The sequence below is a fragment of the Mustela nivalis genome, assembly GCF_964662115.1.
Source record: "Mustela nivalis genome assembly, chromosome: 16".
NCBI lineage: Eukaryota > Metazoa > Chordata > Mammalia > Carnivora > Mustelidae > Mustela > Mustela nivalis.
In genome coordinates, this window is record NC_139035.1 from 1,863,779 (window position 1) to 2,440,494 (window position 576,716).

The 576,716-nt window shown below is 40.6% G+C and overlaps 6 protein-coding genes, 3 long non-coding RNA genes and 2 pseudogenes across 38 annotated transcripts; 4 read left to right on the forward strand and 7 right to left on the reverse strand.

The window, feature by feature from the left end:
- Positions 1 to 1,553: 1,553 nt before the first annotated feature.
- On the reverse strand, positions 1,554 to 11,754 carry SELE (selectin E). Of its 2 annotated transcripts, none has more exons than XM_082703076.1 (14): positions 11,642 to 11,754; positions 11,228 to 11,311; positions 10,266 to 10,652; positions 9,630 to 9,737; positions 9,064 to 9,249; positions 8,089 to 8,274; positions 7,794 to 7,982; positions 6,683 to 6,871; positions 6,377 to 6,565; positions 5,991 to 6,167; positions 5,411 to 5,521; positions 4,665 to 4,686; positions 4,487 to 4,559; positions 1,554 to 3,570 (listed from the first exon to the last, which is right to left on the reverse strand). In XM_082703076.1, the coding sequence occupies exons 2-13, from the start codon at positions 11,262 to 11,264 to the stop codon at positions 4,511 to 4,513; spliced, it is 1,830 nt and encodes a 609-aa protein (XP_082559202.1). In that variant the 5' UTR covers positions 11,265 to 11,311; positions 11,642 to 11,754; the 3' UTR covers positions 1,554 to 3,570; positions 4,487 to 4,510. The 2 variants fall into 2 exon arrangements, with proteins under 2 accessions (XP_082559202.1, XP_082559203.1); XM_082703077.1 differs by having other exon boundaries at positions 11,228 to 11,307; positions 11,642 to 11,751.
- A 39,290-nt stretch (positions 11,755 to 51,044) lies between these two features.
- On the forward strand, positions 51,045 to 51,584 carry LOC309850538 (large ribosomal subunit protein uL23 pseudogene; annotated as a pseudogene). The gene has a single exon. The product of its transcript is annotated as a large ribosomal subunit protein uL23 pseudogene (transcript).
- Positions 51,585 to 54,504: 2,920 nt separating this feature from the next.
- On the reverse strand, positions 54,505 to 56,828 carry METTL18 (methyltransferase 18, RPL3 N3(tau)-histidine). Its single transcript, XM_082702779.1, has 2 exons — positions 56,590 to 56,828; positions 54,505 to 55,876 (listed from the first exon to the last, which is right to left on the reverse strand). Exon 2 carries the CDS (start codon positions 55,668 to 55,670, stop codon positions 54,558 to 54,560), a length of 1,113 nt encoding a protein of 370 aa, XP_082558905.1. The 5' UTR covers positions 55,671 to 55,876; positions 56,590 to 56,828; the 3' UTR covers positions 54,505 to 54,557.
- Positions 56,829 to 56,898: 70 nt separating this feature from the next.
- On the forward strand, positions 56,899 to 112,475 carry FIRRM (FIGNL1 interacting regulator of recombination and mitosis). Of its 11 annotated transcripts, none has more exons than XR_014303887.1 (27): positions 56,899 to 57,111; positions 59,086 to 59,125; positions 60,689 to 60,777; positions 62,907 to 63,011; positions 63,510 to 63,650; positions 65,826 to 65,991; positions 67,463 to 67,547; positions 69,888 to 70,026; positions 82,413 to 82,493; positions 83,854 to 83,918; positions 87,484 to 87,632; positions 87,875 to 88,004; positions 89,089 to 89,275; positions 89,944 to 90,026; positions 90,380 to 90,431; positions 91,734 to 92,950; positions 96,116 to 96,301; positions 98,270 to 98,392; positions 99,671 to 99,766; positions 101,351 to 101,464; positions 103,187 to 103,291; positions 103,968 to 104,048; positions 105,189 to 105,308; positions 106,502 to 106,732; positions 107,174 to 107,372; positions 109,452 to 109,595; positions 111,194 to 112,475. XR_014303887.1 is itself a non-coding variant. In XM_082702660.1 (25 exons), exons 1-24 carry the CDS (start codon positions 57,001 to 57,003, stop codon positions 106,688 to 106,690), a joined length of 2,727 nt encoding a protein of 908 aa, XP_082558786.1. In that variant the 5' UTR covers positions 56,899 to 57,000; the 3' UTR covers positions 106,691 to 106,732; positions 107,174 to 110,600. The 11 variants fall into 11 exon arrangements, 1 of the variants encoding a protein (XP_082558786.1); XR_014303889.1 differs by lacking the exon at positions 109,452 to 109,595 and having other exon boundaries at positions 91,734 to 91,823; positions 106,502 to 106,767; positions 111,194 to 111,264; positions 111,380 to 112,475; XR_014303892.1 differs by lacking the exon at positions 109,452 to 109,595 and having other exon boundaries at positions 91,734 to 91,823; positions 111,194 to 111,264; positions 111,380 to 112,475.
- On the reverse strand, positions 96,954 to 98,348 carry LOC309849866. The gene is made up of 2 exons (XR_014303967.1): positions 98,241 to 98,348; positions 96,954 to 97,148 (listed from the first exon to the last, which is right to left on the reverse strand). It is a non-coding gene; the product is annotated as an uncharacterized lncRNA (long non-coding RNA).
- Positions 107,380 to 149,963, reverse strand: SCYL3 (SCY1 like pseudokinase 3). 10 transcript variants are annotated; one of them, XM_082702718.1, is made up of 14 exons: positions 149,858 to 149,961; positions 144,546 to 144,764; positions 134,042 to 134,227; positions 131,358 to 131,471; positions 129,459 to 129,515; positions 128,201 to 128,303; positions 126,902 to 127,013; positions 125,092 to 125,169; positions 122,933 to 123,072; positions 121,548 to 121,732; positions 112,500 to 112,671; positions 109,778 to 109,936; positions 107,959 to 108,653; positions 107,380 to 107,497 (listed from the first exon to the last, which is right to left on the reverse strand). In XM_082702718.1, the coding sequence occupies exons 2-14, from the start codon at positions 144,708 to 144,710 to the stop codon at positions 107,438 to 107,440; spliced, it is 2,226 nt and encodes a 741-aa protein (XP_082558844.1). In that variant the 5' UTR covers positions 144,711 to 144,764; positions 149,858 to 149,961; the 3' UTR covers positions 107,380 to 107,437. The 10 variants fall into 10 exon arrangements, with proteins under 10 accessions (XP_082558844.1, XP_082558842.1, XP_082558845.1 ...); XM_082702716.1 differs by having other exon boundaries at positions 149,783 to 149,908; XM_082702719.1 differs by lacking the exon at positions 149,858 to 149,961 and adding an exon at positions 149,569 to 149,720.
- An 11,886-nt stretch (positions 149,964 to 161,849) lies between these two features.
- KIFAP3 (kinesin associated protein 3) lies at positions 161,850 to 338,326 on the reverse strand. 8 transcript variants are annotated; one of them, XM_082702692.1, is made up of 21 exons: positions 337,999 to 338,322; positions 336,951 to 337,070; positions 309,289 to 309,420; positions 303,928 to 304,082; positions 301,568 to 301,623; positions 300,882 to 301,023; positions 288,940 to 289,039; positions 287,758 to 287,882; positions 285,651 to 285,749; positions 267,404 to 267,582; positions 258,238 to 258,400; positions 234,875 to 234,975; positions 225,169 to 225,277; positions 223,072 to 223,184; positions 222,371 to 222,536; positions 221,629 to 221,754; positions 216,743 to 216,841; positions 211,470 to 211,555; positions 197,707 to 197,896; positions 190,683 to 190,782; positions 161,850 to 162,303 (listed from the first exon to the last, which is right to left on the reverse strand). In XM_082702692.1, the coding sequence occupies exons 2-21, from the start codon at positions 337,028 to 337,030 to the stop codon at positions 162,195 to 162,197; spliced, it is 2,430 nt and encodes an 809-aa protein (XP_082558818.1). In that variant the 5' UTR covers positions 337,031 to 337,070; positions 337,999 to 338,322; the 3' UTR covers positions 161,850 to 162,194. The 8 variants fall into 8 exon arrangements, with proteins under 8 accessions (XP_082558818.1, XP_082558825.1, XP_082558819.1 ...); XM_082702699.1 differs by lacking the exons at positions 336,951 to 337,070; positions 337,999 to 338,322 and adding exons at positions 166,094 to 166,162; positions 325,580 to 325,722; XM_082702693.1 differs by lacking the exon at positions 337,999 to 338,322 and having other exon boundaries at positions 336,951 to 337,093.
- Positions 338,327 to 349,276: 10,950 nt separating this feature from the next.
- LOC309849548 (dnaJ homolog subfamily A member 1 pseudogene) lies at positions 349,277 to 350,426 on the reverse strand (annotated as a pseudogene). The gene has a single exon. The product of its transcript is annotated as a dnaJ homolog subfamily A member 1 pseudogene (transcript).
- Positions 350,427 to 369,051: 18,625 nt separating this feature from the next.
- On the forward strand, positions 369,052 to 461,488 carry LOC309849862. The gene is made up of 3 exons (XR_014303963.1): positions 369,052 to 369,556; positions 428,166 to 428,324; positions 461,416 to 461,488. It is a non-coding gene; the product is annotated as an uncharacterized lncRNA (long non-coding RNA).
- On the forward strand, positions 390,539 to 410,036 carry NTMT2 (N-terminal Xaa-Pro-Lys N-methyltransferase 2; the record flags this gene model as incomplete). The annotated part of the gene is made up of 4 exons (XM_082702809.1): positions 390,539 to 390,692; positions 402,478 to 402,653; positions 408,151 to 408,400; positions 409,165 to 410,036. The coding sequence occupies 4 exons, from the start codon at positions 390,539 to 390,541 to the stop codon at positions 409,434 to 409,436; spliced, it is 852 nt and encodes a 283-aa protein (XP_082558935.1). The 3' UTR covers positions 409,437 to 410,036.
- Positions 423,048 to 426,692, reverse strand: LOC309849849. Its single transcript, XR_014303946.1, has 4 exons — positions 426,334 to 426,692; positions 425,613 to 425,812; positions 423,751 to 423,822; positions 423,048 to 423,401 (listed from the first exon to the last, which is right to left on the reverse strand). It is a non-coding gene; the product is annotated as an uncharacterized lncRNA (long non-coding RNA).
- Positions 461,489 to 576,716: the final 115,228 nt, after the last annotated feature.

A 576,716-nucleotide genomic window follows, 5' to 3' on the forward strand; every position in this document is an offset into this window, starting at 1 on the left:
AAGATTTTATTTATTTATTTGACAGACATAGATCACAAGCAGGCAGAGAGAGAGGAAAGCAGCTCCTTGCTGAGCAGAGAACCCGATGCGGGGCTCGATCCCAGGACCCTGAGACCATGACCTGAGCCGATGGCAGAGGCTTAACCCACTGAGCCACCCAGGCGCCCCTGATGAGAATATTTTTAACCAGATAGAGGTGGTGATTGTACAACACTATGAATGTACTAAATACCTCTCTGAATCATACACTTAAAATGGTTGCTTTCATGCTATATAAACTTCACCTCAATAATAAAATTTTAAAAATAGTGCACATTCAGTCTAAAGAGAAGGTATGGGGTAGGCAAGGTCATGGGACGTGTTAGCAGCCACCTGAAGGGTGATCAGGAGAAGAGTGGTTATTTGGTTATTCTGTGGTCCCCAAAGGGCAGAACTAGAATGAGTAGGTGAATGTTATAAACCATTGCAATACCCCAGTGAGATTGAAACTAATGCTGGAGGGCTGTTTGCCCACCATGGGATGGCTGAAGCAAGGGTCAATGAATACCATCAACAGAAGAAGCCTTAGGTCCATAGGAAGGACCACTGTCCTTCCCTTGTGCCCATCCCCATCACACATGACTGCAAAACTTGCTCACTGCTGCCAACCAAGGTTGTATTCACTGCAGTTTCCAACACAAATTTATCATGGGTAGAAGGAATGCTCAGTCTCAAACAACGACCAGGAACCCCACAGCCAAGGTGCCTGTTCTCCAATAGAATCCTCCTCCTCCCCTCCGCTTGAACTACCTTCTCCCCTGGACACAGCCTCAATCTTGACCTCTCCCCAAACTGTATCAACTCCGAAATCGCATACTCCAGCACCCCACCCCCGTAGTTCGCCCCCTCTTGTAGACCTAGTGCTCAACTACCTCATTGCAGCACTAGTCGATTGTACCTCGTTGAACCTCCAGGCCATTAACTAGCTTCTTCATTTCCCTTCTGTTCGGTACTGTTGTCGAACCTATCTTGTCTCCATGACAGGATTTTGAACCTTGCCTTCTGAGACAACTCATTCCTTTTAGAAAAGTGGTTCTGCTCCTTATCGTGAGTGTCTGCCTTTGTTTTTCCACTTCTCTATTCGTTCATTCAAAACATATTTGTGGAGTGTCTGTGGCATATCAGGCATATGCTAAATCCCAGAAACACAGCAATGAACAAGATAATTTGCTCCTACCCGTAAGGAACTTAGAATCTAGCAGAAAAGACAGATATTAAGCAATTACTCAATAATTAGTTAATTAGAATTAAAGGAAGGAAGAAAAACATGGGCTGTGAGAAAAGAATTTTTTTTTAAGATTTTATTTACTTATTTGACAGAGAGAGAGATCACAAGTAGGCAGAGAGAGGCAGAGAGAGGGAAGCAGGCTCCCTGCCTAGCAGAGAGCCCGATGTGGGGCTCGATCCCAGGACCCTGGGATCATGACCTGAGCTGAAGGCAGAGGCTTTAACCCACTGAGCCACCCAGGTGCCCCTGAGAATAGAATTTTTAAGAAAGGACCCACACACAGAACTAAATATAAACATGTTTATTATCAAACTTTGTACTGCCATGCCAAACACAGAATAGGTATGGCATAAGCTTAAATAAATACATACTTTAAAAACTATAAAATATTTTAAATCATAATTTAAAATACTTTGTTAAACTCAAACACCATATTTACATTTCACACAGCTATTTCCATTGCAGTATATATAAATATATGTACAACATTTGAGCAATTTCAGAGAAAATAATAAGCTATTCCATAGGTAGCCTGCTTGCAGAGTTGTTTATTTTTCTCTCCCTTATTCCCCAGAGTTCTTTTGCCCTGTCAAAATCTCTGACCTTCTGACCCTTAGCATGCCTCCCTGTTGACTTTTGGCTTTGCGTTGGCCAACATGCAGCCAGCACTTCTCCGAAACTGATTTTTCAGCACATGCCAGATTGGTGAATCTAGCTAGATTAGAGAGTTTTGATTCTCACATCATTGGCAAGATGGAGTGAGAAGCTCTGGTGATGGACGCGCCAAGAATTTCTCACTGCCAATGATCAACTGATAACTGAAGATTCCATAGGAATTTTAACTTCCCTCATAAATAAACACAAGTATTCATTCATACAGACTGTCCTTTCTTCATGAACACCCTAACAAACAGAATAACACAGTTAAGGAATTAATATTAAAAATCTTCACTTTAAAAAAAATCCATTGGATAAATCCTTTTCACGGAGAGTTCTCATCATGAATTTAAAATCTTATGTCATATGTAAGAATGATATGTTGATGCATCACATCTGATAAACATCTTTGTAGGAATGGAAAGCACATCCATTTTCTACCTGGTTTTTTTTTTAGAACAAAGATATTCATGAAAGTGTAATTTTATTTGTTTGCATTTATGCTTTTTTCAAATCAGAACACTTGGCCTAATGGAGGTTTTTGGCATGGAAAGCCACATCCTTCTGAAAACAAAGCTGACACTGTACAAGTGTATGCCATTGGGATTCTACTCTCCTGATACTACTTGTGTTTTTACTTATTTTTTTTTTTAAATAGGCTCCACACCCAGCATGGAGCCCATTGCAGAGCTTAAACTCGTGACTCTGAGACCAAGACCTGAGCTGAGATCAAAGTCAGACACCTAATGGACTGAGCCACCCAGGTGCCCAGCTACTCATGTTTTTAAAAGTAACTATAGTAAGAATCTCAGCTTTACACCGGTTAACAATATACATTGCTGGGGGACAGCATTTCCCCTTTTTTGAAATAAATTTACTATAGAACCTGTTAATTAATAAACAAAGATCTAGGCTAAGTAACATTTACCCTAGCCATAGTCTTAACCTGCACATATTTTAAAGTCCCTACAATACTTACACTGAATTAAGAATTAGGGAAGGTTGTTCTTTAGCCAATGCAAATAAAAGAACATAATCTCTAAGAACACTTTATAAAGCACTGAATCCCACAGGGATAAAAGTGATTAAGACTGCTTAGTAATCTTCGCACAGAGTATTAAGTAGGATTTCCCCATGCACTCGCCTGTGGGCTTTAAAAAATGGTCATTTTTTTGCACATTGGTAATAGAGTATCTTTGGCCGAGTTGTTTTCCCTAAACTCCTGACTGTTATTCATTCCAACGACAGGAGCCATGTAATCAATCAGTAGTTGAGATACAGAAAGAAACAATACCACAAAATACCATATTTCTCCACTGAGATCTCACAGTGAGCAGGGAGACAGTTAGAACAGGAATCCTGAGACCCTAGAGCCGAAGTCTCTTCACTTTTGTCAAGAAGAGAATATGCTTTTCCTCCATCAGCACTTTCCAGATGCTGAGAACAAGATAGAGAAAGCCGAGTCCTGCTGGTGACAGGCTGGCCTCCCCACTAGAGCCTGGGCCATTGAAGTCCTCATGGGGTCCATGCTCTCAGCTGTCAAGGTGGCGGATGTGGGAGCTGAGAAGCACCAGAGACCAGAGGATCCCCTTCTGTCACTGCCCTCATCAGACTATTGGTCTAGTCCCCTGGAGGTACCGGTGCTCCTGCAAACGAAGAATGCATACTGTCAAGGACCCTTAATATTCTGCATTAATAGCAACAACAAAATTCACCTTCTAGCCCAGACCACTGTGTTCTCTCTCACTAGAGAGTCCAAGCATGAACAACAAAATTCTGTTTAGTTAGGGCAGCAAAACTATTCTGGATGATACTGGAATGGTGGGTACACGTCATTATATACCTGTCAAAACCCATAGATTATACAAAACCAAGAGGAAACCCTAATGTAAATAATGGACTTTAGTTAATAATAATGTATCTATATTGACCCATCAATTGTAACAAAATGCCCCACTAACACAAGTTGTTACTAAAAGAGGACATAGAAGGGTCAAGGAGTATGTTGGAATTCTAATTTCTGCTCACTTTTTCTGTAAACCTACGACTGCCTAAAAAAAATAAAGTCTATTAACTTACAAAATATATTCAGGGGAGAGAACTGACCCTTCCAAATTCTCAGAAAGCACAGCAGAGTGGCTAAGAACACAGATTCTGCCTCGGTTTGAATTCTGGCTATGCCATTCACTAGATTTAAGATTTTAAACAAGTTTATGTAACTTGTCTGTTCCTCATATTCTTACCCTTACGATAAGATATTGGCAACAGTCCCCATCTCATACAATTCCTAGTTTAGGACAGTTTTAGAAGATAGTAAGTGCCACATAAGGGTTAACGATCATCATCATTATTATTAACTTTCACAAGTGAAATGACTCTATTAGGCCAAGTCTTGTTTATTTTTTCTTTTCCTTCTGCAAAGAAATGAAATAACTTTTCATAAAACACCACAAAGGTGGTGATTCTCCCCCAAAGAACTAGCAGGTTTGGCGGGCTCAAGGAGCAACAGAACATGAAGAAAGGTTATGCTCTTTCAAAATCATATGGGATTTTAAGTCTTACCTGATTCCTTTGGACTAAAAATGACTACAAAGCCATGTGGAAGGATCCGTCGGATTCAAGGCTTTGGCAGCTGCTGTGGAATACACAAGAACACTAAATTAAGCTCTGTTTCCCAACACGAACAGAGAAAAATGTGTAGAATATTTAGTGGCATGCTTTGGACAAGAATGCAACTTACCTGGCAGGAACAAATTTCTTTGCTGCAAGAAAAAGAAGACCATTAATTTGGACTAAAAGACTTTGAAGGACATATCACATTCAGAAAAAATATGGCACTATTCACCAGGGACTACAAGCTCCATGCCTTCAGGGCCCCTGTGATAATCAGAGCACAAACACAGCTGGGGCAAGGCGGGGATGTGCAAAGTACACACTCATCCTAAGGGCCCAGCAGCTTCCTAATGCTAGCGACAGCCGCAGGCTCAGCTTGCCGAGTTCATCTGCCAGTTGTCCCATACCTAAATTTTATGAGAGAGTTCTCATTTTATAAATGTCAGAACTTGATTTTAAAAAGTGTTAAATATTTCATAAGCCAAACAAGCTGTGAGTGTGGCTATACGTGTTTGCAGGGGACGGTCCCCAGGAGATACTCCATATTTAAGCCTATATTCCAAGTGAATGTTTTGGAAATGTTTTAACCATTTCCTGGGAGCACAAACCCAAAGCCTCACTGCACAACAGCCATGGGAGATGCAGAATTGCCCGTGAATGGTATCTCTCAGAACTGTCCACTGTTCATTAACGTGTATTTCCTAAAACTCTTCTTCTAAGACCACATCTCAATTATACTGTTTATTACTGTTTATCTGGTAACTCGAGTCTAATTACTGTTTAAATGTGTAAGAGAGAACATGACTCATCCAGGAGAAAAAAAAATACATTTTTCAAAAACATTTTTTGGAGTGTGCTCCCAAACTCCCTTACCCTTCTTCCTCAGGCGTTTCAGGAGCCAGAGGAGAAACGAGGCTAACGTCAAGGCGGAGGTCCCAGCAGCAGCAAGGCCGACTGCCAGGGGAGCGTTGGACTCAGCGGGAGCTGGGGAAACCGAGAGGGAGGAACGGTCACGAGAAGGAACTGAATTTCAAGTCTTTCTGTTCTGTCCATTTGCCCTTTCCTTTGCACACTGATGAGCCCTACTTCAGTACACACAGAGGCACTTAAGTCCTCTGAGACGGACTCAACCACCTACGCAGCTTGTCTCCCACTGCTGCCGGGAGCTCTCTAACCCTCCAAGCCCTTCCCAGCACCCACCGCACCTTGCTCAAGACTGGCTGCTTGCTCTTTCCCTCGCCTGTCTTCTGCTTCCCGACTTTGACCTCGAGCTCCCCTTTTTCCACTTGTCACAATTCTACCCATTCCATCCACACCCACGCTCTTCTGTTTTCTGTCACCATAAAACTAAGTATTCACCAGCTTCTCAACCTTAGGAACCTCTCTTGTTTGAATGTAATGAATGGTTCGTTTCTTTCCCCTCCCAGACAGCCAGCACCAGTCAGGGCTTCACCTTCACAGGTCGGCGGCATCCCAGACCAGTGTCCTGTGGCATCACAGGTCAGAGCTGCAGACCCATTGAGTGTCCATCCTTCGGGGCATGCAAACGCACACACAGCTCCAAACACGGGCTCCCCGCTGCAGCTCATGTTCGTCTTTCCGGAAACTGCCAGGCTTGAACATTGTACCACTGCAAATGATGGACACGTGGGAAGAGGTTAACAAAGGTCTCCTGGAAAAGGTCTAAAACGGACTGAAAACTTTTCAACAGATGTAACTTATAAGCATTACCTAGTTTTCAGCGTGTAGGAAATTAGGGTCAAGCCCCATGGGGCAATCTAGCTTCAGACACACAGGAAGTATTTGACCTAACTCCTTAAAGTCTCAATTCAGCCCTACCTTGGCAGGAGGGGACCTTCTGCGTCCACCGTCCCTGAGAGGTGCACTCGAGCTGAGCTGACCCATGTAACTCAAAGCCGTCCTCACAGCTGAAGGCACAGGAGGACTTGTAGGTGAACTCTCCAGCAGAGGAGTGGGCGCACCTCACTGAGCCACGCTGGAGGTGCCGGACAGCGTCGCATTTCACAGCTGGAAGACACAGGTGAGCGCATGAGAAGTCTGTATCAGGAAGCAACAGTTTTCTCAAGTAATCAAGTCCCTCGGTCTTCAATAGTTTTTATCTTGAAGTAAAAACAAAAACTGTACCTTCACATGTGGGCTCCTCACTGTCCCATTTGCCTGTGGGGCCACACTGGAGTTTTTTGGATCCCTTCAACACAAATCCCTTTTCACAGAAGAACTCACAGTTGGACCCACTTCGGAAACTTCCAGAAGCACTTGGAAGACAATTCATGTAGCCTTTCTCTGGGATGGACAAGGCTTTGCACTGAAAAGCTGAAACACCAAAATGATGGTCAGAAAATACTGCAGTGGAATTGGAGAGTTCATTCATTTGATGAATGAACCCCTTTGTTTTGGGCAAAACAATGTTTAGAGATCTAAAGGCTCTTCATTCCTCCCTGGACAGTTGGAAGATGACTGTCTTTGAATGCCAGCCCCTTCGTTGATAATGGCCCTCAGTAAAGGACAGCCTGTAATAGAACCAGTGTTTCCTGAGCACTGTCCTCACATTTGAAAGAAATTACAGTCAGGAGAAAGATTTTATGTAGTCAGAGAGCAAATTTTGGGTCCTGGATGCTAACAGATGAGGCCAAAATACAGAAGGAAGGTAAGAAGGCAGCCCGTGAAATGTGTCTGCTTTGCGGTTTGGTTTTGGTCTTGTGGCTTCTTAACACTGGAAATCATTCTGTGCTATATTTGGTGACAAAAGTACCAGTATGTGATAATGAAAACTGCTTGTGTTCAACATCATTACTCTTGCTTTAAAGTGGATTAAATTTTAGTGTGTTTATATATGATACCACACTTCGTACTGCTAGTTATGAGCAGTTTCAGAAGAAAAGTGATTATAAGAGTTTTAAAATCAGGTCATGTTCTCATAATGCTACTTTTAAGTGTTCTCATGTGATTTTCTCTTAGATTAGGGTTTCTGCCTACTCCATGCCAATGCCAAAGAAGCCATATTAGCACAGCACAGTGAAGAAACCAGCAAAACATCCCCTCTTAGTACATATAATCCTTTCCCTGGATAAGCATTGGTTCTTTTATATGAAACTCAAAAACGTAAGAAGAATGTTGCCCATCAAATCTGATTACTCTAGTTAAAGTAGGCATCTAGTTTCATTTTAACTGCCCTAGTTTGAAGACTGCTGCCCTTTAAGGAAGAGGTGTAGAAAGGAGATGCTCTTGAGCTTACCTTCACAGACTGGGACCTGCTGACTCCATTTCCCTTGCGCGGTGCATTGAAGTTGGGCTGCTCCCTGCACCTGGAAGCCTTCCTCGCAGGTGAAACTGCAGAAGGACCCAAAGGTGAACTCGCCCTCAGGGGAGTGGCTACAGCTCACAGACCCGTTCTGAGGATGGCTGATGGCCTCACATGTCACAGCTGTAACATAGACACCCATGAACATTAGCAGGTCTGGCCTGACCACCTCAGGTACAGATTGAGAAGAAGAATGTTTACAGTGAATCTTGACATGGAGCAACTGTACCTTTACATGTTGGCTTCTTGTTGTCCCAATTCCCAGATGAGGTACAGTGGAGGCGCTTGGAGCCCATTAGTTCAAATCCTTCTTCACAAGCAAAGGCACAAGTTGTGTTCCATGGGAAGTTTCCAGAGCTTTCGAGACAGTCCACAGTGCCATTGGCGGGCTTTGTCAGCGCACTGCACTCAACCACTGGGGATTTGAACGAGTACCGTGAATATGTTTACTTTCTACTGAGCTGGAACTTATAACAGGCAAAGGAAGCAGCTTTCAAACAGTAGATCCCAAAGTCCAAAATTAATTATTGGGGATATGCATGCACATGATAAAGCTTTTATGCCTTTTTAATACTTCCATCTTCTCTGACTGATTTACACTTTGACTATGCTAAGTGGTCTCTGATCTATGTTGTCACATCTCTCATCCTGTCTCTGATCTATTTTGTGGAAGGCAAAAACAGAAAAAAAAAAACAGATTCTCGATCAGGATTTATGATCGTTGTAATAACAGAAATACTGACATACACGGGACATTCATTGATGTCCACCCAGCAGGACCTGGATGCACAAAATTTTCACCTCCAGCCTAGAAAGATAAGCCTGAGAGAGAAAAAGAGCTGTCGGGACTGCTTGACTACCATGGTCTTATTCTTCTGCTGCATGGAGAGAGGCCAAGTGGGAGAAGTCATGAAGGTTTCTCGAGTGTGGTCCCAGCGCCACGGGCACTCTCTTACAAATCACCAGAGTCTCAGAAGAGCCCATCTCAAACCCGGTGGTTTTTCCAAAAACCTCTTTGAAACTGAGCAGGCACCCTACTGATCATACCTGTTGGCGAGGAGAACCTTACTAAAAACAACAACAAAAAGAACTTTCCCTGGAGTTTTGAAAGTGCTGTTAGTTGCATTAAAAAAAAAAAAAAAAAAAAAAAAAACGAGGCCGTGAGGGACAAGTCAGAGGGTGGTGTGCGTTCAGAGGCATTTACCATTGCAGGCTGGAAGAGGGGCGCTCCAGTCCCCCACAGAAGTGCACCGTGTGGCCTCCGTGCTGCTTGGGATGAAACCCTTTTCACAGCGGACGGAGCACGAGGAATTGTAGCTGAAGAGTCCCAGAGGGTGGGCACAGACCAAGCTTCCGTGCTCAGGGTCTTCCTGCGCTCGACAGGTCACAGCTGAAAGGAGAGACCACATCAGATCTGCTCTCTGTGGCCTGGCACGAAGGGAGGAAGCCCTGGAAACTGTTACTACTGTTTACCGAATGCCTCCTCTCTCCAGGCGCTATGCTGTCACTCACATAGACCTAACCATTGGTGTTGACACCATTATCACCCTCATTTTGTGGCGAGAAAACTGGTACTCGAGAGTTTAACCACCTGATCCGGGCGTCTGAAGTCACAGTGGTCAATCTGGGATTTGAAACCAGGGCCCTTAACCACCACGTGAGACTACATGCCCCAGGGAAGAGAGGACGGGCAGAGTCGACACCCAAGCCAGCTGGGACAGCGACTGCGCTACCAACAGGAGTGCAGGAACGGGTGAGGTGGGGACTCACCTTGCTCACACCTGAGTCCACTGAAGCCGGGGTGGCACTCGCAGGTGTAGTTGTTGACAGTCTCCACACACTCACCGTGGCCACTGCAGGATGTAGGGGTGCAGGCAGCTGCAGAAAACAACGAGGAAGAGGATCGTCATTGGGCTTATAATGCCGTCCTTGGGGTTCAGGAGCAACAGTGTATGACAGAGAAGTCACCAGTTACAGGAACTGCCAGAGATTTTAACTAAAGGGCTTCACCCAAAGACAAAGCTGGGTTTGAAGCTCAGCTATTTTAAACCTTGATGTTCATGTGCAAGTGTCAGGGGGTAGAGCTGTTATTGGCATCGAGAACAGAAAATGCCCTTTCTCACAGACGTTCAAGACAGCTCTTCTACAAATAAATGAGTAACTCAATTATGCGTTGTATGAGCACACACTACATACGTGTCGACCTACCTCGGTACATACATTCTTGCCTACACTTACACAAAGAAGCAAAAAGATGTAATTTACCAAGCAGAAGGTTTTAAAATGGTATTTTTTTTTTAGAGCATAATGTTACCATGGTAGAGACCAGGTTTTGCAGACTGTCAATTATTTGGCAAGAGGCCCACAGCTCGACACGCCCTCCCACGGCTGCTGCGAGCCCCGCACCTGTGTAACACAAGGCGAGCTTCTTTTTGTCACATCTCTCGTCATTCCACATGCCCGTGTCCTTGTCTCTCTTGATGTAAATCTCCACACAGTCTTCATTGTTTTGCTTGTTGTTTGGTTCGCCGGGAGCCCAGTTCTTGGCTTCTTCGGTCAGAAGCTTCTGGGTCCCTATCCAGGTCCACTGCTGATTGACCTTTCTGATTCCGATCCAGTAGTAAGTAGGTGAATGGCTGAACACAGAGTTCAGGTATTTAATCTCTTCTTGGTTTTGAATCGCGACCAGATGCGTGTACCTTTGCTGACAGTAAGTGCTGGCTTCGTCGAAAGTCATGGTTTCTGTGGACGCGTTGTACGACCAGGCTCTGCTCTCTTCAAACAGGACAAGTGCTAAAGGGGAACACAGGGAAGGCATGGAGAGGTTAGTCCTGCTGTAGTTCGACTCTATCCACTGGGCTTTTTATAGTCTTATTTTCATCTACCAGGGGCCTTGGGAATGATTTTAATTTTTTTTACCTTTTCCAAAGTAAGAAGGGGTCTGGAGGGAGAAACGGCTGTTGTTGTGCATACCTTTGGGGGTTGGGCCTCCCTGCACTCACCCACCCACAATCTGCCAGGGTATCCCTACAGTAGTGTAATCATCAGAATAAGCAAGGTTACCGAGCACTTGATATGCACTTCCAAGCCCTGTGCGAGGCCCTTTCCATGACACTGGACCCTCGCGACACCTCTGGGAATAGGCCACTTAACGATCAACACTTAACACATCAGGAAGCAGAGGCACACGGAGGTAAACTGCCCCTAACCCACAGTGGATTGCACTGCGCAGAGAGGTCAGAGATGCTGCTAAACACCCTAAAACACATGCCCCTCCCCACCCCACCCACGAGGAGGAATTATCCTGCCTGAAATGCCAGTGGTGCCCAGGATGAGAAACCCTGATCTAATGAATGACATTGACTTACCAAGAGTGAGAGCAGAGAGAAGCTGTGAGGCGATCATGACTTCTAGGGCTCTTTTTATCAGAAGTTCAGTCTTGAAATGCCTTTCTGGGGGGGGGAGCACAAAATTAATTACAGAAAGAAATCTTAGGCAGCCAGTTACTGAGATCATTCTACATGATGTTTTTGGCAGCATCCTAAGATTTTAGGTAAAGAGTAACAGTGCCACCGTCTTTGCTTGTTTCAAGGAAGTTGGCTAGAATGAATACATATAAAATTAAAGATTTTCGTCATGGAGGTGAAAGAGATAAACCAGAGTTTAACTTGTTCGGATACAACAAGGAGCTGCACAGGTCTTTTATCAAAGGCTTTCTGCATCTCTATTCGTACTGACAGCTCTGGTTCAAGGTCAGCCTTGCAAAGGCTCTTTGCACTTACTGTTCTGTGATGTCGTGGCTTCGGTGCCTGTGTTCGAAATCCTGCTTTTGTTCCTGCTACTTCTGTCTCCTGTGGCCAGCGGTTCTGGTGTGAAGTCAGCCGAGAGCCGCAGAGCACCGCTCCTACCGGAGCGCCTTTATAGAGAGGCTGGTTTCCTGTGAGTAATAATACAAGGATGTGTCCAAACCCAGTAAAGAGGAATTCCCCGGCAGCATCCAAAAAGTTTCCCGGGAATATCCACGACTCCAAAAAATTACAGTGATGTCAGACTCTAGTCCTCCAAGCTAATTCTCCTTTGTTCGTGTCTTTTAATTTTACATCAGTGCTACTAATAAGGCACAAATGTGGGGTTTTAAATTCTAATAACACCAAATCGATGTCTTTAAAAAGTCTGAAAACTTTGCTTATTAGTAGCATCTCTCTTGTAATTGCAATAACCAGAATTTCATGAACATAAGCAAACTCTGCGCTGGTGTTAGTAACTGTGGACTGTCATTCTTCATTTCTCATCTGCGCTGTCAGCAGTGCGCTGCCGACAGTCTTCTGGTTTTTTCTCTCTCTCTCACCAGTGCAACCCATTTTCTCTCTCTCTTACCAGTGCAACCCATTTTTTCTCTCTCTCTTACCAGTGCAACCCATTTTTTCTCTCTCTCTTACCAGTGCAACCCATTTCTCTCTTACCAGTGCTGTCTCACAGGAACGGGTCAGGAGGTGTAAGCTAATCTTCAGATTCTGTGCATGGCTATAGCTAAATTACTAGAAATAACATCTCCCAGATAAATGTTTGAAATAATGCCTTCTTTCTTTAAAATAACAAAAATGGGAAACAGACTTAGTTGTCCACGTCTGGATAATGTTTATTCATGATTTGTTCAGTGAAAAAAAAAAAAGGATGAAAACTCTATGTACTAATATTTACTTGACTCCAATTTTACTTAACAGTTTTAAAATATGACTGCACGAAGGATAACGACACCGAACCAGGATGTGAACCGTGGCGGTCTCTGGATGGCAAGACTTGAGGCAAGTTTTCTATTTTTCCTGGTTATTTTCAGCATTTTCCAACTTTGACAATGGCCCTCTATTACTTTTAAGAGTAAAAACTACACAGTTTGAAGAATCCTGAGTCGAAATGCAAGCGAAGGAGATATATATAATGTCACTTCTTCTGTTCTTCATAGTGACATTTCCTGGGGGTGATAGCCCCAGCCGTGCCTCTTGTCATTCTCTCTGCGGCTACATTTACACGGAAAGAACCGTGGGGAGAGAACCCAACACCAGAAGGAGAGTAAGGGAAATAAGACATGGGAGGAATTTTAGAGTGAAGATAATTCATCTTTATCAGAGGCGTGACGCTCCACACCCCCTTGCATTCTCCCAGAATACGCCCCTCAGGTGGGGCCGCGAATCGGACACGTGGGGACGGGGAGCTGCGCGGCTTTCTTCAGGCTGCAGGCCGGCGGCAGCGGCTGTGAACAAACCCGTCGGCCTCTCGTGGAGGGACGACCGTGAGGGGAGGACCTGGTGAGGCCCCCACTTGCTGGAGGTGCAGGATGAGTTGAAGACATGGAGTGAGAGCTATTTGGGGATGTTGAGTGACTATCATCTCCCCCTCCCCAAATAAACCTGTTTCCTGAGGAGCAGGCTGACGAGAAGTGCCTCAAGACCTGTAGAATCTTCCAGGCTCTGAAGATGCAGCATGCTGTCCCCAGAGTGCTGGGTTTCAGCTCTGGCTTCATATTTGCAGTTTCCGCTTGGGCAGGGGGTGCTGAGGGAAGAGGAAAGACGGTGCAAACACGGGTTCACCCCAGGTGCCACCACCAGAGCTCTTTCGTCTGGGCGCGCCACACTTCCTGGCTTCTTCATCCCTTTTCCTGGAGGTCGTTTGTGCTCTCCTCTCCAGCCTTTATTGGGCATTAAGGACTTGACCCACCTTCCCTTCTGTCCCAGGTCCCCTCGGCATCCCCAAGGGAGTGAGAGATGGCCAGGAAGAGAATTTGGGGGTTGCCGAGACAAATGTCCCATTTTTATCCAAAGCCATCCTGTATACTACCAATAGCTAGGGACAAATGAAAGCTACAGACAGGAGACTATTGGGTTTAACGGGAGGTAGCGCCAGCCATAATCACAGGGGCAAGACCTTCCGACAAGGTGTGAATCTGGCTTTGGTTCCTCACTGCTGAAGGGCACTGCGAGGCGGAGCACTGGCCTTCCCGAGGCTCTCGGTTTGGTTCCTTTACATCTGAGCAGTTTGGCTGGGTGTTTTGTTTTTTTGTTTGTTTGTTTGTTTGTTTTTTAAAGCCTTGATAGCTTCTGCTAAAGTTCTACTCTGCCAACAGCTACTGTACTTCTGCAGAGTCTAATGTAGGGAGAAGAAATCTCAATATGGATATAATTCTATCCACAGAGTAAAAATGTGATATGTCTCGTACACCCCAAATTATGAAATGAAATGAACTGTATCATGGTATAAAATGGCATTTCTTGTTGGTCAGAGCACAAGACCATTTGATGGAAAACCAGTCTGGTCCCCTCTGAACTGACTCTGCGGGAAGGCATGTTCACTCATTTCGCATTTGTAGCTGTCTCAGAACACCTGGGTCAGGTGGGAGCCCCGGGCTGTCTCAGTCTGAGCCCCCACCCCACGTGCAGGGAGCTTGTTTAAATGAAAAACCTTCAGGTCCAGCACTCAGAGACTCTGACGCAGGGGGTCTGGGCGGGCCCAGGAATCGTCAGTATCATCGGACATCTCAGGTCATTCTGAGCCATAAAGGTGAGCCCAGGCCCACCGCATGTAAGAGGATATCAAGAAGGCCCTATGGTTGTGCTCAGTTACAGGGACCTTATTTTGACCAAAATGTCACTGTAGGTAATCCTGAGAGCCTCTCTGCTGGAAGGCTCGAGGCCCCACCGGTAGCAGTGCTGGGCCCAAACAAGGAATATTTGGGATGAGTGGAAGCTCTGGGTTCTTAGACATGAGAATTAGGTGGGTTTTAACCAAAACTGCTGAAGAAGTGATATAAGTATGGAGACATTCAGTGAATCTCTTATCTCCCTTCAAAAGGAGCCTGCAATTCCTCTGATTCCCCATTATGGACTTCCTAAATGATTCTGAGACTTAGACATTTGATGTGTTTCCTCGCTTCCTCTCTGGCAGCACCTTATCTTGAAGTTTCCGTTTTCTGTTTGGGGATCTAAGAACGAACTAATGGGAATATCTCCAAAATGAGCCAACTGCGGTGAATTCCCAAAGCGGAAGAAACAAGTGTGGGCAGCCCGGTGGACTGACAGAGCTTTTCCTGAGTGTAGCCAGACTGTTTGCTGACACTGGGCAACGGACTGCAGAAAATGTCCCTGGGTTTTCAGAAAAGTCCCCTCGCTTGTTTTCCTTGGACCCGGCGCTGCTTATTCCGTAACACAGAGGTTTCCTAAAGGGCTATTCTTAGCTTTGCTCTCCTGGCTTCATATCAGAAAAGTTGGGGTCTGGTCACTATTTGCATACCAAGGATTGCTCTCTCACTCCAGGTAGCCCTCTGGTCTGGAGCAAGATGTCTGTGTCTCTTAAAGCCCCAGATTTCCCATCTGAGAATTAAAGGTGCTTCACCAAAGTCCTTGCTGCTATAATATATTACAATATTCTGCGTAAATCTAGGAAAAAGGCACCAGTTTAAACCCAACCGTTCATTATTTTTCCTAGCTGTGACGCTGTTAGGTACTAATCAATATTGACACCGTATATAAAGCACCTATTGGATACCAAGTGCTTCACATGCATCACTTCATACAAACTTCACGAAATAAAAGGAGACATTATTAATTTCATTTTAGAGGACAAAACACAGACCCGGAGAAGTTAAACAATGTGTCTGTGGTGTTTTTGAGTTCCTAAATGGTCAGCAGGGACTCAGATCCACGTTTGGGCTCTTCTAAGGACCAGATCCTTGGTGTTCATTCCCTGCCTGCTCAGACAGAAAGCCCAGCAGGAAATACACCTTAGTTTTTGCAGGGGGAAAAAAAGAATGTTGAAGCAACCTCTTTCACTTCCCATACCCCAGCTGGCCCTGCAAGTTCAGTGTCTGGTTGGGATCCTTTCAAAGTAGATCCTAAGACAAGGATGTGGGTGAAAGTCCTTCATTTGGGAGATGATCCCAGGAAGCACAGCAGGAGAGCGAGGAAGTTCGAGGCGGAGAGGAAGGAACCTGGTAAAGGTGTGCTGATAAGCAGGTCACCACTGCCGGATCACAGCCTCAGCCCTACCAAGGAGCTCTGGAGATAGCTAATAGCCCCAAGGCGGGTTCAGGAGCTGGGATGGGCCCACCCATTCCAGTCTGTCAGGGACTAAGGGCTGACCCTGGGAAGATGTGGTTAATTCCCCTGCCCCTGCACTTCCGGGTGGATCTCTGAGGCCGGACAAAACCCGCCACAAAGAGTGTCAGGTGCGTGCAGGTGGAAATGACATGATCTGAACTCTGTCTGTCGTGTTGGGACAAGATGGCTGTGTTCGTTTCCTATTGCTGCTGCAACTAATTACCATACATTTGATGGCCAAAACAACCCAAGTTTATTAGTTCATAGTTTCTGCAGGTCAGGAGTATGGTGGTGGTTTCTATGCTCTGGGTTTCACATTGTCAAAATCAAAGTGTGAGCTAGCTGGGCTCTTCTTGGGAGACTCTGGGAAGAATCTAGCTCCGAGGTCATTCAGATGGTCGACAGAATCCAGTCTTTTGTGGAGGTAGGACTAAGATCCCTGTTTCCTTGCTGGCTGTCAGCCAGGAGTTCACTCTCAGTCTCTAGGGGCCACTTGCATGCCCTGGCTTATGACCTCTTCACCTTCCAAACTCAGTGGTGGCTTGAATCCCTCTCGCAAATCTCTCCAACGTCTTCTGCCTTGTTGCTCTTCTGTCTACCACTTCTGCATAGGGTTGAAATAGGGGAAGACAGAAGAACCAAGATCCCAAGGCCATGTTTTGTTGTTGTTGTTCTTGAAAGTACTTTAAAAGGGGTGCGTGTTTCAGATGGTTAAGCATCTACCTTCAGCTCAGATCCCAGGGTCCCAGGATTGAGCCCCATGTCGGGATCCCTGTTGGAGCTGGGAGCCTGCTTTTCCCTCTCCCTCTGCTGCTCCCCCTGCTTGTGCTCTCTTGCTCTCTCTGTCAAATAAATAAATAAAATCTTAGGAAAAAAAAGAAAGTACTTTAAAAAAGAAAAATTATAATTTTTATTTATATTATACTATATATATACATATATAAATATATGTGTGTATGTATAATATATATATATATATATATATATTTTTTTTTTTTTTTACATGTTGTTAGAGTTCAGCTATTTTTAAGGATCTCGGATGACCTAACCAAACTTGGCTTGTTTTTTTGTCCTACTTCTGACTCTACTTATGGTGTGACCATATTTGCAGAAATCTCAAAGGAGAAAAATAAAACATATTAAAAAAGCAAACACAACAACAACAACAACAACAACAAAATCTTATTCTGAGAATTCCATAACTTTTTTGTGTGTTATACTTAGCTGTCCTATCAGTAGTGGTTTGTATAAATGCTTAGCAAGGCCGAAGATACAAGTTTCTTTGTCTCCCTTTTTTGATCTATGAACTTGCTGCTTATTTTTTGGCCTGTGTGATGTTGTTGTCCAGAATAAACTGGAATTTTATTTTTGCTGAGTTCTAAATAAGAGAGATGTGGAAGGACTGACTGACTATAAATAGAGTCATTTTCTAACACACAATGTTTGCTGTAACACAGTTTTATTTATTGCCCATTAGTGCTGGTGTTCAAATTTTTACTGAATTAAGGGGGTAATTCTGGACTTCATAACGATGCCTTCTCATAGAGTATTTTATTTGTTGCTGCATTCCCCAGCTCCCAGCTTGGCTGGCTTTTACTAATTGATCATAGATATTTGTTGGATTAAGAAATGAATGAAGTCACTTGAAATGTAAAACACTTGCTTTTGTGTCCTAATCATGGATTTCAGAATAGCTCACGTCCTAAAAAGGACGTGTTCTTATTTATTAATTTATTTATTTATAACATAAAATGTATTATTTGCTTCAGGGGTACGGGTCTGTGAATCATCAGTCTTACACAATTCACAGCACTCACCATAGCACATACTCCCCCCAATGTCCATCACCCAGCCACCCCATCCTTCTCACCATCCTCCCCTCTAGCAACCCTCAGTTTGTTTCCTGAGATTAGAGTCTCTCATGGTTTGTTTCCCTCCCTGGTTCCATCTTGTTTCATTTTTTCCATCCCTATCCCCCACAATCCCCTGCCCTGCCTCTCAAATTCCTCATATCAGTGATATCATATGATGATTGTCTTTCTCTGATTGACTTATTTTGCCCAGCATAATACCCTCTAGTACCATCCATATCATTGCAAATGGCAAGATTTCATTTTTGATGGCTGCATAGTATTCCATTGTGTATATACAACACATCTTCTTTATCCATTCATCTCTTGATGGACATCTAGGTTCTTAAGGACAGTGTTGGGTTAGAAAATCATATGGGAAAAACTGCCAGCCTTGGTATCTCCTAGTATCAAACTGAATGCCAACTTTGAGGAGCTCAGTGAGAGGTTTGATGACACTTATGTACATCCCTCTTCATGCTGAGTGCTTATCTGTAGTCAGATCATAGGAAAGCAAGAACTCCTTTAGGGGAACATGTCCATACTGAAAATAATAAGGCTCAATTATTAGACGTGCTTTTATTTCTAAAAAGCAGTAGGAGATTTTTCTCAATAAGGAATCATTCTGAACTATAGCATTTACAAACCTTCTTTAAAATATCCTAAAATTCTGGGGTGCCTGGGTTAAGCATCCAACCCTTGATCTGAGCTCAGGTCTTGATCTCAGGGTCATGAGTTCAAACCCTGTGTTGGGCTCCATGCTGGGCATGAAGCCTACTTACCAAAAAAAAAAAAAAAAAAAAAAAAACTTAAAATTTTACTAGAATATGTGGAGCCTTCCCCAACTAATTCTGGGAAGTTGTACGGTTCATGTCAAAATGGGACAATGTTAGAACAAAAGTAGGAAACCAATCTCTTTTATGATAAGGATGTCTAGAAAGAAGGATCCTGGTCTGGACCCCTCCCACACCAAGGCAGCCATCCTGGCCCTGCCTCTGTGTGTGCACCACTGTGCCTATTCCACAGACAAGAGCCATCTGTGTATGACCCAGGAGTCAGGCAATCAGCCTTATCCCCTTCACCTTGTTTGCCAGTGGTGCAGGGGCTAAGTTAATGTTTGTGTGGAGCAGAGCATGCAGAGGGAAGAAATAATAAATCTGACAATGAGAGCACGCAGGCATTGTCCAGAAGGAGGACTGCGGAAGAAGATTTGGGCTAACTTTCCAAACAGAATTTCCTTGCTCTCTGGATGTTGGCTCCCTTGACCTTGGATGGTTAGAGGTTCCTTTCCTTGTTCAACAATGTTGATTTTGGAGAGAAAACAGAGCTCAAAAACCCACAGGTCATCCCCTGGGGAATGTTCCAGGAATAGAGAGGGCAGTTTCATAAACCAGCAAGGCCTCATCTCTGCTTCTAGTAGATAGGAAGAGAGGAAGAGATGAACAATACCTTTTTAAGAAGCTCAGTTTTATCGCTTTATCTTACAGAAAGATGCCTCCAGTCAGTCTGGCTAAAGGTAATTAGCATGGGAGCGTCTTTATGATTCTAACAAGTGGAACGTTTCCCTTAATTAAGAGAGCCTCCTCTGACTTGGGGAAATGAAACACTTTCTCCAATGGGAGTGTGAGTGGGCCATAATTCCCACCAACAAAAAACTCAGAGAAATAAGGCGATTATCTGGAGGATCAGAAATGAGTCACTTTCCTCCCTTGAAATATTCAGAAAAGTGAAGCAAAAATACATTCTTTTGGGTTTTCTGTATCTAATAGATAATTGACTAATGTCTTGGCTTTGCTCAATTACTGGGAAGCAGAGAGAAGCAGAAGAAAAATCTGGTCATTGTAGTTATGCAAATCTGCAAAACAAACATTTTAGATGATGCCATAAACGGACTGATTTTCAGTGAGATATTAAATCTCTCTGAAGTTCAGGTTCATCATCTGTAAAATAATATGGTATCTGTAAAATGGAAATTCTTTCTACATTGTAATGCTGTGGGGTTTTTTTTTAGAGTAAAAATACATGAAGTAATATAAATAAAGCACTTAGCATATATATAGTCACTCAATAAATAGTACCAGGTAAAATACTGTTAGAAATGTTAATTTTATTTTATTTGGGGGGGGAGGGGCAAAGGGAGAGAGAGAGAGAGAAAATCTCATGACCCTGAGATCATGACCTGAGCTGCAATCAAGAATCTGATGCTTAACCAACTGAGCCACCCAGTTGCCCCTAGAAATGCTAATTTTCAGGAGTGGCTGACCTGGCTTTGCCAGATGGCAATTGAAGATTTGCTTGGCCTTTATACCAGGACTAGATCATTGTTCGCAAATGCCAGAATCCTAAAATAGACTCTATCCACCTGGGCAGATGAGAAATTTCCCTGCTAGCGTTGTGAAGCCCTTTCCTTGGGAAGCAGATCCCAGATCAAATGAAGGAAAAGAAATAGGAAAGGTTGCCAGTGGTAGAGCAGTACAGCAGTCTGGAAGGTCTGGAGAGGACAGATTGAACTCGGGAGGGAGACGCTGACCTTCCTGTGAAGCGGGTATCAAGGCCTGCCAGAGTTCCCAGCTGTATACTTGCACCACAGCAAAATATGTTGACAAACTATTTTCCCCAGAACTCTGCTTTCCACAGATGTGGAAAAAAATATCACAGGCAAATAAGTTTGGAAACACTGTGTAACGTGGCTCTCTTCTTGAAGAGTCTTGAAGAGCGTGTTAAAGGCTCTGAGAAGTCCTTCAGAAGAGTGGATGTGTGTTCCCAGTCCACTTGATTATAGATAATTTCCCTCTACAACCCCATTCTCTGATGCACCTCTAACAGTATGAGAAAAGTATGCATGTGGTTATTCACTATAGCCATAATTTTTAATAGCAGAATATTGGGAACAATCTAAATTAAAATGCACAGCATTTACCCTTCCTCCTTAATCTATGTATATATAATTAAAACTCACTGAGCCCTAGAGAGAATGACTCAGCCACTAGCGAGGGGACATTCTACCAATGTGTACTTGCCTTTCTTGTGTGCCGTTAAACCATTCCAGTTCCAGTCTTAGCAAAATTGTAAATTACCAAATGGCATGTTCATTCACTCAAATCTGCAAATAAATTGCTTTTGTAAGCTAAGGGCCCACTGTGTAGACAAGCATTTCTGTAAACATTGGTTCTCTTCTAATGAAAATAATCCTGTTGATAAAAATAAGGAAAACATTTTGTACAAGAATAACATTCTCCAACCTCCTACCTACATAAGCAGAAATATAAAATGTTTTCCTATCATTTTTTTCCCATCAGTCTTACAACCTTTGGCATTGGCTTGGACACTCATTGTCCCTTTTGTACATAGTCATGTAAAAGTTCAAGGCAGGAGAAACTTATTTTGAGATTTGTTTTGCTGAGTGATTGATCCCAGAAGAAATTTGGCTTTGCTTTTGCAAAGTTCAGCATAATAGCGTGTAAATTTTTCAGAACTAGTCATTTTTAGAACTGTTTTTATTTGGTTGGATGTTCTAAGACTATGCAGCAGAGTCTTCCTGCCTTAGACCAAGCCAGGTACAAATAAGTAGACTCTCATAAAATGTTGCAGATGTAAAAATTGCAAGGCAAATGTGATGGACTCCTCAGGTTGTGCTATTTCTGAAGAGTTAACAGAACCAAACAAAGTCCTAACAAAGCAAAAAAATAATTATCTTTTTTTTTTTAAAGGTGGGAAGAAGAAGCAGAATTGGGACGATATGAGATCAAACTATTTGAAGAGATGGGGGGCAGTCTCTCAAAAGCTTGGCAACACACTGTTTTGGTGAGGCTGAGGGAAAACATCATTTTCCTATGTTGCTGGTGCAGATGGGACCACCCTTAGAGAGGGGAATTTGACAATATGCAGCAAAACTATACAATGCATTTATTCTTAAATTAAGCAATCTCACTTCTAGAAATTTGGGGTAAAGACACACTCCAACAGTACAAAAGTATATATGCACAAGTTTGCATGTTAGGGTATAATTTTAATGGCAAAATATTGGGAATATTCTAAATGGACAAAAGAGGAAACATAATGAATATATAATAATACATCTTTACAATGGAGTATTTTTCAATTATGTTGCTAATTTTACAAACTCAAGGTGCCAAGGGGTGTATAGTCTGCCACCTTTAGTGTAGAAGAAGGGAAATAAGATAAATATGTGTGCATCTGCTTTTTTTGCAATAGTAGTCCAAGAAATTAAATCAGAAACTAATGAGATTAGTCATCTCCTTGTTGTTAGTGGTGATAGAGTGGAAGAGCATGAGGCTTCTTTGAATATGTGTCTACAGGGACGCCTGGGTGGCTCAGTTGGTTGAATATGTGTCTACATATGGTTTTGAATGGGAGACCATATTTACATTTGCATATTCAAAAATAAAAATAAACTAACATAAACTCAAAAAAGAAGAAAAAGGAGCCAATCCAAATACCAGTGGAACATAGTACCCTGACTGTCCGTGCTCAGTGGATATACTCTAAGGACAAAAAGAATTACAAAAGTATCTTGGACTTTAGCTTGTAGGATTTTATTGGTAATAACAGTGATGCACTAATCCAGAAACTACTTTTTGTGTAGTACAGGATTGAGTAAATGAATAAATGCATTGATGTTATCAGGAATTAAGATTATCACTGTGGGAGAAGAGAAATATAAATGTGGATTTGACAAATGAGAGAAAGACACTGTGGTGAGATATCCATATAGAGTCATTGTTTAAAAAAATACATCTCTTAGTTCTATTCACTGATGGGACCTAGACTCGGTGATATCCAACTGGAAATAACTGCATCTGTTGCACGGAACTTGATTTCTAAGTACATTTCTCTAAATGGAACAAGGTTTCCTTGGGGAAATGACTGACTTCAGTTCTGGGACAAGTAATGTACAAGGTGAGCCTGGAATTTCTTGCTGTGCCAGAAATAAGCAAGTACACAAAAACTTAGGGAAACATGTCAAAAGGACACATGAGACAGCTTGAAGTAATCCTCACTGGTGAAATTTGAGACAATTTGAGCATTAAAAAGAATATTGAGATTAATAGATTATAACACATTGAATAAAAAAGAATCCAAGGCCCATAGAGAAAAAAGGAAGGGGAAGTTCTCACTTATAGAAGAATATTAAATAATAAATAAAGAAGAAATGACAGAGCTGGAGGAATAATTGTTTTGCAAAAGACAATTATATTAATCAATACAGGCATTTTATTTTATTTTTAATTACTTATTTTTATTAACATATAATGTATTGTTTGCCCCAGGGGTACAGGTCTGTGAATCGTCAGGTTTACACACTTCACAGCACTCACCATAGCACTCACCGTCCCCAGTGTCCATCACCCCGCCACCCTCTCCCTACCCTCCTCTCCCCAGCAATCCTCAGTTTGTTTGTGAGATTAAGAGTCTCTTAAGGTTTTTCTCCCTCCTGATCACATCTTGTTTCATTTTTTCCCTCCCTAACCCCCAGAAACCCCCCATCCTGCCTCTCAGTTCCTCATATCAGAGAGATCATATGATAATTGTCTTTCTCTGATTGACTTATTTCGCTCAGCATAATCCCCTCTAGTTTCATCCAGGTCGTTGCAAATGGCAAGATTTCATTTCTTTCGATGGCTGCATAGTTTTCCATTGCAATACAGGCATTTTAAAGACATATGGATACACATATAAAACCTTTTGTTTTGTAAAAAGAATAGATAATACCATATGCCAAGTGTTTTTTGTTTGTTTTTGTTTTTTTATGAGAAACCTTATTTGTCTGTCGGTAGATCAGGTCCACCACATTTGAACCCATTGATTGACTGCTAAACATTCACGCACCTCTTGATGTGATAGAATAGGAAGTATGCGCCACCATGTATGAAGTATTCTTGACTAAATAAATGAACCGGAATCTAGAACAAGCCTCCAAATCTAACCATCAGCTTGCATAATATATGATCCCATCTCCACTGAGATGACAGAACTTGGTCAGTCTGACCGGAGCAAGCTTGGTGAAGATATGGAATGTTGGAAAGTCTCACATCCTCCTGGTAGAAGTGCAAATTGGTTGAAACAGTTTGAATCTGACAATAGTTAAATGATGGGAAAAAATCACCTTCTTTCAGGCAAGAATACTACTAATGGCTGTATTATCATTGAGTAAAGATAGTTGGGGACAAGGTATTCATGCAGTCTCAAGATACACCCTACAGATAACTTATTAATTATCAACGAGAAAGGTGCCTTTTCAATGAAGAAATCTGATGGATACTGCCTTATTCTAATGATCAAATTCAACATAACCAAATAGATCAAATTCAATCATGTGTCTCCTAAAATGATACATTGGGAAGAATACAGCCCCATCAATGTAGTTTTCTTTCATGTTGAACAAGCCACCTAAGGCAAAGACCAGCTTTGTTACTTACTTTTTGGGGGTTGCTGATTTTAATTTGAGGATGTTAGATTCCTTATTTTCTTGTCAGGTCAGTAATTTTTTAAATATTTTATTTATTTATTTGACAGACAGAGATCACAAGTAGGCAGCGAGGCAGGCAGAGAGCAGAGAGCCCGATATGGGGCTCGATCCCAGGAGCTTGGGATCATGACCAGAGCTGAAGGCAGAGGCTCAACCCACTGAGCCACCCAGGTGCCCCTGGGTCAGTAATTTTTAAGAAGATAGTTCTCATATTTTATTCAGTCTGTTAGTTACTTTAATTGGATGTTCATCATATTGCCAGAAATGGAAAACAGCAGGGTTTCTTTTGAAAATGTCTAACTCTACACTTACTTGCGTGCGTCACTTAGATTCATAAAGGTCTTTTGCCTAGTAATGTGGAAAGGGCTATAAAAAATGTTTATACCCTTTTATTCAATCATAAGACTCTTGAGAATTTATTCTAAGGAAATAATAAAATAGTAACAAAATGCTATTAGCACAAAACATAACAATTTGATTTGGGCAACCAAATACTGGAAAGAACCTAAATGTCCATTAGGGAAATAATTTACTATGCAACCACTAAAATGTCTACTATGAAGATTGTGGTAATGTGGAAGGTAATTCTGATGCTAAATTTTAAAAGCAGAACATAAAATTTGTATGCATCCAATTACAACTTCTAGCAAAATATATATACCTAAGGATACACAAAAAGTAGTTGTTAGAATAAGGAATTATGGTTGATTTTGCTGCTTTAATTTTTCTTTAATACTTGATGCACCATTTTAATTTTAAAATGCAAAAGAATTTATCACTGCAACGGACAAAGAGACAGGTTTGATTATTCAATTCTTCCTGAATTCTGGCAGTTTCCTCGTGTGTAAAATGAGGACATTAATTCCAGTTTTGATGAGATGATATTGAAGAATCTACCTTAGTCACTGTACATGGACGATAGTAAATGGTCATCAGCTTGTTTTCTCCTACCCAAGCACGGTAAGGCAAGGGGTGGGGAGGGACCGGTGCCCCCTGGGAGGTCCAGCGTGGAGGTGGCAGCGCCAGGCACGGGGAGAAAGGAAGAGCAGAGAGCCGCGTGAGAGTTCAGAAGCAGACGCCTCCGTCGGGAAGCGCCTTTTGTAATCCCACGCACCCGAGTTCTCCCTTTTCACTGCGCTTTGCTCACCCTTCCAGGAGTGGAGAAAGAGGAGGGGCAGCCAGCTTGCTCCTAGCGCTGTTTAGTCGGCCCTCCGTCTTCCTCGCACAGTCAGCCGAGCGTAGATCTGCATTAAGTTCCTGTTCTGCCATTTACAGTGTGACTCTGGGCACATTGTGTTCTCTGAACCTGTTTCTTTGTCTGTAAAATGGGAATATTAATCCATACCCCACTGCCTCTCAGGATCTATAGGGCAAATGCAGGAAAATTGTTATCATTATGTTGGTAAAGTTATTCGGAGACACCACCGGAGAACTGTTGGTTTAACTCCACTGGCACATTCCAGGTCAGAGAGAATGGACTTAAGAAGGTCTGTCCTGAAATATGACTTCCAGCCTATTTTTTCATCTCCATCGTGGACCACTGAGCCCTCAGGAAATGCTTAACTTTACACGGTTAAAAAGAAATCTTGCTTAGTGTCTGACATGCACGTGTTCACACCATCTTCTGGAAAACCGGTTCTGTTTGTAGGTCACCGGTAAGCTAGAGATTTGGACTTACGATACGCAGAACTGGGGGCTCCCGCTCCCTAGCTGTCTCATTTTCTGGATTTCAGCCTTCCAGCTCCGAGGACGGCCCTGAATTCTGCCCTCTGATTCTTTAGGCTGATAAGATTTTGGATTTTTCTATCAAAATTTTAACTTGCTCTGAGGTAAAAAAAAAAAAAAATCTGGGAAAAAAAAAAAAGGAAATGTTTTTCATCTTTGTGTCCTTCCTCCCTCCCACTGCAGACTCCGCTGCGATGCCCGCCGGTGCAGGCCGCTCCGGGGTCCGGAGCTATGGTGGTTTTCTGGGGGAGAGTTACTCTGCTAGACCTCAGCTCTGTGGCTGGGAGCTGGAAACCTCTAAATATAACTGGTTTCTGAACAGCATTTTTCTTTGGAAAGGGCTTCCAGCTACTTCCTGCGTACTTCCTTATTTCCTGTTTTCCTCGGCCATGTTCCTCTCATTTCCTTATTTCCTACGTCAGATTCTTCTCTGCTTGTAGACTCACTGACTATGATCGGGTGTCCCCCATGTTGTTAAGTACAATGTCCCCTTGTGGTATTTCTAAGAGGGAAAATACTGCTGTTTATTAGTAAACAGTGGCATATAGTATAAAATAAAAAGTACTGGTCTTGTAGGCAGGTAGTTCAAGCTCGAACCTTTGATTCTCACTTATTAGCTGAACGGCCTTAAGAAATTGATTTAATCCCTACCCATAACAAGTTTCTCGTCCACGGAATGAAAATAACAATGCCTGTTTTATCGGATGGCGGGGAAGACCAGAGACAGTTAACGTAGCCCAGCCCGGCGTCTGGCACGGAGCAGGTGCTCCAGAACCAGCAGCAATGGCGTTTTTAAAAACAGATTTTATATTTATTTTGTATTTTTAAAAAATATGCTTTGTAAGATTTTATTTCTTTCTTTGTTTGCCAGAGCGAGAGGAGGAGCACAAGCAGCGGTGAGCAGCCGGGGGAGGGAGAAGCAGGTGCCCGCGGGACACCAGCCCACATGGGCTGTGCCCTCTTCAATCTGCAGGTGAGCTGACGCACCACTTCCACTTCGATTAAATGGACTACAGTTTTGCCCTGACGTCAAACCACCTTAGTGCCACCTCTTCTGACTTGCACTGTAAGATCTCAAAGAGCAAAGCCTATGGACACGTGCGAGCGTGACCTCGTGCCACACATGGAAGCTTTTACGTCTTATTCTGTGAGTTCTTTCTGAATTAAGGATCACTCCCTCGGCAGCACTCCCACATTACCAACTCACGTCACACCCAGGCTCTCATCCGTGAAAAGTGAGTCGGATCAGCGTGGGGGTCAGAGAAAGATAATCACGCACCACTACTGTGGTTGTCCACGGGTCTCCCACCTCATCAGCTCCTTCCTGGTCCTCCTCTTGTAGGCGGCAGGAGTGCGGCTCAAGAGGACATTCAGGGGGTAGATTTTCTCAGTGCACAACCTCTCCATCGCCTCTCACAGTTCACAAGTTAAATAGGACAGAACATCCAGTGCCTTGCAAACTGTCTTGCATATAACAAGCGCTAAATAAATATATGTTGAATAAATCAATGACGAATACTTTCTTTTAGATAACGTAGAGGCAGAGTAACGGACTCCCTCCTTTCAAAACACCCAGACTCGAATCTCCGAATCTTACATGTTGCTCTGCATGACGAGAGGGACTTTGCTGGTATGATTAGATTAAGGGTACAGACCCTGACATTGTGAGGGTGTCCCAGAATGCCCACATGAGCCCCAACTAATCACATGAGACCTTAAAAGCAGGACACCTTTCCTACCTAGGTTGTAAAAAGATAAAACAGAGGACAAAGGAAGACATTCAAAGTGACAGAACGAGGACGCCCACCACTACCGGCCTTGAAAATGGAGGAAGGGAATCCCAAGCCATGAAATGTAGATTTGAGGAACTGGGAACAGTGCTCAGCTGACAACCAGCAAGAAAACAGGGACTTCAAAAAACCGAATTCTTCCAACAACTCCAATAAAGAAAGGATATGGAACTCTCTCTAGAGCCTTCAGGGAGAAATGCAGCCCCCTGACACCTTGATTCTAGCCTGGTGAGACCCTGGCAGGCTTTTGACCTGCAGAACTGTAAGATAATAAATTTGTGTTATAAGCTGCTAAATTTGTGGTGACTTATTACTGCAGCAATGGAAAGCTAGTATAGAAAGAATTCGAATAGTGAGTTCTTCCCTAAAAATTGTGCAGATCTCTGGGCCTAGGGCAGGGCAACCTTCTCAGAGGATTAGCTGCCTCTGTGGCAAATATTCCATCCAAACCTGTAGCCTCGCTTTCTTCGGCTCACTCTGTGTGCAGTCTATCCACAGGAGACTCAGAGCCGGACCCTGAGTGGCTAGGAAGAAAAATGGGCCTGAAAATGAGTTCTGCTCAAGCAGGAGGACAAGAGATAGGAAACTGGCTTCGTTTCCCACATGTCTCGGACCGCGGTCACAGCAGCTTGGTGGAACCTGTTCCTAAGGAAGGGCATAACAGTAATAATGGCTGCAACTTCCAAGGACTTCAGTGTCCCTTAGCTCTAGTTGAGCAAAACCGGTTGGAAATGAGCTTAAATGGGGGATTTCCTGAGCATATTCCCTATTGTTATGAAATTGAGTTGGCTTCCTCCTCTGTAATTCTGCCAAGCAGTCACACTACACAGTCTCTAGAGACATTGGATTCGTGATTTCTCTCAATAAAAGCAACTTCTTTTTTTTTTTTTTTTAAGATTTTATTTATTTATTTGTCAAAGTGAGCACAGGCAGACAGAGTGGCAGCAGAGGCAGATGGAGAGAAGCAGGCTCCTGCTGAGCAAGGAGCCCGATGTGGGACTCGATCGCAGGACACCAGATCATGACCTGAGCCAAAGGCAGCGGCTCAACCAGCTGAGCCACCCAAGCATCCCCATAAGCAACTTCTTAATAGACATACTAAGAGCAGAAGAGTCGATGGTTTTTCCACTAGGAGTGAAGACGGTCATGCAACTAGGAGGGAGGCCTGGAAGGGAGGATCTCTAGGAAGCCACGACGTGGATTGCCACCTGACTCCGCGTTGGGTACTTCCTTATTTTACATCTCAGCAGGACTTTATTTCAGATTATCAATTTGATTAATATTAAGTCATGCCACTGAGGCTTGGTCCAAGGACAGTTTGTTCCCTGGACAAGGAGGATCTAGTTTGGGGTCTGGAGTCATACGGTCGACTCCAGGTAAGGGTAGCTAGTAACAGCAGTAGTCATGACTCTCAAATTCTATTGAGCACCCCAAGTGCTGAGCAGGAACAAGCATGTTCTGGCCCATCTCACAAAGCACTTGAAAATTTCCTTCAGAAATCTTAAATACAGACACTTAGTAACTATGTCACCAAAGCACAATTGTTATTAACTAAACTCCTGGGCAATTATTTTAGGGACTGTTTTACAAACGATCATAACTGACAGTGGACCCAAGCCCAAAGACTATCCTATAAATGCTTGATTATCCACACAGCTAAAATAAGTTGTTTATAAACATAATTGTATTCATTTGCAGTTTTACCCAAGTCTGAGGCTAGAGCTCTGCCAAGAATAGGTCTGTGTTTTCCAAGCTGCTACCGTATGGAGGGATTTGAGTTCACTTGGCAATTTAGACCTACTTATAGGTGACCAGCTAGCCTTTTTCACGTCCTTTGCTTTAGGCATTAATATAAATACCAACTCTAAAAATACCTGCTCTTAACTTGACAAAAGTACCCCAAGTTAGGACAACCTAATGTGAACACAGGTAATCATGATTTCTGGTCAATGATGGTCTGTCTGAGGGGTAAAAGATAAAATAGGCGAACCTCAGTGGTAGATTTGGCACAGGTAATTAGGTGTGAGAGAGGAATCCAGATGGCTCTCGGTGTTTGGTTGGGGTAGGAAAGGGTTGTTAGTCCACACAGCAAAGACGGGATTACTGGTCTATAGGGGAAGGTAATGACCTCAAGTTTCAACAAGCTGAGCTCGAGCATATGAGACATCGAGGTAATTGGAAGCACAGTTCTGGAGCCTAGGAGAGCAGAGTAACTGAAGGCTGACGGGACCTCAAGACGGCAAGGACATCCTGGAAGTAGCCTGGCAATTTCTTAGACTAAACATGGACTTACCATGCAACCCAGCATTTGAACTTTGACCACTTACCCCAGAGAAATGAAAAAAAGATCTGTTAACACAGAAACTTTGTATGTGAATGTTTGTAGAAACGTTCTTCATTAAAAACTGGAAACCGCTGAAATGTCCTTTAGCAGGTGGAGGGTTAAACAAATGTGGTACATCCTTTCAATGGAATGCTACTCAGAAATAAAAAGAAATGTAGTTATGAGCTACAATTTGATTTATACATGCAATAACATGGATGATCTCAAAGGAATTAATGCTGAGTAAAGTTTAAAAAAGCCATCGTCAAATGGTATACATTGACTTTATTTATGAAACATTTTAAAATAACAAAATAATAAAAACAAAACAGATTAGTAGTTGCCTGTAATTTGGGATGAAGAGTGAGATAAGGTGCAGTATAAGCAATAAAAGAGAGCCATATGGTTGAAGAGTTCTGTTCTTAACTGTGGTGGTGGTTACATGAATCTATCCATGTACAAAACTGCATAGAACACACACACACACACGCACACGCACGCACGTATATAAAACTGGTGAAATCTGATGAAGCTATGTATTGTACCAATGTCAGTATCCAACCTTTAGAGATGGACTATGGTTATACAAAATCAGTTGACTTTAAGTAAAGGAAACTACCTTCAATAATGTGAATGAACATCATCCAGTCAGCTGAAGGTCTTAAGAGCAAAAACTGTTGTTTCCCAGAAAGGAAGAAATTCTGCTTCAAGTCTATAGCATTAGGTTCTGCCTGAGTGTCCAGTCCACCAGATTACATCTGTTGTACTACCAAGAAGAAAGGACGGAAGGAAGGAAAAAAAGAAAGGAGGAAGGAAGTAAACTCCTAATCTTAAGGATTTTAAGGTCTTGATTTAGAATTGATGAAGAACACTGAGACTTGTTGCATATAAAGTATGCAGGAGGAGATGTCCACAAAGACCACCAGGAATTCAAGCACACAACTACTTTGAAGAAAAGGACTGTGGATCCTCTCTTCCCTAACCTGCTGTATCACCACCATTGGCTTCCGTCTTCTCCAAGCCGTTTGCCAAATCTAAGCCTTTCCTTCACACCTCATGGGAGACACCAAACTACTTTCTTTCTGCCGTACTTTTTCCTCCATCCAAAACATTCTGCATTCCATGTAAGATAAATTTTCCTTAAATCGAATTTGCAGTACGTTACTCGCACAGTTAAATATTTTTAATGTTTTCCCATTATACATAGGAAAAAATAAAAATTAAATTAAATTAAAATTAAAATTAAAAAAAGGCTCTGACTCCTTAGCCAGGGCATCAAGCTCTCCCTCATTATACCTCAACCTGACTGCATGGCCCTAATTCCACCCCAGTGCTCGTTCACGCACTGGTCCTGTGCCTCTTGCCCAAGTCTTCTCTGCCACTGATTGTTGCCGGAGCAGTATTCCCTACTCAACTGTGTCCAGTCACTCAACCGTAACTCAGCTGCACTTGATCATATCCAACCTCCAATGCCATGTTCTTGTCCACCCCCTACAAAGAAACCCGCAACTACTTCAACCCACGGTGATTTCTGCCTATTCTGCTCCTCAGGACATTCTTCTGACTCTAATTCGCACTTGTTCACCCATGAGCTTGCGATATTCCATCCTGAGTCACTTAAATTTAATTTTCATTCAACAATCCAGTCACTCAACAAATTCAACAAATATTTATTAAATGTCAAGCAGAATAAGATGATTGCCTTTCAGTATGTTACAGGCATGCTTGAGATTTTATTTGCTAACTGACAAGTAGAAAAACAATTATAATGCACTGTTTTGTGGTAAAAGAAGAATTAGGGCACAGAGCAGGGGAAACTTTATCCTGTCTGAAAGTCCAGGAAGGGTATCTTGCAAGATCACAGGGAATGTGTAGATAGGAGGACACTCCCCACCCCCCCCCCCACCGTCTGTTATCTGCCCTGAAGAAAGAAATAACTTTTACAAATGACAAATTCTCAGTTTCAAGGGTATTGCCCAGTTTAAATTAATCAGACATCTGACTCTGACTTAGAAATAGTCTCATGAAATTTGGTGATTAGAGACCGATTCTCCAACATGATCACTTAGGAAACACGCCATGAAGAGCTGAGGTGCCCATGGCAGAGGGTAATAAAACAGAATCCGTTGGTTTGCATAGGAAACACCTTGCTTAGCCTAACCTTTAAAATTGTTTTTTACTATATTAGTCACTAGGACTATTTTCTTTGATTGCTATGGTAATAGACTATTTAAAATAAGTTTTCAGGACGCCTGGCTGGCTCAGTCAGTAGAGCATGCGACTCTTGATCTCAGGGTCATGAGTTCAAGCCCCACATGGGGCATAGAGCTTACTTAAAAGTAAATAAATAAATAAAACACTGTTTCATCAGAAATCGTCAACCATTGTCTCAGTCAAAATCACCAGCATTTGTCTTGTTATTGACATTTAAGGAAACACCCAATTCCAAGAAGACAAGGAGACCTCTGAACTTTCTAAATGTAGACTCCAAGATTTCTGGTCCGAACGGAAGCAGTTTGGTGAAATTATCAACCATGACCACAGAACAAATGGAGTCCCAGCTAAGACCTCAAAGGTAAGCGGAAATGAGGCCAGCAGAGATGGATACAGAGGCGGGAGAGCATCCAGGACAGAGAACAATACATGCGGGTGGTGAACCGTGACAGCCCAAGTCAAAGCCAAGAAGAGTTCAGAGAGGTCTGGGCAGTGAAAGGTAAGGCAGCAGGCAGCAGCTTGTAGGCCCTGAGGAGTGAGCCCCTGGACGTTCCTCCACGAGGTGGGAACAGCCGAAGGGTTTTTCACTCAACCATTCAACCAGTACAGATAGAGAGAGCCTTTTGCACACGAGGCTCCATTGTAAGCACTGAGGATATAGCAGTGAATGAGATAGCTGAATCCCAGACCGCACAGACCTGACCTTTCAGAGGGGGAAAGATAGACAATAAATCGGTAAGCATGTGATTGCACAGAGTCATTTCAGGCAATGATAACCTGTTGCAAAGAACGTACAGGTTGTGGACACCGACACGGTGAAGACAGAATGTCAACCCGAGCTGGAATAGTTAGGAAAGGTCTCTGTGAGACGGTGAGCTCACTGAGCTCAGACTGAAGGCCACCAGGAAGCTGGGTGTGCAAAGATGCAGGCACAGATGTTTAGAGCGAATGACTAAGTACACGCTCCCTCAGGTGGGAGCAAGCCTGGCCTGTCCAAGCAACCAGAAGAGTGACAGTGTGCCTGTAGGTGTGTGGTGAGCAAGGGAGGACATGGACCGTGCTGGGGCTGGAATCACAGACAGGGCAGAATATTATAGTCCCCGCAGAACAAATAGAGCATAATAAGAAAATTTACACAAATTTATCATGGATTATATTCTAGAGCTTTTGATTTATATTTTAAAAAGATGATTATATGGTATTAATTATGAAGATGCAGGAATGAAATAAATTAGGGCCCATTTCAGTATCCTAGACCAGGACTGGAATAGGACTGTAGCAACGGAAATAAATAAAAATGGCACATACTTAAAATCTCTTTTGTAGGCAGAGCTCATGTGATTTGTTTATGGATCATATGTGGGAGTAGGAAAAGGGGAAAAGTGACAGTGATTCCTCTGTTTGTGCCTGAACTGAACGAGTGCTAGGAGTCCAGATAATGAAGTTGAGAAGGAGAATAAGAACCATAAGCTTTGTTTTGCCAAATTGATCAGGAGGGGCCTTTTAGACATGCAAGGGAAGATTTCGAGAAGGTGCTTGCATATGATCAGAGCTCAGTAGAAAGGAAAGGGTCAAAGACAATAAGTTGACGTCATTGGCTCATGCATGTAATTAAAGCCGTGGGAGTAGATGAGATACGCAGAGTAGTAGTGGAGGTAAGAAGGTGACGAAGGCCTTAGAGCTGTGGGAGCATTTAGACAGTTATCGGAGCTGTATGAACTGACAAAGGAGGTTGAGACTAAGCAGTCAACGAGACGGGAGGAAAACCAGGAAGGTGCAGCATCATAGAAGGCCAGAGCTCCCGCGCAGTTGTATAATACAAGGACAGAAAAGCGCCCCTGGGCTGGGCAATACGAGTGATGGGTCCACTGAGTGAAATGGTGAGACAGAAGCTCATTTGGAATATATTAAGGAAATGGTGAAAAATAAGACATGCAAACTGCAAGTAGAAGCTACAGAGACTTTTTTTGTGTGAGGGAATAGAGACATGGAGTCTTCTTTGTCCATGGGAAATGGAAATGGTTTGGGACAAGGAATGGTATTTTATCCTTCTTTTTCTACATCTGTACTACCCAACATTGAGCTATGTGTATTGAGTATTCTCCATCCTTACTGGCTGAATGACAGATGTGTGGAAGGACAGATACTTATGATTTGCCACAAAAGAGATACTGGCAACAAAATAAACCAACACTGTCAACAGGAAGCTTTAGAGTTTTAGTCTTTTTTTTTTTTCTTTTTAATATTATGTTGTTAGTCACCATACAGTACATCCTTAGTTTTTGATGCAGTGTTTCATGTAAAACATGAAAGTAAGACACTGAAAGAGTCCTTGAAATCTGGATACATCGTTTGCTTAGAATTTTAAAATGTGATTATTGATAATGACATGTTTTCATGGGAAATTTGGTGTTTCATTGATTGTGGCTAATATGTTGCAAAGTTGATTTTTCTTCAGGATAGAAAGCTTGAAGTCCCATTTAGAAAGGTCAAAGGTTCACTGGGGTCCTTAGGATGAACTGTTTCCGAAATTCTATCAGTAAGAAGAAAATTGCTAATATATTTGACTGGTCTAGATGATGGAAAAACAATTCTCAAACAAGATTTGTTTTAAGAAGATACTTTCCATGGCAATCGGACAATAGTCTTCAGTGACTAACACGATAAGACCTAGGATGTAAGCTGTTTCCCGCAGCCTCGTGCCTTGCCCTACCCTATTTCTCCTCCCTTTGTTCCTGAAACTGTGAAGCCCCTGGAGAATTGCTGTATACTTAGCAAACAAACAATGGGCACATTTATGAGCTGTGATAGCTGAGTAATAGGAAATACCCTGGACTGAAAATGAGAGTTTTTCACTTGCAAACGGGTTCCCTTTCTCAGAGAAATTACCGGGGGAAATATCACACAAGCAACATTAATCTTTGGAGTCCCTCTTTGTGTGTGTGTGTGTGTGTGTGTGTGTGTGTGTGTGTGTGTGTGTGTGTTCTTCCTCCACAGCCACCAGAGGTATCATTGTCTCTGGATCTCACTTCTAGACATACTCACACACACACACAACACACACAGAGTGATTCAGTAAAATAATTTACATGAGGGGCACCTGGGTGGCTCAGTGGGTTAAGCCTCTGCCTTCAGCTCAGTTCATGATCTCAGGGTCCTGGGATCAAGCCCCGCATCGGGCTCTCTGTTCAGCAGGGAGCCTGCTTCCTCCTCTCCCTCTGCCCGCTGTTCTGTGTACATGCGCTCTTTATCTCGCTGTCAAATAATTAAATAAAAAAATTTTTTAAATAATTTACATGAAAGTATTAGTGTCCTGATGTAACTTTATTTTCATAGGAGTCCCCAGAAGAGAGCACTGTTTGATTCAACAGCAGGCTCCCTACTCCATTTCAAATGCTTTGGACAAAAGGGGAGGAAGTATGCATGAGTGGGGGTTCCTGGGTCCCTTCCAATCATATGATGTGGGCAGGCATCTCCATGCACCAGATTGTAGATCAAAACTTGCTTGATAGCCTTTCATCTATCTATTTATTTATTTATTTGACAGAGAGAGACAGAGTGAGAGAGGGAACACAAACAGGGGGAGAATGAGAGGGAGAAGCAGGCTTCCCACTGAGCAGGGGGCTCGATGCGGGGTTCAATACCAGGACTCTGGGATCATGACCAGAGCCAAAGACAGATGCTTAATGCCTGAGCCACCCAGGCATCCCTAGACTTTTATTTATTACCTGATTACTTTCTTCTCTGAAAAAAGTGCAAGAGAAAACCACTCACAGTTGACTTAGGGGATTACAGCCCTCGGTTGACAATATTTACTCAACAAACATTTATTGACCACATTCTGAGTGCCTCTTACTAAGGACTGGAACTTAGTAAACGTATAGCACATATTATTTCATTTAATCCTCACACACACACACATACACACACAAACACAAACACAAAACCCCAGGAGGATAGTTTGATAATCCTCATTTTACAGATAAAGAAACTGGTACTTAGATCCAGTTAACTAGCTGGTTCAAGGTCATGCAGTTACTAAGGTACAGAACTAAGAGTCAAAGCAATGTTTCAACCAGACGTTTTTTATACCTCTGGGAGCTGCTTCTCTAGGTGAGTGAGATCTGAGGTATTTCAACAAAGAAAAGTGTGACAAAGCTAATGGAAGACAAATTCTTAAGAAAAGGGAAATGTCCAAAGTAAATAGCTTTTCTATTTACCAGAAACTACTAGCTTAAAAATGTAATGGAAATAATTCCATATGGGGCGCCTGGGTGGCTCAGTGGGTTGAGGCCTCTGCCTGCGGCTCAGGTCGTGATCTCAGGGTCCTAGGATCGAGCCCCACATGGGGCTCTCTGCTCAGCAGGGAGCCTGCTTCTCCCTCTCTCTCTGCCTGCCTCTCTGCCCACTTGTGATCTCTCTCTGTCAAATAAATAAATAAAATCTTTAAAAAAAAAAGAAATAATTCCATAAACTTTAACAAATAAAAAATAGAATATATATAGAAATAAATTCAATAAATTTGTAGGACTTGTGAAGAAATTTAAAAACATAAATAGGACCTTAAGAAAAGAAATTGGATATGTGGGGAGATGTGCCAAATTACTGATTAAGATATTTAATATTCTAAGTGCTCCAATTCTCACCATTGAATCTATACATTTAATATGTCATCAACCAATATACCAAAGGAATTGTTTACAAATTGTCAGAGTGATTGAAAACTTACCTGGGAAAAGTAAACATATATGAATAGTGAATAGCATCTCACTGCTCCTACAAAAGAAAAGCTTAAGAAAGTAAATTCTTATTTTCCAGTTATAAAGTTACATTATAAAAGTACATTGATTAAAACAGTTTGATGTTATTGCCAAAATAACAAAGCAGAATAAAAAATCCAGAAGAAAATCCATGTATGCATAGGGAGTTAAAATATGACAAGACATTTCAGATCATCAAAAAGGATAGCCCTGGGTAGGTTAAGATACCTAATCATTGAAGAGGAAGGATAAAATTAGATTCCTACCTCACATCCTACATTAAGATAAATTCCAGGTGGACTGATTTCATTTTTTTGATAGATGGTAGATCAAAATACTTGAGAAAATATGGATCATTAGTCATACAATCTTTGATGAGATATTTTTTAACATCATGACAGTTGCCATACATGAGAAGTTTTTTTGTTTTGTTTTTAGAGAGAGAGAGTATGCACACATGTGCACTTGAGTTTTGGTGCAGGGACAGAGAGAGAGGGAGAGAGAGTGTCTTAAGCTGCCTCCATGCTGAGCGTGGAGCCTGCTGGGGGAACCCCATCTTACAACCCTGAGATCATGACATGAGCTGAAATCAGAAGTGGTCGCCTAACCAACTGAGCCACCCAGGCACCCTATAAAATGAGAAGTTTTTGGATTTTTTTTTAAAGATTTTGTTTATTTACCTGACAGACAGAGATCCCAAATAGGCAGAGAAGCAGGCAGAGAGAGAGGAGGAAGCAGGCTCCCCGCTGAGCAGAAAACCCGATGTGGGGCTCGATCCCAGGACCCCAGGACCATGACCCGAGTGGAAGGCAGAGGCTTTAACCCACTGAGCCACCCAGGTGCCCCAAAATGAGAAGTTTTTAAAATACTGATTTTTAAAAAATTAATTTATATCAAGAGTTTCCATAGACAAAATTAAAAGGCAAGCAACAAATAGAAAAAAAATTGTAGCATTTATAACCTATATGTATATTTGTAAAATACATTTAATAAATATGTATATACATAAATACAGTTAGAAAACAATGAATACTCCTAATAAAATAAGCTACAAAAAAACAACTCATAACAAAAAAATCTAAATTATCCATATATGTGAAAAGTTCTGTCTCATTCTCAAGAAAAGAAATAAACACTGAAAATAAACACTTTTTTCCCCCATGAATAGGCAAAATGTATAAGAATGTTTTCTTCCTGGAAAAAAATAAAATATTTCACATATAAATGTTGGGCAGGTAGTTGGTGTGAATTTTCTGAATGATAATTTGTCAGTATATATCAGAAATCTAAAAAAAATCTGTACACTTTGACCTAATAATTCAGCCAGCATAATTAGGAAGGTGCACAAAGGTTTATACACAAGAATATCTTGCCAAATTGTTTTTAATGTTGAAGATACAAATGCTTTAAAGGGGCGCCTGGGTGGCTCAGTGGGTTAAGCCGCTGCCTTCGGCTCAGGTCATGATCTCAGCGTCCTGGGATCGAGTCCCGCATCGGGCTCTCTGCTCAGCAGGAAGCCTGCTTCCTCCTCCTCTCTCTCTCTGCCTACTTGTGATCTCTCTCTGTCAAATAAATAAATAAAATCTTTAAAAAATATATATATATACATTAAAACTGTAAATTGTGGCACCATCATTCCATTTATATTATAAAGCCATTTAAAAAAATTTCCAACCCCTCCCAAGTACAGCTGCCCTAAGAAATGCCCTAGCACCATGAGGAAGGTAGCAACAGCCGGCGTTTCACAACACTTCGCTAAAACGTGAAATGGTTTTCCAATGTCTCAGAGAAAAGACGAAATTCCTTAAGGCTTTAAAATTTGGCTCATCTGTTTCCAAGAACACTACCTTCAGCTTTCCTCAACAAATATTCTCCACACCAACACTTTCCCCACAATGGCTTCTCTTTCTTTTTCAATTTAGCTGCTTCTGCACCTCAAGACCTACCTCCCTGAAGCCTGCCCAAGCCCCCAGACTCTAGGCTTTTCTCTGAATTCCTAGAAAATGTTTTCTGTCACTCACCAAAGGCTTTTAGTGCTTGTTGCCTAGCCATTACCAAGTCAGGAACTATAGGTCTTACGCTCTTACCTCAGACAGGGCGTAGATAGAGTTTGGCAAAAGTTGTTGATGGGTTAGTCAATGTGCAGACAGACTCAGAGCCACCAGCAACCATGTATTACTTCTATCCTCATCAACATTCAAAATTGAGGAAACAACAATTTTCCAATATAGGAAAGCACAAAGCGTTGAAATGTGGCATAGAAAAATACCCCAGCTGAAGCCAACCGACTTTTTTCATCCTGATCCGAGCTAATGAATGGATATGAATAGGAGTGGTTCTTGCGAGCAGCTGGCTTGACCAGCTCTCCTTAGCACAGCTGGAGGCACCACACAAGTATGTTTATTCTAATCTTTTATTCAGGCAACACACACAGTACAGGATTCCGCTGGGTGTTACCATCCAAGGGCTGTCGGCAGTTCACAGTTCCACTGTGAACAGTTCCACTGTGAACTGGAGAGGAGACGTGTTCCAGTCACAGGATTTACCATTGTTATCTTACAAATGAGTCACTGGACTCCATGTCATTGGTTTCTCTCGGCCAAATCCCAAAGCTGCATCAGTCGCACTCTGTCTAGTCTGCATCTCCACCCCGCAGCTGATCGCCATCGCCGAAAAGCCACAAAACCTTGCTCACTGGTCTTCCTTGAAATTTGTAATTATTAACTTCAAGTGGTCCCTACACTCTCATACCATATTTCCCAAGTTCCATTCATCTGCCTGTTGTCTGGATGACTGTTCACACCATTCCATCTCTCCTCAGACTCCAGGATCTTCTTCCCTACCCTCAGGCTTAAATGATGACACTGTTTGCTATTTCACTGAAAAAAATAGCCATCAGATGAAGATTTCTACAAAGTCCCACTGCTTTGTCTTCCCCTGTACCATCTACTTTGCATTTCCTCTTGCATTTCCATGGGTGTATCGCCTGTCTGTGCTTCTGAGGCCAGCGCTTTCACACGGCCTTGCCAACCAGGACCATTGTTCCAGTGATTATCTTTCTTTCCTTCTCTGCATCAGGTTCTCCATCTCAGAGAAATCAATCTATCATCATTCAAACATCCTATATTTTATTTTCCCCCCAGCTTAGGAAACCATCCCTAAATCTCATTTCTCCTTCCAACTGTCGCTTTGTATTTCCACTCCTCAAGCTAGTTGTAGGCAGTTTCTGTCCCTAGTCACTCTCCTCCAGATTTCTTTTGAACATACTCCTTTTATGTTTCCATTGCAATCACCCACCAAAACTGCTCTCATTAACATCACCATTGACCTCCATGTTGCTAAATCCAGTGGATTTCGTCTTAATTGGACAGTCTATAGCATTAGACACTGTTGATCTCTCCCTCCATTCATCTGTCCATTTCTAGGACATCACACTGTCCTGTCTCCCCTCTTACCTCTCTAACATATGTTTCCAGTTCCAGGCTTATTTGCAAGTTTGGAGGTAGGATTACATTTTGCTGCCTAGTGAATGATGACAGGCAATGACCACTTAAGATATTAAGTGGTCAGTTCCTTTATTAGGTGAAGGCGATTTCCTTCCCATCACAGGGCTTATTCTTATTTCCAATGTGATTCTTCTATGTCATCCCTCACATTCTTGGCCATTTCCTTTGTCAGTTGATCTACCATGAAGGAAATTAGACCAACATTTGCACTGGCTTTTGGTTTGAGTCTTTTTTTTTAATTAATTTATTTGAGAGAGAGAGAGCACACGTGAGAGAGAGAGAGAGAGGGAGGGAGCACAGGGGCAGAGAGAGAAGCAGGCTCCCCGCTCAGCAGGAGCCCGACGCAGGACTTGATCCCAGGACCCTAGCATCATGACCTGAGCTGAAGGAATAATGTTTACCCGATTGAGCCACTAGCACCCTTTTGTCTTGAGTCTTAACTGGACTCAGCAAAAGACAATTATGAGAGGACAATGATGAGGAGCCCCAGGGAGTGGATTCATTAGAATTAGCAGATATAGATACAGACATACAGTTAAATTTAGATGTCGGAAAAACAATAAATTCTTTTTTAGTATACACATTTCCAGTAAAATCTTTGTATTTTCTCTGACAATTCTACCTGGGACAGGACTAATCTATTTTCAAGAAAGAGCTTGATTTGGTAGCAAATCCTTAGGTGATGGGAAAGGAAGAAGGCTTATTTTCTAATTATGATGTCTTCCTCCCAGTTTTGTACCTGCCCAGATCTGTAATGAACCCATGGCAGAGTCCAGAGGAGCTGGAACTGAATGCTTTGATAAAGGAAAGAATAAAAGTTCAAGTACATCTGAAGCTTTTGCACTCACAGAATGTAATCCCTCCCAAAAGGGGGGCAGAAGGTTCTCTGTGCACCTCACATTGGGACAGCTTGGGCACCTTGGAGCTGCACCCTGTGGGAAGTATGGGCTTCAAAAGAGATACCAGAACCAGTGGTGCCCACTGGAAGCCCCAGCAGTGCCCATTAAGGAGAGTGGAGTCTTAAAGGAAGTGAAGGTGTCCAGGAAGAGATGGCGGTTCCTGAAAGGTTCAGTGCTGCTGTATTTTGTTCAGCAGAAAATAACTGTAACATGTAAATAATGAAGAAGAGGCCAGATTTCCTTTGTTTCAAGGTTGGGAATATCTCCTGAGCACTGACAGTGAAAAGAGTACTGGGATGGTCGACACCAGGCTCAGCCGACGAACCTGAAGGTCAAAGACCCAGAGGGGAGCAAGGCACCGTATCACTGTATCAGGTGCCTGTGTCTGTGGGCTTGAGGGGAAGGTTTGTTGCTGACCACAGAATGACTGCCCTGTGCTCCCCTGAAACCACGACCAGGTCAAGAGAACCCCACATAGAACACAAGATAAACAACAACAAAGAATAATTCACATTTCTACTCACCAGGTTTTCATACATCTACCCTTTTGCTAACTTTAGAACTAGAGTTGACATTAGGATGGCTGTTTGAGGACCTTTTCTGTGCCATAGTTCAATGTTTTGTGCTTTCTTGAATGAAAACCTATGTTTTTTTTTCAAATTTGATTTCTTGCATGTTAGTTTTTATGATAGAAATAATATGTAATCTGGTAACTCTGAGTATTTCCACAAATCAAGGAAACCATTCATCATTATTTACCAACCTCCTATTGTCGAGAAAGCACTGGCCAGTTTGGGTGGTCAGTTATGTGACCGTGGGTACTGTAAAGCTTTTTATTTGGAGTCACACAGACTTTTACAGAGAGGTTCAGAGAAAAGAGCCAAACTACAGGATCGAAGGTTAGGATTGGCACCATGGAGGAGGCTTAAGGTAAACCTCAAATGAAGGGTGCAGCGTTAAAATCGAAGAGAAAAAAGGAAAAGAGTGTGGAGGTTCCTCAAAAAATTAGAAATAGAACTATCATCCAATCTAGCAATTCTACTTCTGGGTCTATGTACAAAGGAAATGAAGAAAGATACTCTGCACCTCCATATTTACTACGGTGTTATAGTAGTAAGATTGGAAACAACTTAAGTGTCCATCAACGGAGAAGTGGAAGAAGATGTGCTGTGTGTGCACGCATGCTGTGCACGAGTACTGTGTGGCCGTAAACAAGACAGGAAAGCCTCCCATTGCAACAACTCGGATGGACCTTCAGGGCATTATGTTCAGTGAAATAAGTCAGACGGAAAAAGACAGGTACTGTATGATCTCATATGGAATTAAAAAAAAACTCACAGAAAAGATGAGATTTGTAGTTATCAGAGGATTGAGAGAATTGGATGTAGAGGGTCAGAAGTACAAACTGCCAGTTTTAAGATAAGTAAGTACTGGGGAGGTAACAATGTACCTGATAACTAGCGTTAACTCTGATATATGGCATATTTAAAAGTTGCCAAGAGAGTAAAACCTAAAAGTTCTCATCACAAGAAAAACTAGACTTTTTCTTTTTTTCCTTCCTCTTTTTGTTTCTGTATAAGATGACGCAAGTTAACTAAGCTTGTGACAATCATTTTGCGAGGTATGTGAGTCAAGTCGACACTACACACCTTAAACAACACAGTTTAGTGCTTTATGCCAATAATGTTTCAATAAAACTGAAAGGAAAATTAAAATCCAAAGAGAGAGAGAAAGAAGTCAATGCCGTCATAAGGGGGTGAGTAACTTCTGATAACGAAAGATTGCTTTCAGTGGCATAGCTATAACGATGTTGTAGAGACAGGATGGAAATAGCAGTGTTGGCTACGTTAGGTGCGTCTTGAATGCAGACTAAGTGACTGGAACTTTATCCTTGAGAAAATAGAGATACTAAAATTTTTTAGGTAAAAGAGTATAAAAAGACACTGGCCCTTTTCTCAGGCACTTAGACCTTTCTCCAGAAGTGTGTTGGAGCAGGCTGCCCTTGGAATAATTAGTGGTACCAATACAAGTCTTTCTTAAAATTTCTCCAGGAAAGTCTTCCATAGTCACCCCACTTTTATCCTTCTTTATGAAGGATTCATGAGTCCTCTTTTCTGTAGGCACGGTCGTTATGGTCCAGAGGTAATGTAAATAAAGACAGAGAAAGTCGTGAGGGGAGTACTCTGAGATGGTACGAACCTCCTGGTACATCTTATGCTGTGGAGATGAATCTAGAATTAATTTCTTCTTATGTTTTAGATAAAAGATGAATACAAGTGTTTGGTCTAATATTTCTTCCTGCATTGCAGTTTGGGGTCTTATACCCCCATGTTGGAGATCATGGTCTTTGAGAATTGGGAAGGCATGAAAGATGTTAATCAAGGAAGAGAGGAAATGAAATTGGAGAGCTGTGAAGATGTTACGCGCTGGTGTGGGTCAAATAGGTTAGCAGTGGTTGAGTTTGCTTTGGGTGAACTGGGGAATCCTTGATTAGAGAGAAACAAAGGAAACCATGAACTAAATAATGGCAGTGGTAACACTAGGAATATTTGTTTTGGTTAAGTATGAGAAGAAAAGGGAATCAAGAGCAGGTTTTTTGTTAATTTTTAATTTTTAATTTTTTATAAACATATATTTTTATCCCCAGGGGTACAGGTCTGTGAATCGCCAGGTTTACACACTTCACAGCACTCACCAAAGCACATACCCTCCCCAATGCCCATAACCCCACCCCCCTTCTCCTAACCCCCCTCCCCCCAGCAACCCTCAGTTTCTTTTGTGAGATTAAGAGTCACTTATGGTTTGTCTCCCTCCCAATCCCATCTTGTTTCATTTATTCTTCTCCTACCCCCTTAACCCCCCATGTTGCATCACCACTTCCTCATATCAGGGAGATCATATGATAGTTGTCTTTCTCTGCTTGACTTATTTCGCTAAGCATGATATGCTCTAGTTCCATCCATGTTGTCGCAAATGGCAAGATTTCATTTCTTTTGATGGCTGCATAGTATTCCATTGTGTATATATGCCACATCTTCTTTATCCATTCATCTGTTGATGGACATCTAGGTTCTTTCCATAGTTTGGCTATTGTGGACATTGCTGCTATAAACATTTGGGTGCACGTGCCCCTTCGGATCACTACGTTTGTATCTTTAGGGTAAATACCCAGTAGTGCAATTGCTGGGTCATAGGGCAGTTCTATTTTCAACATTTTGAGGAACCTCCATGCTGTTTTCCAGAGTGGTTGCACCAGCTTGCATTCCCACCAACAGTGTAGGAGGGTTCCCCTTTCTCCGCATCCTCGCCAGCATCTGTCATTTCCTGACTTGTTGATTTTAGTCATTCTGACTGGTGTGAGGTGATATCTCATTGTGGTTTTGATTTGTATTTTCCTGATGCCGAGTGATATGGAGCACTTTTTCATGTGTCTGTTGGCCATCTGGATGTCTTCTTTGCAGAAATGTCTGTTCATGTCCTCTGCCCATTTCTTGATTGGATTATTTGTTCTTTGGGTGTTGAGTTTGCTAAGTTCTTTATAGATTTTGGACACTAGTCCTTTATCTGATATGTCGTTTGCAAATATCTTCTCCCATTCTGTCAGTTGTCTTTTGATTTTGTTAACTGTTTCCTTTGCTGTGCAAAAGCTTTTGATCTTGATGAAATCCCAATAGTTCATTTTTGCCCTTGCTTCCCTTGCCTTTGGCGATGTTCCTAGGAAGATGTTGCTGCAGCTGAGGTCGAAGAGGCTGCTGCCTGTGTTCTCCTCAAGGATTTTGATGGATTCCTTTCGCACATTGAGGTCCTTCATCCACTTTGAGTCTATTTTTGTGTGTCATGTAAGGAAATGGTCCAATTTTATTTTTCTGCATGTGGCCATCCAATTTTCCCAACACCATTTATTAAGAGGCTATCTTTTTTCCATTGGACATTCTTTCCTGCTTTGTCGAAGATTAGTTGACCATAGAGTTGAGGGTCTATTTCTGGGCTCTCTATTCTGTTCCATTGATCTATGTGTCTGTTTTTGTGCCAGTACCGTGCTGTCTTGATGATGACAGCTTTGTAATAAAGAGCAGTTTTAAATAAGGCGACTGTCACAGATTCATAGGAAACTTTAATATACAATATTACATTTAAAACTCATAGCTCAGTGGGATAAACTGAAGAGGAGAGTGTGGGAGAGATCCTGGCCCTTTGATGAAGCGCGTGCCCACTGAGGGTGTGAGCCAGGTCGAGGACTCACGTCTGTCTGACTCCTAGTCCAGGGGCCTCGCCAGCACATCGTAACCTGTCATGGACGCTTACCATTGCTCTGCGTGGCTGAGTCTGAGATGTGTCTGGTGGCGAAGAAACAACAGAAAGTCCAAACACTCTACATTGCTAGTGACGATGTCAGAAAGGTTTCTGTTGCTTTCCCTGAGAGCTTTATAGACGTATCAAGCTCCCAGTCAAGCCTAAGCCTGGTTGCTTGCAGTACAGCACCATCAGCCCCTGCACGAAACACACATCATGGACAGATCAGTACGTGTGCAAGTGAAGCCCAAGGGTTTGTGCTCAGAGATCTGTATCGGCTTCACAGGTAAGAACGGTGGTGTTTTCCTTGAATCTTGGGCGTAGCTTTTTTTTTTTTTTTTTTTTAGATTTTATTTATTTATTTGACAGAGAGATCACAAGTAGGCAGAGAGGCAGGCAGAGAGAGAGAGAGAGGGAAGCAGGCTCCCCGCTGAGCAGAGAGCCCGATGCAGGACTTGATCCCAGGACCCTGAGATCATGACCTGAGCTGAAGGCAGAGGCTTAACCCACTGAGCCACCCAGGCGCCCCTTGGGCATAGCTTTTTAAAAGACTGAACTCACACTTTAAAAATATTAATTCTCAGTCATACAATTTAAAACTAAAATACTGGACTGTGTGAGATTATTTTAAAAGAATGCCTTTTTTAAAAAAGTGCCTGCAGAACACATAATTTAGATTGGTAAGATGAAGTTTCAAAGAAACTTTAATTGGTGGCAAATTTTAACAGGAAAAATATGGCTTTAGAAGCTTTCATCATTCTCTGAGATGTCTCCACATCTGGCAGGTCATGTAGCTCCATGATTTGGAGATCTGTTTCTAAGGGGACCACCCAAGTTCAGCACCATCAGCAGCACCTGAGGCTCGTTAGAAATGCAGAGTTGTCTCCTGCCCCAGCACCCAAGAATGTGCTTGGCAGATAGTAAGTTCTCTGCACTTCCAACCCCACTCTTCTGAGTCTGCATCTCTCTTCTTCTGAGGCTTGGGTCCAAAGCTATCAGTTACCCTATTGTTCTGTTTCCTGTTAGTTAACCTCCGAGCCTTCAAAAATTAAATTTGATAAAATACTTTGATTAACAAAGGAAATGCACAAGTCACAGTAAAAGGGGTACACAAATGTTAAATATATTTGAGGACCCGTCTATTCATCACATCATTTCTATAAAGATCTGGGAGAAATGAGGTATAACTAGGAGTGCATTCAGTTACTACACCCCACAAAAATAAACTTTTATTACAAGTATTATATTTCTTTAACAGAAATTTTTAAAGACACAGATTGTCTTCTCCACACAAAGTAAGTACTTTGTGAATTCTTGTTGGAATGAGAACACACCTGGGCTTTTCAGTAGGGCAGAATTCTGTGTGATTTACAAGTGTTGGAGAAAATTCAACCTGAAGGGGCTAGCACCTGGGAACGCTCAATTCTTCCTACTCCTAAAATATTTCCAAGAGATAGAAATCTCTGAGTGCATGGTTTTATGTCAGCAAATAGTGAACCTATCCAGGATGTCTTTTTAGACCAGTTATGGGTAAAATAATTTATATTCAGGCTCTGACATTTGGCTTTGTCACTTACTTTTAAGCAATTGAGCAAAATGCTTATTTGGTAATAATAGATAATAGAAAACTGTAATTACTAGAGACATAAAAATCTCTAATGATTTTCCCTCTAACTAAGGTTCTCTCTCTTTATGCTAAAGTAATAGGACTATAGGAGACAGGGAAGAAAAGTTTCTGGAGTATTTTGTTGGGAGGTCACAGAATAAGATCTTTTCCCACTGTGGGAAAATGAAAAACAGTCACAAAGGGATGAGTATGGTAGCTTAATGTTTAAAACACAGGTTTGAACACATTTCCTGTTAAAGGAACTAAAACCGAGAGCATTAGAAACATCTGTGCCATTCTTCCTAGAAAATGTTTCTCTGGGGTAGTTTCCTTAGAACAGGGAATCTGTTCTGGTTCTTATTATAAAAATCCTGGAGAAGCGTGAAAACAGCAATGGAGACAGGAAACAGAGTTCAATTTGTGGAAAGAAAAACCAATCACTGAAAATGGAGCTCCCTCTGAAGATTCTCAAAACACGGAGGCTGGATAACAGAAAAGCTGGCCTAAAAGATGGGTTACTGGGAATGTGGGGTGCCACTGACCAACTGGGGTGTTTTGAGTCTGTGGGCTTTTTTCTATCTTTTCACACAAATTCTCTCCCCAAAAATGCCCCCAAACAGTCTTTTCATGTTATTTAAGACAAGTTTCAGAATCAAGTTCATAGACATCCACCAGAAGTGATTTAGCCCAGACTTAGCAGAGACCTAGAAGAATTTTGAATTCTAGGATAGTTTAGACACCAATAAAGAATTTGAATGAGCCTAGACTTTTCCTGCCTTAGATTTCCATGAAGAGAGCAAGGATAATAATTTTTTCTTATGTATCTCTTTGACGAAATGAATTTCTTAGCGTGGGTGAGTTTATGGTCGGTTCCTGAGGCGTATTGACTTTCCCTCTGTAGCTTCCGATGAGGAGACGGTTGAATGGTGTGCGTCTGTTATACTGGGAGCATGAGCTGGGCCTTGCTGATGGGGGAGGCCTGTTGGAGATGACAGAGTGGGCTGAGGAAATTCCTTGAGCTACACGCATCGCAGAGGGCTAGCTGGATATGTTAAGAGGTTTTGAGAACTGTGCTGCAGCTGCTAAGCAGCCAGGACAGCCCAAGAGCCTCAGAGACTCCTGGCAGAGAATAGGAGCAGACTTCAGTGTCCCCTTGATAACCGATACCACAGTGTCCAGTGTCCGAGGGGGCGGCCACATGGGAGCACTTGCCTCTGTAGCTCTAACCCCCAGTTCGAATGTTTCCCTCAAGTTCACGTGCTGTGTGATAAGATGGTGAAGGCCTTACTCCAGCTCACCTTGGAGGCTGGCCCCCAGCAGCGGGGCTGGGAGACCCCATCTCTCACAGTGCCATCTCTCTGCCTTTGGTGGCATCAATTTCTTGATGCTCCTCAGCTTATTGTCCCTTTTCCTATGTCTCGTCAGTTGGAAAGTTGTGGAAGTTTGCAGGACTAAGCCACTGGACTAGCAAGAGGAGCCGAGGAGGCAAACAGAGCTGAGAACTCCCTGTTCTGCTTGCCCCATCATGCTGCCGCTCGCGGGGCTCACTCTGCCTGCAGGAGAGAACTTCCTTTTCTTTGCACAAAGTCACCACACAGTCCAGCAGCAGCGTGGCTGAGGCATTTGGGGTTCCCTGACCCAGTACTTCTGATTCTACTGCAAAGGCCTAAGATAGATGTCCCTGAAAGGCCAGCCTTCCCATCTTTCCCCATTCCTTTGGTGAACACCATGGAAGAGGGTTACCTACCGCATCCTCTTCATCACCTGTTTTGGAGATCGTAACTTTATTGGCCACTTATCCTGTTCCTTGGCAGCGGGGAGTAAAATACCCTCTTGTCTTTAGTAATAGTTGGATTACCAAGCTGTTTGTTACTGTTGTAATTTTTACATAGTTTCTTTCCAATAGGGTATTAATCCTGAGAAAGCACAACCTTTGACAACCTACTCTATAGATGATGTAGATGATGGTCCTACTTTTTTTTTTTTTTTTAAGATTTATTCATCCAATCCAGGGGGGGGAGGAGGGGGAGAGAGGCCAAAGAAAGGGAGAGAGAGGGACAGAGAGGGAGAGAGAGAGGAGAGAAAGGGAAAGTAATAATAGCCCAGGTAGAAGTATCTGACCACGACATGTCTTCTCTATTGCTACACGTCAACACTGACTTGATGAGATAAAAATTATTTGTGACTTTCTTCGTTATAGTTTAATATACATATGTGTATCATGAATATGACATATATGATTACATATACATTAGGGATTTACATACAATATAATTTTTAAAAAGATTTTATTTATTTGAGAGAAAGAGAAAGTGCACACGAGTCAGGGGAGGGGCAGAAAGAAACAGAGACTCCCCGCTGGGCAGGGAGCCCAATGCAGGGCTCAAGGCTCCCAGCACCTGAGATCATGACGTGAGCCAAAGTCAGACTGAGCTGCCCAGGTGCCCCAATATAATTGATGCTGGGTGTAATTAGTTTCTTTAACTATGACTTCCATTCCAGAATAATATAAGGGTGCTAAGAAATAATTGTGATGGGGCTCCTGGGTGGCTACGTCGGTTAAGTGCCTTCGGCTCAGGTCATGATCCTGGGGATCCTAGGATCGAGCCCCTGCATCGGGCTCCCTGCTCAGTGGGGAGTCTTATTCTCCCTATCCCTCTGCCTCACCCCATCTCGTGCGCTCTCTCTCTCTTGCTCTCTCAAAAAAATAAACAAAATATATATATTTTTTAAAGCAGTATCTGGGGACGCCTGGGTGGCTCAGTTGGTTGGGCAGCTGCCTTCGGCTCAGGTCATGGTCCCAGCGTCCTGGGATCGAGTCCCACATCGGGCTCCTTGCTCTGCAGGGAGCCTGCTTCTCCCTCTGACTCTGCCTTCCACTCTGTCTGCCTGTGCTCGCTCTCGCTCGCTCACTCTCTGACAAATAAATAAATAAAAATCTTTAAAAAAAAAAGGCAGTATCTGTAATGAAAGACAGGCATTGGTAAGGTTAAGACCACTGGACTGGTGGAAACAGAAAAGCTTTTAAAAAGACTTCTATTCAGATTCTGGGTCCAGGGGAGGGTGTGACTGGGATCAATTCGCCAATTTCTTTGAGTCTTAACTTCTTTATCTATAAAGTGCAGATAGCAATTATAACCTAATCGAGGGCTGTTATGAAGTATTAGCCTATGTAAAACTCTTCTGCCCAGCATACAGTAAATGCTGAAAACTGGTAGCTACTATAATCTTACTAAGTGGGGTGATATATACTTCACAATGTTCTATCAAGCAAGGTGCTATATAAAAAGTCCCTACCTGACTGATGCCCAGTCAAGAGCACATTTCATTGAGCCCAAGCTGTATGATTGTTTTAGGTACCTCCAAGGAAGGGGAAAAAAAACTACTTCCAATTATGCTACAGCTATAAATAGGAAGGCAGATCCCAACTTCAGGCATGTCAAATGTGAACATTTTCACATTAGAATCAAAACCTTTGGGGCACCTGGGTGGCTTAGTGGTTAAAGCCTCTGCCTTCGGCTCAGGTCATGATCCCAGGGTCCTAGAATGGAGTGTCTCTCTGCCTGCCTTTCTGCCTACTTGTGATCTGTCTGTCAAATAAATAATAAAAATAAAATCTTTAAAAAAAAAAGAATCAACCCTTTTACGAAGATGGCGCCGAAAGCTAAGAAGGAAGCCCCTGCCCCTCCCAAAGCCGAAGCCAAAGCAAAGGCTTTGAAAGCCAAGAAAGCGGTGCTGAAAGGCGTCCACAGTCACAAAAAAAAAAAAAAAAAAAAGATCCGCACATCACCTACGTTTCGACGACCCAAGACTCTGCATCTCCGAAGGCAACCCAATACCCTCGAAAGAGCGCCCCCAGGAGAAACAAGCTTGACCACTATGCCATCATCAGGTTCCCCCTGACTACTGAGTCAGCCGTGAAGAAAAGAGAAGACAACAACACACTCGTGTTCATGGTGGATGTCAAGGCCGACAAGCACCAGATCAAACAGGCTGTGAAGAAGCTCTATGACATTGATGTAGCCAAGGTCAACACCTTAATCAGGCCTGATGGAGAGAAGAAGGCATACGTTCAGCTGGCCCCTGACTATGATGCTTTGGATGTTGCCAACAAAATTGGGATCATCTAAACTGAGTCCAGCTGGCTAAATCTAAATACAGTTTTTTCATGATAAAAAAAAAAAAAGAATCAAAACCTTTTTCTGTCCTCTTTCCTATTTAACTAGTAAGGAATCTATGCTCCCCAGAATTTGGGATTTTCCTTGGCTATTCTTTTTCCCTAGGGTCTCCTACTCCTTGGCTACAGGGGTTAACAAGAAGCACCATAAGTTTTTTTTTTTTTTTAACACTATCCAACAACAAAAAGAGAAAAAAGAAACAACCTATTGATAAATGCAATGACATTAGATGATTAGATTATGTTAACTGAAATAAAGCAAATTCCAAAAGGTGACATATTTTTAATTTTTATTTATTTTTTAAAAGATTTTTATTTATTTATTTGATAGACAGAGAGAGATCACAAGTAGGCAGAGAGGCAGGCAGAGAGAGAGGAGGAAGCAGGCTCCCTGCTTCCAGGTCCTGGATCCCAGGACCCTGAGATCATGACCTGAGCTGAAGGCAGAGGCTTAAACCACTGAGCCACCCAGGGCCCCAATTTTTATTTATTTTTTAAAGGATGTTTTAAGGATTTAGAGAGAGAGCAAGAGAGGAGAGAGTGGGATGGGGGTGCTGGGGTGGAGAAGGAGAGGAACCTTGGCAGACTCTGCAGGGAATGGAACCCGACCAGTGTCTTGATCTCACCACCTTGAAATCACGACCTGAGCCAAAACCGAGAGTTGGATGCTTAACTGACTGTGCCATGGGGGCACCTGTGTATGACGTGCTTTAAATGACAAATTATAGAGATGAACAGGGCTATAGTTTCCAGGGGGTTAGGAAAGGAAGGAACCAGAGAGGAAAGTGGGTGTAGCCAAAAAAAAAAAAAAAAAAAAAAGACAACAGAGGAACCTCTGTGTTGATGCAACTCTTCTATTTTGACAATATCAATGTCAATTTTCTAGTTGTCATACTGTACCATAGTTTCGCAAGATGTCACCATTGGGAATACAAAATCTCTTTGCATTATTTTTCACATATATTCTCCCATATGAATCCATAGTTATCAAATTTTAAGTTTAGGGGCACCTGGGTGGCTCCTTTCATTAAGCGCCTGCCTTCAGCTGAGGCCATGATCTCAGAATCCTGGGATCAAGCTCCACATTGGGCTCTCTGCTTAGCAGGGAGTCTACGTCTCCCTCTCTCTAATAAATAAATAAAATCTTTTTTAGAAAAATTAAAAACTTTAATTTTCAAAATCTGTCTTCAGCACTGAGTAAAGAGATCCAAAGTTCAACACTTGGCTTTTGTGTCCTTTAAGGTTGTAAAAGGTAATTTGCAAATGCATGGGAGCCCACAGTGATTACCATGAAAGAGACAAGAGATAACAAATGTGTGAATGACTTGAGGGTTTCTTAGGGACTGGTCAATCTGCTGATCAATTTACGGAATTAACAACGCTGTCTTCCAGGCCCCTGAACGCAGTGTCTTTTCACTTAGTACAATCTCGTGTAATTTCCTTAAAAGCTGTTGCATTTCTGTAAGGTCACTAATACTACTCCCTCTTTCATTACTGATTTTAATAATTTGATACTTTTCTTGGTAAGTCTAGCTGAAGATTTGGCGAGTGTGTTGATCTTTTCAAAGACCCCACTGTGGGTTTTGTTCAATTTATCTATTGTTCCTCTATTCTCGATTTGGTGACCTCTGCTTTAATCTTTATTTCCTTCTTTCTGCCTCTGTTGGGGATAGTTTGCTTGTCTTTTTTTGGTGTCTTGAGGTGAAAATTTAGGTTATCAATTGGTGGGATTTTTTTTAGTGTTTTTTTTTAAATTTTTTTTTTAAAAGATTTTATTTATTTGACAGAGAGCACAAGTAGGCAGACTGGCAGGCACAGAGAGAGGAGAAAGCAGGCTCCCCGCTGAGCAGAGAGCCCGAAGCGGGGCTCGATCCCAGGACCCTGAGATCATGACCTGAGCTGAAGGCAGAGGCTTAACCCACTGAGCCCCCCAGGTGCCCTAGTGTTTATTTTTTATTGGGTTTTCTGTGCAACTTTTATACTATCATGATTCCCCTTTATTTCTCTCATCTGTGTGAATTCAAGTGCTCAGCATTCTTATTCTTATAGGAGATAAATGAATACAAAAAATAAAAAACTTTTTCCTAGTTACCTGAGGTGTTCAGTCTAGTATTTAGGTTTGTACCATTTAGTGATACATCTGTATGGCCTTATATTAATGGCAGGGTCATCTGACCACAGGCACTTCATGTAAACAGGAACTAATGAAGACTGGAAGAAGTTCAAACTAAAAATACCAAGTGGTGGGGCACCTGGGTGGCTCATTTGGTTAAGCATCTGCCTTCAGCTCAGGTCATGATCCCAGAGTCCTGGTATAGAGGCCCGCATTGGATCCCTGGTCCGTGGGGAGCCTCCTTCTCACTCTCCCTTTGCCACTCACCCTGCTTATGCTCACTTTCTCTCTGTGAAATAAATACATAACATCTTTTAAAAAAAAAGAAAAAGAAAGAAAGAAGTGTTAAGTTTCCCTGAGAACAAATTTATGTAATGTCAAAGGTGGTAGAGGGACACTTGGGTGGCTCAGTTGGTTAAGCAGCTGCCTTCAGCTCAGGTCATGATCCCAGCGTCCTGGGATCGAGTCCCATATAGGGCTCCTTGCTTGGCAGGGAGCCTGCTTCTCCCTCTGCCTCTGCCTGCCACTCTGTCTTCCTGTGCTCGCTCTTGCTCCTCTCTCTCTGACAAATAAATAAATAAAATTTAAAAAAAAAAAAAGGTGGTAGAAAGGCCAGATAAAATAAAGGTAGAGAACAGGAAACGTTCCCACAAAATAATCACCTAGATCTCATCAAATGCTCAGGACATTGTTTATTCAGTCTTCCCTAGCAAGTACATGTTATTAATATAGCTGGTATATTACTTGGATAAACAAACATCATAATTAAAAAAATAACAGCAAAGCAGAAATCAAATATTTGAAACAAGTTTTTGGCTATGCTGTTTATTTCACTTAGGACACTTGGTGGACAATAAATCAGTTACTTAAAAGTCATTTCAATTAGGAATCTCTTTAGTCCTTCATCAATTATTTCAAGTGTTCTGGTCTCAAATACATTCCTTTCTTCTATGAACTTCTGAAAGAGGTAAGTGCCTCCACCTACACCAAAATAATGTGCTTTGCTTGCTAAAAGCACCCGTCCATTCTTATCTAACAATCCAAGGAATGTCTGGTGCAAAGTACTGTAATAATCTGGATTGTAAATGGTTTCTGAGGTGAGAATGAGATCATATTTTTCAAAGAAGTTCTCACTACTTAGTACTAGCTTACAAAACTCAGACCATTCCCCTGAAAAGAACCGGCATTTACATAATTCTTGTGCTATTTTTGATTTCCTCTGTCGTTTCACATCGGGTTCGTTGACGTCATTTCCTTCATCTTCCACAGTGAAGTTAGCCACTACGTTAGGTATGGTTACTTCATCAATCACCGTACTGTTATAATCTTGAAAATGAATTTCTCGGGCCCCTCCCTTGAATGCCGCTATACCGAGCAACCCAGATCCACAGCCAAGATCCAACACTTTCTTCCCAGCAAATTTTACTTGGGCCTTTGTGAAATAAGCCAGTAGGTCAAAGGTACATTCCCAGATTTTTAAGCCTCCTTCATAAACCCCTGAAATCAGATCAGAGTGAGAAGAAATGCTTTGTGACACTATGTTTTCTCCAGGGACGTTCTCTTTCAACAAGACAGTTTTCACGACGGATACATTAACATGTTGGGGACCTGGTAATGTTTCGACGACTTTGTTTTCTAGCACTTTTGTTACATCTTCGGGCATAGGATGCTCTTTGGCCACTCTCATGCAGCGATGGTTTTCATGGGGCTCCAGGTTACGTGAGCTGTTTGCTGCCCTGACTGAGCCGTCTGTGTCTTGAGAGGGAGCTGCGCTGCCCACTGGCTTATGCTCCAACAAATGATTCTGAGGCCACTCAAGCTGTTCTGCAGGACGTCTTCTGTCCCTATGTCGACCTTTTTTACTCTCTGAGACTGAAGACTCTTCGGAGGAATCCAGGGCCAAAGCTCCATCTCCAGGGGGTGTGGATTCATTTTCCAGATGGTTTTCGATAGTAAAATTAAACTGAAAAGTCATCCTCTCAGGAGAGGCACACAGCCCTTCAATTCAAAGGAGGATTCTTCGACTTCTGGGTAGAGCCGATGACACACACATAAACCTGCTTCAATTTTCGTTAGTTCTGTTGGGGACCAACTTTCCCTTCGCTGCTTGCACACAGTTACAGACTGAGAGAGGCTTCCACACGCCTTTGTAGAGGTCGTCTCTCTCCTTTCAAATTAGCTCTGGAGGAAAAAAAAGAAAATTGTTACTAAAGAGTAAAACGAGGGGCACCTGGGGGGCCAGTTGGTCGAGCACGTGCCTCGATCTTGGAGTTCAAGCCCCACATCGAGCACGGAGCTTATTTAAAAATAAATAAAATAGAGGTTTCTTAAAAAAAGGTAAAATGACATATTTCATTAAAACATAACATTACCCCCCCCCCCGCAGCTTTTCTGTAAAGGCGGCGAAGGGAGCCGGACGCAAAGGGAAACCCTCCTCAGGCGTCACAGACGAGAGCACCGCGGGGCGGCGCCTCGCACGAACGCGAAAGCCCACAGCGGCCGCGCGGGAAGGCCAGGCCCGGCTGCGTCCTCCCCGCCGCCATCCCGCCGCGACGCCCGACCTCCGGAAGCGGCGCGATCGCCGCACTTCGCGCCGCTTCGACCCCGCGCGGGTGCGCGTCCGCCGCCCGCGACCCCGGCCTCGCGCCCGGCGAAGCCCCGCAGCGCCGACGCCCGCAGCGGGAGGACTCGGGAGCCGCCCGCGAAGGCCGGTTTGGCTCCGGAGAAACCAGACGCGGCCCGACCGGAGAGTCGCTGCCCGCGGAGCCACTTCCCCGAGGCTGCGGGCGGCACCAGCCCCGCGGGACGCGTCGGCGCCGCCCGCTGCAGCCCAGCCCGGCCGGCGGCGGCGTCCCGTCAGGACAGCGGAGCGACCCGGGGGCCACCGCACGTGCCTGCTTCTCCCCGCGCCCCGGGGCTCGGATTCGTTTCCGGCCTCAAGACCCAGGTCGCCCGGGAGCCCAGAAGTCGCAGGGAAGAGGCGGTAGCCAGTCGGGGGTTCCGCCTGCAGCCCCCAAAGTGCGTCAGGGCAGCGCGTCAGCCACCGGCCCTGAGAACGCTCGCGGCCGGGAAGGTCTCGGCACCGGCACCGAGAGTCCGCGCGCTCCGCGGGGCCCTCCCTCGGGAGGCGGAGCGCGCACGGGTGAGGCGAGTCCTCCGCGGGCCAATCAGGCGCGGCTCCAGCGCCCCGGGAGCGCCGCCCGCCCCCTCTCTATGGTCCCGGCGTCGGCGAGGGCTCGCAAGGCCTGCCGGGAGCTTCCGGCCTGGGCGGTGGCGGGCGGCTCGAAGCTGCGCGCGGGCGAGGCATGTCGGAGGGGCGCGCGGCGCCGGGGAGCGCCGCGCCGCTGGAGGAGTTGAGGAGCTGGTCGGAGGAGCTGTGCCGCCGCGAGCTGCCGTCCGTCCTGCCGCGGCTCCTCATATCCTTCCCGGGCTCCCGTCCCACGGAGGGGGGGGGCTCGCGGCTTCGCTCCGGCCGCGGCGCGCTGGCGGCCGGGCGGGCCGCGCTTCTGAGGTCTGAACCCTCGCTGGGCGCGGGTGGGCGCGGGAGGGCGAGGAGCCGCCGAGGCCGAGGAGGGCGCCGGGAGCGCGGGCGGGTTCGCGCCGGCGGCCGCCCGGCGGGGCCGAGCCTGTGGCGTCTCCTCCACTCCCTGTGCCGCTGAGTCCTCTGCGTGCGGTCGGGGCGGACGCCTTCGCCGGGGAGCGCGGGGCGCGGCTGCCCGGGCCTGGCCGGTCCGCTGAGTGCGGGGCAGACGGGCCCTGCCCGCCAGGACGCTGCAGCGCTGCGGGCACCGACGCGCGCAGACGTGCGGGGCTCCCCCCCGCGCCGAGGCTCGCCCGCCGCGTCCGGGGCTGGCCGCCCGGTTAGTCTCGCTGTGGGCGCCTGGAGGCCGCCAGCCGGGGGCCCGCCTTCAGCACGGAGCTGCGCGTGAAGGAAGAGCCGCCTTCGGTCCGGGGAGCCTCGGATGCTCCCAGCCGCGGGCAGACGCGCGCCGCCTCGGGGACACGTTCTCGCGTCGCGTGGGCGCGGCCCCGCCGAGCTGCAGAAGCGTTTCTTAGCCGCGGTGCGGGTTCGGAGCCGGGTCCTCGACGCCGGACTGGGAAAGCCCGTCCGCCGCCCCGAACCTGCTGGGCAGCGGTCCGGGCCACACGCGGCGGAGCGCGGGTCCTCTTTGCGCTTCAGGCCACGGGGCCTTCAGTAGCTGCAGGTCCGCGTGCTCGCTCGGTTCTGCAGGATGTCACCTGCAGGACAACCTAAACCTCGTCTTCCCCCAGTCTTGTCTTTCGTCTTTATTTTTTTCCCCCTAAGATTTTATTTGTTATTTGACGGAAAGAGACAAAGCGAGAGAGGGAACAAAAGCAGGGGAGAGGGAGAGAGAGAAGCAGACTCCCGCAGAGCAGGGAGCCCGAGGCGGGGCTCCGTCCCAGCTCCCTGGGATCACGATCTCCGCTGAAGGCAGACGCTCCGCGACTCAGGCACCCAGGATGAGTTTTTAATTACAAGCACATCACCCAAACGTTATTTGCATATTTTGCATTTTACATATTCTTTTCTAGTTTTTACCTGCATGTCTGCATAATCATAAATGAGGTTTAATTTTGGAAGGGACTAGAGTTTTTTTTGACCTTTGCTGAGATTTTTCTGTAAGACAAATTCAACCCTATTGAACTAAGTGAAATGAGTTAATGACTGTACCTCATTTTGATTGCTGCTGTAAAATTAGTCTGTGCAAAGTAAGATGTCAGAAGAATCCGTTCTCGTGTTAGTGTTCTGGAGTTATAATCTGTTCATTTTTCTTGCTGACACATCCTTTAATACTTCTTTTACAGTAAGAATTTCTAATAATTTTTCATGGTGTACAAGTGTACACTTCATAGTGGGATTACCGCAACTTTTGTAACGGACATAGGAAAACTTACTGTCAGGTTTATAAGTGTCTGCTATGTGCAGGAGAATTTCAGTCTGACGAGCTTTTTAAGAGTCACACAAGGAACATGAAAAGAACATGTTGAGTGACTTAATACAGGTGCAGATAAAATACCGGAGAGGTTCAGAGGAGGGAGAAATTCCTTTTCTGTTTTAGAAACAGAAATCTCTGGCGTATTATATAGTACTGTTCCTCTGTCAAAAGCATGTCAACTACACATAGTTTGAAAAGACAGTTTTGTCCCTGCTCAGTTTTGAAAGTATTTCCTTGAAGTATTTTCATTATATTATAGTTTGTTTACCTAAGAACATTAGATTTTTAAAAGTAAAATTAAGCCAGTAATTGGAATTTAATTTCAATTTCTTACTGCTCATTGCCTGAGCTTCAAGAAGGCTGCTTTGTAGATTTATTCTTAGCAGGGAATATTCTATTACTGTGATACTGTGACCTTCCTTAATTTTTTACTCTATGTATCAGCATTCCGACAATTGGATTGAACATATTCGTAAGTAAAATTATCTTAATTGTTTACTTTGATGCCATTAAAGTCTGAGTCCTGCATATCTCAGTACAGTTTCAAACTCCCTTTAAATGTATTCTAGTAGTTAGTGTTACAGCCTCTAAATTTCAGTGGCTTAAAATGACCAAATTCCTTCAAGTAGTACTTAAAGTTTTAAAATTTTATTTCGAGTGCTCGCTTCGGCAGCACATATACTAAAATTTTATTTCGAATAGGTGCCTTAACTGTGGTTAATGTAATAATACAAGCACATTGAAATTTTTAATGTTGGTTGTTAAACTGGTTAGACTCACGTAAAACCTAACTTGCAGTCTGCTTTCAGGTTGACTTTCTCATCTTTGTGTTCTTTAATCTTGCTTGGCTTATTTATTTACTTATTTAGTTAGGAGAAGAGATGAATTAAAGACCAGACCACAGTTTACTCTTATTTTGAGTTAGCTTATTCTGTTTATATTTCACTTTGGTTGTGGATATTTATAATTTTCAATCTGTGTTGCCTGTTGGGTCTAGTTTTTTTAAGTGATTTTTTTTTATCCTCAATATATATATTTCTACAGTGATTGCTTCTCGGCCTTTTGGCTAAGATCAAGTGTGTATATCTTTCTATAGTGAATATTTATACATACTGTTTGTAGAAAATTTGAAACATGCAGAAAATCAGAACAGATAGTGAAATATCCATTAATCTGAAATGGTTAAGATTTTAGTATAGAACATTTTCATCTTGATTCTATACGTTCTTGCCAGGCTACTGTTCTTTGTATGTACATGTTTATATTGAGATTGGGATTACACTATTTTAGAAGCTTGATCATTTAACCTTAGAGTATTGTGAATATTTTTTCATGGTTTTAAATGATCTCTAATAATGATTTTAATGATAGCAAATTCTATTCAGTAGATGTACCCACATCCTTTAAGTGGTCCGCGAAGGGTGGACATACAGATTATTTTTTTGAGTGTTTGTTTTCTTGTTATTATTTTATTTAGATACTTAATGGTTTCTCTGTGTAGGGGTACCTGGGTGACTCAGTTGGTTAAGTGTTTGCCTTTGGCTCAGGTCATAATCTCAGGGTCCAGGGATCGAATCCTGTGTCAGTCTCCTTGCTCAACGAGGAGTCTGCTTCTTTCTCTTCCTCTCCCTCTCCTCCCTGCCCACCCCGCTCGTGTGTGTGTGTGTGTGTGTGTGTGTAATAAATTTTTAAAAAAGATTATTTACTTATTTGTCAGAGAGAGAGAGAGCATATAAGCAGAGGTAGTGGCAGGCAGAGAGAGGAGCAGGGAGCCTGATGCTGGGCTCCATCCCAGGGTCCCAGGATCATGACCTGAACAGACACCTGACTGAGCCACCCATGTGTTCCAGTAAAATCTTTTAATAAACATAGTTTAATATGTTTAATAAACAGAGTTTTTCTACATAGAAAATGGCATTTTTGAAACTACAAAGCTTCAGATTGGTAGTACTTACATATTCTTGCATTTGGGGAAGTGGCGGTGATCTTTGTTCTCCCACGTGACTTAGAAATATGTTACTATTTTGCTTTATAGAAATTCTGAAAATTATTGTGGAAATGTTTTTACCTCATATGGACCACCTGACACTGGAAGAGACTTTCTTCTCACAAGTGCTGCCAAAGGTATAGTACTATTGTCATCTTAATCAGTCAACGTGTTATAAAGGCTGTTTAAATCTATTCTCAGTTTTAAATCATTTATTCTTAACTTTGGCTCCTTTATTTTTTAATGTATCAGATTATTTGATATACAATATACAAATAATTTAGCAAGAAATAGATCTCAGGTGAGAACATAATGGTGTTAGTGTGATCATTAGGTGATTAAAAGCATTATAATTTTAAGTAGCATAGATCCTTTAATTGAATTTTATTATTTGTAGGTAATCTTAAGTACTTCTGTATTTTAAGACAGTTCAATAAATATTTGGGATGAGTGATGAAATTAGCTAAGATCTTCTCTGTAGAGTTTATTAATAATCATTAAATTTTATTGTCTAGAAAACTGGAGCCAATTTTTTAAAAAGATTTATGTATTTATTTTAGAGAGAGAGGGTAGGAGAGAGCATGGGGGAGGAGCACAGGGAGAAGGAGAGAGAATCGCAAGCAGATTGCCTGGGGAGTGTGGAGACCTATGCAGGACTTGATCTCACAACCTTGAGATCAGGACCTGAGCTGAAACCAAGAGTTTGACACTCAACTCACTGAGCTACCTAGGCTCCCCTGGAGCCAAATTTTATTGAAGAAGTCTTAGAATAAAAAAAGGCTGGAATGTTGGTAAAATCAAATAACCAAGAGAAGACATTAAGTTCACCAACTATGTTATTACCTTTTACTCCGTTTCCTATTACCTTTTAGATATTTATAGTACACTTTTTCTCTGAAAAGCACAGGCATTATTTTTAATTGAAAGAATTAAAGATATTTTGGTGCCAAAAGTAAAACATTTTTTAAAATGATTTCCAAGTTTAGCTTTGAAGCAGATAATCATCAAAATTTCTATTACTCATATTCATTCTACTGTTCTCTATCTAAAAGTTTCTTAGAATTTGTTCTTGACTATCAGAAGAAGATCCGGCTGTTACATAGATTAAAATAAGGATGTTGAATGTTAGCTTGTCTTTGGGAAACTGTCCTATTTGATTACATTGTGTTGTTATTCTTCCAATGTTTAGGCCATTTAAATTGTTTAGAAAAATCTGAGTATTGAGATCTTAGGGTAGCTAACTTCGCAGACCAAAAAAAAAAAAAAACAAAAAACTTAGTTCTTATGAGAGACGGTGGACTCTGAGAAACAAACTGAGGGTTTTAGAGGAGAGGGTGTGGGGGATGGGTTGGTCCTGTGGTGGATATTAAGGAGAGCACGTATTGCATGGAGCACTGAATGTTATAGGTAAACAATGAATCTGGGAACAGTTTGTCAAAAGCTAATGATGACTAATCACAACATTTAAAAAAACCCAAAAAAACTTAGTTCTAAGGTCACATATAGTACCCCTACCCCAGAAATGGTATTTTTAGTTGTTCAAAACAGGAAGTTGGTTAAAATGCAAGTGAATAGGTAATTCAACACAAATTCATCATCACCCCTGGAAAATACCCTTATAAATATCCATGTGAACATCGATTGGTTGAGACCATCAACCTTTATTGTTTAGGGTAGCACTCACCTTTGTTATGGCACCAAAAAATGAACTTGGAGTGATTTTTACATGGATGTTATTAAATAGATTCAAACCACAGAAATGGAAAACAAATCAATTTCTGTCTGAAGCTTTTAAAAGATTGTTTATATAACTATTTTTATATAACATAGGCATTGTTTATTAAATACGGGTGTTAAGCTAGATAATATTGCATGGCTATTACTAATAAAAAAAAGTCTGATTTTTTTTTTTTTTTCCTTAAAGATATGTCTTCTGGGGGCGGTGGGGAGAAAAAAGAAAAAGAAAAAAAAAAAAAAAAAAGATATGTCTTCTGGGTGCCTGGGTGACTCAGTGACTCAGTGGGTTAAGCCCCTGCCTTCGGCTCGGGTCATGATCTCGGGGTCCTGGGATCGAGTCCCGCATTGGGCTCTCTGCTTGGCGGGGAGTCTGCTTCCTCCTCTCTCTCTCTCTCTGCCTGCCTCTCTGCCTACTTGTGATCTCTCTCTGTCAAATAAATAAATAAAATCTTAAAAAAAAAAAAAAAAGATATGTCTTCCCTTTCTTGTGTTTTCTGTTACCCCTCTTTAACATGTTTGCTTTTCACAGACTGTGAAATTATTTGATGACATGATGTACGAGTTAACCAGTCAAGCCAGAGGACTGTCAAGCCATAATTTAGAAATCCAGACCACTCTAAGGAATATTTTACAGGTATGTGAAATTTATTAGAAAGGGTATGGGGGAAGATCTTGAACAGTGTAAGAATTTTTATACTGATATTAATTAGCTATATATCCTTTATGTAGTGGCCCAGTGCTAGAATTAAATTTATAGACTTACAGATAAGAATGCAAAAAAAGTTGTATTTTTTTATACATTTTCATGCTGAGTAAACACCAAACTTATATAAGACAACAAGTCTTACCTATAATTGCCTTACCTATAATTTCTTACCTATAATTTCAAAACTTGTACGTAGAACACCTGCCATACGCTTTGATGTGTGGGTTAGGATTCTGACTTTTTAAAAAACCAAATGGCTGGCCAGTTGTTCCAATTTTTGTAGTTCTGATAGACTAAAGTTCAGTGAAGGAGGAATACAGGATCCGTGTTGTTCACTGCTATATCCCTAGTACCCAGCATGTCTGATACTTTTTATGTTTGTGAACAAAAACATAGTGTGAATGAAATTTCTCTCCTTATTTCCAGACAATGGTGCAGCTCTTAGCAGCTCTTACAGGTTGTGTTCAGCATGTCTGTGCCACTCAGGACTCCATCATTCTAGAAAACATTCATAGTCTTCCTTCCTCAGTCCTACATGTAATCAAAAGTACATTTGTACATTGTAAGGTGAGTATGAGTCTAAGTACACTTTAAATGGCCTGAAATCCACAGGCAAAAGGGCTGAGGAAAATAGTGTTGGACATAAGATTTTACATATTAGCCTGTATTACTGGAGTAGACTTCTCCATGGAACAAAGAACCACATACAGGCACACTTAGTTTTATTGCACTTTGCAGACACTGTTTTTTACAAGTCATAGGCTTGTGGCAATCCTGTGTCCAGCAAGTCTATTAGTGCCATTTTTTCCAATAACATTTGCTTATTTCATATCTCTTCATCACATTCTGGTAATTTTGGAAATATTTCAAACATTTTCATTATTTGTCATGGGGGTCTGTGATCAGTGATTATGACTTGCTGAAAGCTCAGATGCTGGTTAGTATTTTTTAGCAACAAATATTTTTTGTTAGGGTATATACACTTTTTTTCAACACAATGCTTTTGCACACTTAACAAACTGCAGAGTAATACAAACATAAGTTTTATATGCACTGGGAAAACAAACTTTGTTTAACTCATTTTATTGCAGTAGTCTGCAGTTGAACCGGAGATATTTCTGAGGTGTGCCTGTATGTAAATATTTGTATGAAAATAAGTGGTTATAAGGAAGTGATTAAAAATGGGCTTTTGTAAGAAATCCATAGAGTAGATGGACTCACAAAAATATGATTTGTATTAATACACAAATCATAAAAGTTTGGCTTTACAATATACTCACGAACTACAACTGTTCCAGGTTGGCCACCAACTAGTTGAAAAAGGAGACTAAGACTTTTTAGAAAGGCTTCTTTTCTACCAGTTCTCAGTGACTGAAATTGTTTACTTGTAGAAAGAACACTCTGCTGCTTTTTTTCCCCACTGTGAAAGTCAGTTTTCTGAAGGATTCTTTCTGTGCGTATTCAGGGAAGTTCAATTTGAGGCATGGGTATGCCTTTTCTCATGTGCAGTTAGGAAATAGTCCCATCGTCCTGCTGGATTTATGTCTTACACAGTCCAGTAGGGGGTAGCCTAGCTGGCAGACGGAGTTAAGGAGTTTGGTTTTATATCTTTGCCAGATGATAGTGGAGGAAAAAAGCGATTCCTGCTAATTTTTAGCAAACAACTAGCCAAGAGAGCACGCGTGTTGACACACTGGAAAGCTGCTTTAGATAATATGCGTGGTTTAGAAATATTTTATTGGGAAACAAGGAATTTTACAAATTCTGGACAATTAAGTCATACAACTCTTTTCAGTCCTTTTGTTTAAATGATTGTGAGTCCTAATGGTTGTAACTGGTGTTATTTTATGTCTTATTTTTACACTGTCAGAAGCACTCAGTAAACCTAGCAACATCTTTTGAGTTTTTTACAATGTTTTTTAAGTTGAAAACACTTGAATAATTGGAGAGCCTTAGATTCTATATATATTTCATGCTATGACTTTTTCTGATGCTGTTAGACTGGTAATTGAAGTGCGAGTCTGTATTATACCATTCTGTATTGTAATGGTAATGCGGTATTTCAAAAAGCATTCCAATAAATTGAATGAAATGTCCAAGCAGGATCTAAGATGTAAAAAAAAGGTGGGGGGGCTTTTGTGGTTTTGTTTTTGTTGTTTTATTGTTTTTCCTTTCTATAAAGAAAGAAGAGACACAGATTTGTGTTGAGTCACGGGAATCCTGAAATTGTTCTGTCGTGGTATTGTTGGATCAGATGAATTCCTTAAGGACTAGGTGCCTACAAAAGGACACCAGCCCTTTTGTGTCTACATTCCTGAGGCTACATTCCTGAGGCAGCTTTAAAGCTTTATGCTGGCATAAGCTTAAAGCTGGCATAGGATTTGTGGGTCACAGGTGGTTTTGATACTGGTCTTCATTGGGTGAATCAAATCACTGGTTTAACGAATGCTTCTCTTTGGTGATAGGGTGCTAAATGTCAGGTACTGACCGAACGTTATGTATCTCGCTTTTAGTTCTATATTTCCAAGGTCTGGGAAGTCAGAGATCATGCTTTATACGTGTCTGTGTTTCTTGGAGTACACGATACATAACGGATGGTCACTAAACATTTGTTTAATGAGTAAATATGTAATTCAGGAGAAAGCACTAAAGTTACGTGCAGTAATGGAATGAGTTAAAGTAAACTTGGCTCTTGAGCTTTTTTTATGATTTGCTAATTCTCTCATTTTTATTTGTGATCAGGATAGTGAATCTGTCTATTCTGGGCATTTACACCTAGTTTCAGATCTTCTCCAGGCTCTTTTCAAGGAGGCCTATTGTCTTCAAAAGCAGCTAATGGAACTCCTGGATATGGTTTGCATGGACCCTTTAATAGATGAAAATGCTGATATTTTGAATATGGTAATAGGTAAGTGAGAACACTTCCTACTTAATATGTGACATATGCTGACTAAACTATATATCCATTAATTATTGAACCCAACATTATTTCTAATGCTTCGTGGTATTTTATTCATCATGTATAAAAAAAAATTTAAGTTCTACCTGATATATTTTTAATCTTCCAAATTTTAGAATTTATAAAATTGACATGTTATGCCTTAACATAAATTTGTATATTCAGTTAATATTCACCATATGTGATTTTTTCCACAGTGATTAACCAAAAAAGTCATGCAACTTTATACCTTCTAAAGTAGTCCAGATTCTGAGGCAGGAGCTTTCAGAGTTTTTAAACCTTAGTTCAGTAAGAAATGAAGTGTATGGGTATGTTTGTGAATGTGTCTGTGTCTGTATACACCACATTTATTTATTATATGTAAAATAATACCTGTTTTACCTGTAATGTACTCCGTCATACTGTTTCATTTTTAAAGAATTGCTGATTGCTGCTTCATAATTTTATCACTCAGCAATGCATTATAACCCAAAGTTTGAAGAACAGTAATGTATAAGGACAAAGATTTCATTGATAGCTTCTGTATAAAGAATTAAGTTGACTTTGTGCAGTATACCAGGTACCTCTTGATCTGTTAAAAAAAAAAAAAAACACCCCCAAATCTATTAGGTTCTAATAACTACTGCTTTATTTATCCATGATTCTGTGAGTCAGCAGTTTAGGTTGGGCTCAGCTGGGACAGCTTTCTCTGGTCCACATGGTACAACTGGCTTGCTCATTCGCGTTTTTGCAGTAACTACGTTCACATCTGGCTGCTGGCAGAGGCAGAAGCACTGAGCTGGCCACATGTGGCACATCATCCAGAGACTAGCCTGGGTTTGGTCACCTGACGACAGCCTCAGGGTCATCATCAGGAGAGGGCAAGCCCCAGTGTGCAGGCGCTTTTAGCTCTTTGCTGACCTTGTAGTTATTGTTATCCTACTGACCAGCGCATGTCATACAGCTAAGCCCCAGAGCAATATGGAGCGGAACTGTGGATTCAGAAGGGGAAGTCACTGGCCATTTTTTCAAATAAAATGAAAGAGGAGAAGCCTTTCATTAATACTGCAAATTTGCTCTAATTCCTTGTTTGGTATTTCCTTTGCAGTTTATTTTGTCATTTTGGATTGGAATAGCTACAGAATATTTCGATTATAATAGGGTACAACTTTTATTCTACTGAACATTTCAGTTAATTTAGGTCATTTAGTTTTATTTAGGTAGGTGAAAATATCAAAAATTAATTTTCTGTAGTTTGTAAAAATCATAAATCAAAAGTACGACACTTATTTTTTAAAAAATTACTTTGAAAGTTTTTTTTCTAACTGTATTACCTACTTTAACAGATGTCAAAATTGATCAGTAGATAGTTTTAAATATAGGAGAAACTCCCCTGCATGACATTTGAATGTCCTAAGAGTTCTGTTATCTTTTTTTGTAGTTATTCATTCATTGTTGGATATCTGCTCTGTTATTTCCAGTATGGACCATGCGTTTCATGCCAATACTTGGAAATTTATAATTAAGTAAGTTTTCTTTCTTTATTTTTTTGTAACATATTTTCCATATCCCAAATCTTAATTATTCCTAAGTTTTGTAGATTGCATTTAAAACATTTTGTATGGTGTGTATAAATAATGTTTACTGACACTGCTGTCTTGATTAATCAAGATACTGTACACAGAGCTCCCGAACCAAACTGGGCCTCTTTAATCTGCTACTTCTAAAACTTAAAAAGTTCTACTTTGTTACTAATACTTTTTTTCTTTTTCAAGATAGTATTTAAACTCAAGTCTGTTAACATACAGTGTATTACTCATTTCAGAGGTAGAATTTAGTGGTTTTTCCCTTGCATGATGCCCAATGCTCATAACAAGTGCCCTCCTTAATGCCTGTCACCATTTAGCCCATCCCCCACCTGCCTCCCCTCTAGCAACCCTCAGTTTGTTCCCTAGGGTTAAGAGTCTTTTATGGTTTGCCTCCCACAAGTACTTCTGAAATTGCCTTCTGCTACTGTTATTTAACCCACAAGGTATTTTATTTCCAGGTGTAGATAAATAGTTATAATTAGAGCTGAATATAATCCCTTTATTATATGCCTTTGAGTTGTTCAAGTTTAATTCCATTTATAAAGTAATTTTAGCTAGAGCATTTTGAAAGGTTACCAGGGAGAGTGCCCATAGTGTTTATCAGATTCCTGGGGGTGGGAGAAGTTGGATTTGAGGTATTAAAAAATGGCTAAGAACCTCTGCTTTATACACATGCATAAAAAGTAAAGGTCAGTGTAATATTTTTAGATGTTAGATGCTTTTCTTGCACTGCCGGAAATCATTAACTTGCCAATAAGTAATAGTGGAGAGGCTTAAAGTGTCAATCCAGAGCCAGTCTGCATGTGCTTGAATCTATTCTGAAATCACTTTTTTTTTTTCTAAAGATTTTATTTATTTATTTGACAGACAGAGATCACAAGTAGGCAGAGAGGCAGGCAGAGAGAGAAGAGGAAACAGGCTCCCTACTGAGCAGAGAGCCTGATGTGGGGCTCGATCCCAGGACCCTGGGATCATGACCTGAGCTGAAGGCAGAGGCTTTAACCCACTGAGCCACCCAGGCGCCCCTGAAATCACTCTTCTGAATGCTTGGGCAGTTTGGTTATCTTCTCTGAACCTCAATTTGCTCATCCTAAAATGGGAGTAATTAAAATAGAGCTTTCTTGGTGGGTGTATTTTATTTATTTTTTTAAAAAATTTAATTTTTTAGAGAGAGAGCTCAAGCAGGGGGAAGGGGCACAGGGAGAGGGAGAAGCAGATTTCCTGCTGAGCAGGGAGCCTGATGTGGGGCTCAGATCCCAGGACCCTGAGATCATGACCTAAGTTGAAAGCAGGCTTTGTGTGTGTGTGTGTGTGTGTGTGTGTAGTGGATGCATGATTTAATTTTACTTTTGCTCTGCTAACTCAAGGCAGACTCTTAACCAACTGAACCACCATGCTCCCTCTTGGTGGGTTTATAGTGAGAATTAATTGGGTTTATCAATAGGAAATCCTAAGAACTCTGCATGGCCCATAGCCCAGCAAATGACCGCATCACCGCCTTTACCATTGAGTGTCTTCCACTCTTGTCCTCTTCCAGTTCATTTGCTAGCCAGTGTTCAGGCTGATCTTTTGAAAATGTCAGTTAGATCATGTCACTCTACTGCTTAAAATCCATCCCATTTTACTATGAGTTACAACCTAATCCTCTCTGACCTCTGCCTTCTTCCCCAGCCCATGTCTGCTGCTCTGTCCCTGCTCCTAATTCCTCAAACATCCCGAACTCTCCTACCCCAGGGCCTTCTCACCACTCTCCCTCTGCCTGGGACTCTCCTCACCTTGCTGACTCCTGCTCGTCTTTCCATTCTCAGCTGTTGCGTTCCAGCCTCGTGATCATGTTCTTTGATATTCCCACCCTGAGGATACGGTATTTTAAATCTCGCTACTTTAGCATCCTGGACTTCCTACCTTAGCATTTATCACAGCTGTAATTGATTATTCTTAAGATTATTTAATGTTCTCTCTTGTGCTGGAGCAGATGTTCCATGCAGACAGAGCAGAGATCGTGTCTTCATTCACTTTTCCATCCCCAGGGCCTAGCAGAATACCTGGAACTTTAGTAAGAGTTCAAATAATATTTTATAAGGAGAAGTAAAAAAGTAGCCACTTAATAAGCTAACATGACAGCTTCAGAGGTAACATCAGCACGTCTTAATTATGCCATGCCTAATATATATGACACATTGTGATTTTTACATGTTACTTTAAGTCATATTTTTATGGACCTGTGTTACTTGATGTGTTCCTTGTGATTGTGTTCTTTTCTTTTTATTCATTTAGGCAGAGCCTTAAGCACCAGTCGGTTATAAAAAATCAGCTGAAACACAGAGATATAATTGCCAGCTTGTGTGAAGACATTCTTTTCTCCTTCCATTCTTGTTTACAGTTAGCTGAGCAGATGACACAGTCAGAGGCACAGGTAAAATACAGTCTAATAGCACATTGAACAGTGGCTCTATTCATTTGGCAGTTACTAAATCTCATTTGAATCTATGGATCAGTTTACCTAAAAGGGTTGTAATTTGTTGTTGTTGTTTTTTTGATGTAAGATTATTTACAGCCCATAATTATTTTTCATCCCAAACATTGCATTAGACTCCTACCTACTCTTATTCTCTCTAGAAACTAGCTGTCTCCTGCCTAGCCCCCCTTTTTATGTAATAACTGATTGTCAAGGCATTCTCTTCAGAATCCTTTCATTCTTTTCTACCCTAGGTCAAAAATCTAACTCCTTAGCTCTGTGTTTATGTAAGATTGTCTGGTACACCTGCAGTTGGCCTGTTCTTCACCAATCTATTGGAACCTGTAGTGATGTGATATGTAACTGTGTGTGTGTATCAGTGTTCTCAGATTGATGTGCACTTACATTTATTTTGATTTCAGAAAGTTTGTGTTGAATTGGCATCCCATTTATGAAAGATACTGTATTATAAAAATTTATAAGAAGTTTATTGGAAATTAATAGTTCATTTTCTTATAATAATTTATACATAGTATCTTTTGTTCTCAGACTAGCTCTTTAAATTTTATTTAACTCATAATGGCCCTAAATTGTAGCATTAATAGTACTCAGGACCTAAGAGTTGTATATAATGATTTCAATGGGAAAATGAGTTAAATGTTTCTTCCCTATAAAGTAACAGTAACATTTCTTTCCATTGTGGACTTGCTGACAGATACGGGTAATTCCTTTGTATCTGTGCTTGTCCCCAACCAGCCGCTGTGGGCAGGGATGTGTAAGGGTTCCTCCCTTTCCGAAACACTGGTTGTAACTGTTAGGGCAGAGGTGATATGAAAGGACTAACCCAAGGGGAAGATGGAATTTTGAAGAGGAGTTCGGAAAGAACTCAGGAGTAGCTTTAGGAAGGGGCTCAGCTTTTCCTTCTTGCCTCACTTTCTTTTATTTGTTCTCCCCTTACATCCTTTTTTTTCTACCCCCACTTCCTGTTATCAAGTCCCCTTGCCAGTTCCCCTCACCCTTCTGTAAGGAGGAGGCTTTTGGCGGAGTATCTTGTGTCAGGGCAGGAAGGTTGTTCCTTCTTCACTTTAAGCCTATACATCTGTATTCTCAACCTTGACCTCCTTTTTCCCCAGTTTCCTTCTTGCTTAACCGGGCCCCACAGACTTTCCAGCTAGTGCTGGAGAGTAAGATCGGAAGAGATGCAGGGTGGGAGACGCATGAGGAGAGCCCGGGCAGTAGTGCAGTGGAAGGGAGAAGAGAAGTCCTGGGGCTGCCTGACCAGGGTGGCTGTTTGCACATGAAGTATCTAAGTTTAGCTTATATAATCGCTTGAATGTAGAAATCAAAGAATTTACAATATAAACTTTCCTAACTGTTTAAGCAAATTTTCATGTTTTTCCTTGTGAAAATGTGGGACTGGTGGAGAGACTAGTACTACTCACTGTCCATTGCCTGAAATGGACAAGATGGTCTGTTTGGTTTCTCCATTCTGAACTCTAAATTCTGAGCCGCAACGCCCTCTGCCGTTCACTATTGATATTTATTGAGGTGTCGAACCATTATCTTAAAAGTCTTCCAAGAAGTTTTCTCACTTTATTTAAAAAAAAATCAAAATAAAACTTTTCAAAATAATAGCATCTATGCTAATTATGAAAGCATACAGATGTATCAGTCCCAGTATTCGGTTCCTAGGACTTCCATAAGAAATTACCACAAATTGGATGCCTTAAAACAACAGAATTTATTCTCTCACAGTTCAGAGGAGAGAAATCTGAAATGTCTCAGGAGGACCGTGTTCTTTTAAAGCTCTAGGGTAGAGTCTGCTCCGCGCCATTCTGTAAGCTTCTGGTGTCCTTGGCATCCCTTGGCTTCCAGCTGGAGAGCTCCGCTCTGCCTTCATCATCATGTGCTGTTCTCTCCCTGACTCTTCACACCATCTTCTTACAAGGACACCAGGCGTATGGAATTGAGGATATACCCTACTCCAATGTAGTTTCAGCCTACCTAGTTATATCTGTAATGGCCCTGTTTCCAAATAAAGTCACTAAAGTACTGGGGATTAAGACAATAACATATCCTTTTGGGGGATACAGTTTAACGTCTAACAGCTGTAAGATTGGCATTTATTCTCTATTAAGTCTTGAACATGGTTTCAGAAAGAGAATACTGTATTAGATTGTTTAATGTATAGTTTTTTCTTAATTTTTTTAATTAATATATAATATACTATTTGCCCCAAGGGTACAGGTCTGTGAATCATCAGGCTTACACACTTCACAGCACTCACCATAGCACATTCCCTCCCCAGTGTCCATAACCCCGCCCCCCTCTCCCTCCCTCCCTCCCGCAGGCAACCCTGAGTTTGTTTTGTGAGATTAAGAGTCTCTTATGGTTTGTCTCCCTCCTGATCCCATCTTGTTTCATTTTTTTCCTTCCCTATCCCTCAATCCCCCTGCCCTGTCTCTCAAATTCCTCCTATCAGAGAGATCATATAATACTTGTCTTTATCTGATTGACTTACTTTGCTCAGCATAATACCCTCTAGTTCCTTCCACGTTGTTGGAAATGGCAAGATTTCACTTATTTATTTATTTATTATTTTAAAAAAAGATATTTATTTATTTATTTATTTGACACAGAGAGGGAGAGAGAGATCACAGGTAGGCAGTGCAGCAGGCAGAGCAGAGAGCCTGATGCGGCGCTTGATCCTAGGATCCTGAGATGATGATGTCAGCCGAAGGCAGAGGCTTAACCCACTGAGCAACCCAGGCGCCCCTAGATTTCATTTCTTTTGATGGCTGCAGAGTATTCCACATATATATATAGCGCATATATATATACACACATACATACATACATACCACATCTTCTTTATCCATTCATCTGTTGATGGACATCTAGATTCTTTCCATAGTTTGGCTATTGTGGCCATTGCTGCTATAAACATTTGGGTGCACATACTCCTTTGGATCACTACATTTGTATCTTTAGGGTAAATACCCAGTAGTGCGATTGCTGGGTTGTAGGGTTGCTCTATTTTCAACTTTCTGAGAAACCTCCATGCTGTTTTCCAGAGTGGCTACCAGCTTGCATTCCCACCAACAGTGTAGGAGGTTTCCCCTTTATCTGCAACCTTGCCAACATCTGTTGTTTCTGACTTGTTAATTTTAGCCATTCTGACTGGTGTGTGGTTTTGATTAGTATTTCCCTGATGCCGAGTGTGGAGCACTTTTTCGTGTGTTTGTTGGCCATCTGGATGTCTTTGCAGAAATGTCTGTTCATGTCCTCTGCCCATTTCTTGATTGGATTATTTGTTCTTCGGGTGTTGAGTTTGGGTGTTGAGTTGAGTTTGGATACAAGCCCTTTATCTGATATGTCGTTTGCAAATATCTTCTCCCATTCTGTCAGTTGTCTTTTGTTTTTTTTTTTTTTTTTTAGAATCTTTTTTTTTTTTTTTAAGATTTTTTATTTATTTATTTGACAGACAGAGATCACAAGCAGGCAGAGAGGCAGGCAGAGAGAGAGGGGAGGAAGCAGGCTCCCTGCAGAGCAGAGAGCCCGATGCGGGGCTCGATCCCAGGACCCTGGGATCATGACCTGAGCCGAAGGCAGAGGCTTTAACCCACTGAGCCACCCAGGCGCCCCTATGTCTTTTGGTTTTGTTGACTGTTTCCTTTGCTGTGCAAAAGCTTTTGATCTTGATGAAGTCCCAATAGTTCATTTTTGCCCTGGCTTCCCTTGCCTTTGGTGATGTTCCTAGGAAGAAGTTGCTGCGGCTGAGGTTGAAGATGTTGCTGCCTGTGTTCTCAAGGATTTTGATGGATTCCTTTCTCATATTGAGGTCGTTCATTCATTTTGAGTCTATTTTTGTGTGTCATGTAAGGAAATGGTACAGTTTCATTTTTTTGCATGTAGCTGTCCTATTTTCCCAGCACCATTTGTTGAAGGGACTGTCTTTCCATTGGACATTCTTCCTGCTTTGTCAAAGATTAGTTGACCGTAGAGTTGAGGGTCCATTTCTGGGCTCTCTTTTCTGTTCCATTGATCTGTGTGTCTGTTTTGTGCTGGTACCATACTGTCTTGATGATGACAGCTTTGTAATAGAGCTTGAAGTCTGGAATTGTGATGCCAGCTGGCTATTCAAAGTCTTTTCTGGTTCCCTATAAATTTTAGGATTATTTGTTCCATTTCTTTGAAAAAAATTGATGGTATTTTGATAGGGATTCCATTAAACATGTAGATTGCTTTAGGTAGCATAGATATTTTCACGAGATTTGTTCTTCCAATCCATGAGCATGGAATATTTTTCCATTTCTTTGTGTCTTCCTCAGTTTCTTTCATAAGTACTTTTTTCTGAGTATAGATTTTTTGCCTCTTTGGTTAGGTTTATTCCTAGGTATCTTATGGTTTTGGGTGCAGTTGTAGATGGGATTGACTCCTTTCTCTTTCTTCTGTATTATTGTTGGTGTATAGAAATACAAGTGATTTCTGTGCATTGATTTTATATCCTGACACTTTACTGAATTCCTGTACAAGTTCTAGCAGATTTGGAGTGGAGTCTTTTGGGTTTTCCACATAGAGTATCCTATCATCTCCAAAGAGTGATAGTTTGAAAACTTCTTTGCCATTCGGATGCCTTTCATTTCTTTTTGTTGTCTGTTTGCTGAGACTAGGACTTCTAGTACTATGTTGAATAGCAGTGGTGATAGTGGACATTCCTGCCGTGTTCTTGACCTTAGGGGAAAGCTCTCAGTTTTTCTCCATTGAGAATGATATTTGCTGTGGGTTTTTCATAGATGGCTTTGATGATACGGAGGTATGTACTCTCTATCCCTACATTTGAAGAGTTTTGATCATGAAAGGATGCTGTACTTTGTCAAATGCTTTTTCATCATCTATTGAGAGTATCATATGGTTCTTGTTCATTCTTTTATTAATGTATCGTATCACATTGATTTGCAGATGTTGAATCAACTTTGCAACCCAGGAATAAATCACTTGGTCATGGTGAATAATCCTTTTAATGTAGTGTTGGATCCTATTGGCTAGTATTTTGGTGAGAATTTTTGCATCTGTGTTCATCAAGGATATTGGTCTATAATGCTCTCTTTTGCTGGGGTCTTTTGTCTTGTTTTGGGATCAAGGTAATGCTGGCCTCAAAATGAGTTTGGAAGTTTTCCTTCCATTTTTATTTTTTGGAACAGTTTCAGGAGAATAGGAATCAATTCTTCTTTAAATGCTTGGTAGAATTCCCCTGGGGAAGCCATCTGGCTCTGGGCTCTTGTTTGTTGAGAGGTTTTTGATGACTGTTTCAATCTTGTTACTGGTTATGGGTCTGTTCAGGTTTTCTATTTCTTCCTGGTTCAGTTTTGGTAGTTTATATGTCTCTAGGAATGCATCCATTTCTTCCAGATTGTCTAATTTGCTGGCATATAGTTGCTCATAATGTGTTCTTATAATTATATTTCTTTGGTGTTAGTTGTGATCTCTCCTCTTTCATTCACGATTTGATTTATTTGGGTTCTTTCTGTTTTCTTTTCGATAAGTCTGGCCAGGGGTTTATCAATCTTATTAATTCTTTCAAAGAACAGCTCCTAGTTTTGTTGATTTGTTCTTCGGTATTTTTGGGTTTCTATTTCATTGATTTCTGCTCTGATCTTTATTATTTTTCTTCTGCTGCTGGGTTTAGGCTTTCTTTTCCATTCTTTCTCCAGCTTCTTTAGGTGTAGGGTTAGGTGTGTATTTGAGGCCTTTCTTGTTTCTTGAGAAAGACTTGTATCGCTATGTATTTTCCTCTCAGGACTGCCTTTGCTGTGTCTCACAGATTTTGAACTGTTGTGTTTTTATTATCATTTGTTTTCATGAATTTCTTCAGTTCTTCTTTAATTTCCTGGTTGACCCATTCATTCTTTAGTAGGATGTTCTTTAACCTCCATGTATTTGGGTTCTTTCCAACTTTCCTCTTGTGGATGAGTTCTAGCGTCAGAGCATTATAGTCTGCAAACATGCAGGGAATGATCCCAGTCTTTTTGTACTGGTTGAGACCTGATTTGTGACTCAGGATGTGATCTATTTTGGAGAATATTCCATGTGTACTAGAGAAGAGTGTGTATTCTGTTGCTTTGGGATGGAATGTTCTGAATATATCTGTGATGTCCATCTGGTCCAGTGTGTCATTTAAAGCTTTTATTTCCTTGTTGATCTTTTGCTTGAATGATCTGTCCATTTCAGTGATGGGGGTTTAAAGTTCCCAACTATTATTGTATTATTGACCATATGTTTCTTTGATTTTGTTATTAATTGGTTTATGTAGTTGGCTGCTCCCATGTTAGGGGCATAGATATTTAAAATTGTTAGATCTTCTTGTTGGACAGACCCTTTGAGTGATATAGTGTCCTTCCTCATCTCTTATTATAGTCTTTGGCTTAAAATCTAATTGATCCGATATAAGGATTGCCATTCTGGCTTTCTTTTGATTTACCATTAGCATGGTAAATTGTTTTCCACCCCCTCACTTTAAATCTGGAGGTGTCTTTGGGTCTAAAATGAGTTTTTTTGTAGACAGCATATTGATGGGTTTTGTTTTTTTATCCATTCTGATACCCTGTGTCTTTTGATTGGGGCATTTAGCCCATTAACATTCAGGGTAGCTATTGAGAGATATGAATTTAGTGCCATTGTATTACCTGTAAGGTGACTGTTACTGTATATTGTCTCTATTCCTTTCTGGTCTACTACTTCTAGGCTCTCTCTTTGCTTAGAGGACCCCTTTCAATATTTCTGTAGATCTGGTTTGGTGTTTACAAAGCCCTGGAAGCTTTTTATCTCTCCTTCTATTTTCAGTGACAGCCTAGCTGGATATAGTATTCGTGGCTGCATGTTTTTCTCATTTAGTGCTCTGAATATATCATGCCAGTCCTTTCTGGCCTGCCAGGTCTCTGTGGATAAGTCTGCTGCCAGTCTAATATTTTTACCATTGTATGTTATAGACATCTTGTCCTGGGCTGCTTTCAGGATTTTCTCTTTGTCACTAAGACTTGTAAGTTTTACTATTAGATGATGGGGTGTGGACTTGTTCTTATTTTGAGGGGGTTCTCTGCCTCCTGGATTTTGATGCTTGTTCCCTTTGCCATATTAGGGAAATTCTCTACTATAATTCACTCCAGGATACCTTCTTCCCCCCTCACTTTCTTCTTCTGGAATCCCAATTCTGATATTGTTTCCTCTTATGGTATCACTTATCTCTCAAATTCTCCCCTCATGGTCCAGTAGTTGTTTACCTCTCTTTTGCTCAGCTTCTTTATTCTCCGTCATTTCGTCTTCTATATCACTAATTCTCTCTTCTGCCTCATTTATCCCAGCAGTAAAAGCCTCCATTTTTTATTGTACCTCATTAATAGCTTTTTTGATTTCAGCTTGGTTCTATTTTAGTTGTTTTATTTTTCCAGAAAGGGCTTTCATTTCTCCAGAAAGGGTTTCTCTAATATCTTCTGTGACTTTTTCATGCCCAGCTAGAACCTTGATAATCGTCATTCTGAACTCTAGATCTGACGTATTACCAATGTCCGTATGGATTAGGTCCCTAGCCTTCGGTACTGCCTCTTTTTTTTTTTTTTTTTTTAATGGTGACTTTTTCCGCCTTGTCATTTTATCCAGATATGAATATTTGAGCAAGAGTATAAAATATTAAAAGTGTGGCAAAGACCCCAGAAAAGATGTGCATTAACCTAATCAGAAGAGACCCCAAATCATGGGGAGAAGAAAGGGAGTAAAAAGTTTAAAAATATTTTTTAAGTATTTGTTACATATATATATTAGACTGGTGAATAGAACAGAGCCACCGACTTAATATGGGGTATATTTTGGTCCCTTAGAAGAAACTATCTCCCAAAATTTTAAAGAAAGAAAGACTTATATATGTATATACACAAAAATAAGGGTAAACGTGATGAAGGGATGGAATATGACTGCAAAGATGAAAATTTCAAAATACTCTGAAAAAGGAGTTGATAAGTTGGTTGGGAAAAGAAAGTGGAGAGAATTTGCTCAGGCTGGAGACTAAAACAAAGCCCTGTGCTAATTTAGAGTATATTTTGATCTATTAGAAGTTGTATCCCAGAATTCTTTAGAATTCTAAAAAATAAAGTTAAATACAATGAAGGATAAAATAGGACTGTAATAATGAAGGTTTTAAAAGATTTTTTTTAGAAAGGTATTGTTTAGATAAACTAGTTAAAAATCTTTAAAAGAGGAAAAAGGAAAAATTTAAAATTAGAATAAGAAAAAAATAAAATTAAAAAATTTAATTAACTTTGCAAGATTAAAGAATCATGGGGAGAAAGCCATGAATTTCATGCTTTGCTTTCCCCGGTTACGAATTCCGCTGTTCTCCTTGATCAGTGAGCTTGGTCTTGGCTGCTTGTTCTTGCTGATCCTCTGCAGGAAGGGCCTTTGCCGTGATTCTCAAGTGTCTTCACCTGAGGCCGAACCGCACCGCCCTTGCCAGGGGCCGGGCTAAGCAATCCCGACTGCCCAGGGTCGACTGCCCAGGGTCGACTGCCCAGGGTCGACTGCCCAGGGTCGACTGCCCAGGGTCGCACTCGGGGCTTTTGTTCTCTGAGCGCTTTCCCTAACTGCTTTGGAGAACGGGAATGAAGATGGCGGCTGCCCAGTCTCCAGCTGGAGGAGCCCAGAGCTCGGGGTCCTGCTCCTCCGTGCGCCCTCGGAGAAAAACCATTAATCCCTCCCATGTCCCTGGTCGCCGACCGCGCTCCAAGCTTCCCCAGCCTGTGACTGAGCATTTCTGTCTCTGACACATGGCCCCATTTGGTGTCCAAACCCAGCAGATTCCTGCCACTCTGCTCTTCCGGTGGGTCTCCCTGGGTCTGCCACTTGTGGGGTCCCTGCCCAAAGAGAAGTGGTATGACTGTGCCTCAGATCAGAGTTTAAGGTAACCCAGAGCTGAGAGCTCAGTCCTTGGCTCTGTCTCTGCAGCTGGCTTCCCTGCTCTAATACCTGTGAGCTCTGCTACACTCAGACACCCCCGATCCTTCTGTGACCTCGTGGGACCCGAGACCATGCTGTCCCCGCTATGGCTTCACCCCCGCTTAGCCTCTGGAGCAACATCCCTCAGTGGAGCAGACTTCTAAACGTTCAGATTTTGTGCTCTGTTGCTCTGCCGCTTGCCGGGAGCCGGCCCTTCCCCCTGCGGTTTATGTTCCTGTGGCTTCGGATTCTCTTCTCTGCACGTCCTTTCAGAAGGTGGTCGACTTTCTGTTTCTAGAATTGCTGCTGTTCTTCTCTTCGATCTCCTGTTGGGTTTGTAGGTGTTCCCAATGATTTGATAACTGTGTAGCTCAACTCCTGTGACCTGATGTCTTCTCAGCGTGCTACACCTATGCCATCTTGACTCTAACATACAGTTTTTAACCACCAATGATTTAGGTGTTTTTTTGGGGGGGGAGGGAAAGATTTTATTTATTTATTTGACAGAGAGATCACAAGTAGGCAGAGAGACAGACAGAGAGAGATGAGGAGAAGCAGGCTCCCCACTGAGCAGAGAGCCCAATGCGGGACTCGATCCCAGGCCTCTGGGATCATGACCTGAGCCAAAGGCAGAGGCTTAACCCACTGAGCCACCCAGGTGCCCTGATTTAGTTTTTTATAAAGATAGGGAAATTTGTTTGTAAGGCAGTTACTATAAATTTAATTTCCACCGTAATTGCTACCTTTGTTCATATAATGCTTATAGAAGTTGCTATTTAGAAAGTAAACATACCCTTTTCTACATAAATATATAGCTAGTAAATTTTTACTATATATAGTAAAAATACATAAATATATTATAACTATATATGTGTAATTTTTTAAATATTTATTTATTTATTTGAGAGAGAGTGCACATGTTCAGAGAGGGAGAGGGAGAAGCAGGCTCCCTGCCAAGCAGAGAGCCTGACATGGTGCTTGATTCCAGGAACCAGAGATCATTACCCAAGCCGAAGGCAGATGCTTAATTAACTGAGCTAACCAAGCACCCCTACATACTTCCTGCTTTAAATTAATCAGTATATCAAGATGGAATTATAAATTGTATACTTGCCTTTTGAAAATGTCAAAGTAAAAGCCTAGATTTAATCAGTATGCTTAGTAATGAACTAAAACTAATCCTTCAACCAAACTAATCCTTTCAGTCCTTTGGTTGAAGGATTGCAAGGGAAAATTCCACAGTTTTCCCTTGAATGAGAAAGAAAAATTGAAAGCAGGCAAACATGGTAAGTGTGTGTCACTGGCCATTTATTTAATACGCATTTCCAGAGATCTTATTCTGTGTAAGCCACGTTTTCTGTCCTCAACAATTTACAGTCTAGGCTGGGAGAAAAACAAACAGGTAATTAGAGAATGGTGTGATCTTTGAAGAACTTGATGTTGGCTAATGGGAGTAAAGTTAGGAACCCAATCATGGAGTCAGGGAAGATTTCTTGTGATACAACACCTAAGCCGAAGATTTCTTATTGAGTATATTACATGGTCAGCGTAGATTCATCTTTAATGTCCATAATTTTAAGCTTCTATAACTTTATAAGAAAATTTATGTTTATTATTATCACAGAAAGTGAATTTTCATCTAACCAATTTCTGGTGAGGAAATTTAACTATTTCAAATATTGTCAATAAAAATAAAAAAGGGTCATATTTGATTAATGGACCATCCAGTGCTGTTTTGATTGGTTTACTTAAGGTTTTGCTATATTGGAAAGAAATCAAGCATAGTTAACATTAAAGTTACTTCATATGAAATTATTCTCAGAATTAAAGACAGTAAGGTGTCTATTTGACTTAATTTTATGGTACTAATTTAAGCTTTTTGGATTATAGTGTGTATTAATACCTTGGAGTGACAAAACAACCCACATTTATTCAGTTAAGTTGCCCAGTGTCAGACACTTTAAAACTCAAACTGTAGTATAAGCCACACATTGCAATCTTAGAGAGAGGTTTAATAGCTTTCCCAAGGTATGTAGTAGTTGTAGTGGGGCTGGGGTTTCAGTGCAGGCAGGATGACTCCATAGTCTCTATCTCCCCTGCATACACTGAGCCACTGTTTTATTAGTTTATAAATCTGATACCTACTCACAAAACCCTCACACATTACAGTAAGATTTAACATGCAAAGTGAAATCCTACTTTTATCTTTATAGTGAGATCCACAGGGAAAGTTTTGACTTATTTTTGTGGGGTTAGGGAGCAAATACTAACACAACACACAGTTTTAAATAATTGTAGGATTATATACATATTGTTTTACAGCTTGATTTTTTAATGAATTATCTTAGGGCTTTCTGTGTCTAGGAAGATACATCTACCCAATTCTTTATAACAGCTCTATGCAATTACAGTTTATGAAAATACCTTGTATTTTTTGACAGATACTTCATTCATTTCAGTTTTCACTATATAAAAATGTTGCATTACATTTCTGTGCTGTCTAGTGTTTCTGTAGGATATATTTCCAGAAGTGGAACTGCTACTGGATCAAGGGAGTTTAACACTTTAGCTTTTAATAATAATGCAATGAGTGTATTATCTGATGCTCCTAGGAATGGTAAAACAAAGTGCCTGTTACTTCACTTCTTTAGCAACTTTGGGATACTATCAGCTTTTTTCATATTTGCTAATCAAATAGCCTACCCCCCTTTTCCTCAAAAGATATATAATTAGGTTATAATTTGAATTTTTTCAGTATTAGTTTATTGACAGTTTATATTTGTGAACTGTCTTCTCATATCTTTTTTCTGTTTGCTTTCATATCTCATTCTTGTATTGATTTGAGACTTTTTTCTTTTGACTCTTCATTTCCATATAGCTAAGAGCAATAAGGTATTTAAATTTCTTTCACTTTCAGATCAACCAGGAATGATCACCTACCTCTTTTGCCTTATAACTTAAGATTTCTTTTCAGTAGAGCTTAATTGTTTTTTTAAAGATTTTATTTATTTATTTGACAGAGAGAGATCACAAGTAGGCAGAGAGAGGAGGAAGCAGGCTCCCTGCTGAGCAGAGAGCCTGATGCAGGACTCGATCCCAGGACCCTGAGATCATGACCTGAGCTGAAGGCAGCAGCTTAACCCACTGATCCACCCAGGCACCCTAGAGCTTAATTTTTTGAAATATCTGTCATTTGGTGTTTGTGTTGCTTCTAACAGTTCAGAGAAGAGTTAGGTTTGCTTGGAAAATGTTTATACTCTGTTTATTAACAGATCTTTTTAGAAAATATTGTCTCATAAGTTTAGCTGATTTCATATTCTTTTCTTGTTATGCTTTCTTTTTTCCTTTTTTTGGAACAGGGTAATGCTGACTATAAATTATTTCAGAAAACACTCAAATTGTGTCGTTTCTTTGCCAACTCTCTTTTGCACTATACTAAGGTAAGGCTTATTTTTTTATAATGTGTAAATGTGAAATCCACAATAAATTCTGAATTGTCCTGCTTTTGTCATTACCACCAAAAACAATATTTTGAAGTTATTTTGTCTAGAATATATTTTATGTTTCTTTTTTAAATATTAAATGTTGAACATCTGTTACATCGGTAAGTATAAATATAAATAAAATTACTTATATAAGCACAAGTCCGTTTTCAGAAGGTAATTCAGTTTGACTTTGAATACTGTTTATAAATTCTACTGTAGTTTAAATTTTTTAAATTGTTGACATGTTCAAAGGTTTAAAACTGTATACTGATTTTAAGAACACTTGCATATTGGGGAGTCATCAGGATAGCAGTGATAGTTGAAGATACATGAATAGAGTAGGTAAGTTATCAAGACAGATTATTTGGAGAGAAGAGCAGAGAATGCTTAGAGCAGCCAGTCAAAGAAATATCATTAGTAATGCATATTGATGATTAAGAAAAAATACTCTGTCCCTGTTGAATTTGTCTTTAACTTGTCTTCCTTGCTGTGGAGGAGGAGATAAAGATCTCCAGTGACTGTCTTACGATCAGGGTTCTGTGGCAGGCACGCTGACTTCTGACACGTCGCCGGCCTTTCCGTGTGCTCCCGAGCTGGACCTGCTGGGCGGCTGCCGCTTTGTAGTCGGCTGCTCGGACCCTGGCCCCTGCTTAGCGGGGTGGGTACATCAGTGGCAGGGCCCGTAGAGAGGGTGCTGGCACCAATGGCACTTAATGGGTACTTGCCCATCTGATACTTGTTTGGTATGTAGGAGGCAAAATTGTGCCGAATTATGCCATTTTAAATCAGTCCTTTTCTATCAAAAGAATCTTTAATTTTAAAAAGTTAATGAGAGCTTTTTTCTACATCCTATAATACAGTAAGAACTGTTTGTTTTACTCCTAAGAGGTAGCCTCGCTGTAATGGAGCAATCACAGCTGTACTTGGATCCTAGCCTTGTTTTTGTTTTGTGACTTGATCAAGTTACTTGATACATTAGCTTTCTTTTCTGTCAAATGGGGTAATAATGTCATAAGATTTTTGAGAGGGCTAAAGTGAAATAAAGTGATACTAAAGTCACTTGCTGCATGTCTGCTGAGCACTTAGTAGGTGTTCAGTACGTGAGAGCTGCTGACTGTGGTTATAGTGATAGTTTTAGTGGTAAATGAGATGCTTAGCCTTATCCTCCTTTTTATTCTCATGCAAGAACCTTTTTTTTTTTTTTAATGTGGCACATCCAGGATTTTATTTTATTTTGCATGTCTTTGTGAGAAGATAGATATGCATTAGAAAAGCACGGTGCATACAAAGAATGAATAGAGTTGTTTTATTTTAGGAATTTCTTCCTTTACTTTCTGATTCTTGCTGTACACTGCACCAGCTTTATCTTCAGATACACAGGTAAGAAGAACGCCATGTCATGGTTAAAACGTTTCAATTAGCAATAATCGCGCCTCGGATAAACCTCATTGCCTACGATACTGCCACTGCGCAAAGCTGTCATGGTTAAAACGTAATGTGACATTTGAACCATGCAAACTTTAAGTGTATGCCATTTAAAATAAAACACCTGAGTAGTTTTTTACTGTTTTAGTAAATTTTTATCTGCTTGCTTAAAATAATTGGGAGATGGAAGCTTTTAAAGAGTAGCTTCCATGTGAGTTTTACTTACCTTTGTATTCTTAACTAGTACCTAATGCCTGTGGTGATAAATACCAGAGGCCGGGATATTAGAAGGTTCTATGTATGTAGATATATTGCTTTTTTATCTTTTAACTTTTTATTTTACTTCTGTGAGATTTAAGTCTAGTAGTAATTAACTCCATCTCAGAAAAAAATGTAAATTACAGAAAAGTATCATAATTTAGATAGGAGCTAGTAATATGTGAGATTGACAATTACCTCCAAGGAGCCCTCAGTTGACACTAAAATACTTGGTCATCTCATTTGTCCAGCAGTCCTCTCTAGTCGCCTAGTCAGCTTTTTCCATACTTCTCCCTCCTTAAACTTCCCACATCTCTCACACCTTCTCCCTGTCCCCCATTGTCAGTTCATGTCGTCACTGTGTATGTCACTAAGATGGAAGCATGACTTCCTCCGCACGTTGACTGCTCTCCCTGTGTCTCGGCCCATGTGCTCCCCGTTCCCAGGAACGGGCTGTGCGCCTGCCTGAGGCCAGCCCCTCCGAGGGTGCATTGGTTCATCTGCACTGACAAGCTCAGGGACCTCACTCGAGCAATCGTTCCCTTTCCCTCTTGCATCACCAGTCTAACCCCCCAGCTGGGTCGTTCTTGTCAGCGTAGCAGCGTGCTGTGATCTCTAGGAACGCCGAACATAATCTCACGATTCCATATCCTCCTCCAAACACCTTCCCGTTCTTTGCTTCTGTTTACAACAGAACTCCTGGGATTTGTCTGTCTGTACTACTGTCTGTACTTTTTTTTTTTCTTGAGACCATTCTAGTTAGGCTTTCCATTTCTCCACATGACCAAAACCCCTCTTGTCAAGTTCCTCAGCGACATCCACACTGCTGCATCCCATGGTCAGTTTTCAGCCTCGTGTTATGTACCTGTCTGAGCGCTTGACCCTTCCTCTCGAACTCTTTCTTCCGTTGGCTTCTAGGAGACCGCTCCGTCTTCTTCTGAACTCATTGGCTGCTTCTCCTTAACAGGTTCCTTGTCTCCCTCACTGAAGTCGGGAGTGCCTCAGTGACTAGTTCTCAGGCCTCATTGATCTCTTACTGGTCATTTCGTCTCACAGTGTTAAATTCATCTCCCCTTTTAATGTCTAACTCTGCCAGTCACGGTGTCTGAACTCAAGTTCACCCAGACGGAACTCTTGATTCCCAGCCATTCCATCTCTCCCGCCAACAGAACCTGCTTCCCGGTAGCATCCTCTTCTCAGTTTGAATGACAACTCTGACGTGGCCTGGGTAGCGCAGTTGGTAAAGCATCTGACTCTTGGTTTTGGCTCAGGTCATGATCTCAGGATTGTGAGGCTGAGCCCCATATTAGGCTCCGTGCTCAGGGGAGAGTCTGCTTGAGATTCTCTCTCCCTTTCACTGCCCCCCCGCCGCACCCCAATAAATAAATGGCAGCTCTAGTCTTCAAATTGAGCAGGCCTAAAAAACCTTGCTGTCATATCTGACATTTTCCCTTGTTCTCGTATCCACACGTCATCCATTAGCCTGTCGTCAGTATCACACCCTTTAACTGTGTGTTCGCTGTGTATGCGCACCCCAGCGCGGCCACTCACCACCAGAACTCGCATCCGATGCTGTCCACTACTGGGTTCTTGCCTGGGCTTCCACAGAGATCCTGCCCACTCTCTGCCTTCCCCCTTGCCTTCCTCTATTCTGTTGGCCATCTGGTACCCAGAGTGAGTGGGAAGACATCAATGAGATCATGGAACTTCTCTGTACAAACCCACCAATGATCTAGTATGCAAACAATTCAGTGGGATTTTCTGTCCACATTAACCTTCTTTCTTTCTTTATTTATTTTTTAAAGATTTTATTTATTTATCAGAGGGGGGGGGGAGAGTGAGCACAGGCAGACAGAATGGCAGGCAGAGGCAGAGGGAGAAGCAGGCTCCCCGCCGAGCAAGGAGCCTGATGTGGGACTCAATCCCAGGACGCTGGGATCATGACCTGAGCCCAAGGCAGCTGCTTAACCAACTGAGCCACCCAGGCGTCCCCACATTAACCTTCTTTAACTTTTTTCTCCATGGCACTTACTAACATCTGTCATATTATGGACTTACTTGCTTATTTATTTGCTAACTGCCCCCCTTCATTAGCATGTGAACTTCATAAAGGCAGTGACCTTGTGCATTCTTTTTTTTTTTAAATATTTTATTTATTTGACACACAGAAAGAAATCACAAGTAGGCAGAGAGGCAGGCAGAGAGAGGGGAGAAAGCAGGCTCCCTGTGGAGCAGAGAGCCCGATGCGGGGCTCGATCCCAGGACCCCGGGATCACGACCTGAGCTGAAGGCAGAGGCTTTAACCCACTGAGCCACCCAGGTGCCCCGACCTTGTGCATTCTGTGCACTACTTTGTTTCCTGCTCCTGGAACAGAGCATGGCACTAGAGAGGAATTTCTCAGGTATCCTCAAGTTAAAAATCCTCAAAATAAAATGGCAAAAAGTAACAAATACATCAAAATACAGGTTTTTATTTTACTTCACATAGGTTTGACTAAAGTTTCATTTCAAGTCTGTTAACTAAGACATACTTTCACGAAAAAGTCCTTCATCTTCCTCCAGGACTAGTAAACAGTTTAATCCTTGCAAAGCCCTTGTTTGTGAGCATTAATTCATAGCAAATGGAGCATCCTGCTTTATTTTAAAACAACTTTTAACAGAAGCGACTGAGCCAGAATTTATCAGAAATATCTTTCTATATATAGTATTTTTATTGGTTATTTGGTAGTCATATGTACATGGTCTTTTTAAATTTTTTTTTTAAGATGTATTCATTTTTATTGTAGAGCGAGAGAAAGCAGGTAGAGGGGCAGAGGGAGAGGGAGAGAGAAAAAAATCTCTGGCGGACCCTCTGCTGAATGTGGAGCCCAACACAGGGCTTGATTGCAGGACCATGAGATCATGACCTCAGCCCAAATCGAGAGTCAGACACTTAACCAACTGAACCACCCAGGCACCCCTTCACGGTCCTTTTGTAAGGACACTGCTGTCAAAATGGTGTTAAAATGCATCAAAACAATACCAAAGATTTGTCTAAAATTATAAACTTCTAATTTTGTGGAATTATAGTCATGTCTTTAGTTTGGGGGTCTTTATATAATTGTGGTATCAATTTAGTACTTTAAATTTTGTTTATAAAATACATGCTGTGTGTATTCTTTATATATTTTTAGTGCTGGAAGAAGGTCAGTTTAGAGTACTTATGTCTACCTAAATTAGAAGATACCTGTTAATGGACGTATTTTTTCCCTCCCCTTTCCAGCAAATTTCCTCCAAGCCTATACGCTGCCAGGATCTCTAAAGCACAAGAGGAGGAAATAGCAGGCACTTTCCTAGTTACACTGGACCCACTCATCAGTCAGCTTCTCACATTCCAACCTTTCATGCAAGTGGTTTTAGACAGTAAATTAGGTAAGCTTCAAGACTGTTGATTTTAAATCATCTAATAATTACAACTTGTTAGAGACAAGGTTATTTCCCTTACGTAATCATTCTTTTTAAAATTTCTTCTGCTTTTCTTTAAATGAAATTCCAAAAAGCAGTTACGCCTCTGACTTCTTTACGCATCACAGTCAGATTTCTGTTGAAAATATGGAGAGTATATTTTTACCAATTTGTTGTGACTTACTGAGTATGTTTTTGTTACCTGCAAGAGCTGCCATGTGACCTACAGCTCCCACAGTGTCTCCTGCTGGTTGTCATCATGGATAAGCTGCCGGCCCAGCCCGACCACGTGCAGGCGCTGTGGTGCACGGAGAGCCAGCTCTCGGACGCTGCGGCCAGGTAGCAGACGCGGCGGTTTACATCCGGTCGCCTTACAGTCCTCTGGACTGATCTTGACATTGAAGTTTCTGGTTACATCAGATATTCTAGTTAGTAATTCCCGTGTAGGCCTCATATATTGCTACTTTATAAATATAAATAAACATATAAATCTATAAGATGCTAAAAATATATCCGTTTTGTTTAGTGTTTTAGAAGCTTTTGTGTAGACTTAGTGTTATAAATGTTGAGTGTAATAGGGTAGATGTATTTGCTAACATTCCAAGATGAGCTCTGATAAACACAGTGTCGGATTCCGCAAGTTCTCTCCCGGGAAGTATCACTCCTCGTATTCATCTTCCTCGCTGCTGCCAGGCTGTAGCAACTCGCTGTACACGTGATTGCTGGGCCCTGGCGTTCACCCTTTCCTTGTGCCCCTGTGTGCGGTAGCAAGTCGCCTCGTGGAGCCCGGCTGTGAGCTCCCGCCCCTCCCTGCACAGACACGCAAGCCCGATGCCGTCCGGTCCAGCTCTGCCTCCACATCTGTCCGTCTGCCGCTGCAGTCCAGCGTCGCTCCGCGTCCTGTCACTGGCACACTCGTTCTCTGCACGTGCCGCGCTCTGGGCACACTGCTGTTCACACCCGTCTCTCCTCGTGCTTTGTCGTCTTCGCCTCTTTATTTCTGCCTGTTTCTGATTTGTTGTTTAAATCCTCTATGAAGATTTCGTAAAACTATTTTAATCTTAAAGTGGCCCCTCTGTCTGACTTACACCTCTTTTCTATATGATAGCTAATATCTATTTAAATTTCAGGTTCCTTGATGAATTTTGTCTTTGTGTAGTTCAGTACTATGATAAACATTTGGTAAATGATAAAAAGCAAAAATACAGGAAAAAGTTTTTCTCCTTTAAGGAATTTCTCTAACAGTGACTATATTTTTATTTTTATGGTTATACGTTCACACATACTGGAAACTGTCATTGATCCATACTTCTTGAGACATTTTGCTTTGGGAAAATACCCCTCCATATGCCATATTATTATCGTACCTGCTAAATGTTAAATGTGAGGAGTGTTGGGTGCAGTGTTCTCCGTTTCCCTGCAGGGTATCTCTGTTCAGAGCTGTTTTCTGCAGTTTGGAGCAGTGTGCCGGTGAGCTCTCTCTGCCTGTTCATCTGCGAGGAGTACAGAGTAAAGGGCAAGTGGAAGTCGCCGTCACCCTGTACCAGCACGTTTGTGTTCATCTCTGTGCATTTATCACTTCCTTTCCTCCCTCCTTGTTCCCCGAACTGGTGAGTTCGTCACCTGCCGGGCCGCGCTCAGGCCGTCCCTCTGCTTTTCACCGAAATGTCTGGTTTCCATACGGAGGAAAGGAGTAGTTAATGTGTATTCTTTTCGAATGTTCTCTCAATTTGTACCTTTGACCCTTTGATTCAGTTATGTCTTAGGAAATGGTAATCCTAGAGTCCTGTAGTCCTCAGATACAATGGCTAGCTGAAACATTAGAGAAAGCATCTTGGGTGGCAAGATCTAGAAAGAGTGAAAAGTGTTGAGATTTTACCTGATTCAGTTTCATGTCTATCTCCTATAGATCTTAGGCATAATGTTGATTTTCTTTAATGGAATTAAAGTAGAAAATAAGTTGATAAAATTGTAGGGAAAGAATTCTTAAAATTTACATAAGGATCAATATCATTTGAGATATTTTACAGTGGTTAAGATTTTTTGGATCCTAATGACTGAGTATCACATTTAAAATCACTTTTGACTCTTCATAACCCAATGCTTACTATATAGCAGGTGCTCATTAAATGCAGAAGGAATGGTGTTATGGATTCTTTCAGATACCAGAAAGTTGAGCCTTCTCACCGAGGTTCTTTTGTTACTTGGATTGTGATGGTGTTTTATTGTTTTGAGAAATGTATTGTAATAATGTATCATGAACTTTGTTTTTCATTAGGATGTTGCTCTGTTGAATGCTGTGCTCAGTGCTAATATGATCACGTCTCTGTTAGCTATGGATGCGTGGTGCTTCCTTTCCCGGTACAATGTGCTTTTTTGGTTTTTGGATTGATTTATAGTAGTAATTGACAGTAAATGATGTTTTATACTTGGAAGTTTATAGAAAAATTTTGTCTCGATAATCCCTTAGTAGCTCCTCAAAATGGTTTGATTTCGTATCATAGTATTAAATCACGAACCAGGCTCCCTCTTTCCTTCTATGGTTGAAGTCAATAAGTAACTGTTGCTTAGGTGGTTTTGTCTATTGTGGTGTTCCTTGGCCATGGAGAAATTGCAGCTTAGAATATTTATTTGCTTTTTGGAAGTTCATCTCCTTGGTTTTCTGAATACTTGTAAAAATTATTTTGGAAAGATAATCTTCTCTTGTATCACAGATACGGGACTGCTGAACTCTGTGCACACCATGTCACCATAGTGGCTCAGCTGGTGAGTAGAATTACAAGGTCTAAAATAATCCCTTTATAGGCAGTTCATTTAGGGATATGATAATATTGAAGAATGTGACTATCAAAAGGACGGATAGTATGATAGCTAAATTTTTTTGACAGTTTCTTTCCTGTCCCTTAATGTTGATGCTGTTGAGAAAGATGTGCCAGAAACTGTCAAACTAGGGAAATTGTTTCATACTGTCAAAATCTTACAGAGTTCTATTAATTGTTTTGGAAAAGAGAGACTGGGTTAATGAAGAGTAAATTTAAAATTGAACACAAAGTGGAAAATAAGAAAAGAGTTAGTTTGTAATGTAATGTGGATTACTGAGATAGATGTAATGTGGATTACTGTTTTTTTTTTTTCCTTAAAGTGACTTAGACAAGCTGCCTCTTAATTTTGTTGTCTCTCAGGATGATTTGAGAGGGACTAAATGTGACAGTGATTGATGCCTTTGGGGAAAGAAGTCATGCTTTGTAAATAGCTACAAAGAGAAAATGATTTAGTGATGATTTATTTTAATTTTTTCAATGTTGACCTTTGCTTTTAAATTCTGAGATGCTTGATATATTCCATATGATATGGACATGTTTTTGTTTTTTTTGTCCCTGGCCCAGATCTCATCTGGGTCCATTTGTCTTTCGTTTCTTAGTAGCTATTATGTCATACATTTCTTAGTTTGTCGTTTAAAGATGTTGTAGACTAAATCCAGGGACGTGTGTAATAACCTCACAGCTGGAGCATATGTCTCCATGGCTAATCGTCTGGACAATGTCCCCACTTCTAAGCCCTTAACATGTCTTGTACAAGACCGATCCAAGTAATTTTAATGTTAGATTATCTTCTTCAAATAAAATACATTTGTTTAATTAAGTAAAAGCTCTCCTAGTGTATTATGATAGGAATCGATCTCTACAATATTGAGCTTATAAAATCTTTTAATGGAGCTAATATCTAGAGTTATATTCACTTCTGCACTACTGTGCTTAGATCTTAAAAAAAATTCCATGAGTTGTCTTTGAGTAAGAAGATTAACATATCAAGTTATCATCCAAATGGTAATCCGAAATAGAAATTCCTGAGGGTTGTTTTTAAATACAATGTCAAAATTCCTTTCTCATTATAAAAGTAATCTAGGTTAATGGAAGAAAAAACAAAGAAAAGCTCTAAATTAAAAATCTAAATAACTTATAATCTTCTGTCTCAGAAACTGTTCATTAAGTGCTATTTATTTTAGCATATAAAAGCTTGTAAAAGCCATGATTTTAATTCAGTCTCTCCTCTTCTGTCTTTTCCCAGATAAAGTCTTGCCCTGGAGAATGCTACCAGCTCACCAACCTGTCCATACTGTTGAGGCGACTCTTCTTCTTCATGGCCCCACCCCAACAGGCAAGGACAGCATCTTAGTCACTGTCCTTGAGCATCTGCTGAGAAAAGGATTCAGACTCTTTGAAGGCTTCCCACTGCCCCATTTATTCCACATTTAAATGTTGATATGATCTGAGCATCAGTTTTTGACCTATTGATTGCTTTGCTTATTGCTTTTAGATGTGTTTAGATTTTGATGTTGTTAAAGAAAAACCAGAGCTGTACAGTGATAAAAGTGGGTTTTACCCTGGGATTCTTGATGTAGGGGAAAGAGGCCTCAGTGTAAAACTGGGCTCAAGCCTGAATATAGCATAGCCTATTAGGGACTACAATGAAGGAGCAACGTGTAGGTCGATGAGTGCAGATTACTAAGAGGAAAAATGTCAGGGCTACGGAGGTAGTTCTTGCTAAACTGGCAGGTCAGATTCTTGCTGGACACACACCGAGGCTGGGGGGTGTTTTCCAGATTGACTCAGCAGGATTCTTGCTAACACTGGATGAGGCTGGCCGTCAGTCGTGGTATGATTGTTGTTAAATTCCTGTATGATTCTGACGTGGACACAAGCTTGAGAAGCACTAGGTTAGTGAAGGGGGTTTGAATCCTGTGGTTTGAATCTGGTCTTACTGTGACCTTGGTCACCTTACTGTGACCTCAGGGAAGTTTCCTAACTTGGTTCCCTGCCTACAGAGTGACAGGTGTTAACAATTTGAAAACTTTTGTTAGGACTTAGAGGTCATATATACAAAATATGTAGCATAGTGCCATGCTTAGAAGGATGCTCAGTAAATATTGGGAGTGCTTGCTGTTAGTTTTATTTATTTATTTATTTGAGAGCAAGTGTGCAGAGGGTGAGAAAGAATCTCAGGCAGGTGCCACGCCCAGCACAGAGCCCGACATGGGGCTTAATCTCGTAACCCTGAGATCTGTCCCGAGCTGAAATCAAGAGTCGGTTGAGGAACTGAGCCACCCAGGTGCCCCGGGAGTTACTGGTGAATAGAGAATTTGCCTCAGGTCCGTGTCGGCCTTTCTGCCCGAGAGAGGCTGGTCAGGCACCAGAGAAGCCATGCCAGCCTCCAAGCGTCTTCCTTGCAGGTTGTTCTGAGGCTGAAAGCACACTAGACCCACCTACTAGCCCTCCAGAAAATATGTAAGGGTTAATGTGCTCCCCTCCCAAACTCCGAAAGAGTTGTCTGTTGCATATCCCTTCGAATTTTAATACCTTTTATTCTCTTCTCAAACTCTTGCGCCTGGTTCCTGGTGTGTTGTCCCTCACAGAGGTCCTGTTAACTTAGAGGCCCTTCCTAAAGGAGGAGGATTGAGAGGGAAGGTGTCTTTTTAACCTCCGTTTTCTTATTTGTTAAATGAGAATAAAATTATTCTTTTCCTAGGGTTGTTGTGAATTTTAACGTTTAGAATAATACAACTCAGAATGAATGACCTCTAAGTGAGATCTAGGAACTTTGATATAAACTCCAGTTTATGTTTAGAGATCTTAGATACTCCTCAGTTCTAAGTTTTTCCAAGTAATTGAGGCTATCAGGTTATGTGTGTTATAGATATTTGAGGGGTTACATTTAATTTTTTCCTTCAGTTATCAAATACTGATTTCCTGGTCTAGTTAAGGTGTTAAAATTTAAATGGACATACCTAAATTTGAATTCTTGTCTGAGAGTCCTTGGGTGTTGGTTTATCCTAAACCTGAGAGACGAACCTTCCCTAGGTGGCAGGGCTGAGATGTGGGGAGGCCTGGAACACAAGTTGCTTGAAGGGAGCACCGCACAAGTGTTCGTTCTTCTGCCGGGCTCTGCTCTTTCCCCGGCTCCCTGAAGGGAGGGGAACAGACAACAGTCAGAACTGGGCTGTGTTCTAGGCACTTGGGTTCTTGGACTTCCTGTGTCAGCCTGTAGGGTATGTGGATGATGATCATCTACAGATGAAGAAACAGCAGCTTGGGGCAGTAAAAATGTCTGCAGACTCCCTGTGATGATGGGCGAGGTGGGATCCAAGCCAGACCTCTCTCACTCCGGAAGCTGCACTTCCCACTGCCCCAGTGTCGCCTTCAGGTCCTTTTCCTGCCATTGCTTTGGGGCCTCCCCTGTGTGGGGGTTGTTGGCTCTGCCTCCTTACTCCTTTGAACCACATGAAATCTGCTTTCTTTCTTTACATGCATAAAGCTTGCTCTTTCATTGTTAATAGAGATTTGTGTTTAAAATAAAAAACTTGGAAACCACTGTACTAGATCATGATCCCAGAAAAAACATGTATTCTAGTAGAAGTTATAAATTTATGAACGTGCTCATAGTGAACGGTGGTACGTAATGAGCCCCCGGACGGGCCCAGATCAGGTTGTGTTGGGTGTGCATAGCTTAGAAGATCGTTTCTGGGGAGCTGCAGGCTGGGGATAGGTAGGACCAGGGGAAGCTGTTGGAGATGGAGGCATTTTCGATGCAGGCCGTAGGTTGGGGAAGGTGGAGAGGCTGCTGGGGCAGGAGTGCGGGGAGAGAGCAGGGCCTGCGGCAAAGGAAAGGAAGTAACAGAGCTGGAAATAATTATTCCTTTGCACACAAGATGTTATCTTTTTAAAAAGTGAAATAAAACCCCAGATTTTTGTATCAGTGATGTAGCATTTACATATATGAAAACAGTGAATCCCAGCACAGTGATGTTTTAATTTACAAAAAAGTGCGTGTGGTAATTGGGGGAAATGCCAGTATAAATAGGGAGATTAGAATGTGTTTCTTTTTCAATATGGAGAGAAGTTACTAGATATCCTGTTATTTCTTTAGTGTGTAACTATTGGTAGTATTTCTGTTTATAGAAACAAGCAAAAGTACAGGGTTACCTAAGAGGAAAGGATTTACTATACCTGGTTTAAGTACACTATTAGTTGTGCTACTGTTTTTATGGAAAGTAAAAAGTACAATAATTATTTGCATTTTAAGCCCACTCTTGTATTCTTTCTCTCTTCTCACTTTAAAGGAGAGAAGTTCTCATTCTCTGCGGATTACTCACTTACACCACTTGCTGTGGACCCCTGTTGACACTGGTGGCTTTAAATACTGAAAACTGTGTTGAGACCAGGGTTTTCAAACTCAGAATAGTAAACGGATCCCTCTTTCTACGTAACAAAGTTTGTCAGTGCCTATCCTCTGTTGTCCAGGGCACCATTATTTATAATTTCTATTTTGGGGAAGGAACTAGTTCATTCACTTTCATTGGATTTTATTATAAAGAAAGGTCATGTTCAACTGATGTTTATCAGTTGGCGCAGTTCTCTTGGCTTTGATGAAGCAGTTTCGTTTCATGAATAAAGCAGCGTGTTAGACACGTAGCTCCTCTAGGGTCCATTTTTCTGGCTCTAACAGCTCTAACAGATAGCCACACAATTTCCCCTTGGTTTTGATAGCTAAATATTTTTGGCTAACAAAATTCAAATATAAATATGGTATATAAAACATAGGAAGATTTCTTTGTCAAATTTAATATAGTGGGTTTTTCTTTAACATAAGAATTTGTCACTTATCAAGCAGATTTGGGATACTATAAATTCTTCTACTTAAAAATTACATTTTAATATACTTCCTAGATTATACGTAATTCAGAAATTAAGTGCAATAGTATTTTTGCTGTTTTTCTACTGAAACTAACATTTAAACTGTTTTTGGTGTTTTTTAAAACTTTTGTGTTCTGTTTTTTGTTTGTCTGCTGATGCCTCATTTTAACAAAACAGTGCTATTTTTCTGTTAACTTGGCAAAGGCTTTGAATTATTTCAGTGGTAGAATAGATTTGCCAGCCACACTGCTCTGGGCTGATTTGTGAAACCAATTTTGTGTGTTGTCTGAGAGCAGAGCCAGCTAGCCCAGTGGAAAAGCAAACCTATGACTTTGCTTCTTTCTTTAGGTCCTGTGTTCTAGTCAGCTGAGATAACAGCCACCAGGGTTACCAGATCAGCCTTTTGGCCTATTTTGGAAAATTAACTTTGGACTCAGCTGAACAAGGTCACAAGCACAAAAGTTCTTAGGAAGATAATAGCATAAAAATAGCTGGTTGACTAATAATGAAATGCATTATTTTTAACATTTCTCAGTGTCTTCATAACACGTTCCATTTAAACTGTGTTTTTCATTTTGCAAACAAATGCAACAACAGCAAAAATGATGGTATGTGTTCCTCTAGTTACCATGGCCTGGTACTTGTGATATTATTACTCAGTTAAAAACTTCTTAAAAATACAAAACATGGAAGCGAATATTTAGCTTTTTGTGCATCCAGTCATCAGATTGTCTTATGTTACACTTCAATTTGTTTCAGGTGGAGTTTGTCCAGAAATTTTCCCCCAAAGCAGCAGAAAATCTGCCTCTCTGGCAGTGTATTTCCCTCCAGGCATTACCCGCTGAGCTCAGGAAAGGAGCTGTATGTGATGTCACCAGAGTTGGGATTACACGGTGTCGGGAATGGCTCAGCAGTCGTCGGACTTGGGGAGAACTTGAATCTTTGGTAAAACAAGAATTTTAATGGATTTGATTAATTTAGCAGCTATTTACTGAGCACTGCTCAAGGTACCAGTACTAGTACTAGTACAAGGTACTGGTGATGGGCTTTTAATAAGATACGGTCTCTGCCCTCAGGTTAGAAACTAGCAGGATTTTCAGATTTCTGTTTTAAAGGGGTCCAAGAGAAACTTATTATCTTGACTGATGTAAATTATATTGGGGGGCAGGGAGACTAGTTTAAGAAACACTGGACCAAGATGAAACCTGTTATGAAGTATTTATAGTATTTTTGCTGACACATCATTAGATCAGGCAGACTTTTTTTTCGCTAGGATTTTCTTTATCTGCCACAGAGAAGGAGAGAGTAAGCACAAGCGGGGAAAGGGCAGTCCGGGGAGAAGCAGGCTCCCCGCTGAGCAAGGGGCCCGATGTGGGGCTCAGTCCCGGGACGCTGGGATCACGACCTGAGCTGAAGGTAGATGCTTAACCGACTGAACCACCCAGGTGCCCCAAACATGATTCTTCTATTTGATAAAGCACAATTCCCGTTTTATACACATCTGTTCTGAGCCTTTATGGAACTTTTCATTTAGAATACTCGTTCTTAACATAATGACATATAAAAGAAATTCATCTGTGAGAAGTAAAAAATAACATGGTTTTTTAAAGTTTACTGAAAAAATTGACTATAGTACATGTGGTTGAATTTTCCAGTTTAGTTTCATTTCCTCCTTTGTTCATTCGTTCATCCAACGAACATATTTTGAGTGCTTTTGTGTGCCAGCCGCTGTTCCAGCCATCAGGGAACAAAAGAGAAATTTTTGTTCTCATGAGCTCGCATTGTCACTCAGCTGTGGACAGTAAAATAAGTAATAAATATGTGTAGAAGTATGTTGTATCAGCTTGCGGTAAGTGGAGAAAAACAGGGATGGGGGCAGGGCATTCAAGGGGTTAGGGGTCTATTTGCAGTTTTAAATTAGGTGGTCAGGGCTTTCTAAAGGCTTTTATCTCCACACTGAGTGTAAATGTTCTGATCCTGTAATATAATGGCATCTGATGATAATTATCAAGATAATTTAAAACATATACGCAAAGGGAATACAAGTTTTTATGTGCACTTATTTTGAGAAAACTGTTAAACAGCTAGTTAAAAGTAGGTTAAATTGTTCTGGTTTTACATTTACTGTATACTGATTTTTTGTAGTTGAAGATAAAAAATCTTGTATTAGGGAAAGTAATGTACCTATTTCTAAAATTGAATATATCTTTAAATTTTAAATAAAATTTAAATTTTAAATAAAAAGCTGTACGGGCATCACTAAAACTTAAGTGTTGCTGCAGTATAACAGATTAAAGGTGTTGTTCCTGATCATTCCATGTCCACACGGCCTTCACTTTACTCCCACCGTCCCCCAACACCCACACTCCTGGCCGGTCAGAGAAAGATTCGATGAATGAAGGGGAGTGAATCTAGAAAACGTGGTTTTGTTTTAAATCTAGATAAGTGTACTTCTCAAGTTTTATATTTGCTTATTAAATGCAGTGTTGCTGAGGAATTTTAAAGACATTATAAAACAAGAGCAACAATAAAAATCTAGTAATGTTAAAAGATTGCTAGCTGCATAATGTGAAAAACAATAGAATTTTTAGTTGATGAACTTACCAATTAACTTGAGCTACTCACCGTTTGATCGAGCCTATTTATTAAAATACAATGCTGTTTCCATTTTAATACTAAATTTTAACCTAAAAGGAGAAAATATTTAGAAAATGAAGCAAATGTTTCTGGGTATGAGGAAAATCAGCTCTAATAAAATTTTGTATTAAGAAGTAGCTGAAAAGATGGCTTTGGGTCTCAGAATATAAATTCGACGTGGGCGTTTAGGAGGGTTATAGTAACTCATAACGTCCGCGGCCTCAGCTCCTTTAGACTGGGGTCTGACCTTGGACTCCTCCGTTTCTCCCCCTTTAGAACACGCTGCTGTCTGCGTTGCTTGCTGTGTGTAATTCCGCCCATGAAGCTCTGGATGTTCCACAGCAAACTGCGATTATGGAAACTGGGAGTCAGCTCTGGGCTTTTTTAAACACTAACCTGGTAAGGAAAGCAACTGATTATTTCCCTGAAGAACAAATAAAATACTGAGAGCATGGTCCCGAAATTCCCTGTAGAGTAAAATGTATGTAATTTCTTTAGGGGCTTGGTAGAACTTGTGCCTAGAACGTAAAATACCTGTGTGTCCTCTCCAGCCAGTTCTGAGTGTGGCGGAATGACATTCGTGAAACCAGAACCTAGTAGAGTGACAGTGACCGTTCAGCTATTTTCATGACCATTTGGACCCTACTTAAAAAAGCAAACTTCTTCTCCCATTGTTTCTCTCCTCTTTTGGGCTAGTGTGGCCTGTTTCTATGATTCCATGGTCTTCCATACGATCCTTTGGGCAGTGGAGAGGGACTCGGCTTAAAGGTGGCATGGGCAAGGGCGTGGCTCCGGCTGGTTCGTGTTCCTCTTCCCTGGCTAGAGTTTGGATGCTGCGTGTCCCACAGATTATTGTAGTTTACAAATGACATTTAGTTAAACAATCTAAATAGGATATTTGTTTCCTTTGACTAAATAGTGCCATCCACTGGAAGCTGAAGGCAACATTCACACTTTTGGGAAACCACAGAAATGGTTTTGCGGATAATGTTTTATCATTCAAGTTTATGTAGAATTCAGTTTCCCTTCTGCAGTATTCTGTCGGTTTTCCCCAGTGCCCACAAATCTTTCAGTGAGTACTCCCTGAGGATTCTCTGCGGGTGATGTAGCTTATACTACTACGATAGAAACAATAGTTATAGGGAAGAGAAATGGAATTTTAAGAACACTAAGGCATACATAAGTTTCTCAGCGGCAAACAGAAGTCACTAGATCTCCACCTGCATTAAATTTCCTGTCATGTGATCTTTTTTTTTTCTTTTTTTTTTTTAAGATTTTATTTATTTATTTGACAGGCAGAACCACAAGTAGCCAGAGAGGCAGGCAGAGAGAGAGAGGAGGAAGCAGGTTCCCCGCTGAGCAGAGAGCCCGACGTGGGGCTCGATCCCAGGACTCTGGGATCATGACCTGGGCCGAAGGCAGAGGCTTTAACCTACTGAGCCACCCAGGCGCCCCACCTGTCATGTGATCTTGAGCAAATTATTTAACCTCTTTCCCCCTTTTTCTTAATTATTAGTAAAGTGAGTAAAGTTCTACTTCACTAAGTTCTAAGGTGTATGTGAGGTAGTATAAAGCACATACCAGGTTGCCTGGGATATATTAAATGCTTCCTAAGAGGTTGCTGTTTTCGTGTAATTGAAAATTCTCACCAAAACTATTTTGTGTTCCTTATTTAAGGTAACAGGTCAGCCGCATGTTCAGCAGACGCTTAGTCTTTTACTTCCACTATTGGGATTTTTTGTTCACACTCTAGATCCTCATCTGATAAGTCAGGTAAGAACAGTAAGCTAGTTGATACTTTGCTGAGGAAATTACTGGAAAAACAGGACTTAAAATAGCTTTCTACATACAGTCCTTTTGAATGATTTCTTCCTCAATTTGCTGATTTCCTTCTGTTGAACTGAACTTCAGCGTCCCGGACCTGCTGGTCTCAGGGAGGTGTCCTCGTCGCTTTGACTCCTCCTGTGGAGTGTGGTTCGTACATGGCGCTGTTGATTCAGCCTAAATCTGTTCTTCCTTGTCTCCTGAGAGCGAAGAGTCAAAACTTTTTTTTAACTGCTCCAGAACATCCCTGAGGTTAGGAGTCATGGATCATGTGTGAACCCCACATTCAAAACAGGCATTCCAGCAGCTGTGGGAGTATGGAATAGAACCGATGTGGACTTCAGGGTAATCCTCATTGTCTCTTTGAAGAAACAGCATGCTTTTGATGTTAAGAGGACTACTGAGTTTTCTGTCTGGCCCCCAGCTTGCATGGCTGGGACAGGCACTGTCAGGGGATGCTTTGGATGATGGTCTGACCTGCTTTTGGAGGTTTTAAGCTGATAGAGGAAAAGGCACTTTTCTGAAGTTAGAGGAATTAGTCCATACCGGGCAGAACTGATCCCCCAAATCAAGAGCTGGCCGAAGCTTACAGGCATGTTTAGAAATCAAGTTATGAGGTAGAACTGATTCCTACTTAGGAAGATGATGGAAGAAATAACACCCTGTCATAGGACCTGTATGCTGGAAAGTGAAACTATTCATGGTTTGTTTTAGTAGCTTTGTTAGTGGTTGTGTACATTAAGAACTTAGCATTACAAATACTGGTTAGGTATATTTTTAAATTACTGTATGTATAACATGAATTACTGAATTATAGAGAATGAGAATGCAGTAAAATAATGGATTCAAACTGGATTCTGACAGCTCTAGTAATCTTCTTTGAGAAATTAAATATGGATAACTTTGATAGAATTGTGCCTACTTTTAAAAAACCCAAATAACTAAAGCTCTAAAATTTCAGCATAACTAAATTGTTCGCTTAGGCATTGCTTCTTTTATGGACGACTTTCTGTGTTCCTTTGAGTCAGGGGTTGGCGAACTCTGGCTTCCTACTAGATTCTGCCCTCCTGTTTACAGGACAAGAGCTAAGGAGGATTTTTACATTTTCAAAGGTCTGTGAAATAAAAATTAAAAAATAAAAAAACAGTATGCAGCAAGGAACATATTACTTATAAAACCTAAAAAATTGACTAACTGGCCCTTCATAGAAAGTTTGCCAGTCCCTGCTTTAAATAGCGAACCTCCCTCAGTAGAATTTAAAATACAAAACAATTTTTAAGGATTTGAAAGAAGAGCACTGGTATATAGTTTCTCAGGAACACTTTTTTTTTTCTTTACAGCAGTTGGTAGGCGGAACACTGTTTAAGTGCGTCATTTGATCATTTTATTCAAATTCCACATATGTTTAGGCTTCATAGTGTTCGACTCTTGGATTTTGTTGTGTTTCCCCTCCCCACATTCCCATCAGAATCTTATGTCTCTACAAAATATTTACTTTCATTTATAACTGTTCTTTGGTCTTTACCACTTTAGGTAGTAACTTTGCAGACTTCACTGCTTAAATTAGAGCCTCCTGACCACGTTCGTTTGGCACTGCTTGATTTTGTATCTTCTCTAGGAAAGTTTTTCATACCTCAAGCTTTCCAGGTAATACTCTTAATTCTTTTGTTCTGTGTTAACAAGATCCTTGTAAGAATTACTAAAATTTCCCGACTTTTAATTTCTGGAATTCTGTGGATCGTTGACAATGAAAGTCGGGGGAAAATGTGTTTTGTGAAGAGATGGTGACTTTGTCAAAACAGAACGCATTTTAAGTATTTTGTTTGTTTTGTTAGAAAAATCTATTTTGACATACGAATAATTTAGAGTTGGCTGTAGTCTGAGTCTCCTTCCAGTTGGGCTTTACCACGCAGAGTCCCTGAGGAAGAAAGACATATTTGTCTCTTATGAAAGAGTATAAAATGAGGAAATTTATCAAAGTTGTTCTCGTAGTTTTACATCCATGAAAGGGAGCCGGTTTGTTTTTAAGACAGTATTTCTGAAAGTGTTGCAGAGGATTTGTAATTCCGTACAGGCCTGCATACACTTCTGAATTTTCAGACCCACCTCACCGTGAAAGAGCCTCCTCCTCAACTGAGTTTTGCCTTCCTCAGTGCTGTGGTCGAATCCAGGAATTCTAGGTCGTTGACTGTTTTCTTTTTGACCTCCATGGGAGAGACTATAAAAAGCTCCCTGAGGGGCGCCCGAATGGCGCAGCTGTGGAAGTGTCTGACTCTTGGTTTCAGCTCCAGTCGTGACTTCAGGGTCTTGAGATCGAGCCCAAGTCGGGTCTGTGTTCAGCAAGGAGTCTGCTTAAGACTCTGTCCCTCTCAAATAAATAAATAAATACATCCTTTAAAAAAAACAACAGCTCACTGATGAGAACCTTTTCACCTAACTGGAGCAAAAATATGATGGATATTATCTCAATAGATGTCTTTGAAAGAAAAACAACCGGCTAGTTTCTAAAGGGCTCTTACTTATTTACAGGCAAATGATACCATCCTGTTTGTTTCCATGTAAGAATGGAGAGGTTGACAGTTTTTCAACTCTAGACTAAAGTACCAAAGATAATTGCATTTGAGCTATCTTCTTTTTTACCATTAAATAAATTCCGGAGTACTCTTTCATTCATGCGTAACTGTGGACCCTGGTGGGCCCAGCATCTGTGGAACAGATGGTTTATTAGCAGAAATTACATATTCCCAGAGTGAAGTTGAGGCCTGAAAAGTTGATGGATTCATCAGCATGTAAGAGGCCTTTAAAGCCTGAAGACAGATTTATTTATTCAAGAAAAAATTGCCGAGTTTTTGCTATGTGTCAGGTGCTGTTTTAATCACTGGGGATTCATTAATGAACCAAACTAATCAAGCCCCACGCTCGGCCTCTAGAAGGCAACGAATGAAGACATGATGTAGCAGTTAGTGTGAGTGCTGTGGAGAGAAATAGGGGGAGAGTGTGTTCGTGGGGGCACAGTTTTAAACGGGATATAGGCAGTGGTGTCTACACCAAGGAGACCTGTGAGTATCCTGAAGCTGAGGGAGCCGGTCGCGCATCCCGCACGCAGGGGCAGTCGCGCGAGGAGAACGCACCTGATCCGCTGGGGGGCAGCGGAGGCCACGCTCACACACTGGGGCTCTGCAGGCCATCCTGAGGACTTTGAGTTTTACTCTGAGTGGAGTGAGAAGCTTGGAAGCCTTTATGCAAAGGAGTGACATGCCCTAACGTGTTTCAGTACGTGCTCACTGGGACAGGATTAGGGGAAACTTGACATTAAGAATAGGATACTGAGGTTTTCCTCTAGTTAATAAGATTTGGTTCTCTTTTTAGGACAAACTTCTGCCCAGCCTGTCTTCTATTTTTGCCTTACTGCTGGCTGACAGGAATTGGATAGTAGAACAACATTCCTTGGAGGCGTTTACTCAGTTCGCAGAGGTAATTATAAGACCAACCTATCAAAGTGATCGCCAAAATGTATTATTTGGTTTTCTAAAACATTCCAGAAACATTTATTGAGCTACTTTTGGTCTTATTCATGAAAATTTTCCCTTGGAGGAGATAATACCAATGATCTCTTTTGTACCATCTAACAGTGGAGCATAGAGAAATGAAGGTAGTTTCCTAAGGTTTTGGCGAGAGTGGGAACAGCTGAACCAGGCATTCAGAACAGGTCTGTCAACTTCGACACTGTCTTCCAGACAGTACTTTTGAGTGTGAAATGAATAATGCATTTTGTCTCGGTCAGTTAGGTTGTCTCGGAGTTAGGTTGATGAACACAGGGACCTGTGAGCTGGGGGCCACAGAGAAGGCGAGCCTCCTGTGGGATGCTCCTTTTCTCTTGCCTGGAGCTGCACCGTCCCGCCTTTGGCCCTCAAGGGCCCAAGACATTAGGATGACAGGGCAGCAGTGACGGACGCCTCCAGCTCTGCTCGTGCAGAACGTGGCCCGGTCCCGAGGCTCCCTGAAGGAACCAGGAGCTGGTGGTCTTTTGAGTATCCTCTGACGCTGTTTTCTTTTCGGCTGCCTGATTAAGGTAGCTCTTAGAACGTACGGAGTGGTCTCTGCAAGCTGCTGAGATACATTAAAATTGGTCTCATTTATCTTTTAATAGGGAACAAATCATGAAGAGATAGTTCCACAATGTCTCCGTTCTGAAGACACGAGGAACAAAATTGTGTCCTTTCTGGAGAAGGTATTTATTTCTGTAGATCAGAATACAGCAGCATCACAGATTTTGTCATTCTTTTTTTAAATCGTAGGATTGTAACTAAGTTAAGTATCTTCTTAGCTTACATTTCTCAGTGCTCAGCGGCGAGGTGGCCATGAAGCAGCGGCCTGTACGACGAGCCGCAGCAGTGGAGCACCCGCAGCCCCTCGGCCCAGGGCAGGCTGTGGCAGTGCTGCTCGCTGGCGCGCTGGGAGGACCGGGGAGAACCGTAAAGGGCTCCTGTCGGACTGCACGCGCAGCAGCAGGCCTGAGAGGCCCATGTGTGCCTCCCGAATGGACACACACTTTAGCCATGGCTTTGCTGCATGGGCAGAGACGAGGACCTAGTTTTCCAAACAGTGACATTTGTGAAGCTGTTTTTATAGTTAGAACCAAACTGTTTCATCATTGGACTTCCACATTTGTGTACCCAGGCAGCTTCTCTGGGGCTTGTTTTAGGGTAAGAACTCATTGCAGCCCTAGTAGAATAGTTAAGCATAATTCACTTTCTCTTGGTCTTCTAAATGTGTGGCTTAACTACTTATTTTTTTTTTAATCCCACGCCCGTTATTAAGCTGGGCTGTGTGTACACACGTGTGTATTACCTGCCACCACATATCCGATCAAGTATGTGGTTGCATGTTTTTGTGTTTCTTACCCTACACATCGTAGACGATCATTTTTCCAAATCTGGAAAAACGACAGTCCAACTTTTCTGTAGGGAAGGAGAACACTGTAATTTTATCCAGATTCCACGATGATAATGCATTTACAGATGAGTCCAACTTCCAAAATTTGCCTCACTCACAGGCCAATAAGCCAGAATAGTTTAACACCAGGAGCTTAAACACAAACACAGCACACATGCATGCACGTTCGTGGTCTTTTTTTTTTTTTTTTTTAAAGTTGGGGACAGGAGGGGTAGAGGGAGAGAGAGAATCTTAAGCGAAGTACATGTGCCTAGCACGGAGCCCGAAGCGGTGCTCGACCTCATGATCTTGAGATCTGACCTGAGCCGAATCAAGAGTTGGATGCTTACTGAGCCCCCCAGGAGCCCCCAGCCTTCTCATTGTCTGACTGTCACATGTGCTTGGTGTTTACTTGATTTGTCGTGATCCGTGGCAGACTGGGCTTGAAGATGAAACTGCAGTTGCCCGAGTGGAACGTGTGAAACAGGAAAAAGTCATTTTCCGGGAACACTTTGCCAAAGTTGCTGTAGAAGCAGCAAAGTGGTCGTCTCTACAGGTATGGACTGCATTTCAGATAAGAGAAATTCTCCCCTCCTTACTGGTATAAGTAAAATAAAAACTAGTATGGCTTCTGGCCTCATATTGACTGTCACAATATAATCAAATCGATCTATGTATGTAAAAGTCTCCTTGTTTTACAGTAGCTGCTCTTCTAAAAAATCCTGTTTCTTCCTGAAAGGTTATCAACCATAGAACAGAGGTGGGACTACAAAAATACAATAGATTTTCTCTTTCAGTGTGACTTTGAACTGTTTATAGTAACCTTCGGGAAAGTTCCGTATCTGGATCAGTGAAGATATAAATGTAGTTTGAGAGCCACTGAAGAAAACCAGTGAACTCACCTTCCAAAATGTTTCGGTTGATCCTTGCTTCATTCATCAGATCGGCCTAAATAACTTCTGGCAGTATCTAGAAATCACGTCTACCTATTAAATGGCAGAAATCTGATACTGGTATATAGAAATCTGATACGACTAAGGATATTCAAAATATTGTTTTGAGCACTGTTTAGAATAAGGATATTCAAAATATTGTTTTGAGCACTGTTTAGAATAGCAATTTGAGAGAGGAACAATGTTCTTCTGAGTTGTAGTTACAATTCTTATGTAAAGAAAGTACGTCTATGTGAATAACTTGTTTTCAAGACATATTTTACTTTATAGATTTCAGGCCTAAAAACTACATAGCTTTGCTCTAAAGAAGCCTTCAAGAATTTATGACCTTCCTTAGTTAGACTGTGATGACATTAGACATCTTGGTCCCGATCCCCACCCAGGTGCAGTGATGTTAGAAAGCCTGACGACTTCCTGAATTGGGTTGAAAAAGCATCTGAAAGACCACAGCATGTAGCATTAAAAAGTAAACCAGAACCATTTAGAAAACCCATACCTTGAGCTTTTTTTGTCAGGACGAGATCTTTCCAAAGAACACTCTCTGGAAATTACCCAACCAAGGCAGCATTCCCAGTGTCCTTGAGCCCTAATGGTAGTAGCACCCTGAATTGCTGTGACAAACCAGAAACGCCTTCCGGTGTTTTTCTAGGTGATACAGGGATGGTGGCTCCCTCCTACTCTTGTGAGCCAATGAGAACATAAAATTTCTGTTTTTGAAGTCCCAAAAGAAAGTTCTTTATCATCTTGGGAATGGGTATCATGGCATGACTTACCCCCCGTTGTTCTCATTTGCCAGCCTGATGCAAAGAGAGCCCGTCGGGAGTTCCCCTTGGAAGAAGAGTACAGGTCAGCGCTGCAGGCAGCATCAGGGGCCTTGGAGGCAGTAGAGTCCTTACTCCAGAAGGCTCCGGCTCCCGACTGGCTTCCACAGAAGATGGCGATGCTCCAGGAAAGGCTGGACGAGCTGAGACGACGCATACGCTAGGCTGACTCTCGGACGGTCCGGACCGTGTCGCCAGACAGCCGGGTACGATTTCCACCATCCTACGCTGTGCTCCGTAGGTGAATGTCCTGACGTAACTATGCCTGCATTTTCTAACACACATAAAATAACTCTTGTAAAGCTGAATCTAGTGAAAAATAGTCTTTATTGGACATTTAGAGAACAGGTGGTGGGGGAGATTTCTCAGGAAGAACTTTGGTACAAGGTAATCTGTGTGGCCCAGTCGGGGACCACCCGGGTACCCACAGGGCCACAGACACTGCAGCTGTCGACAAATAAATAAGCTGCCTAAGAAAACTGCAGTAATTTCAGATCATTTATATATACTTTACAGCTAAAACTTTTTCAGTAAGTTGTATTTCATAATAAAGCTTACTCTTCTGACAAAGAAATGGCACAAAATTAAGCTAATCAGCTGGAATTTTTGTGTTTATTTTCTTCTGGAATCGTCCTGGAAAAAAGCAGTAACTTCAGCCTTTCCGCAGCTACCTGCTCTTCACAGAAACTGGCCTCAGTCAGACGCACACGGGCTCCTCCTCCACGAACCCAGCGCCGCACCTCTCCGCGGGGCGCCAGCCACCACTCGGGGGGCTCGAGCTTCAGTCGGCACAGACGGCAGAAACGGAGGCTTTGGGGTTTTCTTGTCTGCAGAGCCCACTTTGAGGTATTAGTTTGATTTTTTTTTTTTTTTTTTAAAGGAAATCCTTTTCCCTAAAGTTCCACCCGTTGTCACCAGTTATTATCTTCCCAGTTCAGCTCCCCTTCGTCTCCCCAGCCTGCAGACTCTCCCTGCAGCGAGATAAAGCAAACCAAGGGCAGGCTGCTGAGACCAGTTGTTTCTGAATGTAAAGGGGCCTAACCCTAACCCTGCACTAGGCAAAGGAACTTCCCTCAGCAGGACGCTGAAGAGGAGGAGGATTACTTTGGTTCCAGATTAGGAAACCAGAGCACTGGAAACCCAACTTCCCAGGGACCATATAAGTACAGTCTGGTGACACCCTATTCTCGATTTAACCTCTTTTTAAATAAAAAGGTTGTAATAGTAACCAGTGGCCCCCCTAACCAGTCTAAGCACTGCAGTTCTTTCTGGGGAGGGAAAGACACCGTTTACAGGAAGCGACCGCAGTCACTGAGGGCCGCACCCCTCACTGCGAGCCACTGTGTGTGGGCGCGTCTGGTACCGACGAGACCGGCCGCTGATACGCGCAAGGGAACCCCTGGAACTAGCGGCCCGACTTACTAAGCCTCACCTCAGTCATCTCTGCTGCAGCAAATTTCGAGGAAAACTGCGTCACTGGTGAGACGTCATCCTTGTCAGAAACCATCATTTCTGTCCTCAGTTCAGGCAAAATAAGAAGAGCAGCTGAAGGCTTAATTTCTGGAATCATATCGGCAAACCAGTCCAACTCTGGATCTGGGACTGGCTTCTTTTTTACCTGAATGGTGAACTCTTCTCCTAAACCAAGTTCTGATGAAGCCGTGAGGCGCCTTTCTTGTGACGACACTTTTGGTGGCTTGGTTTGGTCTGGGTCATCCCTGCTTTGTGCAAGACCAGTCTTTTGGGGTAGACTCGGTTTCCAAGGCTCGGACTCTTCAGTGAGTGAAAGCAAAGTAGGAAGAGCCTCCTGTTCCCTAGAGGCACCCGGGGGGACAGCTGGGCCTCCACCTCCCGCGCTAGGCTCAGCATCCAAGCTGCCAGGCTCCAGGTCGTCCCACGCCTCCTCCGCCTGCACGTCAGCGAGCGGGGATGTGGAGGCATCGTAGGATTCTGCAGGACAAACCCGGATGCTGACAGCTTTGTTTTCAGGCTCCTCAGGCTCGCTCCAGTCAGGCCACTCCTCAGACTTTTTAGAACTTGATGGGAAGTTCTCATGATCTCCTGAGGTATTTTTCACATCTGAGAGTCCATTCATGGGAAATTTAATAGGCTGAGGAAACTGATCACCTGTGGGGACATGTACAGAACCTACTCTCATAAAGTGTTACGAGCTAGCAGTATATTCAGGAAAAGGTTAACACTTAAGCATGGCTCTAATTTCTTAGAAATAGACCCAGGTTATTAGATTCTACTTACAAAGGAGATCCCAGCAGAACAGAGCAAGGATGTGATATGTTATTCAAATACTTAAACTAAACTAACTGGAACATATAATCATTCACTAAATATTCAAACAGATTAATTGTCTATAGACAAATATAGAAATGTTTGAAGCCAGGCAGTGTCAACCCCAAGAAGCGCTGTGTGGTCAAGTAAGTTTGTCTTAACCCAATATACCCTCGTTTTACTTTTTAAATTTTGTTTATTTATTTTGAAAGAGTAAGAATCCTGAGCAGGCTCTAAGCTCAGCACAGATTCTAGTGCAGGGCTTGATCTCATGACCTGAGATGAAATCAGGATTAAGATGCTTAACAGACTGAGCCACCCGGGCGCCCCAACATACCCTCTATCTTAAACAGATTTCCTTAAATGCAGTCAAGCCCTTTCTCCCCCCCGCCCCGCCCCCCTTTAAAGATTTTATTTATTTATTTGAGAGAGAGAAGATGAGAGCGGAGAAGGTCCAAGGGAGAAGAGGACTCTCCCCATGGAGCTGGGAGCCCGATGCGGGACTCGATCCCAGGACTCTGGGATCATGACCTGAGCTGAAGGCAGTTGCTCAACCAACTGAGCCACCCAGGCGCCCAAGGCCCTGGCATCTTATGCAGTGTGTCCGGACTCTGCTACTAACATTTCCCCACACTTAAGCACACAGCTCTTTTTCATGGCATACCTCCTGCCACCTAACACAACTATCATCCTCCGATACAACTGGAAAACGCTGCACTAAAGCATCAGAAGTACCAAAGTAATGTCTGCCAGCTGTCCTCACCAGTTACGAAGAAACGGGAGGTAGGTGCCCTGCAGTCCAGGAAACACAGAGGAGACCCCAGCTGACTACAAACTTGTAAGTGATAACAGAAATCAGCCTCAGTATTCCCCAAAGTGCCCTTAATTTCCAGAACTTAAAACTTGGTACTCAGGAAAACATTCATCTAAACAGTAGAAAAGCTATATAAATGGTATATTTCTACCTGTCTGTAAAAGAGGATTGTAGCAAGCTCGTTGTATGTGCTTCGTGCTGCTGGGCATGCTGCCAGAAGAGAGACATTTAGGGAATACGCCAGAGGAGGGGTTCTCCAAGACTGGTGCCATCGGACTCTGCTGGCTACAGATGACGTGTGGGGGAGAATCTGAAGATGAATAAAAACTCCCAAAAATAAAAGGGATAGTAAATTGCTTCTTGGTCAGGGTAGGTGAGCAACAATTAAGGGAAAAGGGTCCATTTAACACAGTTTGAAAAAATAGGTTGTAGGGAGAGAGCATCTTCCAGTATCGGGAGAAACACACCGGTTACACAGTGGACTGCCTGTCGTCAACGTGTTTCAGGGCAGGCTGAGTATCTACGTGATGTTAAGGGACTCGAAAGGATCCAAGCATTAGGTGAGGAGTTTTACAAAACTTAATGGCCTTTGAACATTTGGGCAATTTAAAATCATAATTGATTCTACTTTTAAAAAAAAAGTCTAAGAGTACAGCACACCAATGTGAATGTACTTAATGCCAAACATTGTACAGTTAAAAATGGTTAAAACGGATTTAAAGTAATTAACAACATCCTAAAATAATCACTTTACTACTTTGGTGTTTACTTTTCTAATCTTAAAAAAGATCCACGTGTATTTGTAAACATCAATGTGTTTTAACTTGACATGATATTGTAAACCTGTTTTGGTCTTAGGTTTGAATTTGAGATGTGTGGTGGGAAATTTTCTGTATACTGTAGAATCTGTATGTCCCCACACGCAAATAGGCATTTTATCCGTTACATATGATTAAAATGGTTAAAATGGTAAATGTTATGTCATGGTAGACATTTAATCCCAGCTAGGGTGGGGTGGGACTGTTTAAAAAAAAAATATTGTCTTTAACAGTTTACCAGAAAGTTCATAATCAACTGTGGGCACTGGTCAAAAGAATTAACAGCAAAATTTTTGGCTTAATACTTCCTCTGCCCTGGGTACATCATCACAAGCCTTGCCTGTCCTCCAGGGCCTACCAGTGGTTCTTACCCAGTGTCCCCTTCTGCAACGCTCTTCCACGCAGACGGACTTCCCTGAGGTACCCTTTTCGTAAACCTCAGTATTATCCCATATTGTCTGACCAGATAGGTAAAGTGCGGAAGAACAGAAGGAGAGAAAAGTCCAAGGATCCCCTCCTATACACGTGCCCCCTCCCCAGCATTCTCCCAAGTCCCTGCAAGAAGGGCCTCTCCTAACTGGGAGCTGGGAACGCAGGCTGCCGCCGCAGCTCAACCACCGTCTTGAAGAAAGAGCTTACCTAATTGAGAAGCCAGTGGGAAGAGACCTTGATCTGTCTTATTAAGTCTTCCAGAAAGTTTAGTAAAAATTAATGTTACTCCTGCTTTGGTGCCCTTTGGTGTCTTACAGAGGTTACGGGCCAACAGTATATAAAACGTCCAGAAAATGCAGAAAATAGGAAACAGCAGTAAATACAACAGGTATGAGGAGTAGGGACTCCTGCCAACGTGGCACGCAAAGCCGCCCTCTGGGAGGGACTCCCGAGTCTTATCTCAAAACTGCACACACTGTCCCCATACTCCTCTGCTATGAAAGGTAAATACATCTCTCATCTGCTGTTTGGGGACACACAGACTCCACTCACTCAAGGTGTACGAACACGTCGCGCTTGGAGAGGAGGGAGCAGCCGCTTCATCACCCTCTTCAAGCTCCTGACACTGACTTCAGCCCCAAGAAGAGTTGGATCCATCAGAACTGCATGACACCAGTATTGCTTTACAGATTCTCCTGGCATCAAAATTCAGGAAAATTCAGACAGTTCTTTTCCACTGTGACAGTTTCTGTGCACTATCGTATTCACTATCCATGAGAACTGACTGAGATCTGCATTTCTTAACAAGGTCACCGTCCTAGTCAGGGTTAAACCAAGGAGCAAAGAAGCAATCATGCTGATATAAAATTCTTACTCTTGACTTTTATAGCCTACAAAGACCAGAAATTACTGCTCCGTCCCATATAACATCCAATGGGAACAAGCCAGAAATAAGGATTTCTTGAAGTATCTAAAAATCAACAGCTTTTTACCTAAAAGGCCATCAACATCAGAAGAACTTAAACATCCAGTGTTACAAGCTGCTACAACCTTTTTAGCCGGTGACAGACAATATCTATTAAAATTTCAAATACATACCCTTTGACCCAACAGGTCTACTTCTGGGACTTTATCCTCTAGCAATAAAAGCCAGACTACATGAAGATACAGGACATAGAAGACATCAATTGCAGCAATTAATAATCCAGAAATGAAAGCAATATCCATCAACAGGGAAGTCACAATGAATTATATTCAATGAAATATTAGGCAGCTGTCAAAAAAGCTGCCATTTCTACATACTGACCTGGAGACCAGTCCCTGATAAGCTACTACACAAAAAAATTATGTTGTAAAATTGCGTATCTTCATTGTTTTGTTAAAAAATCCTATACATGGACATGTGTGTATTAACATACATCTGTGTTTGTGTGTGTAACAAAAGGGAAGAAAAGATTCCCACTAAACTATTAAAACTGGTTACCTTACACACCCAGAAGGAATTGGGTTTCTTTACCATTCTCTCTCATTTGATGGAAGACAACCCACCTGCATTATTTGTATAATGTTAAAAATCTTATTAAACATTTAAAATAAAAAGCTATACTTTTTAATCATTCTTACCTTCTGGGGAAAGGTCGACCGTTTTAGTAAAACTTGGGGCAGTGCATTTGAAGATCTTGGTTCTTTCTCCTCCCACAACCACCTCTGGTCCAAGTAGAGACACCAGCACTGCCAGGCTGTGAAGAGTAATGGCCACAATGGAATCGCTGGTATCACGCAAGCCCAATAACACCTAGGAGCAAATCAGGTAGTAAGTGTACACAGCCATGTTGCCAGCCTTTCTCCCCATAAACGAGCAGCTGGGCTGCAGTCAGAATAGCTCAGATGTCTTTGTTTCTTACATTGTTGTCTGAGGTCAGTAGCTCTCAAACTGTATCAAAAACCAGAATTTTCCCCTCCTAAATAATCACGGACTGATACATTGTTAAAAATACAACAACAAAAATAAATACATTGGAAATAACAAAATTACTGTTAAACTACTATAAAAGGTTCTAGACTTGTCCAGGATGTGTCAGGACCTGGACCAGGACCAAAGGCAACTGGGCACTCCGGAGATCTCCGCTGTTAAACGCCAGCAGCACTGAGTATTCCGAGGAGACAGCCCAGCAACGACTCATGGGGACTGACCCTGCTTCATGTCAGATCAGCTGAGAAAGGGTTCAGGGTAGAAGAGCTGTAGAGGACTCCAAATTCTTGAAGAATCGAAATACTCCAATCAAAAGACAGAGTGACAAGAGCCTATACCCGTGGCAAACAGGCTAACTGCAGACATGTAGTCTGACCACTGGCCCTAACTACCAGTGAGCCCACAGCAGTCAAAGTGTGTCACTGGAGTGGCCTGCGCTGAAGGCAAACGTGGCTCGGCCAGAACAGCAGGGTACACAAAGCACACTGGAGTGCCTGCTACAGGTGACCTGGCAGGGAAGGCATTGCCGGGCACCACAGGACTGCTTCCACACAAGGCCGCTACGTTCAAGATGTAGCTGACTTCCCTAATACATAGAAACAGAGACAAAATGAAGAGCAAAGGATTATGCCCCAAATGAAACAACAAAACAACAAAAGAGCTAAGTGAAATGGAGATAAGCAAAATGCCTTATTCTTTTTTTTTTTTTTTTAAGATTTTATTTATTTATTTGACAGAGAGAGATGACAGGCAGAGAGGTAGGCAGAGAGAGGAGGAAGCAGGCTCCCTGCCGAGCAGAGAGCCCGATGCGGGACCGATCCCAGGACTCTGAGATCATGACCTGAGCCGTAGGCAGTGGCTTAACCCACTGAGCCACCCAGGCACCCCCAAAATGCCTTATTCTAAGTAACTGCCATAAAGATACTCACTGGACTTGAGAAAAGAATGGATGAACTCAGAATTTCAACAAAGGTAGAAAATACAAAAAAGAATCCATCACAGGTGAATAATCAAATAACTGAAATAAAAAATACACTAGCAGAAATATCGGTTGACTAGCAGATGCAAAAGAATGGATCAGCGATCTAGAAGAGACACGGTAATGGAAAGCACCCAAACTGAAAAGAAAAAGAAAAAAAAATGAGAATAGGTTAAAGGAATTGAGTGACATCATCAAGCACAGTAACACTGGCATTAAGGGAATCCCAGGAGGGGAGAAAAGGAAGCAGAAAACATACGTTAAGAAATAACAGATGAAGATATCCCTAATCTGGGGAAGGAAAGATAACCTGATCAAGAAGCAAACAAGACCCTTAACAACATTAACCTAAGAAGGTCCATGCTAAAACACATTATAATTAAAGTGACAAAAGGTAATGATCAAGAGAATTTTAAAAGCAGCAAAAAAGCAAACAGTCAAGTAAAACCCTGTAAGACTATGAGCTGATTTTTCAGCAGAAACTCTGCAGGCCAGGGAGCATGGCGTGACATTCCAAATACTGAAAGGAAAACCCTACAACCAAGAATAATCAACCCAGCAAGGTTATCTTCCAGAATAGGAGAGAGAGAGCTTCCCAGACAACAGTTAAAGGAGTTCGTTACTAATAAACTGGCCTTACAAGAAACATTAAAAGAAATTATCTGAGGGGCACCTGGGTGGCTCAGTTGTTTGGGAGTCTGGCTTCAGCTTGGGTCCTGATCTCTGGGTCCTACAATCCAGCTCCGCATCGGGCTCCCTGCTCAGTGGGGAGTCTGCTTCTCTCTTTCCCTCTCCCTCTGTGTGTATGCCCTCTCTTGCTCTCTCTCTCAAATAAATAAATAAAATCTTAAAAAAAAAAAAAGGAATTATTTGAGTGGAAATTAAAGGACATAATCTACAATAAGAAAATAATGAAAGGAAAAAATTTCACAGGTAAAAGCAAACATGTAGTAAAGGCAGTAGACTAATCACTTTTAGAGCCAATGCAGAAGTTAAAACAAAATCAATTATGATCTACAAAAACAGCCAAAGAACACATAAAAAAAGATGTAAAATATGACCTGGTATACATAAAAGGGAAGTAAAAATTAAGTTCAAACATGTTCTAAAGAAAGTACTGAAGTGACCATCAACTTAATAGAGACTGCTATACACTAAGATTTTATACCTGGGCCAGTGGTAACCATAAATCAAACACTTGTAATAGCGACAGAAAAAGTAAGAGAAAGCACAACACTAGAAAACAAACTGCAGAGAAGAGACCAAGAAAAGAAAGGAATGGAGAAGAACTAGAAAAACAACAAGAAAACAATTTTAAAATGACAGTGAGTACACATCTATAAACATACTTTAGATATGAACAGACTAAATGCTCTCATCAAAAGGCCCAGGGTGACTAAATAGATGAAAAACAGGACCCCTCAATGTGCAGCCCACAAGAGACTCACTCAGACCTAGAGACATGTACAAACTGAAAGAGAGGGACCAAAAAAGATATTCCATGGAAAAGGAAGTGAAGAAAAGCCTAGGTAGCAACAGTTTATATCAGATAAAATTGACTTTAAAACAAAGACTGCAGCAGGAGATAAAGAGGGGGACAACATAATGATAAAAGGATCAATCTAAAAAGAGGACAGAAGATTTATAAATATATATACACCCACCATACAAGGAGCTACAGACACAGAGCAAATATTAACAGACATAGAGAAACTGAGTGACAGTAACTGTAGAGGACTTCAACATCCCACCTACCCAGATGTAAAATCAACAAGGGAACAGTGACTTTGAATGACACATTAGACCAAAGGGACCTAACAGATATATACAGAACAGTTCATCCCAAAACAGCAAAATACACTTTCTTTTCAGGTGCACATGGGATGTCTTCCAGGACAGATCACATGTTAGGCTGCAAAACAAGTCTCAATAAATTCAGAAGACTGAGATTTACCAATCACAGTGGTATTAAAAACTAGAAACCAATTACAAGAAGAAAACCAGGAAATTCACAAATACATAGAGTTTAAACATGCTACTGAACAACCCATGGGTCAAAGAAGAAATCAAAGGAGAAAACAAAAAACCTTAGGAGATAAATGAAAATGCAAAACAACATACCAGAGTTTATGCAATGCAGCCAAAGCAGTTTTAGGAGGAGAATTTACTGTGATATACAAATGCCTACCTCATGAAACAAACAAAATCTCAAACATTAACTTTATACCTTAAAGAACTAGAAAAAAAATAAGTGAAAATGAAAAAGAAAACAAAAAATTCAGAACTAAGAACTGGTTCTTTGAAAACAAACAAAATGGACAAATCTCAGCTGAACACGTCAAGAAAAAAAGGACACAAATAAAACCAGAAATGGAAGAGATGTTACAACTGATACCACAGAAATACAAAGGATCATAAGAGACTACTCATGAATAATTAGATGCCAACAAATTAGGCAAATAGAAGAAATAGATAAATTGCCAAAATATACAGCCTACTAAGACTGAATCATAAAGGAAGAGAAAATCTGAACAGGCTGATTTTTGGTAAGGAGACCACATCATCCAAAAATTCCGGAAGAACAAAAGTTCAGGACCAGATGGTTTCACCAGTGAGTCACACCGAACACTCAGAGAAGAAATAATACTAAACACTAAATTGAAAAGATGCCTTCACACCGTGCTTCCTGCAATGCTATTTATAATAGCCAAGACAGGGAACAACCTGTGTCCATCAACAGACAAACGGTAAGAAAGATGCGGCGTCTAGGACGCCTGCTCAGCCACGACGGAAGAGGAGGTCACGCCATTTGAGACAACATGGATGGACCTAGCGGGGGTTATGCTAAGGGAAGTGAGGCAGACTAAGAAAGCCTAACCCCACATGGATTTCACTCAGCAGGAGCCTGCTGCTCCCTCTCCCTCCTGCTCCCCCTGCTTGAACTCTCTGTCAAATAAATAAAATCTTTAAAAATAAATGAAGTAAATAAGAAACAAAACACACACACAAATGAATAAGGAAACAAAAAGCAGAATCAGACCTGTAAATACAGAGAACTGATGGTTGCCAGGGGGAGGGACTACAAGGGTGAGGACAGCGGAGGAAGAGGAGGGGGAGACAGGCTTCCGATCGCAGCGTGAGTCAGTCCCAGAAAGCACGTGCACAGCGGCAGTACAGTGACGTGGCCGTGGCAACGTGCCAGGACAAATGAGCCACTGTCTCACACCTATCTGGCTTCCGTCCCAGAGACCAGCAGTAACAAGGATGTGAGCACGTGGAGAAGAGGGAACGCTGGTGCACCACCGCTCGAGGGGTAACTGGGGCAGCCACTGTAGAAAAGCAGGGAGGTTCCTCAAAAAGTCAGGAAGAAAAAAAAAGAATTCCCATACGATCTACCAATTCCACTTCTCGGAATTTATCCAAGGAAAGCACTAATTTACACTGTAGCATACACCGCAGCATTACTTACAGCACCGGAGCTATGGTCACCAAGTGTCCATCAACGGACGGAGGAATAAGGCAAATGTGATTTGACACATGTGCGCGCACACGCACACACACGAATATCACTGAGCCATGCAAGAGATGAAACCTGCCATCGGCGACAACCTGGATCGACTCAGCACATCGTGCTGAGTGAAGTGAGAGACAAACCCTATAGGATCTCACTTACGTGTGGAATCTAAAAAAAGCCAAAACGGGCACCCGGCTGGCTCAGGCAGTGGAGAGCGAGACTCCTGACATCGGGGCTGTGGGTGCGATCGCTATGCTGGGCGTGGAGATTACTTAATAAAGATTGTATTTATACATCTGAGAGACAGCGAGCAGGAGAGGCAGGCAGAGGGAGAGGGAGAAGCAGGCTCCCTGCTAAGCAGGGGGCCCAACACAGGGCTCAATCCCAGGGGCCTGAAATGAGGACCTGAGCAGAAGGCAGACGCTTAACCATCTGAGCCACCCAGGTGCCCTCCCCAAACTAAAATATCTTTAAAAATGAAAATAACAAAACAAGCTCATAGAACAGACCGGTGGTACCAGAGATGGGAAAGAGGATGGTGAGGAGGGGCCAAAAGGTACAAATTTCCAGTTATAAAATAAGTCAGTCAGGGGTCCCTGGGTGACTCAGTCAGTCAAGTGTCTGACTCTCGGTTTGGGCTCAGGTCATGATCTCAGGGTCATGAGATCCAGCCCCGGGTCAGGCTCCAGGCTCAGCACAGGGTCTGCTAAAGTTTCTCTCTCCCTCTGCCCCTTCTTGCACTCACTCTCTTTCTCTCAAATCTAAAAAACAAAAGGTCATGGGGATGTAACATACAGCATAGTGACTATCACTAATACTACTCTATGGCATAAAGTTGCTAAGAACATAAATCTTACAAGTTCTCATCAAAGGAAGAAGAATTCAGTAAACTACATATGGTTACAGACGAACAAGTCTCACTGTGATGACTGTTTCACAATATACACAACTACTGAATCATGTGGTACACCTGAAACAGCTTATATGTTTATTATATCTCAATTAAAAACCCGTTTTACATGTTCACTCTCCTTATCTGTACATGCGTAACTACAGGACCAGAAACAGTTGAGGGACAGAGCATACTTAGAACCCCTCGTCTCCGTCCCTCGTGCTTATGTCCCCAACCCTGCCCCTCGTCCCAGCTTTACACACACAAAGGACAGGACTTGGAACACTTGTCTTTACATCTGATGCACAGAACACCTGCCCCAAATGGAGCCAGCTATGACCTCCGTCCGGCACAAACTGGAATGTGGAGAGACCAGTTAGCTCTGTGGCTTGCTAAAAGGAGGACAATAAACTGGGAAACCACGGGGACAACCATGCTGGCCACGTGTACTCGAACACTGAAAGCCCGTCTTTGGGAACTCACAGTGGGACAGATAAATGGAGAAAGGAAAGAATTGAAGACCGTCTGGCTGAGTCCCAGCGGCACGTGGTCTCCATGTGACATCCTTCTAGCCAAGTCTCTTTTGGCTTTAGCTTGTCTGAGTGGGTTTCGGTTACTCGCACCCAGAAGAAACTACTAAGATAGTCACGTGCAGCCTTCAGGAGATACTTTGCTCTGAACCAGCAGAGTCATGTGCGCGGGCGGGGGGCGAGCAAAGCCACCCGCGCCAGCCAGATTCAGGCCCAGGGTAACCGGCCTCCCCAGGGGTGACAGCCTGGCCTCCTGGGTGCCAGGAACTCTGGGTTCTGGTCCCAGCTCCTCTAGGAATTCTCATTATGACTTGACCCATCATTTAATTTTCTGGTCTGGCTTCCTCACTTATCTAAGATCAAGATTTCCAACAAGACTCAGTAAGAGAACGTCAGGCCCAATGCTCACGAATCAGGCACTTTCTCAAAACAAAGCTGTATAAATAAGCTACAGTGTGTTTTTTTGCAAATGATTAGAATTTCAATGCTAGGGCACTCGGCAATTGTAACACAACAATCCTCCCCGGCCACAAATCTGAGAGTCCTCCTCAAACCTCGCCTCTCAGAGCAGCTGAGTCCCGCCTGTCCACCGCCCCTGTGTCCCTCTCCCTCGGCCGGCACCACGCATCTGCCCCAGACTTCTTTGGCCTTCTTGCTGGACGAACAGCTTCCCACCTGACCTCCTTTTCACTACCCCACCTTCCACACTGCTACCGAAGTGAGCTTCCCAGCACATAAATACCGGCCATGTGGGGCACCTGGTGGCTCCGTCAGTCGAGCGTCGGACTCTTGGCTTTGGCTCCGGTCATGTCTCCGCAGCTGCGCGAGCGATCCCCGTGTCGTGCTCCCTGCGCTTGGTGCGGAGTTGGCTTCGGAGTCTTTCCCCTGTCCCACCCCACCCGCACTTTCGCGCTCTAGAGTAACAGAATATACTTTTTCACAAATTGGCCAAGTCATTCCCCTACAGAGGAGGCCTTCACTGTCTGCACACACTGAGCACGGACACTGTCTTTGAGCTCGGCTCAGAGCCAACTCTGAGACGTAGGAGAACTGCATTTCGGAGACAGAGTGCTTCATCCCTCTTCGGCATTTTCAGACACCACAACACCAGGGTAGCGGTGACTGCTGCAGACGTAAACACAACGTGCGGTGTGGCGGCCGCCTGGCCCTAAAGCCAGTCCTCCCAGTGTGGTCCCCAGTGGTCGTGCGCTGTCAGCCAGCACCTACCGAACCTGGGCTGACTCGCACAACCCACTGGAACCAGGAGAATGGAACAGAAGTGACACTGTCCATTCCTAACCTGTGCCTTGGGAGAGCTGCCCTGGCGCTTCCAGTAGCCCAGGGCAGCCATGTAAGTTCACGGACACTGTCAGAGATGTGGCGAAGGGCAACAGAGGCCCTGCCACATCCCAAGATTATGTGGAAAGGGAGGCCCCGCTAAGCCCAGCCTTTCAGCCATCCCTTCCGAGGTGCCAGGGGACTGCTCCTCAGCTGACCTCCTGTGCGACAGAACCCCCAAACTGAGCCCTGTCAATCCAAAGATCTGTGAGGCCAAAATGGCTACTGATTTAAGGCACTAAGTTTTGGGGGAGCCCCAGCAACAGAAAACAAACATCTCTCTGTCCCACCTCCTAGCTCCTTGAAAGCAAAGTGTTATACACCTCTACGGCCCCAGGACCTGAGACCTGGCATAAAAACAGGCCTTAGGAATCATTTCAAATACATTAATCTCATAGGAAAACAAATTATTTTAAAGCTCCTACAGGCTGACAAAAAGTTTTAAATCTTTTAAAACCTTGTGCTGAGCTCAATATTGTCTCCTAAAATATTCATGTCCACCCAAAATGTGACCTTAAAATGATGTTGCACTGGTTAGAGTGAGTCCCAAATCCAATGACCTGGATCTTTTTAAAAAGGTCAAGTGAAGGGACACCCGGGTGGCTCAGTGGGTTAGGCCTCTGCCTTCAGCTCAGGTCACGATCCCAGGGCCTGGGATGGAGCCCCACACTGGGCTCCCTGCTTGGTGGGGAGCCTGCTTCTCCCTCTGCTGGCCGCTCCCCCTGCTTATGCGCATGCGCGCGCTCTCTCTCTCTGGCAAAAAAATCTTTAAAAAAAAAAAAAAAGGCCAAGTGAAGACACAGGGGAAAAGGACAACCGAGGCAGACTGGCGTGACAGTTCCAAGCCAAGACACACCGAGGACCGCCAGGAGCTACCAGGAAGCAGGGCAGCCGGCATGGAAGGCTTCTCCCCTAGAGCTTTCAGAGAAAGCATGGACCCGCAGACACCATGACCTCAGACTTCTAGCCTCCAGAACCGAACGAGAATGGATTTCTATTGTGGTATTTGCTCTCCGAGACCCAGCGCCAACAGCACAAACCTGAGCCCGGGGCAGGGGTCATTACCAGGTCCCCAGCGGCTGATAAACCAGCTGGAAGGCTCGGGTCCGAGTCATCTCACGCTCCTGTGATGACTTAATTATTTTATGGTATTTAATTATAGACACTTAACGATGTCTGTCACAAAACATCCACAAAGGATTCCTGTTCCTTTTCCCCAAAGATTAAGCAAAGCAGAATCCGTTTTCCCAGGTTAAGACCAAATACGCTAGTTTAGTCCACGTGCCTGTGTGAGCGGAGTGGAAATGCGAGTCCGCTCAGCCCCTGCTACCCCCGCGGCTTTCACGCCCGCCGCCGCCTCCAGCCTCCTGAGCGAGGGTCTTCTCACTCCAGGGCCGCCGCCTCCCCCCAGCCCCGGCTGCGCCCTCCACACCGAGCACCTCTGACCTGCGGCAGGATGACTTTCTTCAGCTGCTCCTGGGTGAAGTGCCCCACGTAGGCCTCCAGGTGGGACAGCAGCACCATCCGCACGTGCTCCTCGTGCACCTCGAACAGCCGCAGCAGCACCGGGATCACCCGCGACTGGAACAGGGCCGGCGACAGCAGACGAGACGGCTCCCCCGGCGCACTGTCTACCCCGTCAGAGGCAGTTACGGAGGAAAAGGCAGACTGTCACTTCCGGGAAAGGAGCCCAAAGAATTTACTAACCGAGCCCAGGAGTCGCCCCACGCTCTCAGTACTCTTCCGAAGGAATTCTCAGGCCCAAACCAAAGGAAACCTTTTTGGTTGCCCCAAATCACTCAGGCTCAGTTTTCTCAAACACGCTGTACTTGGAGAAATATTTTTGAGATACAGGATCAGATTCAATTGAACAAAGCAAGCCTGTATTTTCATTGACTCCTGAATCACTAACTCTGTACACGCTGGTGTCATCACGGGAATTTCATACACTAGATTAGATCAATAGGGCTGCTTCACTTTCACCTCCCCAATGAGGAGGTGGCAAATGTCCTAGTGGGACTTGATGCTGGGGGTCCTCCCCTCCTGCTAGTTACGGCAGTGGTTACCAGAGACACCCCACCGTCATTCAGGGACCGTTATGAACAAGGATCGACAGTCCTGCAGGCCCATTTGTAAAAGGCTCCCCAGGTGACTCAGAAGCACACCCTGCTGCGTGTCCGTCCGAGCAAGAGAACCACAGAGCTACAAAGAAAAAACTCAGGGAATGACAAAGGATATAAGGAAATTCTATGTTGTAAGAGAGTTACTTATAATGCTGCTTTGCTGCATCAAGATCTTTTAAGAAAAGAGATTCTAAAAGCACAATTCTGCCTAACACGGAATTCTACAGAGCGACGTTAATCCTCTGCTCTCTAACCTGGTACGCTGCCGTCCGCAGTGCTTATGAAGCTACGGAGGGTCCGAACAACACCCTCATTTCACACTCAGAAAAAACAAATTCCAAGTAGGAAAGTTATTTCCAGGCTTTCCAGTCTTCCCACTGGAAACACAAACTAAATGGGTCGCTCCTGGGGAGTCAGAGGCACCGGCCTCACTGTAAATGCACAGTCCCGCGAAGACGGAGCCTTCTCCCGACACCACGCACGTCTCCTCTTCCAGCCGTGCGCGTGCGGGGACCCCGTGCCGGCTTCCCCGGAAGACCTGACTCTCCAGGGGAGGCTCCTTCTCGACCCAGTGGGCGCCGGCAGCCGCTCGGAGTCACAATGGTCACTCGGGCCAACAACTGTTCTCAGAGACAGACCTAACCACCCGCAGGAATCTCCCTCAGCTCAAACTCCTTAATGACCAACCATCCTTTGAAAAACATTCACCTTTTTTGGGGCCGAGCAGATGAGGAAGAAAACTCTTAACAGCGACGGGCTCCGCAAACACCAGCTGATTAAGCAGCAGCGGCACCAACCGCGAGGCTATCAGCTCCTCCGACAGGCCGCTGACTCTGTCCAGCAGGAACCTGGGGGCAGAGAAGAGGGGCCTGGGAACCTGGGGGTGACGCTTCAGACACAACCCTCTCCGACCTCGGTCCCGGGGTGTGTGTGGGGGGTGGGGAGCACGGGGAATTGTGGCCAGGGAAGGTGAACAGGTGCTGACAAGGATTTTAGGAAAAATGCAGAGGGTGCGAGACAAGGCTGCCGGCGCGCAGACAAGCTCCGACCTGAGCTAGGGAAGGGTTCACCAAACTGCCCCGTGTTCACGGCACCGGGGTCCTCTCCCCCAGTAAGCCAGGAGCTTCCTAGCTGATTAAAAGGACTTTCTGCAAATTTAAAAAATGTAGGATATGAAATTGTCTCAAGTTTCCACGGTAAATAAAAATAAAAGCTTTTGTTAGTAAACTTCCTAAAATAACACGCGTAAGAGCGCCCTGTGAAGAACACACAGGCGTCCGGCCCGGAGGCTCACCGGGTCGGCGGCGGACCCCTGACTTCAGCTCAGGTCACCCTCTGGGGGTCGTGGGACTGATCCCCGTGTTGGGCTCTGGACTTGGGGGACGGGGCTCTGCTTGGGATTCTCCCTCTCTCCCTTTGCCCCAAGCCCTACTCCTTCTCTCTCTCAAGTAAGGAAATCTTTAAAACAAGGGGAAAAAAAAAAGACGTAGGCATTAGGAAGTCATGGGGCAAGCTCCCCCTACAGCATGGCTGGCAGCAGACTGCCTCTCACTGCCCCCAACTGCTGTCACCCCACAGCCCGGCCTCCTTGGGACCGCAGCCTGGACGGCGCCCCGCTCTGCTCCCCAAGCCCTGCTCCCCCAGCCCAAACACCGGCTCGCATCTCTTCCATTCTGAACTCATCCCTCCCGTGTCCACTGCCTTCTCCGGCTTCTCTGTGCTCTCTTCTCGGAAGTTCTTGTCTCGCGAGGTTCTGCCCAGAGCCCACTCCCTCGCTCCTGTCCCTGCGGAGCTCACCTGCGGCCTGGCTCCCCTCCCGCCAGCGGCTCCTCCTCAGCTGAGGCCGCCGGTGCCCCCGACTCCTCAGGGACAGGGACTCCTCCCACCTCCCCGCATGTGCCTTTGCCGGGAACACCGGGCTGCGCACATTTTCTGGCCCTCCTGTCCCCATCACAGCTTTGTCGCACTGGTCAGCCACCCCCTTACATGGCTGGGTGGCTGCCCCCCGGGTTACAGTTTGGGCGCTGGGTGTCCCCCAAGCCTCTACTTTCTCTGCAGGCTGCAGCGCCCTAGTCCTCCCTGCTGGCTCCGCGGCCGCCGCCGTCTCTCCGGGGCCAGTGTGGCCAGGTGCCCGCGCACATCTATGCCCACAGCCCCCCACACACTGCGCAGGGACCCCTGACCCCACATTGCTCACGTGCCAGCGGCTGGGGCCTCTCCTGCGGGATTCTCTCATGCTCTTGGGGATCTCCAAGGGCTTCCAATCTGATGGCGGAAGGCCCCCTTCTCTGTGCCTTCACTGTACCCCTGGAGCCTGCCACGGTCTATAGACTGATCCAAGCCCCTGGAAGAGCTCAGGCCGCGCCCTCCACAGACACCAGAGCGAGCCGCCCCGGGAGAGGTAACTGTCTCACGGCCGCTTTCACGGCTTTGATGAAGCCCACTGCTCACCGACAGTGTTACTGGTCCTCACCGCCCCCCACTCTGGGAGGGTGCCCACCTCTCACTCACCCCTGCCTGGGGGTCTGCGCTCCGACAGGACCCAGCTGCTGGCGGTGCCATGCTTGGCTCGCACCGAGCCCTGCCTCTGTGTGTTAGTTCATGCTGTCCTGGGGCACACACCACCTCCTCTGACCACCGCCACCCTCCCCTCTGGGGTCTCAGGATGCCCCCCGCAACTCATCACTGTTTCCCCCACCAGAACCAACTGTCCATCCCAGGGCCTACCCGAAGGCCAACACGAAGGGTGTTCAACAAGCTTGGTCCGAGAAAGTAAGCGTGGACTCCTCTCTCCAGAACACCCCAAGTGAAAATATGGACTTAATCCAAGTTAAGTGAATTGTAAGCCCTTCACTTTCTGAACTTACTTGAAAAATTCCGTTTTCTCCTCTTCACTCTTCAATGTTAAACTTTTCAAGAAATTCACAACTTCTAGAAAATCATTCCTAAATGCCAAAGAGGAAAAAAAAATGTGCAGGACAATAGGTTAGTGAAGGCATGTTAAATACTGAAGCCATAAGCACAGACCACACTATGCTAAGGGCCAAGGAAGCGTTCTCCTGTGCCGCTTCGAGGAGAAGCAGTCATGAGACACATGCTCTGAACCAGCCGTGGAGAATCCAGCATTTTAAGAGCAGCAAAGAGATCTGTGAAGAGGATACGTGCTTCGGCGCACACGGTGCGCAAACACACCCTCGCAGACCCGGTGGTTTGAGCGGTCAGAGTCATCTGAGCTTCTGCTGCAACAGGATGTGGTGACATGAACTGTCCTGAGAGCAATGGTATTGGGTGACCAGCACCACCAACAGTGGTCAGATCTCCAGTCTGCTCTGGGGCAGAAGAACTCTGAGGGGCTTGGGCAAAGAGGCATCTCTCGTGCCAGTCACAAGAATCTTCCCACTGCTCCCGCCCGAAGCAGGGAGGAGGGTGACGGGCAGCAGGCGCACTCTGCTCAGCCCCCAGGCAGCACTGCTCCCGCCCTCCCATCCTGCGGGACGGGGCTGCTGGCCCACCCGCATGTACCCCCCCAGCACGGCTGGCCCCCCGCATCTGCACATCTTACATCAACACCCCTTTCCCTCTGGCTCAGCAGCAGAGAAAAGCACAAATGTCTGTCTAATCCAGTGGGCTCCCACGTAGCCAGCAGCTTCAGGAAGAGGGAGCCTGTGTGGGTTTTGGCTTTCTCTTCCATCTCTGCTTCAAATACAATTCTTACTAACAACTCTTACCACCAGTGAAGAGATAATCTACTTGCTGTAAAGGATTGTCCTTTGTAGAGATCTTGTATCAAGGTAAATTAAATATTGGTATGAATTATAAGAAAGGACACAGAAATGCCTCTCTAGAAAGACTCTTGTAATGAGAAAGGTTTTGAACAGTTTCTTTGAAATGTAAACGATAAATAAAATTCTAATAACTAGAGTGACACTACCTCTCTGCCCTTTTAAATAACACGGCCTGAGTCCTACCCTAGAGGTCCGTGCCCCCCTCCCAGGATAAAGTTAGCTTTCGCTCCGCTCTGGTTTTCCCCGGGGCTCCAACTGCACACTAGGGTCTTCAGTTTCAAAACAAGATCGATTTCGCCAATAAAAGTTGCGACTTTGGGCGGTGGAAAGGAAGAGGAGGAGGACACCCAGTTACAACTGACCTTGAAGAGAGGTTCAAAACCATCTCTGAGTCCAGCAACAGGGCTACCGCTCTAGCGTGCCCCCCCACCTGCGCCTCTGCGCTCCTCTTCCACCATGTTACTAAACCGAGAAGACAATCTTCTGCCTGAAGAGAAACGAGCTCCTCTCCCCCAACAAGAAAAAATTTCAACAGTAACAAATTCTTATCAACAATAGGACAGCAGCAGAGTCAGCTCCCTGATGGCTGCCAACGGCGGACATGGCCTCGCCTCTGCATCGGCCCAAGTCCTAAGGGCCCCGGGCTGTGGCCTCCAGACTCCAGCCTTCGCCACAGTTCAAATTTCTCAGACTTCCTGTGGTAAGACCCCGAGAGGCAGCCCACCTCTGCCCTCTGCTGCCCCACATGGACGCGATCGAACCTCTCCTGACCACGAGCGGCAAGCACAGGCCAGAGTGTGTGCCCGGGGCCGCCATACCGCACAGCCGGACGCAGGGTCCGAGGGCAGGCCGGCGGTGGGGACATCCCACCAAGCCCGCCAGGCGCCCTCACCTGAAGAAGTCATGGGACAGTAAGGTGCGGAGCGCTGGCCGACATTTTGGAAGGGGATTCAGCAAGGCTGAGTGCAAGGTCTGTTGCAAGCTGGAGAGAACGTCCGCTGAAACTGAAATCCAGAGCGACAGTTAGTTTCCAATGCCTTCTCCCTGCTTCCAGGACCTCTATAGCTGGAGACTGACGAGAGCAAAAACCAACCTGTAAAAGCCCAAACAAACAAAGGCCTGGCTGTTGCCAAACAGCTTCCTGCTCACCTGAAGCCACACTCTGTGGCCGGAGCAGAAAACGCAGCTGCCCATGCAGCCAACACCGCCCCCCTGGGCCTTGCCGTGGAGCCCCTCACCTCCCGGCTATCCTGTCTGGAGGACAAGCTCAGCCGCGGGAAGGCTGGAGAGGTGGCAGGTCCCTAGGCCTCTCCCACCAGGTTCCTCATCCCCAGAACACAGCAGGTTGCTGGGACGACTGTTTTCTGATCGCCCAAGGACGGCATGTAATTACCACCGGTTCAGACTCAGTGGGGTAGTAAGTTTGGCCCCACGAGAGAGGCCTTAGCCCCAAGGGTATAATTCTCAAGTATTTCTAGGCTGAGATGATTCCGAGCCAGCAGCTGAATGACGCTTGTGACTCCAGAACACTGCAGACACCGGGGGGAGGAACCACATCAGAGCTGCACCGAGCTCGGGCCGCGTGTGACCCGGCCAGCATGGGCCTCCCGGGGCAGGTGCCCCCGCGCCCCCCGCCCGTCAGCAGGCTCCAAGTGGCCACTGGAGCGCTTAAGAGAGAAAAAAACAGCGTGCTCAGGAACCTGGGCTCTCCAGGGCCGCGAAAGAAAAGGCAGTAAGTACATTATACCAAGAAGAAAAAAATCAAAAGGGCTCGGAAAGAATAAAGGGATGTTAAGCTTTGGATTCATAAAAAATGTTGAATCCTCCTCTTTCCTTCAGGTCGCTTCACATCAGTCCGCACCAGCGCTCACTTCCGTGGCCGGCCAGGTAAGGAACGCAGGCTTCGGCCCGCAAGGACCAATCCCAGTAAGTATCCCGAGAGTGACCGCGGATACCCAGAGTCAGAGCTGAAAGTGGCTCCTACTTAAAAAGCTTTACGTCTGCAAAGTAAAGAAATCAGAGCTTCTTTCAGCAGGGAAACTGCTGTTAAGATCTGCCCTAGACAGGTTATGTGGTGAGCAACAGGTTCCTCCCTGCGATCAAAGCCCGCAGTGCTCTGAACCCACACGGAGCAGGCTGTGAATGACCTTCCTACTTACTCTGTGGATGTAGCAGCACAACCCCGACTCACCCTGTCCGCTTAAGATTGTGAGCAGACTTTCCACCAGGGTCCCAAATGCATAGGCGTCCCGGGCATGTCCGTGTGACTCGGGCAGGGTCATGAATTCTGGAGACTGAAAGCAGGAAAGATGATTAAAACCAGAGAATCTGCCTTACACACTGGATCTCAGTTTCTCCCTGTCCCATATCTGCATTTATGACACTCCAAGCTAACCTTACGGTACCAGCCACAAGCCTGTAGGCTTCCACAGGATGAGGGAAAGGAATTTATTAAAGACTTAAAAATATCAAACAAGGGCAAAAAGAAAACAAAAGGGCTAAACAGGATATGTCTGTGGCTTTCAAAAATATTTCTGACTGCAACCCAGATTTTTAAAATTTTTATTATTATGATCGTTAGTGGCAGTAGTACATACACATAAGTATAAATACACACATAATGGAAATAAAAGTTTCATAAAACAATACTCAGCCTTACTACCTACAGAACTTAATGAGATTTTCAATTTTACTCTTTTTTCTCAAAGCTTGTCAGAACCTCTAACTTGATTTAAAACCCCAAAATCAGTCTGAAAAACACTAGTACATACACACGGTACCAATCTGGATCAACAGGGCTTATTTCAAGGCCTGGGTCTATACTCAAGTTTGGAGTTGGGTCTGTTTCCCGTAAAGCAGTGAAATGTGTCTCTGGGGATCACTGTCTGTTTCCAGTAGTTATGAAAACAAATCGAGAGGAAGCAACTTCCTCACATTTACTGGTAAATACAATCTTTCTTCACCAGCAGCTGGTGGTAAAGACAAGAAACAGAATTGAAAGGTTCATCGACTTGGCAGGGAAATCTGTAGAGGGAACCTTCGTCACACAAGAGTATTAATGCCAATAATCACTCTGCTGTGTCTCGGGGAGTCCCAGCTCATAACCGACAGGCCGAAGCGTGGCTTGGGGGAAGCGCAGGAGGGGCCGGGGCGCTACGTCCCCAGCTCTTCGGGCTTCCAGCAACTACAAAGACCACGAAGCGGGGACCAAGTACCGGCCCTCTCCGTTTACACAGTAGCACAGGTGTCCGTGCCTCCAAAAATGGAAGCGGACTGTCAAGAAAACGGCTCCCTGCTGTGGTGATGAGATTAGTCTGAGAAGCGGTCATGGCCAAAGGCGTTAGGAGGCATCCACGACTTGGCCAAGAAAGAGGGGGCAGGCGAAAGGTTACATTTCATACTCAGTTACCCAAAGAAGCCTTCGTTACAGCTGAAGCGTATCATCTTACCATCTCTTCAGGAGGGATAGATGCTGGGTCTCTGACTGACTGAATACTCCTCAGAAACTAGAGAAATAAATTAAGGAAAATAATTCATACATAGGTTTGGTGAACCAGTCTCTCATACCAAGTTACAGAAGCAACCAGCAATGGAAACAGCAGCAATGATGCCTTCACACCAGTGCTGCACGTTCAACACACACATCTGAAATCTGCGAACTGAAACCTGGCCCAGCGCGAGGCTCAAGAAAACACGGTTAGGTCCCTCGCCTCACGCCTCAGCAGGGCAGGTACCCTCTGCTGTTCAGAGGCTTCTCTGCATCTCACTCCCTTGCACTAGTCATCGGGGATACATCTTTCTCATCCTGCCTAGTTACTGACAAATAAAAGGCTTCTCTAGCATAGAACAAATCCCTCATTAATCTTCTGGTCGAGTCAAGTCAATCTTAAGGAAAAGTTGAGGACTTTATGAGCTACACAGATGATGTCCACAGAACAAGGACACTGATTCACAGATTCGAAGACTATTGTTCAAGAGCTTCTATGTTCCAAACACCACTCAAGGCACGAGAAATACAAAATAGGACAAACTCCCTGGCCCAGCCCGGTGCTCACAACCGAGAATGTAAACTAGCAATCTGAGTGACACGCCGAGCGCCGTGGAAGCACAGGGGGAGCAACAGATTTCACTGGGGAGGGAACGCCCAGGGGAAGGCGCCACAAAGAGACTCAACTAGACTGTGGACTTCTTCTGGGGGATGTTCCATCCTCCAGAGAGCCCCGGGAATGAGGCGCCCAGCAACGGAATGGCACGCAAGGGCAGAAGAGGTACAGGATACCGGCCCTCAGAGAACACGGGGGGGTGGCCAGAGCGCAGCTCAGTGACTGGAAGTGGTACTTGAGGCTGAAGGGAGGCTGGGGAAGAGCCTGCAGAGGGCCTCCCAGGCCATGGTGAAGACTCTGGAACATGAGTCACAGGATGACTTACGTGCTATTACACTAATTAGATGTAAGGTGAATTCTGAGAAGAAAGGGATCGACTGGGGCAGAAATATTATGAGAGGAGCACCTCTGTGGTGGAAGGAGCATTTGAACTGGGCGAGAGACCACGAAGGTGCACATTTACCGTGGCTCACGTGTGGAAGCCCCACAAGAGAACGGGGAAACCAGACACAGCCAGTAAGTCAGCGAGCCGCCATCTCCACAGGGCTGCCATGAGGGGCCTGGTTTGGTTTTGTTCTGTTTTTCAGAAAGAGCAAGCCTAGCGGCAACAGGTAAAACAGTAAAAACAAGAAAAAACAGAAGAGAAAGGTTCATCAACTGAGGAGGGAAATTTGTAGATCCTGGTCAGACAAACCATGAAGAGGTACAGAGGCAGCGACAACACAGCCCGCCGGGAGGATTAAGATGCGCGGGTCTCGACTCCGGCTGGTAGGACACAGTGTGTGTCTGTGGACACCGTGGACGGTTGTAAACGAACATCTGTTCTGTAATGCACACCAGGCACCACTCTGGGCGAGACTAAATCTAAGACTCTCACCCCCTCAAGAAGCTCAACACTGGCAAAGAAAACAGACACACGAAGGTCATTTCAACACTCGGCATTAGGTGATGTGATTAAGAGCAGGTACTCGAGGAGCAGCAGGCAGAACATTCCATTAAAAAGCTGACCGAGCCAGTTTACCTCTCAGTCTGTTTCCTCAGCGACCAAATCGGGAGACAAGAAGAATGGAGGCGGGGGCCCCTCTGAAGAATAAGGCCCAGCGTTCTGGGAACACGAGCACCGACGGTGAAGTCACGTCCCTAGACCTGCGCTCGCCCTAGCGCTGCAGAAAGTCCCCAGGCAGGACCCACATACCAAAATGCTACCCAGTTCTGAGAGGCACCAAGGGCCCATCCCCTGCTTACCTCGGGTGTGGCCTGAGGAACTTTGCAGACAGTCTCCATCCCTCCCAGCTTCCAGTGCCCGTCCTCGCTCACAAACACAGAGGATGAGCAGACATTGTTGTGCGTTAGGTGTCCCTGGAGAAAAGAGCAGGAAGCTGCCACTAGAATTTCTGAAGCAGGAGTTTAAAAAAACTAAATACTGAACACCAGGAAGAGATACGGTGAGTCATCCCACTGGCGGCGCGAAACATGGAAGGACAACCGGAAGGAACGAGGGATGGGATGAGCCTGGCTCGGCCCCGTGAGGCCGGGGAGCACCACACGGCCACGGAGGGCTCTTCCTCTGCTGCCCGTCCCTGCTTCCGCCGGCGTCTGGGGACCCGAGCTCCTCAGACGTGAGGTCACGTCTTTACAGCCGAATCGTTTGCTTCCGTCCTTTAACGATACAGTTTGATACAGTTTACCTTTGCTCCCACAGGCTACTGTATTGTTTTTCTCCTCTAAGTTCTTTCTCACCTAAATTCTATCACAAACCCAGACCCACTTCACCTGAAATCTTGTCAGCAGGCATTTAAAAATCCTGCTCGAGGAAGGGGAAGATGGAATTTTCCCCCACAGACCACCAAAGTGCCAAAATTTAAAACTATATAAAAGAACAAAACAACCAGCCAAATAAATGAGAAGAAGAAAATGAGAACAGGATAGAAGTGTATTTTGTTCCAAACCAAAAATCATTTCAGTAGACAAATGTATTTTAAATATTCTATTCACTAGGTCAAGTATGTGCAAATTTTGATAGGGAACACTCCAAGATACATATATATAAAGGAAGGTTCAGAACAGTGTATACGGGATTTTTACATTTGAAAAAAACAAAGGAGAATAAGCACAGGGACATGTGGTTCATACGCACACCGGCCCTCTTGGGACTAAGAGGCTGATCACCGTGGGGGCTTCTGGACAGAGGTGAGGGGCTGCATGCGGGGTGGGGGGCTTACCCTTCCCTGCATGTACTCTCACACTATTCAAACTTTCTACCATGTGCATGTACCTTCTCCAACAAAGAAAATACTCCTTCATGTGAAGCACTAATAATTCTCCTTTATATGAATCTTAGACATATATATATATATATATATATATTTTTTTTTTAAAGATTTTATTTATTTATCTGACAGAGATCACAAGCAGGCAGAGAGGTAGGCTCTCTGGGGAGCAGAGACCCCAATGCGGGGCTCCATCCCAGGACCCTGGGATCATGACCTTAGCCAAAGGTAGAGGCTTTAACCCACTGAGCCACCCAGGTGCCCTGTATCTTAGACATATTTTTAAAAGGTGATAAATCCAAGATGATATCCGGAATCTGTCTCCAATTAACAGAAAAAGTTAAAAAAAAATACACTGAGATGAGTCAAATGCCAGTGTTTCTAACTGGTGACTGGTAACTTTTCATCTGGGAGGACTGTCAAAGGCCTCACTCAGTACTTAATGGAATGTAAATTCCATTAAGAAATCACTCAATAGGGGCGCCTGGGTGGCTCAGAGGGTTAAAGCCTCTGCCTTCGGCTTGGGTCATGATCCCAGAGTCCTGGGATCAAGCCCCACATCGGGCTCTCTGCTTGGCGGGGATCCTGCTTCCTCCTCTCTCTCTGCCTGCCTCTCTGCCTGCTTGTGATCTCTGTCTGTCAAATAAATAAATAAATTCTTAAAAAAAAAAGTAAGGTCTGGGGCGCCTGGGTGGCTCAGTGGGTTAAGCTGCTGCCTTCGGCTCAGGTCATGATCTCAGGGTCCTGGGATCGAGTCCCACATCAGGCTCTCTGCTCAGCAGGGAGCCTGCTTCCCTTCCTCTCTCTCTGCCTGCCTCTCTGCCTACTTGTGATCTCTGTCAAATAAATAAATAAAAATCTTAAAAAAAAAAAAAAAAAACAACCCCAAACAAACTGCTTTAAAAAAAAAAAAAGTAAGGTCAATAATACTGTCACATAATAGACCAAAAGTAAACCTAAGACTATATGCTTATCTCTTAAGAGCAAACCTGAGCGCAGTGTTAAGAGTCTGTCTCCTGGGGCGCCCGGGGGGCTCAGTGTTCACCTTTGGCTCAGGTCACGATCCTGGGATTGTGGGATCGAGTCCCCATGGAGCTTCCTTCTCCTCCCTCTCTCAGTGCCCCCCTCCCCATGCTCACTCTCGCTCCTTCAAATAAATAAATAACCTTAAAAAAAAAAAAAAAGAGGCCATCTCTCAGTAGACACCCACTCAAATGACAACAGGTATGTAAAGCTCTGCCTTTTCCTAAGAAATGGTCATTTCTTCCTTCAAAATCTAAAATGTCACAGAACTCCGGGGACCAAACAGGAACTCTGGTTTACAGCAACACTGATGATAAGGCTTTCTCTTTTTCTTAAGAATAGTAATACCCGATGCAAGTGTTTTCAGGTAAATATTTCCCCCAAACCAGAGGGAGACAGTAAACCGAAATAAAGTCCTATAAAAATAAAGTTCTATAAAAAACTGGCCAGAGAAGCCTTGCCCACTGCACACACCACCTGTCTGGAGCCCTTGTCATGCCTTCCAACAAGCTCGTCTCCCACAGGAAGATTCACGTGAGAATTTCTGTTCCTCCCCTAACTTAGAAGCACTCCCACACAGGCCAGCCCTCCCGTCTGTGTCAAGGCCCCAGGGCAGCCTGTGTCTGCGGTACTTACTCTGTCGTGAAGGAAGATGAGAGCCAGCAGGATGTCGTAGATGCCGGCACAGACCTCAGCGGAAGACAGCGTTTCTAAAGCCACTTCCAGAGGCTGCACTCGCTCAGTGACTAGATGAATCCCATCTGCCTCCACAGTGCAAGATAAAAATCTCAGCAGGCAAGGGTGACGGAGTGTCTTCAAATGCTTTAAAGATACAAACGCAAGGGGTGGGAGAGTTAATGACTCAGAACCAGACTAACCGTAGTTTCTTGTACATCGCAGTCCGAGTCAGAACAGTTAGTTCCATTCAAGGTCCCTCCCAGCTCCCTACTTTCCTCACCTACCCCCCTAAATCTCAAACAAGGCACAGGAAAATCTGTGACCTGTTCTGACTTCCTTCACTTTACCAACATTTAAAGGATTCTATAGAGACTTCCAGTTCCCTTCCGACAGTGTAAGTACCCAGGAGCCCGGGCCTCTCCACGACACGACCATATACTCTGAACAAAGTACCCCAACAGTGACCTGAGAGCTCAGCAAGATAAACAAGAGCACACAGACTACACAGGGGAGTCAGGATTGGCCGAAGAGACCCCTGTGGGAGTAGGTGTTCTGGTTTAGGGCTGGCCCTTCTCACAGCTGTGTGCTAAAGGCAGGCCCTGCTTGGGAGGCCAGTGTAGCAGAGGGGGCTGAAACTCTGACCGAGACCTTGGCAGCTTTCTGGCCAGAAGGAGGACAGAGAGGAGTCCAGACAAGCCTGAGTATGAGGCTATTCCAGAGGGGAAGGAACTGGAGAAGGAGATGCTCTGGTTATCTATTATACCCACCTGGGTCTCAGACTAACTCCTGAATCAAGCACGGACAAAACAGACCCAAACCGGCGTAGCCAACTTTTGAGAAATGAACTGAGGTTAGAACTACCGTGCACAGGAAGGGTGCAGGCGAGCAGCTGGAAAACTTGAAGCCTGAACCAAAGGGGATGGACTGCTGAATCAAAAACCTCAGTAATCTCTAGAAGACTTTAACACAACCAAGAGTCGATGCAACATGACATTCAGAATGTGTGGGATGCAACCCAAAATGTTCCTACTCAACAAAGAACCATAAAAAAGTGAAAAGACATCCAAGAAATACCAACCCCGAGATGGCCTAGATAACAGAACTCTTAGGAAGAATGTAAGGCCATTTCCCCACTATGTTACAACCATTCTTCCCTAGAGGTAAAGGAAAACAAGAAATAAACAGAAGTTCTCAGCAGAGAAAGAAATGTAGGAAGGAAAAATAAAATATTAGAAACTAACCCAATGATTGGACTCAACAACAAAATGCAGACTGATGTAGAGGCAAGAGTCAGTGAACCTATGCTAACTAGTCTGAAGAACAAAGAGAAAAATTTCTTTTTTATTTTTTTTAAATGATCACAGCATCAAGAAACTGTGTGGGGCGCCTGGGTGGCTCAGTGGGTTAAGCTGCCGCCTTCGGCTCAGGTCATGATCTCAGGGTCCTGAGATCGAGTCCCACATCGGGCTCTCTGCTCAGCGGGGAGCCTGCTTCCCTCTCTCTCTCTCTCTCTGCCTGCCTCTCTGCCTACTTGTGATCTCTCTCTGTCAAATAAATAAATAAAAATCTTAAAAAAAAAAAAAAAAAGAAACTGTGACAATAATAAAGGTCTAACATACATAACTGGAGTCCCAATAAAGAGAAGAAAAGAACTAGCGCATAAAAAATGTAATGGCCTGAGAACTTTCCAAATTCAGCCAAATACTTAAGTTTACAGATTTAAGAAGTTCAATAAACACCAAACAGGATAAATCAAAGAAAACTACATCACACACGTTATCGTCAAACTGGAGAAATCAGATAAATTAAAAAATCTCAGAGGCAGCTAGAGAAAACCATTATTACGTGGAAGGGAATGACAATTTGAGTGATGCAAACTTCTCATCGGAAAACACAGAGGTTGGGGTGCCTGAGCAGCTCAGTGGTTGGGCGTCTGCCTTCGGCTCGCGTTGTGATCCTAGGGTCCTGGGATGGAGCCTGCGTGTCCTGGGATCGAGCCCCGCACCGGGCTCCCTGCTCAATGGGAAGCCTGCTTTTCCCTCTCCCACTCCCCCTGCTTGTGTTCCTTCTCTCGCTGTATCTCTGTCAAATAATAAACAAAAAAGAAAAGAAAACACAGAGGTCCAAAGACAAAGGGGAATACTTACTCTAAAGCACTGACAAAAAAAAAACAGTATCAACCCTGAATTATATAGCAAAAATATCCTTCCGGGAAAAAAAAGTAAAATAAAGGCATTTTTGATGATGGAAAACAGAAAAGTTATTGCCAGAGGACCCACCCTAAAAAAAAATGCTACAGGAAGTTCTTCAGGCTGGAGAGGAAATGACACCAAAGGGAAACGTGGGTCTCCAGAACTGAAGGAAGAGCGGCAGAAATGGTTAAGTATCAGGATGGATTCCAAGGCCCCACGTTGGCCTCTTGGGTAAGCTGCGCAGGACTGTGTGGAGCAGACACAACGCTGCTGGGTCAGGTTCTCCACGTGAGTGACGCACAGGGAACCCCCGAACACCACAAGTTTAAACTGTGTCCATTTCTACGCAGACTTTTTCAACAAACAGTGCACGGTGCTGTACAAGGCTTTTCCTTACGACTTTCCCAGTTAACATGTGTTTTACCTTACCTTATTGTAAAAATACAGTATATAACATGTATCAAGTAAGATATGTTATTGACTGTTTATATTATCAGCAAGTTTTCCACTCTACAGTACCTTACTAGCAGTTAAGTTTTGAGGGAGTCAGCCCAGTTGTGCGAGGAATCAGTACTTCTAACCCCAATTTAACCATGGGCCTGTGTGTGTATGGCGTTGATATGTATGGAACAAAAGGACAGCAGGGTTGGGGCTGGAGATTTCTATCTGATTCCAAGCCTCCTATGTTTTATGTGAATGGTACAATTCTAACCCCAGACAGATGACGATGAGCTAGTTATTAAACTGAAATCCTTAGGGCAACCATTAAAAAAATATATAAAGAAATATAGCAGAGAAATCAAGATAAAATGAAATACTAAGGGCTATTTTAATAAACCAAAAAAACAAAACAAAACAAAACAAAACAAAAAAAAACAGAGAGAAGGGGAACATAAGAACAAAATCCAAAAGGGGGCAAATAGAAAACAAATAACAAATAATAAAATTCAACAACATTAATAATTACATGAAATGTTAATGATCTAAACACTCCAATTAGGAGTAGATATAAGAGAAGACCCAACAATATGGGGCCTATGAGACTTACTTTAAAAATAAATTTGGAGACAGGTGTGTGGAAAGAAACCGAACAGACAGAAAGGACATGCCACGAAAACATGAAGCATAAGAAGGCTGGAGTGGACGTATTCTCATCAGAGAAAATACACCTCAAGACAGTACATTGCAAGACATCAAATGGGACAGTTTTTGAAGAGTAAAAGGACAATTTGTTAAAAAGGCATCACAATTATGAACGTGTAAGCCCCTAACAGCAGAGCCTCAAAATACACACAGAGCAAAAATAAAAGGGAGAAGCAATTCCATGATTCCAGGATCACGGCTAGAGATTTAAAAACTCCTCTCTCAGCAATCAATTGAACTGGCAAAAGTAAACAAACAAAAAAATAAATGAAAGCACAAGAAACCTGATCAAACTGACAGTTGGAAAACAATATCCAGCAACTGCCGTACACACGCTCTTCCCGAGCTCAGGAGAACGAGTTCTAGAAACACTCCACACCAGGCTACAAAATCATTTTAAATGAATAAGCACCTTAGCCATCTTTTGTTGATCTTGCTTTCTTCTTTTTTTTTTAAGATTTTATTTATTTATTTATTTGAGAGAAAGCATGAGAAGGGGCAGGGTCAGAGGGAGAAGCAGACTCCCTGATGAGAAGGGAGCCCGATTCAGGACTCGATCCTGGGACTCCAGGATCATGCCCTGAGCCAAGGGCAGTCGCTTAACCAACTGAGCCACCCAGGTGCCCTTGTTTTCTTACTTTTGACCTCACTATTTAATCAAGCACTTAATCCCCTTAAAAATATTTCACCATCTTTAAAATTGTTGCCATTTTATTAATCTAGAAAAGTTAGCATTAAACATTTTAGCTCACATACTTCACACCAGTAGCAACGTTAGATGAGAAGCTCATTTATGTACCTACAATATACATTTTTGATTTACATATATAAATAAAATACAAATACCATAAAATCCCTACAAGATAGAATGTACCAAAACAAAAGATTAAAAGTAAATTAAAACACTCTTGATTTTCTCGCCCGACCGGCCATGAGTCAGTGCACAGCCCCGAGTTATGGATGGCCCGCTTTCGAACTCCTGCCGCGCATTAATTTCCGCGCACACACCATTCTCTGAGCAGACACAGAGCACATAGAGACGGAAGACAAGTGCGTGACCATGCTGGGTCTGACTGTGAGAGGCGATCTGCAGGGTTATCAGCTACAGACTTCCCAAGCTTCCCTTGTGCTGCATGTTGTGGAAAATCTGACCTAAGTCACTCAGACCGGTCATCCACGATGCCCAACCCAGCTAGTAATAACTGTATCATTGACCACAAAATTTAAAATGCCGGAATAATGGTTTTCCTTGCAAATCACCCAGATTTTCTAAAAGAAATGACGTGGCCTTCAATCTCTGGGGTCTGCCCTGCAAAAGGCACTGGACACTGAGGAAGCCTCGAAACCAATCAGCAAACCAGGAGACTGATCCGATGCAAGATTCCACTGGGAGAAAAACCTCAACATCGGGTTTCATTTTCACAAATAAGCACTCTGTAATGGAACATTCTAAAATACCTTCTTGGAAGAATAGGAGATCATACAGGAGCCCATAACACAGCACTGGTACAAGTTTTCTATCAGTTGCTTTGAACTAGTTTATTAGGGAACACCGTAGGAGAATCTTCTGAGGAAAAGGATGGTCTAGTTTCTTTTCTTTTCTTAAGATAATCTCAAACTTTGACAACTCTAGAAATAGCTCCAATAGGATTTTTTGCTTGTAGAAGAAAGCTGTTAGCCTCCCCTGTGTTACTCTAATAAAAAATACTTAAGAAAATTCTTACACAATTGTGAACCATTAATTTGTACATATGCCTTTAAAATAATCCCTACGTATGCACATAAACACAGCAAAGACCCAGAGGAGCTGTGAGCTGTGCTAGTGAGCTGGCTGAACAACTACGATTAAGTGGAGAGAACTTCTTGCAAGTGTCTTTTAAGCTATGGTTTCTGAGTAAAATTATGCAGCCTCCCTCTTCTTTTTGCGTTTTAAGAATAATTCCAACTAATTTGCAAAACAATAATTAAATACTTTTTAACTTTTCACTTTTGCCCATTCAGGAAAATAAAAATATTCATTCAGCTTTTATTTGTTAGGAGTCTAAGTATTTTCCTTGGGTTTTCTGTGCCTTCTTTTACTCCTCTAATACTCAGGGCAGACCAGTGAATCCGGAGAAATACTTCCTGGCTGAGTACTGGCATGGAAATAGAGTCAGTAAATTTCACCCCGTTAATAAATGAAATAATAAATTTCATTCTGCCTTTTTTTTAACCCTAAGTTCACAGCAGAATTCTTGGTCCACAGTGACTCGTTTGTTTACTGAAGAAGGAAGGAAGGTGTAAGTCATTGCATGATTCCAAACAGGGCACTTAACTTAGCAGCCATAACCTCACTTGTCACTCCTCTTCAGCACACACAATATTTTGCATAAATTATACATCAGATTCACAGGGAAGTTAGCAATTAATCAAACAGAAACGTTTCTTTCTTTTTTTTTTTTTAAAGATTTTATTTATTTATCAGAGAGAGAGGGAAGAGAGTGAGCACAGGCAGACAGAATGGCAGGCAGAGGCAGAGGGAGAAGCAGGCTCCCTGCTGAGCAAGGAGCCCGATGTGGGACTCGATCCCAGGACACTGGGATCATGACCTGAGCTGAAGGCAGCTGCTTAACCAACTGAGCCACCCAGGCGTCCCCAAACAGAAACGTTTCTTGATTCAAGCTTCTGTTGCCCCAAAGAACAGAGGGAGTGACAAGATGAACCTGTGAAGTGTGATGAGATTTTCTCATCACCGGAAGAGATAAAAGACTTTTGTTCTGGTGGAGAAAGGGGACTGTGCAGAAGGAGCACCTGGAAAGTAGCTCTCGTAGGGGCACATGGGTGGCTCAGTTGTTAAGCTCAGGTCATGACCTCGGGGTCCTGGGATTGAGCCCCGCATCGGGCTCCCTGCTCAGCACAGAGCCTGCTTCTCCGTCTGCCCCTCCCCCTGCTCTCATGCTCTGTCTCTCTCTCACACTCTCTCAAATAAATAAAATCTTAAAAAAAAAAAAAAAAAGAAGTCTCTGTTCTAGAGTTACAAATCCCTGTTAGCCCCATGCACTGCTCTACTACTGGCCTTTGGAAGACGATTCTGAGTAAGGACCTTGATCGTTAAAAAAGAGCTGCGCTGGGAAACCTGTCCACATTCATCCACATCCACGTGCACATGGAGATGTTAAGTGTGAAAATCAAGTCCTGACTACAAACCCTTTCTACTTTTTGGGAACAGGTTGTGAGCCACAGCAGGGTAACTCGCACCCTAGGGGCTGAACTTTTCACTACCATATTCTGCCCTGGTCTGGTCTGCTTTTTCACAACACAGCGGCTACTCTGCTCCGATTCACTTGTAAGTTTCTAGCCAGGAAGCGAGCAGTAGTTTCACTGCCTTGAAGAAATATGACAGAATAGCCATGATGCTTGAACTAAAGAGCAAGAATTTTCAGGGAGAAATATTCTTCCTTCTACCCTTAAGACGAGAACCCAAGATAGCGACGAAGTACGAGGTTTCTAAATGCCGCACCTGGAGGTTCAAGGAGAAACGAGGAATACAGAGCAGGACGGGAAGGCAGAACAGATCCCAGGTTGGAAAGCCCGCACCTGAGGTGCCAAAGAAATATCCAGGTTGAGATTTCCACAGACAAGTGAGAATGTGGATCTGGAGCTCAGAGAGGTTCCGGCGGACACCTGACTAGGGGCAGAGAGCCACAAGGCTGCCACCACCGCTGCCACCACCACAGGGGAGGAGAATGTGAAGTCTGAAAATGGGCGTGGCCAGAAGGGGCCCGTGCCACCTGGAGGTGGCCCTACCCAGCCCAGGGATGGGGGAGGGGAACTTCTGAAGCTCTTCTGACTGGCTAACGCTCAGCTCAGCAGCCGTGAGAGAGAACCAGATTTTGATTATACGGGGAAGGAAATATTTTTTTAAGAAGCTGACAACGTAGGGAAGTTGATTTACTAGAATAAGGATTGTAAATAGTACAGAAAAGGCCTAACAGGGAAAGGAACAAAAAGAGCACGTGGACAGAAGAGCCACAGAGCATTCCAGAAGTGATCAGCGCAAGCAGTCCTCTCTTCTCATCACCACACGATGTGCGTTCTCAAAAATGCCGACCAGCCCTTCCGCAGGGCCGCCCGAATCCATCACGAAGAAGGCCTGGCCTCGGCAGCCACATACATACTCCCGGAGCCAGCGTGGCTGCCTTGGTGGCACGAAGACAGTCAGGAATCGTTCTGTGAGTCCGTCCTTCCCGTGAGGCCCTAACGAAGTGCTCAGAGGACAGCAAACACGGTAACCAAATTCCAATTTAGGACTTATCATTCCTTACTCTTCATTAGAAATGAGTCATAACCACCACGGAGAAAATGCTGTAAGACCTAATAAAATCAAGATAAAACGAGAAGACCTCTAATACTGTTTTGTGGCCAAAGGTTACACCTGCATTTCGTCTTATTCCAGAGGTCACAGGGCACGGGGCCTGTTTTTATCAACAACACTAGTGGAAGAGCACACTCATGACCGAACAATGTTTGCAAGGAAAACGCTCTAACCCCTCTTCAAGTGGTCACTGAAACTACCAGAGGGAGGACTGAGAGTCTGCACTCTGGAAGAAGTGAGGTGAGTTGACTGTATTAATGTTTCAGGTATCCAGGAAAATCAAGGTCCTAAAACCTGATGAAACGTGATACATTTTTTTCAAGTACTGCATCTAAATCAAAACTTCGTATCATTTCGTTGCCATTTCACATCCCCAGATTCAGGTGTCAGGTATTCAAAGCCACAAGATAGCCTGCAGAACAAGAGACAAAAACTTCTGGAAAAGAGTCAGTTGTGGTTTAGAAGAGTATGTACGAAGGGGGAAAATGTTCCCTCTCAAGTTCTGAAATTCCTCCAGCCCAGAAGTCCTCAGACACTGACACTGGATCTTTTTCTCCTTCAAATACTTATGATCTGGGGGCCCCTGGGTAGCTCAGTCGGTTAAGCATCTGACTTCATCACAGCTCAGGTCTTGATCTCAGGTTCGTGAGATCAAGCCCTGGGCTGGGCTCCATGCTGGGCGTGGAGCCTACTTAAACAAAACAGAATTTCTGATCTGGGTTATTCAACTTTCTTGGTACATACACCATAAAGAGTAATATAATGTTAAAAAATGCTATGGTTCTATTAAGAAAAACTGAGAATGATAATAAATCTCTAGTATTTCACTAGTAATAATCATCCTAATCACCATAATTTTTTAAAAGATTTTATTTATTTATTTGAGAGAGAGAGCAAGAGAGGGAGAAGGGTCAGAGGGAGAAGCAGACACCCTGCTGAGCAGGGAGCCTGATGTGGGACTCGATCCTGGGATTCCAGGATCACGACCTGAGCCAAAGACAGTCACTTAAACAACTGAGCCACCGAGGCGCCCTCACCCTATTTTTTTTTACTTAAAAATGTGCCATCTTATTAAATGAAAATAGCAGGAAGCCTGTCAGATATGAATTGCACATAAGAATCTGAAAGTGAAGCAAAGCATTTTATCTTTTGCAAAAATCACAATAAAAAGTATTAACAGTAACTGGATGGGACAGAAAGACAAAAAAATTCTTACCAAAAAGTGAAATTACTTAGCAATGGAACAGCCAGCTATGCTTTTTACCACTACTAATAGAAAATGCATCCCAAGGGGAATGTGATCTTTAGGCACCACATTTAACTTTTTAAGAGTTAACTTCCTGCCTCATCAAAGACATAACATCAAATAATGAACTGATGTGACAAATAACATGCCGAAATTGTATCACTAACAGATATACTAAAACCCTTTATAATCACTAACAAAGGTAACAGCCATTTCAAAAGCCATCTCTATGGCGGAGACACCCATGCCTCCCACGCATCGCTAGCACGCGGGACTCACGGGACTACAGATCACAACTCAGACAGAACAAAGCTCTAAGTCCATCTGAAGGAATGTGCCTGCATTAACACTGAAGAGCCACAACTCTGCTTCCCCTGCCGAACCTTCCGGAAGATAATCTGAATGACTCCATATCCAAGGAAATGCCAATTAAAATGTTTGTTTTCTCCAGTTCAAAACAACAGCTAGGATTATTCTACCGAGGTACTATCATGTTTTCTGGTGAGAGGTCGGGGTCTCCTGCAGGTGCCCCTCCAGGAGGAGTGGCCGCAAGGTGGGAGCAGGGAGGCTCTCCTCCCGAAGAGGAGACTGAAGCCTCTAGAAGTGAAGGATCTGAGCGAGGCCCCGCCCAAGAACTAGAGTCCAGGCCCAACGTTCTTTCTGGGGTGTCCAGCCTAATACTCCAGCTCAACAAACTTTCTCGGACCTCACAATGCAGCAGTCACACTTTCTAAAATATTCTATTTCTAGGTCTGTCATCAATACACTCATGGTGTGCACGGCCTACCATACAGGGAAGTCGAATCACTATATTGTACACCTGAAACTAATGTGACATTGTGTGTCAACCATGTTCAAATTTAAAAACTAAAATACAAACATTAGAAAATTAAAAATTCAAATAAATAAGTAAAAATAAATAAATTTTACAACTTAAAAAATATACTTACCAAAATGTCAAGACTTCAGAGATTTCTGCTAAGGTAGATTAACTTCCTTTACCTTCTAATGGCCATGTAAAATTACCTTCCGAACTTTCTCACTAAAAAAATACGATGATAAAAGCTATCACACTGAGGGGCGCCTGGGTGGCTCAGTGGGTTAAGCCGCTGCCTTCGGCTCAGGTCATGATCTCAGGGTCCTGGGATCGAGTCCCGCATCGGGCTCTCTACTCAGCAGGGAGCCTGCTTCCTTCTCTCTCTCTCTCTGCCTGCCTCTCAGTGTACTTGTGATTTCTCTCTGTCAAATAAATAAATTAAATCTTTAAAAAAAAAAATGAGATTAAAAAAAAAAAAAAAAAAAAAGCTATCATACTGAGTGTCATGGAGCTTTCTGGCTATCCCTGGCATCTGACCGTGTCATGCAAATTGGGAGATTCGCCCACGAAGGACGGACAGCGGAACAAGAACACTGTTCCTTATCATCTGCCTCCTTGCACCTTCGGTAATTTCGACTTTACACTTTAAACAGAAAACGAGACAGGAGAAAGCACTAAGAAAGCACTAAAAAGCCTCACTCTCCCGGTACCTTGGCAGCTTTGTTAACTTTGTCTTCGTTTTCCCTCTTATACACGAAGACGGAAGCGCATCTGCCATCCTGCAGGACAGCGGCGTAAACGGCGAGTCCAGAGGGCAGGGTGAAAGGCGGCTCCTCCAGCCTGTAGCTCTTCAAAGCGCTGCTCTCCGATCCCATCCCTTCCGCAGCGGGGCAGAGCGGCGCCTCCTCCTCAAGGCCAAGCAAGCGGGGCTGAAACAGAAACCACCACCCAGCGTGAGTCTGTCTGCCACGTGTGCTGGGGATCCCGGCCGCCCTGACCCAGCCCCTCCACCCGCTCGTTCCTCCCATCCTCACCAACGAGGCCGTGTGACAGTAAAAATGGCAAAAGCTCAGCCAGTTCCCAGCCAAGCCTGAAAGTACCCACCCAGGGCTCCAGAGAAAATGCACTTAAGCATCACAGGCAGTTCCTGCCCGGCCCCAACACCCCCCTCCCTCCCACGGAGACCCTTCCCGGGCTCGGGGCCGATCAAAACCAGGACAAGATCATCCATGCTCCCTAACCCGTGCACATACTGGCCTCACAGGAAAGGGCAGCAAAAATCTGATAATTCATCAGGGAGAAAACTTCTGTATAATAATGTGGAAGACAATAGCTTAAAATTATAAAAAGAACATTATAACCTAGAGTATTTTTTTAAGATTTTACCTATATTTTTGACAGACACAGTGAGAGAGGGAACACAAGCAGGGGGAGTGGGAGAGGGAGAAGCAGGCTTTCCACCAAGCAGCGAACCGAAAGGGGGGCTCGATCCCAGGACACTGCGATCACGACCTGAACTGAAGGCAGACACCTAATGACAGAGCCACCCCGGCGCCCCAACCTGGAGGATTTCTTTTCTTTTTTTTTTTTTTTAAAGATTTTATTTATTTATTTGACAGAGAGAGATCCCAAGTAGGCAGAGAGGCAGGCAGAGAGAGAGAGAGGAGGAAGCAGGCTCCCCACGGAGCAGAGAGCCCGATGTGGGGCTCTATCCCAGGACTCTGGGATCATGACCTGAGCTGAAAGCAGAGGCTTTAACCCACTGAGCCACCCAGGCGCCCCTGGAGGATTTCTAACAATGAAGAAAAACATGTTAACAAGTGGAGAGCTCATATGGGCCAAGCAAAGCAGTGCGAGCACCAGCAGAACACGGGGAAAGGAAAGAGACAACTCATGGAACACAAAGGGCAATGACCACAGCAAAGAGCGCGCCCACACCTCTCTTCACGCTCCAGCCAAGTCCAAAGGGGAAAGTGCCAAACTCTGTCATCCCAAATGCTAAAAAATGCACACATACGTGAAATTCCAGAAAATGCAAACTACCTTATAGTGACAGAAAACAGATCAGCAGCTGCCCAGGGTGGAGACCCAGATAGAGGGGTTGGGGGAGAGGAGAAGATTGTGGAGCGGGGTAAGAAAACTCTGGGGGGAATCGACAGAGTTATTATCTTGATTATGGTGAAGGCTGATTATAAATACCAAAACTTGGAAAACTGTATGCTTTCAAGTATGTTCAGTTGATTATGTATCAATTTGACCTCAATAACATTGTTTCCAAAAGAAATATACATCATATATCTATGTCCCCATCTATGTGTGCATCTACATACACGCATACAGATACGTTCACAGAAAGACTTGAAAAAACATGCTCAAAAAACCCCAAACAAAAACAAAAACAAAAAAACATGCTCAAGTCCTAACAGAGGTTTGGGGGAGGGGTCAGATCATGGGTAATTCCCAGACAGACACGTGCCTGCATCTCCCCCACCTTTCTCTGCAGCGGCGATACCAATTCTCGCAGTTCGAGCAGGCCTGCGGCCGCCTACCTGGACGCTTGGCTCTGAGGGGAGCAGCCACCCCCAAGTTCCACCCAGATCAGGCCATCTACCATAAGGATCCTGAAGATTTATGTGGAAATTTCCATACTTTCCAACACTAGTTCAAATGTTTTTAAGCCGGTAGAGGCCAAACTACATATGTTTGAAAAATGCATGTCAGTATGCAGTTCTGGCTTTACCACAGTGTAATGAATTAAACATAACGAGGGCTCTTAACTAACTCTGGCAATGGAGCAAGAAGTTGCTAGTTCTAAGTAACAAGGCCAAACATGCAACGATCTTTAAAAATTCAGTCAAAAAAATCCCATCCAGGGGCACCTGGATGGCTCAGTGGGTTAAAGCCTCTGCCTTCGGTTCAGGTCATGATTTCAGGGTCCTGAGATTGAGCCCCGCATAAGGCTCTCTGCTCAGCGGGGAGCCTGCTTCCTCCTCTCTCTCTCTCTCTGCCTGCCTCTCTGCCTACTTGTGATCTTTCTCTGTCAAATAAATAAATAAAATCTTAAAAAAAAAAAAAAACCATCCTTTAAATAAACATATACCAGCAATCACACGCGGACCCATTACTGAGATTTTTTTTTCCACTTTAGTGAAGTTCCACACAACAGCGTGTTACCGAAGCATGAGATGCTGCTCAAGACACACGCCTACCAGACAGTGCCAAGGCGCACAGACCCACCGACGTAGAGCAGCAGGAACACAACATGACGAGGGCTAAGGCGATCTGAAATTGAAATGACTCAAAGTCCAAGAATACTTCTGCGGATAAGAACTAAGTCGTCTTTGTAACAAATCCACTGAGCTGCTACCTCCTCTACAATTTATCTTAAGAACAGTAAGGGGGGGGGGAAACGGTATTAAAAATGCCAAGTGTCTCAACTATATGTCCCAGTCTCCACAAGGACTACAAAGAAAATTAGTTGTTAAAGGAGGCTCATGGGGAAAAGCAACTACTGTTAAGTCTCCTGTTCTGGAGATGGTGGGTGCCCACCCAACCTGGGACAATCCCCCGCTGAACCGTGAGGGTCACATGAAGCACTTGGGTCTTGCTCCTCTTCTCTAGAGCATGGCTAATGGGTCAGGCCCTTCCCGAGCCAAAGGCCAGTCAATTCACACATTAGCCATCCCTAGCACCAAGGGCCTGGGTGAAGAGCTATAATGGCCAGATCCTTGCCTGCCTCAGGAATCTGAATGATGAGAGAGAGTTCCATTAGCTGAAGGTAAAAGGATGCCATGAGGCAGAGTCAGGGCTATGGCGAGCCAAAACCATGAAGAAGCAGAAACTTGGCAAGCACAGAGGAAGGCAGCTGGCAGCAGAAGGAAAAGCAAAGGCTGGGAGCAGCGCAGCCAGGTCTGTAAGGCGCACTGCTACCCTTCATCTTGAGGCCCTGGGAAACCCAGCTGTAAATCCATTTCCTCCCTGCCTCGTTGACACTCCTACTACCAGGGGCGGCCAGAGGTCCACCTGAGGTAGCTTGAATGGGTCCATGTTCTTTGAAACCAGGTGCCATTTCATCAGCAGAAAACGGTAACTCCTGTGCCTGAAAAACCAGTCAGACTGGAGGAATTAGTCAGAGAAGGGTTACTTTGAAAAGTGTGTATCTGAGGTTAGTCTAACTTCCTTCTCTGTTTGCCACAAAATACAGCTGTCAAAATCAACACGTAAGGAACTACAAGAAAATGAAAATCCTCTTGGCAGAATATCACGTGTTTGTTTAGTTTTAATATCAGTCCCCAAAGGAGATAAGATGGTCACCAGGATTGAGGAGTGGTCCTCTGGCTGAATCGATCGAAGTCAGCAGAGGTACAGCAATGGGCATTTAGTCATTTTTTAAAAAAGATTTGTCTTTTTCGGGGGGCGGGGGGACAGAGAGAGCACACACAAGCAGGGGGAGTGGCAGAGGGAGAGGGAGAAGCAGGCACCCCTGCGGAGCAGGGAGCCCAGTATGGGCTCAATATGGGCTGGAGGCAGGTCTCGTCCCAGGGTCCTGGGATCATGACCTGAGCTGAGGCAGACGCTTAACCGACAGAGCCACCCAGGCGCCCCATCACCTTAGTCATTTCTAAATAGCAAAATACATCCCTGTGGGAACACTGGGCTTTTCAACACCGAGTTACGAAATCTTTATGAGGTTCAAACTGGTAATTTTCTCAGCAGTGTGTATTTTGGGCTTAAGACACTAACAAATACAACTTCGGGGGGAAAAAAAAGAAAGAAAGAAAAGAAACGACTCCCTTTCTCAAGAAAAAGCACGATTAACCTTGCCCGACGTCTACCCATGCCAGGAGGGCGACGCTCTCCAGGAGCAGGGCTCCAGCCTACGCCCAGGGCAAACTTAATTAGGGGGCAAGAAAAAGATGTGCTGCCGACTGCTCTGAAGTAAAAAAGTCACAAAAAGAGAGGAAAGCGCAGCCTCGACCCTGCCCCAGCAAGGTTATTCTGCGGGATTCACCACGCGCCTCCCGGACGCAGCGCTGGCGGCGGCCCGACGTGCCCGGCTGCCCGGCTCCCCCCGCCCCTCCCCGCTTCCCTGGGCAGCCGTCGCGTCGCGCCTCGGGGCCACCTGTGGAGGACGCAGGCGCTTGTCCGGGTCACCCGGCACCTCACGCTCCACCAGGAAACCCGCGTCGTCGGCGGGACTCTGTCCGTCCTCCAGCTTTGACCGAGACGACCCGGTTCTTGCTCCGCGGCTCCGGGGACGGCGGCCGGCACCGAGCTGCGGGGAGCGGACACGGCGGTCCGGGGACGCCGCTGCCCCCGCGGCACGGAACCAGCCCTCCGGGGCCGGGAGAGCGCAGCGCGGCTGCAGCGGGTCTCAGACGGCCGCGGACACGCACGCGGGTCCCAGGAACGACGCGAGCCGGTGACCCCGGGCTTCGGGGCCCGCGTCGGTGCGCACCGGCTGCCCAACGCGCTCCTCCGGGACGCGCTTCCCCCTCACCCTGAGGAAAAGCACGACGCACGCACGGAGCCAGCTGGGCCTCCGGGGCCCTACGCGGCCGGCGCTTCCCCCCAAGAACGCGGGCGGCCCCCGCTCCCAGCCCCGCCGCCAGCCCCGGCCGGCTCCCAGCGCCCCGCACCCTCGCCCGACCCGCGGCGCGGACGGCCGCCCGGGGCCAGCGGGGTCCCTCCGCTTCCGCCGGGGGCGGCCGGGGCGGCGCTCCCCTCGCTCACCTGCCCGCCAGGCCCGGCCCCGCCGCCCGCGAAGCCCCGATCCGCAGGGCGCCCCGCACAGGCAGGGGGAGGCGGGGCGGAGGCCGCAGCTCAACCGGCAGCCGCGCCGCGCCGACCCGCGAGTGGGGCGCGCGTCCCCCGCCTCCGCTCGCGGCCGCTCCCCCGCCGCCCCGGCCCGCACTGCCGGGGGACGCGCCGCGGAACTCCCCGTTACCTGCGGGAGGGCGGCCGAGGGTCTTGGCTCGGGGGCCCCCTTCGCCCCCTGCTGACACCAAGCGCCCTCGCCTACCCTGTGCGGCCGGAGCCACCACACGCGCAGTCTTCGCGGGGGGACGCTCCCTCCGCCACCATAGAGACGGGTCCGGAAGCCGGACAGAACGCCAGCCTTCAGGCCTCCGACGCCGCCACTGAGGCGAACGAACCCGGAACCGAGCTAGAGCGGCCGCACAGGTGACTCTGAGGCCGGTGCCATCTTGAGTGTGGGCGCGCGGGGTGTGTGTGTGTGTGTGTGTGTGTGTGTGTGCGCGCGCGTGTGTGTGTGTGTGTCCCCGCTCCCAGCGGCCTGGTCAGCCTGTGAAGCCGTTTCCTCGCCTGGCGTTTAAGTTGAACTCGCAAGCTGGTCTTGACTTTAGTTTTCAGGCCTTAAGCCGCGAGTTTTAACTTGACATCCGCCCGAACCTAAAATGGCCGCCGTCGCTTCTACCAGGGAGTAAGGGGGCGGGCGCAGAAGGGAGGACGGAAGGCCACCGCGGCCTGTCGCAGAGGGACGTCTCTCCAGCCCGCGACCGCGGCCGGTGGCGCCGCGTGGGCCGCAGCAGCCGGGGGTGGGGCGGTTCCGGTTCGAGCGAGGGGGCGGGTCCCTTGACGCTGCGCGCGATCCAGCGAGGACCACGGCGGGACGGGTCGCGCTGTCCGTGGTTTGTTCTCACAGGACGTTGTGAGAGTGAAGCGAACCCGCTGACGGTGTGGAGACGACTGCCCTCGGGGTCAGCGGAGCCCCCGCTCGCAGCGCTGCTGCGCGGACGCCCCACAGCGGGCCGCGGAGCCGAGGGCCGTCCCCGGCGGCCGGAAAGGGGGTCGGTGGGAGGCCCGGCTCCCGCGCGTGGGTGAGCGACGGCGGCGGGGGTCGCTCCTGTCCCGAAGCGGCGGGAGCCGGTGCCTGTTGGGGGCGGGCGGGCAGCCGTCGGCTGGGCGAGCTCGGCTCCGGGTGGGGCTGCGCGACCGAAGCGGGTTCGAGCCGCGACCGGGGCCTCGGTCTTTAGCGGCCGCAGACGGCGCAGGAGGAAGTGAGGCGAGGGGGACCCCGGCGCGCGGTGACGCGGCGGCTGCGCGTTCAGACGCTCCGTGTGGGGCGCTGCGGGACGCTTTCGCGCCGACTCCCCGTCTGGTACTTTGTTGTTCGCGGTGTGGACGGACCGCGCATCACTGCTCCGCCCTCGCTCGACCGCGGCCACCACATGACGGAGGGGACAGTCCGGGCGCGGCCACCACCGCCCTGTTCTGGAGAGTCGGCTTCGGCGCTCAGTTCGTCGGCGTCCGGGACCGCAAGCGCCGCACCCCGGGACGCAGCCCGCAGCGGCGCCGCCGAGGCCCGAGGCCCGAGGCCGGCTCGGCTTTCCGGACCCGCGTATTCGGACGCGGAGAGCGTCTTCGGACGGACTCGACGACTGGCGCGTCTCGGGTTCTTCTGAGCCCGTCTCTGCTGTTCGCTGTGGCGCTGAGGCGGCCGTCAGCCCGTCAGCGCCGCCGTGGGCGCGCCTGGAGTGCGGCCTTCGTAGGGGGCGGGGCGGGGACTGCGCGTGGCTGTCCCCGCGGGGCGCCTTCCTGAGGACTGGGGGTGGCTGCTCCCCGGGCCGAGCGTCGCGCCGGCCGCGCAGAGGGACTGATGTCCTCGTCGTGAGGAACGCTGCCAGCTCGGTGAGCTCTGAGCGCTCTGCAGGGTTGCACGTCCGCGGATGTCACACGTGTCGCACGTGTCACACATGTCACCAACTCACGCTTATTCCGCGGGTATTGACTCAACACAGCGCACGCTTTGTCGTGTCCCGACTCTGCCGGCCTCGGCTCTAAGGCCTGGAAACATCCGCAGACAAAGCAGGGTGGAGGCCCTGTTCTCACAGGCCTCAAATTTTAGGGGTTGACGGGTAGGGGGAGAAACGGACACTAAGAATACAAATGAACAAAAGTCAGTTTGTACAATTTAAGTTCTATTAAAAAATAAAACAAGGTGTTAAAGAGGAGCAATTCCACTCTGCCCTTCAAGATTCTTCCGGCTGTGCTAACAAATTGACGTGAGAAAGTCAAATCAAACAGAAGTTTAATAACATGTATACGTCCTGTACATATGGGAAAGGCCCAGAAAAACCAAATGACCAAAACCATCACCTTAAATACCATCTCCACAGAAGGGGTGGAGGCGGGGGGGGGGGGGGAGCATTTTTGAAAGTTTACCAAAAGTCCAGTAAACAAGGATAAGGTTTAAATTCATTCCTCCTCCATTGATAACAGTTTCTAGAGATTTATGGTCATCCCCCTTTTATGAATGGACCTTTCCCTTCTACATGTAAATCTCTCTTACAAAACGGTAACTTCTACTCAGTTTTCAGAACTTCTGGGTTTGCAGTTTCTTAAAAATAATCAGTGTAGAATAGTCAAATAGGTAAAAGAGCATATCTTGGAATTTAATTCATTTAAGCCAGACAGCAACAGCGTGTCACACATGAGGAAACCGATGTACAGAGAGGTTATGATAGAATAGGTACTTGGCTAGATGTGATCAGGAGATAGGATATTCCAACCATTTAAAAAAAATTATGTATTTCAGAAACAGCAGGAACACAAGCAGGGGAAGGGAGAGGGTGAAGCAGACTCCCTGCTCAGTAGGGAACCTAATACAGGGCTTGATCCCAGGACCTTGGGATCATGACCTGAGCTGAAGGCAGACATTTAATTGACTGAGTCACCCAGGTGTCCCGGGACTTCCCAACCATTAAAAAGACAAAAATGCAAGAAACTGCTGACCACCACCAAGGCACAAAGAACTGGAAAAGACCCCTGGAGGATATGCATGCATTCCTCCCTATAACCTGCAGCCCTACAATAACCTATGCCTTAATTTTTTTTTTTCTTATTGTATATTTGTTGTTGTTTTTTTTTTTTTTTTCTTTTTATAAACATGTATTTTTATCCCCAGGGGTACAGGTCTGTGAATCACCAGGTTTACACACTTGACAGCACTCACCAAAACACATACCCTCCCCAATGTTCATAACCTATGCCTTAATTATAATACATTTGCATTGCAGTTTTCTCCCCTCTGAGGAAAGATGGCCGCCAGGACAGTACTGACAAGGGCCATATAGGGCCCAAACTCCCCTTCTCAACAGCTAGGAGGAGTCCCTCAGATGACTGGAAATACCCTTGATTGGAGACCATCCTAGCTATGATCCATAAGCCATGCAAGGATAAAAAGAAAAGACACTAAGACTCTCAGTATGATTGCCGTCTTGAGAATGTACTTTCACTTTTATAATAAACTCTTGCTTACCTGAGAGTTTGGCTCTGAATTCTTTCTTGGCTGAACTCAACAACCAAGGTCTACACAGAAGCCAGGAAGGAACCCGCCACTAACAGTTATTTCAACCAAGTCACACAGCTGGTAATGTCCTAAAGTAGTTTGTGTACAGATTTCGTATTCTTAACTACGGTAGCATACTGCTAATGTTTTACTGAGCAACAAGGTAGGGAGAAGACAGGAGAGGAAAGGGAGTTACTTTAGATGGAGCTCCGAAGACAGCATCACTGAAAAGGTGATGTGACTCTCATATTTGCCCGAGAGACTACATTCTACCTTTTAAAAAAATTATATTTGAATGGCTTCTTTCTCTACTGTAGGTTCTACAAGGAAAAGAATCTCTTCTTTGTTCATTGATTGATCCTAGGTGCCTAGAAAAATGCCTAGCTCAGGAGCTCAACAAGTATTAATAAATGAATTGTTAGAAAACCACAGGCCCAAAATGGTGTAACTTGGGCTGAGCCAAACCAGGCCTTTGCCTAATCTAGCTACAGTTTCAACCCTCCCCAGTAACGTAGCCTTAAGGAGTTAGTCAGAAATTCTCTGATGGGTGCCAATGGGTCTGCCACATGGACCCTCCATCCCTCACAGGAAGATGAGATCATCCGCATGATTAGTGCCCCCTCCTAGTGAGGGGCTCGGTTAAGCATCTGCCCTGGGATGTAGCCCGGCATGGGGCTTCATGTTCAGTGGAGAGCCTGCCTCTCTGTATCTCTCTGTCAAATAAACAAAATCTTTAAAACAAAACAAAACAACCCCCCCCTCCACCCCCTAGTCATTCTCCCTAAAAGAAAGTGACCTTGCCTGGAAGAATCCTTTTTTTTTTTTTTTTTTTAGCAATAACTTTTTGCCCCACCCCCTTCCTATAAAAACCTTCTACTTTGTACAACTGCTCAGAGCTCCTTTCTTCTTGCTAGATGGGATGCTTCATTCTTGAATTGGTTAACAAAGCCAATTAGTTCTCCAAATTTACTTGGTTGAATTTTTTTTTCCACAGAATTAATAGAAATATCAAAAGATATGCGCTAATCTGTTAACAGTCCCCGTGGGGAGTAGGGACCAGGGATTACTTCTTTCGCATTGTGTATCTGCATAGTTTTATGTGTTACCATGAACATATGTTACTTCTGTAATTTTGAAGTTAATTTAATAAAGAAATAAGGAGCTGAAATGAACAGTTAGATTGGAAGCTCTTGCAGTCTTATGTCTATAAACCAGCGCTCATGATTATTCGTAATGTTGGGGCGGGGCTTGCAGTAGCATCTATGAAGGACTTCGGAATGACTAGAGGGTCAGTGTGGGCATTTCCTAATAAGGTGTAGATGGCAGTTCCGTCAATGTCACACACTTCATCTGAGAAATAATGACAAGTGATTCTCTGCTATATTCTCAGTTCTAGTTTTTTCTATTTTCTCAATCTAGTTCAGGATAAGTTAAACATTATTTGCCCCATTTCCTTAAAAATAAAAGTCCATGTGCCTCACCACTCCCACGAGTCTTCCTGCGTGACCATGGACCACCTCGTCTCCTGAGTTATTCCCCCTGCTCCCTGCACACGCTCACCCGAGTCTGTGCTGTAAATCGAGGACGCAGCAGCTACCTGGGGCAACTGAGTGTCCCTGGGACAAAGGGATGGCATAAGTAACTGGTCAGCAGACATTTTAAAAACAAGCATACAAACAGATCCCAGAAATTTCAGAGCTCCTCCTTCAAGCTTTTGCCTTTCCTTTTGGCACCAAAGGTTTTAAAAATTCTTTTCCCTTTTTCTTGCAACATCTGTTTTCTTCACTCTTTCTATATACTTCTCTTTCTCACTGTCTGGGGAAAATAGACTCCAGGGACATTCTCAGCAGCAAAGGCCACACCGGTGTGTACCACCAAGTGGACAGGAAAGAGGCCTGTGCCACAAAGGCACAGGACAGCACCCCTGCTGCTCCCTGCTCCTTTGGTAAGAGGCGAGAGCGCACGAGGAGGGGCTTACTAGTCTTTCTTGCCTTCTCTAAGAAACAGGAGAGCAAGAAAGACCTAAGGGAATCAGGCAGAGAGGTGCTGAAAGCAGAGTCGCCCTACATGAAGTAGGTAAGCAGGGCATTTTGATAACGGGAAATCAGAGCAAGGAAGGGCACTTACGTATTACATGAAGATGTGATCTCGCTAAGAGAGTTTGGGAAGAACGACTGAAACAGCAGCCGTCCTCAGGGGAACTCTCACAACAGAGACAGGGCTGGGGAATAAGCCTGGTCAGGTTTCAGTTCGCTGGCGCTCTTCTGCTCCCCAGTGGCCAGAGTGATGAATGGATAAGCAAGAAGTGGCGTATCCATGCAACAGAACATTATTCAGACACATGAGAAGCACTGACACATGCCGCGGCCTGGAGGAACTGTAGGACATGACATGAAAGAAGCCGGACACAAAAGGCCACATATTGTATGAGTCCATGTCTATGAAATGTCTGGGACCAGTAAATCCACAGACACAGCAGATGAACGGCCAGGGTCTGAGGGTAGAGGGGACGTGGGAATTGCCAACTGGTATGGAGTTTCTTTTTCGGGGGATGAAAACGTTGGGAATTAGATAGTCGTGACTGTTGCACAACCTTGTGAATATACTAAAAATAACTGCTGAATTGTACATTTTGGAATAGTGACTTTCACAGCATGTGAATTATTTCTCAATAAACCCCACATAATGTGTGTGAGCAGGCACACGTGTGTACGTGAAGGAGCACGGGTATCCTTTTCGTGTGGCCACTGTGCAACAGCTGTACCAGAGGGGGACTCCGCATGACCAGCAGGTGCCTTATGCCAGACTCTCTTACTGAAACTGAAGTAACAGGAGTCACACATCAGGCAGAGCTGTTGCACAAAGTTAATTTGCAACAGATCAAGAGAATGGCTTCTCAAGCTAGGACTCCGGAGCGAGGGTGGATGGGCTCCTTTCTTTTAGGGTAAGGAGGACTATCTAGGTGGGGAAACCTTGTCATGGGATGTAGAGGAGGGTGTGAAGTCGCACATGTGCTTTAAGGAGCAGGCCTGTCACACATCGGAGTTGTGTGAATGAGGCTTGTGCTCCTCCTCGGATGGAGATTTTTGAGATTATATTGAAGTAAACGTAGTTGTTGGTCGCTCTAGAAGTCACCCCGTGGCCCTCTGCACAGTGGAAGTCAGAGGTTATACTCAAACTGGTCTGGTAGTCTGGACCCGCTGGAGGTCTTGTCAGGGCAGTCACTGTCACTGGAGGGGCAGCTTCAGTTTCCATTTGCCTGAATTGAGAGGTCAGCTGGAAAGAAGTGCTTAAGGAACAATGTGAAACACAGGTGGGTGAGTACAAGCAGGTGGGCAGTAAAGGTCAGGTCTCGGAGTCTAGCTGGTGACATTATTAAAAATCAAGTGTCAGAAAAATGGAAAATCAATTGGGAAGAGTCATAAAGACAGGGGGGCTCAGTGGGTTAAAGCCTCTGCCTTCGGCTCGGGTCATGATCTCAGGGTCCTGGGATTTAGCCCTGCGTCGGGCTCTCTGCTCGGCAGGGGGCCTGTTTCCCCCTCTCTCTCTGCCTGCCTCTCTGCCTACTTGTGACCTCTGTCTGTCAAATAAATGAATAAAATCTTAAAAAGAAAGAAAGAAAGAAAGAAAGAAAGACAGACAGACTCAGGAACAAAACAAGTAGCTAGACTCAACTAATTTCGATGAGAAATGACTGATAAGCTTGGCCTCCCTTTCCAAAGTATCCCATTAGATTTCTGGACTTTGCAGATACCTTGAGTTCCCCAAACTTCCGTGGGTCTCTGTTTCAAAATCACCGAATTAAAGCGGATTCCTTCATACCCAGCACTGGAAATAAATGAGCTCTGAAAGTTAAGCTAATTGAAAAGCAACACTTCCTGACCCTGCCCTCGTGGGATCTAGGCCTTGATGGGCAGCTCCGTGTCCCACCTGGTGCAAACGGTAATAGTCGTGCTCTGTGGGCTCGACTTCACGGTGATGCACTAGGCCAGAGCTCATTACACAGCAGACTTCAGACACTGGCATATTGTAGGCAAGGGGGGTGGGGAAGCTGACTCATGAGAGATTTATTCTGGTTTTGAGTAGCAGTTACCATCCTCCAGATTGCAAATCACTTATTTCAGTGGCCTGAACTACCGACCTAGAGAGATTGAAGGCTTGGAAGAGAAAAGGAGAAGAGAGGTGATATTCACATTAAACATTTCTTTTCACGGTTAATTAACTGCAGGGTTTCTATATTGAGTGGTCATGAGTTTCAAATAAAAGTACTTTTTGCGTGTGTGTGACACTGCAAAGTCTGGTAAATTGGACCTCTGGTAATCAAAATATTTCTAAATGCCTTGAGAGATCATGATTTGTAGTAACTTGAGATGAATTTAAATTCCTCAGATTTCAGAGTGGCACATTGTTCTCTCTTAGTCTTCCCTGAGGTGGTAACTCAGGAACTCATCATCTCTGTGTCTGTGGACGGTATTTGTGGTGGGGACAGATGTGAGGAGAACGGAAGGAGGCTTGAGGAGGGCAGAGTACTTGTGATCTGAGGATTTGTATAGGCCTTTGGATAGATCCCTCTTGGATAGAATTTGTATTGCTTATCAACTGCTGAGTCACAGACCATCACAAACTTAGTAGCTTAAAACATGACCTGTTTTTTTGCTCATGAATTTGCAAGGGTTAGGCAGGGTGGGGCAGGGCAGGGCACTCATCTTGGCTTCTGAGGCCTCAGCTGCGGTGGCTCCAGAGCTGGGGCTGGAATCCTGGGGAGGTTCATTCACCTTAGCGGCTGACTGCTTGGTTGTCTGCTGTGTCCTCTGCTCTGACCACCTACCGCAGCCCCTCCACATGGCCTCTCCCTGTTGCTTGGCCTTCTCACATCATGGCAGCCGGCTCTAAGAATGAGCATCCCAAGAGAACAAGGCAGCATTGAAAGGACTTTGTCTTAGCTTTAAGTCTTTCTGACTTCTGCTTAACTCTACTGATTGAAACAGTTTAAAAAAAAGTCCACTCAGGTTCAAGAGGAAGGGTATGGATTCTGTGTTTAACTGGAGAATTATCAGTGTAACTTTGTAAGATGCGCATGTGAGCCGGAATGCGTGGGGCGGGCATCTTTTGAAAATACCACCTGCCGCATCAGCCCAGAACTCGGAAACTTAAAACAGCAGCACGTTATCACTTTTCACAGGAAGTCAGCTTTCTGTAATTGACCGGGCAGTCCCTCTACTGGTCTTTCTTGGGCTCACCGGCAAGAGTGCATTTGGGTGAGCTGTCCACGGAGGGAGGAGGGGTGCCCCAGCGAGACAGCTGAGATGCCTGGGCTTCTCTTCCAAGTTCTCCACAGCCTGTCAGTGTCAGGGAGCAAACCACAGGGCAAAGGCAGCAGCTGCAAGTCTCCTGGAGGTGTAGGTCCTAGACTCAGACATCATTTCTGCCATGTTCTGGGGGTCAAAGCTGGGTGTTATGTGAGCCCAAATTTAAGACGTGATTAAACAGAGTCTGTCTGATGGTGGGAAGAGCTCAAGAGTATCATGACCACCTTTCTCAGTCTTTACATATTGCCTTTGGGCCACAATTATTAACATTCTGTTCACATGCAAAATATGCTCCCTCCTAGCCCAAAAGTCTCATAACATTATGTCATTAGGCTGTGGCTGGAAGTGCAAGATACCATCACAAAATCATACTCAGCAGAGGATGAGGCTTCCTGGGTGTGGTTTTCAGGTTCTACTTGAGTTTGGTTCCTCTTGATTCAGAGACTTGTGAACTGTAAGAGGTTATCTGCCACCTCCCCTGTCCACTTCTACGCAACAACCAGTGGTTGGGACAGGAACAGGATAATCACCAAGGATACTCTCATTCCCGATGGGGAGCAGTGGGAGATATGCAGAAGTTATCAGTTCATCACCAATACAACTCCTGCCGGGCACCGGTGCAACCAGGAGAGTCCCCTTCCCTCTGGGGCCAGGGAAGGCTCTTGAGTGGGGGCCATGGAACGTCAGAAGCCTGAAGACAGTCCGTTTCTTGGAAGGAAGTCTGTTTCCTTTTATCCTTCTCTTCAGGATTCTCATGGAATTTTAAATTCCTATTTCTCAAGAATTTTTCTAGATTACATCAAGATAGAAGTCACACCCATTTTAAAAAATGGTTACTGTATTGTAGGGAAAAATTCATTGTAGCTCAGAGATGTTTTCTTCTATTTTGGCTATTGCTCTTGTATCTTTCAACTTTTTTGAATTTTTATTTATTTGCTTTTTGGAGAGATAGGTGGAGGGAAGGAGGAGAGCCTCTTAAGCAGGCTCCATGCCCAACTCGGAGCCCAGGGCTTGACGCGGGGCTCCATCTCACAAGCCGGAGATCATGACCTGAGCCAAAATCAAGAGTCGGCTGCTTAGCTGACTGAGCCACCCAGGCTCACCATTCCTGTCACTTTTTAAAAAGACTTTTATTGGAAAACCTACCAGCCGAATGTTGGTGCTCTGATTTTTACCTTCTGTATTATTCTTATTTAATCTACATTCTTGTCCTCTGCCTCCTTACAGAGCTTTTTGACTTTTTCTTCCAGATTACTGATTTTTTTTCTCTCAGTGTTCTTTCCTTCGTGCCTCTGTATTTCAGGCCCGTCTTTATTCCAGACAAGCAGGGAGGCGCTGCCGGACTCCAGAGAGCACATAGCACCGAAGCCCGCCCCAGTATCGCTTTGGTGGACTTTCAACCTGGCGAGAACGTGTATGTGCGATTTTTGGTATCTGAGGAGGTTCAGGGTTTTCCATCTTCCCATTAAACTAGCAACGAAGACGCCAAAGGCCTACGCTCACCTCACGGAAAACCTCCGTGTACCCCAGTGCTTGGCTGTGGGAAGACTTGCCGAGGCAGCTGCAGGGCGTTCGGACAAATCCTGCCGGGGACACTTGGAAACGTGGCGGAAAAGTGAAGATCAGCTCATAGACCTGGCGTCGCGGTTCAGGACCGGAGACGGCGGCGGCCGGCGGAAGCTCGTCGGTGACAAGAAACAGACTCTGGAAGCAGGCGTGCGGCCGGGTGGGGCTGTCTCCCAACTCGCGATCTGTGAAGCTCCGACTCCGGAGACCACCGCGCGGGGAGGGAAGCACGTGCTCCTCGGGGCCCGCCCGGCCGGCCCCGGCGCGCCTCGTCCTCCGCAGCGGCTCCGCGGCCCGGGAAGTCGCGCCCGGAATGTTGCTTTCCCTCTGACCTCGCCTCTCCCGCCCTCTGACCTCGCCTCTCCCGCCCTCTGACCTCGCCTCTCCCGCCCTCTGACCTCGCCTCTCCCGCCCTCTGACCTCGCCTCTCCCGCCCTCTGACCTCGCCTCTCCCGCCCTCTGACCTCGCCTCTCCCGCCCTCTGACCTCGCCTCTCCCGCCCTCTGACCTCGCCTCTCCCGCCCTCTGACCTCGCCTCTCCCGCCCTCTGACCTCGCCTCTCCCGCCCTCTGACCTCGCCTCTCCCGCCCTCTGACCTCGCCTCTCCCGCCCTCTGACCTCGCCTCTCCCGCCCTCTGACCTCGCCTCTCCCGCCCTCTGACCTCCCCTCTCCCGCCCTCTGACCTCGCCTCTCCCGCGCGTCCAGACTTTGCCTGCGGCTCAAGAACACGGAGCAGGTTGGCGTTCCCCGGCTTGGAACCCGGAGCCGCGGCACGCACCGGCCGGACGCACGAGCTTGGGCCCGTCTCCCCGGGTCCCGGCCACGGCGGCTTCCCCCGGACCGGGGCAGGGCTCGCGTCAAAGGCTCGTTCCAGCTTCGATGCGCTGTGGTTAAACGGAAACTGCGACAAGTAAATGGGTGCCTTCCGGAAGATCGATTAGGCTGTGAGGTCGAGTCACTCCCCGGGAGCACACATGCTTCCCGATACACAGCGGGTGATTAAGACAATCTGCTCACAATATTTAAAATGTTTATGTGTTTGGTCTCTCAAATCCATAGATACACGGAGTTCTTTTAAAGGCCCTTTCCAGCTCTATTATTCTATGCTTAAAATATAAATCAAGCCAAATAAATACTGCAGTAGACCACTGAGGTTTTAAAATTCCAGGACAGAAGTCTTATTTTTGATCTGTGTATTTCCCTCAAAGCCCAACATTACTCCTTCCATAGCAGGGACTCAAGGAACTATCTCTGTGTTACGGTTATTTGTTTTGCTGTGTTTGTCAAGTATATTTCCAACACTGTAACATTAATGAGTTGCTTTCAAAATTCATTATTAATTATAATGTCTATTTCTTACCACCCAAATCTTACAAAAACAAGAAAACAAATGGGAAACAGGTGACAAAAATATGCTGTTCCTTAGTTTTCCTGTGAGATGGCTTTTCCATACTTTAGATGACACAAATAATAAAATTAAAAACCCAATACGAATCTAGTTTCACATGCACTAACAGACATCTCAGGCTTTCTACCTTAAAATGAGAAAGACAAGAATTCAAATTGCTGAAGAGATTCTACGCATATGTCACATCATCTATGGCACATGTTCCATTACTCACTGAAAACTAGTTAACTTTGGGAAGCAGCCCTGGAAAGGAAGACGGCACGGGAAAAAAAGGATGATATTCTTTGCATAAACTTGAAAGCCACACACATCACCTGAAGTACTCGAGTTTACAGAGAAAGCGCAGGGAAAAGAGAATCCACACGCACCTACACAAGCAGGTGTGAAACACATTACATACAAACACATGACTATCACTAATTCATTTGCACTTTATCCTTTTTAATAGAAATTAAATTAGTCACTCAATGTACATAATGTAGTGTGTTTTCCAGGCTGGATGCTTTTCAGCGTTTACTTTTGTGTCTCTATGAATAACACGGGAAATGTTATTCACCATCCAAGATGTGGTGAACAGGGTCTAACTATATGTAACAGAGGACAGAGGGATCAGAGTTAATTTGTAGCTAACAACACTAGAAAATAAAAAAAAACAAAAACACAGACCTGCAGTAATATCCACATGCATTATTAGCCAAGATTCAAAGTTAACCCAACCCACACAGATTTCTTCTAAGCTGAGAGCACACACAGAAAGGGATGACTTTATCGAGATCCATAGCCATAGTAGTAAGGCTCATCAGGGCGGAATCCGTAAGCTGTGGCAGGGCGTCCAAGAATGCCAACTGGCTGGCCAAAGCCATCCATTCCAAGGCTGGAAAGAGAAAAAGGTGTGGTAAGTTATATTGTTCATCACCCAACCACAATGTAGGCCAAGGGAGTCTGGGAACTTTACACCACCAAGATTTTCTTCCTAGCAGCAAAAGTGATTTATGTGGCTATCATTAGGCAGGCCTTTCTCTTGTGTGCGTGTGTGTATAGGTATACACACACACATATATGAAATATACACAAATATACATATACATTATATAATATGTATAGTATTAAATTAATTTAGTCACAAATATGTGTATAATAAATATTTACTTCTAACAATGTGTTAAAAAGTGGGAAACCTCTGTCATCAGGTGCTATTCAAGACAGAAAGGAGGCCAGATCAGAAGAGCTTTAATAAATTACATTCATATATGGCTTTTATGCTAGAATATGAAAAGATGTTATGTGCTGGCAAGTATCAGTAATACACTGCTAGGGAATGATAAAACTAAAACTGTAGTAAGATGAGTTTTACTATTCATCATAAGATCATCTTTTCATATGAAGATACAGTATTATTAATAAGGACATGCATTTTGAATTTTAGTAGTAAACTCTAACCTAGGGCCAAATCATACTATAAGCCTAAATTGAAAGAGTAAGACAAGGAATTTTACAATATTTAAGTTAGCCAGATTTGTTCTGCAAATCCTTCTCTGAGTCCTCAATTAAAAAAACCCAAATAAATCATACATGTTTCTTTTGAATGACAGTAAGACAATTATAAATTTTGTTTCAGTTTATTCTATGGAAATAACAGAAGCCTATAATGTTCAGAGTTATAAAGATACTTGAAGCATGGATAACCTTTATTACTTTAAAAATTATTCTTTCATCTACTGATAGATTTAAAAGAAAATCTTTTCTCCAAAGCACTTGTTAAGGATCAGAGAATTCTGCAACACTTAGCAAAACAACAAGAGACTTATTTTGTCAGGCGGAGATGGCAGCTATGACATGCCCATGCACGGCTCATGCAGGGAGTGCTAGTGAGCTCATGTCTGACCAAAGGGAACAACTTATGATGCAGAAACAGAAACTTGGAAAAAACAAACACCTTTAAATGTTTTAATATTAGAGAGTATACTAGATGGGAAGATACTTTATCAGCAAAATCTCAATATGACTAAAAAATAAAGAGGCACTAACTTCCTCTCACAACTCAAAATGAGATTAAAACACAAAAGTACTATTGATTAAAAGGCTGTTTTAAATAACTTGTGTATGTGCACGTGTGTGCACGTGTGCACCAAGACGGACTGGGTACTTAATGTAGAGAACTAGAATATGTATAGGGCGTATTATTCATGTGAACTTACTGCTCGGGGAAACGGGTTTTCTGAGATAAAAGTTTTATGTTAGCATTCGTTAGTGAGTGATCCTAAAGAAAACAAACTTTTCGGCTCCTTCTAAATAAAAAACCGTGTCTGTAATTCCTAAAAGTTGACCGACATGTTTTAAGTCTGAATTTTATTTTGAAATGGCGAAATATAGGCATGTCCTTCCTACTTTGGTCTCCTGGGAAGACATTTTAATTTTATGATGAAGCGAAACACTGCTCTAGAGGCAACTTGATTAAAGAAGTTTCAGGAAGTAATGCAGCCCATGAACTCAGATACACCCGTGTCAGTTAAAATCAAGGGAAAGCTGGCCACTGGCATTCTTCTCCCAAAGCCCTTAAGGCCAACAGACACTCACGTGTCCCAACAACTCTCAACTATGGCTGGTGGGACAGCTCATGACCTTCAACTCCTCCATTTTTCATCTCCTGCCCGCCTGCCCCGGACACTAGCTGGATTTTTAGCATCTCTTCTGAGCCGAAGAGCAGGAGACTTAGGTTAAACTCAAGTTAATTTTGTCTTTGTTTCTCAGCCTAGAGGTTTTCAGGAATTTGGGACCAAGAGGCAGCGTAGACGGGCAGAGAAACACACGAAGGCAAGTGAAGTGCAGCAAAAGGACAATCCCCAAAGGGGAGGGTGCCAGCCACGTTGCTCCCCAGAGGCCACTGTCCATAACTCACCTAAGCAATGCTTTGGGTGGCCTGTAACTCTCTCAGGAATATCAGACCTTTTGTCAGGCTTGTGCTCACTCACTGAGGAATGGCTCTTAAAGTTCTGAGAGCCTAAGGTCACTACACGTTCAAATTGCAAAACTGTATTTTATTTCTATGACCAAAAGGAAATCGTATTCCCACATGGCTTGACACCAGGGAAAAGGATAAACTTAGACATTAATCGATCTGCGTGGTGTAAATAGAAAAATGGATATTCTGTTTCTTAAAAAATGTCAGTCACATTGTTGTTAAGAATTTGCACCCCGAAGTCCTCTAAAGTAAGACTGGATCTTGAACACTGAAAATTTACTCAATAAAGTTCTATTTATGTGGTCAGCACTTCACTCAGAGACAAAAGTGTGTTCAGGCCAAAGTTTCTAGACTTCCACAGATACCGTTTGGGAAAAAATTTTAAGGAGAAAAATTAGAAACTCTTAAAGTGAGTTTTTCTGTAATTATCCACCATGTATCACAGATGCACTTGCTCTTTTAAGAAAATTAAGTCTGAAACATTATGACCAGTTTGGATGGCACTTTGATGTAAATCCTAGGTCCTTTTATATTATGAAAGATCAGCTGTATCTACATAATTAATATCTTTTAAATAAAATTCACTCAGAAACAGAATAGCTTGATTATTTAATCTCTCGTTTGGTTCTAATATAAAGGGGAAATTAGATTTTCAGGATGCTGAATCCTGAGGATAGATGTTCTCTTGGGATATGTGGGCACATGTTGTACTTTCTCCTTTGAGATAAAGATGTGGCCTTGTTAATGTTGAATCTGGTTCAAAATGAGGAGAGTAAAACAGTAAGTATTCCTTTAAACAGGAGCAGATTCTTTATGTAAGTTCTAGAAGGGGACAGAAGCTGACTATAAAAGGGAAGTGCGGCAGCAAAAACTGTGCTTTCCTGATCCACTCAGGACTCAGAGGCACTGGCACACCCTCGCCAGGAACCCCAAGAACCAGGAACACTGAGCCGTGGTCTGCTGTTTGCGTTCTTGCCCCGTGGGACAGCTCCCCTTCAGATGAGAGTTTATATGTACCTGCTTTCTTCCTGGTACCCCTAACCTCCACAGAAAGGGTGTGTCCCTCTAGATCAGAGAATGCCACTCCTAGACCGCTTTTTTAAAGTAGAACTATGTAGTGTCATTTAACCACTATCCTCAATGTCCAGATGTCATTTTTTACCTTTAAATTAGCAAACATAACAAAATGCAATCTCTTCTTAAAAACACATATTTCTAGTTCAAAGAAAATGGTTCCTGTTTGCTGGGAAAAGGCAACCAGGAAAGGTGAGGCCCCCAAATCCTTCTGCTACTAAGTTTTATGTTCCAAGAACAGTGATTTGGGGGTACCTAGAAAGGAAAGTGACAAATTCTTCATGAGTAAAAAATTATATTTGAAATTCAACAATAAATATAAAATCACATCTAAAGCTTATCTTTAAACAAACATTTGGAAATCTAATAGCATTCAGCAAGCAGGAGACGGAATTTTCTGTAATAGTGACAAGGCTTCAGACAAATTTTTAACAGCATTCATTGTATTTCTAAACTTGCAGTAAATTAGGGAGGGGAGAAAAAGAAATCCAGGCATGACAAGTGATAGTTCCCATGCAGCACATTACAAGGGGAATGGCAGCCAGGAAGGGGTCCGAGGCACTCTGAGGCTCTGACGACTTCTGTGCCAGAGTTGACATTCCTGTAGAGAGGGAAGGAAATCACCTACCTCTAGCTGTTTGTGAGGCTTAATTAGTGCATATTTGTAAAGCACTTTGAAATCCTTGGATGAAAAGTGCTGCGTAAGTGAAAAGTATTATCATTATTTTATTAAAATTAAGTAAGAGCAACACAAGTCTTTATCTTCTTTGAAATTCTCAAGTCAGAAAATGAATGCAGAGCAAATAACGAATATATCAGAGGATGCTACAAAAAATAAACAAAAAGTAAATTCAAGCTGCGTTCTCTTAATGTAGGTTCACAGAATCTTTGACTTGGAAACATGTTTGGAAATAATCTAAACTACGCTTCCATTCACAACAGCCTCGACTGGGTCTACAGAATTCTTTGCAAACATCTCCATAAATGGGAATCCTCACAAAGCAGCTCATTCCATTCACGGGCCCATCAAACTATTACAAAGTTTTTGTATCTTGATCTGAAATCTGTTAGTTCTAGAATTATCCTCTGGAACCACAAAAGAAAACGGATTCTTCTTTAATGAGGCTTTTTCACAACTCTCATTTAATCAATCCTCATGATATGGTCTCTGGGATGTTTACCATCTCATTTGCTCTCTAAAACAACTTTGCTACTTTTCAATGGTTATCTTAAATGAAGTGAAAATAATGTGATACTGTACTTATTTTGTGGTCTGAAATCAGCACAGAATATAATGAGATCCTGTTTCTAACTCTCTAATACCATAGGCTAAAAATTAATTGATCTCAAATTTTTAAAGGAGTCCTTACCACAAAATGGCTCACATTGAATGTGTGTATGTGGGTGTGTAGTTGTGTGTATGTACACACACAGACACACACATGAAATTTTCATGTTGCCTTTCATCTTTTTGGTGTGGGTCTTTCTTCAGGAATTCTATTCTTCCTAAAATAAAATCCTTTGTGACAATATTTATATTTATAAATATATTTGTATTTATAGAGGGTAGTGATAGAGTGTAGTGATTTTTACTAACTGCCTATCTTTGTGATCTACAAAGAAGTTTGGAATTCTTTTGGGATTCTGAAGTGAAAGGACTTAACATAGGCTAACTTTCTTCGGAGGAAGCTTTCTAGGATATTATAGAGCTGCATAAAATGATCCTATAATAGCTTTCGAGTTCATTCTTTTTATTATTCCAATATATCAATCATAGAATCAAAATCAGTATCTTATTATCTAAGATTATAAATTGATCAGTAATTTCAGCTTAACTATAATTTGTCATGAGAAATTTAGAAATATGAAATTGTAGTAGTATAATATAATAGTGATCCTTTGTAGCCAGCCATCCATCCATCCATCCATCCAAATGGACATGAGTTCCTACAATGTGTTAAGTATGGTGCTGACAGTCAATGTTAAAAGAAAAATGTGGTACTGGGAAGCCAATAATAAGACATGGTCCTTGACCACAGACTGGAGGCGACTAAACACGAACAGAATTCCTGTAATATGTTGTATTACCCTAGTACTTTTATAAATTACTACAGAAGAATAGAGGAGCAGCAGATATTGACTATATGGTGAGAGTATATTAGAGGTATGTATAAGTTGTTACAAAAGAATCTAGGGTGCTAGAAAGTCTTTAAAGAAAATACTTTTAAAGATTTATTTATTTATTTGCGAGTGAGCGAGCAAGCAGCAGGGAGGGCAGAGGGAGAGGGAGAGAGAGTCCCAAGGAGACACTGTGCTGAGCCTGGAGACCAGTGCGGGTCTCAATCTCACGACCCTGATGACCATGATCCCAGCTGAAACCAAGAGTCAGACACTTAACAGACTGCCACACAGGCACCGCCAAAATACTTTTGTTTTAATGTGTCTGTCACTTCCTCACTATGTATCTTTTTACTTTATTTCCTATGAAACTGTAAGTACTATACAGAGGTAAAAACAGTCACTGTCTCATCAACTGCTGCACCGCTAACGGCCAGCTTCGTAGCGGGCACGGAGGCCTTCAGAAGAATTTCACTGTGTGAACGGACGGATCTACAAGGACAAGGAGGACTCACAGGTGAGGAAAGATGCTGCAGCCTGAGCGCGCAAGAAGGTGCTGAAGAACAGAAGCTGCTTACGTGAGAAGCCTTAGGGTTACAGTGAAAGCAGGTGACAGGAGAGAAGGCCAGAAACGGAGGGTAAGGCGAGACTTTGAAAGCTCTTCAGATGCCAGGCTAACTATCCACTTTGCAGAGTTGTCTATGGTTTTTGAAAATGGGGAAAACTTACTTCTGAGTTTTAGCAAGAGAACTGTGGCAACTATGGGTGTTAAGAGACAAAAGCTTGGGGAACATTTAAGAGAATATCATGGCTATCCATACACAGAGTGACAGGAGCCCGGAGAGGCAATGGCAGAGGAAACAATCAAATATGTTATCTTCCCTGATAAAAAAAATGCTATCTTTTCTCTTTTGAAATCAGTTTAGTTATACTTTTACCATTTAAAAAAAAAAAGATTTTATTTATTTATTTGTCAGAGAGAGAGAGCACAAAGCAGGGAGAGCAGCAGGAAGAAGCAGGCACCCTTCTGAGCAGGAGCCCCATGTGGGACTTGATCCCAGAATGCTGGGATCACGATCTGAGCCACTCAGGCGCCCTATACTTCCACCATTTGAGAATGAAGGAAAATAATTTCAAAACTGGCTGAAATTTTAGAGGTTATAGTTAATTGGAATGAAACAATTTTGGCACTTTCCTGCAGGCTTCATCAAATAACTAAGAGGGTGTGCTGTTCCATGCAGGTGAAATCAGACTGTACAAGTACTTTGCCTCTGCAATCAATAGGCTGAACTATGCTGTCAGAAAAGAATTTTTTTCCTTAAAATTCCTATATGTAGTAACAAGAGAAGTATAGATAGAATGATCTACTGCCTATAAAATTATACCTAGCAGGGAACCTGGGTGGCTCAGTTGGTTAAGCAACTGCCTTTGGCTCAGGTCAGGATCCTGAAGTCCCAGGATCTAGTCCCACATCGGGCTGCCTGCCTGGTGGGGAGTCTACGTCTCTCTCTGCCCCTCACCACTCTCATATTCTTTCTCTCTCATTCTCTCTCTCTCAAATAAACAAAACCTTAAAAAAAAAATTATACCTAGCATTAGATCTATTGAAATCTAAATGCCTGTAATTTATAAACCAACCACTAGATGGAGAGCTTGTCTTATCACTGAGTATCATTTGCTTTCACAAAGTTTTAAACCAAATTTTACCAAATTTAAACTCTCAGCAAATTCCACATTGACAGAATATGGTTTCCACTGCTTTCTCATATAGTCAATGCTCTCCTTTTATGAATGTGGGGGCCTATGAAAATGATAGAAGATGCCAATCATCTGGGTCACGGAAAGATGTAACGAACGCGCACGTTAAGGTACTACAACTATATGACAATCTCTAAAATTTTCATTGAACGTGTCGAAAGCCTCTGTTTCTATAAATTTGTACATAATACATATTTGAGGCTGCTGAAGGGTGTTATTAAGCTTGAGCCTCTGTATTAGTGAGTAGATGAGCACAACTGAGCAGTCTTATGGTGAGCTTTACCAATACATACCAAGTGTTATCATTTTCCATTTAGTTTTTATCACTAATCTTTTATATGCGTGAATATCAATTTTCCTTTTATTATGAGAAAACTAAATGGCTAATGAATCTTAAAGAATCACATTTTAGTGAAATCAAACCAAGTAATATTTTTCCAAAAATCAAGGCCAAGTGATATGAGTAGTGGGAGGCTGTATTTAAAGTGTTCATCTGGAATTTATTTAGAAAAAAAAATTTTAAAGACATCTGTCAGTTCTAAGGGGAAATATACCACCTTGGGGACAGATCCTTTCAACTTAGTTACTATACTAAGATGCTTCAGATAAAAACTAATTTGTAGTAATGATGGAAGAGGCATGTATAAAATAGTCACTGATTTATTCCAAATGGTAAAGAAATTCCACTTCACTGATGCTTCTCTAATTTCATTCAATTCACACTTCTCTTATAATGCATCTTAATCCGTTGTTTAACCCATCTCCAGGGGCTATTTTATTTTTTATGTGGAAGTATTATAGTTGGCACTTTTTCATATTATACCACCATTAATTTTCTAAATTCCTTTTTATTTTTAAAAATCTTATAGTGTAATTGAGATTCTTCTATTAATTCTAATTCTTCGGCATCTGCTCTTACTGTTGTACCTGACAATTCAACTCCATCACATTCCTTTCTTCATGAGCTTTACAGTTTTTTACTGTGTTCAACTTCAGGTTTTGTTTTTGTGTGTGTGTGTGTGTGTGTTTTTAACTCATTATTTTTGCCTGTCTGTTGGCCCTTGAACATGGAAAATATTTCTACAGACAGGTTCTGTATTTGTTTATAATATATCAAGACCCTGGGGATTCCATTGTCCTGGAACAATTTTAATGACAATTTCTTGGTTTGGGGTTCCCTGAATTAGATGAATAACATAAATTCTGAACCCACTCATGCACACGGAGAAAGCTTATGATTTCTCTTTCCCTTGGATGACTATCCTCCTAACCTAGGGCCTTGGAGCCAAAGATAAGTTTTGGTCACTTTTCTAGGCTGGTGAATTAAGATTATCTAGTCCTTTTTTCAGATGACGAAAAAAAGGCAGCCCACTGAAGTTCCAGGCTTTATATATGGAATTTAGTTTCATTCTCCTACAGTATATAACCTATACTTAGTTCAATATATTCTTGTGGGTGGTTATTGTGGGTGTGTGTGTGTGAGAGAAAGAGAGAGAGAGAGAGAGAGACTGGGTACATTTCTTATCTTTGTGAATCTGGTCATGAATTATGAATTTTTTGTTACATTTTATCCATCTTTTCTATTTGTCTACATGGGGAGGACCTTCTAAGTCAGCTCAGTTTAACATCTTGCTGGAAGTCCTTTCCATTTCAGTCTTATTATTCTGCTCTGCACATCCAAGAAAAGAATGTTTCAACCCAACCCTGTATTCTGGTACTCAGAACTGGCTTGCTTGAGAAGAACAATGACTTGAAAGAAATAATTGGAGCCATGAGAAGATATTTTCTTTTTCCTTATTTGTAGCAATAAACAAACAAAAAAAAAATACTCTGATAGGTGCCTAATGGAAGCTGTCAGATGTGATTATCAAGCCAAAGTGATATTTATTCAAACCTATAATGGTCTCAAACTTTCCTTAATAATCTTTTAATGAAAGTATACCATCTAGTCATCTTTAACTTACATTTCTTCAGTTAAGTCCAAGGACTTCTTGAAATTGGCAGTTCTATAATATCAAGCAATGCCTCATTCCATACCACCAAATGTTAAGGAAACTTACTGAGCTGCTTAACTAACCCCTAGGTCAATAAACTGAGTCATTAGCACCTCCTTTGAATAATTGTTTGTCTGTTACTAGCTCAACATTTATATAATCTGTCATAATACCTTGGTTTTTTAAGGTACAAAAATTATGGCTGTAGGCTTAAAGAAGAGAATATAACATAAGTAGCAATGTTTTCACAGTGATCGTTTAACCAGACTGCCTGGTACTGAGTGAGTTAAAGCCTGAACACCACAGCTAATTACTATGTAATGCTAACCTTAGTTGCTGGTTCATTTTGAGACTCTTTAAAATATGAACTGTGTATTTTACCCCTATGCACTCTCTTAATGATTTGTTTTTTTAGACTGAAATCACTTCCAGCCATCAGTTATACTCCTGGTCTCTACATATGCACTTCTCCAAGCACAAATATTTCTTTTTCCTATTGGTCTGCCAGCCCTGTCAGAGCAAATTTCACTTTAAACTAAATGCTATGATACTTAAAACCTCCTGGATTACTCAGGCTGCTAGTGCGATCTATGACCTTCCAAGAATGACAGCTGAACTTTCCAATTTGCTTATACTGCTTGGGGAACTAGAAAGCACATGCCAAATAGGAAAACGTTTCTGATGTTGAACAGAGAGAAGTTCTTGTTGGAGGTGGGAGCAGGAGACTATTAAGTACTGAAAAATACTAATAAGAAATGAAAAGAAACTAAACATGCTGTAAAGTCTAAGACCTTGAGCATAATTCAAAAGTTAATACTAGTACTAAAAACTTTTCAGTCCAATATAAATGCCCCTCAGTTGCTATAATTTAAGCACCATTCAGAGTCTTAAAGTGATAATGTATTACCAAAATGAACAAGTTCAAGAGATGGAAGAGAACCTAAAATTATCACAGGTACTGTGCAAAATGGACTATTGCCAGTTCCCCATCTTTCTTCATGAAACAGAAATCTGACATATGGACACAGAGTAAATATGGCTATCTAGCATGCATGCTATATGCCCCTCTCTCAGAAATGAAAAATTAACATTAAGCTTCTGCTAAAACCTTGTCTCCCAAATCCTTAAATTAGTAGTACAGTGTGAGGATATTTTCATATAGTTTTAAAACCTTTCACTTTCAAAAAAAACCCTTTCACTTTCTTTTACTACTTTACACAAGAGGGGGACAAGTGTTTGTTATAAAAAAAAATCTGAAAAATCTTATTGAATATAAGAAGCTTAATGTAACATTTCCAATTTATGTCATAGTCTACTTATTCACTTGTCTCAATATTTTTTAGGCTAATAAAAATCAAATGCTGGTTGATAAGTAGAGACTTATTTTGGTACCTAAAATCAAACCAAGTGACATTTTTCTAAAATTGAGGGTACAAGTATGGATAATAGAAACTATATTTTAATAAACTGAAAGTGCATTGTTTTAGGTAGCTAAGCATGACAATGTGGAAATTTGATCCAAAATAATATTTATAATATTAAATGTACCACTAAGATGCATTGCCATACATTATTATGATATTTTAAAACATCTATTTTGGGCAATGTTACATAAATATTTCCAGCCACTAATTCAATAATTTCAGTAATAACTACAGGTCAGATAAATATTTCATAGTTATTTAGCATCCTCTAGAGCATTAAAAATCTCAGTATACTGTAGAATACGCCAACACTGCATTTATCACTACACAAACAGGTCCTAAAGTAAATCTCTACTCTTAAATTTCATAAGCTCTCCTGTCCTTGAAAATACATTGGTCTGCAAAACAAAAACAAAAATGAGTTTACTTTCTACTTATGTCTAAGGCCAATTTCAGATTGTCAAGACATGGACTGACTGAAGTCATTCTGTTCAAACAGACTGTGGTCTGTTGATGGCGAGACAAGGTATTTCTGTATCATCTTCACAGGATGGGTCCAACTACGCTTTGGGCACATGTGGCATTGACACCAAGCCAATTCGGTGTAGACTGGAATGTATAAGTATATGATACTAACATTTACCTTTCTGACTTATACCCTATTGCCATATTTTAAAGTTATTTTTAAAGCAATATAAGAAAACAACATACTTTTTTTCTCTATTACTGACACACATGGACATTTTTTCTCCCATAATTTAAGAACTGGAAATTATGTTTATTAGCAAGACTAACTTAAGTATGAACTTATCAACAACTCTTGAATTTTATTAAAGTGAGTGGAGTGCAATGACCTCAAAACCAGAATATCTGGATATGATTTCTGCTTCTAATGATAAAATTTGTTACAGTCCATATTTGTAACTGTAGTAATTTTTTTTGTAAAATAAGAATAACGGCTGTCCCTTTTAACATCTGCCTTGAGATTATTATACTTCCAAGTCTCTTACAAGAACAGTACAAAACAGTACAGAGACTCCTATATATTTGGTGTTGTTATTATTATGACATATGAAAATGATAGCGCTTTCCCTAAAAATACTTACGAAATTCTGGCTGCTCCTGCCATAAAATCTAGACAGTTAGGAGATACTCTATCATATGTGGCATGCTTCTTACACATGCTTTCTGTTTGCTTTTATGGGGCTGTTACATAATTCATAGAGATTTATGCCTACACGTAGGCAACTAATTGTTATTGCACTAAAATAATGCCATGGCCAATCATACCTTCCTTTAACCATAGTGAGACTAGACTGCTTGTATAAATAAGGTTACTCAAGCAAAACCCTCCAGATTCTATATCATGATTGATGCAAATGATACAACACATGTTGGGATGAAAAATACCAGGACTATCTCTTTACATGCTTCTTTACCTTATTTTATATTCAGTGAGTTTATTTTGAAAGTAGTAAATCAAGGATAAGGTTTTTAGTGATTCCACACAAATCGTCACTTCCCAAAGTGCACACGTTTCTGTACTCAGGTTTACTGCTGTTTGAAAAGGGCACAGGTCATGCATGTGTTTAGGACAGGCTATTTTCATTCTGTGATGTTCGTTATCTTGGGGTTGTGCCAACCTGACAATCTGGGACTTATAAATGAAGCTGGGCAACTAGCAGCAGAAATCTTCAGGGAGACGGGAATGCACCAACCATATATTTTTGAAATTATAGACAGTATGGGGTTTTAGGCAGTATTTCAAGCTAGCATATAGGTATATATATGTTAGTTTTTTCAAGTATGCACGACATGGGAAGATTACAAGTTGACTTACTTAAAATCACTATGGTGTCCACTTGCTGATGGCAAACAACACCCCCCACCTCAAGATTTTAGGGGAAAAAGGCAAGATGCAACTGTAAGAAATTGTAATAATTTCTTTTCTTGCCTTAGTATATCCACAGAACAAGCTAAATTACAAAAGTCCAGTATTTACAAAGCCCTTAAAACCTGGGAAACTTTAAAAAAAACCTTTTGAGACTTTAAAGAATTCCTAGTCTTTTACCACTCCAAAAAAGATCTTAGCATGATCTTTGAACACCCACGGAAATGAAGTCTTATGGGGTCTTGTATCAATTTGAAAAGATGTAATATTTAGTCTACAGTTGCGATTTAAAAATTTACTTGCCTAGCTATGTTCATAGAGGCCTCCTCCCATCCTTTCACATTTGAGGGGCTCTAAATTAGCCCCTGTCCACACAAATTTGGATTCTTTTTTTAAGACTGTATTGCCTTTTAATTTCTGACAGGCCAAAATGAGGTGCTTTGTTTTTGGCTGGAAAAGACCTGAAATGGAAAGAATTTCTGAAAAACTGGGATGTATTAACCTTAGATCAAGATAAAGAAAATAGGCTTAATTAATATATTTCTTGAGATATAATGCAGATTTATGCCACAAAAGAGAAGATATTTGGGAAATCATTAATTATGGCCCCTGTTTATGAGTCTTTTCAAAAAGACTTATAATCTTTAACAAAAAGGCCTTAAGAAAGCCTTTGTTGATGTGCCTTTCTAGTCTGAAACGAGACTGCAGAAATATGTGGCCTTTCCATAAAAACATAGACATACACAGATCTTGCATTCACCTACAATTAACTGTTAAGTAGAATTATATACAGTATATACAGTTACTAATCATTCTTCTGAAATATAAAAACAAAGTAACATCTGAAAATTACTTCTCCTACAGGCTGTCCCATTTGTCTCTTTGAAGTACATGCGTTCTATTTTCCTTTTTTTTAAAGATTTTATTTATCCATTTGACAGAGAGAGAGAGAGATCACAAGTAGACAGAGGAGCAGGTAGAGAGAGAGAGGAGGAAGCAGGCTCCCCGCCGAGCAGAGAGCCCCATGCGGGGCTCGATTCCAGGAACCGGAGACCATGACCTGAGCCGAAGGCAGAGGCTCAACCCACTGAGCCACCCAGGCACCCCCATGCATTCTATTTAATTAATAGAGGCACTAAGCAGTTATGAGATTACCAAGTGATTAGGGCTACTACTGAAAGACTGCATATTGGCCTAAAATTCCTACAGGATAAAATCTATGGGATTATAGTCCATAATTAATCCCTGTAACTCCAGACATCTCTTCCACTTCCAAATAACCACCAGTGGGAGTTTACTGACTTTTTTCTTTTTTTCAATGATAAAACTTGATACATCTTTGTAATCTAAAACTGTTTCAGTTAAAAGTTTTGAGAGTTCATCCATAGTTATGACGTTAGTGTTAAAAGAAGGTCAAAGACTAAAATGCGAGTATCTTTCTGCCTGCCTACCTACCTACCCACCTACCTACTTTGCCTAAAAATGAACCTTTGCTTAGGACATGGGAGGTATTAGAAATCAATATTCACATCACACTTTCATATAATGGCTCTCCTCAAATCTGGCAATTATTCAAATTATGTTTTGTAGGACACTGATGTATTTATAAAGAGGCATTGTCTCTATTACAAAGACACTGATGTATTTATAAAGAGGCATTGTTTCTATTACAAAGACACATCAAGTTGCTGTCTGGATTAACCTTTCCAAAGTGCCTACTGTTCTAATGAAGTGATTAAATTCTAGGGAATTACCACACCATTCAAGTATAATGTATTATTAAAGAGCCTATATAACTCAAAAGGTTTATTTCAGTAATAATGTGGTTCTTTGTCAAGTATTGCTCTGCTTATCTTTTTTTTTTTTAGGATTTTGTTTATTTATTTGATAGAGAGAAATCACAAGTAGAGGACCGATGCAGGACTCGATCCCAGGACCCTGAGATCATGACCTGAGCCGAAGCCAGCGGCTTAACCCACTGAGCCACCCAGGCGCCCTGCTCTGCTTATCTTAAAATGCAAAAAAAATCTGAATCTGTCCCTCTATTTGCTTTGTTATCTAAGAAAATTCATCATGACATCTTTAAAAATTTTTAACTTTATTTTTTCCAGCTTTGAGATATAACTGACATATAACATAATCAAATTATCTAATTTTTTTTCTTAAAAAAATACTAAAGGTGTATAATCCTTTGTAATGGAAGTTAGGAAATGGCAATGCTCTAAACAGCATATTCTTACAACCTGTTTGCTAAGATATGGTGGCATCCTTTTCTAAAGATTAATTCTGTGTCCTCTACAGATTAAGGACAATTCAGAAGTGTACAATGTAACAAAAAAGCTAACACTGAAAATAAAATACAGCATGGGAAATGGAGTAAGACATGTATGTGTTTAAGTAATGGCTCTGACTCATTTATTAAACAAATAAGTACCGAGAACCAGATTCTGCCAGGCACTATAGATATAACTTTGAATAAGAAAGTCTAAGTTCTGGGTCTTCTGGAGACTACATTCTTGTGGAAAGAGGTAGATAAACAAGTGAGCCACAAAACAGATGATTCGCGTGCTACAACAGTGACTAGAGGATGGGGGAGAAAGAGCAGCTTTGATAGTTTCGTCAGAATAAGACTCTGAGGAAGTAGTAGTTGAGGAAAAGGGAGAACCAAGAAAGGCTTCAAAGTCTATGGCTTGACCTACATTCACTGAGATGGGAGATTAGGGGAGGACCTATTTGTACGTAAGAAATCAAAGTTACAGTTGATGATTTTATGAAACATTCAAATGAATGTGTTAAATAGTGACAGGAATGGTTGGTGCTCAGAGAAGAGGTCTCAGATGAAAACACAAACTTATAGTTAGTATCTAAGGCCAAAGAATCTAGATGAAAACCTTTTGGTAGTGGGTGTCATATAGAACAAAGCCAAAGTCCTGAAGTAAGCAGTGTTTAAAGGTGAAAAGGAGGAGGAATATTCAGCACAGGACACTGGAAAGGAATGGAGAAGGGCTCAGTGGATAATCAGAAAAATAGGGTATCTTGAGAGATGAAAGAAGACAGATTTAAAAAGCAGGGCCTTGACATCTGTGCCAAACACTGCTGAGTTAAAGATGAGAAGGGCCCACTGGACCTGGCAATATGAAGATTACTGATTATTTCAACTAGACTGGCGAACCGAAGGGTAGATGGGAGTCTTTTGAGGAATATTACATGAAAGCAGTGAGAAATGAGTAGTAGATAAAATGTGATGTGGAGCCGAAGAGCATTTAACTGGGGGGTTCCAGATGACGATCATGAGCCGGCAGAACTGACCCTGCAGAGGGAAAGAAGGGGGCACAGACGAAGTCCTCGAGAAGGCGAGAAGAGATGGAATTCAGAGCAAAACGAACTGACTGGACTTTAGTTTTCTTAAGAACAATGTCTTCTTCCCTGTGAAGATTAAATTAGATAAGGAATGTAATAAACAGCAATCCGCATACTGCCTGGCACTCACCAACTGTATTTCAGTAACTACCATCACTACTAATCAACATATCTGATTGTAGACAGATGTGAAATCATTTTAGAGAATAACTTTTCAAATAATACAATTTGAATAAGGATTGAGTCTCTATGGTATTGAAGCCTGTGTTGTTTTTATTCCTTTCCAGTAGTTTAAAACTGGATTGGACTGTTCATGTTCCAGAAACAAACTTTTTTTGAGCAGCTTCACTTAGTTAAGATTTTCTTTTTTAAAGAACAACAAAAACTTCAAAAAAATTAATGCTTGCTTTGCAGAAATTTTCTGTGGACTTTCAAATATAGAATTTTGGGAGGGGAATGGACTAATGGTCTGATGCAGATTTAAAGTGGCAGAAAAACAAAGAAACAGACTATAGAACAGCCTTCCCTACCAGATACAAAGGCTAAAATTTTATTTCAGCCTCAATCATTTTTTTTTTTACTTGCAAATGATGATGTGGTTTAAGTACACAGACAGGCTTATTGGAAAACACAATAATTCCAAGAGAACAAACTAAAATCTTAAAGTTCAATATTTCTACACTATGTCTAACATCGGCTGGAAAGGCCCAAGGCCTTTAAAATTTTCCAGCCATTGCCCTCCTACCTCCTCCTCTCTTCTGGGGAAACTCACAACTGGCATTCTTCCCAAAGCAGGGCCTCCCTCTGTTTTATCAGATGCAACTTGACTGCCTCCAATTCAGAAATATTCTGAGTTTCAGTAATTTTCATGATTGTTTTTATGACAGTGATCTAAATCAATGAATGGGTACTATGCACTATTGATTTATCCCAACATTTTTACTTTTATGAGAGTAGAAATGCCTTACTTTGTGGAAACAGATGGCTATTGACAGTACTGTGACTTCAATGGTGAGAGACTAAAGGCAGCTTGCTTTCTTTTATATATAATTTATTCTATAATATATCCTATTTATATATTTAAATATGATCTATATAATCATATAATATTAAGAGAGCATATTTATCAATGGTTATAACTTAAAATGGCCTCTAAGCGTGAATTTCTTGAGAGGGAAGTTAAATTTCTGTTGCCAACTACAAAACAAGACAGAAGAAAAGACTAAAGGTGTGAGTGAAATAAGTTAACAACATATAGTAACTGAGTCAAATAATGCCTCAACTGAGATTTCACTGTAGCCAAAAGAGAAAGTAAAAAAAAAAAATAATAATAATAATATTTTAATGTACTTCAGTATGCAGATATATATATTTAATAATGTATTAAATTCAGCTTGCTTATTGTGATTTTGAATTTCCATTGGTTTATTCAAGAGATTTATAATATTACTAAGTATGACCCATTTGATTAAGATAGTTCAGTGGATTCTTATAAAAATATTTTTACTTTAAGAACAGCTCTAATAATAAATTCCACTAAATACTATAGAATCTTCTCTACAATCAAAAGTGAAAAATAATGTTCTGACTTATTAAATAAATTCATTAGGTACAAATTTATGTTGAAATGGAACATACAACATAATCAAAGTAGTAACAAATCAGCTTATTTTATGTGAAGAGAAAGGAAGGCTTGGTCTTTCCAAAGCATTGAAGGGGACCCGGTTTGAATCTTAATGGTGGTGTACATGCACGTGCACCCACCTCTTCACTCCTCCTCCTCAACACACACACCTTTCTCCCTTCAGTTTATTAACATTCTAAATCTTTCTCCCAGGTTTGGCTCTGCAACCCCTTACTTGATAAAGTAGGTCACTTAAAAAGGAAGAAAGCCCAATAAAATGAATTACAAAGACAACAAGATTAAATTGATTGCACTGTTTTCATACATTGTAGCTAAAATTTTGCAAATATGCAGTTGGCTGTGGTTTGGCATTTAACAGCATGCGATCAGTGAGGAGGAGGAAATTTTATTCTCATTAACTGTTGCAGATTTACTGCAGTGAAAAGGGCTATGTAACCCGAGATGTGACAGTACAGAAAGATCAAAGCCATGCACTGGAAACTAAATAAACCCTCTGGCTACTTCCTGCAAGGAAAATTCACTCTGGCAATGTAAAACAGAGCCCAGTTAAAAACTACTCTCCGTTTTATGAGCTGTCACAGCAGCTCAAGTGGTTTGGACCGGCTGAGTTTAGAACATTATATTTCCTTGTTTTTGTCTTAGATACTTCTGTAAGCAGTTTTATAGATTTTTTTTAACACAATAACCAAAAAAATTTTTAAAAAAGGAATTCTTTTGGTTGAAACTGAGAAGGTAACCACTAAACTTATTAAAGCAGGCAGGTCTTCATTTGTACATTCTTTTCTCATTTACTACAGTTTAATATTTTGCTCTTAGATTTATTTGGCAATTATACATATACTTTAATAATTCATCTGCAATCTATACAATTCCTATTCAAAATAAGTGCAAATCAGTTTACAGAACCCATATGGCTCATATATGCAGGGTAAGCTATTTGTAATAGCACATCTGGAAGGACTACAAGCAGTATGGGGAATATGGGAATTAATTAATATTATATTTAAAAACCTATAGGGTCTAGACTGCATGTTCTTTAAAACAAATAAGAAAAAAATATTTGGTTTAACATTTCTAATATAAGGAATTTTTAACAACTGTTCACAAATACTTAAATCACATTGTTAAATCAATCAAATCACAGATACAATAAGTCAACTTTAGATTAGAAAATATCTCTGAGTTTAGGAGTAAGCTCACTATCACTGAATCCAGATTTACAGGAAAGAAGAGATGACATACTGTGTTTTCCTCTCTCTTATTTTTTTGGAGAGGGTGGTAGTGTTTATCAAATTGCTTATAATTTTGTTGTTTTGATTAGAATGTCATTAAGCAAGCCTTTATAATGGTAATTACATCCCATTCCTTTAAAAAAAAACTTTTTTTTTTTTTTAAACTAAGAGCATGTCACAAAAGCAGTTGTATCTGCTGATGGACTTTGGACTTTCTTTCCACTTAAATTTACAACTAATTTTTATATAACTCTAGAGTCAACAAAAATGTGATTAATATATATAAAAATGTATAAACTTTAACACTAGATAATCACTCTTAAAAGGTGGTGATATAATTAACTTCCCAATCATGACTGCATTAACTCCCATGTCATTTCTTCTAGTACAAAGCTACACCATAATTGATGTGTTAACATTTTTATAGGATGTAGTCATAGTCATATTACTTTTTTTTAATTTATAGACTCAGTTATGCTGAATTTCATCTAAATAAAAGTCCTAATAAAGTGACAATAAATTTGGGTGTCTTTGGGAGCATCTTTTTGTACTTTATATATAGCTAACAAGTATGCCTCTAAAACTGCTCTGCACCAGACTGAAAATTACCAGAAACTTAACGAGGGTAGTTTTGTTGCCAACTTCTCTTGCTTCTAAATTTCCAAAGGAAAGTAAATCACTTAAAATATTTTTCCAAGTCAGGAGTATAATTTCTCTAGGATAAAACATCTTCCCAAGTTTTCAGGATTCTAAGCCTCGAATTTTGGCTAGTATTACAGTAACGTTTACAATTTGCTAATGCTGATGTGTGATAATCTAATAAAATCTGGCCTTAAAAGTTATGGGCCCAATTTACTAATAAAACCTAATTCAATTCTCCTTGGGAAATGCAAATCATTAGTGTCCAAGTAGCAGAACCAAATTTCCTTGCCTTTGTTAAAGGCTAGAAAGAAACTGTCTCTATAAAATGTCTAAATAAGTAAGACAAGTAAAACTAATATCTGAGAATTCGTGTTTAGGCATAAAACAACAGCATCATGTATCTAAACATTTACATTGGTTAATTGGCTAAATAAATGATTTGCATGAGATATTAACCTTCATAGACTGAGATTATTTTACTCATTTCATCCTCCTTTTTTATAGGACTAGATTATTCTGTGGAGAACCTAATGAACTAAGTACCTAAGACAATTTAATAGTAGTGAATTAATCAGTTAATGTGTTAATACATTTTTAACAACTTGCCTCCGAGCAATCTGAAGCACCAATTTGTAATAAACAATGTCATATGAATTGAAGTAGGTAAACAATGTCATGCTGCATAACAAAGACTACATATCTTACTCTGCATTTTTGTAACATTTACTCTAAGATACGCTAAAGCACAGTTCACTGTCAGACTAATAAATCTGCTTGCCTTTTGGAGGTCATAATGATGTAAGAGTAAAGGCTTCCTTATTAGCTATCTGGTTTTGGACTAGTTCCTTAAAAATCTCTAAGTCTCCCTTTCTACATTTGTTAAAATAGGGATGATACTACTCTTTCCCTCACACACTATTGACAATTAAATGAAATACACGAGGATATAAATGCTAACCAAATGCAAGTTATTAGTCTTTGCATACTTTGACTTAGACCAAAAAAAGCAAAACAAAAACAAAAACAAAAATCCTTAAACATCTTATTTCTTGAAACTTAGAAGGTTCCTCCTATGACATTCCATCTTCTGAAGTAAAAAACAACTGGCAGAATTGCTATGAGAGTATTTAGAAAGAAAAATGCAATTTAATGCAAGAATTGTTATAGCAAAAGTCTCACAGTGTAAAAATAACTTTCTTGCATTGGTTTAATTTTCTCATCAGAACTGTGTTAGTCTCCTGTTTTCACCATACCACAAGTTTAAAAGTAAAATTTCATTACCTTAGATAAAATTTCACCTGTCACATGGTATTATTTCTTATAAGTGGTTCTATTGATTTTAAAAATTTTTACCATATATATTTTTTAAGATTTTATTTATTTATTTGACAGACAGAGATCACAAGTAGGCAGAGAGGCAGGCAGAGAGAGGGGAGGGGGGAAGCAGGCTCCCCACTGAGCAGAGAGCCTGATGCGGGGCTCTATCCCAGGACCCTGGGATCATGACCTGAGCCGAAGGCAGAGGCTTTAACCCACTGAGCCACCCAGGCGTCCCTCACCATGTATTTCTGATTTGTTAATATTGATGAAGGGAGGTAGAATTTAGAATTAATATTATTATATTATAATTATAGCACTGATTACTAGGCTTGAAATACATGTTTACATATATTAAGAACAAAGCTATTTGGATAACAATACAATTATAATAAAAATTTGCACAGATATGGGTATTTTTAGACCAAATCATATATCTTGAAACAGAGCAACTTTTCAAAGTAAATAGAATATTGTTGGTTACCCAACTCCATCAGCTTCTATACAGAAGTTCTACTCTAAGTGTTTAAAAATTGCATTTAAACTAAGAAGTAACTCTTGCAAATAACCCAAACTAGATACAGCCAAGAATAAATATTAGGGACCTATGCAAATGTGTATGCCAAGAACAGAGAGTCAATAAGATATACAATTGTGTCTTGCATATACAAAGCAGCCAGTAAGTTTTTGTCTTTTAATATTACACATTCTTTAGTAATAAGCTTATCTTAAAATGAAAATATGTTTACATATTAAGATTAAATCAATGAATCTCTTGTCATAATGTTTTAATACATGCAAATGAATATAAATGGAATGACCAAATACTCCAAACAGACTGCCGACTTTCATTACTAGAAATCAGAGATGTGGCAGTGCTATATTCGCTTTGTGCTATTAAAACATTATGGGTGAATAACATTTTTTAAAAGAATTTTCAAAAAGGAAAAAAGTTAAAAGATCTCTGTGATCAGTTCTTTAAAAAGTGGAGAGTGTAATGTAAAGTGATTACCTATTGTTAAATATATTTTAACCTATTTTGGCCTTCATATTTATGTTCTTAAATCAGAACACTGGTGTAATATAATCTGAATAAAATCATGTGGCACAAAAGCAGGTGCTAAAAATAACATTTACTCCACAATTAGATAAGGGTACACTACATTTACTAGACTCAGTGATATACACTTTGACATATTATCACTTATTTTTTAATAGTTTACCTATCTAATAACTTCATAAGTATAAGCCATTAGAAATGAAATTACAGAGCTATAGGAAGGGAACAAGGTAAGGATCTTTCTATTACCAAATGCATTCCACAAAGATTTTACCCATTTAAATTCCCACAGAGGTATATCAGATACTTCTTTGCTTGTAGGGTGGGTATTAGTATTAAAGAAATTTTGGCAATTGATAGGTGAAAATGGAATCTGGCTGCTTTATTTTGCAATCACCAGGTCTGAAAAAATCACTAAAGCTGGGAGCTTGTTAAAAAGGCTTCTCATGAATGTTCTCCTCTTGGAAAAATCGATAAGCAAATAAATAAATAAAAAGCTATGATAATTTTTAAAAGATCTTATCTCTTTATTTGACATAGAGAGAGAGATGGCAAAATAGGCAGAGAGGCAGGCTGAGAGAGAGGGGGAAGCAGGCTCCCTACTGAGCAGAGAGCCCGATGCGGGGCTTGATTCCAGGACCCTGAGATTATGACCTGAGCCAAAAGCAGAGGATTAACCCACTGAGCCACCAGGTACCCCTATAATAATTTTTGATAAAAATTAAATAGCACAATAAATACAGTAGTATTTTAGTGAATGATTATCTGTAAAGGATTTCATAAGTAATACCATACCAATTCATACCAATTCATTAGTTCCTAAAATGCTGCTGAACAAATGGCTGGCCTCAATGTCATTCAAAGAAACTATTTCTAGGAAGTTCTTTTCATTTTCTTTTAATCTTTCCATATAATTTCTATACTACTTACTCAGTAATGAAGGTCACTAAAACTTTATTAGAATAGAAGAGTATGGGTTATCAATTAAAATTGATACAGAACTTATCAAAGAGGGGATTTTATAGGCATATGTACATTTCTCTCAATATAAAAGAACCGTTTTTTTTTAAAAAGATTTTATTTATTTATTTGTCAGAAAGAGAGAGAGAGAAAGCACTCAAGCAGTTAGAGAGGCAGGCAGAGGCAGAGAGAGGCAGGCTCCCTGCTGAGCAAGGAGCCCAATGCGGGACTCGATCCCAGGACCCTGGGATCATGACCTGAGCTGAAGGCAGCGGCTTAACCCACTGAGCCACCCAGGGGTCCCATAAAAGAACTTCTTGACTTGCCAAATTAAGGGTTGTAAGTAAGACAATAATTTGATTTCTTCTTTGAATAACTGCTTTGAAATAGTCTCATAATAAACAGTTCTAAGAATAATATGTAGTTCTGTAAACATTACACAATGGCATCTAGACAGAGTATGTAATTTTGGGGTTACTTTTTTCAAATAAAAAAACTGACTAAATAGCTGAATATAACTAAAGTGGCCTGAAAGCTAAAGAAATAAGTCTAATTTTGACATGTAGAATCCTTGTCTCAGGAAAAATTACACATTTAAAAATTTGGATAAAAGATTTTCTCTATATATTAATTTGTTAGTTCTACTCAGGATGATTTTAAAAAGTGTTATTACCATTTCAACTGTGACTTAAATGTTTGAAAAAATAAATTAGAAAGAATGGACTAAAATGTGTGTATATATAATATATAATGTATACAATGGACAGAATAGTTAATGTCAAAGTATTCTCAGGAAAGGAAAGAAAGAGAAAAGCTATCTAAAACACAGAAAATGAAAGTGTAAGAATCAGATGGCTCAGATAATGCAAACATCTATTTCATCTTTGACTCCAGTGAAATGGTCAGTAAATGACATCACTGTGCCAACCACAAAGAAGAACTCCAGGCCCTCTGAAAAATATTTTTCAAAGCCCCAAGGAAACCTAAGCAGTCTCTGCAATTTTTTTCCCAGTTTATGAAAATTGGATTCCTATAAAAGAAAAATGGACCATTTTTACTGCAACAAAAACTGATTTGTAAAAGCTGGAAGCAGTTTAAAAATACTCAACATGAGGTTCTTGTTAGTCTTGAAAAGTAAGAGTTATAATAAAAAAACGGTCCAAAAATATGGTGCAGATATATTGTATATAAGAGGAAAATAAGCGAGTCCTACTCCTATTATTTTTAATTAGCTTTAATAGCAAGTTCCACTTTACTTTCTAACACCAATTCAGATTTTTTCGGGGGAGTGTTGTTGGGGAGGAGATTTACATCTAACCCTTTGGGATTGGCAACTCTATAGCTAATGCCTAGGAGCCCTAATGTATTTTGCATCACCTCTAAATGTCGGGAAATTCTGGCGCCAAGAGGTTCAAACCGATAGTGACACATGTCTAAAACCCAGCTTTTGCTGTCCAACTGCCAGTATCTATTTTATCAAACATCCAGTCTCCCCTGCAGAATAGGATAGATGAGTTTAACAATTTTCACTGTTTCCAATTAAACTGCCTTGGTTTATTGCAAAAGTGTAGGCATTCAGATTAAGAAGGATCCCCTGACTTAGATTTTTAAGAAAAAAATACCTATTTAAGCGGTTTAAATAATTCTCTAAATTTGGCTTAGTGTCCCCATTTTAACAGATTTGTCCTATTACTAACCTTTGTCATTTTAGGAATAAAGTGAAGAATTTTTCTTTGACCAATTAAAAAAACCTCTCTTATCATACAAATTAGAAATTTATTTTTTACTTTTCAGGAATGTGGGATCATCTACTTTACATGAATCCACTGGAACTAATATGTTAAAAAACTACAAGGACAGAGAAGCCATGAATACTAGCTGGAGAGCACGCCACTTGGCACTGTCATATCATTTCACATTCTCGAATCATTAAAAACAATGGTAAAGATAAAAATTCACATTTATACATTAACTTTTAAAACATTCTTTAACTTGACAGTGCTTCTTTATCAAAGGCATATGATAAAGAACAGGCAAAATTTTTTAAGTTATCTGGACAACTTCCCTGATTCAAAGGAAAAAACCCCTCAAAATAGGTAACGTTTCCACTTTTTTTTTTAAAGATTTTATTTATTTATTTGACAGAGAGAGAGATCACAAATAGGCAGAGACACAGACAGAGAGAGAGATGAGGAGAAGCAGGCTCCTCGCTGAGCAGAGAGCCCCATGCGGGACCCGATCCCAGGCCCCTGGGATCATGACCTGAGCCGAAGGCAGAGGCTCAACCCACTGAGCCACCCAGGCGCCCCACGTTTCCACTTTTTACAAGTATTTAAAGAACAGTGTTTTCAATTTTCAGAATTCAATCAAGACATTATACTTAGAAATTTCATAGTTAACTCCAATTTTTCATGCTGCCCATGAAGTCTGCATATTCTCATCTTTCCAAAGGAGATGAAGAACAAGAGTCTAATACCCTCTGTTCACATTTCTCAAAAAATACTCATTTTGTTTAAAATATTCCTATTTTGTTAAAGCAAACAGTTTCAAAAGTAGTATTTTAAGGCAATGTTATTTGGTCTAATTGGCTTTAAATTTACCTACTAGATATCAGAAGCTAAAAGGTAGCCATTAGTTTAAAATTTCACATCTGGGACAGTATGCAGCAAAATGATCATGCTAAGTATGTGAATAATTATGTAGCAATTTAAAATACTTAAATCTTTGCAGAATTAAAAAGTAAGCCAGAGTTTAGATCCATGGTTTGTTACTATCAAAGAAGAGCATAGAAATCCTATTAAAAGAGAATCCTAACTAACCAAAAATGACTGAATAAAAGAAAGACTCAATGATTCCAGAGTAGGTCAATAAAACAAAATGTAGCAAAAAGCAACCATGAGTATTTGGCTATACTGTATACTTTCTCTGTATCTCTGCTGATACAATTTACAGTCCCTTGTTATTTGATCTATTACCTACAAAAAACTGAGGAAATTCATTGTAAATTATTTCTTCTGGAAATAAAAAGAGAAAATGATACAGTTATGTGATTTAAGGCCTGAAAAATTACAAAAGACAAGAGATGAAAGACATAACTTTCTTAGGGGAAGTTTTTTTTTTTTTACAGGTCAAACAATTCTCAAATCAAAATGATTATAATAAGTAAGTATTTCACTCCTAGTATGTTTTGTGGCTAATCCTTTAAGCCAAACATTACTGTGATGTATCTTTTATGATGTAAAAGGAGCTACTGAAATACTTTTTTCCTTGCGAAGCAACTGAAAGAGGCTTTCCCAAAGTCTTTTTTTAAAAAAAGTTATTAAAAACAATCTGAGGATTTTGAAGGGGCGAGGAGGTGGGAGATTGGGGAACCAGGTGGTGGGTATTATAGAGGGCACGGATTGCATGGAACACTGGGTGTGGTGCAAAAATAACAAATACTGTTATGCTGAAAATAAATAAAAAATAAATTTAAAAAAAAGTTATTAACAGAACTGGGGAATAAAATCCTGAAACCTTTGGACACAATATATAATTTACATTTTACTGTGTACCTGTATTTCTTCTTTTTTTTTTAAGATTTTATTTATTTATTTGACAGACAGAGATCACAAGTAGGCAGAGAGGCAGGCAGAGAGAGAGAGAGAGAGAGAGAGAGAAGCAGGCTTCCTGCAGAGCAGGGAGCCCGATGCGGGGCTCGATCCCAGGACCCTGAGATCATGACCTGAGCCGAAGGCAGCAGCCCAAACCACTGAGCCACCCAGGCGCCCCAATGTACCTGTATTTCTTAAAACACTTTTATTGTTTTATAAAATGACCATTTTTGAAAACCAGAAATGAGGTTTTGCTGAATTGAGCTCATAAGTCCACTGCTTGAATATTCAATTTTAATGAAAGTTTCAGGTTCTTAATCATGTAATTATATTAAAAAATGAAGGCAAGTCTTTCTGAAATTACTAATGCATGATTAGTATTAGTCTGCTTTCTTTAGATTGGAAAGATCTGCAGGAGATACCAAAATAATGTTTTTGTTCACAGTGAAACATAAATGGCACAATAATTGATCTCGTAATGCTATCAGCAAAAATTTCAATATAAATAATTAGGATTATACACCCAAATCATTTCTTCCTTTTCCAATTATGTTTCAGAAAACACTTACAGTGAATTGTCACATGATGGAGTATAGTAGTTACAATGATTAAACAGAGCTTCTATTTAAATAATTATAGCTAATACAGACAGAAACATCAGAAGCAATCAAAAGCCATATGCTTTCTGATATTTAACCATGTTTAACTTTTATGTCCTGAGGCAAGGAGTTTCTTACCATGACAATCCAGTACACCAATGAAACTATTTCCGAAGTGTTATTATTTATTTAAAGTCCAATAAAGAATCCTGAGTCCACTAAAGAATATGGAACTATATATGATGTTATACTGCATTTCGTGTACTACTCCTACGTTTTCAACATGCTTTTAAACTTTGGGTCACAACCGTCAATGAACTCTGAAATTGGTAGGCTGCAATCTGTATTTCAAAGATGAAACAGAATAGGATAAAACAATATATATTTGTGCATTACAGGTAATAAGAATAATTACCATTTAACAAATTTTTTGTTTTACTTATATGTATAGATATGTATATATATAGACAAATATATAAACATATATATAGCATATCTTTGTGCTTGCACTGGGTTGCAATATGAAATGTATTGCTTTATGTGAGCTGTGATAAAAAAAAAAAAAGACCGAAACACTTAAAAGTCAACTACTGTATGCTATGTTTCCTTCCAAGTTAGGCATCATTTTATATTAGAAAGAACCTAAACTTTGGGGACATACAGACCAGAGTTCAAACTTTCTTCTCTCCCACCCTATTCATGTGAGTTGGTTATTTAAATTTAAATTGTTAGAGACTTGAGTTCTTCATTTGTAAAATGGCTGCAATAATACTTGCTTTAAAACACTGCTGTGCAGGTGGCAATAAATGAAGAATATTCATAAAACAGACTATGCATGACAGATGATCAATTTTGTTTACATTAATTATTGGATTAAAATGGCTTATTATAAGTGATCATTAAGAATTATAACATATTGGTCATATTTTTTTTTAAAGAAAAAAAAGAGTCTGAAGGGCAACTAGTCTCCACCCATTCACTGAACCAGTGTAATGCGAAATTTCAACAGTCAGACTACATCGAAAATATTACACCCCTAAGAGTGATATGAAGAGGAAAATATTGTGCACACTTTCTGCTAAAATTTGAAAAATCTATGACACCAGTAACAGAGTGAGTATCTGCTGGGAGAAACGTCACTGTAATTGTAGAATGAGGCTGGCATACCATGTTTTTTTTTTTTTCTTTTAAATATTTTATTTGAATCCCATGCAGGGAAGAATAGTCTTCAATTGAATCAAAGTGTCAACTTTTAAAAACAGTGATGTCTGAGTAATTATTAAAATACATGTATTGTGTTCTTATATTTTCCTGGCTTTGGAAAGCACTTAGGAAACAATGTGAGTTCATTAATTTGGCAATGAACTGTCTATTTCAATGGACAGCCTGTATTTTCCAAAGTGATGAAGCATTTTGTTTTTCAGATCTGCAATCTTCATTTTTTAAATATAAAAAATGCGACTCTATAAGTTAATTTGATATCAAACAAGCATGTTCTTGAAAATATTGAGGTTTTTTTTTCCTCTTTAATGAAAACAGAGAAATGGGGGAGTGAAGAGAATTCTAATTTTTCAAAAAACAAGGGAAACATCATATATTAGATTTTTCTTGAAAGACTATTTACCTGCCAGGAAATGAATGCTGCCCAACTACATCTCCATTTTGAAGGTGATAATCATTGAAGAAGTCTGGACTTATGGCTCCTTCAGAGGCAATTAATCCATCTAGAAAGAAGGAAAATTGGTAACTAGTGAAACTTATTGGTAGGGAATAAAAAGGAAATAATGCTAAGAAGCAACACAACAGAAAATAATCTGTATATTTAATCTGGAAAGAGAAATGTTAGCACGACATGCTACTCTCTCTGGGACCAAGATAAGACAATACATACTTAAGCCTTCACAACAACGCAGCAAAACAACTGAACACTTATTGAGCACCTACTATGTGGTAGCACTACACTAGCACGGAGATAAATAAGACAATCTCTGCCTCCAAGGGACTTATGGTCTTGTATAAAAACAGAAAAGATAAGGGGTAAGGTGAAGTAGTATGTGATAGTAAGGATGGTCCCCGCTAAGAAACCAGGATGAACAAAGACAACGAGACAGTAAACAGCATGGTGTGAGTAATTTCACACCCAGACTGCATCATTTGTGTAGAATAATTAAGAAATTAGGTATTTCAAGTGAGTTAATTTCTAAGTAAGCACTGCTCGACACTTTCAGCGCCAGCCTTAAAATACACACGCAAACTTGAGTTAGAAATGTTTGGAAGTGTATTTTATATTCTCTGTGTTTTTAAAAAGTATAATGAACATAATATATTACTCCTTGATGATTTAATATTCATTATAAGTTTCAATTACTTTTTGGTCATGCCCTGAGTTATTAGATTTATTGGACTACCTATACTAATTTGCTCTACACCATTCTGCTTTTGAGAAGTTCTTTTTCTTTGTTTATAAAGTACTCCTTTTTCTTTATCTAAGTCTTTATTATTGCTTCCTGCTTATTTTAGAAAGATACTACTTTCTTATTTACTCTAATCTAATCTAAGATAACCTATTATTGATAGAATTATGAATCAGTTAAGAATAAGAAAAGAATTTGAGGCAAAAAGCTGTAAGTGATGGTTTCTGGGCTGACCGAGGCATAAAAGAAATGTATTTCCGTATGTAGCTTTTGTAATAATTACTTGGGAAGCTGGCAGGCCTTTTGAAGTTTCCTTTTCTGAAAGTATTCTGGGTTGTTAAGTGACCTATAGATAAATGTGGGCTAGGTCATACAACATTGTTTAAAAAGTTGGCATAGTAAGCAGCAAATTATTTACTCACCAGATGGTCATTTACATCTACCACTTGCATAAAATACTCTGTTCGGTTCTAGGGGAATTACAAAAAGTTCCAATACCTAATTTCTGTTTTCAAGAATTTTAAATTAAGTGAAACATAAGGCAAACACTTAAGATGCAATTAAATAATACATTTATTTAATAAATGACACACAGCAGGAATGGATGTAAGTAATGAATGAGCGCTGCAGGCAGAGGAAGGTGTAGAGAGATTGCTGTGCTCTGTAGGGGTTAGAAAATCTTACTTGGGGAGGAGGGAGGCAGAGGCATAACTGATTTGAGTCTTGAAAGACTGGTAGCAATTAATGACAAAATCTATTTGAGGAACAAAGTGATTACAAATCAAGTGAATGATAAAATTAAGTAATAGTGTTGGCAAGTGAAATTAAGTAATAGTGTTGGCAAGTGACTAAGTGAGGTGATTTGTATTTCCGTACGACCCCTGTACCACTTTTTTGTTACATATCGTATACTAAAGATTTGTATTATTATATAATTGTTGAATTGCTAATGAGTATCTTTGGTATAATCTCTTATTTAGTAAATTTTAAATATTTAAGAGGTAGCTTAAAAGTATCTAATATTTAGTCCAGTTTCCATGTTCTCGAAAAGTTAATAAATCAAAAGATCAGCTAAACAAAAATGGTTACAAAAAATGAAATTATGGGAAATGCCAAGACACAACAGATTGAGAATTAAGCAGTTGCAATAATATTTTACATGGATTGAAGACTTCTTACAGGAGTGCGGCTAAAATTAACAAGGTTAAGACCACAAAAATCAGTAAGTTCCTCTGTTAAATTAAAACCAAATAATTAAAGGTCAAGTTTTAAGGAATCTGTGAATTTCCGAGGAACAAAACTAAGTAGCGTGCCAAAATAAAATATTTATCGCTCTTTGAAAGTGAATACAAAGATATTCAGCATGCTAGTATTATAGAGGATTCTGATACCCAGAAAATAAATACAACCAAATAAAAAGACACATGAAATGTATTTTAAAAGTTTACATATGAAACATGACCTAATGAAGTAAACCGGATTAAGAAGAAATTAAATGAAAAACTGTCATCCATTTCTCAACATCTTCATTTTGATTTGGAGCTCCCACTGTCTTCAAAGGGAAAAATGAGTAGCAAAAGGATAAAGGAAATACAGAGAACTACAAACTAGAAGCTCATCAAATAGAGATCAAACTAAAAATGTCTAAGTTTAAAGATTCAGCCAGCAATTTTATAAACTTTTATACTTATATTAATTTTTAATAATCTGAGAGCACAGCAATTCATTCAGTAAATTATAGCTTCTACTGTGTCCTTTATAATGTCTTGACAAAATTTAGGCAGCTCTGCTGTATGAGCAATCTTTCTTTACTAGAATGAGAAATAAAGGTGAAAGAATGAGGAATAAAAGTGAAATTCCATCTTAGATAAAATCCTCAACTCAAACACCTCGACTTCTTTGGAATTACCTATTTGTTTCTTAGCATTCTGTATCCAAAATTAATTCTTTTATAGAAGTAATACAAAGGAATCATATATTCCTGATTACAAAATCCAGCTAAACCTAAGAATGTTCTTCCAAAGCTCCTACTCTAACCTTGATAGCGACAAGGAACCAAAGAATTTCATGGAACATTTAAACTACCAGAGAACAAACAGAAGACAGAGATGATACACACCAGAGCCCTTTGTAAGCTGCACAGCTTTATAAACTTTTTGGTTACTCAATTATATGAAGCCTCTTAGACCACAGCTACACAACACACCTTTTTGAGGTGTTCCCAGTAATGATGATAAATAGGACTATGAGTAAAATGGGGTCTGTACTGGGGCAAGAAAGAAATCAAAGCAAATTTATCGGGAGCACAGGTAATTTATCAACTTTCTGATTTTTATTTTATTTTATTTTATTTTTTATAAACATATAATATATTTTTATCCCAAGGGGTACAGGTCTGTGAATCGCCAGGTTTATACATTTCACAGCACTCACCAAAGCACATACCCTCCCCAGTGTCCATAACCCCAACCCCTCTCCCAATCCCCCTCCCCCCAGCAACCCTCAGTTTTCAACCTTCTGATTTTTGCAACCCAGTAAAAACTGGCTTATAGAGATTGTGAATAAGGTAAAATAGGGGCGCCTGGGTGGCTCAGTGGGTTAAAGCCTCTGCCTTCGGCTCAGGTCATGATCCCAGGGTCCTGGGTTTGAGCCCTGCGTGGGGCTCTCTGCTCAGCGGGGAGCCTGCTTCCTTCTCTCTCTCTGCCTGCCTCTCTGCCTACTTGTGATCTGTCAAATTAATAAATAAGATCTTGGGAAAAAAAAGGTAAAATAACTCAGTATCTTCTTATATATATTGTTACTGAAATAATCTTTATTTCTTAAAGTCAAATAAAAACATAATATTGGGCTTTTTAGTGAATGAGTCAAAAGTGAAATTGTGACTGTCTGGGAGAAAACAGATATCAATAATGAAGAAACTGAGAAAAAGAAATTGCTACAATAGAAAAATCAAAACTTACCGAGCTACACCTTATAAGACATATCACAGAAACATACAGGTAAACAAAAACTTTTTTTTTAAAGATTTTATTTATTTATTTGACAGAGAGAGATCACAAGTAGGCAGAGAGGCAGGCAGAGAGAGAGGAGGAAGCAGGTTCCCTGCTGAGCAGAGAGCCCAATGCGGGGCTCGATTCCAGGACCTTGGGATCATGACCTGAGCCAAAGGCAGAGGCTTATAAGACCCACTAAGCCACTCAGCTGCCCCAAAAACTATGGTTTTACAATAATCCTGAGACAGAAACAAACATTGTAAGCTTCATATTCCAGAAATATATTCACATATTAAATGCTAAGAATAAGATTCAGCAAGTTGATGAAAAAACAACAAAAAAGTCATTTAGGAATATGTAGTGGTAAGACAGCTTTATAAATTATACTTCCTCTGTGGGTAAACGTGTTAAAGCAAACAGCATCATTTTTATGATGGAATAGCAAATTACTCAGTGACTACATTCACAATAATTTTAGACTCTAAGGAAAAAAATACCATAACTAAAGGAGATTGTAGATTCCTATTTTCTTGTGACAACACTAAGATGCTTTTTAAGGGGGCGCCTGGGTGGCTCAGTGTGTTAAGCCTCTGCCTTCAGCTCAGGTCATGATCTCAGTGTCCTGGGATCGAGCCCCACATGGGGCTCTCTGCTTGGCAAGGAGCCTGCTTCCCCCTTTCTCTGCCTGACTCTCTGCCTACTTGTGATCTCTCTCTCTCTCTCAAATAAATAAATAAAATCTTAAAAAAAAAAAAGAATAAAAAGAGAGAAACACGTATTTTCACATATTTAACAGTTTGAAAATATAGAGGGCAGTACTGATGAGTAGGCAGCAACAAATGCTATTTCATTTTAACATAAAAGATAAGACCCAGGGTATCACAGGCCACTTAACTTCACCTCTGTGGCTGAAAAGCTACTATGGCTGCTTTCATCAGAGGCAGCCTATAGTTTCATGCATACCGGGGACTTGAATAAGATGGCTCAAGTGTTCAAACAAATCTGCAGTTTTACAAATTTCTCTGGTGTTTCTGAAGATGCAACTGCACACAGTGAAAGACAAGAGACTGCTGTTATCTAGGTTTCATGATATGCATCAAGAGGTACCACAGATTCATTTAGTTGAACTATTCATGGAACACGAACTAGGGAAAATAACGAATAAACTAAAACAATATAGATGGCTTGATATGAGACCTTTATCTTTATTAAACTCATTGCAATGTAACCTCCACTGTTAAATGTCTACCAGATCATCAGTCTACAGAGATTAAAAAAAAATAAGGATATCTAATGATTATATTCTACTCCTCAAATGCTTGAATTTATTTATTTTCCCATCAGCTGTGGTTGCTTCTAAATTTTGATATATAAATATATATATAATTCAGATCTCTCACAAAAGCACAAGTTGTACATTTTAATTATAAAATATCTCAGAAAAATATTTATGATTTTCACTTTAAGAGGTTAACCTATGTAAATTAATTTTGGGAATGTGGTATAAATTTTTAGAAATTTGTTCTGAAGTTCTAATCATATTAAAACAACAAAGTTGAACACTGAGATGGTTAAAAGTTTTATTCAATTTTGGAAACTAGTAATCGATTCACACTGAAAAGTAGCCATCAATCTTCAAAGCAAGAAACCTGATTCCACAGAATTCTGATTCTGGTTGAAAAAAAATTCATATCATATATATTTTACATCATTTTACTTCATGAATATCTGAATATGTAAGGAACAGCTGCTTGCCATTACTGAACTAAGGCATTCTGGTTAGCTGAAATTAATGATCTACTCCATCTGGTTTGAAACACAAGGCAGTATATTTCATAACTACTGTAAAGTTCAGTTTGGAAGAAATTAATTTAATTTTTAAAGTAAAGTATCAATTTTCCAAGATTCTAGTATCTATACCAAGTATAAAAATAATATAGTATTTATGGGCAATTTGCACAAAACAAAATTATGAAAATAAAGTGTGATGATTACATAGCAGGGGGAAAAAGCCATTAATTGAGACATAATATTTTAATGTTTTTCTTATCCAACCTGCTACAGATCTTAATTAAAAATCCTTTTCCTGGGGCGCCTGGGTGGCTCAGTCATTAAGTGTCTGCCTTTGGCTCAGGTCATGATCCCATGGTCCTGGGATCAAGCCCTCTGCTTGTGTTCCCTCTCTAGCTGTGTTCCTCTCTGTCAACTAAATAAATAAAATCTTAAAAAAAGAAAAAGAAAAAGAAATTGTTTTCTTCCTCACAACTAAATGAGTTCAATGAAGTAATATTAGTATTGGCAACAGTGCAACATTTTGACAGCCAGAATATGCAGAAACTTACCAAATCTTTGTGTCAAGCTCATCCTTGGAAAAGGCAGTATGACAGAATCAACAGTTATAAGTATATGATTTATATAAAAATTAAGTTTTACCCTAAAAACACTAGCAGAGTTAGAAGGAAAAAGGTTTAAGTGTCTAAATCTTCCCAACCAAGTAGAGTTAACTAGTTCAAAATGAAAGCAAAACCATGGTAAAATGAAATACATTGGAAAACAAAACATAAATTAGTTTAGTTTACATTTTTTTAAAAGATTATTATTTATTTGACAGACAGAGATCACAAGTAGGCAGAGAGGCAGGCGGGGTTGTGGGGGCAAGCAGGCTCCCCGCTGAGCAGAGAGCCCGATGCAGGGCTCGATCCCAAGGCTCTGAGATCATGACCTGAGCCGAAGGCAGAGGCTTTAACCCACTGAGCCACCCAGGCACCCCTAAGTTATACATTTAAATAAATCCCAAATAGAGTAAAAATGAAAACCCTGAGAATGTCATTTTAAGTTATACAGTCTAGAAAGTAATAAACTGGGTTTGGGGGTAGGTGAGCCAGGTGGTGGGTATTAAGGAGGGCACATATTGCATGGAGCACTGGGTGTGGCGCATAAACAATGAATCTTGGAACACTGAAAAAAAAAGTAAAAAAAAAAAAAAAAGTAATAAACTCAGAGTAATGTTCCTGGGTACAACATTTTTTTATGGAGATCACATCAAAGACTAAGTTGGAAAAAAAGGTGAGTTAACAGGTTTGCATGGTGTGTATGGATGGTACTTTTAAAATTATTTGCAGAACTCCATTTAAATACTACAAGAAGTGCTTCCAAAGTTTGGGAACGAGCAAGGCTGGTCGACCAAAATCCCTATTTATGGCACACAAGCTATTTAATTTTGCTTTGGTCATCACCTTACCTGAGTTGTAGAAGAGGTCAGGTCTTTCAAGAATGTCCCCTTCATGGATGTACGGCTCAATGCGATCATCTCCGTACAAGTACTGCTCACTCTCATCCAATTGGCGGCTCTCTACCATCTCCAGCCACTGGGAGTTATGCCAGCGAAACTTTTCACTCTGAATTTTCTTAGCCCATTCTTCATCATATTCCTATTGAAAACAAATAGGTATATTATGTAAGCTTATAAAGGAACTACCTTGGCCCTCAGATATTAGTACTAATTTAGAGGCTCTTTGTTTGGGTCAAAGGGAACATTAAAATACCTGTCAGAATTAATTTATACAATAATCAATAAAACCAATTAACTACATATATTAAAGACATCTGTTTGAATTACTAATTGTTAATGGCAAAATCTAAAAGTTTAAACTTCACAAATTCTCTACTACTAGAATTTAGGTGTGCAATCAGACTTTGGCTCTCAAAGAAATCTGCGGCTATAATCACTGGTGGCAGTAATGATAGGTGCTTAAGCACTAAAATGACGTCTTTCACTACATCTTCTCTGAGATAAACACTTTTCAGTAGGAAAGAAAGGTATGTCTCCTAACTACTGAAATGGTTTACCAGGGAAAAAAAAGAGAATTTAATTTTATATTAAATTAAATTCTAAGCAAATAAATTAAGGACAAACGAACATTATCTTCTTTTTAAAAAAGATTTATTTATTTGACAGAGATCACAAGTAGGCAGAGAGGCAGGTGGGGGTGGGGGGGCGGGGAAGCAGGCTCCCCGCAGAGCAGAGAGCCCGATGTGGGGCCCGATCCCAGGACCCTGAGACCATGACCCGAGCTTAAGGCAGAGGCTTAACCCACTGAGCCACCCAGGCGCCCAAAAAACATTATCTTACTTAGTCATAATTACTTCTTTAAATGTCTATTCCCTCCTCCAGTGATGAACTCCTGAGGAGCAACTTTTGACTGTCACTGCTTTACTACTATCTCTCTCATACCTGTTCACACAGAATGCCCTTGGTGAACGTTTTCAGCAAGTTACTGTTTGCTACAGCTGAACCGATCTAGCTCTTGACTTCTGCCACAGATTGTGGCTACTTCTGACTAGTATAGCCACTGAACAATTAATGGACAGCACCATGGATGGCATAGATTTAAAAAAAAAAAGATTTCAAGGTACTTCTTGTCACTCTAACTCTAGGATCTTAGTTTTAAATTCCTCTGTCATATCTGTAACGTTTTTGTTTATAGTCATCTAAAAAGGTGCCAGGCAGTACTACTATCTTCCCATAGTCAACATGAATATGATAATTAACAGGTGGACCAAAGATACATTTTATTTTTATTTATTTATTTATTTTTAAAAGATTTTTATTTATTTATTTGACAGAGAGAGAGCACAAGTAGGCAGAGAGGCAAGCAGAGAGAGAGAGAGAGAGGAGGAAGCAGGCTCCCCGCTGAGCAGAGAGCCCGATGTGGGACTCGATCCCAGGACCCTGAGATCATGACCTGAGCCGAAGGCAGCGGCTTAACACACTGAGCCACCCAGGCGCCCCCAAAGATACATTTTAAATACTGAGCAATTTTCATCCAAAGCTGAGGCTCAGAGTAAAAAAATATCACCAGAGTAGGAATTTCTGGGGTGTAAGAATAAGTCTAAAATTTTATTAGAATGTAACTATTATTATCTTGTCAAAAAAAAAAAAATTTTACTTGTTAAATTTGGTTAAGTTGCACATTATCGATAAATCTCAGTATTAGCTGTCAGACTGTGTGTTCTAACCTGTACATCTTTGAAACTATAATAGATGTCCCTTTTTAACTGAGGGAGAAGTAGAAAACTTTTTTGGCTATGATACTACTACTGATGGCAGTTTTCCAACAAATTATTGCTTTCCTTTTTTAACAGTTAAATATTAACATTCCTATTAAGCTCTCTATTTCCTGATATATTATTTAAGTTTAATTGTATAAAAGATCAGTTATAAACATTATTACATTTTACTTTAAAAATAATAAACATTTACTAATCCAACTGTTATAATTTCAATATTTAAATGTCTGGATTTTTTTTTTTTAAGATTGATTTTATTTATTTATTTTTAAAGATTTTATTTATTTATTTGACAGACAGAGATCACAAGTAGGCAGAGAGGCAGGCAGAGAGAGAGAGAGGAGGAAGCAGGCTCTCCGTGGAGCAGACAGCCCGATGCAGGGCTCTATCCCAGGACCCTGGGATCATGACCTGAGCCGAAGGCAGAGGCTTTAACCCACTGAGCCACCCAGGTGCCCCTAAGATTGATTTTAGAGAAAGAAAGCGTGCATGCATGCTTGCGAGAGTGGGGAAGGAAGGGGAAGAGGGAAAGAATTTTCAAGCAGACTCCGTGCTCAGGACTTGGAGTCCAAGGTAGGGCTAGAACTCAGGACCAGGAGACCACCACCTGAGCTGAAACCAAGAGTCAGACACTTAACTGACTGAGGCACTCTGGTGCCCCAAAGGAATTTTTTTTTTTACTCCAAGTTATAGCTACAGTTTTAATCTATATTTGAAATTGACAATTTAGATATAAACAATAAATGCTAAATCCAAATCCCATCTTGTTGGTACGCTTACAATGAACAGATATAATGATAATTAATACAATCATCCATTTACTGATTACACATAAGTTGTTCTGATAAAATGAGATAATACATATAAAGCATTTAGAAAACCTATATTGAAAACACTTAATGTTAGCCATTACTATTAATTAATCGAAGTGATGGCTTCCTGAATAATTACTATAATTATTATCATGTTATAAATGAGAAAACAAGGCCCAGGACACTGAATTAACTTGCACACAGCTAACGTGGCTATTACAGCATTGTAAACCCTGGGTTAGTAATGTGGAAAGGGCAATTAAACAGAGGACAAATGAGTGTTTGTCAGGGTCACTGTGGAATGGATTCTTTTGTAATGAGAATATAATAAATGGACTCCAAGGTCAACTTTGAGCTCCAAGGTTCTACGAATGTGTTGAACTGTTGACCAAACAGTGATTTGAGAGGAAGTAGCTTCTGGTCTGGTAAGTTTATTTTTTAACACATGGTATTCTCAGTCATGTTCTCTCTGACCTGGACGCACATGGGAGGGTGTAAGGGAAAGAGGGAGTTGGAAAAGCAACAGCACAGAGATGTTACAAGTAGTTTCACTGGCTACAGATTTGAATGGTTCACTATGGGTTTCCAAAACTAAATGAAATACTAAGTGGTGCTAATTATGCAATATGAGCACTGTGATTAGTTTTAAAATAATTTTGCCCAAATGCTAAATTTAATTTTGAACCTCTTTAAAATTCATGCCTTTGCAAGTATACATTTTGGTTCTCTAAGTGGCACAGTTGTCTGTGTTAGCTGCAAAGTTGGCTGCACAAATATATTACTGTCATATTAGAAGGGGCTAGAAAATTTAAAAAGAACTGATCACATACACTGAGAGAAGAAAAGAATGAGCTTATTATCCATAAGATAAAAAAAATTAATGCATAAACAAAAAGTAAATGGTATTTGGGACAAGAAATTCTCCATACTAACTGGCTTTTTTAAAATTTTATTTTATTTATTTATTTGACAGAGAACACAAGCAGGCAGAGAGGCAGGCAGAGAGAGAGAGAGAGAGAAGTAGGCTCTGCACTGAGCAGAGAGCCCGATGCAGGGCTCGATCCCAAGACCCCAGGACCATGACCTGGGCCGAAGGCAGAGGCTTTAACCCACTGAGCCACCTAGGCGCCCCACTAACTGGCTTTTTTCCTTAAAGATAAACTCGTTACAGGTCACTAAAATGTGCCTTATATTATGCCTAATTATACCCAGAAGATACCTTATAATACCAGAAATCCTATTAAATCCACATTAAATACTGTAACTAATTTAATAGGTATTGTTTCTTTTGTGAATACTAGCTTGTTTCACTTGGCGAGAGGTATGAAACAAACTTCTTATTTTGGTAGACAAATTTTAAATTTGATTATCTGAATGAAGAAGTATTCAAGAAAGATGATAGAAAAACACATGACTTGATTGCTTTATTATCATTTAGTTTTAAGCATATGGATTCTTAGTGTAAGATCAGGAGATAAAACCTAGTCAAGTGCTCAAAACACAGAAAAGATGGGTTCGCTATTCCATTGAGAGTAAAACTTGCTTTTATCTGTGAAATGTTTCAGAAATAGGTATAAGTTTAAAAGTAAACTGGGGTGCCTGGGTGGCTCAGTCAGTCAAGCATCTGACTCTTCCTTTCGGTGCAGGTCACAGTCCAGGGTTGTGAGATCAAGCCCCCGTGTCTGCCTCATGCTCAGCGCAGAATCTGCTGGGCATTCTCCCTCTTTCCCTCTCTTCTCCCCTTCTGGCCCCTCCCCTCCACGTGGTGTGTGCTCCAGTGTTCTCTCTCTTCTAATAAATCAATGAAAAATCAAGAGTATTAAAAAATCTTTAAATCACATATCCCTAAAATGTACTTAGCCTAGTAAGTAATGCTCTGCACAAAGAAAAAAAATCATGCTTATTCTAGGCATTAGTAATTTACATGCTTCTCAGAAGATTTTACTATTCTAATAATAAAAGTACATGTAAAAATGTGTAAGAAGATGCTATTTGCTTCACAAATGCCCTTCAATCTTGAGCCTTCTTATCACCATTCAAGCTTATGGCAATGTTCTTATTAATGAACCTACACACAGAAGGCTTAGTATTTAAAAAGAGACCATCTCTCCACAGCCTATCTAACCATCTGACAGAAGTCCAAACACACAAAGTGTGAGGATCCGTGGCTAAATTGTGGCATTAAAGCTTGATTTGTTAGTGTCTTGGGAAGCTGATTTTCCAAGGCAGGGAGTTAGCACAGATCTAGCACTAATGTAATTAGACTACTTTTAGCAATCTGAAGTCCTTTTAAGTTTTTACCATTTTTTTGGATCAGTTTATGACTGAGTAAATTCATAGAACCAAGACACATCTTATCATTTTAAGACCAAAAAGTATAGTAGCGATGATGCAGACTGTATTGTCCCTTTAAAAAAAAATAATTTTATTCTAAGTATTTTTGTACTATAAAACTATAGGTTTAATTTTCTATGTCTATGACTAACATAATGATTAATGTGTGCATTATTGTTTACAGAATCACAATGAAAGCACTATGACCGCCTGCTTAGCTCGTCAGAAAACAACAGTTTTTCCTTCAGGAAATAGTAGACAAAATCTGTTATTCCATACCAAGCTGTGTAATCATCCAGGCTATAGAAAATTATTTTTTGCAAATGATCCAAAGATTACAGATCCCCACTACAGTGAATCCACTACAATGACAACAGGGAGTTTCATGGGAGGTAACCTTAAGATTTAATAAGTACCTATGGCTTTTTGTTATAGATCATAGCAAAGAAAATAAACCCTGACAAGCCAGTATCAAGGCCTTAAAGTCTCAAGTAGTTAGAACAAGACTGTTTGAAATATTTATTAACTGTAAAACTATTTCATTATCAAAAGAAAGCTGAAAATTGTAGAAAAATAGCACATTGATTTTCAATGACTTCCTTAATTCCCAAAGTAATTGCTAACTTTAGGAAATATTTTAAAGATTTAAAACCTAAGTATGAAACATTATTAATATACTGTATTTGTGTCATAAAAGTTTGCTTTAGGTTGTGATAATACAGCTTCAAGTACTTGAATGTTTACCAAATAAAGCATTTTGGAATGAAGTATGTTATGAGGAGTACAATATTGGTTTAAGTAATTAACTTCTCCTTTTCCTTTGTAGTAAACATTAGTGAAAATCAAATGAGATAGTACTGTTTTCATATGCAATGCTGGCTTTTCATCTTTATGTTTCTGAAACACTGATTTTTATGTCCCAGGTGCCTTGACTATCAAATATTTTAGCTTATGGCTGCAGAGAGTCTATTTAGTACTAAATTAATAGGCTAGGTAGGACAGTGGTCCCAAGGATTTCAGATTTTGGAAAAGTTTCAAAAACAAATTTGGGGGACTAATATTAAATGTAAATCAACTGCCACTTACTATTATTGTCTTAGAAAAGCAAGACTATTTTAAGACTAAAAATGTGAGAAAGACAATCTCAAAATGAAGATCTACTTTCCCCAAACAATCATGTTAACAGCCTTATTGCGTGTAACTCTTCCCCAGCCTTGCTCTCTACGTGTGTCTCTCCCTTGACTTCCTCCCACCTGTCTTTTTTTCCCCTTCTCTCCAATTTTAGTAAAAACCAGTACAAATTGTATCATGCTCCAGGGACGAGCGCTGCGGAAGACCTGGCCTCAGCAATCTTCTTCGTGTGTCCTTAGTGAACGCAGTTTAGCAGCCTTGGCACAGGCAGTTTCTTAGTGTCTCAGAGTCTGAATTTACTGGTGTCAGTGATACTATGGTAAGGTGTACTTCAAAGAACACTGGATTAGGAGGTAGGAGGCCTGGGTTCTGTGTTTCGCTCTGATACTGACAGAAATGAGCGACCATTTCCACGTATTTTATTCCTTTTGGCCTTAGATTCTTCATTTCTAAAATGAAAAAGATCTAAGATTTGCTCAAGTTCTAACATTCTATAAATAAAAACCTCTGATTAATACCATTATTTCATAAAGCCACTGAGATACTTTCTTAGTGTCTCAGAGTCTGAATTTACTGGTGTCAATTGATACCAGTACTGAACGGGGATAAGTACAAACTGAAGAATCTTGGCAGTCTAAGGAGTTTATTTTAAAAAAGCAAATAGCAACTCTGGGAAACTGTGAGACTGATGACTCACAGACCTGTCCCCCTGAAACAAATAATGCATTCTATGTTAATAAAAAATACTCACAAAAAATTAAATATCAACTCTAAAAGAATATCCAGTATCAAAAATTTAATAAATTCAACATATAGCAATTAAAATCTATTCTCTCTAACCCCAATCCCCCAAATCTCTCCTCTCTTAAACACCCCCTAGCCCCACTGTCAGGAAATAACTGGGAATTCAGGGATGTCATAGCTCAACCACAGCCAAGATAAGTCATAAAAGTTTATCAAGCCATTGTGGAAATACTCCAGGAATATAGTTACTTTTTACTTCATTTTTGAAATGCTTCTTTTTACAACAAGGGTACCCTGATGTCCTTGCTTTGAGACTTGAGTTTGTCTTGTATTTGAAGGTACACATGCTTTGTTTTTTATTTTCTCTTCTCAGCTCCTGCCATGATCTTAAGCTCTCAGTTTCTATAAAAACTAAAGTGTCATTAAAGACTTATGGTTTGGTTTTAAATGGAATGTGCCATCCTTTTTGAAGTCCTACATCCCTTTGTTTACTACTTAACCACAGAAACATCATGAAGCCTTAACCAGCCTATTATCAGAGCCTGTTCACTATCAGGAAAACTCTTTGTAACTGGCTTCCGTCACACCTTGTATCTGATTAACACACTATAGGATAACATAGAGCTACACAGATCTGCTTTGTGTTCTAACATACCTGATGGAAAGCAGATTTTCCTTTCTCCTTTAATGTGACAGCCCCCTAATTGAGAATGTAATATGGTCTATTTAATACACTTCTTCATACTAAATTAAAGCAGATCTAGAGTAATTTAGTTGCTCATTAAGGTTAAGGTAATAACTGCTAAGAAGATGCCTTTTTATAGCTTAGAAAACACTTATCCCAATGATAGGTACAGGATGATTAAATACAGATATACACATAATTAAACACACATACATAACAGAGTTGTTGACTTTAATGCACATACTGCCTATTTCTCAACAGTACTATCCCAAGTTTTGTCCTGTAGTGTTGATTATGACATTTTCTAACCAGACCTCAAATATAATTAATGATCTCTTCAACCACTGCTTAAAGCACTGAGGAGGCTCATCTGTGAAATATCATTTCAAATATCACGTTCAGTAGGGACACAGAGTTAAAGACAGATATCAAATCACAGGGACCTGTGGCCGGAAAGACAAGAGACATCACCCATTCACCACAAAATCTAGGTACGCCCCTTTCCCCATAAATACCTCATAGACACGATGGGCCATTAGTACAGAACATCCGTCGCAGGGGCCAAAGAGCAGTGTTGCTCCTGGAAAGCAAGCCCATGTCTAGATGACAGTCTGCTGGTGTTTTCTAGAGCACAGAATGTAAACTTGACATTCTGGGGACTTTGTGTTGTTGAGTTTTGTATTCCTAGTATCTTAGTGTCTTAACACAGTATGTCCTTAATAAAATAAATTAAATGTTTTACAACCCAGTAATGTCAGGGGAGGAATTTGTTTACCAACTGGGGAAGAATTTATGAGGTTGTCAAATACTTCATGTGAAGCTGAAAATCGAACTGGGTTTTTAGAAACTGTCTATGATTAGAGGATTCCGTTCTTCCCTTCAGGATTCCCAAGGCTTGGAGGAGAAAAGACAATGATCAACTACCATATGTCCTCTCTCCTTGTCTCCCCACAGCTCTCCGAATCTACTCTAGTCCCTGCCTCCCAGAGCTACATGTGAGGCCTAGTCAGACAGGTGACAACTTGCTGATGAGCCCATAGAGACCGCAACACCAAACAGATAGTCCTCCAGGGTACAAAGAGTACTACCACCACGCATCTGTTTCAAGTCACCAATTGGAGGGTTTGGGCCCAAACACACTAAGCAAATCATCACTAATGTAGCATTTCCATAATGTAACTACATTACATAAGTTCTTTACTGCACAAGGCATATTTCCCTAAGGCTTGCAAGGTATCTCAATGTTTCTTATTTTTCCACCCTGTCTTAAATAAAAAAGTTTGCTTTCTTAAATTGCCTCAAGTTACAAATAATCGCATTAGCTCCTTCTTAAAAATTTTTAATTATTATAGTACATAGTCATGCTGAGAATATTAGGATATCAAAGTCCAGAGGTAAAAAGAATCTTAAGAGATCATCCACTCCCATTCTAGGCAGGTTTCTAACTATTTAAGAAAGTTGGTTATTCAGTTATTACTAATGCTGACTGGACATAGGCTTTACATTCTCCCTTGACAGCTTATTTCTAGTGTTTCATCATCTTTGCTGTGTCTAATCAAAGTTTCTCCTGTTTTGAATTAAGTCAATTTCCTCTTGTTTTACTCTTGAAAAAGATTTGGGACAAGAAAATAGCACCCTGAGTCATGATCAGTAGTAGAGTCTGAGCTCAAAGAACCGACTGGCAGCTATGTCCTGTCCCAAGTGAACCGGAGAAGCAGTCATTTTACTGACGCATTAAAATGGCCCACTCCTCAAATTTCTCCCAAACAAGGAGGCTTAGCAAGGTAGCAGAATAACTCTGGCCTGAGGTTAGTGAATAAATGGAGTCCAAATTAAAATAAGTCGCCGCAGATTCAGAACGTGGGTAATTTAACAGATGAGGCGCTTCTACACTAGAAAAGGCAGATTCCTGTTTACCACACTGTCCGAATCAAGGCCTTTCAGTTAATTACCCTATATAGAACTGCTTAGACATGGAGTTTAAAATGCCAAATTCAGCCGTTTTGCAGAATAATCTTAAACTGTAAATAATCATATGTCTGGCGAAAATAATACTCCAAATAATGTTCCAGAGTTAAAACCCAAACAGTGAACAGATTATCTTCCTACACCATTTAAAAATTTAAATGAAAATAATGTAGATAATTAACTGTACCAAGGAAAGAAAATGTTGGTCCAGATAGGTAATCCACATATAAACTTCTCAACAAGGCCTGAGTTTTGGCCTAGTTTGAACAAAACTGAGGCTGACCATCATATAGGATATGCTACATATTTTCCCAACTAACAGTAACTCTCTAATCCCCAGAAATGTCACTGTCAATGGAATCTTCAAAAAGCTATACACTGTCTGAGATTCACTCAGCTGGTGAAAGAACTAGAATCAGTTGTATTCTAGATGCAATACTCTGTTAGACCAAATTGCCATGTTATAGAGGCCAAAAGTTGAATGTAAAATCAGAAACCCTACTCAGCTGCGAAGGGGGGAAAAAGTTTTGGGAAGAAGCTGCTCCCAGTGGTGCAGTTCCTTACTATCAAGCTAGAACTGAACCGGAGCCTTGACTCTCATGAGTGTATAAGAGCAGAAAGGTAAAGAAACATTCTTCTAGCGGAATGTGGGATGTTTTGAGCCCTTCCATCAGCTGTAGACCACTTCTGTCCATCTAAGAAACTTAGCTGTGAATATAACCTAGTTGGGTAGCACAGCAGGACTTTTAAATCATATAATTCACACATGAGTATCTTTAAATATTGTATTTAATAAGTTTATTATTTCTAAATATCTTTTCAGACTAAACTTTTCCAATGTGTGAAATGAAACAATCTAAAATTACTTGGCATAATATCAAGTACTTACTTTGTTAAGTCTCATGTGGAGTCATAGATGGATTAGGTGAACCTTCAAAATAGCTTGTTTGAATTTTTTTATACAAAGTCAAGTGATCAGATACCATCTTAGGGAGCCATATGTAGCTGGCTGATATATCACCAGTTTCATTTTGCTGATTATTCTTTGAAGACCTTATCAACAAGGTTCTTTGTAAAAATAATTACCTAAATAATTTTCTTTGTTTACATTTTAACTCTGATCAGGATTTATAAATTCCTTTAAGGACAGTAAGATCAACAAAGTAAAATGAAGATTAAAAATCTTCATTGGATTTAGAAAAACAAAGGCCAGGGTGACTAGTGAGAACCGTATCAGTGCAATAATGGAAGCAGAACCCAGAATTGGTACAGATTGAAAGGATGAGGGGAAATGAAGGAAGGAAGTAATATGTAGACTTTTTCAAAATGTTTGACAGGGAGAGAGAGAGACAGAGACAGAGACAGAGAGAGAACTAGGACAGCAGTATAGAAAAAACAGACACAGCGTGAGGAAAATTTCTGTTCAAGATGAGAGACTTTAGCCCGGAGTTTAAAAATAATTGGGAGTAAAATTTTTCACCTTATATTCATATTTGATTCTAAATATTTTTATAAGAAGTCTGAGCTGGCATTTTGGAACTTTCACTAATTTATATTCTAAACCAAACATGCCTAAAACATTATTGCTTTAGATCAAGAAGGTAATTTTATTTTTTTTAAGATTTTATTTATTTATTTGACAGACAGAGATCACAAGTAGGCAGAGAGGCAAGCAGAGAGAGAGAGAGAGAGAGAGAGAGAGAGGAAGCAGGCTCCCCACTGAGCAGAGAGCCCGATGTGGGGCTCGATCCCAGGACCCTGAGACCATGACCTGAGCCAAAGTCAGAGGCTTTAACCCACTGAGCCACCCAGATGCCCCAAACAAGAAGGTAATTTTAAAAGTATACTAAAAGCTTATAAAAAATTTAAAAAAAATTTTTAAAAAGTATGCTAAAAGCAATCCATAACAAACTGACATCTTTTCTCCTTTCCTCATTGCTTAAGTAAGATAATCACAAACAGAACATTAAAAAGTTTTTTTATTCATACACTATATACTTCATATACAACACTGACTGAGTGATCTACAAGAAAACAGTATACAAGGGGCACCTGGCTGGCTCAGTTAGAGTCAGGTTAGTGTCTGATTCCCGATTCCAGCTCAGGTTGTGATCTCAGGGTCCTAGGACTGAGCTGTGGTTCGGGCTCCAAGCTCAGCAGGGAGTCTGCTTGGGATTCTCTCTCCCTCTCCTATTGCCCCCCCCACTAAATAAATAAATATTTTTAAAAAAGAAAATACTATATGAGCCATGAAATTATTCTCTGGGAGTAATAAATATTCTCTATAAACCCTGTGACCAGGGGCCTACATGTCTGAAACATCTTACTGAAGCAAGAATTTAATATGCAAAATTTCCTTGGGATGCCTTCGTGGCTCAGTGGGTTAGCCTCTGCCCTCAGCTCCGGTCGTGATCCCAGGGTCCTGGGATGGAGCCCCGCACTGGGCTCCCTGCTCAGCAGGGATCCTGCTTATCCCTCTCTCTCTGCCTACTTGTGATCTCTGTCAAATAAATAAAAAAAAATCTTTGAAAAAAATATGTAAAATTTCCTTATTTTAATGAAGAAATCAAAGCTAAATGCCAACATACTCATTTAGATTTAAACTAGTAATGATAGGGGCACCTGCATGGCTCAGCTGGTTGTATGTCCGACTCCTGATTTTGGCTCAGGTTACGGTCTCAGGATTGTGAGACTGAACCCTGCACTGGGCTCCATACTGGGCGTGGAGCCTACTTAAGATCCTCTGTTTCTCTACCACTCTGTCCCTCCCCCACCTCACACATGTGCTCTCTAAGGGGAAAAAAATGTATAAACCAGTAATGATTTGACTCAGTCAAATCCAAAAAGCAGATGATATCAAGTAAGATCTATTTCTGTAATAAAATGCAAGAAATTGACAAGAAGTTACCTGATAGTGGTTGTCTGATTTCATAATGTAATCACTAGCACAAATGTCAACTTAAAGGATTTCTAATAAAGTTGTTAACTGACTCTTTAAGATGTTATTCTGATTCTTTAAAAAGCTTAAGTTAAACTTTGAAAACTACTGAATAGGCTATATTCAAGAAGTTTTTTACAGGGTGAGTCAAAATAAAAAGTATTAATCCAGTTCAAAGAAGGAAGCAAGCAAGTTGTGTGCAGCAATACATGCCATAAGTGAAAATACATTTAAAGTAATCTAGTGTATGGCACATCCCAGGTACAAGGCCCAAGTTTAGGCAGAAGACTCCGGTGGGCAGCATGAGCATGATTTCTGAAGAAATGTGTACATGGAGAGCATGTTTCTAAGTGCTGACTCAGATTACCCTTCTGATTATATTCCTTTGGTTATAAATCCTTTCAAAGGTACTGCAGAGGGTACCTGGGCAGCTCAGTCGGTTAAATGTCTGCCTTCTGCTCACGTCATGATCTCAGGGTCTGCGGATTGAGCCGTGGGTTGGGATCCTTGCTCAGTGGGGAATCTGCTTCTCCCTCTGCTGCTCCCCCTGCTTGTGCTCTCTTTCTCTCAAATAAATAAATACTTTAAAAAAAATAAAATTTTCTACAGTCATGAATAACATTATTTTTGTATGTCTCATCATTGTAAAACAACTTACAAAACAAGTATATGCATATAGACAAAAATCAAATCACTGAAATAATAATTGATTTATTAAAAAAGTTTAATGGCCAAATTGCAAAACTGACTGTGTTGAGTTTTAGTAGAAATTCTCATTAAACCCCTGCTCCTATGAAATAATTTCTCTGCAAAACAGATGTTTCTGATATGACGTATAGACCAAATCTAAAACACTTAATATGTATAAAACCTCCTTAAGGACACATAGACCAAATCTAAAACACTTAATATGTATAAAACACTTAAAAATTTGAAGGCTAAAGGTCTTAACTTTTTTTTTTTTTTTTAAGATTTTATTTACTTGACAGACAGAGATCACAAGAAGGCAGAGAGGCAGGCAGAGAGACAGAGAGGAGGAAGCAGGCTCCCCACTGAACAGAGAGCCCAAAGTGGGTCTCGATCCCAGGACCCTGGGATCATGACCTGAGCCGAAGGCAGAGGCTTTAAACCACTGAGCCACCCAGGTGCCCAAGGTCTTAATGTTTTAAACATGAATTTAGTATCACTGAATTTTCAGAGATTTACCAAAATACAAGTTTGCATTTACATGAAATGCAAAGTTCTAAACAGATGTACAAAGTCTTCTTTTCTCCCAAATGAAGACTATTATCATACTTTGTATAAGAAGAAAAATTACTTACCGCTATAATATCTAATGTATTATCACAGACCTTTCGGATTTCATTATTTTTATCATGCATCAGATCTATGAGATATGCTGGGGCCTCTGAATAAAAGTGGTTAAAGATACAAACTCATTTGAGATTGAGGCTATTCAAGCATATTAGAAAATCCCACATTTCTCTAAATTCAAATGCTGCCATAAATCTAACTTCAAATTTTAAAATAGGATTAGTAAAAGATGACCAGAAACATCTAACATTTCATTTTTTTTTTAAAGGACAGGGATAACAGAAATAAAAAAGAAAAAAAAAAACACTAAATAAAAATGGGTAAGGAAAACAAAGCCAGTAAATCTGAGAAAGTACAAGGCCCAATTTTTGAAAACATGAAAATAACTGAAGAGGGAGCTCTAGAGCTGTATCACTATAAAGCTTTCTTGATCACGCTGGCCCACTAAAAGGTTTAGGAAAATTAATTTCACAAAAAAACTGCAGCAGAAAAGAATGAGTTATATCTTATATATGGTTATTATGAGAAAAATAAGGCATTTTCACATGAAAAATGAAAGCTATAACCCAATATTTCAAAAAGGAATAAAGGAATTTAAGAAAATAGAATATATGTAAAAGAACAATATAAATCAAAATTAGAAAACTCAAATAAAATAATTTAGAACTAAAAATAAAAGTAAAAATCATTTCAGATATATATGAGCTAAATTTATGATAATATATGAGTAAACAAAAACAACAGATAAAACTCCAAGAGAAATGGAAGGTAAAAAGGAAGAAAATTTGTAAAATTTAAAAATAAATAAAAAGAGACAATATTAGAAGACAAATATTAAAGATAGGCAAAGAAGATCCAACATAACAGAAATTCCAAAGGAGACAACAAAAGCAATAAAACAGAACTACTAACTAAAACCTATAATTCAGGAGAACTTTCCTGAAATTAGGGGGGAAAAAAGAGAACTACATACTGAAAGATCACATTTGAAACTTGGAAAAATCAAGCAAGGATGATGAATACCCAGTCAAATTCTAATAAAAGCTACATGGCTTTAAAAAACAAAAAAACAAAAAAACCAAAAAATACACCCAACATTCCTCTGGTCTCACTGGCAAAAAATCAAAGTCATTTAGACAGGAAAAAAAAGTAAATTGTCATCGGACTTTATGACAGATACCAATAATTAGCAGACTACAGACTTCACACAGGCATTAACTCAGGAAAAAAGACAGTGGAAAAATACCTTTCAATTGCTGAGGAAAAATAGCGATCTAAAACTGCATATTGTGTTAAATTATTATTAAAGAAAAGATGCTAGTTATTTTCAGATAGAGATATATTTTATTATTCATAGATATTCACTTAGCACTTTAAGAGAATGTAATTATGAAAGAAAATCAACTCAGAGAAATAGACAAATGGAATTGAAGAAAAAACAGAAAACAAGGAAATAGGTCAACATATTATAAATCTTAAATAAGCACTGGTTTTTAAAAGACAATAACTAAAATAATCCATTTTCAAATGTTACAAAAATGAGGTGAAATAATTATACTAGATAGTAAATAATGTGGGAGATGGGACTGGAAACATTAGACTTAAAAGTGAAAGGATACAGGCCTCTACAATTGGAGAGAATACATGTTAAAATTTGGGTTTAACTCCCAAAAGAAAAAAGATGGCATATATAAATAACAAATAAGTAGGGGAGAAGGAAAGAATAAAGAAAACTTAAATCAATTAGGAAACCTCAACGAATCTCAAAAAGGCAGTGAAGAAAAACTTATGATCTCTAATATTAGTCGGTCTTGGTTAAAATTGTATTTGAAACAGAAGCCACAGGTTTCTATCAAGAAAATTTAGCACATGTGTACAAGCAAATGACATTCTTTGTCGCACTTAAAATGCTGAAAAAATTTTTATCAAGTTTCACAGCAAGTAGTAAAGACAGAGGTTAGCCCACATCTTCTACCCATCAGTGCTACTTACTAATTTTCTTGGGGGACTAAAAGGATATATTTAAAATATAGAAAAAACGTATAGAATAATATATTCTCAGGGGGACTCTAAAAGGACCAAGTCAAATTTGGCTTATTTTCCCATTCTACAATTTTTGGGGTTTATGAAAATTAATTATTATAACAGCACTGTTTCTCAATTTCAGATTCTCAATTCCTATGATTGTGCTGAGATCTATTTTAAATATTTCAAACATCTTAACATAAATCATATGTTTATCTAATAGAAGTCTAAACCTGCCATCTCAAACACCAAGTTTCTTTCATTCTGTTTAAAATAAAATGATGTTGATCAAATTCTCTAAATTAAAAAATGGGAAAAAGAAATAGTTTACTGCCTAATAAATCTTTATTTAAAAATTTAAGTATATCAGTCATAGCAAAAATCACAATAAAAATGCTTGAAGTTACAGTGAAATATTTTAATAATAATTTCTAATTATGTGACAAAAGACCTATTTAAGTATCATTGACATCAATAAAAGACCCTGGTTTTTGAACACCAAAACACTGGGCAAAAGGACTCTAGCAATCTTTATACAACCTTAAGGGATGGATGCAAGCATCAGATCGAAATAGCATTCCTAGTGCTTTTGTAAAAATTTTAAAGCAGCAGATTTTTTTTATGACCCATTCCCTCCATTATCAACATACTATATTCTTCAGAATAACTATTTGAAAGTACTCACTTCAGATCCAGTGGCTTAACAAAAATCAAATTTGGAAGAAAATAAAGTTACACTGAGAAGAAAAATCAAATGGAAGTTGTCTTAAGATTGTGGCCTTTGATAATAAGGAACTGACAGTGCATCTTAAACAGACCAGGTTAGAGACGTTTCTTCAGTAAGTACCAGCACTTGGTACGTACTACAAATACTTCATTCTTCAGTAGTCCTCAGAAAAACCCCTACGTGTTACATGTAAACAAAGGTGGTCTTTCAAAGAAGTTACCTAGGAAAGCTATGCCTTCTCTTTCATGTCTTCTAACATGTGTTTCAGAGATGCTCAACCCAAAAAAGCATATTAAAATTTCTGAGAAGACCCTGTAGCAAGAAAACCTTTTTAATTGTGTATATGCCCAACTCCTTTATTGAAGAACCTTTTTCCATTAAGCAACTATTAAAAAAAAAAAAAAAGAAAGTTCCACAGAACACCACTGGGGAAAGTGAATTTATTCCAATGATGTGAAGACTTACTGAAAAGAGTGTATTGGAACTTACTTTCCTGAGAGAGTCAGTTTATAAACCACATTTTAAAAAATATTACTTTGTGATAAAAGAAGATATCTCTAATGTAATTAAGGCAAAACAGTATTTCCATATTGATAGCCCATATCAAAATGGGCTAGTTAGACTTGTTACTCTTCAGACTTGCCTTCTGGGAGACTTTATATGGCTCCAGAAATCAATCTAGTCCTCAAAAGCAAGAGAATTTCCTCCAAAGATGATACTTATGATCTTGTGTCATTGGCTTTGAATATAATACTGAACGACTTGCAAATGCTTTGAGTGAGGACCCAGATCATTAAAAAAAGAAAAAGAAAAAAGTCTCCCAAGGTATTACTCCTAAAAGAGCATTTGCCATTTAGATACATGTTCATTGACCAAACAAGTACTAACCACATGCCAGATACTATGTTAACTTCTGAGGAAGACAAAGATGAAGATAAGGAAGATAAGGAAGACAAAGCTGGTCCTTAAGCTGAAGAGCTCGACATCTTCTGGTAAAAACAGGCATACAAATACACAATTTGAAGTTCTTTATTGAAGGTCAAAATAAATTACTCCTACTGGGAAGGAGGGAGCTTAACTGCTTGGGAAAGGCTTAACTGAGAAGACGCCTTATAAATCTGCCTTTGATGAGCTGGGATTATCAGGTTAAAAAAGAGAAAACCTCATTTGAGGCTGCTAAGGCATACAAAGAGGCAATAAGATGGGTCTGTCCAATATGATGACAAACCGTGGTGTGATAAGAGAAACTGCATATTGTAGAGTTAAAGGAGGGAACTTTGCAAAAATAGATTACGGTCAAGTTAAATGTGGATTTTTCACATGGGTAATGAAGAACTTTACCAGTAGAGTTCAAAAGCAGATTCTTTTTTTTGTACACAAAAAAGCAGATCACCAACATGTGTGCGCACGCGCACCAATACACACACACACACATTCAGCTTAGATGCCACTTCTACTGCCAGCATTTCATGACATCCCCAAACTTGGTTATATATCTTCTCTTGTGCCCAATGCACACACCTTTATGACATTAATACACTGAATTATAATTTTATATTTCTTAATTACTTATCTCGCCAATTAGACTATAAACTCCTTGAATATAGAGACTGATACTTTTTATACATCTAGCACTTAAAACAGCATCTGTTAGATGCTAAGAACTTGGCAGATGTTTACATGATGAATGATTATGTGTAACGGAAGAGACAGCAAATACAAAACGTTCAGCAATGAGACTGGGTGGATGGTACTTTCATCACCCACTCTGAATACAGAAGGCAGACTGTTTTCCAGGAGAGAATGTTGGTATTGAGTACCCTTTTGAATGTAATAACAATCAACTATCACTTACTATCTCTGTTAGAAACAACTACAGGCACTTTTAAGTCCATTGGGTACTTAGAAACAATCATACAGGGCAGGATCTCTCCTTTTCATTGTAATAATATGGCCATTTTACAGATGAAAGATTTTATGCTCAAGGGAGATTAGATAATTTATCCAAGGTCCTGCAGCTTTTAAATGGCAAAAGGTAACCTAAAATTTGGACTATTTGATTATAATGCTCTTTAGATTGGTGGAAGACATCAAGATGGCAATTAGCACAAATGCCTAGGACTCAAGAAAGAGATTTTGAACAGTAAATACTTAGTATAGAGTTGGTAGCTGATGGCATGGGAACAGATGTATTTTCCTTCATAGAGTGAATATGATAAGATTTTTGAAAGAGTACTAAGGGCAGTCCTAGGAACATCTGATAGTTAAATTAATACAGAAGGAAGTCCTAACATGTGTGTTAAGTTCTTAGGAATCACACCATGACAAGTTAATAGAATTGTTTGCAAGAGTCTACCTGTAACAGATTTGGGATCAACAGCTTCCACGTAAAATATCTAGCCTTCTAAAATTATTTTGAAGTTTGGTATTTTTTCATTACTTTAACATATGCTAGAAAAAAATACCTAAAGATGCATTTTTTTCTGAGTATGTGAATGTCATTATCTATTGTAAATATTAAAAGGATACGCGTTTCCTTGATTATGACATCTCTCGTGGCTTGGTGGAAAACCATCTGGTAGAAGACGTAAATTATCTGACATACAAATTCATCATCTTCTTGTTGAGCTGAAAGGAAGCAGAACACTTCAAATGAAAGAATGCTATAGTTATGTATAAAACTGAAAAACATTGACTGGAATAGTGGAGAATGAGAAAACTGAAAGTGACAGGAGATAGGTAAGAGACAACCAGTTTACATTATTTATAATACATGGTGGCATATGCAATTTATATATTTAGGTATTTTTTCTAAATTCCATGATGATGATCAGTGAGGAAATTTGTAACATATTTTCAGAAGTTTTCAGTAATTTTGGTTACAGTTCAACTAGGTTAAATTACTTGAAATACAAAGGTAAAAAATAAGATTAAAAAAATATATATCAGCTCTGAGTTTGAGATTGTCTCAAAAGATCAGGTTGTACTTAAGAAGAACAGAAGGACAAAACTGGTTTAAGAAGACAGTAATAGTGCTTCTCTATAATTCTCACTATATTTTGCCAACAGGTATAAAGAAATTATTAAATTAACTTCTATGTCCCTAATGTGAAATGGTAACACTTACTTTTTTGTTTTTGGTTTGGTCCATCATAAGAATTTCTAAAACAACTCTAATTTGTGAAATAAATCTGTTTCTATATTTTGCCTTTATAATATTGACTTTACATGAGGAAAAAAACCCCACACCTTCTGAATTCTAAGTTTTTGGTAGAAAAAGAACTATAAAGACATATTATTCTTGAATAATGTTAAAAGTTAAATTTTACTTATTGTCATGAAATAAGTTATTTCAGTTTTAATCAAATTGATTATAATAGTAAAAATAATGTTATATAACCACAAGGATAATTAAATTAAATGTTTAATATAATACAAAGAATAGTTTAACAGAATAGCTGACGTCCACTGATTAATATGTAATGGCAAAAGCAAACACTTATAGAAACCCAATTTTTAGGTACTGGTTATGAAATTTGATATATTAATAGTTTTTGTCAACTCTTGACAACAGTTCAATGATATCTGTTAGACACAGACTTATGGGTCAACAGAGCATCTAACTAGTTGTGTAGAAAAAATTGTGGGCCCCTTAAAGTCCAAAGGAGTCTCTTCAATAAAATTGGACAGCTATGTGTAGAAGAGTGAAACTCAACCATTCTCTTAGACCATACACAAAGATAAACTCGAAATGGATTAAAGACCTCAGCGTGAGACAGGAATCCATCAAAATCCTAGAGGGGAACATAGGCAGTAACCTTTTCAACATTGGCCACAGCAACTTCTTTCAAGGTATGTTCCAAAGGCAAAGGAAACAAAAGCGAAAATGAACTTTTGGGACTTCATCAAGATCAAAAGCTTCTGCACAGCAAAGGAAACAGTCAACAAAACAAAGAGGCAACCCACCAACTGGGAGAAGTCATTTGTAAATGACATTACAGACAAGGGCTGATATCCAAGATCTATAAAGAACTCCTCAAACTCAACACACACAAAACAGATAATCATGTTAAAAAATGGGCAGAAGACATGAACAGACATTTCTCTAAACAAGACATACAAATGGCTAACAGACACATGAAAAATGTTCATCATCATTAACCATCAGGGAGATTCAAATCAAAGCCACATTGAGATACCACCTTACACCAGTTAGAATGGCCAAAATTAACAAGACAGTAAACAACGTGTGTGGGAGAGGATGTGGAGAAAGGGGAACACTCTAACACAGTTGGTAGGAATGCAAGTTGGTGCAGCCACTTTGGAAAACAGTGAGGAGGTGCCTTAGAAAGATAAAAATAGAGCTACCCTACGACCCAAAAATTGCACTACTAGGTATTTACCCCAACGATACACATGTAATGAAAAGAAGGACCATCTGTGCCCCAATGTTTATAGCAGCAATGGCCACAGTCTCCAAACTGTGGAAGGAGCCAAGATGCCCTTAAATGGACGAATGGATAAGAAGATATGGTCCATATATACAATGGAATACTGTGCCTCCATCAGAAAGGATGAATACCCAACTTTTGTATCAACATGGACGGGACTGGAAGAGATTATGCTGAGTGAAATAAGCCAAGCAGAGAGAGTCAATATCATATGGTTTCACTTACTTGTGGAGCATAAGGAATAACACAGAGGACATCGGGAGATGGAGAGAAGAGAGTTGGGGTAAATCGGAGGGGGAGATGAACCATGAGAGACTGTGGACTCTAAGGAACAAATTGAGGGTTTTGAAAGGGAGGGAGGTGAGGCATTGGGTGAGCCTGGTGGTGGGTAGTACGGAAGGCATGTATTGCCTGGTGCACTGGGTATGGTACATAAACAATGAATTTTGGAACACTGAAAAAAAATTAAATAAAAAAAAAAGTCCAAAGGATTTCCCTCACGTACCTGCCAATGTACCACTCTCCCAAACTACCTGGGTTAAAATTCCATTAATTACTCTATTGGTATACAGTGTTTCCTCACTTAACCCCAAGGGTTTTAATCTTGAAAACCCATATATTTCTTTACTTTATTTTATTATAGAAGAACAGTTGACATGTTTTATTCGTTTCAGGTGTACAGCTGTGATTCGACAATTCTATGTGTCACTCAATTCTCACCATGGTGAGTGTACTCACCGCCTGTCACCATACAGTATTTAGGTATTACGGACTGTGTTCCCAGAAATCCATGTATTTCTTAAAAAGAGAGGTACAGAGTCTCTGCTTATGATAACCTCATGGCAGAGAACATTAAAACAAGGTAAATAAAACGCTATGAGAAGACTCTGTCAGCCTGCTTCATACATATCTCCGCTCTCTCAACCATAGTCCGTGCGGAACAGCAGTTCCAGAACAGGTCATCTGTTTCAACTTTCTCCAGCTCATCAGAAAATCCTCATTCTCACTCTGCCAACTACACTGTCTTCACTCATACCTCCCAACTACCTCTCTTTTAATTATTTCTAATTTGAAACCTTCTCTCTGTGAGAAGGGTGGACTGAGGACATTTATATATACTTTATGTAGAAACACTTCAACTATGGAGGTTTTATCTCTAGGTGACCTATTAAAATGCATTATGTTAAGAAATCTGTAAATCAAATTTTTAAAAATTCAAAAGAGAGTAGTGGGCAAAAGACTTAAATAGGTACTTAACTTTATTAGCCATAACAACTGGCCAATAAATACAAACAGGTACTCAATTATAAGTCATTAGGGAAATGCAAATTAAAACTGCCTTTCTGAAGGCCACAATGAAAGAGACCAATTATGTCCAGATATAGGGGTGATGTAGAAGAACTGGAACTTCAGCACATTTCTGGTGGGACTGAAAATTGGCACAACTACCTTGAAAAACTTATTGGCATTATTTACCAAATCCAAACAGATGGGGACTCTATGCCCCAACAATTCTACTCCTATTGTCTAATAGGAATAAATACACATATTTACCAAATGAAAGGTTTAAGAATGTCCACAGAAACATTATTTATAATAGTTCTTCTCCTATCAAAAAAACCCTATTGTTTACCAAGAGTCAAAAGGATAAATAGTGGTATATTTATACAGCAATGAGAAGAAAAACAGTTCTGCATACAACACAGATGAATCTCACATTATAATGTAAGACAAAAAACCTGGATTCTATTTACATAAAGTTCAAAGCCAAGCAGAAGTAATCTATATACAATAAAAGAGAGGACAGAAACCAATTTGGATAAGGACTGGGAGGTGACACAGGAGGGACTTTCAGGGTGATGGTGAGGTTTCATTTCCTTATGTGAGTGGAAGTAACATGGGTGTGGCTCATTCTGAAAAATCATTAAGCTGTATTTTTGTATTTTTATTTATGTATGTTATACTTCAGAAAGGTCCATTAAAATTATACAAAATGCACATATATTATATCTGTACAGGAAAGACTGAGATTAGAGTGTCTTTTTAGGCTTCCCATACTTTGCAAAATTTCTGTATTAAACCCCTAACCCCAAATGTGACTTTAATTTGGAGACAGGTCTATAAGGAAGTAATTAAGGTCAAACGAGGTCATATGGATGGAGTCCTGACCCCACAGAATTAGTATCCTTATAAGAAGAGGTACTGGACTGCTGTGTGTGTGCTTGTACTCTTGCTTGTGCTCTCTGCCCTCTGGGGATGTGATAACACAGCAAGAAGATGGGCTTTTGGAAGCCAGGAAGAAAGGCCTTATGAGGAACCAAACTGGCTGGCACTTTGATCTTGGACTTCCCAGCCTCCAGAACTTTGAGAAAAAAATATATATATTTTTGTTTAGGCCACCCAGTCTTTTTGTTATAGCAGCCTAAGAACACTAACACAAGGTTCTAGAGAACTTGATGGTAACAGAATATTAGATTCAGATAGATTTTGTATACCATGTGGAAAACAATGAATCCTGGCCCCTTAAAAAGAACACAAAGGCAAGGTAAAAACTCTATCCAGTCCTCACTGTCCAATACTATAACCATAGCCACTGTGGCTAATTAAATTAAATACAAAATTCAGATTCTCAGTCCCAATAGCCACATTTCAAGTACTCAACAGCCACATGTGTTGGACAGCACAGAGAGAGAACACTTTCTTCATTATAGAAAGTTTAGAAGATAATACTGGACTTAGGAGGGAATAGGATGCTTTGAATAAGCTTCCAAATGAACCTTCCCGATTAAAAAAAGGGTTTGCACAACACAGGAGATCTGATTCAATCAACACAAAGCTCAATAGAAAGAAGATAAAATAGAATATTAGTATTTTATGATTGCAGATCTTTTATATTTAAAAGTGTTAACTAATACCCTGTTTATATATTAACATAAAAATGAAATAAAATAAATTATAATTTACCATTTAGCAATTCGATGAGTGCAGGGATTATCCCAGATTTGGCTAGCAGCGCAGCACAAGAGTCATCCATAGACACAGTTCCGATCATTATGACCACTTCTAAGACGAGGTCATCTTCTGCAGCACCTAGTCAAGTCAAACCACAGAAAGTTCAGTGAAATGTCCTGATCCAAATCCATTTATATAGCCAAAACTTGGAATGCACAGAAAAAATACTGTAAGCGACTACATCAATTCTTATGGAGCCTTACTTAACATGCTTATAAATTTGTCCTCTTCCCCATATTTCTAAGCTCAATGAGGACAGTTCAAAGTATTGGGGGAAGGCAGTAGAGAAGTGAAGATACGTCTCTGAAAATATAAATGAAGGACAATGTAAAGAGAGAAAATAGAAGACTCACTGGAATGTCTCAAAGAACTTTCTGTGTGCAGCTGTATGCATATACAGACATATACGGCAATTGGTAATTTTAAAAAGACAGGATAAAAAATAAGCAGGATAGGGAAGGGAAACTTATATTAAGAAAACATATTGTTAGGAAGAATAACACATAAATATAAGAGGAGACCTACTGACCACCTCCCTGGGAAGAAGGAACTAAACTGAGCTGAAACTCAAGGTATAGGAAGAAAACGTGCCACCTAGTATAATATTGGTCAGAAAATACTGCTTGAGCAGCCTTATCCACAACAGAAAGAAATAACTTAATGATTATGCAAAAGGAAAATACTTAGCACAGACCTGGTTTCAGTTTATCCTTGAGATACGGAACTAACTTGTACTCCTTAAGAACCAATTCCCAGTCTAAGTCTGGAATGGTCAAATTTGCAAGAGTTCCCAAACATTCAATCACAAACTCCTCTTCCTCGTCATTAGAGATCTGGGCTGCAAGGTCCCCAACATAATCCTAAATAAAACAGAATTTTAAATTATAAATGTATAATATGATTGCTACAGAAAAGCCAATCTGATAATGTAGCCATAGGAAAAAATAAAAAGTATCCAACATGATTCTCATTTCAAAATCTTAAACTAAACTGCTATACGAGCCATTGGTTTAAGGGTTGTTTGTTTGTTTATTTATTTATTTATTTATAGTAATCTCTACATCCAACATGAGGTTCAAACTCACAATCCTGAGATGAAAGTTCCATGCTCTTCCAAATGAAGTCAGCCAGGTGGCCCAGAAGCCAAAGGTTTAAAAGGCAAGAAAACTGGAGTGGGGGTGGAAGGGTAAAGGGTAGGGATCATAAAATGAAAACAACTTTAAAACTTAGATTGAGATTTCTAGAAGCTAAACTTACAAGTTGATAAAAGAGCAACTTGGGTTATGAGTTAGTATTTGATAAGAGCTCAGTAAGAGTTTTAGTTCCAAATGTAGCACTTCAAAGCTTTAATTTCCAGGCTATTTTAATAGACAGAAACAAAGAAACTATACTTACAATAAATAAATTTTTAGTTGGTCCATCATGTTGGGAAATATTCCTAATCATTTTCATCAGCAACGGATCCTTGAACTTCAGAGCCCTCTTCATGAGCATCTTCAGACCATTTCCTATAAAAAACCAGAAACTCCTTCATTAGAATTAAGATTCATCTAAGTTTAATGATTTTTTGTTGTTTATAATTCTCAAAAAACCCACCAATCTACACACGGTAAAATGCATGAATCTTAAGTGTACAACAAATTAATTTTGATAAATTTATGCCCCTGGGAAATTCATACCCATATCAAGATATAGGATATTTCTTTTTTTCTTTCTTTCTTTCTTTCTTTTCTTTCTTTCTTTCCTTCTTTCTTTCTTTATTTGACAGACAGAGATCACAAGTAGGCAGAGAGGCAGGCAGAGAGAGAGAGGAGGAAGCAGGCTCCCTGCTGAGCAGAGAGCCCGATGCGGGGCTCGATCCCAGAACCCTGGGATCATGACCTGAGCCGAAGGCAGAGGCTTAACCCACTGAGCCACCCAGGCGCCCCGATATAGGATATTTCTATTCACTCCCAAGAGTGCCCCTTCTCAGTCAATTTTCTTCCCCAAATGTGATTGCTTCTCTTCTCCTTTTCCTCTTCCCCCAATTGTCTTCCTTCTCTTTCTTCTTTTTAAACATAGATTAATTTTACCTGTTCTAGAATTACACATAAATATATGTGCACTTTTGTGTGGAATCAGCACCATAAATTTAAAAAATGTAAATACTTTTTGATCCAGAAAACTTGTACTTCTATGAATGAATCTTTTTTCCCCTTTCTTCTTCTTCTTATTTAAATTTTTAATTAACATATAATGTATTATTAGCCCCAAGGGTACAGGTCTATGAACTGCCAGGTTTACACACTTCACAGCACTCACCATAGCACATACCTTCCCCAATGTCCATAACCCAATCACCCGTTCCTTACCCTCTTCCCCCTCGGGCAAACCTCAGTTTGTTTTGTGAGATTAAGAGTCTCTTATGGTTTGTCTCCCTCCCCATCCCATCTTGTTTCATTTATTTCTAGGAATGAATCTTAAGAATATAAAAATGGAAATTTGAACAGTTTCAGAGAAAGGAAAATTAAAGCTGCATGGTTTGTTACAGAAAAGAAGTGGCAACAAATTAAATATCTAAAATATCTGATTAAATTCTAGAAAATCCCTTAATGGATTATTTTGCAGCTATTTGCAATTATGTCTTATATGTTTGGATCAACCAGGAAATCAAAAAAGAACTTAAACAATTCATGGAAACCAATGAGAATGAAGACACTTCAGTCCAAAACCTATGGGATACAGCAAAAGCGGTCCTAAGGGGGAAATATGTAGCTATCCAAGCAATTATGTTTTATAAAAGTATTTAATCACATGGAACAAGATTCAAGATATTACTAACTTAAAAAAAATTTTGTCACCATATATAGATAGAAAAACCCCATTTTAAAAATACACAGACACAGACCCATATCCCTGAAACAAATTATGCATTATATGCTTATAATAATAATAATATACAGAAGCATTGTACCAAAATTTTATCTATCATTATGTCTGGATAATGAGAATAAAGACTTTAATTTTTTCCTATTTACTCATTTGTTTTTTTTTTTTTTTTTGCTTTAAAACAAACATATATACTTTTCAAATAAGAAAAATCTATGAGCAGGTTCCAAAATATCATAATACATGACAAGCTACTTTACGAAGTTATTATCTAAACAAATACCTAATACATATTTTTCTACTGAATTATCTTACACTGTAACAGATTGTTTTTGCAAATAAAGAGCTTTGTTTTACCTAGAAATGTTTTCAAAATTCAAATTTCAATTAAGGATAACTAAACCCTGGTTTATAAAATGTTACTAAAGGGTGTTTCTACTCATGACATAAGAGTATTTATTCTGAATCCATGTGATCTTTAAAGATGAGAGCTATAAATTTTTACAACTATTTAAAAATAGGATTTACATAGCTAGTATAATTCTTAATTCCTAATTATTTCTTTGCCGTCATTTGCCAGTCGCCATATGATGGAGGCCATCTATGAAGCTCCAAGGCACTAACCTTCACAGATAAGCTGAACATTCCTTTTGTTAGCAGCAAGATTAATGCAGAAGGAAATGAGTTCCAAGTCAATTCGTTCATCTGAACATTCAAACAGCATCTTCATTAACTAGCAAGAAGCACAGGAAATATTTTACTCAAAAAAAACCAAAAACACCAGAAGTCTTTTATTATAATGTATTATCTTGGATCTTATGTTGGGAATAATAAAATACAATTCACAGAAGTGGTAGGCTGTCACTACCGCTAATTGAATGAATTAATGGTTAATGAACTACAAGATGTTCAGTTAAATACAGACTACCAAGTAACAGTGGAGAATACAAGAGGAATATTAGCTACAGTCTTTGCATTTAAGGAATTTAAAACACTGTACAGAAGTAGAGGATTCTGAGCAAAGGAAATAGCTTGTGCACAGGTTACAAGGTAAGGAAGAACAAAAAAGGCCAAGCATGGTTGCAGTGAATTAAAGTGTTCACAGATAAAGGTAAAAGCCAGATCATGCAGGGTGTTGAAGTACATGGTAAAGATGTGGGGCTTCATTAAAAGGATAATGGGAAGCCATTAAAGCCTTCTAAATAAGTAAAATCTCAGGATAAGATTTGTATTTCAAAATGATCCGGACAGTGTGGAAAATAGGCTGAAACAGAATAAGAAAATGTGGGAAAACCATCTAGAAGACAAGAGGAAAAGTCCAGGTAAGATGATGACCACTTGTGATAGATGGGGCCATGGGGACAGAGAAAAAAGGTTGGATTAGAGATATCTTTAGGAGCAAGAATCAAAATGGATTTAATAACTGACTAGATATTGGGGTTAAGGGAGAGGAAGGGTCAAAAATGACTCCCTGGTTTCTGTGCTGAGCAACAACATGGATGGTACCACTAACATTTTCCAAACATGAGAAACTAGAGTAGAAGGGAAGGGAAGTCAAGAGAAGACAGAAATACTGGCTTTAAGTATGTTGAATTTAATAAGCTGCTTATGCAATAGTCTGGAGCAGATATTCAGTAAAAGTTATAAATGCAAGCCTGAGTTTAGAAGAAATGTTTGCACCAGAGATTTAGGTATCATCATATGTGACTGATGACTGAAGCTGTGGGCTGGACCCAGTCTTCTGGGATGGGTCGAGAATGAGAAAAGGACTGTATCATGGTAAGAGGAAGAGAGCGTGGATCTAAAAAGCAGCAAACAAAAGAACAGAAATCTAGAAAAATGTAGGCGACCCAAGCCATCTGTCAGTAATCAGTATTTGTCAAGATGAGAGACAGTCGCGATATTAAAGAAATGAACAAACTTTATGCCACAGATTTGAGAAGCTAGTCTTCTGTGATTGGTAAATCAGCAGATTAACTTAGTGTATATTATGTAAAGATGCTTTTCTTCAAGTCAAATTGCTAAGACATGTGGAAGTCAATCCTATAATTTATTACCTAAGAATTTCTTATGTCATGTCTCAGGGCATGCCAACATGCCTCTGTGAATTCAATAGGTGAATAATAACTATTTGTTGTCTGGTTAGACTCTATTCTGTAAAATCTTGTTTTAATGATTTTCTATGTAGTTTCAGATAACTTTCAAGTTTCAGAAGGGATATATGGGCAACATACAAAAATTAATTGCATTTCTATGTGCTAGCTATGAACAACTAGAAACCAAAATTAAAAGCACAAATCTGGAGCACCTGGGTGGCACAGTCCTTTAAGCATCTGACTCTTGGTCTCAGCTCAGGCCCTGATATCAGGGTCGTGATCTAGAGCACTGTGCCCAGTGCAGAGCCTGCTTGAGTTTCTCTCCTTCCTTTGCCCCGCCCCCCAACTCTCTCTCTTTCTAGTAAATAAATCAATCTTTTTTTTTTTTTTGAGATTTTATTTATTTATTTGTCAGAGAGATAGAGAGAGCACAGGCAGGCAGAGAGGCAGGCAGGGGCAGAGGGAGGAGCAGCCTCCCTGCGGAGCAAGGAGCCAGATGTGGGACTCAATCCCAGGATACTGGGATCACGACCTGAGCCGAAGGCAGCTGCTTAACTGACTGAGCCACCCAGGCACCCCAATTAATCAATCTTTTAAAAAAATAAAATAAAAACACAGATCCACTTAAAATTGCTCCAAAAAATACCCAGATAGGTATAATGTAAACAAAACTATCCTCATATACATATATATATATGCTGAACACCACAAAACATTACAGTAGGTGAATAGTTGGCAATGTATCATGCCTTTTTCCAGAGGGCAGCTCTTTAACCACAAATGTTGCTACTAATGGAATATTTATATAAAGAATTATTAACACTAATAATATTACAGAATGAAAAAAATTCTATGGAAAAACTAAAATAATCTTAATATACTGGATATACATTTAGCAGATTTTGCTACCCATCTATATATTAAGTACCAATGAAAAGTAAATTATAAATTAATAAAAATGTAGGTGATAATCCTCTTATATAATTAGTATGTTTTTATACGCTAGTTAAAAACTTCCTATAGATTTTTCCAAAGTTTTATTTATGCAAGAAATTTCTTTACAATAACAAAAGTCTGCTACATCAAAGCAAAATATGTTGCTATTACTTGAAATTAACCTTGTAGTATGAAAATTGCCCTTACAAATGGAGTTAGAGATGATCTGTTTAGAAGCTGAGGGGTTTTGTTTTTGGTAATTTTCATGTTAAATCTGGGGCAAAGTAATCAGAAACTAGATTTTTAAAAAATAATGCACAGTTTGAAATCTTATCCAACTATCCCCCACCCTCGTCAAATCAAGAGAAATTAGGACTAAATGTGAATGAAATGTATCATGATATAGAATTAGCTTTTCATAATAGGAAAAAGAAACATTTCAATTTTAATTAAAGCATTCATATTTAAACATAATAGTTTCGTTCAAACTCCATGAGCAACATTATGTCTCTAATTTGATTGTTACCCAGGCACGTCAAAAATAACTGTAATTGCTGACAACTAGGAAATATTAAAACTAGATTTGTTTTGTTTTAACTATGTCCATTGTCAGCTTTTCCTAATTTAACAAGAAGGCACTGAAAGGGCTTCGGCCTGTGCAATGAAGAGGCAACAGTGTTCAATCAGACTAGTCCCCTATTGAGTATCAGATACCAAAGACCCACGACTGAAATCATGGTGTCTAGACTCCCTGGCACCTGACTTCACTTATTTACCAGTGACCAGAGGCCAACCCCCACAGCTCTCTGTACTCACATACACCTCTACTGCCCCCATCCCCCCACTCAAACATCTTTGAATGATTATGGCAGAACTTCGCATGCCACAGGCATCTCTTCTGACCGGCTACTCCCTCACTCTGCCGTTTGAAGTGATGCTCTGGTTTCTGAACTTCGGCAGATAATGGCAGCAGGAGCAAAGGGGGCTGTCAGAAGGACGTTTGCCAGCATTCAGCTAAAAAGAAGCATATAGATCAAAGAGGGGCCAAACGGGACAACCGTGGTGGGAAACATGTGGATCCCTAGGAAGATTCCTACATGCTGTTCTAAGGTAAAATACTAAATAACACCATGACATCATTACCTAAACATGTACTTTGATTGGCCCTTCTAATACCAATAAATATTTTTATATGCATCTGGATGGCATTTACACCTATTTAAACAAAACATGCATCTTAGAGGTCTAAATAACAATGAACTGTTAATGTGTACCTTTAACTATTATTACAATACAACTATTAACTCCTGGTTATCCCCAAGTTTGCTTACCTGAAACAATTCACCCACTGAGACCATTAAGATCATATAAAAAGTTAGACTTGCCCTGGACCCCAAATTTTACAGAATGGTAACATAATGGGGAAAAATTAGAATATGCTAGATAACTAGAGGCACTACAGTACAAAAGAAGAAAAGCAATATAATATTGGGAGAGATTATAAGGCATATTGAACATATAATCACCTACTCTGAGTGTTAAATAATTTACAAAAAATTCCAATTACAGATCTTAGAAAAACATATATGAGAAAGGAAGTATTTAACTCAATATGAATGGATCCAAAATAATGTGAATGATATGATATTTTACTAATAGGACCTTACTTCTGTATAGTGTTTTATGGTTTATAAAGCTCCTTTATATAAAAATCTAATGTAATTAAAGAATATGACCCTCTACATTTTTTTGGTCATTGAAATGAATATGGATGACTACTGAACCATTGTTTTCCTATTTTCAAAAGTTATTTTAGGCCTTTCATTTGAAAACCATTTGCAATATTTGACAGTCCTTACTAAACAAAAATTAATGTGCATAATTTAAGTTAACTAAGTATTTACATTAAGATCTAAACCTCAGATACAGCTTTATTTAATATGCAGATTAATCAGCTGCTGTCACAAATAGTTTGTTCTTTTATTTTTTTAAAGATCTTTTATTTTGGGGCGCCTGGGTGGCTCAGTCTGTTGAGCATCTGCGTTTGGCTCAGGTCATGGTCCCGGGGTCCTGATCGAGCCCCATGTTGGGCTCCCAGCCCAGAAGGGAGACTATTTCTCCCTCTACCCTGTACATGTGCTCCCTCTCTCAAATAAATAAATAAAATCTTTTTAAAAAAAGATTAAAAAAAACTTTATTTTTACTTTTTAAATACTTATTTATTTACTTTAGAGAGAGGGAAACCGAGAGAGAGCATAAGCGGGGAAGGAGCACAGGGAGAGAGAGAATCCTCAAGCAGACTCAGCACTGAGTGTGGAGCCCAAGGTGGGGCTGGTCCCAGGACCCTGAGATCATGGCCTGAGCTAAAACCAAGAGTCGGATGCTTAACCAACTGATCCACCTGGGTGTCCCAAGAATTCATTAAAAAAAAGGGGGGGGGTACCTGGGTGGCTCAGTGGGTTAAAGCCTCTGCCTTCGGCTCAGGTCATGATCCCAGGGTCCTGGGATTGAGCCCTGCATCGGGCTCTCTGCTCAGTGGGGAGCCTGCTTCCTCCTCTCTCTCTGCCTGCCTCTCTGCCTACTTGTGATCTGTCTGTCAAATAAATAAATCTCTTAAAAAAAAAGATTTTTAAAATTTATTTATTTGACAGAGAGAGACACAGTGAGAGAGGGAACACAAGCAGACCTGAACAGATGCTTAATGGCTGAGGTCACCCAGGTGACCCCAAGACTTCATTTTTTTTTTTTAAGATTTTATTTATTTGGCAGAGATCACAAGTAGACAGAGAGGCAGGCAGAGAGAGGGGGGAGGAAGCAGGCTCCCTGATGAGCAGAGAGCCCAATGCGGGGCTCAATCCCAGGGCTCTGAGATCATGACCCGAGCCAAAGGCAGAGGCCTAACTCACTGAACCACCCAGGTGCCCCCCCAAGACTTTATTTTTAAGTAATCTCCACACCCAATGTGGGGCTTGAACTCACAACCTGAAAATCAAGTCACACACCCTACTGACTGAATCAGTCAGGTGTCTCAAGAAATAGTTTAAAGCTTTACTAGTTTTAAAATCATTAATTTGAGCAGCCACTACCTGTCAAAGGAGTATCTCTTTAACTTGGAAGGAAGCTTGGAAACTGTAATTTAATCCCAGATTCCCTGTCCATGATTCTCTTATTCTACAATGAATTTGGCATTGGGTGACAATCAAGTCATGTCAAGTTTCCCCTAAATATGTCAAAACCGAGTCCTATGAAGTACAAGTTACAGGACAGGTACAACTTTAGGACCAAATATATTAAAGAGTATCATTTTGTTTCTCAAAATATGGCCTCATACTAAAAAGCTTCAGGATGTTTACGATGTAATTTAGTACCATCACCTCACTATGCTTATCAGGGTTGAATTTTTATTGAAAAATAATACAGAATGTTGACTACTACATGAGTGTGGGAAGATTTTGCTCATGAAATATAGTTTACAAATGTTCTGAAAACCCCCACTGCAGAAATGTTTGATGTTATAAAATTATGTCATGAAAACATGCATGAATATTGTTCTTGAAAAGGTAAGGGAGAATTTTCTACATATAAACTTTTCAATTGCAATAATAATGTGGCAGAAATGACCCCAAAAGGCTTTCATTTCCAATTCTTTATTAAAAATAAAGTTTTATGTCTCATGTTTGAAATTATACATTCTAAAAGAGGATAATTCCAAAATGAAGATTCAACAAAATAAGTTTTCTGTTCCTTTTTATTTTACATTTATTTCTTTTTTATTTAGTATTATTTTCTTTAAAATCTAATCTGGATAAAAACATCAATCTGGACAAGAATATTATTCTTTTTTGGCTGCTTTCCAATTCATATCCTGTAGTCAATGGAGTTCTGACGCTAAATGGGATTGGAAAAGGAACACCCTTTGAAACTGCAAAGCAGAAACCCTCGGAACATATGGAGTGAGACTGCAGTAAATCACCTGTAATCTCCCTTTGACATGGCTACTCTTTTATTGAAAACTTGTTTGACAAAGAGTTTGATTACACTTTACATTGGCTACAGTCTGACATGTGTTATCTCTATAAGAAGCCTTGCCTTGTTAGATAAGATACATTGTATACTCTTTGAAGAATATCTATTTCCTATAAACATAATTAGTTCATCCTCCTGACATAAAAAGCTAAGAAATTACCCTTGAGGGTTTATCAGCTTTTTTTGTTTAAAGATTTTATTTATTTATTAATTTGACAGAGAGAGAACAAGAGAGGGAACACAGCATGGGGAGTGGGAGAGGCAGAAGCAGGCTTCCCTCTGAGCAGAGAGCCCAGTGTGGGACTCGATCCGAGGACCCTGGGACCAAGACCTGAGGCGAAAGCAGCTCCTTAATGACTGAGCCCCCCAGGTACCCTGAGAGTTTATCAGTTTTTAATTGCATGTAGATAAAGTATAAAATTCTGGAATAGTAAATTCAATTCTAGAATCATCTCACTAGGGTGCCTGGGTGGCTCAGTGGTTAAGCCGCTGCCTTCGGCTCAGGTCATGATCTCAAGGTCCTGGGATCGAGTCCCGCATCGGGCTCTCTGCTCAGCAGGGAGCCTGCTTCCCTCTCTCTCTCTCTCTGCCTGCCTCTCTGTCTACTGTGATCTCTCTCTGTCAAATAAATAAATAAAATCTTAAAAAAAAAAAAAAAGCTTTAGAATCATCTCACTAAAATGGAATGAATAAAAAGATAGGCAGTTAGAATAAAAAGTGAAATTATGGTCTATTTTTTACTACATATTATCTTTCAAATAATATACACTGAATAATTTACGTTAGGCTAACAAGGAATTGTCTAGTAGGAATCTTAAGAGGAACTACTTTAGTAAGTGTGACTTACTATTTATATTCCTCTAAAGTGTTTTTTTAAAGTGGTATTTTTACTGTTTACTATACATCCTGCAATTTGCTTTTTGTTTTAGAAAAACACTTTATAAAAAACAATATAATATTAAAGACCAGCCCAACAAGGGTTCCAATCATCAGATATTTAAATTAGTAGAGCTCAGTTTAATAAAGATTGATGGCACAACAGTGATTCTGTGAATGTAAATTCCCTAAGAATAAAATGTGTATAATATGTATAGAATTTCCACACTTACAACATAATCCACGTAAAAAAATCACTAAACTCCTTCAAGACAAAGAGACCTAACATATGAAATATATTAAGCAACTGAGTCTAAGCAAAATTTTTCTTAAGAACGGTACTACAAAGATAAAAGAATTTTGATAAAGTATTTTCCCATCAGAGAACACAAAGCATTTAAAATCATCAAACATAAATAAAATGAAAGGGCAAAGTTAGGGAATATTTGTAATAACAGAAATAATTAAAATAGTTATTTCATATTGAGATCTCTTTTATTAATCCTAAAAATATTAATATGCTGATGGAAAAACTGGTAGAGGACATGAGTAAATAATTTATAAATAATGTGGATAATAAACATATAAAAACTGTTCAACCTTTTCAATATTATGGAAATGAAAATAAAAACAGACACATTCCAATTTTAGAGAAATGGTATTAGTCACAGTACTGCTAAACATGAAATACTAGGAAACTGCCATGTGTCCATCAACAGGTGAATGGATAAAGAAGATACGGTGTGCAGGTGTGTGTAGGTGTATGCGTGTGATAAAATACTAACCAGTCATCGAAAAGAATGAAGTCTGGCCATCTGTAATGACATGGATAGAGCCTGAGAGTATAATGCTAAATGAAATAATTCAGTCAGAGAAAGACAAATACCATATGATCTCACTCATATGTGGAATTTAAGAAACAAAACAAATGAGCATAGAAAAAAGAAAAGAGAGCGAAACTGATGGTTATCAGAGGGATGGGTGAAGTAGGTGAGAGGGGTAAGGAGTGCCCTCGTGGTGATAAGCACCGGCTGATGTATGGAGTTTTCGAATTACTACTGTACATCTGATGTAACACTTTATATTAACTATACCAGAATTAAAATGAAATAAAGGAAAAAAGTGAAATGCTAGTTGGAAATACAAACGTGCCTTCTTAGAAGGTAATATGTCAAGTAGACAAGTGTTCATATCCATTGACTTAGTAATTCTACTTTTAGGAATTTAAAGAAAATATCAGAGATGTAGATAAACATTTACATATTACACATTCCACATTATTTCATTTGTTTACACATGTTTACTTACTATTTTTATGTGATAGAATGGAAAAACTAAACAACAATTTTTAAATTATGATACATTTATGTAATAGGATATATACAACTATTAGAAATAATTTTTGAAGACAGTTCAATGACTGTTCAATGACATGGGAGAATACATTATGATCTACTAAGTAAATAAGGTAATGATACAATTACATATAACACAATCTTAATATATTATTTTTTAACTATGCAGAAGGAAATGTACCAAAATATTAAATGATTATCTCTGGGCCTGGGATAACAGAAAGTTATTTTCATTTTTACACTGCTCTGTACTTTCCAATTTCCTATCACAAATTCAAAAATTTTTTTAAGTGTTCCAGAATTCATTGCTTATGGTTTTATTCCTTTATTTGACAGAGAGGGACCACAAGTAGGCAGAGCAGCAGGCAGAGAGAATGGGGGAAGCAGGCTCCCTGCTGAGCAGGGAGCAAGATGCAAGGCTCCATCCCAGGACCCTGAGATCATGCTGAGGGCAGAGGCTTAACCCACTGGAGCCACCCAAGCGCTCCCAAATTATTATTACTATTTTTAAAGATTTTATTTATTTCTTTGACAGACAGAGATCACAAGGAGGCAGAGAGAGAGGGGGAAGCAGGCTCCCTGCTGAACAGGGAGCAAGATGCAGACTTTGATCCCAGGACCCTGAGTCCATGACCTAAGCTGGAAGCCAGAGGCTTAACCACTGAGCCACCCAGGCGCCCCTCCCAAATTATTTTTAAGAGGGATTTTCATTTTTAAAAGATTTTATTTATTTATTTGACAGACAGAGATCACAAGTAGGCAGAGAGGCAGGCAGAGAGAGGAGGAAGCAGGTTCCCCGCAGAGCAGAGAGCCCAATGTGGGGCTCGATCCCAGGACCCTGAGATCATGACCCGAGGCGAAGGCAGAGGCTTTAACCCACTGAGTCACCCAGGCGCTCTTAAGAGGGAATTTTTAAAGGAAAAACTTATCTGACAAATCAAGAGAACAAACTGAAAAATGCTTATTTTTTTATTATTATGTTCAAATAGCCAACATATACTATTGTTGTTAATTTAAAAAAAAAAAACTTAAACCACTTACCTGTGGTATACAGTCAGTGTACGCAAACATTGATTTAAAGCGGTCATCCATGCTTATGTGGTAAAGAACACACATTGCTATTTGTTTGTAGTTTTCATTACCTGGGCATAAGAAATCAAGGATATGATTAAATCACAGATATAACAAATTTTTAAATCTATAACATACAAATTAATACATTAAAACTTTTAAGCTCCTGAATCAAACCCTTATGCACCCCTAATTAAGAAATTATTTTGAGTTCCCTGTTTCAGTCCTCAAGTTTGGAATACAATGTCTGTGAAATATCACTAATAATCAAGAGATAACATGTATTTTGCAAGGTATGCTTGTGAAAAAAAATTAACCACAAACCAAAGAATTTATCATTTTCAATAGTCTACTATAAAACAGATAGGGTCCCTGGGCCCCAACACTACCCATTCCATCAAAATATGTGATTAATATAGTTCTTGACAGTGATGATATATGCACAACAGTGAGCCAAAAAGTGTATTTAATGCCTATGAATCAGAACTGGAAAAATAATCTAAATGATTTAAAAAGAAGTACAATAGTATTTGTAACACTAAAAAAACAGGACTATAAGTAAGTAAAAAAAAATATGCTGACCCTTTATCTCTAGCTCTTTTTCTTCCTGGACCTTATATGTTTGATAAAAATGTATCATGTGGTAAAGAAGAACAAAGTGAATCTTCAAAACAATCTGCCAAGTATATATTATCATCCCTGTGTTTCAGATGAGGAACCTAATGCTCAGAGAAAAACAAATACTTGCTACACAGCCTTGTAAATGGTTGAGCAGGGATTTAAACTCTGATTCTAAAATCTTCACCAGGTTATGTTACAATGCCACTCAAAATTTTTGTTTATACCATAAGGTAAAATGGCCTTTTGTTTATACCATAAGGTAAAATGTTATTATTGGGTATAAAAGACTGATCTGTACTGACATATGATAGAATAAAACATATTTTTGAAATAGAATTTTTTTAAAAACCTGGACTTTTGGATCTTTTAAAATTGTTTCGCTGAAGCTTATTTCCTTTAGCTTTGCAGATTGGATAAAGTGACAGGACCCATCCATATGCTGTCTAAAAGAGAGCCATCTGGAACCTAAAGATATATTCTGACTGGAAGTGAAAGGATGGAGAACCATCTTTCATGCCAATGGGCCTCAAAAGAAAGCTAGGGTAGCGATTCTCGTATCAGATAAATTAGATTTTAAACTAAAGACTGTAGTCAGAGATACAGAAGGACACTACATCATTCTTAAAGGGTCTATCCACCTAGAAGCTCTAACAATTGTAAATATTTATGCCCCCAATAATGGGAACAGCCAACTACATAAGCCAACTGTTAATTAAAATGAAGATTCATATTGATATGAACACATTAATTGTAGGGGATCTTAACACCCGACTCTCAGTAACAGACAGATCATCCAAGCAGAAAATCAATAAAGAAACAAGAGCATTGAATGACACATTGGACCAGATGGATCTCATGGATAAATACAGAGCATTCCACCCTAAAACAACAGAATATTCATTCTTCTCGAGCACACATGGAACTTTCTCCAGAATAAACCACATACTGGGTTACAAATCAGCTCTCAACCAATACCAACAGATTGAGATTATTCCCTGCATATTCTCAGACAACAATGCTTTGAAATTGGAACTCAGTCACAAGAAGAAGTTTGGAAGGAAGTCAAATACTTGGAAGCTAAAGACTATCCTGTTCAAGAATGTTTGCATCAACCAGGAAATCCAAGAAGAACTTAAACAATTCATGGAAACCAGTGAGAATAAAGACACATCAGTCTAAAACCTATGAGATACAGCAAAGGCAGTCCGAAGGGGGAAATACATAGCCATCCAAGACTCACTGAAAAATCTAGTTTTCAATATCAACACAAAAACGACTTCTTGGGATAAAACAAAAACAAAAATTCATCCATCAGATGAATACATACTAGTAAACATTCAAATTTAACTAAACATCTGCGCATTCACTAACTTGACCATTTGGAATACAATGCATGAAGAGGCTACATATTATATGTGAAATAATGAGATTACTTATTTTATCTGATATTTAATGTCTTTTTCTCTATACCATTATAATTTATAAGAACTTTGCAGAATAAAGAATACACATCAAATCATTTTAGATAAGTTTCAGGTCTTCTCTAGTACTTGAAAAACTTCACCACACAATCTGTGGAGCAGATAGACACTGAATGAGGGAGATAAGCTCTAAGGATATTGACCCTAGTCTTAGATGAAAAGGTAAGATATAATAATACAGGAGAAAGTATTCCTTATCTGAAGATGAAGATTAGTAAATCTAAGTATTTGGTGGTAAGAATTTTATTTGGAGGAATATGTAATGCAAAAACTGTGAAATTACTCCAAAAAGAGAAAAGAATTGGGTGCTCTCAACTCCAACAGTTTGTTCTTCAGATCAAAGCCATCTAAATAGAAGAGACCAATAGATATTAATACTATATTATTGTATAATATATTAATAATATATAATATAATAATATATATATTATATGTAATAATATATTACATATTGTTACACTGCTGAAGGTGTTCACTTATACTTATTCTAGTGTAAAACCTACCTGCCTTAGAAAAAGAAATCTTTATATAATTTTTTATAAGATGTAGGTTAAAAGTAAAAAATGCTAACTCTATTCTCTAAGAAGGAAGGTATCTCTTAGGGTTTGGTCAGATCATACTTCATAGTATTAGCTTTTCTCCCCAGAGACTGAGATACTTTTAAATCTTCTCAAGAAGGGTCCTTCAGCAGACTGTCATGTTCTGAAGGCAAGTCTCTCTTTCTCTGCTATTCTCGCTTCTTTCTTTCTTTCTATGTTCTAGTCGTTCAGCTGTGGGTATATTCTAATCCTATTTAATTTTTACAAAACATTATTTTTTAAACAAAATATTATTTGAAGACTTTTCTCTATGAGTGGGTTTACTGAAAAGTAGGATTTCAATGGACACAACTTCGTAAATGGTAAAAGAAACAGAGAAATCAGTAACGAATAAAAAAGATTCTTCAACATTGAAGTAAATCACCAAACAAATTAAAATTCAGTGTGGAACTAGGAATGAAATAGGAAGCTATTCCATTTTTGGGGAGAGTCTATTGCTTGTATGAATGAAAAGGATTCTAAAAAGGAATCATCTAAGGCGGTGCATCATTCACATAAGATGAGAGGAAAGATTCACTTTTAAGAGCTCTGTACTCCATAAACTAGGTAACAAGGAAGATCCTTTAGAGCTAATGATAATGTATATATAATGATAATACAATTTATATAATGATTATATATATATATATTTATCACCTTATATACTTATACATATATATCACCCAAAGGATATATATCATATACATATAGATATATACATACCATGTATATATCATACACATATATATCATCTAAAGTTAACTCAAAGGATATGCCATAGAATAGGAAGTCTGGAGAAGAGTCCTAAAATTATAGTTATTTCTAAAAACCAGTTGGGGGCACCTGGGTGGTTCAGTGGGTTAAAGCCTTTGCCTTCGGCTCAGGTCATGATCTCAGGGTCCTGGGATCAGGCCCCACATCGGGCTCTCTGATCAGCGGGGAGCCTGCTTCCTCCTCTCTCTCTCTCTCTGCTTGCCTCTCTGCCTACTTGTGATCTCTGTCTGTCAAATAAATAAATAAAATCTAAAAAAAATAAAAATAAAACAGTTGAAAAAAAGTCTCAGCTGTAACAGCAATTTACACTACTTGTTTTTACATAGCAAAACTAAATATCTAGTTTCAAGAAGCAGAATTGTTCATTCTACAGTCAGTCCTTTCTTTTCCGTTCATACTCATGGCCAAAGATAGCAGCTCTTTGCAGTTCTCCACACCTTCCTAATTCTTCTTTATCTGTGATCCTCTATTAAAACAAAACCAAAAACAAACTATGAACATCTTCCCAGTTTCCCATAATCTTTTGTTTCCCCATATTTTTTTTACCTAAAATGACTATCATGCCCTAAAGCATGCTGAAAATTAAAGGGCTGAGGAAACAAGCTGCAGGGGACTGTGGATAGCCATTGTTTATATAACCATCGTTCTTTAAGGGGAAAGAGAAAGGGCTAAGCTGACAGCAATATTGTTCCTATTGTATGGTAAGCATACATTCTCTCATTTACTCTTCTAGCAACTGAAGAGGTAGGTATTCTCTTCGATTTGGAGATGAGGCAATGATATTCATCAAGCCATGGCATTCCTTCAAAGAAAACACCACAGTGATTCTGAGATTCTAATCTAGGTGTGAACTACAAAGCCTGTTCATGGACTTTCTATTAAGTCTTCCAAGAGGCAGGAGAGAGGCTGACATCAATAATGCTAAGTAAATGTAGGTGACTATCATTACTCCTTAGTGACTTAGAAGGGACTCTACTAGATCTAGGAGTCTTGGGGAAGAGGGAATGTGGCAGAAGAGGAGCTAGAGGACAGGAAGTGCAGAACAACAGTCAGTTACTTATTGGAGGACCTGGGCCCAGGTACAGTAGATTATAAAGGCTGAAAGAAATACCCAGTATGTTATTTTCTGCATATATTTTAGAGGCTTTACTTTAATAAAGATGAATTATGAATTTAAAAAAAAAAGTGCCTGACAGGGATAAACCTCAATTTCACTCAATTGGACGAGAGCTGCTATCAAGGAGTGTTTGATTTCATGAGAAAAACAGGTGCTCTTAGAAGCTTAAAAGATGTGTGGAGTGGTGAGTGGGCCAACCAGCTCGGTGGAGAGCAGAGCACTGTGGTTAAGAGCTCAGGCTCTGGAGAGGCAGACCACTGGGTTCAGTCCATGACTCTTCCACTTGCTATACATACAGCCTGGGGGTGCTATTTCAACTCTGGGCTTCAGTTTCTGTGTGTGTGTGTGTGTGTGTGTGTGTGTGCGTGCGTGTGTGCTTCAGTTTCTTCATCAGTGAAACTGACACAACAACTGCCCCTACCTCCAAGGGTTGTTCTGTAAGGATTAGTTAAGAGAATTAGTTAAGAGAATTCTGGTAAAGCAAGCAATTCTCAGTCTGACACAGTAATGAACCTACTCAATAAAGGTAATCTCTTATTCTTTGAAGAAGAACACTACTGTCATGTGTCCCTAAAACATATGGTGCGTTTTTTAGTCTCAAGATTAGATTGTTGTTAGAGAAAAAGAAGTTTTGAGAAGCAGCCGAGATTCCTCTAAGATGAGCTAGACAGGGTTCAGAGGTATATTCTGAGTCTGTGGCTGAGCCACTTTCCTTCTATTCTATTCAGTTACTTTCTAAAAAGCCCCACTATTCCCAAAGTTTGGGCTTAGGAGAGTTACCTCATACTACAAGGCTACACTCAGTGACCCCTAGCTTTCATTCTCTCATTCTTACAGGGTTATTATGAATTCCTTAATAAAAATAAAACTTGAGAAAATAACCAAAGTATAGATTTAGTACATGTCCCTCCTCTACCACTACCACAAATGAGCTGTGAATCTCTCTTCTTTCTTCCAAGTTTCTGTATCTGTAATGAAACTTAATTTCACTCCTAGAGTAGGAAATTATAGAGGTGATCGGCTACCAAGAAGATGAAAGAATGCAAAGAGAAGTCTGAAAAACTGAAGACAAACCTTACAATTAGGTGCATTACTTATCTTTAGGTTGCATGTCCCATGCTTCCCCCCTTGTTTGGGCTAAACACAACCGAGCAGAAGCAGCTGTAATATGACTGACATTACACCAGAGAGCTTCTTTTTCTTGAGAGAAGTGTGAAGGGAGGTGATGACAGATGTAAGGGGCTGCAGTATTGCACTCAAGAGGTCAGTATAACCCAGGTTGTTGATAAGTCTTCTAGATTTTGTCTTGGTAAATATTCCCTAGAATCCAACCAATTGATTTACAGATATCTATGAAGTTGACTTTCTTCTTTTTTGTATTTATTTAGGGATTTTAAAAACACAGAAACTGGGGCGCCTGGGTGGCTCAGTGGGTTAAGCCGCTGCCTTCGGCTCAGGTCATGATCTCAGGGTCCTGGGATCGAGTCCCGCATCGGGCTCTCTGCTCAGCAGGGAGCCTGCTTCCCTCTCTCTCTCTCTCTCTCTGCCTGCCTCTCCATCTACTTGTGATCTCTCTCTGTCAAATAAATAAATAAAATCTTTAAAAAAAAAAAAAAAACACAGAAACTGTCTTTTGCCCTTTCGTTCATAAAAAAGATATATTCTATAAATGATCTTGTTACCCACATTACCTTGATAATTCTAATTTACATCTTATGGTTACAAATCACGTATTTCCTTTCATCCCCCATATGAATGAAGATTATAGGATAAATCATAGGTATATTGGTCACTGAATCATTAATGATCATATAAATAAATCACTGCTTGATGAAAATACAGCCTATAACTTTATGGCATCTAACAGATATCTGAAAGTTATAACAAAAGGACAAAGTATTTTAGGTCAAAAGTGCCTACCTGAAATGGGAAGATGGCTGGAAATAACCTAAATTCATCTCTTCAAACACAGCTTCACACAAAAAGTAATAGCTTTCTGGCAGTCAACATTTATTATTACTTAAAGGCTAATTTGCAGATCACACAGCAATAAACAGCCATTAAGAGAGATTAAATGGTTCAAGTAAAATTAAGAGCTTATCCTTCATTATAAACTAATCATTTTCTTCATTCATTGGAAGAAAGGATATCTGAGTTCTTAAAAATAAACCTCAAAAAAAAAATCTTGTATATCCTAAGTGAATTTGGGGCCTTAGGGTATGATTTTCCCATAAGAATTCATGACTAAGAACCATAAACTGCAGCTAACCAGCTATGATTCCTCTATACCCTACAAATGGCAGGCATTTCAAAAGGGCTCCTTTAAGACTTACAGATATCAATCATTCCCAAGTAAAAACAGGCTGCCAATAGTCTGTATGCTGGCAGAGCACCAAAGGTCCTATGAGTTTTGAGCAGAGCAGTGAAAAGACTGAGCATTTTGAGAACTAGGTCCTTAATGACTAGAGGTGGATTAGTCAAATCTGTTCAAGTAATAAGGCCAGGGTGGAAAAAAAAATGGCCTAGTCATTATGATTCCTTTGGTATTTATGGTAATAAACATGAATCATGATGAACTCACTGGTATTAAATGCAGAGGTCAGAAGTACTTCGATAGGATTTCCACAGGAATTTACCGTTAATTAGCTGGATCATTATTTGAAAGTGTTATTGAATTATCTTAGCCTTGTGCAGCCATTCCCCCCAAATTGGTCATTCCCAGCTGAGGGCAGTTAATGCCTTAACAAACTGGTCATTAACTCCAGTAACTGATTTTGTGGGAATTATTGCACTTATAAAGTACAATCAAGAGGTTCCCCCCCCCCTTTTTTAAAAATTTGCAGCTGTAGTTCAGCTGGAGCAGCTAAAGAAGGAAAAAAAAAAATTCTCCAGACTGCTCTCATGATCGATTTTCTGCCAATTAAAGGGCAAACGCATGGTGATGGGTTTTGAATTTTAAAATGTCTTCGGTTTTTCATCTCTGAAGTGATTAGTAAAAGTACCAGTTAGTTACTAATTTTGTAAGACACTTGGGATTTTCCATTCACAGTTCAGTCAAGCAGAAATATGAGTCTGAACACCAGAACTCAAAGCCAAATTTCCGCTTCTGCAGTAGACCCAGCCCAACACTTTGTAAAAAGAGAGTGAGAACACAAGTTGTGGGCCACATTATTAGCCAGATTCTCATTCTCTTCTGAACTCCGTGTCTTCATTCAAAGTAGAAAACTCCCTTTGAAGTCACAAAGGCCCCATGAGAAGATAAAATACATGCCCAGTATGATTAGACAGCTTTAGTCTAAACTTGAACTTGGAGATCAATTTTTAAGATTGCAACTATATGGATAGTTGCCTGTTTCAGAATACATTGTTCACAGTCAAGCATAGAAAAGATTTGAGATGAACAGATAAAAACCAAGAGTTTTTAATCATGAATTGAAGGATGAAAATTATAGAATTTATAGGTTATAATGATCAGTAGAAAACAAGTGTAAAAATGGTTTTCTGATACCGTGCTTCATGGATGACTTTTGTGTCCAATTACTTAATTTAAAAATTGTAAGAAACTAAAATTTTAAACGTACCATTAAACTCAACAGCTCAGTCAAATTAGGAGGTATTCACTAAGTAAGTACTCTAAAATCCAACACTTTTGATGCATTTTCATTTGTTTTCTGTAGGTACATTTAGCTGTCGTTTATTTTTCAAATATTTTCAACATATTTCAATTATTATTTTGTCTGTAGTAGTCTTTTATTACATCCAGAGCATACGACAACAATTTATTTATAATACACCCTACAAAATGTGCACACTTATGGTACAAAAAATAGGGGACAAAATAAAGCCCTTAACAATGACTGCTTTCCAGCCTAGAGGTCCACACCATAGACTTAATGTGCTTTGGTCAGCTTTTACCATGTAGAAATGGAGACACCCCAGGCAAAATTCACACACAGAGTATTGGAACCAGCTGGTGATAGAAGAATCCTAAGAAAAAAGGCTCTTGATTTAATTGGGAAAACAGGAGGAAGCATAAATTTTACTGCCATTAATAACTTCAAGCAATCTTGATATGACTCTACCTCACCCTGACGGCTAAACATGTGCTTTTTGTTAAAGTGTTTGCCACATCTGACCCCTATTGTTTGCTCACTTGATCAGGTAAGAAAATGTAAGTTTATTTATAGGATAAATGAGGCCTATTAAAATTGAGCAACAGTGCAGTGGTCTATGAGGAGCTGCATACTGAAACAGATGTGTGAAATTCCGTAACAGTTTTGTAATAAACAGGCCAAATGAAAATTTTTTAAAAAGTCTACCTTAAGTTTCTTAAACTGTCATAAAGCCTACCTAGTTTTTTAAAAATGGAAAACACCTCCTAATTAGAAAATGTATTATTTTGACAATTTCCAAACAGCACTTATAAATCACATGTGAAAGTGACTAATACAAGTTAGGCACTTGATGGATATTTACTGAGTATGAGTTTGATCATTAGCTACTATTATCAATATTGAAAAGCTAGTTTTTAATAAGCCAAAAAAAGGCCATTTACTAACTACTACTCTCTTCATAAAATAAAGACACTTTATTTTGTTTTTGAACAAATATGCTGTGTATCTAAAAATGTTGAAATTTTGTTTCTTAATTCTAGAATGGGTTTAATATAATAAAAGTGAAGTCATATTAATTATAATGAAAAACAAATTAACAGTATAAGGGAATTTCAAAGATGTTCAGAACTTTTAAAATTTTCTTTTAAGAACATATGACAGAATGGTCAAAAGAAATAACCCTTATTTTTAAGTGATCAAAGTTTAGAGTCCAACAGTATCTGTTCTGGTGATCTCCCACAATAAGGGAAATCAGACTTGTCTCAACCGGAAGAAATCACACATTTATCACTTAACTCTTGACCTGGTCTGACTCGCTACATGCTGATAAAATCTTTCTACAGCCTTGGAAAATGCTCTGAAACCCAGATTACCAATGTAATCTAGATCAAGATGAATCAGGTGCCATTTTTACTCTCAAAACAATTTTGGGTCTACTGAGAATGCAGAAGCATTCAAATCCATTTAGAACATCTTAGAAACCCTAATTTATCTTCCAGTGAAGAGGATCTGGTCTAATATTACTCTGACTAGAATTTGGGCTTTTTGAAATGATTCATGCGGAATTATGAAACAGGCATGGCAGTGTACTACTGAATCTCCAGACCCTGATTTTCCTGCCATAACCAATAAAATTAGCTGCAGCACAAACCAGCCATGCCTCACAACTTTCAGATTCAGAAGATTCAAAATTTGTATAGATAGGAATCTGAATCAAGATTTAAATTATGGACCAATCTTTCATATTAGTTATATTCAGTGCTATGCATGTATCAGTGCCCTGGTGCCTCTGGTGATTAAAGGGCAACTTGAAGAAAGATGTCTGGGCTAGTTAACATTTTTAGTTAACTTGCACACAGACTTATAAATCACATGTGAACGTGCTAATACAAGTTAGGCACTTGATGGATATTTATGAGTATGATTTTGATCATTAGCTATTATTATTATTATAAATATTGAAAAGCTAACAACATCTCTAGGTAACATTGCTAATTCCTCAGTTTTTTTGGGAAACATTCTCATCTCTGCTTATTAATGAACTAAACAAGTATCCCTAGGATTCAACAATTGTTTTTTTGTTTTGTTTTGTTTTTTCAGAATCTTTCAAAAGTTTTTATTTTGGGGCACCTGGGTGGCTCAGTGGGTTAAGCCACTGCCTTCAGCTCAGGTCATGATCTCAGGGTCCTGGGATCGAGCCCTGCATTGGGCTCCCTGCTCAGTGAGGAGCCTGCTTCCCCCTCTCTCCTTGCCTGCCTCTCTGCCTACTTGTGATATCTGTCTGTCAAATAAATCAATAAAATCTTTAAAAAACAGTTTTTATTTTAATCCCAGATCATTAGCGTACAGTGTTCTATCAGTTCCAGGTGGACAGCACAGTGATTCAACACTCCACACAGCACACGGTGCTCACCATGACAAGCAGCCTCCTTCATCCCCATCACCTAGTTCACCCATCCCCACCCTCTCCCCTCTAGCGACCATAGTTTGTTCTCTGTAGTTAAGAGCTGTGTCCTACATTTTTCCTTTTGCCTGTTTTGTTTCTTAAATTCCACATATAACTGACATCATATGGTATTTGTCTTTCTCTGACTGAATTATTTTACTTAGGATTATACTCTCTAGTTCTTTTCATGCTGTTGCAAATGGCAAGATCTCATCCTTTTTTATGGGTAATACTTCACTCTGTGTGTGTGTGTACGCTTCCATGTCACGGCTCCCGTAAATAATGCCGCCATAAACACAGGGTGCATGTACAGATTTCTGAACAGTACGCTAATCTAAGATCAAACCTGTCTTTCCATTTTTTTGAATAGTGCTTCTCAAATGATCTGTGGTGGAGGGTCAGGTTTTAGTTTTCCTCCCATGTATCAATGGTCAATACTTTTATGGAGTATAATAAAATTAAATTAAGCAAAATATATGCAAAATAGAAGTTTAAAAATATTACATTCAGCAGACATAATATTATTTGAGTAAGTTGCTCTAAGTTGTCTAAACACTTGTTCTTGATTTCTAGATTTACTTAGACCAGTAACTGACTGTGCATTAGTTGCTAGACCACACTTGGAGTCACCACTGTGCCTTGAGTTACACAATTCATTAAAGAAATCTATATCATGTAATCGAAATTAAAGTGCTATTTCAAGGTTTCAAACAAACCCCTACAACCAGGCATAGTCAAAACTATGAAGTAACAAGACTTTTTCTGTGCTCATTTTTTTCACTTAGCAACCATTAGCCCCTCAAACCTTCCCTTTCTTTTTCTTCCTCCTTACCGAAGCTTCACATTTGTAGAAGGCTTTCTAGCTATGACCTAAGTAGATATCAATTCTCCTATCAGATTTGTGCAACAATCCCATAAGATGGATTTTCTAAACAAAAGGCTCAAATCTATTGACTTGCTTTATGTCACTTAAGCAATAAGGAGTGAAGGGAAAGAAGAAAACTCAAGCTCAGCTCTTAAATATTCATTCCTTTCATCCAACGTCCTACCAAATATTTACTGAGAATCAACCACGTGTCAGGCATTGTTGTAGGCACTGGAAATACAGGCATGAGTAAGAGTGATACAAATCCACATTTTCATGGGTTGATAGTCTTTGGGGACTGGTGGGAACGGTGCAGATGGTGTGTGGTGAAGACAATAAATAAAATAATTACATGAAAGATAGATCAAGAGTAACACAAGGAAAAGGAGAAAGAGTACATCAGAAGCTGAAGGATGAAATCTTACATAGGATAACCTGAGAGCAAAGCCCTTTCATAAGGAAATGGACATGCAAAAAACTAGAAAAGACATGCTGGGCAGAAGGAACAGGCAGTACAAAGGTCCTGGGGTAGGAGTGTCACTACTGGGGTCAAGGATTAGCAAGGAGGCCAATGTGCTTTCAGCAGAAAGAACAAAAAAAAAAAAAAAAAGAGTACTAGAAGATGTAGTTACAGAAGTATGGAGCTAGGAGAGACATTTGTAGGCCATTGTAAGGACTTTGGTTCTGCCTCTGAGATAGGAAGTCATTAAAGATTTTTGAGCAGAGGAATATGCCATGATTTAACTCATGGCATAAATTTTAAATTAAATTTAAATTTTAATGAAATCACTCTTGTGTGCTGTGTTAAAAAGAGAATGTGGGGCAAGGGTAGAAGCGCAAAGACCAGTTAGGATGGCACTGTGTTAAACCAGGAAGGAGAAGAGGGTGTCAAGGAGCAGGGTGGTAGCAGCCATATATATATACACAAAATTTTTTAAAGATTTTATTTACTTATTTATTTGTCAGAGACAGAGAGAGAGAGAGAAAGAGAGAGAGAGTGTGCGCACAAGTAGGCAGAGCTGCAGGCAGAGGCAGAGAGAGAAGCAGGCTCCCCGCCGAGCAAGGAGCCCGATGCGGGACTCGCTCCCCACACCCTGAGATCATGACCTGAGCTGAAGGCAGTGGCTTAACCGACTGAGCCACCCAGGTGTCCCAGCAGCTACATTTTGAAGACTGCTGACTGCACAAACAGACTGGATGCAGGGAAGGAGGGAAAAACAGAAATCGAGGAGAACTTCCCCAGGCTGGGTCAGTTAATTAGAAAGAGAAAGTTGCCATTTATATATAGAGAAAAGACTGTGAAAGCATGATGACTGGGGCTGGTGTGTATCAGAAGCTTGATTTTGAACATATCACATCTCAGAGGCTAATAAGGCATCCAAGTGGTAATGTCTGGAGTAAGGAAATCAGAGAAAAGGCTGGACTGTCTTTCTCTTTGTGTTCCGGAGTCATCAGTTTAGGCAGATGACTCCAATAGTTAAAAAGGAGTATTTAAAAAGAACGGATGCAGTCACCAAGAGAGTTAGTACAGACAGAAAAATTCTAAGGACTAAGCCCTTGGAGACAGTCTGAGGCTTAGAGACTGGAGGGAAGAGGCGGGAACAGAAAAGGAGACTGGGAAGGACTGGATTCTTAGGAGGGAAACCAGAAGAGTATTGTGTCCGGGAAAATCAATGAGAAAAGATGAGGAGAGAAACTGTATCAAGTGCTGTTCACAGACTGAGTACGATGTGTGCTGGACACGACCACCGGGTTTAGCAATGCAGAGGCCATTGGAACTTGACCAGAGTAGTGTGATGAGGCATGCGTGTGACAGTCTGACTGGAAAAGATTACGAAGAGTGTAGAGCAGGGAGGAGGGGAACTGAGAGAGGCGTGGCAGGAGAGAAAAGAGAGGGGAAAGAGAGATGGGGCAGAGAACAGAGAAGAAAGGATATGAACGTATGCACAAAGGAAGAGAGAAACTGGGAGGCAGGAAATGACCCTCATTCTTGGGGCATTCTGCAATAACGTGAAGAAAAGAAGCGGGATAATAGTTGGAAGGTAAAAGAGAGACGTCAAAGTCAGGAAGAATCTTTATTAAGATGGAAGAAATAATAGTGTATTTGTATGTTAGTGGAATGATCTTCTAGAGAAGGAAAATTAATGCAGGAGAGGAAAATTGCTGCAATGAGAACCCTGAGAAAGTGACAGGGAATGGGCGGGAGCGGGAAGGCTGGCCTGTGGCAAAAGCAGGAGCAAGTTCATCCATAATCATGGAGGGAAGCAAAGTACAGACCAGAGGCAGGAGGGTTAAGTGTGGTAATAGCAACTCATGGAGGTTCTTGGCACTGCTTCTACTTTCTCAGTGAGACAGGAAGCAACAAGGTCATGAGCGGAGGATGAGGTGTTCGATTTATGTGAAGGTAAAGGAATGAAATTCTCACTTGGGAGAGTGGGAGAATGACCAGACAAAGAAGATGCAGTGTGACTGCTGTTTTTCATAAAATATTTATGTTAACATGTAGCAGGTTTGCTATTTGAAGATGAATATTTAAATTTTGTGTCGATTTTAATCATGAATACAATAAATATCCACAGACATAACCCCTCATGAAAAAAAAGCTCCTTGGGGCTCCTTGATAATTTTTAAGGGTGTTAAAGGGGTCCTGACACCAAAAGTTTAAAAACTGATGCTCTAATCATTGAATTCCTACAGTATCCTAATAAACACGGAAAACTTACAAAATAGTGGAAAAATTGGGAAAAGTGGTGGTTACCTATAATTTACAGATAGCTATCTAATCTGTTTAATCATTATGCTGGCTGTGCCTGTTCCATTTTTGTTTTAACAATACAAAATTTCATATATGTAGGATGAGACCTGCAAATTTTATAAGGTTTATTCCCTTGAGTTTAAATTCTGCTGAAAATCAAGTTAAAAATTGAAAGCTGACATGAAAACTCAGAACATCACTCAACTGAAAATACAGATCAGTATCATTCACACAGGAGAAAGAATACGGTAGATAAACTCAAGGGGCGCCTGAGTGGTTTGGTCGTTAACCCTCTACCTTCAGCTCAGGTCAGGATTGGGGGCTCTCTGCTCGGCGGGGAGCCTGCTTCCCCCTCTCTCTCTGCCTACTTGTGATCTCTCTCTGTCAAATACATAAATAAAATCTTTAAAAAAATAAATAAACTCAAAATTGTTCAAAAGAGTTCACCAGTGAAACCTGGTGGTTTTATTTTTTTTCAACTACTGATTATGCTTTCCGTAATACACTGTCTCTGTCATTATGTGATGTTTAAGCTTTATGAACAAACTATGACATGATGATCCAAGCTCTTCCAAGAATACTTTGGTTGTGAATTTATGCTTGCTTCTATAACTAACATCATTCCCAAGCACATCAAACAGAACTTAGCTTATGAAACATCCGCACCAAAGCAACTGAGGGCTGCAAGAACATTTGCCTGGTGCATCAGACAAAAAGCTAAGAAAGTTTAGTTTTCAAGTTATTTTTGAAACACTATCAGTGCATTTTCCAGGAAACCAAAGAACACACTATGACAAAGAATTTCCTTGCCATCTCCCAACCCAGGATATTCTGACATAAGGAAGCACTCTTGAGACACATCAAGGCCAAATAGCTGAAGGAGTCATGTCAGGGAAATTTTTTTTTTTAAATGATTTGATTCTTAGGTAAGCAAAAAAACCCTTTAAACACTTAAAGATTAATTCAACACCATAAAAAAAACCTGACTAAACTAACAATTGGATAAATAAAACCAAACTTTTTAGGTCCAATTTAATTTGCATATAATCACATTTGCTGAAACCATTGGCTATGATAGGTCTCCCAGATGGTAACATCAAGTTAGTAGGCATAGGAAATTATGTGTCAAGTGTGGGGATAAATAGATAATTGACATTGAGCTAATAAGCAGAGTTAAATTTAGGATTCTTATGAAGTCTTATGAAAGAAACATATAAAAAATAAAGTAAGAATTGAGTAATTTCAGTGGTATTTAAGAAAAGCAAAACAAAGAAATATTTAGATACAAGATTTCTCATGGATACAAATAAAATTTCTGAAACCTTTTGGGACCTAATGCCTTCCTTCTCAGTGCCTAGGAAAAGATCAAACTATACAAAGAAATTTCAGGGTAAATGGAAAAAGAAAATTTTAAGTAATGATTTCAAAACTTCTTTATTAATCCCTTTATGTGTCCCTAATGTCAAAGAAAAAGTGAAATTCAAAATCCCTAAATAAAATGCTTTACATAACAAAATTTTGAAATAATATTTGGTTCTATTGCATTACCTTTCACTCAGAGCCTCACATGGCAAAAAGCTGAACTATAACAAAACTTCACCTCTGCCTTTAATAATAATTCAAATCACACAATCTTCCTCAAGTACATATTTTTTTTCAGCTATTCGGCAATTCATGCAACAGCAGGGGTCGCAATGTACTAGTTAAATGTTTCAGGAAAGGCAAGAAGGGGATTAAATGTTCAAATAGCGCAGCTTTACTAGAACCCGAAAGACTCATGATTCATTGTACTCTAGTTAAAATAATCTCTTATTAATGAAAAGATTTTTCAATTATGGAATCCCCAAATAATAGTAAAGAAAACCTACTTAAAATCTGATAGCACTTCCAGTTGAAACAGCATCCCTCAAAAATCATTTCCAAAAAGTTCTACCACATGTATAGCCCTACAAAAGTGGTTTTACATTTTTTGCATCTTTTAAAAAAATAAGTAATTGCTATATATAAAATAGGCAATTATTTAACTCAGTTAGCAACTTGAACATATATTAAACTGAATTTCTTTCTAAAAAAAAACAAAACAAAACCCAAGCTGACCACTCGTACTCTACCCTATGCTCTTTAATTCCTTCTCTATGACTACAATGAAGAAAATGTACCCCAAATTCTTCAAATATTTGATTTACAAAAGGTTTTTTCCATTATAAAAATTCCAATTCCATGGAATCACTTTACACTACTTGCCAAGAATAACTTAGAAATATTTATATGATCTACTGTATAACACATAAAAAATCCAGCAGAGACAATGACTGATATTCTTGAAGATTTGATGAGAAAGTAGTGTAATCACTTTCTCTTAGTTCACTGTTTTCTTTTTTTTTTTTTTTTTAAGCCCCCATGTTGCATCACCACTTCCTCATATCAGGGAGATCATATGATAGTTGTCTTTCTCTGCTTGACTTATTTCGCTAAGCATGATACGCTCTAGTTCCATCCATGTTGTCGCAAATGGCAAGATTTCATTTCTTTTGATGGCTGCAATTGCACTATTGGGTATTTACCCTAAAGATACAAACATAGTGATCCAAAGGGGCTCGTGCACCCGAATGTTTATAGCAGCAGTGTCCACAATAGCCAAACTATGGAAAGAACCTAGATGTCCATCAACAGATGAATAGTTCACTGTTTTCTAAATGAATGTCAAATCAATCAAAGAACATAAAATTAATGAGTTAGTCATACGTGGAATAAAAAATGGAAGATAATAGAAAATACAGTTCACTGCACATAGAAATGGTAAAAACTGCTTTGTGAACATTCAGAAAATTAGTATGTTAAAATCTAACATATAATAAAATATGTATATTAATATGCACACGTGGATATATATATACATGAATACCATATTATACTTGTGAGTACTAGATTGTAGTTATAAATTATTACAGACTACAATAAAAGATGTTTGAAAGTCACTGCTCTATACTAATTATATCCTATCCCTTTAAAACCTATGCTCTCTATAATGCTTCTTTACTACAACTTCTATATAATTGTAGTGGCAAAAGACCAGAAATATTATATATATCACTGAACTAGTCAGTTGAGAAGTTTAGTTTATTGTGTTAGGAGTTAATGATTTAATTTTCCACACAAAGTAACATATAAATTAACAAGTATAAAAATGACTATTCTGTTATTAATTATTTAAAAGGAAATCACTTACACACTAAGTATAATTTCTTTGGATACAACAGAGAGAACAATTAAGCAAAATAGGTTTCTTCACAGTTAAAAGAAATGTTCCAAAGTCCATGCAATAAACATTACTAGGAGGAGTATGTAACTGGGAAGAAAACCCTTTGGGCATTCATTTGGAATTCATTTCTAACAAAATATACAGTTAAAATAAGCTCAGTTGTCAGTTTCCAAAACCATGGGAGATTAGAAATAGATCATTAGAGGAGAGGAAAATTGCTGCTATAGAACTGCAGCTGGTACAGAAGGAATGAGAAGTGACAACTAAAAGTAAGAGGGGGGAAAGAGAAAACCTATATATAAAATTTAAAGTACATAGAATTTTGGAACCATTTAGCAAAGGGAAATAATTGAGCACAGTAATATTTACACTCTTGTATAATAAATTATTTTCAAAACTACAAACTCAAATCAATGATTTAAAAAACAGTCACAACTAATACTCATAAAAGCACTTGAACCTAAGTACTCAGGCTCCAAAGCCCACGGTATTCACCTACACAATACTTCTCAATACAAATTTAAATTGTTTATGGTATTAGAGTACAGTTAAGAAAATATTTGGGTATTATAGAGGGCACGGATTGCATGGAGCACTGGGTGTGGTGCAAAAATAATGAATACTGTTTTTGCTGAAAATAAATAAAAAGTAAATTTAAAAAAAAAAAGAAAATATTTATGAAAAGAAAGATGTAAGCAATTTGAAAGACCTTTATATAAAATGATTAAATGCCCTTAATGGTATTAGCCAAGAAAACTTACCTACCAAAAAGACCCATTCCTGGATAGCTACAGTTTGTATTCCATGTAATTTCTCATATTTGTAATTTCTTATCACTCACTGTACTCTCACCCAATCCCTCCTTACTACTGTGCACTATTTTCTATATACTGAGATGAGAAAGCTGACAGGTCACAAAAGCTGCAGAGCAGCACATAGCTAACACTGACAAAGCCAGGACTCCGGTTCGTGTAGTGCGGCTCCAGAACGCCAGCTGTTAATCAATGTGCTTGGTGCTACAGCCCTTGCCAGGTACACAACACAGGGTAGAATTTCTATAATGTCTCAGGACATAATTTCCAAGAGACTCTGGTCAACCTGGAAACCCAGCTAGACTGAAATTCAGGGCACCTGGCTGGCTCAGTCAGTAGTGTGTGTGTGTGTGATGACTCTTGATCTCGGGGCTGTGAGTTCAAACCTCATGGTGGGTGTAGAGATGACTTAAAAATAAAAATCTTTAAAAAAATAAAAATTCAAGTGAAATGAGTTAATTGGAGAAAGACAACTATCATATGATCTCCCTGATATGAGGAAGTGGAGATGCAACGTGGGGGGTTTGGGGTTAGGAAAAGAATAAATGAAACAAGATGGGATCGGGAGGGAGACAAATCCTAAGAGACTCTTAATGTCACAAAACTGAGGGTTGCCGGGGGGAGTGGGGTAGGGAGAGGGTGGTGGGGTTATGGACACTGGGGAGGGCATGTGCGATGGTTGAGTGCTGTGAAGTATGTAAACGTGGCAGTTCACAGACTTGTACCCCTGGGGCTAATAATACATTATATGTTTACAAAAAATTTTTTTAAATTATCAAAAAACATAAATAAAGGGGCGCCTGGGTGGCTCAGTGGGTTAAAGCCTCTGCCTTCGGCTCAGGTCATGATCCCAGGGTCCTGGGATCGAGCCCCACATCGGGCTCTCTGCTCTCTCTCTCTGCCTCTCTGCCTACTTGTGATCTCTGTCTGTCAAATAAATAAATAAATCTTTAAAAAAAAAATAAAAAAACATAAATAAAAATTCAGAAAAACTGGAAAATACCTTTCAGGAGTGTTAGGTTGCCTGCTCACCAGCTTTCCAGTACTAATCCTTCCAAGCACTTGCCACCTACTTCAAGTCTGGTATGGCCATATGACGTGCTGTTATCAATGGAAATATCAACAAAAATTGTATTTGTCACGTCAGCATGAAAGCCTTCAAGACAAGTTTGCCAATCTCCATTTTCTATTTCCTCCTTTCCTGGTGCCACGTCGAGGTTCTGTTAGTTTTGGTCTCTGACTGATGCTAACGTGGGCCAACACTTTCTTTTTATTTTATTTTTTTTTTAAGATTTTATGTATTTATTTGACAGAGAGAAATCACAAGTAGATGGAGAGGCAAGCAGAGAGAGAGAGGGAAGCAGGCTCCCGGCTGAGCAGAGAGCCGGATGCGAGACTCGATTCCAGGACCCTGAGATCATGACCTGAGCCGAAGGCAGCAGCTTAACCCACTGAGCCACCCAGGTGCCCCGGGCCAACACTTTCTACTCACTCATTGTGGATATATAATAGGAGCAAGAAGTAAATCTGTTTTAAGCCACCGAGATCTTAAGGTTGGTTTATTAGTAATCATAGCCTTACCTTCCACTAATAAATTTGACAGGTTTTTCCTGGAAAGTGATGAATAAAGGTCTATTTTAGGGTCATAATAAATACAAACAATTGTAAAGTTTACAAAATGGTTAAGTTCTAAAGATTTATATTGAAATCAGTTACCTGGATTTTGGAACTTTTTTTTTTTCCTATAAGCCCACCTTATAAAAGGCCTACAGAAGCTGATTTAACTCATAATTTAAATGAAAAATAGTAGGAAATAATAGTGACTTTAAAATAATTAAAAGAATGTGAGATAAGTAAATAAATGTAAACCTGTGGATATTCAAAATACAGACACTGAAGCATTTTATAGAAGTTAAGGGCACTGTTCTCTAGTATATTTGAATTTCTTCTTTAATATGCACATTTTCTCCCTTTCCTTGATCCTAAAGTATCAAAAGATACCCTCTCGTTTGTTATGTATGATTGCCATTGCTTCCATCACATGCACATGGAATAAAAAGGTGGAACCAAGGAAGTTACTAAGCAAAAGACATATGAACATTAGAAAAAAAGAAATTGTTTAAATTCAATGACTTGTGAGCAATGAAGAAGGGAAAAAAAAGACGAGACATACTGAATCTTTCCCAAAACAGAATGATATCAGAGCCTACTTATTAATGTCCAGATAGATCAACATTGTCATGAGTTAATAAACGATATTGGTTCCTCATACGGCAAAAAGGCTGTTATAACCAACTTCTCTTTGCTTTTAATAATCGCTCAAAATCAAACTGGGGGCATCATGTTGCCTGATTTCAAGCTATATTACAAAGCTGTGATCACCAAGACAGCATGCTAATGGCACAAAAACAGATACATAGACCAGTGGAACAGAGTATGGACCCTCAACTCTATGGTCAAATAATCTTCGACAAAGCAGGAAAAAAATATCCAGTGGAAAAAAGACAGTCTCTTCAAAAAATGGTGCTGGGCATACAGCATACACAAAGATAAACTCAAAATGGATTAAAAACCTCAACGTGAGACAGGAATCCACCAAAATCCTAGAGAAGAACATAGGCAGTAACCTGTTTGACATCAGCCACAGCTACTTCTTTCAAGACATGTCTCCAAAGGCAAAGGAAACAAAAGCAAAAATAAACTTTTGGGATTTTATCAAGATCAAAAGCTTCTACACAGCAAAGGAAACAGTCAACAAAAGAAAGGGACAACCCACAGAATGGGAGAAGATATTCGCAAATGACAGTACAGACAAAGGGCTATTCAAGATCTATAAAGAACTTTTCAAACTCAAAACCCAAAAAACAATCAAGTCAAAAAATGGGCAGAAGACTTAACAGACACTTTCCCAGTGAAGACATACGAATGGCTGACAGACACATGAAAAAATATTCATCATCAGTAGGCATCAGGGAAATTCAAATCAAAACATTGAGATACCACCTTACACCAGTTAGAATGGCAAAGATTAACAGGGCAGGAAACAACAACTGTTGGAGAGTATTTGGAGAAAGGGGAACCCTCTTACACCATTGGTGGGAATGCAAGTTGGTGCATTAAATATTATATTTTATGTCATAAAACTTACTATCTGTTAACAAAATATGGACTGGGTATCTTATAAGTAATTTCCTCCAAATCTTTTTAAAATAATTTTTATAAAAGTAGGTCATTCGATACTGAATAAACCAGATGGTCTATGAAGTCCTATGAGATAAGAAGTATGACTTATTCATCTGCATACACTGAGAATCTGACCTTGATACACAATTGATCACAATTCTGCCAGATTTATTAAAAAGGATGCACATGAACTCAATTCAAAGCCCCATCAGTTCTGCCTTTAAAGTTTTCTGTTTCCTTGTTAAATGCATTGCTTTGTTTCCATTTATGGAACCAATTTTTGAAAGTGCTCCTCAACAGTTTCTTCTACAATGTACAAATGTTCTTGGATTGACTGATGAAAGTTTTTCCTATTCTGAGAAAAGGAGTAAGAAATAAGTTTCCTTAAGTATTCCTCTATTTTAAGGGGAGTTGGAGAATTAGATATTTAAATTATAGCTCTGCCTACTCTACTTAATCATGGTCTCCTTAATATAACTATCCAGTGTCGTTTATTATAGTAGTTAATAAATCCAATTTTGGCAGCAGATACAACTGAGTCTGAATGTGAGCCTTGCCTGAGTAAAGATATCAGATAGTGATTCCATGAGATAACATAAATAAAAGTACACAACAAAACGACTGGCATAGTAAACATTCAATAAACATTACTGCTAATATTATAAAGAGCATACTGATGATATCAATGACAGATCATGTTCATAGGTATTAGATAGCTAAGAATAAACAATTTTTAAAAAAGATTTTATTTATTTATTTGAGAGAGAGAGGGCACAAGTGGAGAGGGGTAGAAACAGGGAGAGGGACAAGCAGACTTCCTGCTGAATAGAAAGACCAACTCAGGGTGCAATCCCAGGACCCAGAAATAGTGACCTGAGCCAAAGGCAAGCACTTAAATGACTGAGCCACCCAAGTGTAGCAAGATTAAACTTAATTTTAAGTCATTTCCTACTATTCCACTATTATATTGGTAACTGCTAAAAAAATTTGAAAACATGGCAAAAGCTACCAAAAAAAAAAAAAAAATGAATGAAACTGCAGTACTGAAACAAAGGAACAGAGTCTTAAAAAGATGTGTAAGAATTTGTTTTCTGATTTAAAAAAATGGCATTCCATGTAGAGCAAAAAAGCAGGTGGATAGGCATAAAAGAACTTGTTTAGGGAACTGTTTACAGTGTAATATATGTTCAGTATAAACACAGTATAAAGTATATGCTGGGGGGTAGCAGGTGCCTTTTTATAAAGACAATGAACAGATCATAAAGGACTTTATACTCTTGCGAGAAGCATTAAGGATGAGCACAAAAGTTAATTCTTGAATCCATCCATACCATATAAATATCTCACAAACAGCTAAAAGAAAATACTGTATTATTAACTGAATCTGCCAGTACAATATTTTTAACTCAGGCTACCAAAAATTGCCCTTTTGTATAATAACAAAAAGGCTGTGGCAATATGTGTGTTCAAAAGTATGGTAGAATATAAGAACTTAAATGATACCCACTTTTTAAAAAAAACTGTTGAAGAGAAAATAATTTTTCCTTCTTGCTTCCTTGGTACTTTTATATTTTCAGTTTAGTTTCACTTTCACATGCATAAATGAAGTCAGAGTGAAAAAAGTTTCTATTACATTTCATTCCATGGCACCAGAAATCGTAGCACATGTCACTTTTCATTCATTCAGCTTATTTTTAGTACTAAGTTCGCAATCAAAGAACACAAACTGAATGATCTCTGCTCAGTAGACTTCAACACAGAGCTCAGTTTTCCAACGGTATTGGAGATTTGAAGCAACACTATCATTAATCTTTAAAAGGCATACCTAGGAGTGCAGTGAGTTTGGGAAGCAGCCCAACTTGTACCATCTTATTCCTCAGTCCTGTGTCAAAGGATAAGTTCAGTAAAAGCCGGAGGGTGATATTCAGCAGATCTTCGTGTTCACAAGGTATCATTTTTACCAGTTTTTCAACAATATCCATTTCCACCTATGTAATATAATACAAATGCGGTGAGGTTCTGCTGTACAATAAGACAAAAAGATTGCAGATAATAATTTTTTTATTATTTTTCTACCATCATCTGTATTTTATAATTCTGTGTTAATCTATTTACTCTCATTTCAATCTACAAACTTTTCTAAAATCAAACTTTTGAGAAGAAAAATACATTTTTCCACATCATCCCTTCCTTCCTCAACTTAACAGTGTCAACTGGAAGAAATATTACATTGGGTTCTTGAAAACACATTACTGAATGCCACCTATTAAGGGCCAGGCCCTGTGCTAACTCAAACGAGGTTCCACAATCTACAAAGAGCAGAGAAAGAGAGCAATAATAAATGTAATAAAAATGGAACCCATGAAGTCCTCTGGAAGCAACATGGAAGAACCTACTAAACTACTTAGAGGAGTACAGAAAAGATTTCAAATTAGGAAGTTTTTTAAAATGTGTAATAACTTGATCCCTGGTTAAGAAAGGCAAGGACAATCAAAGAAAAAGCCAGTGCATAGGCACTTAGGCCTAAAAGTACTGGGGCACGGCAAGTCTTTGGTATGGACGTAGTATAAAGTATAAGTTGGGGAGTGACAGGAGTGTATTAAACTGATATTGGACAAATCACAAAAAGCTTTTAATGCTCTTCAAAGAATGCCTGAGTGATTTTAAGTCCAGAGGGTGATGTGGTCAAACTGGTGGCATAAAGATAAATGTATCAATACGTATGGACATACATAAATACATGCATGAGAAGAACAGACACAAATTAATAAGGGGGCACTATATACAGATAGACTGAAACAGGCAGAGATCTAAAGTAGGTACTTAAGAATATCTTGCATTAGACAGGTCTATGTAATTAAGAAAGGACAGAAAGGCTGAAGAGGAAATAATCCAAGGAAATATGGCCAGAGCATCTGAGTGAGAAGTGAAGAGAAAGCGCTGAAGATGACTTTCAGGTTTCTGGCTTGGTCAATGTGTTGGGGGTCCCCAAGACTACCCCGGGTTTGGTAATTTGCTAGGACTCAGCATATAGTCATCTTCATAACTGCGATTATACTGAAAGGATGCAAAACAAAATCAGAAAAGGGAAAAGGCACATGGAGGCAAAGTCCAGAGGTGAAGCCTCTTAGAATCCTCTCCCCATGGTCACACAGAATGGCTTCAGCACTGAGCTGAGGCTGAGACTCAGTGCCCACAGTCTCTACTGGGGGCTGGTCACATAGGAATCCTCTACCAGCACAAACTAAAATTCCACACCCAGCAAGCCAGTAGGTGTTCAGCAATAACTACATTGCTTGTGCAAACTGTTCAGGCATAGTAAACTACCCTTATCCATTAGGGAATAGTGGGAACACTCCTAAAATCCAAGTTCCCAGATGCCAGTCAAGAGTCAGCTTCAGGAGAAGGTCTAAGGAGATCTGTCCCAAGTCCTTCTTTGCTTGTCAATATGGTGGATATTAGTTCATTAACTAAGGTCTATAAATTGAAAAGGTGTCAGACAAACAGGACAAAAAATTATTTCTGTCATATTTAATCTTACCTGATATTCAATGGATATTTGAAAATCTTACAGAACTCAGGAGAGAAGCTGGTCTATAAGTAACAGTTTAAATTCTATGACAGGAGTCAACAAACTATGCCTAGTGGGTCTGATCTGGCCCACCATCTGTTTTCACACAACCTAAGAGCTAAAAATGGTTTTGACTTCTACACTTTTAAATGGCTGAAAAATAAATCAAATGAATAATATGTCATGACACATGAAAAACTGAAATTCAAATTTCAGTTTCCATAAATAAAGTTTCATTGGAGGACAATCCTATTCATTTGTTTATACCCTATAGCTGCTAACATGCTAGTAGAAAACAGTAGTTATGGCCATTTACAGAAGTTTGTTGACTCCCTACTCTAGATGATTATAAAATTATTTCAACAGAACTTGATTTAGAGTGAAAACACAGAGGACAAAACTTATTTGGTAATCTAAGCCTGTATTCATATTTCTTTTTTTTTTTTTAAAGATTTTTATTTATTTACTTGAGAGAGAGAGAGTGAGAGAGAGCATGAACGAGGAGAAGGTCAGAGAGAGAAGCAGATTCCCCATGGAGCTGGGAGTCCGATGCGGGACTCGATCCCAGGACTGCAGGATCATGACCTGAGCCGAAGGCAGTCGTCTAACCAACTGAGCCACCCAGGCGTCCCTGTATTCATATTTCTTAAGGTAGCAGTCCGAATAAGTTGTTTATAAAAATATCTCACATCTTTGTTACAAAGGAATGGCTAGAAAGGAGAGAAATTCTTAACACCTATAGATGTTTCTTTGATCATTACCAAAAGACTTATAAATAATCTTGCTCTACCTTTTCTTGCATTGGAGGTCTAAAGCATTTATTTATACCACCCTTGACATATATTTTTTTTAAGATTTTTTTTTTTTTTAACTTATTTTAGAGAGAGAGAGAGTGCGCGCACAAGCAGGAGGGGCTGAAGGAAAGGGAGATAGACTCCATGCTGAGTGCAGAGCCTGACCCAGGGTTCGATCTCACGACCCTGAGATTATGACCTGAGCTGAAACCAAGAGTTGGGCATTTAAATGAATGTGACACCCAGGCATCCCCACCCTTGCCATATCTTAATTGCAATCTTTCATTGACCTCATAAAAATCACATTACTAGTTGAGTCCTCAATGTTCCTTTCTCCTCTCATTCTATGCTAAGGAGTGAACACTGATTTTTTTTAAAGACTGAATTGACAAAGAACAATGATTCTTCCTTCAAACCTCTATCTCCACAGTCATACTATAATCACATCCAGAGTTCTTCATTAAAAAGTACAAATCCATTTCCAAAGACTCTCTAATTTTGGTTCTCCCTTTCTCCTAGTTTAAGCTCCTAAGTACACGGGGGCAATCATTCATTTGTTAACTTCCTAAAATTTCCACAGGGCCAAGGACAAAAATTTATCAAATTTATACAAAACTCTAATTCTATCACTAGCTTCACTGTTTACTATGAATAACATCTTTTCTAGCTCTGAGGAAAAAAACCTCCTGGATGAACAGAAGATATTTAATGTTAATTGAAAAGGTAGAGGAAAGAGTGGTCTAGATGGAAAAAAAACCAGCATGTGCAAAGATGACCTGGAAAATTAAGCATTCAAGGAACTCTTCAAAAATTATCCTTCTGACTACAAAGTGGAGAATGTATTGGAAGGAGGCCAGAACAGAAATAGTGAGATAAATTAACATGCTATGGAAGTAGTCAAGTAGAGGCATTAGTGATTAAGAAAAACAGGCAGAACTGTGTGTCTAACCCTATGCTGGACAGGGTGGGAGATATAAAGATGAATTAAAAAATACTTTTTCTTTTTTTCTGAAAAAGAAAAAGAAAAGTAGGCAGAACCTCAAAGCTACTCTTAAAATGTAAAAATCTGGACAGGATGTGGGTCCCAACCTAACTGCAAGAAAATTCCACATATAAAATTATAACTTAAAAAATAACTACCAGAGAGCTAAGGTTGCCAGGAAACCAACTGGCCTGATATATAAGGAAATAGGCACCCTCAAGGAGATAAGAGTCATGAGCCTGGTTTATTCAGAGCCGAGCCCTGGAGAAAAACAGAGTTGCCACAGAACTGGGAAAGTCGACTGCATGAAAAATTTTAAACAAACTGTTAACGGTCAGGTGTAAAGCAGCCTGACTACAGTACTGGGAAGCTGCCGATGCTGAGAGTTTGCAACCACTTGGCAAGGTCTTTTCACAAGAAATACTGGGGATAGGACAGGATATGGAAGAAAACTTCCCCCTCAGTAGAGTGGGCCTGGTGGAGGGGAACTGCTGCCACCGGGGAAAAGGCATAAAACCCTGTCCACATCTTTTTCTCCTATTTCCCCTAAAAAACAGAAGACTTAAAAGAAGCTTAAACACTGCCACATCCAAAACACAGGTGAAGCCTCCCTGCAGCTGGGGAAAAGAAACAGAAGAAACCTCCAGAGGAGTGGTGTTGACTGAGGACTTAGGCAGCCCCACTGCTGGGCTAGCAACTGTAACTATGGACACAAGACCAGGGTAAGACTGACCTAAAGCTAAATTAGAACAACAACTGACCTTGGTACCAAATTAGCAAAAGCTGAGTAACAAGGAATAGCAGCACATTGTTGGGAAAGGGTTAACATGAAGTGAGAGGTCCTCTTTGAAGCACAGATATATCGGGAAAGTCTTAAGTGGAGGGTGGAACATGAACACTGCGAAACCCTCTGCACTGGAAAGACAAAGTCATGTACATGAGTGTGAGCTCATAACGCAGGGAGGGTAACCAAATACAGCTAAACTCCCAACAAGAACGACTTAACCTCAAAAAAAAAAAAAAAATGACTTAACCTCCCACATAAAAGGCCTAGGAAAAAAGGTTTGCCCATTTCCAGACATAAATAGTGTTTATCTCAATCTCGATTCAGCTAATGTGGTATGTAGCTTTCAATCAGACATTATGATACATGAAGAGCAAGAAAACACCCCACTGCAGGCAGTTAGCATAACAGACTTAGATATGACCTGTATAATAATCAGAGGATTTAAAACAACATCAAGGAATTATTTCGTAATAATTTAAATGATTAATATGTTTAAGGCTCTACTGGAAAAAATGGATAACATAAATGAACAGAGAATTTGCAGAGAGAAATATACTAAAATTAAACGGAAATGTTAAATATATTAGGAATAACATGGAGGACATTAGAAGGAAGGGAAAAGTGAAGGGGGGGATTGGAGTGGGAGATGAACCATGAGAGACTGTGGAATCCAAAAAAACTGAGGATTTTAGAGGGGATGGGGGTGGGGCGATGGGTGAGCCCAGTGATGGGTATTAAGGAGGGCACATATTGCATGGAGCACTAGGTATTACACGTAAACAATGCATCTTGGAACACTACATCAAAAACTAATGGTGTACTGTATTGTGACTAACAAAACAATAAAAAAAAGGAAATGTTAAATACACACACACACAAACACACACAATACAGAGATAAAGAAAACCTTCATGGGCTCATTAGCAGATCCGATATAGATAATGACAGAGTAAGTAAGCCTAGAAGTCGGTCAACTGAAATTTTCCAAATTGAACCCAAAAAAGAAAAAAGAAAAAGAGAGAGAGAGAGAGAGAGAGAGAGAGAGAGAAGATGAAAGGAATAAAACAGTAATATAGTATCTCAGAGCCCTGAGACAATATCAAATGGATTAACATGCATAAGCAAAATCCAGTAGAAGATGGGCAGAATGGCACAGAAGCAATACTTGAAGAGACAATGGCTAAGGATTTTCCAAAAATAATGAAAGAATCAAACCATGGATATAAGTTCAAAGAACCCCAAGTAGAATACAACACACACAAATATACACTTATGCCTAGAGAGACATATGTTCAAATTGCTGAAAAGCAAAGATGAAATCTTGGAGGCAGGTAGAAAATAAAACACTCATTACATACAGAAGACAAATATAAGAATTACATTACACTTCTTGTCAAAAACTGTAAAAGTCAGAAAATAATGGAGTGATATTTATAAAGTATGTCAACTTAGAATTCTGAAAGTCCCAAGATTTTACTTATTTGAGAGAGAGAGAAAGAGAGAGCGAGAACAGGAGAAGTGGAGGGTCAGAGGGAGAAAAAGACTCCCTGCCTGATGCAGGGAAAATAAGCAATCTAAGGAATACGTATCTTTTCTCTTGTTCCCCTTAAAATCATATTCTAATAGGACTTATTCTTTTTGTTATATTGTATTTATTTAGTAAATATGCAAACATAATTTAAATCATTAATTGACTTTTTTAAAGTGAACTAAATTTTCTTTAAAATATAATAACTCTAGGGGCACCTGGGTGGCTCAGTGGGTTAAGCCTCTGCCTTTGGCTCAGGTCAAGACCTCATGGTCCTGGGATCGAGCCCCACATCAGGCTCTCTACTCAGTGCGGAGCCTGGTCCCTCTCTCTCTCTCTGCCTGCCTCTCTGCCTACTTGTGATCTCTCTCTCTATGTCAAATAAATAAATAAAATCTGTAAAAATATACACATATTAACTTTAAAACACAAGGTCAGTGTCAGTTCAACATCAACAGTAAAATGAACACTTTGTTTGGACAAATAACACAGCCTCACAAATATAGCAACCATTCCTTCTCTCCGCCCCTTTTAAATAAAACCAACACAGGCCTCATCTGTTATTAATTAAATCAAGTTATTATTTTTCTTTTAAAATAGCAACAGTATGCACTGGTTGTTATAGCAAACTTAATAAAGTAACTGGAAAGTTTTTAAAAAATTAATTTGCAGTAGATGGAATGTGAAATATGTATCCTGTAGTCCAATCAGATGGTTAAACACTAGACATAGCCTTCTAATCATCTGTTTCTGATTGATAAAAGCTCAGTCCCAAAAACTAAATTTAGTAATTGTCTCAACATGCAATGCCCTTTCAATTCTATGTCTATAAAATGGAATTTGTAGTTAATTAGTACTTTTATTCAGTATTTTCTATAAAGTTTATCAACAATCTATTAGCAAATTTATTTCAGCCCTTAAATAATTCTTTTTCAATGTTTCTGGAAGCCAACATCTAAAAGTTGCTTACTACTAATCTTGCTAAAAATGTGTGTGTGTTTTGTGTGTGTGTGTGTGTTTAACATAAAGACATTTTTTCCCTCCTCTGGGAGCAGAGAAAGAAAAGGAAGCCAAATACCTGCAGACATTTCTTTGAGCAAATTACGTAACCTCTGATTTTCTCCTACTTCATCTGCAAAACCAGCTAAATCTAGACATGTATGTAAGGTCTAGTCAAGCTCTGAAGATTTTTTTTTGTTAAGATTTTATTTATTTATTTGACAGAGAGAGAGATCACAAGTAGACAGAGAGGCAGGCAGAGAGAGAGGGAGAAGCAGGCTCCCCACTGAGCAGAGAGTGCAATGCGGGGCTCGATCCCAGGACCCAGAGACCACCACCTGAGCCAAAGGCAGAGGCTTAACCCACTGAGTCACCCACGTGCCCCAAGCTCTGAAGATTCTGATTTTATACAATGCCTTTAAATAAAATGCATTTCCTCTCCAATAAAAGATGAAATGCATACCATCTATAGTAAAAATCTGGCTAATTACATCATTTTTATGACCTTGGATGAATGACCTTTCTTGAACCTCTGTTTTTCCTTCTCAATAAAAAGTTAGATTTGATGAGACAAGTTATATGGTATCTTTCAAACCTAAGGTCTTACCAGAAAATGATTTTTAATAATAATTTTGAGATCATTTCTGATAGAATGAACAAGTTTATTTCCTAAATACAAATTCAAGAAAACATAGTAGGCACATGCTGATGGCAAATCAATCTGAATTTTGCAAACCTACTAAAGTGAACTTAATCTAAACATGTAAATGGAAGAAAACACACTTCAACTTATAGCAATTGGAAGTAATTATTTAGCTTCACTCTACTCAAGAGTGTGTGTGTTTGTGTGTGTATCACCATCTCATCATATTCTTAAGATCAATGAAAACAAAAAATATGTTATTATTCTAAATAAATTCAATCTTAAAACAGTATCAGGAATACCTGAAATTATATACTAGTAATGAAAATTACAGATAGTAAATATCTGTGGTTAAAATAAAATATTTATTTTATTTTTCATTTATTTCAAGTATCAGAATTCAAGGCACTTATTAAATCTGACAAATGAGTCTCTGATTTTTCAAAAAGCATGCTGTGTCATACAATGAGCGTAAGGTACTTCCTAGTTCATTTAACTTCAAAAGAAGAAAACAGAGCAGGCAGAAATACTCTATGTTTAGATTCTCTGAAGGAGAATCCACTTATACCAGTAATACACAGTCATATAATGACCTGTATTAGAATATACTTCTAAAATGTAAAGGTCAATGATCTAACAGTTCTATTTCTAGGAATCTAAAAAATTAATCAGAAATATAGACACCAAGGGGTGGCTGGGTGTGTCAGTAGGTTAAGTGTCTGCCTAAGGCTATGATCTCAGGGTCCTGGGATAGACTGCCTGCTCAGCTGGGCTGGGGGGTGTCTGCTTCTCCCTCTCCCTTTGTCCCTCCCTCTGCTGATGTACACACACGCTCTCTCTCGCTCTCTCAAATAAATAAATAAATAAATAAATAAAATCTTAAGAAAAGAAATACAGACAATGATGCAAATACAAATGTGTTCACTCAGGTATTATTTATGATAGCTGTAATTACAAACAACTTAAATATCTGAAATCGACTTATGACTAATATATGAACTATTTAGTGTAACAGTTACATTAGACTTTAATGTCATGAAAAAAAGCAGATAACTTTTATTCTATCTTTACATTATTTCTGAATTGTGTATATTTTTCAGAAGGAAAAATACTATATACTCAACTTGTATTTCTTAAAAACCATTGTATCAACACAATATAAGATAGCATATAGGAACCTACTATAATAATTCAAACAAGAAAATTAAGAGGGTATAAAGAAAGAGGGCATGAACTAATACAACTGCACTGAGAATAGAAAGAAGGTATAAATTCATGAGATACTTAAGGAGAATCAATAGGTTGTGGCTACCAATGGAATGATAGGTCAAAAAGGAGAGACTGGTCTAGACTGTAATTCCACACACTAATAAAGGAAATGTAGAAGAAAAAATAATATAAGGGAAAATAATAAGCCAAATGATTCTGAAGCAGTATCTTAAATTTAAATTACTTTTTACATATTATTTTTAATATGGAAAGATTCATCCTATGCAATACATTAGGAAAAAAATTTTATGCAGGTAGTTTGAATGAAGTGGGATACGAACTAATTAAGGAATATAGTTCCTAATGAAGCCATTTAAGTGAGTTACTGCTTCTGTAAAATTTTCATTCAGAATTATCTCAGTAGGGGGATAATGTGTTTATTTTTATCAAAACATTCTAACTTGAAAATGTAAGTTACCATATCATTTTTATTCTCCATGAAAATGCTGAGTTTCTTCAAGAATGACACGACTAGAATAAGCAGCTCAAAATTGTCCCGATCAAGAGCCTTCACCAGCATGTGAACTATGTTCTTGTTCCTCATCTTCAGTTCTGTACGTGTGTCTTCAGCAAGATTCAGAAGCAAATAAAGAGCAACTGGAAGAGTAAAATGGATGAGAGTTAAATGACTGGCATATTGAATCAACAATTTAATAAATCATTTCTACTAAGCACAGTAACAGATGCAGTTCTAAGAAAATAACATTATTTTGAAAATTTTAATTTATTATTAATTGTCTCATTAGGAAACATTTGTTATTACTGAGAAATATATATGTTATATAAAATAAAAACTATATATATATATAAATATATATATATATATATATATATTTATATATATATATATAATAATTTTCTTATGATGCTGAGGACACAAACCAAATTAAGATAATGATTCTTACCCTCTTAGAGTTTAGAGCTTAATAGTAAGCAAATGGCATTAAAAGTATATGTTAATGAATAATAAAACAGGGAGACAGGGGAAAATAATTTTATACATGTAGAAAACAGGGTAAAACTTCAATAACTAGGAGCTGCTATGTTAAAAAGAACTATAATCTAAGACCAAACTAACAGCAATCAGAGGGGAGGTGGATGGGTGATAGGTTAAACGGGTGATGGGGATAAAGGAGTGCACTTGCAGAGATGAGCACTAGGAATTGTATGGAATTGTTAAATCACTATATTGCACTCCTAAAACTAACACTGTATGTTAACTAACAACAACAAAAGAACTATAATCCAAAATGTATAGTATAGCTAGAACTAGGTATGAGGACACTAAAATCTATTTTACATATTCCAACTGATTTTCTGATAGTTACAACAGAAAACGCCATATGGAATTCAGTAACACAACATTATACTAGACAAAGTGAAGGCACTTTGTCTTCAGAGTGAAGACCTGAAAGGTTTCTGTCAGAATCTGTCGGCTATTATGATCAACACAAACCTATGGCTTTGGTTTACTCATTATTTTAGCATTTCACATATTCTTATAAGCCATCTCTATATCTTTATGAAAATAAGAAATATATGCAATAGTTGTAAATATTTAATTACTTAACAAATATTTGAGCTGTAAGCATAATTCATACTAATTAGGGCTACTGTACTAATTGATATATAAACATACTAATACAGTCAGGCACTGTACTAATTGATATATAAACAGTATACCATTTTATCTTTAAGAAAATTTAAATGGGAAAATATTGACTATTAATTTTTTAGATGAGCAACCTCAGATTCAGAGAAGGTAAATAACTTGCCCTACCTAGATAGCAAAAAAGTGATGGAGTTAAATTAAAATTCAAGCCCATCAGAATCCAAAGCTCACATATTTACACTATTACACATGCTGACTTTCCATGCAAGGCATTATTAAAACGTTTTAAAGCTGAGTGTTCCTAGGACACAGACTGTTCCAGGCCTTGGACATTTTTAGCCTTCTATGTTGGCTGCACATAAGCATTGCACAGCATCTCTGGAGCAGCACAGGAAACGCTGGCTGGGGTTCTGTGGCAGCTATGCTCAACCTTAAGATCAACTGACTGGGTTCTTCTCATTAGGAAGTTTCGGCAGGATCATTCTGGTTCCATTTTCCATGCTTCAGGATTGTTCTGACGCCATTTTCCATGATGTTTTTCCATAGACAGGTGTCCCCTGTAAATAGTGTGGGATGTGCTATCTTTGATGTACTTCACAAGCATTATTTCTAGCCTTGTGTGTGTACCATGTACTTTTTCTTCTAATTCTCTTATTTTGTTCTGTTTCCAGCTTCAAATTCTTAACTGTATATTGAGCAGAGCACTAACTAGTTAGCAATCTGAAGCTGGAAACAGAACAAAATAAGAGAATTAGAAGAAAAAGTACATGGTACACACACAAGTTCTATTATTTGCTTTTTCAATACAACTGCATTAAAAAAACTTAAATTGACTCATTGAGTGCAGAAACACTTTAAATCAGAAAACATACACCACAAATATTTAATTCCCAGTTTTTAAGCATATTGCTTGGTTTCAGAAAGAGAACAAGCCTTTTGTGATATTAATATTAGGGGAACAGATCTAAAATACATCAAATACATCTAAAAGACATCAAAGATAGCACATCCCACACTAAAATTTATAATCAATATTTAGTATAATCCCATTTAGGTAGGACAAGTTATTTATGTTCTCCGAATCTGAGATTGCTTATCTAGTATGGCTGGTAGAAACAAGTATAGTAGGCTTCTGCTTGCAAATGAGAGAGATATAATGGGTTGAATAGTGTTCTCCCAAAATTCATGTCCCGAACCTCAGAATTTGACCCTATTTGGAAATGGGTCTTTGCCGAGGTAATTAGTTAAGATGTGTCATAATGGATTAGGATAGGCCTTGACTCCAACAACTTGTGTCCTTACAAGAATAGGAAAGGACATGGATATAATTAGTGGGTGGCCATGTAAAGATAGGGGGAGACACTGGAGCAATGGAGCTATAAATCAAGAAACATTGAGGATTACTAGAAGCCACCGAAAGGTAAGAAGAGAAAAGGAAGGATTCTGGAGCCGTCAGGTGGAGCATGGTCTTGCTAACACTGTGATTTTGGCTTTCTAATCTCTAGAAATTGTGACAGAATAAATTTCTGTTGTTGTATTAAATGAGCCACTTTGTCGCACTTTGTTTTGGCTGCCCAAGGATATTAATACCACAGAATAATGGTACCGGATTTAAACACTTACCTGAAACAAGAACAACAAGGACAAACCAGACTAAAATAAACAAAATAAAGATTTTCACAACAATGAACATCAGATAATGAAGGTCAGTGACCTAACAGATAAGAAATAAATGAATTGGCACTATGACTGTCCCAGAATACTGCCTTGAGAGTTTCCAGGTCATAACACAGAGGGAAAATCCTGGTAGAACCCAAAAGAATCCCAGAGTTGAAGAGAGGGAACCAAGATACTAAGGAACCAAACTGGATAGATTTCACAGAAAAGAATGGCATCGAGGAGAAAGATGTACAGAGAGAGAATTCTGAACTTCTGCAGAAACTTTGTAATTCATGGGCATTACGTAAAGTACTCAGAAGGGTTTTGCCCTGCAAGTAGGAAATAATAAGTTTTAGACTAAATGCTGCTTATCTCCACACCAAAAAAATCATAACAGAAACATTCAAAAGGATCAAACTGCTTCCAAGTAATTTAATTATGTCCCAGAAGAAAGTTCAAAAATATTTTTAGGAAAAAAAATATCCAACACCAAACAATATAAATTTCACACGGTCTGGTAGTCAATAAAAAATTATCAGCTCTTCAAAAAAGCAGGAAAACACAATGTATAAGGAGAAAAAATCAGCCCACTGAAACAGACATCAAGGTTAGAGTGTTCAGAGAGAAACATTAAAACAGACATAACTGTTTTCCAGATGTTCTGAAACTTAGGTAGAGCCATGGAAGATATAAAAAAGATTCAAATTAACTTCTAGCAATGGAAACTATAATGAGTGAGATGGGATTATACTATATAGGATTTACAGCAGTTTAGAGATTGGAGAAGAAAAGATTAGTGAAATTGAAGACAAGGACATAGAAAATTTCCAAAATTAAACAAATGGAAAAAAAAGACCAAAAATGTAGATTATCAGTGAACTGTAGAATAATTTAAAGTGGCCTAATATACCTGTAATTAAAGTCCCTGAAGAAATAATAGCCAATAATTTTCCAATATGATAAATATTATAAACCAATAGTCCTAGTAAGTACAATGAACCTAAGAAGAAGAAACATGAAGAAAACTAAAGCAAGGCATATCATAATCAAACTTGTCAAAACAAATGATAAAGAGATAATCTGAAAAGAGCCATAGAAAAAAGATACAGACAAAAAAGAAAAAAAAAGGAAGGATGACAGAAGACTTGTCAGTAAAAACAATGCAAACAGGTCAAGAATGGAAAAATGTCTTTGGTATATAGAAAGAAAAGTCACCTTTAAATTCTAAACCAGTGAAAACATTTCAAAAAGAAAAAAAATGTCTTTTTCAAACACACAAAAGATAAAATAATTTATCATCATTAAATCTGTCCTATAAGAATTATAAAAGAAAATCTTTTAGGCACAAAGAAAAACATCAGACAGAAATATGAACCTACTCAAAATAATAGCAGTGGAAATGGTAACTTTATTTTTTAAATAATTTAATATCTTTAAAATAAAAATGTTTCTTTGTATACCACCTTACACCAGCTAGAATGGCCAAAATTATTGAGACAGTAAACAATACGTATTGGAGAGGATGTGAAGAAAGGGGAACCCTCTTACACTGTTGGTGGGAATACAAGTTGGTACAGCCACTTTGGAAAACAGTGTGGCGACTCCTTAAGAAATTAAAAACAGAGCTACCCTATGGCCCTGCAATTGCACTATTGGGTATTTATCCCAAAGATACAGATGTAGTGAAAAGAAGGGCCATCTATACCCCAATGTTCATAGCAGCAATGGCTATAATCGCCAACTGTGGAAAGAGCCAAGATGTCCTTCAACAGACAAATGGATAAAGAAGATATGATCCATACATACAATGGAGTATGATGCCTCCATCAGAAAGGATGAATACCCAACCTCTATATCAACATGGACGGGATTGGAAGAGATTATGCTGAGTGAAATAAGTCAAGCAGAGACAGTCAATTATCATATGGTTTCATTTACTTGTGGAGCATAAGGAATAACACGGAGGACATCAGGAGAAGGAAAGGAAAAGTGAATTGGGGGAAATCATAGAGGGAGACAAAGCATGAGAGACTGTGGACTCTGAGAAACACACTCTTGATTTTGGAGGGGAGAAGGGTAGAGGGTTAGGTGAGACTGGTGGTTGGTATTAAGGAGGGCATGTATTGCATGAAGAACTAGGTGTGGTGCATAAACAATGAAGCCTGGAACACTGAAAAAATAAAATTTGTTAAAAATGTAAATTATATTGTAGGATTTATGTAAGTATATATATGTGTGTATATACATACATACATATGTATAACTACTATTAATTATAAAAACAGAAAGTTGAGAAGGGAAGAAATGGGAGTAATGGTTCTTATACCACAGATGATGTGGTACAATGTTACCTGAAGGCAGACCTAACACATGATAAGTTAAATATGTATACTTGGAGGCAGACAACTTATGATTAAGATGTATAATATAAATTTTAAAGCAACTGATGGAACAAAAGAGTCATCACTAAACCAACAATGGAGATAAAACAGACCAAAAACAAACAAATAAGAAAACCCTCATACATAAGAATGCAGACAAGGAGGAAAAAGAGGGGGGAAAAAGTAAATAAAAGCAAGATTCAACTATGGGTTGTGTATAAAAAGAACAATATAAAGAAATAGATTAAAAGTACAAGGATGGACAAATATAAAACATACTAACACTAGTCACAACAAAGCTGGAGTGTCTATATTAATATAAGGAAAAGTAATTTCAGACAAAAGAATATTACCAGAGATAATGAAGATCATTTCATAATGACAAGAAGGACAAACTAATCAAGAGGACATGACAATCCTATAAATCCTATATATTTCTATCCTTAAGAGTAAAACTTGAAAATTCATGGAGCAAAACCAGACATGACTGCAGGAAAAATAGTCAAATTCATAAATTTAGTCAAATATTTTAATATTACTCTTTGACTAATAGAACAAGTATAGAAAACACAAGATGTAAAGACATGAACACGTTAGCAACTAACGTCTCAGTGATATTTATAGAACATTACACAGAACAGTACCAGAATGCACATTCAAATGTCCATACAACATTTGAAACCATATCTTACACCATCAAAGTATGACTAAATTAAAAATTCAGTTCATAAAAATTATTTTCTTGGAGATGGCAGTGGAGTCGAAGGACCTTAGGCTTCTCTCATCTAACTAGATAACCATCAAATAATCCTAAATACCACAGAAATCAACCTGAAGACGGAGAAAACAGACTCCACAATCAAAGGGAGAGGGGAGGCCACGATGAAGAAGGTAGAAAGTGCATAAACATGGCTTATGGGAGAAACAGACCATGGGTGCTTCAGAGGGGAGGGAGTCATGGTTGGGAAAAGGGTGAGAGAGAGAGAGAGAGAAAAAGAACAAACTGGGAAACATACAAAGAGAATGCTTCCCCAACACCATTGGCTTAGAAAACAAGAGGAACTGAATTTCCTGAGTTCTTGCACAGTGGGGCTTAAAGCCTGGAGTTTTAAAGGTCAGTGGGCTTAGCTGAGTCCTGAGGCCACTACACTAATCCTGGAGAGAAGCAAACAATCCAGGGGCAGGCAGTGTGGAAACAGCAATCCTTGGGACATGCAATGGGGAGATTATGTGCTCTTCTCAGAGCATGTCACTGAGAGGCAGCATTCACAGAGACACCTCTCTGGGAACGAAGGGACTAGATGGTGCCATTTCCCACCTCTGCCCCTCAGCATAATCAGAGAGCAGCATAGTCCCCACACTGGCTAACTTGCATATACCAGGCCCTACCCGACTATGCTCTGGTGGGACTGCCCATATAAGTCAAGCTTGCCTTAGTCCCAGTGGGGTGGACCCCTCCCACAGAAGTTAAACACAACTCCTGCTCACACCATGTGTCCCAACCAGGGAGTTCTGCAGGGCCTCAGTTCTGGTGGAAGTGGTGATAGATCTCATTTCATAAGCAGACCACATGACACTTAGTTACAACTTGCCACATTTAGGTGAGGAACCAAACACTGCCACAGCAGGCAAGGAGAGCCTCTGCAGAGGACTGGCCTGAAGGACAGAGCAAAACTCAATAGCAAGGCTCATGAAGCACAAACCAGAGACACTCCTTGAAGGGCCAGGCCCTGGGCACTATATGACCTCCTCATCATAAGGCCATTACTTTCAGGAACAGGAGACATAACTGGGTTTTGTAATATACAGAAGAAGGCAGAGACATAGACAAAAATGCCAAGATGGAGGAATTTATCCCAAATGAAAAAGCAAGATAAGACCAAGGCCAGCAATCTAAGTGAAACATATATAAGTAACATGCCATATGAAGAATATAAAGCAAATCATAAGGATACTCACTGGGCTTGAGGAAAGAATAAAAGACATCAGTGAGACCCTTATCACAGAAACAAAAGAGTTAAAAAAGAATCAGAGATGAAGAATGCAATAAGACTGGAAACAGGCTTGAGGCAACAAAGTGGGCTGAAAGAAATAGAGGAATGAATTAGTGACATCAAAGAGTAACAGAAAATAATGAAGCTGAAGAAAAGAAAGAAAGAATAATTATGGAACATGATAATAAACATAGGGAACTTGTAAGTGACTCCATCAAACGTAGTAACATTTTTATTGTAGGAGTCCCAGAAGAGAGAGAAAAGGGAACAGAAAATTTATTCCAAGAAATAATAGCTGAAAATTTCACCAGTCTGTGGAAGGAGTCATCCAGACTCACGAGGCACAGAGAACTCCCATCAAAATCAACAAAAGCAGGCCAACACCAAGACATATTATAATTAAATTTGTAAAATAGAGTGATACGGAAAAAAATCTTAAAAACAGCAAGACAAAAGAAAATCCTGGAGATTTCTCAACAGAAACTTAGCCAGAAGACAGTGGTCTGATATATTCACAGTGCTGAATGGGAAAAATCTGCAGGTAAGGATACTCTATCCAGAAAGGCTAGCATTCAGAATTGAAGGAGAGAGAAATGGTTTCTCAGACAAATAAAATCTAAAGGAGTTCATGGCTACTAAACCAGCCCTGCAAGAAATACTAAAAGGGCCACTTTGAGTGTAAAGGAGAAACCAAAAGTGACAAAGACAGGAAAGGATCAGAGGAAATTTCCAAAAACAATGAAAAAACAAATAATAAAATGACAATAAATACATGTATTGTAATTACTTTGAATGTAGATAGAATAAAGGCTCCAATCAAAATGCAATGGGTGTCAGAATTGAGATGTCTCTATGTTTCCTATAAGAAACTCATTTTAGGGGCACCTGGGTGGCTCAGTGGGTTAAAGCCTCTGCCTTCAACTCAGGTCATGATCCATCCCAGGGTTCTGGAATCGAGCCCTGCATTGGGCTTTCTGCCTGGTGGGAAGCCTGCCTCCCTTCCTTTATCTCTGCCTGCCTCTCTGCCTACTTGTGATCTCTCTCTGTCAAATAAATCAATAAAATCTTTAAAAAAAAAAAAACAAACTCATTTTAGACCTGCAGACCGAAAGGGAGGGAATGGAGAAAAACTTATCATGCAAATGGATATCAAAAGAAAGCTAGAGTAGCAATATTTGTATTAGACAAATTAGACTTTAAAACAAAGTTTTAATAAGGGGGACAATCCAACAAGCTCTAACAACAGTAAATATTTATGCACCCAACATGGGAACACCAAAGTACATAAAAACAATAACCAATATAAAGGAACTTCATATTTATATATAAAGGAATGGTAATAATAGATTTTAATATCTACTTACATCAATGGACATATCATCTAAACAGAAAATCAATAAGGAAACAATGGCTTTGAATGACACACTAGACTAGATGGATTTAACAGATATATTCAGAACACCCTACACTAAAACAGCAGAATACACATTCTTTTCAAGGGCATATGGGGCATTCTCCAGAATAGATCACATTTTAGATCAGAAATCAGATCTTAACAAATATAAAAAGACTGAGATCATAGCAGACACTTTTCTAACCACAACATTATGAAATTAGAAATCACCTACAAGAGAAAAATTGGAAAGACCACAAATACATGAAGGTTAAACAACATGCTACTAAACAATGAATGGGCAAACCAAGAAATCAAAGAAGAAATTAAAAAAAAAAAAAAACCATGGAAACAAATGGAAATGAAAACACAATGATCCAAAACCACTGGGATGCAGCAAAAGTGGTTATAAGAGGGAAATACATAGCCATACATGTCTACCCTGAGAAGCAGGAAAATCTCAAATAAACCATTGAACCTTACACCTAAGGGAGATAGAAGAAGAACAACAAATGAAGTCTAAAGCCAGCGGTGGAAAAAAATCATAAAGATCAGAGCAGAAATAAGTGATATAGAAACAAAAAAAGAAACAATACAACATATGAATGAAACCAGGAGTTGGTTCTTCGAAAATAATAAAATTGATAAACCTTTAGCTAGAGCTATCAAAAAGAAAAGAGAAAGTACTTGAATAAATAAAATCACAAATGAGAGAGGAGAAATAACAACTAATACCACAGAAATACAAAATTATAAGAGAATATTATAAAAAACTATAAGCCCACAAACTGGACAACCTGGAAGAAACGGATACATTCCTAGAAACATACAAACTACCAAAACTGAAATACGAAAATATAGAAAACTTGAACAGACCCAAAACCACAGAAAACCTGAATCAGTATTCAAAAACTCCTAACTCCAAGGCCAGATGGCAGAGTCTACCAAATATTTAAAGAAGAGTAAATACCTACTCTTCTCAAACTATTCCAAAAAATAGAAAAAGAAAACTTCCAAATTCATTTTATGAAGTCAGAATCACCGAATGCCAAAACCCTACCCTAAGGCCAAAACCAGATAAAGGCCTCACTAAAACAGAATTACAGGGCCAGTGTCCTGTACTGATAAACATGTGCAAAGATTCTCAATAAAATGCTAGCAAACCGAATCCAACAATACAGCAAAAAATCACTCATGACAATCAGGTGGGACTTACTCTGATTTGCAAGCGTGGCTCAGTATTTGCAAATCAGTCAACATAATATACTACATGAATAAAAGAAAGGACAAGAACCATATGTTCCTTTCAAATAGATGCAGGAAAAGCATTTGACAAAGTACAACATCCACTCATGATAAAAACCCACCACAAAGCAGGTTTAGAGCAAACATACTTCAACTTAATAAAGGCCACCCATGAAAAACCCAAAGGTAAGATCATCCTCAATGGGAAAAAACTGAGAGCATCTCCTCTACGGTCAGACACAAGACAGGGATGTCCACTCTCACCACTGTTATTTAACACAGTACTGGAAGTCCTGGCCACAGCAGTCAGACAATACAAAGAAATAAAATGCACCTAAACTGGCAAGGAAGAAGTACAACTTACACTATTTGCAGGTGACACGATACTCTACATAGAAAACCCGAAAGACTGCACCCAAACTACTAAAACACAAATTCAGTAAAGTCACAGGATACAAAATCAATGTACAGAAATCTGATGTATTTCCATACATCGATAATGAACCAGTAGAAAGAGAAATTAAGGAAACAATCCCATTTATAATTTCATCAAAGGGACACATGGGTGGCTCGGTCTGTTAAGCATCTGCTAAGCATCTGTCCTGAGATGGAGTCCCACATTGGGCTCCCTGCTCTGCGGGGATCTACTTCTCCCTCTGCCTGCTCTGCCTGTTCTGCCTGCAGCTCTCCATGCTTCTATTCTCTGACAAATATAAGATAAAATAAAATAAAGTAAAATTTCACCAAAAACCATAGATACCTAGGAATAAAGCTATCCAGAGGTGGAAGACCTATACTATGAAAACTATAAAACATTGATGAAAGAAATGGAAAATGACACAAAGAAAGGAAAAAACATTTCATGTTCACAGATTGGGGGAAAAAAAACCACTTTTTTTAAAAAAAGATTTTATTTATTTTTGAGAGAGAGAGAGAGGAGGAGGGCAGGAACAGGGAGAGGGTCAGAGAGAGAAGCAGACTCCCCACTGAGCAGGAAGCCTGTATGGGACTCTGATCCCAGGACTCTGGGATCATGACCTGAGCCAAAGGCAGATGGTTAGCAGACTGAGCAACCCAGGTGCCCAGAACAAACATTGCTAAAATGTTTATAATGCCCAAAGTTATCTACACACTTAATGCAATCCCTATCAAAATACCAACAGCATTTTTCACACAGTTAGAACAATCCTACAATTTGTATAAAATGACAAAAGACTCCTAATAACCAAAGCAACCTTGAGAAAGAAAGCAAAGCTTTTGTTTGCCATCTCTATGTCTTCTTTTACAAAATGTCTCTTCATGTCTTCTGCCCACTTTATAATTGGACTGTTATTGTTTTCTGTGTATTGAGTTGTAGAAGTTCTTTGTATATTTTGGAAACTAACCCTTTGTCAGATAATGTCATTTGCAAGTATCTTTTCCAATTCCAGAGGCTGTCTTTTAATTTTATTGATTGTTACTTCGCTGTGCAGAAGCTTTTTATTTTGATAAGTCCCACTAGTTTATTTTTGTTTTTGTTTCCCTTGCCTCAGGAGACATATCTAGAAGGAAATTGTTATGGTCAATGTCTTGTTCTCCTCTAAGATTTTTATAGTTTCAGGTCTCACATTTAGATCTTTAATCCATTTTAAATTTATTTTTGTGTAGGGTGTAAACAAAGTGGTTAAAAAAACAAAAAACAAAGAAAACATTATTTTGCATGTTGCTGTCTAGTTTTCCCAGCACCATTCGTTAAAGATTCTCTTCTTCCCATTGGATATTCTTTCCTGTTTTGTCCAAGATTAATTGAACATATAGTTGTGGGTTCATTTCTGGGTTTTCTATTCTGTTCTGTTGATATATGAGTCTATTTTTGTGCTAATACCATACTGTGGTATTAGAACTCATACAGGAATTCAGTAAAGTGTCAGGATATAAAATCAATGCACAGAAATCAGCTGCATTTCTATACACCAACAACAAGACAGAAGAAAGAGAAATTAAGGAGTCAATCTCATTCACAATTGTGCCCAAAACAATAAGATACCTAGGAATAAATGTAACCAAACAGGCAAAGAATCTGTACTCAGAAAACTATAAAGTACTCATGAAAGAAATCGAGGAAATCACAAAAAAATGGAAAAACGTTCCATGCTCACGGATTGGAAGAACAAATACTGTGGAAATGTCTATGCTACCTAAAGCAATCTACACATTTAATGCAATCCCTATCAAAATACCATTAACTTCTTTCAAAGAAATGGAACAAATAATCCTAAATTTTATATGGAACCAGAAAAGACCCCAAGTCAGAGGAATGTTGAAAAGAAAGCCAAAGTTAGTGGTATCACAATTCCAGACAGTTCAAGTTCTATTACAAAGCTGTCATCATCAAGACAGTATGGCACTGGCACAAAAACAGACACATAGATCAATGGAACAGAATAGAGAGCCCAGAAATAGACCCTCAACTCTATGGTCAACTAATCTTCAACAGAACAGGAAAATATGTCCAATGGAAAAAAGACAGTCTCTTCAACAAATGGTGTTGGGAAAATTGGACAACCACATACAGAAGAATGAAACTGGACCATTTTCTTATACGACACACACAAAAATAGACTCAAAATGGGTGAAAGACCTCAATGTGAGAAAGGAATCCAACAAAATCCTTGAGGAGAATACAGGCGGCAATCTCTTCGATCTCAGCCCCAGAAACTGCTTCCTAGGAACATCGCCAAAGGCAAGGGAAGCAAGGGCAAAAATGAACTATTGGGACTTCATCAAGATCAAAAGCTTTTGCACAGCAAAGGAAACCATCAACAAAACCAAAAGACAACTGACAGAATGGGAGAAGATGTTCACAAATGACATATCATACAAAGGGCTAGTATCCAAAATCTATAAAGAACTTCTCAAACTCAACACCCAAAGAACAAATAATCCAATCAAGAAATGGGCAGAGGACATGAAAAGACATTTCTGCAAGGAAGATATCCAGATGGCCAACGATACATGAAAAAGTGCTCAACATTACTCGGCATCAAGGAAATACAAATCAAAATCACAGTGAGATGCCACCTCACGCCAGTCAGAATGGCTAAAATTAACAAGTCAGGAAATGATAGATGCTGGTGAGGATGCGGAGAAAGGGGAACCCTCCTACACTGTTGGTGGGAATGTGAGCTGGTGCAGCCACACTGGAAAACAGTATGGAGGTTCCTGAAAAAGTTGAAAATAGAGCTACCCTATGACCCAGCAATCGCACTACTGGGTATTTACCCTAAAGATACAAATTTTAGTGCTCCATACCTGAATGTCTATAGCAACAATGTCCACAATTTCCAAACTATGGATAGAACATATATGTCCATCAACAGATGAATGGATAAAGAAGATGTGGTATATATATACAATGGAATACTATGCAGCCTCCAAAAGAAATGAAATCTTGTCATTTGCAATGACGTGGATGGAACTAGAGGGTTTTATGCTGAGCAAAATAAGTCAATCAGAGAAAAACAATTATCCTATGATCTCACTGATATGAGGAATTTGAGAGGCAGGGTGGGGGTCTGGGGGTAGGGAAGGAAAAAATGAAACAAGATGGGATCAGGAGAGAGACAAACCATAAGAGACTCCTAATCTCAGGAAACAAACTGAGAGTTGTTGGGAGGTGGGAGGGGTAGGAATAGGGTGGCTAGGTGATGGACATTGGGAAGGGTATGTGCTATGGTGAGTGCTGTGAAATGTGTAAGCCTGATGATTCACAGACCTGTACCCCTGGGACAAATAATATATTACATGTTAAAAATAATAATAATAATAATAAAATAAATAAAAAATAAAAAATGACCTTGAAACTAACAAAAACCAAACACAACATACCAAAACTTAAAGAACGCAGCAAAAGCAGTAAGAAGAGGGATGTGTATAGTCATAAATACTAACATGAAGAAAAAAGAAAACGAAAAAAGAAAAATCTCAAACAACCGAACTTTACACCTGAAAGAACTAGAAAAAGAACAAATAAAGCCCAAAGTAGTTAAATGAAAGAAATAACAAAGATCAAAGCAGAAACAAATGAATTAGAGAAGAGAAAAACAACAGAAAAGATTCAGCAAAACTAAGAGTTGGGGTTTTTTAAAAGATAAAGTTAAGCTTTTAATGGATTTACAAAGGAAAAAAGAAAAAGGATTGAAATGAAATTACAAATGAAAGAGGAGACATTACAATGAATACAACAGAAATACAAGGGATCTTAAGAGACTAAGATAAATAATTTTAGCCAAGTGAATATCCTAGAAAAAAGAATAAATTTCTAGATACATACAACCTATCAAGACTGAATCATGAAAAAAATCTGAACAGACCAATAATGAGTCAGCAGACTGAATCAGTAAGCACAAACCTTGCAAAAAGAAAAGCCCAGGACCAGATGGCTTCACAGACAGCTCCTACCAAACATTTAAAGAAGAATTAATGCCAATCCTTCTCAAACTCTTCCAAAAAGTTGAAGAGTTACTCTGATAGACAAAGCTAGATAAGGATACTACAAGGAAAAATATAAAACAAAAAACTACAGACCAGTATTGTTGATGAACAGAGATATAAAAATTCTCAATAAAATACTAGTAAATTGAATGCATAGCACATTAAAAGTATTCACAGCATAACAAAGAAGGATTTATCCCTGGGATGCACAGATGGTTCAGCATACACAAATAAAAAAATGTGATACATCACATTAATAGAATAAAAGACAAAAATCATATGATCATCTCAATAGATGCAGAAAGAGCATTTGATAAAATTCAACATTCTTTCATATTAAACTCCTAGGGACAGAAAGAAGTTAAATTGAAAATCTTACTACAAACATTATACTCAATAGTGAAAAATGAAAGCTTTTACTCTAAGATTAGCAGCAAGGCAAGAAATGCATACTCTGGACACCTTTATTCAATATAATACTGGAAGAACTAGCCAGAGAATTTAGACAAGAAAAAGAAATAAAGGCATACAAAATTGGAAAGGAAGACATGAAAATGTCTCTGTTTACTGAAGACATAATCTTATACCCTTAAGACTACTAAAACACTATTAGAATATGGACCACATCTTCCTTATCCATATTTAGAATAAATGAATTCGGTAAAGTTTCATGATAAAAAAAAATCAATACAAAAAATCAGTTGTACTCCTCCCATACCCTAACAACTATAAAAGGAAATAAAACAATCTCATTTATTATAGCATCGAAAACAATAATATGTCTAGAAATAAATTTCACCAAAGAAGTGGAGGATCTATACACCAAAAACTGTTAAGACACTAATGAAAGAACTCTGAAGACACAAATAAATGTGAAGATATCCTGGGCTCAAGGATGGTCTGAGTTATTATCATTAAAATGTCCATCCTACCCAAAGACATCTATAGAGCCACGTCCTCTCTCAAAATTCCAATATCAAAAAAATCTCCAATGTTAATTTTTCACAGAATTCCAACTTTTCACAGAAATAGAAAAAAAAATACAAAAAGTCACATGAAACAAAAAATGAATCAAAATAGCCAAAGCAGCCTTGAAGAAGTATAAAGCTGAGGCCTTATACTTTGTTTTTAAAATATATTACGAAGCTATGGTAATCAAACAGTATGGTGTTCGCATAAAAACAGGCATAAAAGAACAATGAAACAACTAAGAGCTCAAAATAAACCCACATATAAAGGTCAACTAATATTTGACCAGAGAGCCAAGGATACTCAACAGGAGAAAGGACAGTTTCTTTAAAAAAAAAAAAAAAAAAAGAGCTGGGGTGGGGTGTTGCTGGGACAACTGAATACTCCCATACAGAAAAAATAAAACTGGACCCCTAATACCACTCACAAAAATGAACTGGACTTACAAAGGAAAAAAGAAAAAGGACTGAAATAAAATAATCCTTAGAATTAAGGACTTGAAATTGTAAAATTCCTAGAAGAAAATAGAGGAAAAAAGTTCCTTGACATCAGTTTTGGCAATGATTTTTTTGGAAATGACACCAAAAGCACAACCAACAAAAGCAGTTATCAACAAGTGAGACTACATCAAATTAAAAAAGCTTTTGTACAGCAAAAAGCAATCAACAAAATGAAAAGGCAACCCTCAGAATGGGAGAAAATATCTGCAAATCATGTATCTGATACGGGGTTAATACCTAAAAGATGTACGAAACTCAAACTCAATAGCAAAAAAAAAAAAAGCAAAAAAAAAAAATCTGATTTAAAAATGGACAAGGGGGGGGGGGTGGTCTGGGTGGCTCAGTGGGTTAAGACCTCTGCCTTCGGCTCAGGTCATGATCCAGGGTCCTGGGATTGAGCCCCGCATCGGGCTCTCTGCTCAGCGGGGAGCCTGCTTCCCTTCCTCTCTCTCTGCCTGCCTCTCTGCCTACTTGTGATCTCTATCAAATAAATAAATAAAAATCTTTAAAAAAAAATGGACAGGGGCGCCTGGGTGGCTCAGTGGTTAAGCCTCTGCCTTCAGCTCGGGTCATGATCTCAGTGTCCTGGGATTGAGCCCCGCATCGGGCTCTCTGCTCAGCAGGGAGCCTGTTTCCCCCCTTCTCTCTCTGCCTGCTTCTCTGCCTACTTGTGATCTCTGTCAAATAAATAAATAATATATTTAAAAAAATGGACAAAGGATCTGAATAGACATTTTCCCCAAAGAAGACGTACAAATCACCAATAGGTAATTACAAAGGTGCTCAACATCACTAATCATCAGGGAAATGCAAATCAATACCACAATGACAGATCACCTCATACCTCATAAAGCAGAATGGCTATCATTAAAAAGATAAGAGATAAATGCTGGCAAGGATGTGGAGTAAAAAGAATGTAAATTGGTAGGAAATTTAAACTGCACTCTTGTCAGGAATGTAAATTGGTGTAGCCACTATGGAAAAGAGTATGGAGGTTTCTCAAAAATTTAAAAATAAAACTACCATATGATCCAGCAACACCACATCTGGGTAAAAGGAAATGAAATGATGATCTCAAAGAGATATCTGCACTCCTATGTTCAGTGAGGCATTATTCACAATAACTGAGACATGAAGCAGCCTAACTGTCCATTGATGGATGAACAGATAAAGATGTGGTACACACACACACACACACACACACACACACACCCTGAAATATTATTCATTTAAAAAAAAAGGAGGATATTCTGCCATTTGTGACAACACAGATGGACCTTGAGGGAATTATTTGAAGTGAAATCAGACAGAGGAAGACAAATATTGTATATTCTCACTTAATATGTGGGATCTGAAAATACCGTACTCCTAAAACAGAGTAGACTGATGCTGGGTTGTGGGGGAAAGCGGAAGACCTTAGTCAACAGGTACAAACCTCCAGACACAAAACAAGTACGTTCCAGGGATCTAATGTAAACCATGGTAACTACAGTTAACAAAACTGTACTGTATATTTGAATGTTGCTATGAGAATAGATACTAAATTTCTCACCATAACAACAACAAAATGGTAATTATGTGCAGTGAAGGACATTTTAACTAACTTTACTGTGGTAAACATTTCTGCAATATATGTGTGCACCAGCTCATCACACTGTGTGTCTTCACCTAACACAGTGTTATGTCAATTACACCTCAACAAAACTAGAAAAAAATCAATAGTCAACTACAAAGCAGGAGTTGAAGGCACACTTAAAATCCCCACATTATTCTCACTAATGTTCATAAGACTTTGCATCTCCTACAATGATTGTGAAACCATACTACTGAATTGTTGAGCTCTCAATAAACCTCAAAAAGAAGAAAGAAACTTTTATTCATCAAGAGAAGTTTTTGAGAAATCTTTTAACGATTTCTAGGAAAACAAGTTAAATAAGATACTAGTACTATTAGAACTAAAATTAGTTAATATTAGTGTTCAAGGGATAAGATTGTCATTATTGAAAAGTATAAACACTGGATTAAAAAAGCGGCTGCCTTCGGCTCAGGTCATGATCCCAACGTCTTGGGATCAAGCCTCGTATCAGGCTCCCTGCTTAGCGGGAAGCCTGGTTCTCCCTCTCCCACTCCCCCCTGCTTGTGTTCCTTCTCTGGCTGTGTATCTCTCTGTTAAATAAATAAATAAAATCTTTAAAAACAATCCTTTCTGAGTAAATAAATTACAAGTATATACACATTTAAGAGCCTTTTTGTGGAAAAATAGCAGAATAAAACTTAAAACATTATTACACAAGCTAAAAACAAAAGAATTTATGGAATATTAAAATTTAGAGACTTTTCAATTATTCTGATACTAGTTTTACTGATCTGAAAAAAAATTGAACAAAATTAATTAGTGTAAACACTTTGTTGTGTCTCTCATTGCTTAGGAAATCATACCTCGTAAAAGTTGTTCCTGTTTTACCACAAGCCCCTGGTATTTTTTAAAGGTTTTTTCATAATCTTTTCTCAAGGTTTGGTTTTCAGGGTCTTCATCAAGTAAGCAACTTAAGTTAAGGATCATCAATACTCACTGAAGCAAAGTAAACCTATGAAAAATACTATGAAGAATAGTACTATTATATTTCATGTGCAGTATTATTTAGTTATTTTCTCTAACCAATCATTTAAAACTCAAATATTCATCTTTGCACAACAACTGTTAGAACTTCTTAACCAAGGGCTCGAAGATATGCTTGGAGACCTTGGGTGAACACATGTTTGGGTTGTTACCAAATACCTGAATCCCCAGATATTTTATGCAAGTATCTTACAAATGCATACAAGTCTCTTTCAACATATTAACAAGTGGCTCCATGAACCAAAAAAATTACTGCGTTAGAGAGTGTTGTAGTTAATAAGAATACTAAATTCCACCTCAGACACATGCCCAGAATATTCAAAGAATGTTGATTAGATCTAAAGCTCTTTTGTACCCTCTTAAAGACTTGATAGCAAAAGACAAATATCCCAAAGTTAAAGGTCAACAAAAATTTAAAATTACATCTTATGGCCCCAAATAATTCCCTGGACACCTGTAAAAATAATCAATTATTTCAGTGTGACTTCAGGATCCCCAAGCACTTAAAAACTTCCTCCTTGTTGACTACTGCTTGTGTCAAAACACAAGGAATCTCCTGCAATTCAGTATGTCTTATAATCCACGATATGTCATAATTTAATTGAAGCATTTTTTTCATTCTTAGTGATCCATGAATAATGATGCCTCTTACAGTCAATGGTAGCTGACACTTGTAGGAATATGATATGTCCTGAAATATCAGTTCCTGTCACTGAACAATCACAAAATATAAATTAATGATTGCTAAAAGTTCCGTTAGTAGTTTTCTCCATACCCTACCTATTTAATGAATTTGGGGTATATTTAGGAGACTTGTGACTCCAGAAATGATCTAAAGTCTCCAGGATTATTGAAATGTCCACAGAGTTTAATTCAACACCAATCTAGAATGTCCAAAGCTCACAGCACAAATAGTAAATTTCTATACCTGGAAAGATCCTAACTAAGAAAAGTCAAAGCTGTGTGAGTGTTAGGGTACACTTTTAGATTATCATGAGGATTCCATGATGGAGAGGCAAGAAACATATGCTACTCTGCACAACAAGAATACTACTTTTACTTTTTAAAAGAGATCAATAAATATGGGGTTCAAAGGAAAATTATCAGTATGGTTGCTGAATAAGCCTTATGAAAAAGCAAGGGCCTTCGATCTAGAAAAATTAAACTGCAGAAGCAATATGATGAATATGTTCAAATATAAGAAATGAGATGTTTAAGAGACTCCCCTTAAGTCTATATTGCTTTAGCATGCAAGATCAGATTCAAGGGACAGAAGTTATTGACAAATGGATTTTAGTACACTAAAACAAATAACATTAGTAATAAATAGGATATCAAACCAGAGAATGAACTAAATTGATAAGCAGTGACATTGTCAAAGAAGAGAGTAAATAACCAATTTGTAAGGGAAGCTGCAGAAAAGATTCTTGTATTGAAGTATAGGTTAAAATACATCATTTTTTAAGATTCTTTTCCTTGGTTCCATCATTCTGCAGGCCTCTCACATGTATATGTATTAAGAATTTTTGCACTTATTTATTAGCAAAATAGAATTTAAAACTCTGTTCACCAAATTCATACACAATCCAATCTAAGTCACCTTATGACATAGACAGAACTACATAAACAAGAGTGGTGAGCCAGACTTCAGCTAACCAAAGGACCTTAGGGGACATAATGATATAGCCACTCACAAGTTCAATTACCTAGGACCACTATTACCTGCTCCTTCTATCTTATCAACTAATCAAAGAGATAAAAAAAAAAGTCAAACTATATTCATTCTGATAGTCTCACTCTTCATCTTAACCTTCAACACTTTTATTTTTCCAAATAATGTAAACGGCAAGAAAACTCCCAAACTATCCCACCCATCCAAAGCTCACAGCAATAATACTGGGGTGAAATGCCACTTTAAAAGGATATCAGCCTTCTTCTTCTTAGAGAGTTCTTCTTGCCACAGCTCATGTCTTTTTAATTCATGATCAATAATATTCATACAGAGAGCTCCAATTTTATAATGAGTGATAAGTCCATGAAACTGAGAAAAGCTTTAAAGAAGAGATTTTAGTTATGTATTTGAAGCAATGTTTTTTACATTCAGGAAAGTTATTTTGGATAAACACTTGAACATTGGTATAATTAATATAGAATATAAATGTGATATATATATTTCAATAAATGAATACATCCATGGTATACTATGAAGACCTGAAATTATAAGATTACTTTATATATATTACCTTTACCTGAAATAAAATTATTTTTAAGTTAGAAATGAAATAAAATGCATTTTTTGTAGTCAACCACGATTTTAACTATGCAGATACTCTCAAAGTTTCAGACTGCTGTAAAATAAAACTAATAATGCAACAATATTAATATTAAATAAAACAGATTATCAGAGAGTAAGCCAGCAAAATATTAGTAATCATGTATTTACATATGTTTCCTACACAATTCATTCATACATGTATTTATTCAATAAATACCTGTTAATGCTGGCACATTTTTAGAATAGACACAATTCTCTGGAGATTGGCTAGAAACTTTTCACAATGTCTCAATAAACATCTTTCTAGAGAATATATGTATATAAATAGCATATATGCATACGTAAGTTATATATACATGTATACATACATATATATACGTATAGAAATATATATACACACATATACCTATATATACTGGCACTTACTCTGGGTCATGCTTTACTCTAAAAAGTATCCAAAAATAGTATTACTATTACTATCCAGTTTACAGATGAGGAAATTCAGGCACAGAATTATGTGATCAAGAACACACACGCAGTAAACAGCAGTACTTGGATTCAAATTCAGTCTATTTAGAGAGTCCATACTCTTAAATTCCAAACCAATTTACTATCCTATTCTGTGTGTATCCTTGCACATGCATGGGTCTATAGACTGAATGAAGGACAGAACAATGGAGAGGGCAGAGAAAGGGAAAGAGAGTAAGAGTTCAGAGGCAGGGCATGGGCAGACACACAGGAAGACTGAGCAAACCCATAATCCACAATCCAAACCACTGACAGAGTGAAACACAGATAGACTTCTACTTTTATTTCCTTATTTTTATACTTACCTGGAAAAGCAAAAAAAGATGTAAATTATATTTGTAGCTAACTCAACACTTTGTTTCCAGTCTTCTCTTAGGACTCTTGCTAATGCACCAAGGGCAGTTTCTAAAGAAAAAAGGAACATGCAAAAATGATCAATGGCCTTGCCTGAGGTATAAAGGGTGATTGGTTTTAAATGTCTGCTTATTAATAAATAACAAAGCTAAGATAGAACTGGGACAAAAAAGGAGGATGCTTCTTTCCAACACAGAAAGCTGTTTTTAAAGCTGAAATGCAACTTTTACTTAGAAACCCATATCTATGATTTAGATAAAGTAACATAATAAGGACATTATGAGTGACAAAATAACAAAAAGACCATTTCTTTCTTGTTTGTATTTCCACTTGTAATCTTGCTACTGCAGTGACATTTTTTGTTTGTTTTTTTACAGCTGATTTAATGTGTTTGTAAACACATTAAACTAGAATGAGCCTAAAAAAAAAAAAAATGAAAAATCAGGCTAACACTAGCTCCACTGAAGCAAATTAATAACCAGCTAAAGCTTATACACACAAAAATAAATCTATTTTAGTATTATGTTAAATTAATGCCAACATACATAAATAAAACAAATCTCCACAAAATTAGCTTCAGGGTAGAATAAACATCTCTGCTAGATTTTTATCTTTAGAAGGGGAAAAACTTAATGAACTGATTAATGAGAATTACCACATACTAAGTAAACATAAAGCAATGAGACCAGTTTCAAATTAGAATTGTTATATGGCTTACCAAATCTTAAAATATTAAAGCATTAAAGGAAATATCTGCGTGTTATACAGAGATCATAATTCAAATTTCTATAATAGGTACTCAGAATCTACTGTACTTTATGGACTGAGTTATTGGTATTTATTACGGTAATGAAAGTGTTCAACTTATTTGTGCTCTGTGGCCATTCAGATTATGAAACAAGTATCATTAATCTACTTCGTGAGGCATTTTTCAAACTAGAAAACATCCTATAATTTCATAATGTTATTTATACTCACAGTGCAGAGTACTGGTATACCATATGATCTGAACAAAACTTCTGGAGTGAAGTAAATAGGTAGGCAATACACATTAACATGTAAAGGCTCCACAAAGTTTTACTTAATAAAGAATCTAGTTAACTCTATTTATCCAGCAGTACTATTTCACCACTATAATCCAGGGGAAACAGTATTTCTTAGAATACACAGTCGGCCCTTGAACACACTGGCTTGAACTGTGTGGGTCCATTTATACGGGGATTTTTTTAAATAAATATGTATTTTATATTATGATTGCAAAAGTAAGGTAGAAATTGCCAAATGACTAGAAGGGAAGGCAAAGGAGAGATGCAGTGAAGCCTGAAATAGTAGGGCTCTTGTGTGCTCCTGGCACTCCTCACCCCACTCACTATCACTGAGGTCTTGAACTAAGAGATGCAAAGGAACCAGCTCTGGGGAGAGATTCTCGCCGCGGTGGTGGGGCAGGGCCAGTCACAGGCCCAAATTGGCCAAAGACCACAGAATAACCTGCCTTTCTCTTACACACTGCCCCCCACTCCTCCCCAGGGTAACAGGGTAACAGGTCCAGAACACTGGAGCCAAGAGCACCAAGTGGGAACCAAGCATGTAGAATGGACAGCAGGGGGTGCTGTCCACGGTGCTGAAAGCTCTCCAAAGTGGGGAGCTAATACATCCAGGGAACTGGCAGTTCACCACTTGACAGCATCTCCTATAAGCAGAAACTGCATTAGAACTTCATAAAGGGGGTCTGATGGAGCAAGCAATCTAGAGAGACAGGTAAAGGTGTCCTGCCTTCAATTAAAATTCCATTATAATTTTTGGAGCATATGATAAAGTGATTTTAGAGCATCTGATAAACAATCTCAAAATAATATATTCAAAAAATGTACAAGGCCAGTAACATCTATTTCTAAAAAATCAATAAATTGGAACACTTCTCCTACCTATTCTAAAACTCTATTCAAAATACAAAACAAAACATCACATGCGCAGTATCAAATAGATCAATAGAAAAGAAAAGAAAGTACTAAAACATACCTATGAAAGTATCAGAATAGTACATGGCACAGAATAAGCTTTCAAGAAGTATCTATTACATAACAGAATGCCAGGCATTTAACAGAAAAGGCATTTCAAATCTTTGGAGAAAGAAGGAGCTACTCACTAAGTAGGTTGGAATAACGGGCCATTGAACATGCAAAAAACTTATACCTCTATCTCTTACTTTCAACAAAAATGAATTCCAGAACCAAGCATTTCTCAAACAACCAACATAAAGACCTCCAAAAATCCACTGCTCCACAAGTGAATTAAAACACTGGTAATGAGTGCCATTAACTTTTTTGGAACCCTGGAAATTAACTACATTTTGCAGTTAAGAGAGTTAACAGTTAAGAAATATGGCTGAACCTTAGTAAGAGCAGTAAAAACTCTGTTTCAGCTTGCCCTAATTCTATTCCCTCTGTGTAACTTTGTGGAAGCCTTGAAAACCAAAAGTACTTTAATATCTGTGAAAAAGAGCACCATAGCAGCAACTGGAAGAAGCAGAACAATTTGGCACTCCTGAAAACCCCTTCTCCAGTGAGCTGTCACTATGTGACTTATCTGGATATTTGCTGGAAAGTTCCATTCTCAGGGTTTGCATTTATTCCACCTGACTCAGAAATTGCTTTGTACAGGTTTATACCCAGGGCATTTGTGGAAAACCACTGATGGCAACATTGTAACTGCATGTGGTATCCTTGCCAGTTGGGGTTAACAAGAGTCTGACCAAAACACCTTAAAAGGAAAAACCCTGGGAATGAGACATTTACAAGGTCTTTGAAAAGCTCCAATAAATTCCTGGGAAACTAGAAGGCCATATACATGTGCAGGAATGTGCTGATACCTGAGAAAGACCTAAGAAAGACCTACTCTCTCATCTCTGGCCAACCCTGAGGCAATGGACAAGCAGGAATTAAACGTGAAGGCCTTGGGAGTTTCTGGCAGGCTCCATCAGTACAGCATGAGACTCTTGATCTCAGGGTCATGAGTTCGAGCCCCACCCTGGGTGCAGAGATTAACTAAATAAGTAAAAAAAAAAAAAGTTAAAAAAAAGTAAAGGCTAAGGTCTTGTAAACTATCTCCTTAAATACTGAAGACATGCTCCAACAGACACATAGACAAAGCCCCTCAGCAGAGGTTGGGATACTTAGGGCCAGGCATTTAAAAAACCTCTATCCAGGGGTGCCTGGGTGGCTCAGTGGGTTAAAGCCTCTGCCTTCGGCTCAAGTCATGATCCCAGGGTCCTGGGAGCGAGCCCCATATCAGGCTCTCTGCTCCGCAGGGAGTCTGCTTCCTCCTCTCTCTCTCTGCTAGCCTCTCTGCCTACTTGTGATTTCTGTCAAATAAATAAATAAAATCTAAAATAAATATATAAATAACCTCTATCCAATCATTAGTTAACAATAAACTAACCGAGCTAAAAAGCTCCAGTGACAGCACAAAGAATAAAGACTTTTCAGAATTAACCCAAGAAACTCATTAAACCAACAGTAAATATAACAAGCTCTAGAAGGAGTGTCCCCCAAAGTATTTCAACAACAAAAAAAACTAAAAGACATGTGAGAAAACAGGATGCTATGTCCTGTACTCAGTAAACACTGGAGTCAATAGAAATTGTCCATGAAGAAGCTCGGATGTTGAATTTATGAGACAAACACTTTAAACTAGCTATTGTAAATATATTCAATGGACTAAAGAAGTCTATCGAAAGATTTAAAGAAAAGTATGGGAAGGTAGGAGAATGATGTCTCATCAAACAAATAATATCAATAAAGAGATACAAATCACAAAATATGAACCAAATGAAAATTCTGGAATTATAAAGTACAACATCTGAAATGAAAAGTTTGTCAGAAGGTCTTAACAGCAGATGTGAACTAGAAAAAGAAAGAATTGACAAAATAAAAGGCAGGCCAATTAAGATTATCCAGTCTAAGAAACTGAAAGAAAAAATAATGAAAAATAAATAGAGCCTCAAAGACATACAGGGCACCAAACAATCATACTAACATGGAGTCCCAAAAGGAAAGGAGAGAGAGAAAGGAGCTAAATGAATATTTAACAAAATAATGCTCAAAATTTCCCAAGATTGATTAAAAACATGAATCTGCAGATCCAAGAGTTCCATGAACTCCAAGCAAGACAAACTAAAAAAACCTAAACACATCATCATCACACTGGTAAAAGCCAAAGGCAAAATGTTGAAAGCAGCAAGAAGAAAGCAGCTCAATATTTACACAGGATCCTTAATACGATTAACAGCCAATTTCATATCAGAAGCCATGGAGACATGAAGACAATGGGGTAGTACAGTCAAAGTACTAAAAGAAAAAGACAGTCAAACAAGAATTCTACATCCAGCAAAACTACCATTCAAACACCAAGGAAAAATTAAGTCATTCCTATTCCTAGGTAAACAAAAAATTTAAATAATTTGCTGATATTAAACCTTCCCTATGAGAAATACTAAGGGGAATCCTTCAGGCTTAAATGAAAAAATACCAGAGAAGAACTTAAATCCACACAAAGAAATAAAGAGCACTGGTAAAGATAACTATATAAATAAAAAGACAGTATAAACATATTTCTGATTGTATTCTTCTATCTGATTAAAAAACTTATACATTATGCTAATGGGCAAATAATGCGTAATGATGTACCTTGTATTACTACAATAGTACAAAGGAGTGGAGAGGGAACACAGGTAATACTGGAGCCAAGTTTTTACATACTATTCAGGTTAAATTACTATTAATTTGAACTACATTATTTTAATTTAAGATGGTAACTGTAATTCTAGGGCAAACACTCAGAAAAGAACTAAGGAAAACATAATAAAAGAACAGCAAAAGGATTAAAATGATATACTAAAAAATGCCCATTTTACATAAAAGAAGGCAGTAATAAGGAGTTATAGAAACAAAAATGATAAAAGATACAGAAAACAAATACAAAGTGTTAAATAACAAGCTCACTTTATGAATAATTACATTAAGGTAAACAGACAAAACACTCTAATCAAAAGGGAGAGACTAGCAGAATTTTAAAAAAAAGCATGATCCAACTATACACTTTCTACAATACAAACATTTTAGATTCAAAGGCACAAGAAGGGTGAAAGTAAACAGATGGAAAAACACATGATATAAAAAAGAGACAACAAATTGAGAAAAGCTATTTCTAAAATAGTTTTAAAAGAAAAAGGATATAAATGATATAAATTTATATACTAAATTATTTATGTAAAAAGGATATATTTATAGAAATAGAAATATATATATAGTCACAGACACACACACACACACACACAACACACACACACACACACACAAATACTTTAGACAGGAATACAGACTTCACAGGGTAGAAATTCCAAAAGTCTAGTGACATGAGGAAAAAAGCAAATTTCATTAGAAATCAGGCAAATGCAACTTAAAACAAAGAGAACTTGTTCATTACCATAACACAATGTAAAAAAATTTAAAGTTTGATTGCTTTCATATTCCACTGGTCTGGGGACAGAGCAGCACAACCATTTTAAAAGGCAGTTTGGCAAAATACCTTAAAACATTATGACCTGTATTTCTGTATGACCTCTGTTTCTGTGTACACACCTTAAAGAACCCCTTGCTTGTGATGAAACCAGGGAGGAAGACAAACCATAAGACTCTTACTCTTAGGAAACAAACTGAGGATGCTGTAGGGGATGGGGGTGGGAAAATGGGGTAACTGGGTGATAGACACTGGGGAGGGTATGTGTTGTAATGAGCACTGAGTATTGTATAAGACTAATGAATCACAGACTGGTATCTCTGAAACAAGTAATATATTACATGTTAATTGAAAAAAATAAACTCAATAAATTAAATAGGCTACGGGATTCATGGAATTGAGTCGGAAGAAAAATAAACACAAAATCCTGTGGTTCAGACTACATAAAAACAAACAAAAAAACCTACTTTCGTATTCTTTTAGCCCCAGCTTCTGTTTAGTTTAAATGCAATAGGATTCTGGTCCCTGCTGTAGGAACGCAAGTGTCAGTAAGTATCCTCAATCCATACTTTATTTTTCTTTAAAGATTTTATTTATTTATTTGACAGAGAGAGAGAGAGATCACAAGTAGGCAGAGAGGCAGGCAGAGGGAGAGGGGGAAGCAGGCTCCCTGCTTAGCAGAGCCCCATGTGTGGCTTGCCCCCTGGCCCCGGAGATCACGACCCGAGTTGAAGGCAGAGGCTTAACCCACCGAGCCACCCAGACACCCCTGGATCCATGCTTTAAATAGAAGGCTTTATGTCTGAAAGAAGAAGCAGCAGCAGAAGGAGAAAGGAGAATGAGAAGAAGGAGGAGGAATAGGAAGTGAAGGAGGAGGAGGAGGAGAAGGAGGAGGAGAAGGAGGAGGAGGAGAAAGAGAAGCAGGACAAGGAGAAGATAAGAAAAGATGTACAGAGATGTTCACTGAAGCAATGTTTCCACAGAAAAATTTGGAAACAACCTAATAACCAATCAATATGGCTAAATGGCTAAATGGGATGGCTAAAGCTTATATAAGCTTCATAAAAAGCAATAATAAAACATAGTTTAAAAACTAATTAGATTACAGGTCACCTGGGTGGCTCAGTTGGTTAAGGGTCTGCTTCTGGCTCAAGTCATGATCTTAGAGTCCTGGGACTGAGCCCCACGTCAGGGTCCCTGCTCAGTGGGGAGCCTGCTTCTCCCTCTCCTCTCTGCTTGTGCTTTCTCTCGCTATTTCTCTCTCTCAAATAAATAAATAAAATCTTAAAAAGTTATTATATCATATATATCCATCTGCATGTAATCTCAAAACATTACTATAAGAAAAAAAGTAGTATGATATTACTAATATAAATTTTTATAAAATAATACTATATAAAAATTCATATATATGTATGTGTGTGTATGTATGTATGTGTGTATATATATATATATATATATATATATATACATGGCATATATGAAAAAGATCTAGAAGAATGAACAGACTCCAAACTCAAATTATAGAGTAATGGTCAAAGGGGTTCATGGGTAATATTCTAATTCTTTTTAAAGAATATATGAGTTGGGACCAGATGGACATCACAGATATATTCAGAACATTCCATCCCAAAGCAACAGAATACACATTCTTCTCTAATACACATGGAACATTCTCCAGAAGATATCACATCCTGGGTCACAAATCAGGTCTCAACCAGTACCAAAAGACTGGTATCATTCCCCGCATATTTGCAGACCACAATGCTCTGAAGCAAGAACTCAGTCACAAGAGGAAAGTTGGAAAGAACCCAGATACATGGAGGCTAAAGAGCATCCTACTAAAGAATGAATAGATCAACCAGGAAATTAAAGAATTGAAAAAATTCATGGCAACAAATTACAGTGAAAACACAACTGTTCAAAATCTGTGGGACACAGCAAAGGCAGTCCTGAGAGGAAAATATCTAGCGATACAAGCCTTTCTCAAGAAACAAGAATGGTCTCAAATACACAACCTAACCCTACACCTAAAGAAGCTGGACAAAGAACAGCAAAGAAAGCCTAAACCCGGGTCGCCTGGGTGGCTCAGTGGGTTAAGCCGCTGCCTTCGGCTCAGGTCATGATCTCAGGGTCCTGGGATCGAGTCCCGCGTCGGGCTCTCTGCTCAGCAGGGAGCCTGCTTCCTTCTCTCTCTCTCTCTCTGCCTGCCTCTCAGTGTACTTGTAATTTCTCTCTGTCAAATAAATAAATAAAATCTTTAAAAAAAAAAAAAAAAAAAGAAAGCCTAAACCCAGCAGCAGAAGAGAAATAATAAAGATCAGAGCAGAAATCAAAGAAATGGAACCCAAAAGAACAGCAGAACAAATCAATGAAACTAGGAGCTGGTTCTTTGAAAGAATTAATAAGATTGATAAACCCCTGGCCAGACTTATCAGAAAGAAAATAGAAAGGACCCAAATAAATAAAAACATGAATGAAAGAGGAAAGATCACAACCAACACCAAAGAAATACAATTATAAGGACATATTATGAGCAACTCTACGCCAGCAAATTTGACGATCTGGAAGAAATGGATGCATTCCTAGAGACGTATAAACTACCAAAACTGAACCTGTAAGAAATAGAAAACCTGAACAGACCCATAACCAGTAAGGAGATTGAAGCAGCCATCAAAAATCTCCCAACAGGGTGCCTGGGTGGCTCAGTTGGTTAAGTGACTGCCTTCGCTTTAAAAAAAAAAAAAAAAATCTCCCAACAAACAAAAGCCCAGGGCCAGGTGGCTTCTCAGGGGAATTCTACCAAGCATTTAAAGAAGAATTAATTTCTATTCTCCTGAAACTGTTCCAAAAAAATAGAAATGGAAGGAAAACTTCCAAACTCACTTTATGAGCCAGCATTACACTGGTCCCCAAACCAGACAAAGATCCCATCAAAAAAGAGAATTGCAGACCAATATCCTTGATGAACACAAATGTGAAAATTCTCACTGAAATACTAGCCAACAGTATCCAACAGTACATTAAAAGGATTATTTACCACAACCAAGTGGGATTTATTCCAGGGCTGCAAGGTTGGTTCAACATCCGCAAATCAATCAATGTGATACAATACACTAATAAAAGAAAGAACAAGAACCATATGATACTCTCAATAGATGCTGAAAAAGCATTTGACAATGTACAGTATCCTCTCTTGATCAAAACTCTTCAAAGTGTAGGGATAAAGGGTACATACCTCAATATCATCAAAGCATCTATGAAAAAACCCACAGTGAATATCATTCTCAATGGAGAAAAACTGAGAGCTTTTCCGCTAAGGTCAGGAACACAGCAGGGATGTCCACCATCACCACTGCTATTCAATATAGTAATAGAAGTCCTAGCCCCAGCAATCAGACAACAAAAAGAAATGGAAGGCATCCAAATTGGCAAAAAAAAAAAAAGTCAAACTATCACTCTTTACAAATGATATGATACTTTATGTGGAAAACCCAAAAGACTCCACTCCAAATCTGCTAGAACTCATTCAGTAAAGTATCAGGATATAAAATCAATGCACAGAAATCAGCTGCATTTCTATACACCAACAGCAAGACAGAAGAAAGAGAAATTAAGGAGTCAATCCCATCTACAACTGTACCCAAAACAATAAGATACCTAGGAAAAAAACTACCCAAACAGGCAAAGAATCTGTACTCAGAAAACTATAAAGTACTCATGAAAGAAATTGAGGAAGACACAAAGAAATGGAAAAATGTTCCGTGCTCATTTATTGGAAGAACAAATACTGTGGAAATGTCTATGCTACCTAAAGCAATCTCCACGTTTAATGCAATCCCTATGAAAATACCATCAATTTTTTTCAATGAAATGGAACAAATAATCCTAAAATTTATATGTAACCAGAAAAGACCTCAAATAGCCAGAGGAATGTTGAAAAAGAAAGCCAAAGTTGGTGGCATCACAATTCCAGACAATTCAAGTTCTATTACAAAGCTGTCATCATCAAGACAGTATGGCACTGGCACAAAAACAGACACATAGATCAATGGAACAGAATAGAGAGCCCAGAAATAGACCCTCAACTCTATGGTCAACTAATCTTCAACAAAACAGAAAAATATGTCCAATGGAAAAAAGACAGTCTCTTCAAAAAATGGTGTTGGGAAAACTGGACAGCCACATGCAAAAAAAATGAAACTGGACCATTTCCTTACCACACACACTAAAATAGACTCCAAATGGGTGAAATGGGTGAAAGACCTCAATGTGAGAAAGGAATCCATCAAAATCCTTGAGAACACAGGCAGCAACCTCTTACACCTCAGCCACAGCAACTTCTTCCTAGAAACATCGCCATAGGCAAGGGAAGCAAGGGCAAAAATGAACTATTGGGACTTCATCAAGATCAAAAGCTTTTGCACAGCAAAGGAAACTGTCAACAAAACCAAAAGACAACTGACAGAATGGGAGAAGATGTTCACAAATGACATATCATACAAAGGGCTAGTATCCAAAATCTATAAAGAACTTCTCAAACTCAACACCCAAAGAACAAAGAATCCAATCAAGAAATGGGCAGAGGACATGAAAAGACATTTCTGCAAAGATATCCAGATGGCCAACAGACACGTGAAAAAGTGCTCCACATCACTCGGCATCAGGGAAATACAAATCAAAACCACAATGAGTTACCACCTCACACCAGTCAGAATGGCTAAAATTAACAAGTCAGGAAATAACAGATGCTGGCGAGAATGCAGAGAAAGGGGAACCCTCCAACACTGTTGGTGGGAATGCAAGCTGGGGCAGCCACTCTGGACAACAGCATAGAGGTTCCTGAAAAAGTTTAAAACAGAGCTACCCTATGACCCAGCAATCACACTACTGGGTATTTTCCCTGAAGATACAAATTTTAGTGGTCCGAAGGTACACATGCACCCAAATATTTACAGCAGCAATGTCCACAATAGCCAAACTATGGAAAGAACCTAGATGTGCATCAACAGATGAACTGATAAAGGAGATGTGGTGTATATATACACAATGGAATACTATGCAGCCTCCAAAAGAAATGAAATCTTGCCATTTGCAAGGACGTGGATGGAACTAGAGGGTATTAAGCTGAGCAAAATATGTCAATCAGAGAAAGATAATTATCATATCATCTCCCTGATATGAGGAATTTGTGAGGTAAAGTGGGGGATTTGGGCAGTAGGGAAGGAAAAAATGAAACAAGATGGGATTGGGAGGGATACAAATCATAACTCTTAATCTCACAAAACAAACTGAAGGCTGGTGGGGGGAGAGGGGGATGGAGAGGGTGGTTGGGTGATGGATATTGGTGAGGGTGTGCTACAGTGAGTGCTGTGAAGTGTGTAAACCTGGCAATTCACAGACCTGTAACCCTGGGGCTAATAATACATTAAATATTTTTAAAAACTGAAATAAAAAAAATATGAGTTGTACTAAGGAGGGTATTTATAGCATGAAGAACTGGGTATTACATGTAAACAATGAATCTTGGATCAGTGCATCAAAAACTAATGACGTACTGAATGGTGATTAACATAATTATATATATAACATATATATATAATACATATGAGTTGCATAATTTTAAAAATACATATTACCAATATTGGCATATTGGTAACAACCTAGGACTTCCTGGACAGTTCTTTGTATACATTCTCCAAGCTATAAAGTACAGGTGTGTACTGTATGGCCTCCATAAGAGAAGCATGAAAATAGACAAAAAGGTTCTCTCTGTCACGTGTTGGAAAATCAGAGAATTATGACATCTTCCAGATGTTATTTTTGGCAGAAATTTTATTTTTGTCAGAAAACCATGTATTTAAAGGAATTCAATAATGATATTACTGAGAAAAAAGATTTTAAGAGCATCATATCTCCTTTTTCTTTATTGCCTAGCACATCTAATGAAAGGAAAGCACCAAATACAATCTAAATAAATTTATAAGGATTAATATATTTTTTTGCTGTGCTACAGAACGAAAACTAATTTTGGAACTCTAACCAATTTAATAAAAGCATATACATATGTGTGGTAAATGTCAGAAGTTTGATATTGTATCCTAAACAAAAGGATAAAAGTCTTCCAGAGCACAAGAACGAGAAGATACAGTATCACTGATACTTTATTTTTGATGTTTAAATTAAATGATTTCTGAATTATTCAGAGCATATTTAAATGTTATGCTTTTAAGTAAAAAATTTTCATAAAAAGGTCTGGGAAACAAATGCATTCCTAACTTTGGTATAATTATAGCTTTTTCCTCTACTATGATAAACTTAAAAACCATATTATACAACAATTTTTCTATTTTTAATATTTATAGATATAAATCACCATTCAGTAGTAGTTCTTCCAAGTTATCAGGATTTCGAGCAAGCTGCAGAATCAAAGCAGAACCCCGAACTTTGTCAGGAATATCTTCATACAATAACTCAATGTATTCATCCATGTCATTAATGTTAGCAACTTCATCAATCTAAAAGAAAGGAAGAGGAATTACTCCAAAAGAACAATATTTAACAAAGTCACTGTTAAAAGAATCATACTTTATGGTCAATATATTGCCCTTTTAATAACAGGTAAGTTTTCAAAGGACTCATAGTAGCCACCCTCTTGTAGAGGGGAAAATTAGACCTTTGGTGCTATGACTCCAATACAAAAGTAGTTATAAACCACATGAAAATGGGAAATATATAAACTCTAAAACTGGCCTATTAATATAGTATCTCAAATTTAATGCAAAATAATTTATATCTACTTCAATAGGTTAAATAATATTTCAAAACATAAGGCAATAATATTTAAAACATTTCAAAACTTATCAAAATAAATTATGTCTAAAAACATAACACTACTTTTGCCTGTATGAAATACTAAATATCTACATCTTCCAGTACTTCTAAGTTGAGTAATTTTTAAAATGTCCATACCTATTTACTGTTACTGTATGAATTACTGATAGGAAAAGGCAACAACCTTACAATCAATCAGTTCTCTAGTAGATCAGAATATGGTCTTACCTCCATTCCTTCAAAAGGAGGTGGATCTTTAGGCTTGCTTGATTTTTCCTTTTTTTCTGTAAAAAGATTTTGTTTTTAATGAGAAGAACTGGGTTTTAGAGTTTCTGGGTAATTTTTATTTTCAGCAGCTGAGTTTAATTATGGATGAGCTGGGGATCTTAAAATTGAATAGTTTATGGATTTTTTTCCCAAGAGATTAAAAAAAAATGTTCATCTATAATCCAGCTATTCTAATGAGGATATGAAGGATATAAATGAATAAAATCTATAAATGATCCCAAAGTCATAACTTCATTTCCTTCCACATTAAATTTTTAGGTATGTAAATAGCCAGACTTGCCAACAGCAAGCAAAATAATCCCTTCCTAATTCACATTTAAGGTGGGAGGAGGAAAATCAATAAGGCAAAGGTACATTAATGGGTTGACTAATATAAAAAACTGAAATAAAATCACTTAGAGTAATGAACCACATAAATAAGTATTACTGATTTGTTTCAATCACTTTTAGTGTGCAAGGCTTTTGGCTCTGAAATAGTGAATACCAGGTAAAAAAGTTAAAAAAGAAAAATGGAATCTTTTTTAAAAATAAGTGTGTATTTAACATAGTAACAGTATTTCATATATGTCTTCAAACATTAATATCTATATAAACAGATTAATTTGGATGGATTTATCCACATATATTGACATAAAAATTTCCTCATATTCCTTTAATTTGGGGGGAAGAAGATGAGAAGATTAATTTACCTTGAAACTCGGTTAAAGGGTTTTATTAGTGAAGTTATTTTAATATAAATGCATTCAGGATTATATTAATTATACATTATGAAAGATCTATTTTTACTATACTCTACAACTCAAGATAAGTACACATACATCTTACTAGAGTACAGTATTTCCTTTGCTCACTTTGAACTTATTTACCTTATCGAAGAAGTTATCTCCCTCAATTAAAAAGATCTTAACCAGAATACTGTGTAATGAAACATTTAATAAAAATTCTTCTTGCGTTTCACTTACTTGTGAAGCATAACAAATAGCATGGAGGACAAGGAAAGATGGAGAGGGGAAGGGAGTTGAGGGAAATTGGAAGGGGAGGTGAACCATGAGAGACTATGGACTCTGAAAAATAATCTGAGGGTTTTGAAGGGACAGGGGTGGGAGGTTGGGGGAACCAGGTGGTGGGTATTAGAGAGAGCACGGATTGCAGGGAGCACTGGATGTGGTACAAAAACAACGAATACTGTTACACTGAAAAGAAATAAAAAATTAAGAAAAATTCTTCTTGATAGTATTTTCCTTATAGCACTTATTATGAATAATTAACAATTATACATTGAATGCCAGTGATGTACTTGGATGCAATCAAGTTCCAACTGCTTATTTTTGCTTTTAAATAAATTTATAATCACTTAACTCATTTGAAAATATATACTGATCACAGATATTATATTCATGGTTAACTAATAAATGTATATATTATACACAGGACATTTTATTTGCTGTGGACAGAGAGAAAAGATTGAATAATTTGAAAAGTGTCCAAATTTTCTCTTACTTTTTTCTACTTAGTATAATCTTTAGCATTTACAAATTATTTCAAAGACATAATATTTTAGAACTCACAATGGTGAAAGAAATACATGTAAACTTTAATCAGTACTATGAAGCAGAATATGCATTCAATAATCTTAAATGGCTCTCCACTGAAATGTCTGTATTTTTATTTCATTTTTGCTTTACATTATTTGATGTCTTCTAAAGATGATCAATTGCTTAGCTCTAATATTTTAATGGTTTGTTTCTTTATGAGGACACGAAAGATAGGAGAATGTCAACAAGGAAGACATTAAGAATGAAAAAGCAGAATTTTCCTAAGAAAGAGTCATAAAACTTGTATCTTTAGGATAGTCTAAAATATATCACACATATTTTAACATTTAAATACCCAAGTAAACCATTCAAATTATAAATCGTCAAGAAGAAATTTAGAAAATATAAATCTAGTTGGAATAAATAGGTTTTTCTGCCCCAAATTCTCTTTTATTACTCTAGAATCAGTATTACAGACATTTGCTTTCCATTCCCTATTTCAGCACATGCGTACACATACCTACACATGCACACGTAGCACAGTGTGAAACAGAAACAGATCATTTTGTGTGGAAGCGTCCCGCATAGAGCCTTGTGTGCAGGAAACTAATAGGTTTATTCTTTCATTCACTTACTTATTTATAGCACTGGCAAAACAAAATAAAGCAATAACAACAAAAATACACCTATCATTCAAAAATCAAAAGCACAAACTATAGTCAAACAACTCTGGTTATGCATTAAAAAGTGAGGAATTCTATGTACCTTTTCCTGACAACGAGTCACGGCGATTCTGTAGATAGTACAACAGCTGCTCCACCTCATTTAACTTTGAGGGATGAATAAGTTTACATTCTTCAACCACCTTCCGTGCCAGGGAAGTTATATCTGTGTTGGCATTGAGACTCTTAAGACGGATGCTGTAAGCATAGCAGAATTTTCCAACTCAGGTAACATCGTAGGGAGTGGTAACTTACAAACTACTTCTTCTTTTTTTTTTTTTTTTTAAGATTTTATTTATTTATTTGACAGAGAGAAATCACAAGTAGATGGAGAGGCAGGCAGAGAGAGAGAGAGGGAAGCAAGCTCCCCGCTGAGCAGAGAGCCCAACATGGGGCTCGATCCCAGGACCCTGAGATCACGACCTGAGCCGAAGGCAGCGGCTTAACCCAGTGAGCCACCCAGGCGCCCCTACAAACTACTTCTTTTAAATAGTTTACAAAGCAGTTAAGTGTACTTGACACAGACTCTTTCAGTAAAATATAATAAAGTATTAGATATAATTAGGCTTAGAAAAATGCAAAGAAATTATTTTTTTGGACAGGACAAATGAGATAACAAAAGAACATTAACATCTCTATCTGATTGTTCTAGGCAGGAGAACATATTCAGGGATCTTTTTTTAAAACAGTCTTTCTGGCAATATACATAAACTCTATAGAGTCATTATTGGATGTGAGAATCCATACTGCCAAAAATGAGTATCTTTCTTGACCACACTCACAACCATTTTTTTTTTTTAAAGATTTTGTTTATTTATTTGACAGAGATCACAAGTAGGCAGAGAGGCAGGCAGAGAGAGAGGAGGAAGCAGGCTCCCAGCTGAGCAGAGAGCCCAATGCAGGGCTCGATCCCAGGACCCTGGGACCATGACTCAAGCCAAAGGCAGAAGCCTAACCCACTAAGCCACCCAGGCGCCTCCATTTTTTTTTTTTAAGGAGTGAAATACACAGTATCAGTATACTCAGATTCAGTTGTTCAGGTGGAACAATTGCCGATGTACACAGATCCGTGGTACCAGGGAGAGCCCTGAAGACATAAAATTAGGTTCAGGGTGAAACTCAACTGGTGACAAAAGACTCTTAAGACTCATACAAGCAGATGCACCCATGCAAGACTTATATTAAAAAAAGAGAAAATAAGAAAGTAGCCACTGTGTATTTCTTTTTGGTGAAGATGGCTAATTTTTGAAGAGCCGTCACGGTATGAGATTAGAGGCAGGAGGACAGAGATCACCAAAGAAGCGACTCACACTTAGCATCTGTGAAATCATTATCTGGAGAGGGATGGAGGGATGGTCTCCTGAAGTAAGTGCAGCGTCAGAGTTTACACATTATTCCCAGCTACGCAGTCACCCCCAAATCTGGTCCTTCAAAGATTCTACAAGTCACCTAATAAAGGTGCCTTTAATAAATTCCACAAGACTTTAATAGGTTTCCTTTAATGCATAAATTTGATAGAGTGGCTTCTAATGTTTGCAACAACCTAGAAATAATGGGTCCATTTAAGTTTCCTTTAATCTATTACATTTCTACCTTTTAAGTCTTATATACTATTTTATTTTTGTATAATTTTAGCCCCACATTAAGAAGGCACTCCATAGTGCCTTTGTTAAAACTGGTGAACCCATACTGATACATTATCACTAACTGAAGCTCACAGTTACATTAGGGTTCACTCTTTGTGCTGGTTAGTTCTCTGAGCTTTGACAAATACTTTATGCCATGTATCCACCATTACAGTATCATACAAAATAGCTTTACTGTCCTAAAAATGCCCTGTGCTTCACCTATTCTCCTCTCCCCCATCCCTTAGACTCTTGACATCCTCTAATCTTTCTACTTTAGTTCTGCCTTTTCTAGAATGTCACATAGTTGGAATCACATAGAAGTCTGGCTTCTTCCACTTATATGCATTCATACAGTAAGGTACCTCAAATGTAGGTTGACCTACATAGCTTGACCACGGATTTCTTTTTAGTGCTGAATCATACTTGGCCATATGAATGCACCATAATTTGGTTTATTCACTGGCCTGTTGAAGGTTATCTGGGGTGCTTCCAATTTTTGACAATTTTAAGTTTTCTATAAACATTCATGTACCAGTTTTTGTGTGGACACTGTTTTCAACTCATTTGAGTTCCTATCTAGGAACACAACTGCTAGATTACATGTTAAGCCTATGTCTAGCTGTGTAAGAAACTGCCAAACCGTCATCCAAAGCGGCAGTACCATTTTATACTCCCACTAGCAAGGAATGAGCTCCTATTGCTCTATATCCTCGCCAGCATTTTGGTGGATTTTACCTATTCTTTTTTTTTTTTTTAAGATTTTATTTATTTATTTGAAAGACAGAGATCACAAGTAGGCAGAGAGACAGGCAGATAGAGAGGCGGAGAAGCAGGCTCCCTGCTGAGCAGAGAGCCCGATGCGATGCGGGGCTTGATCTCAGGACCCTGAGATCATGACCTGAGCAGAAGGCAGGGGATTAACCCACTGAGCCACCCAGGCGCCCAGGATTTTACCTATTCTAATAGGTGTGTAGTGGTCTTGTGATTTAATAAAGTAGATTTTTCTATCCTTTTTAGATCTACTTTCTACCAACAAATATAATAACAATCGGATTCATCTTTCCATCAAAGGTAACAAATTCTCTTCTTTCAGTATATAGGTCTTTCTCCTAAATCCTTCCCTTCTTATAAAAGACAAAGAAGAGGATGCCTGAGTGGCTTAGTCATGTAAGTGTCTGCCCTCAGCTCAGGTCATGATCTGGGTATCCTGGGATTGAGTCCCAGATCAGGCTCCCTGCTCAACAGAGTCTGCTTCTCCCTCTCCCACTGTGCTTTCTCTTCCTCTCTCACTCTCTTTCAAATAAATAAATAAAATCTTAAAAAAAAAAAAAAAAAAAAGACGGTGCGCCTGGGTGGCTCAGTGGCTTAAGGCCTCTGCCTTCAGCTCGGGTCATGATCCCAGGCGCCTGGAATGGAGCCCCGCATCAGGCTCTCTGCTCAGCGGGGAGCCTACTTCCTCCTCTCTCTCTCTCTCTCTCTGCCTACTTGTGATCTCTGTCTTCAAATAAATAAAATCTTAAAAAAAAGAAAAAGACAATGAAAAAATAGATAGGGCTAGAACTTTTAGAAAACGTCAGCCCTATGCTTACTGATTATACCCACAGTAAAAAATCAGAACCTTCGTTAAGCAGTCCATACATATGAAGAATACCAAAAAGTCACAAGAAAAATACCCTTATTATTTTGGACCATAATCCTCAGTTCTCATTAAGAAATCTTCAAAAAAACTGGGACTCTGTTGAAGATGGGCTTAAATATTCCTTTGCCTAATAAGGGAAAATGAAATATAGTACAAGTGATCTAGACTTGGGCCATAGCACTTACTACCCCAACTTACTGACACTTTCACTTCCTATCTATCTCAGCTTATAAGAGTGTCCTTTCCAAAACCCTCATCCTCAGCTGCTGGCATTATTAAAACCTCCAGAACTATCAACAAGCCACATTCTCCTTTTGGTCCTACAATGATTCCTTTCCAAAGCTTGTACAGCCAGAGTTGAGTATCACAAGTTTGAATTACTCAGGTTTTTCCCTTACTGAAGTTTAAATCCACTTAGTCTAGCCACAGTTGGTAGTAACTCTTTCCAAGTGGTTGGCCCTCAGATGAATATATCCTTTTTCTAAAAAGCCCATGGATTTCCATGCAATAACAACATTCTTATTTATTTCTAGCTGAATGAGACTACTGACTGCATTCTTAAGAACTAAAAATGAAATCTCTCACCTGAAATGTGGATATCTGAGGTTCTAAAGGCAAAGACTCTGATCGGCTAGACTTTTTTGGGAAATCAAATTAGTAAGATCTCAAAGATTTTCACATGTTCTCAGAATGTACAAAACTTGGGCAGGATTCACAAACACATTAATGGAAGAGAGGAAGTCTAAGAGGACACATGTAAGCATGTGTGTATGTGCATAAGTGTATTTTTCTTCAACTTAGTGAATCATCCAAGGGCTCAGTTATTTTGATGAAGTATCTGTATAATTTAGTCTCCTAATACACAAAAGAGAAGTCAGATTAGGGATCTTACTAAAATATCAGGCAACTTCCCTTTTCAGGTTGCTATACACCAAAGTGTCTCCATGGCAGCACTATTAAAATTTGGAGCCAAATCACTGTCTGTGGCTATCTTGTGCACTGCAGGATGTTTAGTAGCACCCTGCCTCTATCCACTAGACTGGCAATAGGATCCCTCCAGTTACAACAACTAAAAATGTCTCTAGGCATTACCAAATGTTCTCTGGGGGGAAAAAATCACAACCAGTTGAGAACCACTCTTATATACTTAAAGTGCTTTTCAGTATGCTACACCACCTGGATACAAACTAACACTTTTTTTAACCAGTTAAAATTCTTTTTGCTTGGTTCCCAATCAAAATTTTTTTTAATGGAGGGAGAAAAGAAGGTTAGGAGAGAATACTAGGTGATCTCATACCTTCTCTACTTCCACAACACTATAAAAGGAGGATAAGACAACTAGCAGCACAACTATACGCTAATGAGAAAGGCCATTTCCCAAGGGGCTCCTGAAAGTATTACAAAAGTGGGAAGGAAAGTAGGATGTCAGGAGATGTAAGCTCAATTCAGTAAGTCAGGAAATGCCCATTTTATTAATAACATCTTTCACAGGGCTAGACTTTTAAGGGGTGAATTCAAAGTACATGCCCCATGTGGGAATTCTGGAACTCACACTTCTTTCTACAATTCCAAGGAAAAAAGAACACAGACAGGATCCTCTAAAATAGAAATTTCCTGAATTAAGCTAAAAGTCCCACATAAACATATCTCTTATTACCGATTTCACAAGTTGTAGTAGTTTTTTTTTTAAGATTTTATTTATTTGACAGAGAGAGAGATCACAAGTAGGCAGAGAGTGAGGCGGAGTGGGGGAGGAAGCAGGCTCCCCACTGAGCAGAGAGCCCGCTGCAGGGTTTGATGCAGGGCTCAATCCCAGGACCCTGAAATCATGACCTGAGCCAAAGGCAGAGGCTTAACCCACTGAGCTACCCAGGCGCCCCACAAGTTGTAGTAGTTTATATTCTGTTATAGGATTTTTCTAAATGGGGTAAATTAGAAATGATACTTCTCAGCAAGTTCCCATTATGCTTATGTAAACCTGATCTTCTCTGGAATAAACATACTCTGTATTTATAGGGTAATATAGTCTTTGCTTCACTAAGATGAAGTATATTTAAAAGAATGTCATAACCATCTGTCATCTATGCAGGTATAAGGTTCACTACTTTCAAAACATACACAAATGAAGAAAACTTACATCTTTTGGCACTCTTTTCGTTCTCCCAACATGGGATCACCCATTTCTCCAAGAATGGTAGCTTCCACTTCATACTGAACAATGAGTGCTTTTTCTGATGGATGTACATCAATATTTCCTCCTTTAACTTTCCTATAATATAAAATAAAAATAGACATAGATTAAAAGCTCATAAAAGTTCATGGTTTTTATCCGGTTTCTAGCTCCAAAAGCATGTGGGTTAGACTAACATATGCATTTAAATTAGATTTTCTCTTGACTTGGACCAAGACATAGTCAGTCTTTTCCTTCAACTCTGTAAACTCTGTACTATACTTATAACTCTTGATTTTGCAGAAAGTACCTTAATAAACAGTTATACCTGGGAAAAAATACATCTACACAAGAATCATGCATAAAAGCAAGTCAATAAAATATACAACATGTTTTAGAGAGAATAACCTCAAAAATCAGCAATTCAAAAACAAAGATAGATGCCCCCAAATTTATTTTATTTCACACTTTATTACATTTTATGATATATGTATATATGTATGTATGTATATGTGTATTTTTTTTTAAGTAAGGCTCCATGCTGGGCATGGAGCCCAATACAGGGCTTGAACTCAATGACACCGAGATAGAGACTTGAGCCAAGATCAAGATTTGGAGACTTAACCTACTGAGTCACCCAGGCATCCTCCAAAATTTATATTAAAAAGAAATCAATCTGCCTAACAATTAGACTGTTAACTGTATCACAGAATGATAGAAAGAAATTATTTAAACTACAATATTTATCATGTACCATCTTACATAACTGTGTAAATTGTGGCATTAGTACCTAGTCATTCTTCAAATCACATTCAAATAACAAAAAAAAATATGGATTATGTTTTATAGTTATGCATCTCAAATTATAGTATCCCTAATAGTTCCCATAGAAAGTTCCTATATACATCATCCTCCCACCTTTTTAAAGTTACATGATGAATGTTTAATTATTGTAAACCAGTGACAAATTAACCACCACTTGTCACCTGGCCACATTAGAAGGCGACAAAATGAGATGTACTCAAAGAGATTAAGCAATAGAAACAAGATAAATTTCTTACTGTGCTCAGTTGGCTAGTGGGCATCTCAGCCTGATGAGAAGGAATATAATACAATAATGTCTTAACTGATTCTAATAATCAGAAACTCAAAGCTTTTCCGTCCATTCAAAATAAATGGCTTATTATGCACATTTTCTACATGATTTTTAAAATGATCTTTTCATGCGAATTCTTTATGAAAACAAAAAAGGTAAGAACATGAATCTGTATTGGGACCATGACTACGAGTCCAGCCCAGAGACAGGGCAGGAAATCAAATACAACCCTAGGGTATACGTGGTCAGAAACTAAACTGATGGTAAGATGTACAGAGCAAGGCTGGTTAAGGAATGAAAGCAGCTAGCAACCAGGCAGGCCAGGAAAAATAATTAGGAAGTAAGATAAACACACATATACAAAATAGGATGGTATGGAGTCCAAAAGGTAAAATAAATGGATACAAGTTGAGGGCAGCAATCAAAAGCTATAGAAATCACAGGACAAAAAAACTAAGAAGAGCTTAATAAAACAGAAAGGATATATTATATATATCAAGCACTACACAAACTATCTTAATTGTAAAGTAAACTAGTTATTTGCTTCCTGATGAAATGGAGAGCAATCACACTCATGAATTTCCTATACACAACGGGATAACCGCTATATCCAATTCCGTGAAGAGAACCACAAGGATAAAATGTAAGTGCAGATCCTAAGAGGAGTCTCTGACTACCACTTTCACAGTAGGTCCTCCACACATTCAGAGGTGAGACGAAAGCGTAATTGTTGTCTTCTGGTCTGATATCTTGCCTTTCTCGAAGAACTCATACATATCAAAGAATCTTATCACTCCTTTCTAGTTTTTGTTTGATTTTTTGTGCCTATGTGTCTTATAATATAATTTAACATGAAATTGATAGTGATGTTAGATGTTTAAGTATCAAGAGAATGAGCTTCCAAATGCTTTCCCTGGAACCCATGTATTAGATTAAAAAAATAACTGATTATTAGAATTATTTTCTATTTGAAGCATCTTATGGCACATATCAAAACTGCTGTCCTTTATCTGTAAATTTTTCAACTAATGGAGCCTTCTCAATCAATAACAGCTCTGCTTTATTGTTTTATATGCATAAGGAAACTAGAACCTAAAATATGCTAAATTAATTTAGAAAAATTGTTTTTTAGGTCAATGTGAAGTCTGTCCTTCACAGAGTGATGTAAAATACACCTTCTATAATTCCATGTAGTAACTGTCATTTTGGGGTACAATGCTCTTAATTAAACATTTCTGAAGTACATCCTGATGTTTCCAGACTTTATGTAGTTGATGGTATCATCATGATCCTTAAAAGAGAAAATAATTGCTCACAATGCATTATGCATTCATCAATATTCTAGAAAAACAAATATTCATTAATCTTTATTGCTATCAAAAGGACTTATTACAAGTTACCATTCAAGGTGGTAGCATAGGATGACTCTGAGCTCAAAATCCTCCCACAGACACATCAAATCTGTAGCTACATATGAAAACCTTTCCTCTGGGAAAGAAAACCTAAAAATTAGCTACATGACTCCTACACATTAGGTGAATGAAAAAAAAAAATCCACACCAAAGTGGGAAGGAGATGCTGAGATACAATCTCACCACAAGCCCCATTCCTGCCACAGTGACCCACAATCAGGAGAGAACTCACAAACCTGAGCTTCAGCCTGAGGAGTGAAGGGTTTAAACCCATACCTAACACAACTTTGAAGACCGGCACCTGGGAGATGAGCCCTAAAATATCCAGCACTGAAAGCCAACGGGGCTTGTGTCCATGAGATGCATGGCTACAGCAAACAGAGAAACCATTCTTAAAGGGCTTATGTGTATGGACTCACCTACCCCAGAGCCCAGGGCGGAGGCAGATGACAGGTCCCAGAATTTCTGTGAAACAGACTTATTTGCTTATCTTAAAAAGTTAACCTGTGGGGCAGGCAACTAATTTAGTATACATGTATGGGCCTAATGAAATACTTTCCAATGACAGAGGCCAGTGGGTACCATCTTTGCACTGTCCCTCTGCTTTGCTCTGGCTAACCAGTATCTCCCAAAAGGGAGCATGTAGCATGTACCATTGACTGGTGCCCTGATTTCTGCAGATGCTACCCAGGGGTCGCCTCTAGATCACTTGGCTCTGACGGTCATCAGGGCTTACACACACAGGTCCCACGGCACTGTAACAAATGCAGAAAGAGTTCTTAACTGACTACCACCCCCAGGGCACAACAGAGGGCAGAAGTTTGAGGTACCCAGTCTATCTGTAAAAGAAGTCTATTAGCTTATCTTCATAGCTGTGGCCTGAAGGACAGGCTTCTAAATAATCCTTACCAGGGACCTGGGAGGGCAGCTGTTATCTTCACATTCTCCTTCTGCTATGCTGCAGAGTGCCAGCATCCCCTGCGGAAGAGCTTGTATACTTGTCTGGTGCTCTGGTTTTTGTGGCTACCACCCAAGGCATTCCCCATGATTGCCTGGCTCTGGGGGCCAGCAAGGCTTGTGTTCATGATTTCAAAGGAATATCAGCAAAGAAACAGTTCTTAACAGGCTATCGCTCTAGTGATCAGCAAAAAGGGAGTAGAAACACCCATCTCCCAGTCTTCCCTCTGAAAGAGGTATATTGGCATACTTTAAAAGCTGTTGCCTGACTGGCTTCCAATCAGCCTGAATCTACATGCTGACTGAATTCTCCCCTTTAGGACATTGACAGGTCTTAGCACACCTTCAACTACTGAGAGTCACTAAAAGTAAAGTAGACTGCTTGTATAATCACAAAGATTTGACAGAAAAACAGGAGTTATGGCAGGGTTAAACAACAAGATTCATCTCTTAGATGAGGCACAGAGATTCAAGGAAAATTGAAGAAACAGAGGAATATGTTCCAAACAAAAGAACAAGGTAAGACCATAAGAAAAGACCTTATAAAATGGAGATAAATGCTCATTCTACCTGATAAAGAATTCAAAGTAATGGTCAATATGATGTTTACTGAGCTCAGAAGAATGGACGAAAAAAGTGAGAATTTTCAGTAGAGACAGGGAATATAAGAAAGTACCAAACAGAAGTCACAGAGCTGAAGAATAAAAATAACTGAGCTGAAAAATGCAACAGGGGGTATTCAAAAGCAGATTAGATGAAGCAGAAGAAAGGATCAGTGAATTCAAACACAGGGAAATAGAACTCACCAATCAGAGAAGGAAAAAGAAAAAAAAAAATGAAGGGACACCTGGGTGCTCAGTGGGTAAAGCATCTGCCTTCAGCTCAGGTCATGATCACAGGATCCTGGGATTGAGACCCACATCAGGCTCCCTGCTCAGCCGGGAGTCTGCTTCTCCCTCTCCCTCTGCCTTTGCAACCCCACTCATGCTTGCTCTCTCTCTCACTCTCTCAAATAAATAAATAATGTTTTTTAAAAAGTTTATAAAAAGAGAAAAGGAAGGTTATTACATAATAATAATAATGGGGTCAATCCAACAAGAGAATATAAAATCTGTAAATATTTATGCACCCAACATAGAATCACTTAACTATATAAAGAAAATATTAGCAAATACAAGGGAGAAATAAACAGCAATACAATCGTAGTAAGGGAGTTTAATACCCCACTTTCATAAATGGACAGATCATCCAGACAGAAAATCAATCAGGAAACATTGGTTTTAAAAGACACATTAGACCAGATGGTCTTAACAGACATAAACAGAACAGTCTATCCAAAAGCAACAGAATACACATGCTTCTCAAGCATACATGGAACTTTCTCTAAGACAGATCATATGTTAGGCCACAAAACAAGTTTTAATATATTTAAAAATTGAAACATATCGAGCATCTTTTCTGACCATAATAACACTAGAATCAATTAAAAGAAGAAAACAGAAAAATTCACAAATGTGTGGAGATTAAAACATGTCACTGAACAATCAATGGGTCAAAGTAAAAACAAAAGAGAACTCAAAAAATACCTTGAGACAAATGAAAATGGAAATACAACATACCAAATCAAAGGACACAGCAAACGCAGTTCAAAGAGGGAAGTTCATAGAGATAAATGTCTGCATTAAGGAAGAAGAAAGATCTCAAACAAACAAGCCAACTTTATACTTCAAGAAACTAGAAAAACAAAACAAAACAAAACGAAAACAGAGCCCAGGGGCACCTGGGTGATGCAGTTGGTTAAGCCTCTGACTCCTGGGTTTCTGCTCAGGTTGTGATCTCGGGGTCATGAGATTGAGCCTACACGTTGGGGTCTACACTCAGCTAGGAGTCCGCTGGAGATTCTCTCTCCCTCTCCTTCTGCCCCTCCCCCTGGTTTTCTCTAAAATAAATAAATCTATAAAAAAAGAAAAAGAACAAATTAATAGAAGAAAGGAAATAAAGAGCAAAGTGAAAATAAATGAAATACACCTTAAAGGGACAACAGAAAAGATAAATCAAACTATGAAATGGTTGACAAACCTTTAGCTAGATTTACCAGGAAAAAAAGAAAGAGGACTCAAATATATAAAGTCGGAAACAAAACAGGAAACATTACAATTGATAACACAGAAATACAAGGATCAAAAGCCTTAACAATTAATTATACACCAACAAATTGAACATATAAGTGGGCAAAATCCTAAAAAACATTCAACCTCCCAAGACTGAATCATAAAGAAACAGAAAATATGAAGAGACCAATTACTAGTAAGGGATTGGATCAGTAATCAAAAATGTCCCAACAAACAAAAGTCCAGACCCAATTTCACTGGTTAATGCTACCAAACATTCAAAAAATTAATACCAATCATTCTCAAACTCTTCCAAGCAATATAACACGAGGGAATATTTATGAACTGATTTTATGAAGCCAGCATTACATTAACCCCAAAACCAGACAAAGAAGCCACAAGAAAATTATAGACTAATACCTCTAAGGAACATAAATGCAGAAATCTTCAACAAAATACTAGCAAATGAAATTCAAGTTTACATTAAAAGTATCATACACCATGATCAAGTGGAATGTAAGGACGGTTCAACAAATGCAAATCAATCAATATGATATACTACATTAACAGAATGAAGTGTAAAAGTCCTATGATTATCTCCAATAGATGCAGAAACATTTGACAATATTCAACATCCATTTATGATAAAAACTGTAACCAAAATGAATATACAGGTAATGTGCCACAATGCAATAAAGACTGTATATGATAAAGACACAGTTAACATACTTAACAGTGAAAAGCTAAAAGCTTTTCCTCAAAGACCAGGAAGAAGGCAAGGATGCCCACTCTCGCCACTTCTATTCAACATAGTGCTAGAAGCGCCATCCAGAGTTATTTGTCAAGAAAAAGAAGTAACAGGCACCCAAATCTGAAAGCAAGAAGTAAAACTGTCACTATTTGCAGATGACATGATATTATTATAGAGAAAATTCTAAAGACACCACAAAAGACTGTTAGAATAAACAAATTCAAGAAAAGCTGCAGGTAACAAAAACCAATATTAAATATCAGTTGCATTTCCATACATTAATGATGAACCTCTCAAGAGCAATTAAGAAAATAATCCCATTTATAATTACAACAAAAACAATAACATATCTAGAAATAAGTTTAACCAAGAAGGTAAAAGACCTTTACACTGAAAACTCTAAGATACTGATGAAAGAAACTGAACACAATACAAATAATGAATAGATATTCTGTGCTTATGGACTGAAAGAATTAATACCAATAAAATGTCCATACCACCCAAAGAAATCTACAAATTCAACGCAATCCTGATCAAAATCCCAATGGCATTTTTTCACAGAAACTGAACAAATAATCCTAAAATGTGTATGGAACTACAAAAGACCCTGAATAACCAAAGCAATCTTGAGAAAGAGCAACAAAGCCAGAGGCATCATATTACCAAGTTTCTTTCTTTCTTTTTTTAAAGATTTTTATCTATTTATTTGACAGAGAGAAAGAAAGAGCGTGCAAGCAGGGGGAGTGGCAGAGGGAGAGGGAGAAGCAGCCTCCCCGTGGAACAGAGAGCCTGTCATGGGGCTCCATGTCTGGATCCTGGGATTATGACCGAAGCCCAAGGCAGATGCTTAACAGACTGAATCACTCACGTGCCCCACATTTTCTGGTTTCAAACTATATTACAAAGTTAGAGTAATCAAAACTGTATGGTATTTTCATAAAAAGACATATCTATCAACAGAATACAGAGCCCAGAAATAAACCCACACATTTATGGCCAACTAATTTATAACAAAGGAGACAGGAATATACAATAGAGAAAGGATTGTCTCTTCAATAAATGTTTTTTGGAAAATTGGATAGCTATATGCAAAAGAATGAAACTGGACCATTATCTTACACCATATACAAAAGTTAATTCAAAATGGATTAAAGAGTTGAATATAAGACCTAAAACCATACAACTCCTAGAAGAAAATACAGGCATTAAGCTTCTTGCCCTAGGTGTTGGCAATTTTTTTTTTATTTGATACCAAAAGCAAAGGCACGAAAACAAAAACAGATGATAAATGGGACTAAATCAAACTAAAAATATTCTGCTTAATAAAAGAAACAAAAACGAAAAGGTGACCTATTAAATGTGAGAATGTATTTGCCAATAATATATCTGATACTGGGTTAATAGCCAAAGTATATAAAGACCTCTTAGAGCTCAACAGGAAAAAAAAAAAAATCCAATCTGATTAAAAAATTAGCAGAGGATCTGAATAGGTGTTTTTCCAAAGAAGACCAAAAGGTACATGAAAAGATGCTCAAAATCTCTAGTCATCAGTGAAATGCAAATCAAAACCCCAACGAGATATCACCTGTATCTGTTAGAATGGCTATTATCAAAAAGAAAAGAAATAGCAAGGGTTGGTAAGGATGTGGAGAAAAGGGAACCCTTATACACTATTAGAGGGAATTTAAATCAATGTAGACACTATGGAAAAACTATAGAGGTTTCTTGAGAAACTGAACATAGAACCCGCAAACCCACTTCTGAGTATTCATCTGAAGCAAACAGCACTTAGTCAAAAAGACAGACAGACCTTCATGTTCACTGCAGCATCATTTACAATAGCTAATACAGAGAAGCAACCCAAGTGTCCACTGATGGATAAACAGATGAAGAAAATGTGGTGAATGTATGTGTGTACATGTGTGAAATACTGCCATTGTGACATGGATGGACTTTTATAGCATTATGCTATGTGAAATAAGTCAGAGAGAGAAACAGAAATTCTGTATGATCTCACTTTTACATGAGATCTAAGAACAAAAAAACTCAAACTCACAGACACACAGAATAGATTGGTAGCTACCAAAGGTAGGGAGTACAGGTGGGCGAAACAGGTGAAGGTGGTCAAAAGGTACAAAATAAGTCCTGGGGAACTAATGTACAGCATTGTGACTATAGTTAATAATGTTGTGCTGTATACTTGGAAATTGCTATGAAAGTAAATCTTAAAAGTTTTCATCACAAGAAAAAAATTACTGTATGGTAATAGATGTTAACTAGACTTATTGTGGTGATCATTTCACAATATGCATGAATACATATAAATCACTACGATATGCACCTGAAACTAATATGTCAATTATAGCCCAATAAACAAATTTCAAATCAATAACCTGATTTTACACCCTAAGGAACCAGAAAAAGAATAAACTAAATCCCAGGCTTGTAGAAGGTAGGAAATAGTAAAGATGGAGGGATAAAAGAAATAGAGAATAGAGGAGTGCCTGGGTGACTCAGTCAGTTAAACGTCCAACTCTTGGTTTTAGCTAAGGTCCTTATTTCAGGATCATAAGAAGCCCTGTATTGGGCTCCATGGTGAGTGTGGAGCCTGCCTAAGATTCCCTCTTGTCCTCTCCCATTACTCCTCCCCTCATGCCGTCTCTCCCTCTCTCTCTAAAACAAATCTTTTTTTAAAAATAGAGGATAAGCAAAAGAGAAAATAAAATCCAAAGTTTCTTCTTTGAAGAACCCCCCAAACTGGCAAATCTCTAGTTAAATTAAGAAAAAAGAGAGAAGACTCAAATTACTAGAACTGGAAATCAAAGTGGGATACTACTAGTGACCTTACGCAGATAAAAAGAATACTATAAATAATTGTAAGGCAACAATTAGATAACCTAGATGAAATGGATAAATTCTTAGAAATACACAAACTACATAATTAACTCATGATTTCAAAAAAAACAGAAATTCTGAATAGACCTATATAAGTAATGAGATTGAATCAGTGGTCCAAAACAACTCAACAAAGAAAAGTCCAGGATTAGACAGCTTCACTGGTGAATTCTATCATGCAAAGAAAAATTAACACTAATCCTTCTCAAACTCCTCCGAAAACTAGATAAGGATGGAATACTTCCCAACTCATTCTATGAGGTCAACATTACATCGGTTACCAAAACATCTGGTTCAACTGACACCAAAGTAAGACAAAGACACCACAAAAATAGAATATCTTTTATAAATACCCTTTATAAAGGGATAGTTCTTTTATGAATATAGACGTAAAAGTCCTCAAAATACTAGCAGAGTATCAAGCAGTATATTATAAGGATTACAAGCTATGACCAAGTAGGTTCTATCCTAGGAATGCAAGGAAGTTATACATATGAAAACCAATCAGTGTAATACACCACATTAATAAAATTAAAAAGTACATGATTATCCCAATTGATGCAGAAAAAGATTTGACAAAACCTAACACCTTTTCAAATAAAAGCATTTAATAAATTAGGAATACAAGAAAATTCAAATGATAAATTCAACTTCATTATGACAAAGGGCATTTATGAAAAACCTACAGCTAATATTTATATTAAATGGGTAAAAGAATAAAAGCTTTCCCTTAAGGAGTTAAGACAAGTATGCCCACTTTTAATGACCTCTATTCAACATAGTACTAGAAGTTCAAGCCAGAGCACTGAAGTATGGAAAAAAATTAAAGCATCCGTATTGGAAAAGAAGAATGCTATCTCTATCTGCAGATGATATGAACTCGTATGTTGAGAACTGTTAAAGCTAATAAATTCAGCAGTTACAGAATACACTATCAACACACAGAAAATCTATTGTATTTCTATACACTAGTAATGAAAATTCCAAAAAGAAAGTTCAGAAAATAATCCCACTTACAATCAAAAAGAATAAAATACTAAAGAGGCGCCTGGGAAGCACAGTCAGTTAAGCGTCCGACTCTTGGTTGGCTCTGGTTGTGATCTCATGGTCTGGAGATGGAGACCCATGTTCGGTAACATTTTCTCTCCCTCTCCCTCTGACCCTCCTGCTTGTGTGTGCGTGCGCTCTCTCTCTCCAAATAAATAAATCAATCTTTTTTTTAAAAAAAGAATAAAAATACTAATAAATTCAAGCACAGAGGTGCAGCATTTCCACAGTGAAAACTATGAAATGTTGCTGAAGAAATTGGTAAGAATTAAATAAGTGGGCAGACACCCTTTGTTCATAGATTGGATGACTTGATAGTGTTAAGATGGCAATATTCCCCAGAGTGATCTACAGATTCAATCCCAAAGGCCTCTTTTACAGAAAAAGAAAAGGAACCCCAAAATTCATATGGTAATACAAGGGACCTCTGTAGCCAAAACGATCTTGAAAATGAACAAAGTTGGAGGACATGCTTTACAATTTCAAAATATACTATAAAGTTACAGTAATCAAAACAGTGACATACTAGCATAAAACCAGATATATAGATCAATGGAATAGAAGTGAGTCAAGAAATAAGCCCTTACATCTACCATCTATTGATTTTCAACAAAGGTAGCAAGACCTTTCACTGGGGAAAGAATGATACCTTCAACAGATGGTGCCAGGACAACCAGATATCCATATGCAAAAGACTGAAATTGGGCCTTTACTTCATACTGCATAACTACCTCAAAATGGATCAAAAACATAAATTTTAGAGTTAAAATGATAAAACTCTTAGAAAACATAGAAGCAAATATTCGTGGCCTTGGATGTGACAATGGTTTCTCTTTTTTCTTTCTTTTATTTTTACATTTTAATTTCTGTACAGTTAATATACAGTTTTATGTTAGTTTCAGGGTACAATAATATAATGACTCAACAATTCTGTACATCAGCCAGTGCTCACCATAAGTGTATTCTTTAATCCCATCAGCTATTCCACCCATCCCCTCAACCACTTCCCCTCTGGTAACCAACAGTTTGTTCTCTACATTAAAGTGTTTCTCAGGGGCACCTGGGTGGTTCAGTGGGTTAAAGCCTTTGCCTTCGGCTCAGGTCATGATCCCAGGGTCCTGGGATCGAGCCCCACATGGGGCTCTCTGCTCAGCGGGGAGCCTGCTTCTCCCTCTCTCTTTGCCTGCCTCTCTGCCTACTTGCGATCTCCTGTCTGTCAAATAAATAAATAAAATCTTAAAAAAAAAAGTGTTTTGTTTCTCAGTTTGTCTCTCTCTCTCTCTTTTTTCCATTCATTTGTTGTTTCTTAAATTCCACATATGAGAAATCATATTATTTGCCTTTCTCTGACTGACTTATTTCACTTAACATAAGTCTCTCCAGATCCAACCACATTATTGCAAAAGGCAAGATTTAATTCTTTTTGATGGGTGAATATTTCAGTGTGTTTTTTGTGTGTACACAAACACACCACTTCCCCTTTGTCCATTCATCTTTTTTTTTTTTTAAGATTTATTTATTTATTTGACAGAGAGAGAGAGCGCGCACAGGTAGGCAGAGCGGCAGGCAGAGGGAGGGAGAAGCAGGCTCCCCACTGAGAAGGAAGCCTGATGCAGGGCTCAATCCCAGGACCCTGGGATCATGACCTGAGCCAAAGGCCGCCTCTTAACCGACTGAGCCACCCAGGCGCCCCATATCCATTCATCTTTTGATGGACACCGGAGCTGCTTCAATAATTTGCTTACTTATAAATAATGCTGCAATAAACACAGGTCATCTATTCCTCTAAATTAGTGTCTATATTGTTTGATCAATACGTAGTAGTGTAATTACTAGGTCACAGAGTAGTTCTATTTTTAACTTTTTGAGGAACCTCCACACTGTCTTCCATAGTGACTGCACCAGTTTGCATTCCCAAAAACAGTGCATGAGGTTCCTTTTTCTTCACATTCTGGCCAACACTGGTGGCCTGTGACTTTTATTTTAGCCATTCTGACAGATGTTAAGCGATACCTCATTGTTAGTTTTGATTTGCATTTCCCTGATGATGAGTGATGTTGAGCATCTTTTCATATGTCTTTTGGTCATCTGTATACCTTCTTTGGAGAATGTCGTCTGTTCATGCCTTCTGTCTATTTTTTAATTCAATTATTTGTTTTTTGGTGTTGAGTTGTATAACTCTTTATATATTTTGGATACTAACCCTTTTTCAGACACGTTGTTTGCAAATATGTTCTCTGATTCTGTAGGGTGTTTTTTAGTTTTGTTTTTTCCTTTGCTGTGCAGAAGCTTTTTATTTTGCTACATGCAAAAGAATGAAACTGGAACATTCTCTTACAGTATACACAAAAGTAAACTCAAAATGGATTAAGGACCTAAATGTGAGAGAGGAAACCATAAAAATCCTAGAGCTAATTATGTGGTATAAAGTAAGGGTCTAATTTAATTCCTTTAGGTGTGGATATCCAATAATTTCTCTGACATCAGCTTTAGCAACATTTTTCTAGATAGGTCTCCTGAGGCAAGGGAAACAAAAGCAGAAATTAACTATTTGGCCAATTATTTCTTAAATAATGGCATCAAAAGAAACTAAAGAAAAAATTAAATTGGACTTCATCAAAATTTAAAACTTTTGCAAAAGGATACTACAAAGAGAATGAAAACAATAACCATGGAATGAGACAAAATATTTGCAAACCACTTTTCTGGTAAGAGTCTAGTGTCTAGAACATATAAAGAACTCTTTCCTCCAAAGAAGATAGACAAAGGCCCAGAAGCACATGAAAAGATACTCCATGTCACTAGTAACTAGGGAAATGCAAATCATAATAAGATACTACTTAACATCCACTGAATGGCGATAATTTAAAAAAATAAATAACAACTATTGGTGATTCGAAAAATTGGAGCTCTCATACACTGCTGGTGGGAATGTAAAATGGTGCAGTCACTGTGAAAAAGTTTGGTAGTTCCTCACTAAGTTAAATATAGAATTAGTACATGACCCTGCAACAACTAGGGATAACCAGAGAGTGAAAAAAGGTATTGAAACAAAAACTAGTACAGGAAAGCTCAAAGCAGCTTTACTCATAATAGCCAAAAGAAACATTCTAAATGTTCATCAATAGATGAATGGTTAGTCAAAATGTGCTATATCCACACCATCAATTATCATTCAGCCTTTAAGGGGAATGAAGTACTAATGAATGCTAAAACGTAGATGAATGTTGAGAACATTATACTATATAGTAAAAAAGCTTTACACAAAGGCCATACTGATTTTGCTTATCATATATTTATAGCACTTAACATAAATACAATAATTACTTCTGATTATATATGATTTGAAGTCTGAACTCCTTGCTACATGATAAGCACCATAAAGCAGAGAAAGTACGTATCATTCACCCAATACTTTTAATCGCTCAGCTGAGTGACTGCCACATGGTAGATTTTCAAAAACTACTGAATGAACGAATGAATGAATGCCATTTACTCTTAGAATTCTACACTGGTTCCCCACTGCTTTTACAATTCTCAACTGTTTACTATGGCTCCTAATTCCTATAAGATTTGGCCCATTTTTCTTTGTAGCTTTATTTTCACATCATTTAATCACTACTTAGTGAGTACTTATGTTTGTTCCAGGCACTGTGCTGTGTGCTGAAGACAGAATGACAAGTAAGATACATAGCTCCTGAGCCTTTTGGAGCTTATAGACGAGGAGAAAAGACAAACAATAACAAGATATGAGTAAGGGTGGGTAAAGACAAGGTATTTGGTATCATGAGTACCAGCAGGTATAGTGACCTGGGTTGTGGATTGTGGAATGAGAAAACGGAAGCTCAGGAAAGACTTTTTGGAAAAAATGACATTTAAGCAAAAATAGGAAAAATGAGGAGTTAGCTAGGTGAATAATAGGGCAAGTTCCAGACAATGAGAAGGGCATTTGAAACCTAACACTGCAACACAGAGATCTAAAAGAAGTTCTTTCCGTAAGGCTCAGGTATGAAATTATTGGGGGTGGGAGGGAAGCAGAGAGACAGAAAGCTGAAAAGGCAGGTGTTCTAACTCTAAAAGCAATGGAAAGCCATTGGAGAGTTTTTTAAAAGGAGGCTAAAAAATCCCCAAATCACAAATAATTGTCTATATTTGTGTATCATCTGATTGAGGACATGCACTATGCCTATTTAATCATTTCCCCCAGTAACCAGAATAACAGTAGGCATATACTAGGTATTTTGTAAGTGTTCATTAAGTGCTACTGAATCAAAGCTGGTAGCAGAAGAAATGAAACCGGATTCCATTCTACAGCCTACTACACACTTAAATATAAAGATCTTCGACAGTCCTCAGTAAAACCACAATAAAACTCCTGAAACCAACTAATTCCAATTAGACTGAATCTATTTGATTGAAAATAGGTTGCTTTCCTGTTAAACATGAAATCTAAAAGTAAAAATATTACAAAAGGAACAGATGTAATCATTGTCTAAGAACCAATAATGAAAATGGTTTTGCTAGACATCGGAAGCCATCAGGCCTGTAAGGTTGGAGGTCAGCAACAGCAGCGCACACTTATCATTCCTACTGTCAGAATTACATAAAACTGAAGAGAGCCTGTTTCAACCTTTCCAAATTCTGACCTTATTTTACTTCAAACACCACCGTGACTGGTTGATTTCTCTAACTCTACATGACTGTAAACATAAGGAACAGGTTGAGACTTATGCCTAAGGGTCCGGACGGGTCCAAGAATCCCAACAAAAATCTACCTTTTGGCACACCTGTCTTACACGAAAAGAAGCTGACACTGTATCAGCGGCTCTTTGTGTGGGATAATCTGGAACACAACGTTGAAGGAGAACTAATTTATTTTCTTCTGTCATAAGATGTTCGATCGAGATACTTTATCAATGTAAGGGAGGCAGCAAAGACTGTCACTAGTGATGACCACATAGCGCGGCCAGGATTTTCCTGACGAAGCCCGGTTATTCGTGAGCAGTGAGAAAGGCGGGCAGCGCAGATTGCCCGGCTCCCTGTTCGGAAGCGATTCGAGGTCAGGGATCCCTCTGTGGTGATGAAGGCCGTGCCCAGCCCGGTGAACTTGTGCAATCAACGCACAGGATGACCTGAGACACTGCCACTACATTACACGCATGTTTCCTTTTTAGAGGGATTTCATACAGGGTCGGCATCGCTCTCGTAAGGTGCTATGTGCCCCATATTTAAAGAAGGACACTGTGTCCACAAAAATGCCCGTGACTCCGCCGGGCAGGTCAGCCTGACAGGAACAGTGACTTGACCCAAAATGGAGAGTCTAGTTCGGACCGTCTTCCACGGGACCGCGGCTGACGCCGGCCCAGGGCCAGGTGTCCTCCTCCTCGGGGCTGACCTCGTCTCTGACCGGAGTCAAGTGAATGAGCCCACGGACACAGTTTCCCTCAGAGACGCTGACAGCACCCGGGCCGCGCCCGGACAAGCCCCCGACAAGCCCCCGACAAGCCCCGGCGTCGGGACCGCCCCGCGCACCCGGCGGTCGAACGCGCGGAGCGGCTGCGGCGCAGGAACGCGCGGGAAGGAAGCCCCCGGCCGGCCTCCCACCACGTCTCTCCGTCGTCGGGCCGGAGGCGCGGGGCAGGCAGCCCAAGCCGGAGCCAGACGGCAGAGACGCCAGAGACTCGGTCCCGGGCTCGCAGGGGTTGCCCCGACGCCGGGGAACGGAGCCCCCGGGGGCCTGCGGCGCAGGAGCACGCGGTCTACTCGGCCCGGCCGCCGCGTCCCGCCCAGCCAGGTAAGGGGCGGGCATCCCCGCACCCCGAGGGCCCTTCGCGCTCCGCCCGGTGCACCCCGCCCCGCCCTCTGCGGGGCTGCCCCCCGCCGGCCGCCCCGCCTCTAAGCGGCTAGCCTTGCCCGGTGACACCGCAGAGCCGGCCCACGGCCGCCGGACCCGGCCGGGCGGTGGGAGCGAGCCCCGGGGCGCGGTCACCTCTTGAGGTATCTGGCGTCCTCCCCTTGCATGGCGGCGGCGACGGCGGCGCGGGGGGGGAGCGGAATCTGAGAAGGCCGGCGGAGCGAGGCCCGCGGACGGCGGCCCCAGGATCCTCACACCCAGAGGCGATGACAGTCCGGAGGCCTGCGAGGCGGGGCGGCGGCGCTGCGGTTACCACGGTGAGGCCGCCGGCTCCTCCCACCGCGCCCAGGCCCCGGAACACTGCGGCGACCCGGACCCGCCCAGAGCCCGCTCCGCCCAGAGCCCGCTCCGCCAGCGCCGCCTCAAGGCGCATGCGCCCGCTGCGCCGCGCCGTCTGCGCAGGCTCAGTGTGCGGCGCTGGGCCCTGGGATGAATCTGACGCGCCCTAGAGCGGAGCCGGGTTTGGGCGGGTGCGGTGGGGAAGTGGCCTTCGATCACCGCCCCCTTGAGGATGGAGATTGGAAGAGTCCTCCCGGTCAGCCCCGGGGGACTGTCCGGTCTTAGCTTCGAAACCTGTTTTTCCGTTAACCTTTTATTTATTTTTTAAAATGTCTATGTTTTAGATTTGTTTTCATTGTCCCAGAATTGGCTGTCCATGCACCAGAGCCGTGCCCCCTGCGGTCATGCGGCCCGCGGCAGGGCTGCGCGGCCCTGGCAGGTCGCCGGGCACCAGGGACCAGGGAGCCCGCTCGGAGCGCCGTGGGGAAGGAGCTGCGCTGACCGCGCGGAGCGGCTCTCAATTTGCAGAGGCGGTCGGACCCTCCTACGAGGTGGACACAGCCGTATCCCCTGTAACTCAGGCCACCCTGTGACCCCCACTTCGGTGTTCGGAATCCAGAACGCGCTCCCGCCCCGCCTCGCCCCAGCCCGCTCGGTCCACGCGCACACGGGCACGCTCTCCTACGAGCGCCTGCAATGCCAGCTCCTACCCTAGTAATCCCGAACTCAAGGCACCTTCACCTTCGGACTTGCTTCCTCCGAGGCTGGCCATAGGGAAGAACTGCTTTGGGATCTTACCGAGTAAATACCCCGGGCTTCCAGCTCTGTGCCCGCGGGCCCAGCTCTCACATCCCTGCAGAGGACTTAGTTCACTTATGCGGTAAACACTGACCCAGGGTCCGCCTTATGCCAGCACCAAACCAGGCTCTAGGGTTTCAAAGAAAACACCTCTCGCCCCTTTCCTCTCCTGTAATCTCGTCGCTTACTCTCTTTCAGGGCTGCATTTCCTGTCACCTTGGGCCGCCTCTGCACAGCTGTTTCATTGTTCTGCTCAAGTGCAGCGCAGCGCGGAATGTTGAATATAGACACAGTCCATACCTGCCAAGAGCTATTATTTTTATCTGCCTACCCATTCACACCAACTACACTGTTTCTGTCAGTGTTGTAGTCATTCTCTCAGTCTTCTGGAGAAGAAGATTTGGAGCGATTTGCCCTCTTATTAGGCTGTTAGAAAATTTTATCATTTCTTCCTTCAAGATACTCCCGCACCCCAGCTTTTCTTCTCCACCCTCACTTCATTCATCTCACCACTTCATACCTGGAATACTGCAGTTCTTTCCTAACAGGACTTCCTATTTTCTGTTTTTTCCAAATATTCATTCTAAATATGATATTACATTTTACAAATCATTCATAGCTAGATTACCTTAAGACCTTCACAGTATCTAAAATTGTCAGATCACAATATCCATTAAAATACATAGCTAATACAACAAGCATTCTTGCAAAATACGCTTCTTGAGATCAAAGATTCTTTTGCTGTGTTAACCACTATACCCTTAGAATAGCATCTGGCCCGTGGTTGGCACTAACTAATTACTGGGACACTTGGGTGGCTCAGTTGGTTAAGCTTCTGACTCTTGATTTTGGGTCAGGTCATCATCTCAGAGTCATGACATCAAAGCCCTGTGTCTGGTCTCTGCTCAGCGGGGAGTCTGCTGGAGAGTCTTTCTCTGACTTATTTTGCTTAGCATAAAACCATCTAGTTCCATCCACATATGCAAATGACAAGATTTCCACTATACATTTTTTTTTAAGATTTTATTTATTTACTTGACAGAGATCACAAGTAGGCAGAGAGGCAGGCAGAGAGAGAGAGAGGAGGAAGCAGACTCCCCGCTGAGCAGAGAGCCCGATGCGGGACTCGATCCCAGGACCCTGAGACCATGACCTGAGCCGAAGGCAGCGGCTTAACCCACTGAGCCACCCAGGCGCCCCACCACTATACATTTTTTAAAGCTGCTAATAAAGCAAATGTGCAGGCATCCAAGATGTTCCCCATCATAGTCAAGGCATGGTATCAATACAAAGCCCAAGAAAGCTTTCCTGGAAAAATTCCAAAGTCTTCTTCCTGAATTGTCTGTGAATTTTCAATGACATCTGCAATGAACTGGCTAGCCCCTGGGGCCTCTTCTCCAAGAGATCCAGACGGAAATCTCAATGAACACAGAGGTGGTAGATTCACATTAGGAACAACATTGAAACCACAGGATTTAATTAAAGATATTTTAAGGTCCCCTATGAATTGGGTGCCTGAGTGGCTCAGCTGGTGAAGCATCTATCTTTGGCTCAGGTCATGATCCCAGGATCCTGGGATTGAGTCCTGCATCAAGCCTGCTTCTCCCTCTGTCTCTCTTTCTGTCTCTCTCTCTCTGACTCTCTTGAATAAATGGATAAAATCTTAAAAAAAAAAAAGGTCCCCTATGAATCAAACAGGGAAAGACAGAAAACCCAGGGGGGACTTGGACAAAGAAGAAAAGGAGGAAGAAATAGGAATGGCAAGGAAGAAAGTAAACAAAACATGAAAAGTGCTCAACCTCAACAGTAACTAGGAAGACGCCAATGAAGACCATAAAGAGATACTATTTTACACTGGCTAGGATGCGAAAATTAAGAAGTCTGAATACGCAAGTGCTGGTGCGAATGTGAAGCCCTGGAAATTGCTTGGTAAACATTTCTGGTGTGAGTGCATTGGGACTACCACTTGAGAGTAAAAGGTCCTATATTATTTTGCAAAGTTTGACAGGCACACGACCCTCACTCTCAGCAATTCTACTCTAAGTTATAAAACTCAGAAAATTCAAGCCCATGTGGCACAATAGGTTTTTTCCAGACTTATCAAAGTACTATTGTGTCTAATAGAAAAAGAAAAACTGAAAAAGTACTCTGAAGTATTTTCACAGGAGAATGGATAAAATACATCTCAATTACTTGTACTATATCATATTAGGCAGCCGAGAAAGTTTATGAACTAGAACTTCACAAACCACATGGATGAGTATTAGAAATATTATACTGAATGAAAAGAGCAAATTGCAGATTACATAGAGTATGATAACTTGTAAACATTTTTCAGTGTAACTTACAATAAAATACATTCTTTTTGGTGTGCAATTTTATGAGTTTTGATAAGAGTGTAAGTCATGTAACCACTACACAATCAAAACACTAAGAAATTCCATCATCCCTTCAAATTCCTTTGTGTTCCTTAGGAATCAGCCAGTTCTAACCCCATACTCTGGTAAATTCTGATCTGTTTTCTATTCCTATAACTTTTCCTTTTCTAGAATGTCATCTTTTTTTTTTTCAGAATGTCATCTTAATATAATCATACATGATGTAGCTTTTTATGCCTGATTTCCTTCACTTAGATAATACATTTGAAAGTCATCCATGTTGTGTTTCAGCAACTTTTTTTTTTTTCAGTAACTTAGTCTTGTTTTATGGTTAGGTGTTATTCTATGCATGAATGTACCACACTACAAAAAGCAATATGAATACTTACATATTGGTTTTTGTATGAACCAAAGTTTTCTTTTCTCCTGTATAAACACCTAGGAGTAGGATTGCTTAGTTTACAGTAAATACATGATTAATTCTATGAAACTGCTAAACTGTTTTCCAAAGTGGCTGTGGCATTATGCATTCCCATAAACAATGTAGGAGTTCAGAAGGATCCGCATTCTCACCGGCACTTAGAATTGTCAAGTGTTTCTGTTTGTTTGTTTACTTTAGTTATCCTAACAGGTGTTCAGGGCTATCTCATTTGATTTAAATTGCATATCTATGGTGATTAATGATATGAGCATCTTTCCACATTCTTAATTACTATTCACATATATACATTTTTGAAGTCTCTGTCCAAATATTTCATTCATTTTTTATTATTTTTGCTGGATTAATCAAACTGATCAAAGAGATAGAAACAGATAGAGATGTAGAGAAATTACTGATTTATGAAATGCAAGGACATCATTGAGATTTTACAGGTATATATAAAAATGGTAATAAGGAAACACTGTGAGTAACTTTATACTGATAAATTTAACAGCTTCAAATGGACAAATATCTTGAAAGATGCTTATTACTAAAACTGAGATAAGAAGAAATATAAAACATAATATCTAGGGGTGTCTGGGTGGCTCAGTCAGTTAAGCGGCTGCCTTTGGCTCAGGTCATGATCCCAGTGTCCTGGGATCAAGTCCCACATTGGGCTCCTTACTTGGTAGAGAGCCTACTTCTCCCTCTGCCTCTGCCTGCCAGTCTGCCTGTGCTCTCACTCTCTCTGACAAAATCTTTTAAAACACATTGTATATATATACATATGTATTATAAAAGAATATTATGCAGCCATTAAAAAGAATGAGATCTTGCCACTTATGACAATATGGATGAACCTAGAGCGTATTATGATGAGTAAAATAAGTCAGACTGAGAAAGACAAATATCTATGTAATTTCGCTCATATGTGAAATCTAAAAAAAAAAGTTGTATTTGAAGATTTCACATATGAATGAAATCATATGAATTTGTCTTTCTCAGTCTGAGTTACATTTCTCTTAAGTCAGATGCCTGGACACCTGAATGGCTCAGTCAGTTGAGCAACTGTCTTTGGTCAGGTCATGATCCTAGGGTCCTGGATCAAGTTCCACAGTGGGCCCTTGCACAGTGGGGGGCCTGTTTCTCTGTCTGCTTCTCCCCCGGCTGTTCTCTCTCTCCCTCTCTGATAAATAAGTAAAATCTTAAAAAAAAGAAGAAGAAGAAGAAGAAAGGAAATCAAATGTCTAATTGCAGTTTTTCATGCAAAGAACACTCCAGACACAGCATCACTAATGAATTCTACCTAGGAAATGATGTCAAATTACATAGTCATGCAGAAAATAGAGAATGAACGAATTTTTACCAATTCATCTAATTATGTCAACATTATCTGGTATCAAAATCAAAGATATTATAAGACAAAAGCTACAAATATCCTTGGTGAGCATATACGCAACAATACTTAATAAAATATTGGCAAATTAAACCTGCAGTACATAAAAAAGTATAGTACATCATGACTAAATAGGCTTTATACCAGGGATGCAATATTGGTTTAACATATGAAAATCTAATAACATATAATTTTACATATTAACAATATAAAGATGAAAACCAATATGGTCATGTTAATAGAGGCAGAAAATGAATTTGACAAAATTCATTTTTAAAAGAACTACCAGCTACTAAAAGTAGAAAGTGACTTCCTCACTCTAATAAAGACATCTGTGTCAGTTTATTTCTAGGCTTTCTATTCTGTTCCATTAGACTATATATCAGGAAGTATGATACTTCCCATTATGTTCTTAAGATTGTTCTGGTTATTTTAGGTTCACTGTTGTTCCATATAAATTTTAGGAAATTTTTTTCTGTTTCTATAAAAATATCACTGGAGGGTGCCTGGGTGGCTCAGTGGGTTAAATAAAGCCTCTGCCTTCGGCTCAGATCATGGTCTCAGGGTCCTGGGATTGAGCCCCGTGTCGGGCTCTCTGCTCAGCAGGGAGCCTGCTTCCCCCTCTTTCTCTACCTGCCTCTCTGCCTACTTGTGATCTCTCTCTCTGTGCCAAATAAATAAATAAATAAATAATCTTTAAAAAAAAAAAAAAAAGAAGAAAATATTCTTCCAATCCATGAACCCAGGATGTCTCTCCATTTACTTATGTCTTCTTTATTCTCATATTTCATCGTTATGTAGTGTTCAGAGTAGAAGTCTTTTACCTCCCAAGCTTATTTCCTTTTTTAAAAAAGATTTACTTACTTATTCTAGAGAAAGAGAGACTGAGCATGCATGCATAGGGGGAGGGGCAGATGGAAAGAGACTCAAGCACACTGTCTGAGCACAGACCCCACGTGGGGCTTAATCTCATGACCCAAGAGATCAGGATCTGAGCTGAAACCAGGAGTCAGACGCTGAGCCACTCAGGCACTCCTAGTTAAGTTTATTTCTAAGCATTTTATTCTTTTTGCTTAATTGCAAATAGGATTGTTTACTTCATTTCTTTTTCAGATATTTGTTAGTGTATTGAAATACAATTAATTTTTATGTCGATTTTGTATCCTACAACTTTATTGAACTTGTTTACTAGTTCTAACAGATTTTGTGGAGTGTTTACCATTTTCTATACATAGGGTCATGTCATGTGCAAACAGAGATGATGCTCTCTCTTTCCTTCTGACTTGGATGCCCTTTCTTTTTCTTGCTTAACTGATCTGGTTGGTAGGTCCACTACTATGTTGAATAAAAGTGACAAGAATGGATATCCTTGACTTGGCCCCGATCTTAGAGTAAAAGCTTTAAGTTTTTCACTGTTAAGTATGATATTGGCAGTGGGTTTTTCATTTTTGATGTTAATTATGTTAAAAATAATTTCCTTCCATTCTTGGTTTGTTGAAACTTTTTATCATGAAGTGATGTTGAATTTTGTAAAATGATTTTTCTGCATATATTGAGATGATCATATGATTTTTATCTTTCATTCTTTCAATACAATTTATTGTTTACTGATTTGGGTATGTTGAACCACCCCTGGATCCCAGGGATAAATTTCACTTTATTGTGGCTATATGATTGATTTCAAATGTTTGAATTCAGTTTACTAGTATTTTTCTGGGAATTTTTGTGTCTGTATGCAACAGGTTACTGGTCAATAGTTTTCTTGTAATGTCCTCTTTAGCATCAGGATAATACTGGCCTCATAAAAGGAGTCTGGGAGTGTTCCTTCCTCTTCAAATTTTTTTTTGTAATAATTTGAGGAAGACTGATATTAATTCTTCTTTAAATATTTGGTAGAATTCACCATGAAGCCATTTGGTCTTAGGCTTTTGTTTGTTGGGAGGTTTTTGATCATTGACTCAATCTTAGGATAGATTTTCAGAAATTAACTCAGCCTTGTTGATTTTGTTGTTCTAGTCTTTGTTTCTGCTCCAATCATTTTTACTTTTTCCCTTCTGTTCTCCTATTTCTAGTTAATTGAGGTATAAAGTTAAGTTGTTTGAGATCTTTCTTTTTTCTTAATACAGGTATTTATGACTATAAATTTCATTCTTAGTATTGCTTTTGCTTTTGCTCTATCCCCTACATTTTGGCATATTGTGTCTCCATTTTCATTTGTTTCAAGGTATTTTTAAATTTCTCTTTTGGGGCGCCTGGGTGGCTCAGTGGGTTAAGCCTCTGCCTTCAGCTTAGGTCATGATCCCGGGGTCCCAGGATCGAGGCCCTCAGCGGGGAGCCTGCTTCCCCCTCTCTCTCTGCCTACTTGTGATCTCTCTGCCAAATAAATAAATAAAAATCTTTAAAAAACATTTCTATTTGATTTCTTACTTGACTTACCAGTGGTTCAGGACTTTGTTAATCTCCACATACTTGTGAATTTTCTAGTTTTCTTTCTGCTATTGATTTCTAGTTTCATTATACTGTGAGAATATTCTATATGATTTCAGTCTTAAGTTTATTAAGACTTGTTTTGTGACCTAATGTGATTATCCTAGAGAATGTTCCATGTGTACTTGAGAAGAATGTGTTCTCTGCTGTTGTCACATTGAATGTTTTATACACACACACACACACACACACATACATACATGATAGATATATCTGCAGAGCCCATGTGGTCTATAGTGTTGTTCAGGTCTACTGTTTCCCTATTGATTTTGTCTGGATTTTCCATCCATTATTGAAACTGGGGCATTGGGGCACCTGGGAAGCTCAGAGAGCTCAGCATCTGACTCTCGATTTCAACTTGGGTTGTTATCTCAGGGTTGTGAGGTCGAGCCCTTTGTTGGACTCTGCACTGGGCCTGGCCTGCTTGAGATTCTCTCTCCCTATGCCTCTCACCTCCTATCTTTACCTCTCTAAAAAAAAATAAAGGAAAGAAAGTGAGATATTGGTATTTCTTACTATTATTGTATTGCTATTTCTCCTTCCAGTTCTATCAATATTTGCTTGTTTCTATATTTAGGTGCTTTCATGTTGGGCACATAGATAGCCATAACTATATATTTTCATGGTTGTCAGTAGGGCTTTATTACTTTCTGGAGGCTCTAGAGGATAATCAGTATCTTTGTCTTTTTCAGGTTCTAGAGGTCACCCATATTGCTTTACTCATGGCCTCTGTTCTCCATCTTTAAAAATAACAGTGGTAGCCAAGTTCTTCTCATACTGTCATTTTGGTAGTTCTTTGATCATCACCTTTTCCAAGACCACTGCCAGTAAAGATTTTCCAAGGGAATTTTAAGGATTCATGTGGGCCCACCTGGATAATGCAGGATAATCTGTCTATGTTAAGTCAAGTCCTTAACTTTAGTCATATCTGTTAAGCTCCTTTTTGTGTATAACGTAATATAATTTACAGGCTCCAGGGATTATGGTGTGGGCATTTGACAGGGGGAGAAGGGGAGAGTACTATTTTGCCTACTAAAACACCGTTAATACTAAAACATCAGACAATACCAAAAGCTGACAAGAATGTGGAGCAACTAGAGTTTTACATTGCCTGTGAGAATGCAAAATGACACAACCATTTTGGAAAATAATTTGGTAGTTTCTCCAACAGCTAAGCATACATTTACCACAAGACTCAGCAATTCTACTATATATTTATCCAAGATAACTGAAAACCTATTTCTACAAAAATTGACGTCTATAAATGTTCACAGCTGCTTGTATAGCAATATACAATTAGGAACAACCTAAATATCCATTAATAAGTCGATTGATACAGGGGCGTCTGGGTGGCTCAGTGAGTTAAGCCTCTGCCTTCAGCTCAGGTCATGATCTTGGGGTCTTGGGATTGAGCCCCACATCAGGCTCTCTGCTCAGCAGGGAGACTGCTTCCCCTTTCTCTCTACCTGCTGCTCTGCCTACCTGTGATCTTTCTCTCTCTGTCAAATAATAAAATATTTTTAAAAAATATGTCAACCAATAGAAATGGTGGTGTAGTCACACAATGGATACTATTCAGCATTAAAAAACTAAACTATTGATGTAATAGCAACATGAATAAATCTAAAAACATTATGATAAAAGAAACATATGGTTTGATTCCACGTAAAAGAAATTTTTGAGCAAAAAAACCGCACAAAAAACAAAAGACTATTACGATGGGAGGCAGACAAGTGGTTGCTTATACCAGGCATAGGAGACACACAGACTATAATCAGGATGGGAAGAATTTGGGGTAAGGGTTATTTATACATGTGAACACACTTGTCAAAATTCATCAAATTGTATACTTAAAATGCCTTCATTTTATTGTACATAATTATTACATAAATTATTTCTCAGTTTGGTTGTTGTAAAAAGTATAACAAACAAGGAAATGAGAAATTCATATTTAGAAATAACATAGTTAAATTACATAATTCCAAAGATAAAGAGATTTCAGATGTCTTTAAATACTTTTATATTAATTTAACATTTCCCTCTTATTCCAACTCCCTCCCAAATTGATTATAAATTTTTTGAATGAAGTAACCAATCCCATTCAGCATATGGAACTTGCTGTGATGGTTAAGAGCTTGAATTCTGGAGTCAGAACTGGATGTAGAGTATCTGATTCACAATTTATTTACTCTTTGACCTTGGGCAAGCTAAACATTATAAGTTTCAATTTTCTCATCCGTTAGCTAAACATTATAAGTTTCAATTTTCTCATCCATCCAAAAAAACATTTTTTGTGTCTTAGAGTTATTGACTTGTTAAATGAAGTAGCATACATCAATTTATATCAGGTGATTATGACATAAATATTGGTAATTGTTACCAGGTAAATTAGGTGTTTGAAAACCACACATATATCATGTGACTTTGAATAAATCACTTAAACTGTCTTTTTAATTTAGAAAAATTGAGATAAATACCCACAATATAAAAGATTGGGGTGAGTAGAAAATGAATTAATATTTGTGAAAGTCTTGCAGACTGTAAAGTTATGTGAAAATCATTATGATTTCAACGTCACCCTTCTATTGGTTCATCTGCATTTTGGATACTGTAGTAGCTGCAATGAAGAGTTCAAAATTATAGAGAAAAGCAATTACTACTTCTTGATCTTATAAATTATCACAGAGGAGAAGGAATACAAAGATACACAGAGCCCTCTATGACAGAACTACTTAAATACAAATAATCCCAGTGATACATCAACATTCCAAGGATGGTTCCTGGGGGCTTTGGAGCTATTAACAGTCGGGCTGCACTGCTTTGGAAAGCCTGCTTGTTAATACCACAGTTTGCCTCTATAAGCAGAACTCTATCTCCTAGAAGCTTTTTCTAAACTCCAGACTTAGTAAAGTGTCTTCTCTGTTCCCCTACGGCATTTACTGTACATCATGTACATAATTTGTTTATGCTTCTATCTTTTCCAATAAGAGTGATTTAAAAGGTATAAAATCATGGATTTCCAACTGCATTTCTAATCATAGTGCTTGGCACATAGTCATAACTAATAAATGGTGACTGGTGCTGTATCAGATAGAATTACAACCTTCAGGAAGTACATGAAATAGTGACCAGGGACATAAGCAAATAACTTTTGAACATATTAGTCCATGTCATAATGGCAGCATGAGCCAGGTAGAATGTTGGCATATGGGGGGGAGTTATCTACTCATCTTGGTGGGTACGGTTCAGAGTAGGGTTCACAAAGATGAATAAAAATTTTCTTAGAACATAATAGGGATATTCTAGGAAAAGACAATAGTACATAAAAAGACAAAATCTTGGAACACCATGGTATGTTTAAGTAACTGCAAGTAGTTTGAGATGCTTAGAGAATTAGGTTTGAGTAAGAGCAGCAAAAATAACTTTGGAAAAGCCAGCAGGGAAAGATCATGGAAAGTCTGGTATAAGAGAATATGATAGATATTTTCTGCAGGCATGGGGAGCCACAGAACTGTTTGAATATAAGAAAGTCATGTTGAAATTTATTATGTTTGGTCATATTAATTACTTTACACTATCGCACAGCAATATAGAACAGAGGGGTAAGAATTACATTTTTATTTTCCAAAGAAATTGCATTTAAATGTCTTGATAGGCTTCAAGATTCTATAGAAAATCATTTCTTACCTTGTGACTGCCTTTGGGATATCATCAAATGGCCATTGTGGTCCAAAGAATCCACATCCACTGGCTATTAATGCAGTCATCTTCTCACTTTTCAAATTAACTTGAGTTCACAATGCACATCTTAAAGTAAAGGGGATTTCAGTTAAAAGGGCCCATTAAAATACATCCTCTTCCTGATAGTGGTAACCTCTGTTTTCAACTAGTATGACATCAGACATTAACTATGACATCATTGGGTTGCTCCAAGGATCAGGACAAGGAGGTAGGTGACCCACAAGGACAATAATGAATTTCTGAGATTTTCTTCTTCCCTGGCTTCTCTTACAGCCTGAACCATACTTTGAGAAAATACCTGTGTTGTGGGTCAAGCTGGTGAGTCTTAAAGACAATCAGTCAAGTGAAAACTCAATACATATCAAGGGAAGATGTGCATAGTTAGCGGTACATGTATCCATAAAAATTCATTCACACACAAAACTCTTGTGTTTTTGAATTTGCATATACAAATATATACCTTCATGTTCAATTGGAATTTCTTAGCAAGAGAGCATAATTATTGTTATGCTTTTGGAAAGGTGCACATGGCATGGTGAGGGAGGCAAGAAGTTCTAAGTTTATTCATCCAGATTAGTTGTATTAGTTGTATTTACCAGCAGGTGTTGCTTTAGACTTGAGGAATGCAAAAAGTGAATAGACACAGTTTATGACTTGAAGAATTATATCTAAACCCAGTAGGGATACACAGGAGGTATGAATGATATTCAAAGTATCACATTCTACAGTTGAGCTACGATGTATCTCTGTAGAAATCAAGATTGACTATGGAATCACTAGTCAGACATCTAATGCATATCCTGCATAAGGCATTAATCTAAGAATTGAGGCTATAAAGAGAATGAAATACAGACCTACTTTAAAGGAGTTCAAAACCTATGAATAGGCAATCAAAGAGCAAGTAATTGGGGGTCTCAGTCCTATTTCCCACACACCTATATCCCACATCAAGTTTTTCTTTTCTTAAGGGTCCTGTTATTTTAAACCATCTTACCTATTAATTTTGTTCTTGCAAGAAGATGCCACACTATTTCTTTTCGATTTATTGCTTCAATTCATAGTGTCTCACAATGAAGTTTCATTTGAGCTGGTGTTAAAAGTGAATCCAATCTCTCATTCAGTACATGTTTGTTTGCTACATATTATGTGTTCCAGGCACAATTCAGAGCTAATGTAGTAGTCTGGTTATGGTAAATTCAGGCAATGGCTATATTAGCAACCAGATGTTTCCTCTGAAGTCTTAGATTTTTAGTCCTGGAAAACATGTGACAACTACTACCAAACACCTCTGCTGAAATGAGTCGGAAGCTGTTAGGTCACCAAGGAGTGCTCTCTTCTTCACCTCTTTAAGAAAGGCGTTACCATAACCTAAGTGTGACATACCCTCCGGGTCATTAAGAACAGAACCAGAACTGTCAGTTCATTCCAAATCAGTTCCTAGCAACAACCAGTTAGCAATAATAACTTTGAAGTTGGGTGTGAAATGAATTTGTGCTTCTAGGCTTGAAATATATTATGTTCTAATGGGTGACATAATCCCACAAGAAGGGACTGAAATTAAATCACGTTATTTGACTTTAAAACTTTGAACTTTAATTTTCCTTTTCTTTCATTTCCTCTCTCTTCTCTTTCCACCCACCTCTTCCTATCATTCTTTCCTTCCTTCCTTCCTTTCTTTTTATGTGTAGACGGCACATACGTCATAAAAGTCACTGTACATTAGAAACAGAATTAAATCTGATTTGGGGCATCTCTTACCAAATCCATCTCTCTCCAATGTAGTCTTTGCTATATCAAGTGGGAGAATAGATATATATCAATAACCTGGGAATGGCTGCAATGAAGTCAAACTTTCCTGTGTGTGTTAGTGACAAAACGTATGTAAAACCCATTCCGCGTTATCTCACCTTCAACACCTTATCCATGTTGCCCGGTTTGCTTCCTTCAAAAAGGGAGAGGTGAAAAATAAGATGCTCCTATTCCAAACTTGACAAGTTGTAAAACATTTCTCTCAAATCAATCTTCCTGTGCAACCCCCCCCCAATAACCATGTGAACTTCTTTTTCTTTCCAAATGGGTCAGTGGAGGATGCCAACATTCTCTGAATAAAAGGTGCTAGGATGCCATCAACCAAACAAAACAAAAGTAAAAACTAAAGAAAACGTTGCTTGTCCACTTCTCTAAATTGTCCTCCTTTGGCTTGGGGATGTATCTTCTCTTTCAGTCACTTCCTTGATATTGATCCAGGCCCTTGGGGCTTGGGTGTGATATTTACTATTATAATGAGGGAATAGGTTAGTGAAAGTTCAGCACTGGGGTCCACCCTGGAGCAGACTGGTTTGGTCTGGACATGGAGTTTTAGGTGCTGGTTGTTGGGTGTGTGTGTGTGTGTATTTTCCATCTTTCTTTCTTTCTTTCTTTCTTTCTTTCTTTCTTTCTTTCCTTTTGTGGAGGCAGCTGAAGAATACTTGGCTTTGTAGTCAGGGTTGAGGGGACCTGAGTTTAGTCTCTGCTCTGTCTTATCCTCCTTGAACTCTATGAAATAATCTCCACCATAACCAAGTGTACAGGCTGGTGGATATTCCTCCATCTGAACTAAGGAAACATGAACAACTTAAATATTTTTAGCAAAACTGGTTTTATTTTACTTTGTTAAAATATTATCGTGATTACCAGAATACCTTTTGCTTGTAGACTTTGAGATCTGGGGCCAGAATTGGTTCTAAGGTTATTCTGTTGCCTATACATTGGAGTTTATACATTAGAATGGAACAAATATGAAAAACCTGAACTGGAAAGTCAAATATCAGCTAAGGAACACTTATTCTACTTTTTCATTTTACTGGTCAATTTACCTAGAGCAAAGAAAAACACTAAACAGCCTGTAGGAAGTGCTCAGTAAACGAGTTTTGAATGACTACATATAGACAAGGAGAGCAATCACCAAATAAATTGAAACTTATTGGTACTTTGTCATAAAATAGTAGGTTCTGCATTTAATTTTTTGCATGTAGGCCATTAGAGGGAAAACTATATAGAAAAAGGGCTTCTGCATATTTTTTCTCATAAATAATACTATTCCCTCATGGAGACAATAGTCAAGAAGAGAATATTGGGTGACTGTCTTTTATTTACTTCTACCTTAGTATACATTTATCTTGTTTCTATTGTATTGGTATCTTCTGGCTGAAAAGTTAAATTTGTTTCATTGTATAGAAAATTCTATGTAGTTATATGGAGAAAAGGGGGATGAGTATTTAATTTTTTAAAAAGATTTTTGCTTTCTTATACACTAACAATGGAAATAAAGAAAGGGAAATTAGAGAATCGAGTCCATTTACTGTAACACCAAGAACCATAAGATACCTTGGAATAAACCTAACTAAAGAGGTATAGGATCTATACTTGAGGAACTACAGAACACTCATGAGAGAAATTGAAGACACAAAAAGATGGACGACCATTCCATGCTCTTGGATTGGAAGAATAAACTTTGTTAAAATATCTGTACTACCCAGAGCAATCTATACTTTCAATACCATTCTGATCAAAATTCCACTGACATTTTTCAAAATGCTGGAACAAACAATTCTAAAATTTGTATGGAGCTAGAAAAGACCCCGAGTTGCTAAGGAAATGTTGAGAAAGAAAAACAAAGCAGGGGGCATCATGTTGCCTGATTTCAAGCTTTACTACAAAGCTGTCATCACCAAGACAGCATGTTACTGGCACAAAAACAGACACATAGACCAGTGGAACAGAGTAGAGAGTCCAGATATGGACTATGGTCAAATAACGCAGGAAAAAATATCCACTGGAAAAAAGATAGTCTTTTCAATAAATGGTACTGGGAAAATTGGACAGCTATGTACAGAAGAATGAAACGCAACCATTCTCTTAACCATACACAAAGATAAACTAGAAATGGATAAAAGACCTCAATGTGAGACAGGAATCCATCAAAATCCTAGAGGAGAACATAGGCAGTAACCTCTTCGACATTGGCCACAGCAACCTCTTTCAAGACATGTCCCCAAAGGCAAAGGAAACAAAAGTGAATATGAACTTTGGGGACTTCATCAAGATCAAAAGCTTCTGCACAGCAAAGGCAATGGTCACAAAACAAAGAGGCAATCCACGGAATGGGAGAAGATATTTGCAAATGACACCACAGACAAAGGGTTGATATCCAAGATCTATAAAGAACTCCTCAAACTCAACACTCAAAAAACAGGTAATCATGACAAAAAATGGGCAGAAGACATGAACAGAAATCAAAGCCATATTGAGATATCACCTTATGCCAGTTAGTATGGCCAAAATCAACAAGACAGTAAACCATAAGTGTTGGAGAGGATGTGGAGAAAGGGGAACCCTCTTACACTGTTGGTGGGAATGCAAGCTGGTGCAGCCACTTTGGAGAACAGTGTGGAGATTCCTTAAGAAATTAAAAATAGATCTATCCTATTACCCTGCAATTGCACTACTGGGTATTTACCCCAAAGGTACAGATGTTGTGAAAAGAAGGGCCATATGTACCCCAATGTTCATAGCAACAATGGCCACGGTCGCCAAATTGTGGAAAGAGGCAAGATGCCGTTCAACAGACAAATGGATAAAGAAGATTATGCCTTCATCAGAAAGGATAAATACCCAACTTTTGTATAACATGGATGGCACTGGTGGAGATTATGCTGAGTCAAATAAGTCAAGGAGAGAGAGTCAATTATCACATGGTTTCATTTACTTGTGGAGCATAAGGAATAACACGGAGGACCTTAGGAGAAGGAAAAGAAAAGTGAATTGGGGGAAATCAGAGGGGGAGACAAAGCATGAGAGACTCTGAGAAACAAACTGAGAGTTTTGGAGGGGAGAGGGGTGGGGGGTTGGGTGAGCCTGGTGGTGGGTATTAAGGAGGGCATGCATTGCATGGAGCACTGGGTGTGGGGCATAAACAATGAATCTTGGAACACTGGAAAAAAAAGATTTTTAAAGATTTTTAAAAATTTTTTTAAATTTTTATTAAGGTCCATTTAAGTAAGATACAGTGTAGTATCAGTTTCAGGTGTACACTGTAGTGATCTGACACTTGCCCACAACACCTGGTGCTCATCACACGTGCACTCATTAATCCTCCATGGGTCACTTTTATTCTATATGTCCCAGCCCATTACTGTCAATTTTTGTTGCTTGAGTTGTTCCAGATTTGGCTAGTGAGAAATCCTTCAACTTGGTTCTCATATTTTTTCCAATGGATTCCCATCTTTTTTTTTTTTTTTTCAAAACAGACACATAGACCAGTGGAACAGAGTAGAGAGCTCAGATATGGACCCTCAACTCTATGGTCAAATAATCTTTGACAAAACAGGAAAAAATATACAGTGGAAAAAAGACAGTCTCTTCAATAAATGGTGCCGGGAAAACTGGGCAGCTATGTATAGAAGAATGAAACCCGACCATTCTCTTACACCGTACACAAAGATAAACTCGAAATGGATAAAAGACCTCAATGTGAGACAGGAATCCATCAGAATCCTAGAGGAGAACATAGGCAGTAACCTCTTCGATATCAGCCACAGCAACTTCTTTCAAGATATGTCTCCAAAGGCAAAGGAAACAAAAGCGAAGATGAACTTTTGGGACTTCATCAAAATCAAAAGCTTTTGCACAGCCAAGGAAACAGTCAAGAAAACAAAGAGGCAACCCACGGAATGGGAGAAGATATTTGCAAATGACAGTACAGACAAAAGCTTGATATCCAGGATCTATAAAGAACTCCTCAAACTCAATACACACAAAACAATCATATCAAAAAATGGGCAGAAGATTCCCATCATTTTTAAGCACCGTCTTACTTTTTGTTATGGAAAGATATTCTAAGTTCCTATCTTTGGCAAGATGATAAATGGTGTTGTACTATTTACTCAGGGAACACGGCACTGTTTATCATCTTGCCAACGATATGGACCTGTGGTCATGTCTTCCTGATGTCAGTAACCGTCGCTGCTTGATGCTACTCGTGTTTGTTCAATGGCTCTCTAGTCACTCTGGTTGTTGAGTATATTTCTTAGAAAGTGCTCATGGGCACAATATTCCTTGAGTCTTTGCCTGTTGATAACAGTTGTCTGTGCTTTTTACTAGAAGTTCAGTATTACTGGATTTACAATCCTTGGCTCGCATTTTCTTTCCTTCAATATTTTCAATATGTTGCTCTATTTTCTTCTGGCATGAAGGGTTGTGAAAATGTGTTAATCTAATTTTCCTTCCTTTAGAAGTCACATGTCTTTTTACCTAAAAGGCCAAAGATTTTTTTTTCTTTTCTACAAAGTTCAATTATTTTACTCCAACATGTTTATGTTGGATACTCTGCAGGGTAGAGTCAGTTACATGGTGTGCTCTTTCAATATGTAGTTTCACATTCTTTTTAAGAAATATCTGGAAAAAAAAAGAAATATCTGGAACATTATCTTGAATTATAGTTTTAGAGATTTGTTTTGTTCTCTTTCTTGGGTTTTCATTTTCAGGGACTCATCTCTTCTTTGCCTATCTTCAAAATTTGTCATTTTTTCTTGAGTTCTTTTGAATCTCTTTCTTCACCTTGTAATTTGATGTTTTCCTTTTTTTGATTTTCTGTTATTAATACATTACTTCTCACATTTATTACTCGTGTTCTACAATAGATTATATTTGTAAAGGGGTTTAAACTTCTAATTCTCTTTTTTAATTTTATCAGCTTATTTCTGACTTTTCTCATTTTGACTTGTGTTAGTTCATGTTTTATGCCATTAATATAGTTGGGGTTCTTTTGAAATAATAACTTGCTGTTTTGATCTCTCTCTTTTTCATGTCTTTCTAGTGTGATTGCTTCGGATTCAATCTCGATACACTTATTTTAATTTATTATCTTTGATATTAGTTTTCCTGAATGTTTAGAAAGTAGTAGTGTTTCTTACTTCACAGAACTTGCTCTTCTGCAGTTAGCATCAATGTTAAAAAATATTGCACTTTGCTTTCTGAGATTTCCGAGCTCTGTTTGACTTCTCCACTTTTACCTGTATCTTCTTTCCTTTACCTCTCTTGTTGCTTTCTTGCCAAATCCTTCGAGTCCCAATAATTTCTCCTCAGTGTGGAGCCCTGTGCCCTATGGGGTGAGGTTTGAGAATTCCCAGACAGTAAACTGTGTCACCTTTTTTTCTTTTTTAAGATTTTATTTACTTGAGAGAAAGAGAAAGACAGAGAGAGAAAAAGCAAGGAGAGAGGCAGAGAGAGAGAGGGAGAAACAGGCTCCTTGCTGAGCAGGGAGCCCAATGCTGGGCTGGATCCCAGGACCCTGAGATCACGACCTGAGTGGAAGGTAGACACTTACTGACTGAGTCCCTCCAGGCTTACAGCATGCGCTTCTTACTCACATGTTCCTGGAGTAATTGATGCCTTTCTCAACTTCTGCCACTCCTCTCAAACTGACTTGTACTTTTTAGATTTCTCTGTTGGATGTTTTCTGGTTCTCTTATTCTGAACACCATCAACTGGCTTGCTATTTCCCCCTGCTCTTTGCCACACAGAAGCCAATGACACACAAGTCTAGTGGCTCTTCTTACCCTGTCTCTACCTGCTTGTGTGCTGAGGCTTGTGTTGCTCCAAGCTTCCTAGTTTTGTTGGATTTTGGTTTTTGCTGTCTAGATGCTATATTTTAAATGTGATTTGGAAAGACTCCCCCCAAACAAAAAATTATGCTGCCATGACTATCTTCCTAGAATTTATGAGAGGTGAGTTTTATATAGGTAAGGAATCTGAGGCCCAGGAGATAAATCTACTTGCCCAAGATCATGCAGTTAGGGCAGAAGGTAAATGTGTCTGTGAAGCACCTGGATAATGCCGGGTGCTGAGAAGCCACCCAACGCGGGCTCTTTCCTCCCTTCTTCCCTGCCTCCCTTTCTCCAATTCTCTCTCCTTTGTTCCCTGCATAGCCTCGATTTATTTATTTATTTATTTATTTATTTATTTATTTATTTAAAGATTTTATTTGTTTATTTGACAGACAGAGATCACAAGTAGGCAGAGAGGCAGGCAGAGAGAGAGAGAGAGGGAAGCAGGCTCCCTGCTGAGCAGAGAGCCCGATGCGGGACTCGATCCCAGGACCCTGAGATCATGACCTGAGCCGAAGGCAGCAGCTTAACCCACTGAGCCACCCAAGCGCCCCCATAGCCTCGATTTAAACCCAGTTATTTCTGATCCAAAAGTCTCTGCAAGCTCATTTGATATGCTACGCGTCTACCCCACTAGAGCTTTTGAAAAATCTAAACAAAATTAGCGTCATCACAACCGACACTCAGCTCGCTCTAACAAATTTGCCTTTATGTTTTCATGCTCACATGCTTTTCAAATGGAATCTACAAATGTTAGATTCTTTGACCCATGCCTCATTAAAATATGGTTTGTTAGAAGTAAAGTGGTGGGGGCGCCTGGGTGGTTCAGTAGGTTAAGTCGCTGCCTTCAGCTTAGGCCATGATTTCAGGGTCCTGGAATGGAACCCTCCATTGGGCTCCCTGCTTGGTGGAGAGCCTGCTTGCCCTCTCCCTCTGCTGCCTGCCGCTCTACCTACTTGTGCTCTCTATCTTTCTGTCAAATAAAAAAAGAAGAAGAAGTAGAAGAAAAAGAAGAACAAAAGAGCCTTTATTTCAATGAATCCATTTATAGGCATCTTATATAATCCCTTAAAAGCCTTTTTTCTTGTCTTCTGCCACCACCCAGGAAACCACATATGATCCACATATGATAAGGAGTCAATGAAATCTGAATCTGAAAAACCTTGATTTCACCTTCAAATTTAAAATTTACAGTACTCAAAGAGAGTTTAAACTTGGCCAAAGTTGAATGTTCCATTTTTGAAAAATGTTATAAAAGTACTATTTTGGTTAAAAAACTGCAGCTCTCAGACACAAGTCCGTAAAATTCTAAGCTCTGTTGGTTAGGGTGCTTGGCTATTGATGATACTTGACACGGATTTGTTAAAAAAAAAAAAAACACAACTGAATGCACTATGAAGGCTCCCAAGGAATTTATACTATATACTCTGCCATATAAAAAGTTCAATTTACTAATTCTCCATAATCCTCTATGTAAAGCCAATCAGTAATTAGATCGTGGGGAGCCGAGTTTTATTTAAGGTATGAAGTCACAATACAAGTCTTAAGGGACTAATGGCTCTGCTTTAAGCCAGTGTTTTTATAAAATCCTGTTCCAGTTTTTGGCTCTGTAACGGATTTCCCAGGTTGGTGATACACCACCCAGAAAACACTCTTTCCTTATTTTTCTTTCCTTGAACTTCCTGCTCTTACTGTGCAGGCTTAGTTCATACTGTTTGAATTTACTTATTGTGGTTTGCATAAAATTATCATTCACTCATCTACACATAGTAGATAATGGTTATTTGCCTATAAATCTAACAGGTACTGAGTTTTATTTACCCTCCTGCTCTGTGGGCACTCTCTGAACAAACGGGCAGTTGTTCTTGAAACCTTTTCCATTTTTATGAGATTTGGAACTGTTTTTCCTTGTTGCTTTGTGTGCTTTTTAGCAGCTTGAGGCTCCTTCTTTCATGGTGTTTACTCTGGAGCTGGTGTGAACAGAGGCTCTTGGAAATGGTAGAGTGTTAATATCCTGCAGTGTGTCCTGCTACATGTAAAAGATTGCTTCTCGAGGCTGCTGGGAGCTGCAGCAGATCTTTCACAACATGTCCAGATCACTCCCAGTCATGAATGGTCACACACCTACGCTCAACCTCTCACGCTCTCCGATTTTGCATGTGCAGAAACAGGCCCGGAAACCTGACCTCATGTTGATTGAATGCTGCTTTGCATTCATTTTCAGAATACTTGGAGCCTCACATATGTTTCTTGTTAATGCTCATGTTTGATTGTCTAAGTCTTTTTTTTTTAATTAAATAAACCTGTATCAAAAATTGTCACTTTGCTTTAAAGAAGCACAATTAGCTTACTCTGGGGACGCAAACAGCATAGAAAAATGAAATATTTCTGCTCCTTTTCATGTTTCCAAAAATGAGAGTGGCCTAAGACATAGTAGTACCTTTAAGAGTCAAGGGATTTTAAATAGCTTTTGAACAAATCAAGTACAAAGCGGCATTACTTAAATGAAGAAAGTCATTTGAAACAGAGCTTGTTAATGGAATATGGTTTAAAATCATGTCTGTTGTAAATCTGTCTTCAGAATTGAAAGTTACTGGGCCAGAGACTGGAAGGTAAGAAAGCTGATAGCTCAATATAATGACTGTAAATTTGGAGGTGCACTGTTTCACCCCACAAGGGCATGATTTGGTAAACGTCATATACAAGATAACATACCTAGGCCTGGATGACTTCATAAATTTCCAAAAGTGCAGTTATTGGAATCTACTTCTATTTTACTTAACTACTTACTGTCTCTCCCCAAACTCAGCTTGGTAAAGCTATGGCCTCTCGAAGACCAAAGGAAAAAAACCCTGTCTATCAACCGATCGATTAATCTATCATCTACCTACATATCTGATTTCAAGTGGCTAAATCAAATGTCTCAAGATCCAGATATCAAGTTCATGTTGCTTCTTGACTACTATCTTTCAGTTTCCTTTTTCATCCTATATTTTAAATAGTGTTTTGTATATGAATCATATTTTCTATTTTCTGTGTTTGACATTTAGGGCAGCTTGGGGACCCAGGTAGGGGCTGCCCATCCCAAGTTTATCTAGTTCCACAGAGACAGCAAACATCTTGCCTAAGAGCACACATCAGCTATGCAAACCCACCAATCAGAATCCATCCATCCAATCTTACCCTTCTTCAAATTTCACATACCAACCCAGTAGTCTCCTTACCCTAAATCATCCCAGTACCAGACAAATAGGCCACCTCTAGAGCACAGAGTCCACACAGAAATGATTCAGACTAACCAGTCCTAAACTATCCATTGTACTTACTCTGCCTCACTCATTCCTTCCCTCAAAACCCAAATAAGGGCTCTGGTCCATAATTTTCCCTTTTCTCCTTCTGCCTCCTAAATGACACAAGTGCTTCCTCATGTGGCCTGGCAAGTCATAGAGTGTCCCTTTCTCTTGAGAACTGTAGGTAATAAACTATATTTTCAATAGTAGTTATCTGACCTGTGGGCCTCGCCATACCTGATCTAAACAAATTCTGGGGACATTTTCATAACCTTTGGCACCCATCCCTGTTGTGGACTCTGGGCCTCTCCTTAGCCCCCCTTTTCCCCCTATTTTTAAAGAGCTCTCTGACTCTGGACCATGGCTACTGCTTTTTGAGGCTACTACCCTTCTTTTCATGAGGTCCCTCTTGTAAAACACCTACCCCAGAGGATTTACTTGAATTAGAGGGCAGTTAGGTATCAGCCTGCCCCTGGCTTTTGGAGTAAATGTGCTCCATCCTGCCAGGCATAACCCAATCTCTACTTCTGCCTCAGGGGTGGAGTTGAGTCCAGTTGTGATGTGTTTCTCCTGCTGCAGCGGCCCTAGGTTCTGCCATTATCTCTAAACACAACGAACCTTACTTCCTGCACTAATCCCAAACTCAGATCCCAGTTCTCCAGTGAAATAAAGAGCCCTCTGCCCAGTTGTACTGGCTCGTTTCTGCTATTTTCTATATATTTTTTCTGCCATCCCCACCCAACCATCTTTTGACTACCCAGTCAAAGTTGTCCCAGTCCTTCAATCTTCTATGAAATCTCCAATATTACCCTCTTCCTTCAGTTTGATTATACTTCGTTGAACATTTTATCATTTTTTGTCTTTTTCTATTTCATGTGCTTGAAATCTGGACAGAGGACTTGAGCATATGTGCTAATTCTATGACTTACAGGCTGTGTTAGGCTACTCGGACATCCATAACAAAATACCACAGGCTGGAAGACTTTAAAAACAGCCATTTCTTATCTCACAGTTCTAGAGGCTAGAAATCCCAGGTCAAAGTCAGGTACGGTTGGTGCCTAATGAGGGCTCCTCCGGGCTTGTAAACAACCACTTTTCACTGAACCATCAGATGGTCTTTCCATTCATGTGGAAAAAGAGAGAAAGAAAGGGATTTCTCAGGCATCTGGTTTTTGTTGTTGTTGTTCTGTTTTTTTTTTTTTTTTAGTTTATTCTTCATTTAATTTTTAAAGCACTACCATAGTTGAATATTAAAACAAAAACAATAGCAAGTGGTGAGCTATGATTCTAGTCCTGCACTCATTCACTACTGCATGTAAAATGCCAGCAGTGTTATTCACTGGCCCCATGAAGAGATCTGACACTGAACATCACCGCAGGATGATGTTCCTCACCCTCATACGCTTCCCCATTGTAATGGTGCCTTCCTTCCTGATTTGGATCATAGTCTACCAGTTCTACCTGGTCCATTTCATCAGTCTCTTCTAGCTCCTTCCTCTCAGGTAGGATTTTTTTTTCCAGCAGAGAGAGTTCATCAGGAGAGAGAGAGCCATTCTCAGGAAAGTTTACCTTAAATTTGATGATGAGGCAATTCTTCTTATATGGTCTAAGATAAATTGGCATGCCTTCACTTAGCACACACTTGATACTTCCATGCTTGATCATTTGACCTGTGTGAGAGGTGATGATAATGGTTCCATTGTCAAGAGCAGATATTGGCCTTTGAAAGCCACACAGTGCTTCAACTAGCTGTATGTCCGCACACATGAAGAAGTCTTTTCCTTGCTGAATGAAAACAGTGTGGTCCTTCTGACCTAAAATAATGATAATATATCCTGGTTCCAGTCCTGGTTCTTGGTCTCCTTCACCATGGAATTTCATCTCCTGCTCATCTTTCATGCTTTTGTCAATAGGAACTTCTAGAATCTTCTTCTATCAAACTGTCTTCCTTCCACTGCAGTTTTACATCTATCTTTAGGACTGATCCATTCCCCATGGCCCTGGCACTCCATGAACCATTCCAAGTCCCATCTGATGAAGTCTTACTTGCATTCCAGTACCTCAGCAATTGGGACAACATTCAACTGTTACTTTCTTACCACCTTGGCTTTCACAATTATTGCATATCACATTCTTTTACAGAGCTAGTTTTCTTGTTGTGCCATTATATAAATCTTCTAAGGTGACTGAGAGCTGATGTTTCTCCTCCAAAAAAACATATCAAAGATGTCCATGGGGGAGCCAAAACGACCACCGGATCTACTTTCTTTAATTGCCTGTTCTCCTCCTTTGTCATATAATTCCTTTTTCTTTGCATCAGAGAGCACTTTATAAGCTTGGAAAATCTGTTTAAACTTCTCTCCTTCATTTGGATTCTTATCAGGATGGTGCTTCAAGGCTGGTTTCCTGTAGGCCTTTTTCAGTTCTTCCTGTGTGGCATTGAGTTTGATCACCAAAACATCATAGAAAGTCATTTCTTTCACCATTCTCTACAGCCAGGCCAAGGCTGGTGTGGGGAAGCGGGCAAGAGCACGTTGCTGACACACTGAGCATTCTGGAAAGTTCCTCCAGCATCTGTTCTTCTAAGGAGACCAATCTCACCAGATCAGGGCCTATGATCCATGGCCTCACTTAACCTAACCACTTTCCTAGAGGCCCCATCTCTAAATATGTATTGGGGGCTGGGGCTTCGACATATGAATTCTATGGGGACACAACCAAGTGACTAGAGCAATTACTTTATATTTGAAAAGCAGGATAAGACTGCTCAGAATTTCTTTCCAAAGCCTACCAAAAGGCTGAAATTGTTAAGAGTTCAAAATTTAAATTTTAAGTAAACAATTTTATTCTGTGTACTTATTTAGATAGCAGAATAAGAAGCAAATTTATGTCATCTGAGATTTTGGAGTTAACTTTTCTGGCTTTTAGTGTTGGATATTGTCTATTAGAAAGACTTCACATTTTTGTAAATAGTTCTTTCCATTGATATTACACATAGGATTAAATAGTCAGATTCTCTTTCTCTTTAAAATAGGATTTTAAAGATTATTACAGAGGAAATCTTGTTCATATTGTCAGTCTAGCTTCACATTCCATCATGAAAATCCCTGAATTCTAGATGAATATGGACAGGCCATTTACAATTACACATCATGATTATAGAGACTAGTTTTGTTCCATTTGGAGTTTGGGACTCCTTTTTTAGTAAGTTCTACCCTGTCCCTTCCAGATTCATTAGACTTTGTGTCTCAGACTCTTTTCCTAAAGAAACACAAATTCTTTATGGTGAGCATTAAAAATTCTCACCATGGTGAACTGAAAAAAATTCAGTTCAAGGTAAAATTGTTGTGCAGGCCAGCCTATAACACTTCAGGTTAATCATTCAATCCATCCTGGTTCCTAAATTGTGAATCCTTTGAAAAAAAAATTTCCTGGATGCTGCCATCTGTTATTACACACACTTCCTTTAATTTACCCCTAAGTTTCTCTTCGTTCTCACCTTCTTTCTGCTTTATTCCTAGTTGTCATCATGCCTCAAGCAAAACATGCATTTTCTTCTTTAAGAATTCTCTCATCTGAATTATTTTTCTCAATTAACAGAATCACTTTTGATTCCTTCTATTTTCATATCTCTCACAGGTAATACAGGTAATTGATCACCAAATCATGATGATTCTCTCTCTAGACTTCTGATTTCATTCATACACTCAACAAGCATTTATTGAGAATTTTTATGTGTCAGGCTATAGGAATAGAGGGTGAATGAGGTTGGCCCAGCTCCCGCCCTCGTTGGTTTTATAGTCTAGTGTGCAATGAATTTTCACCACCGAGGAAAGTGTTAGGCTGAACTCACCCTAGAGGTGATGCAAGCACAGACAGTACAAAGGGAATAGAAAATGCAAAGTCCTGAAGGCAAAAGAATCATTGTGAAATAGTGAAATGCAACCAACTTCAGCAAATAGAACTGCCTTTTAAATTGTTCTCTCACCTCTAACTTTCTTTCTAAACACAGACTTATTACATCCTTCTTTAGGAACTACTGATGAGTTTCCATTGCCTACAGAAGAACTAAACTCAGCATATCATATATAACCCTGTGTGAGTGATCTCTAGCTATCCCACATTACTTGGGAAATGCCCAAATAAAAATAACACTTTAAACTTCCATGAATTTCCTCTTCCTCCTGTCTTTGTTCAACTGATGAACTCACTTTAGACTCTGTTTTAATGTCATCACTATAAAAAGTTTCCTAATCCTTCAATTTCTCAAAATTAACTGATTTTTTAATTTGATTTTGTGCCTTGTCCCAAGCACCTGTGACTGCCTCTTTGGGTAGACTATATGTTTTTCAAGCCATCATACTAATTTATTTTCATTGTTTTTCTAGCTCTGAGATTGGTGCCTAACATATCAGAGGTGTTCAGTAAACGTATACTAAAATAAGTTATTAAAAACTGAATTCAATTTTTTATTCTCCTCAATGAGAATCAATGCAATTGACTCCTTTTTGTTTGATTTTTCTCCTCCCCATTTTTAGAGATCATTTATCCATTAAATGCAAAACTTGCAATAAGTGTAGTGTTTAGTTTGAGTCAGTAGAAGTGTTGACCAACAAATTTGCAACTCCAAATGTAAGGATCATCATAACAAAACATGTATTATTGGCAAAAAAAAAGAGTAATCTGAGGTTTTCTATTTCAGGATCTCCTGCATTCAAACTACCTATCTAAGAATTTATAATACAGAAAATTGAAAACAAAAACAAAAAAACATACATCCTGTGTATTGTTCTCTATATGAAGAATTTTTTTTTACAGGTCTGAATTTGCTTATACTGTTTTCTCTGTTTAGAATATTCTTCCCATTCTCATTCTTTTAAAGAACCACTCTTTAAGAACCAGTTTTACATCAAAAGCTTCTGCATAGCAAAAGAAACAGTCAAGAAAACCAAAAGACAACCAACAGAATGGGAGAAGATATTTGCAAATGACATACCAGATAAAGGGCTAGTATAAAAAATATCAATAAAGTACTTATCAAACTCATTGCCCAAAGAACAAAGAATCCAATCTAGAAATGGGCATGGAGCACTGGGTGTGGTGAAAAAATAATGATACTGTTATGCTGAAAAAAAAAAAAAAAGAAATGGGCAGAAGACATGAACAGACATTTCTGCAAAGAAGACATCCAAATGGCCAAGAGACACATGAAAAGGTGTTCAACATTACTTGGCATCGGGGAAATACAAATCAAAACCACAGCAAGATACCACCTCACACCAGTCAGAATGGCTAAAATTAACCAGTCAGGAAATGACAGGTGTTGGCGAGGATGCAGAGAAAGGGGGAAGCCTCCTGCACTGTTGGTGGAAATGCAAGCTGGTGCAGCCACTCTGGAAAACAGCATGGAGGTTCCTGAAAAAGTTGAAAATAGAGCTACCCTATGACCCAGCAATTGTACTTCTGGGTATTTACCCTAAAGATACAAATGTAGTGATCTGAAGGGGCACGTGCACCCAAATGTTTATAGAAGCAATGTCCACAATAGGCAAACTAAGGAAAGAACCTAGATGTCCATCAACAGATAAATGGATAAAGAAGATGTGATATATATATATATATATATATATATATATATATATATATATATAATGAGATACTATGCAGCCATCAAAAGAAATGAAATCTTGCCATTTACAATGATGTGGATGGAACTAGAGGGTTTTATGCTAAGCAAAAGTAGTCAATCAGAGGAAGACCATTATCATATGATCTCTCTGATATGAGGAGCCTGACAAACAGGGGTTCATGCGAAGAAGGGGGGAAAAATGAAACAAGATGGGAGTGGGGAGGGAGAAAAACCATAGGAGACTCTTAATCTCATGAAACAAACTGAGGGTTGCTGAGGGGTGGGGGAGGAAGGATAGGTGGCTGGGTGATGGACATTGGGGAGGGTATGTGCTATGGTGAGTGTTGTGAATTGTATAAGCCTGATGATTCACAGACCTGTACCCCTGGGGCAAATAATTATATGTTAAAAAAAAAAAGAACCAGTTTTACTATTGCTTCTCCCATGAACAATTGCCCATGCCTCCTGACAGGGTTAAAGTAAGTATCCACAGAAACCTGTTTTTGTCTTTATCTGAGCACATTCCACATTAAATTGAAATTATCTTTTTACCATCTACTTTTCCCAATTGAGTGTAAACTCTTCAAAGAAAGGATTCATGCTTTACTGATTTATTTTATTCCAGTAGGTACTCAGTAAATGTTTATTAACTTTGTTGAAATTTGCTGCTTAATATATTTTATATAACAAGTATATTTTCAGGGCTGACACTAGGCAGAATATGATGTTTGTCTCTGGTATTCTTCTGCTGTAATCTCCTTTCCTAACTTTCAGTGTATAGTCCATTGTCTTCATGCTTTTCCAGCAGGCTTTGTTCATTGAAAGAATTGAGAGAATGTGTCTTACAGTAGTTAACACTAAGTTGTTCATGAGGAATATAACAAAAGAATGAATTTTGTCATTTTAGGAAACAAGACACCTAAATAGGAGAAATCTATCTGGTGGGCATGAGACTTTCTAGTTCTGGTTAAATTATGTTAAGAAAGCCACTACCTCTAGTTGATTTTTGTTGCTACCTTTAAGGAACTTTGGAGCTTCACAAATCAATTCACTATGAGTTCTTCCCACATGACCAAACTTCCCATATGACTAAATACAATTTGGAGAAATTCCGGCTAAAAATAATCGAAAGTTCCTTCTAATTGAGCTAACTAAAATTTTCCTGGTGTGTCTAACAGGAATTTGACATTTTGATTTCTTGATCTGTTCAATGTTTACTCTTTAGGATACTGGTTAATCACCACACAGATTTCTGCCCCAGCTCTGTAAACTAAACTCCCAGCGTAGTTATTGGATTTGTGCACATTAGCATGCTATTTGAAGACTTTTCCAATCTGGCTTCTCATTACATTCTCAGTCTACCCACCATATATTCTCTTTTCAAGTCTTATAAGACTGTTTCTAAAACACCAACCACTGTATATTTTCACTATTCTACAGCTTAGCTCGGTGGTTTGCTAATTCTGGATTTCTCTTCTCTTGCTTATCTCTTTTCAAAATTCAGATTCATCTTTCAGTGCCACTTCTCCTGGGAAAATAGTTATTGATTCTCAAAATAAAGTGAATTACTAATTCCCTCCCAGCAATTTTATGTAGATTATAGGAGTTATTACAATGTTATAGCTTGCTGTATCCTTGCCTATATCACCCATTGGGCATGAATTCTTTGAGATAAAAGATTGTCTCTTCATTTTTTTTTCTTTTTAGCCCATTTCTGTTCCTAGAAATCTACAGTAGTTTGCCTCAGTGGAGGCTTGTAGTAATAAAGTTAGTAAATTAGTGAGCCAGCATATGATGGACAGTAAAATCAGGTTATATACGTAGAATACGTATTTCTTTTTGAGTTATAGAGCTGCATTAGTCTTGGGTTTTTTTTGTTTATGCTAATTGCATTAACAAAATGAATTTTATATATTACTATAACCATAGAATGCTGCTGATCATCCAAGCCAGAGTCTCAATGACAGTAGAGAAAATTGAGGAATTAAATGGATAGCTGATTGGTTGACCTAAGGATGCATTAACCTCCAAAAATAAATGATACCTTATGATATTCATTGCTAGCTTGTGCAAAAGCTCATAGGCAAAGTAGATGCTGGCCATGGTGCTGAAGAGTTAAATTGCATGTGATGATCTAGGCCATATAGTCTTACACAAAATCATAAAAATTAAATCAATGCCAGTCTAGTGCACGTTTATTTCATAGATTATACTTTAACATGTGCTTTTATATAATGCTATCAATGCTCCTAACACTTACCATTTCTAACTAGTATTTCTCAGTACAGAGTAGATTGAAGGAAATGATTACTGAATCATTTCATTTTTCTTCGGGGACTTAAAATTGTGAGTGTAGATATCCATCATACTCTTATCACAACTCCCTCCTTGTGGAAGTACTGTAGATGATGACATATTCAAATTAAGGCTTTGTTAAGAATATCATGATACAGGTAATAATAAACATACATGATAGGCAGGGAACTTTATTGAAAAAAATTAGGTTTACCATGTAGACTGATATTCATCCTCAAATTTACATATTGGATAACTTTTTATTTCAGACATAGCTTAATACTTATAGTAAGAAGTGAGGAAAGCTGCCTAAAGTAGGAAAATTCTGAGGTAAGTGTACCTGATGAAATTAATCTTGAGATCTATATTTCTATTATGTTAGCTTTACTTGTGGATGGATATCTTTTAAAAAAGATTTTATTTATTTATTTGAGAAAGCACACAGAGGGAGAGTGACAGGGAGAAGCAGACTCCAAGCTGAACAGAGAGCTTGATGTGGGGCTTGATCCCAGGACCCTGAGATCATGACCTTAGGTGCAAGCAGATGTTTAACTGACTGAGCCACCCAGAAGCACAGTGGATGAATGTTTTTATATATGTATGTAGTTTAGGCCTAAATAGAACTGCAATGTGGAAGTATTATACAGGGGCACCTGGGTGGCTCAGTGGGTTAAGCCTCTGCCTTCAGCTCAGGTCATGATCTCAGGGTTCTGGGTTCAAGCCCCGCATTCGGCTCTCTGCTCAGTGATGGCCTGCTTCCTCCTCTCTCTCTCTCTGCCTGCTTGTGATCTCTATCTGTCAAATAAATAAATAAAATCTTTAAAAAATGTCACTATACATATTTCCTCCAAAGTCTGTTATGTGAAGGTCACTGGATAGCAGTATCTAAATATAGAGGAGACAGAATAAAGGGACAAATCTTTTAAGCACTGTTGCCAAACATAAAAAAAAATTTTTTTTAAAGATTTTATCTATCCATTTGAGACAAATATAGAAAGAGCAAGCATGAGCTGGGGAAGGGGCAGGGTCAGATGGAGAAGCAGACTCCCCACTGAGCAGGAAGCCTGACACCTGTCTCAATCCCAGGACCTCAGGATCATGACCTGAGCCGAAGGCAGGCATTAACCATATGAGCCACCCAGGGACCCCTGCTAAGACATTTTTAAGAGAATATCTAAAGCCATATCTTAAGGGCTTTTTGTTCTGCATTTTTGTCTTACTTGTCTCACATGATTGCTGAAAGAATAAATTGAAATAATGAATATAAACATGTTTTATAAACTAAAATTTCCTATGCAAATGCAAGATTTTGTTATTACTATTTCAAGTTTGATCTGGAGTCTAAGCCTTATCACCTTTTATCATACTCTTCAAGCTAGAATACATAAACCCTGGATGGTATGTAAATACTTTCTTGGGGGAAAAATGTCTGAAAAAAATAAAAGGAATAGATGTCCAGATCTTTGACTTTGTTATATACTTGTTTTCGAAACTGATCTGCCTGACAAAGCACCTTTTCTATCTTCCTTTATGCAGTTGTCTTTTTTCACATTCCAGTCTAGATATCCTATTTAGGATATTATGATTCAGTTTTCTGAGGGGTAAAAATTTCTATGGCTTCAATCAATGGGACAATTTGAAATATTAATGTGATATTGGGTAATTGGTTGCTTCTGGGTAACAGCTGCATGTGCAAATAAAATTTCCTTTTCTTTGTTTTCAACAAAATAGAGGGAAGATATAATAAGAATATTAGCTGGTATCTAATTAAAATAATTTTTGATAATAGAACATATAGGATTTTTGACATAAATAATAAGTATAAATAAATATACAGACATAGTGTAATAAAAGTGTAATAAAAGTTCCATTCTCATACCATGAAAGCTATTTCTCAGGGGCTACACTTAGTAAAACAAATTGTAATAGAATTTATGATCATCCATTTCATTTTAGTAGTAAATTGTTTATCTACAGATACATTAAGAAATTGAAATATATATATTCTTTTAAATTACTATTTTGTTTTAATTCCAGTATAGTTAGCATACAGTGTTATATTAGTTTCAGGTGTACAATATAGTGATTCAACAATTTCATACAACACTAAGTCCTCAGCAGAAATGCCTATTTCCTAAATGCAAGAACTGAAACCATAAAAATCCTAGAACAGAGCACAGGCAGTAATGTTGCTGGCATGTCTCATGGGGCAAAGGAAATAAGAACAAAAATATTCTATTGAGACTACATCAAAATAAAAAAAAACTTCTGCACAGCAAAGGAAACAGTCAAAACACTTGAAAGGCAACCTGCTGAAATGGAGAAGATATTTGCAAAGGACATATTTGATAAAGGGTTAGTATCCAAAATACATAAAGAATATGCACAGCCCAGGGGCGCCTGGGTGGCTCAGTGGGTTAAGCCGCTGCCTTTGGCTCAGGTCATGATCTCGGGGTTCTGGGATCGAGTCCCTCATCAGGCTCTCTGCTCGGCAGGGAGCCTGCTTCCCTCTCTCTCTCTGCCTGCCTCTCCATCTACTTGTGATTTCTCTCTGTCAAATAAATAAATAAAATCTTAAAAAAAAAAGAATATGCACAGCCCAATATCCCCCTCAAATAATAATCCTATTAAAAAATGGGTAGGAGAAATGAACAGACATTTCTCCAAAGAAGAATCCAGATGGTCAACAGACACATGAAAAACTGCTAACATTACTCATCATCAGGGATATGCAGATCAAAACCACAATGAGATACCACCTCACACTTGTCAGAGCGGCTAAAATAAAAAACACAAGAAACAGTGAGTGTTGGTGAGAATGTGGAGAAAAAGGAACTCTTGCCCTGTTGGTGGCAAAGAATGTTTTGAAACTGAGTAGTATGAGTTCTCCAGTTTTGTTCTTCGTCTTAAAGATTGTTTTGACAATTCTAATGTCCTTGGATTTTCATATACATGTTAATCAGCTTATCAGTCTATATATAAAAAGCCTTCTGGGGTTTTTATTGGAATTGCACTGAGGCTACACCGACATGGTGATGGTAAGGGGAATTGACAGTTTCCCTGTATTTAGTATCTTTTAGTTTAAGTGTCCTTTAATTTTTTTCAGCAATGTTTTATACTTTTTAGAAGAGATGGTTTACATATCTTTCTTTAAATTTATCCCTAACATTTTAATGTTTTTTGATGCTATTTTAAGTGGAGATGTTTAAAATATTTTTCTTAGTTTTTCATTGCTACCATATAGAAATGCTGTTCATTTTTGCATATTGACTTTGTATCACAAAATAATTAAAATAACTTATTCACTCTAGTAGTTTTCTTATAGATACTTTAGGACCTTAGGAGTTTTTTATGCACACAATCGTGTCATTTGAAAATACAGACAATTTTCCCTTTTTCTATTTTAATGATTTTTTAAATTTTATCTTATTATACAAGCTACATCTGGTATAAGGTTCAATAGAAGTGATTAGAGTGAAGGTACTTGCCTTATTCCAATCTTAGGGAAAAGGCATTCACTATTTCACTATTAGATATACGATTAATTGTGAGTTTTTTGTAGATGTCTTTTATAAGGTTGCAGATGTTTTCTTCTGTAATTATGTTGGTGAAAGTTTTTTTTTTTTTGTCATGAGTATGTGAAATGCCTTTTCTGCATCTACTGAAACAATCATAGTACTTTTCTTCTTTAATTTGTTGATGTGGTGAGCTATATTGAGTATTTTTCAAATGTTAAAGAAACGTTGTATTCTTATATTCTGTGTTAAATCCAATTTGTCATGGTGTATTGTCCTTTTTATCTAGTGCTGGATTTACTTTGCCAATTTTTGCTAAGGAATTTTGCATCTATTTTCTTATTGGTCTGTGGCTTTCCATTATTTTAGTTGTTGTTTTCTTTGGTTTTAGTATCCGGGTAATACTAGCTACATAAAACCAGCTTCTAAGTGTCCCCTCCTCTTTTTTTGAACTGTTTGTGCAATAGTCATTGTATTTTTTTCTTCTAAGTGAAGATTGAAAATTTTATTAAATTTTACTCTATGGTTCTCAAAATTCACTGTGCATGGAAGTACCCAAGGCACTTAGTAAAATGCAGACTTCTAGGTCCTATACTCACAGTTTTGGGTTTAATGGACCTGTGTTGGGCCACCAAATTTGCATTTTTTTGCCATTTTATCTTTGTGCTGTAGATACATATTTTTTTTTATTTTATTTATTTATTTTTTTAAAGATTTTATTTATTTATTTGTCAGAGAGAGAGCAAGTGAGAGAGAGCACAGGCAGACAGAGTGGAAGGCAGAGTCAGAGGAAGAAGCAGGCTCCCTGCAGAGCAAGGAGCCCGATGTGGGACTCGATCCCAGGACGCTGGGATCATGACCTGAGCCGAAGGCAGCTGCTTAACCAACTGAGCCACCCAGGAGTCCCTAGATACATATTTTTAATTAACATACAATGTATTAGTTGTTTCAGGGATACAGTCTGAATTCACCATAGCACATATCCTCCCACCAATAGTGTAAGAGGGCTCCCCCTTCTCTGCATCCTTGCCAACACCTGTCGTTTCCTGTCTGATTAATTTTAGCCATTCTGGGTGGTGTGAGGTGGTATATCACTGTGGTTTTGATTTGTATTTCCCTAATGCCGAATGATGTGGAACACTTTTTCATGTGTCTGTTGGCCATTTGGATGTTTTCTTTGCAGAAATGTCTGTTCATGTCCTCTGCCCATTTCCTGATTGAATTATTTGTTCTTTGGGTGTTGAGTTTGGTAAGTTCTTTATAGATTTTGGATACTAGCCCTTTATCAGGTATGTCATTTGTGAATATCTTCTCCCATTCTGTCAGTTGTCTTTTGTTTTTTTAATTGACTGTTTCCTTTACTGTGCAAAAGTTTTTGATCTTGATGATGTCCCAATAGTTCATTTTGCCCTTGATTCCCTTGCCTTTGTGATGTTTCTAGGAAGAAGTTGCTGTGGCCGAGGTCAAAGAGGTTGCTACCTGTGTACTCCTCAAGGATTTTGATGGATTCCTGTCTCACATTGAGGTCTTTCATCCATTTCCAGTCTTTTTTAAGTTCATTCTCATGATTTTTGTGTTTTTTTTTTTACCTACTTACAATTTCAACTAGATGTTTAATACAACATATTCCATAGTAACTTTTTAACTTGGACTTTTTTTAAACATACACTTTTTTTTAATTTTTAATTTTTTATAAACATATATATATATATTTTTTAACTTTTTATTTTTTATAAACATATATTTTTATCCCCAGGGGTACAGGTCTGTGAATCACCAGGTTTACACACTTCACAGCACTCACCAAAGCACATACCCTCCCCAATGTCCATAATCCCACCCCCTTCTCCCAAACCCCCTCCCCCCAGCAACCCTCAGTTTGTTTTGTGAGATTAAGAGTCACTTATGGTTTGTCTCCCTCCCAATCCCATCTTGTTTCATTTATTCTTCTCCTACCCACTTAAGCCTCCATGTTGCATCACCACTTCCTCATATCAGGGAGATCATATGATAGTTGTCTTTCTCTGCTTGACTTATTTCGCTAAGCATGATACGCTCTAGTTCCATCCATGTTGTCGCAAATGGCAAGATTTCATTTCTTTTGATGGCTGCATAGTATTCCATTGTGTATATATACCACATCTTCTTGATCCATTCATCTGTGGATGGACATCTAGGTTCTTTCCATAGTTTGGCTATTGTGGACATTGCTGCTATAAACATTCGGGTGCATGTGCCCCTTTGGATCACTACATTTGTATCTTTAGGGTAAATACCCAATAGTGCAATTGCTGGGTCATAGGGCAGTTCTATTTTCAACATTCTGAGGAACCTCCATGCTGTTTTCCAGAGTGGCTGCACCAGCTTGCATTCCCACCAACAGTGTAGGAGGGTTCCCCTTTCTCCACATCCTCGCCAGCATCTGTCATTTCCTGACTTGTTGATTTTAGCCATTCTTACTGGTGTGAGGTGATATCTCATTGTGGTTTTGATTTGTATTTCCCTGATGCCGAATGATATGGAGCACTTTTTCATGTGTCTGTTGGCCATCTGGATGTCTTCTTTGCAGAAATGTCTGTTCATGTCCTCTGCCCATTTCTTGATTGGATTATTTGTTCTTTGGGTGTTGAGTTTGCTAAGTTCTTTATAGATTCTGGACACTAGTCCTTTATCTGATATGTCGTTTGCAAATATCTTCTCCCATTCTGTCAGTTGTCTTTTGATTTTGTTAACTGTTTCCTTTGCTGTGCAAAAGCTTTTGATCTTGATGAAATCCCAATAGTTCATTTTTTCCCTTGCTTCCCTTGCCTTTTGCGTTGTTCCTAGGAAGATGTTGCTGCGGCAGAGGTCGAAGAGGTTGCTGCCTGTGTTCTCCTCAAGGATTTTGATGGATTCCTTTCGCACATTGAGGTCCTTCATCCATTTTGAGTCTATTTTTGTGTGTGGTGTAAGGATATATTTTTATCCCCAGGGGTACAGGTCTGTGAATCACCAGGTTTACACACTTCACAGCACTCACCAAAGCACATACCCTCCCCAATGTCCATAATCCCACCCCCTTCTCCCAACCCCCCTCCCCCCAGCAACCCTCAGTTTGTTTTGTGAGATTAAGAGTCACTTATGGTTTGTCTCCCTCCCAATTCCATCTTGTTTCATTGGTTCTTCTTCTACCCACTTAAGCCCCCATGTTGCATCACCACTTTGTTTCTTTTTCTTAAAAAAAAGATATATATATATATATATATATACATATACACACACACATATATATATATATATAGATGTAAGCTTCAAGGTGTCCTTTTCCCCTATTCAGTACTACTCATGTATATATATATGTATACATATACATACATATACACACACACATTAGTTTTAATTTCCCTGTATCTCTGGAAAGTTGAGTCCTTTACAAAAGATAACAAGATACACCTGGGAAGAACTGAAACAATCTTCCGTACCCACAAAGAGGGTTTATAACTGATTTTGCATCTTATTCTTTTGTCAGTGTTTCTGTGTGTTTGTTTTGTTTTTATACTTTAAAAATCTTATTCTTGGGATTCATTTGTTTGGGGTTTTCTTTTTTTCTTTTTCTTTTGTCAGTCTTTTTGTTTGTTCGTTCTGTTTTTGTACTTTGTAAATCTTATTTTGGGGGCTCATTTTGGCTGGGTTTTTTCTCTTTTTCTCTCTCTTTTTTTCTTTTTTCTTTCTTTTTGGTGGTGACTTCTGATTGCTCTGATACTTTCCAGGGTGCATCTTGCTTGGATTGTGGTTGATATATTCAGCTACGCATCCCCTCAACCACCTCTCACCAAAATGACTAGAAGGAAGAACACCCAACAGAGTAAAAATTCAGAGACTGTGACCTTTGCCACAGAACTGTTGGATATGGACATAAACAATATGTCAGGAATAAAATTCAGGGTAACAGTTATCCAGACAATGGCTAGGTTGGAGAAGACCATGAGTGGCAACATAGAATCTCTAAGGATGGAAATGAGAACTGATCTAGCAGAACTTAAAAATGCTATCAATGAGATCCATTCTAATCTAAATAATCTAACAGCTAGGGCAAATAAGGCAGAAAATCAAATTAGTGATCTAAAAGACAAACTGATAGAAAAGAAGGATCAGGAGGAGGCCTGGAAGAAACAGCTTAGGATCCATGAAAACAGAATTAAGGAAATAAATGACACCATGAAACATTCCAATGTCAGAATTATTGGGATCCCTGAAGGGGTGGAGAGAGAGAAAGAGGACTAGAAGGTACAGTTGAACACACCCTAAATAAGAGTTTCCCTAATCTAGGGAATGGGACAGGTGTTCATGTCCTCTAGGCAGAGAGGATACGCCCCAAGATCAACGAGGGTAGAAAGACCTCCAGATAAGTAACTGAGAAATTCATGAATTGTAAATTTAGAGAAGATGTCTTAAGGGCACCTGGGGGCAGAGAGTCCTTAGGTACAGAGGAAGGACCATCAGTATAATGTCAGACATGTCCACAGAAACCTGGCAAGCCAGAAAGGGCTAGCAAGACATATTCAGGGCATTAAATGAGAAGAACATGCAGCCAAGAATACTTTATCAGGCAAGGCTGATGTTCAGAATGGATGGAGAGATAAAGAGATTCCAAGACCAGCCAAGTCTAAAACATTATGTGACCACCAAGCCAGCACTACAAGAAATAGTAAGGGGGGTTCTATAAAAGAAGAAAGACCCCCAAGAGAGATACAGAACAGAAATTTAGAGACACTCTATAGAAACAAGGACTTCACAGGCAAAATCATGGCAATAAGAATTATCTTTCGGGGCACCTGGGTGGCTCAGTGGGTTAAGCCTCTGCCTTCGGCTCAGGTCATGATCTCAGAGTCCTGGGATCGAGCCCCGCATTGGGCTCTCTGCTCAGTAGGGAGCCTGCTTCCTCCTCTCTCTCTGCCTGCCTCTCTGCTTGCTTGTGATCTCTCTCTGTAAAATAAATAAATAAATAAAATATTAAAAAAAGAATTATCTTTCAATAATCACTCTCAATCTTAATGGCATAAATACTCCATAAAATGACACAGGGTTGCAGACTGGATAAAAAGACAGGACTCATCCATAAGCTGTTTACAAGAGATACATTTTGAACCTAAAGATACATCCAGACTGAAAGTGAAGGGATGGAGAACCATCCTTCATGCCAATTGGCCTCAAAGAAAGCTAGGGTAGCAATTCTCATATCATATAACTTATATTTTAAGCTAAAGAATGTAGTCAGAGATACAGAAGGACACTACATCATTCTTTTTTTTTTTAAAGTTTTTTTTTTTTAAGATTTTTATTTATTTATTTGACAGAGAGAGATTACAAGTAGGCAGAGAGGGAGAGGAGGAAGCAGGCTCCCTGCTGAGCAGAGAGCCCGATGCGGGACTCAATCCCAGGACCCTGAGATCATGACCTGAGCCGAAGGCAGCGGCTTAACCCACTGAGCCACCCAGGCGCCCCTGGACACTACATCATTCTTAAAGGGTCTATACGCCAAGAAGATCTAACAATTGTAAAAATTATAAATATTTATGCCCCCAACATGAAAGCAGCCAACTACATATGCCAACTGTTAATCAAAATAAAGAGTCATATTGAAAAGAGTATGTTAATTGTAGGGGATGCTAACAGGCAACTCTTAGCAATAAACAGATCATATAAGCAGAAAATCAACAAAGAAACAAGAGCTTTGAATGACACATTGGACCAGATGGACCTCATAGAAATATACAGAACATTCCACCCTAAAACAACAGAATATTCATTCTTCTCAAGCCCACATGAAACTTTCTCCAGAATAGAACACATACAGGGTCACAAATCGGGTCTCAACTGATATCAAAAGATTGAGATTATTCCCTGCATATTTTCAGACCACAGTGCTCTGAAACTGGATCTCAGTCACAAGAAAAACTTTGGAAGGAATTCAAATACTTGGAAGCTAAAGACCATCCTGCTCAAGAAATGTTTGGATCAAGCAGGAAATCAAAGACGAACTTAAAACAATTCATGGAAACCAATGAGAATGAAGACACATCGGACCAAAACCTATTGGCAAAAGCAGTCCTAAGGGGCAAATATATAACCATACAAGTCTTACTCAAAAAAATTGAAAAATCCTGAATAAACAAGCTCTCTTTACACATTAAAGAACAGAAGGATCAACAACAATTTAAGCCAACCCCATGCACAAGAAGGGAAATGATTAAGATTAGAGCAGAGATCAATGAGTTAGAAACTAGAGATACAGTAGAACACATCAACAAAGCTAGCAGCTGGTTCTTTGAATTAATAAGATTGATAAACCATGAATCAAAATAATCCAAAAGAAAAGAGAAAGGACACAAATTAATAAAATTGTGAATGAAATATGAGAGATTACAACTAACACCAAGGAAATAGAAACAATAATCAGAAATTATTATCAACAGGTATACGCCAAATAAATTAAGCGACCTAGAAGAAATGGATGTATTCCTGGAAACCTATGAACTTCCAAGCCTGAAACAGGAAGAAAAGTGACAACGTGAATAAACAAATATCTCTAGTAATAAAATTGAAGCAGTGATCAAAAACCTCCCAAAAAATAAGAGTGCAGGATGTGATAGATTCCCTGGAGAATTCTATCAAACATTCGAAGAAGAAATAATACCCATTTTCCTGAAGCTGTTTCAAAAAATAGAAACAGAAAGAAAATTTCTAGACCCTTCCTATGAAACCAACATTACCTTGACCCCCAAACCAGGCAAAGACTCCATCAAAAAGGAGAATTTCAGACTAGTATCCCTGATGAATATGGATGTCAAGGTTCTCAAGATTCTAGCTAATAGGATCCAACCAGTACCTCAAGAAGATTTTCCACCATGACCAGGTGGGATTTATCCCTGGGATGCAAGGGTGGTTCAACATTCACAAATCAATCAATGGGATAGAAGAAAAGTGATAGAACAAATCAATAAGAGAAGAGAGAAGAACCACAAGGTCCTCTCAATTGAGGACTTGTAGAAAAAGCATTTGATAAAATTCAGCATCTGTTCCTGATTAAAACTCCTCAAAGTATAGAGATAGAGGGAACATCCCTCAACTTCATAAAATCCATCGATGAAAAACCCACAGTGAATATCATTCTCCACTGGGAAAAGCTGAGAGCCTTCCCAGTGAAATCAGGAACACAAGAAGGATGTCCACTCTCACCACTGTTGTTCAACATAGTACTAGAAGTCCTAGCAACAGCAATCAGGCAACAAAAAGACATAAAAGGTATTCAAATTGGCAAACAAGAAGTCAAACTCTCTCTCTTCACAGATCACATGATACTTTATGTGGAAAACCCAAAAGACTCCACCCCCAAATTACTAGAACTCATACAGCAATTCAGTAATGTGGTGGAAACAAAATCAATGCACAGAAATCAGTTGCTCTCTTGTACACTTATAATGAAACTGTAGAAAAGGCAAATTAGAGAATCAATTCCATTTACAATAGCACCAACAACTGTAAGATACCTAGGAATAAACCTAAAGAGATAAAGGATCTATACAGAACACTCATGAAAGAAATTGAAGACACAAAAAGATGGAAAAACATTTCATGCTCATGGGCTGGAAGAATAAACTTTGTTAAAATGTCTATGCAACCCAGAGAAATCTATACTTTCAATGCCATCCCAATCAAAATACCAGTGGCATTTTTCAAAGTGCTGGAACAAACAATCCTAAGATTTGTATGGAATCAGAAAAGACCCCAAATCGCTAAGGAAATGTAGAGAAAGAGAAACAAATCTGGGGTCATCACATTCCCTGATTTCAAGCTTTATTACAAAGCTGTGATCACCAAGACAGCATGGTACTGGCACAAAAACAGACACTTAGACCAGTGGAACAGAATAGAGAGCCCAGATATGGACCCTCAACTCTATGGTCAAATAATCTTTGACAAAGCAGGAAAAAATATCCAGTGGGAAAAAAATAGTCTCTTCAAAAAATTGTGCTGTGAAAATTGGACAGCTATGTACAGAAGAATGAAACTCGACCATTTTCTTATACCCTACACAAAGATAAACTCAAAATGGATTAAAGACCTCCATGTGAAAGAACAATCCATCAAAATCCTAGAGGAGAACATAGGCAGTAACCTCTTCGACATTGGCCACAGCAACTTCTTTCAAGACACGTGTCCAAAAGCAAAGGAAACAAAGGCGAAAATGAACTTTTGGGACTTCTTCAAGATTAAAAGCTTCTGCACAGCAAAGAAAACAGTCAGAAAAACAAAGAGATAACCCATGGAATGGGAGACTATATTCGCAAATGATACTACAAAGGGCTGATATCCAAGATCTATAAAGAACTTCTCAAACACAAAACCCAAAAATCAAATAATCAAGTCAAAAAGTGGGCAGAAGGCATGAACAGATGCTTCACCAATGAAGATATACAAATGGCTGACAGACACATGAAAAAATGTTCATCATCACCAGCCATCAGGGAGATTCAAATTAAAACCACAGTGAGATACCACCTTACACCAGTTAGAATGGCAAAATTGACAAGGCAGGGAAATACAAATGTTGGAGAAGGTATGGAGAAAGGGGAACCCTCTTACACTATTGGTGGGAATGTAAGTTGGTGCAGCCACTTTGGAAAACAGTGTGGAGATCCCTTAAGAAATTAAAAATAGAGCTACCCTATGGCCCTGCAATTGCACTACTGGGTATTTACCCCAAAGGTACAGATGTAGTGAAAAGAAGGGCCATCTGTACCCCAATGTTTATAGCAGCAATGGCCAAACCTCCAACTGTGGAAAGAGCTGAGATGCCCTTCAACAGATGAATGGATTAAGAAGATATGGTCCATATATACAATGGAATATTACTCCTCCATCAGAAAGGATGAATACCCAACTTTTGCCTCAACATGGATGGGCCTGGAGATTATGCTGAGTAAAATAAGTCATGTAGAGAAAGTCAATTATCATATAGTTTCACTTACTTGTGGAGCATAAGGAATAACATGGAGGACATTAGGAGAAGGAAAGGAAAAGTGAATTGGGGGAAATCAGATGGGGAGACAAACCATGAGAGACTATGGACTCTGAGAAACAAACTGAGGGTTTTAGAGGGAAAAGGGTGGGGGATGTGTGAGCCTCCTAGTGGGTATTAAGGAGAGCACGTATTGCATGGAGCACTGAGTCTTGTACATAAACAACGAATCTTGGAACACTGCATCAAAAACTAATGATGTATTTTATGGTAATTAACATTACACAATAAAAAAATAAAAAATAAAAGTGTATTGATCAGATAAAATAGTTAAAATGGGTTAAAATAGGAAAGAAGAAAAATTAAAAATTAGAAAAAGAAAAAAAAATTAAAAAAATTTGACTTTGAAGGACTAAGGAATCATGGGGAAAAATCCATGAATTCTATGTGCTGCTTTACCATAGCTCACCACTTGGTGAACTTGGTCTTGGTTGGATGTTTTTGCTGATCTTCTGTGGAAGAGGCCTGTGGCCGTGATTCTCAAATGTTTTTGCCGGAGGCAGAACCGCACCGCCCTAGCCAGGGGCCGGGCTGAGCGATGTACTCGGGTTCGCGCGGAGCTTTTGTTCCCTGAGCGCTTTCCATACCGCTTTGGATGACGGGAAAGAAGATGGCGGCCGCCCAATCTCCTGTCAGAGGAGCCAAGAGCTCCGGGTGGCTCCTCAGTGCACCTTCAGAGAAAAATCGTCAATCCCTCCCGTCTCCCTAGTCTCCCGCGTGCTCTGAGCTCCCCAGGTCTGTGACCAAGTGTTTCTATCTCCTGAGCATGGCCTTGGAGTCCCTAAACCCAGCCGATTCCTACTGGGCTCCCACGTAGCTCCTCCCAGAGAAGGAACGGGGCCTCCCCGGCCCTGCCGCTTGTTGACGGCGCCGCGGACCGCGTGTATGAGGACCCCGAGCTGGGAGCCCCTCCTCGGCTCCGTCTGCGCCCCCGGCTGCCCGCTCCGACACCCGGACCTCTGCCGCCCTCGGACAGCCCGGGTCTTCCTGCGACCCTGAGGGACCCGCGACCACACGGTCCCCGCGAGGCCCCCACCCCGCGGCGCCCCTGGAGCGACGCCCCCGCGGAGCCGACGCCTAGTGGTTTGGATGCGCCGGCCGCGCGCTCGCCGGCTGGTAAGTGGCTGACGGAGTCCCCTCCCCCACCCGCGTTCGTCTTCCCATCTGTCGCCTCAGATTCACTTCTTCACACATCCGACCTTCCGGAAAGTGGTCACTTTTCTGTTGCTAGAATTGCTGCCGTTCTTCTCTGGGATCTCCTGTTGAGTTTGTGGGTGTTCGGAAGGGTTTGGTACCTCGCTCGCGGAGTTCCAGGGACCTGACAAGCCGTAGGTCGCCGGCTCCTCCGCCATCTTGCTCCTCCGCCCCTCGCAGGAGCAACAGAGCAATGGAACATCGAATAATACGCAGTATTTTTATTTTTAAAATTTAAATGGGTTTTTATTTCACAGTACAATAGTATCATGATGTTTACTTTAATTTTTTTCCTTTTTTTAAAATTAATTTTTAATTTTTTATAAACATATATTTTTATCCCCAGGGGTACAGGTCTGTGAATCGCCAGGTTTACACACTTCACAGCACTCACCCAAGCACATACCCTCCCCAATGTCCATAATCCCACCCCCTTCTCCCAAACCCCCTCCCCCCAGCAGCCCTCAGTTTGTTTTGTGAGATCAAGAGTCACTTACGGTTTGTCTCCCTCCCAATCCCATCTTTAATTTTTAAATTTTATTTAAAATCAGTTAATGTTAATTAACCGGGTATTATTAGTTTCAGAGGTAGGATTTAGTGATTCATCAATTGCATGTAACACCCTGTGCTCATTACATCAAGGGACCCCTAATGCCCGTCACCCAGGAGCCCCCTCCCCTCCCCTCCCCTCCCCTCCAGCAACCCTCAGTTCCTTTCCTATAGTTAAGAGTCTCTTATGGTTTGTCTCCCTTTCTGATTTCATCTTATTTTATTTTTCCATTCTGTACCCTATGTTCATCTGGTTTTGTCTCTTAAATTCCATGTGAGTAAAATCACATGATAATTGTCTTTCTCTGATTTATTCATTTTGCTTAGCATAATGCCCTCTAGTTCTCTCCATGTCATTGCAAGTGGTAAGATTTCATTTTTTTCATGGCGGAGTAATAAACCATTCTATATATCACTTCATCTTTATCCACTTGTCTGTTTATGGATCTCTTTCCATACTTTGGCTATTGGAGACACTGTTGCTGTAAACATTGGGGTGCATATGCCCCTCGGAATCACTGTTTTTATCCTTTCCATAAATACCTAGTACTACAATTGCTGGGTCATAGGGTAGCTCTATTTTTAACATTTTGAGGAACCTCCAAAATTTTCCAGAGTGGTTGCACCAGTTTGCATTCCCACCAACAGTTGTAGGAGGGTTCCCCTTTCTCCACATCCTCACCAACACCTGCTGTTTCCTGACTTTTCTACTTTAGCCATTCTGACTGGTGTGAGGTGGTATGTCTTTGTGGTTTTGATTTGTAGTTCCCTGATGCCAAATGATGTATTGAGCATTTTTTCCTGTGTTTGTTGGCCATTTGTATGTCCTTTTGGAGAAATGTCTGTTCATGTCTTCTGCCTATTTTTTGACTGGATTATTTATTTTTAGGTGTTGAGTTTGATATGCTTTTTTATAGATTTTGGATACTAGCCCTTGATCTGATGAGACATTTTCAAATATCTTCTCACATTCTGTAGGTTGTCTTTTAGTTTTTTTGACTGTTTTCTTTGCTGTGCAAAAGCTTTATATCTTGATGAAGTCCCTGTAGTTCATTTTTGCTTTGTCTTCCATGCCTTTAAAGATGTGTCTAGAGGAGCACCTGGGTGGCTCAGTGGGTTAAGCCTCTGCCTTCGGCTCAAGTCATGATCTCGGAGTCCTGAGGTCGAGCCCCATATTGGGCTCTCTGCTCAGCAGGGAGCCTGCTTCCTCCTCTCTCTCTCTGCCTGCCTCTCTGCCTACTTGTGATCTCTGTCTGTCAAATTAAAAAAAAAATGTGTCTAGAAAGAAGTTGCTGTGGCCAAGGTCACAGAGGTTGCTGCCTGTGTTCTTTAGGATTTTGATGGATTTCTGATTCACAGTTTGGTCTTTTTTAGCCATTTTGAGTTTATTTTTGTGTATGGTGTAAGTAAATAGTCCAGTTTCATTCTTCTGCATGTGGTTGTCCAATTTTCCCAACACCATTTTTTGAAGAGGCTATCATTTTTCTGTTGGATATTCTTTCCTGCTTCATTCAATAATAGTTGACCATAGAGTTGAGGGTCCTTTCCTGGGCTCTCTATTTCTGTTGCATTGATCTATGCATCTGCTTTTGTGGAAGCACCATACTGTCTTGATGATTACGTCTTTGTAATACAGCTTGATGTCCAGAATTGTGATGTCACCATGGAATCTTTTTTCCATTTCTTTGTGTCTTCCTCAATTTCTTTTGTAAGTGTTCTATAGTTTTCAGAGTACAAATATTTTACCTTTTGAGTTAGGGTTTTTCCTAGGTATCTTATGGTTTTTGGTGCAATTGTAAATGAGATCAATTCCTTGATTTCTCTTTCTTCAGTCTCATTATTAGTATATAGAAATGCAACTGACTTCTATGCATTGATTTTATATCCTGCTACTTTGCTGAATTCCTGCATAAGTTCTAGCAATTTTGGGGTGGAGTATTTTGGTTTTCAACATAGAATATCATGTCATCTGTGAAGAGTTAAAGTTTGACTTCAACCAATTTGGATGCCTTTTATTTCTTTTTGTCTGATTGCTGAGGCTAGGCGCTCCTATACTATGTTGAACAGCAGTGGTGATAGTGGACATCCCTGCTGTGTTCCTGACTTTAAGGTAAAAGCTCTCAGTTTTTCCCCATTGAGAATGATATTTGTTGTGGGTTTTTCGTATATGGCTTTTATGATACTGAGGGATGTTCCCTCTATCCCTTACTACAGAGAACTTTAATCAAGAAAGGATGCTGGGGACGCCTGGGTGGCTCAGTGGGTTGAGCCGCTGCCTTCGGCTCAGGTCATGATCCCAGCGTCCTGGGATCGAGTCCCACATCGGGCTCCTTGCTCGGGAGGGAGCCTGCTTCTCCCTCTGCCTCTGTCTGCCATTCTGTCTGCCTATGCTTGCTCTCTCTCTCTCTCTCTGATAAATAAATAAGAAAATCTTTAGGAAAAAAAAAAGAAAGGATGCTGGACTTTGTCAAATGCTTTTTCTGCGTCTATTGAGAGGATGATATGGTTCATGTCCTTTCTTTTATTTGTGTCCTTTCTTTTATTAATTATTCCCACATTGATTGATTTGTGGTTGTTGAACCACCCTTGCAGCCCAGGAATAAATTCAGTTGGTCATGGTGAATAATCCTTTTAATGTACTGTTGCATCCTATTAGCTAGTATCTTGGTGAGAATTTTTGCATCCATGTTCATCAGGGATATTGGTCTCTAACTCTCGTTTTTGGTGGAGTCTTTGGTTTAGGGATCAAGGTAATGCTGGCCTCATAAAAAGAGTTTGGAAGTTTTCCTTCGATTTCTGTTTTTTTGAAGCAGCTTCCGAAAATAGGTATTCATTCTTCTTTAAATATTTGGTAGAATTTTGCTGGGAGCCATCTGGTCACAGACTCTTGTTTTTTGGGAGACTTTTGATTACTGCTTCAGTTTCTTTGCTAATTATTGGTCTGTTAAGGTTTTCTATTTCTTCCTGGTTCAGTTTTGGTAGTTTATCTGTTTCTAGGAATGCATTTATTTATTCCAGATTGCCTAATTTGTTGGCATATAGTTGCTCATAATATGCTCTTGTAATTGTTTGTGTTTCTTTAGTGTTGGTTGTGATCTCCCCTCTTTCATTTATGATTTTATTTATTTGAGCCCTTTCTCTTTTCTTTTTGAATAGTCTGGCTAGGCATTTATTGAACTTATTAATTCTTTCAGGGAATTAGTAGTTTTGTTGATTTGTTCTACTGCTCTTTGGATTTCTATTTCATCGATTTATGCTCTAATCTTTATTGTTTCTCTTCTCCTGCTTGATTTAGGTTTTCGTTGCTGTTCATTCTCCATCTCCTTTAGGTGTATGGTATAAGGTTAGGTTGTGTATTTGAGACTTTTTTTGTTTCTTGAGAAAGGCCTATATTGCTATATACTTCTCTCTTAGACCTCCTTTGCTGCATCCTAGAGGTTCTGAACTGTTGTATTTTTATTTTCATTTGTTTCCAATAATTTTTTTAAATTATTCTTTAATTTCCTGGTTGACCTATTCATTCTTTAGTAGGATGTTTCTTAATCTCCATGTATTCATGTTCCTTCCAAATTTTCTCTTGCGATTGAGTTCAAGTTTTAAAACAGTGTGATCTGAGTATATGCATGGTATAATCTGTCTTTTTGTGCTAGATGACAGCTGATTTGTGACCCAGTATGTGATCTATTCTGGAGAATGTTCCATGTGCCCTTGAGAAGAATGAGCATTCTGTTACTTTAGGATAAAATGCTTGAATATATCCGTGAAGTTCATCGGTCCACTGTGTCATTCAAAGCACTTGTTTCCTTTTTGATCCACTTAGATGATCTGTCCATTGCAGTGAGTGGGATGATAAAGTCCCCTACTATTACTGTATTTTTATCAATGTTTTCTTTAATTTTGTTGTTAATTAGTTTATATAACTGGCTGCTCCAAAGGTAGGGGCATAAATATCTACAATTCTTGGATCTGTCTTATACTCAGTGCAGGATCCAGAACACAGAGGGCCTTTGTTCACTTTTCCCATTCTGTTCTCAGTCCCTTTTTCCATTCTGTTCTCAGGCTTAGGCATGCCCTACATACCTGTGACTTAGCAGACTACTTTCTACTCTCTTGCCATGTTCTCAATCTTTTCATGAACTCTCGGTTAAAGACAATGAAGAGAGTGGATGAACACTGCAGACTCACCTCATGTCCAGAACTCTCAGGGTTTTATAATGCTGTGTCAGCCCACATATAGTCTCTAGGCCTTAAAATTTCAACTGTTTTCTTATTGCTCATGGGTGTGGTAACTTCCTTCACATGTTGCTGCTCTGTTAAAGGTGAAAGAGTCATGCATCCTGCTTCTCCTCAGAGGAGCTTGCCACTCTTCAAGTTGTTCTCGTTCATTAGGTTACTTTGTGACATCAGACTGAATCCAGGACTTAGTTAAGTCATATTATCATTTACATTTTAGCTTAACCTTCATTTCTTGAGTGGGGGTTTCTATGTTCTAGATCATAAAATGCCCTTGCTCTTCCCTCCCACAGGTTTTTGTTCCCCTCTCCTGTTTATAATAGTTACTTTTACTTCTAAAATGTCTGTAACTTTCTTGAAGGGAGAGATTATGTCTGTATTAACTCACCATTATATACACTAGACCCTATTATGGATCCTGGTATTAGTAGGAACTCAAGAAGATATTTGTTGAATGAAATTGAAATTGTCACTTGATTTCCTAGAAGTTATTTTAAATTCTTGAATGAATGATAAAGGAAGGAAGGTCACTTCTTTTTGGATTTAAATAGCACCATCAAAACCCTAGTTGTTTCCTTAGCAGTTTGAATTATCATCTCCTTCCATTCCTAGTGTTTCTGGGAATGTCATATATCTTTGAAGTTATGATCATGGTGTCTGGCATTATATGGTCTGTTTTTGTCCCATCTCCTCAGCTAGTAGCTGCCTGATGTTAGGCAAATTATTTAATGACTCAGAATCTAATTTTTCTTATTCATTAAATATCTCATTGAGTTGGTGTAAGAATGAACTAATCTAATGTGTACAAAGACCCAGGACCTAGTTCATATTCAATAAGAAGTAAGTATTGCTTTCACTACTTTTTGATACCTTCCTTGTTGTTTTCCCAAGAAGGGAAGAGAGTTACCATCCATTAAAAGAACTTTCTAAGAAGGAACAAGGAATTACACATATTTCCATCTTCTAGATCCAGTGTATTAAATTGCTTCTTTTCTTTCTTCTTTTCTTGGTCTTATATTAATTAATTTACTCAGGGACTGTTGACAAAGCAGAGCAGAAGAAAGTCTAAGAATCCTAAGAGTCAGGGTGTGTCAATATTGATATACTGAAATTTTAGTCAGGCAAGAACTGTTTTATCCACTTTGAGATAGTGCTGATATATGGACTGTGAACTATCCCAGAGGCCTAAAGAGTCTTTATCTTTAAGAATTTTAACATGAGGGTGCCTGGGTGGCTCTGTTGGTTAAGCATCTGCCTTCGGCTCAGGTCATGATCCCAGAGTCCCAGGATGGATTCTTCCAACAGGCTCCCTGCTCAACAGGGAGTCTTCTCCTTCTGCCCTTCATCCACTCATGCTTACTCTCTCCCCCTCTCTCAAATAAATAAATAAATAAATAAAAATTTAAAAAAGAATTCTAACATGAAGTTAGGTTTACAGGCACTGTGGAAGTGCTGAGGGTTAAGCCTTCTAACCTTGAAGTAAACTCAGGGAATTCTTTTGAGAGATAAAGTTCCTATATGACCTTTCAAACTCTTTCTTTGGGTTCTTTCCCTTCTCTGGGAAAAGGGGCCTGGAGAGCAGATCTGTGTGCATCCATGGATCTTCTATTTTGATTTGTTTGTCCCAGGAGCACATTTTAATTTCTTCACTAACAGTAGCTGATCTAGCCTATCCAGTCTTCAGGTTTAACCACATGAACATGATTTGGCTACTACAGCTTTTAAGCAGAAGCCAACCAATAGTGGCACAGTAAGAACAGTGCCAGGAGAAAAGGTTTGGAGCATATGGCAACATTAATCAGAAATGGTGTCATGAGTACTAAACCAAATCTTCAATCAATTGGGACAACCAACGATAAAGATTAGGCTACCAGGTTGGCTTGAGAAACAGATTAGCATGAAGGACATAAGAGATGCAACAAACTGGAAGAAAATCAAGAATGCAGAGAATTAGATCAGATTTTGGGACCATAGTCAGGAACATTAGTATAATAGTCAAGTTGTTAAGGCAAGAAGAGGACCATGGAAAAAATCAGAAAATAGGACAGCTGAGGTGGATTACTAAGCCTCGATCAGGCATTCGATATGTCAACATGGAAAGATGAAAGTCTTTCAAGATGAAAGAGTCTATTGATCCAGGTTTCCCATTCAAGACTGTATAGTATCAAAGAGGTAGGTCATCTAAGACCAAGAATACCTCACAGACTTAACTACATGTCTACACCTGGAAGTAGTCCTATCTGTTCCTTATCCTGCCTTGTTTCTAACCTGCCTTTTCTCCTGAAGCTTCATGGAAAAGGAATAGAAGTAAGGCCATCAACTACCTGCCTGTCCTACTTTGCTAATCTCCTTTCGAATCCTAAGTATCTTTGTTGCATTGGTGAACTATAGAGCACCCCATAATAGCCTTTTGATTGCTGGCACCATCTTAAACTCTGAGAGTTGGTATATTCTGATGGTAGGGATAATGGTGTTCATCAGAGGTCCACTGGTGCCCTACCCCAACCCAACCACCCATTTCTGAGTAATGTTTTCTAGAGGCAACTCTTAGCTTTTCTTCATTGTACAACTTACCTCCAAATAACATGCTTCTACCGCTACTTCTATCTTTCATCTTTAGATGTTACCTGTTGACATCCTTGTAGTGGCAATGAAGCTTTCGGTTTCTCATACCACTGTTTCTAATCCCTACTTTATTCCCACTTTTTTCAAAGTGCTAAATTGCAAAATTTTTTTGCTAAATTCATATTCACTGTTTGTAATATTGTGATTACATAACATTTGTATCTGTGCCATGCAATTATAATTATTTAGATTTTTATTCTTTTATAATTTTTAGTTTTCTCTGGAATCAATAACTCCCTCCTTTCTTAAGTCCCTCAAGGTTTCTATGCACCTATCACAAATTCTGCCTTATATTGGTAATCTCTCACACTATATCCAACACATTTGGCTCCCCCTGGAGACTTTCATCCTCTTTTTTTTTTTTTTTTTAAGATTTTATTTATTTATTTGAGAGAGAGACAGTGAGAGAGAACATGAGAGGCGAGAAGGTCAGAGGGAGAAGCAGACTCCCCATGGAGCTGGGAGCCCGATGCGGGACTCGATCCCAGGACTCCAGGACCGTGACCTGAGCTGAAGGCAGTTGCTCAACCAACTGAGCCACCCAGGCGCCCCATCATCCTCTTGTCCTAAACTGGACTAGTGATTTCCTAACACTGCTGTATGCCTGCCATTAGGGAAGTATTTCACTAGCATCTTGGGAATTCTTTTCCTCTTTAATGATAGATTTTCCACTTTGCTAGATCTTGTAAAATTCAAAATGCTACGTGGTCCTTTGTTCCTTTTTAAAATAATTACATTCTACCCTTTCATTTCATAATACGAGCTTTGGGCTGTGCTATTTTATTTATTTATTTATTTATTTATTTGGTGTCTCTAACTAATAAGATGCCAATTCTTAGCCTTAAGAATTTCAGGACTTTCAAGCAGCTAGTGAAAGAAATCTGAGAAAACTCAAAAGGAAAAAAAATGTTCCATCATTCCTTTTAGTTGCTTAAATTTATTTTATTTTTTTGCAGTTTTCATAATTTAATGAAAAAGTATTAATAAAAGGTGACATTAAAGAAAAAGATTGAATTTATCCTGGAAAACTGGACTATATGAGGCAAATTAGGAAAAAAAAAAAAACAACAAAAAGAAGCTTAAGAGGTAATACTTCAAAGTATAGCAAAATGTAGGGGTTCCTGAGTGGCTCAGTAGGTTAAGCCACTGCCTTCGGCTCAGGTCATGATCCCAGGGTACTGGGATCGAGTCCCGCATCTGGCTCTCTGCTCAGCAGGGAGCCTGCTTCCTCCTCTCTCTCTCTGCCTGCCTCTCTGCCTATTTGTGATCTCTCTCTGTCAAATAAATAAATAAATTCTTTAAAAAAAATATAGCAAAATGTAGCAGACATTTGGGGGCAATTGAAGTTTATGCAACTTAAGCCTCTTTCATTTACTTGTGAAAAATCCTGTAAAAATATTACAACTATATTTCCCTGACTGAAATATATTAGGGAAATTTAGCACTCACCTTGATAATATGATGATTTGGGAAAGTCTACAAAAGTCTTGATTTTACATTCCTGTCCAGTCTTAATATTTCTGTAAAAATAGATTTGACTATTGAGTTAGTTGTTTAAAACTGGAGAAACATTATTTGTACAAGGGAAACTTTTAGATACCAGACATTAGAATTTATGGCTATGTCCTATGAAATCTATTATTTGTAAAATGTGCAGATCTGACTGGCTGTCTTTAACAATTTGTTGCCCTTGCAGCATATCCAAATAGACGTCTTTTTTTTTTTTGATGAAAACTTATAAATGCATCTGAGGTTTATTTGTTGAGCTAGGAAAGGATTATGCATTTTTTAAAAATGCATGACTCTGTTGTGCTCTTTATTCAAATAAATTTGCTAGGGTTTTGTCTTATTTAGAATTAAAAATCCCGTATCTCCTCTTGGTTTATCCTCTCATTTTTGTATAGCACATTTTTTAGTATCTTCTTATGAAATGGTACATGGTAATTTTTGGTGCCTTTTTCCACAGCAAGATATTCTTCCTATACTTCATAATTGATAGTTGGGCTGAGTATTAGCATTTTATTTATTTATTTATTTATTTTTAAAAGATTTTATTTATTTCTTTGGCAGAGACAGATCACAAGTAGGCAGAGAGGCAGGCAGAGAAAGAGGAAGGGAAGCAGGCTCCCTGCCGAGCAGAGAGCCCAATGCAGGGCTCCATTCCAGGACCCTGAGATCATGACCTGAGCCGAAGGCAGAGGCTTTAACCCACTGAGCCACCTAGGCACCCCGAGTATTAGCATTTTAGTATTGACATTTTTTTCTCAGAATTTTGAAAACCTTTTATTATTTCTTCTAACTGTCACTACTACCATTCACAAGTCCAGTGATGATGGTCTGAACTATTGTCATCTCTCACCTGCTTCACTGTAGAAACCTCTTAACGGTCTCCCCACTTTCCTCTTGCCTTGCTATAGCCTGTTGTCTACAATGGCAGCAGGGTGAACTTTTTAAAAAAGGAGTCAGGTCCTGAGAAGTCTCCACTCAAAACCTTACAGTGAATGCCCACCTCACTCAAAGGATTGCCAATGTCCTTCAAGGCCCAGTTCTCTGTTTTCATCTCTAGCTTCTTCCCCCATGTTTACTCTACTCTGGACATGCTGGACCCCTAGGGGTTCCACAAACATGGCAGATATGCTAATGTCCTAGAGACTTTGCACTGGCTGCCCTTTGGCCAGAAAGCCTTTGACCCAGACTCAGCAAGGTGGATGTCTTCACCTCTTTCAGTCTTTGTGTAAAACACACCTTCTCAAAGAAGACTATTCTGATTATCATGTGTAAAACTCCATGCTATTGTACTCTCTTCTCATTCTCAATTCCCTTTATCCTGCTTTATTTTTTCTTGTTCCATGGTGCTTATTGGGTTCTCACAAGCTGTATTATTCACTTTTATATTTTGTCTAATTCTGTAAACTCTAGGAGGACAGAGCGCATAGTCTACTTGCCTGATAACATTGTTGATGCACCATAAATATCATTTGAATGAATGAATGAGGAAGTGATTATTATATACTTATTCTGTGTAACATGACAGAAGCCCTTTATTTTAGTAATATATCTGAGACAAATGCTGTGTACACAATCAAACTTTTTACAACTTTACTACTTTTCTTTCTTTTCTGTATTGTAGATTAGATAGCCTTTCCAAAATGCAGAACTGGTCATGTCAGCCCCATCTCTTTCTTCCTCCCTGCTTAAAGCCCAAAGGCTTTCCACATTTTTAGAATTAAGACAGAATTCTCTGACACAGTCTGTAAAGCTCTGCAGACATTGCTTCTTGCTTGAGCCAGAGGGCTTTGGCATAAGCTGTTCCCTCTTCTAGGAACACTCTTCCTGCCTTTCTTTGTTAAATTTGCCCCTGGATCAAAGCCACATTCCAACCAAGCGGGGAGAGAGCCTGGAAATAGAGCCAGGCCAGGGGCTTGAGCCTCTTTGATTCATTGGGGAGTGAGCATATAAACTTATAAAGTTTCAGAAATTCAGGATGAATAAATTCTGGAGATCTAATGTACATAGCAGGGTGGCAGTAGTTAACAACACTATACTGTGTACTTACTAAGGCTAGAGCTTAACTAGTCTCACCAAATCCACAGGTAAATAAACAAATAGCTATGTGAGGGGACAGATAAACATTTCACAGTGTATAGATTCATCAAAACATGTTGGAAACTTTCAATATATATAATTTTTATTTGTCAGTTATACCTCAGTAAGCTTGGGGAGAAAAGGAACTACTCATTCATTCATTTAATATCTCTTAATCATAGTCTTAAAAGTTATTAAGTCAGTGAGTTATGCTTTAAAAAATGAGAAATACTGTCATTTACAGTTCATTTTTTAAAAATTTATTTTAAAGTAATCTCGATACACAGTGGGGGACTTGAACTCACAACCTTGAGATCAAGAGTGACATGCTCTACTGACTGAGCCAGCCAAGTGCCCTCAATTTTGCTGCAGAGGAGGGCAGCCATATTTCTCTCCAATTATGCATCTAGTTAAGTCCTGCTTATTCCTCAGAGATCAGCTCAAGGGTGACTTTCCCAGGGGAACTTGCCCTGACTAGAATATATCCACCTCTGGTGGGCGGTCATGGCATGCGTGTCTCTCCTTGGCACTCATCATAGAGATATGCTTTCATGTGTCTGTGATTATCGGGCCAACTCCTGTTGTCCCCACTAGGCTGTAAGGTCCATGAGAGTAACAGATTGAGATTAGGTTTGTTCACTACTTGACCCTTGGTGCCATGTACAGTGTCGGGATCGTGGCAGGTAATCAAAATCCCATTTTTAAATGGATACATAAGTGTGGAACAGGGTGTTTAGATAGTTTTATTCCATATTAGCTCTTATTCAACCACCAATGTTCCACAATTCCTCCAAACTATAGGTGTTCTAAGCTTTAGGGTTTCCTCCCTCTCCCTCTGGTGATATGTGGTAAAGTCTACAGAGTCCTGGCTGATCCGCACACCTGCTCCTCTTCTGGTCCTCCTTTTGTTAATAGGTGCTTCATGCAGCTCTTCAAATTTGGAATTTTGTTTTCAATCACTGTATTGAATATTAACATTAATATTAAAATGACTCTCATTTTTATATTATTCTGGTCTCGCTTTGGTTAATGCTGATTTTAAATGTGGTTCTAGATTGCTTAAGGAACACCAATCTTCATGGTTTCCTAAAAATGTGTATATCCTAATTTTTAAAATAATTGGTAAGACTGTTTGAGTATATATAGAACTTTCACAGACCTCAAAAACCTATGACGACTTTCAGGCCTTGATGAAACCTCCAGAGTCCAGATAAAGTGAAGTGTAGGAGATGTGGAGGGAACAGGGAATGAGCGATGGAAAAACGGCAGAAGCAAGGCAGAGAGAGCGTGCATGAGTGCGTTGCCACCAGGAGTTTTTTTGCACCAGGTTTCTCGGCTTGTTCTGTAGAATATGTGACGTGTAAAACAATCTTCTGGCTGATGGTGGGCTTCTGAAATTTGGTTTCAGGATTCATTTTTGTTTTGAGAGGGAAGAATTCTCTGTATAATGATGATTTTCCTGGCCTCGTCAGTAAATCTAGGAGTTGTTTTTCTACCAGAGGTGATGGATTTGCTGTGATGTAGCCCTCATCTGTTACTCAGTCCCACCACTGGCGGGTTTTACAGATTTATGAAAGAGATGAGTCAATTAGGATTCCAGCCTGCAGTTGTAAAGTGGAACGACAGTTAGAAGGTTTAATTTGGCTTCACATGCAAGTCTGCCTCACTTGTTCTCTAGATAGCCTGGATGTCCGCATGCGAGTGCTAACAGACACACGATTTTACATGACATCCCTGAGCCCATCTATGTTCCCAACTGCACAAAATATACTTGCTGGCCAAAGCATTATTAATGTCAGCCCGGAAAAATGACCCAAGGGAGTCAAGTAGTTTATGACGTTGGTTGTCACTACATATTTAATTCACCCAAAGTCCCTTTATAACTGGAATGATAGGAGCTTTCACAGTGATCCCAGAGATCTTGATAGATGCACCAGGAGCAAAGGAGGGACAGCTTTTCAGCATCACTCCATTTTTGTCTGGCTTTCATCAGAGACCCAGAGCAGCTGGAGAGTCGTCTATGGAGTCTGTGCAGTGAAGGGCCAGACAGTGAGGCTGCGGAGCTCACCCGAGCCTCACTCTGGCATTTCACGCTAACGTTTCTGTGTGATGCGTGCAAATGAACTGCGATGTCGCCCGTAACCAGGATTTATACAATCATTCTTTTGGACATGGTGGAGCTGAAACAAATATGTTCTATCTATCATATCAATCAAAAGACAACTTTGGTTAAAAACAAAAGGAAAAGCAAAACACATTTGGTCTAAAAAGTTACCCTGTGTGAAAAAGGAAGACTGTCCAACCCCTATAAATCATGGCGACTTCTCTCTGCAGTAAGCACTTTTCTTGCCCTCCGAATTATCATTTTGTAATCAGAAAAGCCCTAGAGTTTAAAGTCTGCCTCGTACAAATGTCACTTCCTAGTTTCAGTGCTAAACCAGAGGAAATATTATCCTAGTGGTCTCCAAGGCCCAATGTCTAGGTGTTGGATACATGATAAACTTACATGGAGCTTTCTTAGTGAGATATAGTCCTCCAGAGGATTGAATTTTTCAAGGCTTAGTACAACCCAACCCCTTAAATAAGATTTAAGCTTCCCTTGTCAGGTTCTTTTAAGAGCTTTTTAAATTTTTTTTATTTGCTGCTTTGACCAGGTTCTAATCCCTGGTCCCCAGTGACAACCTTTGGCCATCTCAACTCTTTCGTGTCTGCTTTCCCAGGCCCGGGACAGCTTGCACATTTTAGAGGTTTTTTTTTTTTTTTCCCCTCTCCCACAGGAGAGCCTCATTAAAATAATTTGAGATGGAAATTTGTAACAATAAGATTGTCTCTCTACTTTACTGATAATATGACAGTTTTTTTTAACCTTTTCCACCATTTCATAGTCAGCTCTCTTGAATGGGTTAAACCATGACTGAGTACTAGGTATTAGAAATAAAGAATGGGTCTACCAGTTTGTACCTGCACCTTGGATTGCCCAGCCTCCAGAACTATGAGAAATAAATGTCTGTGTTTAGGCTACCCGGTCTATGGTATGTTTTATAGCACCTGACAATAATTACAAATTTTATATACTTTCTTGTGCTTAAAAATAGTGGGGAAATTTCAAGGCCCCAGAAAGGAGAAGGGAACTCGAAGTGAGAATGAAAGCTGGAGTTGCTATCATTGCATTTCATGGAATTAGCTGATATATACATATCATATATGTGTGTGTATATATTATATTAATTTATGTAGTTTGTTAATTAAGGTAGTTTATATATACTAGTGTAGTTCATATATATTAATGTAGTTAATATGTATTAACCACCTTAATATACATATTTTCCAAGGAAGGCAGCAGAGCAATTAGGTTAGGGAAGAGATCCTCACTGTATTTCTATAACTGTCTAATTCTTAAAAAGAAAAAAATAATCTGAAGCTTGCACAGTATACTACATTTGATAGCATTAGGTGGTAACATGAATGCTTATTTTAGTCCAGAGAGAGAGAATATTTTATTTTGTAGTATATATTGTGATGGGGCAGCTTATTCCTTTCAGTACTTAGGGCTCCTAAAAATTTCTCTCTGGTCCTGACCTATGTTCAGTTCCACAGTATCAGAGACTAGTTTACATAGAATGCTTAACCTCAAACCCAGTTTGCTAAATGCACGATGGGGTAAATATGGAGGCTCATGTAATTATAAGAACATTTTTGTTGAGTAGAAACCCAGGGGCAAATTAAGTAGGCGCCAGGATATCGGGTAGAAGGGGAGTGTGATGAAGGGAGGGGACGGGCGCACGGCACTGTTCTCAAAGGTCAGCCGACACAGAATTCTAATGTATAAAGATTAAAGTCTGCTCTTCTGGCCCGTGAGAGGCTAGGGACGCCAAGTCTACTTGCTTGTTCACCTCATCGTACTCAGCCCCTAGTCTTTCAAGAAGACCTGCTAGTACTGATACGGCAGATTCTCTTTACATTCCAATCCACATTTCAACGTCTTTCCTCAACATGTCTTCCTATTGAAACAGAAAATATGGGTTGAAAACCGAAACATGAAATGTCAATCTGAGACTTCATCATACTTATTAACTCTTCAACTAAGATGAAGAAAAGAAGTATAATTTTATTTTATTATATTAATTATTATCTAGTATTTTTTGGTTAAGGGAAATGTGCAAAGATTGATTTGTCTAGATAGTGTTCTATGCACTTCTACCTATTCAAAGTCCTTTTGAAATAGGAAATTATGGAAATTATGTGAAATCAAGCTTCATGATATTTTAAAGGAGATTTTTGATAAGAAGTTGAGTGTACTATAATTTATATTATTTATAATACAATAACATATATACTTTTTATATAATGTTTTATGATTTTAACTAACATTAAGTGAGGGTAAAGAGAAAAGTACACACACTCATACCCCAAACAGATGTTTTAGGCAGGGACATTTTTTCCCTTTATTACAGATGTGAATATATATATTTTTTTAATTTAAATGCTTGGGGAATCAAACCCCCTAATGAGAACTAGGCAGCCCAGTTGAATTCTTCTCCTCCTCAGGAAGACAGGAAGGAGTCCTTCAAGGGCCACTCCAGCCTTTCCATCTGTTAAATTGAATGACTTGACCTGAAAACTATGGGCTTAAATATTTCTTCAGCTGCAAAGGGTCACTTACCTCAAACTCCATTTTAATTTAATGAGGAATGTGAGGTTGAAACCTGTCTGCTAACCTCGAATCTAATTGTTTTATATACCCAACAGACAGCCTTTTTGTACTCTATGAAGCTCTGTGGTACATGAAAATAGTCATTGAAACTTGACTCTTGTACCATTTATTCCAGCCACAGTCAGGTAATGGGCTTTGTTAATGACCATTTTATTGGTCATTATATATACCATTTATTTTTGGTATTATTATATGATTTGGTATTATTATATATACCATTTATTTTATATTTATTGGTCATAAATATACCATTTATTTAATGACCATAATTTCCAAATTATAATCAGTGGTATTTACTGGGTCCCTGTTTCTTAAACAAAACAAGATAAAGAAAGAGGCAAACTCTCTGTATGACCAGTCTAAGGAGGAATGAGGCCTGGTGATCAGTTTGAGTTGTTCCTTTTTTGAACATTTCTCATCCTGCTGTATCATTCTCTCTTCAAGTCTGCTTCCGTGCCCATGTTAGCAGAAAGAAACATTGACTTCATCAAGCAGAATTACTTATCCTGTAATCTCATTATTAATTTTCACTAAAACCTGTATATGAGACTATACAGTGATGACTCTATCCTAAGTTTAATTTCACTGATTTTGGGTTATTATTTTAGCTGTCTAAGTCTACCTCCCTGGGTTGAGGTTGGGAATCTTCATTCAGGTGCTTTTACTTCAGCCTTGCTTTAGCCGCCAACCTGTCTATATTATTCTTCATCTTTTTTCCTATAGGATTGCTTGTATTATTCTTATTCTTTTGTAAGAACTTTTTATTTAGTACACCAATTTTTATTGATTACTGATGCTCTAAGTATTTTTTTGTTCTTTTTGTTAGCTGACTTTTCACTTTATTTTTGGTTTCTTTTGATGACTGGAAGTTCATTATTCAAATATTAATTTAGTCAAATTAATTATTTTCCTGGTTTTTAAAAAAGATTTTATTTATTTATTTGAGAGAGAGAGAACACAAGCAGGGGAGGGCGCAGAGAGAGAAGCAGACCTCCCACCTTGAGGTTTCGCTCCATCCCAGGACCCCAGGATCATGACCTGAACCAAAGGCAGATGCTTAAGTGACTCTGTCACCCAGGTGCCCCCTGTGGTTTTGTTTTTTGCATCTTAAAAAAGGTATTCTTTTTCCTCTGGTATCCTAAATATGTTTTCCTATTATTTGTTCAAAGAGTTTCAGAGCTGTGCTTTTCCACAGTTAAGTCTTCAATCCACCTGGAGTTGGTTTGTGCAGGATGTAAGGTAGGGATCCAATTTGTACAACATCGGGACTCTTACTGAAAATACCTTTTTCTCTATTTCAATACTCTCTCTGTCTTATATCAACTTAGTATATATGAATAGATTTGTTTGGGTGCTTATCCTGTTTTAGTAATCTTTTTACCCATTCCTGTACTAATTATACACTGTCTTCATTTTCTTTTCCTGAAGTGGACTTTTTAAGTTAAATTTTCAGTAAGTGTCTGAATGATAAATTCAGTCTTAACCTAAAATATCTTTATTTTGTCCACTTTGCTGAATTTTCAGTCTCGAGTATGGAATTTTAATTTGATAGGTAGTTTACATTTTGTGAGATTTCCAAAATATTTAGCTTATCATACTGCTGAGTGAATATGTTTTCTATATATATTTTTTCCTTTATCTTTTTTTTTACTTCTGGGGCTCTCTCTTCATGATCCCTTGTGAGAAGGCAAAGCAATCTGAATAAATTCGGAGTTCCCACCTTCTCTTGTTACCGTATATTTCTTTCTTCTAAATTCGTGGCTTTCCTTTCCTGCCTGAAAATTAGATGCCTGTGGTAAAGATCTAGATCGTAACCTCACTATCTCTGTGAATATAGGTGAGTGGTGTGAGGTGGTAACAAATCGAGCATTTCAGCCGGGAAGGAAAAATTATTTGCATAAGGAAACAAATGCAATGAGCCAGAAACTGGTACCAGCTGTGCCAGTATGAGAAATAGTCACAAAATGTAACGTGACTCACAGAGATAAACAGAAGCTGACAAGGCATCTTGTAGACCAGTCAGTCTGTCATCCACACTCAGGAGTTACGGGTTCGAAATACAGAGATCTTAGAGCACTTAATAAGCTTTCTCCAAACACAAGTAATTAATGCCCATAAAGAACTGAAATAAATCAGTTCTTTATGTAAAAACTGAGAAACTTGCCAATATCCATTGCAAAATAAAGAATACTGGGTAGCTGAGGTCAGTGACTGCCAGTCTCTCTCCGAGGACGAAATATCCCGACCTTTTCAGTATATGAAATGTCGTCAAGACATCACTGCTGTTGAGGTTAAGAACCTGCCTCCTATTAGATGTATTGACAAACGCCAAGTAACAAAGGAGAATCCTTTAGTTTTCTTTTGCTGATGTTTAGTTTTCCCTACAGCAATGGAAAATTCTGAAGGATAGATGAATGAGCTCTAATGGCACATTTCATTTGGATTTATTTTCTTTTCAACTTAGAAATGCATCCAGTACAAATAATGTCCTGGGTAGGTGGTGAAATTTCATGGTGGGTAAGAGGCAGCGTCACACTGAAAATAACCCAAGAAGAGCCATATGAACAAAGTGTATTCAAGACCTATAACTTCCTTCCAAAGATCATACTGATAATCCCTACCACTTATTGAAAATATACTCTGCGCCAGGCACTGTTTTAAACAAAGTATATTTAGTCCTCATGATGATTATATGAGATATACGCTATTATCATTATCTTCCTATTACAAAAGAGGGAAGTGAGACTAAGAATTCATCAAGGTTGCCCAAGTGGTAGAAATGAGCTCCTAACTTAGTCAAATCTTTTTTTCCCCAACACCATGAAATGCTCACTTGGTTTCTCTGTTCTGTTTGGTATCATCTGCTTTATCTCCATCTTCATGAGAACTGAGTATAAATGAGGCAGGATGGTATTTGTGTTAGATGAGACTTCATGTCTCATCCACCCAACTGAAGCTGGCATTAACAACAATAGATTGAGATAAAGTATCAGCTTCCAACTGAAAACAGGACTTGGGACAACACTGAATTGATTAGCTCAGGATGGGATGTTGCTCCCTTTCATGAACCACACACTGCACCAAGGGGAAAATGGATAACTTGGATTGCAGTTAGGGTAATTCCTGAAGCCAGGGTGGGGGGAAACTTCATCAACATTGAATGGCTGTTCCTTGAGATGGATGGAGTGGAAATGGGAAAGTAGAAGCTTAGGAAAATAAGTCCGAGACAAACACATGGAATCCTTATTTCCTTGTAAGATTAACATGTAAATTAAATGTAAGAAAAGATCATGGTTGGATTCCACATCTTAGAAAACATCCATTGATGATGTGTGAACTAGCCACCTATTGCTGTATTGAAACAAATTATTCCAAAATTAGGGGTCTAAAAGAAGAGACATTTATTTCTGTAGGTCAGCAACTGGGCGTAGCTTAGCTGGCTCAGGGATTTTTAACCAAGTTGGCTGGGGGAAGGTCTTCCAAGCTCACTCAGGATTATTGGTGGACTCTAGTTCCTCCTCTTACACTCCAGGCCTGTTACACTGAGACAGTTTCCTTGCCCTGGGGCTGCTCCCAACAGGCACTGGCTTCCTTCAGAGCAAGCAAGCAACAGAGCAAAAGAAAATGTCCAAGACAGTCTTTTTATATCCTAATCTTGGGAGTGACATCCTGTCATGTCTGCCATATTGTATTCTTTAGAAGTGAGTCAGTAAGTCTATCCCACTTTGAAGAAAGAGGATAACACAAAGGTGTGAATATCAAGCAGGAGAAGGGGCCATCTTAGAGGCTGCCTATCCTGTGTGCATTGGATTATCTGTGTGTGTGTGTGTGTGTGTGTGTGTGTGTGTGTATCTACTACCTTTGGAGTTGGTGGGTGGTCTGGGGTCACACATGATATGGGTCCAATAGACTATTGAGTTCTTATGGGCTTTCCTATTAGGGACATCACAGGGATAAAATGGTAGTCATGTTTCCTATAGGAAACAGATGGCATTTGAACTTTGAGAGTTTGAGTGGGTTTAATAAAGGGACTATTTACAAAGGTGTAGATAAGTACAGCAAAACTGCAAGGAATAGTGCATTACTCCAGGGCTTGTGGCAGCCTGACACGTCACTGCCCCAAGGGTTGAAGCCGTAAAGGAGGGAGCAGTTAGCAGTTAGCAGAAGTAGGACAAGATGTCTGTATGAGAAGATGCCAGATTGGAGCTGTGACTTTCTACCAAAGGAAGCAGTCAGCCTGTGGCATCTCCACAGGGAAAGTGCCCGTGGAATAAATATATCAGCTCGGTCTCCTTCAGTCTCTTGCTGTCACTACCTATTGGCCGAACCCAACTAGAACTGAGAAGGCAAAGAATCCTCTGGCGTTGTCCATACAGGTCAGCCTCTGAGGTACACAGAGTGTGGGAAGAGTGGAGAATGGACCCAGAGGGACGATCAGAAGTAGAAACCAACTGAGTACTTATGAGGAAAATCATCTCCATGATACAGAGAGAAGAAGAAACCGGCGTACATGATGAGGCGCTGTTTAGAGCAAGCTAGATGGAGTGTTCGGTTTGCTGGCAGAGATGGGTATTTAATATCAAAACAGGTTTTCATGTAATTGTGTCCCTTGAAAAATCCTAAAATAGGAAATGCATATCCACCTCTATGAAAAGATTTGGGCGAGATTGCCCTGATGGGAGGAGCCTGGTTGGCTAGGATGACTTTGAAGGGTCCTTGTAACTTGAGGATTCTGTGTTCCAAGACGAGTGATGGAAATCAGGAAACAGAATCTCCTGCAAAATATTTCCTATGCTTTGAAATGGAAATTAGGCTGTTCCAATTTAGGAATCAAATTAAAGCAAATAGTCAGGGTGTTAGCGGGTTGTGCTCCTCCCGGTTTGAAGTGGCAAGTAAAGAGGGAAGGTTGCTTTTTCCTGGATGAAGCAGGATCTCACTCAGCCTGTTTTCATCTTTACTTAGCACCTGCTGGCTTGAAGCGGTGTCGCCCAAGTCATTAGGCGGGGGATGTGCCAGGAGCTTGACCTTCCGAGTCTGCTGCCCCTCCCCCGTGCCCCCATGACAGCCTCTCCTGATATAGATGGACAGGGGCTGGTTTAAAATGACAGTCTCAAGTTCGTGTCGGAAGAGAAGGCTAATTCAAAGAAACAGCCGGGCAAGTTCCCTTTCTCTGTAGGAATAATTATCCGCCCCTCTCCATGGCCCACCTGGGAGCCCATTTTGCCTTTAGATCCCGCTGGCAGAAGACCGACGATGAACTCTGTCGACATAGCATGTCCTTTATCCTTCACAAAGCCATTCGCAATGACTTCTTTCAGAGCTATCTCTACCTGCTGGAAAAAATTCCCCTGGGTAAGTGAGTCAGAGCTACTAGATAAGGGACAAGAAAGGGGGACTTTGTGAGGTCCTGAGACCTCAGCAAGAGAAGTTAGAACAAGGACACTTTTTATGTAAAAAGAACCTGCGACAGATGTCAGGGGGCTTAAATGTTTTCATGGCATTCTTTCTTGCAACGTGCAAAGATCAGGTGCTGCCTGGAAAGTTGGGTCTCTATTTTGCGATACCCTTGCCCTGTCAAGAACTGTGATTTTCTTCCCTGGGTGTCGGTTTGCCCGACTACCAGGCTTACAGAAATCCATTTCCTGAGTTTTGAAGAACTTTTAAAATATTTGCCACAATTGAGAGGGGGGCAAATTAGGTAACTCAAAGATGAGAGTATTAACATGGTAATATGTCAGCTAAGAGATAAAAAGAAAGACTAAACGGTAATAGATCGAGGTGTCCTTGTTCTGTGTGTGTGTGTGTGTATGTGTGTGTGTACATGAGCCCACACTCTGCATGATCCTTTCTGGCTTTCCTGAGTCACAGGAATAGAGAAGCAAAAAGGAGCAGGTTTTAGTCTGGTCTTTGAATATTAACAAAAAAACCTGGGGCAGTGGTCTGTCTCCCTTTTCCCTATTTCCTCCCGTTTTCAGGGAATTAGACAATAGGGCAATAAAAAGCTTATCAGGTTGGCTCCACTACTTTTCTTAGCCTCTGTGAATGGGGTTATTTCAAGGAACCCTTAACTGCGCCGAAGAGGAAATAACTTGTGATTAAAGAGTGAAGTGTCCCCCCTTTGATTTATATTTTCTCCCAACGAAAGCAGGACCAGTATGTATCCGCCCCAGTCTGTTTTCTTAACGCTGTCTGAAAGCCCCTTTGTGCACTTGATGTGGCCAGGGTTTCCAGACATGGTAGGAGCTACGTAATTCTTTGTACTGCGTTCAAGAAACTAGTTGTTAGCAGCCTACCAACTTTTCTTTTTATAAATCCATTTATGAAGGGATCTTTAATTCTAGACCTACAAATGCTTTCATCTTATGCAATGCCTCCTAAGAATTTCCTTATTTATGATTCTCTTTGGTCCTCACAGCTACACCGTGGGACGGATAGGATAATATGATCACTTTTCTCCTCCCACCTTCACAACCTTGCCCCCCATCTTATTTTTTCAAATGGGGAATAGAAAATTCAGAGATGATGAAATCTAACCGACACAGATCTCATTCAGATAGCAAAGCAAGAAACTAAGACAAGGGCTCTTTCCTGTAGGTCACACGGCCCATGAGTAATTCTTTAAGGATGAGTCATGCGTCTCATTTGTATCCAAATGGAAAAACTAGAGCAGTCCCTTTGGAAGGTGAGGCTGTCCTGGTTGTTCCACACACCGGCAGAGCGCTGCTTTTCCAGAGACACTTTTGAAAGCCTGTGTGTGCCACATCTCAGTAACATCTTAGTGGCTGAGCTGCCGTAGACTGGGAAGAGCTATCACTTACAATTACTAAGATACTCACCAAGGGGCAGACGGCTGCCAAATGTTAAAGATAATTACGAGAGAGATTTACCCCTCTGAAAGTAGCTGAAGATGAGTTAAGAAGGAAGAATAAAACAGTATCTTCTGAAAATCAGTTGAAAATTAATTCGGGAAAAGGAGAGTATGATTTACGTTTGGTCTCAATCCCTTTTTTAATTAGTAGAGTCATTCTGATTATACCGATTTTTCTCCTCTGTGAGTGTGCTGATGGTTTATGAGTGATTTGCAGTCTTTACCAAAAATATTAATAAGAACAAAGTTTTGACAGCATCTGCTATAAAAGCCCAGTGTAAAATAGGAAAAAGTGCAAATTTTCTGCTTTAGGGTTGGGGACTGGATGTGTGCCCTGCTTTGTCCTCTTAGCCTCACGAATGGCTCCTGAGGCACTTTGATATCTCCCATCAGTTCCCATTATCACTCTTTGAAAACCTCAGTGCATTTCTAAGCCAAAGACAAATCTGTCTCACTTAGTCAGTTTTCCAAGAACAGGTACTGCTTATTTTCTCTGACTGGGGTGATTCAGCCCAGGCATTCGTTTCCCTTGAGAGTAACCGAGGTGGCCCCATCCACGGTGTCTCTTTGATTTTAGCAGTTGGGAGCTATTTTAGTCTGTATACACTACGCTATCCTGCAGTAACAAACTAACCCTAAAATCTCAATGGCCAAACATAAAAGTTTACGTTTTGCTGTATCGTTTCAACAAGCATTATGGGGGTGGAGGCTGTGTTCCACGTAGGCTCTCAGGGATCTAGGATGACAGAGGCTCCACTGCTGGGAACACTGCTAGTCACTATGTTAAGAGAAGCTAGGAGCTGAAGTTTTCCCTAATAGCCCATAAATATTTTGTCCCAGAAGGACATACATTACATCTACTTAGAGACCATTGCCGGGAACCAGTTGCGTGGCCCTGTCTAACTACAGGGATGTTGAGCAACACAACATCCTGTACGCATGTGTGGTCTTTGGTAAGTGCTTCTGCCAGGGGGAAACACTGGTTTCTAGAGATAGAAACACCAGACACTTCTGCTTTCTGATGAGTTCAATTTAGTGTCAGAGATTTTAATGGAACTCTGTCATTGTGCAAAGAGCTCTTCAGTGTCCTGGAGAAGATTCAAACAATTAGACGCAGTATCTGTTCTTCAGAATTTTATAAACTGGTAATGAAGGCAAATCAACAAATAATTTTTTATTAATTTTTAAAAGGTTTAAATTAAGGTTACAAGAAAGGCAAGCTGTCAGCCCTATGAATACTTGGCTTATTTTTTTTTTTTTTGCACTGTTTTCTTCTCACGACAGATGTGAAAGCACCTCTAGGAGACTCTAAGCTAATTTCAAGGGGCAGAAAGGAACCAGCACGTGTGTCTCGCCTGCTAGTATGACTTTCATCCAATCACAAGTCTTCCCCAGACCCGTGATTATCTTACTTAACCCTTGGTTTTCTCCCCTAGGTGATTGTAATGTCTCTTTATGGGACGCATGTACCTACCTATGTTAGTTCTCTGATGGGACTCTAGTTCCCATGACTCATTCATCTTGTCCTCTTCTAGATCTACAGAATTTTACATTTACCGTGGTTCCTGGCACGTAGAAAGAACTCCATATCTGTTCCCAGCAGATCATGTGGCCTCCTAGTAGTAATTAATTTCAGGTCACTAAAGTCTTGAGTTCAAATTCTGACACTGCGCCTGATAGAGAAAGTCACCTCTGGAAGTTGCTAAAGTCTTTGAGTATCAATTTCCTCAGGGCAGTTGGAAGCATTAAAAGCAACTGCACGTAGTAAGTAGCCAGTACTCAGTAAGGATAGCCAGTACTCAGTAAGGCTTAGTTTTCCTTTTCTCCCTTGGAGCCAGGCCTCTTCTAATGTTACCAGATGGTCTTCCCTAGCACAGGCATTACCAAAGACGATAGGCTCAGCACACTTGTTTGGGACTTTTCAGGCAGCAGTCAGGCAGCAGGGGACAGTGAGCTTTTTAGTTTGAAAAGAAAACCTAGCCCGTAGATGCGCTCTCTCCTTAGCTCCGCTCACGTGTCTTGGAATTGGCTTCCCCTCCTTTGGTGGTTTCAAAACTTCGTAGAAATGAAAGTAAAGCCCTTCTTTTAAAAGGTTAGGGAAAGGCTACTGTAGGGCCTGCCGAGAGAGTTTGTTGTTTGGGGTAACTGTGGGAAGGACGGCGGCTAACCAGACTCTCTGATTCCTTCTCTCCTGCCTTCCTCCTTCCAGCTGCCTGCGTTAGGTGGCCGGTCCCACAAGCGCACTGTGCAGGGACATTCAGTCATGGGGGCATTTGCTGGAATATACTTGGCCAGATTCAGAAATTTGTGGAGAAGCAAGAGCATGCGTGACGCAAATCCCCTGTAACGGCTTGGCTGTGGTGTCAAACACAACACCGTGCAGGAGGAAACGGGAGTAAGCCGGCCGCTGCTCTCAGTGCTTTGCACGTTCCTAAGTCAGTGACTCCTGCCGGCGCGCCTGTTAGGTGGTACCGTTCTTTTCGTGCCTTATGTCTGCGGGGCCCATGTGCGGTGGTGGAGTTAAGGGACCTACCCAAGGTCACATGGCTGTGGGTGAGGAAGCAGGGTTAGAACCCGGGCCGTCTGACTCCAGAGTCGGCCTTTTTTTGAGGTTCAGAATCATGTTGCCTCCCAGTGAAAACGGCAGCTTGAGTTCTGTAGGCAGCGATGGAAGTTTTACTGTGTTTATTTGTTGACAGGAACATTAGGTTTGTACCGAGATAATCAACAAGAGAGGCAGGCCAGTGAGTAGGTTCATGTAACCTAGTTATACCAGCACAAGTGCACTTGGTGTCTTGGGGTGAGTGATTTGTCCGAAGGTGGTTGTTGGCGACCAAATAGGAAATAACAACTGTATACATCTCCAGTTGGTGAAGCAGTGCTCACGGGGCTTATTAAGGCCCAGCAGAGATGTTTCTACAGGTTAGCCCCCTCAAGGATCCTTCTAGCGTTCCCCACAGTGTACTTCCGAGTACAGAGAAGTCAGTGACCATTTGTTGATCACACATGGAGAAAGAGTCTATTTCTCCTGCACATTGTTAAAGGCTTCGTCTAACTTCACATTTGGAACAGGAGTTCCACAGTTTAGCAGAATACGGATGAGGTAGGACATGGCTATGACACGTCATCTCCAAGTGATATTAAATTACTAAATCTTTCTGAGTCTCTCATCAGTCATGGGCAAAATGAGGACTCCATCCCCAGTTTCATGTTATCATAATGAGGATTAAAATAGATAATATGAAGAGTTAATATGAAAGTGCTTACTATAAGGCCGGGTGCCTAAGAGGTACCCACCAATTTTTAGTACCTCCCCCTTCCCTTACCTCTTTCGACAGGAATCGGTCTCTAAGGAGGAAATTGCAACAATGGTCACCTGTTTGGCACCACAGTTAAAGGCCAGAGTTAACAAATAAAAACACTTCCCATAAGACACGTGGGACTGCCAAACAAAACTCAGCATATAACTATTGGCATTTTTCAAATTGATTTTACCCCTGTGGAGGCACGGCTGCACAACTCACTGAACAGTGATAGGTTTTCAAACGTTTGCTGTTACCTTTGCAATGCAGACGCTGCAAGATTATTTGCTTTAAAGAAATGGAGAACCAGGGGTGCCTGGGTGGCTCAGTGGGTTAAGCCTCTGCTTTCGGCTCAGGTCATGGTCTCAGGGTCTTGGGATCAAGCCCCACATCGGGCTCTCTGCTCAGCGGGGAACCTGCTTCCCCCGCTCTCTCTGCTGGCTTCTCTGCCTACTTGTGGTCTCTCTCTGTCAAATAAATAAATAAAATCTTAAAAAAAAAAAAAAGAAATGGAGAGCCAGATGCCTTGTTTTATTTAGCAGACTTTAGATGCACACATGGCATGAGAGGGATGAGATACGGGTTTTGGATTTAAATAGACCTGGGTTTATTTATTTTTAAAAAATATTTATTTATTTGATAGACAGAGAGACAGTGAGAGAGGGAACACAAGCAGGGGCTGGGACAGGGAGAAGCAGGCTTCCCGCCGAGCAGGGAGCCTGATGCGGGGCTCGATCTCAGGGCCCTGGGACCATGACTTGAGCTGAAGGCAGACACCCAACGACTGAGTTCCCCAGGTGCCCCTCGACCTGGGTTTAAATTCTGGTTGTGTTCTCAGTAGCTACTCAGTCTTGGGTAATTTAGCTCTTGCTGTCTTGCGCTCTTTCGTAAGTGACAGCATCTATCTTACCTGTTCTGTTAGGTGTGAACGCTAAGCATAGGTAGTGCATACGTCCGTGTTTGGTCAGTGGCAGTTACTACGTTTCATTATGTGGATTTGACTAATTAGGAGGATAGATAGAAACTACACGAAAAGTGTAACTTGTGTCACTTATGTCAGCTTTTCCCTCTAGCCACTCTCTCCTTTGTTGAACCTGCATGCTATTCCAAGAACAGAAAGTGAACCATATTCATTTAGTCAGTGGATATTCAAAAGAGGCCTGCTATGTGTTAAGCATAATGGTAAGTGCTGAGGTTGCAAGCACAAGTGAGAGACAGCCTTAGCCTGAAGAATTCAATGTGGGCGAGAGATCCACACAGAGTGTTTTTGCGGAAAGTGGAAACAGAGTGCTAGAGACTGCCACAGGCTACGAGGTGCACAGGACACATGGCGACTGCTGAATCAGGTCTGATGGTTCCAGTGCACATCTCACATCTCACCGTGAGGAGTCTCCCCCCTCTATCTTAGCCAGACATGTAGACTTCTAAAGTTTGATAGTAGGTTAGGTAGAACACTCAAGAAAGAGAGTCGGGAAGATGTTCAGCCAAGGTGGTAAAGAATATGGCGTGGGGTGGCAGGTCCTTGCCGAAGCGGGGAAAGTGTGTTGTCCCTCCTGCCCTCCCTTTGGTCACCTCATTTGTGATCAAGCCTGGAAAGAATTAGGAACCGCTGAACTAGCCCTCAGCTGAAAAAGAAGAAGCACTCGAAAACTTTTAGGGTAGGTAGCGCATTATTTTAGAGATCGAAACCACCAGATACTTAAAGCATCCAAGGACTAAATCAAACCTAGAGGGCCCCTCAGGGCAATTCCAAGACTTGATAATCACAAGTATTCTAGTATTCCGAGACACCAGACCTTGTTTGTCTTTCCGGTTTAACTTCTGTCACTTAGCATAATGCCCTCAGGGTCCATCTATGTTGTCATAAATGACAGGATTTCCTTCTTTTTTTGTGGTTGAATAATATTCCATGGTACCTAGATACTTCCTCCCTCCCCGCCTGCCTCCCCGCCTGCCTCCCCGCCTGCCTTCCTCCCTGATTTCCCTCTTTTCTTCTTTCCATTTTTACCATTATTCTTTAATGGCTAAACTGGGAAGTTCTCATCTGTAAATCTCTTTTATGGAAGGTCTTACCATTCATAAAACCATCTCCTATTGGGATTTTTTCCCCCGTTTATAAACAAAAGGTTAACATGATCCATTATCCTATCTCAAATCATTTCAAACTAAATTTTCTCAACGTAACCTACCTATTCTCCCAGATCAATTTTTAGTTGACAAACAGTTTTAACATTTGGAACAAAGTCTAAAAAAAAACTATAACCAACCGTTTAGAAAAACAAAAAGGAAGAAGAAGGAAAGAGAAGACAAGAAGATACTCAGCAGATATAAGCGCTTAGCTATTAACAAAATTTTCCTTAGGGAGTTCGCAAGATCTGAATTCTTCTTCAGGAAAAATTAACGTGTATTCTACTTTCCTTTTTGTAACAAGTGAACCATTGCAAGGGTCTTGGGAGTTCAGCCCATAATGTAGGTCAGGAAATAAGTACCATATTATATCAAGAACGAATAGAACTATATCAAGAACTCTGTCTTAGGCTACTCCAAATTTCAGAGACATTGCAGTCCTACAAGAATGAGCTGCTAGTGTATTCCTTTACTAAAAAGGCACAAACTGATGATTGATTACCTTATCTGAGTCAAATTGCACTGTTGCGGGAGCTACCAAGAGAGCGGAATCTGGGGCTGGCCATGACACCTCATATATCGTTTTAGTGAAATGCTCCTGTCAATTAGGTGAAAATGAGAACTGAAGCCCATAACCGTAAAAACCTACCTATTGAGTCTGACCCCTGCTGGGCTTGGCATTCACTTGGGGTCTAAATGTTGCTGGCATAATGGACCATTCCCATTTCTAGATTAACGGTTTTAATAGACTTTACCAACTAGTTGACTTAAGCAGGTGATGATGAGTATGGCTGGATCAATGAGAGTACTGGGCTCTAGCTTGCTTGTGGTCCCAGGCAGCATGCAACTTGGGGAAGAGTCTATGAGCTGTGATTTCCTAGACTGGTTTTCTGAGAGATACACAGAAGAATTTGGAGCCCTCATGGTATTGGGATGGCTAAGCTTGATTTTTGTCATCCCTGTAGAATTTATTGAGCCACATATTTATTGTTAATATGTGTATAAAATGGCAAAAAGCATCTACATATTTAATTCTTTTAAAAGATTTGTATTTTAACAAATCTGTAACAGTTAATATATATGGAACTACAGCATATAATATTGTTAGTCTCTAGAAAGACTAACAATATTATATTGTTATATCCCTTTCAGCAAACTCATGACCATTCAAAGGTCCAAAAATTGGCTCCAACATCTTTGAGTTGGAAAATACCAGTGTAACTCCATAGATGGAATATATTATAATGAAACATTATAAGTGGTGTTTCTTGGATTTTCAACTTTTAGAATCAAAATTTGGGACTATGTAATTGTTATTCAATCAAGAACCAAGCAGTGCCTTAGTCCAATTTCACAACCTCGGTGCTACTTGAATAAAAATGATTCCAGTTAAGGTTAAATAGATTCTCATATACTCTTTTTACTGAAAATTATGTTTTTTAATTTGCTTTATATCATAACATTTTTGTACTGTTATATATTTTGTTTGGAGTTTTCACTTATCTTTTATTTGAGATGGTTAAGATACAAAAATATGTCTTCTTTAGAATATAACTAATGTTTCTTTGATTCTTTTTTTCTCTATTGCCCAGAATCCAATTCATTCTACTTCTGGATGAACTTATGTTTCTGTAGCCTATATTTTCTGTTGTAATAAAGACTGATTTCTTTCCAGATTTGATAAGTATCTATCATTTTGGGATTTCTTTTCATTGGATTGCTGGGTTAATTTCATTGTCTTTTGACACATACTTTGTCTTGATTTTCACCTTGATTGGGCTGGAATACAGCTTCAAGAAATTCTGAAGAATGGATCCTTGGTAGGTAAATATTCTTCCACATTTGAATGGGTATTAAGTTTTAGGTTCAAAATAATTCTCTCAGAATATTGATGGCATTCCTTCTTTACTTTCTAGTATTTATATTTTTCTTCAAGATTTTATTTTTAAAGATTTTATTTATTTATTTATTTATTTATTTATTTATTTAAGAGAGAGGCAGTGAGAGAGAACATGAGCGAGGAGAAAGTCAGAGGGAGAAGCAGACTCCCCATGGAGCCGGGAGCCCGATATGGGACTCGATCCTGGGACTCCAACTGAGCCACCCAGGCGCCTAAAGATTTTATTTTTAAGGAATCTCTACACCTAATATGCTGCTCAAGCTCACAAGCCCCAGATCAAGAGTCACATGCTTTACTGACTGAGCAGCCAGGTGACCCTATTTTCTGGTCTCAGCTCTTCTTTCTCTCTCTCTCTCTCTCTTTCTGCTTTCTTTCTTTCTTTCTTTCTTTCTTATTATGTTCAGCTAGCCACTGTTTAGTACATGATTAGTTTTTGATGAGTGTTCAGTGATTCATTTAGCTGCATATAATTCCCAGTGCTCTGATGAGACCTATGTTGTAAGCTTGATTCTACTCCTTTGAATATAGTTGCCAGATAAAATATAAAACTCCAGATATATTTGAATTTTCAATGAATAATTTTTTGTGTTAGTATGCCCTGTGCAGTATACAATATTTCAAGTATACATATACTAAGAAATTTTTATTGTTTATATAAAATTCAAAACTAATTGCTTGTCTCATATTTTTATTTGCTGAATCTGGCAACCCTCCTTGAAGGTCAACCACCTTTTCCCTTCTAAACAACTTTAGGATCTTCTATTTCTAGGATTATTACTCTTTGTGTTTTGAAATTTCCTAAGGATTTGTGTAAATTAAATACATGTTTCTCAGTATTTGTTGGACCCTACAATCACTCTCAGCTCTGGGAAATTTTCCTCTATTATTTCTTTAATAGTTTTCTTCCTTCCATTTCGAAGTTATTGAGAATTCTAATTGGCTTGATGTTTGGGACTCCTGAATTAAGTCTTTATAGCTCTAATCTATTTACCTCAGTTTTTCATGTCTGTCTTTTTATTTATGTTCTGACAAATTTATTCAATGCTCTATTCCAAAGTTTTTGGTAATCAAAACTTTAATTTCTAAGAATTCTTTGTTATTCTTTGAATTATCACTTTCTTGGCATCTTATTTTTGGTTTATGGATGCACCAGTTCTCATATCTCACCAAGATTATATTTTTTTCTGTTTAGTTTTGGTTTAAATTCTCATCTACTTCCTGAATTATTTCTATTTTCTTTTGGGTCATTTCTAATGGCTTATCTCTGTCTTTTTCTTTCAGACTGTTGTTTTAAAAACCTCACGTGTTTGGAAATCATTTTTTATCCATAGTTAGGGATAAGGCCAGGTTCAATGATTCTAGGTAATGGAGAAGGTTTCCTCTGTTAAATATGTCTCCCCTGAAAAGAAAGGATGACAAGAGCTATACATGTATAGGCAGATCTTATTTATCTATCTATCTATCTATCTATCTATTTGACAGAGAGAGAGAGAGAGAGAGAGAGAGAGAGAGATATCACAAGCAGGCAGAAAGGCAGGCAGAGAGAGAGGAAGGGAAGCACGTTCCCCGCTGAGCAGAGAGCCCGATGTGGGGCTTGATCCCAGGACCCTGGAATACGATCTGAGCCGAAGGCAGAGGCCCTGACCCACTGAGCCACCCAGGTGCCCCCATGTATAGGTAGATCTCACCAGACTCTGATCTGTGTGAGCAGATGAGATGCTTGGGTTCATCTATATGCTAAAATGAGTCATATTTCAGGATCCCAATACTAACTGCTTTAGGTTTCCTTGGGCAATTAATTGAATTAAATTTTTTAAAGAAGACACTCCTTCACCCAGGGTTATAGCTGTGCTGCTAGTTGCTTTTGGGAGGGTGTGTTTGTCCTCTCACTGGTTGGCTTGCAGAGAGATTTTTGACTAACTCTTATTTCCTTTTGTATCTATACAAGACTGAACAATTTTTTTTAGCTTTGTTCCATCTGCTTTTTGTCTTTCAAACATTTGTTGAAATCATGAATCCACCATGGCACTCCTCTCATTTTCTTCATTGTTATGTGTTGAGTTTATTAAAAAAATTGGGAGGAATCTGGGGAAAGGCAAGATAAATGCATGTATTCAGCCTACAGACTTGAATCAGAATTTCCTTCCTTTCCTCCACTCTCTATAATTTCCTCCTGAATGTCCCCTAATGAGAATATTTTATATCTAAAGAGGTGCAGTTTTGTCTACAAAAAAAAAAAAAAAACACGTACATCTGGATTTACTCTTCAGAAATGGGAGTACGTATTTTTTCTAAAAATAAATGTCTTAAAATAATACCTTGTATGGTTTCTTAAATAATGAAGTGGCATAGTATATGCGAATGTGCCTAATATACTACCTGGTACAGAATAGTTGCTCAACCAATCTTTTTATCCTTTTTTATTACTTTATTTTCAGAAGAAAGAGCTCAAGCACATCTTCTGTAATGTTGGTACAAAGAAATAGTTCAGTATGAGTTGCTTTAAAAAGTGGTGAAAAAAATAGCTACCCTGAATGTACCTTGTGATTAGAAGTAAAGGTTAATGATCAAGTTCTCATAAAACATTTGGAGCTCAAAGATAAAACTCACTATGGAACTTGTGACCGTCTTCATTCTATTATGTTAAATGCTGTTAAACTTCTAGAAAATACAGTAATAAACTAAAGTTCCATTAAACTATAGAGTTAGTAAGTCACAAAAATGCCACTATGCATGAGATACCTGAAGATCAGAGAGGTTAAGAAGTTTTGCTAAGGTAACATATTAAGCCTCTGAACCAGAACTCAAACTTAGGTCTTCTTACTATGATGCCTTTCCTCCACGGCACAAATTCACAGGCTTCTTTCTAAGAGACAATTCAATGTATATTAAGAATGAACTTGTTCTGTCATATAAATACTAATAATATTTCATTTGCAGTGAAATTGTATGCTTTAACAAGTCAAATCATCAATGGTGAGATGCAGTTCTATGCCAGAGCTAAACTTTTCTACCAAGAAGTACCTGCTACAGAAGAGGGTATGATGGGAAATTTCATTGAACTGTCCAACCCAGATATCCAGGCTTCTCGGGAATTTCTTAGGAAATTTGTTGGGGTGAGTTATCCAATTGCTGCTTGATAAGCAAGCAAAGTCTTTGCAAACATTGCACTCACATGCTTCTGTGTTGTCATTTAAGTCATATTGAAGTCAAATAGCTCAGCCAAGAGTTTAGCCTGAAAGTCTGCATTAAGATGTTGAGAGGGGATAGGTTGCATCAAACCACTGGTTCATCCCACTTGGCATTTCATCATCCTAGTACCAGCTAATCTCTCGTGCTTCAGGGGAAGGTGAACCAGCAGTGCTAATGTTATAATTTGGGGATTAGGAAGACATCTCTTTTCAGACTCTCACAGATGAAATAGTTGACACCAAAATGATTGATGAGAAGGCCATTTGGGATCTTGGGGCTATTTATTGATTTCCTGTAATACAAATTCAATGTAGTAAAGAAATGCATGCTTATGCTTGGTTTTAAAATGATAAGAACAGTAGAATCTCCTTATATTATTTAATACATAGTGCAGACTTTGCCTGGAAAGAATGTGATCTCTCTGTAGCTCTGGTCTTGGATGAAACTCTTTCCTTACTCCCCCACCCCATAGGGACAGACTGTATAGTGTGGTGGCCAAAAACTTGGGCTTCAGAGTCATTAGGTTCTTCTATTTAGTGTATAAGCAACCTTGGAATTGTTTAAGTGCTCTAAGTCTCAGTTTTTTCACCTGTGACTAGGGCATAACCCTAGAACCTTCCTCATAGGATAATGTGAATATTAAATGAGATAATATGTATCAAGTGCTTGCTTTGTTGCACATAATTATCATTCAATAAAACTAGTTTATTTCTACTACTACTACTACTACTACTACTACTACTAGGCTTACATAAAATATATTCATTACAGTTTAAGGAACTTCATCCAGTTGTTTGAATAAACTTAGGAGCTGCAGACACAATAAAGCTGTTATTGGTCCTGCTGAAGCCATAAAGTCCTAACTGGCAAACAAGTTTCATCCCGATCATTTTGAAGTCATCTGTAGGAAATTTGGAGCCCATTTTATTCTTATAAAAGCACTGGGTGTTACATGAGACTGATGAATCACAGGCCTGTACCTCTGAAACCAATAATACATTATATGTTAATTAATTAAGTTTAAATTTAAAAGAACATTATAAGTAAACATTATAAGTAATAATTTATAATAAATTTATTATAAATAAACATTATAAATAAGTATTTGGGTTAGGTTGCCAAGCTCCTTAGAAGCACAATATCCCGAGTGTTGAAGTGAGGTTCACCTCACATCCATCCTCCTTGGAGCCCCACGTGCCTGAGCAGAGAGAGTTGGATCAGGACGGAGCAGCCACCGGGGCCCCTGTGTGAGCGTCAGCCACCGCCACGAGGGCCGGGTCGGCTGGAGGTGACGGCTGTGGCTCTGTAGATGTCAGGGCAACCTGGAGTATTTCTCATCAGTGTTTCTGACTGATTTCTGGGAGTGGTTTTCTGAGACAGTTGCTCAGCTAAGCACTTTAGAGGTATCGTCTTGATTATGTTCCATAAGAATTCTAGGAGGTAAGTACTGTCATTATCCTTGTTTCTCCAGTTTTGGAAACTGAGGTTTGGACGTGTGAAATAAGTTGTCAAGGTGATGGAGCCGGTAAGAGACAGAGCCGGGACTGAAGCCCAACCAGGCCTTCTGACACCAAACTCTTTCCTCTTAACCACAACATACTTTTTCCATTTGTCTCATGAAGCAGAAAAGTCCTTGCTCTGTGTGTGTGTGTGTGTGTGTGTGTGTATACACACACACATGTACCATGGACCTCAGTTCTCCTCCAGCCTGGCTGAAAGCAATCTCTCCTGCCTGCCTGGTGGCGAGGCCGACTTTGATCCCAGTGCGCCTGAGAAGCTTAGTTAATAATCCAGCTGTCTTGTCACTCCGAGTGGAATGCCAAGCTGACCACAGGGATGCTGGTCAGACAAAGCCCATCCACATGCCCATGGCCCTGGGAAAGGAAACAGCCTTATGCTTGCATGTTTATGTTGGAAAAAAAACAGCCTGCTCTTTTCAAACAAATATAAGGAGTCCTTCTCAGTAGACAAGGCTCGTTGTGAAACAGTGACCTCTAACTAATGGCAAACAGTCTTTTTAAAGAAATGATATTTTGGTGCTTTGACCTTAATAATCTGCTAAATTAGTATCCAGGTCAAGATGCAAGGCGCTAGGGAATACGAGTATCTGACATGATTTATCTCATGTCAACTGGGAAAAGGCAGAGTGTTTAATATAAAGTTTTGCCTTCCTTTCACCACTTAGTGACCCAGGACAGTGGGAAAGGTGTTTAAACTTGTTTCAAATATGTTTGCTTTAGCAAACAAACAAATATACCAAGATGATGTCACTGGCATGGCTGATAACTTTCCTCGGTTTTATTTAGTCTTCTAGCGGGAAAGCAGCAGTTTATACAAAGTAACCAGTATTCGTTGGTTCTTTATCTTTTGACATCTTGCAGAGATGAGATGACTAAAAAACTCTGGGTCTCACTTGTTCTATTTCATGGTTTTTATATGGTGGCATTTAACACTTTCCTTTTAGTTTTAAACTCCACTGGATGAACTTAAAATGATGTTCTTCGAAGAAAAATATATAGGCAGAATCAAAACTAAAATGAAATTCGCAACAGCATTTTGCTATTTTATATGAATCCATACATAGGAAGACAGCGTCGTAAATGACAATGAAAATAACAAAACGTGCTGTGATGATACACAACTAACGAATCACTGAACACTACATCAAAAACTAATGATGTACTATAGAGTGGCTCACTCAACATAATAAAAAATAAGCATAATATTAGATGTAATATTTATTCAAGGTCATTATATAATAAAAGCATTTTTCAATTAAAAAAAGGAAAATAACAAAACGTCTTGTTTTGAAATCATACATTGTGTGTAGGTCTAGTCATATTCATGGAAAGACATGAGCTTTCAATAGGGGCAGCCATAGTGTCCAAGAGGCAGGAGATCTCCCTGAGATCTGTTTTTAAATACTCCTTCCTAGAGGAGTTGTGTGTGAAAGAGAGAGTGAAATTTGGTGCCAGGATCAGGGAGGCAGTGCCAGTACATGTAGAGTAGACAACGAGAACCAAGCACTAGGGTAGGAGCGGGGGTACACAGAATTAGGGTGAAGGGACCTGAATGTATTTGTAAATAACCGTTGTTTCAAAAGTAACTATAGTCAAATATCACACATCTAAGTTGGAGAAAAATACAACTCCAAGGGTGAGAATTTTCAAGGGAATTCTATTTCAAACCTTTCACCTCTCTGAACCTCGGTTTCTTTGTCTGAAAAGGTAGGGAAATTAGACATGAATGCTTTAAAAACTCTAGGGTTTTGCTAAGATCCTTCAAGGTCTTATTGGGAGAATGATAGGGAGGGTGAGTGGATGAGGCCCTACCTCCCCTTAGCTAGAGCGGCTTTGTGTTTATGTGGTCCATTGAGATAAAGGAGGAAAGCTTTGATCATCTCAATTCCTCTGGCACAGGTCTCTGAGCCCTCTTTTTCATTCTGTGGTTTAATCCTAAGACTACTTGCTACGATAACCTGAGCAACATGATCCATAGAGATTTAAAGCCAAGTAACGGTAGGAAGAATTTGTAGTTATAATCTCTAATTGAGCATATACATTTCTACTAACATCATTTTCAGTAGCTTAAATGAATTTCCCTATACTTTCCCCATCCTGTTTATGTAACAGATTTACTTAAAAGATGTTTTCATTATGGTGTTAACAGTACAAATCTTTAGCCTAAACCTTTTTTATTTTTCTGAACTAGTTTACGTTATAATACCCGAAGGAGGGAGGTGACATAGTGTAAGTCGGAATGGCAAACCCATGGAACATGTACTGACACTTCCCCTTTCCATGCACAAGGCAGACATTACTAGACAATCACAGAACTCTTTCCTTCATTGAGTCTCATTGAAGCCTTATGATTTTGTTCAACACAGCATTAGACAGATACTACAGAGGGAATCAGGGCTGGTACTTGAGGTGACAACGCTAAGGCAGAACTGGGTTTGGATTCAAGCAGTTCCGTGTTCAAGTCCTAATTTTGCCATTACTGTGTGGTATTAGAAATCTAAATTTCCTCAGCTTCAAACGTGGGAATAATCATGATTTTATGGAATTGTTTTGATTATTATAGTTATTACAGATGGAAAGAGCTTCTGTGTATGAGCACTTGATAAATCATGGTTATTATGATTCAATTTGAAAAGAAGCCACAACTGCTTCACTTTTTGTTCTTCATTGTGACTTTATTGATGTGAAGAAGGCCTCCTGGGTACACTAGAAAGGAGCATTTCTGCTGTTGCCTTCTGCTCAAACATCACCTCTTGATCCTTAGACAGATGTTTTTTTAAAAATCTTTAGTTGCTGTGAAAACAAGAGCAGTCTTTCTCAAGATTTTGATTGGCAACATAAGTATCTTATTGCTGTAATTTTTAACACAAAACATATTTAGCAGTCATCCCTCATGACAAGTAATCTAGACAAGATAATGCATAGACACTGAATAGTATACACTCATGTATATAATAGTATATACTCATGTATATGTGTGTGTGTGTGTATATATATGTATATACATATGACAAATATGTATCTGTGTATGTGTATGTATAGGTATGTGTTACTTTGTAGGAGCAAGTTAGAGAAAGTTTCCATTGGCTGGCTTCCCCCTGCACCGCCTATCTATCCATCATCTCCAGTTAATTTAGTGTACAGTCATTATAAAAACAATTTTAGAGGGAATTTGTGCCCAGTAAATCAGGTAATTTCTCTTATAAAGGCAGAAAACAATTTTTAGCATGAAAAGAGACGACAAGACTTTGCTGCAAACACCTTCTATCCATGTGATAGGGCTGTGTGCCACCGGGGCTAGGTTTGAAGTAAAATTCTGGCCTAAAAGGCTTTCTCACTGCTTTGCTCTTTCCTTTCCTTCCTTTTACTTTTCTTTTCTCTCATTTCCTTTCTCTTCTTCTCTTCTCTCACTTCTCCTCTCCTCTCTTTTTCCTCCCTCCTTCCCTCCCTCCCTCCCTTTTTCTTTATATAGCCATAAGCCACCCTGCAGGTCCATTTAGCTGTGGGCTTGACCCAGATTTGCAGTTAATACAATTCTACTTTTAAAGGGCTTTCAGTGGTTTGTTTCCTTGAGAAAATTACCAAGTTTTTAGACCTAAGATACTACTTTCTGACTTTGAAATTCTTTTGAAGATATATATTTGGATAAAATACAGAAAGTGAAAGCTAGCAAGGTTGGGTATTTTTTTGAAAAAGGGAACTGGGTATTCTAGAACTCAATCGTGGTAGTGGGTACATGCTCGTATACTTTGTTCAAACTCATTGAATGGTGTATTTAAAAGAATGCATTTTATTACGTGAAACTGACCAAAATAAAGTTAGTTTAAAGAGGTCATTGGAGTGTCCTAGACTCAGGGTCAGTGTTTGTATTTGAAGTATTCCATAAGGTACCTTTCTGCAGGGCCCCGGGCGAGCTGGGACAGACTGTGCCTTGGATTGCGGCTCTGGGATAGGAAGGGTCAGCAAGCATGTCTTGTTGCCGGTTTTCAACAGTGTGGAGCTGGTGGACATGATGGAATCGTTCCTCCTCGAAGCCCAGAACTATCTGCAGGTCAATGGGGACAAGGTAGAAAGTTACCACTGCCACAGCCTGCAGGAATTCACGCCTCCATTGGGCAGATACGATGTCATCTGGATTCAGTGGGTCTCTGGTTAGTGCTGCATGGCCCAACATCTGCCTTTTTCCCCTTCCCAGATAGAGAAGACAACACCTGGGACTAATTTGAGGATGGGTGGAGGGGAAGCAAAGACCTAAAGGGAGATTGAGTTGTAGTCATGCTTAGAGCAGTTAACTAGACTTAGGCATCTTAGAAACCCCCAGAGCTCTGGTCCTCCCAATCTCTCCCCTAAGATGCTCTGCTACAAGCCTGAAAGTTCCCATATTCAGGGATGGAATGCCTTTATACCAACCTAACTCTAAGAAGAAAACCAAATACTTAAAAAACTTTAAAAAGTGAGGTCAAAAAAGTTTATCCCCATTTATTGGCAAAACTAGACTTTCTTAGATTTAAATTCTCAGGAAATGAGGTAGCAATGAATTCGAATTTGGTCTAAGTGAGTGTGAGTGTGTCTAGGAGACACAGGAGTGATGACAAAATTGGGTTGTCTGGGGACAATGGCACGGACTCAGGGGCTAGGCAATAGTTTATTTTGTGCTTGTGAGATAGACAGACCAGCTAGTTGAATTCCTATTTTATAGATGGGACACAGAGCCTCCTCAGAGAGGATACCTGTCCTCTTCCCTAAATTCTTAAGTCTCCTGCAACTAGACCAGTTCAGGCTCTTAAGTAATTCGTGAATGAATGAACAAATGATCTCCTTATTCTTAGCCTCGTGGTCTTTCCTACCTTCCTACTCTCCTCTCTCACACCCGTCACTTCATCCTGTTCCCCCATCTACTTGGCCTCACCTGTAGGGCACCTGACTGATAAAGACCTTCTTGCGTTTCTTTCCCGGTGCCGAGCTGGCCTGAAAGAAAATGGTGTCGTCATACTCAAGGACAACGTGGCTCGACAGGGCTGTCTCTTCGATCTCTCTGACAGCAGTGTGACTCGGGACATGGACATCCTCTGGAGCCTCATTAGGAAGAGTGGGCTGGTGGTGCTGGGCCAGGAGAAGCAGGAAGGTTTTCCAGAGCAGTGCGTCCCGGTGTGGATGTTCGCGTTGCACAGTGATGGACATTCCTGACTGGCAGTGGAATGCAGGGCTGGGCTGCACAGAGCGCTTTGGGGCAGAGGCCCTCTCCTCCTAGTTCATGGGGTGATGGAGAGAAGAGATGCAATGCATGTCTGGAAATGATGTAGTATGTAAAATTTTCCACTGATTTTATAAGGACATGCACACATCCAGTGGATTTTCTGGACGATGTATAGAGTAAAACATCAGGAAAATTGTTTTAAGAACTACTTGTATACACCCAAACTATACAAGTGAACACAAAAACAGAAAAGGGAGCAATGTTAAATTCTAAACTGTCTTGGTCTGTGAAGATTTGCATTATGGAGTATCCCGGGAGGGTGGGTTCAAGTCTAGACCCCCTTTCTCTGCCCTCATGCTAGTTACAGTCTATTTCATTCCTCTTTAGGACTGCTACTTCTCTTAGACAAAAAATATCTATCTAATTAAGACAGCACCAGTCAAAATAGTCTATGAAAACAAATCCACTGCTTCATTTTTCTTTAGCCTTTCTCTTCCCAGAGAAAGTATATGTGGCTTCACTTTCTATTTTGGTTCTATTTTACCACCCAATGATGTAATATGGATGTAATTTGATAACAGAGGTCTCCATTTCAGTGATGAGGAAGTGTCTCCTTTCAGGAGAAAATGTTGTTCGTTGAAATTTCAGCTGTGAATGTATAAGTAAATATCTTCGATAATCTAATTTTAGCCATTGGCCTCCAGCACTGCTTGCTTTATTGCTGCCAATCCTGTTTCGTTCATTGCTAAGAATGTACATTGGAAAGAGAAGGGAAATGATAAACCATGAAAACTAAGCTAGCTGGATTAATTTAAGGCATCGGTTTAGTTAAAAATAATCTAGGGGTGCCTAAGTGGCTCAGTTCTTTAAGCATCTGACTCTTGATTTCGGCTCAGGTCATGATTTCAGGGTATGTCCTGCATGGGGCTCTGTGCCAGGTGCGGGATCTTCTCTCCCCCTCTCCCTCTGCCCCTCCCCACCTCAAAAAATATCTAAAATCATTCAAACAAAAGATGCAATTTAATGTTTTTTTTAAAGATTCATTTATTTATTTGAAAGAGAGAGAATGAGAGAAAAAGCATGGTGGTGGGGGGGGGAGGGTCAGAGGGAGAGTCAGTTTCCCCCTGAGCATGGAGCCCCATGTAAGACTCAATCCTGGGACTCTAGGATGATGACCTGAGCTGAAGGCACTTGCTTAACCAACTGAGCCACCCAGGCATTCCAACTTGTAATTTACTTTTTATTAGCAGAATGTTTAAATATAACTGATTTAAGGCACTCCAATATATTCATGTTGAAAATATACCTATTTGATATTGACATGTATTTGTATCTTGATATATGTTGAGTTTTGTTTGAGATGCAAAATATCAGTTTAAGTAAAGAAGGTCTACTCCATGGATGCGCTATAACCATAAAAAAATACTTGTAAGTCAGAGCTCTAACTTAGGAGGAAAACAATCGTTATGAAACATTTACTACCTTGTTATAGGATTACTGTAGTAGTTTTATTTATGTCCTGGAAAATTAAGTCACTTACTTTGCCTCTGGCACCTTCTACATGTTGTGTTACTGACCATGCTCTAGGGTAACAGAATGAGAGTTGGAACCATTAGAGAACAAGCCAGAACTAAATCAAATGGCAAGCCATTGCTAAACAAATGAATATGGCAAAACATGGGCATTCATGATTTAATCCTCTGTGCCTTGGAGAAAATTAGCCAAATCATTTTTTAAGGCTTATTCTAGAAATTTTCTTTTATACTAGCACCCTTAATTCTCTTATCTCTTAACTTTCTGTTTTGCCAATATTCAAATGCTAGTTGACAAATTATCAATTTTTCTCTGCTCCCAGGTTCTTGAGCTGGAAGAAATAACATGGTTGTCTTAGAAATAGGTTCTTTAACTCAGATGAGTTTTGGAGATTGACCAACAGTCCCTTTGTGTTCCTAAGTCAAGTCACTTTGCAATTCTCCTTGGACCGGTTTCAGATATTTACTGCTTTATACAATTTCCCAACTCCATATCCATTCTTTTTTTTTTTAATAATTTAATTTTATTATTTTTTAAAGATTTTATTTATTTATTTGACAGAGATCACAAGTAGGTGGAGAGGCAGGCATAGAGAGAGGAAGGAGGAATCAGGCTCCCTGCCGAGCAGAGAGCCCAATGCGTGGCTCGAACCCAGGACCCTGGGATCATGACCCGAGCCGAAGGCAGCGGCTCAACCCACCAAGCCACCCAGGTGCCCCCCGTATCCATTCTTTTTTTTAAAAAAATTTATTTTTTATTTATTTTCAGTGTAACAGTACTCGTTGTTTTTGTACCACACCCAGTGCTCCATGCAATCCGTGCCCTCTCTAACACCCACCACCTGATTTCCCCAACCTCCCACCCTCCACCACTTAAAACCCCTTAGATTGTTTTTCAGAGTCCAAAGTCTCTCATGATTCACCTCCCCTTCCAATTTCCCCCAACTCCCTTCTCCTAACTCCCCATGTCCTCCATGCTATTTGTTATGCTCCACAAATAAGTGAAACCATATGATAGTTGACTCTCTCTGCTTGACTTATTTCATTCAGCATAATCTCCTCCAGTCCCGTCCATGTTGCTACAAAAGTTGGGTATTCATCCTTTCTGATGGAGGCATAATACTCCATAGTGTATATGGACCATATCTTCCGTATCCATTCGTCCGTTGAAGGGCATCTTGGTTCTTTCCACAGTTTGGCGACCGTGGCCACTGCTGCTATAAACATTGGGGTACAGATGGCCCTTCTTTTCACTACATCTGTGTCTTTGGGGTAAATACCCAGGAGTGCAATGGCAGGGTCATAGGGAAGTTCTATTTTTAATTTCTTGGGGAATCTCCACACTGTTCTCCAAAGAGGCTGCACCAACTTGCATTCCCACCAACAGTGGAAGAGGATTCCCCTTTCTCCACATTCCCTCCAACACATGTTGTTTCCTGTCTTGCTAATTATGGCCATTCTAAGTGGTGTAAGGTGGTATCTCATTGTGGCTTTAATTTGAATCTCCCTGATGGCTAGTGATGATGAACATTTTTTCATGTGTCTGATAGCCATTTGTATGTCTTTATTGGAGAAGTGTCTGTTCATATCTTCTGCCCATTTTTTGATATAATTATCTGTTTTGTGTGTGTTGAGTTTGAGGAGTTCTTTATAGATCCTGGATATCAACCTTTTGTCTGTACTGTCATTTGCAAATATTTTCTCCCATTCCATGAGTTGCCTCTTTGTTTTCTTGACTGTTTCCTTTGCTGTGCAGAAGCTTTTGATTTTGATGAAGTCCCAGAAGTTTATTTTGGCTTTTGTTTCCTTTGCCTTTGGAGACATATCTTGAAAGAAGTTGCTGTGGCTGATATCGAAGAGATTACTGCCTATGTTCTCCTCTAGGATTCTGATGGATTCCTGTCTCAAGTTGAGGTCTTTTATCTATTTTGATTTTATCTTTGTGTACGGTGTATGAGAATGGTCGAGTTTCATTCTTCTACATATAGCTGTCCAGTTTTACCAGCACCATTTATTGAAGAGACTATCTTTTTTCCACTGTATATTTTTTCCTGTTTTGTCGAAGATTATTTGATCATAGAGTTTGAGGGTCCATATCTGGGCTCTCTACTCTGTTCCACTGGTCTATGTGTCTGTTTTTATGCCAGTAGCATGCTGTCTTGGTGATCACAGCTTTGAAGTCCAACACTCTCTCTTCGCAGATGACATGATTCTTTATATGGAAAACCCAAAAGACTCCACCCCCAAACTACTAGAACTCCTACAGCAATTCAGTAACGTGGCAGGATACAAAGTCAATATATAGAAATCAGTGGCTTTCTTATACATTAACAATGAAAATACAGAAAGGGTATTAGAGAATGGATTCTATTTACTATAGCACCAAGAACCATAAGAGGTAAAGGATCTGTACTCGAGGAACTACAGAATACTCATGAAAGAAATTGAAGAAGACACAAAAAGGTGGAAGACCATTCCATGCTCTTGGATCAGTAGAATAAACATTGTTAAAATGTCTATACTGCTTAGAGCAATCTATACTTTTAATGCCATTCCGATCAAAATTCCACCAGTATTCTTCAAAGAGCTGGAGCAAATAATCCAAAAATTTGTATGGAATCAGAAGAGACCCCGAATCGCTAAGGAGATGTTGAAAAACAAAAATAAAACTGGGGGCATCACGTTACCCGATTTCAAGCTTTACTACAAAGCTGTGATCTGTATCCATTCTTAATTAAGAAAGCTGAAGTTGGGCGGGCACATTGCATTAACATCCCCTCTTTATTCTGAGTAAGTACAAGGTAAACAGAAGAGTGGCTGAAAAGGAAAGGTTATTGGAGCCAGATCATGCTGTTTCATGGGTCATGCTAAGGTTTGGATGTGTTTTCACAAACAGCAGGAGAAAATTCTGGAGATTTAAGTAAGGGACTGATTTTCCTAGTCATGGGAGTGGAGGTGTAGATTGTGTAGAACGAAGACATTTTGAGTGAGACCTACTCCAGCCATCCTCAGTCTAATTCTAATTCAACAAGCCAAACACTGCCGTGTGTTCATCGATGCCTGTGTGTTGTGCAAGTGACAGTCTATGTTAGTCCCCCAGTTCTGTCCATAGTCCATCTGCCTTGGAATCATGTGGGAAGCTTCTATAAGATAGAGATTGACAGGTCCTGTCCCCATGAGAATCTATTTCTGTGAAGTGGGCTCAGATATAATCTGTATTTTTTTTATAAGATCTCAAACTGATCCTGATAATTAGCTTTGTTTGAGAATACTGATGGGAAAAGAGGTGTGGAGCTGGGCTAGTCAGAACCCCAGGAAGATAAGGTAGGGAAGGCAAGAGTATGGGTCTATTTCTGGGGAAGAGCTAGATAGTGAAATCCGTTCTCCACATTGATGTCAGTCTTTCTGTAATATAATCTATGTCATGTATAAACTTTCAGTGACTCCCCATCACTGATGGAGTGAATTCCTATCTCCTTGGAAGGACATATAAAACCTTTTGTGATCCATCCCTGCTTTTCCTCTGTAGCTTCAGATTTTCCACATCCCCTGCAGCTGTACTTAACTCTGTCAGTTCCCTAAAGGAGCTATGATTTATAGCTCGTGGCAGTTACAGATATTACTTCCCTAGCATAGAACATCTCTCATTCTTTTTTGTCTGACTCAGACTGCTTAGATGTTGCTGACTCTAGAAAAGCTTCCCACAGCCCCTCAGTGCTGGGCTAGGTGCCCTCACTCTGTGTGACCTTCATACCCTGTGCTTCACCTGTTAGAGCCCTCGTCATGTCATCGTAAGCAAGGCTACTTGACATTTCCCCTCTTTAAGTCTGAGCTCTTTAATGGAACATTTATGGTTGGAGTCTCAGTCATAGGCATAGGCCCTAGTATGGCAGAGACTCAAGCTTTTGTTGGAAGTCTGGAAGGTGATGTTATGTAGAAAGACTCATGAACAGCCTAAGTTTCTGGCATTCAACATGAATCAGAGCAAAGCAGCAGGTAAAAAACAAGGATTTCTGAAGTTGCATGGGCACTGGGATGTGTAAGACTGGTCAAAACGGTGATCAAACAATTCCAGCTCACAAGAACCAGGAAATGCACAGAAACAAGAAGTCAGGGAGTTCAGGGATCAAGCATCTGGAAAGAGATTGTAGCAAGGAAATTGGGTTCTGAGGTGAAATGGTGCCTAATTAGGAAATCCCTTTTTCTAATAGGAGCTGACCTAACGGCATGGCCAACCCAAACCCCATAGTTTCATCAGGTAAGAGGGTAGATTTCATAAGAGAGATATTTTAAATTGTGGGTAGGTCATAGCAAAGCAACTCTTAATCCTCTCCCATTTCCAGCTAGGCAACAAATCCAAAGAGACAAACTAGGCTATAGATGAAGTTAATCCTTCTGTGAATATTGAATATAAGTTGAAATTGCTCACCTGTACTTCCCAGCTGAATTCAGTGCAAACGCGCCTGCAGCTCTAGATGAACTTTGGAGGGCCCCTCAGTTTAGGCAGTGATTCATGAATGGGTGCAGTCTTCACCCACCTCCTTTTCTGAGAGCCTGAGCCGCCGCTCCGAAGCGTCATCACCGGAGCACGCCGAGTCTTCGGGGTCAGCAGTTTTATAGATTCGGGACCGTCATAAAAATAGAAAACAAAATGAATAAGGTCATCCATGTGAAAGATGATCTGCTTTGTATTACGGACACATTTTGGCCTGATCCTGGTTTTTTTTTTTTTTAACTCTCTACCATTTCCTGAAACTGGCCTGCTCTGAGTGATGTATTGGGGAGAAGCCCTGTGTCAGATGTATTCGGCCGCCTGTCATGAATAATTAAAACCAGTTGTGTTATGCTTTCCTTAGTTCCCCTGACTCTTTGATGCTTTGGTGTCCATGCCAGAAAACTACCTCTTATAATCATCAGAGGCCAGTGTTTTTGCAGAGGTCACTGCAAGCTAATTAAGCAAATATGTGAAAAATAGTTTTAAATTATCTCAATTAGTAGAGTGTGTGTATAGACGTATCTAGAGTGGGGTTGAGGAGAGACTTTTAAAATAATAGCTGACTTGCAGAGTTAGTGATTTGGTGACAGAGAACTATGCATATATGGTACCTTTGTAGGTTCATTAAGTTGGCATGGTCTGACCTTTGACAGGCAAATAAACATATAGAAAATGTCCAAGTAGATCATGGTTCTGTAATGGGAAAGACAGATACATAAAGAGTAATGAGTCAGAACGAAAAGGACCACAAGAGAAGTACGGACAAAGAATTAAAGTGATGTAGAAACCAGAATCTCTGGGATTTGAGGGATTCCACACAGAATCCACTCGCCCAACATTTTCTGAAAGCCTCCTGTGTGTCACCCAGGTCTTGAGGGTCTCAGGATATACCACGGAATCAAATCCAAACATCCCTGGCCTTGTGGAGACTGTACTCTACGAGAGCTGGGGGTGCAGTAAATATAAATCAGTCAATTATTTGTTATGTTAGAAAGTGGTAAGTATTGGAGAAAAAAAGGGAAAAATAGAGAAGAGTAAGGGGAATTGAGAGTCATGAAGGAAGGGCTGTCATTTAAAATAGTGGCCCACACTGGATCCTTGGTTAGGTGGCATTTGAGCAAAGGAATGAAGAGGGTAAGGACATTGGCCATGTGCATGTCTGGGGGGGAGGGGGCGACCAGTGCAAATACCCCAGATTTGGAGTATGCTTGGCCTACTTGGAGACTAGCGAGGAGGTCAGAGGAGCTCTGGCATGGTGGATGAAGGAGCAGGTGCAATTCGTGTGAGATTTAGGGATATGGCTGTGGCCAGATCATGTAGGGTCTTGACGATTATGGAAGGGGCTTTTACTCTGACCCAGAAGGGAAAATACTGCAGAGTTTTGAGAAGAGTAGAGACATGACCTTTCCTTGACTTGAGAAAAGTAACAGCGGACGGAAGCAAGGAGACCAGATAGATCAGGAGTTGGTAAACTATGACTCGTGGTCCAAAATCAGCTTGTTGCTTTTGTGTAAATACACTTTTATTGGAGCACAGAGAAGAAAACCAAACAGCTACAGTGATAGCTATAACTAGAGATCAAAGGGCCTGGACTTAGGCAGTGCCCGCAGGAGCAGAGGACATGCAGGGGAGGCGAAATCAACAGGAGCTGGCGCTGACTGGGTGTGGCTGATGAGAGAAAGAAAGGAATCAAGGAAGACTTGAAGATGCCCAGCTACAGTCACTGGGTGGAATATGTTAACTTTTAGAGTTTAGGGAATACATGACAGCAGCTGAGACACCTGGCAGATGACCCACCTTTAATAGACAATCACTCAGCTGAGGCATCATGAGTACACTCTGTTCTGTAATTAAAGATTTCTTTCTCTTATGGAACTCAACATTCCTTAAAGTGGCTTTAAGACTTCTGAGGGGCCAATCATTTTTTTCCCTCTAAACAATTTAGCCACTTTAGATATGGACTCAGGAATCAAGGATGGAATATTAATACAATTAAGTATGAAGGAAGGCTTGTGCCCAATAAGACTTCCTCTCATGCTCCAGTTCCCCTACCCCACACTTCTAGATCTTGGGGCTTGAATGCCCCCATAGCTCAGTGCTCCCCACTGCATCCCAACCGGGGGAGACTCAGGTCTGAAGGGCTTCTATTTGCCAAGAGAGATACAAGGACATGTGCAACCTCTCCTGGCCCAGGGAGGATGGAAGACTGACAAGAAAGGCTTGTCAGGCATTGGGCATCTACGCTTTCTTTCCACAGTGAACCAAGAGCAAGAGGGAAGACGTTGCTTGCTCTGTGAATCCAATCACTTCCGCCAAACTCAACAAGGGAAGTCGCTACCCTTTTCATGAGAAGGAGTAAGATGGTAAAGGTCTCAAGTGCTCCTTCCTTCCTCCCCTACTGATCTCTCCTGGAAGTAGAATGAGAAATCTGTGCCTCTCTATGGAAATCGAGGAACACAGTAAGAAGCATTCCCCTTCCTGCGACAGGACCTGTGTTAGACACACAAAAACTGAAATACAAACTCGGGTGGCTTTCCGCAGTGGCATCGTAGCCAGTGAGGTTTATCCGAGGCGCGATTGTTGCTAATTGAAAATACACGCTCAGGTACAGTAGTCTAGTCCTATGTGGGCCCTAAATGGGAAAGTTGCTTTCTTGTGGACAAAGTGCAGGGCCAGAGCACTAAGGGAAACAGCCCATAGGGAAATAGGCTGGATCACTGGTCCAGCCGGGCGAGAGGGGGAATGTTTAGCACATGGATGCAAGGACGCCTTGTGAGAGTCAAGGGTGAGGCTGTGCCTCAGGATGGGACCAGAGAAAAGGGAGCCCCTGGGAACCCATGAAATAGACCCTCCCCATCTCAAGCCTTGGCTTCTCTCTGAGAATACGCTTCATTTTTCTCTTTTCTTGTGCGTGGCGTTCTCTGTGCCCATGTCTCTGTAACAGAAAGCAGAAAATACAGGCTACCAGGGCTTCCCCGTTTGCCTGCTCCGGATTCAGCCAGAGAGTGGCGGAGGAAGTGACAACTCTCAGCAGAGACAACTCTCAGTGGAGTTGCTCTTCAATCTTCGCTCCTGGGCAAGGGTTACCAGCCGGTCTGGCCTAGGTCAGAGCCTCATTTCTTTCTTTCTTTCTTTTTTTTTATAATTTTTAAATTTTTTATAAACATATAAGGTATTATCAGCCCCAGGGTGCAGGTCTGTGAATTGTCAGGCTTATACACTTCACAGCACTCAACAGAGCACCTACCCTCCCCAATGATCATAACCCGAACCCCCTTTCCCTAACTCCCCTCCCCGCGAAGAGCCTCATTTCTTGTTCACTCAGCTAAGCTGCAGGGCTGTGTGTACCCCACCCTCTCCACCCCCAGCTGTGGGCTCTAGTTGCCACAGCTAAAGGAAGCGAGCTGGGAAGATACTCCAGAACTGTCTTCAGTGTCTGATCAGGAAGTAATCAGAAAATTTTAAATCGTGCAACATGGTTATGTCATGCACTAAAATGCAATTAGGCAGTCTCTTGATAGGAACTCTTTAAAAGAGTGTCTTGGAAATGCAGCCAACACCTGCACTTGGGACCTTAGCAAGAATAAGTAGGCTGCGATTTTCCCGCGCCGCTGGATTAAATGTGTGTACAGAAAGGATACGGGTTAATGTAAGAAGAACAAAAGGATGTCAAGGAAGAATGTCTGGTTCTCACCCCCTCCAGGAATATTTGTCAAGAAGGAAAAAGGAATGTGGCAGACAGGCCCTCTGTGTCTGCCAGATGTTCTCTGACAATACTTCCTGTTAAAACTGAAATTTGAACTCTGAGAGCCAAGCAGTGAAACAGCCAGTGGCCTTGGGAATCCTGTGCATTTGGCCCTTCTGGGTCCTTCTGGGTGTTGCTCTGGGTCAGACCACCATTTCTTGTTAGTCTGTCTCTGGACGATTAGTCCTTTGGCCCTTTCCATGGCCCAAAAGTTACACGAGTAGTTCTTTCTGTCTCCTCCTCACTTTGGCTTCTGGAATTTCCAGAAGGGTAAGAGTAGTAGTAAGCGCTCAGCAAATGCTCGCTGAGTTCTTTACATCTCTGATTTTGTTTAACTTTTTCAACAGGCCTGTGAGATAGATGTTTTACATATTTATATGTAAATTCCATGTTTCATAAGTATAGAAACTGAGCTTTAAAGAGTTTTAAAGGATTCCCAAATATGGGTGGCTGGTTAGAGGACCGAACATAATTAGGAACCCAGGCCTGCTTGATAGCTAAGTCCGTGCTCTTGAGACAATCTGCAGGGATGATCATGTTGTCTAGGAACACGGAAATACTACATTTACACTAGTTACACACTGACCTCATTCCATTCCCAAACGCAGATAGACTCAGGTGCTACCTTCTGTAGGAGCGACACTTGTGCGTTAGCAAATAGAGCTTCCTAAACTTGATATAGTAGTTTCCCCACCTGTGTAATGGCTTTCTCTTTCCACCCTCCAGAAAATCCTTGTCCCACTCACATATAATGTCAGAGGAGTCTTCACACTATTCTTAAGAGGAAGGGTCACTCTGAAGAGCCTGGCCACAGAACCCACTCCCAAGATGATCCCACTGTCCGGGACTCCTGGTTTGGAGAAACAGATCTACAGTGAAAAGGATAACCAGGGTGGCCAGGCCCCAGGCCTTCTACGAGAGGCCATGGGCAACCATTCACTATGTCAAATGATTGTCCAGAAAGAACTGCTGACCCTCTGCTCAGCAAATCCTGGACTTGTCCTTTGCTTTTGGCTCTCCCTCCTTGTTTTCAGGAGATTTATCTTCACTTCTTTGTTTTTACAGTATGTTATTAGATCATTCCTCCAAATCTGCCGTAAGGAGGCATTTAGCAAGCTTCTATTGCATTGTAAGTATTTACAATCTATTTAATAATTTCAGGACATTTCAGAAATTTTCAATGTAGGGGCGCCTGGGTGGCTCAGTCAGTTAAGCATCTGCCTTCGGCTCAGATCATGATCTCAGGGTCCTGGGATTGAGCCCCATGTTAGGCTGCCTGCTCAGCAGGGATTCTGCTTCTCCCTCTGCCTCTGCCCCCCGATTGTGCTCTCTCTCTCTTTATTTTTTTATTTTATTTTTTAAAAGATTTCATTTTATTTATTTGACAGAGAGAGAGACAGCAAGAGAAGGAAGATAAGCAGTGGGAGAGGAAGAAGTAGATTCCCTATGGAGCAGGAAGCCCAATGCAGAGCTTGATCCCAGGACTCTGGGATCACAACCTGAGCTGAAGGCAGATGTTTAATGACTGAATCATCCAGGTACCCCCTCTCTCTATCTCTCTTTAATAAATAAAATATTTTTTTAAAAAGATTTTATTTATTTATTTGACAGAAAGAGAGAGAGAGAGAGATCACAAGTAGGCAGAGAGGCAGATAGAGAGAGAAGGGGAAGCAGGATCCCCGCCAAGCAGGGAGCCTGATGTGGGGCTCGATCCCAGGACCCTGAGATCATGACCTGAGCCGAAGGCAGCGGCTTAACCCACTGAGCCACCCAGGCGCCCCAGTAAAATCTTTTTTAAAAAAGAAATTTTGTCAATATAATTCTTTTATTTTTTTGTTTATTTATATATAGAAAACACATATGGTAATTAAGTTAACCACACAAGTAACTTGCCTTCAGGTTGGTTTTTGGTTGTACGTTGTGTTTCAGTAAACTCTGTAGAAAAGTTTGTCTTATCTTAGTTATAGAGTTTAAAATGTGATGTAGGTTATGAGCCTTTTTTTTCTCTATATGCCCACACACACAAAGAATTTTACAAATCAATTCAAGAGAAGTGTTATAGTAAAAATTATTAGGGTGGTAAGACTATCTCTATTTGACTTTCTTTTCCAAGCTTAAGTTTTATCTCAACAGATTCCTTTATTTTCTAAATCCATGTGTGTTTGAAGAAGGAACTTGTGAGCTTGATTCTTAGAGGTGAAACCAACTTTGGAAAGGTTCCAACCCAACATCTGAGTCGTACTTTTGAGGATAGATCATAATAGCAAGGACTTACTGCTCTTTTCTAAGCATCTCTGTAAATACTTTAGATGTGTTAGTTCACTTAGACTCTCCATGTTCCTAGAAGCTGAGTACGACCTTTATTCCCACTTTGCATAACAGTAAACTGAGGCATAAAGGATACCAGTAACTTAGCTGCAGTTGTGTCTCCGAGCTCTTGGGCACCATACAGTGCTATAGAACAACTGTACCAACATGATCCAAAAGAGGTTACCTCTGCCCCTACCAGTCCTGAGGCCTGTGTGATCTCTGGATCCTTCTGTATTCCCATATTCTGCACCATATAACCCTTTTCTCCTCTTACCATCAAACCCCACAGTCAGATATTCTAGAAATAAATGAGCACAAAGTATAAAATAACAGATTGTTACAGAATTGATCCTTTTTAGACCCTGTTCTTTTATTTTCACTTGAGGAAAAAGAGTCTGACTTTGTTCTCTGGAACCCAAGTGCGTTCCCTTTCTTTACTCCAGGAGACTGTCCTTTGTGTCCTCTGTGGACACCAAGTGTGGACAGAGATGGCAAGTGGTGAAGGAAGGGCTCATTTGCATACCTTCTGCTTGGCAGTGAGAACACAGTAATGGCTTCTCTCAGTGAACGTGCTGTGCCTGGGAAAGGTGAGAAGTTGGGGACAACGGGTCTCAGGGAAGCGATAGTTCATCGGTTACGCTTCACATGGGCCATGCCATTCATTTCTCATCACAGGGATTGCATTTCAGTGGCAGCTAATCTGAGGACAGGGTCTAGACAGAGATTGATGAGAAACCTTAACCCTCCCTGGAATGTGGGTAGATTCTGGGGCTTCCAGGCCCGGCTGCAGAAGAAGCTGTTCAAGGAGCCAGGAGCCCAGATTGCCTGGAGTGGACATTAGAGTCTTGGCTAAGGACGGCTGAGTGCTCTTTACAGAGGCCCTGGTCTGGGGTCTGGTGTGTGATACTCAAGTCAGGTTTAACCCATGATGATAGGAAGAAGGAAGAGGCCAGGCACCTGGGTTGACAAGTTGGCATATTTATGTTTTCATTTCTGAGGGAAATTATGATGGATTTTTTTCTTAAGATTTTTATTTACTTGAGAGAGAGAGCACATAAGCAGGGGCTAAGCCAGGGCCAGTGGCAGAGGGAGAGGGAGACGGAGAAGCAGACTCCCCCCTGAGCAAGGAGCCCGATGTGGGGCTCTGTCTCAGAACCCTGAGATCATGCTCTGAGCAGAAGGCAGACGCCTGACTGACTGAGCCACCCAGGGGCCCCCGATGCATTGCTTTTACTCTGGAAATATGTTGACCATGATCCCTACTTCTAGAGAAATATATATGAGATACGTTCTAATCTTTATTTTTAACTCCTCATTCTTCCAGTAAATAAGAAGGCATTGATTTATTTGTCCAACTGCTCACTCATTCACTAAGCTGATGAGTCCGTTTATTTGTCAGTATTATTTGGCACCTAATGCATGCCAAACATTGTGCTAGGCCCTGGGGATACCATGGGGAGCAAAATAGATTTAAATAACTTTCAATTTGGTCCATGGCAGATGGGAAATGAGCATGGACTCAAATAAACCGTAATCTTTATTGCGATAAATGCCATGAAGCAAACACACAAGAAAGAGAATAGTGGGTGTGGATATCTAATTTATATCTGAAGATCTAGAATAATTTTTGCTGGCTAGTAAATCTGGATTCTTAGGGTTTCCACTGGGGGCGATTTATGAAATGAGGGCTGTGATGAGATGCCCTGGGTGGGGTCCTCATAAATCGCAGGGGCTAAAGGGGGACTTGAAAGGGGAAGAAATGTCCATCTCTTCCGTACCTTCTCGCATACCATCCGTAAGTCTGGTCTGTGCTGTTCACAGTTTTGTTCCCAGCACCTGGCGCAATGGCACGTAGTAGGTGTTCAACAAATGTCTGTTGAATAAATGAATAATTTAAAAGATGACATTCTTTGTTTCTCTGTCTCCAGGGAAGGCATCAGGGCAAAACTGGGAGTAAAGAGGCAGATCAAATTTTGAGAGTTAGATTCAGCTCATAAATCCCACACTGGGACTTTATGTCTTACAGGCTCTATGAACGATCTGCAGACAATACCAGAAAAATGTCCTGAAGGCAGAAGTCAAAGACCAGCAGCAAGGAAAGGGGATCTTCTCATTTGAGGCCCAAAGTTTGGGCTGAGGCAGTGGGTCCCTGCCAGTCCAGACTTTGATGGCATCCGTAGCAGCCTTGGTCTAGGGGGCCACGCCAAGGGGCCGAGACCTACCTCTCAGCCCTCCCATGCTCTCCGGCACTCTTCAGCACCGCCTCTGACAATGAAGTTGAGAACTCTGCAGCTCTGGAAAGACAATGAGTCAGGTTAGAGCAGGTGAAGGGAGAGAGAGAGAAGAGGAAACACTGAATAAAATGCCCTTTCCCCTTTCCGTCCTCAATAGCAAGCTTCTGGGATACAAATAGTTGGTTTCAGTTTAACTGTGATTGCCTCATCGCTAGCGCCAGGTTTCATACTGAAGCCAGTCGAGTAATTGCACCGGCTCTGGAATGGCCTCCTCCTGGGACAGGGAACGATGACACTTGCCTTGTCTTCAGTTGAAAAGTGGTTGCCCCTTCGCTTCAGAAGGCACAAGTCTCCCCTCTCCTCCCTCACCCTCTGTGTTCCCATTAACCATACACCGCCCCGTGTGACTACTTGATCAGGGACTTGGGAAGTAGGTTGATTGTTGTCGCTGTACCTCGACTGGTACTTTCAGTTAAATAACGGCAACCCAAGCTCTACCCTATTCCACTTTCGCCTTCTAACTTTGGGAAGATCCAAAGGACGCTCACCTCTGTAAGGTCTGCGGCCTGGCTCTTGCATGTTTGCCGCTCCCGCACTTACCAGGCGCACCCTCGCCCCTGGGCCTTTGCATTCGCCCTTTCCTCTGCTGTGCGTGGCTTAACTTTCAGTTCCCTCAGGTCTCTGCTGTAATGCCACTCTATTAAAGAAAGCACTTCTCCGTTTCCTCTCCCTTCTCCCTTCCTCCTCACTTCCTGAAATGTTCTCCAAAACGCTGTCAGCATCTGACATCCTGTCAGCAACACATCGTGCAGATATCTGTTTATCTCTCCTCTAAATTGTAGGTTCTGGAAGGCATTGCCTTTGCCTTTTTATTGTCATATTCCCAGCATTTAGTCGAGCGTTGTCACATGGTAGATGCTCTAATAAATATTTATTGAATGAATAATACAGTGCAAATACAACCAGCCATCAGGGTGGTGAGGAAAACAAAACAAAACAAAATGAAACCCCAAAACCTCACCTGTGACAACAAAGATGTTAGCCCTGAGACGGAACACGTTTCCCATTTGTTTACTTGCGTTTTATTTCCTGATGATCAGGCGTCTTGGCAAATGCCTTTATTCTCACAATTCTAAAGCCCAGTTCGCCTCCCTCTATTTCCACATATACTCCCAAACCCTGAAAGCCTTCCCTGTTTTTACAATGCCAGGAAGGACTGACATAACAATACATCTGGCGACCCACTTACAAGCCACACTTAAGAGCAACCCTCTGCTGCAGGGACTGTTTTACATGGACCACCCTGTATGTTGCATTAGATTGTGCCTTTCTGCCAATAAGCTCAGAAGTGTTTCATAAACAAAAAGATGATGTGGGGGAAAAGGGTTCTCTCTCTCTTTTTTTCTTCTAACTCACATGGAGAATTTTACTGTAGAAGTCTCCTGCTCAGCTGCACCATGACAAAGCAATTCAGCCCAGAGAGATGATTCTTTTGGTTCAGCATCTGTTATGATATGTTGATACTGAAGAGCAGGCTTCAGGGGTTTTTTGGGGGTGGGTGGGGGCACTAAAGAAGACGAGAATCCATAGGAACAATCGTTCTAGACAACAGAACGGATCCCCGAAGCTTTACTTGTTGCTTCCTAAAGGGTTTATGCTGGGTCCCTGAAAGGAACCTCAAGTTCAAGAGGGAAAAGGCAAGGCAAGCTAATTTATGGTTGTTCCAAGAATGCAGTTGCTGGATATATCCTGACAGGGGGTTCTGTTGTGCTTTGAAGAATAATGTGAAAATCCAAGCTCAGAATGAGCTTCTGTAATATGAAAATCAAAACTCCACCCCAAACCTTTGCCTGCATCTGAAGCCAAGTCCTTTTAGATGTGCAGGAGGGAACTGTTTACTTTGTATGGAAAATCACTTCTTTTTATTAGCAAGTTCCAGGGTTTCCTGATGATCGGAAGGGCTGTTGCCTCTTGGAGGGCGGTCCTGGGGCATTCTTGGCATAAGCAGGGGCCGGAAAGACTGGAAATCTTATTTTGTAACATTTTCTGCCTGGTTTTTAAAGTCAAAGAAGAAAAATGGTTCTGATAAGTTCAGCAATACCTTTGTATCTGACTTGACTACTTGTCCTGAGCTGATCTGGAGAGGTTAAAAACCGAATCAAACTAAAACAAACAATAGAAACAAACCTCCAAACCAACATATCATGAACAACTTTCCCTGCCCTCTGCAAGCACGTCTGCCCCGGGAGACTTGGTGGAGTGAGGGATGGTGAGGGGCTCAGGCATTTTTTTTTTTTTTAAGATTTTATTTATTTGAGAGAGAGAGCAGGAGAGAGAGAGAGACCGCACAAGCAGGGTGAGGGGTAGACAGAGAAGCAGACTCTCCACTGAGCAGGGATCCTGCTGGGCAGCTCTATTCCAGGAAGCCGGGATCATGACCTGAGCCAAAGGCAGACACTTAACCCACTGACCCAGAAGCCCCCTCAACAGTCTTCAGACACATTTTCAGTTCCCTCTTTTTCTTGCTATTACCTTCCCGCTTTGGCCTTCCTGACATTGTCAGTCGCTCACCTCTAAGCAGACTGCCCAGATTTCTTCTCATCTTCCCAGATCCTACCGAGAGACTTTCTTGAGCAGGTGTGCCTTAAACATTCCAGTTCACAACGATCTCCCCATCTCTCAACTATGAAGATTTTCCAGGCTCCCAAATCCTCCACTGCTAGAATCAGGTATTTCCGCCCCCCGTCCCTTTATCTCTACAATTAAGTCAAAGGAACTCTTCCCAGCAACCTTCTAACTCTCCTAAGCCACAGATCACCTCTGGATTCTTTACCAGGAGCCCAGAGTCTTGAATTTCAGGAGCTTATGGGCTCCTTGCCTCAACCAAGGAGCAGCCCCCAGTGGTTCTGCCGGCTCCCTCTGCCCTTGATGCCTTCTAACCGACATGTCCTCCTTTTCTGTTCTTTACCATCCATTCACTGACATCAGATCCACTGTTGGCTCATGTTTCGTAGCCTCGAGCCCTCCCAGTGCCAATGTGGTCCACTTGTTGAGTGATCCTGTTAGTCACCTCTGGTTCACTTCAAAATGTGCACGCCCTCACCTCAGCCTTCCAGATGGCCTCGCGGTACTATTGTAATTACATTCTCTGTCTGCAGCGGCAGAACGAAACACATGCTGTGAAAGTGGCTGCGTTTTAAGCTGCTTCCCAAGGCAGACTTTAATAAAACATGAGCGAGGTCTCCTTTAGGACTTTTCCACCTAGTGGCTCCTTCCTGGAGTGGGATTTCCTGATGGCTAATATCTCTCAATCAGATACCTGCTTCTGGATCGTGCTTTTAGATCTTTAGGCTGCAGAGGTGATCCCTTTTAAGTGGGGACTGTAAGAAAAACTCAGCAGTAACTCAACAGTCCCAAGTTTGAGGGACGTTTGAGGGAAATTGAGGATAAGAGTAAGGACTAGGTAGAGATGATTTTGTGCAATAATTAGAGCTGTCATTTATTGAGGAACTACTTTGGACCAAGCACTAACTAGTTACTCTGTATAGGTTATCTTCATTAAACGTGGCTGGAGACTTTCAGTTCAGAGCGATCACTAGATCCTCTCTGCCAGAGCTCGTCTCCTAGGCTGCTGTTCTCCATGTGGTACATAGAGCATGAACCCAAGAAGCTCACAAACCTGGCTTCAGGTCTTTCCTCTTTTTATATGAGAACAAATTTCTATGCCTTAGAATAAAATAGTCAGTTTCTCACCTGTAAAATCCAGGAATGATAATACCTACTTAACGGGATTGGTGTCACGAGTCGTAGGGCTGCTGACAATCCTGACTCCATCCTTCTCATGCCCGATCAAGGGCCTCTTTCAGAGCTACGTGCTCTGGGCCCGTTGGAGAGGAATATGCACACCTTAGAAATGCCCATCACACCTGGGGGCCTCCCACAATCTGTTAGAGGTAACTTCTCTTTTACCTTCCTGAGGTATAGGTGGTGTCCCAAGACCTAATTGAAGTTAGCTGTCAGTTAGGTGCCTGAAAACCCTTTGATCTCACAATGGTACCCTTTTGCATCTCCATTTGCTCTATAAAACCTGTGGACAAAAGTCCGGACCTGTGGAGAGTAAGGAGGCAGCCGCTGTGGATGGTTCTCTGCCTGCTGCCCTCCCCGTCTGTAACCCGGAATATAACTCAGTGACTCAGTACGGAGTCACCCTCGTTTCTCGGCCTCAGGTGCCTTCTCAGTTTGGGGGGCACTTTACTGTCCCTCCTGCACCTCCTGACACAAGTCTGTCAGACATTATGACTAAGGTGTGATTATTGTGACTCTTCCATAGCAGGTAACTCAAGAGATGAGAGCAGTGGTAGTAATTTGACCAAAATAATGTGTTTCTGGTCCTTATTTGGAAGGTATATAACCAAGAGGATGACATTCATTGTTCCTGATTTCACACCTCACAAGAAGAACAACTAGAAACTATTCAAGGACGAGACATCGCTGAGAGCATCCTGGAACACAGAGAGCCAAGACAGAGACAACACAGAGACCGAGACAGATGGCATTAGAAGGTAAGATAAGTGGTTACAGGTTGACTGCCCTGCCCCTCCTCCAGACCAGTATAGTACCAGCCCATGGCAAAAAGCAACCCAATTACAAAATAAGCAAAAGATATTAGTAGACATTTCTCTGAAGAAGATATCTGAAGGGACAACAGGTACAGGAAATGGTGGCCAACATCACTGGTCATTAGGAAATGCGAAGTAAAACCACAGTGAGATGCCACCTCACGCCCCTTACATGATCGTCATCAAAGAGACACGAGATAACAGATGCTGGCGAGGACATGGAGAAAAAGGAGCCCTTGGGCACTGCTGGTGGGAATGCAAATTGCTGCAGCCACTGTGGAAAACAGTATGGAGGTTCCTCAAAAATTTAAAAATAAAACTACCATATGATTCAGCAATTCGACTTCTGGGAATAGAGCCGATGGAAACAAAACCCTGACTGGAAAACCCCATGCCTATTGCAGCGTTACTCACAATAGCCAAGATATGAAAATAACCTAAGTGTCCATTGATGAACAATCAAGAAACTATATATTATATATTATGTATATTTTATATATATACATGTATATAAAATGGACTATTATTCAGCCATAAAAAATGAGAAAATCCTACCATTTGCAACAACATGGATGGACCTTGAGGGCATTGTGCTAAGTGAAATAACTCAGAGCAAGAAAAATACTGTATGATGTCACTTATATATGGAATCTAAAAGCAAAGTCCTAGGAAAAGAGATCAGATTTATGGTTACAGAGACAGAAGGTGGCACACGGGGGAATTGAATGAAAGAGGTCAAAAGGTACAAACTTCCAGTTATGGGACCAAGAGACACAGGCCTACAAGGTACCACATGACGACTGTAGCCAACACTGCATGCCGTATGGAGAAATTGTTAAGAGCTCTCATCCCAAGGAGAAATCTGTTCCTTCTTCCTCATTGTCATTCTTTTCTTTTTATTGTATCTGTATGAGAAGATGATTGCTACTGTGATGATCATTTCACTATATATGTGAACCAAACCGTGCTGTGTGCCTTAAACTTGTGCAGTGGCGCATGTCCATTATTTCTCAATGAAGCTGGAAAAAATAATAAAATTCTTTATTTAAGGTTTTTTTGAATGAAAAAGTTATACCATGATTCATAAAGGCTCTGAGCTCTTTAAAGCCATGGAGCCATGGGTGCTCACAGAGCGAGTGAGGAAAATTGGAAGGAAAAATCAGGAATACCCCCCCCAGACACACCCCATCAGTCCTTCAGATGGAGTCTTTAACAGCAAACGGAGGTTCACTCACAGAGCTCCCATAACAAATGAACACATGGTGAGCATTTGAGAGAGAAAATACATCCTTCAAGGATGCTCTTAAGTTCTTGGGAATTTAGGATGAATACGGAAAGAATCTCTTAAAAATGGGAAGGAATGAGAAAATTAGGGAGACTGTGGTTTACTCTTTGTTAAAAATTGCAAAATAGGAGTTTATGTCTGCATTTAGACCTCTGCACTAAGGTGCACTCCTCCGCACTGCAACCCGGAGAAAATGAGTCTGCGTGCCCTTTAATCCATGACCTCCAGAGATTGGGTTACCTCTTTGAAAGAGCTTTTCTTTCTCTGGCCAACTAAATGAATTGAAATTGATGTACTTAATTGTTTTCTAAATTGCAATTTTTCTTCCCCAGATGTTTTTTATCAGGGTTGAGCCCAATGGGCTCTGTCAGTCACACGGGGAGATGAAGTCATGTGGTAATAAAAGAGAAGGGACTGGGGGAGGAAGGGAAATGCCATACAGTATATTGTCTAATTGACAAATGTGCCACGTAAATGCTGCACTTGAAATCTCTGCCTCCCCGAGGGCTGCTCCCAACAAACAAGGCACCACATCTTCTGCGCTGGAAAAATTAGATTTCTCCCCTTTCTCCGTTATTAATTCAGGCCAACATGAATGTTTCCTTCCTTTGCCTTTCTTGGGTGAAGTCCCTACTGGAACTGTGATGCACAGTAACAGGGTTCTCCAAGCGAAAACTTAAATGAGGAAGGGACAGGGTCAGGCCGGAGGGTGGCGGTTAGGATGATGGGTGACGAAGGAGAGCGGGGCTCTAACTGAGCTCCAGCCTTGCAGAGGGAGAAGAGCGCTGGCAACAGTAGCCACGGATGGTCTGAGAGATGGTTGCTAATGATAGTACAGCCGGAAACAGAGAGGGATCTTGTGGGAAAGTCAGAAAGTCTCGGGCTCAGAAGGCACGCCGGCGAAAGCTGGAAACGGAACCGGTGTGGAGAGGGAAGCACAGACCAAACAGGGACTTGCACATGCTCCTCACAGCAGGAAGGACAGAGCTGTAGACCAGGGGCCCGCCTCAGCCTTTGAGGGAGACTGGAAGACTAGGAGAGAGCTGGTACGGACGAGCCTAACCAAGTGACAGGAAGACCACGCCCAAAGTCCCCCTTGAGGAAAACAGAGAAGCACAGGCTGCAGGATGAAAGCGTGGGGGCTAGAAGGTCTTCGTAGAGATTTTTCTAGTCCTTTCTCTACCTTCATTTGTGCTGCACTTCAGCCTGACTGCACGAAGTCAGTCCCGTATTTTTAGACTCTCTGTAGGAAATAACTTGAAACCAACAGGGCTTTCACCAGCCCTCACTGTTAAAAAGATCTCCTTCTTGTATCAGAAAAAAACAAACCCCCAAACCTCTCTTTCCTCTTGTCCTGTCATCATTGAGGAAGGAGGACACCTGGTCATTATAGAAGAAACCCAATGAATCACTCATTTAAGTTTCTGCTTGTTTAATTGAGGCATACCTCACATTTGATGGAAACAAACTCCAGGGACTTCTCCAAGTTCTTTGATTGCACCGGAATCTTGATGAATCAACCACTTCTTTGAAATATGAGGACTGTTGCCCAAGGTTTACAATCCTTTGTAATTTTCTTTGTAGTGATATTTGGAGTAACTAGATTCAAACTCCATGAGAGTCAGTCCTACAAAATACCAAAGCTCAAGGGGAAAAGGATCACATCGTAGGAAGGTGTAGATGATCAGGGCTTTGTCTGGGCTCAAAAATTTAACCTTAACCTTAACTTGTTTCTCTGAGTTCTTCTCTGGGTTAGAACTGACATCACCACCATCACCTTCCCTCTCATCTTCTTGCTTCTCGTCCTGTCTTGTCGTCCTACTCCCCACTTCTCCTTCTTTCTGTCTTCTAGCTCTCGTTCCCTTTTCCTTTCCTTGTCCTTACCCAGTTACTCCTTTCCCATTGCTTCTGCTCCCCTCCTTCCTCTTCCTTTCTTTTCTTCTCTCCATGTCTTCCTTTCCCTCTTCTTTTTTCTTTTATGGTTCCTCCTTCACGCGTTTCTTCCCCATCCCCACTCCCTCCACAAATTATTTTTCCTCCACAATTTTTTGAGTTTTCAGTTTATGCCAAGTTTAGGGAAACGTTTTGCTTATGTCATCTAGTTTCACCTTGGTGATAGCCCTAGATATTGTTTTTATATACAGATGTTAAATATCAGAAAAAAAATAAAATAATTCATCCATTCACATGACTACTACTTGTGACTCTGGGTCTCTGATGTCAAATCCATGCTTTAACAAAAGCCTCTGTAGGGAGAGATAATAAGTATGGAGGGCAGAATGAATCAAATAAGATTATAATTATTTAAAAGCATAATTTTAGAGAAGAGAATGGTACTTTGTTCTTGTAGAAATTTGGACTTGTTTGGGGTGAGGTAATTATATTATGTGATAAGTAAATCATTTTAACAAAAGTATATAAAGAAAAATAGAGGCATGACAATAATTTGAAATACAGAAAGGTCTTTGTATGTATAAATATTTATTGGATCTCACAGAAGATTCTCAAGGATGAAAGAATGTGCTATTGCAAGGGACTCAATGTTCCTTGTAAAGTGCGTATTTGTATTAGGAGCAGTTGCTGAGTAACAGAAGACCAAATTACAGTTGCTTTGCATTTTGTTAAAAGCAATCTAGAGGTCGAAGTGGTTTAGCTCCTTCTCTTTTTTACTTTCCCTTTACCAGCACGTTGGCTTTTGGTGCTTACACTTGTGCTTCATTACGCTAAGAGACCTGCCGATGCATCACATTTTCACCTCATTACACTTAGAGACAGAGAAAACAAACTTTTTCCTTGTGGGATGCTGGGTAGCTCTGTCAGTTGAGCATCTGACTCTTGATTTCAGCTCAGGTCATGAGCTCAGGGTCATGGGATGGAGCCTGGCATCAGGCTCTGAGCTCAGCATGGAATCTGCTTGTCCCTCTCCCTCTGTTCCTCCCCTAGCTTATGCTCTCGCTCGCTCTCGCTCTCTCTCTCTCTCTGAAATAAATGAGTAAAATTAAAAAATAAATAAATAGAGGAAAGAGTTACCAGAAGCTTCTCCCACCCTGCCCCCAGGAGACTCTCACCTGTGTTTTATGAGCCAGGTCTGGGTCTTAGACCAATCTCTGACTGTTGGCAAAGAGAACGTAATGGAGAGTAGGGCCGGAGAAGGGGCTAAACTTCTTCCAAAGTGTGAAGCCTCTGCTTGCTACCTAAGTACATCTGGAAATTGATTAGTAAGTAAGAGGAGGAGGTGGGTTGGGCTGGTAATGAACAACTTGTTCATTTCCCCGGGGAAAAATGTCCTCCTCGACCTCCCTCAACTGAAAGCAGACCCACATGGAATATTTCGCTTTAAAGAAAAGAAGACGGGGAGGAAACCAGAATCCCAGGAAAGATCACAGTGAGTCTGACTATCCTCTCAAAGTCTTCGGTTGCTGTTAGTACTCAAATCTAAATACTAGAACTTTGAACAGGGAAATGGAGGAGAACGGCTCAAAACTGAAGAGCAAACCAGCTTTATTATTTGAGAGGACACGGACAAGCGGGGGGTAGGTGTGTAAGTAAGGAAACGTGTCAGTAAGGGCAGAGGAAGCTTGACACGTGGCACATGAAGAAACAGAGCTGATGACAGAGCTGACGACGGTCGTGACCCACGGCTGAAGTAGGGGTTCTGGGAGGGCCTGAGGGATTCAGAAATAGCACCTTTACTTTTTTTTGGTAAACCTGGTGCCGTGTGTCAAGGTCCTCAAGGATATCTAATATGCCCGTTAGCTACTCCTACTACTACTATTACAGTGCTGTGCGTGTCAGGCACTGTTCATAACACTGTGCCTATGTTAGAAGTCATTTAACTGTCACCTGTATTAGAGCAAAAATTTGTAAGTGGCAGAAAGTTGTATGTGTCCCATGGCTCCTTAATTCCAGTATAATGGGCTTTTTGGCATATAAAGCAGCGACGCTGAGAGTGGGAAAACACGTGACTGGATCCGATGGAGGTGGGTCCGTGGGCTTCTTTCTTTGCTCTGTCATTTCTCTACATCCTTTTCCAGGTGCCAGTTGGCCAGGGACACCATGATTATGTCTTCAGTTAGCTTGGAGCAGGGCAGCTCCCTTGGGAGGAAGGCACAGCTCCTCGGCAGTGTCTGTGATTTTGGTAGTCGTGGCCTCTTCTTCCTTTAACTTGTCCAACGGCTAATGAGCTCAGGTCAATTTTAGAACCACAGCTAGCCACCATAAGTTTCCTTTTTCCTCCATTGGCATTTATAATTTCATTCCATTGCTACCAGCTGTGGTGCTTACCAGTCTGGTTCAAACATTTTCAGATGGAATTTACAATTCTCTAAGGGACCGGCAGCTCTCTTGCAAAGATAGCAGGGCCTAGTCCTCCATGAACAGCAGGTCCAAAGCCATTGAGGGGGCCTCTGGCTGCTGCCATTTGTTCAAGCCAGAGCTAGAATTTAAGCGAGGGCTTCTAGCTCCAGAGTTCATGTTCTTAAGCCTTCTCCCCTGTCATCCCTTCAGAATCTGCTCTTCATACTGTCTCCGTGTACTCAAGTTGCAGCGAGGATGTAGACTCAAAAGTGCAACTAAGGAAAGGAGCCATCAAGACTGTTTTATAGGGCTGAGGAGAAAACGTCACACGTGGCACCGAAGAATTGGAATGTCTGGGGGAAAGAAATGAGGAGCGGTTATATTCTGAATGGGAACATGTTAGAGGAGGAGGAAGTTACAGAGAACGAACCAGACGCATTTCAGGTTGGCTGATAACTAACTGAGTTCTTTAAGTTTCCCATCTGAGGTTAGGGTAGAGTGGATGGTTGGAGGCGGCCATGCTGGCAATTCTTTCATTCTTTCTGTCTCGCCTTCTCCCAGGCCTCTCTGGTTCATGGCAACCATGACGGTGGTACTAGACTGCTAGTACTAGGTACTACCAGAGTACCTTGTCCTGACATGGAGAAAGTACTTTCTGATACCCCAAACCACGTGCAGCGGAATGGAGAATGGGAAGAGGGGCCTTCATCTGCGGGGCATGTCTTGTCTACCCAGGGATGTAGCCTTCAGTGAGAAGCTCTGCTTATCAGATGATTGATGTGGTCAGCAGTGGGCCAGCCATCCAAGGTCCTGGGGGTGATACCAGGGTACTTTGGAGGCTTACTTCACAACATAGTAGTCTCTTCTGTCTGTCATATGGCAGGGCAGAACGTACTTCCAGAACCTTGTTTTCATGGTCTGGTTGTGGACAGCATTTTTGGGACGGCAATTCACTGATCTCCAATTAACAAAGAAACAAGTTGGAAAGTACTTTCCTGTATGTGTTCATCAGACGGTCAGATGGCACCATGGACACCTGTGACAGGCCTGTAATATATCCCGGTCTCCCTCTGCCCGCAGCCCGATAACTGTATGTTCAAAGAGTTAGAGACCTGTCGCATTTAAGGCATTTCATAGCACAGCCTCTCATTCAGATCCTTCTCTGCACAGAGAGGAAAACTGCAGCCCAGAGAGCCGGCTGGTACAGTAACACACGGGCGTTTGGCCGAGGATCCAACGTTCTTTTGCAGGCGCACACCTGCCTTGGATCAATGACATTCTGGAAACGCAAAGGATAATTACTACTGTGACAAGCAGAATAGAGAAGGGACTTTGGAAACTGTGACGGGAGAGGGGAGAGCAGATCAGTCTGACTCAGCACCCTGCTTGAGATGGAGGCTCACTGCTGCGAGATTGAAGGAGGCTCCATGCATTACTGAAGCCCTTTTTTGGGGATTAATCTTCTCGCCCACATGAAAGTAGAGAACTCTGCCATACACATTTAAGTACTACTATTCAGGGAACTCGAAGAGGTCATTTACCAAATAGCTCCTTTACCCTTCCCACCAAGAATTCGGTGCTCTAATTTAGGGGAGTGGTTTTTGGGGGAATTGGCTGGCCCAATGTAAGGCGGCAATTTAAAGTTCAACCATTTGCTTTTCTTCTTCCATCTCTGTTCTCTTTGCCATTCTCTGGGGTTTTCCTTTATTATTTTTTTAATGAAAAATTTGTTCTATAAAGGTGATATGAGTTCTGGGTTAAAAAGTTGTAAACACAAAAGAATACGTAGAAGAAGAAAATCTGCATCTGAATTTTGACCCTGAAGCTTCTTGTTCTCTTTTCTGGGGACAAACTCTAAAACAAGCCTCTTCTGTTTTCCCAGAAGTATATATGAATTTATAACAGCCTCTTTTTATGCACTCGGTAGCTAACTAAGCTCACTGTATTATGCCTTTGCCTTTCTCACTTACTGCTTCTGAAAGACTATTACCTCTCAGCGTGCAGAGATTTCTTTCGTTCCTTTTAATTACATTTAAGCTTTGATGAAATCTATTCCATTTTATCTTGGTACTGTTCCTGTCTTTCTGGAGCCTGCCATGTGGCCAAACCCTGGGAGATGAGTTCCACACGGCAGACCGCGTGGACTGGTCCAGAAACGCCTGTTGCTTCTCGGCCCTGGAGCCCAGGCGCCCGTCTCCACCGTGTCAGCATCCTGGGCAATGGCCGTAATGGGATTCGTCTGCCCCGTTCTGGTTCTCAGCTGACCTTTCCAGTCTGGCTCAGAGAAGGGGGCTGGTGGGGTCTCAAGAAGCCGGATTGCCTTGCGTTTGTTTTCTTGGCTGCTCTGTCAGTGAGGGAGGAAGCACTCCCACTCTGCGATCTCTCGGAGGAGACTTTGGGTTTTGCTGGCAGGCAGACCCTCGGGCTACTCAGCGGAATGTCTTTGGTTCCATAGCGTTGGGGGGAGCCAGGAGGCTGTGCTTCCCGGCCAAGGGAAACACTGCTTCAGACTCAAGACCACGACTTGGCAGAGACCCTGGGGCCTGCTGAATTTAGGAGTGGGCTCTCTCATACCTTTCCGTGCTCAAACCACTCTTTGCCCGTTAAAACTGAGAGGAGGATGGAATGACTGCAGTGTCGGGTGTGTTCACTGGCGCACAACTGCCTCGGTGAAATGGATTTCAATCTCATTTTGGTGCAATGGGAAAGGCAAGGGCCTCCTTCCGTAGCTGGGGAGGAAGGAGAAGGAAGCCAGAGTCAAATCAGACCTCTCCAGACTCAGCAGAGGCTTGGTCTCTGCTTAGACAAATAATCTTGAGGAGACCCAAATCCCCTGTTCATTGTGAAAACAGACAGTGCCAGAGTAAAACAGAATTAAATTGTTTCTCTTTCATGGCAGCTGAAGTGTAAAAACCATTCTCTTCTGACCTTGTGGCCAGAATGTCCTGACACCTCATAAATTATCCTAAGGGTTCAGGGCCTGGGGTGGGGGAGGGGAACTTGGGGAGGCTGTGGGGCCACACGGCAGCCAGCCCTGAGCGCCGGGTGGCTGGAGGCCCTTCTGGCCTTCCTGCTCTGCGGGCACCCAGTGTTAGGATGTGGAGGAAAGTGGTTTCCTCCAAGTCAGCTTTTCTGAGTTAGGACAATTGTTTGCCCCCCCCTTTCATGTTTTGTCTGGCCACAGGGCCCATGAGTTGTTCACTGAGGAGGCGGGAAAAGCACAGTGATAGCTCCCCATTCTGACAGAACCTCCGAGGTGTTTTTAGAGACCTCCCATTTTTCTCAGAAAAAGGAGAACGGGGAAGGAAGGGGAGGACGCAGTGGGAGAGACACAAAAGATGAAGAAATGAATTAAAGGGGAAGGAAAAGGAAGGGGGGACGTGGAAGTTCGGGCGGGAGAAATGGTCTGCGTGCAGACAGAGCCTGCCCTCCGCCAGCGCCCACGCGGTGACAGGAAGCAGGCCACCTGCTCTGCGGGACCCGCTCACCGCCACTTCCCAGCTTCCCGGGGAGCCTCCTTCAGCTCCCCCGTCCGTCCGCGCCCTGCACACAGCCGGTGCTCCGTAAATGTTTGCGGAGTGGAGAGATCCACAGACTGCGCCCCAGAGAGGGAAACAGATTTATTCTGGGAAACTCCAAGAATGTAGAACAGAGTCGTTTGGAGCAAACACTATTCCTGTAGCCTGAATCACCATAAGGTTTAAAGAATCTGGGTATTTGTGGGTGTGTCTGGACATATTGTGTGTGGGAGTGTGGGTGGGTGGTCTGGACGGGTGGGTAATAAGTGACAGGAGGGCCCTAGAAAATATAAAGGCTCCATAACTACTGTAAAAATAAAACTGGGAACAGCATGCCCAGACCTCCAGCCATGCAGTGACCAAACTTGACCTTGGCAGAGATGAATAATATTGTGGAGATGGATTCAAGAATTATTAGTCAATGTTTTCAGTCCCTATGGGCTTTTTTTTCTTTTTCCCAGAGAACTGCTGGGTGGGTTTTTGGCAAATGACTGCAACAGCCTGTAGGATTCCAGAGCCTCTAAGCTTCTTCTAGACTCTGCTGTATTGATTTTTTTTTTTTTTTAATTTCTGGCTCTTTTCTCCTCTGGTGGGATGTGTTTTTTGGATCCCCCTTTGGACAAAGAATATACTTTCTTTTATTTTATTTATTTATTTATTTATTTTTAAAAATATTTTATTTATTTATTTGACAGACGGAGATCACAAGTAGGCAGAGAGGCAGAGAGAGGAGGAAGCAGGCTCCCCACTGAGCAGAGAGCCCAATGCGGGACTTGATCCCAGGACCCTGAGATCATGACCTGAGCCAAAGGCAGCGGCTTAACCCACTGAGCCACCCAGGCGCCCAAGAATATACTTTCTCACTCACTCCTGCCTTTCGGTCTTTCCTTTCTTAGACATTAGGTCTTTCCTAGATGCTGGGGATTGCTACAGGTATAAACTCGAGGAATATCATGAAACTAAATCTTAGGGGAAACTACACGGATAACAACCTTGAATCCTGCATCCCTGTTTTCTTCATATACGTATTTTGAGGTTTACCTAATCATTCCCTGACTAATGAGCCTAATTCTCGATTCCGTATGACCACTGCACTCTTGTAATTGCTGTGCACATCTGTATGTATTTATGTTGATTTTATGTATTTTATTTCTCTCCCATTAGACCTTAATCTCCTTGAGGAGAGGAATCAGCACGGTCTTTATTCTATATACACAAGTGCCTGGGATTGTTTTGTGAACCTTTTGTGTAGTCAGTAAATGAAGCACACATTCCACTCTCGGAAGAGCATTTTCGGGCTAGGTTGGCTTGTTTTACTGACTTCCCTTCCATCTCTTTACTAGTCAGTGCACCCTCAAGAAATGCTTATGTCAGCCGTGGGGTGACATAATCATGAAAAAATATAATTCTAAAATTATATTATACACTTGAAAGTCAAAAGTAAATTACCGATAGGTTTTTCATGGCTTTTTAGGTAGCAAGATGGCATTTAAACTGTAGGTATAAGCTTCTGACCATAAGCAATTATCCGTTTTTTAATAAAATACAAACTTTCTATTCAGTGACTAAGTATTTGTATGGATGTTTAGTCTCTTGAGCTCTCCCCGGGGCACCCTATTGGACCCTTCACCACTAGAGCCTCCTGAAACTTGAGTCTGGTCCCACAGTCAGGGAACCACACAGAGACAATCAACTCAATAAATTTGCTCTGTTTCTCAACAGGGTTCTATATCCCTGGCACCATTTTGGCAACAGAACTAACTCTTGAAGTTCTAATGCTCAGATAGTGCAAGATCATTGCTCGGGTTTGTGACTTAGTCTTCTCTCCACGCCTTCTTACTGGACTGAAGACTGATTTATGCTTCAGGTCTTTTTCTCCCTTTGTCACATTGGGTCACGTTAATCCTGGACACATGCATGAAATGCATTTCTACAACCTTCTTCCTCTTCCCTCTGCATCATGGCTGCGTGCTGAACCCTGAACACCCAGCACGCCAGTCTCAAGATACTCTTCGCTGCCTCTGCATGTTCTCCTACATTCATACCAACCTACCCTGCGATTATTTCTCTTAGGAACTCGCCCTTATTCAGCTGTCTTCATGAAAAAACAGAACACTATTGAATAAATTAAGACAATGATTGCAATGACAGGCTACCTTGGAAATATGCATTTGCTTAATTGACCTCTTAGAACCCAAGACCTTCATCCGAGTGCTCCAAATACATTCATCCATCCATGAACCTGGGGAAAGATTATGATTTGTTGTGTAAGGAATTCAAGGAAGAAAGATAGGAAACCGTTTCTATGAGACAAACTAGATTTTGAACAGTGGTCTGGAGAGCCAAGCAGGCATTGATAGGAACGTGTTCCCTAAATGCTCCCTTCATTGCCGCCTTTAGCCTATGAGCAGCCTTTAGCCTATGAGCAGCCTGAAGAGCTTGTGCTCTGAGACGTCTCCGGCAGCAATCAATCTTCTGCCCTGAGGTGGAGTCAGCCCCATGGCAGCCGGGGGAGGGGGGTCGGTAAAGTGGATGAGCAGAGATTGTGAGGAGTAGAGTGGAGTAGTAGAGAGTGAGGTAGTGAAGTGGTCTGTTATGTCTTGCTTCCTCTACCCTTAGGTAAGTTGAAGCGAACTCAAAGCAGGTTGGGATTGCGGCAGAGGCCAGCTTAGTGGCTGCCTTAAACCAAACTGGGTCACATTCCCATCAACCTGGTCATGCAGCAAACTCAGGCAGAGAAAGGGTCCAAGGTAGACCTTTTTCTGAGGCATGGCTGCACAGACAGCCTTGAGAAAGAGCCGAGACTGTGGCTATGGAACTTGGCAGAGGGGATGTCACCGTGTTGGGGGAGGGGTTGCAGTGGCTCCATGGTGAGAGCTGCAAACTCTGGTTTGTTGTCAAGCCAGGGCCTAATGAGTGACAACCTGGCAGACCTCAGAGGGGTCTCTAACACCAGCGGGAGCAGAGGTGAGGCAGAATCAGCCAAGGGTCACGATGGAGCCCTGCCAAGACCAGCTAGAAGGCAAGTTATACTGACCACAGATCGTGGCCTCTGAATGCCTGCAGGGCATGAACGCCTTGTAGATAAAGATGGTCTCCCAAAGCAGGAAGGAAGGGGCATTGTTCCTGGAGACCCTACTCTTCCCTGCGGCCTTTGGGGACCCACAAGTCACCTTCCTCCCCTTTGACCTCCTCATTCCTTGCTGTCTTCATGCAGGTGGAGGAAAGGCTTTCACAGAGATGGGGAATTTTTAACAAAAAAGATGTTAAATACTTCTCAAATAGACTGTTTAAATTATTGGATCAAACTGAATTTTTGGTTTGGCTGGATTGTTAGTATATTTTTCTCACCTCCCTTTTGAGGAAGACCGGATTGTTTACCAATGAAATACTAAACCTTCTATTTCTCTGCTTTTTCTCATTTGCCGTGCATGAGTTGAATTTTGTGATTCCCCCCACATAAGAGCTGGCAGTAGCTGAGTAATTTGCCTTTTCTGGGATGGGAATATTTTAACAGGTGAGTCCAAGAGCTCAGCTTAACACACTGAAGGACCTAATTTTAAAGCTTTGAACAGGAGCTGGCAAGCTGCAGCCCAAAGCCCAAATCTGGCCCACTGCTTGTTTTTGTAAATGATGTTTTATCGGAACACAGCCATGTTCATTTGTTTGTCATTCTCCGCGGCTGCTTCAGGGTTGTGACAGCAGAGCCGCGTGGTGGCAACAGAGCCCACTTGGCTGCAAGGTCAAATGTGTTTATTATCTGGCTTTTTATAGCAAAAGCTTGCTGACCCCTGGTGTGGAGTAATACGGTTTTCTTCAGCATCTTGTCCAGTCCCCTTTTAGACAGTTGAGGCCAAGGAGATCCTGCAAAATTAACGGACATGTCCAAGATGATACAAGGGAGGGGTGGGGTGGAGAAAACAGACCATGAAATTTTAAATGCGGAGAAAGGCGAGCTGGGCTGTCTCTACAGAGCTGGGCTCCTTTGAATATTTTTGTCTTAAGTCATACCCCTGAGGTTGCATGATTCTGAACTAAACTTACTAATAAACCCTAGAGGAAAGTAAAACTAATCAGTGAGAATTCCTTGCAGCCTGTGAAATTACCTGGGATTTATAATGACAGGACAGGAAGACTCAGTTCAGTCAGCGGGCCCCAGACACACCGAAGACCCTGGGTTCTGAGGCAATCACGTGAGCTCAGTAGATATTAGGTAACAGGACCTCAAAGGAGGGCCCGAGGTTTAGGGATTTAGAAAATCACCTTAAAAATGGATTGGTGGAATCCCACGTGAAACTCCCAGCTGGGGAGGTGTCTGCAGAGGGAGGCCGTCAGAGAGACAAGGGCCAAGGGCCGTGGCGCCGTGTGCCTCTTGCCAGCTTCTTGAGGAAACCGGCCCCTGAAAAGCAGAACGTGGAATGGCTGCCAAGTTGCTGCCTCGGCCTCCCCTTCCTCAGAAACCTCTCCACCTGGTTTCATATTTCACTTCCGAACCCCGAGGTCACTTTTCCCCCCGCTGTTAGGAGCTGGCCCGTCACTGCCCTGGAACAGGAAGGGTTTTTCGGTCCTTACCTCATTTGACCGCTCTGAGACATCTGACATTTTTGCCCACACCCTTTTCAATAATACTCCCTCCTCCCTTGGCGTATGCCCTGCTCATGTAATTCCCCGAACTTGTTGCCTCTCCCCAAGCTCATGCTTCATCTGTCCACCACCCTCCAGTGTGGACCTCAGAGTCCCAATCTCTCTCCTCTGTCTTTTTGTGTATTTTTGCCTGGAAAAATCTCATTTTACGGTCATGGCTTCAATTGCCAGTTAACTGGGGTCGACTCCCAAATCTGTTTCTTGCCCGTAGCGCACTTCTAGACTGTAGACTTCATGTCCTTTTGTCCACAGAACACTTCCACCGGATTTCCCTCAGTTTGATTTTCTCAAACTCAGCAAGTCCTGAAACCATAATCTTTCCCTTAACCCTCATACTTTCTCTGATATTTGAAACTTATCACCGATCTTCTCAACACCCTTCAGTGGCTCCCTGGAGCCACACAGAATAAGGTTACGACATTCCACGAAGCCCCACATGACCTGGTTCCTGGCACCTTTTCTCGTACTTGGCCGTTCCGCTCCCGTCTCGCTGGCCCGTGCCCTCTCCCTTCTCTGCTGGGTCTGTCCTTGCCCGAGTTGATATCACTCCCCCTTTGTCAAGTCAATGAGCACCTGTTCAACTTCCAAGATTCAGTTCAAGTAATGCCTTCTCTTTAACCATCCAACAAGACGGTGACACCAGAAAAGGAAGGTCCGAATCCTTACATCCTTGTCCCTGCACATTGGTGGGTCCTGGGATTTGTCACGCCGACACAGCGACTTTGTGACAGCAACCTGCTCTTTGCCGGGCAAGACTTATCTGGCTGCAGTTCCTTGTGGAATTTTCCTTTCCCCCCACCCATCTGGGATTATCTTACTAGCCTCGCTTAAATAGCTATGGGGCCAAGTGGTAATTCTTGGAGTAATTTAGTCAGATGACTGTCCGTGAAAATTCTTCTAGAGAAAATAATGCAGTAAGTGGAATGAGGATAATATATGTTTTTTAAAGATTTATTTATTCATAAGAGAGAGCGTGAGCGGGGAGTGGGAGGTAGGGGGGAGGGGCAGAGGGAGAAGGAGAAGCAGACTTCCCGCTGGACACGGAGCCTGTCTGGGGCTCTATCCCAGAACCCTGGGATCGTGACCTGAGTCGAAGGCAGACATTTAACTGACTGAGCCACCGGGGTGCCCCGAGAAGGAGGATAATCTTAATAGGGGCAGAATACCGTACTTTATTCAGCATTTAGAACATTAGACAGATGCGGCTCTAGGGGACTAAGGAGCACATACCCTGCAGTTTGGGTGCCAAAATTTGAATTCGGACTCAGGTCTTCACTAGCTTTGCACTCTGGGCAAGTTTCTTAGCCAGTCAGGGCCTCGGTTTCCTCACCCGTAAACTGGGCGTTGTGGTAAGTGTGTCCTCTGGGTGGGGTTGTGGTGAGCGGCTTAGTCACACTGATATACACGTGTGCGCAGTGGGAGCGTCTGCACACGTTACTTAGAACAGTGCTTGGTATTTAGTAAGAGTTGCCTCCTATGATTTTTCCCCCCGTTTATAGAGACAGAGGGGTGGGTGGAAGAGGGAGAGAGACACTTCTAAGCAGCCTCCACACCCAACGAGGAGCCCAACGCGGGGCTCCATCGCTCCACCCTGAGATCACAAGCTGAGCTGGAATCGGGAATCGGGCCCACCAAGCCGCCCCTCTTCCTACTTCTGTTTTCCACGAGATGACTAGGGGAGAAACCGAAGTTAGTGGCTGTGAGGAAGCTGAGGTTGAACAGCTCCCTCTCCCACACTAGTAAACTCCACCATGAACTCTCAACTCTTCAGTTAAACAGCGCACACTGAATGCTTATGTGCCCACTGTTTGCTTAGCCGTCTGTGCTAGCAAGTAACTAACTCACGGTGATACTAGGTAGCAGTAAAGCAAGGAAAGAATGAACAGGCTTTTGAACATGGAATTCTTTATTTTATGTGCAAATACTTAAATGGTCTGAACAAGCAATTACAGAACTTCAAACACCACAGAGCCTATTAATATGAACCACCGTGCACCTCCGTGTAAGTGATTTCTGCGGCATTTTGTTCTCACAGCACCCAGAGCATAAGAGGTAGGATGTATAGGTATCATTATCCTCATTTTATGTATCAGAAAACAAACAGCGGCCCAAGAGCCCTGTGTTTTCTGATTCCTGTCTTGTGCTCATTCTAGTGTTCTGTTTTTAAAAATATTTTTAGGGGCACCTGGGTGGCTCCGTCGGTTAAGCATCTGCCTGGGGTCGAGCAGGGTCCTGGGATCGAGCCCCAGACAGGCTCCCTGCTCAGTGGGGCGTCTGCTTCTCCTCTCCCTTCTGCCCCCAACTTGTGTTTGCTCTCTCTCTCTCTCTCAAACAAATAAAATCTTAAAATAATTTTTTTAAACTTCATTTTACATGCCTGGTATTAAAAAAAAGGCCAGGCTATCCTGAACTCATTGATATCCTAGGGACTCTGTCCAGAGCTGCTTTAAAGGCCCTTTGATAACTTTTCCCAAATTCGAGGATATGATGATTCTTACTTATTTGACAGAGATCACAAGTAGGCAGAGAGGCAGCCAGCAGAGGCAGAGGGAAGCAGGCTCCCCGCTGAGCAGAGAGCCAGATGCGGGGCTCCATCCCAGGACCCTAGGATCATGACCTGAGCCCAAGGCAGAGGCTTAACCCACTGAGCCATGGAGGCGCCCCCTTATGATGATTCTTACATCTTCATTGTTGCCGATGCTGATGGGAAGAGCCTAGCGGTACAAAAGGAGAGCTGGGGGGTAACAGGAAGTAGAAAACATTTTAACAAAGAAAATGGGCTTATTAGATATTTGCCCATTGTTCTCTGGCCACTGCTTTGTCTCCTGGTAATGATATATCCGTCTGCTGCTCCCTGTTTCTAGCCTCACCAACCACCCTATTCCAAGCTCCCGTGACATCCAGCCTAGAGTGCTAAAAGGTCCTCAAGTACGTGATCTCCCTACCACCACTCTGGTCCCTTCTCCTTGGTTCTCCAGTTTGCTGCCAGAGTGATCTTTTCAAAATGCATATCAGATCATCTCACTCCTTTTTGCTTAAATCCCCTCAATAGATTTTCGCTGGTCCTGAGATAAAACTAAAATTCTGTATCATCTGGCTCTACTTCCTATGGCAGACGAGCTGTTAATAATACTCCTTCCTGCTCCTCTTGGACATAGACAGGTTTACAGATCCCAGATCTTACCCCCCAGGGGGGACCAGGTCGCTGAGTTGAGCTAATGGAATGTGAGCAAAGGTGGTACTGTGCTACTTTCAGGCCCGGGGCCATGAGAATCTCCGAGAGGCACCGTCACGCCCCTCCCAGCTGATGGGGACGGTGCCACTTATGTTGATTTTGAAAGCCACATGTCAAAGATAATGGAGAGGAGCTAGTATGAATCTGAGTGGATTCTCTGGGATTCCCCTTCACCACCTGTAGCCCAGAATTGTCTTGGGGTGTTATACAAGACATGTAAACCTTTATCATCTCAAGCGTGATGGGGTTGGGTCCATGTTGCTGTGGACTGGCCTACCGTAACTAGTATGGTACATTTCTCACCCCGTCTCCCCCCGGTGCTGCCCAGGTACCTCTCCACTTCGGCCGAAGAGATCCTCGGTTCGTTTTTGCCATGTTCCCTTCTCCCAAGGTGCTTTGCAGACATCATTAATCATTCCGGGAACGCTTTCTGTAGATCTGTAGATCAGCTTCTTTCTTCCAGCAGTAAGAACTACTGTTACTGTGTGTGCCACCAGGTATTACTCGATCTGCTCACAGGTAGAATTCTATTCATTTCGTTCAACAACCCTATCATGTAATACCTATTTGACCCAATGTCAAATAGGTATTACACGAGTGCTATTTTACATATGAAACCCAAAGAATATGGACCACCGTGCGATAGTGCTGGAGACGCATCAGACCCCGCTGACCCCCCAGACCCGCTCTCTCACCTTCCATACAATTTCTGCACGTTGCAAATGAGGCTGGGTCTATTTGTGAAAGAGAGCTCTTTCATATTTAACAGGACTGCTTTCCCTGAGCTGCTCTGTAACCCTGGGGAATTGATTCAGCACCCACCTGGTAAATCAAGCATTCATTTGTGCATCCAGAGCTGATTTTATAGAAATCTAAATACAGTTTACTAGATTTACATGTTAACACTAAAAGGAAAAAAGTTCCCTGCTTGCCTTTTAGTTGGGGCGACCCTTTGGTTTTATGGGCTTGTTTGAGTAAGTAATTATTCTGCTAAGGCCAAGTCCTCCTTTATGAAGTCATAAATGTGTCCTGGACAGCTCAGAATAACTAGCAAGCCCTTTCCTTTGAGCCCAGCCGGCAAACACGGCTTAGCTGGACGTGAGCTGGCTTGTCTGCCCCTGCAGGTTTCTCTCTTTCTCTGGAAACCTCCTACAGAACCATGTGAGGGGGGGAAGAGGATCAGATAATTGGGATCTTTAAGATGGTTATTATGAAAAATGTTCTGGAACCAATTCAAATACCAATCAGAAACCACATTGTTCAACTAAATCACTTTCAGATGCCACATAAGATACAAAATACAATGATTTCCAGTTTAAAAATATAATGTTCCTTTTAAAAAAACAGTATTTTATTTTATTATTGAAAAAAAAAAAAAAAAAAGCCCTGCCTTGGCTGGAATTCAGGCCCGTCACAGATGATGTACAGACAGGCTTTGTGCGGTTCCCTTCGGATCCGGGGCCTACGGACCTCACTGTAATGTATTTAAAAGTTCCTTAAAATGGATGTGACGGCTGTTTTCTTTGTGTATTACAGAAATATACAGAGTTCAGAGGCTCCGTGGCTACACTTCAGGCATGTATGTCATTAAAGGAATGAAAAAAAGATGATGGCCAAATGCTGTATTAAAATCCCATTAGAAACGCTGGGAGGAATTTATGGCTCTAATCTCTTTTATCTGACGGGCGTCAGTTTGGAGAAACAGTTTTCCTTCCTGCCATTTTTTCCTTCCTTCCTGCCTTCCTCCTTCCTTCCTGTTTTCTCTCTCTCTCTCTCCCTCCTTTCTTCCCTCCCCTCCAGCACCTTCCCTTCCCCGCCCCCCGCTTCCCTCTGCTCCCCAACCCTCTCTTGCCCTCCCCGGCCCCCTCCCCGACTTCCTTCCCCTCCCTTGGTTTTTTTTTTTTTTTTTTTTAAATCTCTCCCATTTCCTTACTTGGTCACAGAATATCTGCATGTCATCTTTACCACTAGAAAAGTAAATATTATCAGGTTTCTGTCAATGTTTGCTCTTTCATACTATGTCCTGCATCCGACAGCCCTGGGGGACACCATCCACCCTTTTTCCAGATAGACTTTTCTATCTGAGGATTCATTAAATCCACGTTTGTTGATCTGAGCCGTCGTCACTGTGGTGAGGAGCAAGGGGGTAAACGCACCGTGTGACCTTAGGAATGATTTCTGTTACAGCAGCTCCCTTATGATCCATCAGGCTCCAAGCATGAATTTTAATGGACTTAGAATGACTTCTGCAGCCTAGAGGCCAGAGGTCACTGGCTTTCAGAGCGGATCTTCCACAAACTGACATGGAGCCTGAAGCATTTGTTTGCTCTGTCAAGAGAGGTGTGAATTTTTGTTCCTGTTCAAATCCGCAGGCCATGCTATCCGCTCTGTGGAATGGGAGGGAAATCCCAAACTCTTATGTCACTGAGTATGAAGTTACTTATGGATTAACACGGAAAATTCAGCCCACAAAGGGCTGCCACAAGGCTTGACAGCAGGAGCAGTGGGAGCCCCGAGGTCTGGTTTTGGTCCTGCTTTGCCACTTACAAACCTCGTGGCCAAGGGCAAGTGACTTCCTCTCTCCAGGTTTAGATGGCTTATCTGTGAAACAAACGTTGGCTCTGAAACTCTCTGATTCTGTGAAAGCAACCTGACAGGGGCCAGAGATGTTGTAGCAGAGATGCTATGAGATATTATAACCACAGACACACAAGAGCTTTTTCCCGGCCCCCAAAGACTTCAGGAGTGAGAGAAAGACAATTCTGTACTTTGGGGAACTCAGAGGCACTGGGAACAGAGTCCACTCATCTCTGTATCCTCTCCCTGTGCCCGTTTGTTGAGTGGGAACAAAGGTCTAAAAGTTAGCACGCGTGATGAGGCACGTGGACGAGGAGGAGACGTCCGAAAGACACGCAGGAAGCAGCACGCGGGCGGCAGACTGAAGGCGGAGGGGACAGCTGCTGAGGAGCGAGGCACCACAGTGTGGAGTGTCGCAGGGAGGGACAGAGGCTGACCCTGAGGGATATGGATGGTCGGTCACTTTCACGTAAAGAAGTTAAAGCTCTTCGCTTTCCTATGATGTCTGCAAAAGAGGACACAGCACTATTACGGCTGAATATAGGTGAAGAAATGCTACTCAGTAACAGATACATGTATCTTTGATCTTTTAGTTCCCACGGCTTCCAGTCTATACGGTCCGTGTTATTCTTTTTTTTTTTTTTTTTTAGGATTTTATTTATTTATAGGAAAAAGAAAGAGAGAGAGAGACCATGCACAGGGAGAGGGGCAAAGGGAGAAGCAGACTCCCCACTGAGCAGGGAGTTCCTTACAGGGTTTGATCTCGGACTCCGGGATTATGACCTGAGCCAAAGGCTGATGCTTAACCAACTGAGTTACCTGGGTGCCCTTGTACATGTTACTCTTACTAACACAGGGCAGACTAGTTAGTGAAAAGGGACAGAATGGTCTAGGAGCTGGCGGCGTGTACTTCGAGGATGGGGGGACTTGCTTCCACACACTTGCTTCTTATCAAATGAAGGGAAGAATTGGAACGACTAAAGAGTAAAGAATAACTTGCAAAACTAGCAGAAGATTGAAGCAGCAATAGGTGAGAAATGGAAAGTATAAACATTTGATGGTCATTACGTCCCGATGACTGTCTCAGCAGAGTAATTCTGCATCTACAAGAAGGACTAGCTCTGTTCAGTGGGACTTAATACTAACTTCAGGTATAGACTCAGCTCTAAAACAGAGAAAGTGCTTGTAGTCAGGACCAGTTAGATCATCCAATGTCAGTTTTAAAGAATCACAAGATGCATCCTGAGAAGAAACATCGGAAAGGAGTAAGGAAATTATGAGCCAGAAAGATTATGGATTTCTGTAGGAAAAATTGTACCGAGAAGATTAGATTACTTTTTGGGAGAATAATTTTCTATTAGCAAGAGAAGGAAAAGCGGATGTTATTTATTAGAGTTTTTATAGAATGGTTCGGAAATTGCAAAATTGTATTTTTTATTTATTTTGATAGCTAGTTTCAATTGGCATAGATTATGTTCTAAAGGTGCCTTGTATAAGAAGCAAGAAAAAAAAAAGTCAAGGTGTTGGAGTTTGGGAAGCAATATGGTTTACATCTCTTTCCTATAAATATTTTTATTGCTTCTCTGAAAGAAAAAGAAAATAGAGCATTAATGAAATTGGCACTCAAATCCTTAGTTTGAAAGTGTTAGTAGGCAGTAAAAAAATGGCAGAATTAAGAGACAAATTATTTCTTTCCCTTCTCTGGGTCCATGAAAGTTCAGAGGAGGAAATTTATTCATTCAAACATTTATTTCTCCGTGATCACATTGACCCCACAGTAAATACAGAAGGACATGGATACAAATAGCTATTTTTTGTTTCTTAAGTTATCTGACTTTTAATTTCCTTGTATGTAAACTGAAGATTAAAATAGCTAATTCTGAGGGTTATTGTGAGCATGAAATATGTTGATTTATTTAAACAGCACAACACCCAACATATGGTGATGATATTAATAACAAATATTATCAAGGACTTGCTTTGTACTAGGTGCTTCGTTTTTTTGTACACATTAATGTATTTGATAGTCACAAGTGCCTTATGGTGGATATAGACATCAATCCCATTCGATGGATGAAAAGACTGTAGTTTCAAGGGTGTGAGTAATTCACCTGAGCTTATAAGTAGGGTAGCTGGGACTCAAACGCAGACAGTCTGACTCCATTGTTCATACCTGACAAGCTATTATGACTATTCCTACAACCCCTAGGCTCAGCTGAAATTACAGATATAAGAATTTAAATTTAGACTTGGAGTTCTTAACGAGAGGGATTATAAAAAAAAAAAAAAAGGAATGAAAATTTTAAAGCATAAAAATCCTTGGAGAATTTTGCCAAGGATCTGTCAGCAGAGGTCCTACTGTGCCTTGCAGACTTAGGTCAACTCAGTTTAAGATTTCCATCTGATGCCTAGGCAGGTTCAGAATCATCTCCGCAGTTTCTGTGAGTTCCTAATGGCTTCCTTCTTCTTAGTTTTCTCTGCCTTGCTTTGTAGTCATCCTGTGTCATCTGAATGCAAAACCTGCTTTCCCCAAATATGTCATATTCTAGTGCTTTTACTGAAGAGCTGAGAAGTTATGGGAGAAGTCACATCACATACAACATCATTAACTTCCTGGACTCTGCCTCCAGCCCCCTCATTTTACACAACAGCAGACACGCTCGGCAGGCAAGCCACGTCCAGCCATTTAGTAAATGCTGGAGCCAAGATTCTGGGCAAGACTCTGAGGCAGCCCGTGCAAGTGGGGGAAAGAAACGTCTTCATTCACTCAGTTATTTTTCTTAGCCCTGCATTTTCTCTCCACTAATAAAGGAAAACTAGGAAAGGAATCTTCCAAGCTAATGTAAAGTAATCCTCCAAGTAAACTTCTCTTAAAATTGAAAAAGACAAAAATTAAAAAACAAAAGATCATACTAAAAGTTAGAAGTGTTTTTAAAACATTGATTTGTGTGGATGATTGCAAAAGGATTCCTAGCTTTCTGATTCTTGGCTAGTTTGGACCAATAGAAACCCTCGTAGGAGACTGAAAAGAGGGTCCTTCTCTCCCAGGTCTTTGGTCCTGGCTCTATTGCTAAATCAAAGGTCAGTGCTCTTCTTGAGACATCTTCCATGCACAACTTTCTCCTTCCTGTTCGAGTATCTGTGTCCTTCCTTTACATTTTCAGGCCTAGTGGTAGAAATGGTCCTGTTCCTTACCACATTGCATGTTGCAAGTCTTCTACACCTCATCTATACTATGTGTTATGGGTTGAATCACATCCTCCTAAAAGACAATGCAGTCTTAATTTTCAGTGCCTATAACCATGGTCTTATTTGAAAACATGATCTTCATAGATGATTAAGTTACCATAATAGTTCTTAGGGTGGGCCCTAATCCAATATAACTGTATTTTTAGAAAAAAAAAAAAAAAAGGAGGAACTTGGACATAGAGACATATGCACAAGGAGAATGCCATTTAAAATGAAGGTGGAGATCAGGGGTGAGGTATCAAGGAATGTCAAAGATTGCCAGAAACCATCAGAAGCTAGGAAAGAAGGGAGGAACAGATTCTCCTTCACAGGCCTCAAAAGGAGCAACCCTGCTGACATCTTGATCTTAGACTTCCAGCCTCCCAAACTGTGAAGCAATTAATTTCTTCTGTCTAGGCCACTTATTCTGTTGTACAGCAGTGCTAGGAAATTAATATGCCATGTAAATGGTCCCTTACTTAACATTCCTAGAGTTTTCTTGGCTTGAGTATGTCAACTGGTACCCACTGTGTATCTGACTAGTCTAAATGCTGCTGTAAAAGGAAATAAGTTATTGAGATAATGTCCAGCTAACAGAAGAATTTGACAAGATACTACCTGTTAAAATTGAGTTGTGAGCTTTGCTTGAAAATCTTTAAGGTAAGATAGCGCAAGGTGTCAGATTGGAAGCCAGCATTTTTGTGATGGTTGTACAGCAAAGGTAATTTCTGTGTTCCTCTTCAGCTATGTAATAATTAGGAATCTCCAAATGTTTATAAGCTCTTGAGGATAGTTTAATGGGAAGGGTAAATCTGTGACATGCTCAGAAGAAAAATAAAACAGGGTGAGGAGACAAAGAATAATGGAGTAGGGGCTCTCAGAGAAGGTGACATCGAAACAGATATTCAGTACAGTAGAAGAGGAGCCATGTGGAAGCCAGCTGAAGAGTGTCCCAGGCAGAGGGGACACTTGATTCAAAGAGTTGGAGACTGGACTGTTCGAGATGTTTTTCAAAACAGAGAAAAAGCCAGCATGGCTGGAACTGATTGAGGCAGAAACGGGTAAAAGGTGACATCAGAAAAGTAACCTTAGTTTTCTTTTCTTTCCAATTAGGACATTTTTCTCTACTGGATTGCTGTGAGCACTTACGTTTGAGATGAGTGTTTGCAAAGTGACTAGTAGGATATTTCTCACTAAGAAGTATTAAAGGTACTAATGTGGGCCAAGAACCCCAAACTATTCCTACATTTTCTTTGGACTCCCCTTCCAAAATGCAATAGTGCTAGAAAAAATACATTATTATTCAGAAAGACTAAGAAATATATATATTTTAGTTATAATCTGGTTTCTAATCAAGTGAATTTTCTTGGCTCTGTTAGACATGATTTCTTTTTTTTTTTCTTTCTTTCTTTTTTTTTAGCACCAAATTACTTTCTCGCCTCTCTTGTTTATTCCATTATGATTTGTGTGCCCATGCATGCTTTCCCTAAGCTTCCATTATTTCTCTGGATCCATGTTCTGGTTTGGGCAGTCCTAACCACTGTAACATAAAGAACTCTTACAGATTTTTAAGGAAGTTTTTCACTTATAAAAAGTAATAAAAGTATTAATTTCCTTTTCAGATTATTTAAATGGATCATAAAACAGCCTCATTTACTGAGCTTACCTTTCCTTGTGTCCTGAATAACCAAGAGAGGGTGTATGGTCTGGGCACTAAAGCATTTACGCACACTGGTGGTCTGAAAGCTTTAATGTCTCTTCCTGGAGTGATTAATTTAAAGCAGGGCAAGACTGGCCCAACATTATTATTTCATTTTAAGTGCATCTGGAAATCCAGAGAGTGAGCCCTTGTTTAACTCTGTTGAAGAAAAAGAAATGTATGTAATAACTCTTCCCTATTCTTGGATCAGTTGCTCCCCATACGTAGGAGGCGAGACGCACGATGTCACTTGGAACGCAGACAGGGGGTGGCAGAACCACTTATGTCTATTGATGAGGTATGGATTCAGGAACAGAGCAAACAGGGTTTAGTGAAGCATGAAGAGTCTACAGTTTAGGGACACAAGCAGAAACTGAAGAATTTAGAAAGAGAAAAGAGACTCCCAAAAATAACTAAAAGATTTGACCGATGCCATGTCACAAAATCCAGAAAAATAACAATAATTTTTATCAGTCAACATATCACTATGTTCTCTTCCTATATTTTTGACTGCATAGGTTTTGATTGCCTTTTCACATTAAAACAATTTTGTCATATTTTCTACAGAGAGAACAGAAAGATATCCCGGTCTGCCTTTTAGCACACTTGATTGAAATTTGTTTTTTAGGACTTCTGGGTTAGATGAATACAACTGTGGCTTCATATGCAGACACTCTTAGTATTTATTTTATTTAATTTTTAAAAATTAACATATAATGTATTATTAGCCCCAGCGGTACAGGTCTGTGAATCATCAGGCTTACACACTTCACAGCACTCACCATAGCACATACCCTCCCCAATGTTCATAACTCCACCCCCCTCTCCCAACTCCCCTTCGGCCCCACTGGCAACCCTCAGTTTGTTTCTTGAGATTAAGAGTCTCTTACGGTTTGTCTCCCTCCCGATTCCATCTTGTTTCATTTTTCCCTTCCCTACCCCCCACGGCTCTCCCACCCTGCATCTCAGCTTCCTCATATCAGGGAGATCATGAGATAATTGTCTTTCTCTGATTGACTTATTTCGCTCAGCGTAATACCCTCTAGTTCCGTCCACTTCATCGCAAATGGCAAGATTTCATTTCTTTTGATGGCTGCGTAGTATTCCATTGCATATATGAAACACATCGTCTTTATCCATTTATCTGCTGATGGACATCTAGGTTCTTTCCATAGTTTGACCATTGTGGACATTGTTGCTATAGACATTCGGGTGCACGTGCTCCTTTGGATCACTGCATTTGTATCTTTAGGGTAAATACCCAGTCCACACTCAGTATTTTTACCATGGCTTCCAGTGTACCCTCTATGTACATAGGAATTGTGATAATTCCAGTATTCTCTTTTTCACCATTCCCACCAAAGTAGAAAGGATAGTGTACAATGTGTCGTAACTGTACTGGCTGCATTATATTCCTGTCAGGGAAGAAGGTGTGTGTTGAGGAGGCATCTATGAAGAACAAATCACTGATGTGAAACTGAAAATTTACTCCACTCATGACTAGAAAACTGTTCTTCAGGTTTGGCTTCTGACTTCATAGGTTTTTCACTTCCTTCTCTGCCACTTCCCATGTACTCCCTGCACTGTCACCTCAGGACATGTTCCCCATCCAATATGTCCCCTGGCCCAGAACCTTTGGGTCATGACAGTAGGCAGAAAGCACAGGTGGCCACGGGAGTTGGTCCGGATGGCACTTCTACACCAGCATAACTAGCATTTGTGATTATGGAATGTATGGACAGGAAAGCGAGAACGTAAAGAAACAGTTGTCTCTTTGATTGAGGCTGAAATATCTTTTTGAAAATTTACAAAAACCTGTGTGGCTTCTAAGGGCCTTTGATAGGGTCCATGTAGTTTAAGAGCCAATTAGAAGGGGTGCCTGGGTGGCTCAGTGGGTTAAGCCTCTGCCTTCGACTCAGTTCATGATCCCAGGGTTCTGGGATCGAGCCCCGTATCGGGCTCTCTGCTCAGCGGGGAGCCTGCTTCCTCTTCTCTCTCTGCCTGCCTCGCTACCTACTTGTGATCTCTCTCTCTCTGTGTCAAATAAATAAATAAAATCTTAAGAAAAAAAAGCCACTTAGAAGCACAAGTGTCATTAAATTCTCTGTAAATCTTCCTCTGGGGTGAAATCTAAAAATAGGGTTTTGCTTTTTATAAGAGCACTAGGAAGAGCTAAGTGTGCTCAAAACTCATTCTCCACTGAAATTTAGTTGGTAACCTTTCCGATTAGCTAACATAATCAAATATTATCCGTAACTCTGTGCCAGTGGTTTATTCAAAAAACTCAATGAGTGGCATTTTCGTTGTGATTTTTTAGGGGGGTATTGAATGGTGGTGTTGAAATAATGACAAGAAGGGTAAAATTAATTTGCTTTGTATCTATCCAACTAAGGATAGAAATTTTCCATTGAAACTGGTTAATACACTCTCATGGTTTTGATTTTGATTTTTCCCACTTTCCCAAGGTTTCATCATTTTTTTCTTCACATCCCTTTCTTTTTATATATTTTTCTTTCATCTTCACTGCTCCCTGTTCCCTTCTTAGGAATTAGGTGTTCTTAGCAATGGTTTGGGCTCAGAAACACACTCCAAGAGAAATTGTTCCTGGTTTTATGTTACTGAAAGAGTAAAGTGTGTGGCAGGAACAACTCAGGCAGACTGGGGTCCTGAGACTTGGGGAATGCTTTGTTGCAGAAAGTTGTAGTCGATCGAGGCTGCTGTAACAAAACACCACAGGCGGGTGGCTTAAAGAACAAACATTCAGGGGTGCCTGGGTGGCTCAGTGGGTTAAAGCCTCTGCCTTCGGCTCAGGTCATGATCTCGAGGTCCTGGATCGAGTCCCACATCGGGCTCTCTGCTCAGCAGGGAGCCTGCTTCCCTCTCTCTCTCTGCCTGCCTCTCTGCCTACATGGGATTTCTGTGTGTCAAATAAATAAAAATAAAATCTTTTAAAAAAAAAGAAAAGAAAAAGGACAAACATTCATTTCTTCCAGATCTGGAGGCTGGACGTCTAGGATCAGGGTGCCGGCATGGTTGGGTTCAGGTGAGAGCTCCTTGCGGGCTTGTGAGTGGTTGGTTGTCTCCTTACTGTATTTTCACAGGGGGAGGAAAGGGGGAGAAAGAGAGAGAGAGAGAGAGAGAGAGAGAGAGAGAGAGAGATATCACCTCTCTTGTCTCTCTTCTTCTGAGGACACTAATCCCATGGTGAACGCTCCACCCCCCTGATCCCCCTGACCTAGTATCTTTCCAAAGACCCCACCTCCAAGTAACAACACACTGGAGATTAGGGCTTCAACATGTGAATTCTAGGGACACCACCATTCAGTCCATAGCAAACAGGTAGCAGTGCAGGAAAAAAAGTACCCCCAACAGAGATGTGCGCGCACGCGCACGCACGCGCGCGCGCACACACACACACACACACACACACACATCTCTGTGCAACATACACATCTCATCAGCTCCCAATCCTTTGTATGGTCATAGTCATGTCTTGGTCTCTTGCTTCCATGAGTTCCCTTTCAAATACTTTCTGCACACTTTTCTTTCTCTTTCAAGTCTCTCTGTGACGCATATTTTAACCTGATTTCTTTCAGATAAGGTGCTTGTACCCTGCTTCTAGGTGTAGTATTTTGTTGGCTGCTGGCATTTGGTTGAGCACGCCGGAAACACAAGGTTAATCCGGTCACTTGGAGATACTGGGAGGTCTTCGCGTAGAGTAGCCGGCTTGTGGGATCCGTTTGTATTTTCTAGCCATTGCATAAAGCCACCTCCACTTAGACCAGAAGAGAAATAGTCTACCTTGATTGACTGATTGATTGATTTCTCTCTTTCTCTCTTATTGAGAGCCTCCAGGTGGGAGGAGAAAGCACAGGACATATTTCCTATAATAACCAAAAAATGTCACTTAGTGCTTAGCCTTCCCTGTCTGACTTCTTCCGGTTAGGAATGTGACTTTCACTAGGCGGAGCATGTTCTCCTCATCAGGACATTCTGAAGATAATTTCAACTGTGGTTCTCCTTTGCACATTTTAAAGTTTAAAACTAAAATGTTGAATCATACATTTATACAGTTTTAAAATATATAGTTTCTTGTACATTTAAATTGAATTTTAAGGTAAAACTGTTACTCTACTTTTTAAATATTATCTATAGCAATATTGTGTATACCATCATCTATTTTTAAAGGAATACAAATATCTCTTTAATAATTAGACATTTTTATCATTCTCTTTTCTCCTTAAACTTATATTTTCATGTTACTTCCCCCTCAGAATTTTATACCAATGTAGCATTTTTATATCTAAGTATCTTTTATTGATTACCCTTTCTTTTTAAAAAGATTTTGTTTATTTATTTGTTGAGAGAGCGAGAGAGAGTGGGCACCAGTCAGGACTGGGACAGAAGGAGAGGGAGAAGCAGGCTCCCCACTGAACAGGGAGCCTGATGCAGGGACTCGATCCCAAGATCCTGGGATCATGACCTGAGCTGAAGGCAGATGCTGAACCAACTGAGCCACTCAGGCATCCCTTGACTATCCTTTCATATGCCTATGCAACAAAAATTTTAAAAAATTTCTATTCCTTTTTTTTTTTCATAATCTCCATAGTCAAAACTTTCATGTCTAAATTTAAATTCCTTTTGCTACAATCAGTAGCAAATTCTCAGTAAAAGAGAAGATAAAATTTCTGTAACCCTATAGTTTTACAAGCCAAAATTATCTCTGTATAATCACTAGTTATTTTTCATATGCAAATAATCAAAACCAATATGCAAAACTTATCACTTTTATAATTAGTAAGTGTTAAAAATTGTTTGGGGAAAAATGAAAATTGCACTTCTTAGTGTGATAGGTACTGGAGATTTATGGTGTTTTGACCAAATGAGTTGACACAAATATTTAAAATTGTTTCTTTGTTTGACACTCCAGAGATTATTATACCTGAGAACAAAGCATAGCACCAACAGGGACAGGGGACAGCGGTACCTTTCTTTTACCAAGTGGGGGACAGGCTATGGACAAGGGGAAGTGAGAAAAAAGGCCTACAAAGATCTCATTGAGGACACCTATGTAGACAGATTGCTTTTAGGAAGAGTAGATATGGAAGTTGAGTATCTGGAAATGGGTTTCCTTCAAACCGTGTTTGTAAAGAGTGAGTATACCTATTTGAACATCTGACTGATAGAGTTCCTAAAGTAGTCCCTGCACCTTCTCCCCCGAGAATGGTGAGAGGTGGTGCTGTAGGAGGTCCCAGAACAATTTCAGACCCTCTTTGAGACTCCTGGAGTGGGGAGGAGCACAGTGGGAGAGCTTGTTTTTAGATAAGTTTTAATCTTTAGGAATTCTGGGTTAATTATATTTTGATTACAATAAAAACTTCATTTGATTTCTGCTGCCCTATATTCTCTGTTTTTTGAAAAGTAAATGCTTTTAAACCGATCTATTTAAAAGTGATGCGATAACTGACTTTCCACAGTATTTTTGGCACCATTTCCTATCCACTCATAAAGTGGTGTTTAGAGATCGCTCCTAACTGCATGTTCTTTATATTCTCACTTCCCTTGTCATTGCTATAAAATGCTTCACGTGCGACTTTACAAATGTAAGATCCTTAGTATAGCCCTTTTTGTAAAAGATTATCTGTTGATTTCCATATGCAAAGTGCCATTTTTATAGAAAAATATAAATAATAAAATCATAAATAATAACTACAAATATGTAAGTGTTAGTGATTAAAATAATAACTAACATAAAATAATATGCATTTTGTTTATTAAATATAAAGTCAATAAGAAATAAGTCAGTTTAATATACCTTATCATTGTATATAAAACTGGCAGGATAAGCTTATTAACTGATACAAAAAGCACACAGAATAGCATGCATAATTTTAAGTCTTTTAATATTACATCAAGAGGAAGTCAACACCAAAGTAAATTATAATTGTATAACAGTTATATTGATAACTTATTATATGTTATTTTTTCAATTTATATTTATTCCAATTTAGCAAATCAATCCTGCTCTCGAAACAAAGGAATCAAACTTTTAACTACACTCAAGAAAAGTGAGAACTAGCAAGGTCTTACCATGAAACAACTCTTTGTTTTCAGTTATTTGGCATGCCATGTTACGTAGTTTTTTTTTTTTTTAAAGATTTTATTTATTTATTTGACAGATAGAGACCACAAGCAGGCAGAGAGGCAGGCAGAGAGAGAGGAGGAAGCAGGCTCCCTGCCAAGCAGAGAGCCTGATGTGGGGCTTGATCCCAGGACCCTGGGATCATGACCTGAGCTGAAAGCAGAGGCTTTAACCCACTGAGCCACCCAGGTGCCCCCATGTTATGTAGTTTTAAAAAAAATTTTAATTTAACTTAAATTTTATTTATATATTTATATATATATTTTATATATTATTTACATGTAAATAATATATATTTATTTACATATTTATTTATATATTTTATATGTTATTTACTTTTTTTTTATTAACAGGGGTACAGGTCTGTGAATCATCAGTCTTACACACTTCACAGCACTCACCATAGCACAGACCTTCCCCAATGTCCATCACCCAGACACCCCATCCCTACCACCTTCTTCTCCTCCAGCAATTGTCAGTTTGTTTCCTGAGATGAAGAGTCTCTTATGGTTTGTCTCCCTCTCTGGTTTTGTCTTGCCTCATTTTTCCCTCCCTTCCCCTATGATCCTATGTCTTGCTTCTCAAAATCCTCATATCAGTGAGATCATAGGATAACTGTCTTTTTCTGAGTGACATATTTTGTTCAGCCTAATACCCTCTAGTTCCATCCATGTCGTTGCAAATGGCAAGATTTCATGTTTTTTGATGGCTGCGTAATACTCCGTGGCATGTTACATAGCTTTAACCCAAGTGTTATCTCCTCCTTGGAGTTTGTAGCAAAAGTTCAGAAACATTGGGGAAAAAAACTTGTCCCTGGAGAACTTGGCCACCAGAACTTAAGTGCAGGTGTGGTTTGTGGGGTCCGACCTGGGTTTTAGTTGAACAGGGAAACATCCTCCATCGTTAGGTCAAGCAGCAGACCTGCCTAAGCAAACAGGTGATGTCGGAGTTCAGCCCAAGGCCCAGAAGTGTTGTGGAGGGAGGAAACAAAGGAGAGGAGAGAGAGTAAGAAAAAAGGGTAGTAGTGGGGTGGGGAAAGATGGTGAGAGAAAGAAACAAGTGAGCCAAGCCCAGTGCCAGGGAAGGACAAGGCGGTGCCACTCCCTGAGTCTCCGTCCCCATGCTAGTCCCATCATTACCTAGGCCTATTTATTGAGCTTTCCAAAACACAGAGAAGCTTTGTGGGTCTGGCTCCCAGATCTTATGCAACCACTTGTTTTGGGAACAGCCTGGAAATTTCACAAGAAAGCTGAGTTCTCAAGAGATTGACAGTTTGACCAAAGGATCAAAGGTTTGGTGCAGTGGGGCTAATTTTCAGAAAGCCTTCCCAATTGTGAAGATTTTTCTTCTTGTTATGGCAGTTAAGACATGTGAAAATAGTAATTCGAGGCACTTAGAAGCAGCTTTCTTCTTTATTTACAATGTTTTATGAATGTCAGTCCTCTCCGAACTCATGAAAACAAAATAGGCAGCCGGGATGATTACCCCCGGACCACTGATAAAAGGAGAGGGAAGTACAGAAATATGCAGTGGTTTGTTTGGCTTACCAGAAATGGAAAGTCACGTGGTGGAGTTACAAGTATTACCGCCTTCAGATCGACAAAGTACATAAGCAGCACTGCTGGGGGGTCGGGGGAGGCAGGGGTTGCTGCATGGTTAAGAATGAGATGAGCAATAGTCAGGTGGGGAATGAAATTCCAAGTTATTGGAGATTCTGAGCGCTCCAGCAAGCCACGTACCCAGGTTCGGGAAGTCTGTGATGAACAGAAGCTCATGTAGTCTGTTGCTGTTGAAAATGCATACGAAAGGGGCATCCAGGCAGCTCAGTGGGTTGAGCCTCTGCCTTCGGCTCAGGTCATGATCTCGGAGTCCTGGGATTGAGCCCCGCTTCAGGGTCCCTGCTCAGCAGAGAGCCTGCTTCCCCGCTCTCTCTCTCTGCCTGCCTCCCTGCCTGCTTGTGATCTCCATCTGTCAGATAAATAAATAAAATCGTTTAAAAAAATGCATATGGAAACTAATAGCAGCTCTCTGAGCCTTTTGTTTGTTGAATTAACAGGAGATGATGTAGATAAACCAAGTACTGGTCAGCAATCCCTAATAACCAGGAGATGTCTGCTATTTATTTGGAAGGTAAAGAATGGAATAAAAAACCCATTTCCTCTGACATTTTATAAATCAGTTCGGCTGCTGAGCCTAACTCAGAATAGGGGACCTATAGAAACTTTGCAGTTTCAACAAGACTTTCTGGTTCACTGTTCCTGTAGTTTGGGTCAGGTTCACAACCATACCTGGGGCACGTCAGTCCAGGAAGTCAAGGAATTGGTGTGTGTTTTTATTATGCTTAAACCTACCTGGATTTAAAAGGCATTAAATGTCTTCTGATTTCTTTTCTTTCCTTTGGTTGTACAAGAACACATGAGCTGAACGCTGTGACTGCAAACATTCACTCTCGGCGCTGATCACCTGGACATCTGTTTTCAGCCCTCTGAAGACTCCCAAAGGTAGGCCTTCCCCTTGAAAGTCTTCAGAGCAGAATCTTTCAGCCTGTAAAGATCCGTGAGCCCAGGATTTCCTGCTTGGGGTACTTCTGGCCCCAGCCGCCCGTTGACTTTGTAGGAGCCAGACCCCCAGTTTCCTCTCGGGACTTGCAGGTTACGTCATCTCCACCCAAACTGATGAAAGTGAAAAGTATAACTTACTTACAAAGAACTCATTCTGGTGCCGACTGTCTTCCTTCCATCATAACTGAGGAAGCTCAGTCTTGCTGCACAGAGCACACCCTGAGTCACTCCTGAAGGGCTTCGATTCCGAGAGAGTGGGACGGGACAGGCCGGGTCAGAGGCATCTAAGTTTCTCTCGAAGGAACACTAGTGCTGATATCAGTTACCACTGCAGCTAAATTAAGATGGTTTTTCCAGAAGGAGCTAGCATTCAGCCACAGTAAATTTACAATGGAGACTTCCAGAAGTGACATGTGTTTCTCCTCACTGACCACACTCATGATTTCAATCAGGAGCACACTGATGAGCCCCAGAACAGTTTCTGGGGGAATCTTACTTCCACTATCCTAATTTCATGAACTCAGAGAAAGGGAGAAGCTTATAATTTATTATGGCAAATTATGCAAACCGAAACCTCTGACAGCCTGTATCTATAAAAAGATATGAGACTGACCATTATTTATATTTTCTCCGGAAGGGTTGGGGAGTTCTGAATTCAGAGGTTGCATGAACTGACTGCTTCTGGGCTGTAGACACAGTCCATCCAAATAGGAGAAAATGCTAAATATCGGGTTAAAATTTGTCAGCATGTTAAGACATTTATTTTAAAAGCATTTAAGAAGAAAATGTAACCACAGTTCCTCAGAGGTCAAACATAAGAAGGTGAGAAAATGTAATGCTATTGCAAAGCCATGTAAAATTGAATGAATGAGCAAATTTCCTCACAGGTAAGTTCTGTCACAGTGTTTCTCCATCTTGAACAACCCATCTTTCCCCTGTCTCTAGCAGCACTGCTCTGGCCAAGTCACCTCACTGAAATCTTCACTTCCTCTGCCGGACCTCTTCAAGCTGCTTTCTCATAGCTACCATGGTGGTTTAAAAAAAATGAAGTTATCTCTGAAAAACAATCTGAGGGTTTTGAAGGGGTGGGGGGTGGGAGGTTGGGGTACTAGGTGGTGGGTATTATAAAGGGCACGAATTGCATGGAGCACTGGGTGTGGTGAAAAATAATGAATACTGTTATGCTGAAAATAAAAAATAAATTAAAAAAAAAAAATGAAAAAAAGAAAAAAAAAAAATGAAGTTATTTTACCCCTGTTTATTTAAAAAGTCAAAATTCCCACTGCACGTTGAAAAAAAAATGCAGATTCTCTCAAATCTAATTTCTTATCACGTCCTTCTCCAATCATTATTCTCCACCTGTCTGTACCATGTAACATTCCAGCCTCGGGGCCTTGGCACATCACAGGCCCACTGCCTGGTGTTCTTTTCCCCCAGTGTTGCCAGACTATCTCCTTCTAGCTATCAGGGTTCGGTTCTAGCCGTCACATCAGAAGTAGCCCGCAGATATATTTACTCTCCCGTTTATCTTGTTCCATATTCTTCATAATGCTCCCACTCTCTGGAATTATCTTTGTTTATATAGTTAATGCTTTTCTTCCCTATCAGAGTGGCGTCTCAAAGATCAGGAACCTGTTTGCTCTGTTCCCTGTTGTATTTCCAACATTTTGACGTGTAGAAAGACAATGTGCAACCTCCTCAATGAAGACTCCAGATGACTTGGTAGTGGGGAGGCTTGTGATGAAGAGAGCATGAGGTCAAGGGTGTATGTATGTTGTAGCCAGACGGCATCAGGAATGGCCGCGGAACTGGTGGTAAAATTATGGGCATCATGACCCTGTAGAACGAACATGAACTTGGGATCAGACCTGAGCTCAGATTCCAGCCTGGCACTTACTAGTTGTTTGACTTGGGTGAGGTACTTACAACTTCAGTGAGGCTCACTTTCCCTATTTACGAGGAATAGGGCACAACCAGCACTTACAAAGAACTATCCTACAGTGTTGTGAAAATTAAATGACATATGTGGGTGAAGTGGCTACGTCTGTGCCGTCTGTGTATACAGGCGCTCAGTTTGAGTGCTAAATTACTGTGATAGACACTATTAGCTACCTACGAGATCGTCCTATTTTATTTTTCCTTGAGAACACAGCCCTAATTTCCTTTTTTTTTTTTAAGATTTATTTATTTATTTTAGAGAGAGAAAGAGAGAGAGCAAGCACGGGGTGGAGGGAGGGGCAGAGGGAGAGAGAGAATCTCAAGCAGACTCCATGCTAGCCTAATGAGGGGCTCGCTCCCAGGACCCTGAGATCATGGCCTGAGCTGAAACCAGGAGTCGGACGCTTCACCGAAAGAGCCACGCGGTGCCCCCAGCTGTCATCTTCCTTTAGTAGTTGGAGCTGTTCTCCTTCTATGTCAAAGCTATGTAACTGTCTCATGTGACCGTCAGTACTGATTTTACACATAAATGTCAGTGACTTTGCCTTTTACAATCTTTCTCAGACAACTTGCGTATCTTTGAAATCATAGTCAGCATTCTTATCCTTCTTATTTTTCTGATCAATTTTTCCAAAATTTAAATTTTCTCTGGGCAAAGGCCTAATTTTATTTAGGGTGGTAATGCCTAGGCCCAGGTGCTAAATCGTGTTAGATCTAAGATGATCCTAAGTAACTTGTCTTTCTCATTTTTCCCAGACTCCTCTGCAGTTACAGGTGGTCATGGAACCCAGTAGTAGATGACCAGCTCTGGGGAGGTTGGCGATATGCATGTGGTGTGTGTGTGTTTGGGTGAGTGTGGAGGGTGGAAGAGAGTTTCTGGGGACGTTTTCTGCCTTCTGATACAAGGACAGACCTGGTGGTGTTGTGTATAAACCCTTCTTTCTGCCTTGAGTGTTGAAGGGATGGTCTGGGATGCGGGAGCCACTCTACAGCCTTGAGAGAAAGCCTTGTCGTTTTTGAGCCACAGAACCAGTGCCAGAAGTCACTTACCTCCATTTTGTTAAATGAAAACAACAATCACATGTTCGCCTGAGCTACTGTTAGGTCACCTGCTGTTGAAAGTAGTTCTGACTGATTCAGGGGTGTGTGTGTGTCTGTGTGTGTGCGTGCGCACACACCAGGCAAGTAGAACACTTGAAGGTCATGGTAAGAAGATATATGTTACTTGTACCCAGAGTTCACTGTTTCGGTGTCATCTGGATGTTTGTGAAGTCTAAGTAGGGCCCGGTTGTCGATTTCCTTAAAGTTACACTTTAAACATGGGAGCGGTTGAGAATCTGGATTTTAAATTTCGTTAATTAAATCTGATGCTCAGGGGAGCAGTCCTTCCAAGACACTGGCTCTATTTTATTGTGGAAAACAATAGCTTGTGTATTTATCAAAAGCCAAGTTTGAGAAGAAATCTGTTTTTCATTTTCAATGTTAACCTCCTTTTATTTCCTTTTATAAAAACAAAATATATTCTGTTTATATTTTTGGATATTTGAGTAAAGAACAAACAGCATTCACAAAAAGCTGCATTTTACAAAACCCTATTTTAGATTTTAAATATTTAAAATATTTGCAAGAAAAACGGCTGAAGATAAAACTGACAGAAATTAAAAATGTTCCATTATACAATGTGCTGTATCAAATAGACCATGCTATGTTGCTGGAGGCTAGAATTGTAAAATACCCCTATTATAGGTGGTGCGTATTGTGGAGGGCACGGACTGTGTGGAGCACTGGGTGTGGTGCATAAACAATGAATTCTGGTACACTGAAAAGAAATTAAAAATCAAAAATCAAAAAAAGTAACACTATTATAGTTTTAGGTATAATAATATAATAACACTATTATAGTTTTAGATATAAGTAATTAAATAACTGTTAATTTGCATAATAACGAGTAACATTTATATAGGGCTACTATGTGCCAGGTATTGTCTGGGACCTTTACAGTAACTCGTTTAGTCTTCTCGTTAACCCTGTGAGTTTGGTACAATGGTCATCCGCCGACATGGACTCATTTGCTCCAGCAAAGGAAATTTGAATCATAATCTGGCTCTAGAGTACTCTTGCCCACTATACCCTGCTGCCTTCCAAGTACTATTAGTCCGGATATTTTGCATGAGGATAGTTATATTACTTGTTAACTTGGGCTGAGCCATGTTTCTGGACACATTTCCTCTTTGGCCCTTCATCTGAGTATGTAAAGATACTGTCTCGCTTATTAGCCCACACACTTGGGGATCCATGATTTGCCCCCCTCCCTTCCTCCGCTCTCCCAGTAAGCTACCAGATTAGGAGGTGGGTCACTGCTGCCACTGCGCACTCAACCAGAACAAAACTCCCTCTGAAGAGAAGCCAAAGCCAAATTCTCAGCCACCATAAGAAGAAAGGATCAGTTGCTGTTTGGGAGAAAATTAGAAAGAATTGCACTAGAGATATTCAGTTTGTCAAAGTCTAGCTCGAATTCTACCGTTTCTACCCATTTCTCAGCCTGCATTTCTAGGGTGTACATACCTTCCTTCATCTTCTGGGAGGACTGCACAGGTGTTATCCTTCTATCTGTCATTGAGACTCAGGAAATGTGGAGAGAGATGAGGACTACTGACCTGGGTTTTACGGCTGGAACAGAAGTTCCAGAAAGAGGAGGAAAAATGGCCCCTGCCGTTGTCTGCGTGTGGTTAGGCCAACTCTGGGTGGAGACGGGGGTACGGGAGAAGCAAGAAGCCGAGTATTTAAAGGAAGAGGGCAGAGTCTATGAGCATTAAGTGTGCAAGAGGAACAGGAGAAGAATGAGAAAGTCGGGGGTCTGGGTCTGGGCGATGGGATGAGTCTTCAAAGAATGAGAGGGAAGAGAAAGCCGGTTCTCCCAGGCACTCACTCGCGTAAGCTGCAGATTTAAAGCAAGCTGCCCAGAACGGCCCTCTCTGCTTGGATGCTTTTGAGACATCAAGGAAATAAACAGTTAGGCCTAGCCCTGGCCACACCCTTTTCCTCCTGGCGTTTGCACCCTCTCTGCGTTCTCCAAACCTCTGAAATTACTCCTTAAGTCAATCACTTATTTTCTCTGTGCAGGGTCCCGACCCTGCATCTGCTGCCCTCACCCCCACGAAGGGCTGCTGGGGGCTCCCCATTCAGCAGCCGTCCGGGGTGAGCCAGGCTGCTCAACGCTGCTTTTCCGCTTATGGGGAGACCACAAGAAAGTTCCTAAAATGGCCGTCTCCGCTGCTCCCCACGATTATGCTCTTTTTCTCTCCCTCCCACTTTCAGGTTTTCCTTTCAGTTCTGCGTATGCAGCTTAGCTGACGGGAAGAAGAGATGACGAGAGCTAGCTTTGGGGCAAAGTTGTAGGGCGTTTCTGTGGACCGGCTGCAGCCCCGCGATGCAGACGGACTCCTGCCCCTCCTCATCTGTCAGTCACTGGCATCCCAAGGCGAGCTCCTGCCCACCACTCCTCTTACATCTGGTCCCACCAAAGTCTCTAGTCACCTCCCAGTTCATGCCTCAAACGCAGAGCATTCGGGCCTTTTGTTGACGGAATACTTTTGAATCACATCTTTTTTTCTTTCTTCCCCAAATCTCCGTCCCGTATTCCTCTCTGATTTTTTCTTCTCATTTCCTCCCACTGGTTCCCCTTCTTCTGCCTCGTCCTACATTGGGTCACCCCTGGGCTTCTGGTTCTGCCATCCTCCACTTTTCCCTCCCCTTCTTCCCTCTATGGGTTGAACTGGGTCCCCTTCAACAGGGCGTCTTAAAATCTTGACCCCCAGCATCACAGAATGTGGCCTTATTTGGAAGTAGCATCACTGCAGATGTAATTAGCTACGTTAACCTAAGGTTGTAGGGAGGTAAGGTTGGCTCTGAGTCCAGAATGACTGGTGTTTGCATAAGGAAAGGAAATGTACTTATTTATTTAAAGACATTATTTATTTATTTGAGAGACAGAGAGATAGCATGAGCAGGGGGAAGGGTAGAGGGAGAAGCAGACTCCCTGGCGAGCAGGGTACCTGGTATGAGATTCGGTCCCGGGCCCCCAGAATCATGACCAGAACCAAAGGCAGATGCTTAACCGACTGAGCCAGCAGGCGCCCCAGGAAAAGGAAATTTAGAACAGCATATTCAGAGGGAAGGCGGCCGCAGGAAGACAGAGGGGGGGATCAGAGTGGGGCCGCCACTAGCCAAGGAACACCTGGAGCCACCAGAAACGGGAAAAGGCCAGGAAGGCTCTGCTCCAAGAAGCTTCCAAGGGGTCATGGCCCTGCCAGCACTTTGATTTCAGACTTCCAGCCTCCAGAACTACGACAATACATTCTTGTTTCTAGCCTATTGTGTGGGTGCTTTGCTCCTGCAACCCTATGATGCTAACAGCCCTCCCCTACCCTCCCCTACCTCTTCTCTTCGCTTCCCTTCTCTCTTTTCTTCCCTTTCCCTGGACAACCGTAAGAGCTGCTCGCATGACTTCCATTGCCACATACGCCCTGACAGATCCTGAACTCCCAAACCAAGTTCATCATTTCCCACTTATCTTCTTCATCTGGGTGTCTTGCAGGCATTTGAAACTCAACACGTTCAAAACAGGACTCAGACTTGCTCTTCTTTCTGTGTTTTTGTGACAGATTGTATTTTCCTAGGATGACTACCACAGAATATCTCATCATGACCTTGTGTTGTGACATGGTAAGTCCTCCCGTCCAGAGCTGAGGGTCTCTGTTCCCTCCCTGAGCCGGGTGGACCTTTGTGACTACCTTGACCAGTAAAGGGACTGGGGGCAGAGGAGACCTTATGCAGTTTCAGGGCCAGGCCATAAAGATTGCCCATCATCCCTCTTTCCCGGAGTGGCTTTACTAGGTTTTGCTGTCCAATAAACTCTCGCTTAGCCTTCAAGATGGAGATGGTGCTGCTTTGGAGAACTGTCTTGAAACATCCCCTTGTCTCTTTGTAGAGTTACTCTTTTCCTCTTTGCTAAAAAAAACCTTGCATTGCTTCTCTTCATTAGAATGTTTTTTTCCAGAGGTCTCTCTCCTTAAACTGAGGACTGTCTAGTGCCAGGACTCTGTGCTAGATTCTGCACCAGGCGCTCAGGATTCCAAGAACAACAGGTCTACTGCGGTCAGGCCATTTCTTCCGTCATCCGTCTGTCCTCTCATTTGCTTATTCCTCTGTCAAATACTGCTTTCCGGTGGCACTCTGTTCGTGAGGAAAGAGTGAGAATGTAACCTTTCTAATTTGGCTTAGCGAGTTAGAAAACCGAAGCCATTGTCATTTGCCTGAAGAGCTCATGGGATACCTTGGGAACAACTTCAGTAACAAAAGTAAAACACGTGTTTACGAAGCCAAACACTATAATAGTCACTTTACATATGTCACTATACTCAACCCTCACAAGAGTATTGCAAGGTAGATTTTATTGTTGTGTAGACTGATACTCAGATATTAAATAACTTGCCCAAGATTGCAGTTAATAAATGACATTGCCAGATTTGGATCGAAGTCTGTTTGGCTCTAACGTACATTTTCTTCCCATAGTAGGTCATATTTTCTTCTTCATTTAACGTCAGTGCTCACTCCTCAGTAATTACTGCATTGTTACCATCTCCAGACCACCCGGCTCTCCATCCACTGAAAGAGCCAGTGGGGGTGGGACCCGGCCCGTCCTGCCAGCCTTCCCACCTGGCTTTCCAGATTCCCGTGCCCCCCTCCTCCCCCCCGTCTAGTGAATTGTGCTTTGTTTCTCCTCCCTTCTTGGTTATTCTGAGCAATTCAGTAGGTGAGTTTTTATGAGGCTGCGGAGAGAGCAGTTTGATGAGTCAAGCAAACATGGACTTGGGAAATTCTAATTCAAGACAGTCTTGCGTTCAGATAGGGCACGCGGGAGGAAAGTCACAGCGGAGTAAGGAGGGGCCGTGGGTGTGGCGGTGGCATCTGTGTGTGGGTCTTTGTGTCTGCGTGGGCTTGAGGACGCTGGCACATGTGCTGTCTGCCGCGGAAGGCATCTGCGGCGGCCTTGGTTCTGGCTACCACCGGCGTTTTCGTTGTCTGCCTGTCCGTGTGTTCCCAGGGCACATGTGGCTGCTGGTGGGTGTGCCAGTTGCGTCTGCGTACAGATTTCTCTGCGTGTGTGTGGGAGTGTAAAAGGAAGAACTTACTTCTAAACGGCTTTTCCAGATTTCCATCTGAGGCCCAAGACTCAAGATGGCCATGATGTCAGAAGTGTAAAAGAAATGTGCTATTGATGCCTTTACTAGGAGGCATACAAGGGCCAGGAAATCGAGTCAAAGATGTATTAAATCCCCTTCCTTTTTCTCTTTCCAGTCTTCAGAAAGCCTTCCCCATCTCTACTTCACCCTTCTCTGTCCTGGTGAATTATTGTTCATTTTGCTTGAGCATCACCAAATGGAATGATTATTTTGTGTTTCTTCTTAAAAAGGAGGGGAGGGCAGTGAGGTCTGGAGAAGACTGGCGGGAGGAATGTCTAGACAGAGGGCACAGGAAGCCAGCGTCTCCCCTGCCATGTTGCATCATCCCATGAGCTGCGTGCCAGGCACTGTGTTATAATGCAGTCACACCCCTTCCTCGATGTCCCCGAGTGACAAGCTGACACTTGAGAAGGACATATGAGGTAAAGTAACAGTTGGGATTACGATAAGACATGAAACAAACCAATCAATGGGAATAGCTGTGTGAATTGTGGGATGTAAGTTCTATCTGTGCCGTATGAAAGGAAAACTTGCAAAATTTTTGACTCAGATGAAAAATTTAGAAAAAAATAAAGGGAAAAAATCTACAAAACCATGTCATGCAAAGCTCTTATTAATACTCGAATCAGACTTTACCCACTAATCTCTGCTTTGGCTGGTGACTCTTACATCTAAAAATGAAAATTTCTTATTTTTACACTTCCATGAATTTTGGATAGCTAGAGGAGGTTCATTTGAGGGAGAGTGAGGACAGAAGAAAAAGGCAGAGGGCAGGAGGGATTCTATATGCCTGAGAGAGACTGATAGATTTTTATTTTTCTGTTGAATGACAACAGTACAATCAAGACACCAATGAGTTGCTTCCTCCTAAACTGGGACTAGGGAATAAGGTTTGCCATCTGTAGGAGTAAGTCTGGAGACTGTCTGGAAATATGTTCCTGAAGTGTCTGGGAACACAGAAAACCCCGGTTAAGGTCACCTGGGTGTAATTTCAAGCAGGCAGTTCTAGAATGTGATTTTAATTTAGTAATTGGAACCCAATTGTGTTGTACTCTCTCTGGTGAAAGAGTTGAGTGCACAGAAGACAGTCGATCCTGGACAAATGGGAAAGGACACTGGAGATGGGGAACTGGGAGACACAGGCACGGCCCATGCAGGTGCCGTGGGGCAGTGATCCTTCCCCCCAGCCCCACGTCTAGCAGGCAGACAAAACGAACATATTCCCGATTGCTTTATTCTCTGCTCGCTGAGTCACATTTTTGTTATGAATTATTCTGTTAATGAGAAGGTGGTACTGTGGAAAGGGAAGGAGCATCATTTGAAACCCTAGAAGGAGGATCTCCCGAGATAAGTGGAGGAAGAGGTAGTTGACTGGATTGATAATCTTCAATCCACCAGGAGTGTGAGAAGTCTGAGACAGGCTTCCCGGACTCATGGCAATGCAAAGACGCTGACAAGCCCCTTCCAGCACTGGGTCACGGTGAGGCCTGTCAGTGGACAGGACACTGGCTCTCCTCTGGCAATCACTGTGCTGCTAACTAGACTAAATGCTTAATACCACTGGGTCGTTATTTAGAAACAACACATACAGGGGCACCTGGGTGGCTCAGTGGTTAAGCCTCTGCCTTCAGCTCAGGTCAGGATCCCGGGGTCCTGGGATTGAGCCCCGCATCGGGCTCTCTGCTCGGTGGGGAGCCTGCTTCCTCCTCTCTCTCTCTGCCTGCCTCACTGCCTACTTGTGATCTCTGTCAAATAAATAAAAAAAATCTTAAAAAGAAAAGAAAAGAAAAGAAACTCCCAGCTACAAGATGAATAAGTCCTGGGGGTCTAAAATACAGCATGGTGGCTATTATTAACAGTAATGCATGATATACTTTGAAAGTTTTTAAGAGAATTCTTAAATGTTATCAACACACACACATATAGTAGTGATGTAAGGGGTTGGGGGTGTTAACTAACTTCACTGTAGTAATCAATTTGCAATATCTCTGTATCAAATCAGGAAAAAAGTAAATAAATTCTGGGCTGAAAGAAATTGATCCTTAAATTTGAAGATACTGTTCTGTAGTATGTGGTTTTATGTACCAGACGTCTGCTTTTCTCCCTGGAGGCCCCTCCCCACTGCCACCCAGATTTCTTAGATACAACTGAGGTACAACATTGTGTAAATTGAAGGTGTACATAGCATTAATTTGATACATATGTAGGTTACAAAATGATCGGCACCACAGCTAAGAAAACCTCCAGGGTGCAAATTCCCTGGTGCTTTTATGATCTGCTTCTTTAATTTCTTAATGTTTTCAACAGTTTTCCTAAGTGTGCTTCTTTTCCCATTTATATTACTAGGCATTTGGTAGAAACATCCATTTTTAATTAGCCTTTCAGTTTGGAAAATTATTCTTGTTTTGCTTTTCTGATTATTTCTCTTCTCTCTCTGCTCTCTTCTCTCAAAACTCATAATAGCTGGAGGTTCGATCTTCTGGATTCATCTCCTAAGTCTCTTATCTTTTCCTGTGTTTCCCATTTTTTCCCCTTTTTACTCCAGGAGTAAAGGAGCTTCCAGGAAGCAAACTAGACCATATCTTTCTATCCTTCTGTTGAAGTTTTATTCTGGAAATTTGATTTCTCACTCGACTTGATCCTCTCTCACATCATATGTCAGTGAAACTAGAGGCCCTGTTACAAGCCCAGACTCGTTTCCAAATTACTCCTGCTGTGCGTTTTCTGCTTGGCTCCCTCTGGCTCTCCTGGCTTTCTCTCCAACTTACAGTCTTGTTTTTCACCTTCGCTTTTGGCACAAGAAGTTTCTGAACAATATTGTGTAAGCTGCTATGGGACCTCTCTAGACCTCCTAGGGGGTTGGCACCGTGTGGATTTCATAGCCGCGATCGGGCCCATTTGCCGGGGGCTGACCCCAGCACGGAAGACTCCCCGGTGTTATCAGGGCTGCCACTTCTGTGTTAAAGGGACTCTCTCTGTCGGTGGAGAACCCTTTTGGAATCAAATCACCTCTCTTAACTTTTATTTTGCCATCGATACAACATTTCTTGAATCACATTTTGGCGAAATGATTGGGTACTTCTATTATGGGAGGTGCAAAAGGTAAGAAAAAGGAACAGAAAATTTCATGGCGGCTTTCTTTCTGCCCCGGCTACCCATGTGTGGCCTACAGAGCAAGAAGCTGTTCACAACGCACTGATCTCTGCCGGAGCTACTGTCTCTGAGCACAAGGCTGGGGCTTATTTTGATTCCAGGCCAGATCCAAGCAGTTATAATGAAATCGATGATATTCGCTGCTTTGAGGGAAAGGGACTGCATTTTGCATTTGAGGCGTATTTTGTAGATGTGAAAACGGATTCAGGGAAGTCCAGCCAGAGGTTACGCATCTAGTAAATGTCATAGTTCTGTGCGTTCCTGCCTCTCTCCCTCTCCATATACTCCACGCTGCCCGAATGAACCTCCTTTCCCTTTGCCATTTCACAGTGTTAGCATTAGAGCCTGGTGGGGAAGAGCCTGAGACCCACCGTCGGCCACTATGGACTCAAATCCCTGCTCCCTCACTTGGTGACCTCAGTTCACTCGGTAACTTGCTCTGTCACTGTGACCTTAGAAAGGAGACTGTGCCCATCGAGAGCCACTCTCCACCCTCCCCACCTGCTCTCTTCCCTAGTCGTCTGACCCCTGTGGACCGATCCGCAGGACCCTTGCTCTGGGCCTTCTGGCTGGTTTTAGCTGCACTGACGCATGGGAAGAGAATGAGGGTAGAGGACCTGTTCCCTCTTCCTTGGATCTCCGTCAGGCTGGCTGCGTCCCTTTGCAAAAGGGGCTTCTGACTGTGGGTCCTCCTCGCCCGCTCTCCTTCTGGCTTCAGGTGATCACTCCCTCCCGCCCCGGGCTTAGGGGTGGCCATGACCCCAGCATTACCCATGTCAGGTGCTGTGTTATCCCTTATGGATTCCTTACACCCAGCCTATACTTTGTCAGATAGTGCTCTTACTAAAACCTCCTCCAACTAACTTATTTTTGAGCGTTCCGTCTGTTTCCTGCTGGGACCCACAAATATATCTGAGACTCCATTTATTTTCATGCAAAATCAGTATAAAAATATTATTTGCCTCATAGACGTGCTGTGAGGATTAACTGAGAAATTAGACCTAAGACTCTACACCTCACATGCAGAAGGCACTTGATAAGTTTTAGCTATTACAATTAGTTGTGGCAATATCACTCATTTTTGAATAAGGTTAAAATTCACCTTTCGTTGATTATACTTCTATGTTCTGTTTTTCTAATATTTATGTATGTTTGTTTTTTCCCTACATTATCCTATTATAGGAAATGTTTCTTTCTCACTTTCCTTTCTCTTGTAGCTCATGTTTTGCCTCTTAAATTAGTTTCTTAAAAGATAACTGGTAGGTAATGTTAGGGGATCATTTATGAAATAAACAAGCTGAAGGAGATTACGGTTATAAATATAGGTAAGGGTTCCTATTGCTAAAGCAACAGTCATGGCCAAAAAAATAAAAATGAAAATAAAGTGTCTATGGAGGGCAGGTGCTCTGAAGCCTGCCTACAGGTACCAGCTCATAGCTTAGTGAATGAGTTCATGTGTTCTCCATAAATGGAGATAAGAACAGAAAATCTCCTTACAGACAGAAGAAATTTAAACCTGCTTAGGACAGTGACGTTCGGGGACGCGTTAGCAGGACGAACTGGTTTTCACTTTCCTCAGCTTTAGGTTTATGATTGGTCTTGACAGAGAACGCAGCAGAGAAGGTGCTCAACAGAGGGCTTGGTCACGAGGACCTAAGACCATCAAGTTTTAGTCTTTGTTCATCTAAATGCAGGGCACTGCTTCGTACAAGCAAGAGCTGAAAAAACATCTCGGGAACAGATGTAAGAAAGCCCTCTTTCCTTCTGAGCAAAAAATGTGGTTACTGCAGGCCACCACTGTCAGAAGCAGAGGACACCATGCTGGCTAACGGAAACCAGATGCTCTGGTAGAGGAAGCCGTGGATAAATATGAATTATTTTCAGCTGAATGACCTTCAATTATCTCCCTTCATGGTGAGCCATGGTTTTCCTGCCGTAATCTTCCTTTGGATACCTAGAGAAGAGAACAGCAAAGGGGCTCCATTGTGGAGTGATTTATGGAGGACACATACAAGGGTCATCTGTGGTGTGTGAGAAAGGGAGGGAGGAAGACCCAGAGTGAGAATAAGACTGTGTGGAGAGAGATGGAGAATTCATTCAACATCAAAAATAAAAACACAAGAAATACCGTTTTGTGGGTAGAGTCCTGGCTAGGAACCAGGAGTCCCAGTTCCTGACTCATTGAAACATATGGGACGCATTCAAAATATATTTATTATTATATATTAGCCTCACTTTGCTACGATTCTCCCACCACGGCAAAATGGGGTAAGTCTTTGTAGATTTCCTAATTCCAGGCGTGCTGTGAGAGGGATGGTAAGATGACCCATTTCTCTTCACACCAGCTCTAATATCCTCGCGTTCTCTCCCTTATCTCCGGGGCTGTCCTCGGCCTGCGGTTAAACCTCTCAAAGGTGCCAAGACTGCGTAATCATTTCTCTTCTCCCCAACTGGAATCGGTTCTTAACCAACTTCCCTTTACCAAACCACGTTTTTTCATCTTAATGACCTTATTTTGATAACTATTACATGTCTTTTTAAAGAAAGGGAGGGGTAGTGTGGTGGCATTAATTTTTTCATAGTAAGAAAACTGTTTATTAAAAATATAAACTTTTAGGAGAGATTCACTTGTAAGACTCATTCCATCTCTTTCATTGGGTTTTACTAAATTTTTCTCAAAATCCTACATGTCTTCTCGAACTCAAACTTCTCATTGACAAAGTTAAATTCACCTTGTTTCTTTTTCTTGGCTCTCCTCAATTCTGTCTCCCTGTCTCTTTCCTTCCACTAATTTCTCTTTTTTGAATCTATTTCTGTTAACAGACCCACAGTTTTTTCTAGAAATTAGGTTTAGTAGAGGCTCCTCCTTTCCCGTATTAAGTTTACTGATTCGGGTACAATAACCAACAAGAAATCAGATATTTATTTTTAGATCCTTGATTGAGGCCTAAAACTGAGCGGAGCTCTGGAATGAATAACAACCACCAGATCCCAAACAAAGACTTTCACCTTCTCCACAAATATCTATCAATGTTCTCCTCTGACTCCTAGACAATAAGTTTTCCCCTGTGGATATTGCCCCAAAATACATAAACATGTGATTATTCCTTCCATCTTAACAACTACTCCGTCAAACAAAAACAGAAACAGAAATAAAACCGCCCAAACAGAAATAACCGCACTCGTTTCCCAGGGCCGCTGCGGCAGAGTGCCACCGAGTGGTGGGTTAAACAACAGAACTTTATTTTCTCACAATTCTGGAGTTGAGAAGCCTGAGATCAAGGAGTTGACAGGTTTGGTTTCTCCTGAGGTCTGTCTTCGTGGCTTGCAGATGGCTTCCTGCCCACCGTGGTCCTTCCATAGGCCACATCCCTAGTGTCTCCAGGTGTCCTAATCTCTTCATCTTATAAGGACACTGGTCATGTCAGACTAGGGCCCGCCCTAATAGCCTAATTTTAACTTAAATATGTCTTTAAGGCCCTTATCTCCAAGTATAGTCATTTTCTGAGATACCAGGTTTAGGGCTTCAATATAAATTTGGGGTAAAACAAAATTCAGGCTATAACCCAAACTAACAATAAGAAACACTAAAGACCCTCTTTTTACCCCACTTCCCTCTCTTACTATGACCTCATTATCCATTCTGCTTTAGAGAAAACCTAAAAAACCTTTTTTTTAAAATTTATTTTTTAATAGATTTTATTTATTTGATGGACAGAGATCACAAGTAGGTGGAGAGGCAGGCAGAGAGAGGGGGGAAGCAGGCTCCCTGCTGAGCAGAGATCCCGATGTAGGGCTCGATCCCAGGACCTTGAGATCATGACCTGAGCTGAAGGCAGAGGCTTTAACCCACTGAGCCACCCAGGCATCCCTAGAGAAAACCTTCTTGAAAGAGTTACATATGCTTGCTGTGTCCTGCTTTCTCCTCCCATTCTCTCTTAACCCCATGCCATTCAGCTTTTTGCTTTCACCAGCCCACCAAAGCCATTGCAGTCAGGGTCCCTAACAACCTGGTGAGAATCCAGTGGCCACTCTCAGTGCTCATTTTACCTGAGAAGGCAGCAGACTCTGACACAGTCGACTGACCCTCTTCCTTGATGCTCTACTCATTGGCTTCCAGAACACCACACTCTGTTTTCCTCCTGTCTTCCTGATTATGCTGTCTCAGTCTCTTCTCCTGGCTCTTCTTCTTCCAGAACTTTTAGTTTGTCACAACACAGACTCTCCTCTCAGTCCACATTCATTCCCTTGGTGAACTTACCCAGTTTCATACTTTTTTTTTCAGCATAACAGTATTCATTATTTTTGCACCACACCCTGTGCTCCATGCAATCTGTGCCCTCTCTAATACCCACCAGCTGGTACCCCAACCTCCCACCCCCCGCATACTTTTTAAAAAAGATTTTATTTATTTATTTGACAGAGAGATCACAAGTAGGCAGAGAGGCAGGCAGGGGGTGGGTGGGAAGTAGGCTCCCTGCTGAACACGGGGCTTGAGACTATGACCTGAGCCAAAGGTAGAGGCTTCACCCACTGAGCTACCCAGGCACCTCCAGTTTCATACTTTTAAACACCATCAATATACTAGACTCCCAAATCTGTATCTCTAGCCGTCACTACTGACTTTAAGATGCCTGTGTATCATTTCCATATGCACATAAAACATACAAAATTGAATTCCTGATAACTCCCCCAAACCTGCCCCATCTGTTATCTTTTCACCTCAGATTTTGGCAGTTCTTTCTGGTTGCTTAGATCAACACTGTTGAGAAATTCTTGACTCATCTCTCATTCCGTGTTTTACTCACCATGAAATCCTATTGGCTCCACTATCAAAATGTATTTAGAATCAAATCACTTCTCACTACTTCTATTACCACTAGTCTGTGCCAAGACATGATCTTTCTTTACTTGGATTACTGTAATTGGCCCCTAGAATGGTCTCCCCGAGGCCACGTTTCACTCCCTAATGTCTATTCTCGGTAAGGCAGCCAGAGGGATGCTCTGGAAATGCGAGTCTGATCGCATCGGTCCTAGAGCTAGACTCCTCCAGTGGCTGCACACGTCGTTCATTGGAAAGACCAGCCTTTGCAGTGGCCCCCAAACCCTTCATGATCTGCCCTCTCTTCCGTCTTTAATGTCATCTTCCAGTATTCCTTCCTCACTGCTATTCCCGTCATGCTGGTCTCCCTGTTTCTAGCACACAGCACGCACATTCCTGCCTCAACGCCCCTGAGCCAGTGGTTTCACCTGGAGTGTTCTTCTCTCAGGTACCCACACGGAGAACTCATTCTTCTCACTCAAGCCTTTGCTCAAGTTACACCTTTTCAACACGGTCTGCCCAAACACCTTTTTAAAATTGTAAATTTCCTCAAGCTCATCTCCACTCTCTGACTCTATTCTATTTTTTAATCTACTTAATCTTTTCATAAACTTATCACCTTCTGATGTACTATATAATTTGCTCAATTATTATGTTTAATATTTCTATCTATCACAGTCTCAACTCCAGAAGGGTAGAATTTTTTTTTTTTTTTTTTTTTTTTTTTTTTTTAGTCTGTTTACAGAGCTATCCCAAGCACTTAGTCTAGGTCCTGGCAAATAGTAGTTATTTGATAAGCACATGCTAAATGAAGAAATGAGTGACTTGGGGAAAAGGGTTTCAGAAGAGGAGATCCTTTTAGTGAAGTTGCTTCTATTACTACGTTTTGTGTAAATAACCTGGTGGATCAAGAAAGACCCTCATGGGCCCTTTAAGACCTAGAAAGACCCTCATGAAGACAGAGCTTTCTAGGAAAGGCTGCAGTCACCTGAGCTGCAAGCCAATGTATCTGAAGTCTCCCCTCAGAGTAACTCTCAGCAGAAGGGACCCCAGTCCTGAAGTCCGCCTCACATTCTCTGCCACCTTCCTTTACTCACACATCTTCCCTCTGTCATGAGACCCTATATGTGACTCAACCACAAAAGCCTTTGGTCATCTTGATCTGGCTACGGTCTTCCATGTGTCATTCCCCACCTCAGTTCCAGCCATACTGACGTCTCATTCAGGTCTTTGTTGACTCATTTTGCCACACTGATTAAAACAGGCCGTGATGTCTGTCGCATTTAATAACCCTACATTCTGGCAGTCACCTCCTTCTTGAAAATAGTTATTTAGTACTATGCTGCTTACAACAACATGCAAATTTATCTCCCAACCCCAGTCTCCTTTACCTTACTCTTGCGTTGTGTTTAGATTCAACTTCTGAAAATAAAGCTCTGATCTCATGAGACCTTAATTAGCTTCCCCAAACTGTCGAATAAATTCCAAACCTTCACTTGGGATTAGGGGCTATCTATAATCGACCCACAGTGCAGCCGTCCGCCTCATTTCTCGCTGCATCTCTACCTTAGACTTCAGGCAGAATGGACCACTTAGTCCTCACTGAACAGATCTAGGAGCTCTCTTGCTTCCCTGCCTTTTCCTACTGGTAATTCCACTTAAGATGTTCATTATTCCTTTTCTGCCTCTTGAATTCCTTCTATCTCAGGCTGAGTGTAAACATCATCCCCTTTATAAGATTATAAAATGACTCTGACGCATCCTTCCATGGAGATATTTCCTTTCACCAAACTCCAAGCACACTTCACCTGAGCCTCTCGTCCTCTACGACCACTTCTGCCGTCGCCTTTATACATGCAGCTGCTCTTGCTTTCTCTCCGCCCCGCTGCCTCTACATCGTGAGTCCTCCCTCACCGGCCTGGATTTTATTTGCTTGGTGTCCTCCGCAGTTCTTAACTCCATGCCTGGCTCCTCAGACATGCACACTGATGAGTCCATGGAGTAGATGTTGAACAAGTTTCTGATTTCCTCTCTCAGGCTGTATAACTCCACACGGACTCCTTACATCCCCTCACTCCCGCAACTCCCTGCTCTTCTGCCGTCTGCTTTATTTCCTTCTCTGGTACATGTTGGCTCCAACTTCACATTAGATCTCATGCTTTAAGGTATTCAATTAAAAAAAATGTATGCAAATTGGTGAAGGCTTCAAATTATTATTTCTTCATGTGTACACTCACTAAATCAGTTTGTGTATTTTTTAATGCAGAAATGCATATTCTGTCCATAGCCCTTACCTCTTTGTCTTGTGTGTTATACAGTTTCAAAGCACATTCATGTTTATTTTCTCATGCAACTGTGAAGGCCTAAATAGAAGTTTTTAAAGAATAAAGTGTGTTTTGATATTTTTGGAGATCAGAAGTACTAAAACCCAAACATTACGGATGCTGTGTTACAGTCTTATCTTCAAATATCCTCTCCTGGTGTGAGAACACGTGTCCAGGTTTGACTTCAGATACAATGGTTGTTATGGTAAACATTGCCTATGAATTGATCCTTTCTTGTTCTTAGGCACTTGGGATCCTGAGTGAGAGGAGGAGAGGTTTTATATCACAAGAAAGAGTGAGACAGAACAGTAATTGACTTTACTGACATATGGTCATTTTGGTAGCATCGTCTTTCCATGTGAAGAAAAGTAAAAACAGAACTGACAAACCCAGCAACATTTACTGAGGGCCTTTGAGGACCTCCTCTGTATGGGACATGCGCTAGATGAGAAAGACCTTGAGGGAAGGCACAGAGACGGATTCATCTTCATGATCACTTTCTGCGGTCCAACGTGGCCAAGTTTAATTTACTCATTAAGAAATGTGTGATCCCTTTGCTATGTACCAGGCAGATTGCTAGACACTGAGTAAATGATGATGCATAGGTCTGGTATCTGATTTCAAGGAACTTACGATAAAGAAGGGGAAATAGAGAAAAAAAAACAAAACAGAAAAAAACCCTGCTACAATATAGTATGACAGGTTCTGTGCCAGGTATTTCTTCAGGACGTAATAGAAGCACCTAGAATGCTTAGCCCCAGTATCGCTGCCTTTTCCTAGGTCTTAAAAAGCATTGGTGGGAACTCAGTTGTGATATTCAACAAAGGAATTACTACGAAAATTTATTCACAATACAAGACCAAATGTAGTAAAGTGGCCAGTGAATGGGAGAAGCAGTGAGTGCCTCAGGGGTTTGTAGGGAGATTAATTTGCGGTGGGTGGTTTATGGGGGCTGGGACTGAATGTCCAAACCCATCCTGACTGATGATCCTCCCAAATTTTATTGAGATTAAATTCTTGGTTTGATGTCCTATAAGAACAGAGTCATAGGTCAGCTTATGCTGGAGAGCATTCTCACTTTAGAGTTAAGGCTCAGAGAACTGCTTGGATTAATCTTGGGCTACGTGACACTCTGACCCTCTGAAGAGAGCTTATACTGACATCCTACGCAACTATGAATGTTCCCTTGCTACTCTTTGTGGGACCTTAGAAAATAAATCCTAAGTGCGTGTGACAAGAAAGTCTGTAAAATGATCTGCCTATGTTTATTAAAAGGTAGTGAAGTCTCTCTGACCCAAAGATGAGTTCTTTACATCTGGGAAAGAGAGAGTTGGATCCTGCTCTGCTTCATCTATCATGAGCTTCTAGCCGCGGTCCAACAGTTGAATATTTATTACAAGCCGTGATGGAAGAGGCAAGAAGAGCCCAGTTTGATTTTCCAGATCTAAGGCTGTGTTTTGAGCCTTCAAAAAATGCTTTGACTTCGACACTGAGCCAACTTGATTTGGAACTGTCACCACCAAGAGAGAAAATGTCTGGAATACTTGCAGTGTCATTTCTGGGTAGTCTGTCTTTTAGGACTTGTTGTGCCTTATTAAAGAGAGACAGTGAATCCTGTGTGGGACTGGGGACTCTATAAAACCATTAGTGCTGTCATAGCAGGCAGAAAGGAGACCACCAGGCAGAACAGAAGACCACCCAGCACAAAACATGAGCTCCCATTAGCAACGTCATCGAGATTATGTGCTTGTGACATTTGCATTTCAGAATGTTGAGCCACCAAGCACGCTGTAGGATAATTACTGCTTTGTGATGATATTTAGCAACTCTCACAATGTGGACCACCAATTCTGGTTTGGGTTTATTCTTTTTATTAGCAACATCTGAGAATGTCTGTGGTAGAGACATTGGTAAATTTTGCCTGTCCTGTGGCCAAAGGAATGAAAGGAAGAACGACTTAGTTTGTTAATATGGAAGAGTTCAGCAACAAAAAGCCCATGACACATGTCTGAGAGGCTTCACTGAGGCTCTTTAACTTTTTTTTTTTTTTTCCAAACAAAGCATACCAGAAGATTTACTACTGCTTCTTAAAGTACACTCGATGTGCAAATGGCCTTGTACTAATTTCAGAGTTTCGGTGGGATCTTTTATCCAACCAAGTTTTCTGGTCACTATTTTTATTTCAGACATACCCAGCTGTTTCTTGGTTTTAAAAAAAAGAAACTGAAACAAAATAAAACACTTTTTTTTTTTTTTTCTAACGGAAGTCAATGTGGTTGTTCAAGATAAGTTATTTCTTTGTCAAGGAAAATCAGTCCAATTTCTCTTCTTTTCTCTCTTCCTGCCTAAATACTTCCTTAACTTTATTTAATGTTATTGTACCCCTCATATGGACCGTCTTGGTCAGATTTTAAAATCTGAATTTGCCAATACTGATCCCATCTGATTTGCTTATTTTCTGATGACAGTTTTGTTGTTTAACTTTTTTTAATTGTAGGTACATTCTTCTTTTGTATTCTCCTTTACTAGGCTGACATTCTGTGGAAGGCTACTTATAGATTTCCCTAGATATTTACAATCCCTTACCCAACTCGATGTCATTCTCAGTTTTATGATTTTAAGCCTTTTACATTCAACTTCTTCCCAAGAAAGTTTCCATTTTCTTTGAGCATTTTAGATTCAAAGAAAATGGATAACTTATCCTTGAATCAGTTACTCAGCATCTTAGCATTTCTGCTGGGACTTACTTAGCTTGAAGATCTTGCCATGAAATTGATTTGACATGTTATTGTCATCATTCATAAAATTGACCATCAGTGGAAGTAACAAGTACCTCAACACTGTTATAAAGAGAGGTTAAATTTTACATCTAATGCCTAAGTCTCTTGACTCAAACCCTTTGACAATAATCAGTCAAAATTGAGCTATCTTCCATTGAAACCAATCTCTAGAGCAGTGTTAACAGTAGAGCTGGGAATTTTAACCATTGCAGTCTGTTGCTTGAAGAAGCAACCCTGCTGTCTCTGGCAAGATTCTGATTCAATTAGCATTTATTCAGAGGGGATACATCTTCCAAGTCTTTCCAACTTAGCAAGAGTGGAATATGTAGGCATCCTACACAATGCAGAGCTATAAATATTTGATGAACAAATGGCGGAACATTAACATAACTCGAGAAAGCTGTAGCCAAAAAAAGGAGGGGGGCAGGATTGTAAAAGACGTAGATCTTGGAGAAAATTGTCACGAAGCTCAGGGATTGGACAGCTCAGATTTCTGTTTCACCTCAGCATCTGCACAACTTGTCTCTGAACTCACTGTACATGCCATGGTTTCCAGTAACTTATCCCCGATTGAATTCTATCCTGGAATGTTGAGGTTTCCAAATACTAAATAATTTACCAGTTCTGGAATGAGCCTCCAGATTTCTCAGCAATCTACCCAAGTCTCTTCTGACCATCATCTCACCGGTATTGTTATAAGAAATTCTGAGTTTCTCAAGTTGGTAGAGAAACTCTTTAGGTTTACTTATGTGAGTTCGTCTTCCCTGTCACCCAGGACATTTCTCTACTTTCCCATGCCCTGCATAATTCTCTAATCCCTGGGGGCTGATCTATCCATTTCCTGTGGGGTAGACCCTTAGCCCAAATGTCTGTGATTGTGAAGACTCCCCCTAGGGTCTAGGAAGGTGGGCAGAGGTCGTTGTTGGTGCCCGGTGCACACAGTTTGTGTCTCAGGAGAAGAATCATAGACAACAATTAACTCAGCATTTGTCAAAAGCACTGGCACATCAACATGTCTTTTAGCTCCCCAAAGATTCGCCTTCTGCTTTGCTAACCTCAGGATACTGGCCAGCCACATGCAACCGCTGCCAAGCCCATCCGGCTCATGGGCTGCTGCACTTGACTATCTGGAAATCATTCTTTCACTCACTTGGGAGGTTCTGGGGCCTCTTTATGTCCTCAGAAACAAGGCCCACCCAAATGATTCCAAGAGCACATTGCAGCACAGTCTCCACAGGCGGACAAGCTGTGAACGTTGGAAATGTGCAGCCCCTCCTTCCCCATCCAGGGCGGTACATTCTTGTCCCAACCACAGAGGTTTACAGCCTCCCAAGACCTTTCTCAGGAGAGGCAATAGAACCCAGCCTCAGGTTTAGTTAAGATGAATGATTAGGAAAATCTGTAGCTACCGAGAAGGAGGTTCCCAGTTGAGTATCAGCAGTGACCCCCGGAGGTGAGGGTTTGCCTTTTTTCCATCTGTTGTCAGGAATAACAGGAAGAAGGAGAGGACCCCGGTGCGCCTCTCAAGTGCTCAGCACCATTTCTCAGCACTGCCGACGGGGCACCGGCGAGAGGATGAGGCTTCCTTTCCACTTCCCTTCCTTGGTGGGCTAGCCACAAGGGGAAGGAAAATAGAGGGGGAAGCCGCCTCAATGTTGAGGTCGTGTCCAGGTCGGTGCACGCGCACTTCCTCTTCCCCCATGGTCCTGCGCGAAGACGTCCATCAGCTGGACGCCGACTTGATGGTAAATCCATCTTTCGCATGGACTTCCCCTTCTGATCTCAGATCGAAATGGCCGTTCTTTATCAAACAGATAAAATAAACATATGAAAACATGATCGATAAAAAACAGAAATTGAGTGAAAATAAACTTACACTCTATTGTTCTTTTTTTCTCCTTTCATTGCTTCCTTTCCAGTCTCTTTATCAGAAGCAAACTTCAGTACAGACTTTCTGGTTTACATATCTAACGACATCACTTTCTTGCTGTCCAGTCTCCAGTGGCTTGCCACCATCGGCGCAGGTAGCCGATGGTCTTCGTGCTGCTGCTGCTGCTGCACACGGGGACACGAGCCTTGCCGAGTCATCCCAGCTCCCCGAATCCTTACGCACTTTCCCCGAGTCCTGTCTCACAGGCCACCTTCCTGGCTCGGAACGCCTCCTTCCACAGGTCTGCTTCCGAGCTGCTACTTCAAAGTGCAGCTTGAACGTCACCCCCAGGCATGAGCCCTCCCCAACCTTCCCTTGCCCACGGGCGGAGTCAGGCCTGCTATCTTCGCAGGGTGGAATCAGGTATGTGCTTCTTTGTAACATGCTGCAGCATTGTTTCGTTGCTGCTAGTTTTGCTGCTTGCATCCTTCCCTCGCACATCTTCTTCCCCAGGAGCCTGGGGATTCCTTTGGAGCAGGACTTCTACGCGATTGTCGCGATTGTCGCATCCACCCCAGGTGTCCTAAATGCCCATTGTGGGCTCGTTACACTATTGCAGAATGAACGGAGGGAAATTGAAAAGATAAACAAGTAAGCCGTATATGTATACATGTGTGTGTACATATATGTAATACATTTCATAAATTCGTATCCCCTTAAAAATGCTTTCTCCTCCTTTTTTGTATCCTGCATAAATAGTAGGGTCCGTCTTCTTGCCCCCTTCTCCTTGTCCTTATTTCTCAACTTTATCTTCTTGGAGAAGATGCACCACATTCCATACATTACATCCATGGCCGCGTTCCTCTGTCAGAGCTCCAGAGACCTCAGGGACTGTCTAGCCGCCCTCTCTCCCGGCTGCTGCTCTCCCTGGGGTTCGTGGTCCCTTTGGGCCTGGGGTAGAAGTCATGTCCCTCTAGGGCCAGTCCATGGGTTATTCCAGCCTCCATCACTGTAAATCTCTTCATTAAATGTCCTTGCCCCGTCGACTGTGCTCCTGCCCACCTGCTCTACTCACTGCTCACCAACCCTGTCATGTATAAACTGAGAATATTAACTGCTTCCTCTTACTCACATCTCGCAGGTAACAATGGGAGTCAGGAGCGACGTTTTGAACAGGCTCCGTGATCTGGGAGAAAGCGCCTGCCCTGATGTCGAATTCACATCTTCAATCTCTGTTTCCTGTTCCACGTCTGTTTCCCATTCCGCCGGCAAATATTCACTGAGCACGGCTTGTTCCTCATTCTTATCTTCGATTTGAGATCTTATCTTTCCCCTTTTCGTGGGAAAATTCTTAGACCATAAATCAGAGACCATCAATTCCTGGCGGAAAGTGCTGGGCCCTAGTTTCCCTATGTATGCCATGGGAAGGGCGGCCTCCCCCTGCACAAAGCTGCGGAGTGAATCAATAAAGCAATTTCGGGAGTAACTTATGACAGTCCTATTTACTGCTCCTTGTATGATTTCTGCTGTTTTCATGTTCTTAAACTGTCCATCTCTTTCCTCCATAGTGCATCTTTCTTAACATTTTTTTCTTCCTGCTTCTTAAGTTTCCTTTTCTTTCCGTAATTCTTTCCATGTCCCTCTTCTGCATGTGCCATGCTTTTCATGGAAGTCTTCAAAATGCTTCTTGGGAAACATCTTAAAGGATGATTTTTTCCCCCCTTTAGAAAAAAACCATGCACATTCAGGGGAAATTTAAGCATGTGCCTGGGATCAAATAGATGTATAACTTACCTTTAAGGGAATTGTGATTTTTGAGAATAAAGTCCATAATGATCATCAGGAATCTCCTAGGGCCTGAGTATTCTCTTCTCCTCATGCCGCTCTTATAATTAATGGTCTAATAACATGCCTCAAGTGTTGTCCTTTTCCTGTTTCTACTTATTCTTGGTTCTTCTTAATTTTATTTGCTTAATGATTTATTTGTTCAATTTTGAATGCCAGACATTCGCATGGTGCTGTATTTCAATGAAAGGCATGGTTCTCCCTCCCAGGGAGCAAGCAGTCACATGGGGATGGAAAGGAACATAACCAGAGGAGCATCTGGTAATTACAAGCCATATTAGGGAGAACACATGACTGGGTTTTGGTCTGATTTGTTCCCTGAGGTATTCACAGCATCAAAGAACAGTGCCTTGGACATAGTAGGTTCTCATTAAATATCTATTTAATTTATGACTGAATTTTGATTTTAAAAATGTTGAACAGGAGTTAGTTAGAAAGAATGGAGTGAAGGGTTGGGACAAGCAAAAGGAACAGCAAACACATATTTACAATCCCTTTCCCAACTAGAAATAATTCTCAGCTTTATGAGAATAGAATAGAAATAATAGGCTTCAATTATTAGAATAGAATAGGAATAGAAAGCATAGTAACTATGGGAAACTGAAGTTTCTGTTTGTCAAAGGCTTAGAATGGGGGATGGGTATGATGAGAGTTGATCCAATAAATCAAGGTAACCCTTAATAATGACCACCAATACTAGTACCTCCCACGGATCGGGACCCTTACATACATTATCCTAAAACCTTAAAACAAGACTGTGAGAAAGATTATTCAGACTCCTTTGTTCATTTCAACCTGAGTTTCCCAAAACACAAATGGTGATGTTATCTGAGAATTGCGGCCATGCGCTCCCCTGCCGACAGACAAGATGATGAGGCCCTCGGACTTGAATTCAGCTGCCTCTGGAAAGAAGCATTCAGGTGTTCTTTCAGCTGCTTTCAGAGTCTCCTTCTTTGGGAATAAATTCGAGAAGGCTCGAGACAATAAATGATCTCGAGCTCTCAGTTGTGGTGCAGTGTTTCATGGAGCAGTTGGGTGCCAAATTTCAGTAGAATGTGGAATAAGTCACCGGGGAAGTTGAACTGAAGCACAACTCTGCTGAGATCAAAGACCCTGGGAAAACACTATGTTCTGTGGCTGCCCCATCAAAAGGTGTGAGTTTTGGAGTGGGCGAGGCCAAAACAGCAGAAATTATGGCTATTTTAAATTCTAAAAAGTTTCAAGTTAGTGGTTGGAAATATACACTAGGGCTTAGCATGAAGAGGTTCCAAGAATGCTAGACTTTTTGTGTTGGAAAGGATCTGACAAATGCTGTAGACTCACTTCCTTGTTTTATAGCTGTGGAACCAGAGGTCAGAGACGGTCTGTATCTCCCAGCTGTGCATGGAGGGCCGCGTCCTCTCTGTACAGTGTATCTCCCGATTATTCTTAGGTGCTCGTTTTCTGCTATGAGACGCTCCCTTTAATAATAGGGTACACAGAATTGTATCACTCTTGTTTAATGGGTGACTTGCCAGTCAGTTGTCCATTTAAAAGACAATTAATTCATAACTCCTTTAAGGATGTGGAAAAACTCCATGGAGGAAGAAGTAAACTCAACACAATATTCTTCTGTCTTGGCATTATTGCCATTTCTGTTATTTTTATTTAATAATTCATATAATTCTTTTCATCTAAGGAGCTCCAAATACTCTGCCCACATATGTGCCTTAATTGTTCTGCAACATGTAGCAAGTATTATTAATACATTATGAGTTTAAGAAGCCAAAGGTCAGGGAGAGTGAGTTACGGGCTTACCTTCGGGTCCTGTAGGAATCACAACCAAAATTGAGTTCTGAAGAATTCTGACTAACATCCAAGGTAACTGTTACCCAGGACTTCTGCTTAGAGGGTCTGTGTGCGATGGAAAAGCAGACTATAAGGGCCTCAAAGAGTGCCTGGAGAATCCCTGAAAAGCTTTGCAATCATCCCTCCGTAACTAAAGACTGAGCTTTGTTACAAGAGAACGTCATGAAGCGACTGCTGGGGTGCGTGACGCGGTGCTTTTCTCAGTCATCACTGACTGGGAAGCTTGAACGGGACCAATGAACAAATAGGAGCACCAGGGTTGATGGAAGCTGATATGGGAGCATCTGCTACAGTGACTGGCAGCGGGCCGCTCGCTGAACGGTTACTGATGGAGAGAAGGAAAGGGAAGGAGGGAGGCTGGGAGGCAGGAAGGGCTTTTGCACCAGCCTCTGAAACAGAAAACGGACCCCAAATTCAGGGGGCTTAGTATCCCAAAGAGAATATAGATGCAGTATTTGGGCCTCTTCAAAATATTCTATTTGCAGAATTTGTGACTAACCCTTGGAGTGAAGTTTTGAGTTTAATTTCAAGGAATATTTGAAAAACCTATTTTGTTGAGGTCTCTTGTCTTGTATTTGCATAACTGAAGTAACTTGGCCTTTTGACCAAAACTGTTGCATAAGAAATCATTTTGTATGTAAACGTAAAAAAAAAGTGTGAAGCAGAGCTGAGTGCAAACACTTCATGAACAGAGTGCGTGGAGAAAGGAGACTCTTCTCAAAAGAGAAATCTCTGTTGGCAAATCCTTTTTGTTATTAAAATTATTGAACTTAAAGATAATGTGTTCTATAAACCTTTGGTAAAAGTATTCTGTAATTGTAAAACTCATAGCACATAATCTTCGAGGAACTAGGGTTTTGTTAAGATATTTTATTAATTTTTAAAGTTTAAAAACATATGTAGTGGAGACAATGATAGATGATAGAAATATCTTTCTGTGCTGTGTGAGGAAGGGTCAGTGTTGTGGCAGGATGTTTTCTCAGAGAGAGGGTTTTTCTTTTTTAAGATTTTACTTATTCATTTAACAGAGAAAGAGACAGAGAAGTAGGAGGCGAGGCAGAGGGAGGGGAGAAGGAGACTCCCTGCTGAGCCGGGAGCCAATGTGAGGCTGGAACCCGGGACCTGGGATCAGACCTGGGCAGAAGGCAGAAGTTTAACCATCTGAGCCACCCAGGTGCCCCCAGAGTGAGTTTCTAGAGCACACCTCTAATCCAACATTCTAGCACTACCGATGTGTTCCTCAAGAGGCCGAATTTCATAATGAAATAAAAATGCAGACTCCTTCAGCTAAGTCTCTTCGGGGCCCTTCCCTGGCTGCCTTTACTGTCTTTGGAAACTTCCCACCAGGAAACCTTGGTCTAATGCCTGTCTCTGAAGTTCCTCTTCTGTCGTCTTGTCTGCCTGGAGTCCTCTCTGCCCGCCGCCCACCTGCCTGCCCCCCACGCTGTGCCAATCTTCGTCATTAAAACCAAAAATTTCCATTTGTGATTCAAATTCTGGACACATGCCACCTTCTTCACAAAGACCCTCCCCATCACATTTACTAGGCAATTCACTTCTTTTCTGGAGCCCCAAAGTCGTTCCCAATCAGAGGCGCGCGGGGGCGGGGGGAGAACGTGCCATCAGGTATCCTCCTCTGTGCATACTTTTCTTCCTTCTTTTTTTTTTATATATATGTATTTTGTTTATTTGAGAGAGCGCGAGCGAGCAGAGTGAAAGAGAGAGCATGAGCGGGAGAGGGACAGAGGGAGGGAGAGACATCTCCCCACGGAGCAGGAGCCCAACTCACCCGGGGGCTCCATCCCAGGACCCTGAGATCATGACGGAGCCAAAGGCAGACGCTGCACTGACCGAGCCGCCCGGGCGCCCTGTGCATACTTCTCTTATCTCTGCCACTGGAATATTAAGGCAAAAAAACGGACTTGTTCGTTCTTAAACTACCTACAGTGCTTTACACAATGCTTAGTACACTTGAAGCCCTAGTGACTATTTGAAGACTTAATAAGTCTGAAAAAGCCACTCTCAGGACATCACAAAACCTGTACTTTCTTTCCTGCATGATGACGATGAAGATGCAAATAAGAGCAGCTGACTTTTCTGGAGCTTGAGCGCCGGACCGTGCTGCGTGAGCGCTCCGTATCTACTCCCGCCGGGACGCGCGCCGACCTGGCTTCCGTCACCATTTTCATTTTACTGACAAGGGGGCTGAGGCGAAGAGGTTAGGGAATTTGCTCAAGTGACACAGAACGAAGGCCCCAGGAGAGGACTGGGATTAAGACCCACGCAGTGTGGCTCCGGGGCGCTCCCTCCGTATTCTCCACCAGCGTGTCCCTGCTTCCAGCCTCGCCCTCGTGTCCCACATCCATGCGGCCTTGTGGGGCACCTTCTTTCCCAGCCCGTGAAAATATTCTGTCTCTCCGGAGAAGACCGCACGTGTTGCCGTTCCCAGCAGTGAGGGAGACTTCGGCCATCCACCAAGAGAGCCACAGTGTCTGCCTGATAAAAGCCATGCTTTCCCAGGCTGGCTCTGAGCTTGGCCCCCCCGAGAAAATGCAGGCAGACCCTTGGCAGCGGGGCTCCCCCTGACTCCGCAGCGTTGGGCTGTGTTAGTGTTGGCAGTGGGGGACGCTCTGCTTCCTCCCCATTCCACGAACTGTCACATCAGCCTCTTTGATCCTCCCAGGGTCGTAAGTGTGCCAAAACCGTTTCTCCACGTTCTTGCTCTGTTTCAGATAATTGCCAGAGAAAACGCTGAGGTCGGTAATGACCAAGGCAGGGAAACACTGCTCCCTGCACGGTGCCCCGTTTATATATGGCATCCTCAGAAGGGCTCCGGAGTGGAGGCATTGCTTATTTTTATTGCCCCAAAGCCATGAAAGAGAAAAAACGGGAATGGACAGAAATTGATACATCTGGAACAAGAGCCAGGCATGATTTACTCACATTTTTACCTGACCTGAAATTGCTTATTTAGAAAAAAGAAACATTATAAAGTCTCAGGAAAATGTCATGAATCAGCGCCAGCATGATTTCACATTGGGGCTCCATAAACTTTTTTAAGCAAAGAAACTGTCCAGGAAAATCAAATGAGCCAAAGGTAGTCTTGCCACCGAGACCATCTCCATAGCAACGGCTTCACAGAGGGCTGCCTTGGGTGGCGGGTGGCACAGGCTCGGGAAATCAGTCAGGGCTGGAGCGGATGGAAACCTGCTGGGTCACTTGAGGTTGTCCTTACCAGGGCACAGGGTGAGCACTGGTTTGGGAAAGTAACGGACAAGAGACTTTCACCAAAACACTGCTTTATTGCCTCAAAAATTGTTTTGAGCTAACCACATATGACATCACTGAAACATACAACTACAGGAAGTTAGAAGAGGGAAAAAAAAAACAAAAAAAACCAGTTGATTAAAGCCTTCCAGCCTGCCTTAATGGCTCCCTTACCTCGTGTGTTCTTGGCACTTAGTAAGGGATATGAGCACAGTTAAGAAGCAATTAGATAATAAATGCTATTCTTATAGCTACCAGCTGGAGGAGACTTTAGAGACCATCAGTTTTTGTTTTTTTTTTTTTTAATTAACTAAACTCCAGACTTTATTTGAATTTCATCCGTTTTCCCATTAAGGTCCTCTTTCTGTTCCGGGCCTCGATCCAGAACAGCACACTGCCTTTGGTTGTCATATCTCTCCAGTCTCCTCTGATTTGTGAGTTTCTTAATCTTTGCCTCTCTTGTTTAAAGATTTTATTTATTTGAAAGTGAGAGAGAGAGAGAGAGAATGAGCAGGGGGAGGAAAAGAGAGAAAGGAAGAAGCAGGCTTCCCACTGAGCAGGGAGCCTGACGGGGCTCGATTCCAGGACCCTGGGATCATGACCTGAGCTGAAGGCAGACGCTGAACCGACTGAGCCCCCCAGGGACCCCAACCTCTTTTTTTTTTATTTTATTTTAACTGAAGTACAGTTGACCCGCAATGTTACCTTAGTTTCAGTCAGTCCTTTGTTTTGTTTTGTTTAACACCCGGTACAGTCCTTAGGAGGACTGGCGAGGGCTCCCTTAATGTCCTCCTCCGAGTTTGTATGATGTCTCTCTCACCAGTAGCCGGCAGTTAGGTGTTTTGGGGGAGAGAATAGAGGCAAAGTGCTTATCATAGTATGTTGTGAGTACATGATAGTGCAATTATATTGTGAGTACATAATAGTGACATTAATTTCCAACCCTTGGTTAGCGTCGAAGTTGCCCGACTTCCCCGGGGAACGTAACTGTTTTCCTTTCCCTATTCAGTTCTGTTCTCTGGAGTTCAGTCACTAAGACTAGACCCATCTCAGGGAGCATCTGGGTGGGAAGGGGAACTGTTCTTCATGTTTGGGAGGGGGAACGTCTACGTATATCTGAAAATTTTCTGTAAAAAAGATTTGACTCTTCTCCCCTATATTTTTTATTGAACCATTTATCTCATCAAAATGCTCTCATATAGATCTATTTTGTATTTGGGGCTGTAACCCAAGGTCAGAGTTTGCTTCGTTGATCAAGTGGCTCCAAGTTCAACCATCGTGTGCACCTTCAGGTGGGCTTCTGGGAGCTCGGGCCCGTCCCCCGCGGCGTGCTTGCTGGCCGCTCCCCCTGTGCCGCTGCGGGCGCTCCAGGTTCGTCCTCTCTTCTACCTGCCCGCGCTCTAGCCGTGCTCATCGCCCCAAGGAGCCCTAGGTTTTCTTATTCAGAAATGATATCTAGAAATCAGAGAGGCCATCAGTTTTTAACTTCTTCGTGGGTCAGATAAGGAAGCTGAGATGTTAATGGGGGAATATGTGACCCAGAATCCGTTACCACCTCGGAGGCATGCAGCAACTCAAATCTGGCTGCAACACCTGGTTCGCTGGTCTGTCCTTTCCTTGGGTCTTTGTCCTGGTGTCTGTGCTTTCCCAGTGAACTCGCGCTGTATGCTGGGTATACCGTATATTTTCTGCTGCCTGTGAAATCTCTGTCGTGCCTTCTACAGAGTCAACAACAGAGCAGTTAAATGCACGAGTTGACTTTCGGCAGCATCTTCATTCAGCCTGACTCTCCTCCGTCCAGGCCAGACCCTCATTAACGCTCGCTCTGGACAACTGCAGTTTCTGCCGATACGGTGGTTTCCTTTCTCTCTTATCCATCCTACTCACTGTTGCCAGATTGAAGATAGGAAGGCAGAGCTTTCATCGTCTCTTACCCGATACCATTGTATAGGATAAAACTAAGCTCCACAACATTCTGACTCACTCTGCTCTTTCATTTCTCTCAAATCCTGAGCAGTCTCCTAAGAGCATCTTTGCAGACATGACTCATGAGATGGGGCGCGGGAAGCACAGCCCTTCTCCGCTCTCCTTTACTGTGACCAATCCCACCTTTCTGCCCCCGACTTTCCAGTTTTCTTGCTTGTCCCAGAATAAACCCCCCTTTCTCTCACGGGTTTTAGCCAGTGTTCCTCTGGAGTCGTGCTCCATTAATTATCGTCTTTGAGGCTGAAGTTTCTCCTCTTTCCTTTTCGACTGGCTCATTGCACGGACCAGGTTTATAGGCTAAATTATTTCTCATCCTAAAACACATTTAAAAGCCTTCCTTTGCTCTTTCTTCTTTACAGCACGCTCTTTGTTCCTGCCATTCACCCTCCTGTAAATCAAAAGAAAAAGTCTCCACTCACAGCTTTGACATTTCTACCTACTCTCGGCCAGTCGACTTCTCCTACCCGGATCCAGACTTCCTCTCTAACCAGCTACAGGATCCAGAGTGGTCTCTTAGAGTGTGTAATTGTTCCTTCAGCCGTGGTCACAGCAGGAAGCCGCACACTGAGGGTTTAATTTTAATGAAGTGGACTTTAGTGAAGTCAAGAAGCCCTGTGGGGAGGTTGAGGGAGCTAGCCTGGGTGGTGAGGGAGCCTGGGACTGGCCAGAGCAGGAGAGCCAGGCCTGAAGCAGTGAGGGAGAGGAGCATGATGGGAAATGAACAGGCGCTCTGGCCGTCTGATAGGAACCCTGACCCTCAGCCTCTGCCAGAGCCACTGGCCAGCAGGGAGAGAGAGGAGAAGCAATTCCTCCCTTCTCTCTTCTCTCACCCTCTCATGTCCCGCTCGTGTCTCCCATGGGTTAACCCCAGCTGAACAGTGGGCAAGAAAAGCTTAAGTAATATGGTTTGTAGGTGTCAGTTTTCTAGCGGTTGCAGAGCTGGGCAGAGAAGGGTGTGTAATGTATTTGCCGGGTTGCAGGGGAGGGAGTGAAAGGCGTAACCGGCATACTTACACTTGGCAACATTTTTCTGGCTCCTTCTTCAAAGTTTTTCTACCCTCTGAGATCTCTAATGCTGCCTCCTGGTTCCTTTCTGTGATGCGTACAGTGGCGCTCCGATGTGGAGAGCATCACGCTAGACACTGGGGCTCTCTGGTGGTGAAAAGGCAGGTGCTGTCCCTTCCTTTTGGGGACCCTTGTGTCACGACCATGCCTTTCAGTCTGCTCCACCAACCCCTCTCTCCTCCCCATCATTTAATATTGGCCTTCCCCCAAATCTCCTCCTGGGCTCTCCTCTCTCAATGGAGCGAGATTCACCCCAGGGCTTTTGTTCTCGTGTGTGTGCATGCAGGGACTTCCAAATCTATATTCTGAATTCAGCCCCTTTGGCTTAGTAGCGAAGGATTCTAGACTTCTCTGTACCGGCTGCAATCATTTTACTCATCTCCGCGGTTCCCTCACACTGCTTACGCTTCTCCCACCCTGAACGCATCCCACTGTTTGTTTTCTTAATTTAATCTGTTTTGTTCCTGGATATATCTCAAGTACCCATGAAAGTATCTGACACATGGTAGGCCTGCACACATTCACTGACTCACATCTGAACCGCTTCCATGGGATCAGATGACTCTCTACTCCCCAAACCTACGACCTTGCTTATTTCTGTGTGTTTGCTCCCATGAGCTTTCTTGCGTCGTCTCCACCAGCCGTAAGCCAGTGCTCCTTTGAGACTGAGCTCGCACGGCACTTCTTCTGAGAGCCCTCTTACATACCACCCAACGGGAATGAACCCACTTCTCTTCTGTACTGTCGCTACCCCTCGTCTATATTTCTGGTTCAGCATACTGTTATGGCATATGTTTTAGTTAAATGTATATATATTTCCTCCTTTCTAGCTTTATTGAGACATAATTGACACGTAAACATTACATATATTTAAGATACACAATGTGAGGTTTATACGTAGGTATACATTGTACTATGATGACTCAGTCAAGCTAATTAACAACCATCACCTCACAGAGTTGTGATTTTTTTACAGCAAGAACACTTATGACCACTCTTAGCCAGTTTCAAGCATACGATACAGTACGGACTGCCGTCATCACCCGTGCATTCGATTTCTGGAACTCGTTCCTCCTGCATAACTGAACCTTTGAATCCTTTGATGAACAGATGTGGGACTTCTTATCTCCTCTCACGCCCCTAAAGTTAACCAGGTGACCTACGCATCACCCTTTCTTCCCTGTCTTTCCGCAAAGCCTATCAGAGCGTTTTGTTAAATTTGAGACGATAATGGGCTTCTGGGTGGCTCAGTCGGTTAAGCAACTGCCTTTAGCTGGGGTCACGATCCCAGAGTCCTGGGATCGAGTCCCGCATCAGGCTCCCAGCTCTGCGGGGAGTCTGCTCCTCCCTCTGACCTTCTCCCGTCTCGTGTTCTCTCTTTCTCTCTCTCTCTCAAATAAATAAATAAAATCTAAAAAAATTTGAGAAGATAAGAATTAAGCTATTGCCCAAGTCTACAAATTAGCTTCTCTCAGTCATTTAAGATACTGGCTGTCTGTCTCTAGACATTATTAATGTGCGTAAAAATTCCAGGTGCCTCCTTTGTAGGAGGAGTGTCTGTTGCATCTTTCATTTCGTAAAGAGTTGCAGAAGGTGTAAAGCAAGCGTCAGACAGCACCAGCTGGATGGCTTCAGGCTCTGCAGTTCGTGAGCCCTCAGCTAGAACGGCCTTCCAGACCTCCAGCCCCACGATGCTCTACCAGCGGAGCCGTGCTCTGAAATTTGTACGACCCAGCCTCAGGAAGCTCAGCCCTTGCTGGTGGGAAGTCACTCTGCTCTCAGCTCCACATCATTAGGAAAGCTGACAGGGGGAAAACAATATCCAAGAGTAGATATACACAGAGATCCAGAATAAAGTTCTGATGAACTTATAAATATTAAAAGTGCTCATCTCAGTCTGTCTGGGGATGACTGAATTTTGTTTGTAATCATTCCACTGGCCCCGCTGTTGAATAGCTTTTGAACACACCCCATGTGTTAGAGATGGTCAGCCAAATCCAGGCCGGGCATTAGCAATCCCATTCTGACTTCTTTCCTTACTCCTCCCCCACATAAGGTGAGGACCACACTTCCACTTCTCTCTGATTTTTGGTCTTTGCTCCTGATGTACAGCAGGTGACTGTAAAGACCAGAACGCCCATGTAGCTGTAAGGTGTCTCTGTAGGCACATTCACTCCTCTGACTTCTAGAATATGAAAATCCTCTACTTCTGTCAGCCTGCAGGAAGCTAGAAATGAGAACCATAGCCTCCCATGAAAAACTGTGAACTTCCAGTTTAAAAAATTGATTGATAAAGAAGTAAAGACAGTGTGATTTTACACCGGCCAACTCTTTGCCAAACCCATTTACTTTTCTTCTTGGGCAGGTGGTTAGAGTCTGCTTGTTAGGCTCTGCCAAATCTATGTCTTAGAACTGGCTTTTAACCCGTGGATTCTGAGTGGTAATAATGTACACTCATTCTGTGCCTGGCAATAAAATTTCTTGTGCTTCAACCTCCATGATTTTTTTTTTCTGCACAGCTTGATGTAGGTGAACATGGTAACTTGGGAGCCACATGTTAAAGATAGCAGAGCCACAAGACAAAAAGATTCTGAGTCCTGGAATCACACCTCTTTGAGACATGGCATGGCAAATTGCTATCACTTCTGAGGTTACAGAAACTGATGTTATCTTAACCAAAAAAGAAAAAAGTAGAATTGAGGGAAGTTAAGTTAAGAAACAAAAGGGTGGGCTAAATGGTGTAAGGATTATACTACAGGCTCATATACTTTGGATCTTTTTCTGCATTAGCCGACATAGTTGAAGCAGCTGTTTACGCTAAGTTCCTCCAGGAAGCCAGACAGCTCACTGGTAATAAAGTATAAGTCATCCCTTTAGTAATTTGTTTTAGGCGTGATGACTCATGGCCAGCAATGGAGGAAGGGCGATTCGGCGACATAAACACGCAGTCGTGAGTCTGAGGCCAAGCAGTGTAATCATACCTAGGAAAGAAATATTCCTCTAAAGGAAACAACTTCCAGAAATGCATTGATTCCATTCATTTTAACTTTCATTGTGGTGAGAATCAGCTTAATGCCTGGAAATCATATTGATTCAAACATGTCCATTCCGGGAAAGGTATTTGCTCTTCATTTCCTTAAGTAAATCTTTTTTGGGAAAGTTATCTCAGGTCAAAGGGATACATTGCCTCAAACTTTAAGTCAAGTCCCTTTCCAGGAGGCAGAAAAATACTTAAAATTTTCAGGTAATGGGTTTTTCCAGACTCCAGGCAGGAAGGATTTCCAAAATTTATAGTGGATCTGAGTTGCATATTGTACACAGCATTCTTCTAGCTGCTTTTTCCCCAAAAATGATGAGATTTAGTTTTGGATATGACACTCAATTAAGTTTTCATTTTGCCCTTCAAAAAGGTTATCTAGAACTCCGTATTGCAAAGAATTGGCAAAGAGGTATTCTAGTTGCACCAGAATATGTGAGATAAAAGTGGGGACTTTACAAAGTATTTTGAGATGAAATCTACTGAAATCAATTTCATCCATGAGATAAAATGTAAAAGTCAATATGGATTACTGGCCAAGATTTTTGATCTCGCCTTCTGGAATAGTAGGTACATTTGCTGACTTATGCTGAGTGCCTGGCATATACTATACTGGTTTATAATCTTTCCAATCTCAGAATCAGCTCCAGACCACTAAGACAAAGCTACTCGCCAAGGCTTTCATGTGAACAGTTCCCAAGTGTGCTGTGTATAGTGTGGCCAAGAAAATGTGGTGACCATTCTCTGGAGGACTGACCTAATTTCTTCATGAAAGGCCTTCTGTATGATCAAATAATCAAATAGTGATTAGTTTTGAGTAGCTCAAATATATTTACTAACTTCCTTCTATATACCGAATTGAAAATACAGACTTAGATTTGTGCCAATACAAGTAATAATAACGAGAGGGAAACGGACACATGCTCAGTGCCAGGTGCCATTCTCACTGCTTATCCCTAATGTGAATTAACTTAAACAATAAAAAGAAAAATCTAGAGTCACATATGTAATAATTTAAGGCTTTAACTTAGCTTTAAAAAGGATGCTAAAGCAAGCACTTTAATCTTATTCCTCACTATGACAGCCAGGATTTCTATAAAAATGTGTAGAAAATTTGGTGTCATAACGAACTGTTTTTGAAGCAAATGGAGTTGGTTCTTCAGGACCATCTGGAATTTGGGGACCAAATACTACTTCCACATTATTATTGTTATTATTATTGTTGGTGGTATTATTAATTACTACTAGCAGTAGTAATTTTTGAGTAAATTTGAGTAAAAAATTTGAGTAAAAAAATTTTGAGTAAATCTTTTACTCAGTGATTTCTATGACCAGGTACTGGACTTCAGTTTTTTACTTTCGTTTTTCATTTATCTCTTTCAACAATGTTTTGGGATAGATACGATTTTTGTTCCCATACTCTACTAAGTTATTTGTCTAAGATTATGTAACTTCTAAGTGGGAGGTCTTAAAATTCAATCTAAGCAATCTTAGGGTATAACATAGAATGAGATTCAGTGACTATTTGATATTCTGAAAAGTATCTTCATACTGGTAAAATCAAAGCTCTGGAAATTCTTTTAACACTAGGAAATGAAGTAGCTTAGCTATGTCTGGTTGACTTTTATGAAAGATAAATATGGTCAGATACAAGTAGTCCAGGGAAGTATGATTCTTTTGCTTTGTTTTATAATAAACACAAAATGGAATTTCTCTTCTTCTCTATCTTAAGACATATGATTTTAAAATATTGAGTAATTATAGTTCTAGGAAATTGATGGACAGTATGATCTGTAAACCTATCAAATGCAAAAACGTAGAACGCCTAGATAAAATATGGCATATTTCAAGCATTCAAATGTTCTCTTGAAGTCATAGCTGAGAATGGAAAATCCACAGTTGCCAGAATCAGAAGGAAGACTGAAAACCACTGGGGAAAGGAAAAATGGTAGAATGTGTATGGTGTGTGCCTCTAATTATACCAGGGACATAATTTCTATCATCCTTACAGAGATGGATGCTGATGCCTTGGAACCATATAAAACAGGGAATTAAAACAAAGACCATCTGAACAGATCCAGAGCTTAAAAAGGGTTGCATCTTTAATTAAAGGATAGAATAGAAAAAAAATTACCATAGATATACAGACATGGCAAGGAAGTCTCTCCTGATAATTTGTAAAGATGTTACTTTTTCTGGCAGGTGTTTGAGATTTGAAATTGTATGTTACGTGATCTAGAAAACTCTAGCCCTAGAAAATAATAGTAAAATTGATCGATGGCTAGTAATACTCCTGGGTCACTTGACAGATGCAAACATTAAATTACTCGGGAATTCCATCCACAGGTACAAAGGATTCTTAGGAGGAAAAAAAATACCCATCCTATTTAAGGATACACTCCTATTAAAAATTACAGAACACTGAAAGAAACAGTCTGGTGTGAGTGAAAAATAGCAAATATGGCAAACAGCAAGCTTGGAATCCCTGAGAACTTGAGATAACTAGACAATAATATGACTTATAGAATGACTATGCTAAGCTTTGTGCAGTGGCAGTATCATAGCCAATGAGGTTTAGCTGAGGTGTGATTATTGCTAATTAAAATGACTATTCTATAAGTATACAAAAATAAGTAAAAGTCAAATAAATAAGTAAAGCATGAAAAGAAACTGACAACTGAAAAAATTCAAGAAAAAATTTTAAGTTATTGAAATTTAAAACTCAATGAACAGTTTAAACAACAGACAAGAAGTATCTGAAGAGAAATGAGTAGCATGAGAAATAAGAATACTTCTAAAATGTAGCACAGATTGATCATTAATGACACACAAAAAATACATGTACATACAGGAAATTGAGAGACATGGAAGATAGAATGAGAAGGTGTAGCATTTATTTCATTGCAGTGATAGAAGAAAAAAAGAATGGAGAAAGTGTTTCAAAATATTCTGGAATCAATGAATATATTGAATTTTCACATCTAAGCTTCACAATAACTTTCAAGAAATGAATAAAAATAAGTCATACCTGTACCTGCTGTTGTGAATTTGCAGAACACCACAGACAAAGACCAAATCCTTGAAGCAACCAGATAGAAAAGACAGATTATCTACAAAGCAATAGCAATTAAAGTGCTTCCATAGCAACAATAGAAGTTGAAAGAAAATGCAAAATTTTTAAAGTGCTGATGAAAAATGACTGCCAAACTAAAATCTTATATAATAGTTAAATATACACAACTAAAAGCAAAATAAAACATTTTCAGTCAAAAGCAGAGATTGTCAAAGACTGTGTGGTAATGGTATAAAGTTGACAAATGGAGGGTGGAGTGGCTGGGAGACATGTCCAAGAATTTAAGGAAAGTTGATATGGATCAAGGCAGGCTTATAAAGCAGTGGGGGAAGGTTAAGCAATTCCATCAATGCAAGTTATAAAATTGATCATCTACGTATAAAATTAAAATTAAATTAATATCTTATTTTATATAATACACAAAGATAAATTCCAAAACATGAAATCTTTAAAACTTTTTAGAAGAGACTATGACTTGGAAGAGAAAAGAATTTACAAAACACAATTTTAAAAGGCAAAAATCATAAAGAAAAAATTGATAAATCTGATTACATTAAAATTAAAACATTAAGTGTGATACAGATGGAGAAAAGTAATTTGTAACATGTATAATGAATCCTGTACATTAGGATAGGCTAGGTTATGACAGAATGACAGGTCCAGTGCTCCAACAGGTCCAGTGCCTTAAAACAATGCAGGTGTATATCTTGGCCATGTCGCGTGGGCACTGCTAGTCAACATGGAATGCTATGCACTGCAATTACCCAGAGATCCTAGTTATAGGAGCACCAACATCTTGACTGTTGCCATGAACCATGCTGGAGGGAAAGAAATTTCTGGAAGTTTATACTGGTTGTTAAGTAAATGCTCTAACCTAGAAGTGATCCACACCACTTCTATTCAGAATTCATTTAGCAGAACTAGTTGGATGGTTCTACCCAATTCCAAGGAGGCCAGGAAATTCCATTTTCCATGTGCCCAAAAAGAAAGAACTATATTTCATTATGAGACACTATAGACTATAACACTGACAAAGAATTTGTCGTGTCTGGGTGCCTGGGTGACTCAGTGGGTTGAGCCTCTGCCTTTGGTTCAGGTCGTGACCTCAGGATCCTGGGATGGAGCCCTGCGTCAGGCTCTCTGCTCAACAGGAAGCCTGCTTTTCCTTATCTCTCTGCCTGCTGCTCTGTCCACTTGCGATCTCTCTCTCCCTCTCTGTCAAATAAATAAATAAATAAATAAAAGAATTTGTTATGTTTATGCAGAATATATAAATAGCAAATATAAAGTTAAAAGATAAAATTTAACAGGAAAATGAGTACAGGGAATGAAAAAACAATTCTCCAGAAAAAGAAACTCAACTAGCTATTAAATAGATGAAAAAACCTAACTGGTTTAAAAAAACCTAACAGATGCTCAGCCTAACCGGGAATCAGAACAATTCCAACTACAAATAAGTAGATAATGTTTAATGCCCACCAGAAAGGCAAAATGTAATATCTGATAACACCAATGTAGGCAAAGATGTGAACTGGGAACCCCACACAGGTTTGGGATTCTACTATAGTACAACTACTTTGTTGAATCATTGCAACATTCAAGTTAAACATTCAAGTATTGACTTGGAAAGTGTACTTCTTGAAGTCCATCCTACAGAAGCTCACACACCTAAGTGCAAGGACACATGCCCAGGGATGATTGTCTTAGCTCCATTTTTAATACCAACAAAGTGAAAACAACCTACCAGTTCTGCAATAGAGAAATATGTGCTATGAAACTCCCATATGCTATTGAATCTCAAAACTTAAGTCACAATAAAATAGAGTTTTGTATTTATATGGAATAATTCATCCATTCAAAATTTTTTAAATGGGAACACACTGGGATATCTTTGTTAAACATACAGGGAAATATATGTTTACATATAGGAACACCTGTTAAATGTGTCTTAAATATACAGGAAACAGAAGCATCATGTGTAAAATAATTGTTACTTTGCAAGAGCAGGGAAGGATGGAGGGATTTTAACATCATCTGAAATAGTTTACATTTTTAAAAATGAAAGACTTGAGGCAATAAACAAAAAAATTAGCATGTTTTCTCTTACCAGTGGTACATAAGTGAATACAATATGTTCTGAACCTTCATGTATTTTTTGGGTCTCATAATTAGAAACTAAAAGAAAAGAAGAAATAGTAAGTGCATTTCCAGTCAAGGTGGAAGTTTAAAGTCTCACTCCTCTGCTTCGAAGACTTAGCAACAGTAGATTTCTGTGTGTATACATTTAAAAGGTACAGCTGCTCTTAAAGCAGTAAAACAATGTTAAAACTCTAAATATATTATATATTTTATATATCTATACAGTATTTATTTATATTATTTATGTATTACATATGTTACATATATAAATACATTTTAACAAACGTTAGATATATTTACTGATAAATAATAAGAAGCAAAACAACAATCAGGAAGAAAGCACAGGCCTGCCAGACTCTGGGACTAGAAACAGCCTCAAAGAAATTTGACTCCTATGAGGTATAAAGAACATAAAGGACCCCATACATGACAAAGGACGAGAGCTAAGCTCACTGTGAGAAATAAGAGACTGACTTCCGTCTAAGATGAGCTTACAAACTAAAATTCTAAAGCATGTTACAGAAACTAATATTCAATAGTCAACATCAGTCAGTGTATTCAGTAATTGTGATGAATTCACTCTCGACTAAATGAATATAATAAAGCAATTTAAAAATGATTTTGAAATAATATATTAAAGATGGATATTAAAAAGAAGGAAATTGAGGCACCTGGGTGGCTCAGTGTGTTAAGCCTCTGCCTTTGGCTCAGGTCGTGATCTCAGGGTCCTGGGATCGAGCCCCGCATCAGGCACTCTGCTCAGAAGGGAGCTTGCTTCCCCCTCTCTCACTGCCTGCCTCTCTGCCTACTTGTGATCTCTGTCTGTCAAATAAATTAATAACCTTAAAAAAAAGGAAATTGAATTTTTGAAATCAAAAATATAATAGAACAAATATCAAAACAATGAATGAATCTCTGACATGAGGGTATAAAAGAAAATTAGTACAATGGAACATAATACTCAGGAGATCCTCTGAATATTGCCCAGGAATGTCATGGAACAAATTTGAAAGAGAAGTTAGGAGAAATAAAGGGTAGATTTTGATGATTCAATAATAAGACTTCTGGAAGTAGAGAATAAAGAAAATATGGAGAAGCTATGTTTAAAGTAATATTTGTTGGGAAATTTTCAGCCTTAATTAAAAACAGAGGAGTCCCCAGATTTGAAGTAAACACCAAATTCCAAATAAGAGAAATAGAAATAAATTCTCTCTCGGCATATTGTAGTTAAACTTCAGACCAGCAAAAAGTAAAGAAAAAAATTTCTAACTGAGAGGAAAGACAATTTATCTACAGAGATATGAGAGAAAATCAAACAATAAGCTCTCATTTGCAACACTAGATACGGAACTACATTAAATAGCCATCTCAAAAAAAAAAATAGCCATCTCATTCCAACCATGTTATCTAAATGATTTTTCTTCAATGAGGAGAAAATAAACATAGTTTGGATGTATAAAAATAAAACCTGTCTGGCCTCTCAACAGGTGCTTACTGAAAGAAGGGTCAATGCCAGTTAAAAAAAAAAAAGTAAATCCATAAAGTAAAAAGAAAAACTCAAGAAAAAGCAATGAGAAGTGATATCACTGAAATATCTTGGCAAAAATGAATAATCCTTACTCTAGAAAACTTATAAAATAAAGGTGGAAAAAAATAAGTGTCTATTAGTTTGAGCATCCCAAGACATTCACATTTTATTGTATTTCCTTCCACTTTTTACATCAATCACTGGCTTTTGCATTTTTGTATACAATTATAGTAATATTGTATATTAAAGTTTATAGACTGCTATTTTTTTTCACCTGACAGTCTAACAACCATTTTTCTCTATTATCCTATTTTCCTTGTTAACATATCTTTTGAAGGATTTTTCCAATTGCTTTTTGGAAATTACCTTTTAAATAATTTTTAATTTGATGTAATTTCAAACAAGAATGAAAACTTCCAGATTAGTACAAGGAGCTCGCATACATACAACTTCTGAGAACTACAATAAATCGGTTCATCATGTCGGTGCTCAGACATCCTGCGGAAGGGTGGACTCCAAGCTCTTCTGCTGTATGAGGAGGAAGCAGCCCGTTGCCCCAGGAAAGCAGCCATTGCTGCCGAGAGTGGCTTTGGAAGGGGACCGTATGAGATCAAAGACTGACTCTGTATCTTACAAGCTGGGTGACCTTGGACAGAGGCCCCAACTGTGCAGAGCCTAATTTTCCTTGTCTATAAATGAAGAAAAGAGTATATATCTACTGAAGTTATTGAGTGAATTAAAAGAAATAAGACAGACAAGAAGCCTGGCACCTGGTAGGGATCCAATCATATTTATTTTCCCTACTTTCTCAAATAGCTTTTCCGGACCTGAAATAATTTCCTTATAATAGAGAACGGACAAGTGTTGGGTCAGCTGGTATGAACATTTTCATAGTCTTTGATACATGTTTTGAAATTGCTTTTCAAAAGGATACTGATACACTTACACTGGCTATGTATGAAAGTGCCAGTTTCACCATACCCTTGCCACTACAGGGTATTAGAATTCAAATTTTCTGGTAGGTTATTAAAAAAGAAAAGCTTTTTTTTAAATTGCTGCTTTAAGTTGCATCTCTTCAATCAAAAGTATGGGTGAATATTCCCCATGTGTATGTTCCCTGTTTGCTGGGTTACCTGTTCATCAATTTTGTCCAGTTAACTAAATTGGTGCATTGGCATTTTTTTATATCAGTATGTATGGATTATTATTTTTCTTTCTTCCTTCTGGTGTAGAGATTATGTCATACTTATTTATTTTGCACCCTTAACACTGTAATTTACTTAGAGGATGTTTTCTGCACTCAATACGTTCAGCCCAGTGGTTTTTTTTTTTTTTTTAATTCAGTAGGATTTAATTCACAAAACAGATTCACAAAGACTTATAGAAACAATACTTCTTTCTTCAATTAGCTAAAAATTAATACCCAGGAAGGACAGTGGCTTAACTCCTATGGTTTCCTTGTAGTGTCAGAGTCCTGATTACATCAAGCATTTTCAGTCTGACTTTTTTTTTTATAATTTTTTATTTTTTATAAACATATATTTTTATACCCAGGGGTACAGGTCTGTGAATCACCAGGTTTACACACTTCACAGCACTCACCAAAGCACATACCCTCCCCAATGTCCATAATTCCACCCCCTTCTCCCAAACCCCCTCCCCCCAGCAACCCTCAGTTTGTTTTGTGAGATTAAGAGTCACTTATGGTTTGTCTCCCTCCCAATCCCATCTTGTTTCATTTATTCTTCTCCTACCCACTTAAGCCCCCATGTTGCATCACCACTTCCTCATATCAGGGAGATCATATGATAGTTGTCTTTCTCTGCTTGATTTATTTCGCTAAGCATGATACGCTCTAGTTCCATCCATGTTGTTGCAAATGGCAAGATTTCATTTCTTTTGATGGCTGCATAGTATTCCATTGTGTATATATACCATATCTTCTTGATCCATTCATCTGTTGATGGACATCTAGGTTCTTTCCATAGTTTGGCTATTGTGGACATTGCTGCTATAAACATTCAGGTGCACGTGCCCCTTTGGATCACTACGTTTGTATCTTTAGGGTAAATACCCAATAGTGCAATTGCTGGGTCATAGGGCAGTTCTATTTTCAACATTTTGAGGAACCTCCATGCTGTTTTCCAGAGTGGCTGCACCAGCTTGCATTCCCACCAACAGTGTAGGAGGGTTCCCCTTTCTCCGCATCCTCGCCAGCATCTGTCATTTCCTGACTTGTTGATTTTAGCCATTCTGACTGGTGTGAGGTGGTATCTCATTGTGGTTTTGATTTGTATTTCCCTGATGCCGAGTGATATGGAGCACTTTTTCATGTGTCTGTTGGCCATCTGGATGTCTTCTTTGCAGAAATGTCTGTTCATGTCCTCTGCCCATTTCTTGATTGGATTATTTGTTCTTTGGGTGTTGAGTTTGCTAAGTTCTTTATAGATTCTGGACACTAGTCCTTTATCTGATATGTTGTTTGCAAATATCTTCTCCCATTCTGTCAGTTGTCTTTTGATTTTGTTAACTGTTTCCTTTGCTGTGCAAAAGCTTTTGATCTTGATGAAATCCCAATAGTTCATTTTTGCCCTTGCTTCCCTTGCCTTTGGCGATGTTCCTAGGAAGATGTTGCTGCGGCTGAGGCCGAAGAGGTTGCTGCCTGTGTACTCCTCAAGGATTTTGATGGATTCCTTTCTCACATTGAGGTCCTTCATCCATTTTGAGTCTATTTTTGTGTGTGGTGTAAGGAAATGGTCCAATTTCATTTTTCTGCATGTGACTGTCCAATTTTCCCAGCACCATTTATTGAAGAGGCTGTCTTTTTTCCATTGGACATTCTTTCCTGCTTTGTCGAAGATTAGTTGACTGTAGAGATGAGGGTCTATTTCTGGGCTCTCTATTCTTTTCCATTGATCTATGTGTCTGTTTTTGTGCCAGTACCATGCTGTCTTGATGATGACAGCTTTGTAATAGAGCTTGAAGTCCGGAATTGTGATGCCACCAATGTTGGCTTTCTTTTTCAATATCCCTTTGGCTATTCAAGGTCTTTTCTGGTTCCATATAAATTTTAGAATTATTTGTTCCATTTCTTTGAAAAAGATGGATGGTACTTTGATAGGAATTGCATTAAATGTGTAGATTGCTTTGGGTAGCATAGACATTTTCACAATATTTATTCTTCCAATCCAGGAGCATGGAACATTTTTCCATTTCTTTGTGTCTTCCTCAATTTCTTTCATGAGTACTTTATAGTTTTCTGAGTATAGATTCTGTGCCTCTTTGGTTAGGTTTATTCCTAGGTATCTTATGGTTTTGGGTGCAATTGTAAATGGGATTGACTTCTTAATTTCTCTTTCTTCTGTCTTGCTGTTGGTGTAGAGAAATGCAACTGATTTCTGTGCATTGATTTTATATCCTGACACTTTACTGAATTCCTGTATAAGTTCTAGCAGTTTTGGAGTGGAGTCTTTTGGGTTTTCCACATATAGTATCATATCATATCATCTGCGAAGAGTGACAATTTGACTTCTTCTTTGCCGATTTGGATGCCTTTAATTTCCTTTTGTTGTCTGATTGCTGAGGCTAGGACCTCTAGTACTATGTTGAATAGCAGTGGTGATAATGGATATCCCTGCCGTGTTCCTGACCTTAGTGGAAAAGCTTTCAGTTTTTCTCCATTGAGAATGATATTTGCAGTGGGTTTTTCATAGATGGCTTTGATGATATTGAGGTATGTGCCCTCTATCCCTACACTTTGAAGAGTTTTGATCAGGAAGGGATGCTGTACTTTGTCAAATGCTTTTTCAGCATCTATTGAGAGTATCATATGATTCTTCTTTCTTTTATTGATGTGTTGTATCACATTGACTGATTTGAGGATGTTGAACCAATCTTGCAGCCCTGGAATAAATTCCACTTGGTCGTGGTGAATAATCCTTTTAATGTACTGTTGAATCCTATTGGCTAGTATTTTGTTGAGTATTTTCGCATCTGTGTTCATCAAGGATATTGGTCTATAGCTCTCTTTTTTGATGGGATCCTTGTCTGGTTTTGGAATCAAGGTGATGCTGGCCTCATAAAATGAGTTTGGAAGTTTTCCTTCCATTTCTATTTTTTGGAACAGTTTCAGGAGAATAGGAATTAGTTTCTCTTTAAATGTTTGGTAGAATTTCCTCGGGAAGCCGTCTGGCCCTGGGCTTTTGTTTGGAGATTTTTAATGACTGTTTCAATCTCCTTACTGGTTATGGGTCTGTTAAGGCTTTCTATTTCTTCCTGGTTCAGTTGTGGTAGTTTATATGTTTCTAGGAATGCATCCATTTCTTCCAGATTGTCAAATTTGTTGGTGTAGAGTTGCTCATAGTATGTTCTTATAATAGTTTGTATTTCTTTGGTGTTAGTTGTGATCTCTCCTCTTTCTTTCATGATTTTATTTATTTGGGTCCTTTCTCTTTTCTTTTTGATAAGTCGGGCCAGGGGTTTATCAGTTTTATTAATTCTTTCAAAGAACCAGCTCCTAGTTTCGTTGATTTGTTCTATTGTTTTTTTGGTTTCTATTTCATTGATTTCTGCTCTGATCTTTATGATTTCTCTTCTCCTGCTGGGCTTAGGGTTTCTTTCTTGTTCTTTCTTCAGCTCCTTTAGGTGTAGGATTAGGTTGTGTACCTGAGACCTTTCTTGTTTCTTGAGAAAGGCTTGTACCGCTATATATTTTCCTCTCAGGACTGCCTTTGTTGTGTCCCACAGATTTTGAACCGTTGTATTTTCATTATCATTTATTTCCATGATTTTTTTCAATTCTTCTTTAATTTCCCGGTTGACCCATTCATTCTTTAGAAGGATGCTGTTTAGTCTCCAAGTATTTGGGTTCTTTCCAAACTTCCTTTTGTGGTTGAGTTCTAGCTTTAGAGCATTGTGGTCTGAAAATATGCAGGAAATGATCCCAATCTTTTGATACCGGTTGAGTCCTGATTTAGGACCGAGGATGTGATCTATTCTGGAGAATGTTCCATGTGCACTAGAGAAGAATGTGTATTCTGTTGCTTTGGGATGAAATGTTCTGAATATATCTGTGATGTCCATCTGGTCCAGTGTGTTGTTTAAAGTCTTTATTTCCTTGCTGATCTTTTGCTTGGATGATCTGTCCATTTCAGTGAGGGGAGTGTTAAAGTCCCCTACTATTATTGTATTATTGTTGATGTGTTTCTTTGATTTTGTTATTAATTGGTTTATATAGTTGGCTGCTCCCACGTTGGGGGCATAGATATTTAAAATTGTTAAATCTTCTTGTTGGACACACCCTTTGAGTATGATATAGTGTCCTTCCTCATCTCTTATTATAGTCTTTGGCTCAAAATCTAATTGATCTGATATAAGGATTGCCACTCCTGCTTTCTTCTGATGTCCATTAGCATGGTAAATTCTTTTCCACCCCCTCACTTTAAATCTGGAGGTGTCTTTGGGCTTAAAATGAGTTTCTTGGAGGCAACATATAGATGGGTTTTGTTTTTTTATCCATTCTGATACCCTGTGTCTTTTGAGAGGGGCATTTAGCCCATTAACATTCAGGGTAACTATTGAGAGATATGAATTTAGTGCCATTGTATTACCTGTAAGGTGACTGTATATGGTCTCTGTTCCTTTCTGATCTACCACTTGTAGGCTCTCTCTTTGCTTAGAGGACCCCTTTCAATATTTCCTGTAGAGCTGGTTTGGTGTTTGCAAATTCTTTCAGTTTTTGTTTGTCCTGGAAGCTTTTAATCTCTCCTTCTATTTTCAATGATAGCCTAGCTGGATATAGTATTCTTGGCTGCATGTTTTTCTCATTTAGTGCTCTGAAAATATCATGCCAGCTCGTTCTGGCCTGCCAGGTCTCTGTGGATAAGTCAGCTGCCAATCTAATATTTTTACCATTGTATGTTACAGACTTCTTTTCCCGGGCTGCTTTCAGGATTTTCTCTTTGTCACTGAGACTTGTAAATTTTACTATTAGGTGACGGGGTGTGGGCCTATTCTTATTGATTTTGAGGGGCGTTCTCTGAACTTCCTGAATTTTGATGCTCGTTCCCTTTGCCATATTGGGGAAATTCTCCCCAATAATTCTCTCCAGTATACCTTCTGCTCCCCTCTCTCTTTCTTCTTCTTCTGGAATCCCAATTATTCTAATGTTGTTTCGTCTTATGGTGTCATTTATCTCTCGAATTCTCCCCTCGTGGTCCTGTAGCTGTTTGTCCCTCTTTTGCTCAGCTTCTTTATTCTCTGTCATTTGGTCTTCTATATCACGAATTCTTTCTTCTGCCTCATTTATCCTAGCAGTGAGAGCCTCCATTTTTGATTGCACCTCATTAATAGCTTTTTTGATTTCAACTTGGTTAGATTTTAGTTCTTTTATTTCTCCAGAAAGGGCTTTTATATCTCTCGAGAGGGTTTCTCTAATATCTTCCATGCCTTTTTTGAGCCCGGCTAGAACCTTGAGAATTGTCATTCTGAACTCTAGATCTGACATATTACCAATGTCTGTATTGATTAGGTCCCTAGCCTTTTGTGTTGAATTTTTCCATCTTGTCATTTTGTCCAGATAAGAGTATATGAAGGAGCAAGGAAAATACTAAAAGGGTGGCAACAACCCCAGGAAAATATGCTTTAACCAAATTAGAAGAGATCCCAAATCGTGAGGGGGGAGAAAGGGGATAAAAAGAGGTTCAAATAGGAAGAAAGAAAAAAAAAAAAAGAAAAAAGAAAAAAAAAGAAAAGAAAAGAATTTAAAAAAGAAAACAAATAAGAAAAATATAAAAAAGAAAATATATATATATTAGATAAACTAGTTTAAAAACGTCAAAAAAAAGGTAAAATTAAAAAAAAATTAACCACAAGGCGAGAAAAAGAAACAAAAAATGAAAAAGAAAAAAAGTAAATTAACTGCAAGACTAAAAAATGTCACAGGGAAAAAGCCATGAGTTCCGTGCTTGGCTTTCTCCTCCTCTGGAATTCTGCTGCTCTCCTTGGTATTGAAACCGTACTCCTTGGTAGGTGAACTTGGTCTCGGCTGGATTTCTTGTTGATCTTCTGGGGGAGGGGCCTGTTGTAGTGATTCTCAAGTGTCTTTGCCCCAGGCGGAATTACACCGCCCTTACCCGGGGCCGGGGTGAGTAATCCGCTCGGGTTTGCTTTCAGGAGCTTTTGTTCCCTGAGCGCTTTCCGTAGAGTTCCGGAGGGCGGGAATACAAATGGCGGCCTCCTGGTCTCCGGCCCAGAGGAGCCGAGAGCCCGGGGCCCCACTCCTCAGTGCGCCCTCAGAGAACAGTGCCCAGTCACTCCCGTCTGCCTGACCTCCGGCCGCGCTCCGAGCTCACCGACCTGCGACCGGTTCAAGGTCACCCCGAGCTGTGAGCTTACTGTGGGCTCTGTCTCTGCAGCCGGCTTTCCCGTTCCAATACCCGCAAGCTCTGCGACACTCAGACACCCCCAATCCTTCTGTGACCCTGCGGGACCTGAGGCCATGCTGACCCCGCGTGGGCTTCGCCCCGGTTTAGCCTCTGGAGCGATGTCCCTCAGCGGAACAGACTTTTAAAAGTCCTGATTTTGTGCGCGGTTGCTCCGCCGCTTGCCGGGAGCCGGCCCCTCCCCCCGGGGTCTATCTTCCCGTCGCTTTGGATTCACTTCTCTGCCGGTCCTACCTTTCAGAAAGTGGTTTTTTTTCTGTTTCCAGAATTGCTATTCTTCTTCTCTTCGATCTGCCGATGGATTTTCAGGTGTTTGCAATCTTTAGATAAGCTAACTAGCTGATCTCTGGCTAGCTGAAGTAGTCTCAGCCTGCTACTTCTCCGCCATCTTCTGAAAGCCCAGCCCAGTGGTTTTTAGCATATTCACAAAGTTGTATAATGACCACCACAACTTAATTTCAGAAACTTGTTAACACCGCACAGAGAAACTCCATATGCATTACCAGTAATTTCCCAACGTCCTGCCACGCTCCCACGCAGCCCTACGCAGCTACTAATCAATGATCTATTCAGAGCATTTCTCATAAACATATCCAAACAGTATGTGTCTCTGCTAATTGGCTTCTTTCACTTAGCTTCATGTTTTTTTTTTAAGTTTATTTACTTATTTGACAGAGAGAGACACAGCGAGAGAGGGAACACATAGCTTCATTTTTGTAAGGTTCATCGATGATGTACCTGTATCTCTACTTCATTTGTTTTCATTAGGGAATAATATTCCATTGTATGGATATACCAATTTGTTCATCCACTCATCGGGTGATGGACAATTATGGAATTTCCACTCTTTAGCTATTACAAGTCACACTGCTATAAATATTCATGTTCAGGTTTTTACATGAACATATGTTTTTATTTTTCGAGGGTATATAGTGAGGAATGAAATCGCTGGGTCAAATGACAACTCCTTTGCTCAAAGTTTTCAGGAATGGAAAACAATTTTCCAAAACGGCTGCACCATTTTAGGTCCCTATCATTCCTCTCAGCACACCCTTGCCAAGATCATACTCTGAGGAAACTTGAGCCCAAGTATTAAGGTTTCAAGCCCCAGGGATTCAGACCTTAAACTGAAAACCATGCTCCCAGGGTACCCAGACCTTCAGGCTTGTTCAGCGGAAAAATGGAGGACGGAGAGCCCATCTGTAAAGACAGCATGGAATTGTGGAGTCCTGATTCCACCTACTCCCTCGCTTGGGCAAGACACCTGATTCCTCACTTGCCCAAGTGAAGTAAGAGACTCATTTCTCATTTAGGATTCCAGTTTTGATTACATGACATACTTTAAAGGGCTCAGTATTGTATTTAGCATTTATGTAGCACTCAAGAGCCATTTTTGTTCCCTCTAGAAAGGAAGCAGAGGAAATTGGAGAGCTAGACAAGCAAGGTACCAGGAGAAAAGCAAGGAAGACAGAGGGAAATCAAGAGCCCCGGAAAACTGGGTGCTCTGCTGGAAGCTGTGAGGGAGCTGATTTGAAGGGGAACAAAGAGATTTGGCATCAACGCTCTTTTAAAAAGTACATTATCCCCCACCTGCTTCCCACCGTACTTTAAGTCTGAAGCATACATACTGAGGGAGAAAAAGTTGGACGTAAAGAGTGAAAGATACAAGTCAGTGAGCAAGGGAAAATAGGAAGCAAGAGGGAGAAAGAAGATATAAGCAGGCAAGTGTAGACGGAAATGAAAGATAAACGACAATAAAAGAATCAAAACAAAGTTAAATATCTTGGTAGCAATTCCGGCGAGCCACAAAGGACCACCAACGGTCTCTGTTAATTTCAAAGGCAAGCCGGTCTTAGTCCTGTTAGTTTGGACCTTTAAGTTTTGTTGGTTTCTTTTCTTTCCTTTTTAAAAATTTTATGAGTAGGCTGAATGATGGCAAATGTTTAATTTAAAATTGATTTAACTGCCAATTGCCTCTCCTCTGAGAATCAACTACCGGCTCTACTCTAAAACAAATAAAATGCTTGGATTGATGTATTCAGCAAAGGAAAAATATATCTCTTTCTTTCTGGTACATTGGAGGTAAAATAAATGAGTTTCTGTTTAAGAGAAAGAGCCATAGAAAGGGAGAAGCTCCTCGTTTATAACGGAGGCTGCCCTGAGTTCTCCACTGTCAGAGGCACAGAGGGAACTCAAGGTAGTAATTTCTTTTTTCTTTTTTAAGATTTTATTTATTATTTGACATAGAGAGACACAGCAAGAGACGGAACACAGCAGGGGGAGTGGGAGAGGCAGAAGCAGGCTTCCCGCTGAGCAGGTAGCCCCATGTGGGGCTCGATCTCAGGACCCTGGGATCATGACCTGAGCCAAAGGCAGATGCTTAACAACTGAGCCACCCCTCAAGGTAGAAATTCTTGATTGAAAACATGACTGAAGCATTGAGCCCAGTAGGGTTTTTAGGGGTCACAAGTCTTTGACACTATTCCACATCAAACATTTTATTTTCAGGACACAGTGACCGGAAAGGTTTCTCATTCCAATCAATGTAAAAAAAAAAAAAAAAATGGCAAACTGCTCTCTTGCTCCCACGCCAGAGGCCCTCCTGGGAACCACTTACAAGATAAGACATCTTTGCAGCACAACACTATCAGCTCTCCCCTTTTGTCACTTCTTGCCTCTCACATCAGTAAGGCTGTTCACAGGAGAGCAAAGACCGACCCCATGCAGAGCAAATACAAAAGGCAAAGTTATTTGAACAAACTATGTGAGCCAGTGTTTTCTTCAGTTGACTTCTTGGTACCTAATTATTGGCAGGCCAGGAAAGCTCAGAGCCTGTGGCATAGGAATAAAGAGGTTTAGGAAGCCTGTGAGTTTAAGTATCTGGGCGGGAATTCTGGGCAGGGAAACATGGATTCCTGGCTCCAGTGGATTTGAATCCTGGGGTTGCTTTGGGAAAGTGTCCTGTTTGTGTTGGGGATGTCCCAGGGCAGGGTTTCATTACAGAAATGGAGCGGTGTTGCCTTGGGCTTCGGTGCCGTTCCCAGGCTTGTTAAGTGCCATTCACTCATTCCTTCATTCAGTAGGGGTTTATGAAACACTTGTGATGCAGAGCTGGGGGAAATGTGGGTTAAGGGCAGGCAGCATCCCAGGAGTTGTCCTAGGAGATGAAAAGTTCACTCTCTCTGACCTTGAACAGGCAGAATTGTGCTTTTGAGGTTGGTAACAGAAATATTAATTAGACTCAGGACATTTTGGGTCTGTGTCCCATATCTTTCATTTTCTAATATGACCTCTGGCACCTTGTTAACTTCTCTGTGTTTCAGATGCTGATAATGAGACTTATTTCATAAGGTTATTATGAATGTTAAATAAGATATGATTTTACCTATGCTTGCCTTGCATGTTGTAACTGATATTAATATTTATTAGTCTAATATTAAGGCATGTCGCTTCTTCAGATCCCTAAATTAAAACAAAGAAGCATGGCTATTATCATAGGAGATAATTCAATATATAACAAACATCTCCAGAGACCCTTCTAGGTGATGGAGTAGAGCCCAAGGCACCTTTGCCAAAAGGTCTCAGTCTTTGAGTGCTTAAAAGTGAGTTATGTTCATTAAAAACTCTTTTGTTCCCACTGGATTGCCAAGTGCTTTGCGAATACAAACTGATCCCAAGAGACACAGACATCCATTATCTCTGAGAGGAGACCTCCATCTCCACCCAGCCCGTCCTGCCAAATCCAAGACCTTTCCAGGCCCGCAGTGTCTGAGCATTGCCATACCTCCGAGTTGAAAGAAGCTTTAGAGGTCATCAGTCTCAGCTCTGCTCCGCTGCGTGAGCCAAACCACGGAGCTGAGTAAGACCTTTAGGTCAGCTGATAGTATTTCCTCCCCAAGTCTCATGTTTGTTTTGTTTTCAGAGTTTCAGGTCCCAGACTTTCACAGAATGGGCCAAGTAACTTCTGATGGGCCACCTGTGAATTATCATTGAGTTAAGTGAAAAACCAGTGGCTTCATTTGAGAGCTCCCTGCTTTTGGAGGTGGCTGCACATCTCTGAATTGGTTCTGGATTTCTATGAAAGTGTTGAGAAACCCACTACATTCACCATCCGGGCCGTATTAAGACATATGCATTTGCTTTGTGTGTAGCCTGTGGAAATACGTTTCCACACAGAAGTTCATGCAGAGTGGTAGCAGACACGGCCACAGAAGGCCAGTACGGGGTGACCAGAAGTCCAGGAGAGAGGCCTCCCAACCGTCTCCAAAGCTGAGCTCTGGAAGGATGAAGTGCCTTTCAAATAACAATAACAATAATAATACTAATAATGGCAGTAGTAGTACTATAACCAGCTGCACCAAGAAGTAAAGGGTTAAGCAGTGTTGTTCATTGTCACATGATGCTGGGAAAGAGCTGAGCAGGAACCTCGGGGACGGGGAGGAGGCACATCTTGCCTGCACATGTGGCCTCCACCACAAACACTTCAAAGTGCCTCCTCAGACCGACATAACATTCTGACGCCGACTGTAAATGGCCTTGACACGCAGAGTGGAAAATATCAAACACTCCACCAGTCCCCAAAATGCAGTGTCTCTGCACTGGGAAAGGCCTTAATGAGCCTGCAGTGGAGGAGGGGGAGGTTGGGAGGGAGGACTTGGAGCCAGGGAGAGGGGCGGGGGTGGACGGGTGGTTCTGATTTAAGGCTTGTACCGATGCGTGCTGGCGTGTGCACTTGGGCTCGGACCACTGCGAATCGAAATGCCCTAGGACCTTGCAGAGCAGCCCCCAACATCAATTCCAGGCCTTGCTGAGTCAAGACCCTACTGAGACTATTTCCCCTTGCACATTCCAGAGCATATGACTCTTAAATGGAAGAATTTCCCAGCCCACAGAGCTATGATTTTTCTGCAAAAGAATCTCTGCGCCTTGTTTTCTTCTGCACATTTCCCCTCCGTTCTCATCAAGGACACTTTGCGATGCTGTCCTCTCTTTGGTAAATTTTCATGATGGGAAAAGGTCAGCAACCTGAAAGGTCTTTCAGGGGTGTCTGCATTTCTGTGAACAGAGGATCTTTCCCTTGGGGTCTGTTGTTATCTGTTCCCAGGAAAACCTCTGCAAAATAACTCAGTCTGCAGAATAGTCCAGACAACGGGGAGGGAAAAGCTGAGTTCCTCCTTAATATCCCATCTCCTCTCAGACGTATCACGGGATGCTTCCTTTGGGATGGGCCACCCATTCATTCTTTAATTCAGTCACTATTTTTGAAACACTGGAGTACATAAAATTTATAAAAACATGCTTCCTACTTTTGAAGATATCACCAGTAGTAGTGGAAACGGACATACAAGAAGTAGCTACAGATGAGCCTGGGTGTTACAGTGGAGACCGGATACAAAGTATCCAAGAACACAGGGAAGGAAGAGACCATGTCAGTTTTAGGCATTCAGAAGTCTTCCCTGAAGAGATTGTATTTAAGCTGAGATTTGACAAATGGGTGGGATTTCGCCAGGCAAAACAAAGAGCCAGTCCAAAATCCTGGGGGAGAGCAAATTCTGGTAAATTCGGGGAAAGAAAAGTTCAGATTGGGTGGACATGAGGTGTGAGGAACAGCAGCAGTAGGTTGGCTGGAAAGGTACAATGTTCTGGGCTCACGGTCCAGGCTAATGCTTTTCTTATAAGCCTGCAGGAGTTTCTGTACGGATCTGATTTGATCCCATCTGCATTGGGAAAAAGATTGAGCGGCAGAGTAAGAGATGAACTGGAAATGAGGAAGCCTGGAGACTTGCCTGTGTGAGACTTGCACTGTCCATTTTAAGAACATCACTTGCTCCTCAGAAGAGATATTTAATTTCTATGTCTTCCCAGATCTGCTAAACTCTCTTGGTACTGCTGCTCCAACTCCTTAGAAGCTTAACATTGAAAACGCCAGTGCTCTCAAGGCATTCCTCTCCTGGCTTTTGCCCCTGCGTTAAGTTTTTTCCTTATCATGTGTTCCAGGAGCAAGAACTTTGGGAAGTCGTCAAAACCACTGGTCCATTATAGTGCTACACCCCAGAGGAAATACAGAGGATGAAGTCCTGTTCCCTGGAGGGAGCAAACACATTCTTATATAAACACAGAGCCAATGTGAAATTTTAGCCAGAAAAATAGAATCACTTAAAATATATTCTTGTAACTAAGCTTGTATCAAACAGGCCTGAAGGGACTCGTCAGGAGTTTTCTTGCAAATTACATTTACGTGGGTTTAGATGGTGTTTGGGTGGTTAAAATTCTTCTAGTATAATAACACGGCAACATAAGATAAGAGAACAATAAAAAAAGGTAATTGAATCTCCTGTGTTAAGTCCTGGAGTTTTGACAGGTATAGTCTTCAGGGAATAAGGAGGATTTAGCACATGAACAGGAAGCGTTCTGGAAAGAGAGAGAGAGAAGCAGCGGGCAGTGCTTTCTTGCAAAGCTTTAATTGTCCCTGCTGGAGACAAGAACACAGAATGAACTGATTTGCCTGATGAAAACATCAGATTTTATATATTTTAAAAATAATTGGTGGGAACTGCTGTAAAATAGTTATGTCTTGTTTCTCCCATCACAGAAAGACCATGGATGGCCGAAGTCATTGCTTTGTTATTTAGTACTGGGAACTTGTATAGCCTTGCCTGGCCAGGATGTCCTGGACACAATGAGCACGCGCTTTTGTTCTGTCCGTCTGTCTCACCAGATGTAGCACTTATGGACTGCTCTGCCCAGTACTTACCCAATTCCGGGTAGCGTACTGTGACATTTTCATGCCTTGTGTTACTTTATTTTATCTTTGAGCAATTCTGTGAGATAAGTCCTTCTATTGGCCTCATGTTACATGTGAGGAAACTGAAGGCTCTGGGGGACCGAGTTAATTTGGAGCTCCCAAGGAGTGGACATGAGATTTCAGTTCAGATCTGACTCCCTTTGCTACACAGCACACTGACGTTGTTCAGGGAGGCTAGAAGCTCTTACTGGAGTGTGAGGGTGAAGAGAGGGGGTTGATCTGGGTTTAATATAATTAGATGGCCTGGGCGAGTGAGGGACAGCTTCACAGAAGTGCCACAACATTCACTCTCTTCTTTTTGGGGTGGGCTTCGCTTTTCACCCCCTTGGGTGCCAGAGGAAGCAGGACATTGTTTTCCCTGGACCCAGAGTTGGGTCTCACTGAACAGGTCGCGCTGCAGAGCCAACACCAAAACTAACTCGGCAAGCTCAAGGTCTGAAAGCAATTACACTGGACCTAAAAATAAGTGGGCTACAAGTAAAACAGAATTTAATGATGTGTATTTAATTTCCAACTCCCCCCTGCTTTTACAAAATAGCTGGTATAAATACAGATCTGTCTCCAGGTGGGCGTATACCTGGCACTCTCTCCCCCACCGCGGCCAGGCAAGAGCCATCTCTGCTCTTCTGGTTCCCCACGCACCCCTCCTGGCGAGAGCAGAGGACAAATGGGTCATACACTTGATTTTGGGGGAGCATCTTCCCGTGACACGCAGCCATGAGAGGATCCCAAGCAGATGTCCTGCTTCCTCTGGTACATTTGCTAAAAGGTTTGCAAGCCAGTAGGAAATAATGCGCAGTCTGCAAGAAAAGATGTGACCAGGGATCTTGCCCCTATATCGTTCCAACGGAGATGCTGAATCCAGCAGGTTCCTACAAGTGACAAGCCAGTGGTGCTGTAGGTTGGACTAAAAGACGGGGACACGACGGGTCATCCTTATCTGCATGTCCTCAAGGCAGCTCGTCTCCTGCTCGTGCTCCCTGCCTGTACGTCCTTCTTCGGTGCGTGGTCCTGCCACACGTCAGGCTCCCAAGTCGTCGTTTCTGCCTCCTCTCCTAGTAAGCCCTGCCTTGGCCTCCTGGCTCTCTCTTCTCTTGTCTTCTTCCTGCCACAGCTGTTGTGGGCTCGCCAAATTCTCCTTCTCGTGTTGTCTCCTTTTGCCTCCACACGCAGCCGCGGCCATGCTTGTAATTAAGAATAAGAACAATTATCATCAGGGCTTCTGGCTGGCTCCGTCCGGGACTCTTGACCTCAGGGTGGTAAGTTCGAACCCTACACTAGGTGCAGAGCTTACTTAAAATCTTAAAAAAAAACAAAAACAAAAAAACCCCACAAAAATTGAATTTATAAAAACAAGTATCGTCGCAGCTAACATCTTAATGTGTGTTTACCAGCTGCCAGCAATGTGCTGACGGCTCTGCCTCCATCCTTTCATTTGTTCTGATAACGCGTCCCTGTTCCAAGGTGTTTGATAATTTCCATGACCAACAGGATAAAATCGTAACTCTTCCATCCGGCAGCATCCGGCAGCATGATCGGGCCTTTCCCCATGTGACTCACCTGCTACCACTGTGATCCTTTCTCTGGAACCTACTGATCCCCCCCACCCCACCCCACCCCCGGCCCCGCAGCTCACCCACCCTCTCCCATCTCGCTTCCAGTCCTGCTGCCCCTTCCTCTCAGGTACCCCCCACACTGTGAGTTTCGTGCACCCCATGAACTGAATCACCTCCTCCGACGACACAGCTTCTCTGTGGCTCTTCCCTTCTTCACCCCTAAACCTATCGCTCCTTGGAGAGCAGGAAGTGTTCTCCTGCAAGCGAGCACATCCTGGCAACAAAACTTGAGCCTCCTAGTTCCTCAGCAGCTTCCGCAGACTGCGGACTACATTCCAACAACGGATGTAAAAAGAAACGCTTTCGATCAACCATTCTAAAACCCAAATCACAGTTTTTGTTGACAATCATGGACCCACCCTGAGAGCTCTAGCAAAGAAAATGCAGCCCCTGTGGGGATGATTTTCATCAGCACAAGGAAGGATCTTTCAGGGTTTTGTCCCTCCGTCTCAGTTTCTAGAACAGAGCCTGGCATATTTTAGGCAATCAAATAGTTGTTGAAGAATTTTATTGATGCAAGGAGACAATTTCATGGATACAATTAAACATTTGGACTTGTACACTTTCCCCATGTTACGTTTTTCATTTTCTACGGTAATGAGAGTGTAAACATTTCTGAAAAGCCATCTAACGGTATGGATTGGGAGCGCGAAAAGAATTCATACTCTTTGCGGCAGTGGCTGCAAGCTGACTGTCCAGGACCCATTAGTTTTCTGCGTCTTTACTAACAGAAATCCTTTATTATTGAGATGGAAAAGTGTCCAGGTAAACCTCTACATTTCCAAACTTTCTTTGAAAGCAAATGTGGCCATGTGACTAAGTTTTTTATGACTAATGAGATGTAAATGAAATTTTTCATGAGGAATTTCCAGGGAGTCTTGGAATTGGAGCAGAACACTGTAAATTGCTCGTGTTTCCCTCTTCCCAAAGCCTGAAAGTCAGATGAGATGGCTGACTTTCCTGTAGCCATCGTGAACTCATTCAATCAAAAAGGCTTCATCACAGGGTATTGGAAGCCTAGGGAATTTCTAAGAGGGCCAAGGAAGCAAGCTTGGTGGTACCAGTCCAGGACATGCATCCAGGGGAAATGATATTTTGGGGGTCTCTCTGCCATTGCCTTATTGCTCAGCAGCCGATACCTATGAAGGCATGATGGCTGACCCATGGGCTCCCCCACCATGTTTCCTATTGCCCTCGACCCGCAAGGACGACAAGAAGCCTGGTTCGGTGTTAATGCTTCTTTCCCCTTATTTTATGCTTCATCCCTCGTTTATTTCGTCAACTTCCTTAGCTTATATGCAGCAGGGTGACCAATAAGGGGCCAAGCAATGGGGAGAGCCAATGAGAGTCCTGTTACTATGCTGATTAAATTTGAAACAGCCAATGACTATGTCCTCCTTTAGGCGGGCTTCACCAGAAAGTTCGTTGTATACTTGCAGCGTATTTTGCTGGCAGTGAGCCAAGCGCCATCTTGTAATGGCGGGGACTTTCCCGGCTGGAGGCGGTCCCCGACAGTTTCCTAGAAGATCCCATCTTTCTCTGCGTGCCTCCCCTTGCTCATTTTTGCCTCCAAGCCTTGCAGTGGTGTGTCTCCTTGCTAGAACTCAAATCACCTTGGAAACCAGAGCTCAAAGGAGATCTGGAAAATATCGTTCTATTTCCACTTTTTCCAGCTTCTGAAGTACAGGAAGGCACATAAAAAGGGGACTGGAGTGGGTGTTGAGAGAACCAGGATGAAGTAGTCACCATTCTGTCAACTAAGTTTCACCTGTGGTTCTTTGTGTCAGAGCTGTCATTGTCCACAATTAGCAGGGACATGGAGTGGTGAGACTGTGTAATGGGGTATGTTTCATGCATGTGATGCTGAGGAAGAAAAATCTAGAGAGCATAGGAAAGAGAGGTTACGAAACAAGCATCAGCATTGAAAAACAACAGCAAATACCAGCTGGCGGTAGTCGATTCAGGAGCTCGGGGTAATCCCAGCAGCCTCCTGCCGGGTCTCCTGCTGCCACTTAGTCCCTTTCAGCCTCCCTCTATACAATAGCCAAGGTGACCCCGTTAAAACTTAAGACACATCAATCACAAGAAATCAATCTGGCATTTCGGTCTCTCTCTCTCAGTCTTCATACAGTTTGCTTTAATCAACATTCTATTAAACCAAACACCCCAGGCATCAAGGGGCTCTTCTGCTTGAAACTCCCCATTGACATCCCCAAAGACACTCAAGAACAAAGCCACAACCCCTCTGTCACCTGCCCCTTTGCTCCTCCCATGGTCCAGGGACACTTCACCTCGGGTTCTGCTCTGCTGCCCTTCGCCTGGAAAACTGTGCCCTCCGGGAGCCGTCTGGCCTCTCCCAGAGCCTCCTTCTCAGGGAAGCCCTCACTAGCTACTAGACTCCGAATCCCACGTTGCAGTCACCCTCCCGTTGACTTCCTACGGCCATTCCTCTTCTTTTTCTCCCTAGCACTTGTTTCCAACGTACCACAGTTTCAGCAAACCCGTTGTAGTGTACTGTCCCTTCGAATCCCTAAAGTGTCAGCTCCGTGTAGGTAGAGGTTGTCAGCTTCTTTCTGCAGGTCCTTCTCCACAGAAGCCAGAGCAGTTGCCTGGCCCATGACAGGGGCTTCAAAGACGCTTGTTAAGCAAATGAATGAATGAGTAAACTGAGGAAATGAAGGAGTTGTCAGATGGATGCTAAAACAAAGGCGGTTTCCCGAGGAGGGAGAGGAGGTAACAGGATTTCTAAGGAGACAGAAAAGGGAACTTTCTTTTTTTCTTTTTTCTTTTTTCTTTTTTCCCACATGCAGGGTCATTTATTTATTTATTTTTATTAGCATATAATGTATTATTTGCCCCAGGGTTACAGGTCTGTGAATCGCGGGGTTTACACATTTCACAGCACTCACCATAGCACACACCCTCCTCAATGTCCATAATCCCAACCATCCTCTCTCTATCCCTCTCCTCCCCGCAACCCTCAGTTTGTTTTGTGAGATTAAGATTCTCTTATGGTTTGTCTCCCTCCCAATCCAATCTTGTTTAATTTTTAATCTCCCTACCCCCCAAAACTCCCACTTTGCCTCTCAGCTTCCTTGTATCAGGGAGATCATATGATAATTATCTTTCTCTGATTGACTTATTTCACTCAGCAAATCCCCTCTAGTTCCATCCAGGTCGCTGCAAATGGAAGGATTTCATTTCTTTTGATGGTTGCATAGTATTCTATTGTGTATATAGACCACATCTTCTTTATCCATTCATCTGTTGATGGACATCTAGGTTCTTTCCATGGTTTGGCTATTGTGGACGTTGCTGCTATAAACATTCAGGTGCACGTGCCCCTTTGGATCACTACATTTGTATCTTTAGGGTAAATATCCAGTAGTGCGATTGCTGGGTTGTAGGGTTGCTCTGTTTTCAACTTTTTTGAGGAACCTCCATACTGTTTTCCAGAGTGGCTGCCCCAGGGTGCATTCCCACCAACAGTGTAGGAGGGTTCCCCAGAAAAGGGAACTTTCTAAAGCACTTTTCTTTCTGGGGTTCCCTTGGGGACAGGAGAGTTGAGGTGCTCTCTGCCAGCCACTCTTCTGTAGAGAGTTCTTGGGGCTGACAGGGTGGTGGCTGGAAGGAACACAGATGGGCCTGGGAACCCTGACAGCAGCCTCCAGCCCTGCCCCTGCCTCCAGCTGCGTGACTTTGGAGAAACCCTTCCCACCCATTTGACCCCTTGATTTTACCCATGTCCCCATGTCCCCAGGCTTCTGGGTCCTGGCTTGCTTCCATGATGGACTGACCCTGAAGGGACAATTCATGAATGAGACATTTGAACTCTGTAACTCCAAGGGCTATGAGTTTCCTCCAGAAGGGCTTGTGACAGCTCTGCCCCAGGGAGCACGTCCTTTGCAAGCTCATGTGAACACCCCAAGCCCATGGGAGTGTCTGCACCCACTTCATGGGACACTGTGTCCCATCTACCGTGCAATCTGGTGCTACAGTCTTCGGTTCTACTCTAAATATGCAAGCTTGGTCTGGACACTTCACATATCTTGAAGGAATCCAGGGATATTTTTCTTTAATCTGCCTGAGATTTGTTTTGGCAGAAGTTCTGAAGGCTGAAGTCTTGAGAGGTTGGGGTTTTGTTAAATTATACTTTCAGTAAGGTTAAATAACGCGGGCAAAAATTGGAGTGTCCTCCTATTGGCTCTGCCCTTGAAGCTCTACCTATGCTGCAAGGCCATCCTGTCCATGAAGCTTTTCCACGTCATCACTCCGAAAGGGTGCTCTCTTGCCCCCGAGGCTGTGTGCTGACAGAACATGTACGGGGGAGTCAGAGGGAAAAGGGATTGAACACCACACCTTGCTCGTGGGTTACCGTGACCAAGTTCTGTAACTTGCATCGACCTCAGAGTCCTTGACTATCAAAGGTGAGAGTGACAACAGTAGTAGCTAATATTTACCAGTGCTTGCTGCCGGGCGCCAGATTAGATATCTTACATGACCTAGCTTGTTCAATCCTCTAAGACCCCTGTGGGACAAGGCACTTTACTGTGCCTTTATAGATAAGGCAACCGAGAGTCAAATGGAATGACGCGTTATACCTGGGCAATGAAGATTAAATTTAAACAATATATGGATTGTGGCATTCAGTAAGCACTTACTAAATATGAGCTGCTTTCCCATTAGACCCATTAAAGGAGTTTGGGTGTGCCATTCTCACAACGCTTCCAATGGGCTACCTTATGTTGTGGTTTATGTAGAATTAGTGAGATTGTCCTGGGCAGGAAATAAGGTCTAGTTTATGGAATGAGCCTGCGCGGTCCCTGCCCTTGGACACATAAGCTAATGTTTACAAACCTTGGTCTTCTCAACTGTAAAATGGGAGTAATAATATTGATGAGGATGCACTGAACCAATAGACAAACATAGTCGAAAACGATGCCTGGCATATAACAACTGTTATTATTATCATTTATCAATAACGTTAAAATCTATATTTCTTTTTAGTTTGAAGTTTACTGAGGAATAAATAGGTCTCTTCTATCTTTCTACCCCTGCTCCTGGCCTCATCCTTTTCCTTATATGTTGCAAAGTTTCTTCTCAAATTGCATCCAAAGAGCCACTTGCACTAGAATACCCTGAAATCTTGTTAGAAGGAAGATGCCTCGTCCCCTCCCCAAACAAATAGATCCAAATCTTTGGCAGAGGCCCAGGGGATTTGCATTTTAACGACCTGCTCAGGTAAGCCCCATGGACGCTGCCATTTGAGAACTACTCTCCCCTAGCAGAGGGGACGTGGGAGGTCCTCCAAGAGGGCAGTCCTGATGTCTAAGGACTACCAGATATCTATAGTGTAACAAACAAATGTGTGGGTGGTCAGACCAGTTTGTCGAAGTGTGCATTTTTGAAAAGTAATGGAAAGAAAAAAAATCTTAATAGTGCTAATAATTTTAGGTTCAAAAGACTCTGGTCTTGCTCTTTGGCATAGAATTTTGGACCTCAGTTGCTCATTTGGCTTATCTTTGTCCCACATGCTCCCTCAGTCCATTTCCTTGTAGGTGGGGGCACTTACTCATGGAGGCAAGGTCCTCGGTAGGCTCTGAAGATTTCCTGAGAACTTAGTCTACAGCTGACTCATCGGCCACATAGACTCAGACACACTCTTGGTGTCTGCCCGTAGTACTGTCCCAAAACTCTACTGAGATGAGTTACGTCCAAACTTAGAAAAATGCTTAATAATTTTTAATTGGCATCTAAAATTTTTTGGCCTCAACATTTTAGCCAAGAAAAAAAAATGTTGAGTACATGAATCACATATAGAGATATTTTGGATGCATTTTCATACCCACTAATTTCTTTTTTAAGAGCATGTCTTTTTTTTTTTAAGATTTTATTTATTTATTTGACAGAGAGAAATTACAAGTACACTGAGAGGCAGGCAGAGAGAGAGAGAAGGAAGCAGGCTCCCTGCTGAGCAGAGAGCCCGATGCGGGACTCGATCCCAGGACCCTGAGATCATGACCCGAGCCGAAGGCAGCGGCTAAACCCACTGAGCCACCCAGGCGCCCCTTAAGAGCATGTCTTAAAGCACCATTGAACAAAAGATTGTTTTTCTGTAAAGATTTGTCCCACGAACGTTTTGGTAGAAATGCTACCGGTTGAAACACAAAAGAGGAAAGACATAGTAGTGGTGTGGTCCTCAGAGTAATAAATTCAATTCACCCGGCGGAGTTGGTTCCTCAGGTCTGAGAAATGTAAAAGAGCACGTATCTAGTGAATGAAGAAAAAAAAAATCCACAGAAAGAGAGACCAGATCTGAAACAGAAAAAGAGAGGTTGCAGTTCCCAAACCCTGACTCCAGCATGATCGCCATGTCCGCGTTAGGAGGCACAGTCCCTGGGCAAAGTCCACAGCAAATGTGCAACATCTTACCAGCCGAAACCAAAACACCAAGCCCCCAAAGCCTCAGCCCGTTTCACTCCTCCCCAGAAAGGGAAGAGTCTATCAACCTAGAACTGAACACTTTCTTCGTTGACGTTACCACCTAGTTCTAATTTCCAGGTGGGATGCGTAGTGACAGACTACACACGAAAACGGCTCCTTCCACAAGGCAGTGACTGGCATTTTCCATAAAGCTCAGAGCCTCCTGGCTGGTGGGGTTTGTGTAGTCCCAGCTGGGCCAGACTTCTGTTCCCTTTCGGCCTCGGTTTCTTCATCTGTGAAACTAGAAACAGAATCATGCCTCTTTCAAAGGGGTCATCGTGAGGGTTACAGGTTGTAAGCTTTGTAAAGTGCTAGTTATTCTAATGATACAAGCTTCAGCTCGGAGACAAAGATTTCTACCTTTATTAGAATGAATAACTGATGCTGAGATTTCAGTAGAATGAGATGTCACGTGGTGTCGTGCTGGTGGGGACCTCAAGCCAAGAACATGGCTACATTAGCCAGTGAGCTAAGTGGGGGGAGGGAAGTGGTGGGGGGTAAAGAGGTTGGGGGTGGGGGACTTGATGTACCCTAGTGGGATGGATCTTACAGGAGAGGTACTTCTAGACTTGCATCATGTCCTCAAGGAGTTTCTATGCCAATGATAGATTATTGTCATGTATTTAGTCAATAGTGCCAAATGCAACACCAGATTTTTTTGAGTGCTGGTTTTAGGAATAATGGCCATCTGTCAACTGCTTTTCCTCTGAAGAATACAGAACACCGAGTATGAGTTTTTATGTTTGTGCAGATTACACTGTGATAGTGAGGGAGTGGGGAATATTAATCTCTCCTTTCTGTGTGGTAGAAGGACCCCCAAGAAGATGAAACTGTTTTCCTAAAGTCACATGATTGAAACCCAGAACCTCTATCTCTTCACACGAAACCTCAGACTCCAGTTAGTAGAGCTCATGTGCTTCTTGTGGGGTTCCAGGGCACGGTAGCCTTACTTCTCTTTGCTTTCATCTTCAAGAGTGATCATTCATAAATCTCAACCACTTCCATGGTTTTTGCGATCACTGACTCTCTGGACATGGTTCAGTGTGTTTTTCTCTGACTTCGGTGTGGATGTGATGCAGGTCTGAGTCTCCTGCTGGGCAGGATTAGAGAGCAGTGCAAGGGTGAAGGCTCTGGGGGACCACACCTATGGTGTCCCATTACAGGTGAAACAAGTGGGGACCAAACCCAAGATCTGAGGGAGAAGAACCCGCATTCCAGGAAGCAGCCCCAGCGTCCAAGCAGGATGTGTCAGGGGTAGTTGGAGAAACTTGAGAATCAGAGAGTTGTCTGCTCAGAAAGGAGCCCTGTCCATGGGGAAAGTTTTAGGCATGGCGAATGACTGTGGGGGGTTGACATAACGAACAGTCAGATTGAGAGAGCTGAGTTGGAAGAATCATCTAGAAGCTGGGCGGTCACTGACAGAATGCCCATTATTTTAAAACAAATAAGAGAGCCCATAAGGAAAAGATGGCCCTATAACACATGGGCAAAAAGTAAATGAAAACAGAGAAAAAGAAGCTTTTTGGCTCCGGCTTTAGTCATCAAATTTCCTTCTTTCAGAAATAATGAATATATGTTTCTAGAAAAATATACCTTAGGGAGTTGATCAGAAATGTAGCAAAGGTCTCTGTTAGAAGATGTTCATCATTGTGTTACACATATTACTAAAATAACAGAAGCAAATTGAACATTTTAATAAATAACAAGTTTTTAAGGAGTGTTTTATGGCATAAAAATGTCACAATGTCTTACAATAATGTATGTAAGTGAAAAAGTAAGACATAAAACTGTGCATACAATTGGCTTTCATTATGTGAAAAAAACACAAGGACATAAAAGAAAATTGGAAGTAAATATACCATAAAAGAAATAATGATACCCTATCTCTAAGTGACAAAGCTTATGAAAGATCTTTATTCTACTTTGTTGAAATTTTCTAAAAATACTTGAGAGTTCAACTGACATGTATCTTTTCAATAACCTAAAAAAATAGTATTTGAAGAAAGATGGTGTGACCAACCCCTATAGAAAGATAGCCAGTGTGTCTGGAAACCAATTTTCCTGCTCAAAACCGCTTCAACATTCTACACCTGGAGAGCAGTTCCAAAGCAGCCTCATGCTGCACCACCCCTGTGGCCATCTTGCCTCAAACCTACAGGCATTCCCCAAGCCCGCACCGCTCAGCTGGCCGCAGGAATGCGCGTGTCTGAGCCACTTCCCTTCAGCCATGTGGGGAACATCATTCCCATATATCCAGAGCTGTAAGCCGTCCAGATCCTGACATTTTCTGTGGGTAAAAGGAAGGGAAGGGGCTACGTGATGGCATGCAGAGAATCACGTATCCTCCCTCCTGCCATTCCGTTTTACCAGCTTTCTGAGGGCCCAAACCCTTCAACACGCTGCTTCTTTCTTTCTTTCTCTCAAGAATTTGCCCCAGACCTGGAGTGTGGAGATGTCTCTTCGGCTCCCCTCCTGCAGTCTCCTACCCAGACGTTCGGACGTGTGGTGGGAGAAGAAAATCGGTTCGCATTACTACTTTTTTATTCTCTGGGCTGAATTCTCTCTAGTTACTGTTTATTTGGTTTTGGAATGCTCTCATCTTGGAAAATGAGCCTTTCATACACTGCAGGCAGGAATATGAATTGGTACAATTCTGGGTATCATAAACGAATATATACTCTTTTTAAAATTTTATTTATTTTGTTTTTATTATTTTAAAGATTTTATTTATTTATTTGACACAGAGAGAGATTACAAGCAGGCAGAGAGGCAGGCAGAGAGAGAGAGGGGGAAGCAGGCTCCCTGCTGAGCAGAGAGCCCGATGTGGGGCTCGATCCCAGGACCCTGAGATCATGACCTGAGCCAAAGGCAGAGGCTTCACCCACTGAGCCAACCAGGTGCCCCTTACCTACATGTTCTAAGACTCTTGAAAGTATGCATACTCTTTAATGTCAAAACTTCTAGGACTTTATTCTAAATAATCAGAAATGATTCATGAATAATAGTTTTTATCAGATTATTATTTATAATTGAGTAAACATCAGAAATCTAAATATTTAAAAATTAAAGATTCATTAAATGAATAATAGAGTCACAAAATGGTATACTATGCAATTGTTAAAAATAAGAATATTCAATGACCTGAAAATATTAATGATGTATTCATAAGTACAGAAACCAGAGTATAAAATATTGTGACCCCAATTTTTTAGAAAGAGAGAAAAGAAAAAAAGACAAAAGTGAGCAACGAAATGTCCATACAACAACTTGTCGATCATTGTAGAGTCTCTGGTGACATTTATGTGCCATTTTACACTTTCCTTCTGTTCCAAACATTATACATTGACCATAGTATTTCTTTTATAATCAGACAAAAAGAAGTTATTTTATAATTTCTTCTCATTTAAATACTATTGATCTCACATGAAATTTAGTTTAAATAACAACATTCAAGATAATGTGTCATTGGCATTATTTTGGATCAAACTCCAAAGCTTGGAGAAAAGGTAAGGAAACCAGCATTTGTTGAGAATTTCCTATCTGCCAGACCTTCTCCCAGGCTTATTTTATCTAATTCTCAAACGAACCAGCAGAGACTGATGACATGACAGACAGTCTCTCTTCAATCCCTCTTTGTACTGCAATCCTTTTATACTGGAATATAATTCACCCAGAACGTTTTCTCGCAAGGTTCTTGTACAAAGTGATTGAAACCATGGTGTAGTCTTCAAAACGATGTTCAACCGATCGCTGAGGTTGGGAATGGAAACTGTTCTGTGATGGTTGGGATGCGGAGACATTCAAGTAGCAGCCCCGTGAGGAAGCACAGACTTCTGGGAAGGAACTAGATCAAGGCACCAAAAATCCATATACATAACTCACTCAACCAAGTCCCAGCAAGTTGTAAACAAACGTTTCTACAAAGAGAAGCTCTTTTAGTAGAATTACGTCCCTTCTCCTTCCTTTTGGGTCTAATCGTTGCACCAAATGACTTGAGAAAATTCACCAAATTACAAAACAAACATAAATGTTTCTCTAATGGGTTAAAAGACCAGAAAGTTTATGAAATGGGAAAAATGGGCATTAATTATTTAAAATTAATTCCATTTTCCCTGGGATCAGGAAATTTGCTTATTTATTTTTTCCAGTTCTTTTTATTTAAATTTCTGTATAGTTAACATACAACATAATATTAGTTTCAGGTGTACAAATAGTGATTCAACACTTACCTACATCACCCAGTGCTCATCAAGACAAGTGTACTCCTTAATCCCCATCACCTGTCTCATCCAGCCCCCCACACCCACCATCCCTCTGGGAGCCATCAGTTTATTCTTTATGGTTAAGAGCCCATTTCTTGGGCGCCTGGGTGGCTCAGTGGGTTTAGCCGCTGCCTTCGGCTCAGGTCATGATCTCAGGGTTCTGGGATCGAGTCCCGCGTCGGGCTCTCTGCTCAGCAGGGAGCCTGCTTCCTCCTCTCTCTCTCTCTCTGCCTGCCTCTCTGCCTACTTGTGATCTCTCTCTGTCAAATAAATAAATAAAATCTTAAAAAAAAAAAAGCCCATTTCTTGGCTTGCTTCTCTCTCTCTCTCTTTGTTTTTCTCCTTGTTCTTTTGTTTCATAAATTCCACATATGAGTGAAATCATATGGTATTTGTCTTTCTTTTACTGACTTATCTCACTTAGCATTATACTCTCTAGCTCCATCCATGTTGTTGCAAATGGAAAGATTTCATTCTTTCTTAAGCCTGAGTAATATTCCTATATATATATGTATATGTATATGTGTATTTGTGTGTGTGTGTGTGTGTCATATCTTCCTTATCCATTCTTCAGTCGATGGGCACTTCTGCTGTTTCCATAATTTGGTTATTGTAGCTAATGCTTTTATAGACATTGGGTGCATGCATCCCTTCAAATTAGTATTTTTGTATTCTTTGGGTAAATACCTACTAGTTTAATTGTGAGGTCATAACGTAGCTCTATTTTTAACTTTTTGAGGAACCTCCATACTGTTTCCCACAGTGGTTGCACCAGTTTACATTCCCACCAAAAGTTCAAGAGGGTTCCTCTTTCTCCACACCCTCACCAACACCTGTTGTTTCTTGTGTTGTTGATTTTAGCAACTCTGATGTATGTGAGGTTATCTCTCATTGTAGTTTTGATTTGCATTTCCTGATGTTGAGTGATGTTGAGCATCTTTTCATGTCTGTTGGCCATCTGGATGTCTTCTTTGGAAAAATGTTTATTCCTGTCTTCTGCCTATTTTTTAATTGGACTATTCATTTTTTGCATGTTGAATTTTATAAGTTCTTTATATATTTTGGATACTAACCCTGTATTGGACTTAATCTTTTTGAACAGACTTGATAGTTTAGTTTTGGCTTTTAAAATCCTTTGTGCCTTTTAAAGCTTTTTTTTTTTTTTTGTAAGAAATGAAGACTTATTTTTTATAAATTCCTTCCTCCATCAATTAAAATACCTGGGTTCTTCCCGGCAACTGAGGTAAAAAGTAAGTTTTCATAAGATGTCCTTCTTCTAGTGACCGTAGAAGAGGAGTCTAACATTTAGGGAATGTGTACCTCATCTTCTCTGGAGCTTTATTTATTACGAATTCATCATTAGTCAGTTTATGGGGAATGCTTTCAAGATAGTGTGACTGAATAATATCTTAACTCCAGCTGGATGAAAGTAACAAAATCTTTACAATTATGTGGAGGAAAAAGTAATGCAAGCTTCATTTAGGCAAAATTCTTTGGTCTTGACAACTTCCAGAATTGAGTGACTCAGGGAAGGTCTGGAACTTCACATAAGTGAACATGGAGGCCATCATGATAATTGACACCTAAATTTGGTATCTAAACACTGCAAGAAAAGGACACAATTACAGACCACAAGAGGACAAGATAGATACTCTCTGTATATTGCTATTCACCCAACACTGTTGTCATTGCCAAGAAGAGAATTATAAATCACTCCCTGATCATTCTTCATATGTTCCCCAGATTGTAGTTCATTTTCCTGAGCCTCAACTTACTGCACATTGTGGGGCTGTAAGACCAGAGCTTAATATTAAAACCAGGCCAGTCTTTTCAGAGCTCGACCATTCATATTCAGACTCTGCGGTTGTGCTGGGGACCAGGTCTTTGCACAGGTCTTTCCACCATCGCCCATACTCCCTGGATTCTAAAGCAAGATGGTAGCCTATTTTACCTCCGAGTGGTTCATGATCAGTTTGGGGAACCCTCAATACATCCTCTCCCCTTGCCTCATTCTGCCTATTTCAGAATCCAGATATGCAGTGGCTGTGTCACAGGAGTATCCTAAAGCTGGGTGGGACCTGCAATATATGTTGTCCTGACAACTGAAGGATGATTTACCTCTTAGTACAAGTGCATCACTAATAGTGATCATTCCTCCAAAGTCAACTTGAATCATAGGCAAAGGAACAGTTCTAAGAACAACAGCATTTTTAGTCTTGGATAAGTGAACAGTGAGGAAAACGAGGTAATATTTTAAAAGTCTTTTGAGTTTTAAATGGTGGCCCAAGGGAGACAGGATCAAAGAGATCTTTCAATAACACTGGTAATAATTGTTATTGGGGATAATTCAAATATTTGATTGCCCCACTATATTCAAAGAAGGCTGTGGTTTGGTTGTGTCACCATAGATTACAGATAGAAAACAAAGTTGGAAGTTTGCAAATGGATCTGACTTTGTGAAAGGAGGCAATAGCATTTGAAATTTAAATAGCAGTCATGGAAACTATTTTGCAAAAATAATTTATTAGGGGAAGCAGAAAGAAATCTAACTGAAAAATAACAAGATACCACATATGTTTTTACAAAATGTTTAATAATATAGTAATAAGTATCAGGAATGTAATGCAGGGGCTGGGCATGATAGATGGAAAAAGGAAGATAATTACACAACTATTCAATGGACCAGCTTCGATTGTAGGGGTGAGTAGGGAGGCGTCAGCGGATAGCGAGTGCAGAGAGACCATCGTGTTTTTGAAACTCCTTACCCCCTCCAAAAAGCCATATCCGCCTGGGGATAGATTTCAACCAGGACTTGGTCCTTCTATGACCTTTACATCAGGCGAGAAGTTCTGAAAAGCACCTCCTGTCAAACCTTCCTGAACTCACATCCTGAGCTATCTGAGAACCTCAGACTCTCCTGCTTACTTTCATTGTCTGGTTTTCCATTCCTCAGAAGCAGACCCAGAGACAAAGATTCAAAGGTGAGCAGTATATAAAGACAAACAGAAAATGTTGATGGAAAAGTGGGAAAAAGTCGCAAAGAAAGTGTAGCCTGAGAAGCCAGATACTACCATGGTTGACTGGAACTTACCCCAGGGGATCTCTGGAAAACAGCATACAGCGCAAACCTCAGAAGTATCTACCCACGGAGTCAGGAGGACTTAGACACCTGCTTGAGCCAGTCACTGGATAAGAGCTACCAGCGAAGGGCGGTAGAGTAGAGGTACTTAATTCCCTGGTACTTCTTGCCTATCAAGTATGGAAGCAGAGTCCCAGCTGAGAATGAGGGGAAGCCCCACGGGAAGGTCATGCAGACACAAGCTGGCCATCTTGAGGGACAAGGGCAAGGTGCACGGGACATGGACAGGACACTGACAGCACCTGCTATAAGAATCAGGACCTTGAGTGTAGGGTTGGTGGCGATCTCTGTTTCTCCACCCCTTTTGGCATATGTGCTGTGTAGACCCCTGTCTCTCAAACTTCAGAGTGCGTGAAAAGCACTTGGGAAGCTTGTTAACCAAGCAAACTCTGGGACCTCACCCACTGAATTCTGACCCACGGTTCAGGGATGGAGTCCAGGAATTGACGTCATTAATAAATATCGCACGTGATTCTGGCACACATGGTCTGATCGCACAGTGAGAAACAATGCCTGGAATCCCGGGTCTTACATGGGAAACAGATGAGCAGAAGGGGAGGCCATGGGGTACAGTGAAAAGAGGATGGTATTTGGATCAAGAGAACCTTGGATATAAATGCTGGTTCCATTACTTAGTGACCTTAGAAAAATTACATAATCTATTTGTTTCTTTTTAACTATCGGAGGGAGAGAAAAATACCCCCTTGGGCTATTTCCTACAATAGTTACCTAAGCTAACATATAGGAGAGTCCAGAGCAGTATCTGACTTACGTTAAATGCTCAGGGTTAAAGCTCTCTCTTTTGTCCGTTACTCAGAGAATTGAAGTCTGTTGACAAAGTGATGCCAGTGGCACTTAGTAACGTTCAATAAATAATACCGACTAGAAGAAAACGTGATGATGAAGTTATGCAGAACTTGACTCTGAATTTGCGCCGTATTTTCTCAGTACACCTGCAGTTGGGTCACTTGTCGTCTTCCACGTGTTGCCGAAGATGACCCGGGGGCTAGGAATGGAAGTGTCCGAAAGCCAAGAAACAGGTCTGGTTGATCTTTCTCCAGACCCGAACCAAGGACCTGGCCTCCAGACTCTTGTCCATAGATAATGAGTTTCCACAATGAGAAAGTATTTAGTAGATCAGCTCTTTATGCTTCTAGAAAATATATTTTCAAGTACAAGAGAAAAAGGGAAGGTGCCGAGAGAAATGTTGAATAGACTATGATTTTGAATAGATTATACTTATTTTTTATTCTTAGGTGATCAGGCCCAGACCGAGTGGCAGTCAGGATGAATTTGGGGCTGCTACAGTGTTACCACAGTATGACCCTCGAGAGAAAATACTAGAGCACAAAGCAACACTTGACTTAGTAGGTCTCCAAGTGTTCACTGAATTCAATGATATTACTCAGGGCAGGGTCATCTTTATGCTTTTCCGCGTTCTCTAGGGAGCTCACTCCCTGGGCCTCATCTTTTCTCTTAGTCGCCTTGTTTGGCTTAAACATTAACCAAATCCCTCTTGTCTTAAAGTAAGGGACTCATGCTCAGTCTTCAGAGTGTAAAGGAAAGTGCACCAAAGAACGAAGATTTGTTAGCTGCTCCTAAGATCAACTGACTTGATCCCATAAAACATGCCTGGGATAATAGCAAAAATTTTATCTTATTTTATTTTTCAAGATTTTATTTATGTATGTGAGAGACAGAGAGAGCATGAGAAGAGGGAGGGCCAGAGGGAGAAGCAGATGCCCTACTCAGCAGGGGGCCTGATGTGGGACTCGATCCTGGGACTACAGGATCATGGCCTGAGACAAAGGCATTTGCTCAACCAACTGAGCCACCCAGGTTCCCAATAGCAAAGATTTTAAAAGAAAAATTTTCTTGCAGTGTTGACTTCATTTAATCCTGATACAGATCACAAGGGGCTTTTACCACAGAGTACAACACCACCCACACATGGCGCAAGAGTTCCTGTTTCTTCAAGTTCAGAAACATGAGAAATGCCGTCCACCATCTGACATGATCAAAGGAATCAGCCCCCTGGGCATGGAGCTTACCCACAAGCCTTGTGGGAGCCAGTCTTTTACTTCACCCTCCTACACTGCACCTCTCACAGCAGTCACTCACCCCTGCTTTCCCAGGAACACTGGAGTGGCCTCTAGACCACAGTGGTTGGTGGAAGGAAGGGCCCCAGGGCTGAGGCACCTGCTTTAGTCCAGATCTGCCTGGACCCGCCCTCTTACTGAGGGGCCAAAATCAAGCCTCATCTCTATGCTGTCATATCCTCGAAGGTAAAGGGAAAGAGTTGGCTTAAATGGTCGATAAACTCTCCTCTTCTCTGGATGTGATTTTTCTAAGGAAAAAAAAATCAAGATATCCAATAATAAGTATATCTAATTCCCATTATTTGCGGCAGGTACGTCTTCTAAGTGGCTGGGAGCCCTGAATTACCGAAACGGCGACCCGTTGCCCCTGGAGAAACATAGGGTTAGGTTCCTGTGAGCCTCGGCCACATTTTCACCAAATGATCAATATGGAACCTGGTTTTATGTGTGTTTCTACTTAAAGACACCTATACATTGTGATTTATTGATGATGAACTCACAGCCGACAGCCCTGTAGCGGTGCCTGAATGAAAGTTGTCGAACTTGCATGTTTCCTCCATAAGGTGCCTCACAGCCTTCCCGTCCTTAGGAACAGACACGGCACCTCCACGCTGCACTTGGGGGCCGTTTTAAACAGATGAAATCAACAACAAAAAGTACAAAGTGTTAAAAACATGGCATTGAATAGACTGTGGGAAGGACACTTATTTATAGAATGAGAGTCCCAGCAGGAAGGCAGGGCACCACCTTGTCCAGCCTCAGCTGGGACTATGTGCATAGGGCTACTCAAGTTTTTTGCTGCTCCGCACATGTCTGGGGATGACTGTGAAATCACCACGAATATATATTTGGAAGTTACAAATGAATTTTAGTGAGTATCCAAATTTGTAAACACGGAATCCATGCATAATGAGAATCAACTGTATGTTAAAAATTAAAAACAACAACAACAACAAATTATTTTGTTATTTTATAGTCTCTTGCTTGTAAAAACAGCACACTTTCTGTAAAACCTTAACTAAACGCAGTGTAGTAATCCCCTCTGTGTTGCGTGAAATCTCACAGATGGTGAAATGTGGACATGCAGCCGCTTCCCCAGTGTCTTGAGGAATGTGACAGGCAAGCTGGGGTGACACAGGAGTGTGAACTCCTCCTGAGTTTGGTGCACTGGGGCCGTCCTGACCCTGCTCAGTGATGGACAGAAACGGTCTCCCCCTTCGCTACCTGCTACCTAAGTCCTGGACTTACGTCTGCAGTAGAAGGTCAGCAAAGCGTCCCAGGACACACCTCCTGGAATTCTACCAAGTGACTCGAACTACCAGCCTGTAATCGAGTCCTGGAAGAGTGCTGTTGCTGGGCATAGACTGGCTGTTCTGTTACTGGAATTTTCTGTTTCGGAGATGACATCGCTGACGTTTTACCCCTGCCCACTGTAGTCAGTCTCTGCTCCACAGCTTCAGACTGAGGACGTTGTGGCCTCACCTAAGAACCAACCGTTCCTTTACTGAAGGGCAACGACCGCCTTGTATTCGTTTTTTAAATTCCACTCTCTTCCTCACTGTGTGCGTAACAGTGACTGGGGTATGGAGCCCGCTGGAAATATGTGGATGGAGTTGAGTTCTACTCCACAGTGAACAATTCCCCCAACATTTTCAGAACTTGTAACTGAAGGGAAATAACCCTGTGGAGTGTGCTCAGACCTGCTAAGCACTTTATGTTACATCATCTCCCTTAATCCTCAATGACCCTGCAAAATTGTTAGTATTCCCATGTTATAACTGGAGAAACAGGTCCCCATGAATTTACATCACTTGTCTAAAGTCACAAAGCTAGTGAGTCCACGTTTACTATGATTGAAATTTGAGCCTGTTTTTTTCCCTATGAGCTATGATTAGTTTATTTGTATCAGTAATGCCTTATATCTCAGTAGCTGCAGTTTCAACTAAATAGGTAATTTCAGATAAGGGGGGCGGGGAGAAGAATTCTACTGCTTATTGTCCAGGCCTTCCACAAGAGCTGTGGAAGACAGTAGGGACTGGGCAGTATTCAGGTTAAGAAGATCTGCCATTTACCAGTTGCTTCTCTGCCAAGAAGCAAGAATGTAGATATTCACTGGGAGAACCATTTTATGATGTTAATCTTTTAAGAAAATAGAAGTTAATGAAAGTAATATATCATAGGTTGAATACAAACAACCGTATCAGAAAATTTGAAACATAATCCATAAAATGGCGTCTATTTTATATTCACTCATGTTTCAACTAATTACAGAGCTTCTCAATTATCTCACAAGAAGGCAAATAATTGGCGCCTTCTTCTATCCGTTAGTAGCTGCCGGACGTTGTGGGTCTGTGTGGAATTGAGCAGGCAATACAACCCTATTATATAGATGATGTTCAGAAAGCTTGGCTGTTCCCAAAACTTCTTGTGCATCAATTAAGGGCCACGCATTGCAACCATCAGTCAACCCTGGGTTTGGTGACCTCTTAAAGTCCTTTGCAATCAATAGTCTGTGCCTTTCTGCAGCTGCTCTAAAGATGATCAGATTCTCCCAGTATTTATGAACCCATCTAAGGTCTTCAGAAGAATATATAGACCCATGGAAGAGACTTTTTCTTTTCTTTTCTGCTGACATCTGCTACCACGATTCCAGCACCCCGGGACTGATTCTTCCCTTTCAGATCTGCTTATAACAGTGTACAGAGCAACCATGACAGACCCTCAGAAGGGGCCCTGGCGCTCATCTTGTCCATCTGCGGTCCTCTTTGCGACACCCGCGCTTCGATTTAATGCTTCCCATGACGAGGACTTCTCCACTGCCTGTGCCATTGAAAGAAACTCTTCCTAGCATTTATTTAAAATCCATCTTTCCACAGCCTTTCCCTCTAAGCCATAACTCTTTCTTATTGAACCAGGAAGAATGGGTGCAGATGGCCTTGACAGGACTATGTGGTATAACCACAATCCCAGGACAATACTAGTTTATGAGTTTCCAATCTGGTTTACCATGTGTCCCAGACTTTCCATTGTATAATGAAACTTTACCATAATAGTTGCTTTAGAATAAGTTCTGAAGAGTTTGGCGAGCCTCCCCTTTGTTTTTCCAGCTCTACCATGGTCTCACGTAGTGGGGGTAAGACGTACTCACAATGCACAGGGTTCTTATTCTCACATGTGGTGAAATACGAAAGACAACCCTGATAACTCGATCTCCTCTCCTGGAGAAACAGCTTTCTGGTAAAAAGAAGCATGCTCAGACATGTGTTGTTAGGTATGGCTGTCTCCCCGTGTCAGTTCGTTCCAGGACTAGTGTTGCTGACTGCTCGTTGTCCAACTCAGTTGTGTGGTGCCTGGTGGTTGCAAAATTCGTGAAGCCACTGGGTCGAGGTTGGCAGGGGGACTGAGCATGAGAAATGTGGTCATTTATCGTTTAGGTGCGTGTGGAATGAGTGAAGGAAATAAAGGCAGGACAGTCCTGTCCATGAAGCATGAAGAGAGTGGTTTGAACAGTTTAGGTATTGTTGTTTCATCATTCAGTGTACAGTGTAAAATCTACAAGTATTTATTGTTTGACGATGCTTTTTTTTATTTTGCAATAAACACTTATAGCAGCAGTAAATGTTTGAGAAGGACGTGTGTTGTTGAAAAATAAGTGAATTTTGATTGCTCGAGAAAGTTAACGATGAACATGTAACGTGCACAAAATGTGTCTCTTCATGTTGACCACCCACCGTGGGGTCACAGTGGTATGACTCTGGGAAACCAGAAGGCTCAGACCTGCTGGAGAGCATCAGCAGTTACTTCAAAAGGTAGCAACTAGTTTATAAACTGTGCTCTATTTACAACCACAGAAATAATCTTCATATCATCCCCTGAGGTACGGCTTTTCATTTAGATCAAGTAGCTATTGTTACTTTTTCTTTTTTTTTTTTGGACAGAAACTTTGTTTTATTCCCCCTCCCCCGCCTTTCTTTTTTTTTTTTTTCATTTATTTATTTTCAGCATAACAGTATCATTATTTTTTCACCACACCCAGTGCTCCATGCAATCTGTGCCCTCTAATACCCACCACCTGGTACCCCAACCTCCCACCCCCCCGCCACTTCAAACCCCTCAGATTGTTTTTCAGAGTCCATATTTCTTAAAAATTATTTGTATTAACATATAATGTATGATTTGCCCCAGGGGTACAGGCCTGTGAATCGTCAGGCTTACACACTTCACAGCACTCACCATAGCGCAGACCCTCCCCAATGCCCATAATGTCCACCTCCCCACCCCCCAGTAACCTCAGTCATGTTTTATTCCAAGATTTCTTGTGTGTGAATTCAAAATAAAGCCACAGCCGTTAGTGTGTGACTTCATAAACAGCGGAAGAAATTCACATTTAAATACGAAGTTTTGTGTCAGCGTCATCAGAATCTACAAATAAAAAATTAGCTCATCCCAATTATACTTCTTCCCTCAGTTCAGTCATCAAAGCTAACCTTTTAGAAATTTGTGCTTCTGACAGTGTAACATTTGACATTATTGTGAATATCATTGACTTAGTGAAAATGTTTGACATTGAAGATAAAATCATATTTTGGCAGTGATTATTCATGGCAAATTTTGGCAAACTACAATGTTCCTAATGAAAGAAGTAGCCCAGGAAGCAGAGAATTGGATATGAGGCACTCATGCTTCATAATTACGTGCAAATAAGTTGGGAAATTCTACTGTACACAGTAACTGAATTCCAAAAATTTCCTACAAAGCTGATTTAAAATTTTAAGGATATATTCTGGCATGGCAATATGCATTTTTTCTTTGTTATTTGAAATCAGCCCTAAAAAGCCAAGCTTTTGAAGAACTCCTTTGTAAAGTAACCCAAATGTCCTACAATTTAAAAAATTTTTCAAAAGACTTCTATAAAACTGGGATTGAATTTTTGTCTAAATCAGTTGGAAATCTTTAAGTCAAGTATTTGATGAATGGAACAGAGAAGTACTTTAGCATTTGAAGCTTTGTATATATTATCTTTACTGAGGTATTTTGAATATTTATGTTGAATATATTGAAAACAAACTTGCAAAGAGAAAGGCATTGACATGTATCCCTACAAAAGCAAATAAGAAACAGATTGAATTAAATGGTGAGCATTCAAATAATTTACTTCATAACTTTTAGACCTGCAGGCACTAATAATATTAATGATAATCAGTAAGAATTAGCTTACTGAGGAAAGTGTCGTATGCGTTGTCTTCCATATTCCCAAGTGTGAAGGAACCATAACAACAAAAAATAATAGTAGTAATACTATTATTGTCCTGGGGTTTGGTTTGATTTTGGTTTTGGATTTCTTTGTTTGTTTTTATCTTTGCTCTTAAATGAAGAATTTGAGCCTAAAGGAACAGAGGCGAATTTATCCAAGATGAGGCAGCAGGAGGCGGAGCCAAGGAGGTGATGCACCTCCTTTGGGCTCCAGATCTCTGCCTGTAGCCTTTACCCTCCAGCATAGCTTGGCCCACTAGCAATCGCTCGACCTTTAAGACCTGGGATTCACCCCTGAAACTGCTACTGAACCTCAGTTTGCCTTGTTTATCTGATCAAAAAGTACCCGAGTGTTCCCCAGTGTTGTTTTCCCAATCACTTTCAACTTTATATTTGTTTCTTTTTCATTCAGTGTATTATCCCCCTTCTGGTTAAAATCCTAATTCACTCTTGGGAAAGACAAGAAAAATTTTTGGCTCTTTCGGTTTACGAACGAGGATTCTGAAGCCCAAAATGCGTAAGGACATCCTCCAACTCACAAAGCAGGCTGAAGGCAGATTTGGGTCTGGAAGTTGCAAGCTTAGTTCTCTCGCTTAGTGCCTGTCCCTGCCTCAGAGGGACCATTCAGTCCCACAGCAAGGTTATCGTGAGTTCGAGTCCTCACTCGCAGCCGCAGGTAACCAACCCAGAAGTGATTCTGTGGACCTAGAAAGTGCTAGGCCTCGGGGCGGGCTCACCAGGAGAACCGCAGGGCTGCCCTAGTAAGAAAGAAACACTCTCAGGAGAGTGGTCAGACACGCTAAGCGCCTTGAAGGTGCTTATATTTTCATTGAAGAACATTGTCATTTGCAGGAAGCAGGGACTGTAGGTCTGAAAATCCTGTCTTCCATGACTTCCTTCCAGAGAAACGAAGAACAGGACCCAAGCAGCTTGCAGCCACCCTTCCTGACAAGGCTCCCCTGGAAGGCCCTTTCCCTGGATTTTCAGATGACATCATCAGTCTAAAGCGTCTCCAAGTGGAACTGGCTGCGCCCAGAAATCTGTCAGCTGAGTGTTTGGAAGAAACTGAGAAATCCTTGAATCACGTGAAGGGATCAAAAGTACTTATTAAAGTATTTTCAAAAGAGCTCTGGGTTCAATAAGAAGAAAATGAGATCAGATAGAGAAGAATCCGGAGCCCAGTTCTGGTGTGGAAAACTCCTTGTAGTGAGGACCAGAAGAAGGGAACACACCAGGGGGAACAGAGCTCGTTAAGAAACAGTGTTCGAGTGCCGTGGGATTGCTCTGCCCTTGAACCTGGAGGAGTGTGCAGAAGTAAGCAGTTACTTACAGAGACACATCTTTCCTGAGAGATCTGATCCAAGAAAAATAATGAATTACAACAACACAAATCCTAAGGAAAAGGGAGGAAACAGCCTCTCTCTGACCGAGAGCCTTTTTTGTGTCTCCAGATGCTTTGCGACCTAGAGTCCTGAAGACTTAGGCATCCCTTGGTGGTTGGTGCTCTAACTGTTTCATGACAGAAGACTCCAGGGAACTTAGGGACTTTCTTCTCTCACGGACCAACCAACAGCTTACCAACAGCCAACCAACCAGACAATAGGAGCCTCTACACGCTTTACTTTAGATTACAATGTAACACTTCACTTTAGACTACAATGTAACACTTTACATTAGACTACAATGTAACTTAAATGCATGTTACTAAGTAGAACAGTTGTCCCTGGCAAAGAGGATCCATTCACTTAATAAACTCATCTTTGAAGAGACCAGAAATAGCCAATGCGCAGGCAGACACAAATACTGAGACATCAAGACTAGCGTAGATTTCTTCCCCAGAATGTTGGAACCCTGTGTATTCTCCATGAAATTTGAAAAAAGGCCGATGTGTAGGGAGATAGCTATTTCAAAGGGATCAGAGATCTGATGGCAGCAATCGTCCCTTTTAAATTTCAGGTGTATAATTAATGAAATATGATAAATTATAAAAATGAAAAATACAGAGAAACGCATAATACCCAGTGTTCTTCGGATATGATAAAACAGATACTTCATACACAACATGTAAGATCTTAAATTGGCATAATTATTTTTGTAAAACTGGCAGTATTTGCAGTAACTTTAAGAAGTTCATTCTTGGGGCGCCTGGGTGGCTCAGTGGGTTAAAGCCTCTGCCTTCAGCTCAGATCATGATCCCAGGGTCCTGGAATTGAGCCCCGCATAGAGCTCTCTGCTCCACAGGGAGTCTGCTTCCCCTTCTCTCTCTGCCTGCCTCTCTGACTACTTGTGATCTCCGTCTGTCAAATAAATAAAATCTTTTAAAAAATAAATAAAAAATTATTCCAGTTTAGTGATATATTCTAACGAAGCCGTACAGACATACAAAGTCAATCCTTACCCACAGAGTTGTTCACTGGAGCTTTGTTTAAAAAAGAAGAAAGAAATAAGAAGTATCATGAAGTTCAACAAAAAGGGATTGAGTAAGTAAATTATAGTGTACACACTTGACTGCCCCTTTATGCAGTCATTAAATTACAGAATTTATGTATGTCACCGAATATTTATAAATAAATAAATAAAAACATATTTATATGAATAAAAGGTAAGCCAGATGATAAAAATCACCTTATTCAAAACTGGTAAAAAATAGTGAACATACTCATGTCTATATTGTAACTTGAATGCAATATATTTAAGTATTTATGGCAGTTGCTTCTGGGTGGTAGAACTGCAAGTGTTTTAACTTGTTTACAGTTATACTTCTATTTTCTAAATATTTGTGTTTGTAGTTGATATGTCTGATACAGTATCCGATCTTTCCTTGGGAGCAAACATCCGCTCTCTGGACGAGGGTGACCCTCTGACGGGTCCAGGGGTGGTTCCCTGACCCGACCTTATCTCATCCTTAGGTTAGCTGGTGAACCTTAATATGGCTCCACGTTTCAAGAGTAATGAGAGAAGTAGAGAGAGGGAGAGAGAGAGAGAGATGGTCCTTAAAGCGGCCTACATTCTCATTTTCAATGTTTCCTGGTGCCAGCTGAAGAGAATACATGCCTCACAACCCACCTCTCTTTTCCGGATGGCTGACGTGTGTCTTGTAAACAAATACAACGACACAACACCAGAAAAGCTAATCTATCATAATTAAGAAAAAATGTTAAATTGTATTTTGAAATAAAGCTGAATCAGGATAATAAATTTTTATGCTTTGCCGATAGAAAGATAACTAACTAGACACACTTTATATTCTTTTTTTAAAAAAGATTTTATTTATTTATTTGACACAGAGAGACCACAAGTAGGCAGAGAGGCAGGCAGAGAGAGAGGAGGAAGCAGGCTCCCCGCAGAGCAGAGAGCCTGATGTGGGGCTCGATCCCAGGACCCTGAGATCATGACCTGAGCCGAAGGCAGAGGCTTTAACCCACTGAGCCACCCAGGCGCCCCCACACTTTATATTCTTGACATTCTGTTGAACAAAGTGTACTTTTCTCAGAGAGGTTAAATTTGTTTGCTGTGTATGCTTCCCTATTTTTTTCTTTTTTTTAATTTAATTTTTTAATTTTTTATAAACATACAATGTATTATTAGCCCCAGGGATACAGGTCTATGAACTGCCAGGTTTACATACTTTACAACACTCACCATATACACTTCCCTATTTTTATCATTCTGAGCAAATGATGTTGTTTTACATGAAGCTAAGATAAGATTTTCCTCCTGTATGTAAGTCTTCATCTTAGAGAAGTTCACTCAGAATTTCACCTTCAGTACAGTTTTCCTTATTTATTCATCCTTATTTGTCAACACACCTTTCTGAGAGTGGGTTTTAGTAAGTTATTGATCTTCCGTCCACTGTGCTTTGGAAACTTTGAAAATCCACCTGTCCTGCAAGTGGGGACAAATATATTAGAAGAAATCATTACTGAGCCGTTGGGGAGATGGATGGACAGATGGGAGAGACCTCAACATGGATCAAGTAGGGTTTTTTGTCTAGTGTACGTTTAGCCCTGGGCCAGTCTCTGAGAAGCTGTGAGAGTAAGAATCATGATTTCCATCCTTAGGAAGCTTGAGATAATGTTATGCTGAACTGCAAAGAAGATCCTCCCTAAGGGGAAATCTATCTTTATCCGTAGCTCCCTCCCTGAAGGCAGGCTGGATCACTCTAAGATATATGAAGTTCTGGAAAAAATTGTTTTGGGGGCTCTACCTATGTAAACAACTTGAGTGACCCCAAACTAGTGTGTCAGCCCCATTCTAGAGGTCCAACCTCATGTGCTTGTGCCCAAGAAGCTGGCTTCCACACCAGCCACTGGGGTTGATGAGCTTACCAGGTCAGCCTCTTGAGGCTCTGGGGTGACCTCTTAGGTGGCAGTCTCAGAGCATCTCACAGCATCTGGTGGACCCTACAGATGGGAGAGAAGGTTGCCTGGTGTGTGGGTTTCTGCCTTTCCTGGGGGCATTGTGGGCTCCACCTGTTCATAGGTACTAGAAAGGGGACCGGAAAATGCTGAGGGAGACACTTCAAAGCACAGGGCTCCATAAGACATGGGGCTTGAGGCAGGAGTCCTTGCCTGCCAGGACTAATGGTGCTTCTAAAAGCACTTCTTTTTTCAGCTGTCCTTCCCCTGGACTCACTGTCACTTGCTTTGTCATAAATGCCCATGGTGTCCAAGGCACTAAGTAATTACTTTGGTAATAGAAAATTCCACCTCCCTACCTCGAGTCTGACATGCCATCACTGAATTTCCAGACAACCACTTTAATGACAAGTCTAGGCACAGACATACTTGTATTTACCTTCCAAGGCTCCAAACAGATAAAGGGAAGGAAATATGATCTCTTGCTCCACTTCAAACTAGGTGACTCTAATGTTTTTCTCCAGTGCTTAGTCATTTGCCCTGTGTGGGTCAGGAAGCTGGTGGGCTAGATGGCTTTCTTCTTCTAAATGAAGAGCCTCCAACCAAAGTAAGACCACAGAGCTGTAAAAGCCAAGTAGTAAAGACCTTCGGCCGGAGGCAGAACTGTCTGGGAAGCTGGAGTTCAGAAGACAAAAGTGGGGCACGGAAAGATCGTGGAGTCTCCTGCCCCCCTGTCCCAAACCCAAAGAGGAGCCACCAACGAATGCTGATAATGTCCTTTTCCTTTAATGCAAAGTGCCTTGGGCAGGCAGTGTGACCATAGAGCACAGGAGACGGAATGCAGGGTGCATTCATTGAAGGACTCTTCTCCTTTGGTCGGGAGTCAAGTGGGGCTTTTCCCAGAGAGGACCCACGAGCTGCGGTTCCATCTCGTGACAGCTGCTTTGGAGGCATGAGGACATGGTACCCTCAGCACAGGTGTCAGTGTCATCCTGGTGAACACCGGCAGGGACAACAGTTTCAAGGAATCTTCAAGAAGTTTTGAGGACATCAGCGACTCACAAGTGGGTTCCAGAGCAGAAGAACCCAGCAGGTGTGTTGTCCCTACCGCAGTAGGCAGACATCAGCCTTTGGTTGTGCACAAGTGAATATAGTGTTTAATACACGTCAAAAGTCTTCCTCCCCTCCACAGGAAAGTATTTCTTAGAGAAGTGAAAAGAACTTGTTATGACTCTTTGAGGAGATCACTGATATTCCGGAGACTCATTTTCCTTATCACAGAGGTGGCGTGAGGACAAAGAACGCCCCATAAGTCTGCTGTGTCCTTAGTGTGAATGGTCAGACCGCCGTTCTTTTCTGATTCTCGGCAGCTACCGCTGTGTTCTCTGGGCACATGCGAGGGCACAGTATCCTAGTTTTTCAAAAATGTGGGCTTCTTTGCTGGACCCTTCCCCTGGTTGCCAGTTATAGTGGTGAGTAATTATGTGCTAATGCATGTTCCCTACTGAAAGTTGTGAGAAGCAGAAAACTCATTTCTTCCGCGTCCTTGAAAAGACACTAAGGCATGTCTGTGTGCCAGCAGCTTAGAAATGAAAATTTCCACATTCCTTGTGCCTGGTCTCATTAATTCTCTCCACCCCACTGGTGTTAAGGTTTTATAAATAAGCAAGACAGGATTGATTTTTTTCCATTTCAGCAAACTGTAAAAGAAAACAGTCGAGAAATCACGCCCGTCCTCATTCCTCCCGCCCCGCCCCCCGGCTCATTGCTCTCTAAAACTGGGCGAAAGTTGGTGTAGCCCCTCCAAATTAGGTGAAAGATGATTTCATTTCAGTAATCTGCAGGGAAGTTCTTTCTGGTTTGCACAAACATGCCAAAATAAGGGAGCAGTCTTCATGAGGAGTCCAGTGTGATTTCTCTCTGGCTACAGGGAAACTCAGGATGTAGGAAGACCTGACTCCTAGTATCAGGAGGGGTGATGGCATTTAGCCGGACCTACATGGATGTAGGCTAGAGGAGTGGAAGCAACACTGAGGGAAGAATCAGAACACCTGGGGTGGGGTGGTCCTTAAAGGTGACTAGTTGTGGGGTTCACAAGCCTGAACCTGGAAATTGCAGTCAAGGGTGGCCTTTTGGATACAGGCAGGGAGAGCAGAAGAATCTTCTGCCAGAGAAGATCTACTTTTGTAGGTTCCATATTTTAGGCTTCCGCATCTGCTCAGATTCCCACACTAACATAATCTGAAAACCCTCCCATGGTTCAAATTCTCTCTACTACTTCTCAGCTGATTCGTCCTCTTGCCGAAACAGCTCCAGTGACAGGGCTCCCAAAGCAGCCATCTTTGGACAGATGGTCCCCAAATTCCCTGCTAGCTCTATGAATCTACACCAACGTATGAATGTAAACAGGAAATGCAGCCGTGTGAAGACTGAGTTGAAGCTGTTGCTTCACATGATTCCTCAATGCAATCGCTCTTCTGTCTATAGCTAATGAGGGCAAAAGCAAGTGCAAATTTATTTTATTTTAATATATTCTTAAAACATGTGAAACTACACCCCCATCTCTGACACAGGGTGTTGCTTTTTCTTTTCAAGAGGGAAAACATTCACATCAGGATTGATTTAATTTTTCTCCCTTTTAAATCATAAACAGTCCTGGTACAAGAAACAGTAGCTGTTATTGATTAAAAGTTCATTTTCCTTGCCTGGGCTGATGATTGATATTTGGAGAGGAGGAGGGGTGTTGGATTTTTGGCTGGGAGATTGGAAGTGGGGCAATTTTGTCACATTACCTGTTCTTTATAAGAGTGTTGGTGTTGGAGGAAATTTAGGTCTGGGGAAAGAGCTTTTTTTCCTCCGTAAATTTTAGTAGATGTTGGTCCAACTTTTTGTTTTATTTTATTTCTTGCTATGCTGGGTTCATCAGCTTTAAGTACCTGCAGTGCACGTGAGCCTGTGAGAGCCCCTCTAAATGGGCTTTTAATGGTCTGTTGAATAAAGCAGCTACCAGTTCCGGAAATGCATGCATTTTATAGGTGTGTATTTTCAAAGCTTCTATTTGGGAGTGCTAGCTGAGACATGGCTTTGTATATGTTTTTCACAGACTCAGTACGGCAATAAAGACTGCCTCTGGAAGCATTAAAAAGCAAGAAATAAATTTCCTTGTCCCATTTATATTTCTGATGTCAAGAATAATAATTCTTGTGGTTAAAGAAAAAATAAGTATCTTTCCTTTAGGAAAGTCATTTGAGCCCATCAGAAAATTATAATTTCACAGGAGGGTGGCAATCAAGTTCATCGAATGTGCGTGTCTATGATATTTATAATCAAGGCATAGGGTTTTTGAGAAAGTAAGAAGTGATCAGCAGTTATAGCAAAATTCTTTGCCTTCAATTTTCTAATTTGTATGTTTTATGAACATTATCTCTCCTTTGGTTTTCAACCGAAGCAAACATGCACCATACACTAGAGATCCTTGAGCTTGTCAGTTAGTGGAACATCTGGAAGTGATAGTGATCTTTGCACAACACCGTTTAATATTGACATATTAAATCTAAAATAACAGAATATATAATATGACACCAGGTTTTATTAGATAGCAATAAAGACAACAAGTAGCTATAACCAAACATTTTTTTAAAATGTGGTGGGAAAACCTAGAATTAAAAGATACTCCATTCAATTAATTTTTCCGAAAAACTGGGGAGACTTATTATTCATATTTAATGGCAAAGCACCTTGGCTGAAACTGAACAAGTGGGGTTCCATGGAAGCATGGTTTGAAAACCTGTATCCTAGAGATGCACAGAAGTTCTGAATATGTTTCTAGAGAGCTTAGGTATCGTCAGTTGGACTTCCTCAAAGTTGATTAAAAATCCTCAGGACGGTTTAAATCTGAAGCCAAAGGGAAAAAGCAAATAAAGAAATGCTGATAAATTTGACTACCATGAAATGTAGTCAGTTTAGTTTGCTACATAAAGCTCCATAAGAAAAATAAAAAGGCAAAAAGGAGAGAGTAGAAAAAATATTCACAACACATATTATAATGTGTTACTAAATCAAAATAATACGAAAGTTTATAGAGTTCAGTAAGTGACCAACTAGTCCTTGGTAGGGTAGAAAACAGTGGTCAAAAGAAAATGATAAGCAATTTACAAAATAAGAAGTACAGACAGCAACGTGCATATCAAAAATTACTCAACATTATTGCTAATTAGAGGAATCCATATTAAAACAACGAAATAACACTTATTTCCTTCAATCTTTGGGTTTAGAGAAAGGAACACAGTCATACACTTCTATGTAGAGTAGTATAATTTTTAGAAAAATAATGCCGTGACATCTATCAAAAGCTTGAAAATTTTTTGTACTTTTAATCTAATCAACAATTTAACTTCCAAACGTGTACCATCTCTCATTTTCCCCTTATGTAAAGGCTTTTGTATGATATTTTTTGTATCATTGTTTAAAGTTGAAGAAAATGGAAATAGTTTCATTGTCTAATACTAAAGGACAGGATAAGTAGGGGATAGTATAGCACACAATATCACACTGTAAGGTCTTTAATTATGAGGTTGGTTACAATGTTTCCTTACTGATAGCAGTAGGTATTCATAATTTTAATGAGAAAACACAAGTTTCAAAGATGTATTATGCTATGATTCTATTTCTGTTAAATTTTATGTGCAAAGTAAGTGGCTAGAAGTTTGTACATCATTGTATCTTTTTTTTAAAGATTTTATTTATTTGACAGAGATCACAAGTAGGCAGAGAGAGAGAAGGAAGCAGGCTCCCCACTGAGCAGAGAGCCCGATGTGGGGCTCGATCCCAGGACCCTGGGATCATGACCTGAGCAGAAGGTAGAGGCTTAACCCACTGAGCCACCCAGGTGCCCCTGTACATTACAGTGTCTATCTGTCATTATATCTGGGTGGGTGGAATGGAATTGTGTTTGTTTATTCTATTTGTTTTTTAATCTACACATATTTTCTTCTGTAATTATTATGTGTATCAGATTGAGGGGAAAAACAAAGGAATTTTCCGTCCTGGAGAAGCTATGTAAGGAGACCAAATGATTTATCTAGCCTAAGACATGTTATTATCTCCAACAATCATCTTTTCTCTCTAAAAAAAATCTCTCTACAGATTCTTCCTCTGTACAATGCATTTTGCCCATTTTATTCATGGGTCATTTCAGCTGGTGACGACTGTTCTATTTCTCCAAGGGAATGTATAGACCGTTTCTATGCAGTAAACTCCTCCAATCACCAGTAATGAAATCAAATCACTCTAAATTAGGGTCTTTGGGAGGGAAAGGCCAAGTCAATAAATAGCTTTGTATGATTTGAACGAATCCCTGAAGAAATAAGTCAGACTCTTGGCTTTCATCTTATTCCCAGCCCCTGGAGTAAGAATGTTAGCTCAGTTGACTTAATGCTTAGGAATACAAAACAAAAAAAGGAGGAAAAAAAGGCAATAAAATGTTAAGGAAAACCAAAAAAGAAAATAAAACAAAATTTAAAAGTCTCAGTGTCCATAACAAGGATGAAGATACTCATTTTGTTCCATTTTCTGAGCATCTATTTAGAAGATTAGTATGGCCTAAACATGTTTTAAAATGAACATAAGAACAAACTTAGAAGGGAAAAAAGGAGAAATAACATTCAGATTTTGGAGTTGGTGAGAACTCTAGGATTCACAGCTCAGTCCTGCATCTTGCAAACTTTGAGAATAAAGAGTCCACTTAGTCCTTCTAAAGGGAGATAAAACCAAAGTAAAATTAAATACATGTACGAGCCAATTAGTAAATGTCAGTTTCCTTCTCGGGAGAAGAGTAAGAGGGAAGAGGAGGAAAAAGCAGGAGATGTTCGCTTCTAACCCTCATGTCTGGGCACAGCTCTAGCAGTCTGGTGGGGAAACTATGTGTTTGGACGGAAGGATGTGGGTACATGATTGGGAGGAGGGAATATTTTAAGATAATTTAAGCATCCATCCAAGAATCAGAACAGCAACAGCAATAAAATAAAATGCTGGTCGCGAAGAGTAGTAACATCTGAGATGCTACGGAGTCCAAGGGACACGGACCTTTGATCTGATCTTCGAGAATCATCAGGTTCTCTCCCTGCCCCACTTCCTCCTGGACCATGCTGAGGGGTACCCTACTGGATGCCTACCCTGGTTTCGCTGTTCGGCAAACGAGAAAACATTTTTTTCCCTCTCTTTACCCAGAATAATGCTTTGAAAAGACAATATTTGGTTGTTAAAAACGCTTTGAGCTCTAGGGAAGGTAACACTAAGACTCAAAGCATTGTTGTCCTTGTCATGCGCGGCCTGGCGAAAGGTGAGAGTTTCATCTTTGGAACTCTGACGCTGGAGAACATGCTGTCTCGCTTCCAATCTAAGTGGGAGACAGTTTGGAGGAGATCTGAAATTTTAGGAGCTCTTGAAGCCTGGCGAATGTGGAGCAGGTTTGATTAAAAACAACAAAAGTGTTTGTGAAGTGCGTGGTGGGGGCTGGGGCTGGGGAAGGGGAAAATGCGAGTGGACGTGTGGTACGGACGTCGCACTGAGTGTGGTTTGGGAGAGTTGGTGTGAATTAGGAGTATCATGAATGTGAAATACGTCTACCACAAGGTCTGCTATTGTGGGTTTGAGCTTGGAATCCTCAAGTGTTTCTTTAGGATCAAAGCTTTGGCAGAGTGAGGTGGGCACGGGGACAGGTTCCAGTCTGGCCAGAAGCAAAATCTCCACATTTTCCTCAGGAGACATGTAGTCTGAGAAAATGCTTTTGGTTGCTCTGAGTGTACGTGTTCACGTTTATTTTGGAGTACTTTTGAAATTTCTTAAGTAAAAACGCTTGTACTCCAAAACAGGGCAATCACGACAGCTGTTTATTCTCTCTCAGTCTCTGTCTTTCTTTCTTTCTCTCTCTCTCTCTCTCTCTCTCTCTCTCTCTCTCACACACACACACACACACACACAGAAACACATCAATATTTATTCTTTGATGCTTTACTACTGTCACTACTTTTGGGTGCACACAGTGAATTGGAAAGAGTCCTTTTGAGGTCCGTTGGAAGCTCTGTGCCCGAGCCCTCTGGAGGAACAGATGTGCCCCAGTGACTCTCCGCACATTTCTTCTACCATCGTCAGGTTAGCTGACTAGTGAAGTATGAAACACACTCTAGGTATTTGGGGAAAGAAAAGGTGACCTGGACGGATGTGGGCACTTGCTGCGTCTCGGGGCAAAGACCGCACGGCCACTCAACTGCGTCGCACGAGGAATGCCCAGTTGGGAAGAACAGCCCTGAGCGTTTGGGCCAGATGTTCACAGCATCTTGCACCTTCCCAGGAAATTAATTTTGGGATAAAGGCAAAGCAGATGACTGGAAAATGCTCCTGTGATGGAAATTGAAAATGTCAGGAACAAAAGACATAGGAAGTAAGAGTTCCCTTTGGAGGCAGCTCTCGCAGCTGCATCTGGGAAGAGTAAGGCAGCGGCCCGTTCCCGGCCACAAGCCCACCATTCAGCCCAGTCAAGTGAAATCCAAAAGGGAATTTGGCTTCACTTCCTCTGACCTCTAGAGGTGGCAGTGGAGGAGGATTGATCCCCATTCCCAGTTTTCCAGCCTTCCCTTTCTCCTACCAAACAGAAGACTTCAGTGGAGCAAAGTCTCCACCCCTACCAAGTGGCACAGAAGCAAATTCTTAAAGGATTAGATGCTATTTCTATCTGTAGCTCTGCCTCCTGTGGATAAGTACTCAGTAAACGTTTGTTTATTGCGTGTGTGGAGGTGGTTAAGGATTTGGAGCAGCTCCCCTGGGTCCGAGGGCCAGCCATAGGGCTGTGCATTTTCTATGAGCTATCTCACTCACCTCTTCTACCATACAAGGTAGGTCATCAGAACTCAGGAAATGGAGGTACATGGAGATTAATGTCATATTTGAGCAGCTGGAGGTTGGTGGTTGAATGGAGAACTGCCCACCCCAAAGAATGAGTTCCTTCCATACCAGTATGATGGGGACCATCACTGATTACACCCTCTCAGACAATGATTAGGCAGTGTCATGTTTACACGGTGTGAAGTGGGGCAACATCTGTTATTGTATCATTGTAGAGAAGGGTCCCCCAAACTCAAATTATTCCCACCTGTTGGCTGATAGACCAAATCCATTCCAAGTTCCTTTCTGTAGGAAGCCCTTGGACTTAGAATCAGAGTGGAGTAATGTAAAAGACTACTGACATTGAATCTTGGGTGGTATTTCCGGCATTTCCCCTGACTGCATGCAGTACTCTGTGAATCAGGCTGCCTTTCTGAGTTCCAGTCTGTTCGACGGCCAAGCAGGAATGTGCAACATCACCTGCGCTTTAGCCACAGAGAATGGTCTTAACTCAACGATTAAATTTGATGCATTTCATGAAAGAATTTGAAAACTGTTAGATTGTTAAAGTCAGAAACACTGCTTTTCATCTTTGTAAACCCCAAACACCTGGGAAAGCGCTCAGTAAATTGGTGAAATGGGTGAAGTAGTATGACTTCATATTCAACCACAAGATTTCCATTTTTCTGGTTCAGTTTAGGCAATTGTTGCCACATAGTGGTCTCTTCTTTCCAGAGGCCTGGTGAGGTGAAAGTGACTTGTGTAGTGTACCTGAGGAGAGCGCGTGAGATAGGTGAGATTTGAGACATATGAAAGTCTCAACTGTGAAAGTTACAAAAAGGATAGTTCTTCTTGAATGATACCAGAGAGGTTGGGAGGTTTCCTCTCTCGCAACCCCCTATCAGTGTTGCAGACGGCTGGATTTTAATTTTTCACCATCCTGACTGGAACACATTAAATTAGATTTAAAGAAATAAGTGTATATACCACTTATGACCCTGGCACTACGAATCAAAGTTCATACTTGTTAGAAAAGCAATATATAACTTTTGACTGAGGAACAGGCTACATAGTCCATATAAAAAGTGCTTTACCCCCACATGAAGAAGCTTCCTAACTAGTAAATCTGACTATAGGAAGCCTTTTGGTGAGCTCTGGTAGAAAACAGAATCCCTCAGGGGCGCCTGGGTGGCTCATGGGTTAAAGCCTCTGCCTTTGGCTAGGGTGGTGATCTCAGGGTCCTGGGATCCAGCCCCGCATCGGGCTCTCTGCTCAGCAGGGAGCCTGCTTCCTCCTCTTTCTCTACCTGCTTGTGATCTCTGTCTGTCAAATAAATAAATAAAATATTTTTAAAAAAGAAAACAGAATCACTCAGAAATGTCTTTAAATCCCACTTATATTCATTTTATCTTTTGCTATTTCCCAAGTGCTTTATACATACGAATTAACCTGAGCCATACAATAAGCCCACAAGGTAGATGATAATATCATCATTTTGTAGATCATGGAAGACGAGTGACAAAGACGATAATCCAATAATCAACCTTCTATATTTAAGAATGGTCCAGAACGGCTGTGTGTGTTCCCACAGACTCAGTTATTGATTCTGAATGCAAAGCCCTTATGACTGGTGTCGTGGCAAACAGGAAATAGATGACAGAACCTCCTAATAACTGTGTAATTTTAAGAAGCAGATCAAGAAGACATGAGAATTGGATGGGGAACAGATGGCTTTCATCTTTCCTTACTACAGTACATAGTGAGAAGAATGCAGAGTCCACTTGGGTGTTAGAAAACCAAAGTTTTCTTCCGTGTCTAGTACTCACCTACTCTCCCCTCTTGCTTAGGGGAGACACATAAACACATCAGGATAATCGAACACGCACATTTGAAGCTGGGTCACCACATTCTCTTAAAGAGGCTACAGAGAGAGAGAGGAGAAAGAAAGAGAAAAGCTTTGGAACAAAGACCAACAACATTATTTTGCTCTTGGTCCCATTGCCTCATCAGGGCTGAATCATCAAGTTACATGCACGTATGTATTAACTCTGAAGAAGTGTGGAGGTAAGAGGGTAACCTTCATGATTCTGGCAGTCAGTGAGGCACAGCATCTGGGGTCATGGATTCCACAGCCTTTATGTGTGTATTATCAAGCTGTACTGATTGAGGAGAATAAAAAATTAACAGCTCTCCCTTCAAGCCTTACCTACCCTAAAATATTTTTCCATAAAATTGGGTAATATATGCTTCAAGACATGGGATTTTCAGTCAGTTCCCCCTATCCATTCAGCACTCTTCTTCTCCTCTTGGTTGTTCCACGGGGTCAGAAACGGGCCCCCTTCCCCTACCCTCAAACTCCTAAGCTACTCTGCATTTTCAGCCCCTGTCACAGCTTCGTTTCTATCAGCCTCTGCTGGACCTAGGTATTTTGATTCCAACCAAGGATTGACTGACCTCCCATCCTCCCATTTTCCTTCCAGGGATGCCTGTGGTTTGAGCAGCTCTAACCACTTCAAACAGAGCCACTGATTAAGACACAGCTATAACAATTGGATGCAAAGCTCCTGCTCTGACAGTGACCAGCATCCTGTGCCCTGACAAACAGCCAGTCCAAACACACTGGAGACTAAATGGAGCTTTGGGGGAAGAGTGGTTCATTGTGTGTTGGTTCCCATGGACAGAATCCATGTTTCCATGTGTCATTTGCAGACTATCCAAGAGGAATTATAGGAGAGGCCAGATGAAAGGCTTGGTATGAGTGATAAATAGGGGTGAGAAAAGTGGAGACTGGTTGGGTTAGATGAACTTCTGAGAAGGTTACTTGTGGACATTAAAGCTGGGCATTGCGCCCTACATGGCTTGAATATAGGCTGTCCTTGCTTGGATTCCTGAAGTCCTGTCTTAGGCTCAACATTAGGATCCAGTTACTCACAACAGAGCTTTATTTGATCTATTTTGGTTTCTATTTGACTACACATATTTCTTGAGCACCTTTTATATGCCAGGTACTACATGCCAGAATCAAGCAATGAACAAGACAGATAAGGTCTCTGCCTTTAGTATGGTGAGCGTCCCATTGGTGGAAACAGAAAACAGACCAATAAACAAGGTTATTTTGGGTCATAGTATGTGTTTTGTGAGGAAAAGTAAAGGAATTAAACAGGGAGAGATGCTAAGGAGTGACTGGGATACTAGAAAACCTCTTTAAATTAGATGTTCAAAGAGGCCTTTCCCATTGTAGAGGGGGGAGGAAAATGCGAGAGGAGACAGAACCAGTAACAGGAAGAGCTGAGAATGGCGGCTCACAGAAAGCATTTGCAAGGGAGGCGAAGAACCACACAAGACGGGACCTTAGGACCTGCTGTTCCTAAAGGAAGCCATGTGGTTGAAGCAGCCTGAAGAGGGAAGAGAGAAGACCACAGGACATTGGGGGAAGCCAACAGAAGCTACAACATGAAGACTGTAAGCTATGGTAAAGAATTAAGATTTTACTCCAAATGTAGTAAGAATCTTTTGCACAAATGGGCTGCAAAACCCACATTTTGCTTCCTTCACTTCAACTCAATAGTCCATTCTCCTAAGTTTGCATTGACACTTTGACAGCTACATTAGGGATATCAAGCCCTAATCTTTGGCCACTGAGATAAAATATAAGTATATAGGATTGAACTGTGAGTGTATAGTATTGCAAATAATTCACTAATGGCTCTTTCCATGCCAAAGATCTGTTCTTCTCTCATTTGGAATACTTCCTCTAATAGTGTCTCATAATTTACAATTTTTCTTTGGCAGAAAATACACATTAATTCAAGAGAATGGCTTCTGGAGATAGATTTTACTTTTATCAATTATCGATGATGGGAAAGCTATAAAAGGATTTTTTTTAAAGATTTTTTTATTTATTGTCAGAGAGAGAGCACAAGCAGGCAGAGTCGCAGGCAGAGGCAGAGAGGGAAAGCAGGCTCCCTGCTGGGCAAGGAGCCCGATGCGGGACTCGATCCCAGCACCCTGGGATCATGACCTGAGCTGAAGGCAGCGGCTTAACCGACTGAGCCACCCAGGCGCCCCAAGGATTTTTTTTTTTTTTAGAAGGGGCAGGTGATACCTCTCTTGGTCTGCTGTTAGATTCAAGTAAACAGTTTTATGTGAGAGGAAAAAAAATTGAGATTATGACTCAAACTTTCCAGTGTTAAGAAATTGTGTGTTAAGTAAGGCAAGGCACCTGCAGTGAAATACTAAATAAAATCAAAGACTGAAGCCTGGGACTAGTTTTCTCAAAAATGTACATTGAATAGTTTCTGCCATATGATTTCACAAGAGTATCTATAATCTGCCATTTCCCAGGCATCTGGGTTCATGAATATTCAGACAGGTAGAGTGCTGAATACTTTATTGAATGGTGACATCTGGCACTCCTCGATTAAGTGATTCTTCTAGTCCTAGGAGAAATAAAATAGGTTACTACTAAGAATACTGGTTTTTATATAGCATTCACTAATTAATGAAAAAATACATTCTCTATCAGTCCATTGAGTTTTTTCTGGGTAATAACCTTGTACAAGTTGTTGTTATTAAGTTCCCTATTCACAACATTATACTTGACATTCACCAGTTTTGTTTAGGAAGTTTTGTTTTTAAGCCCTAGGTACTATTCAAAATATTGAGTCTACTTGTATCTCTGAGAAATTTTATGACCTTATTTGATAAACTGCAATAAACTTACTTTAATAAAAATCTGAAAGTCTAGGATCTAACTGTTAAATTGGCCCTGAGGAAATTACTGGAAATGTATGGGACCATAGTGAACTATAGATCCCAGCTCAAGACTGTTTGGCCAAGGACCCTTGGGGATTATAAACGTGTGTGAAAATATTTTATGCATTTTGTCTTTCCATTTCTAAGGCACAACAAGTACAGGCGTAGATTGTAGATAAAGTATATTCACATTTCTTAAGCCCATGTTTCTTATTCCAAACTATGGGCATTCAGAGTCTGTCGCTGGTGCCATAAGGAATCCCTCGACTCCGACATAGCCTGCTTTAAAGTGCAGGTGATTTTGTATTCCCCCACTATTTGTGCCTTACCGCCCCTTCGAGAACATAACTTCTCTGCACTGATGCTTCATTTCTTCACCAGCAACCCCCACACCCGTTCAGATCTTAATGTTCATGGTGCCTGCTCTACATAAGCCTTTTCTCTAAAAATACCAAATCGTCCAGAACCAATAGCTTTCATGGAAAGTCCATTACTTTGTTACTTCCGGCAGCACAAGTGTTTTCCTTTGGCTGCCCAGGCTAGCGGTGTTTCCAGCAGCATGGCTAACTGGCGACCCCGTGTAGTTTCTTCTCTTCAGCCTGTCAAAGTCTTGTCTGGCACAGGTAAACTGGACACAACTATAGAAACATGCCAGGGCTTTCAGTGCCACCTCTAAGCTGTCACCACCGCCCAAAAGTCCCCCTAGCGTTTTGGTGAGTGGTTAAAGCTTTCTGGGTTCAGCACAGCACTTCACCCCAAGGTAAGATTTCTGCACGCAGAACTTCGTCTTCAAGGTCTGCATTTTGCTTAAAACTAAAGCTCCAAAGGCTTCAGGTCAAATTCCATTGCCGTATATTTACCCCTTGCCATTTAGGATTGGAGAGTCCCCAAGGGTTCCTTTTGGAACCTCCGGCCCATTATTTTGTTGCATTTCTGCTCTGCTCTTTCCACTTCGCCGCCGCCTTCAGTGTGTCTATACTGACTCATATACTAGCTTTCTCTTCCAGAACACGTTTAAATAAAGTTGTAAGTAGGGATCCAAGTTGCTTTTTCATTTTACGTTCCATGGAACTAGTGAGAGGGAGAGTGACTTGGCTATTGCACAGAACAGCCCTCAGAGGACCAGCCTTTGGTGGTCCACACTCTGCCAAAGCTGATAGACAAAGCATGGGAAATTCAGAAATCTACTCTGTAAAGCATGCTTGTTGCACTCTCTTCTAATTTCTATCATGCTAAGCATCCGATTTTAAACCCACCTCTGTTTTCCCCTCGAGGAAAAGCTCTCCTAAAGCAATAGTGACCACAGTTTTCACTCAGCACCTTGCCTCTCACAAGAGGCAAGAGGAGTCTCAGTTAGTGTCTGTTGAACTGAATTTAAAACCAGTTACATAAACTCAGTAGATTGAACTTGGTCTTCTAGCACAGCCTGATTAATTGATAGCTCTTCTCTTTAAAGTTCTATTTCAGGGTATTCGTTATATCGTTCAAGTCTGACACTTTCAGAAATAGAAGGTTGAAGAATTCCATCCATAGCCAAAGTGGTTGAAGTGTTTTGATTCCAAGGTGAGAGTGTACGTTGCCTCATCTGGAGCCTGAGTGTAGATGAATGTTTGGCTCTTCAAGATAAATTTGCCTTCTATAAGATCACCTCGGATAATGGAGGAAAAGCTTCCATCTGCCCTTACTAAAAATAAAATCTCTGGGCTAATGGAACACAAGATGTCTCCCTTGCATGAGATATAATGCAACTGGGGCAGAATTCTCTGATGGTTTTTATCGAAAAATGCCCTAGTCTCCATCTCATTCCCTGAAGCACTGGGTAGCTGCCAATTCATCCAATTCATTCAGAATCTATAGGCATCTGGGAAAGCTCTGGTTTGATTGCCTTGGTCAGGTTGGACAGAAGTAGACCCAGACATCGCTCTTCTAGGCATGGCTTCTCCGTTATCGCCTTGAAGTTGATCCACTCTGTAAGTTCAATCGCCTTGAAAATTACCTTTAGTTTTCCATCACTCACATTACCTTAGTCAGTTTCTTAGCTACTTGGATTATGTGTGGAATATTTATCAAATTAAATCACACCAGTGGGCCCCGGGATCCATAAGCTATAAATACATTTATAGTTAATCATTTGACTAAATACTTTTCTGAAAGAAAAAAAAAAATATGTAAAAAAGGATATCTTCTAGGAGTTTCCAGATTGTAAAACTGCAGATCTTGTCAGCATTCTGCAGGATCCATTTAATAGGGCTCTGTCTAACCTGGAATGAGAGAAAGAACCTTAGAGAAAAGTGTTAGTTCTTGGTTACCAAAAAATTAAGTGCATTTTGTGGGGGGGGGGGGGGTTAGGGTTTTTTGTCAGAACTAAGCATAAACAGAGCTAATTTTGGAGTTAATCAGATTTCAAAACTATAGGATATTTTTTAAAGATTTTATTCATTTATTTATTTATTTATTGGGGAGAGAGAGAGAGAACACATGAGCAGCAGGGAGGGGCATAGGGTGAGGGAGAAGCAGACCCCCCCTGAGCAGGAAGCCTGACACAGGGCTCTATCCCAGGACCCTGGGACCATAACCTTGGCTGAAGGCAGATGCTTAATGGACTGAGCCACCCAGACCCCCTGAGTTTCAGAACTTCCTTTAAATAGAAACTCTCAGAACAACAAACATCTCTACAGCTTCCCAATCTCCCCAGAGCTTACAGTGGAGTTTCTGTCACAGCTGCCTGACGAGGCTAGTCACACTGAGCAGGAGCCCCAGTTTTAGAAGTAAGAAAGTGGAAGTAGAACAGTGTCACTTAGCAGTATTAATGTCTTGTCTTTTTTTTTTTTTTTTTTTGGTATGGCACATTGTTTTTCCAGTGTTGTTGTGGTCTCATCAACTAGAATGTGTGGGCAGGGATGACATATAATACCCCTTTAAGGAAAAAAGTGAGATATATTATCTCATGTAACCAAACGCCGAAGACAGGCGTTTGAATTCTATCAGTCTGTCTCCCCTCTACCTTCTGGTCTCTTCTTTTCTCTCCTGGCTTCTTTCTCTGCATACCAGTCCTTTGCTCTTGGGTCAGCTTTAAACATAGTTTCTGCAGCTTCCAGGCTCACATCTCAGTTTTGACATCAGAACAGAATTGAATCAAATAGCAATTTCTGTATTTGTAGTAAAAACACAACACCGTGCTCAATTTCTCCCTACGAGTGATTGCATCTTGAAAAACCTTAGTCCACAGATGAAATGTCAACACAGAAATCCTGAGTATTATAAAATATATGAGATTTTTTTCAGTTAACTTGTCCAAATAAAATATGAATGTCAGGAATAATTCAGTAATAAGGCACATGAAAACCCCGTGAGACTCCGGTGGGAATGTGAAGCGGCACCACCACTTTGGGTAACAGATTTGCACTTTCTTAAAATGTTAAACATATATCTGTCACAAAATTCTAACTTTCTCACTCCTAGGTATTTATCCAAGGAAAATGAAAGCATGTATTCACGGAGTTATATGTACACCAATACTCGTAGAACTCTCATATGTAATAATGTAAAACTGGCAACAACGCAGAGGTCCATTCACAGGTGGACGGATAAAGAAACTGTGGTACGTCCATACAGTGGAATACTACTAAACAATGAAAAGGAAGGAACTGTTTATACAGACTGCAACATAAATAAATCTCAAAATAATTATATCCAATGAAGGAAGTCAGAAAGAAAAAAGTACATATTGTACAATTCTATTTATTTAAAAGTATAGAAAGCAAACTCATCTGTCCTGACAGGAAACAGATGGCTTCCTAGAGAGTGGGAGTGCGGTGAAGAAGAGCGGAGGGGAGAGAGCATGATGGGGCAGAAGAAAATATTTGGCGGTGATTGACATGTTCATTGTCTTGACTGCAGGGATGGTTTCATGGTGCTTCATGGTTAAAATCATTTCACATCATACACTTTAAATATATACATTTTAATGTGGGCCAATTAAGCCAAAATAATTTTGTGGAAGTCAACTAAAGTAATGCTTAGGAAAAAATTACAGTATAAAGGCTCACATTAGAAATGAAGAAAGGTCTCTGGGGTGCCTGGGTGCCTCAGTTGATAAAGCATTGGACTCTTGATTTTGGCTCAGGTCATGATCTCAGGGTGTGATGAGATCGAGGTCTGCATCAGACTCCTTGCTCAGCAGGGAATCTGCTTTAGATTCTCTCCTTCTCCCTCTGTCCCTCCCCCCCCATGCTCTTGCTCACTCTCTCTCTAAAATAATAAATAATTAAATCTTAAAGAAATGAAGAAAGTTCTCAGCTCAATACTCAATACTTCTATTATAGCAAAGTTGTAGAATATAAATTCAATACACAAAAATCAATTTTATTTCTATATACAATAAATATCTAAATGATATTTTAAAATGATATTTAAAATTACCATTACAATAACATTAAATGTCTGAAATTTTAAAGGATAAATTTAACAAAACAGCTGCATGACTTATCAGAAACTGTAGTATCAAAAGTTAAAAAGTTAAGAACTAAAGTTTAAAAGACCTAAATAAATGGAAGACAAACCATTTTCATGGGTCAGAAGACTGATATTAAGATGTCAGTTTTCCCCAAATTGTTCTAAAAAATCAATTGCAAACCCAGTCAAAATAGCTTTTTCTTGGTAGAAATTGAAAAGCTAATTCTAAAATGTATATGTAAATTCAGAGGATCTAAAAATAGAAAAATCAAGTTGGAGGACTCACACTCCCTGTTTTTAAGCCTATAAAGCTACATTAACCAAGATAAAATGCTGTTGGCAAAAGGACAGACATAAGGATTAATGGGAGAGAATTGAGAATCCGGAAGTAGAAGGTAATGGTGCCAAGATATTTCCATGGGTAATGTATATTTTTTATCAACAAATAGTGCTAGAACAATTAGATATTTACCAATAAAAAGACAAAACTTGACCCTTACTTTCACCACACAGGAAAATTAATTCAAAATTGACCTAAAGGTACTAAAACTAAAATCCTTTTGGAAAACCTTATAGGAGCAAAATTTTGTGACCTTCAGCTAAACAAAGATATCCTAGATTGGACCCCCCAAAATCTGCAAGTGATAAAAAATAATTGATACATTGGAGTCCAACAAAATTAATTTTGCTTACTAAAAGCAGTATTTTAAAAAATGAAATGGCAAGCCACAGACTAGGAGAAAATATTGCCAAAAAATGTATCTGACAAAGAATCTGTACAAAATGCAAAATACAAAAGCACATTTACATCTCAGTGTTGAAAAGAACAACAATATAAAAATATAAGCAAAATATTTTAAAAGTCATGTCACCAAGGTAGAAATTTAGATAATAAATGAGCACAGAAAAAGGTGTTCAAGATCATTTATCTTTAGGGTAATGCAAATAAAACCACAGTAAGATACCAGTACACACACATGAGTATGGCAAAAATTTAAACAACTGACCATAACAGATGTTGGCAAGGATATGTTTATGGAGCGACAGGCTCATGCACAATTCTACTCTGTTTTTATGCAAGAGAAATAAAAACATAAGTTTACTCCAAAACTTGTACTCAAATGCTTATAGCAGATTTATTTATAATAGCCCCAAACTGGAAATGACTCAAATTTCCATCAACTAGAAATATTTTTAATCAGACCTCATTTTGAAAAACAAACGTGCTCAGTCCCAATTGGAAAGCTTAGAATCACATGGCTTTCTCAACTTCTATAGTCATAGCCAAATGTCTTAATTGTCAATGAAAAAGTTTTTATTTTTACTAAAATTTGGAAGACACTCCTCCAGGGCCCATTAGTACCACTCTTATAAAGGGAAGAAGAGGGAGGCTTTGTGGGTTTCACTCTTAGTAATTGTCAGACACATAACATAATGCTAAAAGCAACTTTAGAAAGGGCCTTCAAACAAATGCAATCTCCACTTAGTTTATTTTTATTTATTTTACTTTTAATAAGATAATATGTTGTTGACATAGTTTAGTTAATTAGTTAAATTAATTTAACTTACTAGATAAATTAACCAGTTAAAATTAATTAATTAACTAATTAGTTAGTTCAGTTAGTTTCAGGTGAACGACATAATGATTCAACAGTTACTGTCATGTATCTATCATGGAAAGGTCACCGCCATAGCATATTATAGTATTACTGACTATATTCCTTCTGCTGTACTATTCATCCCTATGACCTATTTCTTCTATAATTGGAAGTTTGTTCCTCTTATTCCCGTCACCATTTTGCCCACCCTGTTCCCCTTTGGCAACCATTTTTTTCTATAGTTATGAATCTGTTTCTCTTTTTTATAATCAGTCTTTCCCCTGTTTCTACACAGGACGTGCTTCTACATGTCTTGACAGGAGGGAATCTTTCCAAGTAGACACGCATTCTCTGGGCTCTTCAGAGAAACCCCAGCTTGTATGACCCGATCTGAGTCACCAGTATCCCATGTCCTCATTCGCGCACTGCCATAGCCATGCTTTCTGAATCATTTTGATGAGAAATCAGAAGAAAACATGAGAACCAGTTTGGAAGCAAACTTTTCCCTTGATGTGCGTTCATATGAAAACCAAGTATTTGGTGTGAACAATTTTCAATCCTTGAACACACACACACACTTTTTTTTTAAAGATTTTATTTATTTATTTGACAGAGAAATCACAAGTAGGCAGAGAGGCAGGCAGAGAGAGAGTGAGGAGGAAGCAGGCTGCCTGCCGAGCAGAGAGCCCGATGCAGGGCTCGATCCCAGGACCCTGAGATGATGACCTGAGCCGAAGGCAGCGGCTTAACCCACTGAGCCACCCAGGCGCCCCCCACACACACTTTTAATACGAAATTGTCACTTAAGCAAAAAACTTACATTTTAGCTGATTTAATGAAGAGAAGCTATTTGGCACAGACTTAATAAAACTTCCGTATAAAACCAGCAAGTAGGGGCACCTGGGTGGCTCAGTGGGTTAAGCCTCTGCCTTCGGCTCAGGTCATGATCTCAGGGTCCTGGGATCGAGCCCTGCATCGGGCTCTCTGCTCGGCAGGCAGCCTGCTTCCTCCTCACTCTCTCTCTGCCTGCCCCTCTGCCTACTTGTGATCTCTCTCTGTCAAATAAATAAATAAAATCTTTAAAAAAATAAATAAATAAATAAAATAAAATCTTAAAAAAAAAAAATCAGTGAGTAGCTGCCAGAGCTTCCATGCAGAGTGGAAGTAACTTGATTTGTCCTGATCCTGAGCCGTCCAGCTTTCCAGAAGGAGGCCGGTAAACAGTAGGGAGGGCTACAGCTGAACTGGGAATGCTGCAGGCGATGTCGGGGCTTGTAAATATGCCTTCACATTTCATTTCAGATTTCAGTCTTTACCTGTGTCCAAGGCTGGGCTTGAAGCTGGGCCGCTCCCAGCACGGTGAATTCTTGAGGTATCCGGAAATTCCTTTTTCAGAAGTAGGTGTATTTGGGCTGCAAAAAGACAAAAAGTAGAAACACATGAAAAAGCGATAGAGAACATTAACTTAGTAAGTCGTATTAATTAAATCCAATAAAAGCACTGGTAATTCAAATCCTTCAATAATCCCAAGTTTTCATTTTATTGGTAAATTCCAACCATTTTCCATGTCATCCCTTAGAAAATGTTGTAAATGTTCCCTCTTGAAGTTAAAACGTGTCCAACAGAAGGGCGAAAGAAAAAAAAATGAATTTCTGGGAAAACTGACACACACTTAGAAATTTACTTTTGAACAACTAATAACTGGGTCCATTCCTATGAAAGAGAAGCAAAAACATCAACAAATCCACTGTGGGCTAGAAGGTCTGAAATTTTCTCTAAACAACAATGTACATTCTGCGTTTTTGTGCCCTACATTCAGTCGGGAGAGAGACCGATATACTCCCCTCTGGAAAGGTCTTTTGCTTTCCACGCAACCCTGTTCAAATCTCCGTCTGAAGAAGAAAAAGCAGCACTGAAGAGAGATCTTTGTCCTAACGTCTCCCTGATGGCTAGGCGGCCTCCTAGCCACTGCAGATGGCGGGAATGGGGCCAGCAGATCTGTCGGTCGCTGGTGTCCTTTAGAGATGGCCAGGTAGTCAGGAAATCAGACCCCATGAATTGTCCTAAGAGACAGCCTGGGCTGAGCACGTCACTGAGCGCAGGACACGAGGCCAAGGTACGTAGGCTGAAGGGCAGTTTGGTGCGCAGTTACCTGGTGAGAATCAACCAACTGAAATGAAACAAAGAGGAAAGAGCTGTCAAGTTACTCAGCCGCGGGCCCTTGAGCAACTTGGGTTTGAGCTGTGCAGGCCTCACACACAGATTTGTTTTCGGTAAATACGGCTCAGTGCTGTGCATGCATTTCCCCTTCCTTACGATGCTCGGTGACTCCTCCAGCGTGTCTGGCTGCTGGAATCCAGTGTGCGATGCAGACACCCCACAGGGAGTATGTTAACGGACTGTTTCCTAGACTCCCAGGACAGTCAAGCTTGGGGGGAGTCAAAAGTTACATGTGGATTTTTGACCTAACCTCCTCATTTTCCGAGGGTCGACTGCGCGTTACCCTCACCCCCGGGCAGATGGAATTGCTACCGAGGTCTGACAGGTAATGCTTGGCAGCAGGGCGTGCCTTTAGTCAGAGGCAGGAATAATTGGAAATGGGGTCTTGTGGAGGCAAAGGCAGAAACCAACTTATTCCTCCTGTTTCAACAGATAAGGCCCCGAATCTCATCATCAGGTGGCAGGAGGCTGTGACTATTTTGATTTCTAACAAAAGCCTCATTTGCGAATTTTCCCTGACCTTCTTGGCTAGTTAGACTTTGGAGCACACAAAAAAATATACCTCCTAAGATGTGTGTTTTGTCTTACTTAAATACACTAATTGATCTTGGTAGGAAAGCTTTGAATTAATGAAATATCTGAATTAAATTTATCTTAGAAGTAAGGTTTTATAACTTTCTATACTTAAACTATTTGGATTAGGCTCACAATATGTTGCTTGCTAACGTGGCACTCAGGGGACCTATTTAGTGAATGCAGAAAATGATTTTAATTATACATACCAAATATTTATATTTAGATCACAGCTGTAAATTGTTTGGAAAGGTTATTTTCACTAAATTGTTTAAAAATTCTATTTGCAATCTTTATAAAAGCCAAGGATTTATTTAATAAGCTCTCACTCCTTACCCCATGACCTTAAACAATGTAAGTGCCTATCCAAGGAGTCATTAATTATACATTAAGGTCTTCTAAATTTTCCTTAAACAGCAACTATAAGGACTATGCTCTATGAACTTTAAGTCTTGTACCTTGACTGTACAAAGCCGGAACCTACATGAATATACTCTTCCATGGTCACTTACCATAGAGTGTTCAAGCCGACCTCTCTCGCCACGCCTTCTCCCCTTTCCCACTGCTACTTTTCTCTTGAAAATTTATCATCATCTAACACACCAGAGTTTATTTTTCTTGTTACTTTATTGTTTGTCTCCCACCCTGGGCTATAAGCTCCATGAGGATAAGATTCCTTGTCTGTTCACTGCTCGTCTCTAGCACTGGAATTGTGCCAGGAACATAGTATTTGCTCAGTAAAGAATTGAACAAGTGAATAAATGAGATGTGTCTGAGTTCTGACATCTTTTCATATAGAACACAGACATTTATTTATTAAACACGGAACAGGTTTACTCCTGGCCGCGTATCTTCTAGTGAATGGCAGGAGAGAATTGTGCCATAAAGAAGCCAAGTCTTTTCGCTCACTGCAGATAGAAACTGTGGGAATATTTCCTGTGAGAGCAAGCTAAAGTAACCACCATTCCAGAAGAGGGAGCAGTGGCTGATTCCCCTGAAGGCGGGGATCGTTGAGAATCTCTTCATGTTCACCTTAATCTGAGTTAAATCTTAAAGGAAGAGGATGTCAACGTTTCACGTAGAAGCAGGTACAAATTAATAGTCAGGAAGTAGTTGAGGTTATGCAGCTTTTCAAATTTTATTCAATCAATGGCCTTGCTACAAGCCTAAAATTTAGTCATCCTGCCTTGAATCTTACCCAATAATTTATCAACTTGATTGTTTCTTCTCCAAACCAGTCCCCCATAATGCAATTGCTTTCTCCAGTTAACGTGTGAGCACGGGAGCGTGCGTGTGTGGGCTCACATACAGCACACATATGCATGCTCAGGATCCAAGGGTTTTGTGATAAGTTCTTCTATACTTTTAACAAAAATAGCACAGAGCTTTCTCTCTGTGAATCTGAAGTTTTGATTAAAAAAAAAAAAAAAAAAAGCTTTTGGGGGGTGCTTACCCTGCAACTATCACACCTTTCTATCTGCTAGAATATTTGGAAAGAACTCAGTCCTATTTGACCATCAGAACATCTCCCATACCACAGGCTTCGCACTGTGTATTAGGCAAGGGCTAGGGCTTGAAGAAACAGACATCTCTCCCACCAGCGTCTCTAATACCCACTTCTTGATGGAAGCCATCAATTTCAGCCTTGTGTTAAAGGGAAATGAACAAGGAGATAATGAAGACTCTTTTGGGTTTTGTGAGTATGTGAGTTTAAAAAACAAACCAAGAGAAACAGACGGCAACTCACATCATTGAGACATAATCAGATCCATGAAGATTATTCTCTCTTAAGTCCAAACTTATCCAGACCTAGGGGCACATGGGATAACTGGGAACATTACTGCTCCCTTTTATTGAGAAAGCTCAGAGGGCATGGAATGGGCACTGAGTGACCACTCAGCAGTTGCCTGGGAATGCTGCCTGTGACTTTAGGGACTCTCACAGAAGACAGAGATTTGCCTAAGACAGTTCGACCTGGACTTTGTCGAACTTTATCCTCAGCCAGAATTAACTTTTCCACTATTTTAACTACAGTGAAGCGCTGTTGTCATTTTTTTCTACTCTGATATACACTTGTTAAAGCCCTGTATTATTGGTTCCAATCTTTAGCCCTCACAGGGTTTCCTTTTGTTTGGTACAGGACAGGGATGATGGCATCATTTAATCAGTTCCACATTTTAGGCTCTTTCTTGCTTTCTCTCTCTCTCTCTCTGACAAATGAATAAGATCTTAAAAAAAAAAAAAAAAAGTAAAACTGAAAGATGTAGAGCCGGGAAGGCCTACTGGCATCTGCCGAGTCCCTGGATACAGCTGTAGCTAAAACTAGTTCTGCCCCTACAGTTTTTGGTGAGGAGAACTAAAAAATTCCCACCACACCCTCCCCCCACTTTTTTTTTTTTTTTTTTTTTGGCTTAAGCCAAATTTAGTTAGGTTTTCCATCATTGCACAAGAAGGGGCTGATACAGATGGAGAATGACTGAATTGTCAAGGTCCATCCAAAATTAAAGTTCCCGATGTTCCGAGGATAATTACATTATGAACTGGGTGTGGTGTGTTTCACAAGGAAAACTGAAATCTGAAATAAAAATAATATAAAACCTCAATTAAGTCTGAGGGCACATTTTTAAAAACGTACAGTGTTCCACTATTGGAACTATTTCGTGAGACCGATGGTTGGATAGATAGGTAGCTGGACGGAGCTTACCCGGAGGTGTTGGGTGACGCTGGTGTTGCTGGGGTGTCTGTGGTCCCTGGGGAGATGGTGTGTAGGGTGTAAACTGCCTTCCTTGACAGAACATGGAGTATTGTCTCGAAGGTGCTGTGAATGCCTTTGTTCTCATGATGTCTCAATTACATCTTCCTTTCTAGATCGTAGAGGCATTTTGTAACAATACCACCTGTTACTAAGAGGTGCTCAGTATCACTTTGGCCAATAGGTTGCTTTTAGCATGTATGGGTACAGTGAAATTTAAAGCTACACTGAGAAAATCTGTCGTGGGTGGTGACCTTTCAGGGGTAGTGTTGAAATCTGGTTCATGATTAAAGCGGGGTGTGGTTAGAGAGCCAGGGACGGAAAATTCTCTTTTGGCAACGTGGTAGAGATGTGGGGTTAAACTGTCGAAACAGCCACAAAAAGCTGTTGCCAGAAGAGAAAAATAAAAACTCTAACAGCAGCTTTAAGCTGTGCCAGGTACTATGTTAAGTGCTTTATGCATGATCCCATTAAATTCTAAAAGCAATGTAGATTTTCTACTACTCTGCACATGTTACAGATGAGGAAGTGGAAACAGAGAAGCTACATAATCTGTCCAGAGTTTCACAGGTAACTGCCGGTGAAGGCTCCGTTTGCATTCATGCCTGTCCAATTCCAGCCTCCTGCTCTTTCTGACGAAATGACGGCTCATCCCGCTGGTACTTCTCTCTGATCTTAAGGATTCATAAACATTTCTCTGCTCTCTAGCATGCACAGGATTTTGTTTGACTCCACTAGTCCTCATATCAAAATCTTCTCTGCTAAAAAATCAACACTGTGAAATACTGACTTACAGACATGGGAAAATGTTCAATTTCCTTCCTCTGTTCCTTGGCCTGGATTATCATGAATTTTTTTTTGTTTGTTTTGTTCCCCTCACCTGCCTTTGAATTAAAGAAAGACAAATACCATTTAATTTTTTTTTAAAGTATAAAATCTCAATGTCACTTCCTATCTCTGTTAAGGAACTTTTTACAGCAGTGAATATTCTCAAAAGCCTCTAAAATTGAAAGAAAATAGACACAGGACATGTCCTGGATTAGCAGGCACCTTTAGATGTGTTTTAGAAATCACTGTCTGTTGCTCAAAGTCTCCTGATAAGATCACTGCTGAAGAGGGAAAAATCTCTAGGAGAATATTCATCCTCATAGCCACTATGGGACGGGTTAAGTGATGCTTGACCCTGTCTGAGGAAGAGCAAATGCATCTGTTTGTAAGAGTCTTGTACAGGAATGTTGCGGGTCTATTTTTACCTCGAACAGGAACACGTTCTTGGTCGGGGAAGATACTGGCTAATGTTGATGCGCCTACAGAAGTGAGCATCCTGGGAAAATGGAATCAATGTAATTAAGATTTCATATTGGTTAAGGTAGACTGACGGTTTTTTCCTGTTACTAATTACGTTTTTAAAACATCTTTAAACACTGGGATTTTTTTTTTTTTTTACATTAGAACTTGAGAACATGGAAGTTTGCCATTTCTCCGAATTAAAAAGAAAGTAAACAAACATAGTAATTTTGAGAGATATAGACTTATGACCGGCCATTCAGTTATCATGCCCAAGTCACACACGGCTTACTTCTTCGGCCAAGAAATAAGCACTTTCCTAAAAGCAGTATGTGCCTTGAACATAAGGCTTTTGGAAACAAACTTCTCTCAAACAATTAAATACTTGTAAGAAAAGTCAAAGGCAGCTTTTAAAAACTTGAAGTAACGGTGGTTAGGAGGAACTTTGAGGATGGGTAGCTCTGATGTTGGAGAAAGTTGAATCCAACTTCCCTCTGTCCAGCAAGAGCCTCCGTGCAGAGAGGAGAGAGGGGTCTGCACACAGACCTCAGGCCAGCCAAGGTCTTGCTTCCCGCTTCTTACCCTGAAGCAAGAACACAGGGTTGGGAGACATCTTTCAGCAGATTTCTCACCAGGTGAAGTGCATGCAAGCCCACCTCTGAGAATATGTGACCGGAGAACATTCCCTGTCCTAACCGACCACAGATGCCATGCTGGTAGGCAAGGGTGCTTCCTGTATCGTCCCACTGCAGTCATATTACGGAAAGAAAGAACCACGGAGAGAACCAGCCCCAAGCCCCACATTAAGGCAATGAGGAGTCCGGCGTGGCTCTCATGATAATCCTCCTGGACGAACAGTAGAAACCCTATCACTACTGACAAAGAGTGGGGGACGCAGGGTTGCTTTTACTTGCAGGAGTTATTCTCTTGTTTCCTTCTAGAGGCTCCTTTAAAACTTTTTAAAAGAGGTGTAATGGGTTAGATTGAAGGAGGGAAATAGCGGATAAGAGATGAATCTCGTTCGTAGGAGAGCCATACTTGATGCAACATTCAGTCTTCGGGAGAAAGATGTAGCGGGGAACAGATAGCATAGACGAAACAAACGTCTCCGGGAAATGTTTCTACATGCGGATAAATCCAAGGGCAAAAGCTTTTAGTTTCATCACTCCGTGCCATTTAAAAAATTAAAAGAGAGGAAGAAAGGGATAGGAAACTGTGATACTCTTTAAGGCTATCCTGTGCCAGGAAGTGAGCAGCTTTACAGGGATAGATTGCCCTGTTGTAGGCAGCCTTCTCAGATACTGAGAACAACAGTATCTAGCCCATGGCCAGTGCACAAACGAATGTCATCTATCTGCTGTCATCATCCAGAATTCACTCAACAAGTAGATGTTCCAATGTTGTTTACTAGTAGATCATCAATTACATTTCAAACAGGATTTTCAAATAAAAAGTGTGTATATAAGTCATTAATCGAGGCTCCCTTTATGGGAAGGAATAATGAAAAAAAAAACACAGAAATTGGAAGTCCCATTTGATGACCTTAAACATATGGATATGGATTTTAGTCAATGCATTTCAGAAGGAAAAGAAAAAAAGAAAGAAAGAAAGAAAGAAAAATCTGCTCTAGAATTTTGTTCTTTGCATTCTAGACCTTGTCAGGAAGCACACGAGAGCGTCCTCTTATCCAGGCTCGGCGCAGATCAGCATCACATCAATGGACTGAGCTGCTCTCCTCTGAATAGTTCTCCAGGACTTGGAGCATAAACAGAAGGGTCTGTGATAGGCCAAGAGCTGAGTAGAATCCTTTGTAAATATATATTTACTCTGCAGAATTTCTGTTATAGACATAGGACTATTGGGGATAAAGGAGAAGTAGCTGGGGCTCTACCTCAAACTCAAAACAAGATCCCTTTCAAACTACAAAACCATTTGGTTAAACAGGCTCAGAAAGACTCTGGATTTGAGATTGGGTCTGCTAGTGATAAGTACCGACTGAGTATAGTTTACTAATGAGTTCAAGGCTCTAGGGAGAATTAGAAAGAAAGCAAATATTGGGTCCTTGTCCCTTGAGAACTTATGGCCCAAGGAAAAAAGGACTACCACATAATTGCTTACAAGAAATGCTGAACTAGGGCAGGTTTTCAGCCAAATTACTAAAAAACACTGCCAAAGCTATTTGATCAACATGCTTGTTGGCAGTCTTTCAAGGATCCCTCCCAGCCTGCTCCGTGGTCTTCCACCAAATCTCACCCAAGGGACTCTCAGGAGCCATGTGCTCCAGAGCGCCTCCCAGAGGACATACCCGTGCACTGTCAGAGCCGGGCCAAAGGGGACGACTTCCTTCCTGGGTACTTATGGCGTCTCCCTGGCTGGCAGAAGTCATCACTGCTTTACCACCTAAGTCAAATGAAGTTGCTGTTAACTTCCAGCTGACCCTGGAAACCAGTACAGCATTGCTGGTGATGCGCTTTCTAATTATTTGCAGATGACCGTAGCCAGGTCAGTGTGCAGTTGGAATGACAGATTTTTGGCACCGATTTTTTTCTGTCTCTTGTTTTTCAACACCCAATTTGTTTACTGGTTACTTTAGTCAAGTTGACTTGGACTAAGGAGACTAGAGATGGCAGTGACTATGCAAAAAGGAAACTTGTGACTCACATCAGAAGTGCCAGACTCGTCGATTTGGGTGGGACGTTATAATGACTCAAACCATAGCCTTCCCTTCCATTGGGGTCACCCCCAGACCATTGAGACTTTTGGGCACAAATCTTTATATATTTTATATACGTGCATATCTGTGTGTGTGTGTGTGTGTGTGTGTGTAGTGCATATATATACGGGGGGGGGGGTGCACACTGCGTGTGTATACAGTTGTGGCTCCCAATGACGCGTGCCTCCCCCGCTTGAGTTCCTGCGCTTGGGTTGGCCCCACACATGCGGATTCCGGGCTCTGACGTAGCCAGCATGACGCAGACCGAGGCTTGACAGCCGGGGGCACGTCGGCCGGGGGCACGTCGGGGCTTCTCCTCTCCGCCTGCTGGGCCCGAGCCCGGTGTGAAGCGCCCCAGTCTGCCAGGGAGGCCCGGGGGGAGACAGAGGCCTCGGCAGCCCTCGCCGCCCGTTGTCAGGTTGACGGTCGCACTTGCGGCCGCAGCAGCACCTTCAACAGCGCAGCCCCTGCCCCGCCGGGCCCGGGCAACCCACAGGACCAGGACGGTAACGCGGGGTCGTGCGGCGCTGCTGGGCTTGGGCCGTCGGGCCGTCGGCGGGTCACGGTTAGGGGCGGCGCCGCTGGAGAAGCGCCCGCGCTCTCCTAGTTGTTGGGATTTTGTAATGACGGAATATTTGATCAGGAAGACGAAGCGCATGACCTGCGGCGCGTCCCCCATCATGAGCCCAGGATCGGGACGCAGACGCCTGTGCGGCCGCGGGCGGAGGAACCCAAGCGCCCGGCCCGCACCGCACCGCCCCGCCCCGCACCGCCCCGCACCGCCCCGGGTCTGGCCGTCGGTGACCCGCGGGCCCGCTCAGCCCTTCCGCAGGGTCGCGGCGACGCACACTCGCTCCGCGGTTCGGTTCGGGCGGGACGTTCTGCGACGGGGTCGCCGCGCGCTCCGTGACTCGCCGCACCGCCGAGTGTGACCTGCGGGTCCGCCCCCGTCGCGGCGCCGGTCACTTCTCTGCGGCGGCGCATTGCCCGGCTGTGTGGACGTGGCACGGCCGGGTCATCCGCTCGGCTCTAAGGGACAGACCTCGGAGCGGGTCCTGTGACCCACTGCGGCGGGACGCACAGTTACGGAGCGTTTTTGTTTGTTTTTTTTTTCTTTTTTATTTTCAACATAACAGTATTCATTGTTTTTGCACCACACCCAGTGCTCCATGCAATCCGTGCCCTCTCTAATACCCACCACCTGGTACCCCGACCTCCCACCCCCCCCACCCCCGCCCCTTCAAACCCCTCAGACTGTTTTTCAGAGTCCATAGTCTCTCATGGTTCACCTCCCCTTCCAATTTCCCCCAACTCCCTTCTCCTCTCTAACTCCCCATGTCCTCCATGCTATTTGTTACGCTCCACAAATAAGTGAAACCATATAATAATTGACTCTCTCTGCTTGACTTATTTCACTCAGCATCATCTCTTCCAGTCCCGTCCATGTTGCTACAAGAGTTGGTAATTCATCCTTTCTGATGGAGGCATAATACTCCATAGTGTATATGGACCACATCTTCCTTATCCATTCGTCTGCTGAAGGGCATCTTGGTTCTTTCCACAGTTTGGCGACTGTGGCCATTGCTGCTATAAACATTGGGGTACAGATGGCCCTTCTTTTCACGACATCTGTTTCTTTGGGTTAAATACCCAGGAGTACAATTGCAGGGTCATAGGGAAGCTCTATTTTTAATTTCTTGAGGAATCTCCACATTGTTCTCCAAAGAGGCTGCACCAACTTGCATTCCCACCAACAGTGGAAGAGGGTTCCCCTTTCTCCACATCCCCTCCAACACATGTTGTTTCCTGTCTTGCTAATTATGGCCATTCTAAGTGGTGTAAGGTGGTATCTCAATGTGGTTTTAATTTGAACTCCCTGATGGCTAGTGATCATGAACACTTTTTCATGTGTCTGATAGCCATTTGTATGTCTTCATTGGAGAAGTCTGTTCATGTCTTCTGCCCATTTTTTGATATGATTATCTGTTATATGTTATCTATTATATGTTATCTTTATAGATCCTGGATATCAACCCTTTGTCTGTACTGTCATTTGCAAATATCTTCTCCCGTTCTGTGGGTTGTCTCTTTGTTTTGCTGACTGTTTCCTTGGCTGTGCTGAAGCTTTTGATTTTGATGAAGTCCCAAAAGTTCATTTTTGCTTTTGTTTCCTTTGCCTTTGGAGATATATTTTGAAATAAGTTGCTGTGGCTGATATAGATTTTTATTTTTAAGTGATCTCTATACCCAGCGTGGGTCTTGAACTCACAACCCTGAGATCATGAGTCACATGCTCCACTGAGTCAGCCAGAGGCCCCTGCATGCTGGTCTTTCATTTTCTCTACTCAAGTTGTCTTTTTCTTACTGATATGTAAAAACTTCATATACTCTAAATGCAATTTCTTTGCCAAGTATATAAGATGCAAGTATGTATTAAAAGCTCACTGAATATTGTCTTCTTAGTCTTTCTATGGCTTTTTGATGAACAGAAGTATTTAACTTAGCATAGTCAAATTTACCAATCTTCTACTTTATGGTT

What these genes read in the sequence shown, in the direction of transcription:
- SELE (XM_082703076.1), bottom strand. Translation starts at nt 11,264, where the DNA reads ATGATCGCCTCACAGCTTCTCTCTGCTCTCACTCTTG. An exon ending in GCAGGTCCCAGTCTGTGAAG is followed by an intron (nt 6,872 to 7,793) that starts GTAAGCTCAAGA and finishes TTGGTGTTTCAG; the next exon opens with CTTTTCAGTGCAAAGCCTTG. An exon ending in GATGCCGCCGACCTGTGAAG is followed by an intron (nt 5,522 to 5,990) that starts GTGAAGCCCTGA and finishes CGGTTTCCCCAG; the next exon opens with CTCCCGCTGAGTCCAACGCT.
- FIRRM (XM_082702660.1), top strand. Translation starts at nt 57,001, where the DNA reads ATGTCGGAGGGGCGCGCGGCGCCGGGGAGCGCCGCGCCGCTGGAGGAG. An exon ending in CAATTGGATTGAACATATTC is followed by an intron (nt 59,126 to 60,688) that starts GTAAGTAAAATT and finishes TTTGCTTTATAG; the next exon opens with AAATTCTGAAAATTATTGTG. An exon ending in GGGGAGAACTTGAATCTTTG is followed by an intron (nt 96,302 to 98,269) that starts GTAAAACAAGAA and finishes CTCCCCCTTTAG; the next exon opens with AACACGCTGCTGTCTGCGTT.
- KIFAP3 (XM_082702692.1), bottom strand. Translation starts at nt 337,030, where the DNA reads ATGACTGCATTAATAGCCAGTGGATGTGGATTCTTTGGACCACAATGG. An exon ending in CAACTAAAAATTTATTTATT is followed by an intron (nt 222,537 to 223,071) that starts GTAAGTATAGTT and finishes TGTTTTATTTAG; the next exon opens with GATTATGTTGGGGACCTTGC. An exon ending in ACTCATCGAATTGCTAAATG is followed by an intron (nt 216,842 to 221,628) that starts GTAAATTATAAT and finishes GCTTCCTTTCAG; the next exon opens with CTCAACAAGAAGATGATGAA.
- METTL18 (XM_082702779.1), bottom strand. Translation starts at nt 55,670, where the DNA reads ATGACTTTTCAGTTTAATTTTACTATCGAAAACCATCTGGAAAATGAA.
- SCYL3 (XM_082702718.1), bottom strand. Translation starts at nt 144,710, where the DNA reads ATGGGATCGGAGAGCAGCGCTTTGAAGAGCTACAGGCTGGAGGAGCCG. An exon ending in TCATCTTCCTTCACGACAGA is followed by an intron (nt 131,472 to 134,041) that starts GTAAGTACCGCA and finishes TCTTTTCTCCAG; the next exon opens with GGACACCTAACGCACAACAA. An exon ending in CTATCCCTCCTGAAGAGATG is followed by an intron (nt 128,304 to 129,458) that starts GTAAGATGATAC and finishes TCCTGCTTTCAG; the next exon opens with TCTCCAGAATTCATGACCCT.